Raw genomic sequence first — 492,847 nt, forward strand, 5'->3', positions numbered from 1 at the left:
GCTTCCACAAAACTCCAAATGCCCCTTGGAGGGCAGTGCCACCCCTGTTAAGAAACAAGGACACAGACTGACTGACTACAGGGCTGACCAATAGATTTCAGCTGTCCACTGACTATATGACCTCGGACAGTCTGCTTAGCCTCTTTAAGTTTCCTCAGCTGTAAAATGGGGAAACAGTGGTACCTATTTCATAGGTATTTTTGTGAAAATTAAATACATTAATAACTGTAAAATGCTTAGATAATCCAGCTCCAAGCAGATGTTAACTTCTTGTGTCATTATTGGATTGGTATCAGATGGTAGTTGCCCTGAGTCACCATCCCTCAGTGGGAAGCTATTGCTAATTCCACATGTTTGTTAAGGAAGCACAGGGAAAGAGGCATGTCCTACAGAGATGTAAAGCTTCACTCGTGACGCTGAACAAAGTTTTCCATCATTCGGCTGACTCTAATTCTACTTAGAAGAAAGCCACAAAGACACCAACTTCTTAATTTTTTTCCTAGCTGCTTCTGCTGCAGCACTTTCTGTTTTACTATGTCAGAAAATATGAAGTAATACTGTTACCAAATTGCATGTGATAAATTGATTTTCCCAATTTGGCTCATGGTTTCTTCAGGGAAGGCCCCAAGTGTTACTCTTTTTCTCTCAGTTCATGTTACCTAACATGGGACAAAGGACAGTGAGGGCTCTCACCTAACACATGGCAGGCACATACTTGTGGAAACTAACTATCTAGCTAGCTAGCTCTCTTAACCAGAGGCTCGGGACTTCTATTTCTTGTCCTTCCCAAGATGCCTGCACATTCTCTGGGGTTTATGCTGCCACTTTTGATCTGAGTACCAGGCTCCTATGAACCAATTATCCTCAATCTCACAGCAGCCCTGCTTCCATAGCTGTCCTCTTTCTCCATGCTTTCTATCAACCCTGGCAGAGAACTCAGCACTGTTCTTGACTGCTACAAAACTAAAACAAAAATGAAAACACTCCCCCAAAGAATATGTACTCATTGAGGATTTTACTGAAGATGTGCAGTGATGCAGGATGCTTACAGCACTGCATTGCAAACAATGTATATTTTAATGTTAGACCCCTAACTCTCTTGGAGGGTTCTGGGTCACTCTGTCAATAAATCTCATGTCATTTTGCATGACTCTCCTCTCTTCTCCCAGTCTCCCTGACCTCTAGTTGCTTAAAAAAAAAATCCTTCCATTTTTACAGAAGATTTCACTCTCTACTGTCTCTGCCCCTAGGCTGGACTCTGGCAACACCCAAAGCACCTGCACAGCCCGCAACATCTGCTCCAGGCCTCACACCTTCCAGCCCCCGTTAGGAATGGCTGGGGGGAAACAGTCTCAATAGTCCTGACCCCACTGACACGAATTATGCTGCCCTTCTCAAAACACAGAAGAGGCTAAAGCCAGCACTGGCTTTAAATAATTTTTCCCCTCCATTTTATAGGACATTGGTCACTGAGGCATAACGATTTGACCTCAGAAGACGACCAGACAGAGACTCTAGGTTTTCACTTCATTGCTGGATACTCATTTAGAAGCTACTGTAGGTTCTGATAACATGACAAATCATTACCTAACTGTTAGCTCTAGATAATAATTCCATGCTTGATTTGTGGACAAAATTCGTCAACCCGACCCTGTTGCCACCTGAAGAAGGTGCCCACTAATGCACCAGGCATTGACATTGTGTGCCTCAGGTTCTCATGTGGTAGAGAGAGACCAGGTGAGCTCAGTAACATTAGGATTACAAATCATCATATGCTGAAGTGAAGAAAAAGGCTAAGAGGCGCTAAGTATGTTTCAATAAATACCAGCAAAAATTTAAAAAATTAATTCAAGATCATCATAAATTAAAGATGTCTGTATCTCTATATATTATCAACATTCCTGTTATTTCCTGTGAGGAACTTAAATCTACCAAACTAGGTACACAAAACTAGCATAAAATGCAACAAACACAAATATCAACATTTTCAGTTGGTGACATCACCAACTGAAATATATTTTTGCCGAAAGTTTAGACCCAGTGCCATACCTTGGTTCAGTTACTGCTGACCTTATATATTTTTCTCATTTCACTAAACTAGACAAATCCAAAACAACAAAATATACTTTGAGCTAAGCCCAAAACAAGCCAGTAGTTCATTTAGTTTAACCCATGGATTTTCATATTAAGAACAAACAAAAACAAGCTACCAAACAAAAAACATCTCTCTGACACTGAAATATTTTTCTTCTCTAGAGTAAAGTTAACATCCGTATTTTTCCCTCACTTGAGTTCTGTGATCCAGTGATTAAAGAGCCAAATAAGAGAATAATTTCCCTGGTCTACAAAAGGTTAATTAATCATAACTCACGTTTTTTTTTTCTTTTTCTCTCTACTCCCCAAAAGGGGAAAGAAAGTGACAAGTTTAAAAATAACTCAAATAGGGAGGCTACAGATATACATAATAAAAAATCTGAGGCAGAAACCCAAAATAAATAGACACAATTTAAAGAAGTAGACAGAATTTAGAAAAAAAAAAAAAATCTCTTCCAACCCTCTGTTCATTCTTAGTAGCACAAGAGATACTTTATATTTTCTTGGCCGTGTTTAAGCCATTCAAGCACTATTGCTATAACTTTTTTGTCACTTCATAAGCTTTATTTCACAGTTTCAACTTTTAAAAGAACTTTATTCATCACCCCAACTCAAAATCTAGTAGGCACGTTTTAAGTATGCTGCCACCAACAACAGTGGCAGTCCTGCTATAGTCACCTGATTCAAGTACAAAAACCTTTGGCTTTGCCTGTCATTCAGAAGTAGAGCTCTACTAACACGTTTCTCTTTATAGACTTATTAGGTCTCTTTACCAACTTATTTTCCCACTACTGATACATCAAAAACAGCTACACTTGTAGCCTCCTAATAATATATTTCCTCATCCTCTAGCATAAAATCCTTCAGCATGAAAATTCTAAGTAGGAACAGAATTGTCTTCCATGGCTACCAATAGTTATGTTTAAACTGATAATCTCAAAGATTACATTTGAAAGCAACTTTTCAAGAAATGAACATCTAAGTTACAACTAAGTACCTTTTTCACTAATTCTGAGCCTTTCTTTAAATCACCTTATCTGAATTGCTAAGCTTGGTATCAAAATCCCCTCTCAGCAATTTGTTCAAAACTTCTGAGTTTCCTCAGATCCAAATAGTCCTCTGGGCTTTGCTAACATCCATCTATTCTCTTTCTGTATCACTAACAGATATTCTAGGCACCTCATCCAGGCTGTTGGAAAGAATTCAGTGCTCAAAGCCTAGTCTTCCTTTCTTTTCATATGACAGCAGAGAGTACACAAGCCTTCTTTCCTATTTCTCTACAACTGTAAGTAGCTAAGTTTCCACTTTATTCATTTTTGTCTCAACTTTCCTAATTCCCAAGCATCTATTTCCAATAAGAGCATCTGGAAGAACTTGTTAAAACTAATTTCTAGAGGACTTAATTAGTTACATCAAGCTCTCAACTACCTTAACAATATACTCAGATCTTTCAGCCTTGTAGACTGTCTCAATGATACTTAAAAAGAGAAAGCCTCAGAAACTGTTTTCTGAAGGCACCTATATCCCTTACACAGAGCAGACATCTCTTACAACTAAGAGCTACGTAATTTTTTAGAAGAGACTTAAATTGGTTTCATAATGGGGAATACTCCACACTGTTCTGGGGACATATTTTACAATCCGTTCGAACTCAAAGCAACTATGTACACAGCTCTAGAAAAAAGTGAAAATGGGATGATCTTAAAATTAATATTAATAAATCGCCACAGCGGTTCTATTCTTCTACTACAAAATGTCTAAACCTCTCCTTTCCCTCTTTTACTTTCTCTCCCCCTCCACCCCCTCTCCCGTGCTCTCTGCCTCCTTTTTCTCAGTGTCCCGTAAACCTCTCCGTTCTCTGTTTAACCTTGTCTCGATGCCGGGCTTTGCCAGCACTTCCACTGACTGGGTTCACACCCAGCCTGCCTACGGTCCCAGTCCCAGGAGAGAAGAGCTCCCACATTCCGCAGCCCCTCAAACCTCTGCCTGTTCCCAGCAATTCCAGCCAGCCCCACTGACGGTCCTGCTCCGTGAGAAAGAAGTCCCTTGAAACACAAATGTGTCTTTTTATTGCAGAAGAACCAAGGTTTGATTCACCCACCAAAGCTTAAAATCCTCATATTTTTCTATCTCTCCTTCACTGCCATTTGCACAAATCCAGAAGCCAAGAAGACTACCTCTGATACAAACTCTACCTCTCTGGAATTTTTTTTTTAAATTTATTTATTTATTTATTTTTGGCTACATTAGGTCTTCGCTGCTGCGTGCGGGCTTTCTCTAGTTGCGGCGAGCGGGGGCTACTCTTCGTTGTGGAGTGCGGGTTTCTCAATACAGTGGCTTCTCTTGTTGCAGAGCATGGGCTCTAGGCACACAGGCTTCAGTAGTTGTGACACGTGGGCTCAGTAGTTGTGGCTCATGGGCTCTAGAGCACAGGCTCGGTAGTTGTGGTGCACGGGCTTAGTTGCTTCGTGGCATGTGGGATCTTCCCAGACCAGGGCTTGAACCCGTGTCCCCTGCACTGGCAGGCGGATTCCTAACCGCTGCGCCACCAGGGAAGTCCCTACCTTTCTGGAATTTTTTGCTGGTAAAGTTAGGGGATGGAACTAGTTGAATTGTAAGGCACTTTCCAGCTAAAAATGAACAGATGCCATCTTTGACAAAATAAATTCAAATAACTTCTGCTTAAGAATAATAATATTTAATAAACATTGTTTATGGGTTGCCTCTTATGTACCAGACACTAATACATTATATGATCACAATAATAGTTAACATCAATTTGTGCCAGCTAAGTGCAAAGCACTTGCACTATCTCATGTGCCCCCTTGACAACATTATGACACATACACTGTAAGTATCCTCTTTCTGCAAATGAGGAAAACAAGGCTCAGAGAGAATGAAAAACTTATTCAAGGTCACACTATTGATAAGTGGTCGATACAGTCAGTCTGATTCCAGTAGACAAAATGTTAATCACTACACTCACAACAACTCTACAAAGGTGGTATTATTATCACCACCTTGCAGTGAATAAACATTCATATGTTCAATCACTTCCCAGACAATACCATCAAGTCATTAAACAGAAACATGCATCAGTTCTCACTGTGATTGGTCCTTAAAACTGAGAGCACCATGATTGTGTATAAACTGATATCTATATAGAAATGCTAGGAAAAGAGAAATAGAACTGCCTTATGCAAACATTGTATCAACAGAATGTTTTACAAAGATTAAGACTTTAAAACAGAAATGTTATAAAAACATGTTAATGTTATAATGTTATGTAAAAATGGTCATTAGGATATTATCATATTTTTTATATCTAAAAATTCTTTTTACTAATCTGCTTGCTCTTTACTCATATTTTACTCCACCTTACAAAACATATTATTCTATATTCTGTGGCTGATCTTTCCAAAACCTGAGGTTTTTTAAGGTCTTATTTTATTATCTGTTGCTTCTGCTGGCTCTTGCAAATGGTGTCTCATTTCTTTGTATGTATAAGGATTTTTGACTATAAAGAGCTAATTATCCTTAGAATTTTCCTTGAAAAAAAATCTTTGAGGCCTAGGATCAATGTGGATTCCTCAAAAAGATATTTGTGTTTGCTTCTGTCAGTGAATGGAGACATTACCAATACTGGAAAATGTTAAAGAAATGTATCAGCTTGAGATATTTTAGGCCACCTAGGTGATAGCTTATGGTTATAAATTTTTAAGGAATATTTTTTTCTCCCAATTAGCTCATTGCCAAGGTTGAGACAATTTTCCTTGAGGTCCCTGAGTGAAGAAAGGACCTCTTAGTTTTATTTTTAATTCACCCTTGCACTGTGGGTGTAGCCCCATGGAGCCCCAGCTTTCTTGAGGGTCTTCTATTAGATTCTTTACCTTGGGTGGGCCCTGAGCTTTGTCTTTTCAAACCTCAAACCCCAGGAAACCTTAGAAATGATGCTCAGTTTGACCCAGAAAATGTCCTCAGGGCAGTAACTGGGCTCCTATATTCATCAGTTCTATGCCCAGGTATTCCTTACTTTCTTGCAAACAAGTAGACAAATTATAAAAAGCTATCTTAAAATTTTATTCAGCATATTTAGTTGTTTTCAGCGGAGGGTGGGTTCAGGCACTTGCCCACCATTTTCTTCATCTGGGCAAGTCATTTTATGTCATCGAAACACAATTTCCATATGTATAAGATGGTTCGATATCAATAATACTAATTCCATAGCTTGTTATTAAGATTGGATGACATTAAGTGAAAAGCACTTTGAAAACTGTCAGGTCCTACATAAATAGTAGCCATAATTGATATCCCTTCCTTTACTCATTCATAAATATTTATTAAATGCCTACTGTGTTTCAGACAGGTACAAAGGGCATAGCAGTGATAGAGAAAAAGAAAGGAAAAGATGGGGTAAAGAAGAAGGCAGAGAGAAAGCTGCAGTATGACTCAGTATGCTAAAGTTTCTGAGGCCCTACATGGGAGAAGCCAGAACTACACATTCTGATTCAACCTCATCTGTCTCCCTTGGCCAAAGAGGACTTGGGTAGACAGCTTGATAGCATCTTCAAGGCACAGGATGTTTTGCGAATAACAAGCAAAAATAAAACCAGAGAGAAAGGAACCTCTGATAGGGCTGATGGGGTCTTGGGTAGGCAGAGTGGGAGATTAGTGCTTTTCATCATAATTTTTTTGAACTATCTGATTCCTTACCTTGTATATATAATTGCTTTGATTAAAAAGAAAAATACTTTTTAAATTCCTGCAATCATACCCCCAGTATGTATGAACTCTAATGAGCAACATGCACACATATAGGCAGGAAAGGCCTCAAGTGTATATCGGTCAATGTCTCCTTGAGATTCCCTAGCACTGAAGGCCTTCTATAGGTATTTGTGAATGAGTGAGTGGGTGACTGACCAGATGAATAAATGAAATGAATCCATCCTGAGAAAGGCAATAGGTGAACTGAGCTTGGGCTGAATTTCAGCTCCCACTTGCCCTCTTGGCTGGGCCCCATTATGCAGTGAAACACCTGCTCAACTGCACAAAGCAGCTCTGAGTTAAGAGCACAGGTTGGAACGAGATGCAAGGGTTGGAATCTTATCTCCTCTTCCTACTAACACTATGACTTTAGATATGGAACTAAGCCTCCACTTTCCTTGGGATTAATGTGCAGATAAAAGTACCTGCCAAAGAGGCTTGTTGGGAAGATCTAATAAGTGAGTGCATGCAAAACAGCACTGAGAATATTGTTTTTCTATCATAATTGGTCAATCAGTGTATGCTATATTCCTGCATCACTCACTTTGGGCAGATCTGCAAAAGGCATTTCAGTTTGCATGATGACTCGGCTGTAGTGTATACAGGGTTTTTTTCTTCCAGTGGACAGAGCACTGAACGCAGAGACTGAAAACCTCTTTCCCAGTGACACCTCTGCCATCCACCACACATCAGCTCAAAGTTGAGCAACTTGCAGCAGCTCACTTCACCTTCTCAACTATCAAGCTGCTCTGGATTTTAAACTGAAATAATAATGTCTCATAGCCTTGCTCTGAAGTTTAAATGAGAAAGTGTTTTCTTTTCATTGTAAAGCACTCTACGATCAGAGGTCCTGAAAGTAACCGAAGAGCATAAAGCATAAATCCATTCCCACTTTTCTCCTGTACCCATAAACATGGGAGGCACTCAATAGATACTTCTGAATAAATAAATAAACTTGTCAATAAATAAGAGTTTAACAGTGTTTTTCAAAAGGATTTAGGAATCATCTGCATCAATATTACCTGGAGAAGTTGTTCCAACATATCCTGGAGAGTCGGCTACATAAGTTGTTCTCAACTTTCACTGTGCTTTGAACTGACTTGAGGAGCCTTCAAAAATACTGATGCCTGGGTCCCACTCCCAGAGATCTGGATGGAATTGGTCTGGGGTGTGGTCTGGGCACCTGAATTTTTTTTTTAATTTTTTTTTAAATTTATTTTTTATTTTTGGCTGCATTGGGTCTTCGTTGCTGCGCACGGGCTTTCTCTAGTTGTGGTGAACGGGGGCTACTCTTTGTTGCAGTGCACGGGCTTCTCATTGCAGTGGCTTCTCTTGTTGTGGAGCACAGGCTCTAGGCTCACAGGCTTCAGTAGTTGTGGCACGTGAGCTCAGTAGTTGTGGCGCACGGGCTTAGTTGCTCTGCGGCATGTGCGATCTTCCTGGACTAGGGCTCGAATCTGTGTCCCCTGCATTGGCAGGTGGATTCTTAACCACTGCGCCACCAGGGAAGCCCCCCTGGGCACCTGGATTTTTAAAGCTCCTTTGGCTGATCCTAATGCAAGGCTCTAATTTAATGAGCCTGAGTAGTAAGGCAGACATTGATACTTGGCAACCTCAATGTCATTTCTAATCCCCTTCTCCCTTGCCACTCCTCTCCATGAAGGCTGGAAGGAGAAATGACTCATTTTCTCAACGTTCATTAAAGTTAACGGGTGACCATGTGCCCAGATGTGGGCCAAGGGTCAGAGGTCTGCTGGGTCAGACAAAGAGGCTTCTTTCATGCTTTTATTGTTCTGATAAAAAGAGACGGCTGTGCCTCCTGCACCTCTTCTGGTTTTACCCTCTTCCTGCCTTGAACGCCCATGTGGCTGGACCTGCCACGAACCTAAGAGAAAGGCCAACCAAGAGGACCCCAGAGGTGTCAGTCTTGACATTGTTGAGCCTCTGAATCAACTTCAGCAATCGCCTACCTGTGACCTTCTTACTATGAGAGAAAAACAAACTCCTAGTTTATTTAAGCCACCAAAACCCAGCTTTCTGTAGCGTGCAGATAAACACAATCCTAACTGACAGAAAGAGATCCTGTCTATTTTCTTTTGCCCTGATCTTCAGAGGAGACGCTGATATGCTAAATACTTTTATGTAAACACGACTACAAGTTTATTTACAGAGTGATGAGTTTGCCTGGGAAAGAATTTGAAGAGTGGCTTACTTGAAGGTGCGGCCTCCTCTAATTAAAACCTCTCATAGACCATCCTACCTGTTGAGACACCAGTGATGTAAGCGGGAGAAGAGGCTTTCACTGAATGATTTCCTGGAAGCTTTTCTTCCTTAATTGTTCCTTTACAGAATGACACAACATTTAGATGAAGGGCAGGCATTAGAGAAAAAGTATGCCCTCCACTGCTAACACTGCCAGCCCTCCCAACCTTGGGTGACAGCTCTGGGAGGGACTAACCAGGTTTATCCCTGGCTGATTCCGGCAGCTCTTTGGGACTGCCTGGCAAAGAACTGGCTGGTGCGGTGGCTTCTGTCCTCAGCAGTCTCATCTTCCCACTAGGTCTCCACGTGCTACCAGCACAGGTATGTCAGTCCTCTGAGCAGCTGACATAGCCTGTGAGGTGTCTCTCCTCTCTTGCGGGGTACCCTTATGACAGGAAAAGCCCCCATTCTCATACTCTTAGTCAAAGACTCCCCGCTCCCAAAATATCTATAAAAAGGGATGGAAGAAGGAGAGCAGGATTCCTCTCCTGGAGTGTCAGTCACACACTGTCCCACTGTGCCCAGTGCCCCACAGGCCTCTCCGTGAGATGACAAAGGAAAGCAAATGTGTTTATTTTATCCCACGGATGACCCTCTGCCTGTAAGTCCCAGCATGTGTCACAGGATACGCATAGCTCTTTCCTGGGTTCTTCACACTGAAACCAAAGGTTCCCTGCACTGATTCAGGCTTCTTTCTCCCCCTCTCCGCTTCTTCTCTTGGGATCTCTATCAGGCTAGATAGTCACTCAACCTCCATTGCAAAATAACATATTATCTTGGGTTTCCCCTGCTCAAAACAGTTTAAAGGCACTCTCATACTTATTAGATACGAAATGTATCAGCTGGCACGGAAGGCTCGCCATACTGTGAACTGTAACAACCTTCCCATCATTATGCCCCCGCTCCACCACGCTCAAGTGAAGCACTGGTACCACACTGCTCTACTTCCTGCTCTGCAAACACAATTTGAAAATCCCAACAAGATTCCTGAAGTCAAGATAAAGTATAGTATTTGACAGAATTGTTTAACTACTGGAATTACCTGGGAAGTTGATTAAAATACAGTCTCCCAGGATCCACTCCAAGAAAACTTGATCCTTTAGCTCTGGGTTTGGAGATTTGCCTTTTCACAAGTATAAAATGTGATTTTAATGGCTTGAGAAATTCGGGAAATATGATGACTAGGAAAGAGAAAGAAACACTCTTATCCTATCTTGTTCTGTGCAAAACTTACCTGTCCTTCAAAGCCTAACTCAGACTTCTCATCTCTGAGGTCCTCAGACCATTCCAGCTGTGGTGCTCTCACCTTGCCCTCCATTCACCCTCATTTGGCACTAGGCAGTCTTTCCTATGACCCATGTTGCAATTTAAGCTTTCACGTGACTATGTGCTTTATCTCATTAACCCGAGGGTCCTTAAACAAAGGTGTGCATCAGAATTACCTCGGTAGGTGCTTTCAAAGTGCAGATGTCAGGACAGCTTTTACTCCTGTTGACTTTATCCGGAAGACAAAGGGTGACGCACAGGCAACTGTATTTTGAAAGAACTTTCCAGATGATTCCAGTGAGTGCCCACCCCTCTTTTACTCCAGCTTACACCATGCTTTAGGAATCCTTGCACTCATCATAGTATGAGGCCTTTGAGGACAAGGACAGTGCCTGACACTGCTTTCTAGTTTTCACTCGGTTTACCTCATCACTTTGAGTTTGGTGAAATGAGTGTGCGATCAAGATGCATGGACTGTTTGAATGACTGATTGATGATCAATTGAGAGGGTAAAAAACAGCCCCTGCGTGGCCCATAATTAATTCTCATTCAGCTTCTACTCCAAGTCCATGCACTCACACTGTACCTACTTGCTACAAATTCTGAAATGTCTGATGAATACACCTGTTCCACACGAGGGAAAAAAAAGCGAGAGGTTCCATACACATTAGAAAGGTGGGTGACGTCTCACTTTTCCCAGAGCACCAATCAAGGGCTCGCCTATCCATCCCAAATGCCATATACATGGAAAACGTGAAGCCACGTCCAGAGGCATTGTCAGTGTGAACCTCCAACCACCATGGAGCCTCAGAGACTACTCTGACGTCTTCAATGTCAGGACCACATTTAATGTAATGATCTTACATTAAAACAGGTGCCATTCAGCAAGTAACAAAACCAGCAAAGAACAGGGCATTATTGGGGTCAGTTTAGCAATAAGAATAACACCTGGCAGCTCAGATGGTGCACCCTATAATTCTGACATTGTAGGAAAGTCTCTGCATGCTGAAAATCTCTTCTCTCCTGGATTGTCAAGGAATCTGTTGTAGCGGTTACCTAAAATGTAGTGTGTTGTTAACGAACAGCAATCAGACATTGACATCTCTTGGTGATTGATTTGTCATGTTGGTTTCAGTTACCCATCAGGGCTTTGAGGGAAAGGAATGTAAGACAGGTACATTTTGATTGATGAGGAGATACTGGTAAGGGGAGTAGGGCTAATTATGGCATACCAGTGAAGGTTCTGGCTGGCAAGGATATGAAAAGGCTGAGAACCAGAAACAGCTAGAGGAGGGGAGAAGGTGATGAAAGAAAGTGATTTAAGAGTTGGAGGGACATTCGACTGACTGCGAGTGTCATCTTTCAAAAAGTATAGGGAACATGGATGTGCTGTGTTTGGGATTATGAAAGTAGTGTTCTAGGAAACTGTGTGAATCTAATTCCCAAGATTTAAAGGGCCAGCCAGTGTACGCTTCCAGATAGGAATAAAGTCTGATTCTTGTTCAGAAACGATTGGTTTAACTCACATACACAGATCATCCACCATAGATGGGGGTCACCCAGTGGGCCTGCTTGATTCACTCCAAACTTCTGCATTCACTCTTCTGGACTCCTAGGACACTCTTAGTGTAAATGGACCTTCTCGTAATTAATTAGATAGCCAACAAGGACCTACCATATAGCACAGGGAACTCTGCTCAATATTCTGTAATAACCTAAATGGGAAAAGAATTAAAAAAAGAAAAGATACTTGTATATGTATAACTGAATCACTTTGCTATACACCTGAAACTAACACAACATTGTTAATCAACTATACTCCAATATAAAATAAAAATTTAAAAAAATAAAATGATATATTAATATTAAAAAAAAAACAAAATTTGTTCCTCACTGGAGCCATATCAACAATTCTACCTCTCATTAGGCTGAACTCACATCACCGGAACTGCTTACCAGGAGCAAATTATTTTTCAGTACTGACTTTCTGAATATAAGAAAACCTGAAAGGGCAATGAAATAAAGAAAGAAGGAAAAAGAGAGGGAGAGAGAAGCAGCAAAGACAGAAGAAGGAAGGGAAAGAGGGAGAGAGGGAGGGAAGGAGGGAGGGAGGAATGCAGCACTTCAGTCATAGTTTTCATATGATCTTGGAAATCTCCGGGCGGGGAGGTATGGCCTGAGTTGAAGAGAAATTGATAGCAAGAACTAAGAGGTAAAAAGACAAAGATGGATGCAATCTCTCTCATGGCCACTCTAAAACTCTAGCCTTGAATGCCTTCCCCAAATCCGAACAGCATTTCTCCCAGTGCTTATTAGCTTTGTCAGCTGCTGCCAGGGCACTATCTCTGTCAGTGAGGTCTTTAGATTTGATATGCTGGAAATCTGCCTGGGGTACTAGTAATTAATGATTCCAGCAGTAGCCCATGTTTTAACAGAAACCTGTATTCTCTGTGAGTCCCAGCTTCCCTATCAAAGGAGGATTCTGCGTAAGTTCCTGTATTTATGTGGCTATATCAGGCCTCTTCCACAAAGAGCCAGAGTGAGTTAAGAACTCTGCAAGTGTAAAAACTTGGGGCCTCTGAAGGTCATTTCTAGGAGGAAAAACTCCTGGGGGATGAGAACAGACTGAATCTTTAATTCTCTGTATTTATATGTATATAAGGGGTTCTAACTGTGCTAATCTCTCATTGTGGTAATCTCTGCACCTTGTGGCCTTAAAACAGTTCCTTCACATTCAACTTACTATCAGGATCGAGCACATATATTTTGAGGTTTAAGTCTTGGAAATTTAACAATAAAATTGAAAAAGCAAACTGTGGTGCCCATTCTCTTCAGAAGCTCTGATCAATGTCAACACACACTGAAGGTTCCATGAATGGGTTTCAGAGGCATGAGACGTGAGTCTGGGTCCAGGCCCTGTGGTTAACCAGCTACATACAGGGGGAGAGTTCTATAAGATGGCTCTGTTCATCTGTTCAATGAGAATAATAAAGAGCTACCTTATAAGGCTGTTTTAGGGACCTGATGGTTTAAGTGATATTTATTAGATATTGATTATGATGGTGACTACTAAGTCTTGTCAGGTCCTGGAAGGCCCTGGGGTGCCCTGGGCCAGGAGTCCAAAAGCCTAGGTTCTATGTGCAGCTCTGCCATAAATCACCCACATGGCCTTTGTTTTGTCTTTTCATCCCCTAGATTTTAGTTTCCTCATTTGTTAAATGAAAGTCTTCAACTAGCTGATGCTGGACTAGCAACTGGAAATACACTGATTATTCTGTGGGATATATTCTTTTTGGAAGAAGTTGGAGAGAATTGTGATCACCACAGAGAGATCATGTGAGGGAGGCAATACCTCCTGGAAGTCTCAAATAAAGATGATCTCGATGACTTTATTCAAGGCCCAATTAGACAGGAATTAGACACTCCTAAGCTTTGCCCAATGGGAGAAGTGCATTTCTAAAACGTGAACTCTATGTCCAGCTCGCCTGCTGGACCACCCCCACAATAGGTAGTTGCTAAAATTTTGATATACCCCTGCCTGACCCCCAATTTCCCCTCTCCCCTCCCACCCCCCATACCAAGAAGCCACAGACTTCTGCAGAACTGGTTTGGTGAAGTTTTTGAATGCAGAAGTTCATTCCATTAATGATAGATGGTTCAAGGAAAACACTCAGCTTTAGGTGGGAAGTAAAGACACTTAAAAGAACGTGATTTGGACAGAATTTCAAGACAGACACAAACATCATTATTTCTCAGTGATGAGAAAGGAATGAAGTCAGAATCCCACTGGGTGTGGTAATATAAGGAAGGAGAAACAGAGACACTTTCTCTGAGGCTAAAATTTCTTGATAAGCTAATGCAAGGGTGTGATCCTGAAAGTGGATTCTTCAGACCTGCAGTGTAGATGTTTAGGAGATGCTTACCTGGCAGAGTTCAGAGCCTGAGATTTCGGTCTCTCTACAAAAGGTATGCAAGGGAAGGTAGTTCAGAAGTGACAATTTTGAAAGAATTCAAGAAACGTATAATGAAAGCATATCTTGATATATATTCTTACTTGTTTTAATCTTCCTGGCCATATTAAAAATCAGAGATCAAGAACTGGCAGGTAATTTACAAGTTAATCTGTCTAAGTTCCTGCCTCCCCATAGGCAATGTTTCACCCTCATTTACCCATGAAAAACTAAGACCCTGAAAACACTAAGTTGAAGGTACGTGGTCACACCTGTAGTTAACAAGGAATGGCGAGGGGGAGTGGAAGGTACTAGGGTTAGTGTCTTATAAGAGTTCTTAATTCCTGGAGACTTCTTGGCATCATTTTCATAATCATCTGAAAGAATTAATATCAGTTTAGTTCTTCCAGGTGTTAACCTAGATCAGTGCTTCTCAACTTGAGCATGCATCAGAGTCACCTGAAGAACCTGTGAAAACACAGATTGCTGGGCCCCAACCCTGGAGATTCTGACTCAGTAGGTCTGGGGTGGAGCCCAAGAATTTGCAATTCTAGCAATTTCCCAGTGATGCTGATGCAGCAGACCTGGGAATGGCCTAGATCATTTCTTAGAATGTTTGCCCAGACCATTCATGGGGTCTGATTTTTGTGACTGGTAGGCTGCCTCAGTCCAATTACTCTGTCCAGGACAGAGAGGGGGCAACTTCCCACACAAGTTGAGGAATGTGGTATCAATTCTGTGGCCAGGACAAAGAAGTTTGTGGGATGATGGTGTAAGCAGAGTCAGGAAAGCAATTCAATTCAACCGTACCAGCGAAAGAGCTGGGGAAATGATGCGTGTGTTTATCTGGTTTCAGAACTCCAAAACTCTATCAACAGGCTCTGCGTCAACCCTATGCTGAGCCCTATGGGGCTTGGAGTAGGTGTTATTCATATCTTAGAAATAATATGTGGTTTCTGTAAATGTGTCCTCCCTCTCTTCCTTTATCCTTCCTTCCTCTCTCTCTCCCTCCCTCCCTCTCTTCCCTCCTTCTGGAATCACTGAGTTAAATTTACAAAAAAAAAAAAACCTAAATTAAATTGACAAAATACAAATTGGAACTCATCTCAAGGCTATTTACCCTAAAGGTCACCATCCTGTTTTTCCTGAGCTTTTTCCTAATGAAAAGAATGGAGATGCATCTTGGAATTTTCCCAGCATCCTTTACAATGGTAAGCTCCTGTGGCTCAGGCCCCAGTTCCACTCTGCATTAGGGTCTGGCCAGCACAAAGACAAGGACAGCTATCAAAGTCAGGGTGGGGGGAATCATCCATCTCACTGTCAATGGCATGTATCACTCCGATGCTTCAAGCCCTATATACACACATCATTTTGTGTGATTTATGGCCCTAATTAGATCCCAGTGGCAGTATTCCATTAGCTAACAATGCATAGCCTAATCACCTTTCCTTCATACAAATGATTTCCTTAACTTTGCATGCATAACTTAACAGCTTTTATTTTAAAAACTCATGTTAACAGCTTTCCTGTGGTAACCAGTAGGGGTGCTATGATAAGAATCTAATTTGCTGTAAAAATGACTCATTTGTCAAATAAGCATTAAAATAATTGTTCCCCTTTTGACTGTTGCCCTGCTGTTTCCAGTCATTTTCCAAAACTAAATTATTTACTCATTTGAAAGTTCAGCTGTGCATATTTTAATTGATATTCCCTCATAGGACTCATATTGTTAATGACAATAATTAACCCGAAAAGGCTGCTAAATAATTATGTTAGAAAGATATGAAGTATTTGCACAGAAAGTAAAATAAGCATTTGAAAAACTATCGAAATGTAAAACTTTCATATTTTATGGCAAAGCACAGTAATAGTTCATAATCAAATTAAAGAGAGAAAGGGTAAATGTAGATTATATGATATGATGCAGAATACTTTATGTTTTCAATATAGAAAAGTAGTCCAGCTAACAATATTATTCTGTCGTCTCAGTAAGCTCCCAATATTACTATTCTAGCTGGTAATATAAATTGTTCTCTGACACTTAGCATGGCTTCGGATGGGAGCAAACTAGCTCTTAATAATAATACCTAACACATATTCACTGTCTCTCTGTTAGATAAATCTCCCTGTGATAGACTCAACAAGCCCAACACACTTCCAGCAGAGACACAAGCACTAGACAGACGGTACCCCTTCCCCAAGAATACAGCTGGCTCTCAACTTGCTGGGAAGTTCTCAGCAGAAGTGGCAAGTCCTTGCCACTTTGGATCCCAGAGAAGAGAGCTTCCTTGTCAAATCAGACAAAGAAGGGACCATAGAGAGTCTTACACTTACTGACGTATGGTCTTCCCTGGCCAGTCTACCAGGCTGCCAGTTCCTAGAAGCCCACAGAGCTGACATTCCCATGGAGATGCCTAGAGATCATTTACCCAAATGGACAGTAAGGACTGCTACACCCTACCTACTATCCTACCCTAATAGGAGTCTTGAAGGTCAGGACCTAGCTATGTATGCTCCACAAATGCTTTTGAACTAAAGCAGAAAGCAGCTTTACAATGCCAGAGAACTGCCAGAGCTTCAGTTAAGGGTATATTGGTACATGCCTCCCATATGGCAAGAGCAGCCAAACAGGACATCAAGAAAAGCCTCTGTCATTGCTTCAATTCGCTTTATTTTTACCTTACAGCTGATACCACTGGTAGCATAATAATGCTGTAATAAAAGTGATGATAATACTTGGTATTTATATAGTTCTATTTATTTTTGCTCACAGGTGCAAAGACTAATGCTAACAGGAGGCAGAAGAATAACTTACAAATACATGGCCATATCTGACTTCCACAAATATATCCTGCAAGCACTGAATACATGGAATAAACGGATAGGTGAGTATGGTGCTAATTATGCTTGTCATCAAATAAAATTACAACTTGCACAAAGAACAAAATTTGATTTTAATGTATATCTAGGTTGTTCATTTGCTGTTATCTATACCACTATTCTTTCCATAAGCATTAATTTAGCAGCTACTCTGTGCTTAGCACTGGCAATACAGTGGTCAACAGGATAGACAGGGGCCCTACCCTCAAGTTGCTAACATTCTAGCAGTTAACCAAAGGGTATATAAGTAAATTTATTTCTAGTCAAGATGGTGAAGAGTAACAACATTTTAATGGAATCCCTCTCTCCAAATCTGCCGAAATAATACAAAAGCATAACTGAACTCAAAAGTTAAGCATTCCTGAACCAGAAATGCAGAGAGATGAAGCTGGCTGGAGCAATTGGCCAACTGGGCTCCAGGTCTGGAAGCAAACACTGGAGCCAGGAATTCAGCTCCATATAAAATGAGAGGCTGAAATTAGGGACTAAGCTGAAGTTCTCCTATTGATGAAATGAAGCTGAGATTGGGGGTGGGAGACTACTGCCCTATTTTGCCTAGCTCTATGGCTGTGGACCTATGGAGTAGCATAGAGGCATATTCAGCTTCACAAATAAGAATTGAGCTAAGCCATCCTCTGACTCAGTGCCTGGATGTGCCACATTCCTAATATCATCTTAAGGAGAAGTATAAAATGTTATTATTGTAAGATCTAATCCTGAACTTGGGGCAGAGGGAACAAAGGGTAAGGTAGAGGCAACCACAAACCTACTAGACAAGGAGAGGTGATCATAGAGGGAGAGAAAATATAGTTGCAGGGACCCATTCAAAATAAACTTATGTAACAAAATTCCAAAGTGAAGTAAGTCAGACAGAGAAAGACAAATATCATATAATATCGCTTATGTGTAGAATCTAAAAAAAGGTACAAATGAACTTATTTACAAAACAGAAATAGAATCACAGATACAGAAAACAAACTTACGGTTACCAAGGGGGAAAGTGGGGCAGAGGGATAAATTGGGAGATTGGGATTAACATATGCACACTACTAAATATAAAATAAATACCTAGTAAGAACCTACTGTATAGCACAGGGAACTCTACTCAGTACTCTGTAATGACCTATATGGGAAAAGAATCTAAAAAAGAGTGGATATATCTATATGTATAACTGCTGTACAGCAGAAACTAACACAACACTGTAAATCAACTATACTCCAATAAAAATTAATTTAAAAAAAAGATAGGACATAAAACTTTAAAAAATATATATATGAGATAATCTAGTGTTAAGAAATACATCTGAAAAAATTAGCACTAGAAATGTGGATTCATGCCAGATAACATTGACTGTGTAGAACAGCATTGACAAAGACTTTAAAATAAGTAGATTTAAGGTACTCAATTGAAAATGAAATAATAGTCTTTGTTTAAAAGAGAGCAAAAATTGTGAAACAAGAACAGGCAGAAATAATATAAGAACATGTGAGTCTGAAAAAGAATCAATTAGAAATCTTGGAAGTAAAATATATAATCATTAATATTATGGAAGAAACCCATATAGACAAGTTAAAATCTAGACTGGACCCAATCAAGAGCAGAATTCTGGAATTAGAAGATATTATAGAGGAATCTGTCCAGAACAAAGCACAGAGAGACCAAGGACAACACAAAAGAACAACTATGAGATACAGATGCTAGACTGATACGCTCTAACCCAGGGGTCAGTAAACTATGACCTATAGGCCAAATCCAGTCTTCTGCCTGTGAGCCAAAAGTGACTTTTACAGTTCTTAATGGTTGGAAAAAATCAAAAGAAAACTAATATTTTGTGACTCATAAAATTTATACAAAAATTCAATTTTCAGTATCCATAAATAAAGCTTTGTTGTAACACAGCCATATTTGTCTGTTTACCTATTGTTTATGACTGCTTTCAGGCTACAACAGAATTGAGTGGTTTCTACAATAGAATTGAATAGTTTCAACAAGAACAGAATGGCCCACACAGCCCATTTATGATCTCCACAGAAAAGTTTGTATATCCTGACTCTATCATTCCTGTTTAAGAAAAAAGGAGGAAACAGCATAGACAGTATATCTGTAGAGATAATAAATGAGAATTTTCCAGAATTAAAGAAAGACTTGGTGGTGAGAGATATTTAATACTCTTCTTAACTGTTCCTATTTTAAGAATATTGATGGGTATTTGTTAGGACATCACTGAGTTTTACTGCCTGGGGTTTAGAGCCAATTGTACTATTTCATTGAACTGACCAATTAATTAGACAACTCATCAATCCAGTCAACCATATGTTGTTGTTTCACTGAAATGATTGTTAAATTCTGGCATCCAGAAGATCTAATCCTATAACTCTCAAAAACTTCTACAAATCCATCTCACCAAATTTCTGCCCTCTCCTGAGATTTCCCCATGAGTTAGCTCACTAACTCAATTCCTTCAGCAAGGCATGCCCTTCCCATTGTTCTTCATGTTGCTGTCTTTGAAGTTGCAATCCTTTAAGATTCAGCTAAGACATTATCTTGTTCATTCAGTAGTAACTCTGCAAATATTTACTGAGTGTCTGCCATGTAGCAGGTGCCCTTCTAGGTGCTAGGGAGACAATGGTAAACAAGTAATAACCCCTGCCTTCAAGGATCCTACTTTATTTTACAGTCAAGCAGGTAATTAAAACACACAATAATAATTGTTAAAATCAGGAGAAGAACAGATGAAGAGCACGTAACACTTGAGGGCTTGGTGGAGTCAGGGAAGTTTTCTCAATTAAGAAAGATCTTAAAAATCTTAAGATGAGTGGGAGTTAGCTGGACAAGGGTGGTGAGGGGTAGAAGAATTCTAAGCAGAAGGCATATCATGTGCAAAGGCCAGAAGGTAGGAGAGTGCACATAATTTCAAAAAGTGTGTGCAGTTGGAAAGTAGAGGCTAAAATGGGAATAGCAAATTAGTAATAAGTGAAGCTAGAAAAGCGAACTGGAGCTAGACCATTAAGAACCATCTTAAATCTTACCAAGAAACCTGGAGATTTTCCACAGGCAGAGAAGGGGAGGTTTTGAATGGCATTAGGCAGAGAGCAGTGTGATCATATTTGAACTTTAGAAAGATTTCCCTGGCAGCACTGAGGAGGAGGGCTTGGTGTGGGCGGGATAGGCATGGTTGCAGGTTCACAAGTTTGGCTGCAGGAAGCTGAGGGACTTACTATCTTATGCTTTCCATTTTCTCTGTGAAGTTAGACCCAGGGCCATCCACTAAGATAAATGGGAAGATGGCTGCCTAGAACATGCAAAGATGGTGGAGTTTTGTCATAGCCATCACAAAAGAGATAAAGAGCTGACTGGGAAAACAGAAAAAGGACTTCCGAGCACATCAAGATTGGAGACCTTGAATTTTGAGCAGCCCCATCTACTTAGCAGCCTGCCATGGAGAAGACAGTGGGTCAAGGACGCATGGTTGAAGGCGTTACTTGTTATATATGATAAAAAAAATAATCAGTGCAAGGAGTTGAAGAGACTTTCAAAAGAGTGGTTGAAAAGGGATCATGGGACCAGGATGAGCAGGGAAGAAAGAGAAGATGAGAGAAACCAGGGAGCTGGAAGGCTGGAAAATGCTAAATGACCTGAATGAGAGCAGCTCTGAGAGCCCCCAGAAGGGTAGGAAGACAAGGTTAGGTTGTAGAATGGCATCGTCTCATCAGCAAAGCAGTAGTGGGCAACACCAAAGTCTAGGGAGTAGCTATAGGAGTGGACGGTTGAAGCCAAGTGGAAGCTAAAATTAGGAACTGAAGTGATCAAGGAACCGAGTGGCCAGAGTGTTATTAGGTCATCATATGGATGATATTTTCACCCTGCACGATGGAAAATCTTGACTAGGGATAGAGAAGAACATTGAGCCAGATGCCAGTGTCTTCAGTGATAAAGAAATAATGATGCAGAAGGTGAAAAATTACAATAAGGAGAGGCAGAGGGCAGTCTAATTGGATGGCATGAGCCTCTATGGAGGAAAGGTGATTATATATATAATGACAGTGGCAAGGTCATAGTCTAAACGGGACCTTGAAGGAGTCAAGAAGATGCTGATGGTACCTCTCAGACCGAAGTCATGTTATGTGGGGTGGTGAAAACTAGCTGCAGAAGAAACCGTGTGCTCAGGAGAAAGCCAGATTTTTAGCTAACTAGGAGGTAGATGCCAGTTTAAAGAAGAGATTGTACAAAAAAGAATTTGTCCCATAAGGGGGATTCTAGGAGGCAGAGTGGAAAGGTTCTGGGCTGAGGATGACAAATGGAAAAGACAGGGACTCTTTCTCCAAGGAACTCTTCATTCCTCATCACAAGCTACGTTGGAGCACCTTTCGAGCAGTCTCCCCATGACATCATGGTGGATGCTGTGACAACTGGGAGAATTCAGTTCACGACCACTTCTTGAGCAAAGACACGAGGTGGTGGAGGCACTGACTTCAGGAGTCTCCGGCAATCAGAGAAAAAAGGTAGTGCAAACTGCGGCCAATTCTCTGTACACGTGCAAGAAGAGGGGAAAACCCCACACCAGGTGTCCCAACTTATACTGTCACCAAATCCTTTTTGTTTATGGTGCCAACAATGGAACAATGAGCAAAATGAAGAAGTATGAACCTCACCATCACAGGAGTAACTGTGCTCTGTTCGCGTGACTATCTCCTCCACCAGAGTAAAAGCTCCTCAGAAATAAGAGCCATGTCTTATTTTTCTGTACCTACCTGTACCTAGCACAGTGACTGGTACACAGTACTCAATAAGCATGTGTTGAGCTGAAATGAACTGAACAAGTGACGTCTGTATAATAACTAACAGTTGACCATGTAGCTTCATATTAATTATCTCAGGGTTATAAAAACTTTGCAAGGCAATCATTCTCATAGCTCTAGTTTCTTAAATGCTTCCTACTAGCCAGAATCAGCGTAACTATCTCCCTCACTTTACAGATAAGGAAAGCGAGGTTCAAAAGTTAAGGGACTTGCCCTGAGTTATACAACTAGCTACTAGAACTCCAAATCCCGGGCAATTTCTGTCACAAAATGTTGCAGTCCACAAAGAATTAATTCCTTGGTAATCAGTGAGTGTGAGAAAGAATTAATGATGGTAATATTAAGTATTATAATAGTGTTGATAGTATGGTAATGATAACATATGAATTATTATTATTATTCCTATTATTCCTATTTACAGCTCCTCTGTCCTGTGCCAGGCTTTACCTGTACAGTCTCTAACACAAAAACCTATAGTATAGCTATCATTATTCCCATTTTATAAATGACAAAACTGAGAATAAGAGAGGCTAATTAATTTACCCCAGGTCACAGAGCAAGAGACATATTCCAGCTCCAAGCTCAAGTCTGTCTATGGCCAAAGTCTGAATCCTTTCTCCCATTCTCTTCTGCCTCACAAGTCATCCCAAGTCAGCCCCTGAATGCTATCTTGCCTAAATTTTCATCTTCAGTGTTCTGAAACTCTGAAAGCCAGAAAGAATTTTGGCAGTTTTGCGATATGAATGGTGAGAGTCACCGTACTTACTGATTATTCATACTATTCATTATTACTTGGGGGATAAATAAGAAGATGAACAGAAAACAGAAAGAAAAGATATTCATTCATTCTTTCTGTCTTTCACTATTCAGTGAGTTTTCACCATGTGCTGGTCCCTGTTCTAAGCGTCAGGGATGAGGAAGGGAATGAAACAGATGAAATCTCAGTCCTCATGGATCACCTATTCCAGCACGTCCCTGTCCTCTGTGGCCCCTGCAGGTAAACCCCTTTCATTCATTCCGAGACACTCACGCCTCTACAAATGGTGCTCATGCGCCCAGGTCCAGAGGAGAGGCAGGTTGTCTTGTAATCAGAGCCCACACAAAGATGTCCAGGGACTAGCCTTTTATAGGGCCTAGAAAATTGTACCCACACAGCCACTTGAGAGAATTTGCAGCCATCATTTCCATTAGTTAGAGGGGTGTGCATATCAGTGAAGAAAGCAGATGGTGAGCAAGCCTCAAAACGCCAAGGCTGAACCACACGTGCTCAAAAGATCCACTGATCTCCTGACCTCAGCTACAAGTTTACTGTGTGCTGAATTAAGGGTTATGTTAAGATGGTGCCTCTCAACCTCAGTCATCAGAAAGGGCTGTGTTTCCTTTTAAAAGTCTTTTGTAAGGCCGCCCACTCCTCCTCCCATAAGGGCAGTCGTCCTCACTTCCAAGCCTATCTTTATGGTTCGCCTCCAAAACAAGTGCAAAATAGTGTTGGATTCGGATGAGCCCTCCCTCTCGCTGGCCACTGGGACACCATCTGCAAGTTGAGTGGGAAGAGTAAACACTGCAGGTTAAGTAACTCATTACTAATATTTTCCTTGAGCTCTGAAACTTTTTAAACAAACAACAACAACAATTGTATCATAATAACCTTCCAGAGGTTAACAGCCGGCAGGTGGTCCAGCTCAGTCCAAATGAAAACCAGACAGCTGTTTGATTATAAACTGTTGACTCTTATGGAGATCTGGGGAAAACTTCTTGCCGAAAAAAGGGTCTTCTCTTAAAAATCCCTAATGAAACAACACATAAATGTCAAAATGACAAAAATAAGGAAGTGTGTCATAGACTAAGCATTTTAATGTCCTTTCTGGCTTCCTCCAGAGTGTACTCTGGATCTAGCCACATTTAATGGCACAGATTCTTAAAGAGGTGGTGCACAGCATGAATTTTTATGACCCAAATAAAACTTGGAGAGGGCCACTTTCTCTGCCATAGTCAGTTGTCCTCAGCAGATGTGTGGGAGGCTCACGTTTCAAACCAGCAACTGTACCAGCATTTTACCTGGACCCAGAGGCTATACCGAGGGCACATGTGAAGAAAACCCTGAGGTGTGGAGCATTATCCTGTCTGTCTCCAAGCCATTAAGACATTGCATGGATCCCCCTGGGAAGCCCTGGCAAAACTAGAGAAAATTCCAAGGGCTGATAAAATGGTTCGAGAATGGTGGATGAAAAGTTTCTAATCAAAACCTTACATTAGCACCATACGGCCTCACAGATTGATGACTATAACTGTTTTCTTCCCTTGATGATGAAATGGAACACAAGAAAATTACACCCTAAATCAGTATTTAATTACTGGTCTATTATATTACAATCAGAAACATTTCAGAAAGCTCAGAAAACAAAGTTGAACCTTTTTACACTGAATTCTGCAGCAAGTGGTGGAATGCAAAAAACCTTAGGACTCCAAGAAAAAAAGAAGCTATGCAATGACAATCACCTATTTTTTTTTTAATAAAAGAAAAGGAACAAAAATGAAAAGTGTAGAAGAGAGAATTTCATAGCTCCTAGTTTAGTTGCAATAAATTAGGAGAAAGGTGAGATCACAGAGTTTGGGGAAAAAAAGCAGCTTTTTGGTTTGACCCGTATTTGGTGGGGTTTTCTGATATCATATAAGCAAGAGGTGGCAATGAGCCAAATCCTCAGAGATAAGATGGGTAGCAAAAGAAAGAAAGAAGGAAAAGCAGCACCCAAGATGCTGAGCAGGCCCTTGATACTTTTTGCTAGTTTGTAGAGAGAGGAATATGAGGGTGTCAGTGCTTCATTCTGATAAAATATAGTGTAAAGCTTTTCATATCCTATTAGAACCAGACTGTGGCTGCTTCTCAATTACTGGAGGCTCTGAAGGTGAGAAAACAAAATGTAACTTAACAAATATTTATTGAGGGTCAACATATAACACACTCTGCTAGGCAATGTGGAGCTACAAAAAATGACCTCAAAGTGCTTTCGATCCTCAAATGAAAAAAAAAAAAATACATGAATAACTAACTAGAAGATGAAACATAAAGGCATGAAGACTTTCTCTCTAATTCATTTTCATGTTTGCTATATTTATATTTATTATTTAGTTAGGGAGCTTCCAGGAATGCTACTTGGGGGGAAAGAGACTTTGAGCTTGACCTGAAAGTTTGAGAAAAATTTCCAATCATGAAGGTTAACTCCAGAGTAATCTAAGAAGCATAAGTACAAATAGTGAAAACTAGTACCAAATTTACCTAGTCACTACACATTTCTTCCTATGCTGCTCCTATTCTTGTTAAAACTCTAAATAAAAGGAGTGCCTATATACATTTTTTTTATTTTAAAGAATTTTTATTTTTAAACATATTAATGTGGTTTTCTCTCTGAAATAGTTATCTGTCCTAGAAGTAAGCTACTGCAGATGTCTATTAGCTAGCTGGAATTACTGATAATGTAGTCACAACCTTACCTCAAGAGGTTATGCCCAGCAATTCCCATCCCACACATGCAAGATCAGTGTACGGTTCAGGCTTTCAAGCCTCGTCGATATGCAAAGATGATATTTGCATATTTTGTCATTCCCTTTTAGTCCCTTTCTCATAGGGTCTGGTGAGCACCAGGGTTCCAGTCTGCCCTGCTCCTTTTTGTTTGTTTTGCCTTTTCTTTCCTACCCCCACTACCTTCTAGCTCCTCCCAGCACAGAGTTTACATTCCATTCCATCAGGGCCATGCTCTTGTTGAGAATCATAATTCTTGAGACTGGAAAGTTTGTATTCGTTTTCTATGGCTTCAACCACAGATTTATTTTCTCACAACTCTGGAAACTACAGGTCCAAGAACAAGGTGTTGGCAGGATTGGTTTCTTCCCTCCTTGACTCATAGATGGCTATCTTCTGTGTCTTCATATGGTCTTCCTCTATGTATGTCTGTATCCTAAACTCCTCTTCTTACAAAGACATCAGTCATCTTGGATTACCTCTTGAAATGCCTTATCTCCAAATATAGCCACATTCTGAGGCCAGGGGTTAGGACTTCAATATATAGGTTTTGGGGTGTACACAATTCAGCCCATAACAGTATCCAAGTCACTAAAATTCTCTGATCATCCATTTCCATCTCTGTGGAAAGAAAGTCATAAGAGGATGTCCTAAGTATTTTCCAGTTCTATGAGAGCATGGGTAGAGAGTGTTGCATTCCTATACCTTGTTCCCTGGCTACTTCCTATAGAAATCACCAGACTGTCTCAGGGCCTAATGTCACGAACAAAGTAAGGCATGTAAGTCCCCACTCGATATCAATAAAGGAGTTGAGATTCAGAATGGCTAAGTGATCTGACTAAAATCTCCTCGTTAGTTGAAAGAGGAAATGTTCTTCTGACTTCGAATGCAGTGTCTATAAGAGTGAAAATTAACATGTCATTCCTCAGGTGTTAAAATAAATGAATTTTAACATTAATTTTCTAGATAAAATTAATCCCAAAAGAATAACCCTAAGAGTGATCATTTGAGACTGTTTTTGCTGAGTAGATATTTATCTTCATGGTATTTTCAAGATGGCCAGGAAGGTTCTGCTGCTCAAGAATTTAACTCCCCTACTGATGCAGGATGTCTGGAATTTCACCCTTAGTACACAAGTTCTGTAAACTAAGGCTTTTTTTTGCTTTAGTTTTATTAGTTTCGATGATGTAAATTCTCAAACAAATACAACAATAGAGAGACTATATAATGAACCACCATGTACCTATCATCTAACCTCAACAATTATCAATATAGGGTCAACCTTATTTCCTCTCTACCCCACCAACTCCTTCCTCCACAGATAATTTTGAAGCAACTCCCAGATATTGTAGGTGCAAATATTCCAATATGTGTATCTTTTTAAGATATAACCACAGTACCATTGTCACACCTTAAAAAACTAACGATAATTTTATATAAATTAAATATGAAGCTTTTAAAGGTTTATCCTCAGAATTCTTTTTTTTTAAATTGAGGTATAATTGACATATAACATTAGTTTCAGGTATACAATATGATGATTTGATATTTGCTATACACTGCAAAATGATCACCACAATAAGTCTAACTGCCATCTGTCACCATACAAAGTTATGAAACGTCCTCAGATTTCTAACAGTAATTCTTTAGTAACATCAAATATTCATTTAGTGTTCATATTTCCCCTATTATTTGATACATTTTTTGATAATTTGTTTGAATTATTTCCAAGTAAGTTCCAATGTATCAGTTAGCTATTGCTGCATAACAAACCATTCCAAATGTTGGTGCCTTAAAACAAACGTTTATTATTTTGCATGATTCTATAGGTTGGTAGGGTGATTCTTCTGGTTCATGTAGCTATACTCAGCTGGTATCTTGATTGAGCTGGAATAACCAAGGCTTTACTCTCATGCTGGAGGTCTGGATGAGAATGACTAGAGGGCCAGTATCCCGCCCCCCCTTAATCCATGTCTTCTCTCCCCAGGAGATACCTCTTTATATCATGGTTGAGAGCTCCAAGACAGCAAAAGCAGATGATGCCAGGCCTAAGGCTCAGACCCAGGACAGTGTCATTTCTACCACATTCTATTGGTAAAGTAAGTTAGGGTCCAATCCATGCTCAAAAGGAGAGGAAATAGATCCCACCTCTCGAAAGGAAAAGGACATGATTGTATAGAGATGGGAGGAATTACTGGTGACCATCTTTGCAGGGGAACAACCACATGCATCCACTGAAATTTTGACATGTTTCTTAAGTCATTTGTAATCTATGGGTAACTCCTTCATATTATTTTTCCTCTTGCAATGTTTTTGTTTGTTTGAGAAATCTGTTGTTTGTTCTCTAGAGTTTCCCAGAGTCTAGATTTTTCTAATTGCCTCTCCCTGGGTTTTCTAATATGTTCCTATGTTCCTTTTATTCTCTGAAAATTGGTAATGAAATCTAGAGGCTTGATCAGATTCTGGTTTGATTTTCTTTTTTTCATGGAGTTGTATGCCTCCATTAGGAGGCACATAACTTGGCTGTCTCTTTTATTGTGATGTTATTAGACACAGATGATCATTACCTATCACTAGATCGGGGGGTTCTGCAATTTATGGCCTATAGGCAAAATCTAGTCAGTGTACCCTGTTTTTAATAAATAGAGTTTTATTGGAATGCAATCATGTCCATTTGTTTACGTATTGCCCATGGCTGCTTTCACATTCCAACTGCAGACTTGAGTAGCTGCAACAAACTTTAGGTGGCCTACAAAGCCTAAAATGTTTGTTATCTGATCCTTTACAGGGAAAGTTTGTTGACTCTTGATCTAGATTCATTCAGATTGCAAAATCATGATTTTCTAATTCAATCATTTCTCCTTTTTTATTAACTGAAATATTCCTATAAAAAGAAACTTCTCATCAATTATGTGGTTACCTAAGGTACCGATCATATAGGAAAAATAGGATACATGCTAGATTCTTTCCCTCTACTTACCTGTTTTTAATATGAGATAGCTTCCTAGTATTCTCCAAAGGTGACCAATGAGGTGTTGAGGGTATTTTTTTTTTTGGTGTTTTTTTTTTGTTTTGTTTTAAAGTACCACTATGAACCCATTCCCTATGTTTAAATCCATTGCATTCAATTCTTATTAGTGCTCAAATTGTCCCATCTTTTCTAAGTAAGTTTATTTAAATCACCTTCTGAGTCCTTTTTAAAGAATCCCCGTATTATTGAGAACCTTGTTACTACCTGGTCTAACAAAGTGTTCCCCACTAATCTTGTACATATCCTTCCCCATACATGGAATTGCCCATTTCTCCAAAGAGATGTGATCCCTTGGTGAGAAATGGAATTGAGTGAACAGAATTCAGATGCATGGGGTACATATTGATACCAGAGTGGTTATTATTTCTAAGTCTTTTTTGAGACTAGAGCTTGAAAATATGCCTTTTTTTAAAGAAAGAATATTATGAATTTACACTGATTCTTCTGATTGAAATTCTGGACTACAGGATTTTCATTTTATCTCATTGATCTTACATCTTTATTTCCTTAAACCACTCTGAAAACCTCAGTTCTAAACAAACCAAAATAAATATCCATTGAATTATCCCAAATACACACAACAACAACTTCAGGATAGCAATATCAGTGCTATGATCAATAATATGGTTACCAAAAAGTTTAAGGTCTTTTGTAGTTCTTCTCTTCTATGAGAATATATTCCACTGGGGCTATCCAATCAAATCACTCTGTTAAAAAGTTAAGCTAATGTTTTTGATGAAACAGGACATTTTGACATGACCATTTCAAAACAACCCAAATTGTTGAAGCATTGTTTTTATTGCCAAGTAATATTTGCAACAGAAACCATGGATCACCACCCAATTTCTGAACTACACTCTAGACAGGATTAGGGGTTGGGTAAGGCTCAGAAATGAGGTGTGTCCACTGTATACATTACAAAAAACAAAAACAAGGAAAAAATACTATTCCTTAGGAGGAAATACATTCTTCCATTTTACTTCCTTTTTAAAGTACAAATTCACCTAGGAGAAATAATAAACTAAGCTATTACTAGTAATTTACCCTTTTGTATTAATGGGCCCTAATAAGGAACAGGGGAAGAAGTTTGAAATCACTACCTAACCAAGGGTAGAGGAGTCAAAGAAATGTGAAGGAAAGGGGACAGAGCATGAAGTTCCTCAGACTGCAATTCAAAAATGTTTCCTTCATCCTACTTTTCCCAAGGGTTACCCCTTATAAGGCAACTAGATAGAGAAGTAGGAGAGATTTCACGGCAGTCAACATCCTTAAGCCTCCTTTAAATCATCAGATTGCTTTTGAGAGGCATGGCTTCCCACCTCATAGGTACATTTCTGTTTCCTTTCCTTTCTCTCCTCTTTTTCCCCTTATTGCTCCTATGCCTTGAGCCAGACGTTGGCAAACTACAACCAAGCCAACTGACACCATTTTTGTAAATAAAGTTTCACTGGAACACAGCCAGGTGCATTTGTTTATGTGCTGTCTATGGTGGCTTTCACACTCTGATGGCAAAATTGAAGAGCTGAGAAAGAGACCATATGGACCACAAAGCCTAAAATATTTATTATTTGGCTCTTTACAGGCAAAGTTGGCCAACATCTGCTCTAGACTATAGGTTGACCATAACTTCAACCTTCTGGGATATGGCTCAGCCGTTCTGAGCTCAAAAGGTTGCTAAGATTTAATTTAAATGTGTCACTGAGAATAAGCTCACACTCTAAATAGGACAGAATATGGGTTCTAGAAATTGAACTAAACTCAGGTTCAAGAGCAGTGCCTGCTGGAAGTGATCCAGTCATAGGTTCAGCTTGCAATTTTTTCAGAATTCTGAAATAAATGAAAACTTTTCTTTTAGGCAAACCACCACCAGAAATCCCAAATATTTAAATTAAGGATAATAACGTCCACTATCATCGCTCACTTTTCATGTGCTAGGCACCACACTATGTACTTTACAGGTGATGTATAATCTTCTTTCATTCTTTCATCAGTCCAGGGAAGCAGGCACTATGATTATCCACATTTTATAGCTGAGAAAACAGACTTAGAAAGAATGAGAAACTTGCCCAGGGTCACACAGCTGGGAAGCAATGGAGCTGAAATGCAAAAACCCAAGCTTTCTCAAAAGGAGCTCATGCTTTAAAACCACTAAGCAATGCCACTCTTAGCCAAGACACTGAAGTCTGCCGTAGTCTCAAGTCTAGAATCTGAAGGGATCCTAAGAAAGGACTGACCTTTCTTGTTCAGGGCTGAGACTTCCTAGAGAAAAAGAACTCCTGTGAATGACATGGGAAGGAGAGGAACCTGTCACCAAAACTATGAGGTAACTTCTTTCATTAAAGAGACTTCCAGTTAAATATGGCAGCCTGACCACAGACATGTAAGCTTTCTTCCTCCTGAGTTCCCACTAAAATGATTATAAATGAATAAAAAGCATATAAGTTCTTGAGGACAGGGAAGCAGGTGAGGAGACATCAGTAGATGAGAAATTTAATATATTTTTAGAAGGAAAATATATCAAGGAGGAGTGGTGACCAATCTAGCTGAGCAAGGAAAGCTAGAACCAGAAGTCCCTGCAAAGGGAGATACCACAATGGGAAGAGAGTGATGACCCCTTACAGAGTCCCTAAGAGGCCTAGGAACTAACAGTGCTGGATAAGGCAGCGGTCAGGCTCAGGTCTAAATACAGATTTGGGGGTTGGTGGTAAAAGTCTGCATAGAAAATGGTTGCCTGCCTAAATCCCTTTCCTCATACCACGTAAACCTCAGGCAGAAGACTGTAAGTGTGTATCCTTCTAAAAGGAATAAACTAAAGAGGCTCCAGACATAGCAAAGGGATGGGTGGGATGAAGAAGGAAAAACTGGAGGGTTAAGGAAGTTTTGTGGGCCTGTCAATTAGCCTCCTTTACTTGTCCTGTCTGAAGAACTCCTACAGCAAAGTGTATGCCCCGCTCTCAGAGCTCCTACTGTCAGATTCTTTGCTGGAGATGGTGAACAGTCCCAGACTTTCATATGCTGACATATGGAGCATTCTCCAATGAAAATGCTACTCTCTGTGCAATGACGTTACAGTGAAGCCTGCCAATTAATAGGCCCACAAAGCTTTCAATCAACTCCATTCTCAAATAAGAGCAGATATTCAAAGATTACCAGATTTGAGAAAAATCTCCAGAATAAGAGACAAGAACAAAGCAACAGAGGAAAAGGAACCAAGATGAAACACAGATAATGTAGGAACAAAACAAAGTTTCACAAACTATAATTAATATCCTCAGAGATATAAGAAGATGTTACATCCATAAGACAACAATTAGATGCTATAAAGGAGGAACAATAAGAGAAAAAGAAGAGCTTTTAGAAACTAAAGTTATGATAGATAAATCTTTTTAAAAAATCTTTAAAAATCAGTAGAAGATTTGGAAGAAAAAAATCATGCAATCCTAAAAGAAAATAAAAGAAGATAGAGTGATGGCAGATAAGAGAAAAGCAGAGATACATAGAAGATAAATCTGGTTAATCCAACACCTCATTTATAAAAGTTCTAACAAAAGCAAACAAAAAATGGTGAGATGGAAATGATCAAATGTAAGAAAATTTCTCTAAGCCAAAATTATGAATATTCTGATGGCTCTATACTCTTAGAACCCCAGGTGAACATGGAATATCCAGGAAAAATCATTTTTAAAAACTCATACCAAGGCACATCACTGTGAAATTTCAAAATAAGAGTAAAATGAAAATTCTAAAAAGATTCCACTCAGAAAATCCAGGATGCTGGCAAAGGTACAAGAATCAAAATGACAGGACTTCTCAACAACAATAAAGTGTTGGATAACAATGGAATAATGCCTTCAAAATTCTTAGTGAGAAGTAATTGCCAAATCATAATTCTTTATGCAGCCAAACTAAAAATTAGTTGGAGGTCAGAGGAGGGAAGACTGCTATGAAGACTCAGCTATAACTTCCCTGCATCTTCTAGCTCCCCTGTACCCTTTCTTAGGAAGCTAAGTACCCCAATGATGAAAAGGAGTAAACTTAGAGGGAGAAATATTTAAGGAGATCTCTAAGTAAGGGATTCAATCCAAAAGAATGACAAAGGGAAGTCTCCATTATGGCGGATGTGCAATAGCCTTTTTTTTTTTTAAAGGAATTGATTAAATGACAAATTTAAACATTTTGGGAAAACATATAATTGAAAACATATATATATATATATATATATATATATATAAAATAGACTTGACAAACCAATTGGGAAAAATCAAGAAAAGATTCAGTGGTCATGTTAAATGCTTTTCACCAGATATTTTTACCTCTCCACCTTTCAGACACGTGGTAGAATTTCTCTTCTAAGGCATCTTGTGGTTTGTTAAGCCATGTGACTTATTCTGGCCAACAAATTGTAAGCAAAAGTGACATGCATCACATCTGGCCCAGAGCAGTTTAAATGGTTTGTTGCCCTTCAGAGCACTTTTCTTTCCGGTGTGGAGACTGACTAGTTCAAGATAGTGGTTGCCCCGAGAGCCTAGGACCCTTAGTGATGATAATAAGTAGAGTCTCTCTCTCACCCCTTAAATCAACCCATAGTGGACACGCGGCATGAATAAGAAAGAAACCTCCATTGTTTTGAGTTGCTACTCAGTGAAACCTGTCCCCCATCCCGATAAGTATATGGAAATCCACATGTGTAAAACTAAGGCAATTATTAGAATCACAGTATACTACTAATTCTACAGTGATAATATTTGTATCATTGTGATAATGGAAATCTGACTATTAATTTAATTAAATTTTTGATACTACTATATTGAGAGGTTGGGAGAAGAAGTTAAGGGTTGTAGTGGTTTAAGAGAGCCAACAGACAAGGTCTAAAATTAATAAATCAAAAAATAGTAGTTAATAATGGTATTCTTTTAGCAATATGGAGATACACACCAGAAGAAACAGTTTAGACTATTGAAAGCTATTTCTCTGGGTTATGGAAGTAAATGAGAATGGGACCAAAGGACTGCTCTCTCTATGAGAATGGAACCAAAGGACTGCTCTCTCTGTGTTATCTAGTACCATTTGATTTTAACTGTGTGCATGTATCACTTAGATGAAAATGAATTTTAATAGTGACTCTAAGCACTTTTTGACATTATTTGACATTTCTATCTTAAAAGAGTTGAGCATGAGGTTGGGTTTCCCCCTATTTCTCTGAATTCGCGCCACAGAAGGCAAAGTTGTGTCAATCTTCTCCCGCTCGCTCTCTCTGAGCCCTCTCCTGGACTGCCCTGGTGTTGCCAAGGCCTAGACGGGCTGAATGTCAAGCCTGAGCAAAGGTATCTGGGCTCCCCTGGGAGGGCAGCGGTGTCATCAAGTCTGACTCATCTAAAAAACCCCTCACAGAACCAAGCCTGGGGTTGCTGCTGGGGAGAAGCTGGAAGAAACCACACACTTTTCTGGATGGACTGTAATGTCTGGCAGCATAGCAAGCACTGGTCTTCTGAAATTAACCCCTAGTCTGAGAGGTCCATCTTTGTTCATAAGTTTACCTGTAAGTAAATATAAGGTCAGTCAAGGTGAGGTTTCAAAAAGGCCTACCTTTCAGTGGGCTGCATGTCTAAGAGGTAAAACCCCTCAGTCCAAACAGCTCAAAGTAGCTTGCAAGGTTGCAAGACCTTCCCTGGCTGTCCCCTGGGCTGGGTTAAGTCTCCAGATGAGAAGAGTGCTTGCCCACGTGAGTGGAAATGGCAAGGCTTAACAAGCCATCCAAATAAATGGCTGAAAACACTCCAGGAATTATATAGATTGTCAGGATGGATGTTATCATTTCTTCAATAATGACTGAAAAAAAGAAATAATAGCCTTGCTATGTGCTAGGATGTTCTAAGTGCTTTTTGTATGATCTAATACTGGTATTATTATGGTCATCTTTTTACAAATAAGAAAACTGAGGCACAGAGAGGTTAAATGTCTTGCCCAAGGTTGCAGAACTAGTAACTGCAGAGGTGTAATTCAAATCCAGCTATCTCACTGGGCCCAGGGTCTAAAGTGAATCACCAGTAATATTTGAAGGAAAAATCATTTTCCAAAATTCCACATCAAAGTTCTGCACCAGACAGAGTGGGGGCTACTTTTCAAAGATGTTGTTGCTATTCACAATTCCACAAAGCACGGATGTATGTGCAACAATCATTCCCCCGACTGCATAGGTCTACTATTTATATGAAGCTATTTAACTTAATTACAAATAATTTAGGCTACAGATGGGAGCAAAGCAACATTAAGGGTCTTGATTTTGAAACCGTTCTAAAATAGCTTTTAAAATCTAGGAGGCAAATTGTCTTTCCAAATGAAAATGAATGTGTGATGCAGTGAAGTCTTAAAGTTATTAGCATCTTTTGCTGAGCCCCCATCTATTTCCTTTGTCATTTACGCGATGTACAGTCTTTAATTTCAGCTCCATGATCAAAGACATGAAACTTGAGAAGCTCACTATTAAAATCAATGGCTGCACTTGGAGAGAGGAACAGTGGCGACGTGATGGCTGCTTCTCACCTACAAGGGGAGACCAGACTCCCTTAAAGGTTTTCAGGCAGAGATCCCAGCCCAAGCTCTAAATGAGGAATGTGAAGTCACACACACACACACACACACACACACACACACACACACAGACACACACACACATGGTTCAAGGAGGCTCAGCTTCGCCCATCCCATTCCACCGTACCTGTGAGAGCTCCACTGCTGAATGCAGTGCCAGGAAACATGTTTTTAGGAATTCAGAGTATCACGTTTCATAATTTGATTTAAATCAATTATCCCATCCCTCCCTGGAACAGGCACAAGCTCCAAAAATACAAAATGTAAATGGAACCAGCTGCAGCAAAAGCTTTTTGCCAGGATGGATTTCAGTCAACATAATCAGCCTCCTCTTCGAAGTACATTACTGTTGAGACCCAGAGATTGCGTGAACTGCTTCCAGTGTCCTGGGAGGGACCAGGAAGGTAACCAATTATGTGAGGGGAGAAATAGAAGGAGCTAATCTTCTCTGTCCTGGCTTGCCTTTGCCCCAAACTCTTAGGAAGAATTAATTCACTCCTCTGGGGGATACTGGGAAACTGAGGTCGTTACTGGCAGCCTTCAAACACTATCCTTAATTTATGGATATTTACTAAACCACATAATCACCCTGAGTTATATACCATTACAGGGTTCAGCAGAGCCAAGGTCTGCAGTCCTGGGCGTGAAGATCAATTGTGAGAGGTTTTGTGAGTGTGTGTGAGTGTTTATTAAAGAAGGCATGAATGTACCCCACAATTATTTAGGCTCCCAACATGCTGCCCAACAAATGGATCCCATGCGTAGGGTTTGGCATCTTTCCATTGAAATCCTTCCCCTTAATTGATTTAAAATGATAATTCAATTAAAATAATTATTCTAATCAAACTTCATATCTTTTTGGCAGGTTCTATGGGGACCTCTGTCCTCAATGTTATTTTAGTATTTTCTTTATTTGTTTTCGCACTGGGCTGACTTTGGCTCTCTGAATCTTTGGAAAATTTTACGTCATTGGGTAATCATTGCACCTTTCTGGAGCTTTCCATTCAAGACACAGGGAATGAGGGAAACAAAATAACCTAGAGAGATACAGTACTTTGAATTGTGACCAAGTGGCAGCCAAGAAATGACTGAGAATGATGGACGGATGTCTCACCCACCCATTCACCTAAAATGTAGACCTCAGAGTGGCCAACCAGCCTGTTAAAGCTGTAGGGAGAGGACGAATGGTAGTACCATCCCTCTTGCTCTTATCTTTTTTTGAGTTCCTCATTTTTCTTTCAGAGGCTGTTACACTGTTGAACTGTATCACAGTTGTATCAGATCTTGGGAATTCTCCTATACCTCTTCTAATTTTTGAAATATTATTATAACACATCTCATTTCTTCTACACAGCTATGTTGGAAGGTACACAGAGCAGATCCTGTCAATCCCATCCATTTTAAAGATTAGGAAAAAGCAACACAGAGATGGTAGGTAGCTCTACCAATATCACACAGCTAATATTGTAAGGTCTGACTGTCACTTTCCAATTAGAGAACCATATAGCAATGTAAGTGAAAAACTATTTCTATGTTTTAATTTTTTAACGTTAATAAAATGTGCAAGGACACTGGCCAGTATGATTTGTATAATGACCAACTTTTGCTTTTAAAAAAAACCCCAAGATTCCAGGTGCACTTTTGCCTGAAGGATGCTATCCTCTTGATCTGAATCATTGATGCCTGGGAATCCAGCTGTGGCCTCTTCCACTTTTCAGCCATGCTAATGAGTATGCAAAAAGATCTGCAATAGAAGAGTCAGGCCCCTTGATGCTATTCTAAGTTGAACATTGGACCAGGAGTCCAAGACTTGATTCAACAGCTCTGCCACTGATAAGGTATGTGACTTTGGAAAATCTTTTTTATCTCTGTGGTCTTCAGAGTACCCACTAGACCTTCAGATTCTAGTACCTACTTTTAATCAAAACAGCCTTGATTTTTGAGATTCCAATATTAATCCCATTTGAAAATTGTATCTAAGAGAAAAACTGGACTTCATCAAGGCAACAGGACAGTCTTATTTTTTTTAAATTAATTTAGTTATACAGCAGGTTCTTATTAGTTATCTATTTTATACATATTAGTGTATATATGTCAATCCTAATCTCCCAATTCATCACACCACCACCATCCCACCCCCACTTTCCCCCCTTGGTGTCCATACGTTTGTTCTCTACATCTGTGTCTCAACTTCTGCCTTGCAAACAAGTTCATCTGTACCATTTTCCCAGATTCCACATATATGTGTTAATATACGATATTTGTTTTTCTCTTTCTGACTTACTTCACTCTGTATGACAGACTCTAGGCCTATCCACGTCTCTACAAATGACCCAATTTCATTCCTTTTTATGGCTGAGTAATATTCCATTGTATATATGTACCACACCTTCTTTATCCATTCGTCTGTCGATGGGCATTTAGGTTGCTTCCAAGTCCTGGCTATTGTAAATAGTGCTGCAATGAACGTTGGGGTGCATGTGTCTTTTTGAGTTATGGTTTTCTCTGGATATATGCCCAGTAGTGGGATTGCTGGATCATATGGTAATTCTATTTTTAGTTTTTTAAGGAACCTCCATACTGTTCTCCACAGTGGCTGTATCAATTTACATTCCCACCAACAGTGCAAGAGGGTTTCCTTTTCTCCACACCCTCTCCAGCATTTGTTGTTTGTAGATTTTCTGATGATGCCCATTCTGACTGGTGTGAGGTGATACCTCATTGTAGTTTTGATTTGCATTTCTCTGATGATTAGTGATGTTGAGCAGCTTTTCATGTGAACAGGCCAGTCTTGATTAGTAACCTCCTGGCAGAAGTTTAAACTTCTTGATCCAAGGGAACTCCTGCTTATCGCATATTATGAGTATACCTTTTTTAAAAAGATAACTTTGCCGCACCTTTGATGATGCTTTGATGGAATGTAAATTTAGCTATTTTACAGATGGCAAAATACAGACCTGGAGAGACATCTTGAGCATCTCATCATGCACCTAAAGGCAAGGAAAGGCCTGAAAATGAGGAAGAGGAAGGAGTCGTGGGCCACAGAGCCTGAATGGAGAAGCCACAAAGAAACCTGCCCAAGGGCTCGGACTTTGAGTCCCAGGCCTCTAGCTTGGTGCTTCTCTGTAGATCTTGCTCTGGGTAGAGCCTATCTCGGGATTTACGTTAAAAGACATATGGAAAAATCAAAGAAAAGGGGGCTGTGGGAAAAGGCATTAAAACATCATTCAGAATGAAACTAGGTCAGACAGCAAGTTTCTCCCAAACCTGATTCTTTTCCAGATTGTTTCTATGCAGGATTACCCATTTTAGGTGATTCAGCTTCCAGAGGGGATCCCTTTACACATAGACACTTTGTCCATTGCAGCTGTATGTGGCTAACAAATTGAAAACAAATTCTATTTACATGTATATAAGAACAAATTTTACGCACATATATATGACCCAGCCCAAACTGCAAGCTCAAAGAAACCCATATTTTATGGTATGCACTATTCTTTTCTTTTACTCCTTTTAAATGTAATTTTAAATGTCCAGAAATATGAAAAGTAATAAACAAAAATAAAGACCCCCTCCTCAGAAAGTAACTGAAGGGACGGAACTAAATCATCTCCTAAGACTGTTTTATGCAAAAAGCCTATTCAACAAGCAGTTTCTATTGTAGGAAATCATTTGACCAGCTGGTCCATTAAATTCCTGGCTGTGAGTATCACCTGGGGAATGTGTGGAACATGCAGATTCCTGGGCTGGCCTGCAGGTATTCTGACCCAGTAGTTCTCAGCAGAAGCCCAGGAATATGCATTTTTATTAAGAACCCAAGCTGATCCTGATGTCATGACCTACAAACCAATTTTCAGAACCACTGCCCTGGACAATTTCCCCTGAAGGCTCTAACTGATTAGTTATCAGTAAGTTTACTTTTGACTACTGCCATTTACCAGGACTCCTTAGACTAGTCTCTAATAGAATTTAGAGGTTTAGAGGAACAAGCAAGGGACTAAGAGCCAGGAGGCCTGGATTATATTCTCAGTCCTGTAGCCAGAGTTGGATGGCCTCATCTCTCCTACAGTAAAATGAGTTAATAAATGTAGTTATTATTATATGGAGTGATCAGCATCACAGCAGCAAAATCTAGATTTCCCTTTTCTAAACAATGAAAATAAACAGCAGGCATTACGATAACACTGGTGTGGTGCTTTCTGGGCCTGGCATTGGTTCACCTGCTAGGTACTGAGTGGAAATATCCAAATTCATTTAATGCCAATGGTATTTCTCAAATGCCCATTCTGAGCCAAACCAAAACACTTATATGAAAGATATAAGATATGCGCCATTACTTCTCCTGGAGAGTTAATGTGTAACCTCACAGAACCCATTCTATACTAGAATTCACTAGCAATAGGAGTCATTCCATATCAGAGACATGCAAAGTGCATGCAGAAAGACTGAGAGACAAAGAAACATGTTTAGCATGGGAAGGAGTTAAGTCCGAGGCTCTTTGTGGAGATTTGAGGAGAAAGTTAAGTTTTGGGTAAGGTCTTAACAAGCCATAATCTTTGAGTTCATGGGAAGGAATAAAGTCTTGAATTTTGGCTGTTGCTTAACTTAGGCAGACCGCCTGAGACCATGGGACGTAAATGTCCCTCCTTATCGGGAGAGGCTATTTTCTCTCTCCTAGTGTGTATTTCAAAACTAGGTTGATATCCCATGTAAACATACATACATACACACATCCATCCATCCATCTAACACTCTTCCTATCAAGGACTGCACTTGTCGTTGGGGACGCAAATAGGATGAAGCCTTGATGCTGCTCTCAAAGTTTACAAGAGAACCACAGATTTCATCAGCGAGAATTTCTCAGTCGCCACAGGGACATCCCAGTGAGCTCAGATTAAGTAATCCAGGAACATTCTTTCACTTCTCTTTTTCCAGATTAACTCATTCTGCCCGGGGGGAGAGTGACTGGAGAGAGAGCATAGTATTACGATTCAGGTATAGATTCTGGAGCCCCACTGCCTGGCGTGAATCCTGACTCTAAGTAACTCAAATAACTGCCAGCTGTGTGATCCTGGGAAATTTATGGAACTTCTCCAGGGCTCAGTTCCTCATCTGTAAAATGGGGACAATAAATTAATATATGGAAAGCACGGAGAAGAGTGCCTACAAGCTCCGTGTGGACCCTAAGTAACTGTTCACTAACATGATACTAACATGATGTCTCCTCCTTCCCTAGTCATCATCAGCTGCTTGAGAGCAGGAGATCTGCAGCCGCCCAACTCCATCACAGATGGGCACCACCCCCGAGAGCATCTACTACGTGCTAAACACTCAACATGTGCATTTTCGTGCAGGCTTTCCGGAGAGTTCCTCTTTTAAAGCAAATCGACATTTCCTTATGGCCTGAGGTCCATAATCTTCCCGGAGACAGAAAATAGCTGGTGAACACCCTTTCTACAATAACGCACCTAGCACTTCACGCCCTCCCTCAGGTTACCCAGCAGGCTCTTCCTTTCCAGGCTGATCCATTCTTCAACACTGCCATACAAATATGCCCCACCCACAGCCTTTTAATCATCTCCCTTGCTTGGCCCAGAGCCTGCCCCAATTCTCTGTTGTCCACGTTGCCCGGGAGAGCTCCAAATAGGACAAGCACACACTATTCTCCAAAAATGTCTTCTCCAGTTTTCAGTTCTGATAAATGCCCTGGTGCATTAGACTGAAATACTTCTGAAAATAAGATTCCATACACTTTCTTACTATTTCCTTCACCTTAACCTGATGGATTAAGAGGCTCTGGATGGAAAGAAGGTGACTGTGCTCATAAGTGAGAAAAGGTATGTGGGCTGATAGATATTCTTACCCACTAGGACTTATATCAGATCTAGAAAGCAGGTTTCATTTCACATGTCAACTACAATCACTTGATGTAAGGGTTCTGTTCAGGAGGATTCTGAGGTCATGTCTCAATAAGAAGTGAGCTGTGATCAAATAATAGTGTGTGCCATGGGCTCAGGAGTGGGGAACAGTTTTTGATACATGCTAGGCCTGCCCTAGATCCTTCTGGCAGTCTGCATACTAACCTGGTAAACTTAAGGTTTAGAACATGCTCCTATGTATGTACTCTGATTTGAAGAATACAGTAAGCCCTTCAGGTCAAATATTTTTTCAATTATTTTGATCTCTTGATAATCACTTTTACAATTACAAATCTTCAACAAGGTCCCAATTCACTTTAAAATGTGTATCTTGGAAGGAATGATTTAAGCTATTACCAGCTTATTACTATTCAATCTCAGAGTAACTAGCTAGTCACCTAGCGAGGGCCTAAGGGAATGGTATCCAGAACAGCTAAGTTTTGACATGGGAGATGAAAAAGAAAGGAATTTGGAATATTTTCTCAAAATATACTCACTGACGGGGTTCCACAGTGCAGCCTGGGCAGTCATTAGGGAACATGAAGGCACACAGTATTGGGAGAATAATGAATGGAGTGTCACAGAATGGATTGGATTTAGCAAGATATAGATGTCTGAAAAGCATACACCATCTGTTTCACAAATTGGCCTATCCCTGGTCCTAGGGGATAACTGTAACTTTGCCAAGTGCACAGAAGATACACAAGAGGTCAAAGGCACTGCTACTTACCAACTAGATGAGGAAAACCGATTAAGTTCTATTCAGCTACTAAAGGAAGGAATCCCAAGGAAGTTTAGGCATTCAGCCCAGTGTTTTGGCAAAGGGAACGGGATGAAGGGTAGGTAGTCTCTCTTCCCTTCTAGGGTTTTATAACTTCTATTACTGTATGTCATCTATCGTAAGGCTGTTCACATATTAACATCTCTAAAATCAAGATGCATTTGAAAATCAATGGCATTTCATAGTTTAATTCAGACAACTTGTTTTTCCTTTCCTAACGGAACATAAAATAATGGCATCTATTACATTTGATGGCAAATGCGATGAAACACAGTAAATTGGAAGGGGGAGTTTAATACATGGGAATATGCCAGAATCCTTCACCATCTCTTCTCTTAGGTTCAGCCACAATCAGCACAGCCCTCCAAGCCTCTGTCTCGAATCCATCAAGTGTTTGAAGAGTCCCCAAGACTCCCAGGCACAGTGATTACGCTTGTGCGGCTACATAAAAAGTCTTGTCTGAAAGGGAAAAGGCGACGTGGCCCTATTTATTTTAATATGTCTTCAGCTATTTTAAAGGGTTTTTTTCTTACTTCCATGTTGGAGGTCTTTCTACCAGTTTGGAAAAGTGCTCCCCTCCCTGAATTCCCCAAACGCACCAGTTAAATGTTAAAGCTTAGGAGTTTTCTATGTGGCCCTCTGTTTCCATTAGCTCAAGGAACAGCAACTAAGAAAGGAAGGAATGCTTTCAGAGTGTCATTTACACCCCCAGAGGCTCTGTACCACCCACGGTCTTCCCTCTCTGCCTCTCAAATGGATCAGAGCAAAATTAAATATCAAAACTCACTCAGACACTCCCAGTTTCTCCAGACTTTCAGACTAGCCTTTGCCACCTGGTAAGGCATATAGCTTAGTTGAGCTCTGGGTACATAAAATAAAGTTGCTATTGGTGTCTTGTCAATCAACATCCAATCCCATGCAAAGGCAGAGCGTGCAGCCATGTGCCTGCCACATGTAGAATGTTACTCAGCCACCTTAGAGGGAGGGGACAACTCCCCCAGGGAAATTCTCACAGTCCAGACATCTGACTCAGGGATCCAAGTGGAGGAAAAGATAAGAGAAGACTCAGGAATGAATTCATGGCAGGTACTGATGTAACTCTGATCTCTCCAGGCTTGACCATCCAACTATGCGTGGGGGAGAAAAAGAAGGAAAGAGGACAGACAATAAAGAATGGAAAGGAGAGAGGAGGGCAAGGATGTCTTCTGGAAGCACAGCCAGGGGTTCAAGGGGAGCACATTCTCTGGAAGCAGCACCTCTCAATAAAAAGTTCTTCAGCTACTATGCTGGGTAATGTTAAAAAGTATAGGTGAAAAGACATCAGAGACAACCACGTGAAAGCAAGGAGAAGCTAAAAGAAACTATGTGGGAAAACCTGGAGACAGAGAGTAAACTTTTCCCAGGAATAATGCCATGTGGCAGCCATGACTCTGCTTAGGGAAACTGGCTTAGTCAGGAGCCAAGGGATGCTGCTAATGAAGAACCAAAGCTGATAATCATTCAGGTGGACTTCAAGAGATTCACACTGGGCCAAGGAGAAAAATCAAGAATCTATAAGCTGCATTAACTGGCTAACAGAAAAAATACATTCATTAATACATGCTTGCCCTCCAGTGAATGTAATAATGTCTCTGTCACTGTCTCTCAACCTCTCTCTCTCTATCTCTCTCAATTGCTTGGCCTGAATCAATGTCTTCTGGTAAAGTCCTAAAGGGGGACGATACCTTCCCCAAATCCTACCTCCCAGTGTTATTTCCCTTCAAGTTACATCTGGTCATGTCTACAGAGTATTAAGACACTAGTTGATTTATCAGAGGAAGTCACAGGAATGAAACAATCTTCAAACTGAGACTTTAGCAGAACTGACAGATGTAGTAGTTCCCTGTAGAATAGCTACGACGTGCAGAGGAACTTGAATATCATTGCCCTAAATTACCAGGAATGAATTGCCCAAATTAAGGCATATGAGCATGTCTCCTACTCTGGAGATTGTGTGAGAAGTAAACACACCTTCACTTATCTGATCTACTCCTCTGTGGTTTTAAGTGCGGAAGAACTTACTCATCGGAAAGAATATTTTTCTCCTCTAACTGAAGAAGCTTAAGAAGAATTCCCTACATGTTTATAGAACTTATACCATTTCAAGTACTCTCAATTGTTAATTGCATTTGATGCTCACAGGCATTAAAGCCCACAAGTGAGATGTGTATTTACAGTTATCTTAACACCACCAAGCAAACTAGCAATATCTCTGTAAACCGTACATTACCAGTTGCTCATAGACTCAAATGATCTTTCTCTCCATCCACTGTCCTACCCTTTCTTCTTCCCTAAAGCTTATTTCCCTTCCTGGTCAGTTCTGCCTCTTTTATAGCCTGTATTACTGTTGTTATATATATAGATGCTTACAATTCAATTGCTTCTGAGGATCTTTATTCATAAGTTGATGTCTCTCCCATTTTCTCTTCTTTTTTTTTCTCTTTTCTACTATCATAACCCTGATCAAATGATGCCCACACTTTTCACAACAGATTTTGTTTTGCTTCCCCTTTGCAACCCCCTTTTCTTGGCCATATCATTTGGTACTTATACTTGTTCTCCTCGTGATTTGCATAGAGAGTATTTACTTGCCCTTCCTCACCCTGATTCTATTTCTGCTGCCACAAAAATAAATTGATGTTAGCCTCAAACCATCAACTTCAAAAATGGAAATTACTTATTTGTACAAAGATTCTTTCCAAAAGTTTTCTTCTTACAAACTCAGCCTTTACTCTTCAACCTGCCACAGAATTTTAAACCTGAAAGACACCTATAAAATCTAACCCAACTGCCTCATTTAGAGATGAGTAAATGGGGATGCAAACCCAGGTCTTATCAGTTATGGTCTTTGCAACATATATTGATATCTGGCCCAGTCACATCACCCATCTGAGCTTTATTCTCATACATTATTTGATATTGTCACCGAGTGGCCCAAGTGTATTTTGAACTTGATCAGACTCCATCACTGAGTTCCTTACTCTTCAAAACTCCTCCTCTTACCCCAGAACCTGCTGCTCCTCCCTGGTGAATATACCACCATGCACCAGAGGTCATCCTTGATTTGGGTGTCATCCTGATTTCTCCCCTCTTTCCCCCTCATCCCCAGCTCATCTCTTGATCTGCCCCCTTCTCTCAGGCTTCTCTCTCACTAGCCTAATTCAGGCCACCAATAGCTCTTACTTGAATTACCACAACAGCATCCTAAGTGGTCTCCCTGCTCCCACTCTCACCCACGTCCAATTGCAATCACATCTCCTTGCATCAGCCAGAGGGAGTTCTCCAAAAAAAAATTCGGTCATGTCACTACTCTGATCAAAACCATCAATGAGTCCCCCCACTGCCATTAAGAGCAGGTCCAGACTCTGAGCAGGGTTACAAGCTATCTATGTTTTGACCCTTCCTTATGTCCAAGCTCATCTTTGGCTGCTCCCATATCACATTTCAAACCAAACTTCCTTCAGTCGCTTGGATGAGTCATGCTCTTTCCCACCTTCCAGACTCTGCACAAGCTATTTGCTCTGGCTGCAGGATTTTTCCTCTTCCATTTTATTTGGATAACTGGCAAACTCCTCTTCACCATTCAGGTAGGAACTGTAGAAAGCTTTCCCGCAGATCCTTGCCTAGCTCAGGCTCAGTTCTGCAGTGGCTGGCTCAGATGTCACCTCTTCAAGGAGCCCTCCCCTCACCGGCACCTCACCCATCATCATGCTCCATCCTCCTGCTCTGATCGCTTCTCCTCATAGCACACATCACAGCCTCTTGGATTATAACCCATTTGCTTATTGTTGTCTCTGCCTGTCTCTGCCCCTCCCCAACACCCCCCCCCCACCATATTAGATGTCCTTAAGCACCATGAGAACTCGAACTCTGCCTGTCTCGGTCACTGCTGAATCCTCAGTGCCTAGAGTAAGCACTTAATAAATATTTGAGAAATGAATATTCTCCATGCTTAGCACAATACTCTGCTTATAGTAGTAGCTTAATAAATACTTGAGGGAGGGATGGAGAAAAGAAGGGAGGAAAGAAGGAAAAGAGGTTAAAAGCTTGAGAACTCATACTGGCTTTCATCTTTCCTTTCTATAAGAGCTGCTACATCTTCTCCTCCTATTGTGTGTGTTATTTCATCATTATTCTCCTATTAGCCATTGAAAACAGTTGCCAAAAAATAGATCAGACAATCATCAAACTTAACACAGAATCCAGCAGGGCAGTGAGACCCTCAGTCATGAGTGCACTTCCAGACTCCTCCAACTCATTTCTTAAGCTTAGATGTCTGCACTGAGTCACCAACTTCTGCAACTCCGATTGAAATGCCAGAGTTAGTCCACAGCCTTGCCCCTTCCCCTGCACTTTTCCTGAGAACAATTACCTAAAGAACTCCTGTTTTATTCTACTTTTCTCATATGCCATCTCCTAGCTTCCCAGCCCTAACCCGGTCTGCCAGCTATGTGTAGGTGGCATTGTTATTATTTCTTGACCTCTTGTCCCTCATCACCTGTATGGTGTCAACAGAGATGCATCTCGTTTGTTCTCTGATTTGTACTATTTTTTCCCTACTTAGTTCACTTTTATTTTATAGAGAACATTTGCTTCCTATTCTGGGTTTCCTCTGAACCATTCCTTTCTTTAATGATCTATTTGAGAATCCTTCCCACTAGACTGAAGTTTAAGGGCCTCACCTTTCTTTCCTTCTTGAAACAGGGAACTATGTTTGCCCACATCCCATCTGTGAACCCCTCTTATCACCACCCCCCACAACCCAGTCGGTCCATGAGCACTGGCAGTGACCTGTCCTCTTGGGTGCAAGAACACAGAAGGGTGTCTGCTCCAGCCAGAAAATTAGAATTCACCCAGAGCAGGGAGGTCCCTGGATCTGTTCATGCACATGAGCCTCAGTTCCTTCCTACTGAGATTTGTTCCTCCTTTACAGCCCCAGCATCGTTCCTTTTGGCAGAGGAGATGAATGTAAAAGAGGACTGATGGAGTTTGCACTGTACTGATCTTTCATCAGCAGTACCCTGGTGCTGCCAAGCACCCAGCCAAAGGGTTTCTTTCCTTCTTATTCCATGCTTAGCTTTAAATCCTTTTCCCTATGCTAAGCATTTCTCAAAGCCTTAGTTCACACTTTGAGCTTTAGCTCTCTTTCTTTTTAAAATTTTCTTTTCATATTTTTCTTTTTTCTTTTACTTTTTTTTACACTAGACATTCTCTTTTATGCATCCCTGGTTCAAGGTTTATTCTTTTAAATTTTACATGTCTTTAAAAACGTGAGCTCATCAGCAAAGGACCTGTGGGAGACTAGTATCAGGGTGAATCAGAATAGAATCAGGACTGAACAAAGAACTTTTTTTTTCATTTACTTTTAAGGTACTCATTGTAACCTTGATTCATAGAACATTGTAGAAAATAAGAAAATCAAAAAGAAAAAGATTGAATTCATTCAAAACCTGGCCAGCTAGGAATAATCATCATTAACATTTGGAGTATATACTTGCAGGGTTTTTTCCCTGATGCATTAGCAAAAAAAAAAAAAAAAAAAATGGAATTAACTGTTCATCCCATTTTACTGCTTTCTGAATTCACTTAACATTCTACTGTACACATTTTTCTGTGTCATGGAATATTGTTCTACAATATCATTTTTAAAGACTACATAGTATTTCATGATATAGATAAGCTATTATCAATTCAACAAATGCTTATTATGCGTCACAGGATGTTTCCCACATTGGGGATTAGAAACAACTGTGTACTGAACATCACTGTAGAGGAAGCTTTGTGCTTATCGATGATTGTTTTTGGGGGATTCATTCCTAGAAATGGAACTGCTACATCAAGAGATACGAATCAAATTTGGGGGGATATAGATCAAGATCACCTTCTGTATGGGCTTTACATTCTCCGTGAACGTATAACAATTTATGTTCTCTGGAGATGGGCATGTGTATGTCCCACATCCAGGACAACAGTGGGTATTACAATTTTTAAAAAACCTTATCCAGTTTTATAGATGATAAATGGTGTTATTTGTTGCTTTCAATTGCATGTATTTAGTCACTAGTAGGTAATCATATTTCTCATATGCTTATTGACTCTATTTTTCTGTTTTTGTGAATTATTTGTTCATATCCTTTATACATTTTCTTACTAGAGTGTTTGTCATTTTCTTAAAATTTATAGGAGTTCTTTATAGGATATTAGTAGACCTATCCTTATAAATATTTTATCCCTAGTTTTACTTACTTTTAAATTTTCATTATTTTTATGGAGAACTAGTCTTTATTTAGGAAATTAATTATTCTTTTCTTATATATTATCTACCTTTGGTATTATGCCTTAAATATCTTCCCCACCAAAAGATGATTTTTTTTCTAAAGCACCCATATTTACTCCTAGTACTTTTATGGATTCTTTTATCTACTTAAATATTGAATTCATATGGAACTTAATTTGGTACATGGTGTGAGTCAGGAGATCTTAATTTTTGTCCCAAATGGTTAGCCATGTGTTTCAAAATCTTTTCTTAAATAATCTTTCCTTCCCCAGTGATTTTAAGTACCATACTTATCATATAAAAATCATTGTATATACTTAGGTCTATTTTTGGATATTCCATCCTGTTAATTTGAAAAGAACTGGCTTTTAAGTTTTCTTATTTAGAAATGAACTTTCATTTATTAAGATATTGTTTCTCAATAAAAGCGTGTTGTTTCTTTCAAATAAGTCTTTAACATTCCTTATTAAGTTTGTATAAACACATTTTCTTTTTCTGGTTGCTAGTATTAACAGGATTGTCTTTCTCATCCTGTTTTAGGGGTTATCACTTGTATACAGGAAAGGAATGGCTGCTATGATGCGCTGCTTAGACCCTCCATCTTGGCTTGTCCACGCATTTCTCTAGCTTCTGAGTGTTGATGGATGACAGTTTAAACTGAGTCCCTCTCTTCACCCGCCCTTAGCAGGAGAGAGCTGCCTTGCCTCGAGCCATACTCCTCCCCTAGACAGCCCATGTCTTGTGACTGGTAGGTTAGGGATATGAAGGTCCAGACTCCTTGCTTCAAAGCAGGGAGATTCTCAAGAACCATCCCAGCTCCAGCGCTCCCCATGGAAGTGGATATGGTTCTTGTGGCAACTTCATCACAGTCTAACACCTCCCTTCACTCCCCCTAAGGTACTGACCCTGAAAGCATTCACCAATTAGCTTCCTGCATGGGAGCGTCCAACTCAGAGTCTTTTTCTCAGGGAACCATTCTTAAGACAGTTGTTGTTAGAAGTAATCTAAGAAAGAAGGCTGAATTAATAGGCAGTTTGGGAACTGGATCACCTGCTAACTAGTTGGCAGTGAGGACCCCATCCCTAGAGGCTGGTAGAGAACTATAGCCTTGCTGTAGCAGTGCAACTGCTAAAACTTTTCACCAGTGACAACCTGGGACAGGATACTCGTGGAAGCAAATGCACTGGCAGGTGCATTAGCTTAAGCTTTGAGAGGTTCGGAGGAAGTAGTGATTACAAGGACAGTGGCTTGCTGAGTGGCACTGATGCACTGGAGAAAGACAAGAAAAGGCTGAGAGTGATTAATCACTAATTGAATGCTAAGTGTGAACATCAGAGGACCTCCTTGGCAGCATGTAAAGATGCTCTGATTTCTCATCTCCTGTGGGAGGAGGAGGTTAAGGATCAAGCTCAAGACTTAATTATAAGAGTAACAAAGCTGCAGAGAAAGTGGAATTTTCAGCCCAGGTAAGTGCACTTTGCCAAGGTCAGGGCCCTGAATGGGGAAGGTGTGGGACCATGAGATTTGAGATGGCTCATTTTGGTCAATACACTTGGAAACCTTTACACTCCAGATCCCCCTGACCTCTCTGGGCCTACACAGGAGGCCCACTGCTCCCTATGAGTATAGAGCACCCCCTTGCTTAAAGATGATGCAGAGGTCTCTGCCCTGCAATGGAACCTGTATCCTTGAACAAATACCCCACTATTAAAGTGGGAGCTTATGGGGGCCAAGTAATAAATGGAGTCCTGGGCCCAATCTTGCTTGCAGGCCCAGTGGGTCCACAAATCCACCCCTGGGATTTGAAAATGTCCTCGGATGCCAAATGTATAAATGAAATGGACATACTTGGTAGATGACAGAATCTTTACATGGGATCCTTGACCTTTGGGGTAAGAGCTATTGTAGTGGGGAAGGTCAAGTGGAAGCCTCTGAAACTTCCCCTTCCCAGCTGAAAATTATAAATAAAACACTCTATCATGTCCCTGGGAGAATAGCAGAGTTTAGTAGCACTCTAAAGACTTCATCATGATCTAGAATGCAGGGGTGGTAGTCCCCATTATACCCACTTAATTCTCCAGTCTGGTTATTACAAAATCCAGACTGATCCTAAGGGACGACACTGGATGACATCAAACTCAGTCTAGCAGTAGCTTCAATTACAGCTGCTGTGCCAGATGTGGTACCTTTTCTAAGGCAGATCAACATGGCCTTAAATATATGGTATACAGCCATTGATCTGGTGAATCCCTATTTCCATCCCTGTTAGAAAGAAGGATCAGAAATAGTTCTCTTTCATTTTGGAATAGGCAAGAGAATACAATAACCATCTTTCTCTGGGACTGTTAACTTCTCCAACCTCTGTCATACCATAACTTTAAGAGATTGAAATCTACTTGACCTATTGCAGAATATCACACTGATCCATTCTATTGGGCAGGATGAATAAGAAGTAACAAGTATGTTGGAGGCCTCAGTAAAACACATCTCCAGAGGGTGGGAGATAAACTCTATGAAGATTCAGGGACTTGCTAGGTAAGTGAATTTTTTTAAAGACCCAGGGATGTTGATTCATCCCTTCCAAAAATAAAGGACAAAATTCTGCGTCTCACATCTCCCGTCAATAAGGAGGAAGTACAATGCCTGACAGTCTAGGTTCTGCAGGAAACATTTTTCTGTACTTGAAAATATTGCTCTGATCCCCCTATTGGGTGACATGATAGGCTACCACTTTGGGGTAGATCCCAGAGCAGAAAAGGGCTCTGCAAAGCAGGACCAAGCTCTGATGAAAGCAGGCCTGCCCCTTGGTCAATATTACTGTCAGACTCTATTAATTAGAGGTGTTGGTATGGGGAAAAGATGTCCTGTGGAGTTCATGGTAAGCCCCAATGGAAGAATCACAGCATAGCCCCCTGGGGTTCTGGAGCAAAGTCATGACACCTGTAGACAAAATGATGTCTTTTGAAAAATGATTCCTGTATGCTACTGGCTCCTGGTAGAGACATAATGCCTGATTATGGGACATCAAATGACCCTGTGACCAGAACTGCTCACCATGAACTAGGTTCTATCAAACCTAACAAGTGATAAGGTCGGGCAGGCTCAGCAACAATTCCTCATAAGATGAGTGCTGTCCAACAAGCCGGGCCAGAGGGCACAAGCAACCAGCACAAGCAGGTGGCCTTGACCCACAATTCGCGCACTGCAGTTACACCAATGCCTCACCCTCAGCTCAAATCTATGGCCACAGGGGCAGGTCCTTTAAGACTCTCCCATGGGACTAAATGACAAGAGAAAAAAGTTTGAGCTTGGGTGACAGATGTGTCTGTTCAATATGTGGGTGTGGGGTGAAAATGGGCAGCTACTATACAACAGCCGCACTCAGAGGTGACCTAGAAAGGCAGTGATACAGAAAATCCTCCCAAAGGGCAGAGCTTCAGAAGATGCAGTGGGCAGTGCACTATGGAATGAGAAGTGGCTCAAGATAAGAATACATGTGGGCTTAAGGCCAATGGGGAATGGCTCCTCTGGTGTGTCAGGAGGCTGAAGGAGAGAGAGTGGAAGATCATGGGCAAGAAGAGTTCAGGCAGAAGCATGCGGATGAATCTCTGGAAGGTGGCATAGAACGTGAAGATCTTTACCTTCATGTTAACTAATCCACCACAGAGCGTCCACCATAGAAGGGCTAAACAAACAGGCAGGCAGGATGACTTGTTCAACTGATGTTAGCCAGCCTCTGCATCAACCCACCAGTGCTGGCAGAATATTTGTAGGAACTGAGTGGCCAAAGAAACAGGGAAGAGGTCTGTGCATGGGCCTCACAGCATGGGCTCTCAGGCACTAAGACTGATGTAGCTACTGCTGCCACCAAATGTCTCACCTACCATGAACAGAGACCCATGCTGAGTTTCTGAAAAGGTACCATCCCTCAAAAAGACAACCAATGATTACATTGCACCCTATCCTATATCCTAGAAGTGATCAGTGATTCATCCTGACTGGATTTAAAACACTTTCTATCCATGGGTTTGCCTTTCCTGTCTGTAGGCCTCAGTCAGCATCACTATTTTAGAGGTGAATATTTGAGCTGCTGACCCAGACCCCACAAATATCATATTGGACTGAGGTACCCACTTTACAGCAAAGGAAGCACAACAATGGGTACATGGTCATTGGATCCACTAGTCTTATCTCATATCGCATCACCCAGAAGTTGTCAGCCGGATAAAGCAATGGGATGGCCTTTCGAAGGTGCAACTGAGGTGCCAGCTCAGATATGATGCTATATGAGAATGGGGCACCCTCTCCAGAATGTAATATACACTCCAAGTCAATGCACACTATATGGTGCTGAATCTCCATAGACAGACTACACAGTTTCAGAAAAAAATGGCTGGAAACAGGAGTGGCACCACTTACAATCACTCACAGTGACCCACTTGTGGGAATTTGTGATTCCTGCTCCTGAACTCTGTAGATTTAGAGATACTGGGTCCCAGAGAAGGAAAGCTTCCATCAGGTGACACAGCAAGAATCACATTAAACTCTAAGCTCTGATTCCATCTGGTCACTTCAGAATCCTCGTGCCAAGAGACCAGCAGACAATGAGTCACTAGGGTAACTGACCTAATCATCAGGAGGAAGGAGGGGTGCTGACTGGGAAGGGAAGAATGTTTTTGGAAACCAACTGATCCACTGAGACATCTCTTGGTAGAACCTTGTCCAATTTTGACAGTAAGTGGACAAGTGCACAGCCATGGCCTGAGAAGGGCATGACAACTGGGGGCTCTGGTTACTCAAGCATGTGGGTCTCAGTCATCCTACCAGGTAAACACCTAGACCAGCAGAAGTGCTAGGCAATCATGAGGTGATACTAGGATGCATAGTAGAGGAAATGGTGAATACTGGTTGCAATCTTGAGACCAGTGACAGAAGCGAGGGCAGAAATTCATCCCACTTACCTTCCTCTACTGAGCTCTCTTTTCTTGTTCATTAAAATCTTCTTTTATATTTACTGATTTCTCTTTTATGCTTTTTAAGGCTACACTCTATTTTTACTTCTTGTAGTCTTTCTTATTTATTAATTAAAACATTTAAAATTATACATTTTCTTTGATTATAGTTTTAGCTACACGCCATCAGTTTTTGTGATGTTCTCATTTCATGTCTAAATAGTCTAGAATGATATTTTTATTTTTCCTTGAACTAAGACCTAAGAGTGCTTCATTTCATTTTTTAACTTAACTAAAAATTTATCTTTAACAAATTTTTATAGGGTCTCTTTCTCAAATGTTTATATAAATTCAGTTATCTGGTACCCTTGACTTCCACAACTAAAACATTTGACTTAACAGCACATTGCTATGCACAAATGATTTCTTAGGTCACATTTTAACCTATTGGATCATCCTTGTTCCAGCAATGGTTCCATTCTCCATCCTTAAAAAAAAAACAACTTTCTATCAGAAGGAAGTATGGTATTGGAAACCATCTATGGTATTAGAAACCATCCAACTTGCTACAGCCCAACTTCCCATTCATATTGCCAAGTTGAAACCTCAAACCAAGCTGCTTTACTGGAACTCTTACCGCAAGCAAAATCCCTCCTAAACAAAGTCCCAGTGTTTTCTATACTTGCCCTTTCATTCATGAATAAAATGAATAGAGCCTCTGACCCCGACCTGCTCGATTAAAGCCTGCCACGTTCTTCCAGGAGTTCTTTTCTCCTGGTAGAACATCCACACCAGATTCAATCCTTGTGTGGGTCTGACCTTCACATTGAACTCTGTGCCTACAGAAATGTGCTATCCTATAAAAAGCATCCTTTCACTGAATTCATAGTTGGGGTTCCCACACTGTATTACCTCTCTCTGAGGAGCTGCTTTTTGCCTCAAGAGGGAGAGACCCAAGACTCAATTCTAGTATGTGCCCCAAAGGTTTATTCTTGTTGTTTCTTCCCCTCCTAGCAGCTGCACAAGTTCTCTTTTCTTCTCCTGAAAACTCAGAAAAATAAGCAATGCCTCCATATTTTGCTTTCTGCTCATCTTATACATGAGGAAACAGAGGCATCAACAGATGAAGTGACTTTTCCTAAACCAATTAGTGGCAGGGTAGCAGCTGAGCTAGAATTTGTATCTCCTAACTTCTCCAATTACAGTTACCCTAGAATTATGTTGAAGTATATAGAATTGTGTTCATTCTCAACAAGCAACCTCGAATGGAAAGCAGCCGATATCTAGCCTTCAGTGTCTACATAGTAAGATGGCACAGGCATAAACTCACAACCATCTCAAATTCGATATGCATATTCTGTCGTCACATGTCCTCATGTCACTGGCATACTCCCTTGTCAATCTCAGGTGACTGTTCTTAGTTTTACCCTATTTTACCTTCAACCAGCAGTATACCCCAGTCCTGTAACCTGAAGCTTCTTTTGATCCTCAGTAGATTTTCCAGTGTAAATATTAAATGTGTAAACTCCTATAAATCTTAGAGATGAAAAACAGCTACCAGAGCTTCTAGGAACAGCAGCCTTACTCTATTCTCTATGTTCAACTACATGGGCCCCTTATTTCTGCCAATATTAACTAGGTAAGTTCCATGGTACTGTGCAATTGGCAGCAATTTCATGTACAAAAGGGAAAATTTTTCTGAAGTTAAAGGTACAAGGAGGAGGGGGGAAATCAAGCTTTGGTGTTGATTTCTCTTGTGTTTCAGCAACATGTTTTGACTGTGCCTATACACAACCTAAATGCTTTGGCAAGGCTACCCTGCTGGTGGAATGTGCCATACCTTTGTGCGTGCAGTAAGGATGTGTAAAAGTGCACACTTCCTGTCATGGCAGACCATTTGAACTCATTCTACTACATCCTAACTTCTGGCCTCAGGGATGCATGGGTAACCTCTGATAACATACCCATAATTTTTGTTTACACCTGCCAATAAACACCCACTCTCTGCCAGTTCTTAGGAGGATACAAGCATCAAGCAAGGGGGTTCCCAGATTAGGAAGCACCTTGGGAGAATCCATTCTAGTGTAGTTCACCTGGGACCTTGATCCTAAAGTCACCCACTGAGGTTCCGTAAGGAAGAAACAACACAGAAAGCTTTTATTCAAAAATGTTCAGAAAAAAGATGCTGGACCTCCAGGAACTTATAACAATAGAGCAAATCAAGATACAGACACATAAAAAGTATGTGTTAGAGGAATCAAGATGAAGATAGTCTTTCTGTTGGTACCCACAAACGTGTACACACACATACACATACAAAAGGGCTCCAGTCTTTCTCCAACACAAACCATCCTGTACACCTGTACATTGTTTATCATGATACTTCTCAATGTCATATTCTTCACACTACTCTATAAATTGTAGAAAATCCTGTTGCCTAGAGAATAGAAGTGCAAATTCATGGCAATAAAGCTGCAATGTTCTCCTTCCAAGCCCTCCTATTTGGCCATGGGACTCTCACCTGTGAACCCTACCTTAGTCTGACTTTCCTAAAACACAGTGCTCCAGACAACCACTGCCTTTAGATCATCATTGGCAAGGGAGTAGAAATGTGCTTGCCATACCTGGTTTAAATTTAACTGCTCACCTTTTGCTTGTATTCACCCCTAAGGCTTTGTTCTCTACTTACCATTAATATATTGACTTACTCATTCATTGATTCAGCATGTTAAACTCCTATTACTGACTGTGCACAGTGGAGACAGAGAAACAAAATTGAAGCCAAGGAGCCTGGGTTGGAGGCCATCTCAGGTGAAGGTGGAAAGGGAGAAACTGGTATAATTTGAGAGTGAGGACGCAGGCAGGTGGTCAGGTTTGGAAAGGAGAAGAGGATGAGTATGGGTTTGGGCACTTTTGTTGGAAATTTCTTTATGATAATCAAGTAGGAGATCCATTAGGCATTTGGGTAGAAAAGAAGGTTATGGGCTCAATCTAAGATCAGGGAGTCATCAAAGAAATTGTGTGGGCTGAGAAAGCTGCCAAGACCAAACCCAGAAGCACACCAAGACTACCAGGCCTGAGGACAGGTGAGAAGGACATGGAGGAAGGTCAGGGAAGCAGATGAGGACCTGAAAGAACACAGAGCCAGGGCACCTAAAGAAGCAGAGATTTCCCTTTTTAGAAGATGCAAGACATAAAACATTTTCCCTTCAATTCACAAATCATGTCAATGAAATGATCTGAAATATTCATGGAGGGTGCGCCTCAAAGGAATAACAAATTTTACGAGAGACTGTCTGGGGGAGGTATGCACATTAGCAGATATGACATGCAAGCATCTTATTTTTCACCAACAGTGAGTAATATCTGTGGGTTGATTACAAACAAACTCTTCAGTTAATGGTAGAAATGAACAAAAGACTAGGGATGAATTTGCATTAGGATTTTGATCTTTTAGCCTTTAAATATATGTGGGTCTATCCCTTAGCATGATGTGAAGTCAGAGGGAACATTACCCCTGGAAAGCACACACTGCAGTTTAAATTTCTGGAACATGGCCAGGCCCAAATGGAGTGTTTACTAAAGGCAGCTGAAAGCAATATAACTGGAAGGCCAGTCTGAATTGCGATCAAAGAAAGTGGAAAAAGGTCAAAACTAGAGCAGAGGTGCCAGACAATTAGGTCAACAGGATGAAGCCAGGCCATCAACAGATAACCCAGCTGAGGATTAGAAATCAAAAAAACAAGCAAACAGGTTGGGAAGTAGAATGAAGACAGAATGCGAAGGGGGCCCATGCAAAGGGACAGAAAAAAGGCAAAAGTGTCAGAGATGGGCCAGACACGGAGGCAGATCCACGGCTCAGGAATATTCGTGATGGCCTCAAGGAGTGGCAGGATTTAATCAATGAGCTAAAGTCTACCAGCTTCTGCAGTTCCAGGTACAGCAAAGTCTCAGTGAGAGAAGATCACTCTGCCTTTTGGCTGGCACCCAACTCCACCCATCGGGTGACAAGCATCCCATTTTCCTGCTGTGGAGTCTCCCACTGGCCTGGATTGTGTCTGACTCTGGCCAGGGGCAGCCTCTTTCCCTTTGTCTCCTCGGCTGTAATCACTGTTGAAGACTAGGTGCGGATGATATATTTGTAAACGTGTACTAGAACATTAGGAAGTAGGCATTTCTCCACATAATTAGATAATAAATGAAATAAACCAACACTTAACTGAGAACTAAAAACTGGGGTCATTTGGAAACGTTTCATATTAAAAGGGAGGATTATGAGAGATTCTCCATGGTTTTTCCCTTCTACTCCTTTCATTTACCTTTAATTTTTTTTTCCTTGCAGGTTAAAGCTGAGTCCACATCCTAAGGGACCAAGACAAGCCATCAAGTTAAATGATGTCCCTGATAGCCCTGTGGATCAATAGTTATATAGGCCTATTCCTCATCTGAGCTCTGTCAGGGCCCAAATTATACACTGTACATGAAAACCACCTCCTGGATTTACTGCTCTGCACCCCACACTCCCAGCCACAGCAGGTGGCTTATTGCCCTGCCTTTCTTTCTTTTAAGCTTTAACTAAGTCTTTGCTACTGATTTTTCAACATTTCCAAAGTGGCAGAGCAGCAATTAGCCAAGTTTTCTTCCCTTCCACAGAACAGCAATGATTTCCTTGACTTCCAAAGAAACTCTTTAATGTCCTATTTCTCTCACAGAAATACAAGAATCTTTCAGTCAAAGGATATGTAGTTAGCAAAGAGATTACAGTAGTATGAGGAAGCAGACAAGAATTCAGCCTGCAGTGTTTCTGATGCCCCTAGGATAACCCACTAGAATCTGGACCATCAGCATTAGTGAGAGAGTGGCTGATGAGCTGAAATCTCTAGTTCTACTTCTGATACCGAGGCATGGAGTAAATCGCCTCACCTCTCCATGCCTTGGTTCTCCTCTCTCTTAAATGGGAATGATTTTACTTACTCACATTACTTCCATGACATGGAGAGGATATTAACCTAAATCAAATAGAGTACATGTGAAAACATTTCATACTGTGGGGAGGGAAGGTGTCCCATAAATTCTAGGTTCTGTTATTATTTAATATTTCTATATCTCAGATGGATCTGGTCTCATGAATCATTTTGTTAACAAAGTGGACTTGAACTATATTGAACTGTTTCTGAGCTTCCTAATCTCCCAATTGTGTCAGATATCTAGAATTATAGCCCTCTGAAATAGTGTGTGAAGCGTGCTTTACGATATCGAGACCAACTCTTGTCTGGTTAAGAGACAACATCCCATGGCTTTCTAATCAGTGTCGCAGACAAAGAGGTTCAGCAGAGGTCAGTCTGGGAGCCAGATTAATGAGTCGCCTTACTTCCATGAACTGTGATCTTCAAATTTCTCTCAGTTTGACCCAGCTTTCTTATCCTTTTGCATATGTTCTTGGGACATTTCTGTTTAGCAAACAACAATAATATCCACTACTTTAATTATGTTTAAAATAAATAAACAAGAGACCCTATGTTCTGTTGGTCCAAATAGAAGAATATGGTTTCAACATACAGTTTCCCCATGGCCTGTGCTGTTGTAAATACTCTTTTTATATTCTAGTGCCCGGTTACCCACATGCCGACCCAGTTATAGTCTACCTTGTATATAGCATTAGCTCTTTATTTTAACAATAAGACGAAATGATGCACTCCTTTAATTTCAAGCATAATTCACATTAGCTACTGTACTCCTGCATCCAATTATGTCAACCCAATGTTTTCCACACCATCCTATTCTGAGTTCCTATAACTAACACTTCATTGTGACCTACCATTTTAGCTCATCTTAACAGACATTTAATTAATCAAAAACATTTGAGTACCTTCTATTTCTAAATCTGACTCAGCTATAAAATTGCGGGGAAGTGGTCAGTGCTGCTTTTGTATTTCCAGACCCAAACCACAGTTTTGTGGTCATGTATACAGGTCAATTTCTAAATACCTGAGTTTAATCAGCATTCAATTTTGCAATCTGTGCAGAAAATGAATTACAGACTTTCACTGACTCTCCTGCTTGCAGGACAGAAGGATCCTTCCCATTGCTACTCACAGAGTCTATTCAGATCATTTTCCCGGGACTCTCTGGCATTGCTGGGGACCTTGAGGTCTAGATTGAGTCCTTTTGGTTTCTGCTGTACTCCCTGATGAGTATCAGCATATAGCAATGGCCCACATCTTGTTCATTGTATATGTTGAATATATTCCCCTTTTTCTCTACCTCCCTGGATTGTTTTAAGACTCAAATGAAGTAACAGAATAGTAACTAACATACAGAACTTTATAGAATTGAAGGTGTCTTTTCATATAAGTAGGGAGGAGGAGCCTTGAAAATTTAAGTCTGTTAATAATAGTAAATAAATGCTTTATTCAATTTTTCTTCTACTCCTAGGTGGTCACCTCTTCTGAAATACTGGCACATCCCAGATGTTGATGAGTTCTCCATTAGTCCTCTAAGCTCAAAAGATTTGAATTTCCCTACCATGACCCAGCCATCAGAATAGAATCGCTTTTCATCATTTAGATTGACTTGCATTCATTGATACCCCACTGCAACTGCAGATCATCTCTAAGTTTCTTATTCTGTTTAATAGCCACTTTAACTGTGCTTTTGAGTTGGCAGAAAGCTCAGTTATCCACGCACAGCAAATGGCTTATGAAGTGATACTGGTCCTGATGTCTGATCTTAAACCCCAAAGTCAGTGCTACTTAGTTTTATCTTTTATGGATTCAGTCCACAGGCACAATCACAATAGACCAAGCAAGTCTCCCTGAAACAGTCACTGCTTTAGGAGTTAGCCTTTAATTTGAAGGTACTTTCCCCAGCTGAAAGCTGTAATAATGCTCCATTCATCTGGCAACAAAACAAAGAACTGTAGGATTTATAAGCTGACAGATCCTCTAATAAGTGTGAGTGAGAGATCAAATTTCCACCCTCTTACGTGACTGGGTGACACATCTCATCACCTATTCTGACTTTGGGGCCTTATTAACAGCCAATTTGCACACGAGCATTGGCATGATGACCCAAATCAATCATAACCATGACGGAAAATGCTCCACGGGACAATGACAAACAAAAATCCATCGGCACCCAGAACGTACAGATACAGCAAGTGGTGAAGGTAATCCACCCGAACATGCCACCTCCTAATTTCTGAAGATCGACTTCTCTAACAAACTAGAGGTTTGTGCCCTTCCTCACTGGTCTACAAACATCCCTCACGTAGAAGCTTGGTCAATAAAGCAAATGACTTTCCCAAACAGAGATGGACAGGAGACAAAAACCAGGGCTGTTTCTGGTTGATTTAAAAGTATTCGTGGAAAGGCCATGGTGGTAAATGCATTTTGTGCCCATCAGATCATGTGTGGTGTGGAGACATGAACTGCAATCCTTGTGTTGACGTGTAAAGAGACGTCCACTAGATAATCCTCCTGGTCTCCTGGTCATGGGCCACTCCTTACAAACAGTCCAAGGATGGAGGGTGAAAACTATCAGTTCACACTGCTAAGTTACAAGAGACTTATAAACCCTAAAATTTGGTCTCTTTTCCTCTCTTGTTCCTTGGACCAGAGTAATGCTGCAATCCCAGATGAGTATATCTGCTGTGAAAATGCTAATTTTCCTTCAAGTGGCAATTTTAGGGTCTAGACTGGAGGGAGGGGCAGCAGAGCATATTAACAAGCCCATTTGGTTGCATATTTATGTAATGGTTAAAGTTAACCATTTGATTTCCATCTGACTGGCTCCTGTGTTGATCTTCAGTTCACTCTGATTTCAGGCAAGGAAGAGAGGGGTGTTATTTATGGGCTCCTTTCAAATCCCAACAGCTTCATTAGGTAGCCATAGGACTTAAGGTAACATTAGCTGATAAAACAAACTAACCCCAACATTTCACTGACTTGGAACAACAAACTCATGTAACAGTTCAATTTAGCAGTTGAGCGGCTATCCTCCAAGGAGGGAGTCAAAGCCCTGCCTCCTTTCATGCTCAGGTTCTGCTGTCTTCAACATGTGGTTTCCAAAACCACCTAAAGGGTCAATGTCATTCTAGCAAGCCAGAGCAAAAGGGTGCTGCTTAGAAGATGCAATAGGAGGATTTTAGGGGCCAGGCCTGGAAGTGGTACATATCACTTCTCTTCACATTCCTCTGGCTAGAACACAGTTATACAGGTACAATAAGAAGGCTGGAAAATATATTTGAGCCATATACTCAGGAAGAAGAGGAAATGGGTTTGGTGAGCATCTAACAGGCTCTGCTACAGTGGCAGTCTAGGAAAAACAAAAGGCCAGTTGATTAGGTTTCAGATCATTGTCAGCAGTCCCATTTGGATGGAGATGCCTCAAGAACAAATGGTGTGAGAATTTGTCAAATAATCTCCCCTACATAGCAAACACTGTTATTAGACAACCCATCAAATGGTATAAATAGCTGTTAAAGGCAAACCTTGAGACTTGCATCGTCTACCACAATCTCACCCTTTGAGCCCGCGAACCACTTCTGTGCCATACCACTCGCCCTGAGGAGGCACAAGATCCTGGCACCCCTGCCTTCTCCCAAGACTCCTGAGCATTATCCCACCTTGCACTCCACTTCCAATCTTAACTGCCCAGTTCTCTACTTCGTGCTTCATCACTGTCCATGGTGTGACCCCTAGGTCTCCCCTTAGATCTGACCCTGATCCTTTCCTTTCTGTCTGTTACCTCACCCTCATGATTGGTACTCACTCCTCAGACTGAGGTTTCTGGCCACTGAAGCTGACAACTCAGCCAATTTCTGGTCTGAATCACTGGACTCTGCCTCAGTACCAGCCCACAGACCTGCATGCTTTAGGAAAATACATTGTTCATGATTTACAAAATTCCCCACCCAGCCAGGTTTTTTCATTTTAGCTACTAAAAAGCATTCTGTATGTAAGCTGATCCAAACCTTATAATAATCCAAAGCTGCTGGTACCAATGTCATCCCCATGTTGACTATAAGGAAAAAAATAGGACTTAGTAGGAGGAGCTTCAAGATGGCAGAACAGTAAGATGCAGAGATCACCTTCCTCCCCACAGATACACCAGAAATACATCTACATGTGGAACAACTCCTACAGAACACCTACTGAACGCTGGCAGAAGACCTCAGACCTCCCAAAAGGCAAGAAACTCCCCATGTACCTGGGTAGGACAAAAGAAAAAAAAGAAAAAACAGAGACAAAGAATAGGGACGGGACCTGCACCAGTGGGAGGGAGCTGTGAAGGAGGAAAGGTTTCCACACACTAGGAAGCCCCTTCACGGGCGGGGACTGTGGGTGGCGGAGGTGGGGAGCTTCGGAGCCACGGAGGAGAGCGCAGCAACAGGGATGCAGAGGGCAAAGCAGAGAGGTTCCCGCACAGAGGATCGGTGCCGACCGGCACTCACCAGCCCGAGAGGCTTGTCTGCTCACCCGCTGGGGCGGGCGGGGGCTGGGAGCTGAGGCTCGGGCTTCGGTCGGATCGCAGGGAGAGGACTGGGGTTGGCTGCGTGAACACAGCCTGAAGGGGGCTAGTGTGGCCACAGCTAGCCGGGAGGGAGTCCAGGAAAAGGTCTGGAGCTGCCGAAGAGACAAGAGACTTTTTGTTGCCTCTTTGTTCTCTGGTGTGTGAGGAGAGGGGATTAAGAGCGCTGCTTAAAGGAGCTCCAGAGACGGGCGGAGCCACGCTCTGAGCGCGGACCCCAGAGACCGGCATGAGATGCTAAGTCTGCTGCCGCAGCCACCAAAAAGCTTGTGTGCAAGCACAGGTCACTATCCACACCTCCCCTCCCGGGAGCCTGGGCAGTCCGCCACTGCCAGGGTCCCGTGATCCAGGGACAACTTCCCCTGGAGAACGCATGGCACGCCTCAGGCTGGTGCAACGTCACGCCGGCCTCTGCCGCCGCAGGCTCGCCCCACATCCGTGCCCCTCCCTCCCCCCTGGCCTGAGTGAGCCAGAGCCCCCTAATCAGCTGCTCCTTTAACCCCTCCTGTCTGAGCGAAGAACAGACGCCAGAGGGCAACCTGCATGCAGAGGCGGGGCCAAATCCAAAGCTGAACCCCAGGAGCTGTGCGAACAAAGAAGAGAAAGGGAAATTTCTCCCAGCAGCTTCAGGAGCAGCGGATTAAATCTCCACAATCAACTAGATGTACCCTGCATCTGTAGAATACCTGAATAGACAACAAATCATCCCAAATTGAGGAGGTGGACTTTGGGAGCAACAATATATATATTTTTTTCCCTTTTTCTCTTTTTGTGAGTGTGTATGTGTATACTTCTGTGTGTGATTTTGTCTGTATAGCTTTGCTTTTACCATTTGTCCTAGGGTTCTGTCTGTCCATTTTTTTGTTTTTTACTTAAAAAAAATTTTTTTTTCTTAATAATTATTTTTTATTTTAATAATTTTATTTTCTTTTATTTCACTTTATTTTATTTTATTTTATCTTCTTTCTTTCTTTCTTTTTTTTCTCCCTTTTATTCTGGGCCATGTGGAGGACAGGTTCTTGGTGCTCCAGCCAGGTGTCAGGGCTGTGCCACTGAGGTGGGAGAGCCAAGTTCAGGACACTGGTCCACAAGAGACCTCCCAGCTCAACGTAATATCAAACGATGAAAATCTCCCAGAGATCTCCATCTCAACACCAAGACCAAGCTCCACTCAACGAGCAGCAAGCTACAGTGATGGATACCCTATGCCAAACAACTAGCAAGACAGGAACACAACCCCATCCGTTAGCACAGAGGCTGCCTAAAATCATAATAAGGTCACAGACACCCCAAAACACACGACCAGACGTGGACCTGCCCACCAGAAAGACAAGATCCAGCCTCATCCACCACAACACAGGCACTCGTCCTCTCCACCAGGAAGCCTACAAAACCCACTGAAGCAACCTTAGCCACTGGGGACAGACACCAAAAAAAACGGGAACTACGAACCTGCAGCCTGCAAAAAGGAGACCCCAAACACAGTAAGTTAACTGAAGTAAGAAGCCAGAGAAACACACAGCAGATGAAGGAGCAAGGCAAAAACCCACCAGACCTAACAAATGAAGAGGAAAGACTCAGTCTACTTGAAAAAGAATTCAGAATAATGATAGTAAACATGATCCAAATCTTGGAAATAGAATGGAGAAAATACAAGAAATCTTTAACAAGGACCTAGAAGAACTAAAGAGCAAACAAACAGTGATGAACAACACAATAAATGAAATTTATAATTGTCTAGAAGGGATCAAGAGCAGAATAACTGAGGCAGAAGAATGGATAAGTGACCTGGAAGATAAAATAGTGGAAATAACTACCACAGAATAAAGAAAAAAGAATGAAAAGAATTGAGGACAGTCTCAGAGACCTCTGGGACAACATTAAACGCACCAACATTCAAATTATAGGGGTCGCAGAAGAAGAAGAGAAAAACAAACGGACTGAGAAAATATTTGAAGAGATTATAGTTGAAAAGTTCCCTAATATGGGAAAGGATATAGTCAATCAAGACCAGGAAGCACAGAGAGTCCCATACAGGATAAATCAAGGATAAACACACCAAGACACATATTAATCAAACTATCAAAAATTAAATACAAAGAACAAATATTAAAACCAGCAAGGGAAACACAACAAATAACACATAAGGGAATCCCCATAAGGTTAACAGCTGATCTTTCAGCAGAAACTCTGTAAGCCAGAAGGGAGTGGCAGGACATATTAAAAGTGATGAAAGAGAAAAACCTACAACCAAGATAACTCTACCCAGCAAGGATCTCATTCAGATTTGACAGAGAAATTAAAAGCTTTACAGACAAGCAAAAGCTAAGAGAATTCAGCACCACCAAACCAGCTTTACAACAAATGCTAAAGGAACTTCTCTAGGCAGGAAACACAAGAGAAGGAAAAGACCTACAATAACAAACCCAAAACAATTAAGAAAATGGTAATAGGAACATACATATTGATAATTACCTTAAATGTAAATGGATTAAATACTCCAACCAAAAGATACAGGCTTGCTGATGGATACAAAAACAAGACCCATATATATGCTGTCTACAAGAGACCCACTTCAGACCTGGGGACACATACAGACTGAAAGTGAGGGGATGGAAAAAGATATTCCATGCAAATGGAAATCAAAAGAAGTCTGGAGTAGCAATTCTCATACCAGACAAAATAGAATTTAAAACAAAGACTCTTACAAGAGACAAAGAAGGACACTACATAATGATCAAGGGATCAATCCAAGAAGAAGATATAACAATTGTAAATATTTATGCACCCAACATAGGAACACCTCAATACATAAGGCAAATACTAACAGCCATAAAAGGGGAAATTGACAGTAACACAATCATAGTAGGGGACTTTAACACCCCACTTTCAACAATGGACAGATCATCCAAAATGAAAATAAACAAGGAAACTCAAGCTTTAATTACATTAAACAAGATGGATTTAATTGATATATATAGGACATTCCATTCAAAAACAGCAGACTACACATTCTTCTCAAGTGCTCATGGAACATTCTCCAGGATAGATCATATCTTGGATCACAAATCAAGCCTTGGTAAATTTAAGAAAATTGAAATGGTATTAAGTATCTTTTCCAACCACAATGCTATGAGACTAGATCTCAATTACAGGAAAAAATCTGTAAGAAATACAAACACATGGAGGCTAAACAACACACTATTTAATAACCAAGAGATACTGAGGAAATCAAAGAGGAAATAAAAAAATACCTAGAAACAAATGACAATGAAAACACGATGACCCAAAACCTATGGGATGCAGCAAAAGCAGTTCTAAGAGGGAAGTTTATAGCAATACAAGCCTACCTTAAGAAACAAGAAACATCTCAAATAAACAACTGAACCTTACACCTAAAGCAATTAGAGAAAGAAAAACAAAAAATCCCCAAAGTTAGCAGAATGAAAGAAATCATAAAGATGAGATCAGAAATAAATGAAAAAGAAATGAAGGAAATGATAGCAAAGATCAATAAAACTAAAAGCTGGTTCCTTGAGAAGATAAACAAAACTGATAAACGAATCGCCAGACTTATCAAGAAAAAAGGGAGAAGACTCAAATCAATAGAATTAGAAATGAAAAAGGAGAAGTAACAACTGACACTGAAGAAATGCACACGATCATGAGAGATTACTACAGGCAAATATATGCCAATAAAATAGACAACCTGGAAGAAATGGACAAATTCATAGAAATGCACAACCTTCTGAGACTGAACCAGGAAGAAATAGAAAATATGAACAGACTAATCACAAGTAATGAAGTTGAAACTGTGATTAAAAATCTTCCAACAAACAAAAGCCCAGGACCAGATGGCTTCACAGGCGAATTCTATCAAACATTTAGAGAAGAGCTAACACCTATCTTTCTCAAACTCTTCCAAAATATAGTAGAGGGAGGAACACTCCCAAACTCATTCTACAAGGCCACCATCACCCTGATACCAAAACCAGACAAAGATGTCACAAAGAAAGAAAACTACAGGCCAATATCACTGATGAACATAGATGCAAAAATCCTCAACAAAATACTAGCAAACAGAATCCAACAGCACATTAAAAGGATCATACACTACGATCAAGTGGGGTTTATCCCAGGAATGCAAGGATCCTTCAATATATGCAAATCAATCAACGTGATATACCATATTAACAAATTGAATGAGAAAAACCATATGATCATCTCAATTGATGCAGAGAAAGCTCTCGACAAAATTCAACACCCATTTATGATAAAAACCCTCCAGAGAGTAGGCATAGAGGGAACTTTCCTCAACATAATAAAGGCCATATATGACAAACCCACAGCCAGCATCGTCCCCAATGGTGAAAAACTGAAACCATTTCCACTAAGATCAGGAACAAGACAAAGTTGCCCACTCTCACCACTATTATTCAATGTAGTTTTGGAAGTTTTAGCCACAGCAACCAGAGAAGAAAAAGAAATAAAAAGAATCCAAATTGGAAAAGAAGAAGTAAAGCTGTCACTGTTTGCAGATGACATGATACTATACATACAGAATCCTAAAGATGCCACCAGAAAACTACTAGAGCTAATCAATGAATTTGGTAAAGTAGCAGGATACAAAATTAATGAACAGAAATCTCTTGCATTCCTATACACTAATGATGAAAAATCTGAAAGTGAAATTAAGAAAACACTCCCATTTACCATTGCAACAGAAAGAATAAAAGATCTAGGAATAAACCTTCCTAAGGAGACAAAAGACCTGTATGCAGAAAACTATAAGACACTGATGAAAGAGATTAAATATGATACAAATAGATGAAGAGATGTACCATGTTCTTGGATTGGAAGAATCAACACTGTGAAAATGACTCTACTACCCAAAGCAATCTACAGATTCAATGCAATCCCTATCAAACTACCAATGGCATTTTTCACAAAAGTAGAACAAAAAATTTCACAATTTGTATGGAAACATAAAAGACCCCGAATAGCCAAAGCAATCTTGAGAAAGAAAAATGGAGCTGGAGGAATCAGGCTCCCTGACTTCAGACTATACTACAAAGCTACAGTAATCAAGACAGTATGGTACTGGCACAAAAACAGAAATACAGATCAATGGAACAGGATAGAAAGCCCAGAGATAAACCCAGGCACATATGGTCACCTTATCTTTGATAAAGGAGGCAAGAATATACAGTGGAGAAAAGCCAGCCTCTTCATTAAGTGGTGCTGGGAAAACTGGATGGCTACATGTAAAAGAATGAAATTAGAAAACTCCCTAACACCATACACAAAAATAAACTCAAAATGGATTAAAGACCTAAATATAAGGCCAGACACCATCTAACTCTTAAAGCAAAACATAGGCAGAACACTCTATGACATCAATCACAGCAAGATCCTTTTTGACCCCCCTCCTAGAGAAATGTAAATAAAAACAAAAATAAACAAATGGGACCTAATGAAACTTCAAAGCTTTTGCACAGCAAAGGAAACCATAAACAAGACAAAAAGACAACCCTCAGAATGGGAGAAAATATTTGCAAATGAAGCAACTGACAAAGGATTAATCTCTAAAACATACAAGCAACTCATGCAGCTCAATATTAAAAAAAACAAAGAACCCAATCCATAAATGGGCAGAAGACCTAAACAGACATTTCTCCAAAGAAGATATACAGATTGCCCACAAACACATGAAAGAATGCTCAACATCTTTAATCATTAGAGAAATGCAAATCAAAACTACAATGAGGTATCATCTCACACCGGTCAGAATGGCCATCATCAAAAAATCTACAAACAATAAATGCTGGAGAGGGTGTGGAGAAAAGGGAACCCTCTTGCACTGTTGCTGGGAATGTAAATTGATACAGCCACTATGGAGAAGAGTATGGAGGTTCCTTAAAAAACTAAAAATAGAACTACCATATGACCCAGCAATCCCACTACTGGGCATATACCCTGAGAAAACCATAATTCAAAAAGAGTCATGTACCAAAATGTTCATTGCAGCTCTATTTACAATAGCCAGGACATGGAAGCAACCTAAGTGTCCATCGACAGATGAATGGATAAAGAAGATGTGGCACATATATACAATGGAATATTACTCAGCCATGAAAAGAAACGAAATGGAGTTATTTGTAGTGAGGTGGATGGACCTAGAGTCTGTCATACAGGGCGAAGTAAGTCAGAAAGAGAAAAACAAATACCATATGCTAACACATATGTATGGAATCTTAAAAAAAAAAAAAGAAAGAAAAAAAGTGGTCAGAAGAACCTAGGGGCAAGACGGGAATAAAGATGCAGACCTACTAGAGAATGGACTTGAGGATACGGGGAGGGGGAAGGGTAAGCTGAGGCAGTGTGAGAGAGTGGCATGGACATATATACACTACCAAACGTAAAACAGATAGCTAGTGGGAAGCAGCCGCATAGCACAGGGAGATCAGCTTGGTGCTTTGTGACCATCTAGAAGGGTGGGATAGGGAGGGTGGAAGGGAGGGAGCTGCAAGAGGGAAGAGTTATGGGGACATATGTATATGTATAACTGATTCACCTTGTTATAAAGCAGAAACTAACACACCATTGTAAAGCAATTATACTCCAATAAAGATGTTAAAAAAAAAAAAAGACTTAGTAAAGCATGATATTTTAGGAACATCACACTGAAGGGCTTCTGTTTGAACCCAGTTATTCCTGTCTCCTAAGTTTAAGCTCTAGAAAAGAGCATTGTGTATAAATTAGCAGTGATCAAGGTTTAGATGAGACAGAGATATACTAGGTTAATAGCAGGTTTCTGGGTGAATCCAGTGATGCTGATCTGGTCACAGGCTGTAAGGTCTCTCCCCAGAGAGACAACTGTTAAAGAACAGCATTATATGCCTATCCATTCATGTGGAATCCCAGACCCCATCACTTTTGAGTACCCACTATCACAGTTCCAGACAGTTCTGATTGGCTTCACTGTCCTTAACCCTTCTGAGGATATAGTTGTTACCTCCTTGTCCAAATTATAACACACTTTCTGTTTATTAGTCATGACCTGATTTTTCTGACAATGTGAGGAAATCTTCTCAGCCCCAAATGTCTGCCAATGATTTGTGGATGGCAGGTAAGCATACTAGCAGGCTATATTTAACACAATTTGAAATTTCATTGTCTTTCAGTAAAAGGCAGATGTTTCCAGATGTCATGAATCAACCTTTATGTCTGACTGACGTGGTATTTGCAGGAAACATCTTGCAATACTGTCATGTGTTATTGGGAGCTTCTTGGACTAGATTATTTGCAAGTCGGAACCTGCTGCTTTCTAGTGAATTGTTATTTGGATTGCTTCAGTAACCTCCTGTTCAGATATGACAACACGTTGACAATTCTATGGTTCATCTGCCCCATTTGGTTCTCTCACAACCACAAAGCTGCAGCCCATTCAGTATTAGGAACTTTGAAAACATTTGCCAACAATTCAATCACACATCATAATTGAGGAACACACTCAGTGAGAGCTAATTGGTGCTATTGTCAAGCCCAAGAACATTTTATTTGGTTTTCCTGGAATTACTTAATTTTTCAAATCCTGAATTTCCTTCTATTTCTGTAATGTTTTGAGTACTGAGTTAATTTTTGTGTGCATTTGTCAAGTATTCCCATCAACTTATCTTCACTTAAGTCACTCAATGTAAGATACTAATTAGCTGAGCAATTTTATTGTTTAGTCTGTCAGATCCATGGTTATTTTTATACCATATAAGTCTTCCCAGGCTTTTGGTGACTTTGCCAAATTTCTGTCCCTTTGTTTCACTACATTTTGCCCTATTCACCCCTTTGCTGCTATGTTGTGGAATAATTTAAGTCATTTTTCCTACTGCTGTAACAATCTTATAGTAGATGTTTTACGCATATTATTTTAGGCCTGACCTGTCATTTGGCTATTGAGGTAATGCATAATAGCCTAATTATTGTAAAGTAGGAAATCTGGGAAGTGTGGTGTCTTTCATTAGGTCAGAGTATGAAAGAAATTCAAAGCCACAATGAACGTAATTCTTGCAAACAATTTTTGAGTGCCATGGTTTTCAAAAAGTATCAGAATTCAATTTGAAATTTATACCTTTCCTTCCTTTTTTTCAAGCTACAATACTCTCTACCCTTATCCAAATTTCCATTCATTGCTCCCAGATCTGAGCACTCATATCTGATGGTATATCCATTTCTGATTCAATAACTAGGCTTCTCTTTACCATGACTGGTTTCAGATCTACCACGTTTTGCTCACTTAGCCTGGCTGTCAGTTCAAGATATTTGGTAATAAAATGTGGCTACCTTGCAGGTCTGCACATCGTCACCTCAATTCCCATTACAGAGGTCTCCAATAGCTGTGCATTTACTGGCTCTTCCCTTAATGCCCTCTCAGCAATCTGGCTCAAGTGGATGACTGACTCTTTCAGCCAGAACACTTCGGACAGTCACAGCTCACTGGGCTGGGGTGTGTCTTAAATCTCTGGTTACAGACCATCGGGCCCAGCCAGCTACTCGCAACTATTTCCAGCGTGTAAGGCCATTCCTGAGTGAAAAGGCCATCAGTCTCCCCATGGATTCACCTCTAATTCTCCTTTCCCTGACAGAGTGACTACTCTATAGGCCCATTATGAGCTACTAAAACCTTTGTGGGGCATCAGAACCACATGAAATGACAGTGGCATCGTTTTCCTCTCATGCACAAGGATACTGAGCTGGGTTTTGAGAGGTTCATAATTAGTATAATTACTTTATTTTGATTGCTGAGGTTAACAACATGGGCAATGCCCAAGCATATTATCATCATCAATTGATGAGCTGGAGGTTTAAAAATCTGATTATATGACATGTGTTCAGCCATATCACCCTCTGCGTTGCTACTGGGGAATAACTAATACCTTGTTCCTTAAGACGCTGAAATAATTTTGCCATGATGCTGTGCCAGGTATGAGTAAACCTAAAGAAATGAGCTCCCCGAATACTCTGCCATGTGGGAGTGTTCGTGTTGGCACAAGTGCCATTTTCAAACAGCATCCAAGAAAGCAGGGAGCTCATCGCACAGCTGATCAGGAGTGTGCCAGCAGAGTTCAAAATACGTTTCCCTGTGATAATCCCCAGAGGAACCGATAAACAAGTGGTTCTCAACTGGGGCCATTTGGCCATGTCGAAGTTTGGCAAAATTTTGATAAATGCTTTTGGTTGTCACAACAGGTTGCAGGGGGTGGCGGTAGAGAAGGAGTATGCTACTAGAATCTAATAGATAGAGGCCAGTGATGTTATTACACTTTCTACAGTGCCCAGCACAGCCCCCGCAGTGAAGAACTGCTTGGCTCAAAATGTCAACAGTGGCAATGTTGAGAAATGCCGGGTTAGACCAATGAAGAAGACTCAAAAAGGTTTAAGAGAAGTGCAGAGGACTATTCAAAAATAACAAAGCTCAAACAGTTCACCCATTCAAAATTACTCAATAAGGATTACAAAAGTTTCAAAACAGCGTCATTTGTTGGAGTATCCCAAAAATTGAAAGTCCTCAGCTTGGCTTTTCAAAGTGAAACATTTTAGGCATGTGGAAAACTCTCTGAAATTAGGATTTAAGATTTAAATGAACAATCTGCCTTTATTCCAGTACGAAAGGCTCTTTCTCTCATAAATAAAGATAGGATAATGAATCTCTCAACCCCCATCCCAGTCCTCCCACATTTACACCAGGATTTCCTCATGAAATCATGTTGTGTGTGAGACAGCCAACAGGCAGAATTTTATTTAAAAATGATCGCTACCCAAGGTTACAAAACTTAGTCCTGACTCAGGGTGATCAAAAATGAAGGGCTAGCCTTGTACTGCAAATAGACATATGGTTTAATTTATGTTAACATAGGTTATCGTTGCCTAAATTCTGACTCCTAACAAATTATTCCCTTCCCTGTGCACTGACTCAAATAAATGAAATAAAATTTAAGTTTAATTCTTGACCATTTAAAACATAAATACTACTTGCAGGGGTGGACTTTCAATCATTCGGATCTTAGCATGAGGCAGTTATACATGTTTGCTGGATTTCTTACATCTGTTTCTGATGACTATGGGAAAGGTGAAGAGATGAAGCTACAGATGAATAAGTCTCATAATCATCTGAGCTTCAGAAATTAAGGAATTTGTCCAGGGAGGCCCAGGAACCCCAGAATCCTGGTTTCAACTAGCCACACCACCCTAGGAGTGGTCTAAAACACTATACACACAGAGGACAATGAAGAGAACACTTGCCCTTTATTAGAACTGGGGCTTTGGTCCCAAATCCCAAGGTGGATCTCAAGCCCGGCTGAGCTCTGCTGCCTGCCAGAACTCCTCTTAGCCAGACTAGGAAGGCTGAAGTAGCCTTCTTTCCCCTGAGTCTTACTCTAGTTTTCACTTAGGTTTAAAGGGAGTGGTGGGGGCATCTCTTTCACAGTGGAAAGGGAGCACCTCTTACCTCTGGCCTCCTGAAGGGCAGACCATCTAAAGAAAGAATAGGCAATACAGGAAGAAAGGGAGACAGACAGACAGACCCTATCAGGCCTTCCTCCAAGCATAGCAAGCCTACACAGCTCCCGCCTTGCCTCTCTAAGCCCTAGGAAGGAGCTGCATCTAGAAAGACTAAATGCCATGAAATGCGCTTAATTATGCTATTCTGGCTAAGCCTCTACATCTTAGAAAATGAGACCCAATGAATGCCCTCAAGCTTGACCAATCCATGCACAGCCAAACTCCTCCTCCTTGGAGATGGGGGTGCAAGCGGGGCAGGGGGGACTGTGACCTCCCTTAAGCACAATCAGCTAAAATGATTAATAAGGGGTTTTGATGGAAGTGTGGTGGAATGGGGAATCAAGTGATTCTGGGTTTGTGCTCTTTAAGAGCAAACAAGGTAAATGGAGAAGTAGCCTAACCAGGAGTCAACACTGAAGTTCAGAGCATCACATGGGATCAAGGGGTTAAAAAGGAGCACGGAAAGCATCTGTGGGAGAGCCAAAGGCAAATAAACTTTTGCAAGATCTTGCTTTGACCAGCCTAGTGTCTGAAGGTCTTTTCTCATTGATGGCTCTGTCATCAAGGTAGAGAGGATCTCTAGGATGACCCCTCTCCCAAACAGATTTTTTACAGAGATGTCCACCTACACCCTCAATCAAGCATCAATGGTTCAAGCTGCTGTTCAGGCAAATTTAAATTGTGACACTATATATATCATAGCTCCAACCTAAGTCGCCTGTGGAAGACTCTGGGTAGCAAATCAGAGATTGCTGAGATATTAAGATTACCCAAGAGACAACCACCATTGTGGATATATGTCCTAAGCTTCGGGAAGTAACACTAGCTGCAGCAAAAGGTAGGTAGTTTGAACAGGTTGACAGTTTCTAAAAACACTCAGAACCATTATTTGAGATTAAGTTTACAACCATGGACGTGCCACTTCAACATGCTGTGCAAATTGATGGTAAAGAGGGCATCTACACTTGCTTGTTATTTGCCACAGTACCCTCCTAGGTTGGATGGTGGAAGAAGGACCCCAGTATCCTTATCTACCAAAAAATTATTCCCAGCTACTCTTGTTTGGTCCCCAAGTTGTGCACAAGCCCATTGTTGGACTGATTTGAGATTCATGAGTACTCTGCTGAAGAGAAAAGAGGCTATGAAATGGCCCCAGAGCAACTGGCAGGAATGTTAAAAAAGAAGGGCTTAGAAAATCCACCTAGAATAACTGTAGCAAATGCTCCATCCCATTTTTATTGTTGAGGATTATTTGCCTCACACTAGCTTAAAAGGGAAAATGTACTTCCCCGTATGTCCTTAGAAGAAGACAGTCATAGAGGCAAAGCCAGCCAAGATTAAATCAGGACATGCAGAATTACTGCCTTCAGGCCGAAAAGAGTTGATTTTAAATGCTTTAGGTAAAAAAGTTGGATAAGGACAGCAGTTGGGGAAGACTTCTCCAGTGATTTTACCCTTGGTATAAGGACACCAATGTAAGGCTGGCTGCTACTCAACAGGGAGGTAACTTCAGCTCTCATCACCATCCCTTCAAACTGGGGTCGGTCCTGGGGATGAGTCCACAGCTCTAATGATATGTATTAGTGGCCTCAACCAAATGGGGCAGCTTGCTTGCAGGCAATGGAAGTAACTGCCCACCCAGCACAGCTTGTCTCTGGATTTCAGAACCTGCCTTTATCCTTCTGGCCCTCCACCCCACTATTATTTTCTGTCTCATTCTAGTTCCCTTTCTTCTTTCTCCTTTCTCCTTTGTGTGTCCTGAACCCTCCCTTCCCTATGGGGCTGATTTGACAACAGCAACCAAGCTATAGGTTCTTAATTTGTTTCACTTGGAGTTTTCCATTATAAAGCTTTCACGAGTTTCACCTCACATTATAATTCTGATTAAGTGGCTCCTGCTTTGCCTCCCTCCTAGGCTTGTTGTAAGAACAGAGGAGTGGGAGACCTTCAAGATGGCGGAGGAGTAAGACGTGGAGATACCTTCCTTCCCACAAATACATCAGAAATACATCTACATGTGGAACAACTCCTAAAGAACACCTACTGAAGAGTGGCAGAAGACCTCAGACTTCCCAAAAGGCAAGAAACTCCCCATGTACCTGGGTAGGGCAAAAGAAAAAAGAAAAAACAGAGACAAAAGAATAGGCACAGGACCTGCCCCTCTGGGAGGGAGCTGTGAAGGAGGAAAAGTGTCTACACACTAGGAAGCCCCTTCACTGGAGGAGACTGGGGGTGGCAGGGGGGAAGCTTCAGAACCACGGAGAAGAGTGCAGCCACAGGGGTGCGGAGGGCAAAGCGGAGAGATTCCCGCACAGAGGATCAGTGCCGACCAGCACTCACCAGCCGGAGAGGCTTGTCTGCTCACCCGCCGAGGTGGGCAGGGGCTAGGAGCTGAGGCTCCGGCTTCGGAGGTCAGATCCCAGGGAGAGGACTGGGGTTGGCTGCGTGAACACAGCCTGAAGGGGCTAGTGCACCAGAGCTAGCCGGGAGAGAGCCTGGGAAAAAGTCTGGACCTGCCAGAGAGGCAGGAGACAATTTTTTTGGGGTGCAAAACAATTGGAGAGGGGATTCAGGGCACTGCCTAAGTGAGCTCCAGAGATGGGTGTGAGCCGCGGCTATCAGCGCAGACCCCAGAGACAGGCATGAGATGCTAAGTCTGCTGCTGCAGCCACCAAGAAACCTGTGTGCAAGCACAGATAACTATCCACACCACCCCTCCCGGGAGCCTGTGCAGTCCGCCACTGCCAGGGTCCCATGATCCAGGGCCAACTTCCCCGCTGGTCCACCAGAGACCTCCTGGCTCCATGTAATATCAAATGGGAAAAGCTCTCCCAGAGATCTCCATCTCAATGCTAAGACCCAGCTCCACTCAACGATCAGCAAGTTACAGCACTGAACACCCTATGCCAAACAACTAGCAAGACAGGAACACAACCCCACCAATTAGCAGAGAGGCTGCCTAAAATTATAATAATGTCACAGACACCCTAAAGCACACCACCAGATGCAGTCCTGCCCACCAGAAAGACAAGATCCAGCCACCAGAAAACAGGCACTAGTCCCCTCCACCAGGAAACCTACACAACCCACTGAACCAACCTTAGCCACTGGGGGCAGACACCAAAAACAACAGGAACTATGAACCTGCAGCCTGCAAAAAGGAGAGTCCAAATACAGTAAAGTTAAGCAAAATGAGAAGACAGAGAAACACACAGTAGATGAAGAAGCAAGGTAAAAACCCACCAGACCTAACAAATGAAGAGGAAATAGGCAGTCTACCTGAAAAAGAATTCAGAGTAATGACAGTAAAGATGATCCAAAATCTTGGAAATAGAATGGAGAAAATACAAGAAACGTTTAACAAGGACCTAGAAGAACTAAAGAGCAAACAAACAATGATGAACAACACAATAAATGAAATTAAAAATTCTCTAGAAAGAATCAATAGCAGAATAACTGCGGCAGAACAACGGATAAGTAATCTGGATGATAAAATAGTGGAAATAACCACTGCAGAGCAGAATAAAGATAAAAGAATGAAAAAAATTGAGGACAGTCTTAGAGACCTCTGGGAGAACATTAAACACACCAACATTCAAATTATAGGGGTCCCAGAAGAAAAAGAGGAAAAAAAGGGACTGGGAAAATATTTGAAGAGATTATAGTTGAAAACTTCCCTAATATGGGAAAGGAAACAGTCAATCAACTCCAAGAAGCATAGAGAGTCCCATACAGGATAAATACAAGGAGAAACACGCCAAGACACATATTAATCAAACTATCAAAAATTAAATACAAAGAAAAAATATTAAAAGCAGCAAGGGAAAAACAACAAATAACATACAAGAGAATCCCCATAAGATTAACAGCTGATCTTTCAGCAAAACTCTGCAAGCCAGAAGGGAGTGGTAGGACATATTTAAAGTGATGAAAGGGAAAAACCTACAACCAAGATTACTCTACCCAGCAAGGATCTCATTCAGATTTGACAGAGAAATTAACAGCTTTACCGACAAGCAAAAGCTAAGAGAATTCAGCACCACCAAACCAGCTTTACAACTAATGCTAAAGGAACTTCTCTAGGCAGGAAACACAAGGGAAGGAAAAGTCCTACAATAACAAACCCAAAACAATTGAGAAAATGGTAATAGGAATACACATATCGATAACTACCTTAAATGAAAATGGATTAAATGTTCCAACCAAAAGACAAAGACTGGCTGAATGGATACAAAAACAAGACCCATATATATGCTGTCTACAAGAGACCCACTTCAGACCTGGGGACACATACAGACTGAAAGTGAGGGGATGGAAAAAGATATTCCATGCAAATGGAAATCAAAAGAAAGCTGGAGTAGCAATTCTCATATCAGACAAGATAGACTTTCAAATAAAGACTATTACAAGAGACAAAGAAGGACACTAAATAATGATCAAGGGATCAATCCAAGAAGAAAATATAACAATTATAAATATATATGCACCCAACATAGGAGCAATTCAATACATAAGGCAAATGCTAACAGCCTTAAAAGGGGAAATCGACAGTAACACAATCATAGTAGGGGACTTTAACACCCCACTTTCACCAATGGACAGATCATCCAAAATGAAAATAAATAAGGAAACACAAGCTTTAAATGACACATTAAACAAGATGGACTTAATTGATATTTATAGGACATTCCAACGAAAAACAACAGAATACACTTTCTTCTCAAGTGCTCATGGAATATTCTCCAGGATAGATCATATTTGGGTCACAAATCAAGCCTTGATAAATTTAAGAAAACTGAAATCGTATCAAGTATCTTTTATGACCACAATGCTATGAGACTAGATATCAATTACAGGAAAAAAAACTGTAAAAAAATACAAACACATGGAGGCTCAACAATACACTACTTAATAACCAATAGACCATTGAAGAAATCAAAGAGGAAATCAAAAAATACCTAGAAACAAATGACAATGAAAGCACAATGACCCAAAACCTATGGGATGCAGCAAAAGCAGTTCTAAGAGGGAAGTTTATAGCAATACAAGCCTACCTCAGGAAACAAGAAACATCTCAAATAAACAACCTAACCTTGCTCCTAAAGCAATTAGAGAAAGAAGAACAAAAAAACCGCAAAGTTAGCAGAAGGAAAGAAATTATAAAGATCAGATCAGAAATAAATGAAAAAGAAATAAAGGAAACAATAGCAAAGATCAGTAAAAAGAAAAGCTGGTTCTTTGAGAAGATAAACAAAATTGATAAACGATCCGCCAGACTTATCAAGAAAAAAAGGGAGAAGACTCAAATCAATAGAATTAGAAATGAAAAAGGAGAAGTAACAACTGACATTGCAGAAATACAAACGATCATGAGAGATTACTACAAGCAACTCTATGCCAATAAAATGGACAACCTGGAAGAAATGGACAAATTCTTAGAAAAGCACAACCTTCCAAGGCTGAACCAGGAAGAAATAGAAAATATGAACAGACCAATCACAAGCCCTGAAATTGGAACTGTGATTAAAAATCTTCCAACAAACAAAAGCCCAGGACCAGATGGCTTCACAGGTGAATTCTATATCAAACATTTAGAGAAGAGCTAACACCTATCCTTCTCAAACTCTTCCAAAATATAGCAGATGGAGGAACACTTCCAAACTCATTCTACGAGGCCACCATCACCCTGATAGCAAAACCAGAAAAAAGATGTCACAAAAAAAGAAAACTAGAGGCCAACATCACTGATGAACATAGATGCAAAACTCCTCAACAAAATACTAGCAAACAGAATCCAACAGCACATTAAAAGGATCATACACCATGATCAAGTGGGGTTTATACCAGGAATGCAAGGATTCTTCAGTATACGCAAATCAATCAATGTGATACACCATATTAACAAACTGAAGGAGAAAAACCATATGATCATCTCAATCGATGCAGAAAAAGCTTTTGACAAAATTCAACACAAATTTATGATAAAAACCCTCCAGAAAGTAGGCAGAGAGGGAACTTACCTCAACATAATAAAGGCCATATATGACAAACCCACAGCCAACATCATCCTCAATGGTGAAAAACTGAAACCATTTCCAGTAAGATCAGGAACAAGACAAGGTTGCCCACTCTCACCACTGTTATTCAGCATAGTTTTGGAAGTTTTAGCCACAGCAATCAGAGAAGACAAAGAAATAAAAGGAATCCAAATCAGAAAAGAATTAAAGCTGTCACTGTTTGCAGATGACATGATACTATACATAGAGAATCCTAAAGATGCTACCAGAAAACTACTAGAGCTAATCAATGAATTTGGTAAAGTAGCAGGATACAAAATTAATGCACAGAAATCTCTTGCATTCCTATACACTAATGATGAAAAATCTGAAAGAGAAATTAAGGAAACACTCCCATTTACCATTGCAACAAAAAGAATAAAATACCTAGGAATAAACCTACCTAAGGAGACAAAAGACCTGTATGCAGAAAACTATAAGACACTGATGAAAGAAACTAAAGATGATACAAACAGATGGAGAGATATATCATGTTCTTGGATTGGAAGAATCAACATTGTGAAAATGTCTATACTACCCAAAGCAATCTACAGATTCAGTGCAATCCCTATCAAACTACCAATGGCATTTTTCACAGAAGTAGAACAAAAAATTTAACAATTTGTATGGAAACACAAAAGACCCCAAATAGCCAAAGGAATCTTGAGAAAGAAAAATGGAGCTGGAGGAATCAGGCTCCCTGACTTCAGACTATACTACAAAGCTACAGTAATCAAGACAGTATGGTACTGACACAAAAACAGAAATATAGATCAATGGAACAGGATAGAAAGCCCAGAGATAAACCCACACACATATGGTCACCTTATTTTTGATAAAGGAGGCAAGGATATACAATGGAGAAAAGACAGCCTCTTCAATAAGTGGTGCTGGGAAAACTGGACAGCTACATGTAAAAGAATGAAATTAGAACACTCCCTAACATCATACACAAAAAATAAACTCAAAATGGATTAAAGACCTAAATGTAAGGCCAGACACTATAAAACTCTTAGAGGAAAACATTGGCAGAACACTCTATAACATCAATCACAGCAAGATCCTTTTTGACCCCCCTCCTAGTAAAATGGAAATAAAAACAAAAATAAACAAATAGGACCTAATGAAACTTCAAAGCTTTTGCACAGCAAAGGAAACCATAAACAGAACGAAAAGACAACCCTCAGAATGGGAGAAAATATTTGCAAATGGAGCAACTGACAAAGGATTAATCTCCAATATTTACAAGCAGCTCAATATCAAAAAACAAAGAAACTAATCCAAAAACAAGCAAAGACCTAAACAGACATGTCTCCAAAGAAGATATACAGATTGCCAAAAAACACATGAAAGAATGCTCAACATCCTTAATCATTAGAGAAATGCAAATCAAAACTACAATGAGGTATCACCTCACACCGGTCAGAATGGCCATCATCAAAAAATCTACAAACAGTAAATGCTGGAGAGGGTGTGGAGAAAAGGGAACCCTCTTGCACTGTTGCTGGGAATGTAAATTGATACAGCCACTATGGAGAACAGTATGGAAGTTCCTTAAAAATCTAAAAATAGAACTACCATACGACCCAGCAATCCCACTACTGGGCGTATACCCTGAGAAAACCATAATTCAAAAAGAGTCATGTACCAAAATATTCATTGCAGCTCTATTTACAACAGCCAGGACATGGAAGCAACCTAAGTGTCCCTCGACAGATGAATGGATAAAGAAGATGTGGCACATATATACAATGGAATATTACTCAGCCATAAAAAGAAACGAAACGGAGTTATTTGTAGTGAGGTGGATGGACCTAGAGTCTGTCATACAGAGTGAAGTAAGTCAGAAAGAGAAAAACAAATACCGTATGCTAATACATATATATGGAACCAAAAAAAAAAAATGTTCTGAAGAACCTAGGGACAGGACGGGAATAAAGACGCAGACGCACAGCATGGACTTGAGGACACGGGGAGGGGGAAGGGTAAGCTGGGACAAATTGAGAGAGTGGCATGGACTTATACATACTACCAAATGTAAAATAGATAGCTAGTGGGAAGCCACCGCATAGCACAGGGAGATCAGTTCGGTGCTTTGTGACCACCTAGAGGGGTGGGATAGGGACGGTGGGAGGGAGGGAGACGCAAGATGGAGGAGATATGGGGATATATGTATATGTATAGCTGATTCATTTTGTTATAAAGCAGAAACTAACACACCATAGTAAAGCAATTATACTCCAATACAGATGTTAAAAAAAAAAAAGAAAGAACAGATGAGTGTTGGGTTCTTCATATCCATAATGGGACCCAGAACTCCCTAGAGGGAGGTTTTATATTTAAGACAACAAAAATAACTCTCATAACAATTAAAAAATGAAAAACGAGGCTCCCCATGTAGAATGTCAATAAGCCTCCAGTATATTAAAGATTCAGGAAAGAGATTTGTTGAAGACTGAGCCCATGATGACCCAGGAGGGGTACCATCATAGTTAATGGAACTGGGAAGCAAATGACACTAGGTGATGTTCAGGGCTGCCAGTTGCCTCAGCAAGTTGAAATATCTCCAGCAGCAATCTCACTCCTATGTCAAAGAAACACATTCTCGAAGCAGAGAGGTGACAGAGGTCAGATCAGCTTCTCTCTGACAACCATCCTCAAACTCACTGACCGTCCCCTCCACCAGGTATAAGGCTTGGGGAGACACTTCTAATATGTCCATTATGCTATTTAACCTCAAGCTTGCTCCAATATGGGGCACTTCTTCCAAACAATAATTTAACTTTGAAATGAGGTGGACCATGGTTTGAACCCAGCCTCTCTCTACTGTGCTACTTTGGTGATTCTGGCCAAGCTTCTTAACTTCTTTGAACCTCAGCATCTACTCTTGGAAACTAAGATTGTGTGTTTTTGCTGCATATCAAATAATCTCAAAATCTCACTGTCTTAAAAAAAAAAAAACACTGATTCTCTTGCTCACAGGTCTGCCAGCAGTTTTAGGTCTACTGGGATTGGTCAGGGTCAGCACAGCTTGGCTCTAGGTTGTGGGTTGGGTTCATATGTTTCCATTTTCTCCTAAAACCAGTGGCAACCCAGGGAATGTTCCTCTCCTGGCAAGCCACAGAAGCACAGGGGCAGGCAAACTGCAAGCACATCTCAAGTCCCTGGTCAAGTCATGTCTGCTAAGATCTCATTGGCCAAAGCAGTTGCATAACCTAAAGTCAAGTAGGGGGAAATGCACTCTATCACCTCTCCTTCCCGTGAAGTCTTTGTAAAGCCACAGAGGGAGTGAAGAATTGAGGTTCAATCTCTCACAATTGAAATAACTATCACATAAGGTGTCGAAAGCATTAAATGAGATCAAAATATATAAAGCCCAGGACAGAGGAGGCGCTGAATAAATGATAGCTATTACCATGGGTTAACAAATAGTGTTTTTGATAGCTATGCCTATCTATACAAAAGTTCCAAAATGAGGCAGACATTACTTTATTACCCTTTAATGAATTTTATCAACTGTAATTACTAAAACATAGCCCCAGGCTTTTGCGCCCTGTCTCTATGCAACTCTGATGACGCAAATAAGCCAGGGCAAGCTACCAAGAGGCATATACACAAACTCAGAAACTGGAGATGTTTGTCCTAACCCTAACCCCAGGCTCCCTGTTCTGACCAGCCTCCTCCAATTGCTCTGGCCTCATTTAACACAGTAAAGAAGGTCTCCAAACACTCAAATCCTACGTCCCTGCCTTAATTAGAAACCATTAGTACGTCTGGAAAATAGATGCCCCCTTCTCTCTATATCCACGTAGGGGTAATGGGAGAACAGGTATGTTGTAGGGTGGCTGATTTCTAGTCTCTTCTCATACAGACCTTTTTTTCTCCATTTCCTGCAGGGAGGAGACATAGTGTGGGGGAGGGGGGTGTGTTTTAACCTCTCACGATGATCTTAGGGCCCCTTCTCCTGGATCCACAGCCTCTCCCTCCTGCACCACTTCACATACACACTCCCCTACTTCCCACCCATCCTTCACATGGAACTTCAAGCCAAATTACCCCCAAATATAGGCACCATTCTAGTTGGCAGGGATTGAGAAGTTTGGGAACATCTCTTAGCACTCTAGGAGAGCTGAGTCCTTGGATCTGGAGTGACATTCCTGGGTTAAACTCTCCACTCCATCGCCCCTTAAGTGGACCCAGAGCATGTTATTTGGACTCTTTAGGACTCCTTTCTAGCACTTATAAAACGGGGTTTAAAACATGTGCCTTGAAATATTGCTGATGGGATCAGATGAGATTGTTTACTACTGAGAAAATATCTATGGAGTGCTATGTGTGCTAGATCCAAAAGATGAAGACACAGCCACTGCCCTCCAAAGTTTAAAGTCGGTCCCAGGCACTTAGTGGGAGATCAGTAAACCATCACTACTATTATCACTTACGTTTATCTTGGTGGCAACATGTGAAATATTTAACACGTGGCACAGTACATGAACCCTTCTACAGGAATGAACAGCAGTCTTATTAGAGCTGTACCAGGGTGCTGGAGGCCACCTACTAGGCCAGGATCATGGGGAGTAATGATCTGGTAGCCCAGGAGTAATGACCAGGCTATGGCAGCATGGCCACACAGGAAACTCAAGGCAGCAGCTATTTACCCCCCAGTAAAGAAGTATTTCAACATTTTAACAACTGGTTCAGTGCTACTATTTAAAATATTATTTATTTTTAAATATTATATTTTAAATGATAAATGTGCACTTATCATTTAAACTCATATCATACACTTCTGATAGTTTCTCTTTTCTACCTAAATGCTAAAATAAAGGAAGAGACCTCTCTTATGTATGTTGCTTTTACTGTCCAATGATGCAAGGAAAACTTACCCTGGGCGATGTTCCTGTTTCAGCTCTCAAATGAACACATGATATGGCCAAAGAGGAGCCATCCTGTCACAGGCACCAAAGATCCCTCCCCAACCACCATCCATGGGCCCAAAGCAGAATCACATGACTCTAAAGTCAAGGTTGAAGGAAGCATCTCTATGTCAGATGTCAGGGATTCCAAGCCAGTGTTTAGATGCTCTGCCCTCCCAGGGGCCTCCTATCCCATGAGGACTCACTTTCTCAGGGATGTCTGAAGTTTCCCCGAAGTCCTCAAGTTGATAAGTGACAAACAGGTGATGAGGGCAGCCAGTTGCAGGAGAGAAGGAACAAGTATAAGAGCTCTATTAAAAACCAGAGGAAGGAACTTCCATGACGTCCATTCCAACCAGAGTGAAACAAAGGCTTGAGACAGCGTCAACTTTCTGCCAGTATCATGTTTACTTGGTAGCATTCACCCCTCCCCCAAAATATGAATGACTGAGGTAAATGAAGCAACATATTTCAGCAAATGAAAAATATTCCGGTCAAGGAGAGAGTGAAGAATCGGAAAATTCCCATGCATAATGGACAAGATTCTTGTAAGAATCACAGCAAGTAATGGCACATTTTTACCTAATTCTGGCTTAGGGTCGTGGCAGTTCACAGCTTATAGAAATCATCCAGTCCATTTAATCTGGGAAACTGAAGGCCAATGATGTGAAGTGCCCTGTACTAACAGAGGACTCTTGATCCTCAACCCAGGGGCCGGTTACATCATGCTAACATTTCTTTCTCCCAAATGCAGAAAATAAGTACACACACACATACACAAAAGGAAGACACTGAGGAGTAATCAACGCATCATGAGACAGGCATTCTTGGAAAAGATCTGTGATAAAATATTCTCCAAAGAATATACAAACACAGACATTTAAGATTATTATTTTAGTTGCCAAGACAACAAAAGAACAATATCAGAGAAAGAAAAGAACCAAGAAATCTTCCCCCAAGTTCGATACCCAAACCACAAGAGACTAAGGGTGAGGTACCTCTCACCTTGGGATTGTGGGTGCAAGGAAGGCACCCAGGACCAAGATATACCTGATCACAGAAACCTGAGCTGCCCCCAGCTGTGGAAGTACCACACAGCTAAAGTATTTAACGCCAGTGTGCTGCAGGCCAGAGTGATCTAAGGACTAATTCCATACACATGTGCCTAGGAGGTTTGTTTCGGGGAAAGCAATCCAAAAGCCAACTGCAGAGTTCATTTTAATAGCACTGAGGTTGTGTGCATGTCTAATCATGGGATCAGCAAATTACATGCCTGGTGCACGGACCATATGACCTTTGTGGGACTGTGGAACAACTGAGTGCATTTGGGAGAAACACTAAGAATTCACTGAGCATAAGGCCAAGTTGCGAAGCTATCTGCACAGGGCAGACGAGCGGCAGCGATGAGCAACGTGCTTTTGAACATCTCCTAAGCCTGGGGCACTGAACTAGGCACTGAGGGAGGATTCATCCCACCCCCAAAGTTGCTGTAGAGAAAACTGCACTGACTCCTTTAATGAAATGGCACCCCACAAAGAAGGCTCTAAATGCTTGTCATCAAAGACAGACAGATCATGGAGAGAATCACCTTCCATCCCTGTCTGCCTAGCTGTGCCCCCTCCAGGCTCTCAGAACATGGAAAAAAAAAGACCTTGAGGCTCTTGAATGTGGAAAGGCCCTAGTAGACTAACACAAAGTAGTTAAACAGGCAAAGCACTAATGGTGTCACTGATGGTGAATCAGGAAAAGAAGAACTAACAGTTACACATCATCCTGCTGTCTTTATTGGTTTCCACACCTCTCCCAGTACATCGTCGTCTTCACACCGGACCACATGCACGTGCACATGCAAACACACACACACACACACACACACACACGACACACTCAGAGGAGTTACCAATTTGTGATAGTAAAAAGGCTTGGGCAAGATTAAGTCCTAGAACTGTGGCAGTGAGCTGTCATGAGAGATGCTAGAAACATCAGGAGAGAGGAGACTACGCTGAGAAGCCTCTGACCTGAATTACAAAAAAGGAATGTTAAGATCTCCTTTCTCCAAGAAAATCCTCCAGAACTTAAAATCCACCCAGACACACAAATGGTGTCATCAATTCAGGAATTTGTCCTCCTCTTATTTAACGCTTCCCAAGGATACACTCTGTGCTGAGGACTAATTTGAAAGCATCTAAGAAGCTATGTTTTGCGAGCTCACTAGATTCTGAGTTCCTCAAAGGCACAGGCTGTATTTCCATCATCTTTGTACATCAGTTCCCAGCACATAAGAGGTCTTCCTAGACGGCTACTGTTGTTGGATGGCCTGCCTACCCCTCATGCCCACACCTCAAAGAGGGATTCAATTCTCCAGTGTACACCTCTGTCTCTTACCTGAGATTATGCAGAGCCCAGTAAACCATGACTAATATCATTTACACTGACCTGGTGGCAACGTGTGAGATATATAACAAGTGGCACAGCACAAGATCCCACTTCCAGGAAGGACCACAGTAGGGTAGTGGATGTTGCCTACTCTGCCACTACTGTCCACGCATTCATTCAACAGGTACCTATATTCAAGGCACAGTTCTTGGCACTAGGAATACATTCCAACCCATGGGCTTCCTGGAACGTTCATCCAGTCAATCCTAATTTGGGACCAATCATTAAATAAACACTGACCCAAAGAGCACCTACTGTGTGCTAGGGTGTGTCCTGAGCACTTTTAGGGAGATGATGTAATAGATGCTGACCATGTCCTCAAGAACCTAACCATTTAGCAGAGTAGCTGAGCCTCTGCACAGCAAAGACAAACTGGGCAAACTCAACAGAATAGAGAGGTCCCCAGTGACAGGAAAAGTCACTGAATACTTTAGTGTACAGAGGCAGGAATCTGCTGTCCAGCCTACTCAGGCCTGTTAGATCTGGGGCTTGGTCAGAGCTGGTTCTCTGAAGACAGAGGGACTTACAGGATTGGTAGAGTCAGCCCTGAGCAGAAATGTGAAGAAGGGAAAGAAAAATTAACACCAATTGAGCACAGCGATGGGCCTCTACAGCCATGACATTATGCAATTCTCTCAGCGGCTCTTTTGTCATGAACGTCTGTCATCATGTTAGGCGGTTTAACATCCAAGCCCTCTTCCCTTCCGAGAGCCTTCCACCGTTTCGCCCAATAGGATGTCCAGCCCCAAACAGGCTTAAATGTGGAGGGAGTGCCAAGAGGAACGGAGCTGAGAGCCACGCAGTATCCCACAGCTGGAGCGTCACACAGTGGTGCATCCAGAGCTGGCAGCATCCTAACGGGACTGTTCCTTCAGCTGCATCTTAGCTGACATTCTGGCTGTTCAGCTTCCTTGGGTCTCTGCCCATTTTCCAATCCTGTTTCCTCAGCCTTCTCCTCAATTCTCAGTTATCTGATATCCTTCCAATGAATTCCTTTTCTGCTTGAGTCATTTTTGGCTGCTTACTATGAAGAATGCTGACTAATACACCTGCAATACAGGCATCATTTACTGCATTTTATAGATAAAGAAACCGAGGCTCGGGGAAGTGAAGTAAATGGCCAATTAGTGACAGAGGTAGAGTTTAAGCTCAGGTCTTCTAATCTCAAACCCAGGCATGTTTTCTCTAGTTGTTAGGTTAATCAGGACACCTTGATTGCAAGTGATAGAAAAAATGACAACTGAAACCGGGTTAAACAAAAAGGATATGTGTTGGTTGAAGAGTTGAGATATAGAAAGTATACCTGGCTCTATTCCCCAAAGGATGTTGAGTCTGTCCATTGCTGGTATCTGCTCTCACCTATGTGGACTTCACTCCCGATAATCTCTTCCATCATGGTGACCTTCTCCAGCTTATATTCTCATAACCACAAACCCAGTAGAAATGGGGAATTATTTTCCCAAAAAACCTGAATGAAAATCTTGGGTTTGACTCTCATTGGACCATCTCAGTAGCCAGAGATGGGATATATTGCTAGCCAAGCCTCTCTCACCCTTCCCCCTCCCCCACCACCCCCCGCCACCCACACACACACAGTCTATGGTGGAGGCAACACCACTCAGACTTTACAAGCTGAGGTTGGTGGAGTGACAGTTCCCAAGAGGATAATCACAGTTCTTTACCAAAAGAAAGGTGAATAGATACTGTGTGGCAAAAACAACAGATGTCCACTGGCGTCTACTGCTTTTACAGTATGGGTGACACTCATCTTTCTAGCTCTTCTCCACACTGCAGAAGAGCCTGTATCCAGAACTACATCCTGCCACCCACCAGCTGTCTATTCTTCCTCCCAACCAAAAGTTTCTTTCAAATTATTTTTTTAATTTGTATTGCAGTATAGTTGCTTTACAATGTTGTTAGTTTCTACTGTACAGCAAATTGAATCAGCTATATGTATACATATATCCCCTCTGTTTTGGATTTCCTTCCCATTTAGGTCACCACAGAGCAATGAGTAGAGTTCCCTATACAGTAGGTATTCATTAGTTATCTATTTTATACATAGTATCAATAGCGTATATATGTCAATCCCAATCTCCCAATTCATCCCACCCCTCTTTCCCCCTTGTTCCATACCTTTGTTCTCTATGTGTGTGTCTCTATTTCTGCTTTGTAAATAAGATCGTCTATATCAATTCTTTCAGATTCCACATATATGCGTTAATATACAATATTTGTTTTTCTCTTTCTGACTTACTGCACTCTGTATGACAGTCTCTAGGTCCATCCACGTCTCTACAAATGACCCAATTTTGTTCCTTTTTATGGTTGAGTAATATTCCATTGTATATATGTACCACATCTTCTTTACACATTACACACGCTAGACACTTAAATTATCCATTCCATGCCTTTGCATTTTAAATCAATGTAGCAAGTCTTTCTGGGGGCCGCTGTGAAGGCTGAATGTTCATGGAGGAAACGTGGAGAATGCGGAGGAGTGACTGACTCATCAAGGTTGTTTCAGGCCCCTGAAATCATACCACAGGGGCAGCCAGCCACCCTGGGTCCAAGTCAGTAGGACTTGGTCCTAGGATCCCAGAGCAGAGCTTAAGTGCCAAAGTATGTCCAAGGGAGAGTGCTAGTGGTCACACTGCTAAGGAAAATCACGTCCAAGCAGTTTATAGAGAAAGAAAGCTCTGAGGTGAGCCTTTGTTACTGGAGTTTGGACATCAGGGGTTAGAGAGCCACAGAAGACAAGAGCAAGGAACAGTGAGAGGGGCCGAGTGTGGTCTGATGTTGGGGATGGTGGGTAGATTGAGCGGAAATGTTTGCCTTTCCTTTAGCCTCCCATACGGTGGGCTGCTGGCTCTACATAAGGGACTGGATTGAACAAAACCTGGCTTCCACTGAAGGCTATCCACCGGGGCCCCGCCCCGCCTGCTCCTTGGGTCTAGATTTGTCTTGCCTGTCCCCACTGTGATGTTTTGCTAGAACTGAGCCTGCACCTAGTGGCTCACCTTAACTAACAACTGAAAAACTTCAACATTTACCAAACACCAAGGGTTAGCTCAGCCTTGGGCTAGGTGTTGATGATACACAGTTGCAGAGGATGTTATTTTCAACCTTGGAAAAATTGCCTGAGAGTGGGAGAAGCAGCTGAGGTGTTTCATCTTTTGCTGTTGTTGTTGTTCTATTATTTTATTTACTGATGGCTTTTATTTGAAGTTAGAAGAATAAGCATCTAAGTTCATATCACATCTTTCATTGTTCAGTTTTCAATACTGTTATAAATATAATTTCATCGGCCCTTCCTATACCCTGTGGGACAGAGAGGAAATATTATTAATCCTGGTTTAGACAGAACCTATAAACTGTTTTCCAAACAAATCTATAGTGTATATACATGGATTAACACTTAGTAAGCTGAATTTTTCTAACACTAGACAGTTAAGTGAAAAGCATGTTCACCACCTATGAGTTATCTAACAATTGTTAGATGCTTACTATATTCAGGCATATGTTAAGCATTTTTATGCATTTTATTATTTAATCCTCAAACTCTGTGTGATGGACGCTATTATCATAGGACAAAATTGAGAGTTGAAAAGCTCAGGGAACTTGTTCATTTCACATAATTACTAAATAAAGGATATGAGTTAGGAATACAAATTTGAACTCATTCATTCAATACTTTTTTTTTTCAAGTTGAATTTTTTTTCTAACATCTTTATTGGAGTATAATTGCTTTACAATGTTGTGTCAGTTTCTGCTGTATAACACAGTGAGTCAGCTATACATATACATATATCCCCATATCCCCTCCCTCTTGCGTCTCCCTCCCACCCTGCCTATCCCACCCCTCTAGGTGGTCACAAAGCACCGAACTGATCTCCCTGTGCTATGCGGTGGCTTCCCACTAGCTATCTATTTTACATTTGGTAGTGTATATATGTCCATGCCACTCTCTCACTTTGTCCCAGCTTACCCTTCCCGCTCCCTGTGTCCTCAAGCCCATTCACTATATCTCTGTCTTTATTCCTGTCCTGCCCCTAGGTTCTTCAGAACCTTTTTTTTTTTTTAGATTCCATATATATGTGTTACAATACAGTACTTGTTTTTCTCTCTTTCTGACTTACTTCACTCTGTATGACAGTCTTTAGGTCCATCAACCTCACTACAAATAACTCAATTTCATTTCTTTTTATGACTGAGTAATATTCCATTGTATATATGTGCAACATCTTCTTTATCCATTCATCCGTCGATGGACACTTAGGTTGCTTCCATGTCCTGGCTATAGTAAATAAAGCTGCAATGAACACTGTGGTACAAGACACTTTTTGAATTACGGTTTTCTCAGGGCATATGCCCAGTAGTGGGATTGCTGGGTCATATGGTAGTTCTATTCTTAGTTTTTCAAAGAACCTCCATACTGTTCTCCATACTGGCTGTCTCAATTAACATTCCCACCAACAGTGCAAGAGGGTTTCCCTTTTCTCTACACCTTCTCCAGCATTTATTGTTGGTAGATTTTTTGATGATGGCCATTCTGACTGGTGGGAGCTGATACCTCATTGTACTTTTGATTTGCATTTCTCTGATTAGGGATGTTGAGCATCCTTTCATGTGTTTTTTGGCAATCTGTATATCTTCTTTGAGAAATGTCTATTTAGGTCTTCTGCCAATTTTAGGATTGGGTTGTTTGTTTTCTTGATATTGAGCTGCATGAGCTGCTTATATATTTTGGAGATTAATCCTTTGTCACTTGCTTCGTTTGCAAATACCTTCTCCAATTCTGAGGGTTGTCTTTTTGTCTTTTTTATGGCTTCCTTTGCTGTGCAAAAGCTTTGAAGTTTCATTAGGTCCCATTTGTTTATTTTTGTTTTTATTTCCATTTCTCTGGGAGGGGGGTCAAAAAGGATCTTGCTGTGATTGATGTTATAGAGTGCTCTGCCAATGTTTTCCTCTAAGAGTTTTATAGTGTCTGGCCTTACATTTAGGTCTTTAATCCATTTTGAGTTTATTTTTGTGTATGGTGTTAGGGAGTGTTCTAATCTCGTTCTTTTACATGTAGCTGTCCGGTTTTCCCAGAACCACGTATTGAAGAGGCTGTCTTTTCTCCATTGTATATTCTTGCCTCCTTTATCAAAGATAAGGTGACTCTAAGTGAGTGGGTTTATCTCTGGGCTTTCTATCCTGTTTCACTGATCTATATTTCTTTTTTTGTGTCAGTACCACACTGTCTTGATTACTGTAGCTTCGTAGTATTGTCTGAAGTCAGGGAGCCTGATTGCTCCAGCTCCGTTTTTCTTTCTCAAGATTGCTTTGGCTATTCGGGGTCTTTTGTGTTTCCATACAAATTGTGAAATTTTTTGTTCTACTTCTGTGAAAAATGCCATTGGTAGTTTGATAGGGATTGCACTGAATCTGTAGATTGCTTTGGGTAGTAGTCATTTTCACAATGTTGATTCTTCTAATTCAAGAACATGGTATATCTCTCCATCTGTTTGTAGCATCTTTAATTTCTTTCATCAGTGTCTTATAGTTTTCTGCATACAGGTCTTTTGTCTCCTTAGGTAGGTTTATTCCTAGGTATTTTATTCTTTTTATTGCAATGGTAAATGGGAGTGTTTCCTTAATTTCACTTTCAGATTTTTCATCATTAGTGTATAGGAATGCAAGAGATTTCTGTGCATTAATTTTGTATCCTGCTACTTTACCAAATTCATTGATTAGCTCTAGTAGTTTTCTGGTAGCATCTTTAGGATTCTCTATGTATAGTATCATGTCACCTGCAAACAGTGACCGTTTTACTTCTTCTTTTCTGATTTAGATTCCTTTTATTTTTTTTCTTCTCTGATTGCTGTGGCTAAAACTTCCAAAACTAGGTTGAATAACAGTGGTGAGAGTGGGCAACCTTGTCTTGTTCCTGATCTTAGTGGAAATGGTTTCAGATTTTCACCATTGAGAACGATGTTGGCTGTGGGTTTGTCATATATGGCCTTTATTATGTTGAGGTAAGTTCCCTCTATGCCTACTTTCTGGAGGGTTTTTATCATAAATGTGTGTTGAATTTTGTCAAAAGCTTTTTCTGCATCTACTGAGATGATCATATGGTTTTTCTCCTTCAGTTTCTTAATATGGTGTATCACACCAATTGATTTGCATATACTGAAGAATCCTTGCATTCCTGGGATAAACCCCACTTTATCATGGTGTATGATCCGTTTAATGTGCCATATGATTCTGTTTGCTAGTATTTTGTTGAGGATTTTTGCATCTATGTTCATCAGTGATATTGGCCTGTAGTTTTCTTTTTCTGTGACATCTTTGGTTTTGCTATCAGAGCGATGGTGGCCTCATAGAATGAGTTCAGGAGTGTTCCTCCCTCTGCTATATTTTGGAAGAGTTTGAGAAGGATAGGTGTTAGCTCTTCTCTAAATGTTTGATAGAATTTGCCTATGTAGCCATCTGGTCCTGGACTTTTGTTTGTTGAAAGATTTTTAATCACAGTTTCAATTTCAGTGCTTGTGACTGGTATGTTTATATTTTCTCTTCCTTCCTGGTTCAGTCTCAGAAGATTGTGCTTTCCTAAGAATTTGTCCATTTCTTCCAGGTTGTCCATTTCATTGGCATATAATTGCTTGTAGTAATCTCTCATGATCCTTTATATTTCTGCATTGTCAGTTGTTATTTCTCCTTTTTCATTTCTAATTCTATTGATTTGAGTCTTCTCCCTTTTTTTCTTGATGAGTCTGGCTAATGGTTTACCAATTTTGTTTATCTTCTCAAAGAACCAGCTTTTAGCTTTATTGATCTTTGCTATCATTTCCTTCATTTCTTTTTCATTTATTTCTGATCTGATCTTTATGATTTCTTTCCTTCTGCTAACTTTGGGGGTTTTTTGTTCTTTCTCCAACTGCTTTAGGTGTAACCTTAGGTTGTTTATTTGAGATGTTTCTTGTTTCTTGAGGTAGGATTGTATTGCTATTAACTTCCCTCTTAGAACTGCTTTTGCTGCATCCCATAGGTTTTGGGTCGTCGTGTTTTCATTGTCATTTGTTTCTAGGTATTTTTGATTTCCTCTTTGATTTCTTCAGTGACCTCTTGGTTATTTAGTAGTGTATTGTTTAGCCTCCATATGTTTGTATTTTTACAGATTTTTTCCTGTAATTGATATCTAGTCTCATAGCGCTGTGGTCAGAAAAGATACTTGATACGATTTCAATTTTCTTAAATTTACCAAGGCTTGATTTGTGACCCAAGATATGATCTATCTTGGAGAATATTCCATGAGAAGAAAGTGTGCTGTGTTGTTTTTGGTTGGAATGTCCTCTAAATAACAATTAAGTCCATCTTGTCGAATGTGTCATTAAAGCTTGTGTTTCCTTATTTATTTTCATTTTGGATGATCTGCCCATTGGTGAAAGTGGGATGATAAAGTCCCCTACTATTACTGTGTTACTGTCGATTTCCCCTTTTATGGCTGGTAGCGTTTGCCTTATGTATTGAGGTGCTCCTATGTTGGGTGCATAAATATTTACAATTGTTATATCTTCTTCTTGGATTGATCCCTTGATCATTATGTAGCATCCTTATCTCTTGTAATAGTCTTTATTTGAAAGTCTATTTTGTCTGATATGAGAATTGCTACTCCAGGCTTCTTTTGATTTCCATTTGCATGAAATATCTTTTTCCATCCCCTCACTTTCAGTCTGTATGTGTCCCTAGGTCTGAAGTGGGTCTCTTGTAGACAGCATATATATGGGTCTCGTTTTTGTATCCATTCAGCCAGTCTACATCTTCTGGTTGGAGCATTTAATCTATTTACACTTAAGGTAGTTATTGATATGTATGTTCCTATTACCATTTTCTTAATTGTTTTGGGTTTGTTATTGTAGGTCTTTTCCTTCTCTTGTGTTTCCTTGACTAGAGAAGTTCCTTTAGCATTTGTTGTAAAGCTGGTTTGCTTGTGCTGAATTCTCTTAGCATTTGCTTGTCTGTAAAGCTTTTTATTTCTCCATCAATTCTGAATTAGATCCTTGCTGGCTGGAATAATCTTGGTTGTTGGTTTTTCCCTTTCATCACTTTAAATATATCCTGCCACACCCCTCTGGCTTGCCGAGTTTCTGCTGAAAAATCAGATGATAACCTTATGGGGATTCCGTTGCATGTTATTTGTTTCTTTTCCCTTGCTGTTTTAATATTTTTTATTTGAATTTAATTTTTGTTAGTTTGATTAATATGTGTCTTGGCGTGTTTCTCCTTGGATTTACCCTGTATGGGACTGCACTTCCTGGACTTGATTGACCATTTCCTTTCCCATATTAGGGAAGTTTTCAACTATAATCTCTTCAAATATTTTCTCAGTCCCTTTCTTTTTCTCTTCTTCTTCTGGGACCCCTATAATTCGAATGTTGGTGCATATAATGTTGTCCCAGAGGTCAATGAGCCTGTCCTCCATTCTTTTCATTTTTTTCTTTATTCTGCAGTAGTTATTTCCACTATTTTATCTTCCAGGTCACTTATCCATTCTTCTGCCTCAGTTATTCTGCTATTGATTCCTTCTAGAGAATTTTTAATTTCATTTGTTGTGTTGTTCATCATTGTTTGTTTGCTCTTCAGTTCTTCTAGGTCCTTGTTAAATGTTTCTTGTATTTTCTCCATTCTGTTTCCAAGATTTTGGATCATCTTTACTGTCATTACTCTGAATTCTTTTTCAGGTAGACTGCTTATTTCCTCTTCATTCGTTTGGTCTGGTGGGTTTTTACCTTGTTCCTTCATCTGCTGTGTATTTCTCTGTCTTACCTTTTGCTTAATTTAGTGTGTTTGGGGTCTCTTGTTCACTGGCTGCAAGTTCGTAGTTCCCCTTGTTTTTGGTGTCTGCCCCTAGTGGCTAAGGTTGGTTCAGTGGCTTGTGTAGGTTTCCTGGTGGAGGGAACTGGTGCCTGTGTTCTGGTGGGTGGGGCTGGATCTTGACTTTCTGGTGGGCAGAACTGCGTCCGGTGGTGTGTTTTGGGGAGTCTGTGAATTTATTATGATTTTAGGGAGCCTCTCTTCTAATTGGTGGGGTTGTGTTCCTGTCTTGCTAGTTGTTTGACATGAGAGGTCCAGCACTGAAACTTGCTGGTCGTTGGGTGGAGCTGGATCTTAGCGTTGAGATGGAGATGTCTGGGAGAACTTTCACCGTTTGATATTACATGTGGCCGGGAGGTCTCTGGTGGACCAGTGTCCTGAACTCAGCTCTCCCACCTCAAAGGCTAAGACCTGATGCCCAGCCAGAGCACCAAGACCCTGTCAGCCACACGGCTCAGAAGAAAAGGGAGAAAAAAAGAAAGAAAAATAAATAAATAAATAAATAAAATAAAGTTATTAAAATAAAAATCAAAAAAAAAATTATTAAAAGAAAAAAATTAAAAAGTAATAAAAAGGGCTTCCCTGGTGGCGCAGTGGTTGAGAATCTGCCTGCTAATGCAGGGGACACGGGTTCGAGCCCTGGTCTGGGAAGATCCCACATGCCGCGGAGCAACTAGGCCCGTGAGCCACAACTACTGAGCCTGCGCGTCTGGAGCCTGTGCCCCGCAACGGGAGGGGCCGCGATAGCGAAAGGCCCGTGCACCGCGATGAAGAGCGGCCCCCGCACCGCGATGAAGAGTGGCCCCCACTTGCCGCAACTAGAGAAAGCCCTCACACGAAAACTAAGAGACCCAACACAGTCATAAATAAATAAATAAAATAAATAAATAAAGTATTAAAAAAAAAAAAAAAAAAGAGAAAGTCACATTGGGGCCTCCAGTTTATGTGATTTAAAAAAAAAAAAAAAAAAAAAAAAAAAGTAATAAAAAGATAAAGAAAGAAAGAGAGCAACCAAACCAGTATACAATTCCACCAATGGTAACAAGCACTAAAAACTATACTAAAAAAAAAAAAAAAAATAGACAGACAGAACCCTAGGACAAATGGTAAAAGCAAACCTATACAGACAAAATCACACAAGAAGCATACACATACACATTCACAAAAAGAGAAAAAGGAAAAAAATTATATATATATATTAAAAAAAGGAAGAGAGCAACCAAATCAATAAACAAATCTACCAATGATAATAAGCTCTAAATACTAAACTAAGATAAGCATAAAACCTGAAACAAATAAGATGCAGAAAGCAAACCCCAAGTCTACAGTTGCCCCCAAAGTCCACTGCCTAAATTTTCGGATAATTTGTTGTCTATTCAGGTATTCCACAAATGCAGGGTACATCAAGTTGATTGTGGAGATTTAATCCACTGCTCCTGAGGCTGCATGGAGAAATTTCCCTTTCTCTTCTTTGTTTGCACAGCTCCTGGGGTTCAGCTTTGGATTTGGCCCTGCCTCTGCATGTAGGTCGCCCTCTGGTGTCTGTTCTTCGCCCAAACAGGAGGGGGTTATAGGAGCGGCTGATTAGGGGCCTCTGGTTCACTCAGGACAGGGGGAGGGAGGGGTATGGAATGCGGGGCGAGCTTGCAGCAGCAGAGGCTGGCATGACGTTGCAATCGCCTGAGGCGCACCATGTGTTCTCCCAGGGAAGTTGTCCCTGGATCACAGGACTCTGGCAGTGGTGGGCTGCACAGGCTCCCGGGAGGGGAGTTGTGGATAGTGACCTGTGCTTGCACACAGGCTTCTTGGTGGCGGCAGCAGCAGCCTTAGCATTTCATGCCCGTCTCTGGTATCCGCGCTGATAGCCATGGCTCATGGCCGTCTCTGGAGCTTGTTTAGGCGGTTCTCTGAATCCCCTCTCCTTGTGCACCCCTAAACAATGGTCTCTTGCCTCTTAGGCAGCTCCAGACTTTTTCCTGGACTCCCTCCCAACACACTGTGGCACACTAGCACACTTCAGGCTGTCTTCACGCAGCCAACCCCAGTCCTCTCCCTGGGATCTGAACTCCGAAGCCTGAGCCTCAGCTCCCAGCCCCCACCCATCCCAGTGGGTGAGCAGACAAGCCTCTCGGGCTGGTGAGTGCTGGTCAGCACAGCTCCTCTGTGCAGGAATCTCTCTGCTTTGCCCTCTGCACAGCTGTTGCTGCGCTCTCCTCCGTGGCTCCAAAGCTTCCCCCTCGCCCACCCCTGTCTATGCCAGTGAAGGGGCTTCCTCGTGTGTGGACACTTTTCCTCCTTCACAGCTCCCTCCCAGAGGTGCAGGTCCCATCCCTATTCTTTTGTCTCAGTTTTTTCTTTTTTCTTTTGCCCTACCCAGGTATGTGGGGAGTTTCTTGCCTGTTGGGAAGTCTGAGGTCTTCTGCCAGCGTTCAGTAGGTGTTCTGTATGAATTGTTCCACATGTAGATGTATTTTTGTTTTATTTGTGGGGAGGAAGGTGATCTCCATGTCTTACTCCTCTGCCATCTTGAAGGTCCCCCTCAGCTGAGGTTTTTTAAAAAATGATGATAAAATATTGATTCTATGACAGAGGCTTATACAAGGTTATCACAGGGACTCTGAAGAGGAGAAATTAAGCCAAATGCTCTTAAGGTTGTGGGAAGGAACAGTAGGTAATGGAGGTAGAAGGAAAGTTGGGCCTGATCCTCCATGGAATGGCACAGGTTGAAAAGAGGAAAAGCAACAGAAATTAAGAGTTGGATCAAAACACAATGCACACCATGATCTGAAGTTCTTCCCTAGAGCATGAGCCACTTGGTATGGGGCCTTCTACCTATAGGGGGCTCAGTAAATGTTTGTGAATTAAACAATGAACCCTGTTTTGCCTTTGGAACAGAATGTAGACCTGCAAGACCAAGGAACACTGCTTCCGAAATATTATCACAGCCTTTAATTTCTCATTGTGACCCTCTGAGCAGTTTAATTAATAATTGCTATGGGAAGACGAGAGCAAAGTGGTAATTAACAGCTATTGGCCAGAGCTATTGATGAATTAAGAGTCCAATTACAGGGGCTTCCCTGGTGGTGCAGTGGTTGAGAATCTGCCTGCCAATGCAGGGGACACGGGTTCGAGCGCTGGTCTGGGAAGATCCCACATGCCGCAGAGCAACTAGGCCCGTGAGCCACAACTACTGAGCCTGTGCGTCTGGAGCCTGTGCTCCGCAACACGAGAGGCCGCGACAGTGAGAGGCCCGCGCACCGCGATGAAGAGTGGCCCCCGCTCACCACAACTAGAGAAAGCCCTCGCACAGAAACGAAGACCCAACACAGCCAAAAATAAAAATTAATTAATTAATTAATTAATTTTTTTTAAAAAAAGAGTCCAATTACAAAATGAACAAAGCACATCTAAAAAGAAGAATGAATTCCAGGAGTAAAGAAAGGCCATGGGTACCAAGGACTCTAGAGGATTTTCTTAATCTGAGCAGCTACTGAGTGAAGTGTGCGCCAAATAGAACTAATGAAGAAATGATAAATGTGAATATTTGCCTGGAAATGACATGCTCACCATGGTCTGCACTTCCTAGAAGGGCAAACGTTGCCACTGGGCTCCTTTTCCTCCCAACCAACAGCACAGATTAAAATAAAAAAGAAGACAAGGGGCAGATTACAGCCATCTTATCCAGGGTGTCAAATGCCCAGGATGCTTCCAGCAGTCCCAGGGCCCCCCAGCACTTCTGAGGTCAACAAATCCCTATGACTTGATGGCTTTTTGATTCCCCCTTCAAAAGGCAGTATCATGTTTTCAGAAAGATGATAACTACAGGACTGTTTAAACACAAAGAACCTCAGAAACACTTGTTGCTTGAATAGCTGGGTGGTTGACCATTCCACTAATCTCTGGCGTTAACCTGTGTGTTTATCCCCATCGTCCCCATCAGGGATCCTCCTGTTGCTGTCTTTTCCATGCATACTCACTCTCCAATACCAGCTGGCTTCTCTCCACAATCTCTTCCCCACAAGGCAGGTCTTCAATTCTCAGTCTTTAGAAATTCATTACACCCAAACAATTAATATAGCTAAGTTTTTACTTTCTTTTATGAAGAACCTTCTATAAATATGGGATCTTCAGTATTAGGTACTTAAGGTATGGTAGCAATCCAAGTGTCCAGCAATAGATGAATGGATAAAGAAGATGTGGTACACACACACACACACACACACACACACACACACACACACACACACAGTGGAATACTACTCAGCCATAAAAAAGAATTAAATAATGCCATTTGCAGCAACATGGATCAACTTGGAGGGCATTATGCTACATGAAATAAGTCAGAGAAAGAAAAATACTGTATGATATCACATGTGGAATCTAAAAAATATAACAATCTAGTGAATAAAACAGAAAAGAAGCAGACTCATAGATACAGAAAACAAACTAGTGGTTACCAGTGGGGAGAGGGAAGGGGGGAGGGGCAATATAGGGGTAGAGGTAAAAAAAGGTTATTTTGGGATTATGTGAAATCAGGTGTGTGAAGATTTTAAAGACTAAAGCACTACAGAATTTAAAGAATCTTTCATTCAATTAAAAAAAGAAGAATATCTAAACTTGAATCTTTAAGCTGGTTAAATAAAATCTAAATATAAAGTTTCAGATTTTTTTAAAGAAAAATGTGTAGTTTATAAAACTGTATGCTAAAGAAGAAATTCAGAGAAGCAGTAAACACTGCAAATAATAACAATAATGTGGAAAAAATAGGCAGAAGAGAAGAAAGGAGATTTTTTTTTTAAATAACAATGATTTTTATGACTTGGGAACTGCTTTAACTCAAACACTGACTGGGATAATTCTGTGCTTTTAAAGTGGCTTCTTTAAGAAAATCCCTCTTTTTCTGCCCGCTAGGAAATGCTGTTATCCAGAAAGGTACATGATGTAAAGATGACATTTTGACATTCTGTGGCTGAGCCAAGGAGTTGCAATGGTTTAATCCAAATGCCCTGGTCTTCTACCTACCCGCCCCCTTCAGAGCTCCATGAACTTGTAGGCTGGATGGTGGTCAAAGTTAACAAACTATTTCTTTACATTTCATGGACTGAACCTCAACTAGTATTCACGTGGGAGCCTATATGCCTTCTTTGCAGGTTAAGATCTCAGAGTCAACATCAGTTGCTTTCAATTTCTCCTTCATCAGAGTTTATGTAGCAGAAAGATAGGAAGGGTTGGGATCAGAAAGCTAAGCTCAAGTCCCAGATCTGCTCTCCCTACCTGTTCTCTTGCCCTCTTGGGGTCACTCTTCTCTCATTTGTAAATTATGGGTGATCATGCCTGCCATCTCCAGACCACACAGGAAGGTGTACATATTTGGAGAGTGGGGGAGTGGACATGACGCACAGTGAAAATGCTGCACCAAGACAGAATGTTTTCCATGTCACAATGGAAAAGCATTTTCTTCCAGACAGAGAACTCAATCCATTTGCAGTATCCACACCTGACAGGTAAACTACAAAGCATCTTTGCCTTGTGTCTTCCACAGGTTTCTCCAGTCTTCCTGCCTCTGTTACAGACCTGAGTTACTGGAAATGACTCGGGCACATCATTCTTCTACAAGATGCATTTTGCAAATTCAGTGTCTAGCTCATCTCCCAAGGCATGAGTTTTTAGGGTCAGTATATTAACATATCAATAGGTGTCATAGAACAGAGCACTGAACTTGAATCCAGAGTCCTAAATTCAGCAAACTAGTTCACCCCAAGTTTATATTCCAAGCCACAGACCAACTCTTATATCATTTGATCCTTTTCTTTGTGAAGGCCAGGAACTACCAAAGGCTTACTTGGCTAAGTATCTTCCAGAGTGTAGAGGCTTGATTAGTTCTCCTGCTAGTTTTATTTTGACAGGCAGAAGTTTCATTTTCCAGATGGGAGCTTAGGATTTCCTTTTTGCCCCTCTAAAGCAAAAACCAAAGCCACTAATATATTGCAACTCTGAATAGATTAAGTGCCAACACTACCTGGCTCAAATTCATCTTTGTATTACCATAGTTGTCCTTTCTCCTCTTCTACTTTTTTACTTTTATTGGATTTCTGCCTTCCTATCTGTAAGAGAAGAGATAGGAAAGAGCAAAATAAGGTAGGGACTTAATATCAAAGCCTATGACTTACTTTTGCCTTTTTCATTTCTTTTATCAGAAGAAGAACACAAAGGTCTATTTGGGGGAGTGGAGAGAGAGAGAAAAAAAGAGCAATGCATCAGTTATTACCTACACTGAAGTAAAAGCAAAGTGAGAATGAGTATTTTTTTTTCAACACTACAGATAGATGAAGATCTAGGGTCTGGGATGGGGAGAGATGACAGAACAGGGAAAACTGGTTAGAACTGTACTGACTTTGTTCTTATCTGTTTTCATGAATACATAATTTTTGGATTTTTCAGTTGTATTGAGGTATTTTCTCCCTTTCTTCTCGAAGATGCCAAAAAGAATTGCACTCAAGGGTAAGGAAACACCTGACAGCCCGGGGATTCTGATGGTGCCCTTGCAGAAGCAGCCTTGCAACTATGCGCATGACTGAAGGCTTTCAGAATCTCTTCCCCTAGCACTGGCGTATGTTTTTCCAAGTGAGTAGCACTGGCACCGGCTTAGAGAAGAATCAGATACAAGTTAGAATCCACTTTACAGGAATCGGATACTGGAGAGAAGGCTGGCTGAGGACATAGGCCTGCAAAGTCCCGTCTCTGAAGGTGTGCATCCCCTGCACACACAAGCCCTCCAGGGATGCTGCATCCTTGTCTCTGGTGAAAACCAAAAGCCTAATATTTATGAACACCCTGCTGGACAGTCCTCAGTGCAAAAGTAATGCCTTAAAGGGTTAAAGCACAGCACTCTGCCAGAAAGAACAACAGACCTTATTGTGTAGTTCAAATGCATTTGGACAGGTCATTTAGGCTTTGTGGGTCATATGGTCTCTGTCACAATTTGTGTTGCAACTACTCAACTCTGGTGTTGTAGGACAAAGCAGTCATGGATAACATGTAAACAAATGAATGTGGCTGTGTCCCAATAAAACTTTATTGACAAAAACAGGCAGAGGGCTGAACTTACAGTTGTTTTTTTAAGTGGGGTTTGCTCGGTGGGGGAAAAAAGACAGGTTAAATTAAGAGTAAGGTAAGAGCCACAAAATGCCACCACATCTGAGGCACATTCTTATTTAAAAATATACCTGTGGCCATGAGAGTTTTGCAATTTGACTATAAAATGTAGATAATCACAATTATCTAAAGTCTGTTTTGAATAATGCCTTTTACTTTCAAAGCAAGTTCATTACTGTCATCTTATTTGACCTTCATGACAAGTATTTGGAGTAGACAGCATCTACCTGTTTATGTCAAAGAAGAATTCTGCACAGAAAAGGAAAATGATTTGCCTGAGAGTTCACAGATTCATGCTGTGCCCTTCAGCCCTACACTAGTGATTTCTCTATTATTTACTTGCAAAATACAGAAAATTGGTTCATCTCATTTTTATGATCACACTACACCTCCACGCCAATTTCTTACCATTTTATGTAACCCTTTGAAATATGTATTAAGTGCTGACCTTGCAATTTGGCCACCTAAGCACCTGTTTTCCTTTCCATTCTGTACATGAATGTGAGTCTGAACTGGTTCTACCAGCTCTGAAATACTTCAGTTGGGTCAGCACAACAATAATGCGCTGTCACCCATAAAAAGAACAAGCTGAGTCACCTCCTGTAGTTTTCACTCTTCAGGTCCCAAACCCCTCAAATTAGATGAACTCTCTCCTATTTAGGGGGAAAGGAGGGTTAGGGGTTAAGTTTCATGTCTCAGTGCAACACCTCAGTGGAGAAATACAAAAGAAAAAGAGAAATGCCAAGTAGGTTATAGAAACAAGGCGAGGCCAGGTTTCGGGGACTAAGTCACACCTAAGAGACAAGCTGAGCTGAACCTGACTCCTTCCTGAAAAAACACGAATTGCTAGGAGGAGCCGCCCTCCCGACAGCAGCCCTTTCCTGGGCCTCCTGCTCCCAAGACCGCCTTCCTAGCAAGGCGCCTTCTCTGGGCCTCTCATCCTTTTGTTTTCACGTTAGTCTATTCAGCCAAATAAAGCCAGCTTTTTGCATATTAAAACTTAATTTGTTTAAGAACAAACAGTTGGAGGCCTGCTTCTCAGGGGCCAGAGTGACAGATCACATGACGGGGCATTGCAGCCTTGGGGGCTGCCAATTTGGCAGGTCCCCGACTCTGAGGAGAGACCAGCCTAGCCCATGAGCTGCTCACCATCAGGACTCCAAAAGGCATTACTCTGAGCTCCAAGGTGGAGCTGTTTACCGATACTATGATCTCCGCCCAGATGCAGTTGCTACTGCAGCTAATTAAGAGAACAATTAAGACTAAGGCAATCAGTCAAGTACACAGACCTCAGTCATCTTCCCAGCTCTCAGATGCGGCGCTGCTCCCAAAGGGCTGAACCGTATTCAGTCATTCAGAAAATGACAGGAAGAAGCTATTAAATATCTGAAAACCATAAAAATGCAATCATACTGTTCTTTAGCGGAGCCATCCACCAGAGACCAATGCCCAGCAACTTTAGAAACTTAGCAGTCGTCTCAAATTCACACACTCACAAATAAGAAGATTAATCAAAAGCAGCTCAAATCAAAATTTAATTATAAGGTGGGAATGGGAGAGGCTGGGCTGGCCATTCTCCTGCTTTTTTTTTGCTGTATGACTGATCGATACCCCTCGTATCAGCCAAATGCATGACAAAGTCCATGGGGTGTCTTTAGAAAGGAAGTAACAGATTAAATATTGAGCTAAACAATTTAATCTTCTCCTGGAAGAATTTTCAGATATTTGTAAGGTAAATCATATTTGAGGGGAACAGTCTCCATGTGCTACATTATAAAGCCTCATTGGGAGAAGTTCATAAACACATATACAAGGCACTAAAACAAAACTTCTCTTAATTGCATAACAAATACAGATCAGGAAAAAATGCCCTTAAAAAGAAAAATACATATACATATATATGGATTTTTTTAGTAAACTACTTGCAGAGCAGTCTGAGATTTCTCCCTCTGAGCAGGTATTTATTTTCTTTGAACCCGTGGTGACCTAGAGCTAAGAAATGAGGCTGACCATCTTAGAAAAAAGCACCATAAACAATGTTATCAAAACATTTCTTAGGGACTTCCCTGGTGGCGCAGTGGTTAAGAATCCGCCTGCCAATGCAGGAGACATGGGTTCAAGCCCTGGTCCAGGAAGATCCCGCATGCCACAGAACAACTAAGCCCATGAGCCACAGCTACTGAGCCTGCGGTCTAGAGCCTGTGAGCCACAACTACTGAGCCCACGTGCCACAACTACCGGAGCCTGGGCGCCCAGAACCCGTGCTCCGCAACAAGAAGCCACCACAGTGAGAAGCCCGTGGATCGCAATGAAGAGTAGCCCCCGCTCGCCGCAACTAGAGAAAGCCCGTGTGCAGCAACGAAGGCCCAATGTGGCCAAAAATAAATGAATTAATTTTTTTTTAATTTCTTATTAAACACCTACTATATGCCTTGTGAGGGATAACGAAGGAATAAGTAGAAAGTGTTGAGATATATGAACATGGACTTTGGAGTCAAAGTTGGGTTCAAATTCCAACTCCCCACATACTAGCCCTAAAACTTCAGGCAAGTGACTAAACCATTCTGTTTCCTCATCTGTTAAGTGGAGGATAATATTCTTCCTGTTTTAGGGGGCTGTTCGACGTTTAAATGAGATAATATATGCAAAGTTCTTAGGACAGGTCCCGACACACAGTAAGTACTCAGTAAAGCTCTGATCATAATGACGATGATGATTTCTAACAACTACAATTTGTAGATGACTTGAACAGTCACTGTGATTTCTATATGTGATTGTATTGAATTTTCATTACAGCTTTATACAGTGAATATTATTATTACTATTACGGTCACTTTAGAGATGAAGAATCAGATCTTATACGGCAAGGCCTCCTGAGGTAGTGACCGGAAGTACCAAATGAACTAGCCTGGCATTCACAAAAGACTTCAATTTCAGACTTTTGTTTTTATTTCCAAATGAGGGGATACTATCACAGACAGAAACCAAGACCACTAAAAGTGAACAACTTAACCTTTTTCTCTGATTAAAGTCCAGGAGGACACATCTTTTAATGTACTATGAATTAACATTTTTTATTAAAATTTAAAATTATCTTGTGGATAGCAGAATCATAATATATTATTTTATTTATTAAAATGTACTTTTGTTCCAGATGAATATTTAAAACATACCATGATTTTTTAACCTCTTTTGGCCTTTCATCTTTTTTATACATCAAAAGCCTCAAAAAAGGGGGGGAGGGAGTGTCCTGGGTTTCTTGTTCACCTGATTTCACGTTACTAAATGGATGCCACTGAACACAGAGCTGGGAAGAGATGCACAACACACAATACGACATATGCTTCCACCATAAGGACACAAGAGTCTCAAGTATCCTCAAGAGCATAGATAAGAATAAAATGTAGTAAATTAATTAGAAAGGAATGAGCTTGGAGTACCTATTACCTTTGTTTTTAACATATCTAATTATAAGCCTATATAATTTGATTTTTACTAATGTCTGTCTTTAATAACCAGCTTGGAAATTTTCTGAAAATCTAACAAGGGGCTCCCATGCCAGTAGGAGCCAGATCTAGCACATTACAGACTCCACACAAAGGAGTCATATGTACAAACATGAACCTTTTGGCAAGTGCGTGCAACTGATATAGTGACACTCATAGCAAGTCACTTCTGAATAGTTACATATGTTTAAAAACATATGCCCAGGTGTATCTCTTTATATTTATGTAAGTATATATGCCTCACACTAATCCAGGGGAGTTCTCCACGGACATTGCTCTACCAATCTCCCCAACAATGTGTTAGTCCACGTGTGCAAACGCTGGTACTGCCTGCTACAAACCTTAACTGGAATTGTCCGGGAAGGAAAAATACCCACACCCATATGCGGCTGATGGAATACGATGGGCTTCACCTTATTAGCTCTTGGCAGACCCAACCCAACGTCGCAGATGAGCTGATGGCCTCTGGGTGGCCATCAGTGGGCTACTTTTCCTCATTTGGTGTTACCCATCAGAACATTTGGTGTTACCCATCAGAACACGCTCCTAATGCTGTAAAATGCTCAGAAATTGAATAATCAATATCCACTCAGATCAGAGATTTTTTTTTGTTTTTTTGCATTACTGTGTGCTCACAGGCACACATATACCTACATACATTCATTCCAAAGAAAACTCATGTTTTAAGCTAAATACTACTCTTCTGAAATGCATAATACTTGTAAAATGATATGCTATATTCATTTCCTGATATATAGAATGAGAGCCAAAAAACACATTCTTTTAAGAACTAAATTCTACATCCGGCTATTATTTCTACTATGATATTTTAGTACACGCATGTAACCATTAAATTTTTTTAAGCTACCACCTGAAAAATCCTTACAGCCAAACTACTACTATTGAAAAGGAATTTGTCAAATTCTTATTGCTTCTCCTTTTATTGGAGATGGGAAACCAACTGATCCAAAATCAATGGCTCAGATCTCCACTGTGGAAAAGAGAAGCAAGTTCAAAGCCTTTCATTAATGCTCCAAATTTGAGAAATGTCCACAATGGACAAAAATCAGAGGAATTCATGGGGGAAAACGGAAAGCAGTGATTTTCAGGCTCTGCATTTTCCCTGAGTAATTCAAAATGATTTTATAATGAATTTTTCCAGGCCATTAGCCCAAAATGTTGTCTGATACCTATGACTATTTTGAAAAGGGAAAAGAAATTAAGCAGGAAGCAGCCACTGAATTTAGAAAGACAGTTATGCCTTTATATAGCAGTCTTTTCATCTCTGCCTACATTGTACATAGATTTTTTTTTTTCAATCAGAAGAACCATTGGTCTCTACTTGTAAGGTATAATCTTCTTGGACAGGATTTTCATACAAAAAAATCAATCTCTTGACTCAAATAGGATCAACTCACCAACCAAGTTCTTTGTTAAGAATCTTCTCTACCTATCATTCAAAGAAATGTAGAATAAAAAGGGAGAAGGAAAAGAAAGTCCTCTGCAACAAAGGAAAACGTTTCATAATAGACAACAATGCACCTTCCTCTCCACAGTGGCAAGGGAGGACTTGTTCACTTATATTTTTAAATAGATTGTTGAGAAACTGGACAAAGAAATGTCAAGCAAACCTCAAGTGGTGAACGTCCACAAAGACCAAAATGTCCCAACAGTGCTTGAATAGCAGACAGAAGGAAGGAAATCTCCCTAAACATTTTCATTTACCCCTTTTCTGCCAAAAATACTCACGCAGGAGCTCTCTGGGCAGCCATTCCTCTGAAAATTGACTTAGTCTTCACATCATATACAAACCAATTTTAGAGGTAGAAAACATAAGTCCAGACTACATTTAGGCAAACAACTCATTATTTCTTTACTAAGCAATCACAAACTAAGTTCATCCAGTTTTTCATTCAGGTTTTGAAAATATCTAGTTGTTTAATTGAATGCAATTTTTCATACTTCTTTCAACATTTAGAAACTCAAAGGATTTAGAAGAATTATCTGAATAATTTTTGCAAAACAATAATTTACTCAACCACAATAATTGTCACTTGGATACTGCTGGGAAAAAAATCACATTGATATGTAGCTTGCTTAGACTGATCTCAAAGGTAAGTCCAAGGAAGTTTCTAATAAAAAAGAAAATTTCTAAGAGGAACACCTATCATTACAAACCTCTTGTTTCAGAGCTTAATGAGATTTGAGCAAAAACTGGGTATCAACATAGCCAATGTGAATTTTCTGCCAGTAGTTAGGCTAATTCATTCTGCATATTTTCTAAAAATAACAAAATGAAGAGTGGTGAAGGGTATGTGCCCAGTCATGGGCATGCTATGTGAATCTCATTCCACCTCTCATCTCAAAACTCTCCCAGATTTCTGGCTTCCACTGTGGTTGTAAGTGTGTTTAGTTAGGAAAAATCAAAGAGAAATTGGGAGAGTTCAGAATCAGCACAGGAATTCAAGAAGAGACCAAGTACTAACCTGTTTTTTGTCCCACACCTAAATCATGATCAAGAGCAGCCACAAAAATATGCCTATCAAAGTCAGTGTCAGGCTTCCCTGGTGGCGCAGTGGTTGAGAATCTGCCTGCCAATGCAGGGGACACGGGTTCGAGCCCTGATCTGGGAAGATCCCACATGCCGCGGAGCAACTAGGCACGTGAGCCACAACTACAGAGCCTGCGCGTCTGGAGCCTGTGCTCCACAACAAGAGAGGCCGCGATAGTGAGAGGCCCGCGCACCGCAATGAAGAGTGGTCCCCGCTTGCCGCCAACTGGAGAAAGCCCTCGCACAGAAACAAAGACCCAACACAGCCAAAAATAAATTAATTAATTAATTAAAAAGTCAGTGTCTTTACCAAGAATTTGTTTTCTCTCCCAACTTTCCTGTTTGGGTCGCTGTAATCATCTCTCTCCTACTTTCACAAACCAGAACCTTGAAGTCATCCCAGAAACTCCCCTCTCCTCTGCATTTTGACCTGCTCCCAAGTCTTACCATAACCTCTTCAAATTATTCTTCAGGTCCAGCCCTGCCTCACCATTTCCATGGCCATCAGCCTAGTCATTCCTGAGCAACTAAGACAACCTCCCACCTGGTTACCAACTTTACTCCAGCCTCTGGCACACAAATCCAGAGACCACACCACAGTTAGACAAAATCATAAAACCCTGTTGTCTTCAAATTGGTCTGCAGAATCAATAAAAGTCCTTGATTGAAATCCCCTCTCTTACTCCTATGTTACTCCAGTCTTCCCATTTGTGAGACACATGAGTAGATGTCCCCTGATATCCACTGTCATCTTCCTCCTTTAAAAATAGAACCCCAGATTATAGTTGGGCACATCACCACCTGAATAAAGGCTAATTTTTGTACATTCCTTTGCAACCAGGTGTGCCCCTGCAATCAAACTCTAGCCAATACAATCAGAATAGAAGTATTATGTGCAACCTCTAGGTCATGCCCTCAAAATGAAGTAATGTGCACTGGCATTCTTCTTTTGTCCTTCACATTGACTAGGATGAAGATGTGATAGCAGGATCGGAAGTAGCCACTTTAAACACAGAAATGTAAGCCATATATGGGGGATAACAGACACACTCTATCAGCCCTACCAGTTCTCTGCTTTCAGATGGTTAAGTAAAAAGAAATAAACTTATATCTTACCTAATCCATTGTTAAGTTGTGCTTTTGTGGCAGTAATCTAACCCATACCCTAACAGATACCCCAATATATACTATGTCCTCAACTGTTTGATAAAACAGCACATATTTTCTAAATTTATTTTTAGGTATATAAAACCATGGATTTTTCATTCAATATCACAGTCACTTTTGGCACACAGCCCAACACAAGCCAGCAATATGGCAATAGTTTCATCATTCCAAATCACTTTTTAAAATCTCCAGTTGAACTGAAAATACTTCTTCGTACAGATTTCTTTATACATATTAGTTAAACTTTTCTGGTTGCAGGAAACTCAAAGTAACATGAGAGAAACAGGAAAATTTATATATATATAAATTATATATATATAATATATAAATTACATTTATATTATGTATGTGTGTGTGCATGTGTATATATATATATATATATATATATATATACACATGCACACACACATACACACACACAAATAAAGCACACAACACACATAGAGTGGCATGTAATGGTTCCAATGACTATCAAGGAATATCAGAAACTTTCCTCTCTCCATGTGTCAAGTTCCTTGCTCTGTATGTCTGTTTCATTCTCCTCTCTCACTATAAACTAGCTCCCTATGCTTCTCTGTTTGACAGTGGGATACAGCTGCCTATTGTTCCCAAATTTTACATATTATAATCCAGAAACCGAAAGAAAGGAACCCTTATTGCCCCTTGAGTTTTATCATGTATTAACCTAGACAGACCCTGAGAGCAGAGGTATATAAAATAAAATTGGCTAACCATTGTTAATGTATTTGTTTACCAAAAACAAAACAAATGAAAAAACCTGCTGAGCCTCCAGGTACATATAAAAAGAGTCCCTAATAAGAATTACGTTCTGCCTTGGTCAGTGGCTAAAGGATGTGCACCTGGACCACGGGTGGAGCTGAAATGCTCATCAGAGAGCTCTATGAGCACAAATTTGTTCAGACTGCCAAGTTATAGGAAGATTCACTCCCTTTTCCCCTGGTCCCAAGAACCACAAACTCAGTGTGGAAATGTAAGGATGCAGCCAGCTGGGAGACATCAAAAAAAAGCATAAAAATGTACTTAGTGTACTAACATTCTATCTGCTAACATATACTGTATGCTCTGTTCTCACCATCTCAAGGGGCAAGGCACTTCTTTATCACTGGAAACCAGAGAGATACTAGTGTGGACTAGAGTGGTCCATTTCAGATCCTTACCTGAAGTGATTTTACAGAAATGGCCAGCTGCAGCAAGCTAGTTATTAATAGGTTGCTTTGGTTTTTGTTTTTTTTTTTTCAAAGTTCCTCCAGGAGAACCAAGATACAACTCAAAGTCTTCTTTTGTCTGATCCTGGTTTTATTCTTTAGGTTTTACCTAATTTCTCTTAAGCCACAAATCTCTGGGTTCTGATGAGTGTGCATGGATGCTACACACTGTTATTTCAAATCATGCCAATAGTTTACCTACTTTTTGTCATCTAATCCTTTCAACAGATTTGAGATAGATATCATCATCTCCATGCTTTTTATCAACTTTATTGAGATACTGCTTATGCACAATAAAATACATCAGTTTTAATTTCACTGTTTGATGAGTTTATAAATAAATAAAATCAAAATCAAGATACAGAACATGTTCACTACCCGCAAAGAGTGTCCCATTCTATTCACTACCCACCCTCCCATCTCAGGTAACCTAGGCCTCAGAAAATCACTGAAAAATCCTTCTTCAATTAGACATTAGATTCCTCTCATGTAATGTTTCATGTAAGTGGTATCCTTTGTATCTGACTTTTGTACTCTTATCTTTTTTCACTCAACATATTTTTGCAATTCACCAGGTTGTTGCATATATCAGTAGTTCCTTCTTCTTTATTGCTGAGTAGTATTCTATGGTATGCATATGTCATAATTTGTTTATCCATTTCATCAGTTGATGGACATTTTAGGTGCTACCAGTTGTAATCTATTATTAATAAAGCCACAATAAAGATTTGTGTACAAGTGTTTGTGTAGCCATATGTTTTCATTTCTCTTTGGCAAATACCTGTAAGTAGAATTTCTGGGTCATAGCAAGCATATGCTCAGTTTTACAAGACATGCCAATACCTTTTTTCAAAATGGCTGTACTACTAGATCTATGTCCTCAGCAAGACCTAATATTTCCAATCTTTTTAATTTTAGCTATTCTTGTGGATCTGTACTGGTATGTCACTGTGGGTTACATTTCCCTGAAGAATAATGATACTGAATATCTTTTCATGTTGTTATTATCCATTCACATATCTTCTTTAGGAAATCTCTGTTCAAATCTCTGTTTTGTCCATTTTTTAGAATCATTTGTGCACCTATTATTGAGTTGTAAGAGTTTTTATAAATTCTGTTTGCAAATACTTTAGAAGCTTATGTATTTTTTGACTGGTTCCACCTAGCTGTGTCTTATCTTTTATTTTTTAATGATGCCATTCAAAAAGAATCTTGATAAAATTCACATTTATCAAAACCCAAGAAAAAGAACTAAGTGAAGTTGAGATAAGCTAACTGCTTGAGAAAGAGTTCAGGATAACAATCATAAAGACGATCAAAAAACTTGGGAGAAGAATGGATGCACAGAGCAAGAAGTTAAAAGTTTTTGAGAGAGTTAGAAAATACAGAGAACAACTAAACAGAGATGAAGAATACAATAACTAAAATGAAAAATACACTAAAAGGAATCAACAGTACACTAAATGAGACAGAGGAATGGATCAGTGAGCTAGAAGACAAAGTAGTGGAAATCACTGACAATGAACAGAAAAAAGAATGAAAAGAAATGAAGACAGTTTAAGAGACAGCTGGGACAATGTCAAGTGCATTAATACTTGCATGACAAGGGTCCCAGGAGAAGAGAGAGAGAAAAGGGCTGAGAACATATTCAGAGATATAATAGCTGAAAACTTCCCTAATGTGTGGAAAAGGAAACAGACCTTTATGTCCAGGAAGCACAGAGAGTCCCAAACATGCACATGATAATTAAAATGGCAAAAATTAGACATAAAGAGAGAATATTAAAAGCAGCACAGGAAAAGCAACAAGTTACATACAAGGGAACTCCCGTAAGGCTATCAGCTGACTTTTCAGCACAAATTCTGCAGGCCAGAAGGGAGTGGCATGATATATTTAAAGTGATGGAAGGGAGAGACCTACAGCCATGAATACTCTACCTGGCAAGGCTCTCATTCAGATGTGATGGAGAGATGAAAAGTTTTACAGACAAGTAAAAGCTAAAAGAGTTCAGCATCATCAAATCAGCTTTACAAGAAATATTAAAGGGATTTCTCTAAGCAAAAAAGAAAAGGCCACAACTAGAAACATGAAAATTATGAAAGGAAAAAGCTCACTGGCAAAGCCAAATATACGGTAAGGGTAGTAAATCAACCAGACACAAAGCTAGCAGGAAGGTTAAAACACAAAAATAGTAAAATCATCTAAATCCACAATAAGCAGTTAAAGGATATACAAACAGTTGGATGTAAAATATGATATCTAAAACAGTAATCGTGGGATTTCCCTAGTGGTCCAGTGGGTAAGACTCTGCGCTCACAATGCAGGAGGCCCAGGTTCCAGCCCTGATCAGGGAACTAGATTCTGCATGCATGATGCAACTAAGAAGTCCACATGCCGCAACTAAGAAGTCCTCATGCCACAACTAAGAGTCCTCATGCTGTAACCAAGAAGTCCTCATGCCAAAACCAAGAAGTCCGCATGCCACAATGAAGATCCGACATGCCACAACTAAGACCCAGCGCAGCCAAAATAAATAAATACATAACTTAAAAAATAAAAATAAAACAGTAATTGTGAGGGGAGAAGAGTACAAATGCTGGGTTGTTAAAATTCGTTTAAAATAAAGAGATCAGCAATGTAAAACAATCACATATATATGGATTACTATAAATTAACCTCATGGTACCCACAAACCAAAAACCTATAATAGATATACACACAAAAAAGAGAAAGGAACACAAATATAACACTAAAAATAGTCATGAAATCACAAAAGAAGAGTACAGAAGAAGAAGAAAGGAATTTGAAAAACTACAAAAACAAATCCAAAACAATTAACAAAATGTCAATAAGAACATATATATCAATAATTATTTTAAATGTAAATGGAATAAATGCTCCAATCAAAAGACATAGAGCGACTGAATGGATACAAAAACAAGACCCACATACATACTGCCTACAAGAGACTCACTTGAGATCTAAATACACACAGACTGAAAGTGAGGGAATGGAAAAAGGTATTCCATGTAAATGGAAATCAAAAGAAAGCCTACGGAGTAATACTTATATCAGACAAAATAGACTTTAAAACAAAGACTGTATCAAGAGACAAAGAAGGACATTACATAATGAACAATGGACCAATACAAGAAAAAAATATAACAACTGTAAATATGTATGTACCCAACATAGGAGCACCTAAATATATAAAGCAAATACTAACAGACATAAAAGGAAAAACTGACAGCAACACAATAACAGCAGGGGACTTTAACACTCCTCTTACATCAATGGACAGATGAACCAGACAGAAAGTCAATAAGAAAACACTGGCCTTTAATGACGCATTAGACCAGATGGACTTAATAGATATATATAGAACATGCTACCCCAAAGCAGCAGAATACACATTCTTCTCAGGTTCACATGGAATATTCTCCAAATAGATCACATGCTTGGCCACAAAACAAGCCTTGGTAAATTCAAGAAAACTGAAATCATATCAAGAATCTTTTCTGACCGCAACACTATGCTACTAGAATCAACTACAAGAAAAAAAAAAAAAAAACTCCCTAAAACACAAACAGTGGAAGCTAAACAATATGCTACTAAACAACCAATGGATCACTGAAGAAATCAAAGAGGAAATAAAAAATACCTGGAGACAAATAAAAATGAAAACACAGTGATCCATAATCTATAGGACGTGTAAAAGCAGTTCTAAGAGGGACGTTTACAGTGATACAAGCTTACTTCAGGAAACAAGAAAAATCTCAAACAACCTAACCTTACACCCGAACAAACTAGAGAAAGAAGAACAAACAAAACCCAAAGTTAGAAGGAAAGAAATCATAAATATCAGAGCAGAAATAAACAAAATAAGAGACTGAAAAACAGTAGAAATAGTCAATGAAACTAAGAGCCGGTTCTCTGAAAATATAAACAAAATTAATAAACCTTTAGTCACACTCATCAAGAAAAAGAGAGGGCATAAATCAATAAAATCAGAAATTAAAAAGAAGTTACAACCGACTCTACAGAAATACAAAGGCTCATAAGAGACTACTATAAACGACTATATGCCAATAAAATGGACAAACAAGAGGAAACGGACAAATTACTATAAATGAACAATCTTCCAAAGACTGAACCAAGAAGAAAGAGAAAATATGAACAGATCAATTACCAGTATTGAAATTGAATCAGCAATTTAAAAACTTTCAATGAACAAAAGTCCAGGACCAGATGGCTTCATAGTTGAATTCTACCAAATATTGAGAGAAGAGTTAACACCTATCCTCCCCAAACTATTCCAAATAACTGCAGAGAAAGGAACACTTCAGAACTCATTCTACAAGGCCAGCATCACCCTGATACCAAAATCAGACAAAGATATCACAAAAAAAGAAAATTACATGCCAATATCATTGATGAACATATTTGCAAAAATCCTCAACAAAATACTAGTAAACCAACTCCAACAATACATTAAAAGGATCACACAGCACAATCAAGTGGGATTCACCCCAGGGATGCGAGGATGATTCAAGATCCACAAATCAATTAATGTGATACACCACATTGACAAAGTGAAGAATAAAAACCATATGATCATCTCAAAGATTCAGAAAAAAACTTTTAACAAAATTCAACATGCATTTATGAAAAAACTCCAGAAAGAGTTTATAAAGGGAAAATACCTCGACACAATAAATATCATGTATGTTAAGCCCACAGCTAACATACAGGTGAAAGTATTTCCACTAAGATCTGAAACAAGACAAGGATGCCCACTCTCACCACTTTTATTCAATATATTATTGAAAGTCCTAGCCACAGTGACCAGACAAGAAAAAGAAATAGCACCAGAAGGCAGACAACAGGAACAAGAAGAAATAAAATCCTGCAGCCTGTGGAACAAAAACCACATTCACAGAAAGAGAGGCAAGATGAAAAAGCAGAGGGCTATGTACCAGATGAAGGAACAAGATAAAACCCCAGAAAAACAACTAAATGAAATGGAGATAGGCAATCTTCCAGAAAAAGAATTCAGAATAATGATAGTGAAGATGATCCAGGACCTCGGAAAAAGAATGGAGGCAAAGATTGACAAGATGCAAGAAATGTTTAACAAAGATCTAGAAGAATTAAAGAACAAACAAACAGAGATGAACAAGACAATAACTGAAATGAAAAATACACTAGAAGGAATCAAGAGGAGAAAAACTGAGGCAGAAGAACGGATAAGTACCTGGAAGACAGAATGGTGGAATTCACTGCTGTGGAATAGAATAAAGAAAAAAGAAAGAAAAGAAATGAAGACAACCTAAGAGACTTCTGGGACAACATTAAATGCAATAACATTCGCATTATAGGGGTCCCAGAAGGAGAAGAGATTTGAAGAGATAATAGTCGAAAACTTCCCTAACATGGGAAAGGAAATAGCCACAGAACTCCAGAAAGCACAGAGAGTCCCATACAGGATAAACCCAAGGAGAAACATGCCGAGACACATAGTAATCAAAGTGGCAAAAATTAAAGACAAAGAAAAATTATTGAAAGCAGCAAGGGAAAATGACAAATAACATACCAGAGAACTCCCATAAGGTTAACAGCTGATTTCTCAGCAGAAACTCTACAAGCCAGAAGGGAGCGGCATGATATAGTTAAAGTGATGAAAGGGAAGAACCTACAACCAAGATTACTCTACCCAGCAAGGATCTCATTCAGATTCGATGGAGAAATCAAAAGCTTTACAGACAAGCAAAAGCTAAGAGTATTCAGCACCACCAAACCAGCTCTACAACAAATGCTAAAGGAACTTCTCTAAGTGGGAAACACAAGAGAAGAAAAGGACCTACAAAAACAAACCCAAAACAATTAGAAAATGGTAACAGGAACATATATATCAATAATTACCTTAAACGTGAATGGATTAAATGCTCCAACCAAAAGACACAGGCTTGCTGAATGGATACAAAAAGATGACCCATCTGTATACTGTCTACAAAAGACCCACTTCAGACCTAGGGACACATACAGACTGAAAGTGAGGGGATGAAAAAAGATATTCCATGCAAATAAAAATCAAAAGAAAGCTGGAGTAGCAATACTCCTATCAAATAAAATAGACTTTAAAATAAAGAATGTTACAAGATGTAAGGAAGGACACTACATAATGATCAAGGGATTGACCCAAGAAGAAAATATAATAATTATAAATATTTATGCACCCAACATAGGAGCACCTCAATACATAAGGCAAATGCTAACAGCCATAAAAGGGGAAATCAACAATAACACAATAATAGCAGGGGACTTCAACACCCCACTTACAACAATGGACAGATCATCCAAACAGAAAATTAATAAAGAAACACAAGTTTTAAATGACACATAGACCAGACAGATTTAATTGATATTTACAGGATATTCCACCCAAAACTGGCAGAATACACTTTCTTCTCAACTGCACATGGAACATTCTCCAGGATAGATTACATCTTGGGTCACAAATCAAGCCTTGGAAAACTGAAGAAAACTGAATTCGTATCAAGCATCTTATCTGACCACAACGCTATGAGATTAGAAATAAATTACACAGAAAAAAACGTAAAAAACACAAACACATGGAGGCGAAACAATATGTTATTAACCAAGAAATCACTGAAGAAATCAAAGAGGAAATCAAAACATACCTAGAGATAAATGACAATGAAAACACGATGATCCAAAACCTATGGGAGGCAGCAAAAGCAGTTCTAAGAGGGAAGTTTATAGCTATACAAGCCTACCTCAAGAAACAAGAAAAATCTCAAATAAAATGTCTAACCTTACACCTAAAGGAACTAGAGAAAGAAGAACAAACAAAACCCAAAGTTAACAGAAGGAAAGAAATCAAAAAGATCAGAGCAGAAATAAATGAAACAGAAACAAAGAAAACAATAGCAAAGATCAATAAAAGTAAAAGCTGGGTCTTTGAGAAGATAAACAAAATTGATAAAACATTAGCCAGGCTCATCAAGAAAAAGAGGGAGAGGACTCAAATCAATAAAATTAGAAATTAAAAAGGAGAAGTTACAACAGACACAGAAGAAATACAAAGCATCCTAAGAGACTACTACATGCAACTCTATACCTATAAAATGGACAACCTGGAAGAAATGGACAAATTCTTAGAAAGGTATAACCTTCCAAGACTGAACCAGGAAGAAATAGAAAATATGAATAGACCAATCACAAGTAATGAAGTTGAAACTGTGATTAAAAATATTCCAACAAAAGTCCAGGACCAGATGGCTTCACAGGTGAATTCTATCAAACATTTGGAGAAGACCTAACACCCATTCTTTTCAAACTCTTCCAAAAAATTGCAGAGGAAGGAAAACTCCCAAACTCATTCTATGAGGCCACCATCACCCTGATACCAAAACCAGACAAAGATACTACGAAAAAAGAAAATTACAGACCAATATCACTGACGAATATAGATGCAAAAATCCTCAACAAAATACTAGCAAACAGAATCCAACAACACATTAAAAGGATCATACACCATGTTCAAGTGGGATTTATCCCAGGGATGCAAGGATTCTTCAACATACGCAAATCAATCAATGTGATACACCATATTAACAAACTGAAGAATAAAAACCATATGATCAACTCAATAGATGCAGAAAAAGCTTTCAACAAAATTCAACACCGATTTACGATAAAAACTCTCCAGAAAGTGGGCATAGAGGAAATCTACCTCAACATAATAAAGGCTATATATGACAAACCCACAGCAAACATCATTCTCAATGGTAAAAAACTGAAAGCATTTCCTCTAAGATCAGGAACAAGACAAGGATGTCCACTCTCACCACTATTATTCAACATAGTTTTGGAAGTCCTAGCCATGGCAATCTGAGAAGAAAAAGAAATAAAAGGAATACAAATTAGAAAAGAAGAAGTGAAACTCTCACTGTTTGCAGATGACATGATACTATACATAGAGAATCCTAAAGATGCCACCAGAAAACTACTAGAGCTAATCAATGAATTTGGTAAAGTTGCAGGATACAAAATTAATGCACAGAAATCTCTTGCATTCCTATACACTAATGATGAAAAATCTGAAAGAGAAATTAAGCAAACACTCCCATTAACCACTGCAACAAAAAGAATAAAATACCTAGGAATAAACCTACCTAGGGAGACAAAAGACCTGTATGCAGAAAACTATAAGACACTGATGAAAGAAATTAAAGATGATACCAACAGATGGAGAGATATACCATGTTCTTGGATTGGAAGAATCAATATTGTGAAAATGACTTTACTACCCAAAGCAATCTACAGATTCAATGCAATCCCTATCAAATAACCAGTGGCATTTTTTATGGAACTAGAACAAAAAATCTTAACACTTGTATGGAGATACAAAAGACCCTGAATAGCCAAAGCAGTCTTGAGGGAAAAAAATGGAGCTGGAGGAATCAGATTCCCTGACTTCAGACTATACTACAAAGCTACAGTAATCAAGACAATATGGTACTGGCACAAAAACAGAAACATAGATCAATGGAACAAGATAGAAAGCCCAGAGGTAAACTCACGCACTTATGGTCAACTAATCTATGACAAAGGAGGCAAGGATATACAATGGAGAAAAGACAGTCTCTTCAATAAGTGGTGCTGGGAAAACTGGACAGCTACATGCAAAAGAATGAAATTATAACACTCCCTAACACCACACACAAAAATAAACTCAGAATGGATTAGAGACCTAAATGTAAGACTGGACACTATAAAACTCTTAGAGGAAAACATAGGAAGAACACTCTTTGACATAAATCACAGCAAGATATTTTTGGATCCATCTCCTAAAGTAATGGAAATAAAAACAAAAATAAACAAACGGGACCTAATGAAACTTAAAATGTTTTGTACAGCGAAGGAAACCATAAACAAGACGAAAAGACAACCCTCAGAATGGGAGAAAATATTTGCAAATGAATCATCAAAGGATTAATCTCTAAAATATATAAACAGCTAATGCAGCTCAATATTAAAAAAACAAACAACCCAATCCCAAAATGGGCAGAATATCTAAATAGACACTTCTCCAAAGAAGACATACAGACGGCCACGAAGCACATGAAAAGCTGCTCAACATCACTAATTATTAGAGAAATGCAAATCAAAGCTACAATGAGGTATCACCTCACGCCAGTTAGAATGGGCATCATCAGAAAATCTACAAACAACGAATGCTGGAGAGGGTGTGGAGAAAAGGGAACCCTCTTGCACTGTTGGTGGGAATGTAAATTGATACAGCCACTATGGAGAACAGTATGGAAGTTCCTTAAAGAACTAAAAATAGGATTACCATATGACCCAGCAATCCCACTACTGGGCATATAACCTGGGAAAACCATAATTTAAAGAGACACATGTACCCAAATGTTCATTGCAGCACTATTTACAATAGCCAGGTCATGGAAGCAACCTAAATGCCCATTGACAGACGAATGGATAAAGAAATGTGGTACAGTACATATACACAATGGAATATTACTCAGCCATTAAAAGGAACGAAATTGGGTCATTTATAGAGACGTGGATGTATCTAGAGACTGTCATACAGAGTGAAGTAAGTCAGAAAGAGAAAAACAAATATCTTATATTAACACATATATGTGGAACGTAGAAAATGATATAGATGAACCAGTTTGCAGAGCAGAAATTGAGACACAGAAGTAGAGAAAAAACGTATGGACACCAAGCGGGGAAAGCGGCAAGGGGTGGAGGTTATGGTGTGATGAATTGGGAGATTGGGATTGACATGTATACACTGATGTGTATAAAATGGATGAGTAATAAGAAAAAAATAATTAATTTAAAAAAAAAGAACGTTCTAGGAATAAAATTTTGGAAATGATTCAAACTTAGAAAGAAATGTGACTGTTTTCTAAGTCATAGAAAGCATTTCCATTCCATAATGTAAGATATACATATATATGTAAGTTTGTACATTTGGGTACATTGATCAGTATAAAAATGTAATTAAAAAAAAAGAAAAAGAAATAAAAGGAATCCAAATTTGAAAGGAAGAAGTAAAACTGTCACTGTTTGAAGATGACATTATATTATACCTAGAAAATCCTAAAGATGCCAGCAAAAACTACTAGAGCCAATCAATGAATTACATGAAGTTGCAGGATACAAAATTAATATACATAAATCTGTTGCATTTCTATATACTAACAGTGAACTATGAGAAAGAGAAATTAATGAAACAATTTCATTTACAGTCACATCAAAAAGAATAAAATACCTAGAAATAAACCTACCTAAGGAGGTAAAAGACCTGTACTCAGAAAACTAGAAGACACTGATGAAGGAAACTGAACACAACACAAACAGATGGAAAGATATATCATGTTCATGGATTGGAAGGATTAATATTGCTAAAATGACCACACTACCAAAGTCAATCTACACATTCAGTACAAACCCTATCAAAATACCAAAGGCATTTTTCACAGAACTAGAACTAATAATTTAAAAGACCCCAAATAACCAAACCATCTTGAGAAAAAAGAACAGGGCTGGAGGAATCATGCTCCCTGACTTCAGACTATACTACAAATAGATAGATTAAGAGACTTAACACAATGGAGAAAAAACAGTTTCTTTAATATGTGGTGCTGGGAAAACTGGACAGCTACATGTAAAAGAATAAATTAGAACATTTTCTCCCACCATATACAAAAACAAACTCAAAATGTAAGACCAGAAACCACAAAACTTCTAGAAGAAAACATAGGCAGAACACTCTTTGACAAAAATCATAGCAATAGTTTTTTGATGTGTTTCCTTAGGCAAAGGCTACAAAAGTAAAAATAAACAAATAGGACCTAATAAAACGTAAACGCTTTTGCATAGCTATAGAAACCATCAACAAAATGAAATGACAACCTACTGAATGGGAGAAAATATTTGCAAATGATGTGACCGATAAGGGGTTAATATCCAAAATATATATAGGTCATACAACTCAATGTCAAAAAACACAAACAACTCCATTAAAAAAGGGCAGAAGATCTGAATAGACATTTTTCCAAAGAAGACATTCAGATGGCAATCACATGAAAAGATGCTCAACATTGCTAATCACCAAAGAAATGCATACAAAACCATAATGAGATATCACCTCACACCTGTCAGAATGGCTATCATCAAAAAGACCACAAATAACAGATGCTGGCAAGGATGTGGGAAAAAGGGAACCCTTGTACACTGTTACTGGGAATGTAAATTGGTACAGCTACAGTGTGTAAACAGAAATACAACATGATCCAGCATTTCTACTCCTGGGTATATATCTAAAGAAAATGAAAACACTCATTAGTAAAGATACCCGCACCCTAATGTTCATAGCAACATTATTTACAATAGCCAAGATATGGAAGAAACCTAAGGGTCCATCAACAGACAAACGGATAAAGAAGATGTGGTATATGTATACAATGGAATATTTTTCAGCCATTAAAAAGAATGAAATTTCGTCATTTGAAATAACATGGATGAACTTGAAGGATATTATGCCAACTGAAATAAGTCAGACAGAGAAAGACAAATACTGTATGATACCACTTATAGGTGGAAACTGAAAAATAAAACAAAGTAGTGAATATAACAAAAAAGAAACATACTCACAGATATAGAGAACTTATGGTTACCAGTGGGTAGAGAAAGGAGGAAGGAGCAAGATAGGGGTAGTGTATTAAGAGAGACAAACTGTTAAGTATAAAATAAATAAAGTACAAGGATATACTGTACAGAACAGGGAATATAGCCAATACTTCATAATAACTATAATGTAATATAGCATTTAAAAATTGTGAACAACCTTGTTGTAAACCTGGAACTTACGTAATATTGTAAATAAACTATACCTCAATTTTTAAAAGTCCAAACTCTACTGTGAAAAATAAAAATAATTTTGATGAAAACCACCTCCTTTTTTCTTTTATTGTTCATATTTTTTTCTCCTCTATATAAGAAATACTTGCTTACTCCAAAATGAAAAAGATTTTCTCTTATTTTCTTCTAGAAGTTTTATGATTTAGCTTTTTAAAACTTCCATGATCTATGTGGGGTTAATTTTTATGTATATGATGTGAGGCAATGATCAATATTCATCTTTCCATATGGAAATACATTTATACTATTATAATTTTTTAAAAAATATTCTCCTTTCCCCCATTAAATTTTCTTGGCACCTTTATCAAAAATAAATTGACCAGGGACTTCCGTGGTGACACAGTAGTTAAGAATCCGCCTGCCAATGCAGGGGACATGGGTTTGAGCCCTGGTTCGGGAAGATCCCACATGCCGCGGAGCAACTAAGTCCGTGAGCTACAACTACTGAGCCTGCGCTCTAGAGCCCACATGCCACAACTACTGAAACCTGCACACCTAGAGCCCGTGCTCCACAACAAGAGAAGCCACCGCAATGAGAAGCATGTGCACTGCAACAAAGAGTAGCCCCCGCTCGCCGCAACTAGGGAAGCCCACGCACAGCAACGAAGACCCAACACAGCCAAAAATAAATAAATAAATAAATAATTAATTAATTTTTAAAAATCAATTGACCACATATGTGGTGTCTTATTTTTAGAATCACTGTTGTGTTCCACTGTCTGAACATGTCCATATGTCTGTCCTTATACCAGTATCACACTGTCTTGGTTACTGTATCCTTACACTCAGTCTTGAAATCAGGTAGTTATTCCTATGTTTCAAAATTACTTTGAATTTATTCGGTATTTTTCCATTTCAATGTAAATTTTAGAATGTTTGTTGATTTTTTAAAAAATCATACTAGGGTTTCATTGAGATTGTACTGAATCTATAGATTAATATGGGAAAATTGACATCTTAACAATATTAAGAGTCTGATACATGAACAAGATTGTTCTTTCAGTCTCCTTTGTCTCCACATTTCTTCAAATATTTTGTAGTTTTTAGGGTATAGGTCTTATTCATATTTTGTTAAAAATTTTACTAGTTTTTCATGGGTTTTGATGCTATTCCATATGATATCTTTAAAATTTTAATCTCCAATTGTTTGTTGCTAATATATAGAAACTGACGTTTGTACATTGACCTTTTATCGTGCAACTTTGTTAAACTAACTTATTAGTTCTAGTAACTTTCTTGTAGAATCCTTTGGATTTTCAATAGCTATGATCATGACAGTTTTACTTTTTCCTTTACAATCTATATGTGTTTTATTTTTTCCTCCTCCCTTATTATACTGGTTAGGATGTCCAGTACAGTGATGAATAGAAGTGAGGAAAGCAGATATCCTTCCTTGTTCCTGATATTAAGGAGAAAGTCTCCAGTCTCTCGCCATTAAATATAGTACGAGTTGTAGGTTTTTCACAAATATTCTTTAACAGGTTTAGGAAGTTCCCTTTTATTACTAGTGTTCTGAGGACTATAACCAATTTTCTAATGTTAAACCATTTGTGCATTCCTTGGGATAAATCCTACATTTATCATATTGATAATATGTCATACATTTTACTTCTATGTACTCTATAAGCCTCACAATTCAATATTGTTATTTTTGCTTTAAAAAAGTCAAACATTTTGAAGAAATTTAAATATGAGAAAAATGTGTTTTATATTCCCCACATACCCATCATTTTGAGTGCTTTTCATTTCTTTGTGTAGATATGTTTCCATCTAGCATTATTTTCCTTCCACCTGATTCCTCTTACATTTCTTATTGTGCAAGTCTGCCGGCAACATATTTCCTTGGCTTTTCTTAATCTGGAAACATCTTTATTTTGCCTTCAGTTTTGAAGGGTATTTTTGCTGGGTAAAGAATTCTAGGTAGACAGGTTTTGCATCTTTTCTCTTTTAAAACTTTAAATATATTGTTATATTGTCTTTTGTATATTGTATATGATCTTTTTTTCTCTGTGATCTATTCCTCTGGCTGCTTATAAGATTTACTCTTCATTACTTATTTGCTTCAGTTTAATTAAAATGTGCATTGGTGTGGTTTTCTTCATGTTAATTAGGCTTAGGATTTAATAAATGTCTTGGAAGTGTGGGTTTATAGTTTTTCTCAAGTTTGAAAATTTGTGACCATTGTTTCTTCAAATAACTTCTTCTGCACCCTCACCCCTTCTTGGAAGTCCAATTATACATATTATAGAACACTTGATATTATATCATAAGTCACTGAAGTTCTGTTCATTTATTTTCCATTCTATTTCTATGTTTCCTTTTGGATCATTTCTATTACTATGTCTTCAAATTCACTAATCTTTTGTTTTTTTGTTAAGTATACAATCTGCTATTAACATCACTCAGGGAAATTGTCATTTCTATTTTTATCTCTAAAAGTTCCATCTGCTTCTTTTAAATATCTTCCATTTCTCTCCTCATCATGTTCATGTTTTCCTTTAAATACTTGAACATAGTAATAATAACACTTCAGTAGTCTTGTCTGCTGATTCAATAACTTCTGTTTCATTGAGTTTTCTTCTAGTTATAAGTCACAATTTCCCTTCTTCACATGTCGAGCAATTTTTTATTGAATGCTAGACATTGTATATTTTACATTTTTGAGTATCTGGTTGTCTTGCTTTAAAGATCTTTGGGATTTATTCTGGAAGGCACCTAAATTACCTGTCAAGTTTGGTGCTTGTTTTTAAGACTTTTAGAGTGTGTCTAGAGAACCCTTTATTCTAGAGTATATTTTAACTTCACTACAATGGTGTGACCATTCTGGAGTTTCCACTGAATGCCCTGCATGGTCAACAAAGACTTTTCACCCTCTTTGGTCAGAACCTGAATATGACCCAGTCCTGAGTTATCCCTTGGAAACCTTCAGCTCACAGCTTACCAGCATCTCTTTGTGGCATTTCACCCTATGCATATCGATCATAGTTTTCAGCAAAGAGTCAAGGAGACCTCTATACATATTCCTGGAGATAATTTTCTGAGCAGCACCTTCCTCTCCATAACTCTGCCCTTTATGTTACAGACACTTCAGCTTCCCTGAACTAAGATCTGTGTCTCCTCAACTCCACAGAATCAACATGCTTTGCTTACAATCTTACTCCTTGTTCCATGGTTCAGAGTGTCCTTCCAGGAAGAAAGCTGGGGCAATCGCAGGGCTCATCTCATTTGTTTATTTCTTTCAGAGATCACAATCCTCCCCTGCCCATTGTCCAAAATATAAAAGCAGTTGTTTCATATGTTTTGTCAAGTCTTTCATTGTCTATAGCAAAGTGATAAAGTTCATTCCTCTTGTTCCATCATGGCCAGAAACGGAAGTCTACTATACACTTTATTCGAATTCTTATTATTTTGCTCTTAGATTCTAGTTTGGGACAAACGTAGAGACAATGATGACTGGCTTTTTTTGAGTGTTTACTATGTTCCGGGCATTATGCTAAAAAGTTTTACTTTAATTGCCTCATTTAATCCTTACAGTAACCTATGTACCATATAATACCCCATCTTACAGAGGAGGAAAATGAAACTTATGGAAGTAACTTCCCTATAGTCACATAGCTAGTAAGCAGTGGGATCAGATTTTCAATCCAGCTCTGCTGGACTCCACAGCTGGACTCTTAACCAATATACTTGGAAAACCCTTTGATTTACCCAATATACTCACCCCATATGACAGTATCTCAAGCATATACACTATTATATATGTACACTAACACTAAATGGCATTATATAATGCCAAAATGTTTATACCAATGCCTGGAAATTAAGTGCATTTTTTTTTGCAAAAAATTATATCTATCTGTCTATGCAAAATACTTAAAGGTAATGTGTGAAGTTGGGAGTAGGAGAATTTTGCACTTACATACTGATCAAGCATATTGAAGTTCTAAAACTTATCATCTCTGCAATTCTTAAACAACTGTAATATATTGATACTTATTTTGTTATTAATTTCATGTAATTCTATTTTTATCTCCCCCAAAAGATTGTAAACAAGCTTCATGAGAAGAAAATCATGTCTTAGTCCTCCTCTGTACACCCTGCATTGTCTAGAACAATGCCTTCTATATAGTACATACTAGATTATTTTTTGATTTCTTGATAGTTGGTTGATTCATCAAGAGAAGCTTTTTAATGTAATTGCCTTGATTTGTACTTCACTTTTAAGTACAGATCCCAAAGGATGTTACTACTATATTAGGTATTTCCTGCTAATTCTTTCTAGATTATAAGTTCCCCAAGGTCAAAGATATGTTTTATGTATCTGTGTCTCTGCTCAACACAGGGTGTAGATCCAGAAAAGCCATCAATACACAACCAACTGCTGGCTTCTGGTATGGATACACAGGCAGGGGGCCCAAAACTGAAGAGACTGCCTACTATGCCACTGACTAGCACAAACTGGACCAAGCTCAAATCACCACAGGATTTTGCATTCCAAGATTTTCTTCAGATATAAACATCCTAAATAATAGTAACATAACCTAACATATCCACATTTGTATCACAGTTTAAAAAACACTTCCATTTCACATGTTAGCCATGATCTAGTCAGAAAATGGAAAATTGCTATTTCTCCTACAAACAGAGGAAAGCAAATACAGAGGAACTGGCTACATTCTGGTGAGGGAAAAGTTAGGAATACAATCAGGGTCACTGAAGGAACCCTGGCATAATTAACAGCAGGAAGCCACTGTCACCCCTAGGTCTGGAGGGGCAATGGGAAGAAGTGGTGAAACACAGCCCAGAACTTGAGGCCATCCAGTGGCTCCACAGCCACGAAGGAAAGAATGAGCCAAGGATGCCACAGGAAGCCAAGAGGAGAAGTGTCCTGGGTTCCCTCCACGCAGGCTCTCTAATATTTTGCTGCTGCCCCTCATCAGTCAAAACAATCTGGAAGCCAAAGGGCAGGGAAGTCTGGGAAAGAAACGTGGCTTCCTGTGTTACAGAGCAGATCAGGGCAAGGCAGAGAAAGAATCTGAGAGCAATCACGTAGTTGATTCTACATTTTATCTCGTTCTGTGCAACAGAAAATGGATACTTGGAGAACTCCACGGACTTACTCAAGGTCATACATCAGCAAGTGGTAGAGCTAGAATTCCTTTAATTACAAACCAGTTCCATAAATTTTTTTCTATAGACCATGACTTCCTTTCACAATAGAACAGGAGAGGAGGTGAAAAATTGTATTTACGTGCATTTTCCCACTTTCTATTTCATCCCTTTCTCATTTCTATTCTCACTACACGTGACTGAATTTCCCCTAGAGTTGTATTTAAAGTGGTACTATTCACTTTAGAAGTCCTAAGCTCTAAAGAGGATTGTCCTCAGGACCAAGACCACTGGTGTCCTTCACTCCCCCAGTCACTCTCTGTGCCCCCTGTTCCCAGGGCCCCTTTGGCTTCCTTCCCTCATGCACATGCACTTTGAGCAGCAATTATTTGTTGCCTGTCTCCCCTCTTAGGTTGATGGGAACCAATTCTCAGGCATCTTGATATCCTAGGATGATACCCCTGATATCCTGATATAACGTCTAGCACATTATCAATGCTCTGTAAGTGCCTGAATAAATAAATGAATATAACTGAAGGTATCCTCACACCAGATAGGTGAAGTATGCAAAACTGCGGCTGCTTAACTGACCTTAAGTCCCTGAAGATTGTAAGATACAACAGTTCACAGAAGATTAGAGTCATTGGGAGGAGGGATGTTTACTCCTTTAGTCCCAGTGTCTTAGCTTTGGTGCTCTAGCTTTATCATCATCCAAAATAAGGTTGTAGAAGTCATGCCTTTTCATTTAGTCACATGAATGAGAAGGACGAACACAAGTGAGTGGTTGCCTAGATTGAGAATCCATTCAGATGCTGACATAAAAATAACCGGATAACAAAGCCCCACTTTAGCACTTTCTCTACAGTGATACACAAGAGGCATTTGTGGGCCCACAACAATTTCGAAAGCATAGTTCTAGGGAATAATGCTATGTAATCATAAAATTACACTCGAGATAAGATTTAATTATCATTTTCACCTTTCCAACACCTTTCACAAAGTAATACTTAAAAGCTTTGCAAGAAAGAATATTACCCTCAAAGTGATAACAATGAAAGCTCAAGAAAGAACAACCAACAGGCCAGGCTTTTATGGGAACTTAGGCTCAGGGTGTTATTCAAAATTATTATAAGTGACTGCCACCTAAGGGAGTTTATAGATTGACTTCAAAGGGGAAGCCACTGGGAAAAATAAATGGACTCTTTCCTAAAAGAGATATTTTCATTTCTCCAGACAGAGAGCTAATAAAAGCTGCTGGCTACTATGATAAGCAGGCAGTGATTCCAAGGTAAGATGCATGTCCTCAAAAGCATTCCATTTTCACTGTGAATCAAAACACACTCAATATTATCACTAATAGAGATGTGCAAGGCAGAGGTGGAGCAGCTGTCTTCTAAGGGGGGACCTACAGGATGACAAAAGCTTGAACTAATTCTTACCTCTCCTGGAGAGGAATATAAAATTAGACGTGGTGTCCTAATTACATTCATGAGTTTCCAGCTAATTTTAAAATCGAACTGTCAAGGTCATGAAAGGTAAGGAAAATCTGAGAAACGACCACAGATTAGAACAACGTGTTATCCTGGATTGAATCCTACACACAAAAAAGGATATTAGTGGGAAACTGGTGAAATCTAAATGAAGTCTAGAGTCTAGTTAATAGAAATATGTCAATGCTAATTTCTTAGTTTTGACAAATTGGCATTGTTATGTAACATATGAACATTAGGGGAAGCTGGGTGAAGGGTGTGTGGGAACTCTCTGTACTCTATTTGCAAATTTTCTGTAAATCTAAAATCATCCCAAAATAAAAAGTTTAGTTTGTAAAGAGTGATAAGCAAAGTCCACTGGCTATTCTGGTGGTTTTATTACTTGGATAACGACAAGTTGAATACTTCTTCCTAATTTCCAACTTTCCAAAGAGGAAGAAGACAATCCATCAGACAACATGGAATATGGAAGGGGCAGGGCAGATGTTAGCTCCTGAATGGCACTACAGGTCAAAAGGAAAATCTGCCACCATTAAATTTTGAGTGATGGCCTCAGCTGCTGAGGCTCCCAGAGGGATTTAGCTAGCCCGTGGTTCCTGATGGACTCCATCCTTTTGCTGATCAATCAAACTACAGTCATCAGACATCACTTAGAAATGAGACCAAAACATTTCTTAATTCATGAGCACATGTATATATACTTTTTCAATGTAAATAATTTACAAGTATGTGTGCTCTCTTTCTTTTCTCAGAATACTGAAGAACAAACTACTAAGAGGAATGTCCCCAAGTTTTGACAGATTGTTCTACCTTTAGGCTTAAACCGGAAGATTGAGATTGAATTTCAGAGGCATACAGGTCCTGGTAGAAAACAAATGGCATCATCAATCTGAGGAGAATTTAATAAAGGGACTGATTCCCAAGGTATGGACAAAATTTAGAGAAACAGCAAAGATCAGTGCAGCACCTCAGGCCCCGGGCTTGTGAAGGGCTGTTATGACAGCTCTTATGAAGATGCCCCTAAAGTGAAGGGACAAAGGGGAGGGAGAAGTTACCAGAAACTGAGAGATGGATATATCTAGAGGGCCACCTGTAGATCATCCACTGGACACAAGCCAGAGGAGTTAATACCCTGACCTTACTCTCCTCTTGCCCTCTGATTCTCTGCTGATGCCTCCCATTGGCCAAATCCAGCTAGAAACCAGAGCACACAGGAGCCCACAGCTACACCCCACACGGGGCAGCCTTCTGGAGGCTCAGAACAGAATGGAGAAAGGGGTGGAGAATGGATCCGGAGGGACAATTTTATCCAGGCTACTCACTCTGTTAATGGCCTTATCTTGAGTTTTCATTGCCATTGCACCTATTTAATAATAATGCTAATCTATCCATTGCTCAGTTGCAGGATTTTTCTGAATCTAGTACAGCCAAATAATTTTGCATTTTGTAAAATCTCTGATATGGGTCAAGCCACACCCAGACAAGATGCAGTCACCTCTCAAAGAAGGGGCATTATTTGCCAAATAGCTCAGGGTAGCAAAGTGCAGGGGCTGCTGTATGCTTCCACAACGGGATGCACTTGGAAAGGACTGTACCCAGTTTCCCTAAGTGGCCTCAGCTGGCTTCAAATAACAGTTTTCCCTCTTTCTGGTCCGTCCTTTATTTTCCCTTCATTTGTGAAACCCTTTAAAAACGTCAGCAGCAAAGACTTCTCCCTAGAGACAAAAGGGGGAGATGTGGCAGAGGAACAATAAAAATACCGTTGGAACGCAAAAGGGAAAATGCCAATAACTGCAGACTCGGGCACTCAGAGATTCACTGGTGTTTGTATTATTTGTATTTTCTTCATCACCTTTCAATTTCTAATTACGTGTAAGAAAAATTCCAAATGGAAAAATACATAAGGCAGTTAAAAGAGAGAGAAGCAAGGCCCGTGAGCTGAACTTAGCAACTGAGCTAAGGTAAAGATGGCCACAGAAGGAAAAAATGGGAGGATCAAGGGAAAGACAGAGGCAAGACGAAGCCTCATGTTGGATGAGGGGTAATCAAATTCTCACCTTCGGGGTCAGTAAGACACAAGATGTGTGCCAGTGAGCTGGCCAAGTGGTAGGACTGGGGTTCCCAGAAAACACGTGTAAAAGGTAGGCCCTGCTTTAATAATTCAGATACCAAAAAAGTCACATTTCCTTGATATTCAAGTTGTAATGACTCCAAGGCTTACCTGCCTAGGTTAGCAGTGCTTCTCTTTCCCAGACAAGCCCAAGAACACACAGACTGCTCAGTCTATAATGTTAATCCTGTTTTCTTCATTTCACAGCAGAATCCATGTTCATTCCATCACTCACTCACTCATTCATTCATCCAGTAAATATTTGTTGAGCACCTGCTATGCATCAGGCACTGCCGTAAATGCTGAGGATGCAGCAGAGAAAAATGAAAACAAGATCCCTTACTCTCCTGGTCCAAACATTCAGTTGTTAAGGTAGACCAAATGAGCAGAAAATGAACAAGATACGTTCAAAGATTAACATACCCTTGAAGGAAATAAAGTAGGATAGACTCTTAAAGAGGGCCTGCTAGTGTGAAGACGATTACCCTAGATTGAGTGGTCTGACAAAAAGCCTCAATGAAGAGGTGGCATTTGAGCTGTGATCTTAGATGACAAAAAGTAATGAGCCAAGCAACAAAGTGGACCATGAACATTGGAGGCTCATGTCTGGAAGCAAGTGCAAAGGTCCTGAGGAGAAATGGACTTGGCTGATCTTACAAGGGAGCCAGAGTCAGGGTGGGTCCAAACCTTGGCCATAGGGTATGTTTAGAGCCAGCCCTTTCTAAGGACAACCTGGGCCCTGGGGTGCCAAGTCTGCATCAGGCGTCCAGATCCCTGAGCCACCTCCTCCCCCCAAGAGCCTCTCACCCATTCCTAATTAGGACGCAAATTTTAATGGACTATAGAGTCCTGACAAAAACCACCTGGGAGGAATGTATCATAAAGTCCTTGGAAAGGAGTTTCTACCTCCTCCCAGGACAGTGCAGGGGGCGGGGGAGATCTGCTAAACTTTTGGATAACTAAATTTAGTTTTGAAGATTTTTTTTCCAAAACAAAGGAAGCCCATCACAAAGTTAGTTGACATCCTTCATTACTAGAAACTAGACTGCTCACAAAGCCTCAAATGGCTGTCTTTCTTAAAATGAGAAACTTAGGTTTAACCCAAATAGGTTCCCTGCAAGGTGTGCCTGGCGTTCTTCTCCTCAGGCAGGGAAGGAGAGGTTTATAAAGCTAGTTGCAGGGGCTTCCCTGGTGGCGCAGTGGTTGAGAATCTGCCTGCCAGTGCAGGGGACACGGGTTCGAGCCCTGGTCCGGGAAGATCCCACATGCCGCGGAGCGACTGGGCCCGTGAGCCACAACTACTGAGCCTGCGCGTCTGGAGCCTGTGCTCCGCAACAAGAGAGGCCGCGACAGTGAGAGGCCCGCGCACCGCGATGAAGAGTGGCCCCCGCTCGCCGCAACTAGAGGAAGCCCTCGCACAGAAACAAAGACCCAACACAGCCAAAAGAATAATAATAAATAAATTTTTTAAAAAAGCTATCTGCAGCTCCTGCATGGAGGTATCACGGTTCCTTCTTCAGTAGCAGTGGAAGGTGACGAGATCTTAAAGTACAAACAAGAAATAAATATTTCAATGTAGAGTAGGTCACAGTCAGCAATGAGGTGGCTTTAAAGTATACCAACCAATTCTTTGATACTCCTGTCTTCACAAGATGGAGACTAATTCCTGTTCCCTTACCTCTAAAGTGAACTTAGTGACCTGAGGAATAGAATGTGGTGGGTGTGAAGCAGCATGACTCCTAGGATGAGGACATAAGAGGCAAAGTGGCTTCCTCCTTGCTCTCTCTCAATCTCTCACTCTGGGGAAACCCAGCTGCCATGTCATGAGGACACTCAAGCAGTCATACGAAGAGGCCCATGTGATAAGAAACGCAGGCCTCCAGCCAATGGCCATGTAAGTGAGCCACAGTGGAAGCTGATTCTCCAGCCTCAGTCAAGCTCTCAGATGACTGCAACCCCAACTGATATTTTGTCATGATCTCATGAGACATCCAAGTCACCCAGTTAAGCCACTCTCAAGTTCCTAACCCACAGAAACTTTTTCTGGGGTAACAGACGTTTGTTGTTTTTAGTCGCTAAGCTCTAAGGTAATTTGTTACATATCAGCATAAGCAGTGAGGTCTGGAAGCATTTATATGGGGGTCTATGGGAAGGCACCAAGCCTTAAAATAAATGCTGTGATAGTTTAGTACCCAGATTCTACCTCCAGGCTGGCACGGTATGCAAACAAGGGGAACATATCTGAAACATATCCAATGTCTCAAATAGAGGTAACACCATTTGTGCCCATTTGGAGTTATTAATAATCATACTGTTTTTATATTGTTATAATGTTTTGTATTTTTACACAATACTAAGAGAATGACTTAATAGCCTGCTGACAGGCACAACAAAATACTATGACATCAAGTCTGCCTCGAGACTGGAAGGGGTGAATGTAAAAAAAATTTACCCGAGAGTAAAGATGTCAACCCCCGTGGCAGAGAATTTCAGTACCTTTAATGCAAGCTTATTAGTCTGGTGGCAGATAGAATCCTCCATCTTGAAGATCTGATTCACTAAGCCCTAGACTGACATCTTTCCATGAGCCAGTGTCTCTCTGCAGGTTAAAAAGTTGAGAGATCACAAACAAGCAATATTATTTTGGAACCAAGAGATGTTATTCTCAAGCTTAAATTTCTTTACCCTCATCACATCTGCTTCCCAAAATATCAAAAATATTGAAAATCAGGAACTGTCAAAGGCAAATCAAGTCAGATGTGCCTATTCCGAGACTAGCATGTCAATAGTGTTTATACCCCTTCTTACACCACGGAGTCTAATTACCTCTGATTATGTATTTAAGGAAACTTCCATTCACTGTAAACACTGCAAAAATATATCCCTTTAGGTTTTTATTTCCTCCATCTGGCAGACACAGGGAGTCCCCCAGTCAGCTGAAGTCCTTGACTAGGACACTTCGCCTACGGGTTAAGGGATGGGGAATAAATAACGACAACAATTGCTCATGAGCAATGTCATATTCCTCTTTTATTGCCCATCCTGCCCATCTCACCATCCTCTAAAAACCTCAAGCCTAGGAGAGGGTGTTCTTACGGCAAATTGAAAATCCAGATAGCACCTGTGCTACCAAATGCAACCTCCCCACAAACTGACTTGGGGACCAACGGTGCCACGATTCTTTGCCAGATTCAGGCGCAGCTGCTAAGGATGGAAACACTATAGCCAAAGAAATAAGTGAACAAGACACTGCCCCCAATATGGCCCTTTGTAGAAAATTGTTTGATTGGGTTTTTTCCTCTGTCCTTAGGTAGCTTTCCGGTGAGTCCTGGGGAATTCTTGCAATTCAGAATCTCATCTATTTTTCCCTGTGTTCCTGTCACCATATTCTTAGAATCAAGTGGTTTAAATTCCCAATGGGCAAACTCCAACCATTTCAGTTTGAGTTTTTATTCCCAGAATAGACTAGGCTTCAAAATCACCCAGTAAATAAAGGCAGCATTTTTAGAGGGCTTCTCTCATGGGAGAAGTCATGATTGAAGATTGGAGACACTGGGGAGAGCTGAGGATCTCAGGGAGTATAAGGATAAGGGAAATAGCTTCAGAGGGATGTTACATTTTTATACAGAGAGAGAGTTTCCTTAGAGTCCTCTCAAACAGAAAAAAATGATTGTCATTTTTCTAATATTTAAATGATGCCCATGATAAGCCCAGTAGTGAATTCAGTATTTCAAGAACACAATAAAAAACAGACTACTGGCACTGGTTCCCAAGATGCTTTTAACTTCAACTCAGTAAAAATGAATTAGCAAGTCATATGCCTGTGTGTTTGTACATTTATTCACTTATTAAGCATCTTTTACATGCCAGGCACTGTGCTAGGTACTGAGCGGGCATTGTTGAACACAGAAAAAAGACACAATTCCTGTGTTTCTGAAGTTTATAGTCTAGAACGGAAGATAGAAATTAAATGGATATAGGGGATGGGGAGAAAGAGAGAGAGAAATAAAAACATAGAAGTAAAGAACGGATAGCTAGAGACAGTTATATTAAAATGGTGCAATTGATCCAGTCAGGGAGGCCAGAGAAAGCTTCTAAGAAGGAAGGTTGATTGAACTGAATTCTGAAGAAAGAATTTCTGGGTTATCTGGGGCTGGGGAGTGAGGGTAACATACCAGAGAAAGGGAAAACCTATGTACAAAGGACCTGTGGCAGAAAAGGAGAACAGCACATTCAAGAAACTGAAAGAAGACCATTATAGCTGCACTGCAAAGATCAAGAAGCCCGGTGTTAGAGGAAACTATAAAGAGGAACAAGGGGCAGACCACACAGGGCCTTCCAGACCACGTATGCAAAGGACCGTGGGTCCATACCCTAATGTAAATGGGAATCTATCAGAAGGGTTCAAGAAAGGAGCGACACAATTAGACCTTTGTTTTAAAGGTACCCTTCTGGCTACAGTTTAGAGAGCAAATGGCAGGAAGGCCAGAAGGGATTTAAGGAGACCCAGTGTTCAAGTGAGAGATGGATGCTTGTGTCAGTGTGGTCTGTGGGCCCAGATGCCAACTACCAACCTGCTTTTCAGCCCCACACCTGCCTTTACATCCTCTGCTCTATTCTGCCTGGCTGGGAGTCTATGAACCCCATCTTCCAGTGTGTTTATTTCTTCATAATACCTCATTCTCCTAGAACAGTGCACAATGCTCACAACGTGGTCTGAATGGTACAGAAAGTTCGGTGGGATCTCTCTGGATTTGAACAGACTACAAATATAATGCAGCCTCAACTTGAACTCAATTTCTGTAATTTTTTGGTTTTGGAAGTTACTGTTTTGTTCTTGGCTCATAAAAATCAAAAAAGAGACTCTGAACATACACTGTATACCACAGGTCCTAAGGAGAATTAAAGAAGGAAAAGGAGAAGGAAGAGGAGGACAAGAAGGAAAAGGAGACTAGGGCATGGTCCTGTCCTAAAGGACCTTAAGAACTAACTGGGGAATTGTATATAAGCCCATGGTGTGCTGCAAAATCACTGCAACTGATAAATATTGAAGGCTATAAATTAGTATATGCAACATATTATCCTGGCACTCAAGGTAGGAATGAATTGCTTAATTTGGGAATAAGTGGAGAAAGCTCTGCCAAGCAGTAGCATTTGAACTTAGTCTTTTAGGTAGAACAGAACTTGAATATGTGGGAAAGTGTAGGAAAAGTATGTCTATCTAGGAGAATGATGTCATTCATTTAGTCATTGATTTATTTTTCACATATTTATTAAACAACTCTGTATTCTTAGCACTGTATTAAGTGCTGAGAAAATGTGGTTGAAAGAACTATTCAAAGATCTTACAACCTAACACACAAAGCTGTACAGGAAGGAAAATACGACTTTTGTTGTGGGGATGAAAAATTAGGTAGCTGGATTTTCAGCACTGAACTCATAAAGGAATAGTGGAAGAGAATGGAAGGTAGTTGGGGACCACAGTGGAGAGGGACCTTTAACGTCAGATTAATAATCCAGAGTTTTACCCTTTTGTTCCAGTTACGATGGCTATGTTACAAAGTACTCCAAAATTTATCGCTGTAAAACAGCCATTTATTATGCCCATAGTTTCTGTGGGTCAAGAATTCAGACAAAGCCCAGTGGGCAGCTTGTCTCTGCTCCACAATGTCTGGGGCTCACCTGGAAGACTCAAAAGCGGAGGGAGATATGGAACCATCTAAAGTCTCATTCACTTACATTCTGGAAGTTGATGCTGAGAGCGGGCTGGAGGTCTCAGTTCTTCTCCACAAAGGCCTCTTCACGTGGGCTAGCTCAGACTTCCTCAGAGCCCAGGGGCTGAGTTCCAAGGGGAAGTGCTGAAAGAGAGAGACAGAGTGAGAGAGCAAAAAGGATATGGCTTCCTCCTCATGACCTAACACTGGAAGTCACACACATCACTTTCATATACTCCTAACTGAAGGAGTTACAAGTCTCCTCCTATTTTCAAGGGGAGACCTCACCTCTTGGTTAGAGGAGTGTTGTCACATTGTAAGAAGAGTATATGAAAGGAGTTATCAGTCACTTGTAAGAAGATGGGTAGACAGATAGATAGGTAGATAGATAGGAGATTAATCTTTGGAAAACACCATCTGCCTCAACTTTAGATAACACAAAGTCCTGTGAATAGAAGAGCAATCCGACAAAATTATATTTTAGGAAGATTATCCTGATAGCAAGAAGAGCACGCAGATGGAGCACAGAAATGATGTAACAATTACCGAAGTAGAACTAACGAGGAATTTGCATCTTGCCTTTTTGTGTATGAAGTCCATTATTCTGAGTTTCATTCCTTTTCTGCCTCACTATTCTCTATCAGAAATTTTAATGTTGTACGCTCCAAAGTGTATTCTATAGAGTATCAGTTCCAGAAGATTCTCTAACAAAAGAAGACCCTATATTCAAAAGGAGGTACACATACTGTACACTTTGTCTCCCTCGGAAATTCCCAATGCTTCTTAGCATAGAAAAACCTCTCAGAAAGTCAGCAGCAAAAGAAAAAAAACTGCTTAACATTGTTTTATCCAGAGTGTCTCCAACCTTTTTGACCACTAGACCTTTTCAGCTTTTCAATAATTAACATCCTATGGAACTAGCCTAAAGGCCACAGTCCTGGCTGTCCCTGGGCAGAACAGTGAAAGGCCAGGCAACTAATCAATCAACAAGTAAGTATCAGATGCCTAATTAGGAATAAGACTCTGAAAATAAAGGGAATGTGTATTATATTGATAATAAGTTTTCAGTCCAATTAAGTAAAACAAAAAAATAAATAAAAGCAATGGAAACTTTGAGTTGTTTCAAGAGAATCTAAGAAAGATCTCAATGAAAGACATGTGATTTCCTTGAGAATTTAACCAAATGAGGCTGGTTCTTGAATGTCTGCACACTTCTCAAACCTCAGGCAAGGCTAAATTACTGGGAAACTCTTTTACTTTTAAATGCAACATGAAAAAGTGTTTATTTTCCAAAGGTTGTTTTGCATTAAGATGTGACCACTGCTTGCACACAAAGAAAATTTTACAGGAAGTGTGCCAATGAAAAACTCCATGTGCATTGAAGTAAACTACCAAGGAGAGCAGGAGAGCTTCCTATAAATCACCACTGGTGTGTCCTGATGGGGCGTCAGCTGGTAGAATGTTGATGCTCTGGGAGGGCAAGGCTGTGTCACGGGCCTCTCTGTCACTGTGATTGCTCACAGGCACCATCAGCAGCTCTCCCCTGTGGCCTATTTCCTTTCACCTTTTCCTTACTTTTCTCTTTTCTCCAAGATCCCTGCTTCTGGCCTTCCCCAACCAATACTTTTGTCTAAAGAAGCTAAACCCACTCAAACAGACCTCCTTAATGTCTCCTGGCCTGCCAGGTGCCAAACTAACATCTAGAACTCAGGCTGCTGTTGCTGGGTTAAAAAATAAATTAAAAATGAAAACTCTATTGCGAAGTAATTCTACAACTGCTTTGAATCTCTGAGAGGATTCCTATCTCTCCATTTCATCTCAGGCTCTCATACCTCTCTTGGTCTCTCCTCCAGCCTGAATTCTTAGCTTGATCTTCAAGCTACTCACTCACCTGCAGCCTCTTTTCTTTTGCATCTTTGTCCTTTCCTCCAAATCCACTCAGAAAAACACCATCCTCAGATCGATGCAAGAATCTGCCTCTTCTGGTCCCACCTACAGCACAGCTGGAATGATTAAAACTATCGCAAGCTCTGATCCCAGCTGCTGAGGCCAGAGCTCCACCTTCCAATCCTTACCCTTGTCAGCGGTCCGCTCCCTTCCCCGTTCCCCTCAGTGACTGTTCCAAACTTCCCTACTCTCCTTACCACCTAGACAACCCCTCCCACACCCGAGTCTAAGAAAGACTGAGCTCTCCTTCAGCATGGAAATCGGAGCCATCGAGTGGAACTTCCTGAACCGCCCTACTTCTGCAATTCTGTAGCTACGTGTAACCGCTCTAATTTCATACTACATTCTTCTGTGCCTGTTATGGTCTGGGCACAGAGGCAGGGGACAATTAATTACTGGGTAGAAGAAGAAAGAAAGAAAAAAGGCAACCATGTCCTAGCCCAGGAGGGAAACAAGCTACTAGCTCTCCACCTGGCCATCACTGACCACCTCTCGCCACACCGCCTGTGCATTTTTATGCGCAAGAGAATCTTTGTTCCTTGTTCCGCCTTGAGTTATATCTCCAATGGCTCCATCTGTCTAACTTTGAAACATGTCAAGCCCCAGCTAGAAAGGGAGGTAATAGGAAGAAAAGTAAATGGCATCCTCTTAGGTATTCATTAACATACAGGTTGTTTGTCATCCTCTCAAGGAAGCTTCCCCCCAACACCTCTCTCTAGTCCCCTTTCAGGATTAGAGGACTTCGGTTAAGCATCAGAAAACTTGGGGCATTTCTCTTTGGTGCCCTGCTACACTGCTTCAAAACATCTATGAAGTTATCGTAAGAAAACTTGATTTTTCCTATTTCTTTAATTTTGTACCAATATGAGATGGATATTCACTAAACTCCTTGTGGTAATCACTTCATGATACATATAAATCAAATCATTATGCTGTTCACCTTAAAACTACACAGTACTGTATGTCAATTATATCTCAATAAAATTGTAAGAAAAAAATTTTAATAAATAAAAATAAAGGGCAATGGGGAAAAAAAACCCTATATATGGGTCTGTTTTCCCCAGTAGACTTTGGGTCATATGAGGGGAGGACAGTATTTTACTTATTTTTGTTTCCTATCACAAAGCGTAGGGCTCAGCATATACTAGGCAATCATTAACTTTCACTGAATAACTGAATCAATAAACAAGTGCATGAATTATACCAGGATCAGCAGACTTTGCATGAATGCTGTAATAACACACACCGGGCAGACTCCCAGGGCATCTGGTCTCCTGTAAGGACCAGGAGTCATAATGTACTCTACTCACCCTGCCCCATAGGACCAACCATAGCAGGCACCACGAAGAATTAGAGATGAAAGGCCCTCTGAGATGATCTGGCCAAACACGGACACACAGGCCACCTCTAAAATACTTGGAGTCCTCTGGCACAGATAATATATAAACAAACACAGGTATTACTGATGAACTGATATTTGCTCAGTTCCCAAAGGTCCTTGAGGAAAATAAATTCTAGGAAAGTTCAAAGTACAAGTCAGCTCGATGGGAGGTGGCCCTATTTGTTTCTCTAGAACTAGTTCTCCTGCCCTTACTTGAAGTTTGACTTATAATTGCCAAATTGTGATGAGATTTACTCGTAGAACTAATGAGGTACCTCCAAAAAAATATTTTCTTTCTTTCTTTTTTATTGGAGTATAGTTGCTTTACAATGTTGTGTTAGTTTCTGCTGTACAAAAAAGTGAATAAGCTATATGTATACATATATCCCCTTCCCTCTTGGACCTCCCTCCCTGCACCATCTCACCCATTTAGGTCATCACAGAGCACCGAGCTGAGCTCCCTGTGCTATACAGCAGGTTCCCACTAGCTATCTATTTTACACATGGTAGTGTATTTATGTCAAACCTAATCTCCCAATTCATCCCACCCTCCCCTTCCCCCTCTGTGTCCACACGTCCATTCTCTACATTTGTGTCTCTATTCCTGCCCTGCAAACAGTTTCATCTGTACCATTTTTCTATATTCCACATATATGCGTTAATACACAGTTTTTTTCTTTCTGACTTACTTCACTCTGTATGACAGACTCTAGGTCCATCCACATCTCTACAAATTACCCAATTTCATTCCTTTTTATGGCTGAATAATATTTCATTATATACATGTACCACATCTTCTTTATCCATTCATCTGTTCATGGACACTTAGGCTCTTTTCATGTCCTGGCTACTGTAAATAGTGCTACAATGAACACTGGGGTACATCTGACTTTTTGAATTATGGTTTTCTCAGGGTATATGCCCAGTAGTGGGACTGCTGGGTCATATGGTCTACTTTTAGTTCTTTAAGGAACCTCCATACTGTTCTCCATAGTGACTGTATCAATTTACATTCCCACCAATAGTACAAGAGGGTTCCCTTTTCTCCACACCCTCTCCAGCATTTGCTGTTTGTAGATTTTTTGACGATGGTCATTCTGACTGGTGTGAGCTGATACCTCACTGTAGTTTTGATTTGCATTTCTCTAATAATTAGTAATGTTGAGCATCTTTTCATGTGCCTCTTGGCCATCTATATGTCTTCTTTGGAGAAATGTCTATTTAGGTCTTCTGCCCATTTTGTGATTGGGTCGTTTGTTTTCTTGATATTGAGCTGCATGAGCTGTTTGTGTATTTTGGAGATTAATCCTTTGTCCATTGCTTCATTTGCAAATATTTTCTCCCATTCTGAGGGATGTCTTTTCATCTTGTTTATGGTTTCCTTTGCTGTGCAAAAGCTATTAAGTTTCATTAGGTCCCATTTGGTTATTTTTGTTTTTATTTTCATCACTCTAGGAGGTGGATCAAGAGAAGATCTTTCTGTCATTTATGTCAAACAGTGTTTTTCCTATGTTTTCCTCTAAAAGTTTTATAGTGTCTGGTCTTACATTTAGGTCTTTAATCCACTTGGAGTTTACTTTTGTGTATGGTGTTAGGTAGTGTTACAATTTCATTCTTTTACATGTAGCTGTCCAGTTCTCCCAACACCATGTATTGAATAGGCTGTCTTCTCTCCATTGTACATTCTTGCCTCCTTTGTCATAAATTAGGTGACCATAGGTGTGTGGGTTTATCTCCCCTGGGCTTTCTATCCTGTTCCATTGATCTATATTTCTGTTTTTGTGCCAGTACCATACTGTCTTACTTACTGTAGCTTTGTAGTATAGTCTGAAGTTGGGGAGCCTGATTCCTCCAGCTCCATTTTTCTTTCTCCAGATTTCTTTGGTTATTGGAGGTCTTTGTGTTTCCATACAGATTGTAAAATTTTTTGTTCTACTTCTGTGAAAATGTCATTGGTAACTTGATAGGTATTGCACTGAATCTGTAGATTGCTTTGGGTAGTATAGTCACTTTCACAATATTGAGTCTTCCAATCCAAGAACATGGTATATCTCTCCATATGTTTGTGTCATTTTTGATTTCTTTCTTCAGTGTTTTACAGTTTTCTGAGTACAGGTCTTTTGCCTCCTTAGGTAGGTTTATGTCTAGGTCTTTTATTCTTTTGTTGCAGTGGTAAATGGGATTGTGTCTTTAATTTCTCTTTCTGATATTTTGTTGTTAGTGTATAGGGATGCAAGAGATTTCTGTGCATTAATTTTGTATCCTACACAACTTTACCCCAAATTCATTGATTAGTTCTAGTAATTTTCTGGTGGCATCTTCAGGATTTTCTATGTATAGTATCACATCATCTGCAAACAGTGACAGTTTTACTTCTTTTCCAATTTGTATTCCTTTTATTTCTTTTTCTTCTCTGATTGCTGTGGCTAGGACTTCCAAAACTATGTCGAATAATAGTGCATGATCCTTTTACTGTGTTGATGGTTTCTGTTTGCTAGTATTTGGTTGAAGATTTTTGCATCTATGTTCATCAGTCATATTGGTCTGTAATTTTTTTTATGATAGCTTAGCTTTTGGTATCAGGGTGATGGTGGCCTCGTAGAATGAGTTTGGGAGTATTCCTCCCTCTGCAATTCTTTGGAAGAGTTGGAGAAGGATGGGTGTTAGCTCTTCTCTAAATGTTTGATAGAATTTGCCTGTGAAGCTTTCTGATCCTGGAGTTTTGTTTACTAGAAGATTTTTAATTACAGTTTCAGTTTCATTACTTGTGATTTGTCTGTTTATATTTTCTAATTCTTCCGATTCAGTCTTGGAAAGTTGTACCTTTCCAAGAATTTGCCCATTTCTTCGTAGCTGTCCATTTTATTGGCATATAGTTGTTTGTAGTAGTCTCTTATGATCCTTTGTATTTCTGCAGTGTCCATTGTAATTTTTCCTTTTTCATTTCTAATTTTATTGATTTGTGTCCTCTCCCTTTTTTTCTTGCTGAGTCTGGCTAAAGGTTTATCAATTTTGTTTATCTTCTCAAAGAACCAACTTTTAGTTTTATTGGTCTTCGCTACTTTTTTCTTCATTTCTATTTCATTTATTTCTTCTCTTTATGATTCCTTTCCTTCTACTAACGTTGGGTTTTCTCTGTTCCTCTTTCTCTAGTTGCTTTAAGTGTAAGGTTAGATTGTTTATTTGAGATTTTTCTTGTTTCTTGAGGTGAGACTGAATTGCTATAAACTTCCCTCTTAGAATTGCTTTTGTTGCATCACAGAGGTTTTGGGTCATCGTGTTTTCATTGTCATTTATTTCTGTGTATTTTTTATTTCTTCTTTGGTTTCCTCAGTGATCTCTTAGTTATTTAGCAGTGCACTGTTTAGCCTCCATGTGTTTGTGTTTTTTACAGTTGTTTTTTTTTTTTTTTTTTACTGTAATTGATTTCTAATCTCATAGCGTTGTGGTCAGAAAAGATGCTTGATACAATTTCAATTTTCTTAAATTTTCCAAGGCTTGATTTGTGACCCAAGATGTAATCTATCCTGGACAATGTTCTATGTGCACTTGAGAAGAAAGTGTATTCTGCCGCTTTTGGGTGGAATATCCTGTAAACATCAATTAAATCTATCTGGTCTATCGTGTCATTTAAAGCTTGTGTTTCTTTATTCATTTTCTGTCTGGATGATCTGTCCATTGTTGTAAGTGGGGTGTTAAAGTCCCCTGCTATTATTGTGTTATTGTTGATTTCCCCTTTTCTGGCTGTTAGCATTTGCCTTATGTATTGAGGTGCTCCTATGTTGGGTGCATAAATATTTATAATTATTATATTTTCTTCTTGGGTCAATCCCTTGATCATTATGTAGTGTCCTTCCTCATATCTTGTAACATTCTTTATGTTAAAGTCTATTTTATCTGATATGAGTATTGTTACCCCAGCTTTCTTGTGATTTCCATTTGCATGGAATATCTTTTTCCATCCCCTCACTTTCAGTCTGTATGTGTCCCTGGGTCTGAAGTGGGTCTCTTGTAGACAGCATATATATGGGTCCTGTTTTTGTATCCATTCAGCAAGCCTGTGTCTATGGGTTGGAGCATTTAATCCATTCACGTTTAAGGTAATTATCGATATGTATGTTCCTATTACCATTTTCTTAATTTTGGGGGTTTGTTTTTGTGGGTCTTTTTTTCTTGTGTTTCCCACCTAGAGAAGTTCCTTTAGCATTTGTTGTAAAGCTGGTTTGGTGGTGCTAAATTCTCTTCGTTTTTGCTTGTCTGTAAAGCTTTTGATTTCTCCATCAATTCTGAATTAGATCCATGCTGGGTGGAGTAATCTTGGTTGTAGGTTTTTCCCTTTCATCACTTTAAACATACCCTGCCACTCCCTTCTGGCCTGCAGAGTTTTTGCTGGAAAATCAGAGGATAACCTTTATGGGGATTCTGTTGCATGTTATTTGTTGCTTTTCACTTGCTGCTTTTAATATTTTTTTCTTTGAATTTTTGTTAGTTTGATTAATATGTGTCTTGGTGTGTTTCTCCATGGTTTATCCTGTATGGGACTCTCTGTGCTTCCTGGACTTGTGCAGCTCTTTCCTTTCCCATGTTAGGGAAGTTTTTGACTAATCTCTTCAAATATTTTCTCAGACCCTTTCTCTTTCTGTTCTTCTTCTGGGACCCCTATAATTCGAATGTTGGGGCTTTTAATGCTGTTCCAGAGGTCTCTGAGACTGTCCTCAATTATTCTCATTCTTTTTTCTTTATTCTGCTCCCTGGCAGTTACTTCCACCATTCTGTCTTCCGGCTCACTTATTCTTTCTTCTGCCTCAGTTATGCTGCTACTGATTCCTTCTAGTGCATTTTTCATTTCAGTTATTGTGTTGTTCATCACTGCTTGTTTGTTCTTTAGTTCTTCTAGGTCTTCGTTAAACATTTCTTGTATTTTCTTGATCTGTGCCTCCATTCTATTTCCGAGATTCTGGATCATCTTTATTATCATTACTCTGAATTCCTTTTCAGGTAGATTGCCTAATTCCTCTTCATTTATTTGGTTTTGTAGGTTTTTACCTTGCTCCTTCGTCTCTAACATATTTTTTTGTTGTCTCATTTTTTTGATGGGTAGGGCTGTGTTCCTGTCTAACAGGTTGTTTGGCCAAAGGCATCCAGCACTGAAGACTGCAGGAAGTTGGGTAGAGCTAGGTCTTGGTGCTGAGATGAGGACCTCTGGGAGACCTCACTCTGATTAATATTCCCTGGGGTTGAGGTTCTCTGTTAGTCCAGCAGTTTGGACTCAGCACTCCCACCACAGGAGCTCAGGCCCAAACCCTGTCCTGGGAACCAAGATCCCACAAGCCACACAGTGCAGCAAAAGGAAAAAAAAAAAAAAAAAAAAAAAAAGAGCACTACAATAGCAAAGAATAAAAAATAAAACAATATTAGAAAAATTAAAAATATATTAGAAAAAATAAAAATATAAGTGAAATAACAACGAGGTAAAACAGAACCACAACAGCAACAAAATAAAAGAGGGGGGGGAAACAAACCAAAAGGAGCAGAACAATAACAAAGAATAAAAAATAAAATAAAATTAGAAAAATAAAAAAATTATTAGAAAAAATAAAAATATAAATGAAACAACAACATGGTAAAAAAGAACCACAACCTCAAAAAATAAAAATAAAAAAAAGGGCCAGAAAAGGCCTTGGCTGTGGGGTGGGCAGAGCTTAGGTGGGGGGCGGGGCTTAGGCGGGATTTAGGGTGGAGGCGGGGCTTAGGCTCAGGACCCACACAGTCGGAAAAGCCAAAGGGGGCCTCAGAGTGCAGAGTTCAGAGGTAAGGCCCCGCACGGCCAGAAGGGGCCTTGAAGGGTGGAGGATCAGGCCCAGGACCTCAGCAGGCTCCCAGGTGCCCAAGTGGGCTGGTGAAACGCTGGCATAGTTCCCTTCTGATCCTCCAATCCCCCGAGGGTCTCTCCCCTTCCCCGCTGATCCCCTCACTGTGGGTGGGCCCCTCCCAAGCATGGGAACCCCTCCCCTCCCCCAGTTGCCCCTCAGGGGCACCAGTACTGTCTGGCCTCTACTTTGCCTCCCCCCCCAACTCCCTCAGGACCCACGAGGCCAGAGAGGGCCTTGGAGGGCAGAGGATCAGGCCAGGGACCTCAGCAGGCTCCCCAAGGCACAAGTGGGCAGGGGAAATGCTGGCTGAGTTCCCTTCTGATCCTCCGATCTTCTGAGGGTCTCTCCTCATCCCCATTGTTTCCCTCACCATAGGTGGGCCCCTCCTGGCGTGGGAACCCCTCCTCTCCCCCAGCCGCCCCGCAGGGGTGCCAGTCCCATCCCGCCTCCACTTCTCCTCCCTCTTCCCTCTCCCCCCACATGCTACCCAGTCGCTCAGGGGTTCCTCCCACCCCCTTAGGTGTCCGTGGTCTCCCATCAACGCCTGGTAGGTGCCCTAGTTGTGAGGAAGCTCAAACTCTGCATCCTCCTACTCTGCCATCTTGACTCTGCCCCAAAAAATATTTTCATAACTTGCTTTTGAACTCTGAGAAGTTCCTTCTTGGAAGCTACAAATGGGGTCTTTGGGAGACAAGTCACCTGCTGCCTGACCAGGTGTGCCCATCCAGCTCCGTGCTGACAGGCCCCTCCACCAACGGGGACCATCTTTTTTCTGGGACTGAAATGAGTCCCTGGAAGGGCAAAGCCAGCAGGAAACCCCTTTGCTTGGACAGAGGGAGACTCACCTCACTATTCTCGGTAAGCTTAGCTGCTGCTCAGGTTCCTTGGGATGAAGACAAGTGGTCATGTTGAGTTGGGTTGGCCCTCTTAGAGCTCTCACCAACCCAGGATGCTTTCTAGATCTCTCTTCCCCACAGGGTGCCGACCCCATTGTGAGGGCAGGCAAACACCTGTGCCAGAAACTGGACATGTGTGCTCTAATATCTCTCGACCCGTAGGTGGAAATGTTAGCAAAACCTAGGGAACTTTTAAATAGTGTACATGTCTAGACTCCCTCCCAGAGATTTCAATACACCCTCTTCTCATGCTGAACACCAGGGGTCCCCACACCCTGAGCCATGGACTCGTACCGGTCCATGGCCTGTTAGGAACCAGGCCACACAGCAGGAGGTGAGTGGCGGGCAGGCGAGTGAATCTTCATCTGTATTTACAGCTGATTCCCATCTCTCTCATTACCGCCTGAGCTCCACCTCCTGTCAGATCAGCGACGGCATTAGGCCCTCATGGGAGCACAAACCCTACCATGAACTGTGCATGCGAGGGATCTAGGTTGTGCACTCCTCATGAGAATCTAATGCCTGATGATCTGAGCTGGAGCTGAGGAGGTGATGCGAGTGCTGGGGAGTGGCTGCAAATACAGATTATCATTAGCAGAGAGGTTTGACTGCACAGAGACCATAATAAATCAGTTGCTTGTAGACTCACATCAAAACCCTATCCGTGGGGCTTCCCTGGTGGCACAGTGGTTGAGAATCTGCCTGCCAATGCAGGGGACACGGGTTCGAGCCCTGGTCTGGGAAGATCCCACATGCCGTGGAGCAACTAGGCCTGTGAGCCACAACTACTCAGCCTGCGTGTCTGGAGCCTGTGCTCCGAAACAAGAGAGGCCACGATAGTGAGAGGCATGCGCACCGCGGTGAAGAGTGGCCCCCGCTTGCCGCAACTAGAGAAAGCCCTTGCACAGAAACGAAGACCCAACACAGCCAAAGATAAAAAGAAATAAAGAAATAAAGTTCAAACTAAATAAAAAAAAAAAACAAAAAAACAAAAAACCCTATCCGTGAGTGGCAAGTGACAATTAAGCTGTATCTGGTGGCAGGCTTCATAGTGGCAAGTGAGTTGATGTACTTCAATTGTACAGCTGCATCTGGTGGTACACTTTAAGTCAGAATCCAACACTTATTTTAGTCTGCGCATGGCCCACCCATTATTTTATTTACCACTTCCATCCACGTCTCTTTCCTGCACTGCACACTTGTCTCAGTCACAGTTTTCGTAAGCTCACAAGCTAACCCTAACCAAAATGAGTAAAAAACAAACGTTGCTGGAGAGCTTCTTTGAAAAGGAGGAAAGACCCAATGATTAGACAGCAAAAGACTCTAAGACTGCCAACAAAAAGAAAGCTGCATTTAAAAGAAAATACCAAGAGTCCTACTTAAATTATGGGTTCATTGCGACAGGTGATTCACATTCTCCAAGCCTGCCTTGTATAATATGTGGCGACTGGCTATCCAATGAAGTCATGAAACCTTCAAAACCGCTTCACCACAAGGAGACCAAGCACCCTGCATTAAAAGACAAGACTTTGGAGTTTTTCAAAAGAAAAAAACATGAACACAAAGAACAGAAGCAATTATTGAAGGCCACCACTTCATCAAATGTGTCTGCACTGAGAGCATCATTCTTAGTGGCTAACCGCATTGCTAAAGCTAAGAAGCCCTTTACTATTGGTGAAGAGTTGATCCTGCCTGCTGCTAAGGACATTTGTCATGAACTTTTAGGAGAGACTGCAGTTCAAAAGGTAGCACGTGTTCCTCTTTCGGCTAACACCATAACTAGACGAATTGATGAAATAGCAGAGGATATTGAGACACAATTGTTAGAGAGGAGTAATGAGTCACCGTGGTGCGCAATCCAGGTTGACGAGTCTACCGATGTTGACAACAAGGCAACAATGCTTGTTTTTGTGCAACATATTTTTCAGGAGGATGTACATGAGGATATGTTATGTACACTTCTGTTGCCAACCAACATCACAGCAGCAGAACTATTCAAGTCTTTGAATGATTACATATCAGGAAAACTGAATTCGTCATTTTGTGTTGGTATATGCAAGGATGGAGTGGCTGCCATGACTGGACAGCTTTCTGGTTTCACTACTCGGGTCAAAGAGGTCGCTTCTGAATGTGAGTCTATGCACTGTGTCATCCATAGAGAAATGCTGGCTAGCCGAAAAGCATCACCTGAACTTAAAGTTTTGCAGGATGTGATTAATATTATCAACCACATTAAAGTACATGCCCTTAACTCAGGTCTGTTCGTGCAGCTCTGTGAGGAGATGGACGCAGAGCACACAAGTCTTCTCTTATACACAGAAGTGAGATGGCTTTCTAAAGGTAGATCACTGGCCACAGTTTCTGAGTTATGAGAGCTGTTCCAGAGATTTCTTTTAGAAAAACAGTCACCACTGGCAGCACATTTCAGTGACACAGAATGGGTCACAAAACTTGCTTACTTGTGTGACATATTCAACCTGCTCAACGAACCCAATCTGTCACTCCAGGAGAGAATGACAACTGTGTTCAAGTCGGCAGATAAAGTGGCTGCATTCAAAGCCAAACTGGATTTATGGGGGGAGACGAGTGAACATTGGGATTTTTGACATGTTTCAAACATTAGCAGAGATTTTGAAAGAGACTGAGCCCAGGGCCTTCCTTCTCCCGGCTGGTGCATGATCACTTATCTCAGCTTTCAAAAGAGTTTGAGCATTACTTCCCAACCACAAAAGACCCCCGAACTGGGAAGGAATGGATCCGCGACCCATTTGTGAATAAGCCAGGTGAATCGACTTTGTCCGTGCTAGAAGAGGATCAACTACTTGAGATCACAAATGACGGTGGCCTTAAAAGTATGTCTGAGACAACTTCAAATCTCCATACATTCTGGATTAAAGTAAAGGCGGAATAGCCTGAGATTGCCACAGAAGCACTGAAAAGCCTGCTTCCATTTCCAACATCCTATCTTTGTGAAGCAGGGTTTTCTGCAGTGACAGCAACCAAAACGAAATTACAGAGTAGACTGGACATAAGCAACACACTTCGGGTGTCACTGTCTCCCATCACCCCCAGATGCGACCATCTCGTTGCAGGAAAACAAGCTCAGGGCTCCACTGATTCTGCATTATGGTGAGTTGTATAATTATTTCATTATATATTACAATGTAATAATAATAGAAATAAAGTGCACAATAAATGTAATGCATTTGAATCATCCCGAAACCACCCCCCCCCCACCCCCTAGTCCGTGGAAAAACTGTCTTCCACAAAACCGGTCCCTGATGCCAAAAAGGCTGGGGACCACTGCTGAACAGCATAGCTATTCTGTTACATTTCTGTTACATTTGTCATGCTAATACTAAGAGTAAAGTTTATGGTGGGCACAGTAAAGGCATCTGTCAGCAGGAAATTATTCTGATTATTGGAGGTGACAAGCAAGTTATATGCAAGGGTCAACTCTAGAAGTTGGCAGTGGCTGCCATGAATTGAGAAGGGCCCTGGGGCCATGTGCAGATGTAACAACAACAACAAAAGTGCCAGGTTCAACTATCGATATCTGCCGTGGGTTAGGGACTGGGCAGTGATGGCACATGGGCCATGTATTTGCCTCTGCTGCCTAGATCCTCTACAAAGCCAGAAACAAGGCTTACGGCTCCAGCCTCTTCGCATTCTAAGTAAAATCCCTTCTGTGAAGCCAGAAACAAGTCCTGGCAATGCAGCTGCTAAACAGTGCTTATTTAAAAATGCCATGGATAGGACTGGGATGACATTTAAAAAGGAAGTCAAACCATGTGCTTCCTGGAAGCACACCCCAAATACAAAGAAAACATCCTTACAAAGAGGAAAAAGGAGGTTTCCTACGAGAAGCACAGCTAGGATGTATGAGAGAGTGTTAGCAAAGTGATGTCTGCCAGTTCACAGTATTTTCTTTGCCCTGCTCAAAGGTAAAGTGAAAGGTAACAACAGTGTTTTGAACATGTTTAGGTGTTTTGTTACCAGAGGGAGCTGCAGAAAGCCTGAATTCTCTGAAATGAAAAAGAAAGCACAAAAAGGCAGGCTGTGCATTTTGCTTACTGTCAGTTACTTCACAGCTTTTCTTAAACACCTGAGGCGTGATCTGGTAAAGAGGGGTTGGTTAGTAGACATTTTAAATGAAGACGGTTTTCATATTTTCTTAAATGCTTTCAAATAAAGGTGACTGAGCACACCCCAAGGTCAGTGTCAGGTCTGACCTTGGTCCTCATTCTGAGTTGGCTGGACCAGAGGGGGCAATGGTGTCCGAGTGCATTCACCTTTTCCCCAGGTGGGCAATTCTGAGGACCCATCCTTTCCGGAATCCCCCTCAGCATTTAGCAACTTTGCTAGGTGAATTTACATCCACACCAGCATCTCTCTTGGGTGTGTTCATGCATATTTACTGGCAGGTCTGATCTGTGCTGTGGGAGTGAAAGACTCCACTTGGACTAAGGCAGCCTGAGTCCGGACCCAGCTCTGTGCATACTTCCTAGTCATTTAACCGTCTCCACTCAGGTTCTTCATCTGTAACGGAGGATAATAACTTCTTCCCAGGGCTGTGATGTGAGAACTGAATGACTGTTAAAGCACTCTGTGCAGTAAAAAGCAGATGCAAAGCATCCAGCGCCAGACTTCCTCACCGTAAATGTCATCTCCTCAGAGAGGTCTTCCCTGACCACACTGTGAAAATGATCCCTTTTCTCCTCCTCCATCCCCTTTCCCTGCTTTCCTATCATTTATATAGTTAGTTGGTAATGTATTTATTGTCTGTCTCCCACAGCAGATATCCATGGGCGGGGACTTCTGTCTACCTTGTCGCCTACTATGATTCCAGGCCTCAGAACTGCACCTGGTCTAAAGTCAGCACTCAGTAAGTATTTTCTGAATAGATAAATGGCTCTTTGCACCCCATACCACCTAGCTGATGAAGACAGGGGCAAATGACTTTTCTTGGTGGACCATCTATCTCCCAGCTAACCACCAAAAAAAAAAAAAGTAGACAACTCAAAGATAAGAACAATCTTTCTGTTTAATGTATATGGGACATTTCATGTAATAAGAAAACATGATCAAAAATTCGCCTGAATAAATCCTAAAAGGAATGGATTTTAGTGTCTCGGGAAGTTCTAAGTTCAACAACCATAAAAATCAAAGGAATTTCTCCCTAGAGGAAAAAGAGGAACAAACTTTAAGTAGTACCCACTCTGTTTATAAGTTTGTTGCATAAGGGAAAATTCACTAAGAATGAAAGAGGCCTAACTCAGATCCGGCTCAATTTGAATAATAGCTGAACTCTTTTTCATAATATTTGATGGACGCTGGTCTCAACTGGTGCCTAAAGACGTCAGTCTCACAGAAACAGCCCTCTGGAGATTAGAAAACAAAACATTGAGAAGCCTGCTAACCACTTGCTATTTCTCATTCATGTCCAGGAAATAATTCAATTCATAGTGCCAAGGCCCACTAAAAGTCTTCAAAATGTCCCATCAGCCATTTTAAAAGTTCATAATTAAATATGCCCAGCTTAGAGAGCAAATGAATTTTAGTCGGGGAACCTGGAAAGCAAAATAGTACAAATAATAATGAAGAACAGTTATCTTCAAAACCACTGTGACAACGATTACCTTCTAACAGGTCTACCATAAGTGAAAAGGGGGATGAAAATTTAGTCAGTTTCCTACAAAACTCAAAATCCATCCCCTCCATTGAGAGGAGCAATGGCTAACACTTCACATTTCTCATTTTAAATAAATGTTTCAGGATTCAAAAGAATATATTTGAATTGCTCCTGAAATATTCACCAAGCTCAATCCCAATTCTTAGAGAAATCGCACATCCTTACGCATTGATCCTGGCAGACATGAGAATAGCAGTGGAGAGGCCAAAACAGTGTCATATTTGTATTGACTTGGAGGCAATGAGGAGGGAAAGCTCTGCCTGGGATAAGCCTGAAACATGCCATTATATCCACTGTCCTTTAATTGGATCTTCATTTCCCCTGGCAATTCCTCTAAGCCCACCCCTTCTCACAACCCCAATATCTCCATGGGAGACGTCAACAGAGCCCTAGCCCTGCATTTCCATCTCTAGGACTCTCTCCCAACACACCCACTAAACAGCATATTTTCTCTTCAAGTCCACATCTCCTATTTATACCAACCTATCCTCATCACTGTCTACTGACCCCCAGGAGACCCTGCTTTGATGACGTCAACTCTTGGCTTCTGGTTCTTCTCACCAAGGAGCCCAGGCTCTGGGATAAGACTTGCATTCACAGACTATCTCCAGCATGTCCTCCCTGGAAGACCTTAGCTGGGCCACCTTGAGAGGCTCCTGCTTCTCATCTGTAAAGTAGGTGCCATATTACCTACCATTATAGGGCTGTTGTGAGGATCAGATGCTATAAGAGATGTGAAAAAACATTTGTATACTGGCACATAGTAGACCCTCAATAAATAGTAGCCTCTTTCCCTCCTTTTCTGCCCCCTCCCTTTAACCCTGGTGGGTTCAGAATCCATATTGATGACCCTTTCAGCACTGACTTAACACCTCCCTGACCTGTGGAACTCTAAAAATTTCATCTCTATTCTACTGCAACACCTTCTCAGCCATACCCTGGGATGCTGAATTACTGTAAACTGTCCCAGCTAAAAAATCCAAAACCCTGAAATTCCCTTCTCCGAGTAGTCCTTTCTTCTGCGTGTGTTCACTCCTACTACATATACTCTGTGCCATTATCATGACAGCCAGCCATGCACCCTCTCCCTCCTCTCCAGCTCCATTCAGCCTACTGCCCAAGCCAGGCTGCATCCAGGCATTTCAGCCTCCTTCCCTGCAAGCACCTTACAGCCCCTCAACTTCTCGATCTCCTGCTGAGACTGCCTTGTCACACTCCAACCCCAGGAACACTTGCCATCTATCTTCATCTAACAAAATCCTCGAACCATGCTGACTGGGTCCATTCTCAATGCTGTTTCGTTCCAGCTGGCCCCTCACTACTGATGAACCTCCTCCCCTGGCTCTTCCGAACTTCCGCTTACAGCCCTGTTCTCAGCCGTAGCCCGCTAGCTCCCAGCAGTGGCACTGCCTCCTGCCTTGCAGAGACATTCAAGCTAATATGACAGGAGCTATCACAGCATGTCTCTAAACGGACCTGCTCGCTTAAGAGCCTCTGGTGACCTCTAACAGCCTCACCCTCAACTGCTTCCCAGCACTCGACCCTATTGCTCACCACTTCCTTCTCGAAGCTTGCTCTCTCATCATCCTTTACACTGTACATAATTCTCCTGTCTCTCTCGTCATTGGTTCAACTTCTGCCTCTATGCCCTAAAAGCATAAATTCCCTCAATTCTTAACCACGGGCCCTGACCCTCTGCCCTCAATACTCTCACTGGAAATCTCATTCATCCCCATTATTTTTGCCCTTACCTCCAAAAAATTACTTCCAAATTCCATGCCTTCAATTCTACTAAATACTCCAGAGGATTCTGTCAGGGTATTCCACGGGCATCTCAAATTCAACATCTTTAAACGCGTTTCTCTCACTTTCTTTCTCCTATTTATATTGCAATATTACCAATCTTCCAATCCTTCATTCTTGACTCTTTCTCTCATCCTTGACAAGCCAACCATGCCAAATCACACCTATTCTAGCTCCTGAATCCATCACTTCCCCTCATTCCCATGTGCACCCTCCTGCTTCAGGCCCTCAAAACTCTTACCTGAAATACTGCAAGAGCTTTATAACTGCTTTTCCTTCCTCCTAAGTCCCAGGGTCCCCACCACCAGATTAAGTGGCTAACAAGTTAAATCTAAATCACAGTTTAGCTTGGAATTCCAGAACTTCTCTGGCCTGGCCACAACCTAGCTTTGCAGCTGAATCATTCTCTACTCTTCTCAATGAACCTTACACCAACTGTAACTGTCCCACATTTCACTGTTCCCCAAACATGTGCTCACATTTCCTGCCTCCACACTTTTGTTCTCATCATTCATCCTAACCCATTCTGTTCTCATCATATTATTTTCCCAAAATTCTAGCTGGAAAAAAATCTTTTGCACTCTTCTAGGCTCGGCTCAAATGTCATACACACCCTGAAGCCTTGCCTGATCCACCACCAAACGTGAGCTCATCTCTTCCTGAGCAGGCAGGGCAGTTTGTCCTTCCACTGTTCTTGGGATTTAAAGCATTCTGTATGACTCCCTGATGACTCCTGCTCATAGCAGTGTCCCCCTCAGCAGGAGGCTCACCTTCTCCTTGCTGCCAAGCTCTCACGCCTTCTAGGACTATCCCCTCTATGCCACTGCTGCTGACTTGGGCCCCTCCTTCCTCTTTTCCCCTTGTCTTGCTCTGCTACTTCTCTGCAGACAAAGGCTCTAGCCATCACTATCACCATCCACCCCTTTCAGTCCCTTCCACCCCATGCAGTCTTAGTGTTTCCTAATTCCATCTATACTGACCCTGAAGTATGTCGGAAAGTCATAGGTGTGCAAGCTGAACCATAAACTTGCACAGAGGTTCTGTTCTCAGAGAGCTAAAAATAATCTTACAGTGAAGTAAGTCAGACAGAGAAAGACAAACACTGCATGATATCACTTATATGTGGAATCTAAAAAATACAACAAACCGGTGAATATAACAAAAAAGAAGTAGACTCGCAGATGTAGAGAACAAACTAGTGGTTACCAGTGGGGAGAGGGAAGGAGAGAGGGGGCAAAATAGGGGTGGGAGATTAAGAGGGACAAACTATTAGGTATAAAATAAGCTATAAGGATATAGTGTACAACATGGGGACTATAGCCCATATTTTATAATAACTATAAATAGAATATAACCTTTAAAAATTGCAATTCACTATACTGTGTATCTGTAACGTATATAATATTGTACATCAACTATACTTCAATAAAACAAGAAAAAACAATAAAAATCTTACAGAATTGTCCTTCACACACAATTTTAATAATCGATTCCTATCATATTGTGTGTCATATCATTTTCTTTCTTACTCATTTGGCTGATATAATAGGCTGAAAAAGGCTAGAGTTCCCACATACAACATACCAAAATGATTTGACCTCTCATGTACATTCACTTGATAGAACCTACACTTTTAGTCACCACATTGACATTTTCATTCTCCTGTTTTGGATTCTTTTTTTCAATCATCAGGGGAAAATTAGATAAAATATTTAAATAATTTCATATATAAACATATTGTACAACTAAAGATTGAATCCCTGCACAAACTATTAGAGGCTGGCAGGCAACATCAAAATTTTGAAATATCCTATTGGCTATTGTAAGAAAGCCTAAATCTGGCCCACAGAAGACAGTATGGGGTATCAAAGACAATGAATGTGCAAAAGTGAGGGGTGTACAAAAGTTGGGACCACTGGTACTCCTCACAACACTCAGGGTCATTCTCGACACCTTAGTAATCCTGTGTCAGAGCAAAGTGGGCAAAGGAAACACTCAAGATCCCAATGGTGAGAGCTCTGGGTTTTAACAGAACTGAAAGAGAATGCTTAAAATGGTTACCAACTGCACTGTTTCAATTACATAAGGAGTTAAAGAGGCTTTTATTGTCTTGCCTAATTATAATAGTATTTTATAAACAATAAAATGCTACATAATTGCAGTGTGTTTGAACCTTATTTATATGGAATTCATTCCAAATTTCAAATGACATCAAAATGCATTTTAAAATGTGTCTCAGTGTAAGCTCCTAGAAGGCAGGGCCCCTTTCTTACTTCTCTTTGTATCTTATCTCTCATAATATTTTTCATATAAATGATCTAAAGTTCTTATCATAATACACATGACAAGATGAATTGACATTAAAAAAAGAAAAGCCATAATTAACCAAGAGATCTTTTTTTAAAAATTAAAGTATAGTTGATTTACAGCATTTCAGGTGTACAGCAAAGTGATTCAGTTATATATATATGTATGTGTATATATATAAAATATATTCTTTTTTAGATTCTTTTCCATTATTGGTTATTACAAGATATTGAATATAGTTTCCTGTTCTACACAGTAGGTGCTTGTTGTATACCTATTTTATATATAGTAGTGTGTATCTGTTAATACCAAATCTCTAATTTATCCCTCCCCCCCTTTCCCCTTTGGTAACCGTAAGCTTGTTTTCCATGTCTGTGAGTCTATTTCTGTTTTGTAAATAAGCCCCTTTGTATCATTTGTTTCTAATAATACAAACCAAGAGGTCTTTAAAGATGTAATCACTTGGCATCACACACACCCCTATAAGTTACTTTAAATGGGTATATTTAAATCAGACGCAGACGCTTTCCAAGTAAGAAACAGAAAGCCTACAGATAAGAAAACAATTGTGTACATTTACATCTTCATCAGATTATATTTCCTCTCATGCAAATCAGTGGAATCAACTTGCATGGAATTTGACGGCAAGTCTTTCAGCAAAGGCGAAGGAAAATTATTCAGCTTCCTTGGCTCAAAAGCCAACTTGAGCCGTGGCTAGAATGGAAGGGAAATAAAAAGCAAGAGAGGCATCCGCAGAATGTGGCATCCTTTCACTGGAGGTTTTCATTTGCTCCCTCACACTGGCCAATATGAGAGCAGGAAAATGTATAACTTCCGCCTTCAATGGCATTGCCTGTGCTATGCAGGGAATCAGCGAGCTTGAGACCTCAGTATCCTCACCGCACGGCGATTGTTAACACACACACACACCACACACACAATTGAAACTGCCACTGCTTCCTCTGGATCCAGAGCTGGCTCCTCTACTAAGAACCTCCTCCCTGGGAGAGGCATCGGTGGAGCAAGGAAATTGTCTCTCCCTCCGGGTGTGTTACCAGGGTTCCCTCCTCTCAAGGCTTGTCACAGCCGTGCTCTGAGAGACACCGATCTGTGCTCCCCTCACTGTCTCGCTGCACCAGAAACAAGGAACAGCAAAAGAACAGTCATTACTTGTATTTGGCGAGAAAGGCGGCAGTGAAAGCTGGGAGGCAGTGGGCATGAAAATGTCAGACTGAGGATCTGAATGAGGCAGGGACAGCAAGCCCGGAGGAGCAGTCTCAGGGGAGAGGAGCCTCAACTACAGACACATAGGTAAGTGATGGAGAAGAAAAGAAAGAGGGAAACGGGGGTGGGGGCGCCCACTACACCAAAGACCAAACAAACTCAGGTTCAATGCTGCTGCCACCTCCTGAGGTATAGAGCAGAATGGCTGAAAAGCACACAAACTCTCAAGCTGAATGTCCACAGTTCTAACGCTGGCTCCGCCACCTGTCACTTGCACGGTTTGTAAAGGTCAATTTTTTAACCTCTTCGTGTCTCCGTCTCTTCATCTGTAAATAGTGATGATGATGATGATGACACTGATAACCAACTAACAGAACTGTCATGAGGGTCAATGTTCATAATGGTTAAGGTTAGAACAAGGTCTGGCACATAGTTGCTACAATTCGGATGATGATGTGGTAAAAGTCATTTCAACACCCCGGACTTCCTTTCCTCATGTAGAAAAAGAAAAGAAGCGAAACCAGTTACTTTCATCTCTAATAGTCTCTCATTCTACTCACATTATTTGCCACATGCCTTGGGGGAACCACCGCCTAACCCTGTAGGTAAGCCCCCTGTAAACCAGGCCTTCCGGTGTCATCTGACACATCAGCCTCCGCCTGTAACCAGTGCTACGCAGCAGGCAACGCCCAGGGTGGGAGTCGGGGGGCTCCACTGGGCCAGATGCCTGCCTGGGGGCTGAACTCCAGTCTCTGGCGGACAAGGTTCTAGGAGGAGGTATCACTCCCAAAGCACTGACAGCATTCACCTTCAGTAAGTCAAAATGCTACTGCACAGGACTTTATGCCAAAATAAAGTATTAGGTGTTTTCTTTTTCCTTCCAATTTGGATTCAAGATGGGTCTTTAGCAAATCAAGTAGGTAAAATATGTCTTCAGAGCACTTTCTTCAGTTCCCTACCTCAAGCCCATTCCAAGCAGAGGTGGATGAAACAGCAGGACGGGGTCAGAGGGAAGTTCTGCAGGGACCAATTTGTAAGGGGCACTAAAACATCACTAGGACACAGAACATCACTAAAAATGTCATCAAACGGTGAAAGATGTGCATTAAATGTGATCGGAAGAACATGTAACTCAATGGATCTTATCTGGGATTTTACTGTTCTGCGGGGGTGTCTGGAGATGGGTGGAGAGTAGGGTTTGGGTGGTCACAACTGCTGGGAGAGTAATGGGTGGCGCCAGGAACAATAATCCATGAAACAGAACTTTTCTGTCAGAAATGCCAGTGGCCACCTTATTGAGGAAGAGTGCTAAGTACTCCCAGAGAGCGCACACCTTCTAAGGACGGTAGTCCAGCTAGCCCCTGGCTCCCCGTTCCCGCCCCCATGGCCCAGGAAGGTGAGCATGCCCGCTGGGGCAGATGCTGGACTTCCAGGTCACAGAGAAGCTAAGGCTTCTCCTGGCAGCCTCCTCCATGGTCTGACACTCAGGGCTTGCTGCCCGGTTCCTGCATCTGGAATCCAAGGCCAAGCACCTGCTCGTGGAAGACAGTGAATTGTGACCAGCATGCTCTAACTGTCCCCCACTTGGTTTCACATTTAATTCGCACGGCAACTCCCTGACGATGAGATATTCACTTTCGCAGCAACTCCAAAGGACCAGCGAAGGAGACTGGGAGGCCGCCCATCTAGAATAAGTAGCCACAATTGCCCTGCAGCCCTTCTCCCAGACCCTGCCCTGAGCTCTGGGTCTCACAGTATGACCGCCATCCTTGATGCACCTGGAAACTGTAGGCAGCTCCACGGAGACCCCGCTTCTCCACATCACTAGCCCCCAAGCCAAGCCCCTTGTGGATGTGTCTGGTGGGCAAATCAGGGTCATATGTCTGTGCCCTAGTGCAGAGGGGTCTGAGAAAACACAGAGTGGGAGACAGTCTCTGACTCCTAACAAGACTGAGGAGCCAAATTCCTCAACACGAAAGGGAGCCTCAAAAGCAGGTGGTGGACTATGGAGAACAGTATGGAGGTTCCTTAAAAAACTACAAATAGAACTACCATACGACCCAGCAATCCCACTACTGGGCATATACCCTGAGAAAACCATAATTCAAAAAGACACATGCACCCCAGTGTTCATTGCAGCACTATTTACAATAGCCAGTACATGGAAGCAATCTAAGTGTCCATCGACAGATGAATGGATAAAGAAGATGTGGCACATATATACAATGGAATATTACTCAGCCATAAAAAGAAATGAAATGGAGGTATTTGTAATGAGGTGGATGGAGTTAGAGTCTGTCATACAGAGTGAAGTAAGTCAGAAAGAGAAAAACAAATAATGTATGCTAACACATATATATGGAATCTAAGGGAAAAAAAAAAAAGGTCATGAAGAACCTAGTGGCAAGACGGGAATAAAGACACAGACCTACTAGAGAATGGACTTGAGGATATGGGGAGGGGGAGGGGTGAGATGTGACAGGGTGAGAGAGTGTCATGGACATATATACACTACCAAATGTAAAATCGATAGCTAGTGGGAAGCAGCCGCATAGCACAGGGAGATCAGCTCGGTGCTTTGTGAACACCTAGAGGGGTGGGATAGGGAGGGTGGGAGGGAGGGAGATGCAAGAGGGAAGAGATATGGGAACATATGTATATGTATAACTGATTCACTTTGTTTTAAAGCAGAAACTAACACACCATTGTAAAGCAATTATACTTCAATAAAGATGTTAAAAAAAAAAAAAGCAGGTGGTGGAAAGGAAGGGCAAACCTGCGAACATGGGCTCAGAGAGGAGACTTCACCTTCGGGACTTGATTGTGGTTTTCACCTAAGACTAAGGTGACTGCATATCCTCTGTGCCGGGACCATCTCACTTATGCCTGTTGGCCTGACTCCATTAATAATAATATCCTTTTCATTCTCAGAAGTGTTGGAGTTTGGAAAATAAATAATGATACTGTCACCCTCCCTAAGCTCATGGCCTGCAGTGAGACTCGAATGAGGCCTGCAGGGCTTTGCACATAGGTACATGCATGTGTGCGCACAGCCCCAAACTGACTGCCTGGAACCGTGCTGCAGAGGCCAGGCTCCGATACAGCGGACACTACCTCCACTCCCAGGAACTGCCCCACCCAGTTTGAGACTCCATCTTGAGAATGATTCACAGGAACCACTTCCCCAGTAACAGAATTGCCTTGACTTGGTATATGATTTGTTGCTTTGCAGTTGGAAAACCAGGAAGTGATAATTCCTGGAAAAGATTCTTTCCGCTGTGTCTGTTCTGCTAAGTGCATTGCTCAGACTCCGTTATTTTATCTCACTTCCCTCAGGACTCTGCCCTTAGCTGCCTTCCAAGTAGCAATAAAATTCAACTTTTCGCTTGAACTTCAAAATGCCAGCATATTTTAGCCCTTTGGGGATAAGTGGCTGGGGGAGGAATAAGAAAAGAAAAAGAGAAATCCAAAAAAGGAAGGTTGAAGGAATGAAGCAGAGAAAGGATGGAGAATGGAGAGAAAAAACTAGAAGAGAAAGGAAGTAAAAAGGAAGAAGGAAATGAAATAAGGGGAAAGAAAGAAGAGAGAATCATCTTATATGATATATCATTCATATGTTTATTTCCCTTGGACTGTAACATGTGTTGGTAAAAGCTAACAATTCATCAAGCTTGGTGGTCTCAGCCTGATTCCAACGGGTTTCTCCAGCTGAACTCTCTCCCGGCGTCTGAGCCAGTAAGCACTTCTGCCACACATCGCAGGACCACAGAGTCCTCCCAAAGAGCCAGAATCCATCCAGCAGACTGCTATATAGTGGAAGGAATGGATACCTGGGTTTACCCAAGCTAACGCTCAAAATAAACCCTGAACACAGTCCCTTGTGATGTTAATCCCAAGGGGAAACAACTCCAAATATTATCCAACCCTGATTTTGAGTCCCAGCAAAATTAAATTGAGAAATCCTTCCCAAGCTACAGAACAACTTTACCTGGAATTATCAGCTTCTTGAGAGAAGCCTTCCTCATTTTGAAAAATCCTTAGGTCAATTCCATTTAGGTCTTCTGTTATTCCCAGTGATGTTTTAAAACAATGGTACCCAAATACATATTCCTGAACTGATAGAGGGGAAATTACAGTTCACGAATTAAGACAATGACACGTCTCAAAAGAAAATACACCCTATAACCCTGCTATGTTACTCAGTGCAGAGGCAGCATTTTCTCTCCCTGTTTGCAGGTAATTTAGGCCCTCTGGCATGTTACTATCACTAAATATTGAAAAATTTTTAAAGCTTCTGTTTTAACCCACAACCTCATTCTGATCTGTACAGGTCTACAAGGAGAGAGCTGGGAAAAATATCACCTCTTCTGAATGATCCAACCTCACAATTAATAATTGAGAATCTCTTTCTCTTTCTCCCTTGCCTTTTTTCTCTCCGAACTAGAGTGCACTCTTCAGCTTGTTAAGCTCAGCTCACTCCCACTGATAATTCACTAGAGATCATAATTTATGGACAATTGAAGCTGCAGAAACATCTCTTAGAAGGAACAGAGCAGATCCATAGCAACAATTCTTCAGGGGAATATTAATCCCCAGCTTTATGTAGTGCTAAGTGTACAATAGTAATCAGAACTTGAGTAGAAGCTGCTAATCATTGAGGGAAAAGGCTGTATAAAGAATTCATAATGGAATTAGCCTGCGGCAAACAAAGAAAGACAAAATTAAATCAGCCATCAAATTGCACCAAGGAATTTTAATTTACAGGTTAATGTAGGATTATGTAACTAATCACAGCTAACATTTTCAATGAACAACCAATAAAATTCTGCTCTTCTTCTCCCTCTCTAATCTTACTAATGGTATTCTAATAACATGCTTTTATTACCTTATAATATGTTAGAAATGATTCTCAAAAATTCTTAAAGTCTTTCCAACCGTCAGTATCAGTGTAAAATGGTAGATTTGAAATAGTCAGTGGAAAGTGTGGATCTAGCAAGATCCATTCCCCAGTTTAGTCCAGACTCAATAATATCTATATAAGTTTGCATAAAATAGATTTATATAACCATATAGCTTTAAAGTATATGCATGTTTTTCATGCAGTGCAGGGAGCTAAAATAGGACAAAAGAGACTAAATTAAATATGTGAAACTAATTTGGAGCACAAAGTGTATCAGCTAATTCTAAATAAAACCACTGCCATAGATTTATATGTCAATATTGCAGACATATCCAATGACATACGCACCAAGGACCAGTCTAACGGAGTTTTCATGGTTTATAAATGTAAACATCATAAAAAGAAATAAGGTTTCTAGGATAAAAAGTTGATTAGCATTTCCCACGGGAGGGGGGTGAAATCTTGTATCCTCCCCAGTTATATTTTGATATCAACCAATGCATGACAAAGACAGGGGGAAAAAACCCTCTACACAATTTGAAAAATTATATGAAACCCACTGCTTCATAAATATAAATATATAAAAAAGACAGCATAACTCTTTGCACATTGGCAAGGGGAAACTCCAAAATTATTCTGTATGCTTAAAAAGACATCACTTTAATCAAAAAGATCTTTTTCCAACATATGGCAGAAGGAAAATTATTATAAATGGAGTAAAAAGTATGTTCATAAGCTTTACTTCATGAGGGAAGAATGCTGGGAAGAAAAGGCGACGGCATTCTTCTTGCATATGTTTTTCTTGTCGAGAACAATGTGGGAAAGTCTCATTTTCCTTTAATCTAAATGTTCATTTTATGGAAGCAGCAACATGCAGTCCAGATATTAGCAAAGGAGTTTTGTTGCTTTATAAAGTCTAATTTTAAGATGCTCACTTCCAAAAAAACATTATGGTGTCAATTGCACTACCCTTCAGCAATCCTGTAATAACTTTATTCAACCATTTCTAATTATAATTATATTTTCAATTCCTTTTAGCTATAGAAACTCTTTATCAATCAGAGCACAAGACAGAAAATTACTTTATTACAGCTACAGCTCGTTAGGCTGAGTGCTCTTAATGAAGCAGCCTCATAATCAGATGAAAATCATGCTGGAGAAAACTTGCATCATTAGTCTGGGCCTTAATTACCAAGAAATATAGTCACTAACAATGATATTCCATTTCATGATATGGTGCATGCACCTTCTACACTAGTTGCAATTAATAATTCCACCGACTGCTACAGAATCCTTTCTATTTATTCATAACAATGGAGGGGGGAAATTCTAAATTTAATTGAGCGCTTCAGATTGAGCTCTCTTTCTCCCTCTCTCTCGCATTCAGATTAAAATGTCACAAGGCTAATATTCTATCTTACAATAATTCATCATTTTAATTACATATTTTATGTATGTGAAATGTCTTTTTCAGCTTTCTAGTTGAGGCTGACATTTTTGGGGACACATCTAGGAAAACGTGTGGCCTCTTGTGAAGGTGGTTCCTACTACCCAGGACCACAACAAGGAAACTGGGGAAAAAGAAGAGTCCCTGCCATCAGCCCGTCAACTCCATCCATATTGAGAACAACTGCCAACAAGAGGAGGGACATGTGTTTAGATTAATGTCAGTGTCTTCTAACGGGCTTTGGGTGGCAGGCTGGTGATGCTCTGGGAGGCCCTGTGTCACGGGCGTCTCTGTTAAGCGTGATCGATCACAGACAGAATCAGCAACTTTCCTTTGTGAAAGCCTCCTTTCTTCTGCTCCATTTCCTTTCACCCTTTCCTGACTTCCTCTCTCACCAAGATCCTTGCTCCTGACCTCCTGAGAAATACCTTCAGCCAGGGCAGAGTGCCCTCAACCCTCCTGCTGGGTTCTGCACCCTGCTGGGTCCCTGCGGCCCACCTGACTTCTCATCCTCTCTCCAGGCGGGCTTAATGCTGAGCTCAGGGTGCTGGTACAACCGCTGCTCTTTTTCAGAAGCAAATTAGGCAATGGTGTGAGGTCAACGAGCACTTGAGGGAAGGCAAAGGGCAATGGGGTTGGCACAGATAAATGAGAACCCCATCTGACCTCAAAACCCAAGTGTGCCTACAGCTGAACTTCCTGCCTGACATCTCCTTTCATAGGAATCGGTGCCAAACAGCTGGTTTCATTAATCTGGCCTGTGCTTTCCCCAATCATCTGCCTTATGAGCACCAAGCAGTTTGATAAATGAAATCGATAGAAGAGAATGACTTGGAAAAATCCACAGGGCACAAGATGAAAAGCTGGCTATAATAAAAGACAATGCTAATTTTTTTTAAAGATTTTAACATCCGATTTCTATAGCATGAATGTAAAAATCCCAACTTAAAGAACCTTGGCTTCACCCTGATTAGTGTTGAGCAAGCTAGGGCACAGTTCCTGAGGCAGTATCAGGAGACACATTCTTCCCACCCAAGTTCAGACCCCAAATAAACAAATGACTGAATAAAGTAATATATGAAAAAACCACCATCGAATAAAACACCAGATGACAATTAGCTTGATGATGTTGAAGAACTGACTGTATCATGTGTGAGTCTGTTCCTTCTGGCATTGCTAAGGTTTGGAGGGAAGTAGTGGCAAGTGGCATTGTATTTCACATATATTTTACAGGGAAAGTGGACCCAGAGGAGGAACTTGGAAGATGAGAGCCAGGAGAACCAGGAGAGTCACGGGGCAGAGCAGGAAGATGCAGCTGCCTGGAAAGGAGCACTAGGTGGTCAAGAGGAGGTGGATCTGGACCAAGATAAAAAGCTACGGGAAGCAGCAGGAAATGAAAGCTGTCCAGGAAGACAGCGGAGAAGAAGGACATTAATCAGAACCACACAGAGCACATTTCCATAAGAAAAATGTTTGGCATTCTGGACAGCACAGTGGCTGGCAGAACAGCCTGAGATGTGCAGAGATCCCTAAAGACAACTGGTTTGCAAAGCTCAGCCTGACACCCTGAGAAGCAGCCTCTAAGCATCCTTAGAGGAGAGCCAAGTGAGAGTTAAAGGGAACCGGCTGCATTTCCGTGTTCTTCCATCAACGCAATGTCAGGAGAAGACGTCAGCATTATCGTCCTTGCCTTCAATCACTCCTTAATGCTTCCTCCTAACAGCACTTCATTTCAGTACAGAAGTCACTGCAGGTGTTTCCATCCGACAATGGCTACCCTCAGGGACATGGGAGAGGCCCCGGTGGAGCCCTAGACCTTTGTCAAGGGCTGTGTCTCACATTCTGATGTTCCCACTCTCTGTGCCTGGCAATGTCCACCTCCAGTTCCACAGTGCATATGAGTTCCACAGCTGTATATGAGGAGACTGAAGACCCCTGCACCGTGGAGGCGTCCAAGGGGAGGTACCCAGCTTAACAGCCCAGTCCTTCAGCATCACTGCAGTGGCTACGGCATGAGATCTTCCTGGGGCCTGCCACATACTAGCTAGGGGGTCTTAGGAGGTTGATTTAACTCCTCTGTGCTTCAACTTTCGCATCTCCAAATAAGGGCAACAAGAGCAACAGTGTTGCGGCCACGGTAATCTCGGAAGAGGCATGTAAACGTGCTCATAATACAATCTGGCACAATAGTAAGTTTCAATACAGTCATCATCATTGTCATCATTATAATCATCACCACAGACTAGAGACAGGCATGGCCTGCACTGAAAGTTGGTTCAAGGATTTCAAACAGTGGTTTTCAAACTTGGCTATACATGGAAATCACCTGCCCTGAATTCCCCCATCCCAGACCAATTAGATCAGAAGCTCCCAGGTGGTATTCTTTAAAGCTCTTTGCATGATTTCAGTGTGCAACCAGGATTGAAACCCACTGATGCGGAGTCTTGAGGCCTATGCATAATATTTAGACCATGATGTTGCCAGTTAAAAGGCCTGCATCTTGGAAAGTGGCAAAGCCCTCATCTCAGTCTCCCAGAGAGCAATAGGGATCTTGGAGCTCCACTTTAAGATGTGATGGTTTGGAGCATTTATGGCCCATGAAGGAGCAGCCACAGCCTTGGCTGAAGGAATGTGCCTGGTGGCTTTTCCAGCTGGCAGAATGGTCCATTTACAACATACAGAGTATAATGCATGCAGCCAAATGTTCCCATAAGACAGCACCTGTGACTTGCAAACTCTTCTGTCTGGGGCCAGGACACACATGTGCCACAAGGACAAAGGTCGCCCTTGAGTACCAGTGGAAGGACTGTCTTCCCCGGTGGTTCAGTAAAAGCAGCCCAGGCAGAAACTGCCCAGAGAGATTATATTAAGGCCCCAGGGGAGGAAATGACTACCATCCAGATCTCTGAGAGTGAAGATGAACCTGTCAGAATGTATGAAGTTAGATGCAGGCTAACCCTGAATGAATGTGACAAACCTAACCAGTTAAATCCTTAGCTATCTTGATGACTTTGGCAGCTGTTTGACACTTGCATTTACAGGATCTAGGAAAACTAAAACTTTCAACTACTTAGACTCCTCAAACCCAAATAAATCTGCCAGATGCTCATTAGACAATCTTCTATTTATTTGCTTTTAATATTTAAGACACTTCCGCCACAGAAAGACCTCCAGGACCAAGTATGAAATGATAGAAAAACCACAGTCTAAAAAAAAGAAATTAAGAACAATAAGCGGCATCTAAACTCATCAGTCATTTCAATTCAAGTTTTTCTTCCGGCAGGAAGGGATTAATTTAGACTGTGGTGGTTACTGGAAATCTGAAAGGGAATCAGTTCATCCCAAGGAGTACAGGTTAGCACAGCCTCCTGTCCTCACAGGGAGCTGGGGAAGGATGGGAGTGTTCAATCTCCCTCCCAATTAGAGACATCAAACCCCCCACTTTGTGTAATTATTTAATATTTCATGAGTTTTTGCTTCAGTGATTTTTGAAAAAAGCAAAACCAAAATAAATAAATAAAATGCAAGCTCTCCCTTGAAACACCAGAAGCAGATCAGAAAAGGAAGACTTGAGGCATGAGAGACTGACTGACTGAGTCAAGAGTCCTGGGTTGACGACTTCTCTCTGACCCTAATGGGCCGAGTGACCTTGAGCAAGTTACCACACCTCCTGGGGCCTTGGTTTCCTCGTCATTAAAACCAGGGAGTTAAGGAGGATCACCAAGGCCATGCAATTCTGAAGTCCACAATTCTACACCTTCTTTCCTTTGCCTCATTCTTCGAGTCTACCTTGCTATTCACGGCAATATTTTCATAAGAAAGCCAAGGTCACTACAGGCAAGTATTCTCCTCCCTACAGGTTATGTAAAAAAAAAAGAGGATAGAGTTGGAAACAATTAGATAAAAATAACTTCATTGTCAAATTTTCAGACAAAGAACCCACAAAAATATGCAAACCCCAAGAGCAAATACTGTTTTTGAACGTTTCACTCCTTTATCATGAAGTGTTTTTAATCTGATGAAAGTGGTCTTTTCTTCATGATTGTAGATTACCTAGTTAGAAGTTGTTGGGTCTATGCCTGCCCTTGAATGAGCGGCTGAGCCTGTGCTTAAGACTCGGGAGACCAGAAGTGTTCAGAGTTCATGGACAGCCACATCATCACTACAGCAGAATGCAAAGCATCTGTCCCATCACTGGGCTGTTTCTAAACTTTCACTCCTCCCTCTACCCAGAAATCTTGGCAATCAATGCCATGACTTCAAGGGACCAACATCCCAGCCACAATTTGCACTGTTAAGTACCTTTTCATCCGACTTTGTCCCTTCTTTCCACTTTGCCTCTAAAATGTCTGGAAAGCAGGAATCCTGCTATACACCCCCTTGCTAAGCCCCATGGCATCTAGGGGAAAGTAAGAGTGTCAGCCAGCCTCTTTCTAAGTGCCACGAACCATGCCATCTGCACTCCATTCTTTAGGCCAGCGATTCTCAACAAGGGACAGTTTGTCCTCTTCCCCACTCCAGGGACATTTGGCCATATGTAGAAACATTTTTGACTGTCACAAGTGAGGACAGGGGAGCTACTGGCATCTAGCTGGTGGAGGCTGGAGAGGCTTTTAAGCATGCTACAATGCACAGGACAGCCATCACAACAAAGGATTATTAGACCCAAAAAGTCCATAATGCTGAGAAACCCTGCTTTACACCACTGAAAATTTCACAGAAATTATGAAATAGATTTTCCCATCCTCATTTTACAGATAAATCTAAAGAGGTTAAGTAACGTCTCCAAAGTCACCTAACAAGGCAATAGAAAGGCCAGGAATGGATCTCAAGTCTCTGGGTCCAAAGCCCCACTGCCTCTCCTTGAATGAATGAATGAATGAATGAATGAACAGAGAATAAATAAAGTCACCCTGCTGCTCTGTGACAGGGGAGCCAAAAAAAGGGCAGACTGCACGAGGGGCAGATGCAGGTTGACCTGAGACCACCTCACTGTTGATGCCCCAAGCCAGATGCTCAGTTAAGACATGCTCACGGCCTCTCCAACACTGCTCACTGGAGCTGCCCACCCCAATGGAGTGGAGACAGCGAGGTCAACCAACAGGACCTCACGTTTTTATGACACCATCTGGCTCCAGCGGGCTTCTGGGGAAGGCACAGCTACCACTCCCCAGAGTGGCTCACGAGAAAGCTGAGAATTGGAGCCGCAGAGGTGCACATGCAGAAAGTGTAGGCCAAGACTGGCCACCTGGGGAGGTGGTCGGACCCCTTAGGTCCTTTCTTTCAGGAAATGGAGGTGGATGGGAGAACAGTGATTGGGAATGGTCCCCACCCCCCGCCGACCCCAACTTTCCCCTTGTAGAAAGGCCACCTCTCTATCAGCTAATTGCTTTCAGTTTCTTTGAAAAGTAAGCCATTCACTCCGTAGAACCACACACAAGACGGTGGTGGTTTTAAAAGATAACAACTTCCCCCCTCCATAACCTCCCAAAAAGCCTGCTTCACGCTATTAGTAACTGAGATTTCCACAGATTGACGACAAGTGCCAGCCTTCATGGTGAAGTGCAGTGGGGAAGGTCAGCTTCCAAACCCTGGTCACTGGAGCCCAGGCTTGGGAAGCCCCCTCCACCCAGTGCCTCCTGGCCCCTCACATCCCCACCAGTCCCTCGGAAACAAGGACCCACTGTCTGAAGCACTGCAGACTACTGAGCTGGATGGAGTAATTAACGGCTGCTTCTGTCAACCATTTGCGCTAAAAAGTCTTAAGAATATTCAACTCCCTCAGGCTGTATGCATTAATTAAATCCTTTTTACCTGCTCTCTCAGACTTTTCTGGAAGCAGAAGACTGCTGGGGGAGAAGAGAAGTCCTATAGTATATCACACTGCAGACATTAAAACCCATCCATCAGGAGTTTGAAAAGTGCCTTCGAGGTGCTTAGCATCTGGCCCACTCGTAAGGGCCACTCTCCCAGGGACCAGACCACAGCGACAGAGATGGGTATGAGTTTGCAGCAATCTCCCAAGGACACTACAAGGTTACTGTGGTTCTAGGGTCATCCTCAAAGCACCCATGACTGGTGGAGCTTTTTTTATCAACTACTGAGCAGAAGAAACAAAATTTATTAAATAATACATGATTAGGGTTTTTTGGTTTTTTTTTTTTTACTATTAACTAAAATTCAGACTTTATTTGGATTTTACTAGTTTTTCCATTAACGTCCCTTTTCTGTTCCAAGAGCTAATCCAGAATAACTTACTGCATTTAGTCAATGCAGTCTCCTCTCATCTACGTCAGTTTCTCCGTCTTTCCAGGCTTTTCATGACCCTGACACTTTGGAGTTCTGGTCAGGTATTCTGAGGAATGTCCCTCAATTTGTCTGATGTGTTTCTCATGATTAGACTGAGGTCACAGGTTTGGGGGAAGAATATCACAGAGATAAAGTACCTCCTCACCGCACCCTCCCAGGAGGTACATACACACACATCACTGGACATGCTCACTTTGATCACCTGGTTAAGGTGTGTACAGCAGGCTCCTCCACCGAAGGCTCACTCTTTTCCCCCTTCTATAGTCTATTCTTTTGAAGCAAGACACCAAGTCCAGCCCACATTCAAGGGGGAGTGAAGCATTTTTATCATGCTCTGCCCTAGGACAGACTTCTCAATAAGAAATAGAAATCAATTTTTTCAAAAAAGCATAATCTGGAAGCCAGGACCTTGGGCTCTAGTTTCAGCTGTGTGACCTGGGAGGCATCACTGCTGCTTAGAATGGTTTGCTCAGCCTCCCCTCTGTAAGATGGGCGGGGTGGCCCTGCCTTCTCCAGAGGGTGGCTGAGGGATCACAGGAGCAAGACATGTGAAAGGAGTTGCAGCTGCCATGCTGCACCCCATGGCCATGAAAGTTAAACTCCTGCCCTCTTCCTTGCGTTCCCCTGCACCTGCGAACACACAGCACTTGCCCACTTCTGGCCTCTGCTACCTCTGCCAGAAACGCCCTCCTCCCTCTCTCTGCTCAAATATCACCCCCCTAGGGAAGTCTTCCTTGACCCTCCTACTTAAAATAACATTCTCGTACACTCTCTCTATCCCTTCACACTGCTGAGGTGTTTTTTTGTGGCTGTCAGCACGACCTGCCATTATATTCTATTTTTATTTCTATTGTTTGCCCCCTACACAAGGTTGCTTGCCCCTTGAAGAGCAAAGACTTGGTATGTTTTATTCCCCCATTGAATCCCCAGTGCCTAGGACAGAGCCTGGCTCAAACTAGGCAGAGTGTCAAGAGATATTTTTTGAATGAAGGAATACACGGGAATGATATTTTCCTGTGTCTTTACAATGCTTGGTGTCCTTGTAGATTTGTGTACCCTTGGGATAACTACAACATCACACAACCTCCCACCAGGCTTAGAACCACTGTCTAACCTATTAGTGCCTAAGATTATAATGTTGGATGAAGATACCTCAGACAGGGGAAAGACTATAATATAGGGATGGGAAAATGGTTTTATCTGCCATGACACCTGTGGTCCATGGGCAGTGGCTGCCTAGAAACTGTTTTAAGAAAGTTTCTGAGACCAGATACGGGTTCATTAGGACAATGTGTCATGACTGATTTGTAGTTTTGTAATATCTGCAATGGATAAAAGAACAGGAGCAGTGAGGTGCATGAGGTTATATATATATTATTCCTGAGCCTCAGATCATTCCATGGTGAGTAGCCCTGGTTTTCTAACTAATACAAAATGATTGCCATTTAATCAAATTCCTGTAAAATCATTGCCTATATCAAGGGTTGGTAAATTTTATATATAAAGAATCAGTTAGTAAATATTTTAGTATTTATACTATTTAGTATTTAGACATATAGTAGTCTCTGTGGAAACTACTCAATTCTGCCACTGTAGCACAAAAGGGGCATAGACAATACATAAATAGTGGGTATAGCTGTATTCCAATAAAACTTTATTTACAAAAACAGGCTCCAGGCTAGATTTGGTGGGCCATAGTTTGCCAACCTCTGACCTCCATGAATTTCCCTTCAGAGAACATCTTTCACCAGCCCACTCTCCCTATTCCCCCCACCAAAAAAGCAAGAGCTTTAGAAAAACCAAAAATTATTATTCAGCGCTTGCTAGATCTTCTGACTTCTGCCTACCTAGAGTCCACAGAAATTATTTACATATCAACATCTTCTGGCACTTTAAGAGATATCAAAAATGTCACCAGTCACCAAATGTTTCATTACTGATTGCAAACATCTTTAGAAAAATACCACGGTGGGTTCCTTTCACTGAGTGATTTATTTCAGATATAATTTCAGTTTAATTAATAGGGGACTTCGTTGTGATCTGGAGGGTGTGAGAATCAGCAGAGAGTCTGTGGTTTGGTTAAGAGGAAACTAGAAACCTGTCTGTGCCTGTAGAAGGAAAATTTTACAAAAAAAAAGAAAAAGAAAGCTGGCATTTTTGTGAACATCCAGCCTATACCCTCAATAGAGGAACCAGGGCAATATCTTAGAAAAGCAAACTAAAAGGAGGTAGAGGAGGAACCAAGAGGTACAAATTAGGAGGGTGCAGGGCGGGGGGGAATGGTATCTGGCTTACGTACTCCCCGAAAATAATTCTGTTCCTTAGCTGAATTGCAATCTTTATCTGTACCATACGTCCTTAAAAATCCAAAATCAGCAAAAGCAACAAATCAACAGTACGATTTATTAGGCCCCGCCTGGCACCACACAGCAAAAGTCAAGAGACACGGTCCCTGCACTTGAAGAGCCGAGTCTTCCTTCAAGTGGCTTCATTTGACTTCCTGGCATTCTCAAAACATATAATCACTTATCTAAGCAATAAAGCTTATTTTTTGAGGGGTGCATTTGGAGGGGAGAGGGTTGTTGTTTTCAATTACCAATAAGCAAAATGCCTCATCCACATTTCCCAAAACACCAGGTTACATTAGTTTCAGTTTTAATATCCTGCCAAAGAGAGAAAAAAGGCCCCAAATATGAAACAAATACAGCTGTCTAATATTGCTGTTCAAATGCCACTGCATTTAATAAAATTCCATGCTGTAAAATTTTGCAAGGTGATAAAACAAAAATGATATAATAAATATAAAACATCTGCATTTTTTTTAACAAGACATTTGGAAACCGATTTCATTTATATTTAAACTTGTTTTGAAGTGTTCCTCGTTTTGAAAAACATCCTAGTTACAGTATATTAGATTTTTTTTCCCCAGGCGAAAGATTAAAGGGCTGATGCCCAAATAAAGGAGGATGGAGGGAGGAGAAACCACCATTGTGTTTTCCAGAATGAACTTTGTATTTGAATCTTCAGCTGCCTTTCGGTCATAAAAAGGGGCGATGAGTGCCTTCCATCAGCAGGGCTGGAAAATGGATCCTCACACACGCACAAAAATGAGTTAAAACATCATGAAGTTTCTGGCAACAACTAAGGCACATACACCCAGAAGGCAGAAAGTTTAACAGTGTCTCTGCCTCTCTCTACGTGCCTAGGCAGGGTAGTTGTTAAAACACTGGGAGAACAGTAAGACCACCCACCACTTTTGGTTTAGGCAGGCTTTGGTCTGGAGGGGTAGGCCTAAAATAGGGGGAACTCTCTGCCTCTACCATCAGGCTGGGAAACCCAAGGTCTGAGCATCTGGGCACTGGACTTACAACAGCTCAAAAAGGTCTCAGATTTCTTTGGTTTTTACAAAAGAGCACAAATACCATTGGGGAAAGAGGGGACAAAACATGCATCTGTTTGCTACAATCTTAAGCACCCTCATTCTCCATTGCTAGAGGGAAGAATCCATGGATACCTGAATTCACAGATGGGAACTCCACCACCACTCTACCCAAACACCATTTTATCTAAAACACCCATCTTTTGACCCCAAATCCAGCTATAGAGCTGCAAAATTAGGAGCAAGTTCTTTGTTCATTTCATGGCTTATAGCAGAATGGATAAATTGTGCTTGGAACAATCAAGGGAAGACAATCTGACCTAAGGACTGCTCATAGATGAGTTTTCAATGTTAATATGAGCTAACGTTCACTGAGCACCTCTTTGTGCCAGGAACTTTACAAACACTGCCAGGTTTCATCTTTATGACCACTATTTCAGGTGATCGTTATCATCACCTTCCGAATGAGGATGACGAACTTCAGCAGAGCCAAATAAATCGCCCTGGGTCACAGAGCTGGCCAGTGGCAGAGCAGGAAACTGAACCAAAGTCTGGATGACTACAAAATCACTGCAGGTCATTCCTCAGCATCTGGTAAGTGAGGAATGGGTTGTAGCCCAAATTTTACGTAGAAAGTTTACTGATTTCATCCACTAAGGAGAGGACCTTGGAATGGATCAAAATTCTGCTTAACAGAGTATATGAAGAGAAGTGCAATTAATATTTTTCAGCTAAGACTGCATTTGGAACAAGGTTAACCACATATCAAGTAGAACTAGAAGACCACATCTTGATGCACAGTTAATGGTGGTGTGTGTACAACACATCAGTTATACAAAAATGCATCTTTCAAGGCCGTTTGCAAAGAATTCGCTCTCAAACTGTATCTTTTCTACAATTTATTTATTAATTTGTTTGGGAAACAGTTTATTGAAGTATAGTTAATTTACAATGTTGTGTTAGTTTCAAGTGTACAGCAAACTGATTCAGTTACACATAGAGATATATATATATTTTTTCAGATTCTTTTCCATTATAGATTATTACAAGACATTGAGTATAGTTCCCTGTGCTATACAGTAGGTCCTTGCTGTTCACCTGTTTTGTATCTAGTAGTGTGTATATGTTAATCCCTAACTCCTAATTTATCTCTTCCTCCCCCTGCCCCTGCTATCCCCTTTGGTAAGCATAAGTTTGTTTTCTATGTCTGTGAATCTATTTCTCTTTTGTAAATAAGTTCATTTCTATCATTTTCTTAAATCCCACATATAAATGATATCATATGATATTTGTCTTTCTCTGTCTGACTTACTTCACTTAATATCATAATCTCTAGGTCCATCCATATTACTGTAAATGGCATTATTTCATTCTTTTTACAGCTAAGTAATATTCCATTGTATATATGTACCACATCTTCTTTATCCATTCATCTGTTGATAGACATTTAGGTTGCTTCCATGTCTTGGCTATTGTAAATGGTGCTGCTTTGAACATTGGGGTGCATGTATTTTTTCGAATTAGTTTTCTCTGGATATACACCCAGGGGTGGGATTGCAGGATCATATGGTAACTCTATTTTTAATTTTTTAAGGAATTTCCATACTGTTCTCCATAGTGGCTGCACCAATTTACATTCCCATCAACAGTGTAGGAGGGTTCCTTTTTCTCCACATCCATTTCTTGACTTTTTAATGATGGCCATCCTGACAAGTGTGAGGTGATACCTCATCATAGCTCTGATTTGCATTTCTCTAATAATTAGCGATACTGAGCATCTTTTCATGTGCCCATTGGCCATCTGTATGTCTTCCTTGGAGAAATGTCTATTTAGGTCTTCTGTCCATTTTTTGATTGGGTCGTTGGGTTTTTTTCATATTAAGCTGTATAAGCTGTTTGTATATTTGGGAAATTAATCCCTTGTTGGTCACATCATTTGCAAATATTTTCTCCCAGTCTGTAGGTTGTCTTTTGGTTTTGTTTATGATTTCCTTTGCTGTGCAAAAACTCTTAAGTTTAATTAGGTCCCATTTGTTTATTTTTGTTTTATTTCCATTACTCTAGGGGACAGATCCAAAAAAATACTGCTGCAATTTATGTCAGAGTGTTCTGCCTATGTTTTCCTCTAGGAATTCTATAGTATCTGGTCTTACAGTTAGGTCTTTAATCCATTTTGAGTTTATTATTGTATATGGTGTTAGAGAATGTTCTAATTTCATTCTTTTACATGTAGCTGTCCAGTTTTCCCAGCACCACTTATTGAAGAGACTGTCTTTTCTCCACTGTATATTCTTACCTCCTTTGACATAGATTAATTGACCATAAGTGTGTGGGTTTATCTCTGGGCTTTCTATCCTGTTCCATTGATCTGTATGTTTGTTTTTTTGTGTCAGTACAATACTCTTTTGATTATTGTAGCTTTGTGGTATAGTCTGAGGTCAGGGAGCATGATTACTCTAGCTCTGTTCTTCTTTCTCAAGATTGTTTTGGCTATTCAGGGTCTTTGGTGTTTCTATACAAATTTAAAAATTTTTGTTCCAGTTCTGTGAAAATGCCATTGGTAATTTGATAGGGATTGCATTGAATCTGTAAATTACCTTGGGTGATTTTAATAATATTGATTCTTCCAATCCAAGAACACAGTATTTCTTTCCATTTGTTTGTGTCATCTTTAATTTCTTTCATCAGCATCTTATAGTTTTTGGAGTAAGGTCTTTTGCCTCCTTAGGTAGGTTTATTGCTAGGTATTGCATTATTTTTGATGTGATAGTAAATGGGATTGTTTCCTTAATTTCTGGGGAACTTTTTGCTCATAACTAGTTTAAAAGCTATCTTCAGCCCAACCCCTGTTCAATTCACACACAAATGCTTAATGAACATGTTCCCTCAACACCATCCCACACACAAAACTGTCGACCAAAATTTTAACTTGCCCTCCTGACATAATAAGTTTTCCCTAATTACATAAACAATTCCAGGTTTGGGGTTTTTGTTGTTTGGGTTTTTTTTCCGTGACAGTGATGGACCTTGTGATTATCTCCATAGTATCTATTCTATGCTCCCAATGAGGCATGAGTGGACTGCCCAGACCCCAGCTCCAGGACCATTTCAGGTCGTCACAGCAATCTCATCTTTCTTGACACTGCCAACCCAGGCCTAAACCAGATAGCTCAGGGCTCAGGGGTGATCCTATCAGGGTGAAGATCAGGATTCTTGTTTGATACTCCTGGGAGGAGATGTACCCTCTTCCTGGGATACAAATTAGGAAGTAAATAGCTCCAGTCATGGCTGGCTGCTCTCGTGCAGTCAAGAGAGGAACCAGCCTGACAGTGAACTGACAGTGAAGTCCAACCCACACACAAAGGAGAGAGCTGAGGAAACCTGAGAGAAGGAGAGTAAAAGCCCTGATTGAGCTCGACCTCATGCTAGCTTTCTCAGTAACATGCAGCAATTCATCTGCTTTCTTGTTCAGGCTGATTTGAGTTGAGTTTTATTTTGTTTGTGAGTAAAAAAACCATAACTGGTACACTGAGTTTCTTAGAGCACTTTGAGAATGTACTAGGCAACCTCCAGCACTAAATCATATAGCATCCACTCAATACCATGAAGTTGCATCTTAAGTCAAGAGAGTTTAGAATCTAGTATCATGATATAAAAAAACCACACATAGCAAAATTTACTACAGCAAATTCTGTAAAGATGCTATACAGTAATTCTTACATACATTAAAGTTTGAAACTCAACTACGGGAAGAAACACATAAACATGTTCTATTTGACATATTTGTACCCATGCATTAATGTACTGCAGATTCAATATTCCTACCTTGAAACCTACTGCATAAGGAGGCATTTAAGGTCCTTCCCAATCAGACCCCACCTACTCCACTTGCCTCACCCCATTTCATGCCTTCATGCTTTATCACATATTGTTTCCATTAAAGTTCCTTCTACATTTTTCCTCACCTGGCATACTTCTACTTACACTCCAACACCCAACTCAAATACCACCACCTGCCTTAAGTCTTCTGACTTCCTGGGAAACAATCATTCTTTGCTCTGGACTCTCAAAGCACTTTGTTCAAATCTCTATTAAAGCACTTACCTTGTGCTTTGAGACTCAGCCATTTACACATAGACCATGAACAATTCTAGAGTGGAAGCATGTCTAATTCATCACTGTATCTCATTTTTTAAGAGATAGAATTTTACATTTATTCACTTAACATTACACCATAAATTTTTTCCTATTTTTGCCACAATCCCTTTTTTTTTCTTATATCCCTCCCCCAGTTCCCAGCCCAAGTAACTGATCTCACCTGCCTGGCACCACTGTATCTCTTGTTTAGCATATAAGACTGGCTCAGAGTATGCAGTCATCGTGTTTACTGAATAGATGTTCTTAATTCAGTTGACATATCCCAAATCTACCCGTTTCTCTCCATCTCCACTACCCATGGTCTGATTCTGTCTTAGCTGGGTGACAGCAAGAGCCTACCTGAATGATCTGACTGCTTCCATTCTTACTCTTTTCAATCTTTTCAGGGCAGATACGCCTTCATAAGAATTAGAAAATTAGAAAAAGGCAGCCCTCTGAGTGGTTAAGAAAAAATTCCTCTTCTAGACTGATACAACTTACTGGGAAACTATTACAAAAGAAGACGTCTATTTTCAACAGAGTTACTAAATTGACAGAACGAAAGCCTGGAGTTGGTGGTCTTTGCCACTGCACTGAGGAATGCATTCTTGAGACTGAAGTAAACAAGGAGGAAGAAAGATGGAAAAGGACAGATTCCTGATTGTGTTGTTGAGCACCTGGGTTCAGCCACACCTGAAAGAGTTGTCCCTGGACTTTCTAGTTACCTGAGCCAATTAAGTTACTTTTGTGCTCAAAATAGTTTGAGTTGTACTACAGACATTTACCACCTAAGCAGTCAGAATATATACCATTGCTACATGCTATGAGCATAACATTGAAATATGACTCAGGGACAGTGTTTCTGCAAAACCTAAAGTACACAGGACTAGAGACCAGATTTGTTGGGACCACTACAGGCTAAGACTCTCCAAGGTCTCTAATTCAAACCCATTTGCAGAATCTGCTTAAATTAGGACTCTATACTGTAATTCTGTGCTTTGAGTTCAACATGAGTGAGCCCCAGACTGGAATACATGAATTTGCCTTTTATTTTCAAAATGCTTTTGTCATACACATCAGAACTAAGAGGAAACGCTCATGAGAGGTCATCATCGGTATCCCTCTACCTCCACATAGTTCTACCCTTAAGTCACCCCAAAAACAGAGCTGCGTAACACGTCAAAAAGGAAACTGACCTGACCTTCTGAAAAGAGTTTGAGTGTTCAGATGGTTTCATATCATTTTTTTTTAATTGCTCAGAGATACCAATGCAATCCTATGAAATATTGAACAGAAAGCCTTGAGGGAAAGTCAAAAAGCAACCAACATCATTAGATAGCTTGCCCTATTCTAACCAAGGTTATAACTGTGGCTAAGAAAGTGAGAAATTCTACCAATGGTTTATTTATTTATTTACTACTACAGGCACATCCATTGCCTGCTTCCCACTTACCCACCCCATCTCACACAAGGTTGGATGATTTGATTTGAGAAGCGTGTCGCATGGTGGATGGGCTTTGGGTTCTTTTGGTTCTGACACTTATTTTCCAGGGGGCCTAGGCCAGTCAATTATCTTCTCTTGGACTCAATTTCCTCTTCGGCACAAATGGGGACGGTAACAATGCAGAGGCTCCTGTGAGAAGCGAATGAGATCCCCAGTTCAGAGCACCTACACAGTGCCAGAAACACAGCAGATGCACACAACACATTTGTTCACTCGCTTTTTACTGAACTGTCTTAAGCAAAACTAGCCAGTTATTTTGGTATTAAATAGGGTAATTTCTTGTCAAAGTGTTCCCTGGCTAGTCAATTCCACCAACACTGGCCCACAAGCTCAGGCCAGAAGTGAAGCACAGTCTTGAATCTCGTTTCCCTCACAACCCACATCCTATCCACCAGCAAGACTGGCTGGTTATATCCCAATAAATATCTCAAATCTGACAATCTCTCCCCTCCTCCTACTCTTCTGTCCACTTCATCACCATCTCTCTGCTGGATATTGCAGCAGCCTCCTAACTGGTCTCCTGCCTCCCCAACTTGTCTCTTTACAGTCTTCACATGGCAACCAGGATGACATTTTCTGAAGTGTAGAGCGGATCATATCACTCCCCTGCTAAAATCCTCCCATACCTTCCAATAATATTAATAACTACAATAATAGTAGCTATAATTTATTGAGCACATACTATATAAAAAGGGCACAGGTATAGCACTTTGGACATATTACATTATTTAATCTAAAACAATTGTCCAGTGTCTGTCGACAGATGAACAGATAAAGAAAATATATAGAGAGAAAATGTATTCCAAATATAATATATATATATATATATAGAGAGAGAGAGAGAGAGAATAGTATTCAGCCATGAGAAAGAAGGAAATCCTGTCATTTGCTACAACATGGATGAAACTGGAGGGCATTATAAGCCAGACACAATAAGCCATACACAGAAGGACAAATACTGTATGATCTCACTTATACGTGGAATCTAAAAATATTGAACTCACAGAACCAGAATGTAGAATGGTAGTTGCCAAGGGTTGGGGGTGGGGGAAATGGGAAGAGGCTGGTCAAAGGGTACAAACTTCCAGTTAGAAGATACAGTTCTGGGGACCTAATGGACAGCGTGGTGTTTATAGTTAATAATGCTGCATTGTGTACCCGAAATCAGCTAAGAAAGTAGATCTTCAGTGTTCTCACCACACACACACACACACACAAATGGTAACTACGTGAGATGACGGATGTGTTAATTAGCTTGATTGTGATAATCATTCCACAATATGTATGTATATTAAATCATCATGTTGTATACCTTAAAAAAACATTCTGTTGTACAATCTAAATATATACAATTTTTATTTGTCAATCATACCTCAATGAAGCTGGGAAAAAGTAAAATAAAACTATGCAGGGTTGGTACTGTCATACCCCCCTTTCTTACATATAAAGTTAGTGACGCAGGAGCCAGAACAAGGCACACACCCTTTCCCTTCCTAAGAGGCTCTATAAGGCTGAGCCCTGCCCTGTCCACTTCGCCACTTGACCTCCTAATACTGCCCCTTCTCCCTCTTTACTCCCTAAGCTCCAGCCACTCTGGCCTTATTTGTCCCCCAAACATACCACAGCTCATTTCTTTCTCAGGTTCAAAGACTCTTCATCCAGGCTCTGCTCAAAAGTCACCATCATGACCACACTAACAGGTGAAGCAGGTATGAGCACTGGTTTGTCACTATAATTATAACCACTAGCATGAGTCCAGAAGGGTGTTCCCTGAGGACCTCTTATTATTATTTTTTTTTAAGTTTATTTATGGCTGTGTTGGGTCTTCGTTTCTGTGCAAGGGCTTTCTCTAGTTGTGGCAAGCGGGGGCTACTCTTCATCGCGGTGCACGGGCCTCTCACTATCGCGGCCTCTCTTGTTGCGGAGCACAGACTCCAGACGCGCAGGCTCAGTAGTTGTGGCTCACGGGCCCAGCTGCTCTGCGGCATGTGGGATCTTCCCAGACCAGGGTTCGAACCCGTGTCCCCTGCATTGGCAGGCAGATTCTCAACCACTGCACCACCAGGGAAGCCCCCTCTTATTATTTTTGCTGGGGGTTTAAAAACATGCGGAGGAGGAGAATGACTTCGAGTGCTATGACTTATTTATATCAGGTAAATGATATAAATCATAAAGCCTTGATTCTAAGTTTGATTCTGAACAGAAAAATGCCTATGGAGAGAGTGAAAAGTCTATGGCATGTTTTTGGAAATTGCTTCTTAGAACCCTGAGTTTTTTTGCCCCCTCAGTGAATGAACTACTCTCTGAAAAACTCTTAAATCTGAAAACGGACGGTACTGAAAACATTCTCTCACAGAAAGGGCTTACTTTAACTTTTTAAAAAATATTTGTGTTTCTTTAAATATTCTTACAGTTCTTTTTTTTTTAAAGGCAATTCAATTTGGGGGAAACATTATGACAATATGCTTCTTCGTGCCAAAGAAAAGCTTTTCATTGGCCTCTCTCGTGTTTCTGGCTTTCTTTTTCCAGCTGTTATATCAGATATAATCATCCAAAACTGCAATTTGTCATCTCCATCAAATTTGGTTTACAATTCTCAATGTTGCTGTTTATATGAAAAAAATTATGGATTAAAACTCAGAGTAAAGTGAAGATTTCACAGATTAGGGACAAAGTTAATATTCCTCAAAAGGTTGGATTACAAGCAGACCTGAAAAACACTGAAGTTTATCCCAGATGTCAGACACACAGCACTGCCTGTTCTACTGAAATGTGGTGGAGCAGAGGCCATATCCACACTGCCAAGCCAGCCTGGGGATTTGGTTCCCTCATACAAGTAACTGGATGATCTGGGGAGGGTGGTGGATAAAAATGAGCTCTTAGACCACCTGACCTGTCAATCCAAACAGAAATATCACATTTAGCCCCCTGATTAAAGTTGATTGAATGGTTATTATATGCTTCCAACCGACCATCACTGCCCACAGCAGCAACATATTGTTCAAAATAGTTACCATTTATTGAGCAATTACTATATATCAGGCAGTGTGTTGGGGAATTGGCATGGCCTTATTTTATTGAATAAATGTTTGTTGCGTAGTGGAGGTTCTTTATATTGGGATGAATAATATGAAACTGACATTTTTGTAGGTGAAAACAGTCCAATAGTAGCAATTTCATGCAGTTCACTCTAATACTTGTTCTGTGCCTCCCAGCTAACCCAGCACAATGCTTATCACTCACGGCAGGGCTCAGTAAGCTCTCATTTCATTTATTCTTAGTTTTACATAGAAACAACCTCCAAGAGGGGGACAAATAGCAGTATTTCAAGCAAGATTCAATCTAGCCATCTCTGCTGTGCTGTTCTCAGCCACACAAGTTTCATGAAAGGTCTTAGGCCACCCACCTGCCTCCACCCCCTCAAAGCTCACTTAGTAAAACAATGAACCTTACCGGTGTGCCCTGCCCAGTATAATCACAGGGAGCTATGGGACACTGCTGGGAGGTACTCAGTTACAACTCTTCCCTACTATCTCCAGGCAACCCACTTTTCCTTTCTTGAAAATCACCATAAAAGGCATTGGATGGTTAAAAAGCTGCAGAGGAGTGCCCAGGAGAAGTGAATTCAGTACTGGGGTCAACCTTAAAAATTGAATTCTAGAATAAACATATCCCAATTAATAATATTTATCATTCTTTAGGAGGTGAAACGAGATCACAAGAAATGAGTGACAAGAAAAAGATTCCACCCCTGGTGAGGGGATGCTCAAAATCCCCAACCAAAACCCTAGAAATTTAAACTGAATGTGAATAGAAAAGCCAATGAAGCCATTCAGACAAAGGGGGTATGAAGTTGTTCCATTTTAAAACATTGCCTGAGGGAATGTCTTTGCCCAGCCCCTTCTCACCCGACCAAGGAACAGAATGAAACAAAACAAAAACATGCCAGAATCAAGAGGTTCCATTTTCACCAGAAGTTAAACTGAAACCAAAGACCAATGGCTGCCCTTCTTTACCTTTTCTAGGGCAGTGAAACTACTCTGGATGATACTCTGATGGTGGATACCTGTCATTATACGTTTGTCCAAACTCATAAATGTCCAATACCTAGTGAACTCCAGAGTGAACCCAACTGCAAACTGTGGACTCTGGGTGATAATGACGAGTCACGTAGGTTCATCAACTGTAAGGAACGTACCATTCGCGGGGGATGTTGATGGCAGGGGAGGCTGTGTGCGTGTGTGGGGGCAGGGGGTACATGGGGACTCTGTGCCTTCTACTCAATTCTGCAGTGAACCTAAACCTGTTCTAAAAAATAAAGTCTACTTAAAAGGAAAAAAAAAAAAAAGACCAATGGCTGAACAACAGAGCACATTCCCACACCTCCCACCATCCACTTGAACATTTACAGCTCAGAATCACAGAAGATGAAGGTGACTGTCAAGATTTGGTGTGTTTTGAACTAGGAATAATTTGCCATTTGGGGTAGGGGATGCTGAGAACATCCCAAGCCAATCTCTCTAGCCCACTCGTTGTGGAACTAATAACGAGACAGGGAAACATCTGCCTGTCAGCTATGAACATGAACCAACTGATGCATCTATAGACATGAGACACCCAACTTGCCCCACCTGGTGTACAGGACTACTGGAGCAGGGAGGAGATGAGGAGAGGGGAAGAGAGGAGAGGGCTGTTGAGAGGAGCACTTTTCAGAACCTGGAGCAAAGAAAGTTCATGTAAGGGCTCACTGTGGCCCACCTGTGTTTCCACCTCTTTTCTTCCTTGCCCTACCCCATCCCTTATCCTCATAGGTTAACTAATGAAACTGATATCTTCCAGGTTTTTAGCTACTGGAATACCAAATAAGAGATGCGTGTTCAGCCCCAATGAGAGCAATATGCATGACCAAATGATCTTTTCTTAATTTGGTGAAAGAAAAATAATGAAGCAGTTGTGACATAAACCTAATGTGGAAATGCGATGCAGGTTGAAAGCTGCCTTGTGTGCATTAAGTGGTACCCAGAGCACCCATTCTTCCATAAGGAGAGTGGACACTCCTGGCCCAGACAGGATCAAGATGGTATAGATTAAGATCTATTCTCCACCAACCCAGATACAGAGCTGATGTCACGTAGGCAGCGACCAGGCTGGGAAAGCCTATGTCCTCTGTGGCGAAAGATTCTACCTTGTGAGCTAGGAAGTGCCATAGCAGGAATCAGGATGCAGCATTGCTGTACAAGGGTTCATACTGTAGCAGCTCTGGGGCGAAAACTCGCTCCTACCTCCCCTGATTTACAGCTTCTGAAATTCATGAGCCATTGGCTCTGAGTGCTATAAGTAAGTCAGGTAAGGACTGCACTAGAAGAAATCTTACAAAAGACCCTTGAGTCTTGCTCTTTTCTGCCATCCCAGCTTTATCCGGTACCCTATGCCATCCCTCAAATGGACAAGAAGTACACACTTCATTTCACTCTCCTCTGTTTTCAACCAAGAAATCCATGACCCAGTCTAATGATCAGCACAGAGACTGACAACGCCATTAAGACTGACATGAACTTCATTGGTTCAAGATGGCGGAGTAGAAGGATGTGCGCTCACTCCCTCTTGCGAGAGCACCGGAATCACGACTAACTGCTGAACAATCATCAACAGGAAGACACTGGAACTCACCAAAAAAGATACCCTACATCCAAAGACAAAGGAGAAGCCACATTGAGACGGTAGGAGGGGCGCAATCACAATAAAATCAAATCCCATAACTGCTGGGTGGGTGACTCACAAACTGGAGAATACTAATACTACAGAGGTCCACCCACTGGAGTGAAGGTTCTGAGCCCCATGTCAGGCTTCCCGACCTGGGGGTCCAGCAATGAGAGGGGGAATTCCTAGAGAATCAGACTTTGAAGGCTAGTGGGATTTGACTGCAAGACTTCAACAGGATTGGGGGAAACAGAGACTCCACTCTTGGAGGGCACACACAAAGTACTGTGTGCATCGGAACCCAGGAGAAGGAGCAGTGACCCCAGGGGAGACTGAACCAGACCTACCTGCTACTGTTGGAGTGTCTCCTGCAGAGGCGGGGGTGCCTGTGGCTCACCGTGGGGACAAGGACACTGGCAGCAGAAGTTCTGGGAAGTACTCCTTGGCGTGAGCCCTCCCAGAGTCAGCCATTAGCCCCATCAAAGAGCTGGGTAGGCTCCAGTGTTCGGTCACCTCAGGCCAAACAACCAACAGGGAGGGAACCCAGGCCCACCAATCAACAGTCAAGTGGATTAAAGATTTACTGAGCTCTGCCCACCAGAGCAACACCCAGCTCTATCCACCACAAGTCCCTCCCATCAGGAAAATTACACAAGCCTCTTAGATAGCCTCATCCACCAGAGGGCAGACAGCAGAAGCAAGAAGAACTACAATCCTGCAGCCTGTGGAGCAAAAACCACATTCACAGAAAGATAGACAAAATGAAAAGGCAGAGGGCTATGCACCAGATGAAGGAACAAGATAAAACCCCAGAAAAACAACTAAATGAAATGGAGATAGGCAACCTTCCAGAAAAAGAATTCAGAATAATGATAGTGAAGATGATCCAGGACCTCGGAAAAAGAATGGAGGCAAAGATCGAGAAGATGCAAGAAATGTTTAACAAAGATCTAGAAGAATTAAAGAACAAACACCAAGAGGAATTAAAGAACAAAAAAACAGAGATGAACAATAACTGAAATGAAAAATACACTAGAAGCAATCAGTAGCAGAATAACTGAGGCAGAAGAACGGATAAGTGACCTGGAAGACAGAACGGTGGAATTCACTGCCAAGGAAAAGAATAAAGAAAAAAAAAAGAAAAGAAATGAAGACAGCCTAAGAGACATCTGGGACAACATTAAACGCAACAACATTCACCTTATAGAGGTCCCAGAAGGAGAAGAGAGAGAGAAAGGACCCGAGAAAATATGTGAAGAGACTAGAGTCGAAAACTTCCCTAACATGAGAAAGGAAATAGCCACCCAAGTCCAGGAAGCGAAGAGAGTCCCAATCAGGATAAACCCAAGGAGAAACACGCCAAGGCACATAGTAATCAAATGGACAAAAATTAAAGACAAAGAAAAATTATTGAAAGCAACAAGGGAAAAATGACAAATACCATACAAGGGAACTCCCATAACGTTAACAGCTGATTTCTCAGGAGAAACTCGATAAGCCAGAAGGGAGTGGCATGATATATTTAAAGTGATGAAAGGGAAGAACCTACAACCAAGATGACTCTACCCAGCAAGGATCTCATTCAGATTCGATGGAGAAATTAAAACCTTTACAGACAAGCAAAAGCTAAGAGAATTCAGCACCACCAAACCAGCTCTAAAACAAATGCTAAAGGAAATTCTCTAAGTGGGAAACACAAGAGAAGAAAAGGACCTACAAAAACAAACCCCAAACAATTAAGAAAATGGTAATAGGAACATACATATCGATAATTACCTTAAACGTGAATGGATTAAATGCTCCAACCAAAAGACACAGGCTTGCTGAATGGATAAAAAAACAGGACCCATATACATGCTGTCTACAAGAGACCCACTTCAGACCTAGGGACACATACAGACTGAAACTGAGGGGATAGAAAAAGATACTCCATGCAAATGGAAATCAAAAGAAAGCTGGAGTAGCAATACTCATATCAGATAAAATAGACTTTAACATAAAGAATGTTACAAGAGACAAGGAAGGACACTACTTAATGATCAAGGGGTCAATCCAAGAAGAAAACATAACAATTATAAATATATATGCATCCAACAAAGGAGCACCTCAATACATAAGGCAACTGCTAACAGCTCTAAAAGAGGAAATCAACAGTAACACAATAATAGTGGGGGACTTTAACACCTCACTTACACCAATGGACAGATCATCCAAACAGAAAATTACTAAGGAAACACAAGCTTTAAATGACACAACAGACCAGATAGAATTAAATGATATTTATAGGACATTCCATCCTAAACCAGCAGATTACACTTTTTTCTAAAGTGCACGTGGAACATTCTCCAGGATAGATCACATCTTGGGTCACAAATCAAGCCTCAGTAAATTTAAGAAAATTGAAATCATATCAAGCATCTTTTCTGACCACAACACTATGAGATTAGAAATCAATTACAGGGAAAAGAATGTAAAAAACACAAACACATGGAGGCTAAACAATACATTACTAAATAACCAAGAGATCACTGAAGAAATCAAAGAGAAAATCGAAAACTACCTAGAGACAAATTACAACAAATACACGATGATCCAAAACCTATGGGATGCGGCAAAAGCAGTTCTAAGATGGAAGTTTATAGCAATACAAGCGTACCTCAAGAAACAAGAAAAATCTCAAATAAACAATCTAACCTTACACCTAAAGGAACTAGAGAAAGAAGAACAAACAAAACCCAAAGTTAGCAGAAGGAAAGAAATCATAAAGATCAGAGCAGAAATAAATGAAATAGAAACAAAGAAAAAAATAGCAAAGATCAATAAAACTAAAAACTGGTTCTTTAAGAAGATAAACAAAATTGATAAACCATTAGCCAGACTCATCAAGAAAAAGAGGGAGAGGACTTTAATCAATAAAATTAGAAATGAAAAAGGAGAAGTTACAACAGACACCGCAGAAATACAAAGCATCCTAAGAGACTACTACAAGCAACTCTATGACAATAAAATGGACAACCTGGAAGAAATGGACAAATTCTTAGAAAGGTATAACTTTCCAAGACTGAACCAGGAAGAAATAGAAAATATGAATAGACCAATCACAAGTAATGAAATTGGAACTGTGATTAAAATTCTTCCAACAAACAAAAGTCCAGGACCAGATGGCTTCACAGGTGAATTCTATCAAACATTTAGAGAAGAGCTAACACCCATCCTTCTCAAACTCTTCCAAAAAATTGCAGAGGAAGGAAAACTCCCAAACTCATTCTATGAGGCCACCATCACCCTGATACCAAAACCAGACAAAGATAATACAAAAAAAGAAAATTACAGACCAATATCACTGATGAATATAGATGCAAAAAACCTCAACAAAATACTAGCAAACAGAATCTAACAACACATTAAAAGGATCACACACCATGATCAAGTGGGATTTATCCCAGGGATGCAAGGATACTTCAATATATGCAAATCAATCAATGTGATACACCATATTAACAAATTGAAGAAAAAAACTATACGATCATCTCAATAGATGCAGAAAAAGCTTTTGACAAAATTCAACACCCATTTATGATAAAAACCCTCCAGAAATTGGGCACAGAGGGAACCTACCCCAACATCATAAAGGCCATATACAACAAACCCACAGCAAACATCATTCTCAATGGTGAAAAACTGAAAGCATTTCCTCTAAGATCAGGAACAAGACAAGGATGTCCACTCTCAACACTATTATTCAACATAGTTTTGGAAGTCCTAGCCACAACAATCAGAGACGAAAAAGAAATAAAAGGAATACAAATTGGAAAAGAAGAAGTAAAACTGTCATTGTTTGCAAATGACATGATACTATACATAGAGTATCCTAAAGATGCCACCAGAAAATTACTAGAACTAATCAATGAATTTGGTAAAGTTGCAGGATACAAAATTAATGCACAGAAATTTCTTGCATTCCTATACACTAATGATGAAAAATCTGAAAGAGAAATTAAGGAAACACTCCCATTTACCATTGTAACAAAAAGAATAAAATAACTAGGAATAAACCTACCTAGGGAGACAAAAGACCTGTATGCAGAAAACTATAAGACACTGATGAAAGAAATTAAAGATGATACAAACAGATGGAGAGATATTCCGTGTTCTTGGATTGGAAGAATCAATATTGTGAAAATGACTATACTACTCAGAGCAATCTACAGATTCAAAGCAACCCCTATCAAATTACCAATGGCATTTTTTACAGAACTAGAACAAAAAGTCTTAAAATTTGTATGGAGACACAAAAGACCCTGAACAGTCAAAGTAGTCTTGAGGGAAAAAAACGGAGCTGGAGAAATCAGACTCCCTGACTTCAGACTATACTACAAAGCTACAGTAATCAAGACACTATGGTACTGGCACAAAAACAGAGATATAGACCAATGGAGCAGGATAGAAAGCCCAGAGATAAACCCATGCACCTATGGTCAACTAATCTATGACAAAAGAGGCAAGGATATACAATGGAGAAAAGACAGTCTCTTCAATAAGTGGTGCTGGGAAAACTGGACAGGTACATGTAAAAGAATGAAATTAGAACACTCCCCAACACCATACACAAAAATAAACTCAAAATGAATTAGCAACCTAAATGTAAGACCGGACACTATAAAACTCTTAGAGGAAAATATAGGAAGAACACTCTTTGACATAAATCACAGCAAGATCGTTTTTGATCCACCTCCTACAGTAATGGAAATAAAAACAAAAATAAACAAACGGGACCTGATGAAACTTAAAAGCTTTTGCACAGCAAAGGGAACTACAAACATGACGAAAAGACAACCCTCAGAATGGGTGAAAATATTTGCTAACGAATCAACGGACAAAAAGATAAATCTGCAAAACATATAAACAGCTCATGCAGCTCAATATTAAACAAACAAACAACCCGATCCAAAAATGGGCAGAAGACCTAAATAGACATTTCTCCAAAGAAGACATACAGATGGCCACGAAGCACATGAAAAGATGCTCAACATCACTAATTATCAGAGAAATGCAAATCAAAGCTACAATGAGGTATCACCTCACGCCAGTTAGAATGGGCATCATCAGAAAATTTACAAACAACGAATGCTGGAGAGGGTGTGGAGGAAAGGGAACTCTCTTGCACTGTTGGTGGGAATGTAAATTGATACAGCCACTATGGAGAACAGTATGGAGGTTCCTTAAAAAACTAAAACTAGAATTACTATATGACCCAGCAATCCCACTACCGGATATATACCCAGAGAAAACCATAATTCAAAAAGACACATGCACCCCAATGTTCATTGCAGCACTATTTACAATAGCCAGGTCATGGAAGCAACCTAAATGCCCATCGACAGACGAATGGATAAAGAAGTTGTGGTACATATATACAATGGAATATTACTCAGCCATAAAAAGGAACAAAACTGGGTCATTTGTAGAGATGTGGATGGATCTAGAGACTGTCGTACAGAGTGAAGTCAAAAAGAGAAAAACAAATATTGTATATTAACGCATATATGTGGAACCTAGAAAAATGGTACAGATGAACCGGTTTGCAGGGCAGAAATAGAGACACAGATGTAGAGAACAAACGTATGGACACCAAGGGAGGAAACTGGCGGGGGGGTGGGGGGGTGGGTGATGAACTGGGCGATTGGGATTGACATATATACACTAATATGTAAAAAATGGATAACTAATAAGAACCTGCTGTTTAAAAAAATAAAATAAAATTCAACAATTCACAAAATAAAGACTGACATGGACTTTAGAATTCAACAGCCTGGTTTTGAATACCCGTCCACCCCTTACCTTAGCAAATTCCTTAACTTCTCTGTGCCTAATATTCTATGTAAGATAGGGAAGATAAGTGCATCTAGCTGCTAGGGTTGTTGTAAGGATTAAATGAGTTAATCTATTTAAAGGACTTAGGAAAGTCTCTAGTACATGGTGAGCAAGAATAAATGTTACCTGCAATCATCATCATCTTCCCAGCTCCCATTTGTCAAGAAGTGAAAAACTCTGTCTTTGGTCTCCCTAGTATACAATCTGGGATGGAGATAAAATTGACATCCAAAACAGCACTGATTAGGTGACACGGAACATACGCTTTGTAGGAGTCTGAATGAAGAGGGAGAAACAGAGCAGAAAGAGCTGGGAAAGGTTCACGGAGAAAGGAGGTTGCCATGGGGCCTTGTACAAAGGCAGCATTTGGATGGATGGATGCATGGATAGATGGATGGATGGAAAGACAAAAAAGAGACTGAACAATTCATTTTCTTTCAAAGATTCTTTGGGGGATGAGGCATCCTTCTGTTGTCTATAAGGGATGAAACTGTTTAAAAAGCTCTTCTCTCAATGACCTCTCTGGAAAATTTTTACATTTAATACAGGCCCAACTGCAAACACCCAGGGTGAATTCCCACAGAAGCAGTCTCTTCCCCCACCCTCCATCTCGTCAACACTGTAAATAGAACTGCCGTGTTATTACTAAGAAGGGTGGTAGCTTCCATGCAAACTACATATTTGATTAGGATCTGAACTCTTTGCTGAACCATGAATTCAAAATAATTTAGGTGATACATATAAATTTAATTTCTTTGTTCAAACTCCACATCTGAAATGATGCCCTGCAAATGTGAAACTCTCACTGTGGTCTACAAAATAAGTCTCCTTCTAATTCGTCTATACTGTGTGGAAATAATCTTCAAGGAAAGGAATAAACCTATTTTAAAAACAGCTGAGTCCTTTAGATCATATACCCTAACCAATTTATGGAGATAAATGGAATTCAGTATTAAAGAAATATATTTTTTCCACTCCTCCAGAAAATGTAAATGCCAGCTACAAAATAGAAAGAAAAAGACAAAGAAATCAAGAATAAAGCAGCACAGAAAGAAAGCCAGAAAAACCAATTCAAGGACAACTGAAGAACCCTTGACTTATTGTCCTTTCCTGCCTCATCCTCTCACCCCATTTTCCCCCACTGACCCAAAGGCATTGTAAATAAGAATATCACAGAGGAGAGGAACCCAGGGGGAAAAACTGCCAAAGAAAACAGAATTCATTTCCACCATCCGGAATCAGAGAAGGCATAGTTCTCTATGGAAACAAACCTCCTCTTTCTATAGTGGGGCAGTGTCCACTGCTGGCCATCTTTCCTGCATGGCATACACTATTTCAGTAACTCTCATGTTAACCCTGAGCTAATCACCAAGATGGACAAATGAAAAATTAACAAAGGAGAAAGACCAAGAAAGGGAAGACAAAGTTACACTGTGAGTGATTGCTTGCGTCCTATTAGTATAATGAATACAAAATACCTTAAAAAAATGCATTAGGCAGATATTGGCTTATGATGTGGTCAATATCACGATTTATTTAACTCTGGGGACAATAAATCTTGATATTGACTGAAAACATAAGTCAATATGTGTACTGTTGTGTGCATCCTACTACAAAAATGAGGTTTTTAACTTTAATAGCTCCTTTTGCAAAGAGGAAAAATAAAAGAACTCCCTCAAAGGCCCTCAGATCACAGTCACACCAACATGCTGGGAAGGGATTCACTGCCTGGCTCAGCAACTCTGCATCACTGGCTGAGGATTGGTCAGTCAGTCAATTACTATCATAGACGGAATTGTTGATCCTGTTTCTTCACCCCTCCTGTATCCACAATCTTCGATGTTCATCCTACACAAAGCAGAGGCCACTGCTTGACTTGGGGCTTAGCTTGTGATATTTTAGCCAATGGAATACGGACAAAATTGAGTTTGCCAGTTTCCAGTCTAATCATTCATAGGCATCTCATGTTCTGCTTGTTTTCTTGTGACTCTGCCATCACAATTAAAAGAGCGTCCCTTCAAATATATCCTATCTCTTTAGCCTGAACCCCGAAATAAGTCCACATGAACAGACCACAGTCCATGAGGCAGTGTGGAGCCAAGCCCAGCTGGACCTACAAGTGGAAGCAGAGTTACCCATTCAAGCTCAGCCTAGATCAGTGCCTCTCAAGTCAATCTGCAGCTTTGGGAGAGATCAATGCTTACTGCGAATGCCACTGAGATCCGGTGGTTGGTTGTTCTGCAACAGTAGCTAACTGATACAGTTAGCATTCACTAAGTGGTCATTATTCACAGACCACTATACTTACTCCCCTGTGGGATCTTCAGAGAAAGTTGGAGATACAGGCCCCGACCCTAAGGAACTCACAGTACGATAGGGGAAGAAGGCACCCACATGATGGCCTGTCTCCCCTTAAGAGTATGTTCCATGTAACCCAGACGACTGTCAGACATCTCCCCATTCCCTTAGCCAGGGGTACTAACTTCCTTGAATCCACATATACCCAGAAGTTGGACTCAGCACACTTACTAGTTTCCAGTAAAAATACAGCAATTCCCAGCATTAGGGATATTTGTAGCTTGGGTTTTGCTTTTGTTCTGAAGATCAGGGAGACTTCATGGGAATGCTATATAAGGTTGCACATAGCACTCTAAATGCTTCATTTTCTCCAAATTTCTTCTCAGTGGTAACATAATTCTCTCTTTCCCCTCTTCAGTGACCCAGGGCCGGCCTCCCCAGTAAATCCTTTATCCTTCCAGATTACTCTTAAGAGCTCCAAGGTCCTTACTAAGCAGAAAATTTCAACTATGCTCCAGTTTATACCTCTGACCTTATATTATCCAACTCATTCTGTTCTTAGCAAATACTGAGCCTTACACAACAGAACTACCCTCTTCAGAAGGCAGTTCAACTATTTGAGAAGATTCTTTCGTGTCTCAAGTCCCACTCCAAGTGGCTGATCAAAGTCTTTTTTTTTAATATGTATATAAAACCATCCAAAGTAATTTTGATGACTGAAATTGTCCTTATATCATTATAATCATTCATTAATTTTTAATACATATTTATTGAACCAGTCACTGTTCTGAAGGCTGAGAATTCAGCTGTGAACAAAAGAAACTCCTTGACCTCGCTGAGTGTTCTCTCAAGAGCAGAAGCCAAACATTAACAATTAAACTCACAGATGAAAGTCATGTTGGGCATCGGTAAGTACTATGAAGATAATTAGCCAAGGATAAGGGGATCCACATGCTATTCTAGACAAGGTGATCAGGGAAGGCCTCTCTAAGGAGGTGACTTTTGAGCAGTGACCTGAATTGAGCCTAAATCTCTTGAGTGCTTACTTAGTTCATCCATCCAATAAGTATTTATCATGTACCTGCTGTTCTGAAAGGTTAATGTTTGGTTGCTGAGGGAAACAGAGAAGAATCACAAGTGGATACACTCCTCGAGGAGATTTAGTCAATAAAAGAGATAAGGCATACATTAAAAAAAAGAAAAGACATGGGGGACTTCCCTAGTGGCGCAGTGGTTTAGAATCCGCCTGCCAATGCAGGGGACACGGGTTCGAGCCCTGGTCTGGGAAGATCCCACATGCCACAGAGCAACTAAGCCCATGAGCCACAACTACTGAGCCTGTGCTCTAGAGCCCACGAGCCACAACCAGAGTCCGTGTGCCACAACTACTGAAGCCTGTGTGCCTAGAGCCCGTGCTCCACAACAAGAGAAGCCACCCCAATGAGAAGCACAAGCACCGCAAAAAATAGCCCCCACTCGCTGCAACTAGAGAAAGCCCATGTGCAGCAACAAAGACCCAACGCAGCCAAATAAATAAATACATTTATTAAAAAAAAAAAATAAAGGCAAACTATAGGTTTCCCCCAGTACTTGAAAGTAGTGTTCCTATGAAACCTTTCATAACTTGAAATGGTGTAAAGAGAAGAAGCAATTACCTTAGGGTACATCTTGCTAATGAATGCACAAAATAAATCAAGATAATGCACAGATGCTCACAGACACAGCTCAAAGCTATGGAGGCTGGATGCTGAGATGCTGAGTATAGCTCCTGGGGAAGGAGCTTGTGGTGTGCTGCCTCTATAACAGCTCCTGCAAAACCAATACTGAACGCTATTTTCCCTTTATGCCTTTTTTTGTAATAGGAAAATTCCTCTTCCAATTTCTTTCAGTTAATGAAAACAGGTACTAATGTAGATCTTTCATAAAAGCAAAGTGGCATAAAGTAAACTTTTGAAAAGCAGGGGATACCTGTTTACTTTAAGACAGAAAATAACATGTGCTGTGTAGATAGGATACCAGGGAGATTTGGAGGAATGAGAAACCACACCGTAAGAAATCAACAGATTCTTTTAAAATTATAATTTTTAATACAAAATTTTCTGAAGAATCTAAGGTAATTTTATCAAAAATGGAAGGATTGTTCCACCCCAAATTTCCAGATCCTTCTCATCCAGTATATGCTATACATGACAATTTTATGTGTAAACCAGCAATCTATATTTTATGCCCAAATCTTATAATATATAAAGAAAAGTTTTTAAATTTTTTTATTTTCTTGTTTTCTCTCCTCTTATTTACTGAGTGTGATGACAGTGGCAGATAATTTAGTAAAAAAAAGATTTTTCTACCCGTTTCCAAAATTATTCTTACAATGTAAATCTGTATACTTGGAAGCACAGAATAAACCCTTAGATTAGGGATTCAAGCACAGGTGGGGTTAGAGAATGTTCATATAGCAGCCAGTGGTAGCCTTGGACACTCACCCAGGTCTATGACTGGTTGACTGATACACAAAGAAGGTAGAGAGAGGGAGAAGGGCGTAGGGGTGGGATGAACTGGGAGATGGGAATTGCCATACATACATTATTGATACTATGTATAAAATAAGTAACTAATGAGAACCTACTGTATAGCACAGATAATTCTACTCAGTGCTCTGTGGTGACCTAAATGGGAAGGAAATCCAAAAAAGAGGGAATATATGTATACATATAGCTGATTCACTTTGCTATACAGTAGAAACTAACACAACATTGTAAAGCAACCATACTCCAATAAAATCTTTCAAAAAATAAGAAGGTAGAGAGACCACTCACAACAAATATACCCACACTCTGAATTGTCTTTCTTTCTATGGATTTCTATAGACTTCTACTGATTAGCCATATCTCAAGCTCAGTTCCCCTGTGCAGTTCTAAGAAAGGGTTTACATTTCCCTGCTAAATGGATTTGGAGTATGTAGGCTATGGGAGAGGACTGGGTTTGAGGAATGTGATAGATACTGGTAGTTAACTGTCAATATCCTTTTTTATTTAATTTAAAAAACTATGGAGTTTTAGCTGGGTCCATGGCTGTCCAGCGAAACAGCACATTCCCCACACGTTCTTGCAACTGAACGTGGCCATGTGACTATGTTGTGCTCATGATAGGTGAGCAGATGCAATACATCTTAACTCAAGAGTGTGCCGTTAAGAAACATGGGCATGCAGTCTTCTTGCCTTTCCTCCCTCCCCCCTTCCCACTGGCTGGAGATGGAGACAGAAACCACATATCAAGGATACCAAGTCCTGTATCTCTGACTGTTGTGTTAGAAATAAATTTCTATCATGCTTAATACACTATACTTGAGTCTCTGGTACAGCAGCTTACTCTGTACCCTAAGCAATACAGGAGAGAGAGTAATATAGGGGCCATTAAACTCAGCAAAATTAAGTAGCCCAAATGATCGTACTCCTGGCCAGGTTTGTGAAAGTAGTGCTACCAATAGAAGAAAGAGTCTGCCCAAGTCAGGACTTTACATTAATCACCTGGCTATTTTCTACCTTGGACATGGCCATGTACTCAGTACATGAGTACATGGCCATGTACTCAGAAACTGTACACAGTTTCCACACATGACTTAATGTTTGCTCATGCTACATGGTCACTGACAACAGTGTTTTCTGGACCAGAGGAACCAAATCATTCAGCAACACTGAGAAGAGCAACCATTCCCGGAACAGGACAAGAGTTTTTAGAGACTCTAAAAAAGTGTGAGCCTCTCTGTTGCTTTTCAGAGCTAAAATTTGATGCTTCTTGAGTTTCTTAGCTGATATGTTCCTCTCATTTTATTTCCTAATAGAAAAGAGAAGTTATTTTCTAAGCTGTAGCTTCACAAAAACCATTTCCCTTTAGATAATGAGGAATGTAACAGAGAGCAACTCCAGGGAACAGGGATTTCTTTCCCTTAAATACAGCCCCTCTATGGGGGAACCTAAGAAATCGAGGATTTCCATATCTGATTGTTGAGATTGACCAGGTGCTTAATTTAGAAATCTGAATAGTTTTATTTCAAGAAGTATTTAAATTAGTTCAATTAAAGGTATAGGACTGGGGATGGGGAGGGGGGGCACAAAAAAGTAAATATTAGAAACATAGAGATCTCCTGAAATCTGAGGGCAGGAAACAAAGTAGATGTGGGAAGTGGGAGAAGTGTGAGCTGGACAACCAGACTCAGGGTGGTTCCTGGGACCCCATCAGCAGACACCCTTGGGTTTCATTCTACTCTTCACCACTGACCTGATTCAGCTCCTCCCACAGGAATCCTTTGTGTTTTGTCCTGCTATCCACCAGCTTGGGCTCTGAATATCCCAATTCCTAGTTCTTTTCAACAAAGACTAAGAGCACAGGCAGTTCCCAGAGAAAGCAGACTAAGGGTGAACCAGGAATCCCAAAACAATCCCACTATCGCAGTGGCTGGGGGACAACACAAATGCCTGTAATTTTCTGGATAAGTTGGGGACAGAGGGCTGAATTCTTGATCACCTTTCTAGCTCTGTGATAAATACCTTTGGCCAAGGTCATCTAAGCTAAGAGATCTTAATTCATCTACTTATTTATTCATTCAAACATTCATTCAATAAACATGTATGAGCACTTGCTCTGTGCTATGGACTCTAGGAAAACAAAATTGAATAAAAAAAGGATCTTATTCCTTCAGCTCACAGGCAAACATATAAACAGTTACTTCCCAGAGAGCTGCAGTATCTGAGGAAGGTCACATATAACTCAAAACATGAATTTAAAAATAACTGGTTGATATATGGTTTGAAATGGTTTTCATGTAAACTGATGTTTAAACTAAATGTGAATTCATTTACATAAGTAAACGTATTTGCACAAAAACCGTCCCCATTTCTTAAAGAGGTCAGCCGGCAGTAAATCAGAGCATGCCAGGATGATCTTCCTTGTGCTAGTGAGACATACCTTACTGCAGATAATATGTGCCATCCACCCGCTATGCCACTGTTGTTAAGGGTCTCAAATGCCAGTTGTAAATCCTCTATCCCTGTTTAACACTGTTCAACCAGCAAAAGATGAATCAAGGATACCCTCTGTTCCGAGAGCATCAAAGAAACATTTTCCTTGTCTGACACAGATAAATCCAGATACATTCTTTTTGCCCCACTGCCAATGGATCTAAACTAACAATGCTTTATCAAGGTTGTTATAATAGGTCTTTCCCATTTTTTAAGTCAGTTTCATGGATTCACTTGGGGATGCAAAAAATTAATTCATCTTTTTTTTTAAAACCTTAAACCACTTACATTTCCTTGATATGTGTAAGTTAGTTGGTTTGGTTTCGGTTTTATAGTCTATCCTTTTATACATTGTTCCATATTTTAAAGTTTTTGTGGTATGTGAAATACTGTGTGGGGTTTCCTTCCATTCAAATGTCTTAGGTTATTGATTAACTTCATTATATTTAACCATACAGTTGTTCACTAACACTGCACTATTACAATTTGCACAAGTGGCTGCCAGCGATGTACATTATATATTTAATGGAGTATTGTTATGTTAAACAACTTAGTACCTATATAGTTTCAAACAAGAGAAATCTTCAGATTCTTGGTAATTTTAATATTTTTACAGTTGTGTTAAAAAAACACAATCTACGGATTGGTCAATGCAAACCTGGATAACCAAAAATAGATAACACATATATGACAAAACATGAACTCAGTACTTTTCTAGAACAAAGGAGGGCATGACTAGTGTCACAGGGAAGGTGGGATTAGGTGGGACACTGTTGGGGAGAGGTACGTTTGTAGGTGTCGAGGAAAAGCTGCACAGAATAGCTCTCATAATATAACTATTAATGGAAATAAAAGAGAAAATATGTTTTCTCAAAGCTAATACAGGGAGGATATAGGATGGCCTAATTGCCCTAAAAATTGAGGACCTTTTACAGAGAAGAGATGACATCCATACAATCAGTGTAAGGTCAGTCTCTGTGCCAACCATCTGATAAGCAATGGGATATGTCCTGCTGTTAAGGAGTATTCAAAACAAGATACTTATAATTATTTCCATAAACTCCCCCTCCAACCAGTTATCTCTCAACAATACCTAAATGCATTATAATAACAAATGGGCCTTCAAAAACAAATCCAAAGGTCTATTTGGCCAACTAACTTTTATCGTCTTCCTATATAACAGGATAGTGTATGGCCCATAAAAGCAGCACCTTTCAGCTTCCAATTCAACTCAGCCACACACCTCTCAAGAAAAAGTTATAAGTCAAAATATTGTTGGTTCCCTTTAAAAAAAAAATACAGAAAATAGCCCATTAGGATTTTTTCCCCCAAATAATTGAGGAGAAAATAACAAAGCAAAAGAAAATAACCGTGAAAAGCCTACCGTACTTTGTAACACTTTTTCTCATTTTTAGGCCACCATCACTGATTTTAAGTCATCACCACTTAAATTGCCTCACAGAGCGTTTCACTTGGTGCACCTGTGAACAGATGCAATGCAAAGACAAACAACATATTCCTCTTTCCCAAGACACTGTAATGACCTCAGCACAAGACGTAGTGAAGAAAAGCTCCTTTCTATTATCTTTTCTTTTTTCTCTTTCTCTTTTCCTCCCTGATACCTGTAAAGACTTCCCTTGGAATGAATGTGGAACTCATCATTTGATGATGAATTTGCATGTCGATCGGCAGCCAGTGTAGCAGCCCTCAGATTAGGGACATTCCGCTGCACACTAAAAGGCACAAAGAACAAGAAGTGCATTTCCATCTGCCCTTCCTTTCCAGTCAGTGCATTCCCAGCCGTGTCTATTGATGAGCACTTGGAACAATACCAAAATGCAGTGTAAGATCAATCCTGCAGTTTACTTCGCTGAGCTAAAGGAACAAAGAACAGAAGAAAGGCCTTAAACCCAGCCATCGTAAAGGGGCGGGATGAAGGATGAAAAATGGGTCTGATGGGCAGTTGCACAGAGTAAACGTATTTGGAGAAGCAGCAGCTCCAGCTGAGATAAAACCAATGATGATTTGTATTTTGTACTGTATCTTCAGGGGATAAAAGCACTTCTACCAGACAGCATTGGAGGCAAACTTGAAACACTGCAGTAAATGTTCCCTGCCAGGGAGAGAATAAAACCTCCCATAATTGCTGAGGAGTGTTAAATACCTGATTGTGCATGCCTCTCTCCTCCCATGGTGAGGCAACTCAACCAGGTCCTCTTTTTAACTCTACCAGCCCCTGGTAACCCAACAGTTGGCTGGGCCCTGCTGTCAACAAAGCAACAGGATACTGGGTTTTACTTGGGTAAATACCAGTAATTGTAATTTGTGGGATTATTTGTCTTTAAGACTTTTTCAAGTTACTTCAAATAGGAAGCCCTGCAACATCACTGCTGACAAAATAAGAGTTGCAGGGGGAGAGGCAGGGCTCGTATTCAAATGCAAATATTTTGAGAAAGAGAAGGCGGGCTTACAGGCCATTAAAGCAAAGGTAGGGATTTTCTTTCTGAATAAAGAGCAGATGCAACATGTTGCTTCACCATTTGGCAAAACCACGTGACAGTGGCCAACTGCAATGAGGAGGCACCCCAGGTAAAGGGTATGAGGAAGGCAAAGGCCGGAAACACACAGGCAAAACTGGGCACATCTCCCTTGGCATGCCCTCCTCAGTTCTCCTCCCAGAGCTAGGTCCAGCGCATCCCTTAGTCTCGCAACTCAAGTGTGACCCGAAGACCAGCAGCATCAGAATCACCTGCGAGCTTGTTAGAAATACACAATCTCAGGTCCTGCCCCAGACCTGCTGAATCCAAGTCTCAAGAGGTGGGACCCAGTGAGAGTTCAGAACCACAGCTTTAGATTATACAAAAACCTTTCCTGACTCCTTCAGCACTCAGCATACCCTCTCTTCTCTGAATCCTGTGTCCCATATTGCTCTGCCAACCATAAGGCATCAACAACGCCTTTGCACACAGTGGGGATCCAACAAACACTTGTTGATTTGCCTTGGTCTTGCTGTTTTCCTGTGTATTTATGTGCCCTGATTCACCCGTTAGATGTCAAATTCTTTGAGAACAGGGATCCATCCTCTCTTAGTCTTCTTTGAACCCTTCTCCATGCCTGGTACATATTGGTGCTCATTAATTATTGAAGGGTTGATCTGGGCATTGGGCCTCCTGTTTCTATTGGGGGATATTACAGTAAATGGTATTGAGTATATTCTTCACTGGCAAGGAAAGGTCAGCATTTTCCTACTTTAGTTACCCTGACAAAAGGACATGGCAGCCTAAACGGAGTGCAATTGGGCTCTCTTATTATCTTCAAGTGACTCAGCTCCTCCCATCTGCAAAGCAGGTGTAAAAAATCATAAATTTTGTTAAGCATTTTGTAGAGATATTAAAAATTAACTGAAAGACATTTATCCTTGGGGGAAAAAGTTCTGAGTAGATGCAATCTAGCATAATCTGTGAATGTGCAAAAGTCAAATGCACCCTTTTAACTTGGCTGTTTACGAGAAAGCCTATCACTAAGTTCTAAGCATTACATGGAGGTGATCCATTTTAATCCCCAAACAACTAAGTGAACTGGATATAATTTATTCTCAAGTAGGGTAAGGAAACTGAGGCCCAAGGAGATGAAATAATTTGCCCAAAGCCACCAAGTTACTCAGCAAAGCACAGATTCTAATACTAGGAGACTCCAGAGCCCATGCCTGCTCTTACACATCCCACTGGAGGAAAGAAAAATAGGGAATTAAACAATGCATCGAAATGCAACCTGAAGGTCTTTCTGTACACTCACAGGAATGGAAATGCCTGCCAACTGGAGGGACCTAAACTTTATCCACCAGAAGACAGATATGCTCAATGTGGCAACTTCGTAATTATAATAGCACAGGTAGGTGAAAGAAACAGCATAGCATAAATCCGTGTCTACACAAAGTCACACAGCTAAATTTTTCAACAAAAATATTCCACTAATCATCAAGATACTTATAAATAATGGGTCCCTGAATTTTTCACTTCTTCCTAAAATGTTTGGGAGACATATAGACTTAACTCACACGTCCAAAACTTCTTAAGGAGACTTGCCTCCAAAGAACTCTGACATTAACAAAAAACACATCAAGAATCTAACATGTTTCTTATTGTTCATATTATCTGAGCACAGAAAACAGACTAGACACCACACAGAACATTAAGGGAGACTCGATTTCAATCGAAAGTGTTCATAATATAAATTAGAAAGACACAATCTAAATTAAATAGACACAGTCTAAATTAGATAAACAACATCATCAGAGCTCTGATTTCTTCCCAGCAGGGATGGTAGGAGAGGAAGTTTCCCAGAGTTTCTGACACACAGAAACTGGTCTGCGTTTCCCAGGTCATTCGTTAAATTTTATTGTGCACACTCTGGATCCAAATATTGACCTTGTTGTTTTTCTGACTGAGTCTAGCATGGCTGAAAATAACATTGACCTCATAAGGTGGGGTGGAGGCATTAAGGGTGAGAATTTTACAGTCTGTCAGTGTGTTTCATAAGAATTGTATTTTTTTAGGAAATTTCAGCTTGACTAGAAAGGCTTTATTATCATCAAGTTTGCCACAAAAGGCAGAACTTCCTGCCTTGCTTGTTCTATGTTCTTCCATCAAAGAGTAGCCTGGTGCAGATGGAAAGTGCCCTCAGTGTATTCTCCTAAGCAGCAGGAGGGAGTGGCTGCCTGCACCCCAGACAAGCCCCAAAGTCTGGGGCTTTATGAATGAAAATAAGACCATTAGCATCCTGTAACTATATAATTCTCTAACACAGTCCTTTCTTAGCTAACAAAGCCTCTGAGCAGCCTCTTCCATAAAGATCTAAGGTGCAGAATGGTTAGATGGCTTGTTCAAAGTCACACAGGGAATTAGTGCAGAAGCAGGACTGAGATCACCTGTCTGGACACCTGGTCCACTGCTGTGCCCTCTGCCTGGTGCCAAAAGCAAATCCCCTTCTAGCAGAACTGGTCAAGGGAAATATGGTGCAAGCAAAATGTGAGCCACATATATCCCCTTAAATTTTCTAGTGGCCACATTTTAAAAAGTAAGAAGAAAAGGTAAATCCAGTTTTAATAATAGATACTACTTAACCCAATACAACCATCATTTCAACAAGTAATTGATATTAAAAATTGTTAATGAAATATTTTACATTATTTTTTCACATGAAGTCTTCAAAATCTTGGGTGTATTTCACACTTTCAGCACATCCCAATTCAGATGAGCCCCATTCCAAAAGGTCAATGGCCACATGTGGCCACCTTATTAGATAAGGCAGCATTATAGCGTCTGTCTGAAATATTTGAAAAGCACAGCCCTGCCAAGTCCAGCCATGGGTCAGACAGCTCCTTCGTGGTCAGGACTGTTGAAGTGAGACCCAGACAACAGCTCCATTGGGAAGTGGGAGAAAGGTTTCCAGGCAGCCTCCAACCCTAAGGAGACTCTTATCCTTGATATAAAGCCCCAGAAACTATTAACATTTTCCCTCCCTACACTGCCAAGCAGACAGCATGTTCACTCAGACTCCTGCAAGCCCTGAAGGGTCACTGCAGAGGAGAGCTGCAACACATGTCTCTGACGGTTTATTAAGGAAAATAGAGAAAGCACATTTAGCGTTGCCACAAGTATCTACCAGGTGACAACTCTGTGTCAAGCATGGAGCTCTGTTCTGGAGATACAGCAGTGAACAAAATCGACAAGCTCCTTATAGAGCTCACCTTCTAGTGGCGACAACCTGAGAGATAAACAAACACACATGCAAAAAATAATTACAATCTGTGATAACCCCTACAAACAAAATTAAAAGGATAAAGAGAAAGTGACATCTAGTGAATGTTCACTACAAACCTGGCACTGAGCTAGTCTCCTTTACCTGTGTTAGCACCATTTATGAGTGCTTAAAGCATATCAGAAAATATGCTAGACTATTTATTTATATTAGCACTTGTTCTCACAATAATCTTGCAATCTCCATTTTACACATAAAGGTCACACCACTAGTAAATGTAATATCCAGGATCCAAGCTCAGAACAGACAACACCATTCTCTTTCTACTCTACCATGATGCCATTCATTTTTATATCATGTGGATTTGTTGAACACCAATAAGGAATAGAAATTGCACCAACCCTGTGTGGGCTAGAAAGAGCCTCTACTTTAAGAACTAAACTTCAAGCCATTTAAAATAAGATTTCTAAAAAGCGCTGAAATGCAGACATCAATTCAAGCATCAGGCCGTGGTGGGTGAGGGATTACCAATGGGCTGCATCTCCCAGACCAACTCTTGAGGATGCCCGAGAATGGTGTGAGGGCATCTGGGCTCAAGGCCAAGTAGGCCTTAATCAGTTAGCTATGTGTGCTCTGCCTGGGGACAGGTAGAAGAGACACACTGGCTAAGTATTTATCACCCCTGAGTCTGACTCAAGGCCACCACAAACCCAGGAACAAACCCCTGGATCCTGGACGAGGAAATGGATCTAACCTGAGACCATACTTTGGTTAAACGCCAGTCAAAATCAGTTGAGTTTTCTGCCGACCCTGGCTGAGGGCATATTTAGCATCCTGGGGCTTCATCATCAGACCTGAGCCCCTCACAGGACCCAGGGCAAATCCATGGACACTGAACTGCCTACAAGGTAGATTCAGGCCCAGACCACTCCAGGTCAACGTCTTACCAAAACTCCAGTGAGGCAGGCTTTGTAGTTGACAACCAAATTACACTGTAGTTGTAACTTATTTGTAATTTGCCAATGATTTATTTATTATTAAATTACTTGCATATAATTTGTTAAATCTACATCGCAGTGTAGATTTGGTCATTTTCCACCAATCATTTTGTTGCATTTTAAAAGCCTCAGGTTAAAAGTACTTCTTTCAGGTTATATAAGCAGAACCAATAGGTGTTTCCATCCTAACGCTGAGGCCCCTAATGGGTAGACATCGCTTTAGGTCAGCAGTGGCCACACAGGACACTGAACTGGGGACAAACTACATTACCAGTACCATTTCTCTCCCCAGGGACTGGTTTACCTAGACCACATGTCCCACTAAGTCAGAGGAGGATTTCCAAAGACGAAAGGAGTCACACACAACACAACAGCACCCCCTATGCAGCTCATGCTCCTCCCCCATCCTCTCTAATCCCGGGAAATGGTTACACTACCTTCCAAAAGAGACCACCTCAAAATCTCCTATGACTCCTACCTCGCCAACCTAAACCCTGATATTACAATGTTTTCCACAACAGTCAGTCAAAGGGAATGTGAAAATCTCCCTCCCTTCCGATCATGGCACAGTCACAGGAGAACATAATCTTTGGATGAGCAAACTTCCTCTTCAAACAAAGGAATATTTCTCCCTGTGCGGCGGGAGACATTTAGCCCTTCTAATATCCCCTGTTGCGGAAGGTGAGCCTTCCAGGCTTCGCTGATGGGGATAATTACAAGGGGATTTTCAGTCAGGGCCTACAGGTGGGAAGAAGGGAGGGCGGGAGGAGAAAAAGCAAGAATCCCGATCGTTTTTTCATGTCAGGGAAACACCTTCATGCTCAAAATGAGCATAGCTTCTTGATCACTGACCTCCCCCTCACGTAAAAAGTCTTCTCGTGGGTGAAAAGATGCTTGTAAATATGGTTCCCACAGTCCGAGATGTTGAAACGTCTGAGAGACTCTAGCACTTCTCGGCCCGGCCCACAGAAGTGCCATGCCAGGGAGACACTCTCTCACAGCCTCTGCCATCTTTACTTCACATTGTCTGCAAGCAGCCAGGGTACATGCTGACAGTCACGGCACAGGTAAAGCTGCTCACACACACCAAAAAAGCAGAAAGCCTACTACCGCCTGGAGTGTCCAGGTACCCACCAGTCAATCTGCTTCGACTGCCGGGCCACTCAGAAGCCTCATTTCAAGGGCAACGCATCAGAGAAGAGGAGAGATGTAAAAGGCAAAAAGACAGCTGACTGCCATCTAAGGTGAGCGTCTCTGTGGACAGGTGTGTTTCCAGTTCAGTGACGGGAGCTGGAAAGCAGGACACAGGCTGTCCTAAAGAGCTTGCACAGAGCCACCTGCTCCAGCGAGCACAGGGACACCCTGACCTTGTCTAAGTGCGAGGGGAGATCTCGTCCGCCTCTCCACCACCTGGAACTTCTGCAGCGCCTGGGCACACCTCCCAACCAGGAAAAGAGTGAGACGTTATTTGTGGAACATAACACTAGATGCCTTTCAAAATGCACTCAAAATCTCCATTTTCCTTTATTTTGGTTGGTTGGTTGGTTGGTTTGTTGGCTGGTTGGTCAATTTAACCCTCCCTCCTTCACACCTCTTGTAACCAGATGTCTAGCCCCTCAGTGGGAAAAAGCGAAAAGGAGAGAGGATTCTTCAAAGGATGGTATGTTGGGGTATATTATTTCTGAAGGAGAGCAACATGGAGTAATAACATGTCATGTTTTTATGTTACTCAGAATAAAAATACATTTGGCCTCCTTTCTTAGAAGAAGAACCTCCCTGAGCCCTGCATCTCAGGAAAGGGATTGGACCTCACACCTTTCCCTGCACGTCCAGACTGTTCCACTTCCAAGACATTAGTTGAGCAATGAAGTGACCAGGAAGGAAGGAGAACTATCACTAAACTTTTGTTATTTTATTACACACTTTGAAATACATTCAATTTCTTGTAGTTCTGTTTTTCAAAGATTATTCACATATACACACACACACACAGTGTTTACCAACACAAAGAATGTGTACTTGCAGTTCCCCTTCCCTGGTGCGCACAGGCTGAAGGACAGAGTGTTCTGGGGCACAAGTGACTCACTCCCACATGCAGCTGGAGGACTGCAGAAGCAGGGCACAGAGAGACCTGCCCAAAGTCAAACACGCAGTTCCGTGTTGGGGCTAAACACTGGGGCTAAACTTTACTGAAATGTGTGAACTCAGAAGTAAAGGAAGGAAGAAAAGACAAAGGAAGCAAAAAAGGACAGAAAGGAGAGGATGGAGAGAAGGAGATCCTAGAGCCTGTCTAGGATCCTAGCATCTTTTCCTGTTCCTGTCCCCTTTTTCTTGTGTGAGCCACTGGGAAAGTAAGCAGGGGGAGGGCAGAGGATGGGGCAGTCCTCCTCCCCCTTCTATGATGTCACCTTCCTTGCCACAAGTGTCCTTCCTGCCAAACCTTTCTTTCTCCAACTCTCCTTCTCTCCCTCTTTCTCTTACTCTGTCTCGAAAAATTTCTTCTGTGTGTACTAACCTTTTGCTTCTCTCCACATTTGCTCTTATCCAGTTTTCCTTCACATTCCATTTCAAAATTAGTTGCTCTTTTCAAAACTGAACACTAACCTAGACCCAGAATCATCTTAAGAATTATCCATTCCTCTGCAGACTTTTCCTCCTTTACACCCAATGTCCCCCAACTCTGTCTCCTATTCCCCATGACAAGGGCTTCCCAAGTCTCTGGATTGAAAGTCCACTCGCTTCCCTCCCAAGGTTTCCCCATGTGCTCCAGCAGGGCTCCACCACCAGTTAGAACAGATGCCCGCCCCCCGCCCCCCCACCCCGACAGGTATAGTAAACACATGCTGGGATCAAGGAAGCTATTAATAATAATACCATTAAACAGGCCCTGGTAGGCTGGGGTTAATCTAGAAACACACATGCTCATCACACACGAAGCCCATAATACACAATGAGGGAGAATCTTAATTCTCCAACTCACTAGCATTCATTTATATTCCGAAGTCTCCACCTCTCTCCCGACGGAATCATTCAGCACAGTAGGATTTTCTCTGCTCAAACCCACCTTCACTTTAAAAGAACTGAAAAGGCTGGGCTTAGTTCCTGTCGCGGGCATCAAGGCTTTTTCTCTTTGACAACTGGCCCGGGGATCTGCAGCTTCATCTCTTCATCTTTTTTTTTTCCCTGTACACACATGTGCAAAACCCACAGCATCCTTACTGAAAGCAATATACAAAAGGGTTCACATTGACCTAGCATTGGATGATCTTGCAAGCTCGAGTAATGTGATATTAATTTTCGACCAATATGGGTTAAAATGAGCTGCCCCCCACCCCTCCATGAGAAAGAACCCAGAGGCTGTCTGTCTCACCTCTGGTTTGACTTTAATAGAATCTGCCCAACACAGAAGGGTAGTGACAAGAGCTTGGCTCCACAGCTGCCACCCCTGAAAGCAGCTGCCCTTAGCACTCCTTCCAGCCAGAAGGAGCAGGAAAGGTCTGTGCTTGTAATGTCAATGGGAGGCAAAGACACATGCCAGCCTACCAAGCAACCTAGAGCGGAACCCGCTGAGCCTGTTCTGGCGCCTGCAGTTACCAACTCCCACCTGGAGTCTCCTGAACCCAGGCAGGAACATCTGGGTCATCCAAAGGTTCCATCTGTTTTCTCCAAAAAGCCATCACCTGTTTAAAGAAAAAAGCCTACAGGGGAGCGCCCTGCACCACCCTAGATCATCCAGAAACGTTCCCCTCCTTACTCCATTGTTTTCCAATCCTGATTTTGCAAAACTGCAGGTGGCTCCCCCTCATTTCAAAGTATATTGAGAAATTCTTAGATTCAATTCTCAAGACAAAACTCATTCCATTCCGTTTCATTTTTGAAAGTGTCCGGCACCACATTTCAGAGGAAATAGAGAGTAAATTAAAGTTAAAATTAAGCAAAGGACTACTAATACTCTTGTATCCCGCAAAATAGTAATACTATTAACTGTATTACATGCAGGACAAAAATATTCAAGTCACCTGATTTACTGGGGACCTTTGAACTTTAAAGAAGTACTGGACCCAGGGGTTTTTAAGCAGCTCTTCTGCTTTGTGCATAGAGATGAACTCTGGCTCAAATTACATTTCCCCATCCAGCCATTCCTTCACAGATGTGACCTCAGACTGGTAACGATCTGCACCACTGCCTTCTGTGTTCCTTCCCCAAACTGGCTTCACATGAAATGCAATCAGAGAAATAGATTTGCTCCCAGTGGTGGCCACTGCCTGTATGAAACAGTGGCCATTTCTGGAGATGAAATATAATTTCCGCTACTGTGCTCATAGGCACACCAATGTTTTTATTCACTCACTCATTCATCATTCAACAAGTAAGAATAGAGCCTCTATTCTCTACCAGGTCCAATGCTAGGTGACTGAGATACAGAAGTGAACAAGAGCAACCTATCCCTCTCCTCCTTTGAAGCTGATATTAATTAATTAATAATACGTGACTAAAATGATTGCAGACCAGAATAAGTGACATGAAAAGATAAACAAGGATCTAAAATAGAGAGTAACAGGTAGAACTGACCTCTGCATTTAAGCAGAGACTGACTAAAAGAATGAGAAGGAACTCACAATGCTAAATTCCAGGCACTGCCTTCCAATTATTATACATTCAAGGGGAGGAAGAGCAAGCGCAAAGCCCCTGAGGTTGGAAAGAACTTGGTGAGTGCAGAGATTAAAGGCATGGTTTTCCTGGTGCATAGTAACCAAGGGGAGAATAGTGCAGAAGGAGACAATGTCCACTACCCCGTTACAGATGTGCCCAGCTGCCTGTCTGCTCCATCTTCTGAAGGAAGTACATCAGAATGCAGTCAGGAAGGGGAATGACATAGATAGATATGGCCTTGAATCTGCTTTAATTTGTAAAAAGAAGCAATCACAAACTTTGAGACTTTCAATGACATGGGTAATATACTGTCTGTGGCATACCTCAGTCCTGAGAATACCACACCATCATCTTGGAACACCATGTTTGAAGATCTGGAATCCCACAATCCTGGCTCCTAATGCTGGTCCACACCCCCTAACCTGTCTGAGATTCAGTCTCCAGCTGACACATGATGAGATCTGCCAACAGGACTGACTTAAGAAGGCACATCTTCACTAAATGCCACCCTGAGTAGTAATCCTTTGGATATTTACTTAAAACTCATTAACTGATTGATACTTTATCAAATAAACAACTTCTGCTTAAGCCAGTCGTAGAGCCCACTTGCCCAGCAAACACAAAAATGAATGCTCTATAGTAGGGCTGTCCAACAGAAATGTGATGTAAGCCAAACATGTGAGCCACCTGTATAAGTCTAAATTTTCTAGTAGCCGTATTAGAAAAAGGTATTTAAACACAGAGAAATTAATTTAATAATATATTTAACCAACATATTTGAATAATTTATAATTTTAACATGTAATCAATGTTTTTAAAATTATTAATGAGACGTTTTACATTCCTTTTTTTGTATTGTCTTGGAAGTTGGGTATGTATTCCACACTCACAGCACATGTCAATTCGAATTAGCCACATTTCAAGTGCTTAATAGCCACATGAGGCTACTGGCTGCTATAACGGACAGTGAAGCTCTATAGAGACAATCAGACTTTTAGACATCTGTACCCTACGAGCTGTCTTAAGTATAACTGCAAGACTGATGAAGGTTAAGAAAAAATAAACAAAGCAATACAGAGAGAGCAAATCCCATGCTTCAAAAGTCCATTCTGGTTTCTGAATGTTGATGAAACTTTCAACTTTCCTGCCTTCCTGAACTATGACTCATGGAGCATTCATTTAATCATCTATGTATTCATTCATTCAACAAACAGTAACTGAGCACCTTCTATTGCCCAGGTACCAGGTGCCAGGGACGCAGACACGAACAAGCATGATTCCTGCCCACAAGATGTTCCGTATTTAGGTAGGAATCACCTGACCCGATGAGTAGTCAGCACTCCTCAAGATTTCTCCCTCCCCAGCCAGAATTTTGGAGAAACAGATTCTCGTTTAGACTCCTCTACTAACAAGCTGTGAATCCCAGAGAAAGCATTTTCCCCATCAGAGCCTTTGCTTCCTAATCTGTAAAATGTGAGTTAATCTGAACAACTACTAAGCGTCCTTCCAGTCTGAGATGGCAGCTTCAGCCTGAACCCCACTACCCTGTTTCTTATCCTAATGATGTGTGGGAACGTGGGAGAGCAAGCTGAAGAAAGGCCCCTCCCCTACCTCCACCCAGAGGAGAAGATGCAGCTTTGTTTTCTTCTGAATCTTTTCCCCCCTGGGCCTTCTGTGGTTGCAGGAGTGGTCTAGCTTTGTTTTACTTTGCTTTGTTTTAATTACATTCAAAATTAGCAAAACAATCCCTATGGTCCACCTAGCAGGGTAATTGGCCCATTTGGTACATCTGACTATGTGGCGAGACCCCCCTGTCATTACACCAGAGCCCCACACGTATTCTGCTCCCAGGTAGATGATGGCTAAGGAACCCAGAGAGCTTATCTAGCCCATCATTAACCTCATTTTGAGACAGCCCCAGAGGCAGTCCTTCAGCCACCCGCACAGCCGGCTGTCAATTGTGTCAAGCCAGTAACATATTAGTTAGCAGGGGAGCAATCCAAAGAGGTAACCATAGATCCAAATGCCTAAAAGATATTCTGGAATGTGGTAATTACATCCTGCAGCTGCCAAGGGGGTCCTCTGTGAGTTCACAGATAGTAGTTGTACCACGGGAAGAAGAGGATGGGTAACAGCAGCCAAGCTGTTAATAACAAACAACAGGTCTTGGTGGGAACTCACCGAACAGTCCTCCACACTTCAGTCCTGATCTATCTTCAGGTTCCTGCAACTGTTCCCAGGAGACTGGCTCCCTTCGTGTGGGCGCTGTGTATTCTGTTCCTGAACGCAAGAGATAAGGGGCAGAGGGAAAAGCGGTAAAGTTAAGAGTAAATAATAGGTGGGTTAAAAGGAGAATATTCTTGGTGTTACCATGGATTCTGTGGCTCTGTTCTTGTAAGTGAAATTTCCCAATTTCCATGTTTTTAAAAAACAGGCAATTTTCATACTTTTTTTAATAGTTCTTTTGTTCGTATTACTAAGCAGTATTCCATTGTACGTATACCAAAATTTTTTTATCCATTCACTTGTTGATGACCATCTGAGTTGTTTACAGATTTGTGCTATTACAAACAAAGCTACCGTGAACATTTGTGTATGAGAGAATGTGGCAAATGTCAGTTAACATTTGGTGAATTTAGGTGATGGGTATGTGGGTTCACTACGCTATTCTTTCAACTTTTTCTATGTTTGAAATTGTTTCAAAATAAAAACATACAAAATGAAGTACAATTCTTACTGAACCTGATTAAAAGATATTTAAAACTTTTAAAACAATTATCATATGGTAAAATTGACTTTTAATGTACAGTTCAATGAATTTTGAGACATGTATACATATGTAACCACTACCACAATTGAACATTTCCATAGCTCCAAAAAAAACCCCTCTGCTATGCCTTTATATTCACACTGTCTCCCTAATCCTAACCCCTGGCGACCAGTGATCTCTATACTCCAACCATTCTCTTTTCAAGCATGTCATATAAATGGAATCATACAGTACGTAACCTTTGAGACTGGCTTCAGTATAATATATTTGAGATGCTGCATGTGTCCAAATCGCTGCATGTGTCAACAGCTCATCCCTTTGGGTAGCTCAGGAGCCTCCACCTGTTGGACACTTGGGTTAGTTCCAGTTTGGGGCTATTATGGCCAGAGCTTATAAGAACATTTGTATACAGGTTTTTATGTGAGCACAAGTTTCATTGCTCTAGGATAAATACACAGGCGCATGACTGCTAGGTCTTCAGTAAGAGTATGTTTAACTTTATAAGCAACTGTCAAACTTTTCTAGCAGGGCTGTGCTATTTGGAACACTTGCCAACAATGGATAAGTGTTCCCAGTTGCCCCTCATCTTAAACAGCACTTGGTGTTGTCAGGTTTTGGGGTGTACTGGTATAGGATTGTGTTTTTTAAACACAAGGTATAGTTGATTTACAACATTAGTTTCAACTACACTGAACACCTATATTAGGTGTATAATATAATAATTCAAATTTTTTTATAGATAATAATCCATTTATACTTATACTTATTAAGAAGTACTGGCTAGATTCCACGCACTGTACAATACACCCTTGTAGCTTATTAATTTTATACATAGTACCTTATACCTATTAGTCCCCTACCCCTATCTGAGCTCCAACTCTCTTCCCTCTGCCCACTGGCAACCACTGGTTTGTTCCATGTGTGAGTCTGTTTCTTTCTTTTTTTGTTATATTCACTAGTTTGTTTTATTTTTTAGATTCCACATATAAGTGATAACAAACAGTATTTGTCTCTGTCTGACTTAATTTCACTTGGCATAATACCCTCCAATTCCATCCATGTTGTTGCGAGTGATAAAATTTCATTCTTTCTTACGGCTGAGTAGTATTCCTATGGGTGTGTGTATACACACACACACACACGACATCTTCTTTATCCATTCAGCTACTGACGGAAACAGGTTGCTTCTATATCTTGGCTATTCCATAATGCTGCTATGAACATTGGGGTGCATGTATCTTTTCAAATTAGTGTTTTCAATTTCTTCGGATATATACACGAAGAATTGCTGGGTGGAACTGCTGGATCATATGCTAGTTCTATTTTTAGTTTTTTGAGCAACCTCCATACTGTTTTCCACAGTGGCTGCACCAATTTACACTCCCAACAACACTGTACAAGGGTTCCCTTTTCTCCACATCCTCATAAACATTTGTTATTTGTGGTCTTTTTGATGATAGCCATTCTAACAGGGGTAAGGTGATATCTCATTATGGTTTTGATTTGCATTTCCCTGATAATTAGTTATGCTGAGCATCTTTTCATGTGCCTATTAGCCATCTGTATGTCTTCTTTGGAAAAATGTCTATTCATTTCTTCTGCCCACTTTTAATCAGGTTGTTTGGGAGTTCTTTTTGATATTGAGTTGTATGAGCTGTTTACATATTTTAGATATTAACTCCTTATTGGTCATATCATTTACAAATATTTTCTCCCAATAAGTAGGTTGTCTTTTCCTTTTGTTGATGGTTTCCTTTGCAGTGCATTTAACTCAGTCCCATTTGTTTATTTTTGCTTTTATTTCCTTTGCCTTAGGAGAGAGATCTAAAAAGATATTGCTAAAATTTATGTCAAAGAATGTTCTGCCTATGTTTTCTTCTAAGAGTTTCATGGTTTCTGATCTTACATTTAGGTCTTTAATCCAATTTTAGTTTATTTTTACATATGGTGTGAGAGAATGTTCTAATTTCATTCATAGCTGTTCAGTTTTCCCAGCACCACTTACTGAATAGGCTGTCTTTTCTCCACTGTATATTCTTGCCACCTCTGTCATAGATTAACTGCATGGGTTTATTTCTGGGCTCTCTGGTCTATTCCATTGATCTGTGTGTCTGTCTTTATGCCAGCACCATACTGTTTTGATTACTGTAGCTTTGTAGCATAGTCTAAAGTCAGGGAGTATGGTACCTCCAGCCCTATTCTTCTTCCTCAAAGTTGTTTTGGCTATTCAGGGTCTTTTGTGTTTCCATACAAATTTTAAAATTATTTCTTCTAGTTCTGTGAAAAATGCCATTGGTATTTTGAAAGGGGTTGTATTGAATATGTAAATTGCCTTAGGTAGTATAGTCATTTTAACATTAATTCTTCTAATTCATTAACATGGTGTATCTTTCCACGTTTGTGTTGCCTTCAATACACAGTATTGAAGTACAGGTTTTTTACCTCTTTAGTTAGGTTTATTCCTAGGTATTTTATTCTTTTTGATGCAATTGTAAATGAGATTGTTTCTTTAATTTCTCTTTCTCATAATTCATTGTTAGTGTATAAAAATGCAACAGATTTCTGTGTATTAATTTTGTATCATGCAACTTTACTGAATTCATTGATGAGCTCTAGTAGTTTTTGGTGGCATCTTTAGGATTTTCTATGTACAGTATATTGTCATCTTCAAACCATGACAGTTTTAATCTTCCTTTCCAATTTGGATTCTTTTTATTTCTTTTTCTTGTCTGCACTGTAGCTTCCAATAATATGTTGAATAAAAGTGGGCATCCTTGTCTTGTTCCTGATCTTACAGGAAACACTTTCAGCTTTTCACCATTGACTATGATGTCAGTTGTGGGCTTAATACATATGACCTTTATTATGTTGAGGTACATACTGTCTACACAAACTTTCTGGAGAATTTTTTTCATAAATATATGTTGAATTTTGTCAAAAGCTTTTTCCGCATCTATTGAGATGATCATATGGTTTTTATACTTCAATTTATTAATGTGGCATATCACGTTGATTGATTTGTGAATACTGAACCATCCTTGCATCCCTGGGATAAATCCAACTTGATCATGGTGTATGATCCTTTTAATGTATTATTGAATTTGGTTTGCTAATATCTTGTTGAGGACTTTTGCATCTATGTTCATCAGTGATACTGACCTGTATTTTTCTTTTTTTGTGATATCTTTGTCTTGGTATCAGGGTGATGGTGGCATCATAGAAAGAATTCAGAAGCATTTCTTCCTCTGCAATCATTTGGAATAGTTTCAGAAGGATAGGTGTTAACTCTCTCTAAATGACTGGTAGAATTCACCTGTGAAACCATCTGGTCCTGGACATTTGTTTACAATTATTATATCTTCTTGGATTGATCCCTTGATCATTATGTAATGTCCTTCTTTGTCTCTTATTACAGCCTTTATTTTAAAGTTTGTTTTGTAAGATATAAGTATTGCTACCTTGGCTTTCTTTTGATTTTCATTTGCATGGAATACCTTTTTCCATCTCCTCACTTTCAGTCTCTGTGTATCTTTAGCTCTGAAGTGAGTCTCTTGTAGGCAGCATATATGTGGGTCTTGTTTCTGTATCCATTCAGCCACTCTATGTCTTTTGATTGGAGCATTTATCCCATTTACATTTAAAGTAATTATTGATATGAATTTATTGCCATTTTGTTAATTGTTTTGGGGTTGTTTTGTCGTTACTTTTTTCCTTTCTTCTTTTATTCCCTTCCCTTGTGATTTGATGACTACCTTTAATGTTATGTTTGGATTCCTTTCTCTTTTTTGTGTGTGTCTCTATTATAGATTTTTGGTTTGTGGTTACCATGAGATTTATATATAGCAGTCTATATATATATATGATTGTTTTAAGTTGCTGGTCTATTAATATCAAACACATTTTAACAGCCCTGCATCTGTACTCTCCTCCCCTCACCATTACTGTTTTTGACATCACATTTCACATCTATTTGTTTTGTGTGTCCTTTAACTGCTTACTGTGGATATAAATGATTTTACTACTTTTGTCTTTTATTCTTCCTACTAGCTTTGTATATGAATTATTTACTACCTTTACTGCATATTTGCCTTTACCAATGAGCTTTTTCCTTTCATAATTTTCTTGTTTCTAGCTATGACTTTTTTTCACTTAGAGAAGTTCCTTTAACATTTCATGTAGAGCTGGTTTGGTGGTGCTGAACTCTTTCAGTGTTTGCATGTCTGTAAAACTTTTTATCTCTCCATCAGATCTGAATGAGAGCCTTGTCAGGTCGAGTATTCTTGGTTGTAGGTTTTTCCCTTTCATAACTTTAAATATACTCCCTTCTGTCCTTCAGAGTTTCTGCTGAAAAGTCAGCTGACAGCCTTATGGGAGTTCCCTTGTATGTGACTTGTTGCTTTTTCCTTGCTGCTTTTAATACTCTCTCTTTATCTTTAAATTTTGCCATTTTAATATCAATGTGTCTTGGTGTGGTCCTATTTGGACTGATCCTGTTTGGGACCCTGTGATTCCTGGACTTGGATGTCTCTTTCCTCTCCTAGGTTAGGGAGGTCTTCAACTATTATGCCTTCAAATATGTTATTTGCTCCTTTCTCTCTTCTCCATCTGGGACCCGTATAATGTGAATGTTAGTGCACTTGATGCTGTCCCAGAGGTCTCAAACTGTCCCCATTTCTTTTTATTCTTTTTTCTTTTTTCTGTTCAGTGTCAGTGATTTCCACTATTCTGACTTCCAGCTTGCTGATCCATTCCTCTATGTCAGTCTATTGTTGATTCCTTCTAGTGTATTTTTCATTTCAGTTATTGTTTTCTTCATCTCTGGTTGCTCTATATATTTTCTAAGTCTCTGTTAAAAACTTCTTAAATTCTCACTCTATTCATCCATTCTCCTCCTGAGTTATTTGATCATCTTTGTAACCATTAACTTGAACTCTTTCTCATGTAGATTGCCTATATCCACTTCACTTAGTTCTTCTGGGGGTTTATCTTGTTCCTTCATTTGGAACATGTTCCTCCATTTGGAACATGTTCCTCTGTCACCTAATTTTGCCTAACTTGTTATTTTTTATTTCTATGTATAGGGTAGGTTGGTTACATTTCCCAACTCTGGAGATGTGGCCTTCTATAGGAGACGTCCTATGTATTCCAGTAGCACACTGCCCTCATCACCAGAGCTATATGCTCTGGGGTGACCCCTATGAGGGCTACTTGGGTCCTTCTGTTGTGGCGGGCTGACTACTGTGGGCGGTCTGGTACAGATGGCTGGTCCTTGGTCCAGTTGGTTGCCAGGCTGCCTTTTGCGAAGGCTGCCAGCTGCTGGTTGCACAAGGTGACTGGCTGCAGAATCCTGGTGCAGGAGAGGGGAGGTGGGTAATGCAAACTCACTGGTTGGTATAATCGTGGCCCAGGTAATCCCAGGGCTGGTTCCCTCCCACCAGTGGGTGAAGCCAGGTCTGGGGCTAGTACTGGCCCACTAGCACACAGAGCCAGGTCCTGGGGTCTGGCTGCAGGGCCCAGGGATCCCAGAGCTGGTGTGGGATTGCTGGTAGTTGGGACCAGCTCCTGACACAGCTGGCTGTGGGTCTGGGGTGTCCCAAAGTTTGTGTTGGTCTGCTGGTGGTCAGGGCCAGGGCCCAGCCAGTCCCAGGGCTGGTGCTAGCCTGGCTGGTAGGTGGGTGGGTCTGCAGGCTGCGGGGCTATGGTTGTCCTGGGAATAATGTCCACCCACTGGTGGGTCAGGCTGGTCCCAAGGCTAGAGCAGGCTTGTTGGTGGGCAGGGCTGGGGATTCTGGGGCTGGTGTCTGCCCACTGATGGGCAGAGCTGGGTCCCGAAGTCTCTGTCTACAGAGTCCTGCGGGTCCTGGGTCCAGTGCCTGTGAACTGGTATGTGGGGCCAGCTCCTTAGCCCTCTAGTGGGCAGGGCCATGTTGGGGTAGCTGTTGGCTCTGGGCATCTTAAAGCAGCCTGTGTAATGGTGGGTTGGGCTGTGTTCCCACCCAGTTACTTGCTTGGCTTCAGGCATCCCAGTACTGGTGCCTACAGGATGGTGGGCAGGGGTGGGGCTGAGTCCTGAGGTTAATAAGCTAGAGGGAGGATTCCAAAATGGCACTTGCCAGCACCAGTGTTCATGGGGTAGAAGGAGCTCCCCAAAATGGCTGCCGTCTGTGTCTGTGTCCACAGAGTAAGCTCAGTTGTCTCCTGCCTCTGCAGAAGATTCTCCAAGATCGGTAGGTGGGTCTGACCCAGACTCCTTTCAAATTACTGCTTCTGCCCTGGGTCCTGGAGCGTGTGAGATTTTGTGTGCACCCTTAAGAGTGTATTCTCTATTTCCCACAGCCCTCTGGGTCTCCCAAAAGTGAGCCCTGCTGCCCTTCAAGGCCAAATGCTCTGGGGGCTCCTCTTCCTGGTGCAGGGTCCGCAGGCTGGGGAACCTGATATGGGCCTCAAACTTCCCACTCCTTGGAGAGAGCCTCCGCAACTATAATTATTCTCCCATTTGTGGGTTGTCCACTGGGGGTGTGGGACTCGACTATATACTGCGACTCCACCCCTCTTACCCATCTCATTGTAGTTCCTTCTTCATATCTTTAGTTATAAAAGATCTTTTCTAGTATGTTCCAGTTTTCTTCATCAATAGTTGTTCTCTAAACAGCTGTAATTTTGGTGTGCCCATGAGAGGAGGTGAGCGCAAGGTCTCTCTACTCCGTTATCTTAAAAGTCTTGATTCAATTTTTCATACTTTATCCCAAAATAGCTTTTGCCTAGTTTGCTTTTCCATTGACAGTAAAATAGAATACAAGGCATCAAATGATCCAAAGTTTCAACTTAGGGGATTCACTAGATGTGAGTGGAACCAGGGGCTCTAGAATATCCAAAAATTTGAGTAAAGCCAATAAATTTTCCCTTTCAAGAAACTTCAGCTGTGCTGTTCAATATAACCCATATACCTTAGCCATCTCCATTTGAGTCAGCGTCCAGTGTGGAACTCATCTTTCAAAGGTGCATGGAACATTTGGTTGTGAGGCTCTGCAAGCTATATTCCCACTCACAAAAGATGGCACGTCCTGAACCCACAGCAGTCAATGCTAGTTGATCATGATAATAATTCTCACAGACCCCACCCAGACTCAGACTCAGAACCATATTCAACCCGGAACCCGAGGCACACTTACTAATTGATCAGAGTTGACATGTCATTCTGACCTAGAATCTCCCCTGAATTATAAATGGATCACATGTATTAGTTTCCTATGGCTGCTATAACAAATTACCATAAATTTAGTAACTTAAAGCAATACAAGTTGAGCTTAGAATCCTAGAGGTCTAAAATGGAGAATTCCTTCTCCAGGCATTAGGGAAGAATCTGTTTCCTTGCCTTCCCAGCTTCTACAGGAACCCACATCCCTTGGCCTATGGCCCCTTCCTCCTCTTCAAAGACAGCAGCATACAAAAGAGCATCTTCTCTCCTCTCAGACTTCTGCTTCCACCTGTACATCGTCCCTCTCTTACTGCCTCCCTCTCATAAGGACCTTTGTGATTACATCAGGCTCATCCTGAAAATACAACATAATCTTCCCATCACAAGTTCCTTAGTTTAATCACACCTGCAAAGTCCTTTCTGCCATGCATGGTAACATATTCACAGATTCCAGGGATTAGGATGTGAACATCTTTGGGGCCATTATTCAACCTACCATACCATGTCTTGTAGAAAATTCCCTTGTAGGACCACAGAAGAGGTCTCTTGGTAAGATTTACCTGTGGAGTCTGAGTATATAACAACATGAACTGAGAAGCTTGATTCACCCAAATTTCCAATTATTAATTATTAATGAACAACAGTGATCCTTCAACCAAACATAGAATCAAAATATGTCTTTGGACCAATCACCCCATGCAGTCCACTAAGATATACCATTAAAATGTCAAAATATTTTTCTACCTGAAGAGCATTAAGTTGGATTTGCCCTTTTTTCTGGTCTTCTGGTCTTGTACCAGATAGATAGATAGATAGATAGATAGATAGGTAGATAGATAGATAGATAGATAGATAGATAGATAGATAGATAGATAGATATAGATAGATATGCAGCCTTATAAAAATTAGTTGTAATTGTTCCTTTAACGCACAGCATTTGAAAACTAAATAATAACTGAACCACAACTGAACATCTTGTCTTTTGAGGCTTCAGTAACTACATGACAATTTGCCAGGACCTAAGGTGAGAAGGATGCAGCTCTTAACTGTGCCCCTCTCTTGTTTAGCTTTTTATTAAGATTCCCACTCTTATTACATGTAATGGAGGTTGGTTTCATTACTGCCAATCTGCAAGCTGCTACAGTCACTCTGGGAGACATTAGCATGTCACCACTGAACCAGCTGGGTCACAGAGTTCTGAAATAGGTCTCACTTCTTAGCTTTAAGAACAAAAAAATTAACCACAGAGAGAACAGCATTCCCTGACTTTCAGCACCACCCCAGGACAATGGCAGTGATAAACTGACATTATCCAGTGCCTGCAGAGGTGCAATACCAATACTAGAGGCCACATGCACTTGGCAGACCCAAAGAAACCACCACCACTGAACCTGAAGCTGGGCTGAAGCGCCCTCTAAGAAGATGGCTTGTTGAACAAGACTAATACGACATGGAAAGACATGTCCAATATTCCACTGGGGAAAAATATGCCACTTTTGCTTAATATGTGTATAACTAATTAGAAAGAAGGAAAAACACCAAAATATCAATGATGATTAGCTCAGGGATGCTTTTTAATTATTTATTTTTTGCTTGTGTTTTCTAAATTTTCTGCAGTGAGCACATTAAAACATTACTTTTGTAAAATTAAAAGTTTTAATAAAGATAATAACCACTGGTGTTCATCTTGGCAACAAGCTAACCAAGTCATGTACGATCCTTGTATAAATCAAAGAGGCAAGATTGTATTTGAACTTGTGTAAGCCTGAGTAAAACTTTCTTCATTTTTTTTGAGCTACATATTAGGCAGGTACTGAATGGTAGATACTGCTCCTAGTGATGGGAATACAGCATTAAACAAGGTAAGCAAGATCCCTTGCGGGGGCAGAGGGAAGACAATAAAATATACTATCTAAATGTCAACTAGTTTTAAGTGCAATGATTTAAAGACAAAACAGGTGCTGGGACAGAGAGTGACTAGGGGCCTCTTTATGCTGGATGGCTGGAGAAGGTGACTCTGAAGAGGGAACACAGGAGCTGAGATCTGAATGAGAAAAAGGAGCTGGCCATCAGTAAAGCAGGAAGAGCATTTCAGGCAGAGGGAACAGTCAGAGGAAAAGCCCTACCGTGGAAACAAGCCAGATGTGTTCATGGACAGGAAGAAGGTCAGTATGGCCAGAACTTTCTGAACAAGGAAGCAGATGGAACAACATGAAGTCAGAGAGGGAAGCAGCAGCCAGGTCACAGAGGGCCCTGCACACCAGCATTAGAACTGGGAGACCACTGTGGGGCTTCGACAAGGAGAGCAAGATTTGATTTACATTTTCAAAAGATCGGTCTAGCTGCTATGATAGGATTGGATTGGAGGGTGAAAGAACATAGCAAAGAGTCCAGTCAGGAGGCTACAGAGATAATGCCAGTTAACAGCTGGCAGACGTCTGAACTAGGACGGTTACAGCAGAGGTGGAGAGAAACAGACAATTTATCATGAAATAGAGCTTAGAGGGTTTACTGATGGATTAGATGACAGAGAGAGAGAAAGAAATGATTCAAGGATAACATCCATTTATTCAGCAAGTATCTATGACACTTAATATGTGCTAGGCACTCATATAGTGCTGGGGAGCTGATGGATGGTGGCCCCCCAAAATCCAAAGGCTCAATACAGTAAGACTGAATTTCTTGCTCAGTTAAAATCCAAATCAGTTATTCCTGATTGGTAGGCAGCCTTCCTGCAAGTGGTGATTCAGAGACTCATGTTCCTTCCTTGTTATGGCCCATCTATGTACAACATTTGGCTTTAAAAGTCACTGAGCTCATCCGTATCCATTTGAAAGATAAAGAGTACGGACAATCACACGTGGAAGGTTTGAACAGGCCAAACCTAGAAGTGATGTACATCACCTCTGCTCACGTGCCACAGGCTAGAAATCTATCACACAGCCACACCCATCAGTAAGGCAGGCTGGAATGTGCAGTCTAGGGGTGTGTTCGGGAAGAGGAAATGAGTTAGAAGACCTCCCAGTAGTGTCTCCTACAGACGCCTACTAAGTCATCCAATAGAGAGGTTAAGAAGCAGTTGAATACACAGTTGACCCTTGAACAATATTGCGTTAGGGGTGCAGATCCTCTGCATAGCTGAAAAATCTGTGTATAATTTATAGTCGGCCCTCCATATATGCAGTTCCTCAGTATCTGCGGTTCCACATCGGTGGATTCAACCAACCACAGATCACATAGTACCACTGTGTTTACTAATGAAAAAAATCCGCATGTAAGTGGACCCATGCAGTTCATACCCATGCTATTCAATGCTCAGCTGCACAAGTTCAGGGGAGTGATCTGACCTAGACATAAAATTGAGAGCACAGTCACTGTATAAATGATGATGCAGAACCAGAAAGCAGCTGTTATGGAAAAGATGAGAAAAACTGTTTCAAAAAGGAGGGTGGAAGGTTGTATCAGAAGCTGCTGAGGGGACTTCCCTGGTGGTCCAATGGTTAAGAATCCACCTTCCAATGCAGGGGATGCAGGTTTGATCCCCAGTCAGGGAACTAAGGTCCCACATGCTGCGGGGCAACTAAGCCTGCACGCCACAACTACTGAGCCCACACGCTCTGGAGCTCACGCGCCACAACTAGAGAGGAGCCCGCACGCCGCAACAAAGAGTCCGTGCACCGCAACAAAAGATCCCACATGCCACCATGAAGACCCAACGCAGCCAAATAAATAAATAAATAAATACTGAAAGCTGCTGAGAGGACCAGTAAGCTGAAGACAAAATGTTGACCACAGAATTTAAAAACATAAAGGTCATTGGTGACCTTGACAGAGCAATTTCAGTAGAAAGGCAGAATTAGGAGTAGATCAGGGAAAATGTGAAGTGCAGAAGTAGAGAGAGAAACTATAGACAACAATATCAAGATGTTTTGCTATGGAGAGGAGCAGAGAAATGAATGTGGTACAAGTAGCTCAAGTGTATGTTTTAAGATAGAAAATACTAGAGCAAGTGTAGATGCTCACAGGGATGATCCAGTCTAGAGGAATGGTGGCAGAAAACAAAGGAGAAAACTGCAGCACAAAGTCCTTGAGAAAGGATGGGGATAGGGTCTAGAACATAAGTGGATGGGTTGGATTTAAATAAGGAGAGAACACTTCACTGTAACAAGAGGGGAGATGGAAGGTGTGAGTATAGGCACAGACTCAGGTGGTGGGAAGCATGGAGAATCCTTAGCTAATTGATTTTCTTTTCTTAATAAAGTACAAAGAAAGCTCCTCAACTAGGAGTGTACCGAGAGAGCACAGGACATTTAAGGAAGGAAGGTGTTAAGGAACTTGGTGAGAAAGAAAGTACTTCCCTACTAGGGAAATGCAGTAAGAATCCCATGTGGATAAGAGCTCATTTGAGCTCTGCGGTCCTGGTTTTAATATGAGATCAGCTGGCCCAACTGTATGTTTTCTCCAAGAAGTTCTAGCTACTCAAGTACAGACATGGAGGAGACAGTTGGATGGTGTTAATCAGAACTGGGTCATATCAGGAGGACCACAGAGTCAGAGAGGGACACCTGAGGCAGGAATGGTCCTAACCAGCTAGGAAATCCTAGCTGGGAAAGGTAGGAAGTGTGGACCTGAGGACAAGAAAGGATAGTGAACGGGGGAAGTGCCCCTGGCCTGGAGCCTCAATGTAGTGATAAAGTCATGAGTATGACAGAGAGAGTGGGCAGAGGAGTTGGGAGGAGGAAAAGATTCTGGATGTGAAGGGGAAGAACTGAGAGGCCACAATGTTCACAGATCAAATACCTGAATACTGGAGTCCCCATCACCAATAATGAAGAGAGGACCAGGGGAGGAAAGGACAGCAAGGAGCTGAATACTAAATACTAAATACATCACGGAGTTTGCTATATGGACTAGATAGTTTCCAATTGCACACCCATTACCCTTCTCCACCCTGCACTGTATTATAAACATGAAAAAGCTCCCTGGCCCTCTGGTTTCCAAATGGAAGGCAGTGGAAAGCACTGAGAGTTGTAAGCAGGGGAGTATGGCCTGATCAGATGGGCCACAAAAAAGGGAGCAGCCTTGTCTGATTTGGTTTACACTGAGCATTGGTGGCAGCACACATACCACTCACTACTTTCTTTCAAGACTGGAGAGAAAGTGAAGTGTGCCCTGGGAATACTTATCTCCTTTGCTCCGCTGTTTCAGGATTGCTGCAGACCAACCTTATCCCTTAAAAGAAAGACTCAACTCCTGTTGACAGCATCCCCAAACATCCTTCCCCATGCCCCACACCCAGGCCCTCCTCTCCTCCTCAGTCTTAAGACTTGTAACAAAGGAACTCTACTGTTACTAGCCCCAAGCACACCATGCTTGGGATTTCCCTCACCCTAACCACACTTCTTCTGTAAATAGTCCCTTTATTAAACTCTTCTCAAATTATCCTAATTTGAGTGGGCCATCTGTTTCCTGCTGGGAGCCTATGATACAGTAGCTGACAGCAATGTGAATACCTACCTTGTAGGGTCCTTGTGAAGAATACAGAAAATATGTGCAAGGCATCTAGCACAGTGTCTGGCACATTAAAGACACTCAACTAACAGTGGAGGGTGAGGAGGACAGCTGTTGCTTTACTTATTGTTAATATAAAGTATTACTCGGGTTCAAGTAGGTTCCCTAGTTTGTAACTAGTCATTATTCAACCCACAGTGAAGCACCTGGCTTCTGCTAGTACCAAGGAACTCTCAGGTGTAGCAGCAGACAGCCAAGTCATTCAAAGCAATTGCATGAACAAGTACATCTAAGAAAAAAAAAAAAGGAGGAAAATTTGAAGAAAGATTTCAACAAAGCAGCTGATTTCAAGAGTGATCCCTGTAAACAGGTCGTCTGGCCTGATGGTAAATACCAATCTCTCCTGGGCAAGTGAGGGAAGTCTCTAGAGAATCAGAGACTGGAGATGTGGCCGCATCTTGCACCTCAGACACACCTCCCTGCTACTGCATTCTACAGCTGCAATCTCCTTCCAGGGCCCGACAGGAGAATGGCCATCTTAACATCATTTAGTAATGGATTTTATTTTTTAATCACAACACATTGTAAATGAAATTATCTATTTACAAACTAACAAAATTTACCTAAATGTCGTTAGTATGGGGGACCCAGGCCTCAGAACAGAGCTGGGTGCTTCATAAAAAGTTCACAGCCTGGATTAGCTGGTACCACAGATGTTGTCCAGAGGCTGACTTTGCAGGGGGACAGCTTGCCTCTTCAAAGCCGGACCCGCTTCTCTGGAATGAAGAATACGGAAACCACCAGCTCGGGACGTCCAAATGCAAGCCCAGATTAGAGCCTCCTTATATTGGTGACAAATTTGGATAAGTTTGAGGGAAAAAATATGAAGAAGGCAAAAATAAACTCAGAAAGGATTCAACTCATTTCTCCATTTTGCAAAACAAAGGGAATCATGTGTGCTGCCACCAATGCTCAGTGTAAACCAAATCAGACAAGGCCGCTCCCTTCTTTGTGGCCCATCTGATCAGGCCATACTCCCCTGCTTAAAACTCTCAATGCTTTCCACTGCCCTCCCAGTAGAAACCAAAATCCCTCACATGCCTCAATCTATATCACTCTTTATAACCCGCCCACACCTGACTTCACCTGGCTCTTCAGTTGCTCACTGTACAATGCTCTCTCTGGCATCGGAGCCCAGCAGCAAGCACATGCTCTTCCCTCTTACTGCCCTCCTTCCTTACCATACCACTCGCTACTAGGTAACTCTTATTCATACTTTAGGATTCAGTATATTTTATTTCCTCTAGAAAGCCTTCCATGACCCCCCAGGATAGTAATGTCAGCCTGTAATAGCATCCTCTAGCCCTCTGTACTTACAAAAATTCAGCAGTTTTTACTTTTTGATGTCTGTCTTCCCCACTAGACAATGTACTCCATGAGGGCAAAGAATGTGTTTGTCTTGCCCTAAACGATTGCCCAAGTATCTGGTACACAATAGTCCCTCAGTAAACATTTACTGACTAAATGGATAAATGTATAATGCATGTAGAAAAATATTGTGCAGAACTGCTAAAAACATACACATCATACAGTTATGTTCTTAAAAAAAGGTTATGCTGCAATCTATATATAAAACAGAATATAAAAAATTAGAAATTGCTTTTTTGTTTCCAATTGAGGTAAACTTTGTCTGTAAATCAATAATTTCATTTATAATGCGTTGCAATTAAAAAATAAAACCCATTACCAAACGATGGTAAGAGAGTCCTTAAGAAAGAAACTGGTGAATACTGGGGGTCTAAAAGATTCACCAACAATGAATCATTACACATCAACCATTTATTTTTTAATGGGGTTAATGAATGAATGGTATGTCAGAAAAATGTCATGGAATTCATAAGGCATTTTATTCATTGAACACATGTTTATTGAGCCTTCACTGTGCATTAGAAGCTGAAGTATGATATGGCAGTGGGCAAGATCCCTGCCTTTATATAGCCCACAAATGCTCTCCGACATGGGGAAATGAAGGCGGAATGACATTACATTGAGTTGAATCTGTAATGGTTGATTCAGTAAAGAGTAACTAGTCTTAGCTCTGCCATCACAAGTGAAGCTAAAGACCTAGATGGTTTGTCACATTTCTGGTAGAAATGGCACTGGGTTTTAGAGGGCACTGTATTTCAACAACCATAAAAATGCAGCTTATCTTTGACCTAGTAATTTGACCCCATAATTCATACTAGGAATTTACCCTGTGAAAATAATTCAAAAGAAGAAATTTTAAAATATGCAAAAATATCATTGTTGCAGTATTTTTATAATGGCTAAATAAGGAAAAAGCCTGATTGTCCAACAATAGAATAATGTATAGTATATTATGGCATAACCACAAGATCATATACTATGCAACTGTTTCACATTTTCATTTTGAAGATTACAGCAATTGAAAAATACTTAAGAAGTGTTATTTTAAAAGCAGACTACAAAACTTTGTTTTATGGAAGGCAGCTATGCTCATCACTATACCACCAACACCGTACTTGTCTGTTTCAGGATGACAAAGCCATATAGTTTTTTTTCTGCATATGAACTAAGAAAAAATAATAACATTATGACAATATGTTAGGGAAATCATGTGGGTTTTTTTTTTTTACTTTTTACATTTTTATTTCCAATTTTGTTAAAATAAAAATATTTTAATTTTAAAACCCTTTAAAATGCCACATGGCTTATATTTTGGGTGGACACATAAGGGTTCAGAAAGGAAAAAAATCATTTTTTAAGACTTATTAAGGATTAAGCTCTTATTGGGCCTCAAAACATCAGTTGTATAAAAGGACGGAGAGGAGACCTCCCATCACTGACATGAAAAAGACCTGGAAGTTTTCTTTCCTGAAGGTTTAAGATCAGCAAACAGTGCAATGTGGCTGTTAGCAGGAGTAATCCAGAGCGTGCTAATAAAGCAGCTTGGAATGAATCTGTTCCCTGCACTCCCTGACAATCAGCCCACACTTTGGGAATGCTCTAGCTCTCTGTGTCAGCCTTGAGCAGAACTCTGATAAATCAGGTTAGTTCCACACAGGACAGACCAAGACAATGAGAGGTCTGAAACGTCTCCATTTCAATACGAGGAACTGCTGAGGGAACAGGGAATATTAACCCGGAGAAGATGTCACATTTTTATGATTCTCATCTTGTGGATGGAAGTCTTACTAAAAGGTACTTTTTTTTCATCTAGTTAAAAACGATGAGGGGTGGATGCCTTCTCTTTTAGTCAGAAAGCTTCATTTCCCCCACCAAAGTAATCGTGGCACATTTCCACCTCTATCAAAATTTAAACTGTCCAAAACTGGACTCTGCCCTCCCTTGCTGCAGGCCTCACCCACTCTCTACACCCCACTCCTCATCAACGTACACCCACGGCTGGGTCTATCCAAGCTGCTCTCAGATCCTCAAGTGCACACTACTCTTCCAGGCATCCCTGCTCTTCCCATGCTCCAGAACCTCCCCAACAGTCCTGGTGATTCTGTCTTCTAGGCTCCCTCCCCTGACCACCCGGAAGAGCTTAGCCCTTCCCTCTCTGGGCTCCCATGGCACTTGGCATGCGCCTCCATTGGGAAATGCTGCCTTACAATGCAGTGACTTATCCACCTTCACCACTGACTGTGAGTTTCCTGCAGGCAGGACCTGCCATTTCACTGTTTCATCCCGAGTGCTTGGCACACTATCTTACACTGAATAGATGCCCTGTTTACTACCAGTCAATGAATGAACCTCCTCTTCCTTTGCAAAATCCATTTTAATCCTTTTCCCAGTGAGCAGATGTCTCTAATTGCAGAATACCTTGGGCAAATGTTGGAAAAGCTCTGCCTTTGTTAAATGGGTACAGGACAATTTCTTTCTCCTTCCTTGAACTCCTTGAACAAGAGTCCCTCCAATGGCACAGCCCCTGAAACCACTACAGATGTGTGTAAATCTCATCAGCTTAAAACACAAAACATAAGCAAGCACTTTAACTCACTCTATGAACTCTGCCATTGTTGGGTTGTTGGTTTTAAAGAAAAAAAATTCCATCTGCCGTAAATCTACATTTCCCCCCAAATGAAATATAATACCCCTGCTTTCCTTTAGCAGTCAGATAATCATCTCCTTGTTTTGCGGAAAATGATTTAGAATAGAAAAGAATTGGTCTGACAGCCTCATAAGTTTCAGAAAGTGCTTACCCTGACAGCCCCTTTCTTGCTTGTCCTATTTCTTCTCATCCACACACACATACACACACACACACATACACACTCTATCACACATGCATGCACACACTTGCACATGCTCACATTGAAACCTGGGTCTCTGTCGTATGAAGCCAAGACTGGGATCATGCCGTGAATAGCCCGTGTTACACTTAAGCATATTCTTCTATCTCTAAATCACTTCTTGCATATCCTTTGTCTGCTATTTTTCCAGCTCTCCATCGCTGACTCAAGTCCAAGAAGATAAAGAGGACCCTCAATATTATGTAGCCTCCAACCCTGACAGGAAAAAACACTCCTGTAGCCTTCAACCCTGATAGGAGAAAACACACCTGGTACTTTCAGAATGTTTGGGGAAGAGGGGAACCCACCATCTTGCTGTTTTGATCCTGCCTTCAGTGTTTCCCCCTGAGGCCACATCTGCTTTCCAGCTAGCACAGCACATCTCTAACAAGAGGCAGTCACTTCCTTAAATGCTCCCCCCCAAACCCTCCTTCAGCTGACGCTTAGCAGTGTTCACCTTGAGCAGGCAGGAGATGACACCGTGTAGGTGAAGGGAACATGACAGAGGCCACCACTACTCATCGCTTCTCGAGATGGAAAAGCCCTCGGGGTACTCAAGAGAATGAGAAACTTTTTTTCTTTACCACTGATGTTTATTGATTTGTCCAGTTCATAGGGAGCATCCCTTAATGTTCTGCTTTCATGTTTCTGCTTTGTTGCATGGGTGCAGAAAAGAATATTGCAAATTGATCTGTCTTCCCAGCCTTTGTTGGGACTGCACTCCTATTACTTTAGTTTCTCGGGCCTGTCACCACATGGTCACATTCCAGGGCATATATAATCAGCCTAGCTAAACACGGAGAGTCGAGCTGATTAATTTCTAACATTCTGAGTCCATTGATGGCAGGCCTGTTTGATGATCTCGGCAACGGATGGCCACTTCTGATTGTCTGACCTCTCCCCTTCACCTTGGAGCTGTCTCTTCTAGTACCTGTTTAAGTTGACAGCACGTACATTGTGTCCACATCGTGCTTGAAGAAAACCGTAACGTCCTGGTGCTATGAAAGCCTAGAAGAAGGGCTTTTAAGAGAAACCCCTTTCCATTACCAGTTGAACAGCATTTGAGAACCAATCATAGATCCATTAAACAAACAAAAAAAAGACATTATCCATAACCTACAATATTACGCCTGTACTTTAGAACCTACCCATTCATTCTGATTTAGCTTATGCACTAATTATGATCAATAGATTTCCACAAGAATGTAAAACTGTATCACAGCTTTTAATTTCTCATTCCACTATTTCCCAGAATTCTGTTATTTTAATTATTTTATATTCTACTCAGTTCTAATAGCTCATAACAAAAGGGTCATCATCACCATCACCAATATATCTTTTTATAGATACATATAATTTTAGGCATGTCATCCCATTTCTAATGTAATCCTAATATGGTTTAGAGGTTAGACGGGTTTTATTTTTAGTTTTATTATAGAAGGGGAGCCTCTTTAACAACTTCAGAGATGTATTTCATTTATCCTAAAATATCTTTGGTTGTAAGATAGGTTGGGGTCTATTTATAGAACTAAGTTCTCAAAAATGCACATAATTTACATCCTCGCTCACTAAGAACCTAGTTAGAGAGCTAATGCAGGTGCACTCGGCAGCCATTTTTTTAAGGTCACACCAACGCTCATCCACCCCACGGGAAAATGGAGGGTTATGAGAACACCAAGGTCACCCAAGGACAAGTCATATATGCATTTAGTTTAATGAATCATACATGTACTGGATTAAGAGCACACATTGAATAGTAGATTGAAATGAGAAAAGTCTTGAGTAGAAAGGTAAATACACTGAATATTCAACACAGTACTAGATAGAGGTCAGCATGTAGAGGTGGGCATATAACTGTACCAAATTATGTCTCCTTTCGAAATGGCACAGGAAAAGAGCACGTGTTGTGTTACTGAAATCACGGAATTTAAGAGCTTCGAGGGACTATGGAGACCACATTCCATCCTCCCAATTATAAATGGGACACAGTGGGAAGAGCTAGATGGGACCAGACCTAGCACCTTCTGACACCAGCACAGTGTTCTTGTCACTGCACGGGGCCATTACCCTTTCCTTCCTGGGTTCCCTGAGCCCCTTCTCTCTTACCCCAGCTCCCTTCATAATTCTTTTCCCATATGTCAACTTGCAAATACTAAATACTGAATGCAAGTTTATAATCTTTTGTTCAAGTTATCTCCTTGAGAGACAATGAAAGGGCATATGGCTCAGTTTCACTGAAATATAAATATATTTCCTTTCAGTTTATGATCAACCTGAGCAGTAAGATTCACTAATTATGTTTAAAGAATTAATGACTCAAAGTAAGGAAATATGCTTAAATAGCTTAGTTGTTAGCTTTATACTATGTCATATAAAGTTACATATGAGCTGAACATAATTTAGTGTAGAGACCCGAACTCTAACATACCTCTTTGTGTCACTTAGACTTTAGTTAGTATGCCATAAATTGTAAAATAGAAGGATCTTTAAAAAATAAATGTGCATGTATACATACATATTTGTGTGAATCTCAATTTTTTTCTTTTTTCTTCATTTTACAAAATATTTCAAACACACAGGAAAAAAAGAAGGCACAGCTCTCACCCCTCAACTTGAACAAATGTTTACACTTTCCCATATTTGTTTCAGACTTTTTCATTTTATCACAAAGGAATAAAAAATTATAGATACACTTCAAACTGCCTGTGTACCCATATCCTAATGCATTCCTTTTTTTGCCCTCCTCAGAGAAAACCAATTTCTTGAATTTGGTGTTTATCATTCTCATAAGTTTTTCTTCCTTTTACTACTTATGAATGTATCCATAAATAATGTATAATATTGTTTTGCATGTTTAAAATTTTTATACAAATAGTATCTAAACTGTATGTTATCTTTAACTTGCTTTTTTTAAAACGCATCTTTAAGTTTTGAGATTTATCATGAGATAAATGTACTAATACTTTATTTTAGTGAAGAATTTTGTATTTCATTTTTTATATGAATACACACACAATTTATTTATCTTTTCCCCTCTTAGTGAATATTTAAGTTGTTTCCAGTTCTTAACTGTTACATGCAAGACTTCAGCAAGTGTACTTAAACACATGTCCTTGTACACACTTGCAAGAGCTTCCCTGTAGTGCATTCTTAGCAACGGAAGCTCTGAACTGTAAAGTATGTGTATTTTCAGACTTACTAAATATCACCAAATTGCTCTCTATTGGTGATACCAATTTTGAAAATTACACTCACACCAACAGTGCATAAGAGTTCACATGGTTCCACATGCTTGCAATGTCAGACTTCTGGACTTCTGTCAACCTGATGGGTAAAAACTTATACCTGACTGTTGTTTTAGTTTGCATTTTCCAAATTACCAGGGACACTGAGTACTTTTTATATACTTATTTGCCATACAGAATTCCTCTATTATTAATTCATACCCATTGCTTACTTTTCTATTGGATTGTTAGTCTCATTTAGAGTAATTTTATATATTTTGAATGATATTAGTAATAATAATTAACATTTGGGGGGTGTTTACTAAATGTAAGACATTATTCTTAGGGCTTCACACATAGTAAATGATTTAATCCTCGCAACAACCCCACAACCTGTCAGGTAGGTAAGATCATTATCTTAAAGAATGAAAAAATTGAAGTCAAAAGAGGTTAAATAACTTGCATAAGGTCACACACAGTTAATAAGTGATGGAGCCAAGATTCAGACCCAGGACTCTGACGCAGGGTGTCATGGTCTTCTGCCTCTCTTTGCTTCAAAGGATGCAAATTCTTCATCAGCTTTATGCATTGCAAATATCTTCTTCCAGTCTGCAGCTTACCTTTTCAATTCATTCCCTGTTGTTCAGAAGTATACATACATGCACCCATATGTATAAACATGTATGCATGTGTGTATGTGCACATATAATATCTATGTTATATATGTGTCAAATTGTGCTTTTTGTGTCCACCTTAAGAGATACTTCCAAACCTCAAGGCCACAAAAATATTGTCAAATATTTCCTTTTAAAATTTTTGAGAAATTTTCACTTTTTTTGTGTATAGAATAAAAGATTTAATTTTATTTTTTACAATATGGGTAACCACTTGCCCTAGGTATCATTATCTGAATGTTTCCCCAATGATTTGACATATGACTTCTGTCAAATGTCAAGTAGCTATATATGTGTCAATCTGTTCTGAGTTCTCTATTCTATTCCATGGTCTGTTTGTCCCTATGCCAATACCACACTGACTTATTACTGTAGCTTACAATAATTCTTGATATGTGATAGGCCATGTCTCTCTACTCTATTCTTCTTCTTAAATCATCTTTGACAGATGTAGGATCACACTGTCAAGTTCCATCAAAAATCCTGACAGAATTTTTATTACAATAGCTTTGAATTTATAGATTTGGAATAAGTTAAGATCTTTATTAAATCTTCCCACCCTGGAACATGGTATAATTCTATCTTTACTCAAGTCTTTTATGTCCTTAAATAGTGTGTGGTAAAGTTCTTCATAAAAGTCATTTTTTGTTTATTCCTATATACTTATATTTATTCCTAACTCACTGATGTTGTTGCTTTTGTAACTGGGAGCTTTTTCCTATTACACTTCGTAATTGGTAGTTTGATGACCTCTACAATAGATGACTTCTTCTGACAGCTTGACTTTCGCCCTTTACCCCAGCACTGTCTCTTCTAGTACTTTTTCTAAGTTTACAGCACTTACATTCCTTCTACCATACCTTTAAAAGAAACCATAGTATCTTAGCTCTATGAAAGCTCAGGAAAGGATGGAATTTAGGAACACTTTTGATTTTCTGTGTTGATTTGTGATTCAACAACTTTAACTCTCTTATTATTTCCAAAAATTATTTGTATATTGTCTTGAATTTTCAATACAGACAATTACATGGCTAGAAATTACATAGTTTTATTTCTTCCTTTTCAGTTCTTATTTCTTAGTTTTTTTCTTGTTTTATTGCATTGGCTATGACTCCAGCACAAGGTTAACAGAACAGAAAGTGGACATCATTGCCTTGTTCACAACTTTGATGGAGACATTTCTAAAGTTTTACCATTGATATTAAGTTTACTGTGAGTGTTTAAAGATAGCCTTTATATTATGCCCTTGTCCTTTTTGGCTAACAATGAGTTCCAAATGCATTCAGTAGCATTTCCTATTTTACTATCCTCTGAAACTTTCATACAAGGCAGCGGTCCCCAACCTTTTTGGCACCAAGGACTGCTTTCATGGAAGACAATTTTTCCATGGACCAGGGGTGGGGGGGATGGTTTTGGGATGATTCAAGTGCATTACATTTCTTGTGTACCTTATTTCTATTGTTATTACATTGTAATATATAACAATTATACAACTCACCATAATGCAGAGTCAGTGGGAGCCCTGAGCTTATTTTCCTGCAACCAGATGGTCCCATCTGGGGGTGATGGGAGACAGTGACACCCGAAGTGTGTTGCTTATGTCCAGTCTACTCCGTAATCTCGTTTTGGTTGCCGTCACTGCAGAAAACCCTGCTTCACAAAGATAGGATGTTGGAAATGGAAGCAGGCTTTTCAGTGCTTTTGTGGCAATCTCAGGATTTTCCTCCTTGAATTTAATCCAGAATGTATGGAGATTTGAAGTTGTCTCAGACATACTTTTAAGGTTACGGTCATTTGTGATCTTAAGCAGTTGATCCACTTCTAGCACGGATAAAGTCAATTCACCTGGCTTATTCACAAATGGGTCGCGGATCCATTCCTTCCCAGTTTGGGGGTCTTTTGTGGTTGGGAAGTAATGATCAAACTCTTTTGAAAGCTGAGATAGGTGATCATGCATGCACCAGCTTGGAGAAAGAAGGCCCTGGCTCAGTCTCTTTCAAAATCTCTGCTAATGTTTGAAACATGTCAAAAATCCCAATGTTCACTCGTCGCCCCCATAAATCCAGTTTGGCTTTGAATGCAGCCACTTTATCTGCCGACTTGAACACGGTTGTTGTTCTCCCCTGAAGTGACAGATTGAGTTTGTTGAGCAGGTTGAATATGTCACACAAGTAAGCAAGTTTTGTGACCCATTCTGTGTCACTGAAATGTGCTGCCAGTGGTGACTGTTTTTCTAAAAGAAATCTCTGGAACAGCTCTCCAAATTCAAAAACGCTGGCCAGTGATCTACCTTTAGAAAGCCATCTCACTTCTGTGTATGAGAGAAGACGTGTGCTCTGCGTCCATCTCCTCACAGAGCTGCATGAACAGACGTGAGTTAAGGGCATGTACTTTAATGTGGCTGATAATTTTAATCACATCCTGCAAAACGTTGTTAAGTTCAGGTGACACTTTTCAGCTAGCCAGCATTTCTCTATGGATGACACAGTGCGTAGACTCACATTCAGAAGCAACCTCTTTGACCCGTGTAGTGAAACCAGAAAGCTGTCCAGTCATGGCAGCCACTCCGTCCGTGCATATACCAACACAAAATGACGAATTCAGTTTTCCTGATATGTAATCATTCAAAGACTTGAATAGTGCTGCAGCTGTGGTGTAATATTTTCTTTTAAATGCAGCTTTCATTCGGTTGGCAGTCTTAGAGTCTTCTGCTGTCTCATCATTGAGTCTTTCCCCCTTTTCAAAGAAGCTCTCCAGCGATGTTTCTTTTTTACTCATTTTGGCTAGGGTTAGCTCACGGGCTTACCAAAACTATGACTGAGACAAGTGCGCAGTGAGGGAAAGAGGCACGGACAGAAGTGGTAAATAAAATAACGGGCGGGCCGCATGAAGATTAAAGTAAGTGTCAGATTCTGACTTAAAACCTGCCACCAGATGCAGCTGTACAATTGAAGTACATCAACTCACTTGCCACTATAAAGCCTGCCACCAAATGTCACCTGCCACTCACTGATAGAGTTTTGATATGAGTCGGCAAGCAATTGATTTATTATGGTCTCTGTGCAGTCAGACCTCTCTGCTAATGATCATCTGTATTTGCAGCTGCTCCCCAGCGCTAGCATCACCACCTCATCTCCACCTCAGATCATCAGGCATTAGAGTCTCATAAGGAGCAAGCAACCTAGATTCCTCGCCTGTGCACTTCACAGTAGGGTTCACGCTCCTATGAGAATCTAATGCCGCCACTGATCTGACAGGAGACAGAGCTCAGGCAGTAATGCGAGTGATGGGGAGCGGCCGTAAATACAGATGAAACTTCACTCGCTCACCCGCCGCTCACCTCCTGCAGTGTGACCCAGTTCCACACTACTGTGAGGTCCTGCTGTGTGGACCGGTACTGGTCCATGGCCCAGGGGTTGGGGACCCCTGATATAAGGTAAAGATCATCCAGTCCTTAGAGGTATGCTAAAATTCACCTCTGACACTACCTGGGCCTTGTACCAGTTAAGAAGAGATACTTGTGATAGTTACTGATCTGGTTTATTTTCATTTACACTTTTCTAAAAAATTATCCATTTTTCTACGTCTATAATTCATTACCATAAGTTGTTCACAATACCCTCTTACTTTAAATCTGCTACATCTACAGTAATAATTCTTTTAATTCTTTTTATCTTTTTTTTTTTTTTTTTGCAGAGGCTTGACAAAGGTTTGTAGGTACCATTGAGCCTGAGCCCTCCCTCTAAATAATGGTCTCTTTTATTCCAATTTCATAAATTTATTCTTATCTCTATTATATCTCTGACTCTATGTTCTTTTTTTTTTTTTTTTTGCATCTCTCTGGAGCATCAAGTTTATTAACTAGAATTGGAAGAACCAAGGAGTTCTTGGAACAAGAACTATCCCCCTCCCCCACCAACACGGAAGACAGAAGAGTAGGGGAGGGGAGACGTGCCCCAGGAATGACAGTCCAGTCTCTCAAGTTTCACCCAGGTGGGGTTTGAGGGGCAGACCTGCAGCCACGGTGGCCTCGCTTTCGGTCGCCTGGGCTGCTCCGGACCATCCTCTGAGCTGGCCAGGGTCTTGGATACGATGCTTCTGAAGGCCGTGCAGAGAACACACTCTTCTTCCCCTGCACCGGGCCCCAGGGAGCGCGGCGGCCTGACCTTCCTGCCTCGGTCATCCATGGGGTTCACATGGGCTCACTTTATTATGACGCCTCATGCTGGGCAGCTTGCAACAAAGATGTTTCAAAATAAAGTTCCAGATTCTCCCAGCCACCCCTTGCTTTTTCTGGCTCTGGCCAGAGAGAGTGGATGAGGACACACTCTCAGGCTGCCCAGCGTGGGAGGACCTTCCAGTGTTGGACACACCCAGGGGGCAGCTGCTTCCCTCTGGGGCTCCAATCCTGCTGCTGCTAGAGGTGGATGTCCCAGTGCCACACTGGGGGGCTGGGCTGGGGGTGGCAGTCCTCACCTCCAGGCTGGGTGGGGGACAGGCAGACTCACCGGTCTTCTGCCCTGCCTGCTGGTCTTCCTGCAGCTGCACATTTTTTCTGTGGTAGAGCCACCTGGTTTGCAGGGAGGACACCACAGGGCTTGGAGAAGGCTCAAGTTCACTGCCACAGAGGTCCCCGCAAGAGAAGGGCTTCAGAGTTATGATGGAGACCTCCACCTTGGGTTTCTTGGAGCTCACACTGCCTGTCCCAGTGTCCTGGATCTGGTCGCAAGTCAAGCCCGGAGTCCTCACCATTGTCACCTCCAGGTCCTCTTCACAGGGTGGCTGGAGTGGCTCCTTCTGGCCCATGTTGACCCATGGATGCCTCATGAGGTCAGGTAAGGTGCCTCTGTCACTGGGGTTGAGGGCAATCATTTTTTGTAACAGATCCCTTATCTTCAAAGACAGATAAGGTGGGATGGGGTATTGCCCTCGTAGGACTTGCTTCCGCAGCTCCTGGAAGTCTTTTCCCACAAAGGGCCGGGACCCAGTTACCATGGTGTAGAGCACTACTCCCAGGCTCCACACATCCGCCGCAGGGCCGCTGTAGCTCTGCCCCAGGAGGAGTTCCAGGGCAGCATAAGGGGGTGTGCCGCAGATCGTGTCCAGTTGGACAGTGTCATCACACTTGTTGCTGAGGCCAAAGTCTGTAAGTTTGATATTCATGTTGGAATCAAAGAGGAGGCTCAGTGGCTTCAGGTCTCGGTGCACAATGCCCCTCCGGTGGCAGTGCTGCAGGGTGGAGACCAGCTGCTGGAACGGGCCTCGGGCCTCCGCCTCTGTCATACGGCCATGGATCTTCAAATAGTGGTACATGTCCCCCCCACTGAGGTACTCCATCACCACGAAAAATGTCTCCTCTGTGTCAATCACCCCCAGCAGTTTTACAATATTGGGGTGATTCAGAGCCTTCAGACTGCACACTTCCCGGAAAAGTGCCTGGACACTTGAGAAGCTCTGACGCCTTTTCTTTATGACCTTCACAGCCACCTGTGTCCCGGTCAGAATGTGCCGGGTCAACTTCACTTTACCGAAGGTGCCTTCACCAATGGTGCGGAGGATCTCGAAGTCATCAATATGAGCCTCCTTGCCAGCAGATTTGGCTGTGAGGCCCTGCATCCTGGTGATCTGCTAACTACACTGACTGACAGCACTACCTAGCAACGCTAACTACGCTAACTAACAATGCTAACTGTACTAACAGGGCTAAGTATGCTGTCTCTACTAACAACGCTAACTACGCTAACTGTACCAACAGCGCTAACTAGTACTAACTACACTAACTATGCTAATCAAGTATTAACTATACCAACAATACTCACTATGCTAACTGTAGAAAGAACAATGACACAAATAAAAAAGAGTAGAGAAAAGAGAAACGAAAATCAACAAAATGGCAGAAACAAGGAAAACACAAGCTAACTGTAGGTCCAAGGCCGTCAGGTCACCAAAAGCAGCTTCCTGGGCTCTAAGGACCAAAAACCTGGGCCCACCTTTCTCTTTCATAGGGCTTTGTGAAGTACATCACAGTGGTGCACTCTGAGGTCAGAGCAAGAAATGGACCCATCACCGCTGGGGATACACCACAGTGGTTTTCTCACTTTTTGAGTTCAAGGCCCCTTTACACTTAGGAAAAAGGATCCCAAAGAAATTTTTCTTTACGTGTGTTATTGGATATTGGTATTCACTTTGTTATAAATAAAAATCTGCAGGATACTTCAGTGGCCTTTTTATTTCTAGTTTGAAAATGTGTAATAATTTTAGAGACCTCATAATGTCTACACTTGAAATGTTCAATTCCTTTTCCTTAAATTCTGGTCTCAAAATAACGTTACAACTTAACTGACTTCACGATACTATACAAAATGTTCTGTTGCATAAGACATGATACGGTACATTATGAAAGTCTATGAAGCTGAGAGAAGGTTTGCCAGGAAGGTCATTGAGCAGATTTCTCATCAGGAGCCTCGGAGGCCAGACGGCATGACTCAATGTACTTGAAGTGTTGAAGGAAAGAAACCGTCAACCAAGAATCCTATATCTAGCAAAACTTTCCTTCGAAAATGAGGGAGAAATCAAGACATTCCCAGTTAATCTAGAGTTGAGAGAGTTCTTAACCACCAGACCCGCCTACCACAGGGAGTTCTTCAGGTTGCAGTCAAGGACTCTGGACAGTAGCTCAAAGCCTTATGAAGAAATAAAGAACTCTGGTAAAAGTAGACAGATGGGCAACAAGAAAAGCTAGTACTGTTGTAACTTTGGTTTGTAGCTCCACTTTTTGTCTTCTATTTGATTTAAGAGACTAATATATAATAAAACACACACATACAAATCAAAAAAAAAAAAAAAAGATCACCTCTTCACCTAGAAAAGTTACTTCACCCCCACTTTAGCCTAACTTTGGGAATTCCCATCAACAACATTCTTCTTTCCACTGTAGGAAGCAACGCTGCCAGAAGCTATGGCAAGCAGAGCCTCTTCTAAAATGCCTTTGATGACTGCAGCAACATGGATGTAACTAGAGATTATTAAGTGAAGTAAGTCAGAAAGAGAAAGACAAATACCATGTGATACCACTTACATGTGGAATCTAAAGTATGGCACAAATGAACCTATCTATGAAACAGCAACAGACTCACAGACATAGAGAACAGACTTGTGGTTGCCAAGGAGGAGGGGGGTGGGAGAGGGAAGGGCTGGGAGTGTGGCATTAGCAGATGTAAACTATTATATATAGGAGGGATAAACAACAAGGTCCTACTCTACAGCACAGGGAACTAGAGTCAATATCCTGTGATAAACGGTAATGGAAAAGAATATTAAAAAAGAATGTCTATATGTGTATAACTGAGTCACTTTGCCATACAGCAGATTGGTACAAGATTGTAAATCAACTATACGTCAATAAAAACAATAAAATAAAATTAAAAATGCCTCTGATGATGTACACAGCCCCTGCTCCTGCTGACTACCTCTCTGCAGCACCCAACACTGTGAAACCCCACCCCCAGCTGAGGTCACTCCAGTCCTGTTTCTCCTTCCTTTGTCCTCTGTCTCCCACCAGTGTTTCTCTAACAGAAACACAAAGAACTGCTGTGTTTTCACTCAGTCTCACTGTTCACGTTCCCACGCTTGATTTGGGCATCAGACCTGCAAGAGTTCAAAACTTACTGGGTGGTAGAACTGCCATTTCTCTGCCTGTCTCTCATTATAAAGAACTTCTCTGAAATTCTGAATTCACTGGTCTGGTCATCCATTCACCAGCAAGTATCTAGGTACTGGGGTTAAGAGCTAGGAATGAGATACAGTTGTTAGTAAAGAAACAACAAACCCCAAATGGAGTCACTTGTGCTAAGTCCCACGTCAGCAAACCAAGACTTAATAGCTAACCTAATTGCAGTTTCAGCCTCTCTCAGGAATGGGACCTTTTACCAATAGATCTGGAATTACCTGGTCAGCACTAGAGGGGTGACCCCCCACCTTCCCCCAAAAGGAAGGTGACCCTGCCTGAAACAATCCACTCTTAGCTAGAAACTTCCCTTTTCTGCCCCCTCCTGCCTGTAAAGTTCTTGCATTTTTTACAGCTCCGCAGAGCTCCTTTCTACTTGCTCAATGGGATGCTGCCCGATTCATAAATCACTGAATAAAGCCAATTCGATCTTCAAATTTACTCAGTTAGAATTTTATGTTTTTAATACAGTGATGAGAAAAACAAATAAAAAGAGAGGCATCAAACTCTTCGGAGAGTGTATCCCATTATCCCTCACACTCTTGGAAGCCTGGGTCAGCAGAAATGGAGGAGAGCCAGTGACAAGAAAAAGCCTCTTGAAAACCAAATCAGAGGTCCTGAAATACTACAGACTTACTTGTACAAGTGGGTGGGAACAAGCAGAGAGTAGCAGTTGTTTATTACTGTACACTGTAATCGAGGGAAACATTTGGAGTTCAAGAATAGAGATTTAAAGATGAGATGCTAAAATTCATAACAACTTGTCCAAAACAGGCCAGAAAACCTTAAGTTTTCGCCTTGTTTAAAAGAAGTCCTAAGTAAAGGGAAAACCAAATGTTATGAAAAATTTTGGAGACATCTCACACACCAACCTTCCCTTTATTTGAATTACTTCATTATCATTACTTTAGAGTTATGTACACTCATAAAAGTTCATTTATTCTGAGTTGAGAAGTCCATTTTACCATCATGTGTATTGTGCTTACATTTTAAAATCAGAAACAACTTCCCCAAGATAAAACTAATTCTTCATCTCTTTTGGTTTTACTATTCCAAAATAGATTAGGTGACTTGGGGTATTATTTTTACCCTATGTTGATCTGCCTACCTTGTAAAGGTGCAAGGAACTTTTCCTTCAACCCTTATTTTCCTAGTGATTTGTTTAAAATGAAAGGTAAATATGTGTTTGTGGGCATATAAGTGTGTGTGTGTACAATCATTTTTATACAGAGATTTATTATTTCTCAATTTATTTTGTACAAGAGGTTTGTCTCAGAAAATCAGTGTCTTCTTTTTTTTTTTTTTTTCCACGATTCATATCTTTAATACTCTCTGAGAGGCAAGTGAAAAGCAACAATGGATTTTTGAAAGGACCATGTCTGACACATGTCTGACAACACTGAGAGTGGGGGAGGAGGGAAGTTAACCAGCTAGCACAGTGCCTTGCATGTAGTAAGCACTGCAACATTTGTTAAGTTGCAATGACTTGAAGTTGAAGATCATGATATATATTTTTTTTTTTAGATTTTTAGAAATTTCATGTAATGTCTGAAACATTTATATTAACATATTTCCATACGAATAACCCAATGAAAGTTTAGTATTAGTTGTTTTGTTTGTTTTTTTATACTGCAGGTTCTTATTAGGCATCAATTTTATACACATCAGTGTATACATGTCAATCCCAATCACCCAATTCAGCACACCACCATCCCCACCCCACCGCAGTTTTCACCCCTTGGTGTCCATATGTCCATTCTCTACATCTGTGTCTCAACTTCTGCCCTGCAAACTGGCTCATCTGTACCATTTTTCTAGGTTCCACATACATGCATTAATATACGATATTTGTTTTTCTCTTTCTGACTTACTTCACTCTGTATGACAGTCTCTAGATCCATCCACTTCTCAACAAATGACTCAATTTCGTTCCTTTTTATGGCTGAGTAATATTCCATTGTATATATGTACCACGACTTCTTTATCCATTCGTCTCTTGATGGGCATTTAGGTTGCTTCCATGACCTGGCTATTGTAAATAGTGCTTCAATGAACATTCGGGTGCATGTGTCTTTTTGAGCTACGGTTTTCTCTGGGTATATGCCCAGTAGTGGGATTGCAGGGTCATATGGTAATTCTATTTTTAGTTTTTTAAGGAACCTCCATATTGTTCTCCATAGTGGCTGTATCAATTTACATTCCCACCAACAGTGCAAGAGGGTTCCCTTTTCTCCACACCCTCTCCAGCATTTGTTGTTTGTAGATTTTCTGATGATGCCCATTCTAACAGGAGTGAGGTGATACCTCATTGTAGTTTTGATTTGCATTTCTCTAATAATTAGTGATGTTGAGCATCTTTTCATGTGCTTCGTGGCCGTCTGTATGTCTTCTTTGGAGAAATGTCTATTTAGGTCTTCTGCCCATTTTTGGATTGGGGTGTTTGTTTCTTTAATATTGAGCTGAATGAGCTGTTTATATATTTTGGAGATTAATCCTTTGTCCGTTGATTCGTTTGCAAATATTTTCTCCCTTTCTGAGGGTTGTCTTTTCGTCTTGCTTATGGTTTCCTTTGCTGTGCAAAAGCTTTGAAGTTTCATTAGGTCCCATTTGTTTATTTTTGTTTTTATTTCCATTACTCTAGGAGGTGGATCAAAAAAGATCTTGCTGTGATTATGTCAAAGAGTGTTCTTCCTATGTTTTCCTCTAAGAGTTTTATAGTGTCCAGTCTTATATTTAGGTCTCTAATCCATTTTGAGTTTATTTTTGTGTATGGTGTTAGGGAGTATTCTAATTTCATTCTTTTACATGTAGCTGTCCAGTTTTCCCAGCACCACTTATTGAAGAGACTGTCTTTTCTCCATTGTATCTTTGCCTCCTTTGTCATAGATTAGTTGACCGTAGGTGCGTGGGTTTATCTCTGGGCTTTCTATCTTGTTCCGTTGATCTATGTTTCTGTTTTTGTGCCAGTACCATATTGTCTTGATTACTGTAGCTTTATAGTATAGTCTGAAGTCAGGGAGTCTGATTCCTCCAGCTCCATTTTTTTGCCTCAAGACTGCTTTGGCTATTCGGGGTCTTTTGTGTCTCCATACAAATTTTAAGATGATTTGTTCTAGCTCCGTAAAAAATGCCATTGGTAATTTGATAGGGATTGCACTGAATCTGTAGATTGCTTTGGGTAGTATACTCATTTTCACAATGTTGATTCTTCCAATCCAAGAACATGGTATATCTCTCCATCTGTTGGTATCATCTTTAATTTCCTTTATCAGTGTCTTATAGTTTTCGGCATACAGGTCTTTTGTCTCCCTAGGTAGGTTTATTCCTAGGTATTTTATTCTTTTTGTTGCAATGGTAAATGGGAGTGTTTCCATAATTTCTCTTTCAGATTTTTCATCAGTAGTGTATAGGAATGCAAGACATTTCTGTGCATTAATTTTGTATCCTGCAACGTTACCATATTCATTAATTAGCTCTAGCAGTTTTCTGGTGGCAGTTTTAGGATTCTCTATGTATAGTATCATGTCATCTGCAAACAGTGACAGTTTTACTTCTTCTTTTCCAATTTGTATTCCTTTTATTTCTTTTTCTTCTCTGATTGCCGTGGCTAGGACTTCCAGAACTATGTTGAATAATAGTGGTGAGAGTGGACATCCTTGTCTCGTTCCTGATCTTAGAGGAAATGCTTTCAGTTTTTCACCATTGAGAATGATGTTTGCTGTGGGTTTCTCACATATGGCCTTTATTATGTTGAGGTAGGTTCCCTCTATGCCCACTTTCTGGAGAGTTTTTATCATAAATGGGTGTTGAATTTTGTCAAAAGCTTTTTCTGCATCTATTGAGATGATCATATGGTTTTTCTTCTTCAATTTGTTAATATGGTGTATCACATCGATTGATTTGCGTATATTGAAGAATCCTTGCATCCCTGGGATAAATCCCACTTGATCGTGGTGTATGATCCTTTTAATGTGTTGTTGGATTCTGTTTGCTAGTATTTTGTTGAGGATTTTTGCATCTATGTTCATCAGTGATACTGGCCTGTAGTTTTCTTTTTTTGTAGTGTCTTTGTCTGGTTTTGGTATCAGGGTGATGGTGGCCTCATAGAATGAGTTTGGGAGTGTTCCTTCCTCTGCAATTTTCTGGAAGAGTTTGAGAAGGATAGGTGTTAGCTCTTCTCTAAATGTTTGATAGAATTCACCTGTGAAGCCATCTGGTCCTGGACTTTTGTTTGCTGGAAGATTTTTAATCACAGTTTCAATTTCATTACTTGTGATTGGTTTGTTCATATTTTCTGTTTCTTCTTGGTTCAGTCCTGGAAGGTTATACCTTTCTAAAAATTTGTCCATTTCTTCCAGGTTGTCCATTTTATTGGCATAAAGTTGCTTGTAGTAGTCTCTTAGGATGCTTTGTATTTCTGCGGTGTCTGATGTAACTTCTCCTTTTTCATTTCTGATTTTATTGATTTGAGTCCTCTCCCTCTTTTTCTTGATGAGTCTGGCTAATGGCTTATCAATTTTGTTTGTCTTCTCAAAGAACCAACTTTTAGTTTTATTGATCTTTGCTATTGTTTTCTTTGTTCCTATTTCATTTATTTCTGCTCTGATCTTTATGATTTCTTTCCTTCTGCTAACTTTGGGTTTTGTTTGTTCTTCTTTCTCTAGTTTCTTTAGGTGTAAGGTTAGATTGTTTACTTGAGATTTTTCTTGTTTCTTTAGGTAGGCTTATATAGCTATAAACTTCCCTCTTAGAACTGCTTTCGCTGCATCCCATAGGGTTTGGGTTGTCGTGTTTTCATTGTCATTTGTCTCTAGGTATTTTTTTATTTCCTCTTTGATTTCTTCAGTGATCTCTTGGTTATTTAGTAACGTATTGTTTAGCTTCCATGTGTTTGTCTTTTTTACGTTTTTTTCCCTGTAATTCATTTCTAATCTCATAGTGTTGTGGTCAGAAAAGATGCTTGATATGATTTCAATTTTCTTAAATTTACTGAGGCTTGATTTGTGACCCAAGATGTGATCTATCCTGGAGAATGTTCCATGCGCACTTGAGAAGAACGTGTAATCTGCTGTTTTTGGATGGAATGTCCTATATATATCAATTAAATCTATCTGGTCTATTGTGTCATTTAAAGCTTCTGTTTCCTTATTTGTTTTCATTTTGGATGATCTGTCCATTGGTGTAAGTGAGGTGTTAAAGTCCCCCACTATGATTGTGTTACTGTTGATTTCCTCTTTTAGAGCTGTTAGCAGTTGCCTTATGTATTGAGGTGCTCCTATGTTGGGTGCATATATATTTATAATTGTTATATCTTCTTCTTGGATTGATCCCTTGATCATTATGTAGTGTCCTTCCTTGTCTCTTGTAACATTCTTTATTTTAAAGTCTATTTTATCTGATATGAGTATAGCTACTCCAGCTTTCTTTTGATTTCCATTTGCATGGACTATCTTTTTCCATCCCCTCACTTTCAGTCTGTATGTGTCCCTAGGTCTAAAGTGGCTCTCTTGTAGACAGCATATATATGGGTCTTGTTTTTGTATCCATTCAGCCAGTCTATGTCTTTTGGTTGGGGCATTTAATCCATTCACGTTTAAGGTAATTATCGATATGTTCCTATGACCATTTTCTTAATTGTTTTGGGTTTGTTTTTGTAGGTCCTTTTCTTCTCTTGTGTTTCCCACTTAGAGAAGTTCCTTTAGCATTTGTTGTAGAGCTGGTTTGGTGGTGCTGAATTCTCTTAGCTTTTGCTTGTCTGTAAAGCGTTTGATTTCTCCATCAAATCTAAATGAGATCCTTGCCGGGTATAGTAATCTTGGTTGTAGGTTCTTCCCTTTCATCACTTTAAATATATCATGCCACTCCCTTCTGGCTTGCAGAGTTTCTGCTGAGAAATCAGCTGTTAACCTTATGGGAGTTCCCTTGTATGTTATTTGTCGTTTTTCCCTTGCTGCTTTCAATAATTTTTCTTTGTCTTTAATTTTTGCCACTTTGATTACTATGTGTCTCGGCGTGTTTCTCCTTGGGTTTATCCTGTATGGGACTCTCTGCGCTTCCTGGACTTGGGTGGCTATTTCCTTTCCCATGTTAGGGAAGTTTTCGACTATAATCTCTTCAAATATTTTCTCTGGTCCTTTCTCTCTCTCTTCACCTTCTGGGACCCCTATAATGCGAATGTTGTTGCATTTAATGTTGTCCCAGAGGTCTCTTAGGCTGTCTTCATTTCTTTTCATTCTTTTTTCTTTAGCCTGTTCCGCAGCAGTGAATTCCACCATTCTGTCTTCCAGGTCACTTATCCGTTCTTCTGCCTCAGTTATTCTGCTATTGATTCCTTCTAGTGTAGTTTTCATTTCAGTTATTGTATTGGTCATCTCTGTTTGTTTGTTCTTTAATTCTTCTAGTTCTTTGTTAATCATTTCTTGCATCTTCTCAATCTTTGCCTCCATTCTTATTCCGAGGTCCTGGATCATCTTCACTATCATTATTCTGAATTCTTTTTCTGGAAGGTTGCCTATCTCCACTTCATTTAGTTGTTTTTCTGGGGTTTTTTCTTGTTCCTTCATCTGGTACATAGCCCTCTGCCTTTTCATCTTGTCTATCTTTCTGTAACTGTGGTTTTTGGTCCACAGGCTGCAGGATTGTAGTTTTTCTTGCTTCTGCTGTCTGCCCTCTGGCGGTTGAGGCTATCTAAGAGGCTTGATGGGAGGCTCTGGTGGTGGGTAGAGCTGACTGTTGCTGTGGCGGTCAGAGCTCAGTAAAACTTTAATCCACTTGACTGTTGATGGGTGGGTCTGGGTTCCCTCCCTGTTGGTTGTTTTGCCTGAGGCAACCCAACACTGGAGCCTACCTGGGCTCTTTGGGGGGGTTAATGGCAGACTCTGGGAGGGCTCACGCCAAGGAGCACTTCCCAGTACCTCCGCTGCCAGAGTCCTTGTCCCCACAGTGAAACAGAGCCACCCCCCGCCTCTGCAGGAGACCCCCCAACACCAGCAGGTAGGTCTGGTTCAGTCTCCCCCAGGGTCACTGCTCCTTCCCCTGGGTCCCGATGCACACACTACTTTGTGTGTGCCCTCCACGAGTGGGGTCTCTGTTTCCCCCAGTTGTGTCGAAGTCCTGCAATCAATTCCCACTAGGCTTCAAAGTCTGATTCTCTAGGAATTCCTCCTCCTGTTGCCGGACCCCCAGGTTGGGAAGCCTGACGTGGGGTTCAGAACCTTCACTTCAGTGGGTGGACTTCTGTGGTATAAGTGTTCGCCAGTCTGCGAGTCACCCACCCAGCAGTTATGGGATTAGATTTTACTCTGATTGCGCCCCTCCTACCGTCTCACTGTGGCTTCTCCTCTGTCCTTGGACGTGGGGTATCCTCCTTGGTGAAGTCCAGGGTCTTCCTGTCAATGATTGTCCAGCAGCCAGTTGTGATTCTGGTGCTCTCGCAAGAGGGAGAGAGAGCACGGCCTTCTACTCCGCCATCTTGGTTTAATCCCCCTGACTCTATGTTCTTTAAGTTTACTCTTATTCTTAATTGAGCTTTTAGAGTTGAGCACTTATCTCACATATTTTCAATACTCCTTGGTGGCTAGTATATTGAAAGCTCTAACTCTATCTCTATATACAAATATTGCTGTGGCCCACAAATGTAACATGCAATAATTTCCTTGTCCCTCATATATATTATTACTGCCATTATAATTTCCTCTTCAAAACATGAGCTATTAAGAGGGAGTTTAATTGTTGCTATATTAACTATATTTATATAATTTCTGATTTAATTTCATTAAGTCAGAGAACATGATCTACATCATATTAATTCCTTGAAATATGTTGAAAGTTTCCTTAGAAATCAATTTTTGTACATGCTCGATGTGTACTTGAAAATAATGTATATTCTCTGTTGGGCATAAAGAGGGAATTTCTTTCTATATTCATGTTAATATTGTATACTCAATAGATAAATGTATGATAAAAATGTGTAGACATTTCCTACAAAAAGGGCAGATTTATCAAGTTTATCTCATAGTTCTGTCAACTTTTTCTTCGTATATTCTGAGATTATACTGTTAGGTAATACAAAGTCATATTCTTTACAACTTCTTGGTGGATTGTTCCTTTTAGTATTATGCAGTGTTCATGATTACACCTATTCGTGTTTCTCAAATTCTACTTTGTTATTAATATTTCTAGACAAGATTTCTTTGGGTTAGTATTTGCCTATATACTTTTTCCCACCTCTCTATTTTTTACATCTTTGTATGACTTTAGGTTTCTTAAAACTGAATATTAGTTTTGTTTCATTTGGTTTTTATTCCAAGCTCATGTATAACTATAAAATATTCTGACAAATTTCTATCTCCTTCGCAAACACAGAGACCTTAGCTTGCTGAACTGTCTATTGGAACAACCCCCATATTTGTTGTCCAGTGTTCTACTTTGACGTGTTTTAAACATACACACACACAAAATGAAGATTTTGTTTTAGTCAACAGTTAAGTAAATTTACCAATATATTTTACCAATTTCTATATTAATCAATGTTTCTTCTATCCTATGTCTTTCCTCTGGTGCACTTCTTGTCTTGCTAAAGCACAACCTTTAAAAGTTCTGTGAGTATCAAGTTTTCTTAGCCTTGGTATGTCTGAAAATGTCCTTGCTTTATTTTCACTTTGAATGATATTTTAGCTTATATAAATTATAGATGGACAGATATTTTCCTTGAGCACTTTGAATATAGTAAGTGTCCTCGGGCGCCTAATTTTTCTGATAAGAAATGTCCCTTCAGTCTAATTATCCTTCCTTCAAATTTTATATTTCTTCTCTTCCTTGTAGTTTCTAAAATTTTCTTTAAATCCTTGATGTTCTGCAGACTGAAGAGGATTGTGCCTACACGTGGGTTTATATTTATTTATGTACCTCCGTTCTTGGAGTATATTTTGATCTGATTACTCTGGCCTTTATTCAGTACTGAAAATTATCAGCTACTGTCTCTTGAAATATTGCTTGTCCACCTTTCCTTCCTCTTCTTCTAGTAATCAGATTAGATGTATGTTAAGCTTCTCAATCTATCCTTCATGTCTCTTCTCCACTTTGTTTTAATATTCTTAATTTTTTATTTCTCCTTCCTGCATACTGGGTGACCATCTCTGTATTGAATTCCAATATGGTAATTACCCCATCACTTGTCTTATCTAGAGTTTATCTCATCTACTGAGTGTCTTACTCTGATGATAATAGTTTTACTTCTAATTTTGAAGTCGATTCTTTTTCACATTCAACCTTTATTTTTCTTTCTGCCTATTCTTCTTATGTAAAATCTTATTTTTTATGGCTATTATTTCATCCCTAATTAGTATAACCTTGCTAAAATTATTTATTTAAAGAGTTACTCTAGCTATAACATAAAATTAATTTTATTTGAATAAATTAATTTTCCGATGGTTGGTTTGTTGGCTATCTTCCCTAGCCTTTAGTTTCTTGGTGTGACTTGAAATTTAGCTTTTGAGGCTTTTAAGTGAGAGGATTTTCATAATCCCTCTGTCCTCACTCCACTCCTCTGAGTTCACCACTCTCTGAGTTATCTGCCTCTCATCTCCTATAGCCACAGTTCAGAACCTGGTTTGGCAAAAGCAGTTTGAGATTCCTACCCCTTGGTGATTTAGGGGCATTAAAGCAAAAATATCAGGCAAAAAGGAATTTGGTTTAGTTCAGGATCTCAAGACTTTAAGTGCCCTATCTTTCCTAGGTTTGTAGATTCTTTAAAGCTGTAGTCCTAGCAGCAGCTGGCAGCATTTTTTTAGCCTTCTTTCACAAATGAGTGTTTGAGTAGAGGAAACCACACTCTTGCTTTTGGCTTCCAGCAGTAAGCCTGGATCCAATCCCCCACCCTTCCACTGAACACTTTTAGTCCTGGTTGGAGTCAAACTCCCAGCCACCACTACTTGCTTCTCAGCCTAAAGCCCAACAGGCGTGGGTTTCATTCAACCCTACACATCACTTTAGGCAGCTGTTCTATCTCTGACCCACAGATTGTTTGTCTTGTTTTGAGATTAGTTATATCTTTTTGGTTTTGTCTTTTATAGCTTACATATAATGGTTAAGTGTATACACATCATCATTATGAGGATGGGCCACAACATGAACTTATTCTGCCATCTTGACCTTATGAGGATGGGCCTCAGCATGAACTCATTCTGCCATCTTGACCTGTGGTCCCAGCTTCATGTTTATAACCCACTACAAAGTATTCAACATGAGGGCAGGGCCCCATGAGGCTGATTCACTACCGTATCCCTCATAGTAGGTGTCAATAAAGATGTATTGAATAAAAGAATAAATACAAATTTTTCAGTTTCAGTTTTCTCAGTAGACTACACGATCTTGACGGTAGAACCTATGTCTGATCTATCATATTGCCTAGTTTAGTACCCTGCATATTGTCAATATTTCAACACATTTCTCCTATTGATTTTCTATACGGCAAAAAGGAGTGATGTCCAGATACATACAGTGTTGCTTTAAAGGATTAAAATCATCCTCTGAGTTGTTTTATAAGATGTTGTTCTTCATTTTAAACTATACTTTAAAAAAATGAATGCTCCTTAATGAAAACCGTTTCACGCAAGAGTAGAGAGGGTCACGGGGAAGTGGGATATTTTCACTAGAATAATGTAAAAGTGGGACATTGTCTGACTTTAATTAATCAAGAAATCAAATGAAAAACCTTTTCCTGCTATCTTACAACAATATCAGGGACCAAATGCAGAGAGAATGCTAAGTGAACACAATTCCTCTAGCTGAAATAACATTTTTCATACCACATACCAAAGGACAAGGGGACAAAGAAAATGTCTTTGTTGATTAATTACCTTTGGAACCAGGCTCAGCACGAGGAAAGAATATAGGCTAGTGATAAAGCTACAGGTCTACTCTTTGTCCACTCTGCTCTCCCAAGAAACAATTCTCTGGTTTTCTGAGAGACAAATGCACTTAGGTGCTTTAAACCATGATATCCATAAAGAAGAGACATTTCCATATATTTTCAAAATGAATTCACAACCTCCCAATCGACAACCTCTTCATTCCTATACATATTGAGTACCTACTGTATGCCAGGCACTCTGGTAGTTACAGAAGAATTAGAAAACAATCCACTGCGGGGAACAAGCTATACTCAGACAAACCCTTCCACTTAGGCAGTACTTCGATAAGCACTGCAGGTAAGGGAGGAGCAGGTCCAGGGGAGAATGATGCCCAAGACTTCATGAGGAGGCTAGAAATTCAAAGGTCTTCAAGGTTGGGTAGGATTCCTATGGAAGACACTTAACATCTCTAGGCCTTGGTTTCCTTATCTGTTAAGTGAGGGATGTGGGTTAAATAATATTACGGTTCTTTCCAGTTGAAACATTAACTGGTTCTCTTCTGTACTCTCCACAACAACTGATGCCCCTCAGTGGGGCATTTGTAACCTAGTAAACAACCTCCACTGTCCAGAAACTCCTTTAGAACAGAGTGAGAAACTTCAGAGATATCCGCCTCCAGACAAAGAGAAACTTCTCTCCTCCTTCAGAAGGTCTGCCTCCTAGAAGCAAAGTCTGAGAGAAAAGCAGGATTATCCAGAGCGCCCTGAAGAACTAAAAATGGGATCCCACGGGGCCAATGAGGTACAGTACGTCAGCCCAGAGCAGCACAGAAGCACACTTTCAACTATGTAGGTTGAACACTTGCTTCAAATCTCTGGCTCTGATATGGCTGCATGGAAGGTGCCATCTGAAGGAAAATGGCATTCAAGATTGACAACTGATTAATATACAAGCTTGATTATATGCAAATCATCACTTTCTGTGGACTTAATTATACATGTTACATCAGATCACAATTAACACAGGTATTTAAAATAAATGTATATTTAATTGATATGCATATTTATAAAATGAATATTTACATTTATACATTGTCTTTTTTTTTTTAAAAAGACAGAAGTGAGATGTTTGGGGGCCCCATCATGAACTAAGACAGAAAACAGAAACAAAGGAATGAGAAGTTGTCTTTGATATGTGTAGTAGAGAAAGCAATGAGCTAGCAGTCAGAAAGCCTGATTCCAGGCCTGGCCCTGCCCCATGCTGTGTGACTTTTACCTCTGGGTCTCAGTTTCTACATCTGTGAAAAGGAAGGCTGGACAGACAACTTCTAAGCCACCTTCTAGTTCTACGATTCTATTATAAGCTCACAGAACCACTCCACCCTTCAATTTAGTCTGTCGAAGTGACTGAACTCCAAACACTGATGGCCCAGAGTCTCTCTGATGGAAATTAATGTGCCTAAAAATTGTACTCAGAAGATTCCAGAAGTATTCTGGAGCCTGAGCAGCCCCATCCAAGCCCACAACACTCAGAGAGCAGCAGTCTTGAGAACTGACTATATATAAACACATCTGTGGAACAAGAAGGGCATGGAGAGTTCATCAGCAGAGGGCAGGACCCTCAGGGAGTAGACTCCAGGCTGGTCCATTTCTGAAGGAAGAGAAAAGGAGGAATTGGATAACGTGTAGTAGGCCTTGTCCTAGAGACACTAGCTAAGTAGATGGGGATTTTGATGGAGTGGCTCTATGAAGAACAGCTTAAAAAATACAATGGGCAAATATATAACCTCCATGCCCTTTGGCAGACAAAATTACACAGAAAAAAAAAAAAAAATGAACTCCACTTTCATCATTAATTAAGTCTTTCTCAGTCTTTCACAAGTAAAGTGACTTGTCATAAAATATTCTACAGGCCAAATGATTAAGACGACTGTACTCCCCGAAAAGCTCTCAGTATACTATGGTTTTGGATATTTCTTGGCAGCATGGTGAAGTGAAAAGAGCCAAAAGACCTGGGTATGCCTCTGTTCCATTCCCAGCTAGGTAGCAACCTTGAATAAGTTGCCTTTTTCCTTCCTGACCTATCTTCCCTCCTTCAACTACTTTCCTTTTTGGAAAATGTAACTTAGCCCTCATCAAACAAATGAATCCAAGAACTGTCCCAGACTCAATGCAAGAATTTCAAACACGAATAAAACATGATATCCAAGGAGATTATAATCCAATGAAGGAGACAGTGGTATAACTAACTACAATGCAAAGAGAAAACAGCTACCTTAGCAGTATGGATGGTGTTTAGGGAGAGAAAGGAAGAAACAAGTTAACTTACCGCGGGAAGAGCTGTTTAGAAAGTTACATCTTTAAGAATGAATACCTTTTCAAAGAAGCTAGGGGGAAATATGTCAATACAGTACGAGAAGTAGTTATTTTTTTTGTCTTCTAGACCTCACTGATCTGCCCACAATGCTTCCACTACTGACTGGGCAGCCAGCATCTTCCCTCTGCTCCTGGGTATATCTAGAAAACAAACTGTGCTGGGGCCTCCAAAGTAGTCCCTCTCTGCACACCACCCTCTTGTCTAAAGGGATTCAACCCTTGGCCCAGCTCTTTCGTTGCTTGCTGAAATGCATCAGACTCACTAGGTATACAGAGACTTTTTTCATGACAACTGCCTACACACAATGAAATTTGCATTTTAGCCACAAAGCCAGGCAACCCTTAGGCCGCTGTCCATGTTGTGGAAATGGGGCTTACAAATCAAAAGAACCTTAATAACAAATTGTATTGATCAGTTGAAACCTACATGTTACTAACTGGCATGGCCTCCAGAAAAGTACTGCACCGAAGTTCATACACACATGCATGCGCACACAGCATTTCACTGTATGCTACCACACATGCATTTCATCTGGGTAATAGTGCCTTGTGCAAGCAGATGAGGGAGAAAGAGACTTTAAAGGATGGACTCCTATTGTTCCACCAAACAACTTAAAACGGATCAAAGCCTCAGAGGAGAGAAAAACAAAGCCAGCTCTCTGAGGCTTTCTGTCTACCCCTTCAGATAATCATTGGCATCCTGGGCAATACTCAGAGAAGTATTAAAATTTGAGTAACACTGGTTTACTTGTTTATATGCATCCCCATAGAGTCCCCCACCACATCTACAAAAGCTTCAAAGGCTCTACAATGAGACCCGTCAGGATGTGAGAAGAGGGAGAAAGAAAGACACTCTCAAGCGTTTGGAGACCCAGCCTGGGCATGCAGGCTCTCAGGCATCTGGTTATCCCTGCCTGACACCGCGCCTGCGATTTCAGACTGTTTAATTAATTCTGATAATACCACATCGCAGGTGCTGCAGGAAGTATGTTAATTTAAGATCACATCTTACCAATTCCCACAGGTTTCATTCGAACCTAATAAATGAAATAATCTCCACCGTGAGCGTCTTGCTTACCTAATTAGGCGTGGGGTGACAAAGCAGTCACACTTGGGGTACATCAGTGCCGCTGGTCACCTTCAAAAGCATAACTGTGACCTGCCCACGGGCGCCTTCCCCAGGCTTCTATCAGACACAGATGAAAGCCAAGCAAATAAGGAATCACACTGCCCTTTCTTTACCAGCAACCCTGTTTTTTTTCCTCTCACTTAATTTCTTTTCTTGTCTTTTTAAACATTTCTATACTGCTGGATCCTACGAAATCTCACCATGTTTAAACTAAACCAAACTTTAGTTCTAATTTCATATTACTTCAGTTAACAAATACCGTAAGAGCCAGACTATTTTTAACCAATGGGTAATTTCTAACCAGTGTGTTCTTTCCTCATTGATGAGGCATTAAAGGGAACTAATTTTACCTGAACCAGTAGCGACATAAATGCCATCATGCCTCTCCTCATCACTCACTCCCCACACGTTCACCATCAGAAACTAACCTTCTATTGTGGGGTACAAAGCAGCCTGGAATGCCCTCACCCCACCCCCTGCATGGCTCACCCCCCACTTCTTTCATGTCCATGTTCAAGAATCACCCCATCATCAAGGCCTTTCCTGACCAGCCAAATAAAAGAGTAACCCCATCCCTACAAGCTGCACCCTGCCTCTCGACACAAAATGAAGACCTGGCTACTGCAGTACCTGGCTGATTTGAAGAGCGTAGACCAAGGCTTATTAATCCTGCTCAGGACATTTACCTGGGGAACTCTGCAGTCAATGCGTCCCCACTCCCTAACCGAGATCCTAATTCATTTGGTCCAGTGAGGGCTCCAGACATCAGAATGTGTTAAATCTCCCCCAGACAGGAGTGCAGAACCTCTGATGCCAAGAGTTAAATGGACTTAGGCCTGAGGAGTCACTTAATAGGGATGGTCTAGTTTATCTAACCTGATCAAATAGATCAATTATTTCCCTAATCCTCAGTGGACTGAGGCAAAGGTTATGCTCACTTCACTTCATTCTACATAGACCCCACCATCAGAGCCCCCCGGTGGAAAGAAGTTCTCCTAATTCCTGGGTCCTAGCCTGGCTTCCCAGTGGTCAGTAAACACTAAGTGACATCTGGCCAGTGGGCATTTTCCTTCCCCCAATATCAAAGCTCACTCAGACTGAATAAACTGAGACAAGATATAAAAACATGGCCTCTGGCCCTCAGATGCCTTGTTGTGGAGGAAAAATACAGAAAAGGGAAAGTCACACTAAAGACTTTCTGGGTAAACTCAGGTTTTTGAAGTGCCCCTCTCTCTCACTGCTAAGATCTGTGTCTCTCCCCTCTTGGCTCAAACTCTGATTCTCCCTGCTCCTTCCCCCAGCATACCTGAAGCGGGATCTGACAGAGAAAGGCAGCCTTTACTAGACGTAGGACGCAAATGCTGGTTTTCCACCAGGGACCAGCGTGGCCCCCTTTCCACACTGCTGATAGGAGCACTGCCCAGGTGGCCCAGCTCTCAAGTTTCTAGATTCAGTTGGCTTCTCCTATTTTCCATTTTCTGAGCTTGGCTTTGAACAAAAGTTAAATCTCCAAAACTCAGAGGGGAAACCCAGAAAACACTGCCAGGTTTTTCTAACCCCTGCTTGAAATAATCAAACCCCCAGCGTATGCCCCGACTCAGCCAATGCTGGCTCAGCCGCCGGCCCCAGCCTCGCTAAAAAATTCATAAACCACAGAACAGCTGGGCCACAGTCTGTTTTCAGAGCAAAGCATCCTCGATCAGGTTTTCATCTAGGCACTACTGAAGAACTAAGTATTTATTCCTGACAGAGACTTGAAAGGGGAAATCTTACTGGCTGTCTGCTCAGAGTCACATGAGGACAGATTTGATGGGAATCCCATGCATGTTCCAACTAGATAAAAGATATTACTCATTCCTAAAATGTCTTCAGAGACTCCATTAATGGAGAAATTCCAAGTGACAGAAATAACCAAAAAAAATCCCCTAATATCAACATACAACTGCATTAGGATGGATCAGGGAAAGGAATGCTTAATATTTAGGCCCTCCCTAAAATCATGTTTCTTTCCTTTTCATCACGAAAGATAAGAACTGGCTAGGGGAAGTAAGAGGGGAAAAAGATGCCCCCTGGAAAACATATGGGACCAGTTAAACACTCCTTTTCCCTAAAAGGAGAGATTTCATTTGGAAGTTGTCGTATTTTGACAATTTCTATGGAGACTTAACCTCCCGTGAATTTCCTCGGCCATGACAGGCTGTGGTGAATGGAAAAGATATCTTGTTATTAGGCCTCAATATTCTATGTGTCGCTATATGCAGCTTAAATAGGCAATTTAAATATTTTTTTTAACTTTATGCTTTCTGCAAAGACTATATCTAAGGAAGACTATGGAGAAGCCAAACCCGTGAAATCCAATGGGGACCCCAAATCAAGATTCTCAGATTCTGGGAAACCATTTTTTTCTGATATGATTCTTTTTTTTTTTTTTTTTACAATGAAAGCGAGTTTTTGTGCCCTCACACCTATCACAACTCTGTTAACTACATCCATACACTTGACAGTTGTAGTACAATAACAATGACTCTTATAATGGTGCTCTCTAAGTCCTTCAAGACTCTCCATAGTTGTAACGATGAGATAATGTTCTGTGTTTTTGTATTCTTAGTCTTTGCAACCAAATTATTTAGTGATAATATACAATGTAATCCTAAGTTAATTGCCTTCAACTTCATTTTCCTTATATGCTAGATAATATGTCCGACTCAAGAAATATTGAATGGATGGATGGATGGATGGGTGGGTGGATGGATGGATGGATGGATGGGTGGATGGATGGATGGATGGATGGATGGGTGGATGGATGGATGGATGGGTAGATAGATGAATGGGAGGAAGCGAGGGAGGGAGAGAGGGAGTTTTCTACAACCTAGAAATACACCTCCTGCCTTAGATAAACTAGCTCAGGGGAAAGCTGGTTAATTCATGGGTCAGAGATTCCATTCCCCATGTTCATATTTCTAGTAACCCACATCAATTCATTGTTTATTTTCACAATCTACAGAACAGCTCTAATAAAAATAAAAGGTGAACTGAGCAAAGCACAAGATTTAAATAAGACCAGCCCCAGGCTGAATGCAACAGATAATGCTTTGCATTTGTATCAGACTTTCCTGTTTGATTCAAGACATCTTCACAAACACTCGTCTGGATCCTCATCACAATCCTGTGAGACAGATGTGGCAGGTAAATCATTGCCATGCTCAGATGAGGCGGCAGAGGCTGAGAGAAGTTAAATGCCTCACCAAGACACATGGCGGGTTTGATGCCATCTGAATTAGATGCAAGAATCGGTTCAGCCCAGTAGTCTTCTCCATCCTGAGGAAGCTCTCAGGTTAATTAGAGAGTATGCCCTCTGACCAGGAATAAAAATAGTGGTTTTGAGCACCAACTGAGAAGTCTATAGAATGTGAGGCACACATAAAGTCGACCAATTTTCCAGAATTAAGATAATATCATCTCCTTGCTTACTCCTCCCCAAGCCATGGCTCTCGCTCTCTCCCATCTGCTTCCCTCCTCCTCTTTCCCCACCTTCCCAAATTCTTCTATGAAGTGTTCCCGGTTACTCTAATGCAGGCACTTCTTCCTCCTTCAAACTCTTACAGTTTGTACCTCTCCTGGCACTTGTCTCATGTGATTTGGTCACATCTCTCACCTAGCTGTCTTGAATTTTCCTTTACACCTTGAATTGTTGTACCTATAATAGTAGGTATGCCCACAAATAAGCTGCACTTCCTCCAGCACACGGAGGTCATGGAGTGGACCGCTGTTGTTTCCAGGACGTAACTGATTACTTCTATCCTGACTAGTCCCCAAGCCCCCTTGTCCTGGTAATTACATTGTTGAGAAACATCCCACTCCACTCTCAGACCCTGTGGCTTGGGAGTGGCCAAAACCTTTGTCCTGCCCCAGGAATGGATACATGATCCAACCAACCCATAAGGCTCAATTCTGAGATTTGTGATGGCAGTGGAAAGTAGAAGCTTGATTTCTGCTGAGACTGCCAACAGGGAAAATGACATAAGGCTGGAGGTGCTGGGAGCCCCATGTGGAGCCTGAGTCTGAATCCAGCATGGAAAAAGAAGAACCAAGGGATGAGCAATTCCAGGTCCTGATGAGAACATCTGAGTCACTGGATCCAGCTAGATCTAACCCCTGGACTTTTAGGGGTACACAAACTATGTGCTTCCTTTGTTTTAAGTCCATTGAAACTGGTTAGGGTCCCCTCATTTCTTTATGGGAGAATCTTTGGAGGGCAATTTGATTAGGAAAGAGACTGTGGAACTTTCTGGGAACTGAGCATGCATAACAGTCTTGTTTATTACAGCTCAATAAAAATAGGAAGATTTTTAAGATGGTTTTAGTCACACTTTACAGAAGATTGAGAAACATTCCACTGTCCACAGCAAAAGCAAAGAATATTATATAAAAGTATGTTAATATGTTAGTCATGAAAATCATTATGACTTTTCTTCATCAATTCTTAGATTCACATTATTCTCAGATTGTAACATTCCTGAAATCAGAATGTGTCATATAATCAAAGGGATCATACAATCCCTGGGCTTGAATTGAATTCTTCCAAAGAGGACTGGCATTTCTTTCTGCCAATCAGAGTTATCTGGGCCTACTGGGAATTAATTTCTCTAAGTATTTGGACCGCACCACCAGTACTTGTAGCTCAGATTCTCAGAGAGATTTGGGTTTTATTCCCTCTGCAGATGTCCAAAGCTGAGACATGCAGGTTTCCTTGCTGGCCCTTCCAGAGAATTTTCCTTTATCCTTTCACGGAGTGAGTAGCTCTTTGGTATCCGGCCTTTAGGTAGGGGTCTCCTATTAAACTTCCTATCTTGAATACTTTTTCTTTATGCCAAGTTGTAAATAAAATAATGGTACTCTTTACAATAGATGGTATCTTGACTTCTGTGAATTATGGTTTTATTATTAAAATTAGACTTGGCTTGGGAAAGCGATGGTGATTACAGAGTCCCTTGAATTACCTCCTAGATGCTTCCACTGTATGTCTTTCTCTCACTGGAAACCAGAGTCTGGACTAATAGAGACCGTGTTGAAAACATCTTCCTAAACCTCACTGAGTCTAGAATAAGGCCAGGAACATAGTAGTTGCTCAATAAATAATCGTTTACTTTCTGAATTAGCTACGGTAGTGACTGATTAAAGTTTTATGAACCTAAATGCAACTGAAGAGGCAGAGGAAAATGCACCAGGCTAGCTCTTGGGCTGAATGCCTTCTAAACCTTAGCTCAAGATGTGGTCCTATTAAAAGGGGCTCTATCTTCAGAAAAGCCCAATTAAACATCTCTCAATATTATGTCACACTGCTGGGAGCAGGAGTACCCACATGTCTGGAGACATTAGATGTTGCAATTAAAGTGGTTTTCTGCCATTTCATTTGAACTTTATTGGATACATAGGTAGTCTTCTAAGTACCTACTTTGGTAACACTGGTTTAAGTACCAAATGAGATTTCTTTTCATTCAATTGAGCTTCCAGAAATGCCACAAAATTACTCTCCAGCATTACAGAAAATGATTCCTGAGAAGGTTGAACAAGATGTAACCTTTCACCCTCTAACTCTATTACCACTGAGGTGAAACCTTTGTTAAATCCAGATTTATAACCCTTTTCAGTTCATATTGCCTGGTGAGTCTGCAAGCATGGAGCCTGCATTTGTTGCCAGATAGAAAACATTTGCTTAGTGAATTCTCTTGGTCTTTATCTCCTTTCTCTTGAGGATTGTTAGAAAATATAGTATTGACTCCCGGTCTCTCTCTTTCCCCTCAAAGCCTCTTGCTGTATAACAAGATTGTTAAAGACAAATTGCTAACCATCCCTCTTATACACACACCTCATTAAATTGGTTGCACAATTTTCTTTCATTCCTTCTCCAGGGTTGCTAAAGGAATATAGCCATTTATAATAACTGCCACTGTTGAGTGTAACTGCTGGGTTCAGGTAAGAGTATGTGTACACTCTTTGTTTTGCAAAAGACGTTCTTTCAGGTGCAAGTAACTTAGTTCTGTTTCCTCAGATGAATGATGGGCATAGTAGAAAACCTTAGGTCACCTGGGGTTCAGGTTGGTTTTTAATGAATTCTGTTGAAATTCCAAGCATTCCATGAGAGGCTTCTGAATGGGCACATCTTACAGGCGATTTGTCATCATCATCCTCATGTCAGCATTATTGAAAAACTAATGTAAAAGGACATGAGTAGCCTCCCTCACTACCTCAGCTCACCCAAATGAGAATTCAAAAAGAGCACATATGTTAGGCAGGACACGTGCCCACTAGTCAGAAGATCTTGACTGTTTTATGGTCTTTGAGCCTCAGTTTCCCCATGTATGTAATGAAAATAAAAATAGTCTCCAATCTACCTAACAGGGATTCTACAACAATTCCAAATAATAATTGGTGTGGCAGTGCTTTGAAAAGTATAAAGCAGCAAACATGTGGAAGGTATTATTATCGGCATATTAATAGACTCTCACACAATAAGCAAACAGCATCTTCTATGTGACTTGGGGCTGTCTTGGGGATCAGGTTAAAAAAAGAACAGGAAGGGAAGAAAGCCAGTAGCAAAGCGCTTGCCGGGACTCTTGGAGGCTCCAGAACCCAATTGTGAACATCACAGCCCATAACAATCAGTGCCCTCTGCAGAGCTCAGAGCCTAGTAAAAATATCTGGTCATCAGCTAAGCCACATGCCAGGATGGTCATGGAAACAAAAACAGTAACTGCAGTTTATGAGCGGGAATAACCTCAAAACCCAACCATGGTAAATGCAGGGACCCTGACTGATGAACACTGCAGTACGAAAATAAGGACGTTCAGCCCAGTAACTGGTCTTCCCTGGCCTCGCCCGCTGGCCAGCACTGAAGCCCTTCAGTCACCCTCTCAGCTCTGCCCTGCGCCTGAGCCAGTGTCCCCATGCCTGACAGCAATTTGGGAGCCCGGCCTGACTAGACAGTGAGGCTGGAGCTAGCCTTGCTGCCCTGGAGTCCCACACAACCGCAGACTCACCCAACAGCAGCCCTCCCCAAATCTTAACACAGTCGTCTTCCGTGTGTTTGTTATTGAAGCCACACCATGGGCCTAACCCAACCAAGGCCAAGTTTGCTACATTCTTTGGACAATCCTATTAAGGCCAGCCTGGAGCTTGTTCGGCCCCATGGCAGAGCCCACCTTTTCCAGGCCCACTGCGCCTGTCCTCCTCAACTCACCAATTACGTGACCTTGGCCCACCACCAGCATGGTCTAGGCTTGGAAGAGCCCACAGCCACTCTTCTCGGACAACGGAATTTTGTAAGCAACTGTATTAGTGTGGAAAAACCCTGCTCTTAGAGTCAGAAAGGCCGGTTCAATTCTCAAACCCTACCATTTACAAACTGGTGGAATTCTGGGTGAGTGCCTCTCCAAATTTCATTATCTTCCCTTGAAAAAGTAGATTAACAGGACCTTTCAACAGAGTTATCCTCAGGTTGAGTGAAAACACTATGTAAACTATAAGATGCTTTAAAACTTAAGGGTTGTTTTTTTCAGGTGTCCAGAAGTAAAAGATGTAGAAATTACATTATTGGAATCTAGGCTCTCAATAAAAGATTTGTCAAATGATTATGAATGAATAAAACCTATATTTCACATTTTTTATATAAAAGCTATAAACTGGGTTAAAATATACAATTAATCTTAAAAGAGATCTCTAGAGCACTAAGACCCTAAAAGTGACTTTTAAATTTTTTTTAAGAAAAACCTTCTTACTTACGATGGTAACTATCTCTTCCTCTAAAGCCCAATTGTCAACACCTATTGTCGGCCACTGCCACTCTGTGATCTACTTTTATGGCAATTACCTCCTAACTGGTCTCCCTGGCTGTGGTTGGGCTGGTGAGGCCCACAGGCAGGGGAGGCTGCCAGGGTTGTGAGTCATAAGTTGCAATAAACCAGAGTAACAGGTAGGTTGGAGCCAGCCAAAGAAGCGGCCGGAAGAGGAATGCCAATCATGAGGCTAACATCAGGCTGGGGGAGGGGAAAACCAGGAACTTCAGCGCTGAGGGAGCAATCAGAGCAGGACAGGAAGTTGGGCTGCATTTGTTCAACACACAAAACACGGGACCGAGCAGACGTGGGTGGCTGAGGCAAACATGGAGTACCAGTTTCACAGCCCCTAGTCCTGAGACCATGTCACAGCAGCCTCAGTTAGATGCTTCTGAAGACCTTCACACCACCTTTCCCCAGGGAAAACTGTCTGCCTCTTGCAGTGGGTCAGCAAGCAGCCTTCTGACATCACCCGTTCTCTAATCTACGGCTGTCCTGTGTTCACCTTACCCACTCAAGGTCTGCTTTGCTCACAACCCGCTTTGGCACCAAAGCTTCCAGTGTCTTACTCTGGCCCCTCAGATAAATTTCACTCTCCTGCCCTAGCGCTCGAGGTTTCCACATCAGGCCCCAAATGACCTACCGGCCTTTTCTCCATCCTCCCACAATCCCATATCTTCTTTTCCAGGCATTTGTTCTCCAAGTCATCTGATTCCTTCCCATTTCCATGCTTTTCTCACATCATTCCCTGCATCAAGAAAACCATTTCCCTTCTCTCTACCTCTCCAGATTCTAGATTGTTCTTCAAGACCCAATGCAAAACCCTCCTTCCCCATGACGTATTCCAGGACTGTTGCACCTACAGTTGTTAGCTCTCCTCTGAATTCCTATAGCTCCAGCCCTCTGTTAGCACTTTGGGATAAAAGTCTCCCGTATGATGACGTTGCACTGTTATCTTTTATCATTACTATTATTAATTTTCCTGTTTACATGTTATTAATGCAAATCTTGTCATTATTTTTTGTATTCCTAAGTGCCTAAGAATGATGCTTCAATTATAGGGAGCCCTTAATAAATATGTATTAATTGCTCTATTGAAACTGTTGGCTTTATGCTTTCTCTAAAGGCGTCCTTCTGTGTCCTCAGAAAGCTAATTCTAAGGCAAGAAGTCTCATTGTAGGGGAGACCTTCAAGATGGTGGAGGAGTAAGACATGGAGATCACCTTCCTTCCCACAAATACATCAGAAATACATCTACATGTGGAACAACTCCTACAGAACACCTACTGAACACTGGCAGAAGACCTCGGACTTCACAAAAGGCAAGAAACTCCCCACGTACCTGGGTAGGGCAAAAAAAAAGAAAAAACAGAGACAAAAGAATAGGGACAGGACCTGCACCTCTGGGAGGCAGCTGTGAAGGAGGAAATGTGTCCACACACTAGGGAGCCCCTTCACTGGAGAAGACGGGGGTGAGGGGGGAGAGCGGGGGGGAAGCTTTGGAGCCATGGAGGAGAGCGCAGCAATAAGGGTGCAGAGGGCAAAGCGGAGAGATTACCGCACAGAGGATCGGTGCCAAGCAGCACTCACCAGCCTGAGAGGCTTGTCTGCTCACCCACTGGGATGGGCAGGGGCTGGGAGCTGAGGCTCCGGCTTCAGAGGTCAGATCCCAGGGAGGGGACTGGGGTTGGCTGTGTGAACACAGTCTGAAGGGGGCTAGTGCATCATAACTAGCCGGGAGGAAGTCTGGGAGAAAGTCTGGACCTGCCAGAGAGGCAAGAGACCACTGTTTTGGGGTGCGTGAGGAGAGGGGATTCAGGGCATCGCCTAAGTGAGCTCCAGAGACGAGTGTGAGCCGCGGCTATCAGCACAAACACCAGAGACGGGCATGAGATGCTAAGTCTGCTGCTGCAGCCACCAAGAAGCCTGTGTGCAAGCACAGGACACTATCCACACCACCCCTCCCAGGAGCCTGTGCAGCCCGCCATTGCCAGGGTCCCGTGATCCAGGGACAACTTCCCCAGGAGAATGCACAGCGTGCCTCAGGCTGGTGCAACGTCACGCTGGCCTCTGCCGCTGCAGGCTCACCCCGCATCCGTACCCCTCCCTCCCCCCGCCTGAGTGAGCCAGAGCCCCCAAATCAGCTGCTCCTTTAATCCCGTCCTGTCTGAGCAAAGAACAGACGCCAGAAGGCGACTTCAGAGGCAGGGCCAAATCCAAAGCTGAACCCCAGGAGCTGTGAGAACAAGAAGAGAAAGGGAAATTTCTCCCAGCAGCCTCAGGAGCAGCGGATTAAATCTCCACAATCAACTTGATGTACTCTGCATCTCTGGAATATCTGAATAGACAACAAATCATCCCAAAATTGAGGCGGTATATTTTGAGAGCAACTGTAGACTTGGGGTTTGCTTTCTGCATCTAATTTGTTTCTGGTTTTATGTTTATCTTAGTTTAGTATTTAGAGTTTATTATCATTGGTAGGTTTGTTTATCGATTTGGTTGCTCTTCTGCCTTTTTTTTTTTTAAATATAGATATATATATATTTCTTTCCTTTTTCTCTTTTTGTGAGTGTGTATGTGTATGCTTCTTTGGGTGATACTGTCTGTATAACTTTGCTTTTACAATTTGTCCTAGGGTTCTGTCTGCCCATTTTTGTTGTTGTTGTTGTGTTTTTTTTGTTTTTTTTGTTTTTTTGGATAGTTTTTAGCACTTGTTATCATTGGTGGATTTGTTTTTTGGTTTGGTTGCTCTCTTCTTTCATTCTTTCTTTTTTTCTACTCTTTTTATTACTTTTTAATTTTTTTATTTTTAATAATTATTTTTTATTTTGATAAATATTTTATTTTATTTTATTTTATTTTTTTCTTTCTTTCTTTCTTCTTTAACCCTTTTCTTCAGAGCAATGTGGCTGACAGGGTCTTGGTGCTCCAGCCGGATGTCAGGTCTGTGCCTCTGAGTGGGGAGAGCCGAGTTCAGGACACTGGTCCACCAGACACCTCCTGGCTCCATGGAATATCAAATGGCCAAATCTCTCCCAGAGATCTCCATCTCAACGCTAAGACCAAGCTCCACTCAACGACCAGCAAGCTACAGTGCTGGACAGCCTATGCCAAACAACTAGCAAAACAGGAACACAACCCCACCCATTAGCACAGAGGCTGCCTAAAATCATAATAAGGTCACAGACACCCTAAACCACACCACCGGACACAGTCCTGCCCACCAGAAAGACAAGATCCAGCCTCAACCACCAGAACACAGGCACTAGTCCCCTCCACCAGGAAACCTACACAACCCACTGAACCAACCTTAGCCACTGGGGGCAGACACCAAAAACAACAGGAACTATGAACCTGCAGCCTGCAAAAAGGAGACTCCAAACACAGTAAACTTAAGCAAAATGAGAAGACAGAGAAACACACAGCAGATGCAGGAGCAAAGTAAAAACCCACCAGACCAAACAAATGAAGAGGAAATAGGCAGTCTACCTGAAAAAGAATTCAGAGTAATGACAGTAAAGATGATCCAAAATCTTGGAAATAGAATGGAGAAAATACAAGAAACGTTTAACAGGGACCTAGAAGAACTAAAGAGCAAACAAACAATGAGAACAACACAATAAATGAAATTAAAAATTCTCTAGAAGGAATCAATAGCAGAATAACTGAGGCAGAAAAACGGATAAGTAATCTGGAATATAAAATAGTGGAAATAACCACTGCAGAGCAAAATAAAGATAAAAGAATGAAAAGAATTGAGGACAGTCTCAGAGACCTCTGGGACAACATTAAACACACCAACATTCGAATTATAGGGGGTCCCAGAAGAAGAAGAGAAAAACAAAGGGACTGAGAAAATATTTGAAGAGATTATAGTTGAAAACTTCCCTAATATGGGAAAGGAAATAGTCAATCAAGTCCAAGAAGCACAGAGAGTCCCATACAGGATAAATCCAAGGAGAAACATGCCAAGACACATATTAATCAAACTATCAAAAAATAAATACAAAGAAAAAATATTAAAAGCAGCAAGGGAAAAGCAACAAATAACATATAAGGTAATCCTGATAAGGTTAACAGCTGAATTTTCAGCAGAAACTCTGCAAGCCAGAAGAGCGTGGCAGGACATATTTAAAGTGATGAAAGGGAAAAACCTACAACCAAGATTACTCTACCCAGCAAGGATCTCATTCAGATTCAATGGAGAAATTAAAACCTTTACAGACAAGGAAAAGCTAAGAGAATTCAGCACCACCAAACCAGCTTTACAACTAATGCTAAAGGAACTTCTCTAGGCAGGAAACACAAGAGAAAGAAAACACCTACAATAAGAACCCGAAACAATTAAGAAAATGGTAATAGGAACATACATATCGATAAGTTCCTTAAATGTAAATTGATTAAATGCTCCAACCAAAAGACAAAGACTGGCTGAATGGATACAAAAACAAACATAAACAAATGGGACCTAATGCAACTTAAAAGCTTTTGCACAGCAAAGGAAACCATACACGAGACGAAAAGACAACCCTCAGAATGGGAGAAAATATTTGCAAACAAAGCAACTGACAATGGATTAATCTCCAAAATCTACAAGCAGCTCATGAAGCTCAATATCAAAAAAACAAACAACCCAATCCAAAAATGGGCAGAAGACCTAAATAGACATTTCTCCAAAGAAGATATACAGATTGCCAACAAACACATGAAAGAATGCTCAACATCACTAATCTTTTGAGAAATGCAAATCAAAACTACAATGAGGTATCACCTCACACCAGTCAGAATGGCCATCATCAAAACATCTACAAACAATAAATGCTGGAGTGTGTGTGGAGAAAAAGGAACCCTCTTGCACTGTTGGTGGGAATGTAAATTGATACATCCACTGTGGAGAACAGTATGGAGGTTCCTTAAAAAACTAAAAATAGAACGACCATATGACCCAGTAATCCCACTACTGGGCATATACTCTGAGAAGACCATAATTCAAAAAGAGTCATGTACCACAATGTTCACTGCAGCTCTATTTACAATATCCAGGACATGGAAGCAACCTAAGGGTCCATCGCCAGACGAATGGATAAAGAAGATGTGGCACATATAAACAATGGACTATTACTCAGCCATAAAAAGGAACGAAATTGAGTTATTTGTAGTGAGGTGGATGGACCTAGAGACTGTCATACAGAGTGAAGTAAGTCAGAAAGAGAAAAACAAATACCATATGCTAACACATATATATGGAATCTAAAATAAGAAAAAAAAAATGGTTCTGAAGAACTTAGGGGCAGGACGGGAATAAAGACACAGACCTAGAGAATGGACTTGAGGACACGGGGAGGGGGAAGGGTAAGCTGGGACGAAGTAAGAGAGTGGCATGGACTTATATATACTACCAAATGTAAAATAGATAGCTAGTGGAAGCAGCCTCATAGCACAGGGAGATGAGCTCTGTGTTTTGTGACCACCTAGAGGGGTGGGATAGGGAGGGTGGGAGGGAGGGAGATGCAAGAGGGAAGAGATATGGGAACATATGTATATGTATAACTGATTTACTTTGTTATAAAGCAGAAACTAACACACCATTGTAAAGCAATTATACTCCAATAAAGATGTTAAAAAAAAAAAAGAAGTCTCATTGTAGTACTAATGTAGGTCTTTTATAAATGCAAAGTGGTGTAAAGCAAACTTTCAAAAAGGGGGGCGGGTACACTTATACTGGTAATGAGCACACTCTTGAGTCACAACATCAGAATTTGAATCCTGGTGGTCCTGCTTACCAATTGTGACTAAACCACACCCACCAGAGCTGCCAGGATGCCTACATAAACCCACATAAACCTCTTAAGTTCTTACCTACATGTAGTAAGCACTTAATAAAAGATAACTAGCACTCACTTTGGCAGCACATATACTAAAAAATAATAGAAAGATAACTATTATTAAAGTAGAGGTCAAAAATACATTTGATGATTGTAAGTTTTATATCTTCTATTGGACTCATACTGTGAGCTGAGAGAACCTATAAAACGTGAATAATTAAATTTAATATGTTTCCTTGAATGCCTAAATTAACTCAAAATGTTTTCCCAGCATATGGACTGATGTTCTGTAACTTTGTGAGGGTCATTAAACATATTTGGTTGACTCTCAAGGATTTGGGGTTACATTTTGCAGTCTAGGGAATCTTTAAAGGAACTAAAGTCCTCTGGTTCAACAAAAGAAGCTGGAGGGAGGGAGGGAGGGAGAGAGACAGAGAAAAAGAGGAAAAACAGCCCACCCTCATACTACCCTTCAATTGTTCTCAGGCCTCAAAATGGGGTTTGATTATTTTTAATAGAGAAAATGTTGCCATAGACCAATTCAAAATCAATTTATTAAAATTGACACATTATCCAATCCTTTACCATAAAAGGATGAACCCACACTTTCTGCAAGCTTTTCTCCAAGAAACCTGAGGTTGCAAATACCTTCCTAGAATGCTATCAATTTAAATGATTGAAAAAAACAACACATAATAAGTGACAGATTTTTCAAATCAGATAAAGATGGGAACCAGATTATCTGTCTGGGGGTGATAGATTGCAGCAATAATAAATTCACTTGAAGACACTGGATCAATTTTTAATCAAGCCAAGAATTATTATTGCAGAAAGATAAAATGACCCATGAGAAGATGCCTTAATTTTCCACCAATCAAATTATAGCCTTTCTAAATAAGATGTAATGAGATCCACGGAATATCCAGGTTACACATCCCACCTAATTACCCATGTTCCCTGTCATGTAGTGATATACTAGTGGTAAACTGACCTCTGAATTTGCCCAGATGAAAAGGTAATTAGTTTTTCCACCAAGCTATAGTGAAAATAACAGCAGTGACACATGTCATCTCCTTCCACCAAGTCACAGTCTCTGAGGTGTTTGTTCTTAAAATATACAGGATATGACCTACTGGGTAATAAACTACACAGTCATTAAGTGAAGCTTGTATCTGACAGAAAAACAGCCACCATCTCTAAATTGAGAAAAAAGGGCCTGGAGGTAAAGCAAATCGGTCTACACTTGACATTAAACTTTATCAGCAGGGAACAATACCCCCTCCTCCAGGAACCACCAATCAGGAAATGGAACTTGTAATTACCGATGATTGTGAAGACCCTGTAGAGAGATCCATGTGTTCCATCTGCCCCACTTGGTCCCATCTCTCCTTTCAGGATTTGGGATCTCTCCCAACTCAGGTTCCTTTCCTCATCCAAAACCGGCTGATAAGAAACAGCATCAGCATAAATCTAGGTGCCCCCTGAACTAATCCTGGTAGGCATCCCTTCACCAGCATTCATTCAACAAACATCTACATGCCCCCTTCCTTTCTCCAATTTTTGAAACAGATAATCCCACTTGCTTGTATCGGCCTAATTTATCAAATCTGTTTTTTCTTCATCCCTATGGTTGGACACATACCTGAGGTCTTCCAGCATCAGAATTTCCTGTATTTATTGGAAATTCATCTAACTTATCACTTATTTCAATCCACTCTTTATCTCCTACTAATGCTTATATGTGCCTATAAAGAGATTATTAGTAAATTAGTGACCCCGGGTCATGTTTAGGCCTCCAATGTTAATGATTATCAGTTGTTGATTTGAAATTGTCTTTAATTTATCCCTGTCATTAAACCCTTTGAAGAACTGTTTACATTTCACCAAGAGCATGAGAATTGCAAAGATCTTGCATTTTCAAACAGTGCAAAGCCAACCCAGAGTTTTCCATCTGATAGCTCTCAGAAAGACAGAATCTTCTAAGCTAATGAACAGTAATCCTTCTCGATGAGGCTTGTATCTGGAACTCAATGAATGCATTTACTGCAAAATTTTTTTCCCAACTGATGATGTTTGTACAATTTGTCTTTTTAATCATCACATATACATTTAACCCATTTTTGGTAATGTGTGATCCTTCAAATCATCATATTCAAGGCATGCTCACAGTAAGGGCAAAATAATGACCAAAAAATCACCAATTATTCTAATGTAACACCAGATGGCATTTCATTCAATTGCAGATCTCAACACTGATAATTCCAAAATTTATTTAATAATAACTAACAAATATTAGTTGTTTTGTTTTTATTATTTAATATATTATATACGTTATGGACTGAATGTTTATATCCCCTCGAAAATGTTGAAGCCCTAACCCCCAGTGTGATGATATTTGGAAGTGGGACCTTTGGGAGGTTTAGAGGAGGTCATGAGGGTAGAGCAGCCATGATGGAATTACTGTCCTTATAAGAGGAAGAGACACCAGAGCCTTCTCTTTCTACCACATAAAGAAACAGCAAGATGGCAGCTGTCTGCAAGCCAAGAAGAGAGCCTTCATCAAGAATTGAATCTAGGACACCTTGACCTTGGACTTCTCAGCCTATAAAGCCACTCAAAGTGTGGTGGCTAAGCTAAGACAAAATATAAATATATTATGTAATAACTGTTATATTACACATTATATTAAGATTAATATATAATAATACATACTGCATGAAATAATATCAACTAACACTCAGGCAGTCTGTTAACAGTTTTACGTTCACTGTCTTCAACTTACCAAGCTCAAGAGGTAACTCCTTTCATTCTAGTTTTACAGATGGAAAAAAATCAAGGCTTGAAGGGGGTAGCTAACTTGCACAAGGCCCCATAAGGGATGAAACCCAGGCAATCTGTCTCCACACTTACCCACTAAGATACAAAGTAAGCTTTCTGAAATTGCTCAAGTTCATTTTCATTTACTCTTTAACTAGGATTAAAATACCTAGACAACGCCCACTGCTATGATGTCCCACTAGTGATTTTTTTCCCCATTTTTATGATATCTTCGCTTTGGATGGTACTGCCTCCTCTGAGTGCCCTTAGAAATAATTGGCTCACGCACAAAGAGAGTTGCCCTCAATTTAATGAATTCCAGCAATTCATCCTTTTGCTACCCCTTTCTTGCTAATTTATTAATAACAAGTACAACAAAACTGCCATTCTGTATAAATTCTTACATATTCTCTTTACCTTAAAGTATTGTCCCTCGTAGTCTTGAAAGGTGATACATTAAAATTTATGACTTGTTACCAGTAACATAGCTATAAGCCAATTGACGATAAAAGCCAACTATTCTTCAGTAATTAAACATGCCCATTGTAGTAAATGGAATATTTGCTTCAATATGTCTTTGGAATATTAATATTTCAAATATCCCTTTGCATTCTCACACTTGGTCAAACCAATGCTTACACAACACATTGGCTGAATATATGCTGCTCCCTCTATAACAGGTTTTTATGGATCATTATTTAAATACAGACAAACAACTGTTCACAGATTTATAATACTTGTCTGTATTAAATGTCTGAATAGTAGCAAGTAGCTCATGGATTCAACAGTAAATACTTCCACAAATCTGTATCAATGAAAACCACGGCACTACAAATCCATTGATCCTCACAGTCTAAACAAGTTAATGTAAAGACAGTATTGTCACTCTTATGTGTTGATATGGCCAAAAAGATTTGATGCCAACCACAGATTTTCTACTCATAACTTTCACTGACTTGCTTCCTGTTATTACACATTGAAAACCTCCCTTTTCGAGGTAACCAACTGTTCCAGTTTACCTGCAACTGTCCTGGTTTTAGCACTGAGGGTTCTGTATCCTGGGAAACTGCGCAGTTCTAGGCTCTTCCTAAACCTTCCTGCAGCCACCCTCCTTAGAGCTAATCCATTCTGACACCATAAAGTCTACTCTCAAAATGTGTTGAAAGCATCACTGATACACACTGTAAATGGCTTTTTCCAAAAGTGTATGATTTTCAATAAGCACAGCTCTTAGGAAATTGCTTCCAGCACACAGACCAACACAATGGGACCTGCTCGCCAAGACTCTGGGTGATGAATTCTTTTCACCTGAAAACTAAGACAAGATGGTAGCAATGAAAAGAATTCAAATTTGTTCAAACATACTTTTCCCTCACTTCTGCTTAAGAAAGCCCAATGAATGAAGAAGGTTTTAGTCTCTCACCAAGAAAGTAAAAATAGAAAGATACTAAAGTTTGGGATGAGAAAGGATAATTCATTTAGTGTTAAATAAGGTAAACTTGAGGTGCCTTTAGGACAAATAGATGAGTCCAGTAGATATCCAGATATAAGTACCTGGGGCTGAGATAAGAGACTGAGCTGCAAAGACAGGTTTAGGAGCCACTGGATTACAGGTAGAAGTTGAAATGGATGAGGTGAAGTGGGGCGGACGAGATGACCTGGAGAGAATACATAAGAAAAGAGGCAGATGAGTACCTTGCCTGATCCCCTGAATCATATTGATTCTTAAAGTGCCCTGCTCTAGATTCCACTGATCTGATTTCCTGTGTCTTCATCTTGCTGAACTGGAACTGGCCAGTTATTCTTTTGCTGGATGGACTATTCTGAACCATTCCTGCGAGCCCAATTTTCCTGAACTCCTCAAGGCATCTCCTCTGTAAGCAACTCTAAGGTTTGTCCCAGGAGCTCTGAGGTAGCTAAACCTCTTACGTGAGCAATTCATTATTCTTTCTTTCTTTCTCTTGCTTTCTTTCTTTTGTACAAATATTTATTGAGCACCAATCATGTGCCAGGCACTAGAAGCAATGAACTAAAAAGCACAGTATTCCTATAGCATATACTCAAAGGCTATATTTAAGAGAAATGAGCTAAAGGGCTATTTTTACTAATTTTTAAAATTTTGCTTTAAGAAAGAAAAGAAAATAGTGGCAGAGCTTTGAAGTCTCTTGAACTTGATATTCTAAAGGGAAGCGAACGAGTGCCATACAGTTACTGAAGGTACAGGTATTCTTTCTAAGTCACTAAGCACTAGAGCATTGGATAAACATGGAATATGTTATTAAGTGGGCACAGTAGAGTTTACAGCAAGCTCAAGGCTCAGAACTATGCATATGGACACAGTTCTCAGCCCTCACCTCTCCAACACACCATTCACCCATTCAGCATTCCACAGAACAAACCTGTATCATTCTTTATAACAGGGGTCCCCAACCCCTGGGCTGCAGACCAGTAGCAGCAGTCAGCAGTCTGTCAGGAACCGGGTCGCACAGCAGGAGGCGAGCAGCAGGCAAGCCAGTGAAGCTTCATCTGCTGCTCCCCATCGCTGGCATTACCACCTGAACCAACACCCCCCCCCAAGCCCCCCTGCGTGGAAACACTGTCTTCCACGAAACCAGACCCTGATGCCAAAAAGACTGGGGACCACTGCTTTATAATGTCTATTCCCCATTTAGTGGTTTGAAACATTCTGTCTGGTGGCAATAGTGTTCCTGTGGGCTATTGTGTCAAAGTCATTGGGATGCTTTCTGAAAGGCCTCTACTTACTACTGGGAAGTTTCAAGGAAATAATAGAAGGCATACGGTTAGCTCTTTTTGAGAAAACTGAGCCATTCAAATCGTATACTAAAATGTCCTAACTTCCAAAAGGCAAGAAAAATGATTCTTAATTAAACGTTTAATGTTTATTATAGCTAGAATATTAGTTTTAGGTCAAATTTATGATGCACTAGATTTGTACTTTTTATGTTATTATATGGACTTTATAGTTCATTGAGATTTCTTATATAATCAATGTGTACAGTATATTTGAGCCCATTTATATGACAGAGCAGAATTTTATTCTTTAGAATTATTACAGAGGCTTAGAGCTGTCGCATCTTTGCTTTCATGACATATTTTTGTTACATCTATGGTTTATTTAATGGCAAGTCCTTGATCAGTAATGCAATGCCCAATTATGACATCGTTCTTATGGGAAAATATGACTGCTTTATGATAGAGTTTCCAAGAATGGATTGTGCTCAAAGGCAGAGACTAATTGTGCTTTGAAAGGAACAATTCTTAAGAGTGAGTGAGTGGTGAGTGTGTATGTGCTGGTCACATATAAGACACCTTCTCTACCCAAGACACATCACTAGGCACTCTCTTCCACCACTCAGGCTTGGAAAGACACACGAATTCTTTTGAGATATTTTCTATCATGCATACAGGTTTAGTGATGGAGAGGGAAAGACTATATGTGATTATCCACACATCCATCTCACCTCAAAAATAAAAGCCATTTGGCCTCTCATGCCATTTCCCTATTGCAGGTAGCAAGAAGTCTCAGTAACTTCAAGCACTTCCTGGCTTCTGACCATTTCAGTGAGTGAAGAATAAGTTCAGCTGCTTCGAGATGCACTTAGGGAAGACCAATGGTACAATGGCACAGAACCCATGTGAAAAATCCACAACTCCCAAGTTCAAGTCAGGGACTTCAGTGTGACTCTGGATGTCCCTTGATATTTCTGACTCCTAAAATGTCTGCATTTTCTTCACAAAGGTTTCTTATCTTCAGCACATATGTCCAATTCTTCTAAAAGGATTCCCTGAAGGACATTATTTGATAACACCTAGAAAACTGCATAGAGAAATTTTTGAAATGAAAAGTGCCCTTCTCATTCACTTTAAAAACATAAGTCTCTTAAATATGGCAAATGAATCAGTGAAAAATTCCAGATGTCTGGAAAGGCTGGGATACCCAATAGGACAGAAGGTGTGGAGAATTTCTGATCAGCTTCCAGCAAGCCAATGCATTTGAAACATCAGAATGAGAATAGGCCATGAAGCTATGTAAACTCATATGTAACTCATCCTTCTACATACAGTGTTTAAGCAATTTCAACTGAGCAGCATTTTTTGATTGCTCAAGCCACAGAACAGACCTTGACTGGCTGTGGCTGTGGCAGAGTTCACACCAAAGAACGTGCCTGGGAGTGAGGGGAGGAAAAGACCCCTGTTGGACTGGGATAACAGGTGCAGCCACTCTGGTGGCCAGACAGGCAGGCTGGCCAAGAACAACATGTGAAAGCTGGGGAGTCATATCAGGGAGAATGGCAGGTGCCCAGTCACTATATCAGTTAGGATTCAGCTGCAGCCAACAGAAACCACTCTAGCTGGTTTCAGCATAGAGTGATTTATTGCCAGGCATCAGGGGGCTTCAGAGACCTATGGAGGGCTTGCAGGAATAAGTTCCAAGGCCCTGCCACAGTGGAGAGGGCCATCACGGCAAGCTGGTGAGCGTGGAACACGGCAGTCTCCAGCCTGATGTGCAGCAGCGAAGTGGATGCCTCATGCCCTGCCTCTCACTCCGGTCCACTCAGCTCTGAAAGCTAGCCTTGCACATGGGCAGAACCAATATAGTACCCAGAAACTGAGCTCCGGGGAAGTTTTCTCAATCAGTTTTTTTGTTTTCCAGCATCTGTAGCACAGGGGGTTGGAACAGATGTTAAAGTCACAGATGGTAAAGTTGAAGTTTACACTGAGACATTAAATCAGCGATGGAGCAAGGGAGCCTCAAGGACTTATAGGATGCAAGGAAGAAGAAAATCTGGCTTCCTAACCAAAAAGGTAGACTAGGCCAAGGGGAGAAAGTTCAAAGATGGGAACTTACCAGGAGTCAAGCCTAGGACCACATTCTTTACAGTCAACAGCCTGAATTTCTCCCTAAGAGGAAAAACTTACTAGCGGGATTTGCAATCAAATGTTTTTTGTTTGTTAGTTTACCTGTCTATCTAAACAGGCATCTAAGAGCTTCCTGGTAAAATCCTTTAAGGAGCCAAGGCTGTAGGAGAGACTGGACAGAAAGGGATGGTCTTCCCTGAGACCCAGGCCATAGACTTGCTAAATGCAAGTCATGTTATCTTCCTTTAGCCCTTCACAATCTCCCCTCCCTCTGGGAAAACCTCTAGGGCACTCAGCATGCAGCCAGGGCTTAGCATGTAGCAGAAGTTCCACCACAGGGGAGATGAGGACAAAGTCACTTGTTCATCCAGTGAAGCAATCAGCTTCCACTCACTACAAGGCTGACAACAGCTGTCATTGCCTCGGGCTTCTCCCAGCAGTGTTTCACCTGCAGGACGTTGAAAGGAGGTTGCCAGCCCCTAAAATGAATAAATTAGAAACAGAGCCCAGGGTTTCCTCATGAGTGTATATGCTTAGCCTTTATGGGCCAATGTCTTTATGACCACTTTTAATAAAACCTCACCAATCTGAGTCTGGGGAGCAGACTTCTGACACGAGGGCACCCTGATGCTCTCTAAGGCCAGCTCTACTCTTGCATTTCAGGGATCTGCCCCAGTAACAATGATAAAAACAATGTTGTTGATATTTGAGGCATCTTAATTTGCTCCTCACTACAACACGGAGATACAGGCAGGAAAAATATAAGGATTTCCATTTAAAGATGAGGAAACGGGGATATAGTATAGATCTGTCCAAGGTACATAATGCTGGTCCCAGGCCAGACACCAGGCCCACAGATTACAAATCCAGGGGTGACACTCACAACTCCAAACTGCCTAGTGCTTCTGCTATTTATAGCCAGATCCTAGGAGCAAAAGGGGTGGGGGGAAGCAGGATTCAGAGGTCCACCCTAAGGAACAGGTCCTCAAGAGTCAGGAAACACTGAAATGCTTCATTGCAAAGAAGACTTTTTAAGGCACACCAACCTTTTCTGAGTCATACTGGGGCAAAATAATTTCACACAATTCTGAAAATAATTACAGAATTGAATTGGAAAGGATCAAATAAAGAAAGGTAGGAGAAAGAAGAGGGAAAAGTCTAAGGCCAATTTCCAACTTTTTTCGGTGTCCACACCCTACTGAAGTCTGGCTGACTTTAAGTGCTTCTTCCACAGCCCTTTACAAAGTACTAGATATACATATATTTTCATTTAATACTGATTTTGCTTTTAGAACTTCCCCCACACCCCCTTAAGATAACTGAAGATACTTTAGTCAAGGTATATATGATGGGAATGAGTTAAAATAGTAAACCCATTTGTCCTCAAACCTACTACTGTCACTTAATGTTTGTATTTCCAAGGAAAGGAGAAACACACAGAATCAAAAAACTTTAAGTAGAAACATACAATTTTGACCTTTAAAAACCAAGTTGCTGTAAGGAAAGAAATTACTTGCTTTTTTATTCCAAAATGGCTTAATACTTATAACTGGTAACATTTGCTGAGGGCATACTTTGTACCAGGCACTACAGCTAAGCCCATGATACACATTGCACTTCACAACAGCCTGGTAAATAAGTATTATTCCCATTTTACAGATGAGGAAAATGAGGAGCAGTAAGATTGAATCAGTGCTTCTCGAATTTAATGTGCAAACAAATGACCTGAGGATCTTGTTAAAATGCAAATTCTGATGCAGGAGGTCCTAGGACCAAGACCCAGGACTTGGGAATAGTGGACACCAGGTTCAAAGTCATTAGGTCCACTCCTACTCCCAGGCACTGGTTCTCAAAGTGTGACCTCGGACCACCAGCAGCAGTAGCCCCTGGAAATGTGTTAGAAATGCAAATTCTAGGGCTTTGCCCCAGAAAGACTAGATCAGAGACTCTGGGAGTGGGGTCCAGTGATCTGTGTTTTAGCAAGCCCTCCAGGGATCTCTAATGGCACTCACGTCCGAAGCCACCACACAATGCCACACCTTGTTTCCTCCTTTTTGGGAAGTCTTTCCTGCCACTTCGCATTTTGAGTCTTGGAATGTCTTTAGGGTTTTGACATATCACAATCCCTCTGTGTTAATTACTATCATACGAAAGGTAATTTCTTCAGAGAAGCCTGAAAACGTATTACCTCTCATGACTAAAACTGCATTGCTTTTGTCTTCTCCATACCAGAGAAAAATGGCAAAACAACTTATGCAGCCAATAAGATGGAAAGCAAAGGAGGAACTAAGCTGGCTTTCCAAATCAAATTGTTGATATGCTCTGGGGTTATAAAGTATAACTGAGCTGCTGCAGGCATGTGCTTTATACCTAGGAAATGATCATTCTCCTAGGCCTAAGCACAGAGCAGATTTCAGTGAAGGAATGGAAATGTTTCCCTGGAAAATTCCCCATCCCAGCAACAACAATGATGCAATCATTTATTTTCCACATTCAGAACCACAGAACTTCAGTGCTTCCCCAAAGTAGGCCTCTGTGGGCCCCAGAAATAAAATATATATATACAGAACCCTAAAGTGGAGCCTTATTGCAACTCAAAAAATGGAAGAAGAGATGAGCAGAGTAACATTTTTCTATTCAGCAAGCCAAAAATAATAGTATCCCATTCTGTTCAATTTACAGTCTAGTTAAGGTCTGCTTTGGTCCTTACTTTATCTGACCCAATACATTCATCCTTACTAAAGCGCCCACCTCAGACTCACTCTGGCCAGATTCCAGTCAAGATATTTTATAAGTTAAAAGCGTGATAGGTTCTTGATGACAGCATATATTTTCCCCCATCTGCACTAAATTCAAACCATTCTTTGCAGCCCTATTAGACATGAGCAAAGTCGCTTGTAGCCAGTAGGTGTCCTTTGATTGTATTTTTAGAATAGCCCATGAATAAAACAGAGTTGGATTATCCCCAGAAAAGTTGGTAACTAAGTATGACAGTCTGAATAATCAGGAGAATTCTAACATTTTATATGGAGAGTTGTCTCCCGCAATACCATTGGAAGCTATGTGTTAGATTCAGATTCCTGATCTCAGATAATCCAAAAGAGTTGCTATAGGTGTCGAAAGCTACTAGAAAGCAACACAAAAGCACAGTAATGCTCACAGTGAAGGAGCAAGCATATGTTTGCATGAGTGTATGTTCGTACACACACACACACACACACACACACACACACACACACACACACACACACACACACACACACCCATGCAAGGCCAGGAGAGAAAGCTTCAGTGTAAGAAAAACCAGCCTCACAATCTCTTGACATATAATCCTCTCTCCCTAAATTCCAGCCTTTTCTCTAAAGCCCAAATTTCCTCCACTGTTATCTTTAGATATTTAATTAATTTGCACCCAGGTCCCCAGAACTCTGATTCCATAACTTGCATCTGAGCCTGGCCCCAGAGAATCAAATACATATTCACACTCTCAGAAGCTGGAGATCTTACCATATTTAACAAGAAGCATCTCTGACAGTAATTGGAGTTTTGTATCAAGGTAAATAAATGGTAAGATCATAAGAACATACTCCAGTGGCCCTGTGCATCCTGGAAATGCTAACATCAGAGAGCAAATTTAACATAAGGCCTCGGCGGAGATGAATTTTCTATAAACAAACAGTGTGAAGAAAGCCTCACTTTTGTCATGTGTTATTCCCATTGAAGAAAAGATGAATATTCTGTTTCATATGTTTGTTACCAGAAGCTGCCGCTTCATTTATTTAATAGGAAGATTTTCACTTCCTCGCCGGGTGGACCAAGTTATCACCATATTTTGGCCAGCACTGGACGAGCAATCTCACCCAGCAGTGCCTTTTAATGCAAACTGTGCAAATTGTTAAATGTACTGTGATGTTAACACTTCAGGTGAGTCGGTTTAAAAGTAGCTTATCTTTTTCTTTACCCACACTGAGTGCTTCCAACACTCGGAAGCTTTCTCTAGGATAGACTTTCTCAACCTCAGCACTACTGATGTCTGGGATCAGATAATTTTTTGTTCTAGGAGCTGTGGTAAGCAGAATAATGGTCTTTTAAACATGTTCACGTCCTAATCCCTGGAACCTGTGAATTGTTACATTACATGGCAAAAGGAAATTAAGGTTTACAGATAAAATTACATTTGCTAATCAATGGACCTTAAAATGAGGATATTACCTTAGATTATCTGTGTGGGTCCAATGTAATCACGGGAGCCCTTAAAAGTTAAAGAGGGAGGCAAAACAGTTGGTCCAGAGAGATGTGATGATGGAAGAGGCAGGAGAGATTTGAAACTTGAAAGGGACTTGACCTGCCATTGTTGGCTTTGATTACAGAGGAAGGGGCCACAAGCCAAGAGATGCAGACAACATCTAGAAGCTGAAAAAGGCAAAAGAGTGAATTCTCCCCTAGAGCATCCAGAAAGGAATGGAATCCTGCTGACACCTTGATTTGAACCCTGGGAACCATATGGAAGACCTCTGACCTATAGAACTATAAGACAGGGGTCCCCAACTCCCGGCCATGGACCGGTACTGGTCCATGGCCTGTTAGGAACTGGGCCACACAGCACGAGGTGAGCGGCAGGGCGAGCAAGCAGAGCTTCATCTGTATTTACAGCCGCTCCCCATCGCTTGCATTACCGCCTGAGCTCCACCACCTGTCCGATCAGCAGCGAACCCTACTGTGTGCTGTGCACGTGAGGGATCTAGGTTGCGCGCTCCTTATGAGAATCTAATGCCTGATGATCTGAGGTGGAGCTGAGGCAGTGATGCTAGCGCTGGGGAGTGGCTGCAAATACAGATTATCATTAGCAGAGAGGTTTGACTGCACAGAGACATTAATAAATCAATTGCTTGCAGACTCATATCAAAACCCTATCAGTGAGTAGCAAGTGAAAACAAACTCAGGGCTCCCACTGATTCTGCATTATGGTGAATTGTATAATTATTTCATTATATCTTACAATGTAATAATAATAGAAACAAAGTACACAATAAATGTAATGAGCTTGAATCATCCCCGCCCCCGTCTGTGGAAAAACTGTCTTCCACAAAACCGGTCCCTAGTGCCAAAAAGGTTGGGGACCGCTGCTATAAGATAATAAATCTATGTTGTGATAATAAAGTTTGCCATTAAATTTGTGGTGATTTGTTATGACAAGAAACAGCCCTTGTATTGGCAGCCTTTGTATTAAAAAACTAACACAGAGACTGTCTTGTGCATTGCAGAACGTTTAGCAGCATCTATGACTCTACCTGCTACATGCCAGGAGGACCCTCCCCCAAGTAATGAGAACCAAAAACGTCTCCAGACACTGCCAAATGTCTCCTGGGGGGCAAAATCACCACTGCCCTAACACTACCAGACTCATTTATTTCTAGAATAACACTGTCTTCTCACTAATAGGGCATAAATACATATTCAGCCTCAAACTTTTGGGCCAAGTCGTTTCAATGACCCAGTATAGTGGAAAAAAATTTATTTTTATTTAAAAAAATTTTTAATCAAACAGAAAAAATATCCAATGACTCATTATTGTACTAGAAAAAAAGCAACCTCACTATATAGGAAGCAAATGAGAAGGTGTGAAAGATATAGGTTAATGTCAGACCCATGAAGGGAGTTGGCCCATTATCAATAATGATTTTAAAAAATAGTAACAGTAATAAAAGTAACTAAGGACTTTATAGCTATTACTGCATTTACTCTTCAAAACTATTAGTATCCCCACTATGAGCCATAACTTGCGAGTATCGGGACATTCTTGCTGTCATCTGTGAGTTACTACAGCTGACACTTCAGAGGTGGAGATGGGGTGAAGTTTTATTCAGGGACAGATGGAGAGAGTAGAGGTCCTTCTGGGAAAAGAGGTCTATCCCAGCACCTGTGAGTACCGGGTATCCTATAAATGTTTGGAGGGTTGACTGGAGGATGGTGAAGCCCACAGATATAAGCATCAGAAAGCAGCACTTTGTCTCAGTCTATTCAAATCCTAAGACCCTCCCCATTTAACTGGGTATTCACAGCCACTGCCAATGGAAACAGACAGAAACACAGATCTTAGGAAAATGTTTAAATGATAATTAACTATTAAAACTCATGGTAATTCCTTACATAAAGTTAGGGATATTTCCCCCCTAAAACAACCCAGTTCTCCGTTACTGTTTTCTCTGAATACAACCCCAATAGCTTTAAAAAGTTCTGTGCAAGCAGGATGTCTAGAGGACATCTCCATCCCCACCTGCTCCTTGACACTGAACAGGCCATAACTTCATAGGTTACATGTTGCTTTGGTTTTCCATTGTCACATCCAGCTTGAAATGTGGTTGCAATCCCACGTGCTCTGAAAGCTTCCTAAATGACGAAGCAGCCATCACTATCATTAGACACCACTGTCTTGCATGGCCAAGCGGCCAGGCTCCTATTAGGACCAGCTCTGTCCTGAGTTCTCTTGCAGCATGACCCACCTCCCTGGAGCCACCTCATTAAAGCATTGGTTACTGGACAAATTGCAAATTCTAAGTCTGGCTGATGTTGCCTTGTAGGAATGACTGTTAAGATATGATGTTTCTTGTATTCCTGGAAGATTCAGAAAGGGACTGCAGGTGCACTGGGGGAGGCGGGGAGACAAAGCAACTCCAAGGACGGCCAGCAACCCTTCCCACAATGCACAATAACTCTATCACATCCACATTACCCACAAAGGCCCATTCTGCTAACGTGGAATTTTTCTCTTTTCCAGCTCTGCAATATCTGGCTCACTTTACTGTCATATTAAACGTAAGAAATCAATGCCAGACTCTTTGCCTTTACAGAGTCCAATGTCAGGAATATTTCTTGCTGCTTTATCTGAATTTCCCTTTCCTCTGCTTTTTAATTTTTTTTTTTTTACCCTTGTTCCAGGAGGTAATCAGCCTCAGGGTAAGGAGACAGAAATGCAAGATTGTATCAGAAAACACCACTTGGATTATATTTTATTGCTGTCATGCTAACAGCACCCCAAAAATGGACAGTAGTTACTTACACTGGTTGTGTGAAGAGGTTATCACTGTACCCTGAGCTAAAGAAATGGAGGGCAACAATTCTAACATCTAGTCAGTAATTCGGGAGAATAAAATGCAATGGTTCACATCTGAACAATAGCAACTAAACTGCCCCTGGGATGACAGGCCCCACCAGAAACCCCTTTCAATGGCTGGGAGGCAGCCGGCCACATAGTACGGATGCTTTTTCAGCAGGACCAGGAGTGACTGGTCAGCAGGAAGTTCTGCTTTAGGCATCAAAATGGCAGGAAGGAAATGCAGGGCAAGTGGGGCATACAACCTCGCTAAGAAGCAGAATACTGTCAAACTGGGTTGTTCAGTAGCTTTCACCTTTCAATCTTTTCAAGCTGGGCTAACTAGGCCCTGAGTGGATCCTGCAGGGGTACTTGCTATAGTTCATTTGGGGTAGAGAGAAAAGGAAAGAGCTTAAGGCAAGTTTTCTGTCCCCATTTTAAAAGAAGAAACCCAAACCAATACCAATGATGGACTGTTGATTATTTTCATTCCTTAAAAAAGGGAGAAATTTAAAAGCTGGGTCAATTTTGGCAGGGAAATTTATTCAACAAACACTGGGTTTTTATTCAACAAAAATAATGGGCTCTGGCAAAAAATTTTTTTTAATGTATATATAATACATAAGATGTGATTCCTTTTCTGAGCTAGATAGATATTTACACCAGTAACTATAATGCAATCCAGAATTAAATGCCTGCTGTAGGAAAGGTACAACTATATGCTCCTATGCCACCCACAGTGATGGAAGGATGGGGAAGGTTTCGGGAAAGCCACAGTATTGGAGCTGAGCCTTTTAGTCTGACAATGACTGTAACAGATGGAGAGGACATGGGAGGGCACTGCAAGCTGGGAGCACAGCTGAGAGCAAAGGCTCAGCGACATGGGCATGCAAAGCACATCTGGGAAGCAGACAGTGCTCCCTGTAGGCTGGAAGCAAAAGGCTGAAATGGAAAATGATGTTCCCTGATACATATATTTCAAACAACTAGCTTATACCGTGCCAGCACATAGTGCTGGTTATGACCCCCAATGAGTCACATCCTTGTATAGTCCTCTCTCCTTGAGTTTGGATAGAACCTGTGACTTGCTTCTAACCAAAAGAATATCACAAGTGACAGGCTGTCACTCCCTTGATTAGGATACATTTTATGTCACAGGCTGTTACTCCCATGATCATGCTGTTACCTATACGACTTTATCTTAGCAGACAGGAGAGAGAGGCTCCCTTGCTGGCTCTGAAGAAGTAAACTGCCTTATTATGAGAGGGTCATATAGTAGGCAGCCTTTAGTAGCTGAACAGTACCCCCAGCCAACAGCCAGCAAGAAAAAGGGGAGATGATTTATGCCAACAATCAGAGGGAGCATGTAAGTACATCTTTCCCCAGTCAAGCCTCAGAATAGACCACAGCCCCAGCTGACACCTGTATTATAGCTTAGGAAGCCTTGATAATCTAGATAAGGCTTACCTGGACTCCTGGCCTATGGAAACTGTGAAATAAGTGGGCATCTTTTTTAAAGCCACTAAGTTTGTGGCAATTTGTTACCCAGCAAAGGAAACTAATGCACTGAGTTAAATAAATATTGGAAAGGACTGGCATTCAAGACCAGAGCAGGGAAGCCCTTGTATATCTTTATTCAATATGTCTGTAATTATTCATTATTGCCCAATACTCTGTTTTGTTTCTGACAATTATAGACACCTTATTAAATGAACTAACATATGTAGAGTTCTCAGCACAGTGCCTGGAATGTACTGAATGCCATGTAAATGTTAACTATTATTATTGTTGCTACTCTCATTATTATTTCTTGCTATGAATAAATTTCCTCAAGAGAAGTAAGATGCTGTTAAAGACAAACGGTCACCTAAGAAACGTTGTTCTCTAGGAATTCCCTGGCAGTCCAGTGGTTAGGACTCCACACTTCCACTGCAGGGGTCCCCAGTTCAATCCCTGGTCAGGGAACTACAATCCCACAAGCCTCATGGCACGGCCATAAAAAAGAAAGAAAGAAACACTATCCTCCTTAGGTCTTAAGCTTTGGGAGCTTCGAGAATCTGAAGAAAACAACATACTAACCACCACTAAGAAAAATGCACATATTCACACATACACAACATTTTGCCTACAGTTTCAAGGGGCTCTCAGATAAGAACCAATATTCTAAAAGAATACGGAGAATGTGGCACTCCAAGTCAAGCGGGAGAGTCCCCTGAAGGCCCCTAGAGACAGTAGTCTCAGGACCTCTGATTTTATCCTCAGCTCTGATGCCAAGACTTTGCCACTATCTTCTTTGGCCAGTGCCAGTTTAAAGCGCTGCTCAAAACCAAAAAGGGTGTTGTTCCCAAGGTAGAGAGCATTCTCACCTCCAGCTCTCTTGAGTGGTGAGCAAAGCCCCATACTTTCAGATTGCTAAATGAGAAGACCCTCCACACACCTGCATTGCAAAGCCAGCCACACAAAGTTCTCCTTGGGCTTCTTACGCATCTTATGCGCAGTACACAGAATCCAGGAAAGCGGCATCAACACCCCCCGAGCTTCACCTTCTCACAGAGCACTGCTGTCTCTCGGCTCCTGGTGTAGGGGGCACACAAGAAACGAAGGGATTGGTCCAATCTCATGAGAGTCCACCATCCACAGCACAAACAATTGTGATCTAAGTTGCCCATCATACACTGATTGTTCCATATAACTACTCCAGACATAAATGCAGGCTTCAGAGGCTGCCTGATTCAGTTTCTCTATTTTAAGTTGTCAACTGTGTGTTCTTAGGATTGCAAGGCATTCAAAAATAAAACTGGAATATTAGCTTCCTGCCTGGGAAAAATATTTTTAATGGACATGGAAATGTAATGAACAATGTGTGGACCAATGAATAAAACATACTGTGCATGGAATTGGTGAAAAGTGAATCTCATGCTTACATCAACACATTCCATTGATTTGTTCTGAAATACATATTTTATATATATGTGTGTGTGCATGTGTATATATTACATTCACACAGTGGGTTGAAATTAATAATCAAATTTGCACATCACTTTTAATTAAATCCACATCTTTTCTGTCCCCCCAGCTGCTGGCCCGGTGTTTACGTGGAATACATCTGGCAGCCCTCAGCATTCTCCACAGTCACCCGTCCTTTCAGTCCCCAGATACACCTGCTTTCTGCAGCTGGTCCCCCAACAGGTGCAACGGAAAGCCTGGTTGATGGGCATTATAAACACCCCTGCTGCTGAGCATCTGGGAGGTAACAAAGGGCCCAATTCCAACTTCAATGTTCCTTCCTCCAGCAGAAGTGAAAACACCCTGTGTGATCACAACATGCTGAAGTCCCCATCAGTCACTTTCCCACTCCAGGAAGAAATGCTTCAGGTCAACAGGGCGTTAACAGCTGTGCCACCTTCTGGGTTATTAATGGAGGTCCCCACAGGGAGCTGGGCCTTGGTCATTCTTGTTTGTTTGAGCTTCTAAGCCCGCAGCCCGCAGCCTGGATGCTCTATCTCCGTTTGTCCTAACGAGCAAGGCACAGATTTCCTCATGGTCCTCCAGTTTGTAACCATTAACCACCTGGTTTTGATTGGGGAGCCCAGAGCCCAGCGCTTCCCACAGTACTTCCAAATGAAAAACATGTGGCAGCATCACATACTGTGAGAATTACTATTCTGCAATTCCTTGTTGATAGAGCACTAGGTATTTCAAAGCAAGGAAAATTCAGAATGATGTGCAGGGGGTTTTTGTTTTGTTTTGTTGTGTGTTGGTTCTTATTATTCCAAACCCTGAATTTTGGAAGGGGGTTCAGATTATTTTTCCTGTGGTGATCTGAAAAATACCTCATTCTATACTGAAAGCATCCATGCAATTAGTCTAGACATAAATACAGGCTCTAAACTATGCTCTGTGGCACCCAGGTTAATGGACTAATGCTATAAAGCAATAGGTTACAATAAGGAATTTCAATACAATTAAAACCATAAAGCTAATGATGATCTGTTTCAAAAGAAGCTCTAGATGAAAATAAAGCACTAAAAGTCACTTGTTCATTAAACAGTTTTGATTCCATCTGCAGAAGTTCACAGAGGGCATTACTCATCTAAAGTGTAAGATGCGCTGGAAATAAAATATGTAAAAATGACCTCCATTCTGCTATTTACTTTGACACTCTTGCTCCATGCCAACGGACTACTCCCCACATGGCTGTAAGGCAGAGTTCAAGTACCACTCCATTTGAATCTTCTTGTAGCTTTTTTATGCACATTCCAAGCTACTATGTACAGCCCAGGAATTAAGTTCCTCCCCTGAGACACACGTAAGACTGGGTCAGGATCCCAGACTGGGTCAGGATCCCAGACTACCGTTAGCTTCAGTGGTGCCCCCACTTGCTTGAAAGAGTTATTGCATCACACTGTGATCCTTAAAAGACCCTAGTTATCCCCACGTAGTTCCTGCTGCCGTGGGTGAATCTAGCTCCTGCACATGAAACAACTATTTCGGCTTCTTTACTCTTTATTATGTAGTTAAAGACCCTCCTGGTCTTCTCCTGGCTTTTCCTCACACAAAACCTCTAATATTACGGAAAAAAGGAGACAGACTCTGGGCACAACTATACTATCCACCCACAAGACACATGAGTGTTATGTCCAAAAAGCAGGAACCAGACGGTCTTGGATCTATGTGCTGCATTCCTAAAGGCAGTGTTCCAGGGAGGAGGAAACGGTGCTCTACATTCTTAGTGCCTGCTGCTTATGTGCTTTGTGCCCAGAGGATGTGTCTCTGGGCATAAAAGGCCAAAAAAGACAACCACATCCAATTGGAGCTTTCAGCAGAACACATCCATTGGCAAGTGAAAGCTCTGTATGTGGTTTTCCTTACACAAAACGGTTTGTAACTCCTGTCTCTTATAGATATTATCCACCTAAAACCTTAATGCTTTGACAAGCAAGTCATGGGGGAAAAAAACGCTGCTTGCTCTCTTCTCCGTGGTCTGTGCTATGATTCTAAGACTAAGACAAAGAAGCTGCCAGAACCTGATTCATCCACCAAGCCAATGGGGTTGAAGGTAGGAAGACTAGAAAGCAAGAACTGCTTCCACGTTATCTATCACAGGTCTATCCCTGTGCTGGGTACCTTCCCCTGCGACTCCTGACACCTTTTCCACCCTTCCCCACTCACCTCTGTGCGCCAAGAGGCTGACATATATCGGCTACACCAAGGGCTCCCTGGCCCTCTGGCTTTCAGCTGGTTTGGGCCCATGGAAAACACCAGGAGGAGGCGGAGAATGAAAGCCAATGTCTGTTCCCGCCACTCCTTCCTGCAGGTGCCCTGGGTTGGCTGAGATACTCTGCTGTGCTACTGCTCCCATCAGCCAGCCCTCTTCCTGGAGCTGCCGTCCTGTCCCATACTGCTCTTCTCTTGCCCCTTAGACCCCCGAGTGGCAACCACTCCCCACTGTTACTTCCCAATGTGCTGCACTCCCTCTGGCTGGTTTCCTGTAACTCTGCTTACACCTTTGTGATCCACTTTGTAAATTCCTAGTTTGAGGTTGCTACTTATTTCTTGCCAGGATCCTGATGGATATAATCAAGATCATACCTAAAGGAACGTCCCTAGCAGTCCAGGGGTTAAGTCTTTGCCTTCCAAAGCAGGGGGCCTGGGTTCCATCCCACATATCTCACAGCCAAAAAACCAAAACATAAAAAGAGAAGCAATATTGTAACAAGTTCAGTAAAGACTTTAAAAATGGTCCACATCAAAAAAATCTTAAAAACAAAAATCATACCTAAAAACAAATGACTAACCCAGTACAACTCGGATTTGGGGAACCTAAAAAAAATGTCTCATCTAACAATAAGTAGTATAGAAACAGACTGTTAGAGTACAGACATGGAAGCCATAGGAACCGTTGCCCACCTTCTCATTCCTTCAACAATATCCATCGAGCTTCATATGCCAGGCACCGTTCTCAGAGGAAATGATGATATCCCAGCTTTTAGGGATAATCTAGAAAGTGATCTCCCTATTGCAAATGTTATGTGGGTTTTTTTTGGTACAACTGTTCAAGGTAAGGCAAAAAGTAATTCAATAAATTAACATGTGCTGTGGAAGATGGTAGAGAAGCTGGCAGGTTTAACAGTAGCATCACATTATATATCCATCGTTCTCAAATTTGGTTTTAAATGAGAATCATGTGTGAGCTTTCTAAACCTACAGGTGATTCACTTCCACCCTCAGAAGGTACTGGGGCACTTAAATGATTCTTATTCATCATGTCTGGGTTGGTGCAATGCTGTTAAGTTTTTGAACCGCACATAATCTCGGTTAGGAAGGTATATACACCATAGTGTAATTAATCAATTTCCTACTGTTGAATATTTAAATTCTTTTTTTTTTTTTTTTTTTTTTAATAAATCAGTTTATTAATTGTCACAATGGTATAATGCAGTATTTTTTTTTTCCATTTTTTAAATTAATTAATTTATTTATTTATGGCTGTGTTGGGTCTTCGTTTCTGTGCGACGGCTTTCTCCAGTTACGGCAAGTGGGGGCCACTCTTCATCTTCATCGCGGTGCGCGGGCCTCTCACTATTGCGGCCTCTCCTGCTGCGGAGCACAAGCTCCAGACGCGCAGGCTCAGTAATTGTGGCTCACGGGCTTAGCTGCTCCGCGGCATGTGGGATCTTCCCAGACCAGGGCTCGAACCCGTGTCCCCTGCATTGGCAGGCAGACTCTCAACCACTGCGCCACCTGGGAAGCCCTAAATTCTTTTTAATATTTGACTATTATAAATAACAATGCACTGAACATATTTGGACATACATATTAGTACAAATTTCTGAATAACTTACTTTGTATTTATAAAAGCGAAATAACTGAGTCAAAAAGGATGTGAATTCTTTTTAAGTTCTTAATACATTTTGCTAAATTGATTTCTATAATGCTTATGCCAATTTACATTTCAGTGATGTCTGCAAATGTATTTCACTGTATCCTTATCAACATTGAAGAATATCTATTTTTGCCAATTTGATAAGCAGAAATGGTATCTCATTTCAATTTGCATTTCTTTATTATTGAAGTTGAACTTTTTATATGTTATTAATCATTTACATTTATTCTCCTGTAAACAGTCTATGGCCTCTGTTGGACCAGTCTTAAATTACTCCCTTGTCAAATATTTCAACTCAGTCTATCATTGATTTTTCCCCCTTTTTATGAGTCTATATCTCCAATTTTATAATTGAAGCAGTAGGGAAAAATAAAAGCTCCTTTAAAGAAATTCAGTTTATTGCTAAGCTGTGAAAACATACTCCTGTACTCACTTCAAGGAAGTGCCTTCTCTGATACTGCAGACACAGAGATTCTACCATAAAATTAGAACTGCACACTTTTTCATTGCCATAATATTTGTGTGTTCCAACTTGTAGCAGGGAAAGACAAATTTGTATTCCATTCCTTGAGGAATGGCTTTTTGCGTGGCAGTGTTTAAATTTAAAAAAGAAGAAAGGAAAGGAAAAGAAATAAAGATAAAACTCTCATCCACATTTCTCTAGAGCAGAGTAAAATAGCTGCACAAACCATGGTGATGTCACAAACACTAACACTACGGTACATATTTATGAAATGCTGCAGTCATGGAAATAGTTCAAAATACAGTAAGGATTTCATACTGTGAATGCAAAATAGTGCATTTGCAACATGATAAAACTGAGATATTTAAATCTTCCATAAAAAATGCACTGTGAACACTGAACTCAATACTGCCCGATACTGCAAGTTAAATCAACGAGAATTTTATTAAGCATTTACTACTATGTCATAAATATATATACACATACACACACATATATATATATATCCCTCCATATATTCCAAGAAATATATGACTTGATCCCTGTCATTGGCCACCTTAGAATCACACTACCCAAACCCATGATTTTTAAGATTAACTTTTGAGGGCAATGCCATACACTGTCAGTAAGAATGTAATTGGAATAATCTCTTATGGAAAGCAATTTTCAATAGATATCAAATCCTTAAAATTACTTATACTTCTAAATTAGTAATTTCACTTCTGAGAATTTATCCAAAAAAGCCCTAAATATAGGAAGAGTTTTATGCACAAATGTGTCTATAGAGGTAACACGTATACAATGAAAGAATGTCACGTTAAATGCAGTCTACAAGTTTGTTCATTCAGAATGATCCCCACTGTGTAAAGTGAAAAGACAAGCATAGATAAAAAGCAAAATGTTAACAGAGGTTATTTATGCCTTATATATATTTTTCCAAATTTCCTATAAGTATTAATTATAATAATAATAATGGGGTGAAGGCTTTGCTTTTAAAATGAATAAATGTATATATTGCCAATGTTGTCCCTGTTTGTTTTGGTTTTGCTCACTTGGGGTAGTGCCCAAAATGGAAAGGGGAGACTTTACGGAGGAACCCTGAGAAGCCAGAAGCTTCCTCCCAGTTTGAGCCCTCAGGAAGGGATATATAATGTGCCTTCATTTGGCTCTGTGGCTCCCCCCATTTTATTTAATAATCACTCTGCCCATGTAGATTCTCTGTAAGTGCTGTCTGAAGGAAAGCAGTTAGGGTCCCAAAATCCAGAAAGCATTCATGGTGGACACTGCTGTTCTGAAGGGACTTATCACAGTGCATCAAGAGTATTCCCCACCCATCCACCCACCCAACCCTGCCTTGGGGCAGGAATCCCTTTTCAAGGGGGGGGGGGAATATATATATATATACACACACACACAAATATACACACACACACACACACACACACACACATACACACACTTCATTCATCTGTATATCCTCTACATCTGGGTTTCCCAACCTCAGTACCATGGGCCAAATAACTCTCTGTTAGGAGGGGTTGTCCTCCTGTGCATTATAAGATGTTTAGCAGCATCCTTGGCTTCAATCCACTAGATGACAGTTGTGACAACCAAAAATGTCACCAGACACTGACAAATATCCCTGGGGGGCAAAAATCCCCAACCAGTTGAGAACCACTGCTCTACATCTAACTGGCTCCAGGGATATAGTAGATGCTCAATAAATAGTTGTTGAAGTGAATAGAAAGAAGAGAGGAGAAGAAGATTGGAGGAGAGGTTGGCCAGGAAATGAATGGGCAAACAAGAGCCTGAACCCAATCATCTGCAGGACAGAGGAGATCTAAATCCAGTCTAGGTCAGTCAGATCACCATTTGGGAGCTCAGTCTCCTCAGCTGTAAATGCAGGGGGTTACACTAGAACCATAACATTCACTTACAGTTCAACAACTCTAAGAACTTTTCACAAAGCCTGGAGCATAGTAGATACTCAATAAATATTTAACGATAGCATTTACTGGGCACCTATTGTGTGCCGGACTTTGGGCTAAGTCTTTTACATGCATTATGTCATTTAATAGTCACAGCATCTCTGAGATAGGAACTAAAATGTTCAGGTCAATTTTACAGATGAGGATCACAAAGCCCAGAGAAATTATATAGTAAGTGTGTCTGGTGATGAGATTGGAACTGAGATATACCTAACTTTGGAGCCTGCGTTCATAACCATCATACATGCCGCAGCACACATTACCCCAGTGCAGGCTGGTGGAATAAAGATCTTAGAATAAATGAGAACTTATTCCTTGGAAATACACATCAAGGAAGTCAAGAATCTCAATGTTGGCAATGAACAACCTGAGTCATCTTCTTGTCTGATCTTTACCCATGGTTTAGCAGACACTGAACAAAGTGGAGCCTTCACACTTCTCTACAAATGCCAAATTCTACCAGGGCAGCTTCAGATCACACTGACTATCAGGGTTGGGTGGCTTTTCTTTGTTTCTGGCCATGACATCACACTCTGATGAATGCTAAGTTTGCACCTAATTCCTTGATTCCCTACACACCACATCAATCCATCAATAAGGCTCAACAGACCTACCTCTCAAGTCAGGGGCTTCTTTCCAACTTCACTATCAACATCCTACTCCAGGTCACCATTACCTCTTGCCCACATTACCAGTTTCCCTGTGCTCACTCTCATTCATCTTCTAAACAGAATGACGCCATCAAAATTTACAATCAGTCATGTCACTCACCTGCTTTATACCCTTCAATGACTTCACCTTGCCCTTAAAATAAAAGCCAAAGTCCCTGCAACAGCCTACAAGGCCCCCACTATTTGGCTCTTGCTTCCTCTTATCAACTCAGCCCCTACCACACAGGACTTATTGCTGCTTCTCAAACATGCCATGCGTATTCCTGACTCAGGGCCTTTGCAGTTGGTGTTTCCTATGACTATAAACTGTCCCCTCTGACAATCTTCCTATGTCTAGTTCCTTCTTGGTAACTCAAGTCTCAGCTAAAATGGCACCGCTACGGTAAGACCTTCCCCAACCTCACAGTAGAAATTCCTATCTCTCCCCCACCGACCATTATTACATGACTCTGTTGTATGTTCATCACAGCATTTCACTCTACATGAAAAGATCTTGTTTATTTATTTGGTTACTTTTTTATGATTCATCTTCCTCATTTGGAATATATGCCCTAAAAGAATGATGCCTGGCACAAAGTATGTGCTCAATAATTGTTTGCTGAATGAACAAAAGTAGGCAGAGACCTTGTTTTACTCAATGATGTATGCACAGTGACCAGGGCAGTACTGGCCAATAGAAACATAATGTGAGCCACAAACACAATTTTAAATTTCCTAGTAGTCACATTTTAAAAAGTAAAGAGAAACAGGTTAAATTTATTTCAATAATCATTTTACTTTACCAAATGTATTCAAGATGTCATTTCAACACATAATATAAAAAATTATTAATGAGATATTTCACATTCCTTTCTTCACATCAAGCCTGCGAAATACTGTGTGTATTTTATATTTACAGGACATCTCAATTCAGACTAGCCACATTTCAAGTGCTTCATAGCACAGGTGGCTTGTGGCTGCCTTACTGGAGAGCACACCTCTAGAAAAGTGTCTGGCACATAGAAAGTGGTCAATAAGTTGCTGAATGAATGAGTGAACTAAAATCTCTGAGTCAAGAACTTCTGTTAAGCCACTCCTCTACACTTCGTATTCATATCACTTATTGGTTAGTTGACTGGTTGGTTGGTTGGTTGGTTGGTTTTGATAATCTAAATAGAGGACTTCACCTTTATTGCTATCAAGTATGATTTTTTTTTTTTAACATTCAACTCTGGATCTAGCCTTCCAAGATCACTGATGTTCCAGGTTCTATCATCTTACATACATTTTAGTCCTCCCAGTTCCATGTCATGCTCAAACATGGTGACCATACCATCTATATTGAGAAAAGCTTGGCCAGGCCTGGTCTAAGGCAGACTTCTGCAGGATGCCTTGCATTGATCCATTAGCCACCCATCTTTCAAGTTCTTCTACCCTCTATACATCTAACTGAACAATACCATACCTCTAATTCTTTCAATTTTCTCACAAGAACATCACTTGCAGATTGGGAATCAGGCAATGCCTCAAAAAGTCCTTGGCTCAGTGTGGTACCTAACATTATTCTCATTTACTTGTTCTATTCTGCAAATATATTGTCATCTCTATGTAACTCAACAGATTCTTTTAAAAAGCACTGTTTATAACTAAATAATGATACAAATCTCTGTCATCTGTGGATTTAACAGTCCTTAGGAATCCTTGTGGTGATTCTTTTACTTGTGGACACTAAAAGACCAGTGGATGAAAGGGAATTATTTAGCTGATGAGGAAACCTAGCTGACGTCTTGGCTTCCCCACTTCAATTTATGTTTTATTTCTCTAATCTTCAACTACACAGCAACTCTATAATGTCAAACAATAAATTTGTGTATAGTGAGAAATTATCTCAAAAAGGAAACTAGAACACTGTTGGTAATGAAGAGAAAAAGTAAAAATGAATACGATTTGAATAATGCTCACCAAAAACAAGCAAGCAAAGAACACCAATAAAAAGTGAAGTACTGGGTTCAGCAATAACTCAGGGTTATATTATAGAACATTTACTGTGTGCCAGGCATGGTGCTTCCATTCCTTCACTTAATCCTCTCTAAAAACCTTTTGATATAAATCCTACCGTTGTCATCCGCATTTTAATCCTAATTGAGTTATCCTAAATAAAACGTGAACCTCCATAGATGTCTTCCGAGAGTACACAAACCTGGCTTCAGTTTTGTCATTTCTCACCACCAATGTGTTTCCCAAACTGTGGTCTTGTAAACCACCTGTATCAGGGTCACTGGGCTGCACCTTTAAAGTGGAGCGTCCCTGGCCCTACAATATTCCTAGTGAATCAGACTCTCTAGGGAGGAGATCTGTGAATCTTCATAGTGAACAAGCTCCCCAAGTGATTCCAATGCACATTAAAATCTGTGAACTACTGACCTAGGGTCCACCTTACAAGAGACTGTAGATAAAGGACAGTTTTCTGAAGTGTTGGGTGTTCCCACTTAACACACATCAGAATCACATGATAAATATCTTAAAATAAAAACTCCTAGGTCACACCCCAGATAGTACATATTAGGATCTCTTGGGGTCATACCTGGAAATAGCCCCTGGCTCTTAAGAAGCAGCAGGACAAGGAAGGCCCTGATCAACTGGTGAACATTTGTAAATCACTAAGTCCCTGACTATTTCATGTGGCCAAACTTGTGCAAATTTTATGCTATCAGTAAATCAGAATTTGTGGTTGCATAATTTTACAGAAAAGAAGGAAAGAAAATATAAGATGTGGTAACTTGCTCTTGAAATTATTTTCCTATATGAGAAAAAATATTTACTTAACCCAAAACTTTGAAAAAGAAATAATAATCAGTTCTGGGAAGACAGTAGGTATAAATGATACAACTCTAAATAATCAGCAACTCTGAAGTTATTTGGTTGATTCCCTGGATTCCAATGGGTGAAGGACTTTCATAATTCAATCTCTAAATATTATACAGGTGACGGCATTTTAGGAATTTTATTCATGATTTCCATTCATCAAACGCGAGACATGTTCTCTCACGCAAGATCTACTCCTCCTAGAGTTCCTAGTACAATCTGCTTATGAGGCCCCATGTAATCCAACTCAACAGGACATCCAGGTGATAACAAAGAAAATGTGCTAATCTTGGCAGTGAGGAACGAGTACTGATCAGCTGCCAACTGACTCATAAACTAGCCCACAAAATGTAAGCACCGTGCTATTTTTGAAGAAGTCAGCAACCCAGCTGGCAGAAAGAAATAAAGTGCCAAGGAGCCTGGATTAATAAGAAAGCAATGCCTAAACAAGTAATTAAAGCATTTAGAAAGGGATTCTGCTCCACAATCTATCAGTAGAACTGCAGGTCCCTCTGGAAATTATTCCAGACATACCATATTCTCTCAGTATTTACTGAAGGCCTTTTATGTAGTACTCTGTGGAGAAAACCCAGACCCAAAGGAATAACAGGCAAAATGAGGCTGCATATGGCCATGAAATAGCAGCAGGGACCGGGCAGGAATGGCTACACCCAGCCCCTAACACACGGTCCCATACACTGGCTGCTGAGAGAAAGTCAGTAGAATCAAGAGCCATGGACCCTAAGAACTGGAAGTGTGAGCCCACCAGAACAAGCCCCTGCTTTGTGTTTCAACAAGGAACACGACAAAGGAAGCCCAGCTTCGGGAGGAAAGACAGAGTGGCTGATATGAAGTCCTCTATACATGGGAGAAGAAGCCCTTGTGTTTTCAAAATAAGCGTGAGAGTATCAGTTCTCCAAATAGCAGAGTCAGGTCAGCTGGGGAGAGTGGAAGATGTGAGCAGAAGTGGAGATGTGATGAAAGCAAAATATATACGAAATAGAAGCCCTTTCAACCGAACCTCACTTAACCAACTCTGGCCAGATTAACCAATATTCCCTATTCCCCCTCTGAAACCCACAGGCAAATGCCAGGACATACTGAATACCTACAGTCAACAGGCTACTCCCCAGTATTCCTGGACACCTCCACTTTTACCAGTTCTGATAACAAGAGGCCCAAACTGTCTACACCAAGTGTACCTACTATTACAAGTATGCAATTTGCTTAAATGTATAAAAACAACGAGATGAGAGAACTAAAACAGAGTTGTTTGTTTCCATGAAAACTAAATTGCATTGAGAGGACACAGTGAGTTTTTTTTTTAAGTCACTGTGGAATTAGGGATAGATTTAACAACTGTTAAAGATTGAGAACACTGTAAAAATCTAAAAGGACCCAAACAAGAAAAATGGAGATGGTTTGGTTTACATAAAGAAAAATGACTCAGAATTCTAGTTAACAGAACCATACTCAAAGGAAAGGCCCAAGTGCTACACGAAAAGGAAAACTCGGTGTGCAAGAAGAAAATAAAACTTGAACATTATCCCATTACCCAGAGTCAAACACTGTTAACAGTTTTGTATATATCTTTATAATATAAATTTATCTAAAGTAAATTTATATATATATAAAAAGTAATGTACATATGTGCATACACACATGTATACACATGCTGGTTTTTTAATTGTTAAACATGCTGCTATATAATGTATTTTTCTTCATTAATAAATCATGAATATCTTCTGATGTCGATAAATATTTATCTACAATACCTTTTTAATAGCCTTGTAGCATTCCGTTTTATGGACATACATAATTGATTCAGTAAATCCCCTTTTGTTGGACTTTTAAGTTGATTCCCATTTGTATCTGTTATCAGCAATGCTGCCACCGTGGTACACAGCCTCCACAATTTCCTTAGGACATATCCTGATGGCTGTAATTTACACCAGAGAGGAGCTACCAGCTCTGCTCTTTCTGGTTCTTAAAAGGGCCATGGAGGCTGCAAGATGGATGTTGGGATGGAGCACGGCAAACTCTGCTAGTCCCGTGCTAAGGGCAGAGGCAGATCTGTAACTTTTTCTCTAATTATCCACAAAACGGAACATGAGCCCTATTATCCAAGTACTCTGAGTTCTTGAAATAGATCTTTCTTAGGTATGTATCTATGAAATACTTAATACCATCTCAGCAAACTCAGTACCATCCCTATTCTGATCACTTAACATTTCTTGAATTCCCTCCCACTGGGTGTTAATGGCATTTCCATTGTATGAGTGTTTTGTGGCTCTGTCCTCAAGAAACATGTGTAATTGAAGCGGACATTTGCCATTTTCTTGGCTACGTAGCATCTCAGCCCCTTTCCTATGCCCCATGAGTCCCTCATCTGGCCTCTCCAGACACTCACTATGCCAGCTCTCCAAACAGCTAAGGCGTGGCAGCACCTAGGCATGACCAGGAAGATGTGCTTGCCTGGATCCGCACCTGTTGCCAGCAGAGAATTCTTGCTTGGTGGCAGCCAGCGGTGGTCTTGACAGATGATTCTCTAGCATGACTCATACAGTGATTCTGAACACAGAACCTCCCTGCTCTCTGCTCATGTCCGGAGCCTCATGGCAACTCTGTTAGCTACAAATAGTCTTCCAATGAATTCCTTGTTGCAAGAGTCCACCTTTGCAGTTTGCAACTTAGAAGCCTGACTGAAATGCCTAAAGTGATAGACAATTTGTGCCATAACTGTGCAATACGAAGGCCTCAGAGCAAGGTGGCCCATTCCCAAACTCATGCTTCCCAATATCTTGGTATTTTGTATGATTGGTGAGAGAAAACCAAGGTGACAGTTTAACCTACCAGCAACATAGTTAAAGTGTATTTTCTCTTAGTGCACTAATCATGATATTTTTTAAATATAGAAGAGTTATTTCCTCTCTGTGACAAGTCTGGTCTTCAGTAGACACACTAGTAAAGGAAATCTCTGATGCTCATTGTGTGAACTGACCTACATATTATACATTAAAGGAACTTGAGAGATCATCTAGTCCAGGGGTCAGCAAACATTTTCTGTAAAGAGCCAAGTAGTAAATATTTTAGATTTTGTGGGCCACAAACTCTCTCTGTCATGTATTCTTCTTTTCTAAAAAACAATCCTTTAAAAACATAAAAATCGCTGGAGGCCTCACATTTCCTCACTTCAAAACTTATTTACAGAGCTACAGTAATCAAAAAAATATGATACTAACTGGACAGCCATATGTAAAACAATGAGATTAGAATACTTCCTCAGACCATATACAAAAATAAACTCAAAATGGACTAAAGACCTAAATGTAAGACCCAAAACCATAAAACTCCTAGAAGAGAACACAGGCAGAACAGTCTTTGACACAAATTGTAGCAATATTTTTTTGGATCTGTCTCCTAAGGCAAAAAGAAAGATAAAAGTAAACAAATAGGACCTAATTAAACTTAAAAGCTTTTGCACAGCAAAGGAAACCATCAACAAAACAAAAATACAACCTACAGAATGTGAGAATATATCTGCAAATGAATGACCAACAAGGGGTTAATATCCAGAAATATATAAACAGTCATACAACTCAATATCGAAAATGCAAAACTCAAAAAATGGAAAGAAGACTTAAACAGACATTTTTCCAAAGAAGACATACAGATGGCTAACAAGTACGTGAAAAGATACTCAGCATCACTAATTACAGGAGAAATGCAAATCAAAACTACAACGAGGTATCACCTCACACCTGTCAAAAGTCTACAAATAACAAATGCTGGCAAGGATGTGAAGAAAAGTGAACCCTTGTACACTGCTGGTGGGAATGTAAATTGGTGCAGCTACTATGGAAAACAGTATGGAGGTTCCTCAAAAAACTAAAAATAGAATTACCATATGATCCAGCAATTCCACTCCTGGGTATATATCCGGAAAAAATGAAAACACTAATTTGAAATGATATATGCACCCACAGCAGCACTATTTACAACAACCAAGATATGGAAACAACCCAAATGTCCATCAACAAATGAATGGATTATAAATATATATGTGTGTGTGTGTGTGTGTGTGTGTGTGTGTGTATATATATATGTATTTACACAGACATATATACAATGGAATATTACTCATTAAAAATTGAAATTCTGCCATTTGCAGCAAAATGGATGGACCGACAGAATATTATGCTTAGTGAAATAAGTCGGACAAAGACAAATACTGTATGATATCACTTATATGTGGAATCTAAAAAATCCAAATTCATAGAAACAGAGACTAAAATGGCAGTTACCAGGTATTGGCCATTGGGGGAAATGGAGAGACACTGGTCAAAGGGTACAAACTTCCAGGTAAAAGATGAATAAGTTCTGGTGATCTAATGTACAGCATGGTGATTACAGTTAATATGTTGTATTATACACTTGAAAATTGCTAGGAGAGTAGATCTTAAATGTTCTCATCACAAAAAAGAAATGGTAATTATGTGACATGATAGAGGTGTTATCTAATGCTATGGTGATAACCATATTGCAGTACTTAAGTATATCAAATCCACATGTTGTACATCTTAAACTTACACAATATTATACATCAATTATATCTCAATAAAGTTTGAAATAATTATAAAAAAGAAAACAAGTTCTCAAAGAGATATTTGCACACCCGTGTTCCTAGCAGCATTACTGACAATAGTCAAAAGGTAGAAGCAACCCAAGTTTCCACCAACAGATAAATGGATAAACAAAATATGGTAAATATATATAATGGATTATTTTTCAGCCTTAAAAAGAAAGGGAATTCTGACACACAACGTTAAGATGAAGCTTAAAGACATCATGCTAAGTGAAATAAGCCAGTGACAAAAAGAAAAATTCTGTATGATTCCACTTATATGAGATACCCAGAATAGTCAAATTTATAGACAAAGAAAGTAGAATGGGGGTTGCCAAGGGCTGGTCAGAGAGGGACTGGGGAGTTTCACTGAAAAGAGTTCAGGAGGTGAGTGGTGGTGATGGTTGCACAAAAATGTGGATGTACTTATGCCACTGAACTGTACACTTAAAAATGGTTAAGACAATAAATTTTGTTATGTGTGTTTTACCACAATGAAAAATTAGATAGATAAATAGATACATAGATACACACATACATATATATACATATATAACTCTTGGTTCACAGACCGAACAAAAACAGTCCTCAGACCTGATTTAGCCTACGGGCTACCATTAGCTGACACCTGATCTAGTCCAATGATCTCCAAACAGTGTTCCAAGGTACCCTGGAAAGAAGCTGTACCCCTGGAGGTCTGTACGGAGGGCTCCAGGTTCCCCACCCTTGCTTCCATCAGGGCAGCTCCTCTCTTACCTGGAGTTCTACACGCTTGACTTGAAGAAACCTCTCTACTGCTTGAAGGTTTAGAAATCCACTGCCTAATCCACCTTCCTTGTGCTACAGAAGATAAAACAAAGGACAGAGATGGCAAGTAAGGTGTCCAGCAGAGTCAGGAACAGAACCTAAGTCCTCAGACAGTGAGCTCAGTGCCCGTCCATGACACCACCCACCTCCCCCTGAGGAAGGCCACTCCCCACTAACACAGTGGACTCTGGCTTCCACTCAGCTGATCCCCTCAGACAGAAACTGAGATCCCAATAAATTTAAGTGACTTATCCTGCACTTCTATGTGCCCAGAAAGCAAGAGAAAAGTCCAAGTCAGGATGCTGCTCTGGGGTAGGCAGAATAATAGCCCGCCAAGGATCTCCTACTCCTAGTCCCTGGAACCTATAAGTATGTTACATTACATGGCAAAAGACACTTTCCAGATGTTATTAATGTTAAAGACCTTGACACAGAGAGATTATCCTGGAGTTTACAGACGGGCCCAGTGTAATCAGGTGGATTCACAATCCTCAGAAACAAACAAATATTCCCAGCTACCGTAAGTCAGAGGGCAGTGTGACTACTGAAGAGTGTCAGAGGTGGAACGCTGCTGGCTTGGAAGACGGAGGCAGGGGGCCGCAAACCAAGAGACGCGGACAGTCTCTAGAAGTCAGAACAGCAAGGAGACAGCTTCTCCCTTAGAGCCTCCAGAAAGAACCACGGCCTCACCACACCTTAATTTCAGCCCCGGGAGACCCATGTCAAACTGCTAACTTACAGCACTGTAACATAATAAACCTGTGCGGTTTTCAGCCACAAAGCGTGCGGTAGTTTCTTAGGACAGCCATAGGAAACTAATACGCGCTCTCAAATACACATGGAACAGCTTACTTATCCTGCAGTCTGTGGTTGTAAGGAGCATCTGCTCACCTGGCCCTTCTCCACTAATGAGCACAGTGGCCTCCTGAATACCCAGCCCTGCACCGAAGACCTGGAAATCAAACATGAGCCAAGCTGGAGATTTCCCAGGGCAAAAAGTAGTAACAGAATTTAAAAATTCAAACTACCTCTGTAAATAACAAGTCATTGAGCTTGACGAGTATTTCAAAAGCTGAAAGAAAAAAAACCCATCAATTCAGGGTTTCTGTCCCCACATTCTGGACACTTGATTGACAAGGTCAAAGTCACGGTCATAATAATGCAAAAAACATGGTCTGAAGGAGAAAGGAGAGGGGAGGGATAAATTAGGAGTTTGGGATTAACAGACACCCACTACTATATATAAAACGGACAAACCACAAGCACAGGGAACTATATTCAATATCTTGTAATACCCTATAATGGAAAAGAATCTGAAAAAAAACAGATATATAATGTATAACTGAATCACTTTGCTGTACACCTGAAACTAACGGAACATAGTAAATCAACTATACTTCAATTTTTTTAAAAAATGGTCTGGTCTATGTATGCAGAAAGTGTGTGAGTGTGTATGAGAGAGTGTGTGTGTGAGTGTGTATGACAGAGAGTGTGTGTGTGTGTGTGTGTGTTAGGCAGACACGGGATAGAGGGATCAGTTCAGCCAGTTCTTTTACTACACTGACTTGGTACTTCTCTCCAGATCAGAGGTCAAAAAACTACCACCCTCAGGCCAAATTTGGCCCGCTGCCTGGTTTTGTAAATAAAGTTTTATTGGAATATGGGCCCATTCATTCATTTATGTATTATATGGCTGCTCCCCATTACAATGGCAGAGTACTTGTGACAGACATCATAAGGCCCAAAAAGCCGAAAATATTTATTATTTGGCTCTTTATAGAAAAAGCCTTCTGACCCCTGAAGATTGGCTGGATCAGCTTTAAGTAAACTAGAGAAAAAGGATCTCTGAGGAACAAGAGTTCACAAGCTCACAAGAGCCTCCATCCGCCCTGTGCCGCCATGATATGAGGGGCTGTGTTTGTCTTTCTTCCCACAGTTGGTTTTGTGACTCACATCTGCTGACCCTGTTCAGTAAGGCTGAGAAACGCAACCACACATCCCAAGGAAATCCAGCTGTGGCAATCCAGCTACATTTTCCTTTGACTCAGCCGCCCCAGCATGCAAGCAGCCTCATTTGATCCATTTCTTCTAATCCATAAGTCCCCAACCCTTTCTGCCATATTTTTTTTAATATTACACTAATGTATTTTTCATTACCCATAAATCATGTTGCCCCACAGCTCTCCACCCACAGAATCAATGGCCTTTGTTGTTTCAGGGTAAGAGGAGGCAAAACCTTGAACCAAGAAATCCTGTTTTGTTTTGTGTTTTTTGCTGTGTTTTATATAAGAATTCTCAAGCTAGAGAAAAACTACTATCTTAGAAAGCACTTTTGTTGAAAGAGAAAAACGTATTATTTGTATTCAAAAATCATCTTTGTACATATTAAGAACAAAGCTCAAGCGACTAAGCATAGAGTTTTTGCATGAGCCACAGAATAGAGAGCACATAGGGCAGGATGTAAGGCAATTCCTGCCAGACAGAAGGAGCAGGAGGTAGACTTTCCACACATCTCATCACCTACCAGGGGTTGGCCCTGGAAGACGGGGGAGAGTGAGGTGGCAAAAATCCAGATGGATAGATAAGCAAATCCAAAAATATTTAGGCCAATGATTTAATCAATCATACCTACATAATGAATCTTCCATAAGAATCCTAAATGATGGGCTTCAGAGTTTCCAGATCGGTGAACACACGGAGGTGCTGGGTGGGTGGTGCACCTGGAGAGGGCGTGGAAGCTCCACACCCTTTCCCACATACCTTGCCTGTGCACCTCTTCCATCTAGCTGTTCACCTGTATCCTTTACTATACCCTATATAATAATCTGGTAAATGCAAAATAAAACTTAGGGTGGTGCTTTAATTTCTCCCTCCTTCCACTGCTCCCCCAACATGTACATGTACACACATACACACACACAAACACACACACACTTGGTCCATGCAGTTCAGAAGCAGTAGAATATCATCAGCTGAGGGAAATGCCCAAGTAGTTGGGCCGGAGTGAATATTCTCGTTTCCCCACTACACCTCACATGGGGATGTCTTGAAGTTCCCCATGAGCCTAGTGGTGGACACGGGAGAAGGTAGCTAAGAATTAAGAGAGTGTTTCCTGAAGGCTGCCTGGTGTGTGGCAAGAGAATCCTAAAGCAGAAGCTGAAAAGTAGGCCGCCTAAAGCCAGCTCTGATGGGAGTTCCTGGCTAAGCCTAGGAGGGTCTATAGCAGTGAGAGGCAAAGTGGAAGATACTAATCCTAGGGGGTACTACCATGCACTGCTTGGGCCCAGCCAGACCATCATGAGACACACCAACCAAAGACACCTACCACTGACAATCTACTACTAAGCAGAAACTAACTCCCAAGTAGAGATAAAATCAGCAACCTTGAAGGGAGGTCAACAGAAGCCAGCAAAAAAGGACAACAAGTGTACAACAAACACATCCTGCCCCTACCCTCAATGTTGACAATGTTATATAAGCCTTTTCCTGTGCCCAGATGTCACTCAAGGTAAAGGAGAAGAGGGAATGAGAGAAGGAGAAAGCCTGAAAGAAAAAGCTGAAGCCCATAGACTCTGAGCTTACCCGGAAAATACTGTTCCAAAGTAGAAGAACCCAGTTTTACTCAAGTGGGCAAATTTAACTTCTTTTTGGTGAGTCTGTACAAATAGGGGCTTTGAACAAGATTATCAATTACAAACAATAGTCTCCATGGTTACAGATGTTAACTAGACTTATTATGGTGATCATTTCACAATGTAAACAAATACTGAATCGCTATGTTATACACTTGAAGCTAATGTTATATGTCAATTAAATACATTGCAATAAAAAATAAATGGTCTCCATATTTTGAGCACTATTTGAGCATGGTGGGTAGGTTTCCAGATACCCCACCCTCACTTCTTACCCGATCCTCTGCTTTCACACACATGCTTCACTCCACTTTAACACCAGGAAGGAAAGACATCGCCCCACCCCGCCAGGCAGAGACGAGGAAGGGAATGCTGATGTATTAACACACAAGAGAAGAGCAAGCCATCCTCACCCCAGTGCTTGGCTCTGACTGCCCTGGATGACTGCCCTGGAAGCAAGGAAGTGAGTCAAAGGCTCTGGACAACATTCCTGCCTACAGAGCCAGCAGCAAAGCAATGGTGGGAGGGCGGGGCGGGGAGGTCCTGTTTCCTCTCAATGAGGCTCACTGCTCACGTGAGTTTTCCAAGCCCAGTGGCCACTTCTATGGGTTCCATGATTCCAGATGAAATCAGCACTCCCCTTCTCCACAGGGCCCACTCTTCGGCCTTGCCATATAACCACATCATGTCAGTGCCCCCTCAGAAGCCACTGACTGCAGCATTAGGCCCCTCCCTAAGAAGATACACAAAGCAGGGTGCAGGATGGAGGTGTGTGGCTGCATAGCTACAGTACTTCCCCCAAAACTGGAATTAATTATCGCTACTTGCTCCTCTGTCCCTCTTAGATCTGCAAAGCATGGGTCACAGTGACTTTGTTTTTATTGGCCTACCACATATTGAAACCATTCCCGCATATTGATACTGAATATCTTAGCCAAAATCTTGTGAAAATCACTTACTGTGCAGCACAACAGAATGACTTTCTGAAGTTAAACGTCCTGGGACATTTTATCTTTTCAAGTACATACCAAAAGCAATTAAGTTCAAACTATGGAACACAGTCTTCGCCAGTTTCCATTCTTGACACATATGCGTCTGCGTTTCTAAGTTCAAAGACCTCTTACAGGATCAAATCTCTAGCTTTAATTTTCTCTTTGCAAGTGAAAACCAGTCCTGCATCCTTCCTTAAATCATCTGCAAGAAAGTCCATGGCATGAGGCCTCTACCCCAGACACCCCAGACGTGCCCCAAAAGGGTGGAACAGGGACCCACTGCTGTCCTCCCCTCTCCTGCAGCCCATAGCAGGTAGCACAACTGGTTGAAAAGTAAAATAATTCACTCAGAGGGCTCTAAGCAGAAAAGAGGTATAGCAGCCCTCTGCCGAAGAACAAGTCTGTCTGAGCTTTTACTGCATTGACCCAAATCACATGGTGGTTCTACCATTCACGGCAGCCTCATTCTTCCTGCTCCTTTTCCTCATGCCTGTTCTACGTCTTCATACTCAGTCACCCTGATTCCAGAGAATTCTCCCATTACTCTCACGTCCCCACTTCCTGGATTCTTGGGGCCTGACACCATGCCTTCATTTTCTCCTTACTACTCTGGGGGCCACACTTCCTCTCTTCCTCCTTCTCCCCCTCCAACCTGAAGGCACGCCTTCACCAATGGGTTCAGCACAGGTAGCTGCTGAGTGATACGTCCTGAACGTTCTGAAAAACTCCAGAAAACCTGTTCCAATTCTGCACCCCACCCCTCACCCCAAGATTATCTTTCAACACTGGTTTTCAAATTATAATCAATCCTCATTAACAGATTTTATATCTGCAAACTCACTTAACTCACTAAAATTTATTTGTAACCCTCAAATCAATATTCACAGGCACCTCTGCAGTCATTCACAGACACATGCAGAACAACAAAAAATCCAACACACACATCCCAGCTGAGTTGAATAGGATGACACTTTGCCTCCTTATTTCAGCTCTCACACTGCAAACAACAGTTTTTTGTAGTTTCTTTAAGTGCCACTTTCTTATATAATTTTTTATTTTTCTTGGTGATTCTGCTGTTGAAAATGGCTGCCAAGCACAGTGCCAAAGTGCTGTCTAGCGTTCCTGAGCACCAGAAGGCTGTGATGTACCCTATGGAGAAAATACGTAAGTTGAAAAGCTTCATTCGGGCATGAGTTATGGTGCTGTTGGCCATGAGTCCAAAGTTAATGAAGCAACAGTATATATTAAACAAGGGGTCTTTAAACAGAAACACACATACAAGGTTAGGTCTTAATCGGTTGGGACAGAGGTTCACAGGAACCTAACCCTGTATTTCCCTTAAGAGCAACGATTCAGGATTTGCTAATGCAGTGTTCACAGTGACTTTATAAAACATAATAACCACAAATAACAAGAGTGGACGGTAGTCTAGGCGATCATTTTGTAATGTATAGAAATACTGAATCACTATGTTGTACACCAGGAACTAACATAGTGTTGTGGGTCAATGATACTTCAAAAACAGACAAACGAACAAACTCATAGGAAAAAAGATCAGATTTGTGGTTCTAAGAGGCAGGGGGGAGGGGGAGGGGGGACTGGATGAAAGTGACCAAAAGGCAGAAATGTCCAGTTATAAGTAAGTACTAGGGATGTAATGTACAACATGATTAATATATTAACACTGCTATATGTTACATATGAAAGTTGTTGAGAGTAAATCCTGAGTTCTCGTCACAAGAATAAAATATTTTTTCCTTTTAAATTTTTATCTATATGAGATCATGGATGTTCACTAAGCTTACTGTGGTAATCATGATGTATGTAAGTCAAATCATTATGCTGTACACCTTAAACTTAATACAAGACAAATCACAAGTACTGAAATTGACACTGTGATTAAAAATCTTCCAAGAAACAAAAGCCCAGGACCAGATGGCTTCACAGGCGAACTCCATGAAACATTTAGAGAAGAGCTAACACCTATCCTTCTCAAACTCTTCCAAAATATACTAGAGGGAGGCACACACCCAAACTCATTCTACAGGGCCACCATCACCCTGATACCAAAACCAGACAAAGATGCCACAAAAAAAGAAAATTACAGGCCAATATCACTGATGAACATAGATGCAAAAATCCCAAACAAAATACTAGTAAACAGAAGCAAACTGCACATTAAAAGGATGATATAACATGATCAGGTGGGGCTTATCCCAGGAATGCAAGGATTCTTAAATATACGCAAATCAATCAATGTGATACACCACATTAACAAATTGAAGGAGAAAAACCATATGATCATCTCAACAGATGCAGAAAAAGCTTTTGACAAAATTCAACACCCATTTATGATAAAAACCCTCCAGAAAGTAGGCATAGAGGGAACTTACCTCAACATAATAAAGACCATATATGACAAGCCCACACCCAACATCGTTCTCAATGGTGAAAAACTGAAACCATTTCCACTAAGATCAGGAACAAGACAAGGTTGCCCACTCTCACCACTATTATTCCACATAGTTTTGGAAGTTTTAGCCACAACAATCAGAGAAGAAAAAGAAATAAAAGGAATCCAAATCAGAAAAGAAGTAAAACTGTCACTGTTTGCAGATGACATGATACTATACATAGAGAATCTTAAAGATGCTACCAGAAAAATACTAGACCTAATCAATGAATCTGGTAAAGTAGCAGGATACAAAATTAACGCACAGAAATCTCTTGCATTCCTATACATTACTGACGAAATATCTGAAACAGAAATTAAGGAAACACTCCCATTTACCACTGCAACAAAAAGAATAAAATATGTAGGAATAAACCTACCTAAGGAGACAAAAGACCTGTATGCAGAAAACTATAAGACACTGATGAAAGAAATTAAAGATGATACAAACAGATGGAGAGATATACCATGTTCTTGGATTGGAAGAATCAACATTGTGAAAATGACTATACTACCCAAAGCAATCTACAGATTCAATGCAATCCCTATCAAACTACCAATGGCATTTTTCACAGAAGTAGAACAAAAAATTTCCCAACTTGTATGGAAACACAAAAGACCCCAACTAGCCAAAGCAATCTTGAGAAAGAAAAACGGAGTTGGAGGAATCAGGCTTCCTGACTTCAGACTATACTACAAAGCTACCATAATCATGACAGTATGGTACTGGCACACAAACAGAAATATAGATCAATGGAACAGGATACAAAGCCCAGAGATAAATCCACGCACATATGTTCATTTTATCTTTGATAAAGGAGACAAGAATATACAATGGAGAAAAGGCAGCCTCTTCCATAAGTGGTGCTGGGAAAACTGGACAGCTCCATGTAAAAGAATGAAATTAGAACACTCCCTAACACCATACACAAAAATAAACTCAAAATGGATTAAAGACCTAAATGTAAGGCCAGACACTCTAAAACTCTTAGAGGAACATAGGCAGAACACTCCATGACATAAATGACAGCAAGATCCTTTTTGACCCACCTCCTAGAGAAATGGAAATAAAAACAAAAATAAACAAATGGGACCTAATGAAACTTAAAAGCTTTTGCACAGCAAAGGAAAATATAAACAAGACGAAAAGACAACCCTCAGAATGGGAGAAAATATTTGCAAATGAAGCAACTGACAAAGGATTAACCTCCAAAATCTACAAGCAGCTCATGCAGCTCAATATCAAAAAAACAAATAACCCAATCCAAAAATGGGCAGAACACCTAAACAAACATTTCTCCAAAGAAGATATACAGATTGCCAACAAACACATGAAAGAATGCTAAACATCACTAATCATTAGAGAAATGCAAATCAAAAGTACAATGAGGTATCACCTCACACTGGTCAGAATGGCCAATATCAAAAACTCTACAAACAATAAATGCTATGGAGAGGGTGTGGAGAAAAGGGAACCCTCTTGCACTGTTGCTGGGAATGTAAATTGATACAACCACTATGGAGAACAGTATGGAGGTTCCTCAAAAAACTAAAGACAGAGCTACCATACAACACAGCAATCCCACTACTGGGCATATACCCTGAGAAAACCATAATTCAAAAAGAGTCATGTACCACAATGTTCACTGCAGCTCTATTTACAATAGCCAGGACATGGAAGCAACCTTAGTGTCCATCGACAGATGAATGGACAAAGAAGATGCGGCACATATAAACAATGGAATATTACTCAGCCATAAAAAGTAACAAAATTGAGTTATTGGTAGTGAGTTGGATGGACCTAGAGTCTGTCATAGAGACTAAGGTCAGAAAGAGAAAAACAAATACCATATGCTATCACATATATATGGAATCTAAAAAAAATTTTTTTTAATGGTTCTGACGAACCTAGGGGCAGGACAGGAATAAAGACGCAGACGTAGAGAATGGACTTGAGGACACAGGGAGGGGGAAGGGTAAGCTGGGACGAAGTGAGAGAGTAGCATGGACATCTATACACTACCCAATGTAAAACAGATTGCTAGTGGGAAGCAGTTGCATTGCACAGGGAGATTAGCTCGGTGCTTTGCGACCACCTAGAGGTGTGGGATAGGGAGGCTGGGAGGGAGACGCAAGAGGAAGGGGATATGGGGATATATGTACACATATAGCTGATTCACTTTGTTATACAGCAGAAACGAACACAACATTGTAAAGCAATTTTATTTCAATAAAGATGTTTAAAAAAACAAGCACCTACTGTACAGCACAGGGAACTCTACTGAAATTCTGTAATAACCTATCTGGGAAAAAAATCTGAAAAAAGAAAAAATATGGGATTGTTTCCTTACTTTCTCTTTCTGATACTTCATTGTTAGTGTATAGGAATGCCAGAGATTTTTGTGCATTAATTTTGTATCCTGCAACCTTACCAAATTCATTGATTAGTTCTAGTAGTTTTCTGGTGGCATCTTTAGGGTTTTCTATGTATAGTATCATGTTAGCTGCAAACAGTGACAGTTTTACTTCCTCTCTTCCAATTTGTATTCCTTTTATTTCTTTTTCTTCTCTGATTGCCGTGGCTAGGACTTCCAAAACTATGTTGAATAAGAGTGGTGATAGTGTACGTCCTTGTCTTGTTCCTGATCTTGGTGGAAATGCTTTCAGTTTTTCACCATTGATGATGATGTTTGCTGTGGGTTTGTCATATATGGCCTTGATTATGTTGAGGTAGGTTCCCTCTATGCCCATTTTCTGGAGGGTTTTATCATAAATGGTGTTGAATTTTGTCAAAAGCTTTTCTGGCATCTATTGAGATGATCATATGGTTTTTATTCCTTAATTTGTTAATATGGTGTATCACATTGATTGATTTGCACATACTGAAGAATCCTTGCATTCCTCAGATAAATCCCACTTGATCATGGTGTGTGATCCTTTTAAAGTGTTGTTGGATTTTGTTTGTCAGTATTTTGTTCAGGATTTTTGCATCTATGTTCATCAGTGATATTGGCCGGTAATTTTCATTTTTTGTGATATCTTTTTCTGGGTTTGATATCAGGGTGATGGTGGCTTCGTAGAAGGAATTTGGGAGTGTTCCTCCCTCTGCAATTTTTTGGAAGAGTTTGAGAAGGATAGGTGTTAGCTCTTCTCTAAATGTTTGAGAGAATTCGCCTGTGAAGCCATCTGGTCCTGGACTGTTGTTTGTTGGTAGATTTTTAATTACAATTTCAATTTCATTACTTGTGATAGGTCTGTTTATATTTTCTAATTCTTCCTGGTTCAGTCTTGGAAAATTGTACCTTTCCAAGAATTTGTCCATTTTTTCGTGGTTGTCCATTTTATTGGCATATAGTTGTTTGCAGTGGTCTCTTATAATCCTTCGTATTTCTCTGGTGTCAGTTGTGCTTTCTCCTTTTTCATTTCTAATTTTATTGATTTGTGTCCTCTCCCTTTTTTTCTTGATGAGTCTGGCTAAAGGTTTGTCACTTTGTTTATCTTCTCAAAGAACCAACTTTTAGTTTTAGTGATCTTTGCTATTGTTTTCTTTGTTTTTATTTCATTTATTTCTGCTCTGATATTTATGATTTCTTTCCTTCTACTGACTTTGGGTTTTCTTTGTTCTTCTTTCTCTAGTTGTTTAGGGTGTAAGATTAGATTTTTTAAGGGAGATTTTTGTTTCTTGAGGTGAGACTGAATTGCTATAATCTTCCCTTTAGAATTGCTTTTGCTGTGTCCCATAGGTTTTGGGTCATCATGTATTTATTGTCATTTGTTTCTGTGTATTTTTTTATTTCTTCTTTGATTTCTTCAGTGATCTCTTGGTTATTTAGTAGTACACTGCTTAGCCTGCATGTATTTGTGTTTTTAACAGTTTTTTTTCCTGTAATTGATTTCCAATCTCATAGCGTTGTGGTCAGAAAAGATGCTTGATACTATTTCAATTTTCTTAAATTTTCTGAGGCTTGATTTGTGACCCAAGATGTGATCTATCATGCAGAATGTTCAGTGTGCACTTGAAAAGAAAGTGTATTCTGCCACTTTTGGGTAGAATGTCCTATAAGTATCAATTAAATGCCTGGTCTGGGCTTCCCTGGTGGCGCAGTGGTTGAGGGTCTGCCTGCCAATGCAGGGGACACGGGTTCGAGCCCTGGTCTGGGAAGATCCCACATGCCGCGGAGCAACTGGGCCCGTGAGCTACAATTACTGAGCCTGCGCGTCTGGAGCCTGTGCTCCGCAACAGGAGAGGCCGCGATAGTGAGAGGCCCGCGCACCGCGATGAAGAGTGGCCCCCGCCTGCCACAACTAGAGAAAGCCCTCGCACAGAAACGAAGACCCAACATAGACAAAAATAAATTAATTAATTAAATGCCTGGTCTATTGTGTCATTTAAACCTTGTTTTTCCTTGTTTATTTTCAGTTTGGATGACCTGTCCATTGGTATAAGTGGTGTGTTAAAGTCCCCTACTATTATTGTGTTACTGTTGATTTCCCCTTTTGTTTGTTAGCATTTGCCTTATGTATTGAGGTGTTCCTATGTTGGGTGCATAAATATTTATAATTGTTATATCTTCTTCTTCGATTGATCCCTTGATCATTACGTGTCCTTCTTTGTCTCGTCATAGTCTTTTTTTAAAGTCTATTTTATCTGATATGAGTATTGCTACTCCAGCTTTCTTTTGATTTCCATTTGCATGGAATATCTTTTTCCATCCCCTCACTTTCAGTCTATATGTGTCCCTAGGTCTGAAGTGTGTCTCTCGTAGACAGCAAATATACGGGTCTTGTTTTTGTATCCATTCAACCAGTCTATGTCTTTTGTTTGGGGCATTTAATCCATTTACATTCAAGGTTATTATCAATATGTATGTTCCTATTACCATTTTCTTAATTGTTTTGGTTTTGTTTTCGTGGGTCTTTTACTTCCCTTGTGTTTCCCGCCTAGAGAAGTTCCTTTAGCATTTGTCGTAAAGCTAGTTTGTTGGTGCTGAATTCTCTTAGCTTTCGCTTTTCTGAAAAGCTTTTGATTTCTCCATCAAATCTGAATGAGATGCTTGCTGGGTAGAGTAATCTTGTTTGTAGGTTTTTCTCTTTCATCACTTTAAGTATATCCTGCCACACTCCCTTCTGGCCTGCAGAGTTTCTGCTGAAAAATCAGCTGATAACCTTATGGGAATTCCTTTGTATGTTATTTTTCGCTTTTTCCTTTCTGCTTTTAATATTTTTTTTAATACTTCTTCTTTGAATTTAATTTTTGTTAGTTTTATTAATATGTGTCTTGGTTGTTTATCCTAGGGTCTTTCCTGTGTGGGACTCTCTGTGCTTCCTGAACTTGTGTGACTATTTCCTTTCCCATGTTTAGGGAAGTTTCCTACTATAATCTCTTCAAATATTTTCTCAAATCCTTTTTCTTTTCTTCTTCTGGGACCCCTATAATTCAAATGTTGGTGCATTTAGTGTTGTCCCAGAGGTCTCTGAGATTGTCTTCAATTCTTTTCATTCTTTTTTCTTTATGCTGCTCCTCAGCAGTTATTTCCACCATTCTGTTTTCCAGCTCACTTATTCCTTCTTCTGCCTCAGTTATTCTGTTATTGATTCCTTCTAGTGTATTTTTCATATCAGTTATTGTGTTGCTCATCTCTGTTTGTTTGTTCTTTAATTCTTCTATATCTTTGTTAAACATTTCTTGTATTTTCTCAATTCGTGCCTCCATTCTTTTTATGAGATTCTGGATCATCTTTACTATCATTACTCTGAATTCTTTTTCAGGTAGGTTGCCTATTTACTCTTCATTTATTTGGTCTTGTAGGTTTTTACCTTGCTCCTTCATCTGTGACATTTTTGCCATCTCATTTTTTTTTTTTTTTCTGATGAGTGTGATTGTGTTCCTGTCTTACTGGTTGTTTGGCCTGCAGCTTCCAGCACTGGAGTTTGTAGGCTGTTGGGTAGAGCTGGGTCTTGGTGCCAAGATGAGGACCTCCTGGAGACCTCACTCCAATGAGTATTCCCTGGGATCTGAGGTTCTCTGTTAGTCCAGTGGTTCAGACTCAGAGCTCCCACAACAGGAGCTCTGGCCCAACCCCTGGGTCATGAACCAAGATCCCACAAGCTATGTGGGGCAGCAAAAAAGAAAAAAAAAAAAAAAAGACAAAAGACAAGGAGGAGCAGAACAGTAATGGAGTAGAACATAAAGTAAGATTAGAAAATTACCACATATGTTAGAAAGAATAAAACAAAAAAATATAGATGAAACAACAACCAGAAGGTAAAACAGAACCACAATAGTCCAAACAGGCTTTTAAATCTCAGCTCTTCCAGCAAACACTTGAAGAAGGATGTACCTTAGTCCATTCAAGCCACTATAACAGAATACTACAGACTGGGTGGCTTATAAACAGAAATTTATTTCTCACATTTCTGGAGGCTGGAAGTTGAGATCAGAGTGCCAACATGGTCAGGTTCTGGTGAGAGCTTGCTTCCTGGTTCACAGACAGCTGTCTTCATTGTGTCCTCACATGGCAGAAGAAAAAAAGGCAAGAGAGCTCTCTGGGGTGTCTTTTATAAGAGCACTAATCTCATTCACGAGGGCTCCACTCTCATGACCTGATCACCTCCCAAAAGCCCCATCTCCTAATACCATCACAAATATTGAGGGGTTAGGATTTCAACATATGAACTTTCAGAGGACACAAACATTCAGTCCATAACAGTACTATAAAATCACCACTGTGTGACCCCTAGGAATTAAAGCAACCATGAATTGAGCATCATTGGCTGCTACATCACACAGAGAAAGAGAACCTCATAATGGAAGAGTACAAGACCATTTATGAAGTATTCTTACCCAAAAAAAATCACATCTGAATGGAACCAAACCTATGATTCCAACTTCTATTACAGGAAATACAGAGAAACATGTCAAACCACATCATGGAGACGCATCTAGCAAGATCCAGACTATGGGAGACTCCACAGATCAAATAACTTGATTTCTTCGAGAGTTCAATCAGAAAGAGGAAAAATGAGATGGAGGCAGAACTAAGATTTAAACAAGAATTAAAACATAACCAACTGCAATGTGTGGACCTGAATCTTTATTTGAATCTTCATTCAAATAAATTGTAAAAAAATTATATTTATGAGATAACTGGAAAATTAAACACTACCTGAATATTTAATGATATTAAACAAGGATTACTAAATATTTTAGGTACAATGGCATTGTAATTAATTTTAAAAGAAAACAGAACTTATGTCGTGGAGATTCATACTGAAATATTTATGGATGAAGTGATATAAATGGTGGGGAATTCACTTCAAAATAATTGATGGAGAAAGTGGATGGGGGTGAGTGGAAAATTAGCAAGATGCTGTTGGTTGGAGCTAAGTGCAGGTACAGAGGGCATTCATTATGCCATTCTGTCTACTTCTGTGTTATGTTCAAAATTCTCCATAATGAAAAAGATAAAAATGGGCATAGATAATGCCAGCTCTGTACTTACTAGCTGTGTAACATTTTGCCTAGTTCCTGAACCTCTCTGAGCCTCAGTTTCCTCAGCAAAATGGCCTGCGTGTTACCCTGGGAATTAAGATGGGTGAAGCACAAGATATATATCAAGTTAATAAAAAATACTCTATCTTTCTTCAAGTATCTTTCAAATCTTTATCACCAGTCCTAATTGCTTATCTGCAACACGAGGCTCTTATTTCCAAAAACTAAGAGATTCTTTCCCAAAGCCGGCAATTTTAAGCAGAAGGACTGTCTGCCTACTCAAAAACCATCTGCACTTTCTTCTCTGCTGTCAGTCTCAATTTCATTTCCAATATCTCCTGGTCCCCTTTTATCTTTGCTGGTGATTGTGGTTGATTCAAGGGTTGACCTCCAACCCACTTCTGGCCACTGAGACATAAGAAGTCTGCTGAGGGTTTCTGGAATTAGGATCTTTTGCCCTTTAAAAAAAGATGCACAAGGAAGAAAGAATTTTCTTCTGCCATAGTTACCTCTTCATGTGATGCCTGGAACTGCAACAGCCATCTTGTGACCATAAGTGGAGCCAGCCTGGGAGGAACTTGCTAAGGATGGCAGAGTAGAAAGACATAAAGACTCTGGGTTCTCAATGACATCATTGAGCCACTGAGTTGGCCAATCCTGAATTTCTTGTCATACATCATAAAAAGCACCATTATTGTTTAAGCCATTTTGAGTAGGGTATTCTGTTACTTGGAACTGAAGTCCCCTAAATGAAACAGGCTCAGCAGAATCACCTGCAGAAGGAGGGACAGCTACACATCTCCCCCTCACCTTCCACATTCTGCTATTTCTCCACTGAGGGCACATTCCCTCTTCCACACCCCTACTCCTTTCTCATACCCTATCATCCCCACTCCCACAGGTGTATGTTACTGGGACCAAAAGATATGGTGAGAACCATTGCAAATGAGCTGAAGATGGCAACAAACATGTTCTATCTTCTTACCTTGGTTCCTGGGACAGGGCCTGGCAAAGTTAATACAGATTTGAGTGCAAGGGGGAAAAAATGAATCCATAAATTAATGCCCTGCCATCTCAAAACTTAAGTTTCAAAGTTAGACTCAACTTCCCCCCAAAACTTCACAAATATTTGTGCATCATCTCTTGCCTGAACTACAGTGGCTTCCAGTTGGCCTCCCTGTCTCCAGCCTTCCGCATTGCATGGTAAACACAGGTACCTCCTAAATCGTGGATCATTCTCTACCTTCCTTAAATATCTCTGGGAACTCAGAATTAGCAAGAGGACCAAGTCCAAATTCCTTTCATGGAATAAGGCCCTTCTTCTTTTGACCACAACCTAACTTTGCTGCTAAATCGCCTACTTCCCTCCTGTCTCCTGCTCCTCCAACCCATTCTATGTTCCAGCCATACCAGCCCCTGGTAGAATCCTGAATCAGTCTCATTATTCTTACTTTTTTTTTTTCTTTCCACCCCACCTAGCTAGCTTAACAAACTCCTGATCATCCTTCACGACCTCGCTCAGATGTCAACTTGTTTCCACTTCCAGACAGAGTTGGTCACACTTCCTCAGTTTTCTCATAGTCCTTTGACCACACCTCCACAATAACACCTGTCAGATCAAATTAGAATTTTTGTTTAAACATACATCCCTCTACTAAACTAAAAAGTATTCCAGAGACAGAGCTACATCCTTACTCCCTACAATATCTGTTACTGGATAAAAGGTTTTGAATTATGGAAAAGAAGGAAGAAAAGTACTGGCATTTTTCCAGTTGCTAAGTCTAGAAACCTGGAAGTTATGAATTCCCAGAGCAGAAAGGAATGTTACAGATCATCGTGGAAAAACCTTTACTTTAAAGATAAATAAATTGACTCTTCTTTCATCCCCTTTACACAATTTGTCACCAAATCCGTTTGTCATATTCTCCTTCAAAATATCTACCAGATTTCCCCCTGCCTCTCCATCCCTACTGACCCCCATCTAGTCCATCTCACTTACTCACTCTGGGATTGCTGAAAAGGCCCTCAAAGAGGGTCTCCTCTCCCCTCTCCTTTCTGAGCCATCATGTACACAACTGACAGAAGAAACTTTCTAAACTAGTGCTTTTAACATGCCACCCCAACCGCCCCCAAAGAAGTCTTTCCCATTTCCTAATGGCCTTATTTTTTTAAGCCAAGCTCTCACTCCACCCGCACCAGCCTGGCTTTCTAGAGCTCAGTTATCTGGGCCATCCTCTTAGTCCAACTCTTCCCCACAGTCCCAGACACACATGCCATGCCCCAGGTGTCTTGCAGTGTCAGAAAATATGGCAGCGCTCACTTCTGCCTCTGGCTTTCTACTTAGACCCAATACCCTACGTGGATGTCCTCCTGCTCACCTCTGCCCTCCTTCAAGGTCCCCCATTACACCTTCCCTCTCTCCCTGCCACAGATTAGACTAATTCTTCCCTTTCCCTGAACTCCCATGGCCATAACGTTTACTGTTCTGTCTCCCACTTAAAACATAAGTGAGTTAAGGGTGGGGACTGTGTCTTAAACAGTCTGCATGCCCCGCGAGTCTGCCTCCCCCACCTTTGCCTATCACCACCCTACACTTCCTTTAAAACTGAATACAAATACCACTTGCCGATCAACTAAAGAAACTAAAAATCCAACGCCTCTGAAATCCTACAGAACTTTGTTGGTATCTTTCTTCAGGCATTTATCACATTCTTTCTATTGATGGAACTGGTTGCTGCTGTGTTTTATTTTTCTGAATATAGGCCAAACTCCTTGAGGGCAGGAATTGGTCTCCTCGTCTCTGTATCACATCATCCCCGGTGTCCTTAGCACCCACTGTAGTGCTTTGTACAGAAGAAGTCCTTATTGTAAGATTCTTCCTTTGAGCACCTCTGTTTCTCTGTGGTTCTTAACATGAATGTTGAAGGCAGAGACCGAGAAACACAATTATTGTGTGTGTGTTTGTGTGTGTGTGTGTGTGTGTGTGTGTGTGTGTGTGAGGGCAGGGGGGAGAGGAAGAAATACAGGCATATTTTTGTGTCCAGGCACATGTGTGTACCTGTCCCCCTCGTTGATATCCATGTGAAATCTTGTTTAAATGGTTCTCAGGAGTAAACTTGAAGGGGGAAAAGGTTATAAAAAAGATAAGGCAGAGAGATGGGTCCATTCCCACAAGGTCGGTCTTGGTGACCCCCCAGGGAGATTACTGGTTTTAGCATTGAAAGCCCTGCACCCTAGGAAACCCCTAGATCCTGGGCAAACCTGGACAGTTGATTACCCTAGACCCAGTTTTAGCACCCGAGGCCACCTCCTTGTCCCCCTTTTCCTGACTCCTTATGCCACTGTTCATTTACCAGCATAAGCATGGGGTAAACACATCAATTTATCACAGCACAGACCACACTAAACTTTGATAATTCTTTAAACTTCCCAACAATGAATTAAATGTCCTGCTTTGCAAAGTAGATGTTTTACAGCTCAGCAGAAATTATTTCAGCAGATTAGAAATACTTTTGATACGTGAGGTGCTTTAGCAAAACATAAAGCATGTGGGAAACACACTTGAGATTATGTCAATACCCTGAAAATGTCATTGAATGGCAACGTATTTTCTCAATTCACCCTCAAACCACAGTTGAGGTAAAGAATCTTCCAGAATAATATCAATATGCCATATTTGGCTCTGAGAGTCCCTTTTACTCATAAAATATTTAAACTCCTTCCATCTTCTTGATACTGTCTTATTTTGATGGTTTTAGAAGCCATATTCTGAACTGTGGTATTTTCAAGCCAAATTTTTATGCATACAAAGCAACCTAAAAATGTTCAGAAACAACTGAGCTGTACATAGGGCTTCAAGCCTCCATGACGATCTCCTTGTCGTTGGCCTGCTGTTTACAGCAATCTTCAGTGTGGGAATATGTTCTCCTGCATTTCCATTAGTTCCCACAAGGGAATGACAAAGCCCTTTGAACACTTCTTAAAGCCCTCCTTTTAACCCTCTACCATGTCTAATGTCGCAGAGCCAACATCTGAAATGATCATGTAGGCACTGGTGTGATACCTGAGGACCTATAAAATGTACTTAATTTGGTAAAACATTCAGTTAATATTCTGGGAGTTTCTACAAGCTTCAGCATGCAAATTGTTCTAAGTGGACTCAAGTGACTGAATTTTTTGCTGGATTAACTAGAGGTTCAGACACCTTCTAAATCCACCATTGCAAGACTCAAAATATGTGACTAACACTATCCATAACACTGATAGAATCAATTATTTTTTAACAGGAAGAAAACCTTAAATTGTCCCTTCACATTGGCTGCGCCATCAGTTGAACATGGTACATAACTTCTCAGAGAAATATGATTTAGTATGAGAACATCTGTAACCGTCTGGGAACATATTTTTCCCAGGACTATACTTCGAGCTCTCTACAGATATCAGATGTTCTCCACAGAATCTGTGACATGTCTTAGGATTCTTGAATAAACATCAGTTATGCCTCTGTCTTGAATAGTGTCAATCTGAATTGAAAATCTGCCAGCCTTCTTAACATCACCACCAGCAGACTTCTTAATGAATCTGCTGATACTGTGGAGAGATTTCTATTAAAATCAGAGTTGTATAAAAGCTGATCTTCCACTTATTTTAGAAACTCACTTTAGTTTCCAAAGATCCAAGATGTGTTTGAGCGAGCAACACTCTGAGAAATACACACAAGGGTCCCATCTCAGCACTTACATTTGCTAGAGTGTTATTTGTCCTGTGACAACTGACAGGGTCCTTTACCAATGGTCTTACGTCCATTAATCAGGCAAAATAAAAAATATTTTGGCACAATTTGTTCTATCTTCATGTTCTTTTGATTATCAAATGGAAGGCTAGAGGTGTGATTAATAGTACTTATTAAATGGGAAGTCTTCATCTCTCATAACAGCCTCTCTGACATAAATGTTCTGTGAATTACATCTGAAGAACACACTACAAAAAAGAACTTAATTTAGTAAAATTATCTCAGATATGTACAGAGATGTACATACAAGGACATTCTTCTGAAAGTTATCTAGCGATTCCAAAAATTTGGAAAAACTTGCACTATAGGGAATAGTTAAATGATTTATAGTAAATCCCTACAACGAAATGCTATACTGTTATTAAAATTAACGTGGTGAAAGTATTTTTACTTACATGGAAAGAGACTCCACCATTAGGGTTAAGTGGGGAAAAAAGAAATTTAAAAGCTAGTATTACAGTATAATAAATTTCTGTTTAAACATTTTTTCATTATATATGTCTATATTGCATGGAAGTAAGTCTGAAAAGATATACATCAAATAGTAGGAGCGGTCATCTCTGGATGGTGGAATTATGGGTAAATTTCATGTTCCAGCTCTTCTTTCTACCACCACCAAGCTGTGTCCTATCAGTGCCCAGGACAGAAAGAGAGGGAGCCTGAGCTACAAGCAAAAGACAAAGGGTGCTGACAGATTAACTGACTCCCAGAGGCAGAAGGCTCTGAAGTGGGACCTGAGAATGTGCATTGCTAACTAGTTTCCAGGGAATGCTGAGCCTGCTAGCCCAGGGACCACACTTTGAGTAGCACTGCCCTAGGGTTTTCCTTGACCCCAGCTCTCATTAACCAGTTCCTTCGTACCTACACTGTCTTCTGTTGGTAATTATTAGTGTGTGCGTGCGTGTGTGCGTGTGTGTGTGTGTGTGTCCCGATTCTTCCACTAGAGTTCAGGCTCAGGGAGACTATGGCTCCTGGCCCCAAGCCTAGTGTCTTTCAAACGGCAAGTACTCAATGCATGTTTGTTGCAGAAGTTAATGGGAGACTTTCAAGCATGGTGGGAGGGTACTGAGAAAGATCTGTGACATTTACTACTCCTCATGTGGTACCATGGCATCATAAAAAGCTTCAACTACATATGAGCCAGAATCTCTGGGGGCAGGCCTAGGAATCTTCACATTACCAGCTCTCCAAGTGATTCTTCTGCTTACTAAAGCTGGAGATCCTGCCCAGGGAATCAGAGGAAAGGGAGGATTCTGTGGCTTGGTCAGGGAAGGTTTTGCATTGAGATAACGAAAGCCCCTGGAAAAACATGAGAATGTTTTCAAGGAACTTTACCACACTTTAACCCATTAACACTTGAGTATCAATTAGTGCCTCCAATTAACACAGAAAAGAGAAAATAGACACAAGGTTGGTATGATTTGATAAAAGAAACTTTTCAAAGGTCTGGTGCAGAGCTGAGAATCAACTTGAGGGCTGGATGCCCGTTTCCAAGGGAGTTGGGGAAGATGCACATCATATTCTTCCCAGAGCTCTTCTTGCCCTCAGGCAGTACAACCCCCAAATAAAGAGATTTTTAAAAGAAAGAAAGAAAAGAAGGAAAAAAATGTGTCTGTTTCTACTTCCCAACAATCTTTAAGCAAGCGCCACAGTTAGAGGCCAAGAGGGCACTGGACTTGGAACATTTGATGGCTCGTCCCTTCCCACGTGCTACTGTTCCCAGCTGTATCTGCTGAGAATGAAACTGTCGGGATCTTATAAAAGGCATTTTGAGAGGCCACAACACTTCCTCTTCTTACTTCAACACGAGGCCCTCAATTAAGCCGGAACTAATTCTTATGACAAGTTACAAACCACAAGCCAAAATAATGAAAACACTGACACCACTCACACTAGGGGAAGACTTCAGGGAGCTCCCATGACAAAGCCCCCGTTATTCACCCAACTCTCCCGACGGCTCCCAGTGCTGGGCACGGCAGCCTCCCTAAGCCCTGGAGAATGAGGCAGAAAGCAGAATTTCCGCTGCGGCACTGATTCAAGCTTCTAGCAGATGGTTCTGCTGATTTAACCAACTTTTTCATAGAATTTTTTCTCTCCATCAGGATGAGGCAGAGGGAAGAACACTAGACTCAAAGTCAAAAGTCCTGGGTTCCATATCCCAGTTTATCAAAAATGGGATGGCTGGAACAGGTTAGTTCATTTATCTGAGTCCCGCAACGTGTACATGTTTGTGTGCATGTGGGTGTGTATATATAACAGTAAACTGGTAGCTTCAAAACTGAGATCTGAACACATCTAGTGGTGGTGGGGGGGGGGGGGACACCCGTCCCTCCAGTTCTCTATCTGCAGGCCTTGGTAGGTGCTTCTTTGCTAGAAAAGGAGTTTAGGAGCACAGGTCTGGTAGAAGGAATGAGGGCGGCGGAGGGCGATGGTCCCACCAGCTGGGAGCACTCCGCTCTGGGAGCGACCCTGCCGGCCTGCATGCGGTAGGGAGTGATTTGCCAGCACAGTGCAGCCCCAGTGGCAGAAAAAGCGAAGCCTGGCTCCTGAGCCCAAGTGAGACACCCTCAGGGGACCCCAGAAGCAACAGAGCAATCTTTAAGAGGGCGCCGAGGTCCCGCAGTTATGCCAAGTAGGGGCTGAGCCCCTTCGGAGTTGGGTCATTCCAATTAACAAGAGGTCCTTCCTACTTGCTGGTGGGCAAGACCTGTGGACATGTAATGGGCACGAGAACTCTCCTGCCAACACCACAGGGCCAATGTCAGGCTCACAGTAGGTCATGTACAGGAGAGTAACTTGTAAACTACAAAAGCGATCTAGAGATGTGGGGATGTTCCTTTGTCCTTTGTTTTCTCAATACGAAGACAACACCCAAGAGTTCAAAGAGCTCAGATCCCAGTGGTAGACTGAGCCCTCAGAGGGCCCAGTGTGGCTACATCGAAAAGCATCTTCGGGAATATGGGTGAAGGCTCTCTTACTTTCCAAAGGGACCTTAAACTGTTTCTAAGGAGCTGACTTGACCCTCTGTAAATGGTGAATTCAGCCAGTTTACCTTTGATACCAGATCTCTCTTCCCAGCTTTACTCCCTCTATCTACATACAGGGTAGTGCCATCTGAATACTCTACAGACACCTTCAAATCAGCATGTTCAAAATTAAATTCATCTCCCTCTATTCACAAATTTTAATGACCATTAAAATACACATCTGTACTTCCTCCAGACTCTTAAGCTCCTTGAGGACAGTGACCAGATCTTACATATCTTTGTATCCCCAGTGCAGAGAACAGTAGATTTCAATAGCAGTTCATTGCATTGAAATAAAGTGTTCAGCATTAGCTATGATAATGCTAGCTGCTATAATAAATGCCAAAATCTCAGGGACTTAATATAACATTTTATTTTGTGCACTAAAGACCCCAATATGGGTGTTCCTGACTAGCAGACAGCCTTTTGCATGCTCATTTGGGACCCAGGATAATTCTATTTTGCAGCTCTGCCCTCCTCTAGGGTCTTGAAGTCTCTGCATTCAGCACACCAATGCGGGGTATGTGTGTGAGAGAAAGAGAGAGAGAGAGAGAAAGAGAGAGATTATTTGCTTGGAAAAGTCTCCCTTTTACCTATATCATTGACATAACTATTAATAACTCACCTTTTCACTCTCAAAAGTGTCCAAATTGGAAGGATAAATTATATTGTTACTCTACTTATAAACCATCTCATAGATAATCTATGAGCCCACCATAAAGTTTCTCAAGGCTTACATTTTTCACCATGGGCAACTGAGAACCAATCTGAGGGTAAACACTGTAACATAAAGAAGAAAAGGTCAAGAGTGGCATATTCCATTGTACCTGACCACCACTTACTCTGTGGTCAGATACAGTCAGATACATACTTTGAACCTTAAAATTCACTTCAGAGAAATCCTGACCTTCCAGAATATGCCTCCTCTGTGCTGTATCACAGCAGTGCCCTCAACCTGAAGAACCAGTGTCTTGACACTGAACAGCCAAGTCTTATATTCCAGCCATTGCTGAATCTGCTTTCCAGCAAAGGACTGTCTCCAGAAAAGCCAGTTTTCCTTTCCAAAAACAAACAAACAAAAAAGACCTACAATCTGATCTCAAATCCTTTCGTTACAGTATTGAAAATATGCCCAAGAAGGAAATTAAGAAACTTCTTCCCAATGGTGAATTGCCACCTAACTTTAAAAATAAAAGCCTTTAATTCTGAAATTATAATTATACAGACAGGGACCAGCCTGACATTTACTTTTGCTAATAGTCCTACTACATAACACAATAAACAAACGTGCAAAGAGAATGTTTAAGACTTGAGGGCAAAGAGTTTTCAGGAACCCAAGAGAAGTTCACGAGATAGATGTAGAAATACATACCAAGTACCAGAAAGCTAAAAGAAGGAAGTAACCGAAAAGCCTTTGTTAGCCTCACTTGTGTAAATTTAGTTGGAGCAACTTGAAATTATACAGGAATCTCTTTGAGAAATAGTCCGCAATTCAACTTCACCAATTCAGACTGATTTGCCATGTCAATTAGTCAGGATGAAAGAGGCTTTGCCAAATGTAGACGATTTCCCCATCTAACACCTCCTCTGGTTGAGCCTTGTAACGATACTGCTAAGAGGAGTATCTGATCAAATGCTTAAGCATTAACCATGTGCAAGGAAAGCCATTAAATGACTGAACATTCTGTGAATTAAACTGATTTTCCAGAAAATGAAAACAAAATTTAATCCAAGAATAAACTATCTTAAAATCGCATTAGACGAGTAAAAACATAAAATATTTTTTCACCGGGGCTATAAAAATTAAATTAGCTGAAAGAGGAAATAAATGCTTTTGTGTTCCAAGCAGTTCCATTTATTAGGACAATAGGTACCTAAGAAGGAACCAAAACTCTGAAAAGAACTGTAATTGTTTCTAAGGATGATGCTTAGTGTAGAGAAAGGAAGGCCAGCTTTTTCTCTAAGTAACTTTCCAGGAAGAGGAGAATCATACTCAGTGGCTGCTCACAAGTGAAGAAAGGAAGGTTACAGGTAACCGGAAGTTCAGAGAAATCCACATTTGACCCCAAAACTGGCCCCCTGCTGAGGAGAGGGTGGGCGGCTGGCTGCTCCCCCCTTCACCCCCTCTCTGTCGTTTCATCCCTCCCAATCTTTCCATGGGTTCAGCTGCTGCTGTACCTTTCTGCTTTTCATATACGGGCTGGTTCAAAATGCTGTTCTGGGCTCAGCTGCCTTTGTCAGCAGACTGAGTCATATCATGCCATGATGTCTATAAGAAAATTTTTGTTGTGCCCAGATCCTAGTTTTATCAGCCAGTAAGTACACCAGCTGCTGTAACAAACGGGATCAGATTTCAGAAGCCAGACACAATTTCAAAAGTCCAGGTCCCTCTTTTGCAAATGGTGACTCCGGGATCTGGGCTTTTTCTATCCTCCGATTCTACCATCTTCGAACCAATTGGATGGGAGCAGAGAGCAGGCTCATGGAAGATTGTGCAGAACTCAGTTACATGATTCCTCTAGATGCATAGGGATCTGGGAAATGTAGCTTTCTCTGTACTCAGGAAAGAGAGGAGAACTGGACACTGGTGAATCCCAGCAAGTTCTGCCACCCTGGATCTATTCGGAAAACACTCGTGACTGTCTTCTGCACATCAGATACTCTGTCAAGGACTAGGGTAAATGCCGGGCAGTGTGCTGCACTTCAGTGATCACAGGCTTGCAGGAGAGAAAAATGGGCACGTTAATGATTACAATATAACATGATAAATGGTATTAGCAGAGGGCTGAAGGAACCCCGAAAAGAAGCAAGATCAGGAAAGTTTCAGGGACGTTTGAGCTGAGTCTTGAAGGAGGGTGACAATGGCTAATGTTCTTTAATCACTTTCCACTCACCCAGCACTGTTCTAAGTGCTTTTCACGTATTAACTCACTTAATCGGCACTACTCTAAAGCTAGGTATTATTATTATACCAACAGATGAGAAACTGAAGCACAGAGAGGTTGAGTCACTTGCTCAGGGTCTCACTGTTTACTAGTGATGGAGGCAAGGTTTGGACCCAGGCATTCTATCTCCTGAAACGACTCTCAACCAGCAAACTATGTGGAGAAGCGGCAGGAGTTCACCAGGGAGGAAGGATGGGGCCCCCTCTGCTGACAGGGGCCCTGTATCAGCATTCTGTAAAGTACAGCAGGTTGGGAGAGACACATGCTGTTAAGGTCTCACTACACCCTCACCACCCATGCCAGGCAGCTATGGGTGTCATGGACAGAGTCACAGCCCAGAACCAGGATCACCACGGCAAGGTTGGGAGGATGTCAGGACATTAGGGAGATGGGCCAGACTGGAGAAGGAACACAGACCTGAATAGTAGACTGTCCTTCTAAGGCAGGGCCAGTAGCCAAGGAAGGAGGTATCGGGAGAGGGTGATTCATTTAATAAAAAATTATTAAGATCTTATTAGGTTCAACACGTATCAATCCAAGTTGAAGTTGACCCACAGCCAGAAGCTGGTGGTAGGGGACAGTGCCCTCTCCCTGTGTGCAGGTGATCCCAGGGCCATGCAGGCTGTCATTGTTGCAAAGAAGAAAGTGGTAGCCCATACTTGATTTCCCAGGACTTCTGCATCCCCTGCTGAGTATCTGTACCATCAGACTCTAGCCCCCGCTTGGATTCCACTCCGGCCACATGCACAGCCTCCTCTGCATAGTAAAAGCATGCAGTGCTCACCCACACCCAGTCTTGCTCTCCTTCCTGCACACACAGGTCTGCACTCCACAGTTCCCTCACAGTTAGGTGGGGCCACGTGACTAGGCAGGCCAGTGAAATGTGCTTCTGTCTCCTCTAGGACACCAAATAAAGAACAGGTCTCCAGTCCTCTGCCTTGGCAACGCTGGAAGCCACCTGTTGAGATGGCAGCCTAACCAGACAGAGGGAATGCTGCCCAGAGCCTCGCCGACCCAACACTGGACTTTATGAAAGCAAGAAATAAGCCTTTTCTGCCTTAACTCCCTGACATTTCTGGGTTTATTTATCAATGTAGTGTAACCTGGCTAGTGTATACATTTCAAGCCTGTGCCCATCACTGGTTTTGTTTCTTCTGTTTCGACCCTAAAACTCATGCCAACCTCACTTCATTATTCAGCCAAGATTAAATCTGCTAAATCTAATCCAGTAGTATGCACATGTGGTTACTTCTTAATCAGTTATTATTTTTCACATTTTTTGATGAAACTATAAATAAAACTCCTTGATCAACACTTGGAATGGCATTGTCTATGTCAGAATGGCCACAGAGTCTGAGCTATTTCCAAACACATCCTCCTACTCTAAGTGGGAATCTAACAGGATGAACTTTCCAGTAATGAGGCTTGAAAACCTTGCCACCACCAGGAGAAGCAGCAGTCAGGCCAGGAGAAAGGCTGCTAATTTCCTTGCTGAAGTGCTGATTAGCCTTCCTGCAACTAGCCTACTAGTGGAGGGATTCTTATCTGTCCTCATCTGAACATCTGATTCGTGAATCCTTCCTGGCCCTCCTTGCACCCCCACCACACACACACACCCACACACACACACAGGATATTAGCAAATTGCAACACCAACACTTCCAAAAGAAGCTGTGTTCAGTGTCAGTGCGCCTCAAGTTGTGAGAAAACAATATTCAAGAATTATTAAAGTATAAATTCAATTAGAATTAGAGAACATCTTTTGGTAAATTCCAATCTGTTTAGTTTATTTCCTTGAAAGGAGATGTACACACATGTAGAATTCTAGCTTCAACTTGATGTCTACAAATTTCAGAAAAAAACACAGGAAAAAAATTGTCTTTTGCCCTCTTTCCCATCTTGCAAGATGGCGGGTGAAAAGGCTGAGAAGGATACTAAGGAGAAAAAACCTGAAGCCAAGAAGGCTGATGCTGGTAGCAAGGTTAAAAAGGTGAAGCAGATTTAAGAAGTGGAAGCCCCACTGCAGCCAAAACCCTGTCCTGGTCAGAGGAACTGGCAGATAATCCCGATCGGCTATGTATTCCAGAAAGGCCTTGTACAAGAGGAAGTATTCAGCAGCTAAATCCAAGGTTGAAAAGAAAAAGAAAGTGAAGGTTCTTGCTACTGTCACAAAACCAGTTGGTGGTGACAAGAATGGTAGTACCCGGGCGGTTAATCTTCGCAAAATGCCTAGGTATTATCCTACCGAAGACGTGCCTCGAAAGCTGTTGAGTCACGGCAAGAAAACCCTTCAGTAAGCACGTGAGAAAACTGCACGCTAGCATCACCCGTGGGACCATTCTGATTATCCTCACTGGGCGCCACAGAGGCAAGAGGGCCATTTTCCTGCAGCAGCTGAGCAGTGGCTTGCTACTTGCAACTGGGCCTCTGTCCCTCAATCAAGTTCCTCTGCGGAGAACACACCAGAAATTTGTCATTGCCACTTCCACCAAAATTGATATCAGTGGTGTGAAAATCCCAGAACATCTCACTGATGCTTACTTCAAGAAGAAACTGCGTTAAGCCCAGGCACCAGGAAGGTGCGATCTTCGACACAGAGAGAGAGAAATATGAGATTACAGAGCAGCGGAAGGTTGATCAGAAAGCTGTGGACTCACAAATTCTGAGAAGAAACAAAGCTGTTCCTCAGCTCCAGGGCTACATCCGCTCTGTGTCTGCTCTTACAAACGCAATTTATCCTCACAAAGTAGTGTTCTAAACTTCTTACAAAGAACCTAATTAAATAATTCGGTCCATTAAAAAAAAAAAAGAAAAAAATTGTCTTAATCTCTAGTACCAGTTGGGCAGTCAGACCCCAGACATAAGCAGACAGGACAGTATGCTTCTCTTCATCAAGGTTACTTTGAGAAACACACAGTAAACTGGGCTTAGCAGCAGAACAAGCTCAGAGAGAACTGGGTTCAAAAACAAAATGCACAAATTGTATAGTTGCCTAAAAAGCCACGAAGTTACTTAAATTTTTAAAGGACTGATATTACTTAAAATGATAATAACCCTTACTTGACTAATTTAAATATTTTTCAAAATCCTTGTATAATATTTTATTTTTCAGGGTATACAAATACAAAGAGTTCACATTATCCAAGTCAAATGCCTTGAATTCCTCCCACTTCTCCTCATCCCGTTACCTCCTACTCCTTCTCCCCTACCCATTCCCAGAATTTCCTTCTCAGACTTTGATGATACAATCTGGAGCTATAGGTACAGATTACCACATAATTACTACTGTATTATGTATCTTCTAAGAATTATTTTTTACATTTGCTTTCAGTTTGTAAACAAAAATCCAATTACAGATTTTATATGTAATCCCTAATTATTATTTATAACTATCTAGGTATACAAACAGATGTACACTGACTGGTTTAAGTGCCTGCCCCTGGCCTTTTTCATACTCTGGTTTTTTGATCACTCACTGCACCATCAACCATCTCTTGGTCACCTGGAATTTACCTTCACGCACTTTTTTCAAAAGAGACAAATAAGTAAAAACTTGCCCAAGAGAACCAATATCACAGAAAATTTCGAAGCTTTGTCTACCAGAGAATATAATTGTTGTTTTCACACATGAAAGACAACCTGGCTAGGTATAAAATTCTTGAATACAGCCTTTTATGAGCAAAACTCTATAGATATTGCTTTGTTATAGCTATCACAGAATGGTACGATTCTGGAAGATTTTCTCTTTCTTCTTTTGGCATTTTGGTATTATCTATTTGCTCCTCACTGAACACATGTTGTTGTAATAAGAAAAAAATTAATAAAAACAAATAAAGTGAATAGATTTGTGATGAGTGCTGATTATCATGTTCCCACGTTCTGCTGGACATTGAAAGGCATGTCAATAATTTCTGTTGTCAAGGCAAGAACCCAGCAATAGGCCACAGATAGATACTGATGATTCAAATCAATGTCACAAATTACTGCACAGTAATTTTACAATTAACAAAAATAATAACATTGGGATTTAATATCATATTCTTTAGAAGGGAAAAAGTAGTGCATCTAGAATGTATAATGAGAAGAAAACACCAGAAGTCCTCAAACCTCTCCAGATCTTCCTCAGGCAGGACTCTGAAATCTGAAGGCCACAGGGTCTTACAACAACTAAGCTCTAGTTCTAGCCTCCCTTAGGCTCCCAATATACAACCTCTTTATTCAGAAAGACAAGAACACCAACCCCCAAAAAAGAGACATATCAAAACTGAGTATACTTCGGAGGAGGTCAGATGGAGAAGGACCGTAGCACAGTTGTTAAAAACACACAATTCAGGTTCCAACGAACTGGGTTCGAGCCTGACTCTACCACATACCCCATACTTGTGGGTAACCTTGAACAAATCAACTTCCATGTGCTCCTATTTCCTCATCTGCAAAATCAAGGTAAGAATAATATCTCCCTCACTGGACTGTTGTAAGAATTGAGTAAAATAAAACACAGTACCTGGCATGCAGGAAGTATGAACCAAGTGTTTACAATGAACAAATGAGCCACACAAAGTAAGAGTTATAGGTTGACCTCCGTTATTTGACATGTCCCCCAGGAACATCTATGATCATCGAAGTGAGCATAGCACGCAGTCTTACTGCCATCCCAAATCAAACCAGTTAGGCAAGCTGAGGAAAGCTGACGGGGCTGGTTCAAGTCACAGGACTTACTGGTGCCAGAACTAGAGCCAGCTCTTCCGGTGCACCGTGCTGTTCCCTACACTCAGCCTCCAAGCTTCCCTGACACCGAGTCTGTTCTTTCAGAGACACCACCACTGTGGATCTTGTTACCCAAACACCAGGTGAAGCTCCCCTTGGTTTGCAAAATAAACAGAGAAACAGTACTTAAAACATCCCCCTACAAAATGAGGGAATCCTACTACAGTTTTGTTAGGTTGTTTTTTTTTTTGACTGTCAGAGGACAGGGGATGTTCTGTTCGTTCTTCTACCTAGGAACTGTAGATTTCTCAACTTCCTTTCTTTCAGGAGGAAGTTGGTCCAAACCTACAACTAGGAGCCCTACTTGAAGATTCAACACTGCTATTTAAAGCAATTAGAATGAAGGCAAGAAGCAGTTTTTCATTTCACTTAGCACCCTGTTGGAGAGCTAGTCTCTCAGCCTTATGGTCTCACAATTAATTTGTTGGCACAATTAATCTAAATGAAGAGGAGGATTTTACTCTCACACCTACCAACCCGTATTAGGAAAATCTATGAGGGTCAACACCCTGGAGTATCCCCCAAAGAACCTCTAAAGGGGGAGGGGGACTATAAAAGAACACAAGCTACAGAAGCTCCTCCACCTACCATCCAGGTGAGCCTACACACGACTCAACCTCTTCAAGCATTCTCATTGCACAACAGAGAGGTAATAATACCTACCTCATAAAGTTGTTGTGAGGATTAAATGAGAAAATATATCTAATGCATTTATCACAGTGCCCTACATGTTCATTATGGCCTTCATTATCACAGCCAAACAAGAATAAAGACCGCTGTGCTCAAGTATGGGGTCTCCACAAGTGCTGCTATATCAAGCAAGTTACAAAGTAATTATGCCAGTCCTGATGGCTTACATCTGTTTACCTGAAGAACTTTCCATGTCATAATATATAATAGGCTATTTGTATGTTCCCAGAACCAGCTCCTATTTCATTGTTTTTGTATAGCCCCTAAAACTTTGACATGGCAGCCCTGAATCTTGCCCCTATGATGAAACACTTTCTTAAAGGTCTGGTGTCTAGTTGACTTTTGACTTTATTAGTCATAGTCATGGAATCGAAGTTTGTTTGCTTCCATGGTTCACTGAGGATATAACCGGAGAAACAGCTGTGGTGATGGCTTGCTGACTTTTAGGCTAAATTCAGATAGAGGATACATAGAAACCTCCATTTGGCTCCAGAGACTCTAGAATCCCTCAGAATTCCAGTAACAAGAGAGACACCAGATCACCCCCCAAAGCCAACTGGAGCCTCTTCTAGCCTCTTCTAGCCTGGGGTATGGGAAGCTCCCAAGAGAGAAGGAAATATCTCACTTGGTTCAGCTGGACTGGCTAGTTTTGACCTCCAGAGGGAGGAACAGCAAGAAAAACAGGCAGGCCCACGTGCTTTGTCCCGGCTGGCTGTGAGCACAAGATGTCCAGGTGCCCTCTCTTCTGAGTGCATCTCACAACCTCTGGAATCAACCCCAGGTGCACAACAGTAGAGCTGGCAGTCAGGTGGTCCTTACCTCCTCATGCTTTTAGGGAGAGGCTAAAAAGCTGCCAGTGGGATCTGTCAGTTCTCCCATCTGACAACTCCTCCCTCTGCCCTCCCTCCAGAGTTGGGTTTATTCTCAGCAAGGAACTGATGACTGCAATGGGATTGAGTAATACCTGGAAAAGGAATGAGCTGAGAGAGCGCTCACAGCCAGCCAACAAACCAAGTTCAGAGGTTCACACTTAATTCCTGTTGCCCTGTGACCTTGGCAATCTGGGGAACCCTCTAGTCAGCCCAACTTCTCTCTCTTTCCTGCACCTCTGCCCATATGCTCCCTAGAGACCTCCACCCCCAACTCCCTGCATGCCCTTCGTTCTCTCCCTTTCTAAACAGATTCTGGAAGCATGACAATATAGAGCAAGCCAGAAAATGGAAATACAATGCTAATCACACACTCACACACACACACACACACACACACACTTCATAATTTGTAAAATAATACTTCAAATGTGATCTCCTTGGCGGCGAGACATACCCATGGTAAAGAATCTAATTCAAAGACCTAGAACAAACACATAAGATTGAAAAGTTCATACTGTTTCTTATGAAAGCAAGATTGCAAGGCCCTGAGTCATATGTTCCTCTGTTTGACTTGTGTCAGAAGAGCTTTCAACCTGGAAGCTGCCACATGGTGGGATATCACATCAGGCCAGTGATAGCTTCTCTCTGTTTTGTCTCTTTTGTCAGTGAGATAAAGAGAGGCACCAGTGCCTCCCATTCAGGAGCCCATTAAGGACCCACCATAAGCAGAGAATCTTCTTTCCCACAAACTTTGTACTATCGAATCACAGAACAAAGGGCAGAGGCTCCCATCCTTTACTTTCATTCACTGGGGCAAGGATTCTGCCCACTTCTTACCCACTGTCTGATTTCTCACCAAAGGAGCATTTGCAAGTTGAAAGATTTATATTCTGTGAACTACTTCACTTGTCATCAGCCACGGGCTCCAGGCTCCGGGCTGCGCTGGTCAGTTCCGGGAAGGTTCCCTGAGCCTCCCTCATAGGCAAGGCCATACTGCTCCCAAGTGGCTCCTGTGGAGAAGCAGGAAGCCAGAAACGGCTGTGACTGGACCGCTTTTCAGACCCGCCGGGGCCTGCCTCGCTGTTATGAGCCCCCCTCTGTCAACCCGGCCCGAGACCCTTCCGAGGGCCCATCACACTGGAGAACTCGGCATCTCACGACTCCACGAAGGCCCTAGGTCGAGGCACCAGGGGCAGTCACTCCATATCTTTTTTTTTTTAAGTGGTCACTTTTTTTTTTTTAATTTATTTTTGGCTGTGTTGGGTCTTCGTTTCTGTGCGAGGGCTTTCTCTAGTTGCAGCAAGCGGGGGCCACTCTTCATCGCGGTGCGCGGGCCTCTCACTATCGCGGCCTCTCTTGTTGCGGAGCAGAGGCTCCAGACGCGCATGCTCAGTAGCTGTGGCGCACGGGCCTAGTCGCTCCGCAGCATGTGGGATCCTCCCACACCAGGGCTCGAACCCCAGTTCCCTGCATTGGCGGGCAGATTCTCAACCACTGCGCCACCAGGGAAGCCCCACTCCATATCCTTCATAAGCCTAAAAAGCTGCACGGCTGCTCTAACAAAAGAAAGTCCCGAATTCAACCTGGGCATCATCACAGAAGAGTCTGTTAAGATACAACGGGAAGGAGACCCTCCCTTCCTTAAAAAAAAAAAAGGCGGGGGACGGGGAGGGAGCAAAAGGAAAGAGAAGCAAAAGTATTTGGAGACTAAAAACATTTGTTAGTACCTACTGCATAGGCCTGTTTGCACCCCAGAGGCATCTCCTTACTCCTTATGAATCTTCTTAGGGTAGTTCATGAAGGTAAATCAGTTTTAATAAGTCAAATCTCCTTCAAGCTCATCCTTTTCTCAACAATGAAAAATACAATCTATCTTTATAATTAGTGTTGCCCTAACTTTGACTGTTACTGCCCCCCCAAGGGGATGGACCCTTGTTCCTAGTCCTGTGATCAATCAGCTGTGATCAAAGTTTAGAGCAATATCATTAACTCTCAGTTGACAGGGGAAGCTTGGTAAGAGAGCAAAAATAAGATGCACCCTCCCCCACAAAACAAAATCCTTAGGGATACCAGGCAGCCCTTCCAATACCTGAATCACCTGGGGAACTCTTAATACTGCCAAAGCCCAGGCCCAGCTCCAGACCAACTCAATCGGAACCTCTGCAGGTGCACCCAGGCAGGTATGGGTGCTTTCTGCAGCTCTGCAGACAAGGCTGAGAACCTCTCTCCTAGACCCAGGGTCTCCAATCTAGCCGCACAGAAGAACCGCCTGGGGAAACTCAGACATCCTTTCCTGGACCCCACCGCAAACCAACCGAATCGCAGTCTCTGCGGATGGTGCCCGAGGGCTTTGTTCAGAAGCTCCCAAGTGATTCTGCACTTATAGTATTTGATTAAAAGATTTCATTTTTATTACAGAAACGCATTCACAGAAAAAGTAGAGAGAATAAAGAAGTAAAAAAGAAATATACTTTACACATGCATAATCCCAAATCCTACCTTTCAGAAATAACCACAGTTAATTACTTTAGCTGAGGTGAAGATGGCTGGGAGGGGGCGGTGGTACTGAGGGAATATGCAAGTAAAGGAAGGTGTACTCACAGGTTCCGAATTCAAAGTCCCCATCACCTTCCTAAACTCTCTCCAAGCAGTTCTGGAGCGAAGAGACTGCGCCCCGGCATCCCGCAACACGCAGTGACGTGCACGGGCACGCAGTGACGTGCACGGGCGCAGTGACGTGCACGGGCACAGTGACGTGCACGGGCGCACACACCGACACGCTCGCAGGCACGTGCACGGGCACGCAGTGACGTGCACGGGTGCACGCACCGACACGCTCGCAGGCACGTGCACGGTCACACAGGTGCACAGCCACACGCCGAGTCACGTGTGCGGGCACGTGCACACGAACCCCGCTTTGAAGGAGGGCTGGAGAGACTGTGCCGTCCTTCTCGTCACCAAGAAGCCATTGTATAATTTCATTTCGTGGGTGCCTAAGTTAGAAACATTTTGTTCACCAAACCAGTTTTATGAAGTGACAGTTACCTCATTTGGCCTTTTTTTAAATTAATCATAGATTTATGTAACTCCCAATCAGAGCTGCTTTCAGAACAAAGCAACCCAGGCCCAGCACCAAGTTGTTATTATTCCCTCCAAGAGGAAAAAAAAAAGAAAGGAAAAAGATGCTTATTGAGCCTATGCAATTTATCCTACGTCCTTTTTTTTTTTTTTTTTAATTTAAGAAATTTGAAATACTATAATACAGGAAACATGTCACCACCATTGAGAGCCCGGGGATATTTGAGAGGGAAAAGGAAACAAGGTGAATAACAAATTTCCCTAGGGCGGTAGGTTAAAAGGGAGGGGAGAGCATAAGGGCAGGGTTCCACTGTAATGCTACAATTGTGAGGAATTTTATTCTGCCAGTAATTATGCATGAATCCTTGGGCAAATCAAGATATCATCTATGTTCCCATTGGTAAAATGAGAGAGATCAAGTTTAAGGCAGAGTTTCTCAATGTTGACACTATTAACATCCTGGGCAGGATACTCCTCTGTTGGGGGGAGGGGGAGGCAGCATCCTGTGCGTTGTAGGATGTTTAGCGGAGTCCCTGGTCTCTATCCACCAGATGCCAATAGCACAGGCTCACTCATGCCCCAGTTGTGAGTCAAAAATGTCTCCAGAGATTGCCAGACATCCCATGAGGGACAAAATCAACCCTGGTTTAGAGCCACTGGTCTAGGGTAATTCTGAAGGTCTCTTTATTTCCAAAAATTCATAAAGTATGCGGGAAAAGCTGGGAAGATGAATTTGACATCTCAGGGAATGTGCATATAAAAAGCCAAAGATGAGAACATGTAGAATTATCCTGTAAAGCTGAGGTGCTCAAGCTTGGCTGAACATTAGAATCACCTGAGGAGCTTTCTAAATTCCCAGTCTCGAGGTCAAACCCCTGACCAATTAAACCAGAACTCCGGGAGTTGAACAGAGTTCAGGTGTTTCCAGTGTGTAGCCGTTTGAGGATCAGCGGAGGAGAGACAGAAATAACAATATCTGTGCATCATTTCTTATGATTCTGATAAAATTTTATTTCAATCAGCAAGGAAACCAAAAACCCAACCTAGACCGGCATTTTGCAAAGCACTGGGAAACAGGTCATCTTAAATCAGGCCAGTCTCAAGCTTTCAATTTCAATGAGTATTTGAGTATCCCCCACTTCCTGGAGAAATACTTGAGCATCCAGAGACTCAAAGTCGAAAAGCCCAGTGTCTCTGAGGAAGGTGCGGCCATTCATCCCACAAATCCTCCCATCCCTGCAGTCAGGGACCTGAGAGCACAGCAACCATTCTCTCCAAACCATGACTGTCAATTGCATTTATCCTGTTTGACAGAGATTACCTGTTCCAGTTTATCAAGTAAGTGACAATCACATCAAAAGAAAATGTGTGCACTCCCTGAAAGAGGAAGATACACCCTGTACTTATCTCTGTGTGAAATCAGTCTGCGTGGCAGGGCTTGGAAGAGGCCTAGAGACCCAAGCAATGAGGCAAAGCCACTACTAACCAGATTTAACATGAAAATGACATAAGCAGTTCAAAGGGGCCACTGTAAAGTGACTAAAGAATCCTCAACGATTTCCTGGGGATTCTGTGCTGATTAACTTGGTACTCTGCAAAGTGCTCACAGCTTCCTAAAAAGAAAGGAAAAGGATGCAATCCTATTTACTGTAATTTTTGTTATGCTGTTACAAAAAAATAGCAGCCAAAATTTACTGAAAACTTACTCTGTGCCAGGCGCTGTGCTAAGCATTTCATATACATTATTTCATTTAATCCTCACAACAATCTGATTAGATTGGTATTATTACTAATAATTATTATTACCCCTGTCTTATAATTGAGGAAACTGAGGCTTAGAGAAGTTAAGTGACTTGCTTCCAGCAGCCACAGGAATGGAAATTAAAACTTAGGCAGTCTGACTACAGAGCCTAAGTTCTTGAGCATCGTGTAATATGGCCTCATGAGTCTTTATTCATTTGTCAGATCATGAAACTAATGCCTTTGCATATCAGTCTTTCAATCACGGATTTTGAAACACTTTCAAAGCATACAGTATATGGGCTTATGCCTAGATATGATCCCAATGGAGAAATGGTATGCCTGTGTTCTCCAGCATGGCTTCAAACCACCTAAACAGAATCACCTGTTTAGGGGAGCTGGTTTAAATGCAGGGTACTAGGCCCCATCTCATGCCTACCATATAGGAATTTGAGGTGTGAAGAAGCCAGCGTGGGAATCTGCATTGTGAACTGGCTCTCCAGGTGATGGTTTTGCTCGTCGAAGCATAAGAACCTTTCCGCTAGGACTGGCACACTTTTGCATTCAAAAAGCACAGTCTTGTGCCTGTGAAACTTGAAGAAAGAATATTTATCTCTTCAGAATTATAAAACAAGAAACTGCAAAGATCAATTTTAAGAGCCAGAAGATTCCCAGTAAGGCAGTGCCCTTAAAGATCCCTGGATATATTTTAACATATTCAATTTAAGACATAAACCCACTTACCCGAATACATCATACTTTGCACTGAGAATCTGCCTTCCTCTGGAGACAAGAAATCTACTTTATTAATATCACTTAAGCTGTTACTCAAAGCCTTCAAAACACACACACACACACACACACACCCCTACATGAATTTGAGTAAACACTGTGTAACCAGAAAATGAAATTGCTCTCAAATAACCATTATGACTTTTCTTATATGCTCACATTACAATAAAATTCAGAGTGAGAGCTATCAGTGGATATGGAAATTACAGACCATGTGTTCCTCTGCAAGATATGAGCCCTTAAGGGCTGTGATGGCGAATTATTCCTCTCTCTATCTCCAGTTTCAAGCACATAGTAGGCAATTAATCCAGTCTTGTGTTAAGAAAAAAGAAAGGAAGAAAGAAAACTTCAAAAGAATCAATGAGCAAATCAATTCCCCAATGAGAAGAAGCCTACAGGTCATCTCTCCCCCAACGCAGCTTTTGGACAGGACTGCCCTCTGAATACAAGAGAACACAGAAGGCTTTTCTTTAAGCAACTAATTTTCTCCTAGTAATGCTTCTTCAAATCTTGAAGCAGTTTACAACGAAAAATAATCACCCCAACTTCTTTAGCATTCACGTACAACCCAAAGTAAACCTCCAAATGAAAAATGAAAACCAGAAAAAAACAGGTTGAAGAAGGAAGAGAGAAAGAAGACAGATTATCATTTAAAAAAAAAAAAACAATAACAGAATACAACACACCAGGGATTGGGAAAATATCAAATTTTCATTTTACAGCAAAGATTGTGTTGAGCGTTGCTTCATTCTGCTATTCATGAGTTTCATATTCTTCCTCGCATTAAAACATATTTATGCTGCTTCTTCATTCCCTCCAGCCCCTGTGCAACATGAATATTCATAGAGCCCCTATAGGCTGCACATGTGTACGCACACACACACACACACACACACACACACGCACACACACGCCTATATCACACCCAAATGTTGGCCTCTTGATCCCTGGGAACTCACATGATTAGAGAATTTCCAAACGGCTGCAAAACAAATGCTAGGGATAATACTACTCAAACAGCATCAGGAGAATCTATGTGTGGGGTTGGTTTCCAGCCACTGGAATAATTCTGAGTTAATGTATTCAGAACATCTTACTCAGACTTCCACATTGTCACATCAAATCATGAACATTCAGACCTTAAAGAGACCCTGGAATCATCTGCTTCCAAATCCCTCATTTTACACACAAGGAAATCAAGCTCAAAGTGAAACTGCTTGCCCATAATCAGATGATAAGTTGGTGCCTGAACATCCAATCCAGTTGTCTCTCTACTATGCCATATTGGGACCAATATTTTGCACTTAATAGATAGCTAGCTGGCAGTTCAACAAGAAAATTCATCCAGAGTCCTCTTGGTAATGACTGCAAGATCTAAATTCAATTTCTATAAATAATTGCCAATTTTTGTTACAGTTCCTGAAGAATGCTAGACTCCAATAATCAATATTATAATAAATGAGTTCTAGCTCTTCTTTTTCGTTAACCTCTTCTTTAAGTGCTAGTGACTAATGGGAGTAAAATATAAAAAAGAAAAGAGACCGTAAGGTTCAGAAAATCGACAAACTAGATATTCCCATTCACCATATGCTTTCACTTCATAACTCCAACCCTGCCTATATTTGAAGAGGTGATCCTCTCTAACATAATGCTGCTCAAACTTACATGTCGCATGAATCAGACAAAGTGCAGATTATGATTCATTAGGTCATGGGGACTTGAGATTCTGCATTTCCAACAAGCTCCCACGTGACTCTGATGCTCGTGGTCACAGTACCACACTCTGTTGTAACACTCACAGTGATCCAGCTATGGACACCATGCAAAGCAAACCAGATGGCAAAGAGTAAAAGACCAGCAAGCAGGCCCTGAAAGCAATGCTTATAATGACAGTAGCAGAGCAGGACAACTGGCCAACAAAAGTCAATGATCAACTAATAAAATAATGTCCTCTGGACCTTAAGTCTACCTTATCTAGATGTCAATGTCAGAAAAGGCCCCCATGTCATCATTCAATGGCGGGTAAGTTGTACTTATGCAGGAGACTCAGCTCTGAGAGATTAATCTGGAAGCATAAAAGGCAGCATAGGTTCTAATTCTCTGCATTAATACTCAGTAGCAAGGAATAAATGAAACCAGAGCACTTTCAGTTGCTTATAAATAACTTCCCTGCCCAATACATGGAAACGGAAAGGTCTTCAATCAGGAGAGTGCATCGCTGAGCCCAGCCCTATCCTTAGTTTACTGAAACAAACCAAACCATCGTGTCTAACAACTTTGCTTGGAAAATAGATTTTGTACCAGATGGACATTTATTTCAAAAAATCAAATGGGCAACTTAATTTCAACCTTTCTGATTAAGTAGATCCTAGCTGTTCTATGAACATGCTTCCAACCTTTCCCCCAAGGAATTGAGTCGTAACATGGGGAGCATGACCGTTTATTTGGCTTAAGGAACACATTAATTTATCTGGTTTATAGAATTTAAACATCTGACGAATGACAGTGGGGTTGATTTTATTCATCAGCTAATTGCTTTGCCACCTGGAGCTGAAGCTTTATATATGCAGCTTATAAAAGATCTGAAAAGGATCTCAATTATTCTTTAATTTGTTCCTTGAATATAAAGTAGGAAAATCTGGCTTAATCAAACATTGTCTCAATTCTACTGGGATATGTCTAGTTACCTTATAACAAGGTAAGCTTTCATTTAATCATATGATATGATAATTCCCCACTTTCAAGCCAAGTAGCCTCTTAGTTACAATCAATTTTCCACTGAAAAAATAAACACTGTCTCTTTACTGAAATCCCAGTAGAGAAAAAGAGCCCTTTTCAATGAAACTTGCTGCTAATACAACCACACTAGGAATTTCTGTGTAGGAATCCATTAAACCTCCTAATTTGACGTTGCTGGTAAATTGCAGAATAAAGCGAGTTCCATGAACAGCTCTCTATATGCACATGGCCATTATTGGCACACATGGAAGAAATGGATAATGAGTACATGCACACGCGCCCACACACACGAACACACACACAGCATTACTGGAATCTATTAAATCTCACTTAATAAATGTTTTAATCAAGTTGAGCTCTACAATTTATCTGAGGGAGAAAAAAAGAAGAGAAACTAGCAGTCATGCAATTTCTTTAATTGCACTGAGTGAATCTGAAATGCCAGCGTGTGATAGAAGGCTGCTAGAAATCCCAAGGCATAAAAAGCAGTAACTGGCAGGCAACTGAGACTCCTCTTGAAATGTAGCCTTGCAACAAGCTGGAAGTTAAAACCGTAATGCCATTATTTTAATGACCCAGGGTACTGTGGGTTTAAAGCCAAGTATTTTGTCCCTATTGTACCAAGTTTACCTTCATCATCTCTTAAATGCCACACAGCTGCCAATATGAGCTAAGTCAGGGAGAACAGGGGGCCAGGCATTGCACGGGCTTCCTGGAGGAAAGCAGATCATCAACTAGCACCCTGTCTGAGAAGAGAGGGGGGAGTCTGGGGCCTAAGGCAGGTGAATGGCAGAGGTATAGGCAGACAGGTGGCAATGGACACACTGTCACTGGGAGCCGGGACTTGAGTTCAAAGGCAGGGCAGATTCCTTGTTTCCTGCAAGCAAGGGAGGACTCAAACCCCTCAGGAACTGTTCTGTGTGATGAGACAAGGAACCAAACAAAACTGAGGCAAGGGAGAATGCCACAAGCACCCTAAAACAGACCAGGATATAAACAAGGGATCTGGCCATAAACAATAACGCAAGAAAACAAGGACTGGCACAGAGAAAAAAGTTTAGAGTAAAACCAGCCCCCTTTCATCATTTTCCAAAGCACCTAAAACTGGGCCTTCCTTAGAAGTAGTTTAAAATGTATGGATACCAACGAGGAAAGGGAGGCGGGGTAGGATGAACTGGGAGATTGGGATTGACATACATACACTATTGATACTATGTAGAAAATAGAGAACCTAATGAGAACCTACTGTATAGCACAGGGAACTCTACTCAGTGCTCTGTGGTGACCTAAATGGGAAGGAAACCCAAAAAAGAGGGAATATATGTATACGTATAGGTGATTCACTTTGCTGTACAGCAGAAACTAACACAACACTGTAAAGCAATTATACTCCAATAAAAATCAATTTAAAAAAGCAATGTGTAGTCCAATACAATCTTGAATGTTAGGTCTGGAAAAGATCCTAAACAATATCTAATCCATTGTACACATGGATGACATGAGTACCTCTGATGTCTAGAGCTAGGATAGCTTAGGAGGTAAGAGCTTGGACTCTAAAATCAAAACCCTAACCCTATAACTCACTAGGTGTCTTGCTTTGGGCAGCTTTTGTGCCTCTGTAAAAGGAGATAATAATAATAGTACCTGTTCCATAGGTTGTTGTGAAAATTAAATGAGATAATCCATAGACAGCAATTATAATACTGTCTGGGATATGTAACAACTCAATAAATGTTGCCCTCTATTTTATTATTATCATCATCATCATCATCACTGTTATGAACTGAATGTTTCCCCCCAAAATTTACATGTTGAAGCCCTAACCCCCAATGTGACTGTAATTGGAGATAGAGCTTTTAAAGCGGTAATTAAGGTTAAATGATGAGAACAGTATGGAGATTCTCATCAAAAAATTAAAATTAGAGCTAACATATGATCCAGCAATCCCTCTTCTGTGTATATATCTGAAGGAAATGAAGTCACTATCTTGAAGAGGTATATCCTCTCTCATGTTCGTGGCAGCACTACTCACAATAGCCAAGACATGGAAACAACCTTTGTGTCCATCAATGAATGAATGAGTAAAGAAAATGTGGTATTATAGACAATGGAATATTATTCAGCCATTAAAAAGAAGGAAATCCTGCCTTTTGTGGAAACATGAAAGGCCCTGGAGGGCATTATACTAAGTGAAATAAGTTAGACAGAGAAAGACAAATAGTGTATATTCTCACTCACATGCGGAATCTAAAAAACCAAACTCAAAGAAATGGAGAGTAGAATGGTGGTTGCTAGGTGCTGGGGAGGAGGCGGGTAGAAATAGGAAGATGTTGGTCAAAGGTTACAAATTTCCAGCTATAAGATAAATAAGTTCTGCGGATCTAATGTACAGCTTGGTGACTATAACTAACAATACTGCATTATGTACTTGAAAGTCGTTAAGAAAACAGCTCATAAAAGTTATTGCCACACACACACACAAAATGGTAATTATGTGAGGGGATAGAAGTGTTAACTAACCTTTTGTGGTAATCCTTTCACAATTTATACATGTATAAAATCATCACATTGTACACCTTAAACTTACACATGTTATATATCAATAGTATCTCAAAATAACTGGAAAAATATTTTTTAAATACTTACAGATAAAACTATGTGCCCTCTGGAATCTGCTGCAGGTTAATTGCATGGGAATGAAATCAGATTTTGATGAGTTGATACTTTTTGAGGCAAGGTGATAGATACCTAGGAGATGGTTTTTCTAGTCTTTCTGCTTTTGTAGGTTTTTTTAAATTCAGAGCAAAATTATAATAAAAATAATATATTCACACTTTGCTGTACACCTGAAACTAATACAACATTGTAAATCAACTATACTCCAATAAAAAAAAATTTTTTTAATTTGGCTTTAATAAACACCAAAAAAAGAAAAAAATAGTATCCTCAGTTCATTCCTCACATCACAATGCTTAAAAAATAAAACAGTACAAATTTTTTTAAAGGTTAAATGAGGTCATATGGGTGTACTGTAATCCAATATGACTGGTATCCTTATAGGAAGAGGAGAAGACACCAGGGACCACACACACAGAGAAAAGACCCTGTGAGGACACAGCATAAGGCGGCCATCTGCAAGCCAAGGAGAGAGGCCTCAGGAGAAACCATCACTGCCAACACCTTGATCTTACACTTCCAGCCTCCAGAACTGTGAGAAAATAAATTCCTGTTATTTAAGCCACCCAGTCTGTGATACTCTGATATGGCAGCCCTAGAAAACTAATACAGTCCCTATCATTATTATCTGGTGCAAGTCACACTGCCAACTAAGGCAGTGGCAGGATGAGGACCCAGCCTCAATTCCCTATTGGGTATCTTATCCTAAAACATTAGTTTCCTATCTGGTTTTAAGAGGCTAAGATATTATTCAAGAAAACATAGAAAGTGTAAGAAACATAAAACTCTGGAAGAAAATCAAATGTCTCAGTCTCAAGGAAAGAAAGCAGTTCTGAAATGCATGCCCTCTGCCTCCCCTCCCACCACCCAGTAAGCTCCGACAGGTCTAAAGCAGCTGTATTGAGGAAGCCTGAAGCCGAGGGCCCCCAGGTCACAGGCTAGATCCAATGCACAGGTGGTATCTCCTCACCAGAGCAGAAGCATTCCAAGGAGCCTGACTGGACCTTGATCCATAACCAGACTTCAAGTCACCTCAGCGGCTGCCACAATAGTCTTGCCTTTCTGCCCCACCTGAAGCACCATGCAGGTTAAAAGACTCCAAATATAGACAGGGCATGTTTGTTCCACAAGCAGTTTTGCCTCTTTTATAAAATGAATGGACTCAGTCATCAAGGTTTCCAATACCATGGATTGAAAAATAGGATGTACAACCCATTAAAAGTTCACCAGAATATACAGAATGGATAGACAACAAGGTCCTACTGTATAGCACAGGGAACTATATTCAATATCCTGTAATAAACCATAATGGAAAAGAATGTAAAAAAGAATGTATATATGTATAACTGAATCACTTTGCCGTACAGCAGAAATTAACACAACATTGTAAAGCAACTATACTTCAGTAAAATAAATTTTTTAAAAAATCCACCAGGAATCAACAAATGGTGCTGGTACAACTACATAGCCATGTGCAAAAGAATGAAGCTGGACCCTTCCCTCACACCATACACAAAAACTGACTCTAAATGAATCAAAGACCAAAATGTAAGTTCTAAAACTATGAAAGTCTAAGAAGAAAACACAGGGATAAATCTTCACAACCTCAGATTTGCCAGTAAATTCTTAGATGTGACATCAAAGCCATGAGCAACAAAAGGAAAAATAGATAAATTAGACTTAAAAATTAAAAGCTTTGTGCATCAAAGGGTACTATCAAGAAAGTGAAAAGACAATTCACAGAATGGAAGAAAACATTTGCAAATCATATATCTGATAGAGGATTAAATCTAGAATATATAAAGAACACTTACAATTCAATAATAAAAAAGACAACTCAATTTAAAAACTGGGAAAAGATCTGAATAGACATTTTGCCAAAGAAGCTATACAAACGACCAATGAGCACATGAAAAGATGATCAGCATCATTAATCAGCAAGAAAATGCAAATCAATATCACAATGAGATACCACTTCACACCTACTAATATTGTGATAATAAAAAGTATGGACAGTAGTAAGTATTGGCAAGGATGTCAAAAATTCTGAAAACTCATACACTGCTGGAGAGAGTATACAATAGTGCACTTTCTAAAACAGTCTGTCAGTTCCTCAAATGATCAAGCATATAGTTACCATATGACTCAGCAATTCCATTCCTAGGTATCTACCCAAGAAAAATAAAATATATGTCCACACAGAAAGTTGTACATGAAAGTTTATAGCAGTATTATTCATAATAGCCAAAAGGTGGAAACAACCCAAGTATCCATTAACTGATGAATGGTTAAACACAACGTAGGATACCCATACAGTGGAATATTAAATTAAATATTAAATGAAATATAAAAAGGAGTGGAGTACTGATACATGCTACAAGATGAATGAGCCTTGAAAACATTGTGTAAGTTAAAGAAGCTGATGGCAAAAGACCAGATATTATACGATTCCATCTGTATGAAATGACCAGGATAAGTAAATCTATAGGGACAAAAAATTGATTAGTGGTTGCCTAGGGCTGGGGGGGGATGAGGAGTAGGGTATGGGGTCTCTTGGGGGGTGGTGAAAATGTTCTAAAATTGACTGTGATGATGGTTGCATAACTGAATAAAGCGGACTGTACACTATAAATGGGAGAATTGCATGGTATGTGAATTTTATCTCAAGCTGTTCCAAAAAATCCCATCAGTCCTCTCAGTGTTTAGATCTCTTTTCACAGTCTTAAACATTCCATTCTTTGTACTTATTGCCCCAGGAGGTCCATTTGTGATGCACAAGTGTGCCTCTATATGGCCTTCCAGGTCAAGCTGACATTTGCAGTCTCGTGCCTTTGGTCCTTGAAATTCCCTGTATATCCACAGTTCTCCCCAACATTCCTCACTAAAGGACATTTTCTTGTCCAGAATTCAATCATCTTTTCCAAGATAACTCTTTGATATTTTAATCATAGATAACAAGTCTGTTTCTAATAAAGCCAGGATGAAAGGTTAAAGAGATCAAACTTCTATCCTCAAATCTTTTGCTCCAAGTTGACCTGCACCCAACTGCAGGTGAAAAGTATGTTGCACGAAGAACATACAATATTTTCTGTTTCCCTATATTCAGTTACTAACAGTTCTGATATCCAGTAATAGATTCACTTTATGAAAATTAAAAAGTAAATTGCTGGAGTGGAAGATACCTAAATAGCCAGTAAGAAAACAGAAAATTAACCTCCCAGCCTATGCTTATAATGAACAATTTCCACACTCTCCAGTGGTTAACCGTTTCTAAATACTATGCCTGTTCAAAATTATCTGTCTTTACTGAGCTTCCAAACTCAGTTATTGACTGAATTTTGTGCCAGGGGCATCTGCTCTTTAGCAGTAAACCAGATCATTGTGGTGCCATAAAATATCCCCTTGAATACTTAGTGCAGTTAAAGGAATTCATCCTCCCTTTGTCAGGCAGAAAAAGGGGATCGAACTAAAGAAAAAAACAAAAACAAAAAACTAAGAAGATAGAATAGGGATCTTGGCTTTTGTTATCTCTTTCTTTCCTCTCATTTCTCTCAAACATCTCCTTGCTTCATCCCCAAAATATAACTTCCCTGGAAAAATAATAGAGTGATTTTTCTTTAAAATGAAAAAAAAAGAAGACTAGAAACAAATATACCATCTGTTAACAATGGATAATTCTGGATACTGAGAATATGCATAGACTTTAATTTTCTTCTTCTTACTTTTCTGTATTTGAATTGTTAAAAAAATAACTTTTTCAATAAATAAAAATTTTAAACATATCCCATGTCTTTCAAAGCTTTGTTCCCACACCCCAACCCAGAAACTATGTCAATATAATGTCCTGGTAGGCTCTGGCCCCCCAAATTAACAGGAAATACTGTAATTTTTCTTTGGAAATCTTTTGCCCATTTTCAATATTCTCTCCCCCACCTACCATCACAGCTCTGCCCTCCAGTGAAGAATCTACACTCTTCCATCTGAGACAGAAGTCACCCCTTTGGGAATTATTGGCATTTTTTTAACTTTTTACTTTGAGATAATTATAGATTCAAAGGAAGTCACAAAGAAATATACAGGCAGGTCCTGTGCACCCTTCACCCAGCCTTCCCATATGTTAACATCTTACAAAACTATTGTTCTATAGTGCAATATCAAAATCAGGAAATTGATAATACAAACCATAGAGCTTATTCAGATTTCACCAGTTATACATTCGTGTGTGTGTATGGTGCTCTATGTAATTTTATCACATGTGTAGCTTCATGTAACCACCACCACAGTCAAGATACAGAACTGTTCCATCACCACAAGACTCCCTTGTGTTACCCCTTTTAACCACATTCAGCCCCCTTCCCCCCACATCAACACCACCAACCTCTGGCAACCACTCCATTTCTATAATTATTATTTGACAAGTGTTTTATAAATGGAATAATATAGTATGTATCTTTTTGGAATTGGCTTTTTTTAAAATTCAGCATAATTTCCTTGAGGTTTATCCAAGTTGTATATATCAGTAGTTCATTCCTTTTCATTGCTGAGTACTATTCCACCGTATAGATGTTACCACAGTTTGTTTAACCATTCACCCATCGAAGGACATTTCTGTAGTTTCCAGTTTGGGGCTATTAATAAATCTTCAATGGACATTCCTGTCCAAGTTTCTGAGTGAACATAGTTTTCATTTCTCTGAGATAAATGCCCAAGAGCACAATTAGTGTGTTGTATGGTAATTGCATGTTTTATTTTTAAGAAACTGCCAAACTAATCTCAAGAGTGGTTGTATAATTTTAATTCCCACCAGCAATGCATGAGTGATCCAGTTTTTCCACAATCTTGCCAGCATTTGGTGTTATCACTATTTTTTATTTTAGCCATTCTGAGAGGTATATAGTGATATATCATGTTCTTAATTTACATCTCTAATGCCTGATGATGTTGAACATCTTTCATGTGCTTAACATCTGTATATCCTTTTCAGAAATGTCCATTCATGTTGTTTTCCAATTTTCTAATTGGATTCTTTGGTTTTTTAATGTTGAGTTTTGAGTTCTTTCTTTGTTCTATATACAAGTTGTTTGTCAGATATGTGACCGTCTCAGCCTGGAGATTTCTTTTTCAGTAGCTATTTAATTACAAATTCAATTTTTAAATTAATTATAGGACTATTTAGGTTATCCATTTAATCTTGGCTGAGTTTTGGTAACTTGTGTTTTTTGAGAAATCGGTCGATTTCTTCTATGTTTGGAACGTCTGAGCATAAACTTGTTTTTAATATTGCCCTATTATCCTTCTAATAACTATAGGATCTGTTGTGATATCCTCTGTTTCACTCTTGTTATTGGGGATTTTTGTATTTTTTTTAATCTTTGTCAACCTTGTTAGAGATTTATCAACTTTATTAATTTCTTTTCAATAAATAACTTGTTTCATTCATTTTTCTGTTTTTAATTTCATTTATTTATGCTCTTTATTATTTTATTCTATTTGCTTTACATTTGTTTTGATCTTCTTTTTCTAGTTTCTTGAAGTAGAAACTTTGATTACTGATTTGAGATCTGTCCTCTTTTCTAACATAAGCATCTAGTGGTATAAATTTCCCTCTTAGCACTGCATCCCACAAATGTTGATATGTTGTTTTCATTTTTATTCAATCCTATGTGTTTTTAAAATTTCTTTTGAGGTTTCCTCTTTGACCTATGGGTTGCTTAGAACTGTGTTGTTTAATTTCCAATATCTGGAGATTTTTCTGGTTTTTTTAATTGTTTCAAGCTTGATTCCATTATGGTTCAAGAAAATAATATAATTTCAATTATTTTAAATTTTATGGTTTGATTTATGATTTAAGATATGGTCTATCTGTCACATATGTAGAGAACAAACATGGTTACCAAGGGAAGAAGGGAGGATGGGACGAATTGGGAGATTGGGATTGACATATAGACACTACTATGTATAAAATAGATAACTAATGAGAACCCACTGTTTAGCACAGGGAACACTACTCAGTGATCTGTGGTGACCTAAATGGGAAGGAAACCTAAAACAGAGTGGATATATGTATACATATAGCTGATTCACTTTACTGTACAGCAGAAATTAACACAATATTATAAAGCAACTATACTCCAGTAAAAATATTTTTAAATAAAATAAAATGAGAAAAAAAAATATGGTCTATCTTCTCACAGATATAGAGAACAAAATAGAGGTTACCAGTTGGGAGATGGGGAGAGGCAACATGGGGTAAGGGAGTGGGTGGTACAAACCACTGAGTATAAAATAGGCTCAAGGATGTATTGTACAACACGGGGAATATAGCCAATAGTTTGTAATAACTGTAAATGGAAGGCAACCTTTAAAAATTGTATAAAAATTTTCTTTAATTCTTTTAAAAGAAAGGGGGGAAAAAGATATTGTTTATCTTGGTGAATGTTCCATGAGTGCTTGAAAAAAATGTATATTCCACTATTGTTGGGTGAAGTGTTCTATAAATGTCAATTGGATCCTACTGTTTGATGGTTTGTTCAGGTCTTCTGTAGCCTTGCTGATCTCTGTCTACTAGTTTTATCAATTGGTGAGAGTGAGGTGCTAAAATCTTCCATTATTGAATATTTCTCTCCATCCTAGTCCCACCATCCAACCAAGGATCCAATACTTGTCTTTCTGGAACTTCATCCTTGAGTGGTTCAAGGAGGAGTAGTCACTCCTTAAAAGATTATTGGCATTTTAAACTAAGCCCCTGAACATTGGTGAAACATGGTAAAACTCAAACTTGGGACTTGCTACAGGTAGATGCCAGAAGAGATGCAGCTACATATCAAAGCTGGGCCAGGAGGCAGCAGATGATTCCGTTAGGCAAAGCAAAGTTAGATCCAACCAGTAAGCTGAGAGTTGTGACCAGCCAAATCAAGTAGCCAACAGCCAGGTCTTAACCAATAACCATAGTCAGGAACCAGCCAAGAAGCTCAAGAAGTATCAGGACTTAGGACCTAAGGAGGACTTGTGGGGTCCCATTTAATTTCATCTGAGCCTTGATGGCCTAGGACTACTTTGAAAGAGTCAAGGAGCCCCTTCCTGGACATGCTTTTGTTTTTTTAGAGTTATCCATAGCTTCTAAAGTAACCCAAAGGAATGAATTACTAGTCGGACCCTTTCCAGCATCAGCAACAGAATGATGGGGAAGATATTTTGAGGTGTATTTCCTGGATGTCCTAAAATCATGAGTCTCCATGAGTCTCATCTTATTGGATCTGTACATCTCATTACATCATTCTGGTCAGGGACCAGAAATAGAACAGAAATGCCTATTGAAGAAACATTAGGCAAGCTAACATCAAGGCAAGAGTCAGAAAAAAGAGTGTCTCTGAGAAAAAGGATAAAACCTTCTACAATTTCAGCTGATGAACAGAATATCTAATAACTCACAAAATACTTATCTCAGACTTCAAAGAGGCAGAAGACTGGCATTTTCTAAAATTTGCCATCTTAACCATTTTTAAGTGTACAGTTCAGTGGCATAAGTACATCCATGTTGTTGTGCAGCCATCACCACTCTCCATCTCCAGAACTTTTTCATCTTCCCAAATTGAAACTCTGTACCCATTCAACAATAATTCCCCACTTCCCGCTGCCCCAAGCCTCTGGCAACCACCATTCTACTTTCTTAGAAGACTCCCGTTTTGATGGACCTTCACGCTTAACCTACCAATATTATTTATTCAATTGGAGGTAACTAATAATGCTGACAATATTCTTAACCACATTGGCAAACTGCTAGTGACTCTTATCCTTTGACACCAATATTCCAACCTACATGAGAAGAAACCCAGTTCAAGACCCTGCCCTTTTCCTGCAAGTCTGAGGAAGTGTTTGTCCTCGGATGCACAAAGGCACTCTGCCTGGGATCTGGCCTGGAGCAGGGCTCTCAAAGCGATGTAACAGCATCCTGGAGAGACCTAGAGGCAGAGGCCCTTGGCAGCTGCTAACAGCTCTGCTTCCTTGCTCAGAAATGGGAACCAACAGCTTGCCACACCTTGAAGTCAGCTATGCCAGGCCTTCCCACTGCACCACCCATGGCTCCATCCCCGGCAAAGACAGAGCTGCTGGCCTCACCACATTTTCCTCTACGAGGGCTCAGAATTCCCCCTTATAAGGCTTACAGATGTGCTGCCATAAAGAAGATCCAGGGCACCTTCACCACCCTTCACATACCACGCGTGTCCAAAAAAAGATGAAACAGAAAGCCCCTGCATGAGATTACTGATTTACTCTATCACGTATTTTTAAATGAGGCACAAAACCGACATTAAAATAGAGTGGAACCAGGGCATTCGCATAAAGCACCAATCCCACCGTCAATGAAAGTCTAAGTACAGGGGGTGGGATCACTGTGCCTCATCACACCAAGACACTACGTAGCGATAATGTGCTCCTACAGTTCAGTACTGGGCCTCCACAATAAAGCCAGGACTGTAATGATTATAATGACCTCCCACTGCTATTGTGTCTTTAATTAAGTCTTTATCAGTAGGCATTTGCCACTTAAACCTAACTCACTGTAACTACGGCAGCGTATCATCTACATTTTCACAAAGAATTACTGAGGCCTATTTCTGTCACAAAGATGAAAGGGAATATTTCCATTCTAGTGCCATTTGCAGACAAGCTGCATAAAGAAAAATCAAGCTGTCCTTTAGCAGCACTTTCTGACAAGTGAAACTCAACGGGAGAGATGCCGAGGGATTTTGTGTATGTGTGTTTTAGCTTCGCTGGGTTTCTTTCTAGCACAACTCCACTTCCTGTCTACATAAACTATGGGAAAAGAATGACACCAAATTAATAACACACTTGCTTACATAAACTGTCTTGAAGTGGAAAGGGCTGAGACGCTCATGTGAGGCCCAGAGATGCTAAGTGAGTTGTCTCAAGTCACACAGTGGGTGATTGACCGAGGCTGGACCACGACACACACCTCCCAGCTAGACGCTCTTCCCAGTTGCAGTGAGGCCGCCCACGGAGCTGGAAAAGCCCATTTTACCCAGCAAGACGCACCAGAAGTACCCTGGGCCTGAGGAGACCACATTCCAGATTCAGGTTTCCAGTCATAATCACTTCCTTACATCAGCACTAAAGCGAGGGCTCAGATGGCTTTTTGGCAGAGCTCAGCCCAGTGGGCCAGACAACCCTGTCAGAAAAAGCCGTGCCGATTCAAGGCCTCACCATGGGTTTCAGCCGAGGCCTCACCCTGCAGAGCTTGCCTCTTGGTGACGGAAACCTGAGCAGACACATTGGTCCTCACTCCCCTGAGGGCACTTGATTCACTCAGGACCCAGGGAGAGCCCCCCTCACCTGACCCCAGTACTGGCCAAAAATCTGACCACACAGGCCTCTACCAAGGGGCCAGGCCACGGTGGTGTCGCTATTGGTGCTTTTGCCCATCACAAAAAAAAACCCTTTTGGCTTTAAAACCTGCTCCTCCAAAGGACATAAATCTTTCCAGAATTGGGGAAGGGCATTCACAGCATGGGGGTAGGTGCTGACAGAAGAGCCCCAACCCCAAGAAAGAGGAAGGGGAGGAGGAGTCCAGGGGAGGGAGGCTGGAAGGTCCCTGGGGTCTGAGTGGCACCACTGTAGCAAGAGCTCACGGGCACGCAGCGGTCCCGCAGTGCCGCTCTACTTCAGCAGATCTGTGGGTACCAGAGATGTCGGTGACCTTCTGCTTATTTATTTGAGGGATTCTCACCAGCTGGGGAAACGTAAAGCTGCCACCAACTGCGACCTTTTTCAGTGTCATCTTTGGCCACAAAGGCTCCCCCTTCTCCTTTTGGTTCTAATTTCATTTTTAACAACAGAAAGGTTTTAGCTGGACACAGAAGAACTGAAAATGAGAACAAAACAGAGAGCGAGGGAGGAAGCATGCACCCTGGAGGAAGTGGCCGAGGGGATGGATTCTATTCAATTTTCTTCCACATATTTGCACCCGCTGGGGAGTGTTCCACATTTTCTCACCTTGGCAGGGAAGCCTGCTGCAAAGGGGCAACCCAGCTTAGGGGTGGCCACTGCTGCCGGCTTGCTTCTACTACCGCATTGCCCCCATGGAGGCAGCCAGGCCCACACAGTCAGCAGAGTTCACCTTCAGATAAGAAATCCGCTTGTCCAAATTGTCACCAGGGGCCTGCAGGCACCTCTTTGCTTCGCTTGTCCGTCCTGGGCTCACCACTGACCGGCAACCACTGCTGTTGGAAGACTGGCCCCAGTGTCTGCACGCAGCCAGGATGGATCTCGGCTGGTGCCACAGGGGCTCTGACCACGATGGGTCTGCGTGGATGAGGACCACTGCCGCTGTCTCCAGCCCACACCCAGCCCTCCTCACCCCAGTCTGCTGCTCTTACAGGAAGCTTAGGCTGATGATTGTTTCCACTAATGCTCTCAGCGGCTACTTTTTATCTGACAAGGGACTCAGCCAAGTGATGAAAGACGTAAGCCAAAATCCACTCCATGCCTCATCCTACAAATACTTGGCTTTCCCGGGGCCAAGACGCCTTCTAGTGACTGACACGTTTCTAAGTTCTTTACCACTCCCTCCTGTGGACATGTTAGAATGTTTCTCTGGGTAAATGCCAAGATCCTCCCTGGAGGGCAAAAGAAATGTCAGAAGCACAACTCCTATCAGACAACCTGAAATTATCATACGCCTAAAATAACATATTCACTAGGAAGAATCTCTCTTAGACATTATTTTCACCAAACGTGGAGGTAATTCCCATTCCCAAAACATGGAACTGAACCCAAAGCACTTCCTAAATATTTGCTGAATATAAATGAATGAAGCATGCATAAATGAATAAATGAATTTTTCTCTAGAGAGAGACCCAATTTTCTTCTCTATTCCTCTGCCTCTTTTTTGCCAAGCATCATGTTTTTGGTGACTCATAAGAAGTTACGTATTACTTTCCACATGGAAGGTGAAGATACAAATGAAGAGGATAAGAGAAATAATATTTATTACCATGGAGGAAAAAATAAGGATAGGAAAAATGAGATAAAGCTAGAGATAAGGTTAGTTTAGAATTCCTGTTCTCAACCTTGTCTGTGCATTAGAATACCCTGAGGAGCTTTAAAAAGTACTGATGCCAGGGTCCCATGCCCAGAAATCCTGATTTAATTGGTATAAAATGTTACCTGGCCATCAGGATTTTCTTTTAAATGCCCCAGGTGATTCTACTGTACAGCTAAGTTTGAGAAACACTGGTTTACAAGACAGCTGCCCTAATGGTCTGCATACTAGCTAGAGGAGACTAGCAAATCTGGCTCTGAGCCTCCTAGCAGCCAAGGTGAAAAGAGGGAAACACCACCCATTGCATTTTCCAGTGTCCATAGAAGAAAATCAAACTGCTTGTTTAGAAGTACAGCTAATCTTGAGACCAGAAAGAGATTTGTCTTCATGAAAAGACATGGAATGAAGCAAGTAATAGCAACTCAATGGTGTCCCTACCATACTCAATAAATAAGTATTTATTGAGCACCTACTAAGAGACCAATTCTGTTCCAGGCCCTGGAGACAAAAGGATTGACAGACTTGAAATTTTCTGTTTAATGACAATTAACAGCTATTATTATTGACTGCTGTTCTGTGCTAAGCACTTTACAACCATTGCCTCATTTAAGCCTCACAACCACCTGAGGAGGTGATCATTTCACACTCGGTGGAAACTGAGGATCAGAGCAGACAACCAACTGGCCTAACATGGCCTGTCCAGTAAGTGGTTCAAGAACTACTGAAATTACAGATGCGTTTATCTTTTGCCCCAATAAAGGTAATCCTGAAGGCATACCAGCATACACAGGACGTATATACCAGGTTGTTCCTTGTGGCATTATTTCTAATAGCAAAAGTCTAGAAACAATGCAATAATGTGCCAGTTGAATAAAGGATGGTACATCCATGCAATGGAATACGGACAGCTGTAAAAAATGAGGAAGACCTTTATGTTCTGATGTTAAAAATGCAAAAAACAAGGTTCAAGGCAGTGTATATAGTATGATGCTTTGGGAGCAAGAAAGGAAGGAAAATAATAGAATATATTCATATTTGCTTATATTTTCATTAAAAACCACCAGAAGGAACAATAAGAATCTAATAACAAAGGTTGTCTATAGGGGTCAGGGAAAAGGCAAGCAAAATGAGTGGGGATAGAAGAGAACAAGACACTAAGCACATATATTTTTATATTTTTTACATGTTCAAACTTGTAAAAATATTACCCATTCAAGAAGAGAAAATAATGAAAAAGAGAACTGTGTGAGGGTCGAAGTCCCTCAACTAGTAAGTGGTAGAGCTGGAATTTGAACCCAAGTCTACCAGCTCCCAAGCCCATACTCTTGACACCATGACGTTCTGCTTTCCCCAGGACTCAGGGAAGCAACTTGCCTGCTGTGAGCAGCCAGAGAGGCTGACCTGGTGCGGAGGGCCCTGCTCCCACTCTCAGATCCCTCTCCCTTATAGTGGTTCAGCATCTGGGGCTTCCAGAGCACCAGTTTGTTCAGGCCTTTCTTTTAACCTCCATCAAAGAATCAGGTAGAGTAGGAGTTAGAGTGGGAAGCCATTTTCAAAAAGAGGTAAGCCCCAGCAAAGATAAGTTGAGTGGGTTTAAATTTATGGCCCTTTGTAATCCAAACTTTTAGATTTCATTTGTTTAGGTAAGTCGTGTGCTCTAAACCCTCCTGGTAACAAATAACAATACATTCCAAACACATTATTCCTGTTGGCCTGCTTTATGGTCATACTTTGGCCTAGATTAAGGAAAGGACTGCTTCTGCCAAACCAGAGCAAGAATGCTGTTCTACCCGGAAGAGAAATTTCAAACAAAATCTAGAAATTTGCAGCCTATCTTCACTGATTTGGAATGGAATGTCCTAAAAAAAAAAAAAGAAGAAGGAGGAGGAGGAGGAGGAGAGGAGGGGGAGGAAGAGGAAAAGGAAGGAGAAGTAGAGGAAGCAGAAGGGGAAAAGGAGGAGGGGGAGGAGAAGGAGGAGGAGGGGGAGGGGGAGGGGGAGGGGGAGGGGAGGGGGAGGGGGAGGGGGAGGGGAGGGGGAGGAGGAAGAAGGGGAGGTAATTTTCTAGCCTCATTTTATTTTTTCAAGTTTGAAATCATCCCAAAGCTGCCTGAGAAGGTATTTAGAAGAATCATTTTCAACATCTCAGGTTCAGATGGTAGAGCTGTCCCAGATTATACAGCAGATCTGAAAATACGTAAATTTCCCTGATTGCCCACCATGTTGTAGATGTTAAGGAAATGATGGGTGGCCTTGACAGAGCAGATTCTCTTCCCAAGGTAATGCTCCCTGCCTTACAGTGGATCTTGCCTAAGCTTAACTGGTCTCTGTCTTTTTTTCTTGGAGGGTAGGAAAAATGGATTAGTCAATGGCCCCTCTTTCTCCTGAACCCAGGCCAGCCACAGTTACTTTGCTTCCAAGAAGGTAAAGCACACTACCTGAGATTTGTGACTTTCCAGGTCTGGATGGAGAAAAAGAATTATTCCAGGTAGAATTCTTGTTGTAAAAGGAGAGAAGATTGACAATACATTGGACTTCAAGTATATAGACCCAAGGTCTGTTTGATACAAGATTATGGAATGAGAGACTATTGTTGTCAGCATTCTCAGAGGGCCCCCTTTCTGGACCCATTCCCCCTCTTTTTGTTAATCTGATAATACCTACTTCTGTTCATCTACGACGTGGGTACCTACTATGTGGTGCTTCTATGGTGTTAGAAATATTTGGGGGGCTGGAGTAAGAGAGCAAACTCCTCAAAAGATCATTCCAACAAAGTATGGTGAGTTCTACACTAGAGGTGTTCAGAATGTATGAGGAGAGCTCAGGTGAGGGGCTCTGGGGGAGGCAGTGGTCAGAGAAGGCTTTCCTAGAGGAGGTGATATTGGAGCCTATGTTTGAAGGTTCCGTTGGAGTTAGCAAAGCACTAGATTCGAGTTCAAGCCTCTGCACTTCAAAATGCCACCAGTACCAGGTAGCTTCAGACCATTCCCAGTCCTCATCAATTTACCTGTTCTGTAAGTTTACCTGCCATTTTCTCAGAACCCAGATCTCTGCTAGGATACATGTGTTCAAATGACTTAAGGTGAAGTATTCCCAACTATTGGAAGCTACTATTCCACCACTCCCAAATAGCACTTATGTTTTTTAAAAGCCCTTAATTCCCTATCCTCCCCAGACTGGAGGTACTTTTGCCTAGGGGAACTTACTAGCACACGTCCATTCCCACCCTATAGATTGTGGCCTGTATAGTAAATACTATGGGGGAATATGTTTAAATAGACTGAAACCATTAACTATCACTTTTAAAATGGAACTCTGTGGAAGTAAATCCCCTGATGTTTGTTCCTTCCCTCACCCACCACCCACAGTTCCAAAGCTTCCCTTACACACAAATCTCCCTTTTTGACCTCAAAAAACTCTATGCCTGGGACCAGGATCAAAGCACCATGCAGGTGGGGCAGAGCCTAATCTGGGAACTTCTCCTGGTCCACAGCTCTCTGGTGACAACCCTACAGTAGCTCCCACCAGCGTGTAGTAACAAAAGCTGGTGTTTCCTGACCGCCCTGATCGCGTTGGGTGCTATGTGAAACACCTCACCTGCGTCAGACCATTTCACTCTCACAATAGGCTATGGAGGCAAGTACTGCCATTAGCCTTCTCTGAGGAACAGAGCGGTATGGTCATTTGTTCAAGGGCACAGCTAGCAGCAAGTGGGTATTAGAATCAAACCCAGGGAGTCTGACTCTCTAGCCCATACATCAGCTACATCTCAACCACTCACAGTGATGAAAAGTGGAGGCTTCAGGGCCCCAGACCTGGGTTTGAATCTTAGCTTCGCCACTTACTTAGTTGGTTAACAGTAGGCAAGTTAGTCTCTCCAAGCCTCAGTTTTCTCATCTGCAAAATGGGGCCAGTAACAGAACCTACTTCACAGGGCTGTAGGGAATAAATGACGCTGTCCTGGATGTAGAACATTTTGCATAGGGCCTGGCGTTTTGCAGATGTTCAGGAATGTTAGCTATTGCTGTAATAACATATTTACAAGCCTGTGTATCCCCTCCCCCCATGTAATTGAGGGCAAGGATAGAGATTTTTGGTATCTTCCTCCCCAGGTGCCTGATAAAGTGTCTACCATGTAGCAGGCACTTGGAAAACGTTTGTTGACTGGATGGTTCAACAACACTATTTTTCTCTGCTATTTCAAATGATCGAGTAAGGGCCTCTTCTATTTTGACACACAATAGCCTCTTCTTCCTTAACGTTCAGAAATAAATTATCAAGTGTCTCAAGAGATCGTCCTAAAATTCTTAAATCAGCAGAGCTGTATTACTGTTTTCCCTACAGAGAATGGAAGTCGGCCTCCCTTCACTCTCCCAAACCTCCTTGGGCTCTTGCTTGCGTTTCAGGCAGTCCTCACTTTCACAAGTGTTAAGGATGGAAACTTACAAAATAACGATCCCCAGGCTGAGGAGCGGAGTGGATTTTCCACTTCGTAAAAAACATTTCTAGTTTCTTGAAATGCCAGTGATCCCTTCAAACTTCGCTTCCTCCTAGAGAAATTCAAGAAATATTTAGCTCACATGGCATGTTTTTTTTTTGGTATTTTGGGGTTCTTTTTTAATTTATTTTTGTCTGCATTGGGTCTTCGTTGCTGGATGAGGGCTTTCTCTAGTTGCGGCGAGCGGGGGCTACTCTTCATTGTGGTGCGCGGGCTTCTCATCGCGGTGGCTTCTCTTGTTGCGGAGCACGGGTTCTAGGAGCACGGGCTTCAGTAGTTGTAACATGCGGGCTCAGTAGTTGCGGCTTGCGGGCTCTAGAGCACAGGCTCAGTAGTTGTGGCGCACGGGCTTAGTTGCTCTGCGGCTCGTGGGATCTTCCTGCACCAGGGCTCGAACCTGTGTCCCCTGCATTGACAGGCGGATTCTTAACTACTGCGCCACCAGGGGAGCCCTCACATGGCATGTTTTAAGAGCACTTTCCTTTTGTAAAGTGAAGCCTACCCTCCTTGAACTCAGGCAGTTACTCACTCAGCATCACTCGTCCTTCCACACAACCTACACGCACCCTTCCTCCAGCTGAAGAGCACACACTTCATGCCCTACACTCAAGGCTCTGCTCTAAGCCAACATCACTTACCTGACACCAAAATCTCCCTGCAACCCCTCCCTATTGCTGGACCCACTGGGCTAATCCTGAACATTCAGCAGACATCCTGCTTAGTCAGTGTATCTGTTTCCTGGGACTGCTATAACAAGGTACCACAGACCGGGTGCCTTAAAACAACAGAAATTTATCCTCTCAAAATACTGGAGGCTAGAATTCTGAAGTCAGATGTTGTCAGGGCCATATTCCTTCTGAAGACTGTAAGGAAGAGTCTTTCCTTGCCTCTTCCATCTTCTGATGGTTGCCAGCAATCCCTGTTACTCCTTGACTTCTAGACACATCATTCTAAGCTCCACCTCTGTCTTCACATAGCCTGATCCCCTGTATGTCTATATCTCTGTGTCCAAATTTCCCTCCTCCTATTAAGACCCCAGGCATATTGGATTTCGGGTTTGCCCTAATCCAATATGACCTCATCTTAACTTGAATATATCTGCCATGACCCTATTTCCAAATAAGGTCACATTCACAGGTTCTAGGTAGACATGAATTTGGGGGCACACTATTCAACCCAGCACAGGAAGAGATCAGTATGAGTAGAGAGATTCAGCAGTTACCAGTGGAGTATGATTTGAAAAGTTTCAAGATGAAAAGCCTTCTTCCCATCCATAAAAAATGTACTACAGTTCCTATATTCCACCATTAGAAAGTTTCCTTTTGTTCTCAATGCTTTTCTAGTGCCAAATAAAATAAAAGCAAAACCTGCAATGTTGCAAACGTTGTCTGGAGGGATGGCATTCATAAATCATTATCATCTCACACCAGAGTGGTCATCAGCTGCTTTTTAGGCATAATAGCCAGCAGAAGCAAGGTTCTGTCAGAATGGAGCCTGGATCTGTGACTGGAAGGGAGCAGGAAGCACAGGAAACCTAGGAAACAAGGCACCAAGGACAGACATGGCTTTAGTGCCCACTTGGGAAAAACTGCCATGTCTCAGGGAGCCCAGAGCACCAGAGTCCAGCCACCGTGAGGGGGCAAGAAGCAAGTGGAGGTCATATTCGTGCCAGTTCACATTCACTGAGCATCTATGCCATGTACCATGCTCAGTGCTTCTGCACACATCTCATTCAGACTTGGGCGGGGAAGAACCTTCCATCTCCCAATTCTCCCAGATGAGAAAACCACAACTCCAGAGAGTTAGTTAGCTTGAAAAAAGGTTGGGAAATAATGACCAAGTTCAAGCCCAGGTGCTGACATCTTCTGCCACTTTGCAGAGGAGAGAAGAGGTAACAATGCACGATTTCAGGGCTCACATCTGCTGGGAGCTGGTCCAGCTTGGAGCTCACTTGGGTTTGTTCTTCTTCACTTCTGCTTTTAAATTGGTAGCCGTTTTCTACTGCATTTCCAATTTGCCTCTGTGTGTATCTTGGAGACAGGGAGAAAGAGAATATATGGGTCAATATAAGCAGACTCTTAAAAGCTTATACTTTATCATTGTAATAATCATAATATATTTTATTTTACAGCCACTCATAACTGAAGCCTTGGGCACCCTAACAAAAATAGCTAAAAGAAAAAAGGAAATTATATTAAACAAAGGAAATACGACTATAAAACCCCGATAGCCAGGGAACTAAATGAACAACATAAAACCTCCAAACAACAAAACTACAATGAAACCAAGGGGGGATAGAAACCTTTTCACGAGATTTACCCTGAAGGATCATGCTGTGAGATCACATCTGTTTAAAGCACCATAATTTATCGATATGACATCAAACCAGGAACCAGCCATTGTAAACCTTTCCCGCAGAAACTCTCAGAAAACTAACCAGGTGGTCGATAGGGCAGGGGCAGGGGGGTCTGTAGCACGTAGCTGGGGCAACAATGGCTTTAAAATTTTATGTTCAAATACATCTATGTGAAGTTCCAAATCTTGGTACTGAGATGCAGAAATTAGTTCATTCCATAGGTAAGCAGAATTTACAAATGAGACTTTTTTTTTAAACAATTTGTTTTTCTGAGATAGGTCCTCCATCAGTACTCACTGATGGCTTCTCAAACTGCTGCATTAAATGGACCGTTTTCAAGAATGGATCCTGTTTAGAATGAGCCGCTGAGTCGCAAGTTACGAAAGTCTTTGGAGCAGGATAAAGTCCCTTTCATTTGTAAAGCAACTGAGTTACTAAGCCTATCTCCCATTCTGATGTTACAGCCACTTCAAAAACAGAAACTCCTGCTGACCCGTGATACCGCCATAAACATTTAAGAACCACTGCGATCGCCATATTCGTGAGAGCAGAATTTCCCCAAGCAATGGCTTCCCACATCCTTCCTACACATTTTCCTATTAAACATGGGAAGCAGAATCCGCTGAGGGAAAGTGTTTAGAAGATTTGTAGGAACTCTACTCAATACTCTGTAGTGACCTATATGGGGAAAGAATCTTAAAAAAGAGTGGATATATGTATATGTATAACTGATTCACTTTGCTGTACAGCAGAAACTAACACAACATTGTAAATCAACTATACTCCAATAAAAATTAAAAGAAAAAAAAAGATTTGTAGGATTAGAATACCCTAAGTGTTGACAAAACTCCTTGGTTGACAAAAACAAATAAAATATTAAAATGGTGAAAGCCACTTGGTGCCTATGAAAAAAATGTTTTTCAAAATATTTGTTCATCCTCCCGAGTACTTTCTAGATTGGAGTAGATCTGGCCGCATGAATTAGGACATTCAGAGCAGAAACATGACTCTAGAGCCCAGTGAAGCTTCAAGAGTAAAGCAACTGAGAGAGGAGTGCACAGAGGGTAGCAGAGGTGGCATCACCAGGGGAATGTGATGATGCAGAAGGATTCACACATGTTGGAGAATCAGCCCAGCCTGGGTTCTCACCCATGCCCTAGTGCTTTGTAGCTGGGTGACCTTGGATAAGTCACTTAACTTTTCTGGGCCTTCTTTTTCTCATCTACAAAATGAAGAGAAATTGCTAAACAAACTCTGCTCTTTTTTTTTTTTTTTAATTTAAAAATTTGCTGTTTATGTTTTTTATTTATTTATTTTTATATTTATTTTTGGCTGTGTTGGGTCTTCGCCTCTGTGCGAGGGCTTTCTCCAGTTGCGGCAAGCGGGGGCCACTCTTCATCGCGGTGCGCGGGCCTCTCACTATCGTGGCCTCTCTTGTTGTGGAGCACAGGCTCCAGACGCGCAGGCTCTGTAGTTGTGGCTCACGGGCCTAGTTGCTCCGCAGCATGTGGGGTTTTCCCAGACCAGGGCTCGAACCCGTGTCCCCTGCGTTAGCAGGCAGATTCTCAACCACTGCGCCACCAGGGAAGCCCTGCTCTTTTTATTTTATGGAAGCCCTTGAAGTTCTTCAGAGGAATAACCCAGGTCTCCTGGCTAGCTCTCAGCCACATTATTCAGTTCAAAGAGCAAGCTGTGGAATGCTGCACATAGAATGATACTATTTGAGTTTGGAAAAAGAAGCCACTGAAAGAACACTGGGTGATTTCTACAGGCCCATGGACATATATGTGAGAATACAGTAGAGTAGAGACTAAAGCACATGGGCCAAAGCACCAGGTGGTCTCCAATGGGATCAACCCTGGATTGAGACCGGGGGGAGTGAATGGGGGCCTTATTATTTACATATTCAGAAGAGACTATATTTATATATTGCTTATACATGAGAAAAGAAAACTTCTACGTGGCCAATAAAAACTAACTCTAGGTTTTTTCAGGGAATATAGTAATTCTAGAAGAATCTCTGCCAATCAATAAATGAGAGCAGGTATTAAGATGAGGCCAAAATGTGGAGAACCTAGAGTTCTATGCAGAAAGATGTTAAGTAGGATTTCCCTTACTGAGCTGAAAATTGAAAAAATTGGCTCCAAACCTATTTGGAAATGAACCCCGTAAGGCATTGATATGTAAAGTGGATTTGCAGCTGGGACTGAGGAAGTTCTGTGATGGGTTGAAAACCTAGATGGGGTTCCCAGTGTCCCAACATGTCAACCAGGGGGCCACCAACCTTGCCTTCCACCATGAAACGGCCAGGCATAGGACATGCACCACACCTGACCCTCTGCCCCCGCCACCACCGATATTAATCAGAACCCAGAGCCTTTGGTACTTTCTCACTTGGAAATGCGGAGTCTAACTGAGACTGATGTTAATCTGGGAGAGTTCAGAGTCTTGCTCTTCGGCATTGCTCAGTTTAAGCATAAAGAGCCTCTGTGGACGTTCCTGGAAAGACATTTTCTCCTGTGCATGCCAGAGGTGAAGGTATCACTAGCACACAAAGAGAAGAGAAAATGAAACAACCTCTCACAGCCTGAGATTGCCTGGTGACCGATAAGTACTTCTTAACTTTAGATATAGAGTAGGAATCAAAGCAAAATTTTATTTCAAAGTAGGTTACCCATGGCTTCAACGGACTCTTATTTAGGTTGGCCAATCAAAGCAAGAAGACTATAGGTAGATGACTGGAGAGATCATTTGGAATTTGCACCAAATTGATTGTGATGTTTTCTTTCACAAACAACTTTAAGAAATACATTCAACCACATAAATAAAATAGGAAATAATACAGGATCATTGCTCCATGTTTAGCAAAGGGAAGGAGAAAGGCTAACAGGCTCTAAAAATACAAGAATATCAGGAGGAAGGGAAGATTTTCCTTCTTTGTTCAGCCCATTTTGTGTAAGTCAGATCCCAGATAAAGCCTCCTTCTGGGAGGAGGTGTTAATGGGCGGATGGACGGCCTGGCGGCCTGTGTGGCTGTCAGTTCACTTGCTCCAGGAATTGCGCTGCACACACAGAGCTTATTTTAGAAGAAGAAAAAAGGTAGGAATTTGAACTAAATTAAATATCAACTCGCTTGGGAGAAAATTTTATGTTGCCTCTTTTTTGAACTGTATAATTTGAAAAAATGGAGTCAGTTCCTATTCAACGGGTAGGCATCACTCAGAGAAAGTTGGAGTTCAATTTATGGGTATGTGTGTCTGTGGTTTAAATCAACATTTGGGTTTAGCAAATTAGTGCAGGTTTGCCTGTTTTCTGGTATATGGATCAGTTCCAGATCTGTTTCTAAGCACCAAGCGATTGAAGGATTATTATTTTTAGAATTCGTATTCCTTTTTAATCCCCTAATCCGTTCAGGGGAAATGTCCAGATTGTCAACCCAACACAAGAGAAAACCTCAATGAAGCAGCAAGGAAAAAATACAAAACAATAGACAAATAACCAGGGGATATATTGTTCAGCTTTTGTTAAGCTTGAAATGTGCCAAGTTGGAAATAGGGGAAGAGGTCTGTGATATTCCAGTGGAACATATTGTCACTGTTATAACCAGCCCACATTCACCGGAGCTGCCAATTATTCCCCAGTCACCATTTTTTTCCTTTAGATTGATCTCCTGCTTGAGGCTGTTTCACACCCATGACTCTGAAGCTTCCCTAGTGGCATGTTGGCTAATTAAGAGCAAAATCCATCTCTTGATGAAATAATGCTGCCACTGAAAAGGAATTCTACATTTTTTTAAATTCTTAATCAGGCTGGAAGGAGCAGTATTCTAACACACTTGTATTAAGCATAGGAAAAAGGTCTATAGCTAGCAATTAGCAATGATGAAAAGGACAGCGATTTAAAGCATGTTGCGGTGACATTTTTATCAAATTAAATGAGTTTGCTAGGCCCACCAGCTGCATATGCTTATTGTCATTTACTGTTTGGACAGTAACACATCAGCTACGGAGTATCAGGAGGTGCTGAATTTAATAAGTCATTTTGACACTGGTGTGAAACGAGCAGATCAGCATTCTGAAGAATGTGTTCACACTCTGAACAGACAGGCAGACATTCTAAGCATGCGAGGTGACACCAATCAACAGGAAGAAATGATGAAAGCCAGGCTAGGAAGCAGGCAGCAGCCACAGAGGCACACCACTGTGAGGAAAGAAAAAGATATGCACACGCACAGGCACACGCCAAACCTACTACTTCTTGGTTTAGCTAGACAGAGCGTCTAAAGAAGCAAAGATTTTTCAGAAACACTGGAATGTGTACCCATTCTAGACTGTAAATTTTTGTTCATAATTTAAAACCTACACGGTTCCCCTATAGCAACCACTAGAAGAAGCTGACAGATCTTCAGATATTTTTTTGTCCCTCTCATGTTTGAAACACGGCATCCTATTCAGAAGAAACAAACAAGAAAATTTTTCTCTGTGTGCTGGGAAAATAAAAGTTTTGGCTTTTCCTTTCCACCTAATACGTTTGCTGTAAACTGATTGCCTAGCCCAGATAGGACGAGGCAGTGTTACTTGGTTTTGATTTATGGTGTGGTGAAGGTATATGTTGCGTTCAAAACTCTTGCTTGGAACACGAGATGTGGAATGACATTCTGATAATCGCAGGAGCTATTTATGTCGAGGGAGAGATCTGATACCAATGTCTTAACCATGTACCAGGCATGAGAGTTAAAACACACCAGAAGGTCGTTTGCCAATTACCTCTTAAACATGCAGGTGTAATTTACAGCCTAACAAAGGTGACTAGTAATTAGTTCATGGCTTCAGAAGTTTCTAATGCCATCTAGTGGAAATGCTAAAGTGTAAATTTGATCACTTACACATCAAAGGGAGCCTAAAATCCCAGATAATACATCATTATGCTGCTGCATATTCAGAAAAACACAATGCCAGAGTCCAATCTAAAATATATCTCAAAAAAATTTGCTACAGTGATTTCACATGACTAGAACTTGCCTTGAAAAATAAGACTTGCCCAGAATACCTTTGGATGCCTGTCCACCACCAGTGAAATAATTATTAGCACTACCCCACACCACTACCATGCATGTAAAATCATTTTGCTCAACACTATTCTTTCTCTTTCTCTTATCTTCTAAACTCTAGAACATAGAGCTGGACTTTTTGACAGATTTTTTATTATCATTTTGCAAGCACAGTTGGTTCAACAAAATCTGAGCTACCTTTTGCAGTAAATGTTCCACCGATTTTAATCTAAAAAAAATAGTACAAGAGAAACTAAATATGTTTTGCTAGTTTAATCCTAGAAGCTGTTCAGTTTTCAGTGAACTTTTTTTTTAATGTTTATTTTTTATTTATTTATTTTTTCTTATTAGTCATCCATTTTATACACATCAGTGTATACATGTCAATCCCAATCTCCCAGTTCATCACCCCACCACTCCTACCCTCCGCCGCTTTCCCCCCTTGGTGTCTATACGTTTTTTCTCTACCTCTGTGTCTCAATTTCTGCTCTGCAAACCGGTTCATCTGTACCATTTTCTAGGTTCCACATATATGCGTTAATATACGATATTTGTTTTTCTCTCTCTGACTTATTTCACTATGACAGTCTCTAGATGAATCCATGCCTCTACAAATGACCCAAGTTCGTTCCTTTTTATGGCTGAGTAATATTCCATTGTATATATGTACCACACCTTCTTTATCCATTCATCTGTCGATGGGCATTTACGTTGCCTCCATCACCTGGCTATTGTAAATAGTGCTGCAATGAACATTGGGGTGCATGTGTCTTTCTGAATTATGGTTTTCTCTGGGTATATGCCCAGTAGTGGGATTGCTGGGTCATATGGTAATTCTATGTTTAGTTCTTGAAGAAACCTCCATACTGTTATCCATAGTGGCTGTATCAATTTACATTCCCACCAACAGTGCAAGAGGGTTCCCTTTTCTCCACACCCTCGCCAGCATTTGTTGTTTGTAGATTTTTTGATGATGGCCATTCTAACTGGTGTGAGGTGATACCTCATTGTAGTTTTGATTTGCATTTCTCTACTAATTAGTGATGTTGAGCATCTTTTCATGTGCTTCTTGGCCATCTGTATGTCTTCTTTGGAGAAATGTCTATTTAGGTCTTCTGCCCATTTTTGGATTGGGTTGTTTGTTTTTTTAATATTGAGCTGCATGAGCTGTTTATATATTTTGGAGATTAATCCTCTGTCCGATGATTCATTTGCAAATATTTTCTCCCATTCTGAGGGTTGTCTTTTCGTCTTGTTTATGGTTTCCTTTGCTGTGCAAAAGCTTTGAAGTTACATTAGGTCCCATTTGTTTATTTTTGTCTTTATTTCCATTACTATAGGAGGGGATCAAAAAAGATCTTGCTGTGATTTATGTCAAAGAGTGCTCTTCCTATGTTTTCTTCTAAGAGTTTTATAGTATCCAGTCTTATATTTAGGTCTCTAATCCATTTTAAGTTTATTTTTCTGTATGGTGTTAGGGAGTGTTCTAATTTCATTCTTTTACATGTAGCTGTCCAGTTTTCCCAGCACCACTTATTGAAGGGACTGTCTTTTCTCCATTGTATATCCTGGCCTCCTTTGTCATAGATTAGTTGACCATAGGTGTATGGGTTTATCTCTGGGCTTTCTATCCTGTTCCATTGATGTATATTTCTGTTTTTGTGCCAGTGCCATATTGTCTTGATTACTGTAGCTTTGTAGTATGGTCTGAAGTCAGGGAGTCTGATTCCTTCAGCTCCGTTGTTTTCCCTCAAGACTGCTTTGGCTATTCAGGGTCTTTTGTGTCTCCATACACATTGTAAGATTTTCTGTTCTAGTTCTGTAAAAAATGCCATTGGTAATTTGATAGGGATTGCACTGAATCTGTAGATTGCTCTGGGTAGTATAGTCATTTTCACAATGTTGATTCTTCTAATCCAAGAACATGGTATGTCTCTCCATCTGCTTGTATCATCTTTAATTTCTTTCATCAGTGTCTTATAGTTTTCTGCGTACAGGTCTTTTGTCTCCCTAGGTAGGTTTATTCCTAGGTATTTTATTCTTTTTGTTGCAATGGTAAATGGGAGTGTTTCCATAATTTCTCTTTCAGATTTTTCGTCATTAGTGTATAGGAATGCAAGAGATTTCTGTGCATTACTTTTGTATCCTGCTACTTTACCAAATTCATTGATTAGCTCTAGTAGTTTTCTGGTGGCATCTTTAGGATTCTCTATGTATAGTATCATGTCAACTGCAAACAGTGACAGTTTTACTTCTTCTTTTCCAATTTGTATTCCTTTTACTTCTTTTTCTTCTCTGATTGCCGTGGCTAGGACTTCCAGAACTATGTTGAATAATAGTGGTGAGAGTGGACATCCTTGTCTTGTTCCTGATCTTAAAGGAAATGCTTTCAATTTTTCACCATTGAGAATGATGTTTGCTGTGGGTTTGTCATATATGGCCTTTATTATGGTGAAGTAGGTTCCCTCTATGCCTACCTTCTGGAGAGTTTTTATCATAAATGGGTGTTGAATTTTGTCAAAAGCTTTTCCTGAATCTATTAAGATGATCATATGGTTTTTATTCTTCAGTTTGTTAATACGGTGTATCACATTGATTGATTTGCATATATTGAAGAGTCCTTGCATCTCTGGGATAAATCCCACTTGATCATGGTGTATGATCCTTTTAATGTGTTGTTGGGTTCTGTTTGCTAGTATTTTGTTGAGGATTTTTGCATCTATATTCATCAGTGATATTGTTCTGTAATTTTCTTTTTTTTGTAGGATCTTTGTCTGGCTTTGGTATCAGGGTGATGGTGGCCTCATAGAATGAGTTTGGGAGTTTTCCTTCCTTTGCAATTGTTTGGAAGAGTTTGAGAAGGATGGGTGTTAGCTCTTCTCTAAATGTTTGATAGAATTCACCTGTGAAGCCCTCTGGTCCTGGACTTTTGTTTGTTGGAAGATTTTTAATCACAGTTTAAATTTCATTACTTGTGATTGGTCTGTGCATATTTTCTATTTCTTCCTGGTTCAGTCTTGGAAGGTTATACCTTTCTAAGAACTTGTCCATTTCTTCCAGGTTGTCCATTTTATTGGCATAGAGTTGCTTGTAGTAGTCTCTTAGGATGCTTTGTATTTCTGCAGTGTCTGTTATAACTTCTCCTTTTTCATTGTTAATTTTATTGATTTGAGTCCTCTCCCTCTTTTTCTTGATGAGCCTGGCTAATGGTTTATCAATTTTGTTTATCTTTTCAAAGAAGCAGCTTTTAGTTTTATTGATCTTTGCTATTGTTTTCTTTGTTTCTATTTCATTTATTTCTGCTCTGATCTTTATGTTTTCATTCCTTCTGCTAACCTTGGTTTTGTTCTTCTTTCTCTAGTTCCTTTAGGTGTAACGTGAGATTGTTTATTTGAGATTTTTCTTGTTTCTTGAGGTAGGCTTGTACAGCTATAAACTTCCCTCTTAGAACTACTTTTGCTGCATCCCATAGGTTTTGGATCATCCTGTTTTCATTGTCATTTGTCTCTAGGTATTTTTTGATTTCCTCTTTGATTTCTTCACTGATCTCTTGGTTTTTTAGTAACGTGTTGTTTAGCCTCCATGTGTTTATGTTTTTTACGGTTTCTTCCCCTGTAATTGATTTCTAACCTCATAACGTTGTGGTCAGAAAAGATGCTTGATATGATTTCAATTTTCTTAAATTTACTGAGGCTTGATTTGTGACCCAAGATGTGATCTATCCTGGAGAATGTTCCGTGCGCACTTGAGAAGAAAGTGTAATCTGCTGTTTTTGGATGGAATGTCCTATAAATATCAATTAAATCTACCTGGTCTATTGTGTCATTTAAAGCTTGTATTTCCTTATTAATTTTCTGTTTGGATGATCTGTCCATTGGTGTAAGTGAGGAGTTAAAGTGCCCCACTATTATCGTGTTACTGTCGATTTCCTCTTTTAGAGCTGTTAACAGTTGCCTTATGTATTGAGGTGCTCCTATGTTGGGTGCATATATATTTATAATTGTTATATCTTCTTCTTGGATTGATCCCTTGATCATTATGTAGTGTCCTTCCTTGTCTCTTGTAACGTTCTTTATTTTAAAGTCTATTTCATCTTATATGAGTATCGCCACTCCAGCTTTCTTTTGATTTCCATTTGCATGGAATATCTTTTTCCATCCCCTTACTTTCAGTCTGTATGTGTCCCTAGGTCTGAAGTGGGTCTCTTGTAGACAACATATATATGGGTCTTGTTTTTGTATCCATTCAGCAAGCCTGTGTCTTTTGGTTGGAGAATTTAATCCATTCACATTTAAGATAATTATCGATATGTATGTTCCTATGACCATTTTCTTAATTGTTTTGGGTTTGTTTTTGTAGGTCATTTTCTTCTCTTGTGTTTCCCACTTAGAGAATTTCCTTTAGCATTTGTTGTAGAACTGGTTTGGTGGTGCTGAATTCTCTTAGTTTTTGCTTGTCTCTAAAGATTTTGATTTCTCCATCAAAACTGAATGAGATCCTTGCCGGGTAGAGTAATCTTGGTTGTAGGTTCCTCCCTTTCATCACTTTAAGTATATCATGCCACTCCCTTCTGGCTTGTAGAGTTTCTGCTGAGAAATCAGCTGTTAACGTTATGGGAGTTCCCTTGTATGGTATTTGTCATTTTTCCCTTGTTGTTTCAATAAGTTTTCTTTGTCTTTAATTTTTGCCAATTTGATTACTAAGTGTCTTGGCATGTTTCTCCTTGGGTTTATCCCGTATGGGACTCTCTGCGCTTCCTGGATTTGGGTGGCTATTTCCTTTCCCATGCTAGGGAAGTTTTTGACTATAATCTCTTTGAATATTTTCTTGGGTCCTTTCTCTCTCTCTTCTCCTTCTCGGACCCCTATAATGCGAATGTTGTTGTGTTTAATGTTGTCCCAGAGGTCTCTTAGGCCGTCTTCATTTCTTTTCATTCTTTTTTCTTTATTCTATTCTGCAGCAGTGAATTCCACCATTCTGTCTTCCAGGTCACTTATCCGTTCTTCTGCCTCAGTTATTCTGCTATTGATGCCTTCTAGTGTATTTTTCATTTCAGTTATTGTATTGTTCATCTCTGTTTGTTTGTTCTTTAATTATTCTAGATCTTTGTTAAACATTTCTTGCATCTTCTCGATCTTTGCCTCCATTCTTTTTCTGAGGTCCTGGATCATCTTCACTACCATTATTCTGAATTCTTTTTCTGGAAGGTTGCCTATCTGCATTTCATTTAGTTGTTTTTCTGGGGTTTTATCTTATTGCTTCATCTGTTACATAGCCCTCTGCCTTTTCATCTTGTCTATCTTTCTGTGAATGTGGTCTGTGTTCCACAGGCTGCAGGACTGTAGTTCTTCTTGCTTCTGCTGTCTGCCCTCTGGTCTCAGTGAACTCTTCACAGATTTCTTTCCAGTCAAATTCCACATTGAAATTCTGAGCAGGAAGAATGCCATTGCGGATTTCGTGCTTCCTTCCAAGATGGTCACTAAGCAGCTTTGGCCATGGGGCTGTGATGCAGGAGTCAAAATGTGCCTCCCATAATTAAAAAAAAGAAGAAGAAGAAGAAAAAGAAAAAGAAAGAAGGAGAAGAAAGAAATAGGCCATATTTCATTTAGCATATGAAGATGCCCAGCTAAATAGTCTACATTTGTCACTTTCCTCTGTATCACATCTCAAAAACAGTCCTCTCCAGGAACATCTTATAATAAGAGAAATCAATGGAACCCTGAATTCTAGTGCAAATTAATATGAAACTGAGAGCTACTCAGTTTTCTTCTCTACGCCTCATTTTCCTCATCTATTAAATGAGGAAATTGGACTTGAAATCAACTCAAAAGCCCTTTCTTCTTTAAAACTATGGTTTAGAATTTCAAGTCCAAAACTCAGGTCTTCTGTTTCACTGTAATAATTTTATTTAAAGGTATTAATTTCATCATAGCTATTTTACTTTAAAGAAACCTTTTTTATTAAAATTATTTTATTAGTTTGAATCTTACAGTGAATTTCAGTGTTTGGACCACCATCAATTTTAAAAGCAATTTATCTGTAAGAAGAGATAGCTACAGTTTAAATAAATACTATGTTTAAAGAATTAAAAATAGAAAAGTATATCTTTTCTATATATACCCATTTTAGCATTAAAAATATATTAAAATTTAAAATATATATTTTCAGTAGGAAGGAAATATATAGCCATCTCACAGGTAAAACCTTAAAAAAGAAAAAGAAAAGGAAAAGAAAAAAATAATTTGTAGTTCTAACATCCAAAGATAGCAAACTGTCCATTTAACACCATGGAAGACCCCTTTCAATCTTTTTTTTTGTGCATGATATTTACATAATTTGTATCAGATGGTATATATAAAACATATATACATTGATTTTCATAATAGCACCTATTTTTCTGACTATAAAAATATAATTTATTATTGTAGAAAATTGTTTAACTATACCAATACATAAAGAAAATTAAAATCCCCCAGAATCTCACCACACAGATATATCCTCATTTATTATTTTATTTCTTTAAGGTCTTTTTCTATGCATAATTAACACAGTTAAGATTATATTACATATTCTGATTTTAAGTACAATTAACTTAAGAAGATTCATTCACAAGTCCTAGCTGGAAAATGTTACAAAGAGGGTTTTAATCACAGATTATATCTGCCACTCGTAGTTTATTCATTTTTCATAATTACCAAAAAAACAAAAACAAAACAAAAAAACCCTATACACTCAGGTCATTCTAAATGAATTCTAAGCAGCAGAAAATTATTCCTCAAGTTACTTGTCAATGCAATGGTGTTATATTGTTGAATAAAAATGACTTTCAGTGGAGGGAGGGGAAAAAAGGCTTTCTGGGTTTAGTAATTCTGCAAACACAATGTCACTGTCATTTAATAATAGTAGTCTTTATTTTGGGCTAGAAAAGAAGTGGTTTTTGTTGTGTGAGGTAAAGAATATTGCCCCCCAAACACATTTTCTGATATTGAAAAAATAGCAAAACCAATAATAACGATTAATGGAAACTTTACAGACCCTAGCTTCTCCCAGGTTGTAAATCCATTTGACAATATCTAATACAGTTAGATTCCTGATCATGGAATCTAAACAGAATAAGAAGGTATTTATAAATCTTTTTATACCATGGCTTCCTCACTCCCTAGTCCTTTATTCTTCAGTCGGCTGGAGTAAAACTTTAAATAATTTTTCAAGTTGTTTACAACTTGCCATATTGCAGAATTTTTAATATTGTTTTCACACATTTAAATTCTTGGGTTGCAACATTCCCTCCTAACCTTGAGAATTGTGGGCTGCCACTGTTCTCTGGCCTTCCATTCTGTAGGGAGAACTCTGAGACCAGCCTGATTCTTATTTCTTGGTAGATTGTTTTTGAACCTGGATGCATAAGGATCTTTTCTTTAGCTTTATAATTCAAAAGGCCTGGGAGGAGTCTAGGGTAAGCCTCTTCATGAATCTTATCAAGACCACTGTGAGTTCTTTCCATCTTCATTCCAGTCTTCCTTTGCCTCAGGAAGTTTTTTCTTCCTATGATATCTTTGATCACCACTTTTGTACAATTCAGAGGGTAGTCTCTTCCTCAAGAACAACTGTCATTTTTGCTGATCCCTTTTCTCTGGCCCCTATATCTATCCTTTCCCTCATCATTTGAATCTTTGGCTTTTCTTCTCCATATTCACAGAAAAGTTTTACTTTCCACAATATGTGTTCTACACTGCATAGCTCCATTACAATTCTAGTCTCCAATTCATGTCTAACTTTCTGACAATCCTTCATTATTTTATCCATTTTTTTCATTCTTCCCTGTTATGTTTTAACCTCAATATATTGTCTTTTAGAGTAGTGCTAATGTAAATATCTAAATTAAAAGATGTTCTTACTTCCCAAAATGTTTCCTTTATTAAAAAAAAATTGTATGTAGAAAGATACAAATAATAGCAAATACCCATGATTCTTTTTCCACATATAACAAATGTTAATAGTGTATCATGTTTGCTTCATATTTTTTTCTACAAATAAAATATCATAGATGAAGTACAAACCTCTACAGCCCCCTAGGTATAATCATTTTTGAACTTGTGTATCTAGTTCATATTTTCATACTTTTACTACTTATATATGTATCCATAAGTGGACTGCATTAAATTTCTATATACTGTATCATACTAAAAATGGTATTATGTCACACTTTGTTTTCTCTGAATATTATGTTCTATGCAGAGGCCATGTTTAGGTGGTCCAGCTGATAGACCCAGCTGAGATATCTTCTAATGCTAGAATCTACAGCCAAACACAGGAGTGCTTGTGCCTTCACATAGTCCCACTGCTGGTCTTTGAGCCACTACAGCTGATGCCAAACAGAGCAGAGATGAGCTGTCCACACTGAGCCCTGCCCAAGTTGTAGATCTGTGAGAAGAATAAATGGCGCCATAGTTTTAAGCCACTAGGTTTGGGGGTAATTTGTTAGGCAGTTATACAGTAACGTGAATAGCTTCCTTCTATTGCCTGTTCTGGTTCCCCCACTCCCTTACCTGGTCTCTAGGAGCACTGTCTTAATAAATCATCTGCACATAAATCCAAGAGACCTGGACAGAGTTACAGGATAACCTACACCAAAGGAGAAATGTACAACTTCTCCTTGAAAGAAAAGCTTGCTCTCTTTAAAACTCAGTGAGATGCTGTTTCTGTGGTACCAGTCATTGGGTAAAGAAAGCAATTGAACTAAAACTAAAAGGAAGGGAGAAGGAATAAATTTACTCTCTGAGTTCTTTTCTGAGTAACCACATTAATGGGAGAGAGAGAGAATCAAGAAGCATCTAGATTCAGTGCCGTTGCAAAGAGAAGTATTTTGTAGAGTCCTATCTTATATTAATAAAAGCAGTGTTTTGAACTTTTACCTTAAGGAGTCTCTTCCATCAGCAGATGAATGGATAAAAAGGTAATATATATATGTATATATAATGTCACTGGACTACTACTTAGCCATAAAAAAGAGCAAAATTTTGCCATTTGCAGGAACGTGGATGGACTTGGAGGGCATTATTTTTAGTGAAATAAGTCAGACAGAGAAAGAAAAATACTGTATGATATCACTTATATGTGGAATCTAAAAAATACAATAAACTAGTGAATATAATCAAAAAAAAAAAAAGCAGACACACAGATATAGGAAACAAACTAGTGATTACCAATGTGGGGAGAGGGGCAAAATAGGGGTGGGGGAGTGGGAGGTATGAAACATCTTATGGAAAAACCTGAAGGAACTTTTTGGCCAACCCAATACAAACTATTGGATGTAAGATAGGCTACAAGGATGCATTGTACAACACGGGGAATTTAGCCAAAATTTTGTAATAATTGTAAATGGAGTGTAAGCAATAATAATTTTTTAAAATAAAAATAGAGGGCTTCCCTGGTGGCGCAGTGGTTGAGAATCTGCCTGCCAATGCAAGGGACACAGGTTCGAGCCCTGGTCTCGGAAGATCCCACATGCCACGGAGCAGCTGGGACCGTGAGCCACAATTACTGAGCCTGCGCGTCTGGAGCCTGTGCTCCACAACAAGAGAGGCCACGATAGTGAGAGGCCCGTGCACCGTGATGAAGAGTGGCCCCCGCTTGCCACAACTAGAGAAAGCCCTCGCACAGAAACGAAGACCCAACACAGCCATAAAAATAAAGGAATTCCTTTTAAAAAAATAAAAATAAAAATAGAAAATGGAATAAGGAGATAGGTGTAGGAAGAGAGAGTGTGAGAGAGTGAGGGGGGGAATCTATAGATTAAAGGAGACTTTAAAATAAAAAATAAAAAAATAAATTTGGAGAATCCCCAGGAAATATTCTCCCTCTCAGGTGGAAAAAAAGGAGCAAATTTCATGGTTCTCCTCATCTTGGCTCTCTGGGGAAATTGCCAGAGTCCCTTTGAAATGGTACCCGGCCAAACAACTGTATAGCAAGGGCTGGGAGGAGAGTGAACAACAGTCCTGAGCCTTTGGTCCACCCACTGTAGGAAGTGCTTCTGCCAGCAAGTTACCTATACATACAAAATCATGGAACCTTCTATAGATGGTCTATGGGGCAATAGAATTCCATCAGCTGATAAGAGCCTGCTCCTGATATGGATCTTCAATTTCTCAAAAGTTTGGCCTCATATACCCACTACCTTCTGCTCCCACTTTAAAGTAACTGATCCAGCCCACCTCCCTACACTTCTCTTTTACTGGCAGTGCTTGACTCCAGCCCGGTAACCTCGATGCAGTCACAAAGAATCCATGTGCTTTATGGCAGGGACTTCACATACTAGTTCTTTTGAATGGTTGCCTCCTTCTCAAGTCTATTCTGCAGCCACTCTAGCATGCTTCATCTTCCCAAGTGATTTCAAGCTTGGCTAGTCCCAATTTCAGAGTTCCTCCCAATGTCATCACTGTCAAAGACTGCAAGTTCATAGATTGAAAGCCACATCCTGTAGCAAAAGCCACATAGTCACAGGCTTCTCTTGGCTGCCAGGTCCCTTGGGGATATTTCAGAATAATGAGCATCCTTCGGAGCCCTCTGAAATGAGCCCTGAAGAGTATTCTAAGGTGGGATGGATTTAAATTATTCTTCATCTTGGATCTTTACTTTTTTTCACGAGATTCCCCCCTACTCCCATCACAGTGGGCAATTTGTCCTTTCCTGACCTTGTTACCCAAGCCAGCTGAAAAATAAAGCTAACCTAGAGACACTGGAGGCCCTCACAAAGGACTGATATGTTTCCCTCCTGAACTTGACTTGGCCACCATCTCAAGCCCAAGGAGACAGCCTTACCCTGACAGTCTGTTAAGAGGCTAAGCAATCCTGGTGTCCTGCCAACAACAATGTAACAGGACCTGCACAAAACAAGATCTCAGGGCATTACCAGGATTGCCAAATCAAGAAAGTCCATCCCATCCCTGCCTTCAGTGGCCAAGAGAGGAAAATGTACCACATGCAGCTGTGCGGTTCTCTGAGGAGGACACCAGAAGACTTCAAGGAATGTCATTCTCACCATGGCAACCACCTTATATGGCCCAGCCCCTTAAGCCTTTAAATTCTAGCAAACCTAAAGGCGTTTTTGGAACTTTGACATTTGATTTTTATTTCTTTTGCTTTGTTTTAACCATTTTTATCTTCCTTTTTTTTTTTTGTTTGGCCTTTGCCTAAATATACATATTTCAAAGAGCCTAAATTTAATTTAATCTGCAATAAACTGAATTACCACAGAACTTGGAGTTCATGGTAGAGTTCGGACTTGGAGTCAAGCAGCCTAGGTTTCAAACCCCAGTTGGTTCCTTAATTACCAGTACTGTGACCTTGGAGAAAATATGTAAACTCTCCAAGCTTTCATTTTCTCATATCAAAAAAAAAATGGTATAATGATTGTACCTTTCCACAGAATAACTATGAGGATTTCAGAAAATACTGCATGTAAAATACTTGGCTTAGCACCTGACACCGAGTGCAGATTCAACTACGTGGAGAGAAATCCTACCAAACTTCATTTTATCTATTTGCTCTTTGTCTGGAATATTCAGGATCATGAGTGATCTCTAAAAAGTTGGGGCAGTCTAATGGCACGGGATGGAATTCCATTTCAAAGGCCCTAAAGTGAGTATTAGGCAAGCGCGCACGCGCGCACACGCGCACGCACACACACACACACACACACACACACAAATAATCTGGATGAGCCCTTCAAGCAGTCAGCCTAAAAGAGAGCAGGCTTCAGGCCAATATGCATTTTATGTGAAATCGAACATCCACCCCACAATATGTGCTATGTTTTTCAGACCCAGAATCTTCCTTATGTTTAAGATCTCAGTTTGGTGATATGTAAAATGGAATGCACAGGGTGAATTTTATTGATTGGGAGTTGTTTGGAACTCTTTCTACAAAATTGCCCAAAGACACGGAGATTCTTTTTTCTTTTTATTATGGAAAACTTCAAACATATGCAAAAGTAGACCAAAAAATATAAGAAATCCCCATGTTCTCTTCACCCAGATTGTACAACTATCAATTCACAGACAACCTTATATGATCTAGATGTCTACCCATCTCCCCCCATCATATTATTTCAAAGCTCATCCCAAACATTATTTCATTTCATCCACAAATCTTTCCATTGTGTCTCTAAAAGAACTCTTTTTAATACAGCTGTAATGCCACTATCACACTTGAAATCTTATTAATTCTTTAATATGAAATATCCAGCCAGTGTTCAAATTTCTAGTTGTCTCATAAATGTCATAATTCTTTAATAGTTTATTTGTTTTAATAGCGGTCTAAATAATGTCTACACATTTCAATTGATAGTCTCAAGTCTTTTTTCAATCTATAGATTTCCCCTCAAATCTTTTTCCTTAAAATTTATTTGTTAAAAAAACCTCAATTGTTTCTTTTGTGAGTTTCCCAGAATCTAGGTTTTGCCAAAAAGCTTGTCAAAGTATACTTAACTTTTCAAATAATTATTCTCTAAGTGAGAGCAGGAGCAGAGAAGCTGAAGATGGTATTGATTTGCTAGTGAGGACATTTTTGTATTTTTCATAAAGATTGCTGATGCAATTCACAAAATCATTGGCATGTCAGTTGCAGGCTAGAGTAAGAGAGCCCCAGACTTGTTCCTCTTCCAGGTCTTCCCCTGTTTCTGCTAATAAAAACATTCCAGGAACCACCACTCTGTGTACCTCATTATCACACACAGAGTTATTCCTGAGAACCTGCTCCCTCTCTCTGTCCTGACAAACATGGGTCTGTGCAACAGGAATTCGGGGATGAAGATGCGGGTTAAAGGTAAAAGACAGGGGCTTCCCTGGTGGCGCAGTGGTTGAGAATCTGCCTGCTAATGCGGGGGACACGGGTTCAAGCCCTGGTCTGGGAAGATCCCACATGCCGCAGAGCAGCTAGGCCCGTGAGCCACAATTACTGAGCCTGCACGTCTGGAGCCTGTGCTCCGCAACAAGAGAGGCCGCAATAATGAGAGGCCCACGCACCGCAATGAAGAGTGGCCCCCACTTGCCGCAACTAGAGAAAGCCCTCGCACAGAAACGAAGACCCAACACAGCCATAAATAAATAAATAAATAAATAAAGAATCCTGGTCAAAAAAGGTGATGATTTACTTTCTAAAAAAAAAAAGGTAAAAGACAAGCAAAGGTAGGAGAATGAAAGGGTGAGGAAATAATAGGTAAATGCAGCCAAAAGCAGGTGAATTGGGGATTATGAGTGAAAAGGATGGCAGGCAACAGATTACAGAGATGTTACAGTGAAAGAGAACAGAAAAGTTGTGGCCTCTGCCATGATCACTGGCTCTCATGCCCTCTGTTTGGGATGAGGCCACTTGGGCTGTGAAGATAAGAACACTACCCTTTGCTCTGCCATGAACACAACTCTGCTCCCCCAAACCAACAACATTTAAACAATTTAGTGGTTGGAAGAGATTCATTCCGACCCGAGTCATTATGGCAGCTCAGATATGACTCCAGATATGGCTGTGCAGTCATGGCAGTCAGCACTGGGCAAACTGTGAGTGTGATAGCTACTTTGTTTCCCCACAAAGGAGCCCTACAGTGAGGACTGGTCCCCACTGGTATCCCTTTTATATACCTCTAGAGTTCTCCCACATACTATAAAGGAGTACATGGAAATAACCATAGCTTCTTGTCAGAGGAACAATATAAAGCAGCTGAATATCCTAATAAAATAAAAGTTGACCTTATTTGTGGACATTTAAGGTATACTGTGTCTTCTTCTGATTCTCTTTGACTGTCACAACCAGCCTTGAAATTTAGCAAATTTTTTCTCATGTAAAAAAAAATGCTCCAGTTGCTACCAAACCCTGAGGTATTCTGAGCCCTTGATGAGAAAAAAATGAGAATTTCCAGTTCTGGCAATTGTGGCAATGCCCGTTGAAGACTTACCTTCGCACTGAGAACAACAAGAACACCTGGGCAAAAAATTGTTTTAACCTGTTTGAAGGCTTCAGCAAACTACCAAGCCAGTGAGGAGTAGAGGGGCCAAGCAATACTGGAAGAGCTAATAGCTAAGACGTCTCCACAACTGATCAAAGACAATAAGCCACAAACTCAGGAAGCACTATAAATCCCAAAGAGATGTACTACCAAAAGAGGGAGGAATGGGGAACCCCACATCTCGACAAACATAGTGAAACTTCTGAAAATCAAAGACAAAGAGAAAATCCTAAATGCAAGAAGTGGGTGGGGGAGACCCATTATCTTCAACAGATCAATAAGACTGACAGCTGAATTCCCAAAAGAAATAGTAGAAGCCAGGAGACAATGAAATGATATTTTCAAAGTGCTGAGAGAAAACAACCAAGCTTCCACTTCCAATATTGTGAAATAACTCCTACCATACCCAAATTTCACACAGATCACAACTATAAATTCTGGACAAAATTCAAAAAAATAAACAACATCTCAAAGGCACTACGGGGTGGAAACGGCACATAGATGTGGAGGGGAGTAGACCCTTGGGAAAAAGGAATAGCATACAGTGATTTACTCACTTTTATGGCATTCAGGCTAAGTGTAGGCCAAAGTCAGTGCTGCACATGATGGATCCAAGAGAACTCCAATAGAAAACCCACATCATTATTGGCTTGAAAAACAAACAGAAGAGAGAGTTTGGGGTAACCATAGGCACTGAAAGTGAGAGGGAAATTCCAGAAAGGGTGGAGCCAGAAAGGGTAACCACAATTTCTGGGTTTAAACTCTGCCCAAATCTCTGGCTAACACCTGAACCACATACATAGGGCAGACTCCCACTAAGCACATGAGCCTCAAATACCTGTGGGACAAAATCAAAAGGCCTAATATATGTGCAACTGGAATCCCAGAGGAAGACAGAGAGAGTGGGGCATAAACAATATTTAAAGAAATAATTGGTGAAATTTCCCCAAGTTTAGTGGAAGTCATAATTTACAGGCTCAAGAAACTCAGTGATCCAAAAGAAGGATATATACAAAGAAAACCAAAAATATACACACTACTAGATATAAAATAGATAACCAACAAGAATCTACTCTATAGCACAGGGAACTATAATGGGAAAGAATCTAATATATATATATCCATTATATATAGTAGTGTGAATATATATATATATATATATATATATATATATATATCTGAATCACTTTTGCTATACACCTGAAACTAACACAACATTGTAAATCAACTATATTTCAATAAAAATTAGGAAGAAAAGACAAAGAAGCCACAACAATTACACCAGACTCAATCTGCTGAACACCAAAGATAAAGAGAAAATTGTGAAAGCATGCAGAGAAAAATACATACAATGTACAACATAACAATGATTAGAAATACCACTGATTTCCCATCAGAAACTAGGAGGAAAGAGACAGTGAGTGGCAAAACAGTTAAAGGGCTGAAACAAAAAGCTGTCAACCAAGAATTCTATAACCAATGGAAATGTACTTCAAGAATCAAGGCAAGGGGGGCCTCGGGAAGATGGCGGAAGAGTAAGATGCGGAGATCACCTTCCTTCCCACAGATACAGTAGAAATACATCTACACGTGAAACTGCTCCTACAGAACACCCACTGAACGCTGGCAGAAAACGTCCGACCTCCAAAAAGGCAAGAAACTCCCCCCCGTACTTGGGTAGGGCAAAAGAAAAAAGAAATAACAGAGACAAAAGAATAGGGACGGCACCTGCACCAGTGGGAGGGAGCCGTGAAGGAGGAAAGATTTCCACGCACTAGGAAGCCCCTTCTCGGGCAGAGACTGCGGGTGGCAGAGGGGGGAAGCTTCGGAGCCACGGAGGAGAGCGCAGCCACAGGGGTGCGGAGGGCAAAGCGGAGAGGTTCCCGCACGGAGGAGCGGTGCCGACCAGCACTCTCCAGCCCGAGAGGCTTGTCTGCTCACCCGCCGGGGCGGGCGGGGCTGGGAGCTGAGGCTCGGGCTTCAGTCGGATCGCAGGGAGAGGACTGGGGTTGGCGGCGTGAACACAGCCTGAAGGGGTTAGTGAACCACAGCTAGCCGAGAGGGAGTCCGGGAAAAAGTCTGCAGCTGCCGAAGAGGCAAGAGACTTTTTCTTCCCTCTCTGTTTCCTGGTGCGCGAGGAGAGGGGATTCAGAGCGCCGCCTAAACGAACTCCAGAGACGGGCGTGAGCCGCAGCTACCAGCGCGGATCCCACAGCAACAGGGGCGCAGAGGGAAAAACGGAGAGATTCCCGCACAGAGGATCGGCGCCGAGCAGCACTCAGCAACCCGAGAGGCTTGTCTGCTCCCCCGCCGGGGCGGGCGGGGCTGGGAGCTGAGGCTCGGTTTCGGTCGGATCGCGGGGAGAGGACTGAGGCTGGCGGCGTGAACACAGCCTGAAGGGATTAGCACACAACAGCTGGCTGGGAGGGAGACCGGGAAAAGGTCTGCAGCTGCCGAAGAGGCAAGAGACTTTTTCTTGCCTCTTTGTTTCACGGCGCGCAAGGAGAGGGGATTCAGAGCGCCGCCTAAACGAACTCCAGAGAAGGGCGCGAGCCGCGGCGATCAGCGCAGACCCCACAGCAACAGGGGCGCAGAGGAAAAAACGGAGAGACTCCCGCACAGAGGCTCGGCGCCGAGCAGCACTCACCAGCCCGAGAGGCTTGGCTGCTCGGCGGGCGGGGCTGGGAGCTGAGGCTCGGGTTTCGGTTTCGGTTGGATCGCAGGGAGAGGACTGGGGCTGGCGGCGTGAACACAGCCTGAAGGGGTTAGCGCACCACAGCTGGCTGGGAGGGAGACCGGGAAAAGGTCTGCAGCTGCCGAAGAGGCAAGAGACTTTTTCTTGCCTCTTTGTTTCGCTGAGCGCAAGGAGAGGGGATTCAGAGTGCCGCCTAAACGAACTCCAGAGAAAGGCGCGAGCCGCGGCGATCAGCACGGACCCCAGAGACAGGCGTGAGACGCTGGGGCTGCTGCTGCCGCCTCCAAAAAGCCTGTGTGTGAGCACAGGTCACTCTCCACATCGCCCCTCCTGGGAGCCTGTGCAGCCCGCCACTGCCAGGGTCCCGTGATCCGGGGACAAGTTCCCCGGGAGAACGCACTGCCCGCCTCAGGCTGGTGCAACGTCACGCCGGCCTCGGCCGCCGCAGGCTCACCCCGCCTCCTCTGTACACCTCCCTCCCCGCGGCCTGAGTGAGCCAGAGCCCCCGAAGCAGCTGCTCCTTTAACCCCGTCCTGTCTGGGCGGGGAATAGACACCCTCAGGCGACCTACACGCAGAGGCGGGACCAAATCCAAAGCTGAACCCCAGGAGCTGTGCGAACAGGGAAGATAAGGGGAAATCTCTCCCAGCAGCCTTAGAAGCAGCGGATTAAAACTCCACAAACAACTTGATGTGCCTGCATCTGTTGAATACCTGAATAGACAACGAATCATCCCAAATTCAGGAGGTGGACTTTGGGAGCAGGATATATTAATTTTTCCCCTTTTCCTTTTATTTGTGAGTGTATATGTATATGCTTCTGGGTGCGATTTTGTCTGTATAGCTTTGCTTTACAATAGCTTTATTTTACTTCACTATATTATAGCCTCTTTCTTTCTTTCTTTCTATTTTTTCTCCCTTTTACTCTGAGCCGTGTGGACAAAAGGCTCTTGGTGCTCCAGTCAGACATCAGGGCCGTGCCTCTGAGGTGGGAGAGCCAACTTCAGGACACTGGTCCACAAGAGACCTCCCAGCTCCACGTAATACCAAAAGGCAAAAATCTCTCAGAGATCTCCATCTCAACATCAAGACCCAGCTTCACTCAACGACCAGCAAGCTACAGTGCTGGACACCCTATGCCAAACAACTAGCAAGACAGGAACACAGCCCCATCCATTAGCAGAGAGGCTGCCTAAAATCATAATAAGGCCACAGACACCCCAAAATACACCACCAGACGTGGACGTGCCCACCAGAAAGACAAGATCCAACCTCATCCACCAGAGCTCAGGCACTAGTTCCCTCCACCAGGAAGCCTACACAGCCCACTGAACCAACCTTAGCCACTGGGGACAGATACCAAAAACAACAGGAACTACGGACCTGCAGCCTGTGAAAAGGAGACCCCAAACACAGTAAGATAAGCAAAATGAGATGACAGAAAAACACACAGCAGATGAAGGAGCAGGGTCAGAACATACCAGACTTAACAAATGAAGAGGAAATAGGTAGTCTACCTGAAAAAGAATTCAGAATAATGATAGTAAGGATGATCCAAAATCTTGGAAACAGAATAGACAAAATGCAAGAAACATTTAACAAGGACGTAGAAGAACTAAAGAGGAACCAAGCAATGATGAAAACCACAATAAATGAAATTAAAAATACTCTAGATGGGATCAATAGCAGAATAACTGAGGCAGAAGAAAGGATAAGTGACCTGGAAGATAAAATGGTGGAAATAACTACTGCAGAGCAGGATAAAGAAAAAAGAATGAAAAGAACTGAGGACAGTCTCAGAGACCTCTGGGACAACATTAAACACACCAACATTCGAATTATAGGGGTCCCAGAAGAAGAAGAGAAAAAGAAAGGGACTGAGAAGATATTTGAAGAGATTATAGTTGAAAACTTCCCTAATATGGGAAAGGAAATAGTTAATCAAGTCCTGGAAGCACAGAGAGTCCCATACAGGATAAACCCAAGGAGAAACACACCAAGACACATATTAATCAAACTGTCAAAAATTAAATATAAGGAAAACATATTAAAGGCAGCAAGGGAAAAAAAACAAATAACACACAAGGGAATCCCCATAAGGTTAACATCTGATCTTTCAGCAGAAACTCTGCAAGCCAGAAGGGAGTGGCAGGATATACTTAAAGTGATGAAGGAGAAAAACCTACAACCAAGATTACACTACCCAGCAAGGATCTCATTCAGATTCGATGGAGAAATTAAAACCTTTACAGACAAGCAAAAGCTGAGAGAGTTCAGCACCACCAAACCAGCTTTACAACAAATGCTAAAGGAACTTCTCTAGGCAAGAAACACAAGAGAAGGAAAACACCTACAATAACAAACCCAAAACATTTAAGAAAATGGGAATAGGAACATACATATCGATAATTACCTTGAATGTAAATGGATTAAATGCTCCCACCAAAAGACACAGGCTGGCTGAATGGATACAAAAACAAGACCCATATATATGCTGTCTACAAGAGACCCACTTCAGACCTAGAGACACATATAGACTGAAAGTGAGGGGATGGAAAAAGATATTCCATGCAAATGGAAATCAAAAGAAAGCTGGAGTAGCAATTCTCATATCAGACAAAATAGACTTTAAAATAAAGACTATTACAAGAGACAAAGAAGGACACTATATAATGATCAAGGGATAGATCCAAGAGGAAGGTATAAAAATTGTAAATATTTATGCACCCAACATAGGAGCACCTCAATACATAAGGCAAATACTAACAGCCATAAAAGGGGAAATCGACAGCAACACAATCATAGTAGGGGACTTTAACACCCCACTCTCACCAATGGACAGATCATCCAAAATGAAAATAAATAAGGAAACACAAGCTTTAAATGATACATTAAACAAGATGGACTTAATTGATATTTATAGGACATTCCACCCCAAAACAACAGAATACACATTTTTCTCAAGTGCTCATGGAACATTCTCCAGGATAGATCATATCTTGGGTCACAAATCAAGCCTTGGTAAATTTAAGAAAATTGAAATCGTATCAAGTATCTTTTCCGACCACAATGCTATGAGACTAGATATCAATTACAGGAAAAGATCTGTAAAAAATACAAACACATGGAGGCTACACAATACATTACTTAATAACGAAGTGATCACTGAAGAAATCAAAGGGGAAATCAAAAAATACCTAGAAACAAATGACAATGGAGATACGACGACCCAAAACCTATGGGACGCAGCAAAAGCAGTGCTAAGAGGGAAGTTTATAGCAATACAAGCCTACCTCAAGAAACAGGAAACATCTCGAATAAACAACCTAACCTTGCACCTAAAGCAATTAGAGAAAGAAGAACAAAAAAACCCCAAAGCCAGCAGAAGGAAAGAAATTATAAAGATCAGGTCAGAAATAAATGAAAAAGAAATGAAGGAAACAATAGCAAAAATCAATGAAACTAAAAGCTGGTTCTTTGAGAAGATAAACAAAATTGATAAACCATTAGCCAGACTCATCAAGAGAAAAAGGGAGAAGACTCAGATCAATAGAATTAGAAATGAAAAAGGAGAAGTAACCACTGACACTGCAGAAATACAAAAGATCATAAGAGATTACTACAAGCAACTCTATGCCAATAAAATGGACAACCTGGAAGAAATGGACAGATTCTTAGAAATGCACAAACTGCCGAGACTGAACCAGGAAGAAATAGAAAATATGAACAGACCAATCACAAGCACTGAAATTGAAACTGTGATTAAAAACCTTCCAACAAACAAAAGCCCAGGACCAGATGGCTTCACAGGTGAATTCTATCAAACATTTAGAGAAGAGCTAACACCTATCCTTCTCAAACTCTTCCAAAATATTGCAGAGGGAGGAACACTCCCAAACTCATTCTACGAGGCCACCATCACCCTGATACCAAAACCAGACAAAGATGTCACAAAGAAAGAAAACTACAGGCCAATATCACTGATGAACATAGATGCAAAAATCCTCAACAAAATACTAGCAAACAGAATCCAACAGCACATTAAAAGGATCATACACCATGATCAAGTGGGGTTTATCCCAGGAATGCAAGGATTCTTCAATATACGCAAATCAATCAATGTGATACATCATATTAACAAATTGAAGGAGAAAAACCATATGATCATCTCAATAGATGCAGAGAAAGCTTTCGACAAAATTCAACACCCATTTATGATAAAAGCCCTGCAGAAAGTAGGCATAGAGGGAACTTTCCTCAACATAATAAAGGCCATATATGACAAACCCACAGCCAACATTGTCCTCAATGGTGAAAAACTGAAACCATTTCCACTAAGATCAGGAACAAGACAAGGTTGCCCACTCTCACCACTATTATTCAACATAGTTTTGGAAGTGTTAGCCACAGCAATCAGAGAAGACAAAGAAATAAAAGGAATCCAAATCGGAAAAGAAGAAGTAAAGCTGTCACTATTTGCAGATGACATGATACTATACATAGAGAATCCTAAAGATGCTACCAGAAAACTCCTAGAGCTAATCAATGAATTTGGTAAAGTAGCAGGATACAAAATTAATGCACAGAAATCTCTTGCATTTCTATACACTAATGACGAAAAATCTGAAAGTGAAATTAAGAAAACACTCCCATTTACCATTGCAACAAAAAGAATAAAATATCTAGGAATAAACCTACCTAAGGAGACAAAAGACCTGTATGCAGAAAATTATAAGACACTGATGAAAGAAATTAAAGATGATACAAATAGATGGAGAGATATACCATGTTCCTGGATTGGAAGAATCAACATTGTGAAAATGACTCTACTACCCAAAGCAATCTACAGATTCAATGCAATCCCTATCAAACTACCAGTGGCATTTTTCACAGAACTAGAACAAAAAATTTCACAATTTGTATGGAAACACAAAAGACCCCGAATAGCCAAAGCAATCTTGAGAACGAAAAATGGAGCTGGGGGAATCAGGCTCCCTGACTTCAGACTATATTACAAAGCTTCAGTAATCAAGACAGTTTGGTACTGGCACAAAACCAGAAATATAGATCAATGGAACAGGATAGAAAGCCCAGAGATAAACCCACACACATATGGGCACCTTATTTTTGATAAAGGAGGCAAGCATATACAGTGGAGAAAAGACAGCCTCTTCAATAAGTGGTGCTGGAAAAATTGGACAGGTACATGTAAAAGTATGAAATTAGAACACTCCCTGACACCATGCACAAAAATAAACTCAAAATGGATTAAAGACCTAAGTGTAAGGGCAGACACTATCAAACTCTTAGAGGAAAACAGGCAGAACACTCTATGACATACATCACAGCAAGATTCTTTTTGACCCAGCTCCCAGAGAAATGGAAATAAGAACACAAATAAACAAATGGGACCTAATGAAACTTAAAAGCTTTTGCACAGCAAAGGAAACCATAAACAAGACCAAAAGACAACCATCAGAATGGGCGAAAATATTTGCAAATGAAGCAACTGACAAAGGATTAATCTCCAAGATTTACAAGCAGCTCACGCAGCTCAATAACAAAAAAACGAACAACCCAATCCAAACATGGGCAGAAGACCTAAATAGACATTTCTCCAAAGAAGATATACAGATGGCCTACAGACACATGAAAGAATGCTCAACATCATTAATCATTAGAGAAATGCAAATCAAAACTACAATGAGATATCATCTCACACCGGTCAGAATGGCCATCATCAAAAAATCTAGAAACAATAAATGCTGGAGAGGGTGTGGAGGAAAGGGAACACTCTTGCACTGTTGGTGGGAATGTAAATTGATACAGCCACTATGGAGAACAGTATGGAGGTTCCTTAAAAAACTACAAATAGAACTACCATACGACCCAGCAATCCCACTACTGGGCATATACCCTGAGAAAACCATAGGTCAAAAAGAGTCATGTACCAAAATGTTCATTGCAGCTCTATTTACAATAGCCAGGACATGGAAGCAATCTAAATGTCCATCGACAGATGAATGGATAAAGAAGATGTGGCACATATATACAATGGAATATTACTCAGCCATAAAAAGAAATGAAATGGAGGTATTTGTAATGAGGTGGATGGAGTTAGAGTCTGTCATACAGAGTGAAGTAAGTCAGAAAGAGAAAAACAAATACAGTATGCTAACACATATATACGGAATCTAAGGGAAAAAAAAAAAAAAAAAAAAGGCCATGAAGAACCTAGTGGCAAGACGGGAATAAAGACACAGACCTACTAGAGAATGGACTTGAGGATATGGGGAGGGGGTGGGGTGAGATGTGACAGGGTAAGAGAGTGTCATGGACATATATACACTACCAAATGTAAAATAGATAACTAGTGGGAAGCAGCTGCATAGCACAGGGAGATCAGCTTGGTGCTTTGTGACCACCTAGAGGGATGGGATGGGGAGGGTGGGAGGGAGGGAGATGCAAGAGGGAAGAGAAATGGGAACATATTGTGTGTGTATAACTGATTCACTTTGTTATAAAGCAGAAGCTAACACACCATTGTAAGGCAATTATACTTCAATAAAGATGTTAAAAAAAAAAAAGAGTTTATTGTGAAAGAATTTCACCTACATTTATAAAAAAAAAAAAAAAAAAGAATCAAGGCAAAATAACAACATTTTCAGATGAAAGAAAATAATTGCCAACTTGTAAGCATATAAGAGTGATAATATTCCTCAAAAATGAGAGTTAAAGATGTTTTAGGACAAAGATAGTTTATTACCAGCAGACCTGTATGAAAAGACATTCTAAGAGAATTCTTTAAGCAGAGGAAAAGGACCCCAAAGGGAAGCTCAAAAATGCAGAAGAATAAAGATCCACAAAAAGGTGAAGTACATGGGTGAATCTAAATGAATATATAATGTAAGAACAATAATAATAATATGGGATTTAAATATATATATGGAACAAACACAAATGACAAAAATAACACAAAATCAGGAGTCAAGTGAAGTTAAAGTATTCTAAGTTCCATTCATTGTCTGGGAAAGAATACAAGTATTAATTTAGAATCAGTGTTGTCTAGTATGTACCACCCCCTCACTTCAAGACTTAAGGACATATTCCTTCAGCTGTCACCTCTCTTTGAGAATTGTCATAAGCTTAAGAAGACCACCAGGGCAGCCTGCATCCAAGGACTGGTAAATGTGTGGTTATAAAAGCCTGACCTACTCACCCAACTCTGAAGAGCCATCCAGCTTCAGAGGTCCCCTCAGGGTGGCTATAGGCCTTTGTTGTAAATGCATTGAAACCTAACTTCTCCACCTGCCAAACTTGCTTCCTTTCCTTCCTTTCCACTGGTGATAAGCCCAAGAGCATCCCGCCAGTAGACTTCCTGAACACTAATCTCCATCTCAGACTTTGTCTCCTGGGGAACCAACCTCACCTGCAACATTAGATTAGATTTTCATAAATTAAAGTAGGTTTAAATTCTGGGGTAATAAAATGAAATAAAAATTAACAAACTAATAGAAGAGAGAAATGCAATAATAAAAAGTAATTCATCCAAAATAAGGGAAGAAAAGAGACGGAAATTAGGACAAATAGAAAATAAATACAGTTAAGTCCCCTACATATGAACGAGTTCCGTTCCGAGAGCACATTCCTTAAGTCCAATTTGTTCGTAAGTCCAACAAAGTCAGCCTCGTTACCCAACTAACACAGTCGACTATATAGTACTGTACTGTAATAGGTTTATAATACTTCTCACACAAATAATACATAAAAAACAAACACAAAAAATAAAGAAAACTTTTTAAATCTTACATTACAGTACCTTGAAAAGTACAGTAGTACACTACAACAGCTGGCATACAGGGGCTGGCATCGAGTGAAGAGGGAAGGAGAGTTACTGACTGGAGGAGGGAGAGGAGGTGGGAGATGGTAGAGCTGAGGGATCGTCAGCAATAGGAGACGGAGGGCAAGCTGCAATTTCACTCACACCTGACATTGATGGCACAGGTTCTGGTTCGTGCTGGATTCAATTCTATCTACATTCTTGAATAAATGATCCAGTGATGTCTGGGTAGTAGCTCTTTTTTTCTTGTCATAGATGACACAGTAGCACTGGATTCTATTCTGAACGGCTGCTGCAACCTTCAGGTACCGTTCTACATTCGGGTCCTGTGCCTCAAAACTCACAGCGCTTAACAGTGCACTAATAGTGCCTCCTCAAATAAAGAAAATCCCCTTGCCATTTCCTGTGTTGTGAATCTCTTTGGTTCTTCAATTACTTCTTCTTCCTCTTGCCCTCTTCGTCCTTTCTCTGGGCCTCCAAGTCTATCAGGTCTTCATTAGTAAGCTCCTCGTGTTGCACAGCAAGTAGTTCAATGAGGTCATACTCTTGAAGATCTAGCTTGAAATAAAGATACTGTACTACTGTACTCTATACAGTACTGTAAAGTACACAAAAGCACAACCACTTGTAGAGGATGCACGCACGTGACAAAATGCGCTAGACACGTGAACTAACTTATGTGACTGGACATGCGAACGCACGTTCCCATCTTTGAAAGTTTGCAACTTGAAGGTTCATATGTAGGGGACTTGCTGTAGTAAAATTTTAAAAGACTGAAACAAGTTGGCCAGGTGACTGTTACACTTATGAAAAGATACTCAACCATTATTATTCAGGGAATTGCAAATTAAAGCAATATTCTTATCCATCCATCAGATCTGGAAAAATTAAAAGAATGGTCCATTCAGGACTGGCAAAGTTTAGGGTTATGGCCACTCTTCGATATTGCTAGTGAGAATGTGAATTGTTACCACCATTAGCAAAAGTAAACTGGTAGTATATATTTAAATTAGAAATATATTCATATTTACCCTTTGTGGCAGCAACTGGTTAGCTGTTCACAAAACCTGTCTCTTCTTCTTCCTGGGCACATCTAAACTACATTTGCCAGACTCCTTTGCAGCAGGTGACTGAATCCTAGCTCAGGTATGACTTGAGTCACTTGTTGAAGGTAACAGGAACCCCACAATCTGGGCCCCTGAATGGCTATGTGGAGCAGAGACACCTAAGAACCTGGAAATAACTTGAACTTTTATTTTGTCTGAAATATGATATATTCAAGGGTCTATTTGTTACAGCAGTTAGCTAATTCTAACTTATACCTCTTTTTACTCACCGATATCACTTCTCGGCATCTGTCTTCAGAGGTAAATGTAACAACAGACTCTATATGTAAGGAAACACGTAACTAGAAAAACTAGAAACAGTCTAAGTATCCATCAATAAGACAGAGTTGAATAAATTGTAATGCATCTGTACAAAGGAATATTATGCATTTATTTTCCATAATGAGTTATCTCTATGCCTACTGATCTACAGAGATGTCCTTGATGTATAGTTAAGAAAATATTAAGCTGATATACTTAATACAACTCTGTTTTATGGGAGGAAAAAAATGACATATTCATGTCTGTATATATTTGGATAGGGATGGAGGTAAGTTTTCAAAGATTCTTTCCTTCCATCTTTCTGTTCTGCTCTCCCAGGCATGTTGGCTTTTGTCCTCAGGCCTGTTCCTTCATGGTGGCAGATGACTGTGGATGTTTTGTTTGTTTGGTTGGTTTTTAATTGGGGTATAGTTGCTTTACAATGTTGTGTTAGTTTCTGCTGTACAACGAAGTGAATCAGCTATATGCATATATATATCCGCTCCCTCTTGGACCTCCCTCCCACCCCCTCCATCCCATCCATCTAGGTCACCACAGAGCACCGAGCTGAGCTCCCTGAGCTATACAGCAGATTCCCACTAGCTGTCTGTTTTACACTTGGCAGTGCACATACGTCAATCCCAATCTCCCAATGTTTTAAGCATTTGAGCTCACGCAACATGTAAGAGAGAACAGGAATCTGGCAAATGTAGCATCCTTGTATCACTTTTTAATAACAAAGAAAACTTCCAGAAGCACCCCGACACCCTAGCAGATTTCTCCTTGCAACTCAGCCAGCATTGCACTACATGCCAAGTTCCCGCAGCAACCACTAAAAAGTATAACAGATTCCCTTGCTTGGCTTAGAGTAATCAGGATGCTCCCTCTGCATCGGGGCAGGACTTGAGTTCCCCCAAAGTATGTAGCGGCCTGATAACCCAAACAAAACAGTGGTCTGCTGGCAGGGAGTTAGGCGGAATGATGGTGGAGAAGGCAATCGGTGTCTTCTGTACCTGGAAAAAAGCCATAAATAGATGGTGCTTTGAGGGCTATTATTTTTCATCAATAATGCTGGTAGGTGTTCAAGCCACCCTAATGCAATCCATATATCAACTCTCAAAGAAAAGGGAAAAGAAAAATCAAGGAGATGAAGATCAAGTTTCACCCAAAACTATAAAGCTCCAAAGAAAATGCCCCACATGGACTATGTATATTCTTACTTCAGTGCTTTCACTTGTGCAGTATGAACTGCCTCACCCCTATGCACAAACACACACACACACACACACACACACACACACACACCCCTATATGGCTCACCCTCTTGTCTTCCAATCCAGACCTTCACTTTGAATCTTCCACAGCTTGGAAGCTTGTCTAACTAGTCTAACCTACAATAATTTCTCCATTCTCTGTATTCCTTGAGAATTTATAGTATATATCATGAAATCTGTCATTGAATTACAGTATACATTCTCTGGAACTACTCGTTTATATACATGATTATAACAGGATGTTAAAATGGGACTCTTTCTTTCTCAGTTTCCCCAGGGACACCTAGAAAATAGGTGCTGGCTATCCCTACCTTCTAAAGCAAGATGTTAAACCACCTGTGTGAGAATTGTAAAGACAAGTTCTTATAATCAGTTTTGTGACTCTTGTCCTCAATGATATAAAAAGTTGAAATTGAAGAAGTTGCGAATTGGAGAGGTTTTCATTCCCCTATTAATGTGTGTTTTGTGTCAATATCCTCTATAGGATTGGCTTCAACCACAAGTGAGAGCAAAACCGAAACAGCAGTGACTTCTAAAAGGTAGAACTGTATTTCTCTCTCATATAAATGTGTAAATTAATGGTTCAGGGCTGCAATGGTGAGTCCATCCACATTTCCATCAGTAGAAAGGCTAAAAGGGAAAGAGAAAGTGTCCTCCTTTTAAGGACACTTCCTAGAAGCTGCACACACACTCTTTATCTTCCATTGGCCAGGATGTGGTAACATAGCTAACCCTAGTTACAAAGGGACGGGAGGAGATGGGGAAATGTAGTCTTTATGCCAGGAAGCCATGTACCCAGTTAAAAGTCTAAGGCAACATTGCCACGGAGGAAGGGAAGAACACATATAGCAAGAAATCTAGCTGTTTCTTCCACAGTCCACCACTTCCACCCTAAAAATATCATGTGTGTCCTTTTTAGAAGACCCAGAACACACCCATACTCTCCATAAAAGAAGACAACAGAAGCAGTAACTGCATTCAGCTTAAATCCAGGACATGTGAGCAATGCTGTCTTCTCTACCAGGCCCAGATGGAGCTCTTAATGGTCAGGTGATCTATTACTAAGTTATCTTCCCATCACACACCTAAAATAAAACTGGTAGAAAAGAAATAAGATAACAGCAATAAAAAATTCCATTTGAAAATGGAGAAAATGGGAAATGTCCAGAAGTTACTGGCCCATAACTATTGTCATAGCCCACTGGTCAGGAACAGCAAAGATTCCCTTCCTTAATAATAGAGTCAGTTCCCTGGTTAGACCATCTGGCAGCCTCTCATTCTCCTTCCTGAGAAGAATTCACTTGTCCATTAGCCCTGGCTTAGCTCTCTGGAAGGTTCTTCCTTATCCATCACCCTCTTGACCACATGTGAAAACGGCCTTGGAGAGCACATGTGACACTCTCTTACTGCCTGTTTCCACTAATGCAGGTTCAGGAACCAGGCATTACTATAGAGGCTGATGGTCACAGGCTTTTTTTTCCCAAAAGAATTCCTTCAAAATCTTAGTTAGACTTCTGGTCTGTTTGTTTCTATGCGTGAAAAACCATACTGAAAGATCTCATCTAGACAAGAGGTTTTTTTTTTAACATCTGTATTGGAGTATAATTGCTTTACAATGTTGTGTTAGTTTCTGCTGTATAACAAAGTGAATCAGCTATATGTATACATATCTCCCCACATCCCCAGCTCTTGCATCTCCCTCCCACCCTCCTTATCCCACCCATCTAGGTTGTCACAGAGCATCGAGCTGATCTCCCTGTGCTATGCAGCAGCTTCCTGCTAGCTATCTATTTTACATTTGGTAGTGTATATATGTCAGTGCTACACTCTCACTTCGTCCCAGCTTACCCTTCCCCCTCCCTGTGTCCTCAAGCCCGTTCTCTCTGTCTGCGTCTTTATTCCTGCCCTGCCACTAGGTTCATCAGTACCAGTTTTTAGATTCCATATATATGCATTAGCATACAGCATTTGTTTTTTTCTTTCTGACTTACTTCACTCTGTATGACAGACTCTAAGTCCATCCACCTCACTACAAATAACTCAATTTCGTTTCTTTTTATGGCTAAGTAATACTCCATTGTATATATGTGCCACATCTTCTTTATCCATTCATCTGTCGATGGACAGTTAGGTTGCTTCCATGTCTTAGCTATTGTAAATAGTGTTGCAATGAACATTGTGGTACATGTATCTTTTTGATTTATGGTTTTCTCAGGGTATGTACCAGTAGTTGGATTGCTGGGTCATATGGTAGTTCTATTTTTAGTTTTTTAAGGAACCTCCATACTGTTCTCCATAGTGGCTGTATCAATTTACATTCCCACCAACAGTGCAAGAGGGTTTCCTTTTCTCCACACCTTCTCCAGCATTTATTGTTTGTAGACTTTTTGAGGATGGCCATTCTGACCAGTGTGAGGTAACACCTCACTGTAGTTTTGATTTGCATTTCTCTAATGATTAGTGATGTTGAGCATCCTTTCATGTGTTTGTTGGCAATCTGCATATCTTCTTTGGAAAAATGTCTGTTTAACTTTTCTGCCCATTTTTGGATTGGGTTGTTTCTTTTTTTGATATTGAGCTGCATGAGCTGCTTGTAGATTTTGGAGATTAATCCTTTGTCAGTTGCTTCGTTGGCAAATATTTTCTCCCATTCTGAGGGTTGTCTTTTCGTCTTGTTTATGGTCTCCTTTGCTGTGCAAAAGCTTTCAAGTTTCATTAGGTCCCACTTTTTTATTTTTGTTTTTATTTCCATTTCTCTAGGAGGGGGGTCAAAAAGGATCTTGCTGTGATTTATGTCAAAGAGTGTTCTGCTTATGTTTTCCTCTAAGAGTTTTATAGCATCTGGCCTTACATTTAGGTCTTTAATCTATTTTGAGTTTATTTTTGTATATGGTGTTAGGGAGTGTTCTAATTTCATTCTGTTACATGTAGCTGTCCAGTTTCCCCAGAACCACTTATTGAAGAGGGTGTCTTTTCTCCATTGTATATTCTTGCCCCCTTTATCAAAGATAAGGTGACCATATGTGCGTGGGTTTATCTCTGGGCTTTGTATCCTGTTCTATTGATCTATATTTCTGTTTTTGTGTCAGTACCATACTGTCTTGATTACTGTAGCTTTGTAGTATAGTCTGAAGTCAGGGAGTCTGATTCCTCCAGCTCTGTTTTTCTTTCTCAAGTTTGCTTTGGCTATTTGGGGTCTTTTGTGTTTCCATACAAATTGTGAAATTTATTGTTCCAGTTCTGTGAAAAATGCCATTGGTAGTTTGATAGAGATTGCATTGAATCTGTAGATTGCTTTGGGTAGTATAGTTATTTTCAAAATATTGATTCTTCCAATCCAAGAACATGGTATATCTTTCCATGTGTTTGTATCATCTTTGATTTCTTTCATCAGTGTCTTATAGTTTTCTGCATACAGGTCTTTTGTCTCCTTAGGTAGGTTTATTCCTAGGTATTTTACTCTTTTTGTTCCAATGGTAAATGGGAGTGTTTGCTTAATTTCTCTTTCTGATTTTTCATTGCTAGTGTATAGGAATGCAAGAGATTTCTGTGCATTAATTATGTATCCTGCTACTTTACCAAATTCATTGATTACCTCTAGTAGTTTTCTGGTGGCATCTTCAGGATTTTCTATGTATAGTATCATGTCATCTGCAAACAGTGACAGTTTCACTTCTTCTTTTCCAATTTGGATTCCTTTTATTTCTTTTTCTTCTCTGATTGCCATGGCTAAAACTTCCAAACAGTGCAGCCCCAGTTCCTAACAGGCCATGGACTGGTCCTTGACCTGGGGGTTGGGGACCCATGTCTTAAAGGAAGTTGCTTGAAGAAGGCTTGGGGCTACAGTGTTACATCTTAACAAGCCTGCCATTGACAGCCACCTCTTAAAACTGCTTCAATTTGTGGTACGGACACAGCTTTTTCAACACTTCAAAGACCCCAATTGCTAGGCTTTCAGTCAAATTAGAAAGCAGGCAGCAGCCAAAGTGCCTCCCTTTGCAAAGGGATAGTGCCTTCCATCTCTGCTTGCAGCCACACCAGCTCTCTGCTGAATTCAGCACTCTCTTGCAGGACTTGGCTAAAAACAGCAATAAGCATCCAACACCACCAACATTCTGACCTTTTTTCTACCACTCCCATTAATATGTGGCCTGCCATCCAAGGTATAGCAGATAACAGTTTGATCAAATGTTTTGCTACTACTTAACAGGGGGTACCATTTTTCTAGCCTGCAGTACCTGTGTCCTTGTGGCCCGCCACCTGCCTAAGCTCATGCTTAGCAGTCCATTTCAGGACAAAGTTCTGAATTATTTAGGATTAGGTTTGATTCCATCAGGAAACCTGTAATGGCAGTGGGGTTTAAAGATGGAAGTTTACTTCTCTCTCACATGAAGGTTTTGGTAGGCCATCTGTGTGTGCTGGCTCCACATACCAGGGGCCCAGGCTCCGTCTAGCTTGTTGCTCCTCCTCCACTTCTGGGACCAAGATGGCTCTTCCAGCTCAGCCAGCTGCATTCCATGCAGCAGGAAAGGGGATGAGGAGAAGGGTATGCCTTCTCCCTTTAAAGACATTTCCTGAAAATTGCCTACATTACTTCAACTCAATATGCCATTGATCAGGATTTAGTCACATGGCCATGTCTAGCTGCAAGGGAAACTGAGGCATGTAGTCTTTATTCTGGGAAGTCATGTTTACACTGTAGAAAGAAGTGGAACAAATATTGGGGGATAACTTGTGTTTTCTGCTAAAGTGGTGCTTCCCCTTACCTCAAGCCTAATGGAGGGAGCTTCAGGGAGACCACTGAGAGCTTGCCCAGTCTCCTGAAGTCTGTGGAACACTAGAGGCTAGTGTCAGACCCCTTCTTGGACAAGCCTGAGAGGTTGTCTAGGGTGACTGCCTGGTCTGAAAGTAGAGAGAGGAGGGGGTGTCCCACAGGACTGAGAGAGAGAGAGCCAGCCTGGTGCCATCCTAAAGAGACTCTGTCTAAGGTAACCTTCTAGGGCACATTAGACCCTCCAGCCTTTACCTCTCCTCCCCACATCAGCATGCCAACCGCAGAGCAGTCAGCAACTTTGGTGAACAAGTTGGCAGAGGGGGAAAGACTTGTAAGGTGAGAAGTAGAAGTTTCCCATGCCCTCCTCCCAAGCCAGAAGAAGAAAGGGGAAGAAGCTTTAAGTTGAAATAAATTTTGAAGTTTCCCTTATTTCTCTGGAATCGCATATTTCATTTTCAATGGTTCTCCATCCTGGCTGCCCACTGGGATCACCTGAGGAGCTTTGAAAGTTCCTGATGCCTGGATGCCATCCCTAGAGACACTGGTTTCATTGGTCTGGGGAGAAGCTTGGACACTGATATTTTTTTTAAATGCCCAGGAAATTCTGATGGGTAGCCTGGGTTGAAAACCATTGTGGTAATACTGAATTAAGAACATTTTTGCAAATAAAAGACTGTGGCATGACCAGAAAAGTGATAGAACTTGCCCTAGATCTCCCCCGTAGGAGGGAGAACCAGCCCACAGCCCTGGCATGGAAGGAAAGAACAATGGCATTTTATGATTGCACCCTCTAGCCGTTTTCACCTTCAAACTGGCAGTTCCATAAATCCTACCTCCTTCCAGGAGATTAGAAGCCTCTTCAGGGCAAGGACCACGACTTAAGATTCTTTGGGTTCCCCACACTGCCCTACACTTGCCAGATCCATTAGAGAGAGTTTAACATAATACTTGTTGCCCTGTTGTTAACCTCTGATCTCTGTGCTGGGAAAAAGTGAAGTGCCCGTGGTTATGCACAGGGCAAACTAAGGTGACTCCAAGACAGCCTTGAACTATATATTGGAGTCAATGAAAAGATAGAAAGTGCATGAGATATAGTCATTATAAAGTGGGTGAAAATTTTTATCTACCTATTACCAATTTCTACGGTCCAGATGGTGACTTCTATATTGTCCCGCATTTGAGTAAGCTTTTGTCTTCCTAATGCAAGGGAAGGTCTGGCTTCGCCCCCTCTCCTAACTAGATCCTGGCAGAACACCCTGGCTCTTCACGCACCATCACCACGACCACCACCCTCAGTCGTGGGGAGCCCTGACCCACGAATAAAGACAGCATGCTGACAGGAGGCAGGAAGAGAGCCAAGAACTTGCAAAACTATCAGCTAAATCCAAGAGCAGCTCTAGTCTGTCAGCACAGAGATGTCATGTTCCAAAGTAGCCTACAGCACCAGGACCCCACAGGAGACGGTTCTCAAAACGTTCCTTATTCCCCCAAGCCGACGTTTATGGTACAACTCCGTCAAAACAGACAGGGGCTGATTGCCAGATGCACCATGCCCCACGGTTTGACACTTGAGAAATCGCACTTGCCTGTGAATGGATCCTGAAGCTTGGTATCAAGAGAGCATCCTTTTCATAACCTAAGAAGGAAAAGCAAATAATCTCAAGCCCACCCTAGTATCAAAACTGGCCTTCTCCATCATCAGCTTCTGTCTTTCATTTGACTCAAAGATTTTTAACTAGAAATAAAATGTACTCTACCATGAGCTCAAGCTCAGATAGACGCCTGCTTAAACTGCATTTGGTGAAAAGAGCCTTCCAATCCCACTATACTTTTCTAGACCTTTCCCAGCAGAGGGAATCTCCCACATGAAAGGTAAGCTCACCCAGATATGAGGTCCCTTGCTCAATCAGACATAAAAAACTTTACCTGACTGTCCCCTGTAGCGTGTTATCCCCAGGAAGGTTGGCTACCTTCTAGAGGAATCAATAAAAAGATCCCCTGAAAGGGGATCTTTGTGACCACCTAGAGGGGTGGGATAGGCAGGGTGGGAGGGAGACACAAGAGGGAGGAGATATGGGGATATATGTATATGTATAGCTGATTCACTTTGCTATAAAGCAGAAACTAACACACCATTGTAAAGCCATTATACTCCAGTAAAGATTTTAAAAAGATCCCCTGATATTTGCAATGTTGTTTACAGTGTCCATGTTGCCATTTAGAAGCACTCACCAAGCCTACCATCCTGGGTGGTTCCAACTGCACCAAGCCATGAGCCCCAGTCTTTGGTTTTAATCATGACGATAATGAGTGGCCCATTAAAGGTAATTTTTTTTTAAGTTAATGAGCTCTCCCCTAAGAACGGCCACACACTGTACTGAAAAATGTCCGTAGGACACACTGCACTTTTGCGCTGTTTATTTAACTTTATGTGGATGCCATAAAACTTCTTTATTTGCTTTCAGTTAGCCCATAGGTTTTGACAAGATAAATTTTTATTTAGCTCTTTGCCCAGCTACAATCAGAAACAGGAGACTCACTTTCCAAAGCTGGGCTGATAGATGGATTAATCAAAACACTCCCCACCCTGCTTTTCTTCCAGCAACCACAGGGATCAACAGACGGAGTTTTTTCTTAATTAGAGAAACTCAGCAACAAGGTGATTTATCGATGATGAATCTTGCAGGCCTTTTCATTGTGCGGTCACTGTTGGCCGCTGTTTGAAATTTACCAACATAAATAAAGCCTCTCCATGACTAAACAAAGTTAAAGTAGCAATAAATTGAGCCTGCCATGTACTCTGGGCTAGATCTGAAGCCAACATAAATACCAGAATGCCTTGGCCGTGACATGCTTGACACAGTGACATCATCCAATCCCAAAGAGAACAGCCCGGCCCAAGCCAAAGCCTAAAACCTAATACAATTCTCCCAAATGAATCAAATTGCAATGGTCTAGACTCGGCTGCACTCAGTGCTCAACTTCTGGCTCCCTTGCCCTCCTCTGTCAAGCGATCACATTAAAAAATAATCTATACGCTGATCTAAATTTCGCTTTTTCTGCATGATTAAATTTTGGCAGGAGTAAATCTCTGTTATTCTCACTCCCTGGGAATGTTTGGAGAGTTACTAAAAACTCAGGATTTATCAGCTTAAGGTCCAACGGCCAGGGTGTTAACCCAAGGCCTGCGTGCAGCTACCCTCGGCGGGAGACAGGTCCATGGGCTGCAGGGGACCCTGAGTGTTAATAAGGGGGTGAAACTCTGCTCAGTTGAAAACACCTCAACCCTGGCCTCTGCCACGAAGAACTTGCTTGGCCCAAATCTAGCAACAGGCTGTAGTGAAATACCTTCACAAAACTGGAAAGTCAGCTCAACGGGGGGCTCAACGCCCCCCAGCCCTATCACTGCCAGGAGATGAAAGGGGGGAAGAAACCTTTCAGAACGCACACGCAGGACATCAAATTAAAAATGGAGAAAATCTAATAACTAATTGGTGAAACCATAAAAGCTGCCATAAAAGACATTTTTCTTAAACTACTTTACACAGGGCTGTATAATTTTATGTCACTTTTTATTTATGTTGCTGTAATGAAAGCTGTGCTGGGAGCTGAGGAGCTTAGGAAGAAAGGAATTGAACTATTTTTAAAGGGGGAGGGAGGGGAAGTCCATCTATAGGGCTTCAAAAAAGATTAGTTTTGAAATATAGAGAGGTTGGGGAGGAGAACCAATTTACTCCTAAAAGCCTCTGAGCAAAAATGTTTGCAGTGAGCATCCTTCTTGCACCTCTATCCTCTCCACCCCCAACGCCGTAATCGCTTAACATTTATAAAGTGGGTTCAATAGCATTTTGCAAAGCTGGGGTGTGAATTAGATAGATAAACCCATGCCATTTAGACTGATCTTGTGAAACCGGGTTTTTAGTGTATGAAATATGTAAAGGAGCACGATTTGAGCTTCTAGAGGGACCCATATAAAATGAACCCCATTTTAACAAGGTACTGATGAACTTGCGAAGCTCCATGGGACATCACAATGCCAGATTCAAGGATTCTAGAAAGACACTGTTTATTAGTATTCAGAAAATCAGACAGGATCCTTTCCCCTTCCTATTTGTCATGTGACAATTCAGAGAATGTTGCAGCATTGGGAAAAGAGGAAGAAGTTGCAAGATAGAAAACCTTGAGTAAATTATAAACAAGAGGGATTTAAAATTGCATATGCTCAAAGTGGAGGGCCACAAAGGGGGCTCTTGGAGGAATGATATCCTGCTTGTGGATCTGGAGGCCAGTTGCTAGGGTGTGCTGGGTTTGGGAAAAGTTACTGTACTCTTAGCATGTGTGTTGCTTTCTCTGTGTATGTTAAACTTCAATAAAAACGTTTGAAAAATAGCATATGTTCAAACGAGTCTTAAAAGAGAGGCAGAGAGTGGCTAATGTACATACAGAAACACAGAAGTGTTGTGCCATTTTCCCAGGGAAAGAGTAGATCACCCCTTAAATCGCAGGGGCCCTCTGAACTCTGGCTAATTTTCAAAGTGAGATGAGGTTGTTTTTAGAAACAATTTGCCTTCTATTAACAATGAAATCCAATTCGGCCTCGAATATTAGAAAGTGAAACATATATACAACTTAGAGGGAGTGGTGAAGTATCACACAGATAGGGCATTATTTAGGTAGGCTTGACAGTCAAGGCCACTTTACACCATCACGGACCAGACTAAACAAACCTGACCCCCAGGGTGACCCTCCAAGGATTCCAAAAGATTGGAAACTCCGAAAAGGCAGCCCTGACCAGACTTCACAGCCTGGTAATGGCATGCAAACGACACACTGTCTCTGTCACGCAGCCAAAGGTTGGTGTTGTATATGAGAGCAATTTCCTCAAGAATTCAGAGGAAAATGTGATACTTTGCCTTTTCTGTATGGAGTTCACAACAGCAAGTGTATTTACTAGTTGGGTACACCCAAGCCTCACGACGACTGCCCCATCCCGTAACCTGCCCACCACCCCGTGCCCCCGGCAGCGCCTGCATTTCCCTACTCCTGCCTAATCAGTTGGCAGCGGCAAGGATGTCAGATGTGAGAGGAAGGGAGGGCCCACTCACCCAGAACGGGAAAGGCCTCGTTTGCAGGAGGTTTGAAAAGCTGAAACTACATCTAGGAAAACGTCACTGAGATTCAGAATCACTCTCCACTGGAAAGCAGGTTTCACTCACACCCTTGCTATCCTCAACACACGCAATGCTTGTTGCATCACCGAGGTCAGACTCACCTAGAAAACGTCTGCAGTGGGTGGCCCTGAGTCCAGCTTCTTCCAGGGCCTGTTTTCACATGTTCCTGTTACATGAATATACACCCTACACGGAATGATTCAGATCTGTCCTGAGGGGAATTCATTACTCCAAATAGCCCGCAACGAGAAGTTGGCTGGGAAAGAAAATGTTTGCTGGTGGGGTGGGGAGAGATGGGAATTGAAGGAGAGGGGAGGGGAGGCTGGGGGGGGGGGTGGCCAGGAAGAAAGGGAAATACAAAGAGAACAGAAGCTATGACTACATATATGCTCTGATGAGAACATAAGCTTTGGGGATGACTTCAAATTTGAATACCACCATGATTCATCTGGAACCTTTTACATTCTTTACTTTCTCTCTCACAAAACTGGCCAGGGGCCTGATTCTTTATTATATGCCTGTGGCTGCTACCCAGAGGCCTCTTGGATCCTGAGGAAGGGGGATGTGTCTCTGCCCCCAGATTTCCAGAACCTCTTCTCCCTGACCCTCCAAACAGCAGGCCCTCTGAGGACCACCAATAACATAGACAGACCCACAGTCCTCTTTAAGAGCAAACTCTCTTTGTGGACTCTAAGAAAAGGACATAAACCCCATACTGGAGATTTCAAGGCTGCATACAACCTCTTTTAAAAACCCTCTTTATGGGCTTCCCTGGTGGCGCAGTGGTTGAGAGTCTGCCTGCCAATGCAGAGGACACGGGTTCGAGCCCTGGTCTGGGAAGATCCCATATGCCGCGGAGCAACTGGGCCCGTGAGCCACAATTACTGAGCCTGCGCATCTGGAGCCTGTGCTCCGCAACAAGAGAGGCCAAGATAGTGAGAGGCCCGCGCACTGCGATGAAGAGTGGCCCCCACTCGCCGCAACTAGAGAAAGCCCTCGCACAGAAACTAAGACCCAACACAGCCAAAAATAAATAAATAAACAAATTTAAAAAAAAAAAACCCTCTTTACCTCTGTTTAGAAACCAGAACTTAAGTTCGATCTGTCATCTTTTTCAGATAATCCCCGGTCCCGCGTAAGTTCAAACAAGATATTCCGTTCAGCCTGTAATACAGCTCGTTCCTGTCATCCGATTCAAGGGGCCCTTATTTTCAGGGGGATCATGAGCTTTGTGTCGGAGGGAGGTGGCAACTGTGTAGCATTTGTGTTCAGGATTCTGTGCATCTTGATTTTTTTCTTCCTTGTAACAACTATCCTGCTTCGGATAGATTAAAAAAAAAAAAGCTAACATGGCTCCCAGGCGACCCAGCCTGTTGATAAAGAGAAAGCAGCCAGCAGTCTCCACAGAAACAAAGCATCCTTCCGGCTGGCTCCGGAGAGAGGAGAGCGCTCGTTCAATTCAGCCCAGGCGTTGAATAAACATTCTAGCCTCCAGATGAGCAGGCCTTCCGCTGGGAGAAGCTACCAGGGGGTCTGGGGGATTCCTTCGCCTCCCCAAAAGGGGAGGAAATCACTTCTTCCTAAGCACGAAGGGGCCTGAGCGGCAGCGTGCTCCTGCTTCTGTAAGCTTCCACCGGGCACCAGAACGGAGACAGGGAGACCCAGCCAGCAGCCCAGCGGCTCCACATTCTGCAGCAGCAGCATTCCGTTCGCCTCCGAGACCCGCTTCCCAAATAACCCCTGGCCGCACGGAAGCTTAAACGAGGCGCTGCCCTCAGCCTGTGCTCACAGCACGTTTCTGTCCTTAGATTCAAGGGGCCTTTAATGTCACACCCCGCCCCCTTCTCCCTCTGCCCTTTAATCCCCTCTGGGGAAACTCAGTTATGCATATTGCATGAAATGAGGACCACAGGCTGGGCCTCTACAAGCTGCTAATTGAAAACCTTGTCAGAAGTGGGAGGACGAGGCAGAGCGGGGAAAACAAGAACCCTTGGCAGGACCCCCTCATTACTGTGAGCAGCAACGCACCCTCCCAGAAGGGTGGGACTCACTCTATCTAAGCCACACGGGAGTCCTTCATCCCAGCTGAGAGGACCTGGGGGCTGAGGCTCTGGGACACGGGGCCTGACAATCAGAAAACGCTGCAAGGATGCAGCTAATGGGCCTCCCGGACCCCTGCTCAGCTCTGGGGCTTTCCTTGTTCTGTGAGGGTGGGGTGCCTGATACTGTGAAGACTCTCAACTGTGTGATCCCAGGCAAGTGACTCCACCTGTCTGGGCCTCAGTTGCCTCCTCTGGAAAATGCAGATAAGAATTACACCTACTTGATAGGGTCATTGTGAGGATTAAATGTGACAATATATGTAAGCATTTCACACAATACCTGATACAGTAGGTGATAGATCTTAATATTTTGGTCTTATTTATAATGATGAGAATTCTCCCCTTACCAGACTGGAGAAAAACAGAGGAAGAAAACATAGGGGAGAAAGAGCTGGGACTGCTGTCCTCCCCCCGCTTCATAAGTAAATCTGGTACCAGTTCTATGGAAGTCTTAAAATGGCAAAGGGTACAAGAATGCATGCATGTGTGGAGGCGAGGGGAGGAAGGTGGCGAGAATTCAGTGCAGGACAACAGGCAGGAAGACCAAGAAGCTATTATTTTTCGATCATCTATTATATAGCAGGCCCATTCTAGGTGCTTTCATGGGGTGTTTGAACAGAGCTGTAAGGTGGTCATGGTCATCCCCCACTTTCCACTAAGAATCTGAGGCTCAGAACAGTTCAATTATCTCCCCAAAGTCCAAGGCTCCTAAATGTGGCATCAAGAGTCCCAAATCCCCACTCCAGCTACCACTTCCCCACACGCTGCACTGGGAATTCCTTCCTGCCTCTGAGAAGGAGCAGGAAACCCTTGGACAACGGTACGAATCCAATTCTCAGGAGTTAGACATGTTTTTCTAATACATTTAGAAAAGGTTCAGATTCGGATATTGGCACCTTTAGTGGGAAAGGTCTTGGACCCCCTCCTTTGTTCAGAACAGAAGTTTCCAGCCCATGTTTCCTTGCCAAAGGTAGGTGGAAATGTGTCTGAAGCAATAAACAGAAGGCTTTTAATGCTTCCCTGTGAAGCACTCTGGCTGAAATGTTAACATCCAGGTTAAGAATATAAGAAGTGAGTAAATGAAAACACCATGATTACAATGGTGGTGACTTTATCGGAGGATCTCCAAAATCACTAGCAATTACGTGGTATGAAACGTCTCCATTATGAAAACCATGATGATTTTGTGTCTACTGATGAGGATAATGACTAATATATTCTGTCAACAGACATGACAGCTGTCTGTATTTGGAGGCATACATTTTTAGATGCCGTTACTGTACCTCCAGCTATTTTAACTACTAAATTTTGTTGACACAATGCAATCCAGTAACAAGGGGGCTTACGGGAAAAGGTTAAAATTCCTATTTCCAGCTGTTTCTCTTCCTTACACCATTTTTGTCTCATTATTCACTAGGATCCATAAATCTGCCACTCAGATGCCAGGCTAAGTGATGTGCTACAGGGAAATTGCTAATGTCACTAGGAAATAAAATAAAATTGAACACCGGCTTCACAGCATCCAGCTTTCAGAAGTGTCGCGCCCTGCCTGATGTCACTCTGACACACTCTTTGCACGCTGACCAGAAGAGCTTCTGTCTAAGTGAAGTGTGCTTCACTTCCTCTGTCCCAGCTCCCCATTTTCCAAATTGGGGGGGTGGGGAAGGAAAGGAGGTAGAAAGATTTGCAAGATGGGCTCTAATTTTAAGACAAAAGCCATCCCATTAAATCTTAACAGATGTTTCTCAAGTTTAGAAGATTAAGAAAGATTTCAGCATCAAGAATCAAAGAAAATACTCCATGACCTTAAAAAAGGATAAAACACAGAGCTCTAACAAACCCAAAGTCCACTTTGACAGCTGTCTCTGACGGAATTGACAAGGAGCTATTGATGTTTGGATTAAACCATGCCTCTGTGATCAAGTACTCAAACATGGGATAAAAGACGAATATATTCTTTAATCCTACCCACTAATTTTGTCTCGGCCCTGAAAAGCAATGGGTACTGAACAAATGTTGAAAGTGGCTTCTCTTCTGGCTATCGACAAAGCTATTTTTATTTCATTAATTTGCCACGTATCTTATCAGCGTTTAAACTAACACAAGGAAATCCATACAAGGTACTGAACTCTCCAGAAACAGATGGCTGCAACTTCCAAGGCCACTACAGGTAAAATCTATAGACGACGATTCTAGAAAGTGAGGACGATGCTACAGGAAAATGTAAGAGAAAAATTGGGTTCCGGTTTCTTTTTCTTTTTTTCTTTTTGTGCTAAGCTGTAACATAGCATTGGGAATTCCAATTTTCAGCCTGGAGAGTTTTGAAAGAAAAGAAGAAAAACTTTTCTTAAAAAGGAAAGGGTGAAGAGGCAATTAAGTCATTAATTACTCTCTTTGTCTAACGCTGTCCAACCCATCAAACTTGGCCTCTTCTGTCTCCATCAAAGGTGCAGCTCACTCTGCTTTACAATAAGTACCTCTTAAGGAGACAATCTCATGTTTCAAAAGCTGCTCTATGAGGAATTTAGATGAAGAGAAATTAAAATAACACTTAGCAGCCGACCTCAGAGTTTGACGGCGGCACAGCGCCCACTGTCACCAAGGGCCTCATGAGCAGTGAGAGGTTCCAGGGACAGGGACGTCCCTGAGAAACAGTAGCCTGTGTGCCAAGGGCAAGGAGTCTTGGGATTTAGTAGAGGAGGAAAGATGGAACTGACATTAATGCTAAGAACTGGGGACTGATCCACACCTCCCTTTAAAAGAGACCAGAAAGGAAACAAGTTCTTTGCAGAAGGACCCATCGCAAACACCAGAATGCCCTGAGTAAATAACTGTGGAGACGGTGTCCGAGGAGAATAGACAGCTCCAAGACCTTTCTAGTGGGCCAGAACAACTTCAGGGAGATTTGCTGGGCAGGCGTCTCCACCTCCAGCCCTCCCGCAAATCTTCAACCCCCTGCAGACCTCTTCTCCTAAATTTACCTTCCAGGGAGTCCACTGACACCCCATAAAAAGACCCCTCTGGGTATATGAGATTAAGTACAGTTGATCCTTGAACAACACAGGATTGAACTGCATTGGGTCCGCTTATACTTGGATTTTTTTCAATACACTACTAAGTTTACAATTTGTGGTTGGTTGAATCCCTGGAGGGGAAACCGCAGATACACAGGGCCAACTGTAGGGCTTGAGCATAGGCCGATTTTGGTATCTGGGTGGATCCTAGAGCCAGGCCCTCGTGGATACTGAGGGCCAACTGTATACTCCTTTAGGGAGCTTCATGAGCTTCTTTGGAAAAAAAAAAATTTTTTTTTAAGTGAGAAAGTATGATACTACTCTCTCAGTTTGCTTTTTCATATCAAGTTTCCTTGCTGATCTGGATGGAAGCCTTCATTTCACAAGATCATGAACCAACTCTCCCCAGTGGCAAGGAGAGAAAGCCACAACACACAAGAGGGTTGCACGTGCAAGCAATGAATGAGCAGGAACATGCATTTTAAAGCAATTTTGGAAGATTGGACCATGTTTATAAAAGATTCTCTCTTTTCCTATCAATTTCCAAAGATCTGACCAGGCTCCACTCTGTGAACCAAGAGGAGAAGATTCAGCTAAAAATTTGTTGACTTCAGCCTCGAATACTCTGCATACAGGATTCTGGAATTACATAAGTACTAGTGTAATAACAACCGCTTTATTTTTGTGTGTTGCTATGGAATTTCAAAAACAAAACAAAGAAAACCACTGATCAGTAATTGTGACAAAACTTTTTAGCCACAGCATTGAGAATAGGGCCTAATTAGTTCATAAACACACTTTGATTTGTTTACTTCAACGTCAAATTAACTTCAAATATGTAACAGCCGTTGCTGATTTGAGACGGTACAAAACGCCTGCCGTTGTGCTCGGTGTACCTTGTGTAAATCTATCTCTTTTTAAAATGGATTCATTTGTAAGTCTCTCCATAGTACACCTCGCATACAAAAGGAGGAGCCACATATGCATTCTATTTAAAAGAAAATTGTTTCTAAAATGGAGTGTGTGTGTTTGCCATCCCATGTTTTGGCTCACTCCCATTTGCCCCTCTACACAAATAGAAACAGGAACATTTTTAAGGAAAATTAGCAGCTCATGACTACAGAGATACTTAGAGATATAATGTGAGCCTAGAAAGATTAAGAACTACAAAGAAAAGAAACTTTTCAAATCTTTGGAGAAAATTACTATGTGCTGAATGAAATGGGAGAAAGACAAGAAAGGGGGAGATGGCCAAACCCATAGTAAGGCCTGCCCTGGTCATTCAGTCAATAAATATTTATTGAGCACCTACTTCATTCCTGCTCCTTTATTTAAAGGAAATAATCTATAGAATAATCGTCCATAGAGCTTACTGCTCTAAGCAATCCACCAATATTAACCCATGTATTCTTCCTAATAACTCTATGTGGTAGGTACTATTAGTATCCTCATTTAATAGAAGAGGAAACTGAGGCACAGAGAGGTTCGTAATTTGCCCAAGAGCACACAGCTAGTAAGTAGCAAAGTTTGGGATTCAAGTCCAGACACTTTGTCTCCCCAGTACACACTGTGCTAAGCTGCTTCTGCCAACCATATCCTCAACACTGGCCCTGGAGTACCAAAACATGTTCCTCGCCCTCAAGAAGCTTCTATCCTAGAGAACAATTACAACACAGTGTAGTAGGTCCATGAATACAGTAAGCACAGGGTGATGTCCTGGGAGGCCTTGGGCTCGGGAAGGCCCAGTCTTAAAGTGGGCAGAGAGTGGGTGGGAAGACTGGTAAAGACTTTTTAGGTCTAGAACAGGGGTTCTCGATCTCACTACTATTGACATTTCAGGCCAGATAATTCTTTGTTGTGGAGGGCTGTCCTGTGCACTGTAGAATATTTAGCAACATCCCTGACCTCCACCCACTAGGTGTTATTAACATACCTCTCCCTCAGTAATAATGACCAAAAATGTCTCCAGACACTACCAAATGTCCCCTGAAGACAAATCATCCCTGCTTAAGGATCACTGATCTAAAGGAAGTGGTGTCCAAGGCAGACCTGAATGATGAGTGGTGGTTATCAGAAAAAGAATTGGAAGAGAGGTCCAGGCAGAGGATACAGCACAAAGACCCAGAAGAGAGAGAGGGGTTGGCACTTCCTGGGAGCTGAAGACAATGCAATATGAATGGCTCTTAGAATTAGATATAAGGGGTTAGGAAAGGTGAGTCCGGAGGGGCAAGCAGGATCATCATAAAAGGCCTGTTACTCTACATTTGGGACTTGGATTGTATCCTAATACAATTGGGAGCTATTAAAAGGAGAATGACAGGATCAGACTCACACTAATCTGCACAGAGAGAGTGAATTAGAGAAGAACAAGACTGGGAACTAGCTAAGACAATGTGTTTGTGCTTTCTTTGCATATTGATCGCTTTTCCTTTTAACTAGAATCTTAACACGTAAAGTTAAATGTGTGTTCTTCATATGTAAAAAGCTCTTGTGTATCAATATGAAAAAGATGACCACACCAATAGCAAAAAGAGTGAACAGGTGAATCACAAAGAGGAAGTGTGAACAATGAATACGTTTGAAAAATGTGCTACTTTCCCCAACGATCAAGGAAATGCAAATTAAATTATGAAATCCCATATTTTCCATCTATCACACTGGCAAACAATTTTTAAAATTCTTATTGCATCTCTTGTTGATGTGAAGAGAAATTGCATTCCCCCTACACTGCAGTGGGAGTCCATATTGGTGCTGCTTCACTAGAAAGCAATAGAGAAAAATAACAGTAATAAAACTGAGTTTTGTGAAGAATTAAATAACAAAGTATTGAAATGATCTAAACAGCCAATAAGAAGAAGGTTAGCCAAATTATAGCAATTCTGGGTAATAGAATACCACATTTCCATTAAGAATGACTTATGGAAGTCTGTTTGTTGGGGAAAATATTTGACACAAGGCAAAAATACAAAACCCTGACAACATTCAGTATTAGTAGAAGACTAGAGAAGTGGACGTGTGGTGCTGGCTACAACCCTGGGGTCACACTGTCGCTGGACCCAGGTCTTGAGGCTGAGTTGACTTGCCTAAAAGTTGGAAGCGGAGAAAGGTGCCTGAGTTTAGTCATCAACGTCTGGAGTACTAATAATTAGTACTCACTGGGCTGGCAGCACTCACCTCAGGGGCAGACTTCACGAGCAGCTCTTAAAGCCATGCAGCAGGAGCCGTCCCCAAGCATGACCCCCTAAAGGCCAGGCCACGTAGGGGCCTGTAGGCTCCATTTTGTTGTTCACTGACACGTCCATTGGGAGCTTATGAGTAACCAGACTGTGTATATCAGTTAATCTTTTTTTAAAAACTGTTTGGTATATATGTCCTCAATTGCTTGGAGAGAAAATCATTTTATCCTGGATTTGGGGCAATTTTTGATAAGACTGATACACATTAAAGAAGATATAAAAAGTCCCCATAGCCACTAGTACCTAGCACATGGTTAAGTGCCAGTGAATATTAGTTACATGAACGAGTGAGGTGAACTAACTAGGACAGTCTGTGTCACATTCTAGACCTGACTTCTATGGAATTCAGGAGGGAGTGTAAACTTACGCTTGGTATGATTTACGGACTCCAGAATGGCCCAATCAAATATTATATTTCTCCAAAATTCACAGATACCTAAAAGAATCTCACATTCCGGCAAGCATTTATTAGATTTAAATCCAAGATGAGGCATTTCTTTTCCCCCAAAAAAATTATCTTTCAGAAAAGAGGGTCAGAAGTTAAGAAACTTATCCAAAATCACACAGCAAATAAATTTCAGTACCTGTATTTGAACTCAGCTCTATCTGAAACCAAAGATCAGGTGAGTTTAGTAGACTTGTATAAGTAATGTTTGGATTCCTACTTCACCTAAATTTATGGCACTAACTGTACAACTTATTTGTCACTCATTACTATCATTTTATTATTTTATTTGTGTCCCTGACCCTACCTGCCAACAAAATTTGAAGTTCTTGAAGGGTAAGCAGCCTGCATGAATACTAATTAGTATTATTATTATCAGAAACAAATCAAAAAAAACTTTATGCACGATCATATTCATGATAATATATGACGAAAAATGAAAGGATCTAAATTTCCAACTGTAGAGTTATCATTAACTGAACAATAATCTAGCCATTCAGTAACACACATGTAATCCTTGATTTGGATGGTGGAACTCCAAAATATATATATCTATATGAAGTATGTAGTAACATGGAGAAATGCTTCTGTACTCAACATGACCTGTTTTAGAAACTTGGGATATAAAATAAGGTTACTTCTCTTCTAATATTGAAATTAAGATGATCCAAGCCTCCATCTCTCTATTGAGAGAGACTCTCTTTCCTCCCTCTCTGGGTTCTTTCCTCCTATAATAAGCCTGGCAATGCCCAAGGGGTCAGCCAGGGTTGCTCTCACCCTGCGGCCAAGGCAGAGCTTGGGCACGGTACCCCCAGCTCACTCGAAGCGAGAGAACTCTATACTGCATGCCTCAAAACCGTATCATCTGGCACCAAAATGTTTTGGAAAAAAAACAGAAACTGAATGAAAACTACTATCCGTGTTTCTGCCATCCAAAGACAACCATAATTAACAGTTGGTGTATTTCATTCCAGGATTCTCTTCTACATACAGACTCTTTTTGCCAAGGTATTATTGTAGTGTATTAAAAAAACAAACAAACAAACATAAAACACTATAGCCTCAAAGCCTAGAAATGAGAGACAACTCCATCCTGATAAGGCAGGATTTGCCCAGCCATCTATACCATACTGAGCTGCCATGGATTCCCACAAAGTCTGCAGCAATCTTCTCCCCTCAATCCTAACAGACCCCACATGGCAAAATGTGCTAAAGAAACTGAAGTCTTTCCCCAGTGGCCTTGGATAGCAGCGCTGCCATCATTACTGCCCTCGTGTACACTGTCAAGCGGTCCTGTCTCTCTGGGACAGGATGATACTCATTACACAGGCATCCATGTCATCCTTGGCCCCAGTGTATTTTGAAAACTAAATTTTGGAGCTATGATAAGATGAAGCTAAGATATCACTAACAGTGTTGTGTTCTTGCTGTTGGCTTGGAGAATACTTTATTAGCCTCCCTTGCAAAACTGAGAAGGCTGATGATCGAACATCCTAAGAATGGAAATAAAGCAATCTAATGGGCCAAAGACCACTCTAAGAGATGAACTCAGTTTTTTTCCATTATCTTCTGTTGTGATCTTACCCAAGCCAACTTGGTTGTTCACAATTATTAGGTTCTTTCTAGTAAACGTGGGCAGCATCCAATAGTGAGAGGTGGGTAGAGTCTATAGATCTCTCCCCTCACCATTTGATTACAATAAAATTGTCTCAGACCAAATTCTACGGCATACACGTTCATTCATTTAGCAAGCAGGCTCTAAAACACCCATACAACCAAGTCTGTAAGCTTAAAGAAGTTCCAGTTCTCTGTCCCTGTAGAAAGTTTTAGGTTCACCAAAGGCAAATGTGACAATAGGCTAGCAGCAGGTTTCAGCTGATTTTATAATTAGATTCGTGGGACTGGAATTCTCTGATCAGTGGCTGGTATAGGACAATTTCCGAATGAAACGTCTGGCACCATTTGGAAAGGTATATAGACCACTGGACTAAGTTCCTGCGTCCTGTTACGCAAGGGGATAGGGCCGCTGCAATATTTCTAACCAATCCACAGCTCTTGAACACCATTTTCTTCACCTGTGAAAAATAAAACCTCCAGTGTTGGTTAGTTATAAAGATAATTGAAGTCTACCTCTGGAGTGTGGGCTTCTGATTAGAAGCTTTCAAAACACTAACTACTTGCCCAGAAGTGTATGCTCCCTCTTAGGGTAACAGACTGTTCCTAAGATATAGGTCAAATTAAATTTACATACAAATACATATCATATATACCAATGTCAGGGTGCATTTGTGGTGTGCACACACAGAGAAATAGATAGGTAGATAGATAGATGGTTAGATATAGATACAGATATAGCTATATGTATATTTATGTACACATATATGTATATATGCATATATATATATATAAAATCAAGCTGTCTGTATCAAAGTATTTTAAAGTAAATTACAGGCAGCACAACATCACTCTCATTAAAAACATAAAGGCTTTAAAATCCAGATAAAAGAAGGAGGTGGATAGAAAAAACTTAAAGATGTCATTTCATTTTTAGGGATGAGTTTTAAACTCATTTCATTTGAAAGAAGCCTGAGTACATTAGACTCGTAGGGAAATAATCCCACTATTAGTATAATCATTTGCATCTGTCAAATGTGCCCTGATGTATAATATGCTTTCTTTTACTCCAGAGGACCCCAAAGAAACAAAACTTTAGGTGAAATTGCAAAGGAAGGAGAAAGGATATTATTACCCAGGGTTGAACCCTGTCAAAAAAAAAACAAAATGATACCCTCAAATCACTCGTAGGCCAAATGATTACCATCCCATAGGATGGATGCTATAGAGGAGAGACCAACAAGTGCAAGAGCAGAGTGAGGAGGCATACCCACGGCTCCTGGGAAATCAGGAAAAACCCAAGGGATCACCATGGAGCTGGGTCTTGCAGGAGACGATTGCCTGGCCAAGATGGGATGTCCACCTTGACTCCCTAGTCTGGCAAATGAGGAAGACAGAGTTCCTAGCTCTCAGAGGAGTGAGAATTGAAAGAGATGGTGTATATAAGTCCTGGCACGTGGTATCCATATGAAGGAATCCGTCTCGTAAAATCAGGAAGCAGGTTGCAAAGAGCTCTGTGCTAAGAGTCAGAAGCCCTGGGTTCCAACCTCAGCTTGCTCCACTAGCCACACGACCTGGGCTTGGTCTCTTCCTCTCTCTGCACCTTAATCCCACATGTCTAAAATGAAGTCTGTGACACTGTTCTGCTGTCTCCCGTGAGGACCAAATGACATCCAAGATTGGAAAGATTAAGCACTTTGTAAATACAAGGTATTCTTTTCATCGCAAATGGAAGACATGCTCTTGAGTCCAAATATGCTAGGGAAAATTCAGGGTGGGCAGAAGAAGAATCAAAAATCTGTTCTGTGGCCTTCCAAGGTTAAGCCTTGATCTTCAAGTTATGCTGCCCTCTTTGGCAAAGCTCTAGGCTTTATAACTGGGCCATGAAAGACTGAGGCAGGTCTAACTGTGTCCCTCGGACTCCAACGTTGACTGGAAGCTCTCTCACATTGAAGTTCTGGCATGAGGGTCACCCATCTCCTTCTCCCAGATAGACAGAAAAGCCAGTTCTGGGGCTAGGATGACCTCCCCATTCTTTGCACAGAGCCAAGAGTGCTGATAAGGGCTCCCCACTAAGGGTAAGGAGTCAAAAGTGGTGCCCCATGTCACTTAGTCCCTTAGTCCTCACTTAAGCCCAATTTAAAAGTTTTCAAAGTGGATCTTTGATTAGAAGGAAAATGTTGCATAATTGAAAAGGCTGCTTTTCAGGAACCTTGGGTGTTTCCCCAAGGGGCAGCCGTTTTAAAGCAGTCCTACTAATGGGTCTCTTGGGCTTAAATGTCAGTATCACAAATGCTGGCTCTGGGCTCTGGCAGGTAGCAGGGGCCTGGCTGATAACTTCAACAGGTACCATTTCTCCACAGCTTCAAATGAGCCTTCTCCAAATTTACTTTGGTCAATGGCCCTTCAGTGTCCTCAACATAATTTGGAAACTCTTCTGTCTGGCTTTCAAAACATGCTACAACCACTTTCACCCATCTGTCCACTGGACCCCCACTACGACCCAGCATGAACGCCCATCTGCTGCCCTCCCACTGACCCGTAGGTCTGATGTTCAGACCTTCCAGCTCAGCCCCACCGCCATGCTTAGCCCTCACTGTTCACCTCACCTGGAGATTCCCCGCGGCTCTACTCCGGTACCTGCCCACACTCCACTGTGCTTCCAGGCCCGGCAGTAGCCGACCTCATTGGCAAAGCTTCCCCCGGCTGCTCCATCCCCACTGGTCTGAGTAACAGACGGCCTGCTTCATTCTATTTGTGCTCAATCCCAGAGGGCCCTATGATTTAAATGCCTTCTTTTATTTCCTTTTGCTTTTAATAAAACTGCTCATCTTTCAGAAGTATCCCTATAGTCTATAGGTATGGATTAAATAAGAATAATAAAGGGAAACGTGTGCACCCTCCTTTTGGGTTCAGAAACAGACATCACCAAGATATCTGGAGTTCCTATATGCTCCTCCTTGGTGGCCTTGTGGTTTTTTTGTTTTTGTTTTTGTTTTTACTGTGGCCACTGTTAACACAACGTAACCCAAAATAAGACCTGAGGAACAAGAGAAAGTCTTCTCCATCATTTGGTTCTTCTACAGCAATTGTCACCATACTTTCTACACTAAAACTCTGGGCATGCAACCAGCCAGGATGAGTGTACTTGTGGGAAAATGAAAGTGAGTATTGTAAATCAGGTCTGCCTGGAATAATTCCAGACATAGAGTCACTAAACCCTTAGCACTTAGCAGACTATCCAGCATGAGACAGGCCCTCAGTGAATATTTATTTAATTGAATTCTGGTTTTACTTCATCTAGTGGATGTAACATCGATTCCTGTCAATGTCAAACATAAAACTATTGCACTAAGAAAGTGATTCCGAAGTGGGGCTCAACCCCTTCCACCACGAGGTGTGCATGTATACCCATTGGGATATAGGAAGAAATATTAGAACTTCATTTGTACTTAGGTTTTTCTCAACCTTTTAAATGTTTTAATTTGGGGTATATGTCTTACGGACATAACGTATGTAGTATGTATGTGTATATGTAGCATTTACTACATAGTACAACATACTGTACAGTATAGCAGGTGTGATATGTAGCATAGTAGCACAGGAGGGCATGGCTCTAAGGCACCATACTCACACCTAATTACAATGGGCAGCAGGAAAATAAAGTGAGAGACCCAAAGTGAGGTCTCCCCATGAGCTCCTAGGATGCATCCATTCATTCATTCATTCATTCAATCATCAAAAATAATATCTTATTGATCTCCTCATGTATACCATGCTCTGTTGCCCAAATTGCATCAGAAAGAAGCAACAAAGAAGGCATCATTCAGAGGTTGGTCATGCCCTGTCCTATCCTGCTGCCCATGGGACTTGGGCTCCTTCATGGCCAAATAACTGGTGTATGATGCTGAGTTGCCCAGAGTGAGAAAATACATATCTATACATGCACCCCTGGTGGTGGTCCAGTGGTTAAGACTTCTCACTCCCAATGCAGGGGGGCCCAGGCTTGATCCCTGGTCAGGGAACTAGATCCTGCACGCTGCAACTAAGAGCCTGCACATGGCAATGAAGATCCCACGTGCCGCAACTAAGACCCGGCGCAGCCAAATAAATTAATTAATTTTTTAAAAAGCATTCTGTAAATAAATAAATAAGTATCCCCACCTAAGAGGATGAAGATGAAAGAGGTCAACCAGACCCGGACTTTTAATCCTGGTCATAAATGTTTCCTGTTCATTATAAACTCATAGTCATCACTTAATATGGCTCTTTTATTCACACCTGGCCTTCCCCACCAGCAAAGAAGGGGATTACCTTCCTGAGAGATGCATAAGAAGCTCTTGCCCCTCAAAGATGCCTCCCCACCACTTCTAGATGTCTGAAACTGTTCTCAGAAGGAGACAGCCCTACAGATAAGTTAAGGAATGTGATTTTGAATGTCCTTGCCAAGGGGCAAGGTAACCTATTAAGCTTGCACTAAGTTGTAAATGACGGGTACTCAATACTCTCTAGAGAACTCGTTCTGCTAGAGAGAGAGAAGGAAAAGAAGATAACACCAGAGAACGGGTCTGTGGGTACCTACATGTGAAACGAGAGGGTCTCATGGATGCAAAAGCAGCCTTGGAAAGAGGACACCACCAGGCCACTGGGCTGGGGAAGGAACGTTGAACTTGTCCATTTTGCCAAGGGCTGTTTTAGACCCAGCACTTGCCAAAAACTTAGTTACTATGGAGAATGTTAGTGCTGGAAGAAAGCAGGGAAAGATACCTGGGGTAGGCTAGACCCTACCCTCCTGACTGGGGGGTCCAAATTCTCATCCAATGAGCCTTCAGCAAACCTGGTGATCGAGGTGAGTAAACCAAGAGAGACTAAAAACTTTCAACCCCATTATCCATTTTGAAAAACTAGCTTGATTCTATGCTCTAAATGTTTTGAACCACTTAGCTCATCTCTCCGCTTGAGGTTTTGATATAACATTCCTGGCACTTCTCGAAGTGTTGCCAGAAGTGAAGAGGCAGTGGGGGTGATTCTCATCCATATCCCGTCCCAGAGGCGAACCTGGGAACAATGTACTGTTGTCTTACTGGATAAAATAAGACAAAGAAAGAGACTTCACTTACACTGCAAAACTTGGGGTTAAATGTCCAATGATGATTTGGGGGAAAGATACAAAAGAGCAACATCCAAAGGAAACACCCTGTTTGCCAAGGCTGAGAAATTGAAAGAGCCGGGTAGTTACAGAGAATCCAGGCACAAATACAGTGGACTGAGTTCATCTGCAACTTACAGAGGGGTGATTAGGTCACTAATATGAGTTTCTGTAAAGATTTTACTTCATTTTAAACAATTCTACTTCAAAATTACTGATATTAAAACTGATAAACACAGATCATGAGCTCTATTTTAAATATGCAAAAATAGCCTTTTAATACATTGACTTTTGAAAGCAATTATATATATATATATATATATATATATATATATATACATATAATATGTAATATATATATATGTATAGTTAGTTAGCTAGAGATGCCATTACAAAAGGCCACAGACTAGCTGGCTCAAATGACAGAAATTTATTTCCTGCCAGCTCTGGAAGCTAAAAGTTTGAGATCAAGGTGCCTGCAGGGTTGGTCTCCTCTGAGGCCTGCCTCCTTGGCTTGTGGATGGCTGTCTTCTCCCTGTGTCTTCACGTGGTCTTCCTTCTGTGCGTATCTGTCTCCACATTTCCTCTTCTTACAAGAAAGCCAGTCATATTGGATTAGGACACATCCTAATGACCTCATTTAAAGACCCTAACTCCAAATACAGTCTCATTCTGAGGTATTGGGGCTAGTCTTCAACATATGAATTTTAGGGCGACCCATTTCAGCCTGCATATAGTGTACTATGCACAGATAACTAAGCATTGTTGCCCTAATTGTCACAAAGTTTCCTATAAAAAACCTGAGTGTGATGCATATGGTTGTGCTTCTAGTCAAATTCTTGCACATTCTTAATAGAAATGAAGAGGGTCTGTAGATTATAATCTAGACTTCATATAAAGGATAACACACATACACAACATTAAGATAATTTTCCTCAAAGGAACAGCTACTCTTTAATTCTGAACATTTTAAGACATCCAGAATCACTTTTCCTAAGCAATTATGATTTTACAAAATGCTGTCAAGACCATTGCAAAGTTTTACTGCCCAGACAGAGCTAAATGCCTGGAGCTTTCAGCGGTGATTTATTATTTACTCTGGAGGTAAGCTGCTAAGCAAGATTTATTCGGTAAGAACAGAGCCAGCCGTAACAGCACAATATATGTTTGACTGCGAGGGGAATTCTTTTTCACCATTCCTCCAGAAAGTGTGTTCTCCATAATAAGAAAAATACACCTTTATGTAAGTTTTCATCCTTTTGTAACATCAACGGTACCGATATCTATTTGACAAACCAGTTTGGCTTCAAATGTTCTCATTTGAAGTTTCGCTCTGAGAAATCTTCAGAATAAAAACAATGGGAGAACAATACCCAGATTCATTGATGGAATCTGCTGGGTATCTGCTTTACCTACACGGGGCTTTTATTTCCTGGGGAGTTGCTTCATTGCTCTACTGTGGCCTAAACCACACATCATACCACATTTTGAAGCAACTCTGGATTCCTAAGAAAAAGAGAGCACTAGTAATGCGTATTTGCCAACTTTGGTTTTCAGAACTGATAACAAGGACTAGAGACCAATTGCTGGCCTGCTTCCGCCCCCTAGTGATCAAAACTTATTGTTGCGTTTTGCTAAAGGAAGACTGGAGAGCTGGGACCAGTGAAAGTGGATGCCACCTACGTCCCCCCTCTTTAGCAACCTATTCCCCGAGATACCCATGGCCATCCAGCAGCCCTTCCACCAGGCACAGAAAAGGGAAATGATAAACTCATTCACATTAAAGCGTCCAGGACTAAAAGCTTTCCTTCTCCCCAGACTATGCATCTTAACAAAAGCACTGAACCAAAAAGGCAGTGCTGCTTAACCCAAAAGAATAAATCACCAGCGGTGGAAATTTAGGCTTTAAGAGAAAGACCTTTTTCCTAGGCGTTTCTGTCTTTGTGTTTTGTTTTTTGGAGGAATGCCTTTGAAGAGTTACCCAGTGCCTCAATTTCTTTGAGGAATCACTGCCCTTTCTGTAATCTGGAGGAGGGGAGAAAAATCAGCAGAAGTGTTCCATTTCCCAGACTTCTCTCCTCCATCGTCAGCTGTTCCCACCCCTGTGCCCGGTTGGAAGGTACGGCTCTGGGTGTCCACCGTGTCCACCAGGGCAGCTCGCCCCACAGACACTAACCAGGTAGAAACATGAGCGAGGAATGTTTGGTCAGACTCCAACCACCCTCCAGCAGCTGCTCCCAGGATCCCCGCCACAGTTCCTCAGAGAGTCGGGGAGTTCTTCAGGCAGGTAGCCAATCCCTACAATGGCTTTAGATCGGGGAGGTAGGGTTGAGCAAAGGGAGTTAGACTAGGGAGGCGGGCTCCAGGAAGCTTGAGAGGCACCAGGCGATGTTTCTGAACTTAAGTCTTGAGTGGGTCATTCATCAAGCCCCTCCCAAGTGCTGGAAATTGGCCTCTCCCCCACCAGGAGCAATGCCAGAAGGTCGCCCCTGCCACCAGTGCCCAAATTCAACCTAGATGGAACCATGAAGAAAATGGAAAGAATGCAGAGAGGGAGGGCTGCTTTGTGTTGTGGGTGTAACTTGCTGAGAAGCCATTGGGACCCACGGTTGCCTCCAATCCACCATCACCAACTCCCACAGACACAGAGTCCACGGAGGTAGAAGCTGGTGGAGCGTGGCTGGTGGCTGGAGTCAAAGGGCTGATTTCAGTGCAGTTTCAACTGCGTGTAGTACTGTGATATGGATAGAATCTGGTGTCAGGCAGACCTGAGTTTGAATCCAAGCTCTGCTGCTGGCTAGCTGTGCAAATTTTGACGACTTCTACTCCATCCTTTAGTTGTCAGCTCAAACATTACACCCTCAGGGACACCCTCTCTGACCCCACAAATCAGAGCAGATCCCCTTTTCACGAACTTCTTAATCCATAATAATTTTTCATCATAACATGTATCACCATTTGTAATTTTATAATTTATATGTGGGATGATTTGTCTAATTTTTTCCATACTGCATTCTAAGCTCAGAGTGGGCAGACACCACATCTCTTTCATTTACCACCTTTTCCCAGGGACTAGAACGTAGAATACACTCAATAAAGATTTGAGAAATGAAGGAATTACACTGAGACTTTATCATCTGTAAAATGGGATGATAGTACCTTTCTTACAAGTTTAATGTGAAGATTTAATGAAATAATATATTTGTGAAAATTCTACTCTGTGTCTGACAAAGAGTAAGGCTCAGAAGGGGGTCATTCGTTTGCCACTATCTCTTCGGAGACCCACCATAGGTGGACAGTTATCCCTGACCACCAGAGGTGCCACTGAGCAGCAAACTTAGCCAAAATAGAAAACCAGACACCTGAATAATCCATAGATTCCATGACAAGTCCCTGAATAATCAAAACTAGTTGGCACATTACAATTCATCACCTCTTCTCTCTAGGTGTCTCTTGATGGCAGGAAAAGTTATATCCAGCTTCACTCTCCTTTCCATCCCAGATAGAGAGTAGCCAGAGGGACTGTAAATCCATTCCTAACATTTTTCAGTTGTTTGAGTTATGTTCTACCAGAATTAAGAAGGTGACTTTAAAAACATGAAGGAGAAATAAAGGTTGCACTTCCCAGAGCAGAGTACAGGTGTAAAATGAAACTGAACTTTTAATATGAAACCGCTCTGGAGGAGAACGGACTAAGAATATTTTTATAGAATACTTGCATTATGGGTAATTTTTTAAAATCCAGGGTTCAACTTGCATGACACTGAGTCGTAAGTCTACCACTTAATGACATTTATAACTCTGTAACAATACGTTTTGTATAAATTACTGCTGAGGCTTAACATTTCTGATTATGATATATAGAATAAAGTGATGTCATGAAGGCAAAGTTTGTAAGTTACGATCTGTCCTGTTGCTTTAAATAAGAGGATTTCTGGAGACAATTGCCTTGATGAATATAAACTCAAATGAACCTTGAATCTCTTCAATTATTCCTATTTAGAATTCATTTTCCTTTGAACTTTCATTTAACTCAAAGCACAATCGTTCCATTATAAATCAAATGCGAGCTTGTCTTTCCTGCAATAACAAGTATGCTTTAAATAATGAAGCAACACCTATGATCAGAAAAAGATAATGTTTCAGTGCACCAAAATACAAAAAGTAAAGAGATTTATTATCTTAGTTCAGTAAGGATGAGTTGAATATTTTTGTAGCAACAGACATCTCTATTCCAAACAACAGTTTTTATTTGAAGTTTTAGTGTATTTTCTTTCCTGGAAAACTGGGGTGCCTTATTATCAATGAGAGTAACCCACGATTCAACACACAATGCTATTAGTGGCTGAGAAAGTCAGCTCTCTTCTTGTTCAGTTTCCCTAGTAGGCTAATGGGTATAAATATCTCTCAATCTCCTCGGCCCTCTTTTCCACTATGAAAGGGCTGGGCTGAATCATCCTAAATTCATCCCAAGCTCTAAAGGCAAAGACTCTATGTGCTTTTCCTTTTGCACAGAATTATAGTGAGGAATAACTAAGTTAATTGAGGTGAATATACTTTAAAAGGCATAAAAGTGCTATACATAGCACTTGAGGGTTTTCACTCTGTATTTTCTAAATACGTCTACACAGCCCTTATGTGAACTATACTATCCAAAATAATAATAGAAATCTCTGGAGCATCTCCAGACTAGTACAGATGAAAAGGTGTGATAAAGAGGGTCTTCTGGAGTTGCCATAATAAATTCTCTTGGACGGGATGGAAACCCCACATTATAACAGGTCAAGTGGCCAAAATATCCCAAACAAGAGCCTTCTTCCCCACTGAAAATCTCGCCAGCAGACAGGACACAGAACTAAGCAGGTAGGCTGGGCGGTTGGAATGCTCTCTTCCTGTTATCTCTTTATGCATTCTATCTTCAAAGCATTGTGACCTGTCTTCAATACACCCTCGGGTGTGGGATTTACATTTTTAATATGGGCATTTATGACGTGGTGCTTTTTCCTGGTTAATTGGTATCAGAGCAAAATGTTTGACTCTCTCCTGAAATAAATCTCTTCAGGAGCTTCGATCACACATTCTTTTGTTCTATCCCTCATTTGGAATGGGCTCTATAAAGCTGCCAGACCACGCTACATAATCTTTTGCTTCTCACATTTTTAAATCTGGGGGTTTATGCTTTAATAGCTTTGATGTGCTTACTCTTCAGCCTATTACTTAAACCACGTCCCTCCCCTTCCAAACACCCGGCTCCCCTCAGCTTTACAAGCCTGTACCCTCTGAGGCTGAAAGGATTTATTTATCATCCAGAATGTTTCCATAATTTTGGAAACATATGTTTCGAAATTACATTCCAATATCTCATACTATGTTCTTTGTCTTGCATCTGTTCTGTAAAAACAAACAAAACGCACATAATTATATTCCAATGGCTGCAAAGTCTACGTTTTCTGCAAGAGTTGGTTTTTCCACAAGCAGTCAGTCACACAACAAAGGCACTTACACCTCCCTGCGATTGTCATCTGAATCTATTCTTGTGTTAATTAGAGTTAACCAGTGATAACAGCAAACCTCTACCACATAACTGTGAAACTTTGACTCCTTTCCAAAGTTATTTCAGTTTTACAGGATAATCTCTTTATTGAAAATTAGCTATTGTTGAAAAACCAAAGTCTCAACATATAATACTCAATCGTGCACGGACAACAGCTTAGTAATTTTTCATCCTCCCCGGGTGTGACTTGCATTATACATACTTTAAAAAATGCACTTCTCTCCCTGTAATATCTTGGTGGAAGGTGGAAAGATATTTTGTCAATGCAGAACAAAAAAGACCCTCCCAAAAAAAACAAAAAATAAACCTGAATGAAACATAGTGAAATAATCAGCCAAAATATAATCTTTTTTTTTCTATAACTACCCCAACACACACCAGCTCCCTCCTGCCCAAGTCTTTCCCACCATACAAACATTCACACACACACACACACAAACACACACACACACACACCATTTAAACATAAAAAACCCAATCATTTTACATCCACTGTGTTTGACTAGAGTGTTTTGATGTTTGATGTCAAAATTAGATCATTTAGCATTAAAGCATTGAAAAAGCCCCTCAAAACTGAGAACTGTTATTCAGCTTATCTATTAAGAATAAAATTTCACCTTTGAAATGTTTTCTCTCCTCAGGGTTCCACCCTTGTTAACATGATCTTTATTTTTCTATTTTGTTTTTTACATCTTTATTGGAGTATAATTGCTTTACAATGTTGTGTTAGTTTCTGCTGTATAACAAAGTGAATCAGCTATACATATACATATATCCCCATATCTCCTCCCTCTTGTGCCTCCCTCCCACCCTCCCTATCCCACCCCTCTAGGTGGTCACAAAGCACTGAGCTGATCTCCCTGTGCTATGCGGCTGCTTCCCACTAGCTATCTATTTTACATTTGGTAGTGTATATATGTCCATGCCACTCTCTCACTTCGTCCAGACTTACCCTTCCCCCTCCCCGGGTCCACAATTTCATTCTCTACGTCTGCAACTTTATTCCTGTCCTGCCCCTAGGTTCTTCAGAACCAGTTTTTTTTTTAAGATTCCATATATATGTGTTAGCATATAGTATTTGTTTTTCTCTTTCTGACTTACTTCACTCTGTATGACAGACTCTAGGTCCATCCACCTCACTACAAATAACTCAATTTTGTTCCTTTTTATGACAGAGTAATATTCCATTGTGCCACATCTTCTTTATCCATTCATCTGTCAATGGACATTTAGGTTGCTTCCATGCCCTGGCTATTGTAAATAGCATTGCAGTGAACATTGTGGTACATGACTCTTTTTGAATTATGGTTTTCTCAGGGTATATGCCCAGTAGTGGGATTGCTGGGTCGTATGGTAGTTCTATTTTTAGTTTTATAAGGAATCTCCATACTGTTCTCCATAGTGGCTGTATCAATTTACATTCCCACCAACAGTGCAGGAGGGTTCCCTTTTCTCCACACCCTCTCCAGCATTTATTGTTTGTAGATTTTTTTTCCTATTTATTGATTTATTTATTTATTCTTGGCTGTGTTGGGTCTTCGTTTCTGTGCAAGGGCTTTCTCTAGTTGCGGCGAGCAGGGGCCACTCTTCATCGCGATGCGCGGGCCTCTCACTATCGCGGCCTCTCTTGTTGCGGAGCACAGGCTCCAGACGCGCAGGCTCAGTAGTTGTGGCTCACGGGCCCAGTTGCCCCGCGGCATGTGGGATCTTCCCAGACCAGGGCTCGAACCCATGTCCCCTGAATTGGCAGGCAGATTCTCAACCACTGCGCCACCAGGGAAGCCCATTTGTTTGTAGATTTTTTGATGATGGCCATTCTGACTGGTGTGAAATGATATCTCATTGTAGTTTTGATTTGCATTTCTCTAATGATTAATGATGTTGAGCATTCTTTCATGTGTTTGTTGGCAATCTGTATATCTTCTTTGGAGAAATGTCTATTTAGGTCTTCTGCCCATTTTTGGATTGGGTTGTTTGTTTTTTTTTGATATTGAGCTGCATGAGCTGCTAGTAAATTTTGTAGGTTAATCTGTTGTCAGTTGCTTCATTGCAAATATTTTCTCCCATTCTAAGGGTTGTCTTTTCATCTTGTTTATGGTTTCCTTTGCTGTGCAAAAGCTTTTAAGTTTCATTAGGTCCCATTTGTTTATTTTTGTTTTTATTTCCATTTCTCTAGGAGGTGAGTCAAAAAGGATCTTGCTGTGATTGATGTCATAGAGTGTTCTGCTTATGTTTTCCTCTAAGAGTTTTGTAGTGTCTGGCCTTACATTTAGGTCTTTAATCCATTTTGAGTTTATTTTTGTGTATGGTATTAGGAAGTGTTCTAATTTCATTCTTTTACATGTAGCTGTCCAGTTTTCCCAGCACTTTTTTTTTTTTAAACATCTGTATTGGAGTATAATTGCTTTACAATGGTGTGTTAGTTTCTGCTTTATAACAAAGTGAATCAGCTATACATATACATATATCTCCATATCTCCTCCCTCTTGTGACTCCCTCCCACCCTCCCTATCCCACCCCTCTAGGTGATCACAAAGCACCGAGCTGATCTCCCCGTGCTATGCGGCTGCTTCCCACTAGCTATCTATTTTACATTTGGTAGTATATGTAAGTCCATGCCACTCTCTCACTTCGTCCCAGCTTACCCTTATCCCTCCCCGTGTCCTGAAGTCCATTCTCTACATCTGTGTCTTTATTCCTGCCCTGCCCCTAAGTTCTTCAAAAACATTTTTTGTTTTTTAGATTCCATATATATGTGTTAGCATACGGTATTTATTTTTCTCTTTCTGACTCACTTCACTCTGTATGACAGTCTCTAGGTCAATCCACCTCACTACAAATAACTTAATTTCCTTTCTTTTTATGGCTGAGTAATATTCCATTGTATATATGTGCCACATCGTCTTTATCCATTCATCTGTCAATGGACACTTAGTTTGCTTCCAGGTCCTGGCTACTGTAATTAGAGCTGCAATGAACACTGTGGTACATGACTCTTTTTGAATTATGGTTTTCTCAGGGTATATACCCAGTAGTGGGATTGCTGGGTCATATGGTCGTTCTATTTTTAGTTTTTTGAGGAACCTCCATACTGTTCTCCATAGTGGCTGTATCAATTTACATACCCACCAACGGTGCAAGAGGGCTCCCTTTTCTCCACACCCTTTCCAGAATTTATTGTTTGTAGATTTTTTGATGATGGCCATTCTGACTGGTGTGAGATGAAATCTCATTGTAGTTTTGATTTGCATTTCTCAAATGATTAGTGATGTTGAGCATCCTTTCATGTGTTTGTTGGCAATCTGTATATCTTCTTTGGAGAAATGTCTATTTAGGTCTTCCACCCATTTTTGGATTGGGTTGTTTGTCTTTTGGATATTGAGCTGCATGAGCTGCTGGTAAATTTTGGAGACTAGTCCGTTGTCAGTTGCTTCATTTGCAAATATTTTCTCCCATTATGAGGGTTGTCTTTTCATCTTGTTTATGGTTTCCTTTGCTGTGCAAAAGTTTTTAAGTTTCATTTGGTCTCACTTGTTTATTTTTGTTTTTATTTCCATTTCTCTAGGAGGTGGGTCAAAAAGGATCTTGCTGTGATTTATGTCATAGAATGTTCTCCCTATATTTTCCTCTAAGTGTTTTATAGTGTCCGGTCTTGCATTTAGGTCTCTAATCCATTTTCAGTTTATTTTTGTGTATGGTATTAGGGAGTGTTCTAATTTCATTCTTTTACCTGTAGGTTTCCAGTTTTCCCAGCACCACTTATTGTAGAGGCTGTCTTTTCTCCATTGTATATTCTTGCCTCCTATGCCAAAGGTAAGGTGTCCATATGTGTGTGGGTTTATCTCTGGGCTTTCTATCCTGTTCCATTGATCTGTATATCTGTTTTTGTGTCAGTACCATACTGTCTTGATTACTGTAGTCTTGTAGTATAGTCTGAAGTCAGGAATCCTGATTCCTCCAGCTCCATTTTTCTTTCTCAAGATTCCTTGGCTAGTTGGGGTCTTTTGTATTTCCATACAAATTGTGAAAGTTTTTTGTTCTAGTCTTGTGAAAAATGCCATTGGTAGTTTTATAGGGATTACACTGAATCTGTAGATTGCTTTGGGTAGTACAGTCATTTTCATAATGTTGATTCTTCCAATCCAAGAACATGGTATATCTCTCCATCTGTTTGTGTCATCTTTGGTTTCTTTCATCAGTGTCTTATAGTTTTCTGCATACAGGTCTTTTGTCTCCCTAGGTAGGTTTATTCCTAGGTATTTTATTCTTTTTGTTGCAATGGTAAATGGGAGTGTTTCCTTAATTTCTATTTCAGACTTTTCATCATTAGTGTATAGGAATGCAAGAGATTTCTGTGAATTAATTTTGTATCCTGCTACTTTACCAAATTCATTGATTAGCTCTGGTAGTTTTCAGGAGGCACCTTTAGGATTTTCTACATATAGTATCATGTCATCTGCAAACAGTGACAGTTTTACTTCTTTTCCAATTTGGTTTCCTTTTATTTCTTTTCCTTCTGATTACCGAGGCTTAAATTTCCAAAACTATGTTGAATAATAGTGGTGAAAGTGGGCACTTTTATCTTGTTCCTAATCTTAGAGGAAATGGTTTCAGTTTTTCACCATTGAGAATGATACTAGCTGTGGGTTTGTCATATATGGTCTTTATTATGTTGAGGTAGGTTCCCTCTATGCCCACTTTCTGGAGAGTTTTTATCATAAATCGGTGTTGAATTTTGTCGAAAGCTTTTTCTGTATCTATTAAGATTATCATATGGTTTTTATCCTTCAGTTTGTTTATATGGTGTATCACATTGATTGATTTGAGTATATTGAAGAATCCTTGCATTCCTGGGATAAACCCCACGTGATCATGGTGTATGTGCCATTGAATTCTGTTTGCTAGTATTTTGTTGAGGATTTTTGCATCTATGTTCATCAGTGATATTGGTCTGTAGTTTTGTTTTTTTGTGACATCTTTGTCTGGTTTAGGTATCAGGGTGATGGTGGCCTTGTAGAATGAGTTTGGGAGTCTTCTGCCTCTGCCATATTCTGGAAGAGTTTGAGAAGGATAGCTGTTAGCTCTTCTCTAAATACTTGACAGAATTCACCTGTGAAGCCATCTCGCACTGGACTTTTGTTTGTTGGAAGATTTTTAATCACAGTTTCAATTTCAGTGCTCATGATGGGTCTGTTCATATTTTCTGTTTCTTCCTGGTTCAGTCATGGAAGGTTGTACTTTTCTAAGAATTTGTCCATTTCTTCCAGGTTGTCCATTTTATTGCCATATAGTTGACTGTAGCAATCTCTCATGATCCTTTGTATTTCTGCAGTGTCAGTTGTTATTTCTCCTTTTCATTTCTAATTCTATTGATTTGAGTCTTCTCCCTCTTTTCTTGATGAGTCTGGCTAATGGTTTATCAATTTTATTTATCTTCTCAAAGAACGAGCTTTTTATTGATCTTTGCTATTGTTTCCTTCATTTCTTTTTCATTTATTTCTGATCTGATTTTTATGGTTTCTTTCCTTCTGCTAACTTTGGGGTTTTTTGTTCTTTTTCTCTAATTGCTTTAGGTGTAAGGTTAAGTTGTTTGAGATTTTTCTTGTTTCTTGAGGTAGGACTGTACTGCTATAAACTTCCTTCTTAGAACTGCTTTTGCTGCATCCCATAGGTTTTGGGTCATCATTTTCTCATTGTCATTTGTTTCTAGGTATTTTTTTTATTTGCTCTTTGATTTCTTCAGTGATCCCTTGTTTATTTAGCAGCATACTGTTTAGCCTGCATGTGTTTGCATTTTTTACAGGTTTTTTTTTCCTGTAATTTTTATCTAGTCTCATAGTGTTGTGGTCGGAAAAGATACTTGATAAGATTTCAATTTTCGTAAATATACTGAGGCTTGATTTGTGACCCAAGATATGCTCTATCCTGGAGAATGTTCCATGAGCACTTGAGAAGAAACTGTATTCTTTTCTTTTTGGATGGAATGTCCTGTAAATATCTATTAAGTCCATCTTGTTTAATGTATCATTTAAAGCTTGTGTTTTCTTATTTATTTTCATTTTGGATGATCTGCCCATTGGTGAAAGTGGGGTGTTAAAGTCCCCTACTATGATTGTGTTACTGTCAGTTTCCCCTTTTATGGCTGTTAGCATTTGCCTTATGTATTGAGGTGCTCCTATGTTGGATGCATAAATATTTACAATTGTTGTATCTTCTTCTTGGATTGAACCCTTGATCATTATGTAATGTCTTTCTTTGTCTCTTGTAATAGTCTTTATTTTAAAGTCTATTTTGTCTGATATGAGAATTGCTACTCCAGCTTTCTTTTGATTTCCATTGCATGGAATATCTTTTTGCATCCCCTCACTTTCAGTCTGTATGTGTCCCTAGGTCTGAAGTGGGTCTCTTGTAGACAGCATATATACGGGTCTTGTTTTTGTATCCATTCAGCCAGTCTGTGTCTTTTGGGTGAAGCATTTAATCAATTTACATTTAAGGTAATTATCAATGTGTATGTTCCTATTACCATTTTCTTAATTGTTTTGGTTTTGTTTTTGTAGGTCTTTTCCTTCTCTTTTGCTTCCCACCTAGAGAAGCTCCTTTAGCATTTGTTGTAAAGCTGGTTTGGTGGTATTGAATTCTCTTACCTTTTGCTTTTCTGTAAAGGTTTTAATTTCTCTGTTGAATCTGAATGAGATCCTTGCTGGGCAAAGTAATCTTGGTTGTAGGTTTTTTCCATTTCATCACTTTAAATATGTCCTGCCACTCCCTTCTGGCTTGCAGAGTTTCTGCTGAAAGATCAGCTGTTAACTTTATGGAGATTCCCTTATATGTTATTTCTTGCTTTTCCCTTGCTGTTTTTTTTAATATTTTTTCTTTGTATTTAATTTGTGATTAATACATGTCTTGGTGTGTTTCTCCTTGGGTTTATCCTGTATGGGGCTCTCAGTTCTTCCTGGACTTGACTGACTATTTCCTTTCCCATGTTAGGGAAGTTTTCAACTATAATCTCTTCAAATATTTTCTCAGACCCTTTCTTTTTCTCTTCTCTTCTGGGACCCCTATAACTAGAATGTTGGTGCATTTAATGTTGTCCCAGAGGTCTCTGAGACTGTCCTCAATTCTTTTCATTCTTTTTTCTTTATTCTGCTCTGCAGCAGATATTTCCACTATTCTATCTTCCAGGTCACTTATGAGTTTTTCTGCCTCAGTTATTCTGCTATTGATTCCTTCTATAGTATTTTTAATTTCATTTATTGTGTTGTTTGTTTGCTCTTTAGTTATTCTAGGTCCTTGTTAAACGTTTCTTGTATTTCCTCCATTGAATTTCCGAGATTTTGGATCATCTTTAGTATCATTATTCTGAATTATTTTTCAGGTAGACTGCCTATTTCCTCTTCATTTGTTTGGTCTGGTGGGTTTTCACTTTGCTCCTTCATCTGCTGCATATTTCTCTGTCTTCTCATTTTGTTTAACTTACTGTGTTTGGGGTCTCCGTTTCGCAGGCTGCAGGTTCGTAGTTCTCATTGTTTTTGGTGTCTGCCCCCAGCGGGTGAGGTTGGTTCAGTGGCTTGTGTAGGCTTCCTGGTGGGGGGGACTGGTGCCTGAGTTCTGGTGGGTGGGGCTGGATATTGTCCTTCTGGTGGGCAGGGCCACGTCTGGTGGTGTGTTTTCGGGTGTCTGTGAACTTAGTATGACTTTAGGCAGCCTCTCTGCTAATGGGTGGGGTTGTGTTCCTGTCTTGTTAGTTGTTTTGGCATGGGGCGTCCAGCACTGGAGCTTGCTGGCCATTGGGTGGAGCTGGGTCTTAGTGTTGAGATGGAGATCTCTGGGAGAGCTCTCGCTGATTAACATTACATGGGGCTGGGAGGTCTCTCATGGACCAGTGTCCTGGAGTCAGCTCTCCCACATCGGAGGCTCAGGCCTGACACCGGCCGGAGCACCAAGACCCTGCCAGCCACATGGCTCAGAAGGAAAGGAAGAGAAAAAAAAGAACAAAACGATCAGATAGAACCCCAAAACAAATGGTAAAAGCAATACTAAACATACAAAATCACACAAAGAAACATATACACACACACACTCATAAAAAGAAAAAAATAAACAAACAACAAAAAACAAAACAGCAAAACAAAAAAGACGAACAGACAGAACCCTAGGACAAATGGTAAAAGCAAACCTAAACAGAAAAAGTCATACAAAGAAACATACACACACATACAAACACACACACAAAGAGAAAAAAGAAAAAAGAAAAAAAAGGAAGAGAGCAACCAAACCAATAAACAAATCCACCAATGATAACAAGCACTAAAACTAAACTAAGATAAACATAAAACCAAAAACAAATCAGATGCAGAAAGCAAACCCCAAGTCTACAGTTGCTCCCAAAGTCCACTGCCTCAATTTTGGGAACATTCATTGTCTATTCAGGTATTCCACAGATGCAGGGTTTATCAAGTCGACTGCGGGGATTAAATATGCTGCTCCTGAAGCTGCACAGAGAAGTTTCCCTTTCTCTTCTTTGTTCGCACAGCTCCTGGGGTTCAGCTTTGGTTTTGGCCCTGTGTCTGCATGTAGGCCGCCCTCAGGCATCTGTTTCCTGCCCAGACAGGAGGGGGTTAAAGCAGCTGTTGATTAGGGCTCTCCTGCTCACTCAGGCTGGGGAGAGGGAGGGGTATGGTAGTCATAATTGGAATGTGGGGCTAGCCAGCAGCGGCAGAGGCTGGCATGACATTGCAACAGCCTGAGGCGCATCATGTGTTCTCCCAGGGAATTTGTCCCTAGATCATGGGACCCTGGCAGTGGCATGCTGCACAGGCTTCCGGGGGGGGTGTGGGTAGTGACCTGCGTTTGCACAAAGGATTCTTGGTGGCAGCAGTGGCAACATTAGTAGTCCATGCCCGAGATGATAGCCGCAGGTCACGCCAGTCTCTGGAGCTCGCTTAGGTGGTGCTCTGCCATCAGTGGGTACAGGGAGCAGGAAGCCCCTCCCCTTGTGCACCCAAAAACAATGGTCTCTTGCCTCTCCAGCGAGTCCAGACTTCCTCCCGGACTCCCTCCCAGCTAGCTGTGGCGCACTAGCTCCCTTCAGGCTGTCTTCATGCAGCCAACCCCAGCCCTCACCCTGGGGTCTTACCTCTGAAGCCCGAGCCTCAGCTCCCGGCCCCCACCCACCCCAGCAGGTGAGCAGACAAGCCTCTCAGGCTGGTGAGTGCTGGTCGGCACGGATCCTCTGTGTGGGAATCTCTCCGCTTTGCCCTCTGCACCCCTGTTGCTGCGCTCTTCTCTGTGGCTCCGAAGCTTCCCCCCACCCTTGTTCCCCCGAAGGGGCTTCCTAGTGTGTGGAAACTTTTCCTCCTTCACAGCTCCCTCCCAGTGGTGCAGGTCCCATCCCTATTCTTTTGCCTCTGTTTTTTCTTTTTTCTTTTGCCCTACCCAGGTACATGGTGATTTTCTTCCCTTTTGGGAAGTCTGAGGTCTTCTGCCAGCATTCAGTAGGTGTTCTATAGGAGTTGTTCCACATGTAGATGTATTTTTGTAGATGTATTTGTGTTCCACATGTACATGTATTTTTGTAGATGTATTTGTGGGAAGGAAGGTGATCGCCACATCTTACTCCTCTGCCATCTTAAAGGTCTCTCTCAAGATCTTTATACTCTTAGGTAATAAAAGAAATTCTGAAACTGAAAGGAGAGAGAAATCCGCTGCCTGAAGTGGTATGCTGGTAGATATTTAACAACCAGCTTGAGTGAGAAAAAAACCTCTGATTTGTAGCATTTGCTAATTTCCATGATATGAATTCCTCTGTCACGGCCAATTTCAAGCTACCAGTGGGATGTCGCTGAAGGGCAGAGCTGGAAATATCTACACACAGTTGGCTCTTGCAAAGTGGTACAAATTGGTTCCATCACTGGATGCCTGTGACTCCTCTTGGAGATTGAAAGATATTCCAGCACCTTTCACATCTGGCAGAAGTTCTAGAAGTAACTCTTGTCATTTGCTCTCAACCAGTCTGTTTCTAGAATGCTTTTCAGATATTGCTGCCAATGTCCTGGGCTAAAAGGAACTTTATACCCATATGGGATCATATGTGGAGAGACTAGTACTAGTTACTGACTTCAGTTGATACATAACGTAACCCATGTAAATCCTGGCCCCCATGTGACCCAGTCTCAATATAAAGATCATTCAAAGAAAACACAAAGATGACTCCAGAAGCTTTGAAAAACAGTGTCAGTGTGGAGTTTTCTTATAAAGTTTTATGCAGGTGCTTCACCCAGAAATCTTCCCAATCAACCCTCCTTAGACATCTCATTCTGCCTCTCAAGTTTTACACTTACGTTAAAGGCTGAACACATACACACGCTCTTTCTCTCTCCCATATTCTCCCTCTCTCCCCGTCACACATATGCACATGTATGTGCATGCACACACACGCACAGATCCTACTTCCTTATCCTCTCACTACCCCCATTCACTCCATACCCCCTTCACTTATATATCACACTTAGTAACTATGACTGCCCCCCCAACAGGCACAGAGCTCTGAGGGGCACCATTCTCCTCCCAATCTGACTGCTTTTCACCAATTGTAGTGAATCATATTCTCTATTCCATTAGAGTAACACGAGGTATTTGACAGTGTGACTTGTGCAGCATCACAATAAGAAGAGGGAGTATTTATCTCGTCCCCATGCTGTAATAGCTGAGCACTCTACACCTAGACACTCAGGTAAGTTGTGGAGCCAAGAGTCAAACCAGACTGGAGGCCAAAAGAACATTCTTCCTGACCACCATACTCTGCTAATTCTCAGGTCCAGTTAAAGAAAAGCTACTGAGAGACCAGTCCCTTCCATTAAGAAACTTCCACAAGCCTCTTAGAGAGCCTGATCCATCAGAGGGCAGACAGCAGAAGCAAGAAGAACTACAATCCTGCAGCCTGTAGAACAAAAACCACATTCACAGAAAGATAGACAAGATGAAAAGGCAGAGGGCTGTGTACCAGATGAAGGAACAAGATAAAACCCCAGAAAAAAAACTAAATGAAATGGAGATAGGCAATCTTCCAGAAAAAGAATTCAGAATACTGACAGTGAAGATGATTCAGGACCTCGGAAAAAGAATGGAGGCAAAGATCGAGAAGATGCAAGAAATGTTTAACAAAGATCTAAAAGAATTAAAGAACAAACAAACATAGATGAACAATACAATAACTGAAATGAAAAATACACTAGAAGGAATCAATAGCAGAAAAGCTGAGGCAGAAGAACGGATAATGACCGGGTAGACAGAATGGTGAAATTCACTGCTGTGGAACACAATAAAGAAAAAAGAATGAAAAGAAATAAAGACGGCCTAAGAGACCTCTGGGACAACAGTAAACACAACAACATTTGCATTACAGGGGTCCCAGAAGGAGAAGAGAAAGAGAAAGGACCCAAGAAAATATTTGAAGAGATTATAGTTGAAAACTTCCTTAATGTGGGAAAGGAAATAGCCACCCAAGTCCAGGAAGCGCAGAGAGTCCCATACAGGATAAACCCAAGAAGAAACACACCAAGACACATAGTAATCAAACTGGCAAAAATTAAAGACAAAGAAAAATTATTGAAACAGCAAGGAAAAAATGACAAATAACATACAAGGGAACTCCCATAACATTAACAGCTGATTTCTCAGCAGAAACTCTACAAGCCAGAAGGGAGTGGCATGATATACTTAAAGTGATGGAAGGGAAGAACCTACAACCAAGGTTACTCTACTCAGCAAGGATCTCATTCAGATTCATGGAGAAATCAAAAGCTTTACAGACAAGCAAAAGCTAAGAGAATTCAGCACCACCAAACCAGCTCTACAAAAAATGCTAAAGGAACTTCTCTAAGTGGGAAACACAAGAGAAGTAAAGGAACTACAGAAACAAACCCAAAACAATTAAGAAAATGGTCATAGGAACATACATATCGATAATTACCTTAAACGTGAATGGATTAAATGCTCCAACCAAAGACAGAGGCTTGCTGAATGGATACAAAAACAAGACCCATATATATGCTGTCTGCAAAAGACCCATTTCAGACCTAGGGACACATACAGACTGAAAGTGAGGGGATGGAAAAAGATATTCCATGCAAATGGAAATCAAAAGAAAGCTGGAGTAGCAATACTCATATCAGATAAAATAGCCTTTAAAATAAAGACTGTTACAAGAGACAAGGAAGGATGCTACATAATGATCAAGGGTTCAATCCAAGAAGAAGATATAACAATTATAAATATATATGCACCCAACATAGGAGCACCTCAATACATAAGGCAACTGCTAACAGCTCTAAAAGAGGAAATCAACAGTAACACAATAATAGTGGGGGACTTTAACACCTCCCTTACACCAATTGACAGATCATCCAAACAGAAAATTAGTAAGGAAATACAAGCTTTAAATGACACAACAGACCAGATAGATTTAATTGATATTTATAGGACATTCCATCCAAAAACAGCAGATTACACTTTCTTCTCAAGTGCGCATGGAACATTCTCCAGGATAGATCACATCTTGGGTCACAAACAAGCCTCAGTTAATTTAAGAAAATTGAAATCATATCAAGCATCTTTTCTGACCACAACGCTATGAGATTAGAAATCAATTACAGGGGAAAAAACCGTAAAAAACACAAACACATGGAGGCTAAACAATATGTTACTAAATAACCAAGAGATCACTAAAGAAATCAAAGAGGAAATAAAAAAATACCTAGAGACAAATGACAATGAAAACACGATGATCCGAAGCTTATGGGAGGCAGCAAAAGCAGTTCTAAGAGGGAAGTATATAGCTATACAAGCCTACCTCAAGAAACAAGAAAAATCTCAAATAAACAATTTAACCTTACACTTAAAGGAACTAGAAAAAGAAGAAAAAACAAAACCCAAAGTTAGCAGAAGGAAAGAAATCATAAAGATCAGAGCAGAAATAAATGAAATAGAAACAAAGAAAACAATAGCAAAGATCAATAAAAGTAAAAGCTGGTTCTTTGAGAAGATAAACAAAATTGATAAACCATTAGCCAGACTCATCAAGAAAAAGAAGGAGAGGACTCAAATCGATAAAATTAGAAATGAAAGAGGAGAAGTTACAACAGACACCACAGAAAAACAAAGCATCCTAAGAGACTACTACAAGCAACTCTATGCCAATAAAATGGATAACCTGGAAGAAATGGACAAATTCTTAGCAAGGTATAACCTTCCAAGACTGAACCAAGAAGAAATAGAAAATATGAACAGACCAATCACAAGTAATGAAATTGAAACTGTGATTAAAAATCTTCCAACAAACAAAAAGTCCAGGACCAGATCGCTTCACAGGTAAATTCTATCAAACATTTAGAGAAGAGCTAACATCCATCCTTCTCAAACTCTTCCAAAAAATTGCAGAGGAAGGAACACTCCAAAACTCATTCTATGAGGCCACCATCACCCTGATACCAAAACCAGACAAAGATACTACAAAAAAAGAAAATTACAGACCAATATCACTGATCAATATAGATGCAAAACTCCTCAACAAAATACTAGCAAACAGAATCCAACAACACATTAAAAGGATCATACACCATGAACAAGTGGGATTTATCCCAGAGATGGAAGGAATCTCCAATATACGCAGATCAATCAATGTGACACACCATATTAACAAATTGAAGAATAAAAACCATATGATCATGTCAATAGATGAAGAAAAAGCTTTTAACAAAATTCAACACCCATTTATGATAAAAAATCCTCCAGAGAGTGGGCATAGAGGGAACTTACTTCAACATAATAAAGGCCATATATGACAAACCCACAGCAAACATCATTCTCAATAGTGAAAAACTGAAAGCATTTCCTCTAAGATCAGGAACAAGACAAGGATGTCCACTCTCACCACTATTATTCAACATAGTTTTGGAAGTCCTAGCCACGGCAATCCGAGAAGAAAAAGAAATAAAAGGAATATAAATTGGAAAAGAAGAAGTAAAATTGTCACTGTTAGCCGACGACATGATACTATACATAGAGAATCCTAAAGATGCCACCAGAAAACTACTAGAGCTAATCAATGAATTTGGTAATGTAGCAGGATACAAAAGTAATGCACAGAAATCTCTTGCATTCCTATACACTAATGATGAAAAATCTGAAAGAGAAATTTAGGAAACTCCCATTTACCATTGCAACAAAAAGAATAAAATACCAAGGAATAAACCTACCTAGGGAGACAAAAAAACCTGTATGCAGAAAACTATAAGACACTGATGAAAGAAATTAAAGATGATGCCAAGCGATGGAGAGATATACCATGTTCTTGGATTGGAAGAAGCAATATTGTGAAAATGACTATACCACTCAAAGCAATCTACAGATTCAATGCAATCCCTATCAAATTACCAATGGCATTTTTTACAGAACTAGAACAAAAAATCTTAAAATTTGTATGGAGACACAAAAGACCCCAAATAGCCAAAGCAGTCTTGAGGGAAAAAAATGGAGCTGGAGGAATCAGACTCCCTGACTTCAGACTATACTACAAAGCTACAGTAATCAAGACAATATGGTACTGGCACAAAAACAGAAATATACATCAATGGAACAGGATAGAAAACCCAGAGATAAACCCACATACTTATGGTCAACTAATCTATGACAAAGGAAACAAGGATATAAAATGGAGAAAAGACAGTCTCTTCAATAAGTAGTGCTGGGAAAACTGGACAGCTACATGTAAAAGAATGAGATTAGAACACTCCCTAACACCACACACAAAAATAAACTCAAAATGGATTAGAGACCTAAATGTAAGACCAGACGCTATAAAACTCTTAGAGGAAAACATAGGAAGAACACTCTTTGACATAAATCACAGCAAGACATTTTTTTATCCACCTCCTAGAGTAACGGAAATAAAAACAAAAATAAACAAATGGGACCTAATGAAATGTAAAAGCTTTTGCACAGCAAAGGAAACTACAAACAAGACGAAAAGACAACTCTCAGAATGGGAGAAAATATTTGCAAACGAATCATCGGACAGAGGATTAATGTCCAAAATATATAAACAGCTCATGCAGCTCAATATTAAAAAAACAAACAACCCAATCCAAAAATGGGCAGAAGACCTAAATAGACATTTCTCCAAAGAAGACATACAGATGGCCAAGAAGCACATGAAAAGCTGCTCAACATCACTAATTATTAGAGAAATGCAAATCAAAACTACAATGAGGTATCACCTCACACCAGTTAGAATGGCCATCATCAGAAAATCTACAAACAACAAATGCTGGAGAGGGTGTGGAGGAAAGGGAACCCTCTTGCACTGTTGGTGGGAATGTAAATTGATACAGCCACTATGGAGAACAGTATGGAGGTTCCTTAAAAAACTAAAAATCGAATTACCATATGATCCAGCAATCCCACTACTGGGCATATACCCAGAGAAAACCATAATTCAAAAAGACACATGCACTCCAATGTTCATTGCAGCAGTATTTACAATAGCCAGGTCCATCGAGAGACAAATGGATAAAGAAGATGTGGTGCATATATACAATGGAATATTACTCAGCCATAAAAGGGAACGAAATTGGGTCATTTGTGGAGACGTGGATGGACTTAGAGATTGTCATACAGAGTGAAGTAAGTCAGAAAGAGAAAAACAAATATCGTATATTAACGCACATATGTGGAACCTAGAAAATGGTACAGATGAACCGGTTTGCAGAGCAGAAATTGAGACACAGAAGTAGAGAAAAAACGTATGGACACCAAGGGGGGAAAGCGGCGGGGGGGGGGGATGGTGGTGGTGTGATGAATTGGGAGGTTGGGATTAACATGTATACACTAATATGTATAAAATGGATGACTAATAAGAACCTGCTGTATAAAAAAATAAATTAAATAAAATTTTAAAAAAAGAAAAGCCACTGAGGGACCTTGGCCAAGTCAAACTTCCTGTGCCTCATTTTCCTCTTCAGTAAAATGGGGCTTATAATAGTACCTACCTCACAGGGTTTAGAGGAGAATTAAATGAGTTGATATATGTAGAGTGCTTAGAACAGTGCCTGGCATATAATAAGAGCTATTATGTTAGCTAAGTGTCAATTAGTAGGTGTTAACCAGTGCTGTCGGCTCCTCACAGTCTATAGAATCCCATGACCTTGGCATTGTGTCTTCTGATAGAGTCCCAAGGGAGCAGCAAATTTTTCTGTAAAGGGTCAGATAGTAAATATTTTAGGCTTTACAAGCCACATACAGTCTCTGCCACATAATCTTCTTAGGGTTTTTAAGTCTTTAAAAATGTAACAGGCACACGTGTATCAGTCACACATTCCCTCAACAGGTGTTCACTTATCACTTATTATGTGCCAGGTACCTTTCTGGATGCTGAAGCCGCAAAGATGGAGAAGTTAGCCTTCAACCTTTGGGATGGGACGCTCATAGCCTGATGCAAAGACAGTCACAGCACCGTGTGTAGTGAGTGCTTTAATAAGGGAGGAAGGGATGTGCTGTGATTGGGGGAAGTTGATTGATGAGGAGGGGGTCCAAAGAGAAAAAGACACTTGAGCTATACCTTGAAAGATGCGAGAAATTCACTCAGCAGACAGAGGCTGAGTAAGAACAAGGAGGTCTCCAGAAAATTGCAGTTTCGGGGATCAGAAGAGGCCCACAAGGTCAGTGAGAGCCAGATCAGGGAGGCTGGGCCCCGTACACCCACTGAGCCACTGGGACTTTATTCTGTAGGTCTCTTGTTTTCAAACTTTTTAACACGGAAAAATTGTCTTCAGGCAACATCTTAATCTAGAGCCCTGGATTCATGTAAAACAAATCTGGTTGAAGCTGGGTGGTAAATTCAGAGCACCTCCCTCCTGCTGGCCGCCTTCACCAGAGGCAGGTCAGGGCAACCTCTGAGCCTCCTGGCAGCACAGCTGGAAATCCACAACTCCTGGCAACGGGCAGCAAGCTCAGGGGCCAGGGAAATCCTGTGGCTCCACTTAAATTCTTCTGAAGTCAATAAAATGCCATATGTCTGTTTTTATCCTGAGCAGACATCCTGTTCTTCCCCAGCAGCACCTCTGCCTTTGTTGGTCGCAGGCTTGCCCCATGTATCTTTACACTTAATTACGCACTGTCTTGGGTCATTATCTAATTGTTTCTTGAGCATGTTTTCTCCCCATCTAGATGAATTGGCCTGAAGACAGGAAGTGCATCTTGCTTCTCTTATATCTCACTCAACAAGGAGATGCTATTGAAGGGAAGAGTTCTTCCAACCCTAAGATCCTAAGACTCCCTATAGGAGGAAAGTACTTTCAAACAGAATAAGAGCAGTAACATGAGAAAACGTCTCCCAGGGCAAGCATTAAGTTAGTGCAAGTGGAGTATTTAGTGGGGAGATGTTTGTGTTTTAGGACTGAAGGTGGGTTGATCAGATTCCTCAGTTCACAAAACATTATTGCTTTGGGTCCACACACAACTCTTCTCACTTTTTTTATAATTTCCTTTCATCTCCGTTCCCCAGCCCAACTTCCCTCCCTACGATACACAATTTTTTGTGTCTGTATGTATGTATTCTTTGACTGTTTTCTTGCATGCGTGTATTTTAATATATAGAAATGGTATGTTCTCAGGTTTTAGATATTATCCTATCCCTGATGGTTTCAAGATTTATTCATATTGACAAGCATGCATCTAGTCCATTTCTCCTAAATGCTGCAAAGTATTCCATAATCTGTAGCCACTAGATTTTACATATCCAGACCCTAAGGATGGACAACCAGGAGGCTTCCAGCTCCCCACTCCCTCAACCATGCTGCGATGAACATCCTCATACAGATTCCTTACAGATCTATGTGGGAAATTCTCAGGCACGTATGCCCAGAAGCAGGAAAGTTAAATCATGTGGTGTGAGTGCAAGTACTGCCAGGGTGCTACCTAAAGAAGCTGCCCCCATCCCTTCTCTCATCAACCATACCTGAGGGCTTCTGGGGCATCCTCACCAACACTGAGCAATATTCAGTGTTATAGATTGAAATGTGTCCCCAAAATCATATGCTGAAGAGCTAGCCCCCAGTAGCTCAGAAAGTGACCATAATTGGATATAAGTTCTTTGCAGATGCAGTCAAGTTAAGATAAAGTCATTAGGGTGGGTCTTAATCCAATATGACTGGTGTCCTTATACAAAGGGGAAATTTGGACACAGAGACAGAGAAACAGCGTGAAGACAATGTAAAGAGAAAGATGTGGGGAGAATGTCATGTGAAGATGAAGGCAGAGATTGGAGTGATGCATCTCTAAGCCAAGTAATGCCAAAGGTTGCCAGCAAACCACCAGAAGCTAGGAGAAAGGGATGGAACAGATACTCCCTCACAGTCCTCAGAAGGAACCAGCCCTGCCAACACCTTGATTTTGAACTTCTAGCTTCCAGAACTAGGAGATAATAAATCCATGTTATTTAAGCCACCTGGTCTTTTGTACTTTGATACAGCTGCCTTAGGACACTAACACTCTCAGCTTTCCAAGTGCTGCCAGCCTGATGGGTATAACATAATATCTTATTATTTTTATTTTTATTTCTCTAATTACTAGTGAGTTTTAACATCTTCATATGCTTTTTAGTCAAATGGGTTTCCTTGTGAACTACCCAATTTCTATCCCTTTGCCCGCTTTTTCATAGAGGTTCCTATCTTTTTCTTACTGATTTGCAACAGCTCCTTGTAAATTTCAAATATTAGACCTTTAGAATTTGATACTTTATAAACATCTTCTTCCAAACTATTATCTGTCTGTTAACTTTATCAATTCCTCATTGGGCAGAATTATTTAATTTCTATTTAATTAAATTCACCAATTTTTCAATTATGATTTGTGCAATTGAGGTTTTGCTTAAGAAATCTTTCCCCATTCCTATGTCCAAAGATGTTCTCCTACATAATGTTTTACAAACTGTACTGTTTTACCTTTAATGATGTAGAGTCAATATCTGTATATGGTGTGAGCCAGAGAGCTGTTTAAAAAACCAATGTATAGCAAAATGCTCTAAAATGTAGTGGCTTAAAACTAAAACAAACATTTATATTGCTCACATACCTGCATTGTAGGTAGGGATTAGCAAGGATGATTCATCTTTGTGCCGTGGAGTGGCAGCTGAGATGACTTGCCTGGGGCTGAAGGATGTGTTTGCAAGATGGCTCACTTACGGCTGGCAAGTTCATGTGGCTGGCTGTCAGCTGGGAGTTCAACCAAGGCTGAGGGCTGGAGGATGCAGTTCCTTCCAACTTGCCCCTTGATTGTCACAGACTGTTCGGGCTTCCTCACATTATGGTGGCTAAGTTCCAAGAAAAAAAGAAAAAAGTCAAAGGCTGTACCACTTTATATCATCCAGCATCAGAAATCACTAAGCATTACTTCCACTGTAGTCAAAACCTGCCCAGAATCAAGGGAGGAAACATATAAGCCACCTTTCAATGGGAAAAGTGTCAAAGTCACATTGTAAAAAAGCATATGTGGGGGGCTTCCCTGGTGGCGCAGTGGTTGAGAATCTGCCTGCCAATGCAGGGGACACGGGTTCGAGCCCTGGTCTGGGAAGATTCCACTTGCCGCGGAGCAACTAGGCCCATGAGCCACAACTACTGAGCCTGCGTGTCTGGAGCCTGTGCTCTGCAACAAGAGAGGCCGCGATAGTGAGAGGCCCGCGCACTGCTATGAAGAGTGACCCCCGCTCGCCGCAACTGGAGAAAGCCCTCGCACAGAGACGAAGACCCAACACAGCCAAAACTAAATAAAAAAAATTAATTTAAAAAAAAAAAAGCATATGTGGGAGCGGAGAGAATGTTGCAATCATCTTTGGGAATCGAATTGGCCACAGGATCCAATTTTATTAGCAACTCATCTTTATCATTTCAGAAGTTCCTTTATACACATGGTCTGCTGTTGAGCTCTCTGTTACACTGTTCTGTTTCTCTGTTTTTTGGCCACATTACAGCTAGTAATGTGTCCATATCTGATAGGGTAAGATCTCTCTCTTCATTCTCCTTTTGCAAACTTGTAAGTTATTCATGAACATTTACTTTTCCATACAACTTTTAAAACACATTTATCAAACTCTTAAAAAATAATCCTTCTGGAATTTTCTTGGGATTGCCTTGACTTTATAAGTTAATTTGGGGAGAATAAACATAATGTGATATGGTCATCCCACTCAAATACATAGAAATTACTCTGACCATTTCTTCTGACTTCCTTTTATAGCTTTTAAGACTTTCAATATTTCTTCTACAGAAGTCTTATCTATTTTTTGTTAATCCTTAAATATTTCATAGTTTTGGTTGCTGCCATGAATATTGTTCTTTTTTAAATTATATTTTCTCATCTGTTTTTGCTGGTGTTGAGAAATTCTATTGATATTCGTAAGCTGATCTTGCATCTGACAGCCTTGCTTAATTCTAATAGTTCAATCTGTTGCTTTTGCTATATAATGATCATATTATCTGCAAATAATGACAGTTTCATTCTTTCCCCTTTAATTCACACCTCTAATTTCTTTTTCTTTATTTATAGTCTCGGCTAGGAAGCCCAGTACTGTGCTAACACTAGTGAATGATAATGGAGGTCCTTGTCTTGTCTCTCTGACCTTAAATGGAATGCACTTTCTCCACTAAGTGTAATTTGTGCTTTAAGTTTTTCATTACAAACAGGTATTGAGCTTTATTAGATGCCTTTCTGAATCTACTGAGATAATTATGTGATTTTTTTTCTCCTTTAGTCTATTAATGTGTTGATTATATTACCATGTTGAATCATTCTTTTATTTCTGAATAAACCTCCCAAATGACAATATATTTATATTTTTAACTACTAACAGTTGATAACCTACAATATTTTATCTAGGATTTTTATATCTGTGATCATAAGCAAAAGAGGTCAGTAATTTTCTTTTCTTGTATTGCCATCATCCAATTTTAGAATAAAGATTATATTCAACTCAAAAATGAGTGGGGCAGCTTTTGTTGTTTTCTCTTTTCTATTTTGAGGTTGCTAGAAGTGAACTGTAAAACTGTCTGAGCCAGGTGCCTTTTTGGAGAGGAGGTCTTTGATTGCTATTTCAATTTTTGGTGCTTACCTGTTTATTCAAGTTTTTTTCTGTGTCTCCTTTAACCAACACAGGCATTTAATAGTGTTCTCTAAATGTTCTCATTTCATATAGAGTTTCCAAATTCAGTAGGATGAAGTTATTCATAATTTAGTTCTCTTATTTTTATATCTATTTATAGCTGTTTCTCTTGAAAAGATCTGTATTTTTTATTAAATATTTTTTCCTGATTAGTCTTTATAAACACATATCTTCATTAATTATTAAATAGCAATAGGATGGTTTCTGCTACTTATATTTCAAAAAAAGAAAAAAAAACCACAAGTGTTCGTCTGTCGAGTCACTGCTAGATCTCACCCACCTCTCCATCCTGGAGACCACCTCTCAAGTCTATACTCTACGCAAAAGAGAGGTCAGGAGCCTGAGCCCATGTCCCTTTGGGCCACCACTCAAGCGTGCCCTCCAGGGTCTAATGATCCACAGGCTATATGGATATTTGTACCGTTTTTCTCATCCATCCCCAGCAAGCAGTGCCACTGAGGAAACAATTACTAACTGCTTACCACGTTCCCACCTCTGTACAAAGCCATACAAACCATAATCTTTTCTCCCAAACAAATACATGCTCTAGCTGGGAGATAAAGAGTAACACTGAGGAATGCGCATGAGGGGAGAAGGAACTCTGAGCACAGATTTGGATCATCCCACTTCATCACTGAGGCGTCTGAAAGGTGTGAGGGAAATGTCCCAAGTGAGAGCAGCGCAGAGGACCCAGCCAGAGATCTGGAGCTCCATTCCCTCTGCCGTTTCCTTCCAGACTAAAGATCTGCCCCAGCAATGGAAGAGGGAGAAGGAGAGAGAGGGCAAATAAAGAGGCAGAGAAGAACACGGCAGGAAGGCAAAGAAAAAGGGAATCACTGAGGACTTCCCTGGTGGCTCAGTGGTTAAGAATCCGCCTGACAATGCAGGGGACACGGATTCGAGCCCTGGTCCAGGAAGATCCCACATGCCGCAGAGCAACTAAGCCCGTGAGCCGCAACTACCGAGACTGCACTCTAGAGCCCACGAGCCACAACAGCTGAGCCCACATGCTGCAACTACTGAAGCCCACGCACCTAGAGCTCATGCTCTGCAACAAGAGAAGCCACCGCAGCAAGAAGCCTGCGCAATGCAACGAAGAAGAGCCCGCCCCGCTCGCCACAGCTAGAGAAAGCCCGCATGCAGCAACGAAGACCCAAAGCAGCCAAAAATAAATAAATAAATAAATAACTTTAAAAAAAAAAGGGAATCACTGAGCTACACTAATGCAACCAGGACATGTCCGATTACAACAGCTAATATTTGTGTCACTTTTCACACAGCAGGTACAAGGGACTACCTCAGTGGGTTCCTCCACAGCCCTGAGAAGTACAATAGCACAGCTTTACAGGTGTGGAGACTTCAGCCCCCAAAGACTGTGAATTTCCCAGTCTTACATAGCTGGCAAGTGGCAGAATTGGGCCCCCAAATCCCTGGCCTTCTGACTCTAGCATTGTCCTCTTTCCCCTAAACCATGTGGCCTCCAAAACCAGCAAGCTACAGGACAGACAAAGGGGAAACCAGCTCCCCGTTGTTCACCCCACCTCTGCAAGCCCTCATCTCCCTGCCACACTCACCTCCCTCCACCACACACAGACACAGACACAGACACACACACACACACACAGAGGAAACTGCAGGTCGATGGAAAGTCACCTTACTTGCTTCCTAAAGAACATGCTATTGTTTATTTGCCAAGAACCTCAGCAGGGCCTCTGGGCTGCCAAATATCTTGTTCTAGAAACCGAAGGGTCAGCACCGGGAGGAGATGAGGCCTGTGCTGTCCTCAACACCCCCCGCCCCGAAGATCACCTGTAGGCACAGGTCCAGGTGCTCTGGTGGATACAAGGAAGCTCTCGAGGACCTTATGATGACGTCAGGACATGACGTGTCTATCAAAATAATAATAACAGCAACAAGGATAGCAAGTAACTCTTCCTGAGTGCTTTCTATCCACTGCCACCATGATAAGATCTTTTAACAGCTTTGAATCATGTTTAATCCTCATGATTAATGAGGTAGGTTCAAGTCTTCCATGAGAAACTGAGGCTCAGAGGGGTGAACTGTCATATCCAGGAGGATACTTCCAGCAGGGGACAGAAGCAGGACTCAGGTCAGGCTCATCGCCTCCAGGAGACAAACTCTTAACACCGCCTCTTTGGTTTATAAATACCTGGTGGGGAAGGATAAACCCCAAACAGCTGGTATAACTAATGTCTGCAACACCCAGAGTGGTGAGAGCAATCTTCAAAGAAGAGATAGCCTGATGCAGATATACAAGAAGGGAAAGGACAGACAAGAGGCCTGGGGTCACATACAGGAGAAATGTTGGGAGCGAATGTGGGAACGGGGCTGATGGGTTGTATGTAGGGAAGGGGAGGCTGAAGCAGCCTGAGCAGGGCTGTGGAAACCACACCGATGGCTGGTCCTTCAGACTAACAAATTCAGCACCGGAAAGAGGACAGACCGTCAGAGAGAAGAGAGAAAGAAGAAACAAGTCCACAGTCACCAAACTTAGTTTTGTAAGTACATAGTAAGACCAGGAGAAATTTGTCCCATCCTCTGATTCCTCAGTCCTCAGGTACCTAGGACAAAGTTTCCATCCCCAGAGTAGCTTCCTGGGAATATTCCCAGTCACCTCCCTCAAAATGGAGCGGATGTTCGCAGGTGTGTGCTCTTGGAAGGGAGGGACAGCCCTCTCACTGTAAATAAAGGGAATCAGTGGCAGACACGGGTGTTTGCTGTTAATGGGGGACCTCCCCACTGCCCCAGAACCTCTCTATCTGGGAAATAACCCATCGCCCTTGTCGTGCAGTTTTCAGTCTTATCCCGTTCCAGCCACATCTACACAGCCCAACTAGCATGGCTAGCTGCCCACAGTCCATTCAAGGACCTCCCACTGAGCCAGCCAGGCACTCTGTCTGCCTTGGATGTGCAAAACCTCGTCAAGACACGCCAGAGTGTTCAAGCCCCCAGTGTAAGCCACAGAGCCTGCGTCCTCCACACCGCTGCCCATCACTAGGCTGCAGTCTTCCAGGGGGACCCGAACCTCTGAGAAATGACATTACAAAACCGAAGAGAATCTGTCTCCCAAAAGTTCAAAATTATTACTGATCAGGAGAAAGGGTGTGCATTTAGCCAGATTCCAGTAAGATGTGTAGCTCTCCATTATTAAGAAGTCTTGCTTCAGGAGCACAATTTTAACTGTTTGGTTCTAAGCTTTTTAAATATATATATATATTAAATGTATATATATTTACATTTTTACACACATACATATATAGTAGAACACCATTTAAACTCTATGACAGCAACTACAAAATTGAAATTCTGTCTTCTAAAGGGTTTTATGTACTCCTCTAACTGAAAACAGCTTCACAATAAAAAGATCCAGTTTTACAAGTGGGCCCAACCAAAATAGTAACTATGGCCTTAAGGGCTATTATCCCATTGCTGTATGAAGGATTTAAGGCACATAAATGCCCGTTAACACAGCTAAGCATAATAATCTGATTTATAAAGTATCCCTTGCCAGGGCCCTTGTAGCACCCTACAATTATGCTGTCCCAATTAAAACATCCTACAAGCCTAATAGACTTGCCCTGAAAGACACTGCCCTATAAAAGCATGACCCACCCCACAAAAAAATCCTGATGGTGGGGGTTCTACGGCAAGGTTGTGGCCACAAAACGGGTTTTCAGATGGAAGGAGAGCATTCTAAGTGTCTAATTCCCACGCTCAGTGTCTGCCAAAGTACACAGGAGTAAATGATAACCCCACAGCAAAGAAGCATTTAGGAGGAGGGTTGCCCCGGTGTCCATCCCAGGCTTTCTTAGTAAATTTGGATTCTGCTTGTTAAAATGGGTTCTAGGCATGGGGAATCCAACTGACATTTTCTATTGGAAAGCAGGAGGAACCCTTCTGTTCCAGAGGCCCTTTGGGGCACCGCTCTCCCTCTTGGCCCACCTCCAGCCCAAGTTACTCTGCACAATTTGCAAGGTCTCAGTCATTCTTGTGTGTGTCGCAGGGGGTGGAGTGATCCTCAACTGTCTTATCTGCTATTAGACAATTTTATCATAGCAAAAAAGGAAATACACCTCTCCAAATCTACCCTCCATTCCTAGATGGCCATGGACAATTGAAATTTCCAAAAGACCTAAGAATTTACTAAACTACATGTCTCCAAAGTCTTAGTGAAGTATGAACACTGTCTCTTGGCGGCTCTACTGGGGGGAAAACATTCAGCAAAGGAGGAAAGAAGAAAAGATTTATTCACAAGACAGGCAGAGGCAGTCACACACTGCTGTGTTCCTCCGCACACCTCATTCCCATCAAAGCTAAGTTTCTATTAATGTTAACTTGAAATGCTAGTGAAGGTTCAGCCAGATAGGTACTCTTATACGTCTTGTAGGAAAGTAGATTGTTTGAGCCTTTCTAAAAATTCACAATCTCCCAATAGCTACCAAGAGCTTTTGAAATGCCCGGATCCTTTGATCCACTTTTGGAAATATATTCGAAGGAAATCAGCAAAATTCAGTCAAAAAGCAAAGCACACTGATGCTCACAGCAGCACTGCCAAATCTAGAAAGAGATGGGAAATGATCCGATAGTTCAGCAATAAGGGAATAGCACATAAATTCTAGTTAATCCATAGACAGAGTATTATACATAATGCTTTTAAGAATGATGCTTGCTTCTATTGAAAAACACAAAATAAGTTTGAATAAAAGGAAACAAAAACTGTGTCTTGGATAAGAAGTGTCAGTAAAGATGTCAATTCTCTCCATCTTATTCTATAAATTAAATGTCATCCTGAAACGAAGCAGGACCCTATGGTCTATGCCCCCCATGTCCCCTGACTGCCTTTTGCCTGCGGAAAAACCTTAGCCAAAGAAATGAGAAATGAGAAAATGCAGAAACAAAGGAAAACAGTCAAAAGAGACCAAATAATAATAGTTCAGTCATTAAGCATAGTCAAAGACCTTTAGTTCCTTCTCAAGGGCTATAGGTAACATTCTGAGCCATAACCTGTGAGCTGTCTTATAGATACTGAAAGCCCCACCAGGTGGAAGAAGTTAACTACATGATGACCAGGCTGTAGCCATGACATAAGCTGCCACAATTTCGAGAACTGGCCTCAAAGAAATGGAAACAAACCGACCCTGGAACCGAAGACTAACTGCACTAAAACAATCAAGGTGATGCTGGTCAGACCACCAATGACCAATTTCAAGATGACTGTCAGAGCTGCCTGTACTGTTTCTGCATGTAGCCCCCTCCCTCAGCCCATGAAAGCTCTTGCCCACTGATTGTAGGAGGGGGGGAGTCAGCCTTTGGACAGGTGTCCGCCCTCCACCACCACCAGTTGCCGGCATCCAAAATAAAGCAAACTTTCCTTTCCACCAACCTTGCCTCTTTATTGGCTTTTGAGCAGTGAGCAGCTGGACCCCACTTTTGGTTACAATCCTAATCCAAGTCACAAAAAAGGATTTTGTTTGTCCATTGTGTCGGGAGGGTAGAAATTTGACAAAACGATTCCATGGTCATCTGGAAAAATAATCCATGTGAAAATAGCAAAGAAATATTATTTTTAAAGGAACAGTAGTCAGGGTACCCTAGACCTCCTCATTATGAAAATATTGTTGATAATATTTGAAACCAGAAAGCTCACGTGTAGCTGGTGAGAATGTAATAGGTAAACATTTTTGTAGGGCAATTTTTCCTTATCCTTCAATATTTTAAATGTGAACCCTCCCCTTAGTCCAGAATTTTCACTCTAGGAATTAATCCTACATAAACACTCACACTTGTGCAAACAAATATATGTGTAAAGATGTTCAATGCTGTGCTGTTTATAATAGCAAAAAAATGGAAACCATCAAATACCCACCAATAAGACTTTGGTTAAGAATGAGATTTCCATAGAATGGAATACTTTGTAGCAGTTTAAAAGAATGGGATGGCTTTGAATGCAGTAACATAAAATATTCCATGATATAATAAGTGCAAAAGTCATGTTGAAAAACTGTAAGAATAATATGAACCGTATTTTATATGTCAACGAATATAAAATTAATGTCTGGAAGGAAACATAAGAAATTGTTTTAAAAAAGGGGGAGGGGGAACTTCCCTGGTGGTGCAGTGGTTAAGAATCTGCCTGCCAATGCAGGGGACACGGGTTCTAACCCTGGTCCGGGAAGATCCCACATGCCGCGGAGCAACTAAGCCCGTGTGCCACAACTACTGAGCCTGCGCTCTAGAGCCCGCGAGCCACAACTACTGAGCCCGTGTGCCACAACTACTGAAGCCCGCACACCCTAGAGCCCGTACTCCACAACAAGAGAAGCCACCACAATGAGAAGCCCGCGCACCGCATCGAAGAGTAGCCCCCGCTCACCACAACTAGAGAAAGCCCACACGCAGCAACGAAGATCCAATGCAGCCATAAATAAATAAATAAATAAATAAAATTTTTTGGAAAGGGGGGGAGGGGACCACAGGAAGTGAGGGAATGAGGTAGATGAGGGGAGGACGCTTGTTTACTTTTCGTTCCATATCTTTCTGTATCTTTCAAGGGTTTTTTGACAATGAATGGGCATTACTGTTTAAGTCACAAACTAATAAACAGTTGAAGTTTTAAAAATTAAAATTTAAGCATTTTATTGTTTATGAAGACTCATTTAAAGATTCAGAGACGTACTTATAATGCAGCATAAAAGGAAAAACTAGATTACATAATTATATGGAGTATGCTCTCACCTATTTTAGAAGTTATATCTAAATATGCACCTAGGAAAAAATGCTGGCGGGAAACACCAAATGGTAATGGCAATTATCTCTAGTTATAATATTATAACCTATTTTTACTTGATTCTTTCACTTTTTTATTTTTCAAATTTTCCAAAATTCATGTTGTACATATAACAAGAAAAAATGTAGTGATCAATTCAGAATTTGCTAAGCAAATAATTACATATCTTATTCTAGACCAGGAATCAAGAGGAGAGAAAACGTAGGACATAATCCCTCCCTTCAAACAATTTATAGTTTCACAGATCAATGTGTACATATAGCTAAAAATCATTAGTCTTTACATGTAAAGTAATTACATGTAATGTACAGCATGGTGATAGTTAATAATACTGGATTGCATTTTTAAAATTTATTTATTTATTTTATTTATGGCTGTGTTGGGTCTTCGTTTCTGTGCGAGGGCTTTCTCCAGTTGCGGCGAGCGGGGGCCACTCTTCATCGCGGTGCGCGGGCCTCTCACCATCGCGGCCTCTCCTGCTGCGGAGCACAGGCTCCAGACGCGCAGGCTCAGTAGTTGTGGCTCACGGGCCCAGCTGCTCCGCGGCATGTGGGATCTTCCCGGACCGGGGCACGAACCCGTGTCCCCTGCATTGGCAGGCGGATTCCTAACCACTGCGCCACCAGGGAAGCCCTGGATTGCATATTTGAAAGTTGCTAAGAGAGTAGACCTTAAAAGTTCTCATCACAAGAAAAAAAATTTTTTGTAACTGTATGGAGATGAATGTTAACTAGACTTATCGTGGTGATGATTTTGCAATACATACAAATATCAGATCATTATGTTATACACGTGAAACTAATATAATGTTATATGTCAACTATATCTCAATGAAAAAATAATAAAATAAACTAAATAAACCATTAGAGATCAGGACAGAATAACAAAGAGCCAAGTGCTAAACTGAATCTTATTACCAAATGTCAAGATGTATGGAAGAGACGTTTTGAACAACGGAACAACAGAAAGGGAAGGTGCAATGCTAGTCCCAATTATTAGCATCTTCCTAACCACGCAACCAGGAGAACAGCCTTGGGAAATAATATGAGAGTTCTCTTCCATAGACAGAGTCAGAAGTCTACACATGCTTGATTCTGGGCTTTGCGAGGTCTACTTCCTCAAAATAATGCCTTCTCCGTGCACTGACACCTGAAATTTTACTGGTAAGTATTTATGCCCTTATTTCGTATTCTCTATCCCTGCTGAAAAGCCAACGGGCCGAAGAGTGCCAACACTGTACACCGGAGAGCACCCTTCCAGCCTCCCTGTGCCAACGACGGGCATCACCAGTCAATCTCAGCACTTTCCTCCTTGTGAGACCTTCTCAGAATTCTCAGCACAACACTCCAAGCAGCTACCGACAAGTGAACAAAGTTGGGATGTGAATGGAAAGCTATTTGCCGTTCCTCATTAAAGCGATAGTAATAGACTTGCGTTTGAATAAGTGCTGAAAATTTTACAGAGCTCTGTCACATCCATTATCTTACTCGAGCAGGCACTATTTTCTTTTCCTTTATGCCAAAATGGAGGACTTAAGAGTTTCTGCAAACCGTCCATGGATACATCACTATTAAGAAGCAGGTCCCAGATTCTAATGTGGAAGCCAGTTCTTGTTCCAAGCCCACTGCTCTCTCCAAAAGCACTCCTCTCTTACACAGCAACATAAAAGAGCTGACCTTCTCCTCTTCTGAAGTCAGGGAGGGGAGAGTTTGAGGATCCTGGGAAGCACTGAGGATAGGAAAGGGCATCACTAAAAAGAAGTAGGGGGCTTTTCTGGTGGCGCAGTGGTGGAGAGTCTGCCTGCCAATGCAGGGGACACGGGTTCGAGCCCTGGTCTGGGAGGATCCCACATGCCGCGAAGCAACTGGGCCCGTGAGCCACAACTGCTGAGCCTGCGCGTCTGGAGCCTGTGCTCCGCAACAAGAGAGGCCGCGAGAGTGAGAGGCCCGCGCGCCGCGATGAAGAGTGGCCCCCACTTTCCGCAACTAGAGAGAAAGCCCTCGCACAGAAACGAAGACCCAACACAGTCAAAAATAAATTAATTAATTAATTAATTTAAAAAAAAAGAAGTAGGATATCAGAGCCCAGAGGCTGTGGATATAAGGCACACCAAAATTTTGCCAAAAGCCAGCACTGGGAAACCAGTAAATACACTCAAGTTCCCAACTACAACTGGTATCTAACTAGAATTCTATCAAGAATCCCATTAAGGGCAAGAACAGCCACCACCACACAAAAGCCCGACAGGGATGGAACTGCACAGGTGAGTCCCTGGGCCTCAGGGTGCCAAAAAGATGTGGGCTGTTCTCCCTCGTGCGTGCTGGAGCCCATGCAGCCCTTTTCTGCTCTCCAGGCCCTGAAGGAGCAGGGCCAGCCGAACATGTACTCCCCAAGGTCTTCCCAAGTTCTAAACACTCGGTGGAAAAATTACAATCAACAACCGTTTGTCCTTTGGTGCTTCAAACTGGGCTCTCAGATCTGCCAGAGCAGCTCCATGGACTGAAGTTCCACTCATTTGGCTCCATCTGGGGGCACGTTAAGGTTAACTTCCAAAAGCAAGGGCTTCCCTTCTCAGTGACAGAGAGAGAAACAGAGAGAGTGTATTTTCCAGGGACACCCATCAACTCTCCCTCCAATCCAATCCAATCCAATATTGAACATGCAACAGTCCTAAAAGTGTTTTAAAACACCAGAATTAGGTAGCGTGTTGAATCTGCGGTTAACATACAAATTCTTGACTTTAAAAGGCGAGATTTTCACAACAAACACATGTTGCTATAGAGACGGCATAAGCCTATGTAAACTTCAGGCATTCATATTCATAGAAACTCCTGAAGCAAGACCAAATGTTGGCCTTAACATTCCTGTTCTTGCCAACTTCCAAATAGTGCACAAATTATGCCCAAAATAAATGGGTGTGACTAATACGAGCTTAGAACATTTTTTTAAAATTTTACCTTGAGGGCAACATTTGTTGATATAGGAGCTGGGTGTGTAAGGCATACTTCCCCCCTCCATAAATCTATCTGCTTTATTTACACTTCCTAAAAGACCCGCATGCACATTTTTTCCATGAATTGTACAACTGCTAGTAATCACGTATCATTTCAATCTGTGCCCCAGTTCTATTTTAACACTGTGTCTCTTCCTTTTTGTTTGTGATCCATTAAGTACATACTAGAGGCAAAGCAGTCAAGACTTAACTCTTCTGGTCCCAATTACACACTCCAGGGCTGCAGAACTGTCAACCAGCTTTTGCAGAGGTGACACCACCAAGGTCTGTGAGCCCAGGGTAAATCCTATTACAAGCTCAGGGATGTCAAATTGGTTTCTGCTACTGACCTTCTTTCCCGTGACCCCGTCCCCAACCCTCCAGGCCCCAATCCCAAATCCCTCATTTCTCCCGCACCGGGGTCAACCTATGTGACAACTGGGCTCTGCCCTGAATCTACTCTATCCTGTGCAGGAAACTCACTGCTAATTACTATAGTCACACTTCTTAATTCAACAAGCGTCAGGCGGCTGCCTGCCATCTCCCCTGTGGGCTGGGTCACCAGCTATCTCATGCAGGTCACTAAGTCGGCATTTATTTCTGATAGGAAATGGTGTTACAGGTAGCTGTTCCAACATGAATGGTAATCAACAATAATTAAAAGTGATACACCCATTCTGACTCATATGATAGTGTTAAAAAAAAAAAAAAAATCCAAGAAGGGTGATGGGTGGAGGAGAGAGAAAAAAACTGCTTAGCCAAGACAGATACGTTTTCCTTCTCAGCTTCAAATTTCAGGGAAGCAATGGATGCCTTTGTTTGCTTTAATTCACACAGAAACACATCCACATTGTGACCACAGTAAAAAAGTAGCAAATTTGAGTTTAAAATAAAATAAATTGAATTTTAAATAAAGGAAGGCAATGTTTACTCACAAAGGTTGAATCCCTCACCTTGGCACTCAGACAGCAGCTCATCAACAATCAGGCCACACAAAATCTCCCCTCTGCCCATGGAGGCCATCGTGACTGTGATGCCAACTTCCAATCTCAGAAACTGAGAAAATCAACTGCAACCAACACTCTGGCTTCCAGAAGTGGTTTAACCTGAGCTACAGAAATTGACTGTTGCCCACCCAGGTTCTCAGCCCTAATCTGGAATCCTCCTCTCTAGACCACTGGCAGTCCCAGCAGACACCACAAATCACCAAGACTTGCTAGGTAAACAGATACTGTAAGCACCCTCCCCCAGCCACCTCCAGGCTCTAGGCATAGATCATGTGCCCCCCAGATCAAGACTCACTGGAGCTTTATTTTAACCATGATCAGGATTATCCATAATATTCACCCTTCTCACCACCACCACCATCCCCTCCTCTGCGGCCCTGGTCTTAAATCAGGTTCCCAGCCTCAGACCTTGAGTCTGTGATTCACTTGCCAGTAATATATCAATGAAGTGCTTTCAGGAGGAATCAAGAAGGGAGTGGGAAAGCAGGTAAAAACAAGGAAAGAGCTGAGTATGGGTGTGATTCCAAGCCTCAGCCTCACCCTGGTTGCACAGGGCGTTCTGGAGCACACATTGTCTCACACTGAGTCAAGGAGCTGGCCCTTCTCACTCCCACACGGTCAGTCATTTGCTGCCAGCCACCTCGGGGCAGATGGGAACCCCCAGGCATGTCTGGCTCTCATGCTGTGATCCAAGCAACCCTAGTGGCCTGAGGGCATCTTGTGGAGAAGGCCATTGTTGCCAGCCTGGAAGCAAAGAGAAGGGAGACTGGGTTATGGGCTCTCAGAACTGGTAAAGGATCTAGGCAGGCACCAGCAGTGTCTATTATGCCGCCAGGGAAGTGAACACTGGTAGCATTTTAACGTGAATTTCTTAAAACAATTCTTAATATGAAAAACCTTAGAGAACCAGGTATGAATTGGTGGAGAGAAAAACAATCACATCCCTGATTGCACCTACTATACAGGAAAACACCAAAATGTAAAGTCTACTTATCTGATGTCACACCTGGACCAGGAAATAAGAACGTGGGACCTGGACACCCTGTGTATTAAAATGCTATGCTTTGAAGCAGCTATGGAAACTTAAAGTGCCGTTCTATTCCCCTTCCTGTAGGACCACCATCCAAGCATGATTATCCAGCTCTCCCGACGCGGCAAAATTTTAAGGCGCTTCCTCCCGTGCCCAAGAAAGTAATGGGTTTTAGAATGCTTACTATGTTTAGTATAAAGTTTGGAATTGAAAAGTGTATAAAAGGAGTGGGGCGTATCATTTGTCCTAAAGAAATGAACTGTTTCAAGAAGAATATAACACATACAGTGAAATTCTTTAGACATACATAATAAACGGCAAGACAAAAATAAATTCACGAGTGCCGATTACATGGAATTTCAGGTCATCAAGAGCCCACTCACGTGATGGGTATAAACAGGGTTCTGGGTGTTTGGGATGTAATGAGAAGACTGGTCTAAAAGTATAGGACGAGGTGGGATTTGAGCAGAGCCCTGGTGGGGATGGGGGTGAGTTGAATTTGGATGGAGGAAGGGTTTTTCACTCAGCGGGAAGAACAAGAGAAAAGAAGCCATATTCTGGGCATGCTCAGACGAGACCTTGAGGGTTCTAGAGGACAGAAGACAGTTTCTCCTATACCCCACACAGAAAAATAGCCATGCTTCCTGGCCTGCCCACACCCCAAGCAGCTGCGAGGGGAGCCCCTTCACCTTCGGGGCTGCTCTCAAGGAACAGTGGGGCTCAACGTGCTCACCTCAGTAAGGGCAGAGGATGGCATCTCAACCCACAGCTTCTCCCTGTGCTGCCCAACCCGGCCCCAGGAACTCCGGCCAATACATGGCCCCTCACCAAAACCCCAGCCTTTCCCAGGAAAAGGGTGAAAACAGCCAGTGATGAGGGAAAGGCAGCAGGGCTTTCCCACTCCCACCTGAAAAGAGTACTAGTGGAAACGGCTCCTTGTATAAGACAACAAGTCACCACCATAAATACCCACCGACCACCTCTCTCCCACTTCGTGATCTATTTTCCAGCAAATGGCCTCAGATTTAAGGAACTCTGACCAACAGTCAGAATCCTCATCAGACCCAGGACCTGACTGCCTCGAACACTCCCCCCCAGGCCACCACCCTCTCCCAGTCGACCTGTGAGCAGAATACAGAAGCACAGGCCAGAGAGTGAGCACGCAAACTTGGACTAAAGCCCCCTGTCCCCTCTCGGTTCCCCAGCCTTTCCCCAGCTTGCACCCCTGTCCTCTTCCTGCAGAAGCAAGCCCTTCTCCCCTCGCGCAGCCCAACCAAATACTTAGGCACCAGTTCAGCTTTCCAGAAGTTGACGATCAGCTCCAAGCTGAGACTTGTTCTAAAATAATTGAGGGGGGTGAGAGGGTAAAGAAAGTAGATGTAGGAACAGAGAGGGAAAAGTAAGGCTACTGGCTCCCTGTCATTTGGCAATGAACCTGCCAAAACAGAGTTTACAACTTTTAGAGGCTTTGAAAGGGGGAGAAGGGGAGCCCTTTATCCATGCTGCTTTTAAGAACAACTTTTCATCCTATTCACTCTGTGCGCACTGGGGGCAATTTTTTTGCTCTAAGAACAAGAAACCAATAAGTGATACCTCCTTCCAAATTGCCCCGAGTCTCCTCGGGGATGGGACTCTTTTCAAGGGGAGTGTCTCTCTGACACTGTGGATTAATAACAATAACAATTCACAATTGTGAGGAGCTTTTAACTTTTCAAAATACTCCTCCATCCATCATCCCACTTTATCCTCCTGACAGCCCGGTGATGAGGTGAAGCAGGGATAATCAGGGCCAGCCTTCAGTGTAAGCAAAGCAGATTATGTACTCAGTGGAGCTGGGGGCCCAGGAAGGGACCAACTGCCTCAGAAAGTCCCTCCCAACAAATTGCACCTGAAAATCCTTCTCACAAAGACAGTTCTTCCATTTCACAGCACAGACAAGGCTTAAGAAGCAAACAGACTTTGGAAAGATAACCCACTGACCAGTGCGTAATGTGGGGCAAAACCACAGGTGGGCCTTCCCTGAGAGCAATTTTTAATAGGGGAAGGGAATGGGTCACCCAAAGGGAATGGAGGAAAACAGCTTAGGTCACGCCTAAGATTGTTAACCCTGTTTTATAGGTGAGAAGAAACAAAGAGGTCAAATCGCCCACTGCTTCATTCCTTCCTCGATTCAGACACATTCTTAGTAAGCTCCTATCGTGTCAACCAAGCGTGGTGGCACAAGGTGAAGACATAGACCCTGCCCTTGAGCTTGCAGTAGGGCAAAGAAGGCAACATGAGTATCGGGATGGTGTTTTGAGATACTCCACCCATCCCACTTTCCTCTCACCTCACTCTGGGCAACAGGGATGGCCTCCTAAACTCACTGTCTACAGCCCAGAATGAAAAATGTAATTGATTTCAGAATAGGTATTTTAAACACATAGCAGAGATTTTTTTTTTTTTTTAGAGAGAAAGAAACTTCAGAATTTTAAAATCTTGGTTTTCATATCAGAAACTGAATTCTGGAAGTTTTGGAGAACAGAGTCAGTGTCATTCACCATGGAGTGGGGGAGAAGGCACAACGGTGACAGTTTTCATTTCCAACAGAAAGGGGGACTCATCCCACCACCTGTTCAGGGCAGGAGACTCCTTAACGATCCGATCACATTACTCATCAGAACGCTGGGCCCTGAGGAGTCTGGGAGGATAGAAGGCCTGATGCACAACACTTACAATTCTGACCACCTGTCACACAGCCACAGGACTCTAGATGTTTCTCTCCTCAAATGCAGAGAAAAATATGGTTTGGGTTGATTTTTTGGTTGTTGTTTTTGTTTGTTTTTCAAAAATGCCTTGGCATAACTGATTTCAAATACAATGAGATTAGAATTTATTGGTGGACTATTTTTCAGCTCAATCACTTTTTTTTTTATTGCGGTAAACAACACATATCACAGAATTTACCATCTTAACCATTTTTAGGTGTACAGTTCAGTAGTGTTAAGTATATCTACATTATTGTAAAATAGATCTCCAGAACTTTTTCGTCTTGCAGAACTGAAACTCTACAGCCATTAAACAATGACTCCCCTTTGCCCTCTCCCCCCATCCCCTGGTAATCACCTTTCTACTCCTTATGTCTATGAATTTGACTACTTTAGATACTTTAATATAAGTGGAATCATACTGTATTTGTCCTTCTGTCCCTGTTTGATTTTACTTAGAGTAACATACTCGAGGTTCATCTGTGTTGTAGCATGTGACAGAATTTCCTTCATTTTTAAGGCTGCATGGTATTCCACTTATAGGTATAAACCACATTTTCTTTATTCGTTCATCCATCAGTGGACACCTGGGTTGCTTCCACTTTTTGACTATTGTGAATAATGGTGTTATGAACAAGGGTATGCAAATATATCTTCAGGAGATCTAAAATTCTTTTCGATATATACCGAGATGTAGAATTTCCAGATCTTATGCTAGTTGTATTTTTAATTTTTTGAAAAACTGCCATAATATTTTCCACAGCAGCTGCACTATTTCGCAGTCCCATCAACAGTACACAAGGATTCCAACTTCTCCACAAACCTGCAACTTGTTATTTTCTGAGTTTTTTAATAGTAGCCATCCTAATGGTTGTGAGGAGATATCTATTATAGTTTTGATTTGCATTTATCTGGTGATTAGTGACTTTGAGCATTTGCAGATCAGTAACCATTTTAAAAGGCATTGATTTTTTGAACCCCTGAAATGTTACCTCTTTGTTCTTGGGCAGGTCCCAACTGCCATCTTTCAAGCAGGATGTCCCAGTGAAAAAAGAGACAGTTTCTGTCTTTTCCCTTTAACATGTGGCTAAAGCACAGGTTGAGTTTCTCAACCTCAGCACTACTGATACTTTGGACCAGACAGTTCTTTGCTGTGGAGAATGTCCTGTGCATTGTAGTATGCTTAGCAGTATCCCAGGCCATTGGATGCTGGGACCCACTCGCATTTCTTACTCCACTGTGACAAACAAAAATGAATCCAGGTAAGGCCAAATATCTCCGCAGAGGGAGAGTGTGCAAAATTGCCCCTGGCTGAGAACCACAGGATTCGAATTTGAAACTAACATGCTTAAAGTTGGCAAATACCATTATTTTTAAATTTCTGAATCAACATTAGAAATTTTGGAAATACCACCTAAAAATCCAGACTTCCAGCTTCTCTTGAGAAAGCAGGCCATCTTGGCCTGTGTTGCCCCATGGCAATAACTGGCTGAGTTTAGAAGCTACTGTCCCACCCAAGTTTGAGTTTCTGACCTTAAAACATAAAACAAAAACCTATTTGTCCATAAAACAAATCCTATTTGAATGCCAGATAAAGCTGCCTCCAGTTTTCCAAATGAAATCATTCTGATTTGCCTGACTTCTCCTACACATAAAGCATAAAATCCCAGACTGCCTGATTGAAACATTTTGAACTATTTCTCTTTCTGTCTCTCTCTCTCTCCCCACAATCCCCTGTCTACACACACACACACACACACACACACAAAGAAGCATACATTCACAGAGAAAAAAACCCTGGACGAGAAGTCAGGAGAACAAGATTCTAATCCTCAGTCTGTGACCTGGAGTAATTCTATTCAAGGAATATTCATTGAATGCCTATGACATGCAAGTTTTCAGGTTCAGTCCCAGATCTCATCTGCACTTCAGCTTCCTTCTTTAACCCAATTCATGGGGTTCTCTAATCGAACAGGTGAGCCCCAAGAGCTGTTTGAGCTGTAAACATCTATGATCCACACGTGGTGACCATATTCAGTAAAACCCTGCAGCTCTGGAACAACTGAGACTGGGAACAGAGAAAGAAGAACCGTGTTGAGTAGTGGCCAAAAGAGACTACAGAATCATTTTAAAGAAATGTGGTTATATTTTTTTTTTATGTTTATGCAGTTACGCACACTGGTGGGTGTGATACACCTGGGGGTGCACCACCCACGTCCCCTGCAGGGAAGAACCTTCTGCCCAGAGTGGAGAGTACACTCTTCCAGGTCTGCCTCAGCTGTAGAGCTGCCTCGCCCAGCAGGCCACACCTGGGGAGTGATCAGATGGGTATAAAGGCCAGGTTGTGTCAACCCGACGCAGGCTACTCCTGGGCAACATTTGCTCCAAAACTCTCCACTCACTTGGCCAAAGCGTCTTCAGACCCGCATCACAGCTCAGCTTCTTCCTCTGCCCAGTCCTGCTTCCTTCCCCTTCCCTTCACAGGAATTGAACCCTAATAACAGCTTATACCCCAAACCTTGTCTCAGCATCTGCTTCCGGAGAGCGCGCACTTCGGCAGTTGGCTACGGTTGGATAGCCATGCACACATGTATGTGTGTGTGAGATTTTTGTTTAGAGAGCCACCTCTCCCCAACTTGACCTGGAAGTAGATCCTGATTAGTCTGTAGCTCTAAGTAGTCAGTTCACGAGCCTATTCACCTCCCTACTGCCCAATTTAGGAAGGGAGTATGACCCACTCTTAGCCAATGAGTCGGCACAGGAAGTCTACTGAGAGGTCTCTAGAAGAGTTTCCTCAGTAATAAGAGTTTCCTTTTCTTCTGCTAGACAGAGCTGGACAGAAACTATGGTTGTGTCCATTTTGATGCCACGACTCTCGCAGTCATCTTGGTACCAGAAGAAGGTATCAAGCTCATTGATAAGGGCAAAATGGAAAGAATGTGAGACCTTGGTGATGTTTCTGAAGTGCTGGTTGTGGAACCCTCTGTCAGGTCTTCTTGTCATGTGAGATGACAAATTATCCATATTGTTTAAATGATTCTGACCCGGGCTTTCTGTAACTTGCAGTCAAAAGAATCCTACCCAATGTGCAGGCAATCAAGTACAGTCTAATAGAGATTCTTGTAGGGTCTTTTTTACTGAATACCCCCCAAAAATTGTAAATACCATGCCAATTTTTTGGTGTGTGAGGTAATTGAAGGTTTGTCATCAAAAGTAATGTAAACATGCCTTTGAAATCCCATTTTGCTTGTAGTGTCTCAGAAAAATTTGCCAATTTCATCGCAATTCCTGCTAATTATTATGGATTGTCAACGTATTTCAAGTCCAAGGTAACAGCCTCGTAATTAAGGTTGCCAAGTGCAATACTGCTAACCAAGTCTTGGAATAGAAGTTATGCCCTGGAAGTCTACTGGGACCTTGTGGTAGCTCTTATCCCTTTCAGACCTGCAGGGTGCCATTTCTGGGTATAAAGTCAGAATTCACTGAACAATTCCCTAACTACTTCATGGAAAGAACCTCTTCCACAAACACAGAGTAGCTCATCCCTCAGAGAGACTCTGTCTCTGCTGTGTTCTCCAAAGATATAACTTGTTCATGACAAGCCATTAAACTTCTTCTTGCGGGCTAACAGAAAGCAAGACTCTAAATGTAAAAAAATGCAAATTTCTGCACGAGGCCAGGTGTGCAGGTCAGAGAGGCAGTTCACTTGTGATCTGGTTGGGCCAACAGAGCTCCTGCTCCCTGGCTGGACGTGGACAATCTGTCTTTGGTCTATACAAGCTCGTGATTTCCAGCATTTGGACTCAGAGACTGTCCCTATGCCAATTCCCTTTGGCAGGAAAGACACCTTCTGGCATCATCATTGCTATTCCAAGTCCTTTACCCCTGCCAGCCTCCTCATGTTTTATCTATTTTTATTTGAATTGGTGATCAAGGGATTAACCCAGTTCATACAAATTCCATCTTCCAAAAGCCATTATGGTATAGTTGCAATTGTGATATTTCACTCTCCAAATGAATCGAATTGGATTTTAATGACAGTAGACTCCATTAAGCAATACCTGATTGGGTTATTTCCTGGAAATTTCATCTTCATTGTTTTCTCCATTTGTGTTACCAAAAAAAAAAACTCAGCAGGAGAGTTATCAAGCGCTGTTGCCAAGCTATATTGGATCGTCCTTGAAATTGCGGTCACATTTTCTTCTGTTTTTAACGAAGTCAGATGTCCCTGTCGTCCTCATTTTACAGGACACCCTCAACACAGTGTCATCTTCTACTGAAAAAGGGGGGAAAATGTGAATAGTTTTTTTGGTAGGTTAGTCGTAAGGGACTGTAATTCTTCACAAGAAACTCTCGTGTGGGGTTATAGTTTATATGTAATTTCCCATATTTATTAGAATTTATTTTTAATAACATTAAAGCATTTTTCTCCTTCGAATGGAAAAGCCAACATGATTTTATATTTCTTTATATAACCTGAATTAAGTCTGTGTAAGTCAAGTGAAGAGCAAAACAATTACTCTGTGAATCAGTCCGCAGATGTCTAATTTTTCCTCTGATACCACCAGGCTTTAAGCAGTTCATATCCTCTCTACAAAGGAGTTTATTTAAGATCTTGACAGAGCCCAACAGTACAAGTCCCTGAGGGGCAGGGTATGTTTGTCTTGTCCCCACTGTAATTCTAGGCCTGTACAACTCCTGCCATTTAATAAGTGATCAATACAGACCTGTTGGCAGAATAAATAGATGAATGCCTGAGGATAACTGAGGAGTGTCCGGGCTACAAATAAAGTACTCTGACGATGTGGTCAGCCAATCTGCCATCGATTTTTCCCTAGGAATCAGTGCCTGTCGTCAGAAGAAGGGAAAATGGTGAAACTATCCTGCATAAATGACCATATGCATATAAGAGAGGATGGGAGAGGTGAACGACTATAAAAGAAATAGCAACTTAATCTTTTACATCCTTATTCAAATCTAAATACCCTGACTTAGTTTCTCTTCTCCAAATAAAATCTTTGTAAAATGAGATCTTGAATTGAAAATGCAAATTAGCATCTTCAATTAACCAGAATTTTTAAATTCTTCCTGAAGAAATTGCCAAACCACAAATGAACCGAGAGCAAAGACTTCTACCACCACCATCTGTGCCCAAAAGCAATATTTGCGGCTATGTCCCTATGTAGCAGATTTGAACCAATCCAATGCTAATCTGTACTTCTAATAAAGAAAAATATTTATTGAGCACCTACTGTGTATAACACTCTTCGAATAATACAAAACACAGAAAATACAGGATGTAGACTTACAGTACTCAAGGAGCTTACAATTTAGCTGAGAAGATAAGACACAAGTGAAAATAGCAATAAAGCACCACAATGATTGATTCAACAAGGCAAAGCATAAAAACAGACAACTTAATGGTCAGAAAATAAGTGCTACACTTCAGAAGGCTGCATTATAAATCTCCCTCTTACTAAAGACAGCAAGCCAAAATGCAAAATATTTTCAAGAGAATCCTAAATAATAAATTACATATTTTAATGGGCAGCTGAAAAATTATAAAAAATGCTCACTTAAAGGTATTAGCCATGAAAAGATAGATTCCAAAATTTCTTACAGAAGAGAGATTTTTGACCCAAAGCTATTAAGTATTGAAGAATGAATTGTTTGCTTTTTTACATTAAGTTATCTGTTCATGTATTACTTTTAAAACTTAAATATTTTTTAAATATTTAGGAACAAAGCCTAATTTACTTTTCTAATCACCTCTGAAGTCTATTTGGGATCCTCTCCCAACATTCTTCATGTTAATAGGGCACATTAAACTGCATTTGGACAAATGTTCAGAATGGAATATTTGAATAATAACCTTCTTATGTTTTGATAAGTGCTCATTCACATACATAAGACAAAGCATTACAAGTTGGAATATAAATGAATTCTGACACATCAAAAGCATCTTCTTTCCTCTGATATTTTATCTGTTTGTGGTCTGGATTTTGAAATACAGGAGAATGTTATCATGAATTCCAAATATAATTATGTGTTTCTAGAAAAGAGACGTCATTATTTGATAGCACAAATGGCTTTGGTATGATATCCAATCCCATTTCCCCCACTTTGTTCTCGTAAGTCATTCTAATTGAACATTTGGAGGAGACTCAGGCCCTGTCCACACAGGCAAAATCAGAAATGGCATTAAAGCTATGATAGAACATCCTACTAAAAGATTACTTCTACAGGATAATTAAATCAAAAGCCAGACTTAAAGGTGAGGGACAAATACTAATCTCATACACTTCTACCAAAAAGAAAATGACATCACCCCAAAATACAAGGGTTTTGTCTTTTACAAGATACAGAACAACAAAAAAAAGAGAAAAAAAAAAAAGGGTCAGGGCTCGTGTTGTCCTAATCTTCTTGATTTCACTCCAGATGGAAAACAGGCCTAGGGAACTCAGAGTATGGCACCATATCAGGTTAATATCAATTCACTCTTTCAACTACAAGATTAATACATGTACATTGGGCAAAATGTGACATATATAAAAATATCCCTGGGCACTAACTTTGTTTAAAAAAATATTCTACTTGGCTACTTACTAACATCCTAAACAGAGTTTGTGGAATGTTTTATATCTACTCACATCCATTCTGGCCTCCATAGGGGGTGCAAACAGCTGCAAAACAGGTGACTTAGAAAGTTGCCATCTGCCTAGGCCTGTGACCAGCATACAAATGCTCCTCTCTTTGAGCTGTAGGCTCTGGAACAATAAAAAGGAAATTCTTCCATACCTGTTTCCTCCTTCCTGAACAGAAACTTCCCTCTCTTGGGGAATAGCCAGTGGCAGAGCTGCCAGCAAAGGCCAGTCAAATAGGGAGTTGAAATGGTTCCTCTCTGAGCTTGTAACAGTCCCCCCACACTTCTCTCTCCACCACAGTTCATAGGGACTCCCAGAATGAAAGAGAATACTAATGGAAATCCATTCACTTCTTGTCACTTTCACAGTGAGATCTATTCAGAGCACCCTCACCCACATGGATTCTGAAACAACACTGTAATAAAAATTCCACATCCTCTTGGAAGATTATGATCCACACAAACAGAGATAAGCAAACCAATCCAAACAAGACCATTTACAAGCAATGACAGTGGGAAAATGCAAGATAAAACTCTATACGATGCAATCCATATAACTATGCAATCCATATAACAAGGTGATACTGAGGCCACTCCTGCATTCCCACCTCAGGAACTAATGGGGTATCCTATTTATATAAAGGACTTTGGGTCCCCTTATAACTAGCTGATTTGAAGGTTTATTATTAGAGAGCTAGACATTGAAATCAAGACACTACACACACCCACACACACACACACACACACACACACACACACACACACACACACGGTGATAATGGCTGCCTTAGAAAGACCTGGAATTTACCCAAGGGGAAGAGAATCTAGAATGTATGTCCAGTTTTGAGTCACAGATTCTGTGGAGGAAACACAGCAGAGAATTGGGTTTAGCAGTTTACTGCCAAGCCTCAAGAGGACTCAAACAAAGCTTTTTCAATAAAGGAAGCTGTGAGAGGCGGGGGGCAACGATGGAAGAGCCAGACCATCTAAGATGAATGAAAATAGCCATAACTAGATTAAAAAATAAAAGACCCAACTATATGCTGCCTACAAGAGACTCTCTTCAACCTTAAGGACACACATAGACTCAGTGGGATAGAAAAAGACATTGCATGCAAGTGGAAACCAAAGAGAGCAGGGGAAACAATTTTCTCTCAGATGAAGTAGACCTTAAGCAAAAAACTGTAACAAGAGACAAAGAAGGTCATTATGTAGTGATAAAGGGGTCAATTCATTAAAAAGATATAACAATCATATGTGTGTGTGTGTGTGTGTGTGTGTGTGTGTGTGTATGTGCAACATGAGAGCACCTAAATGTATTAAGCAAATGTTAATAGATCTGATGGAAGAAACAGACAAAAATACAATAAGAGTGGGGACTTCAGTACCCAGTTTTCAATAATAGATAGACCATGCAATCAGAAAATCAATAAGGAAATGTTGGACTTGCACTATACTTTAGACTAAATGGACCTAACAGACATATATAGAACATCCCATCCAACAGCAGCAGAATACACACATTCTCCTGAAGCACACACAAAGCATTCTCCAGGATAGATCATATGATACAAAACAAGTCTTAGCAAATTTAAGAAGATTGAAATCATGCCAAGTAGATTTTCTGACCTCAGTGGTATGAAACTAGAAATCAGTAACAGAAATAAAACTAGAAGATTCACAAATATGTGGAAACTAAACAACATACTCCTAAACAACAAATGGGTCAAAGAAGAAATCAAAAGGGAAATAAATTTTTAAAATGTTGAAACAATCAAAAATGGAAATACAATACAATATACCAAAACTTAGGGAAACAGCAAAAGCAGTTCTAAGAGGGAAGTTCATGGTGCTAAATGCCTATAATTAAGAAAAAACAGAGTTCAAGTAAACAGTGTAACCTTATATCTCAAGGAAGTGAAAGATGTGTACAATGAAAACTATAAAACTTTAATAGAAGAAATTGAAGAAGACAAAAATAAATGGAAAGATATTCTGTGTTCATGGATCACAGGAATTAATGTTGCTAAAATGTTCATACTACCCAAAGCCACCTATAGATTCATCGTAATCCCTATCAACATTCCAGTGGTATTTTTCACAGAAATAGAAAAAACACAATTCTAAAAATTTGTTTGAAACCACAAAAGACACTGAATAGCCAAAACAATCCTGAGAAAGAAGAACAGAGATGGAGGCATCACACATTCTGATTTCAAACTATATTACCAAGCTATAGTAAACAAAACGGTATGGTATGGGCATAAAAATAGACACATAGACAAATGACACAGAATTAGGAGCCCAGAAATCAACCCTCACATATGTGGTCAACTAATATTTGACAAGGGAGCCAAGAATATCCAGTGGTGAAAGGACAGTCCATTAAATGGTGCTGGGAAAACTGGATAATCACATGCAAAGAAAGAAGCTGGACCCCTGTTTTACACCACTCACAAAACTTAACTCAAAATGGATTAAATACTCAAACATAAGATCTGAAACTATAAAACTCCTAGAAGGAAACATAGGTAAAAACTTCTTGACATTAATCTTGGCAACATTTTTTTAGATATGACACCAAAACACAAGCAACAAAAGCAAAAATAAATAAGTTGGATCACATCAAACCAAAAAGCTTCTGCACAGCAAAAGAAACAATCAACAAAATGAAAAGGCAACATACTGAATGGGAGAAAATATTTGCAAGTCATATATCTGATAAGGGGTGAATATCCAAAAAATTTATAAGAAATTCATACAATTCCTCAATAGCCAAAACATAAACAATCTGATTTTTTTTTAATGCACAGAAGAACTGAATAGACATTTTTCCAAAGAAGACATACAAATGGCCAACAGGTACATGAAAAGGTGCTCAACAATCATTAATCATCAAGGAAATGCAAATCAAACCCCCAATGAGATGTTACCTCACACCTGTTAGAATGGCTATTACCAAAAGGAAAAGAGATAATAAGTGTTGGCTAGGATGTGAAAAAAAGGGAACCCTGTTGCACTGCTGATGGAAATGTAAATTGGTACAGCCACTATGGAAAACAGTAGGAAGATTCCTTAAAAAATTAAAAATAGAACTACCATATTATTCAGCAATCCCACTCCTGGGTATATATCCAAAGGAAACGAAATCAGGATCTCAAAGAGATATCTTCACTCCCATATTCATTGCAGCATTATTCACGATAGCCAAGATATGGACACAACCCTAGTGTCCATCAATGGATGAATGGACAAAGAAGATGTGGTACATAGATACAATGAAATATTACTCAGTCATGGGAAAGAAGGAAATCTTGCCATTTGTGACAACACGGATGAAACTTAAAGGCGTTACGCTAAGTGAAATAAGTCAGAGAAAGACAAATACTGTATGATATCACTCATACGTGGAATTTTAAAAAGCTAAACTCATAGAAACAGAGAGTAGAATGGTGGTTGCCAAGGGCTGGGAGGTGGGGGAAATGGGGAGATAGTCAAAGGGAACAAACTTCCACTTAATAAGATGAATAAGTTCTGAGGATCTAATGTACAGCATGGTGATTATAGTTAACAGTACTATAGTATATACTTTAAAGCTGTTACGAGAGTAGATCTTAAATGTTCTCACCACAAAAAAAGAATGGTAATTATGCAAGGTGATAGAGGTGTTAACTAACCCTACTGTGGTAATCATTTCACAAAATATAAGTGTATCAAGTCATCATGTTAAACTTACAAAACAATGTATGTCCATTAGATCTAAATAAAGCTGGGGAAAAAAACAGCCATTCCCTTTGAAGGAGAAGCCCCTTTCTACTTGGATTAAAGAGGGGGAAAAAACAGATTAAGTAGGTCATCGAATCAAAAACGTATGGTGACTTCCAGTGTCAGTCAAGATGGAGTAAACACATCATGGGCTAATTCTTCCACTAATTGTGATGTAAAATTCTGCGTAGAAAACAAAAAACACCTACCCGAAGTATCCGAAAAGTAGGCAGATCAGAGATGGAAGTCAAAACTTTAGGAAGATCTGGGAACCCTCCTAAACTGTTGGTAGGAATGTAAATTGGTGCAGCCATTATGGAAAACAGTACGGAGGTTCCTCAAGAAACTAAAAATAGAACTACCATATGACCCAGCAATCCCACTCCTGGGCATATATCTGGACAAAACTACAGTTTGAAAATATACATGCAGCCCTATGTTCATAGCAGCGCTATTTACAATAGCCAAGACATGGAAGAAACCTAAATGTCCACTGACAGATGAATGGATAAAGCAGATGGCATATGTGTATATATATATATATATATATATATATATATATATATATATATATATATATATATATATATATATATACATATATACACACACACACACACACACACATATATATACACACACCACGGAATATTACTCAGCCATAAAAAAGAATGAAATAATGCCATTTGCAGCAACATAGATGGACCTAGATATAAACATACTAATTGAAGTAAGTCAGACAGAAAAAAAAAATACCATATGATAACACTTATATACGGAATCTAAAATATGACACAAACGAACTTACTTACAAAACAGAAACAGACTCACATAGAAAACAGATTTGTGGTTGCCAAGGGGGAGGGGTGGTGGTGAGGGAGGGATGGATTGGGAGTTTGGGATTAACAGATGCAAACTGTTATACATAGAATGGATAAACAACAAGGTTCTACTGTATAGCACAGGGAATGATATACAATATCCTATAATAAACCATAATGGAAAAGAATATGAAAAAGAATATATATATATATATACATATAACTGAATCACTTTGCTGTACACCAGAAACTAACACAACAATGTAAACCAACTATACATCAATAAAAAATAAATTTAAAAAAAGACAAAAATGCTAAGAAGATCAGTATGGCAATGAGTTTCTTGAGGGAGGAGGGGTGGGATTCCTTCTTTATCATCCAGCTTTGACCCAATGGGGTCCAAGTTGTGGAACTGTGAAGCAAGCATGAATAGCAAAATTCCAAGAGAAACCTTAATTTTCTAGCCAGAGGAATGAGAAAAAAGATCCCAGCGAGCCTGAGAGTGTGAGAGAAATAACCTTTTTTTTTTTTTTTTCTCTTCCAGGCCTGACCTAAGGCCAGTCCCAGTTTTTTAGCTCCACTGCACAGACACCTAAAACCTAAAACCAGAGGAAAAGAGATCCCTGAGGTCCAAAGTGTGTGGAGGGATCCCTGTTACTTTCTCTCTCTGTTTTCTCTCACTACTTGGAACCTAAGGACAGCACAGTTGTGCAGAGCTGCATGAGAGAATAGGGGAATCAGTTAACTGTGACAGAAACCCATTTTTCTGGCCAGAACAACAGGGAAGAGGAGGCCTGGAAGCTGAAGAGTGTGCATGCAATCACAGAGAACAGAGAGTTGGAGAAATGGATCCTCTAATTCTATGTCTGAAATAATACAATTCTGAGCTGAACGTGCATGGAACAGACCCAAAGAAGCATACCAAAGGCTTTGAATCCTGGCCAAGCCCCAGACTAATCCCTAAATGGTGCATGTACAGGGAAGACCCAAAAAGCATAGTCCAATGAAAACTGGACTGATAGGGAATTCACTACCCACAGAATGTGGGCCAGAACACTCAGTCTGAACATAGTGGGGCTGATTGCCCACTAAAACAAACAAAAGTAATCAACATCCTCCAGAGGACTCAAAGTCATGCAACATAATATTCAAAATATCCAGGATAAAATCCAAAACTGCTTGACATGATAAAAATAGGAAAATCTGATGAATTCTCAAGGGAAAAGACAATCAGTAGATGCCAGCCCCAACTTGACTCTGGTGCTGGAATGATCAGATAATGACTTTTAGGTAGCTACTATAACTATGCTCTGTAACCAAACTGTAAAGATAAATGTTATGGAAATGAATAAAAAATAGACATGCTTATGCCACAACTAAGAGCCCACATGCCACAGCTAAAGATCCCACATGCCACAATGAAGATCCCACGTGCTGCAACTGAGACCCAGCGTAGCCAAAAAAAAAAAAAAAAAAAAATTATTAAAAAAAAATAGACATTCTCAGCAGAGAAACAAGATATTTTTATTTAAAAGAACTAAGTAGAAATTTTAGATCTGAAAAACACAATATACGAAGTAAAAAAATTCACCGGATGGGTTTAATAGCAGAATGGAGATGAGACATAGGAAAGAGTTAGTGAACTTTTAGATACATCAGTAGAAATTATCTAGTCTGGAGAACAGAGAGGAAACAAGATTGGAAAAAAAAAATGAACAAAGTCTCAGGAACCTGCCTAACAACATCAAAATGTCTGATATTCACTACAGTGGAGAAAGTACAGGACAGAAGGAAAGGAGAAAAAGACTGATGCAGAAAAAAACTGTTAATAAATAATGGCTAAAATGTTTCCAAATTTGGTGAAACATAAATTTACAAATTCAAGAGGCTAAGATGAACCCCTAATTTGATAAACTCAAAGGAAAAAAAAAACAGCAACATAATCAAGCTGCTGAAAAAAATAAAAACAAAGAAAAATAGCTTGAAAACAGCCAGAGGAAAATCAACAGATTTAGAAACAAATGGCTACAGATTTCTCCCCAGAAACAGGGGAGGCTAGAAAACAGTGGACAACACCTTTAAAGTTTTAAAAGAAAAGAATTGTCATCAGGAACAAAAAAGGCTGAAGAGAAGTGATATTGGAAGAATCTTGGAACTACACAAATAAAAGAAAAGCTTATATTTACTTATAAGAGTAAATATAACACACTATTTTTTCCTCTTAAATTCATTAAAATATTTATGACTATTGACTGCAAAAATTATAACACTGCCTGGTAGTTTTCAATGTATGTAGATATAATAAAAATGACAACCATAACATTAAGGTAAGAGGGTAAAGGGAACAAAAAACAAAGGAGACAAACAAAAAACAAAGAAGATGATTACTAATTTAAATCAACCATTTAAAACATAAATGATTTAAACATGCCAATTAAAAGATAAAGATTGGGGGGGGAGCACCTTCAAGACGGCAGAGGAGTAGGACGTGGAGATCACCTTCCTCCCCACAAATACATCAAAACTACATCTACATGTGGAAAAACTCCTACAAAACACCTACTGAATGCTGGCAGAAGACCTCAGACTTCCCAAAGTGCTCATGGAACATTTTCCAGGATAGATCATATCTTAGGTCACAAATCAAGCCTTGGTAAATTTAAGAAAATTAACAACACTATGAAACTAGAAATCAATTACAGGAAAAAATCTGTAAAAAATACAAACACATGGAAGCTAAACAATACACTATTAAATAACCAAGAGATCACTGAAGAAATCAAACAGGAAATTTAAAATACCTAGAAACAAATTACAATGAAAACAAGATGACCCAAAATCTATGGGATGAAGCCAAAGCAGTCCTAAGAGGGAAGTTTATAACAATACAATCTTACCTCAAGAAACAAAAAAATCTCAAATAAACAACCTAACCTTACACCTAAAGCAATTAGAGAAAGAAGAACAAAAAAACCCCGAAGTTAGTAGAAGTAAAGAAATCATAAAGTTCAGATCACAAATAAATGAAAAAGAAATGAAGGAAACAATAGCAAAGATCAATAAAACTAAAAGCTGGTTCTTTGAGAAGATAAACAAAATTGATAAACCATTAGCCAGACTCACCAAGAAAAAAAGGGAGAAGACTCAAAGCAATAGAATTAGAAATGAAAAAGGACAAGTAACAACTGACACTGCAGAAATACAAAGGATCATGAGAGATTACTACAAGTAACTATATGCCAATAAAATGGACAACCTGGAAGAAATGGACAAATTCTTAGAAAAGCACAACCTTCTGAGACTGAACCAAGAAGAAATAGAAAATATAAACAGACAAATCACAAGCACTGAAATGGAAACTTGATTAAAAATCTTCCAACAAGCAAAAGCCCAGGACCAGATGGCTTCACAAGCGAATTCTATCAAACATTTAGAGAAGAGCTAACACCTATCCTTCTCAAACTCTTCCAAAATATAGCAGAGGGAGGAACACTCCCAAACTCATTCTACGAGGCCACCATCACCCTGATACCAAAACCAGACAAAGATGCCACAAAGAAAGAAAACTACAGGCCAATATCACTGATGAATATAGATGCAAAACTCCTCAACAAAATACTAGCAAACAGAATCCAACAGCACATTAACAGGATCATACACCATGATCAAGTGGGGTGTATCCCAGGAATGCAAGGATTCTTCAATATATGCTAATAATCAATGTAATAAACCATATTAACAAATTGAAGGAGAAAAACCATATGATCATCTCAATAGATGTAGAAAAAGCTTTCGACAAAATTCAACACCCATTTATGATAAAAAACCCTCCAGAAAGTAGGCATAGAGGGATCTTACCTCAACATAATAAAGGCCATATATGACAAACCCACAGCCAACATTGTTCTCAATGGTGAAAAACTGAAACCATTTCCACTAAGATCAGGAACAAGACAAGATTGCCCACTCTCACCACCCTTATTCAACACAGTTTTGGAAGTTTTAGCCACAGCAATTAGAGAAGAAAAAGAAATAAAAGGGATCCAAATCAGAAAAGAAGAAGTAAAACTGTCACTGTTTGCAGATGACATGATACTATACATAGAGAATCCTAAAGATGCCACCAGAAAACTACTAGAGCTAATCAATGAATTTGGTAAAGTAGCAGGATACAAAATTAATGCACAGAAATCTCTTGCATTCCTATACACTAATGATGAAAAATCTGAAAGAGAAATTAAGGAAACACACCCATTTACCATTGCAACAAAAGAATAAAATACCTAGGAATAAACCTACCTAAGGAGACAAAAGACCTGTATGCAGAAAACTATAAGACACTGATGAAAGAAATTAAAAATGATACAAACAGATGGAGAGATATACCATGTTCTTGGATTGGAAGAATCAACATTGTGAAAATGACTATACTACCCAAAGTAATCTACAGATTCAATACAATCCTTATCAAACTACCAATGGCATTTTTCACAGAACTAGAACCAAAAATTTCACAATGTTTATAGAAACACAAAAGACCCCGAATAGCCAAAGCAATCTTGAGAAAGAAAAATGGAGCTGGAGGAATCAGGCGCCCTGATTTCAGACTATACTACAAAGCTACAGTAATCAAGACAGTATGGTACTGGCACAAAAACAGAATTATAGATCAATGGAACAGGATAGAAAGCCTAGAGATAAACCCACACACATATGGTCACCTTATCTTTGATAAAGGAGGCAAGAATATACAATGGAGAAAAGACAGCCTCTACAATAAGTGGTGCTGTGAAAACTGGACAGCTCCATGTAAAAGAATGAAATTAGAACACTCCCTAACACCATACACAAAAATAAACTCAAAATGGATTAAAGACCTAAATGTAAGGCCAGACACTATAAAACTCTTAGAGAAAACATATGCAGAACACTCTATGACATAAATCACAGCAAAATCCTTTTTGACCCACCTCCTAGAGAAATGGAAATAAAAACAAAAATAAACAAATGGGACCTAATGAAACTTAAAAGCTTTTGCACAGCAAAGGAAACCATAAACAAGATGAAAAGACAACCCTCAGAATGGGAGAAAATATTTGTATATGAAGCAATTGACAAAGGATTAATCTCCAAAATTTACAAGCAGCTCATGCAGCTCAATATCAAAAAAAGAAAGAACCCAATCCAAAAATGGGCAGAAGACCTAAACAGACATTTCTCCAAAGAAGATATACAGATTGCCAAAAAACACATGAAAGGATACTCAACATCACTAATCATTAGAGAAATGCAAATCAAAAGTACAATGAGGTATCACCTCACACCAGTCAGAATGGCCATCATCAGAAAGTCTACGAACAATAAATGCTGGAGAGGGTGTGGGGTAAAGGGAATGCTCTTGCACTGTTGGTGGGAATGTAAATTGATACAGCCACTATGGTGAACAGTATGGAGGTTCCTTAAAAAACTAAAAATAGAACTACCATACGGCCCAGCAATCCCACTACTGGGCATATACCCTGAGAAAACCATAATTCAAAAAGAGTCATGTACCACAATGTTCATTGCAGCTCTATTTACAATAGCCAGGGCACGGAAGCAACCTAAGTGTCCATCAACACATGAATGGATAAAGAAGCTGTGACACATATATACAATGGAATATTACTCAGCCATAAAAAGAAACGAAATTGAGTTATTTGTTGTGAGATGGATGGACCTAAAGACTGTCATACAGAGTGAAGTAACTCAGAAAGAGAAAAATAAATACCATATGCTAGGGGCTTCCCTGGTGGCACAGTGGTTAAGAATCCGCGTGCCAATTCAGGGGACATGGGTTTGATCCCTGGCCCGGGACGATCCCACATGCCGCAGAGCAACTAAGTCCATGAGCCACAACTACTGAGTCTGCGCTCTAGAGCCCGCATGCCACAACTACTGAAGTCCGCACACCTAGAGCCCGTGCTCTGCAACAAGAGAAGCCATGACAATGAGAAGCCCGCACACCGCAATGTAGAGTAGCCCCCACTCACTATTAGAGAAAGCCCACACACAGCAACAAAGACTCAATACAGCCAAAAATTTAAAAAACAAATAAATAAATATTAAATTATAAAAAAAGAATATCGTATGCTAACACATATATATGGAGTCTAAAAAAAAAATGGTTCTGAAGAACCTAGGGGCAGGACAAGAATAAAGACGCAGACATAGAGAATGGACTTAAGGAAAAGGGCGGGGGGGAGGGGTAAGCTGAGATGAAGTGAGAGGGTGGCATGGACATATATACACTACCAAATGTAAAATAGATAGCTAGTGGGAAGCAGCCGCGTAGCACAGGGAGATCAGCTCAGTGCTTTGTGTCCAAGTAGTGGGGTGGGATAAGCAGGGTAGAAGGGAGACGCAAGAGGGAGGAGATATGGGGATGCATGTACATGTATAGCTGATTCACTTTGTTATAAAGCAGAAACTAACACACCATTGTAAAGCAATTATACTCCAATAAAATGTTAAAAAAAAAAAAGATAAAGATTGTCAGACTGGTTTTTTTTAAAGACCCAACAATATGCTATATAACAAAAACTTATTTAAATGTAATTATATAGATGTGTTAAAGTTAAAATGATGGGTCAATATATACCATGAAAATATTAATTTTTAAAAAGCTGTAATGGCTATATTAATATCAGAAAAAGTAGACTTCAGAAAAAGGACATTTACCAAAGACAAAGAGAAGACATGACATAATGATAAGAGGGTCAATTTTCTAAGAAGACATAAAAATTCTAAATGTTTATGTACCTAACAACAGAGCATCAAAATACATGTACCAAAAACTGATAGGATTAAAGGAAAAAATAGATCAAAGATACTTGGATAGCACATAAGCAGATGAAAGTGTGCTCAACATCATCATTCATTAGGGACATGCAAATTAAAACCACAATAAGATACTATACACCTATTAGAATGTTCCCCTCCCCCATAATCTGGCAATACTAAGTACTACCAAGGATTTGGAGCCATGGAACCTTCATACATTTCTGGCAGGAATGCATAAATGGTACAGCCATTTTGGAAAACAGTTTGGCAGTTACTTATAAAATTAAACATATACATACTCAGAAATCCCATTTCTAGAGAAATGAACACTTACGGTCAAACAAAAATCTGTACATGAAAGTTTATAGAAGCTTTACTCATAATTACCAAAAACTATAAACAACCCTAATATCCTTTAGCTTGTATATTCAAACAAACTGTGGTATATCTATACAGTAGACTACTACTCAGCAATAAAAAGGAACAAACTATTAATGAATCTCAAATGCACTATGCTACGTGAAAGAAGCCAGACTCAAAAGGCAACTTACTATATGATTCCATTTAGATTTAGACATCCTGGGAAAGGCAAAACTGCAGAGTCAAAGAAGAGATCATCGATTGCCAGGGGTTAAGGATGAGACAGGAGTTGACTTCAAAGGGACAGCATGAAGGAATTTGAGAAGTGATAGGACCACAGCTTGATTGTGATGGTGGTTATATGACTACACATTTGTCAAAACTCACTGAACTGAATATCAAAAAGAATGAATTTTACTGTAAGTAAATTTTAGAGAAAATTTTGTTTAAAAAACCGTGTGGTCAGAGTCTATCAGAGTCTAAAGCAGTGATTTTAAAGTCCAGAGACGACAGACCAATTAAATCAGAATCTCTGAAGGTAGGACACAGGCATCCATAGTTTTAAAAACTCCCCAGGTGATTGAAATGTACAGTAAAGAGGGAGAAACACTGCACTCAAAGTGTGGGCCCAGGACACAGCATCAACATCACCTGGGATCATGTTAGAAATGCAAATTCTTGGACCCCAGGCCAGCCCTACTGAATCAAAAACTCTGGGGGTGGGCCCTGTGATCTGTGTTTTAACAAGCCTTCCAGGTGGTTCTGATTCTTGCTTCAGTCTGAGATTAACATCTCTGTTTCCTGCCATGTTGTGAGAATCCCCGACCTGGGTGACCCTGCTCCTGACTAGCTCCCATCTTTTTCCTCCCGACTGGAGTCCTTGATCCCCCACCTGCAGGGCTAGTCCTGTCTCAGTATCCCAGTCAAAGCCTAAACTCAGACACAAGAAACTCAAGAGTCCAACATGGGGGACCCTCACCAGCACTCCTACTGTAGCTCTGACCTTGAACCTCAGCTCCTGGCCTACATTTTGTTCACTCCTCCTGCACCCTCTCTTAGTGATGTGAATTCTCCCTAGAATGAGGCCTTACCCAGATTTTTCCAGCCCAATGACTAGAATCCTATTTTGAAACTCAGCCCAGCAACTAGAGGTTCTGGAGCATGCAAAACAGGCTCCAAAACTGATGACAGGGGGCTTCCCTGGTGGCGCAGTGGTTGAGAATCTGCCTGCCAATGCAGGGGACACGGGTTCGAGCCCTGGTCTGGGAAGATCCCACATGCCGCGGAGCAACTAAGCCCGTGCGCCACAGCTACTGAGCCTGTGCTCTAGAGCCCGTGAGCCACAACTACAGAGCCTGCGCGTCTGGAGCCTGTGCTCCGCAACAAGAGAGGCCACGATAGTGAGAGGCCCGCACACCGCGATGAAGAGTGGCCCCCACTTGCCGCAACTAGAGAAAGCCCTCGCACAGAAACAAAGATCCAACACAACCATAAATAATAAATAAATAAATAAAATTAAATTAAAAAAAAAAAAAACTGATGACAGCATACAATAGACATCTGCCTGGACTCCACGTGCGCTCTGCTGCTACATTTTATCCACCTGTCAAGACCCCCATGCTGTTTATTGTAAGTCACCATCAGGCCATCAGTTTTGCCTAAGGACACTTCTCACAAACAAGTATATTCAAGGTCAAACATCCTCAAGTCAAATCAGCAGCAAGAGTGATCAACTTTTAAACCTACATTTCCTTCACTCCTCCCGGCTTTTTGTTTTAATAAATCATCAGGAACTTCAGATGTTATGATAAATTCAAAAAGATGCAAGTCAACATAACTCACCGTTGATGAGTTATCTGCTATCAAAGAATGGGAGAATGCCCAGACCATTCCTGTTCCTAACATAAATTACATTGAGTTCTTAGGTCTGATGGGAAAGAAATAGGAGAGGGGAGGGGAAAGGAGGGGAGGGGAAAGGAGGGGAGGGGAAAGGAGGGGAGGGGAAAGGAGGGGAGGGGAAAGGAGGGGAGGGGAAAGGAAGGGAGGGGAAAGGAGGGGAGGGGATAGGAGGGGAGGGGAAAGGAGGGGAGGGGAAAGGAGGGGAGGGGACAGGAGGGGAGGGGAGGAAGGAGAGGAATGGGGTGCTGACTGGAGTTGGTGCAGATCAGGTGACATTGGGATGGGGTCAGTACTTGCAAAATAAACACCATTCCTCACAATAGTCATTTAACCGCATGTTAAACATCTCCTGGTCGCTCAACAATCAAAACTGATTTAACACAGTCAGATGGTTCTATTGATATTTGGCAGGGAGGAATAAAGAAATTTATTTCTTTGGGATGAATAATTACACATGGCTATTCTTTCCTTTCCATTCTCATTGCCACTAGCCTGGTCCAGACCCTTAACACTACCCACTCAAGGAAGGTTACAGCGGCCCCTAGATGGTGTCCTGGCTGTGTTCTCTCTCATTCTAACCCACCGTCCTCTCTCTCCTAGGACAATCTTCTAAAAGACAGCTGGGATTGAGTTACTGCTCTGCCAATAACCAGTTCTGATAACTGATGCTCCAGTTCAAGGCCCTCAACAATAAGATTCCAACCCATCTCACCCTGAACGACTCTCCTTCTCCAGCAACACCCAGCTCCCACCACCTGGCTCTTTGCTCCTCGGGGGTCAGATCTGCACTGTGCCTGATGGCTCTCCCAACCGCCTCCACTCCCTCCCCATTTCCCCCCCACAAGCATTTTCTCCAATAAATCTCATGAATGTCTAATCCCATCTTGATGTCTGCTTTTCAGACAGTCGGAACTAATACAAATAGAGAGTGAGAAACAGAATGAAAACTTTCTGGACAAGTTTGTAAATTCATCCTAGACTGTGAAGAGTTGGAAAGCATCGTCCCAAATGAAATTCTCCCACAAGACACTCCAAGATTCTCAATTTGCCCAGAATCTATCTAATTTTTCCCACTGATCACAACATTCCCCCAATTTACAGATGGGAATACTGAGCCTCAATACTGAGACAACTTAAATAAATTGTCTGACGGTCATACGGACGTCAAGTGATGAAATCAGAGCTCTTGATTCAAAGTCCTAGTGCTCTTCCAACTACACTTTAGTTGAAATTCAGTGAAATTGAAATAAGTCTTAAGTGTTTTATAAACGGTATATCACCATCTCATGGAAGGTGTTATAAATCATCACCATCATCATCATCCTCATTTCTCCAAGGATCTTTGCAATAAAGCAAAAGGTGGAGAAAATCTGTCACACTGAATGTGGAAGACAGCATAACGGTCCCCAAAGATGACCACATCCTAATCCCTGTAATTGTGTTAGAACCTATGCTTATGTAACCTTACATAGCAAGAGACTTTGCAGATGTGATAGTTAAGGGTCCGGATTATTCGGGTGGGCTCACTGTAGTCACAAGGATCTTTATAAGAGGAAAGCAGGAGTATCAGAGTCAGAGAAGATGTGATGACAGAAGCAGAGGTCAGAGAATCAGAGAGATTTGAAGTTGCTATTCTGCCAGCTTTGAAGATGGAGGGAGGCTACAAGCCAATTCATGCTTGAATTCATGCCAATTCATTTCAAGCTTCTAGAAGCATGAAAAGGCTAGGAAACAGCTTCTTCCCTAGATCCTCCAGAAGGAACACAGCCCAGCTGACACCTTGATTTTAAACTTCTGACCTCCAGAACTGTCAAAAGCTTGATTTTAGGACTTCTGACTTCCATAACCGTAAGAGAAGAAATTTGTGTTGTGCTAAGCCACTAAGTTTGAGGTCATTTGCTACAGCAGCAATAGGAACCTAATACACTGAATACTCTAGACACCCACCACTGTACCACTCACCCAACACACACACACACACACACACACACACACACACACACACACACACACACCATTGCAGACTGTACATATCATCACCTCCCCAAGCCCCAGGTCTTACTATAGCCTCTACCTGGACTTGGAGCCTCATGGTCCTTACAGGTGTTCACTCCATCCCCTCCCCCCAGAGCTGCCCAAGATAACCCTGCAGATCCCTTTCCAGTCCTCAGTTCTGTGGCTCTGATGCACTTGTCAGTGGAGCTGTGCTGTTTATTAAGCAATTAAGAGAAAAAGTCCAGATTTCCAGTCAAGCCTGGAAATGCCACAGAGGGCTCTGATATGTAAGATGTAAAGTGCATTATGTCAAGACCTGGAAATAGAACAACTTCCTTAAAAGTAAGTATAAAAGTAAATGTGAACTTCCTCCAAGGAAGCTTGCAAGGAAGGCTGATATAGAAGTAGACTACCCACGGGATCTTTCTGAGATGGCTATTTGGAAACCCCGGAAAGAAAAGAAAAAAAGGCATCCCTGGCCTCTTTTGAAACCACCCCGCTGCCTTTGGGGAACCTGAGGACTTCAGGTACACCAAGACATGTCTGGTGGCATCTCTGGAACTTAATGAGGAGGGCAGAGACATCCCCACAGGATATCCTTTTACAATAACCATTTTTGAAAACTGTAGACATAATAGAAACTAAAGGACAGTGAAAAAATCCCAAGGATATTTCATAGGATCCAGTTCGAAGGCCTCAATGACAATATAGTAACTAATTTACAGGATCACTGGAGTTAATCAAAATAGTTGTGAGAAAATATTAGCCTAAGCGAAGTGTCCACTGTCCTCTTTCCAGTGCCTGGTTCCCACTGATTTCTGTGTGGGAAGTGCTGATAATTGTTAGCAAAAGGAGAAAATAGCTTCATGATAGCCCTGGCAATTTCTAGCTTGGGATCTGAACCCATAATTCTCCCCCTGAGCAGGGGTCAGAGAATCTGTTGCTTTATGCAGTTAAACGAATGAATTTATAAACTGCCTGAGTGTAGGGTGCTTCACTTAATACCTTATTGGAAAATTAATGTTTAAACTCCTTATTACATCCTCAGTTGATGATCAGTTTTAAATCAGGAATATAGAGAACTGAGAGGGAGAATTGTGCAGTGTTTATATAGTCAGTGCTAAATGACAGTGCTAACTTGTAGATTTCAAGGATGCTTTCCTAAAGGAAAACAAAAATGTTTATGAAAGCTCTGGAAGAGAAATTATTTGATGGGCAAAGGTACAAGGTATTCAGACAAAGAATACTGCCCCATATTTAGAGCTTCATAGAGATTTGATATCCTCTTTTAAAAAAACTATAGGGAATTCCCCTTCCGTCCGGTGGTTAGGACTCTAGGACTCTGCACTCTCACTGCCGAGGGCCTGGGTTCAAGCCCTGGTCAGGGAGCTAAAGTCCCACAAGCTGTGTGGCTTGGCCAAAAAAATAAAAATTAATAAAAATTTTTTAAATAAAAAAATAATTAATTAATTTTAAAACTATAGACCCCACAGACACAATATCAAAGATGAGAATTATAAAGGAGAAAACTTCTAGGCCATATGCAAGTTCATTTTAAGGTCAAAGATATTAAATAAAATTCAAATATACACCACAAGTGTATACTTGTGTATACTTGCAACATATTTGACAAGCAATAGGTTAATGTCCTTAACATACATAGACCTGTTTACTCATTAGAAAAAGAGGGACTTCCCTGGTGGTGCAGTGGTTAAGAATCCCCCCTGCCAGTGCAGGCGACATGGGTTTGAGCCCTGGTCCAGGAAGATCCCACATGCTGCAGAGCAACAAAGCCCGTGTGCCACAACTACTGAGCCTGCGCTCTAGAGCCCACGTGCCGAAACTACTGAGTCCACATGCTGCAACTACTGAAGCCCATGAGCCTAGAGCTTGTGTTCCACAACAAGAGAAGCCACCGCAGTGAGAGCCCTAGAGCCCGCGCACTGCAACGAAGAGTAGCACCTACTCGTCACAACTAGAGTAAGTCTGCGTGCAGCAACGAAGACCCAATGCAGCCAAAAAAAAAAATTTTTTTTAAAGAAACAGCACCATAAAAGTAAAAGAGATAAAAGCAGGAAAATGAATGATAAATATATGAATACATAAATAATAGTCAACTTTATTAATCAAGAAGTGCAAATTAAAGCAATAAGTTTTTCCCATCAGATAAGATTTTTTTTAAATGGGCAGAGATTTTCTCACATGTTACTGGTAAAAATATAATTTAACATAATGTTTCTGCAAAGAAATTCAGAAGTACATTAAAACCCTTAAAATATGCATTTCTTTTGACTCAATAATCACTTCAAAAATTAATAATCTCATAATTATATAATAATTAATAATATATGAATATATTCGAAGGAAATCATCAGGGATGTAATCAAAGACATGGACATAATTTTTAATGGTGAAAATTTGGAAAGTGCCTAAATATTCAAAATTGGAAATTATTTAATAAATTATGATAAATCAAACAATGGAATACCAGGTAGCTACTTAAAGAAATGTGACAATTACTCTATTGATATAGAGTAATATTCATGACATATTGTTAGAGGAGGAAAGGAAGTACAAATAGGATAAACAGTATGAGTCCATTGTTGTGAGATAGATAGATAGATAGATGAATGAGGGGGCAGGTGGATGGATAGATAGATGAATGGAGGAGTGGATGGGTAAATGGATGGATGGATGGATGGAGGGTGGGTGGATGAGGGTGGGTGGAGGGGGGTGGGTGGGGGTGGATAGATGAACAGGTGAGTGGATGGATGAGGGAGTGGGTGGATGGATGGATGGATGGATGGATGGATGGATGGATGGAAGGTGGGCAGATGGGAGCTGGGTGGATGGGGGGGTAGATGAATGAGGAAGTGGGGGGGTAAATGGATGAATGGGGGTGGGGTGGATGGATGGATGGATGGATAGATGGGTAGATGGATGGATGGATGAGTGGATGGGTAAACAGGTAGATGGGTGGATGGATGGATGGATGGATAGATGGGTAGATGGATGGATGGATGAGTGGATGCGTAAACAGGTGGATGGGTGGATGGATGGGTAGAAATAACCGGGAGATGCTACATCTCTGTTAGGAGAGAATACTTCTTCTCCACTGCAGGTTTCCTTGAGGAGGGACTATCAGTAAAATCTCCTGGTCTCTCTCCATTCCCTTTAACTCATTCCATCTCCAGGGAAGAGGAGTGATTTATCTGGTTGGTAAGTCTGAGAAGAATAACAGAGGTCTACTTGGCTTGCTCTCCCTTCTTACTCCTGGGAGTGATCTGGCTGCAGTGAGCACACAGTCTCCACTGCCTGCTGAGCCAGGAGTCTCACCCAGCCCACTGCCATCTGTGACTGGTTGGCTACATCTGTCCAATTCTGGGGTTCAGTTTGTAGCCCCATGTGGCCCTCACACTAAATTACATCTCCAACTTTTCATTTATCTGCAATAAATAAGACATCCTGGCCTCTGTTTATACTCTTGGCCATATTTCTGATTGTTCTGGACCCAGGTGGGGAGGTAGGGTGGAATTTATTGGGTGTCCTCAGAGCCCTGACATCACACAGTCAGGGCTCTGGGTGAAAAGCAGTAAAACCTTATCCGATGAACTGAGGCAAAGAGGACTTTATTAAAAGAATAAGTATCAGGGAGGGAGGAGAGGATTGTTTCTAGATTAGACAGAAGACCAGAGAACCAGGCTTAGGGGAGGTCAGAAGGCAGGACGTTCAACAAGGGAGTCCGAGGAGGGAGTTTGGGCCAGCACACCACCTCTTCAATGACCCTTCCAACTGTTCCTTCCACTCATGCATGGTCTGCTCAAAATTGAAAGTCTGAGGAAAGAATGTCCAAATGGTCAAAGGGTGCCTACCCAGCATCCACCCCCCACTTCCCCTTCCTAACCAAGCCCAGATTATCAAGGATCCGTTGCTTCTCTGCTCATTATTTAGGGAAAGTGGATCCCACTCCAACCTTGACTCATCCCATTCCCCTCATCACAGTTCATGAGTAAGCAGGCCACCTGGGCTGGGCCAATCAGGGGACAACTTGGAATGCCAGGTGGAAACCCTTCTATCTCTGTACCCCGAACATGGGCAGGAAAGCACATGGCTTTGGGGGTTGTTGCCTGACTTGAAATGCAGTGGACAGCACAGAAGGCTAAACAGAGAGACAGACAGAGAATCACTCAATCCAACCCACCTGAAGCCAGATCAGATGCTAGGCAAGCCCAACTGATCAGCATGCACTGATTATAAAGGCGGAAAATGAGTGGGACCAGATTTAGACAGCTTGGGCTTGGATCCTAGATCTGCCACTTTTTAACTGGTCATCTGAGCAAACTTAGCCTTTCTGAACCTCAACTTTCTAACCTCTACAGTCAGGATAATAACAGGACTTCCTCCTAGGGTTACAGGAGGATGAAATTAGATAATCTGTGTAAAACACTTTGCACTGCACCTGGCTCAGAGTAACTGCTGGATGCCTAAAGGAAATGGTAGGTATACCAGATGCCTCTTGTGTGCCACTGCAGATTTTCTTGGCCTCACCTGTCTCTTAGTCCACTCAGACCAGTCTCTACAGCACCAAACTCAGGCCCAAACTCAGGAGAAGGTCCTCCTTCTCTGTTTTTGCACTGATGCTCTCACTCGGTGTTCATGCATGCATGACCCAGAAGTACAGGCAAGGTGATTTGCCCACAGAGCAAATGTCCCAACAGCGGGAGACGAAAGCCAGTGGCTAAGTGCCTCTCCTCCCTTCTCCCAGACAAACGTCCCATCATGGACTTCCTACACCCCAAGCCTCTCGAGCAGTCGGAGTGGCTCAAGCTCCCAGGTGCCCTTAGCAGTGGCCAGAGCCAACACGCATCCTTCTCTTGGCTGTCCCTACCCCGCTTCGGTCCCCAGTCCCTGGCTCCTGCTTCCTCTCAGGCTCTTGTTCTTGGCAGACCAGGCTGATCTCGGAATATCTCTGGGTGGCACATTTTTATGGTTGGTGTTTATTTTTCTCCCTCTCCCTTATCCCTATTTCCTAACTATTCTTACAATGAACACTTCCTACTCTCATGATTTTTTAAGTTCTTTTTTTCCCCTAAGCTTATAGTCACATCTTCAAGGCTAATTTCCCTTGGTTATAAAAGTAATATGAAATTAGAGTCAGGAGGGAAGTGTGGGGATGTGACATTAAAACATTGCCTGAAAAACAAACATACCTAACACAGGGTCCTCCCAGGAAGCGGGGAGCAGAGAGCAGGAGAAAGGGGCGTGGTTACTCTTCCTGGATGTTGCACAGCCAGCTCTGAGATGGGTTTGTCAGAAAAGGGGAGAATCCTGCGGGGAGAGGAGAAGGGAGACAGGGCAGGGAGGGCATCGGCCTCCTTTGTTCTCCAGCACGGCTCCTAAGACCTTGCCTTCTGTCCTGCAAAGGTGCTAACTGGCTGGCAGGTCCAGGGAAGAGGCAGACTCAGAGGGGAGCCAGAGAAGGCAGGAGGGGCAAGAAACTAGGTGTGAAGGCCCCTTGCAGAGCTGGAGAGAGTCATTTGCCTGTGGCTCAGGTGGGCATTGACAGAAGGTACTGAGTGACACCGCTCTGTATAGACAGACACACAACTTGGGAGTCTCATCATTAAAAAGCAGGAGGCTCTGCAGAAGAATGCAGAAAACCCACCGCGACCGTTTCCACCACTAAGTGGAACCTTGGTTCCTGCTGTTTCAGGGTCTGCCCGCTGCCTAAGGACCAAAGCCCTGGATCCCAGGCTGTGATCCAGGCTCCGGGCATCTAACCTTCCTTCCATGTCAGCCTGGGAGAAGCAGGACAGGGCCGGCCAAGTGCCATGCTGGGCTGGAGGTTCAGACAGCATGGGGGACCCGATGGGGAGTCTCAGAATTTGATAACAAGGTTACCTTCTGAGACAAGTAGGTAAGATTCTCATCAATCAGCACAAAACAATGCAAGAGAGAAGCCACCTGAGCCCTGCCTCCCAAATCCAGCTAAGTCTCTGAAGTGTAACCCACATGGACAATTTTTTTTAATTCCCACTAATTACCTTTTTCTTTATTGTGTTAAAAATACAGAACATAAAATTACCGTCTTAGCCATTTTTAAGTGTGCAGTACATTAGTGTTCACTATATATGCACATTGTTGTGCAACACATCTCTGGAACATTTCACCTTGCAAAACTGAAACTCTATACACTTTGAGCAGCATCTCCCTCTTTCCCCTCCCACAGCCCTTAGTAACCATCATTCTACCTTCTGTTTCTAAGAGTCTGACTACTTTAGATAACCTCGCATAAGTGGAATCATACAGTATTTGTCTTTTTGTAACTGACTATTTCATTTAACATAATGTCCTTGTTGTAGCATGTGACAGAATTTCCTCCTTTTTAAGGGCTGAATAATATTCCACTGTATATATAATGGGTGATTTTGCTGCAGCATTTTACTGGCGAGTGGTGAAAAGGAATGGAGTTGTGAAAATAAACCTGTATTGATACAACTCCTGCCTGGGAGAAAGAGACACCGCCTCTGGCTGGCTTAAATATCTGAGTGGGGTCTTTCGTTTGCTCATTGATTTATTTATATATCAAGTATGTACCAAGACCTACCACATCCCAGGGTACTGAATGTGTGAGAAAGCACCAAAATATTGAATGCCTACTAGCAGAGCCACCTTATGTATCCTTACAGTAAATTCTCTTTTCTGTTTAAGCTAGTTTGAGGAGGGTTCTGTTATTTGCAACCAACAAAAAGGCCCTAATTAAGCCACAGCATTTTAATAGGGAGCATTTTAAGAGAGAGCCCTAACAATCAAGAAAACCCTCAAATCAGTCATAATGCAATCAGTATATTGAACAAGCAAGATGCCTGGATTACAGCAATAAAAACAACATCATTGTTGTCTCCCACCATCCCTTCAAGTTTTACTTAGAAAGGTATCACCCCCTTTCTCAGAGGAAAATGTCACCAGTATTTTTGCCCACTCATAGGTCAAAGACAATCCTAAGTCACTATAAATCCCAAATAAAGTCTCAACTCCAAATCAAGTATGAAGTCATTGTAATATTTGGGAAATACTTAAAACTAAAAAAGCATTCATTTTTTCTCTGAAATTCAGATGTAACTGGGCATCCTGTATTTTATCTGACAGCCCAACCACAGGGCTGATTGAGCGTCTTCACAACATGGCAGCTGGCTTCCCCCAGAGCCAGTGACCCTAGAGAGAGAGCAAGGAGGAAGCCACAACTCCTTTTATGACCTAGTCTTGAAGGTCTCACACTTTTACTTCCACCATATTCTATACTCATTAGAAGCAAGTCACTAAGTCCAGCCCACACTCAAGCAGAGGGGAATTAAGCATCATCTCTCAGAGGGAGAAGTAGTAAAAACTTTGTGAATGTGTTTTAAACCACAACAAGCCCACCTCTTCTTTCCTTTCCAGCCAGCCCCCTATCTAGTCCTTGAGACACACTCACACATCCTATGCCCTATACAACCTTGGGGTATGGGGACAAATAGCCTCCCCTGGCCCCTTAGGTTTCCAGGTAGGTGTCCACATTCTACCTTGAGTTGGCACTGATCCTCTGTGTCTCCCCCATGGGAAGCACTTTCCAAAGTTCTCCCAGTGTCTCAAGCTGGGGGTTAGAAGGAAGCACCTCCACCTCTCCCCAAAGAGGGAGGCTGGGGGCCCAGAACACAGTAACAGTTCTCTCCAAAGAAATCTCTTCACACAGTCTTGTTCTTTTCTTTCTCTCCTTTCTGACTG

At 40.9% G+C, this 492,847-nt stretch overlaps 1 protein-coding gene, 1 long non-coding RNA gene and 1 pseudogene across 8 annotated transcripts; 1 reads left to right on the forward strand and 2 right to left on the reverse strand.

Moving 5' to 3' along the window:
* Positions 1–37,206: 37,206 nt before the first annotated feature.
* Positions 37,207–483,184, reverse strand: LOC309643722. Its single transcript, XR_014254029.1, has 2 exons — positions 482,379–483,184; positions 37,207–43,135 (listed from the first exon to the last, which is right to left on the reverse strand). It is a non-coding gene; the product is annotated as an uncharacterized lncRNA (long non-coding RNA).
* Positions 133,221–469,126, reverse strand: LOC309643696 (uncharacterized protein). 6 transcript variants are annotated; one of them, XR_014253977.1, is made up of 6 exons: positions 458,930–469,126; positions 446,112–446,349; positions 362,706–363,368; positions 274,392–274,495; positions 212,766–212,864; positions 133,221–137,628 (listed from the first exon to the last, which is right to left on the reverse strand). XR_014253977.1 is itself a non-coding variant. In XM_082426677.1 (4 exons), the coding sequence occupies exons 1-4, from the start codon at positions 287,332–287,334 to the stop codon at positions 137,585–137,587; spliced, it is 333 nt and encodes a 110-aa protein (XP_082282803.1). In that variant the 5' UTR covers positions 287,335–288,307; the 3' UTR covers positions 133,221–137,584. The 6 variants fall into 6 exon arrangements, 1 of the variants encoding a protein (XP_082282803.1); XR_014253978.1 differs by lacking the exon at positions 458,930–469,126 and adding an exon at positions 453,599–455,349; XR_014253979.1 differs by lacking the exon at positions 458,930–469,126 and having other exon boundaries at positions 446,112–449,029.
* Positions 330,041–336,798, forward strand: LOC309643682 (large ribosomal subunit protein eL6 pseudogene; annotated as a pseudogene). Its single transcript has one exon. The product of its transcript is annotated as a large ribosomal subunit protein eL6 pseudogene (transcript).
* Positions 483,185–492,847: the final 9,663 nt, after the last annotated feature.

The sequence above is a fragment of the Balaenoptera physalus genome, assembly GCF_965194825.1.
Source record: "Balaenoptera physalus genome assembly, chromosome: 15".
Lineage (NCBI taxonomy): Eukaryota > Metazoa > Chordata > Mammalia > Artiodactyla > Balaenopteridae > Balaenoptera > Balaenoptera physalus.

Coding starts and splice junctions, on each gene's coding strand:
- LOC309643696 (XM_082426677.1), bottom strand. CDS start 287,334: ATGCCGCTTTCCTGGATTCTGTGTACTGCGCATAAGATGCGTAAGAAG. Junction 274,496..287,248: donor TGGCTGGCTTTGCAATGCAG/GTGTGTGGAGGG, acceptor TATTCTCTCCAG/GTCATCTCGTCCGCCCCACT. Junction 212,865..274,391: donor GTCTCTTATCTCAGCCCCAG/GTACTTATATCT, acceptor TCTTGCGTTCAG/GAACAGAATACACAGCGCCC.